Genomic DNA, 562,806 nt, shown 5'->3' on the forward strand with positions numbered 1-562,806 from the left:
CTGAAACAAATCAATCGAGGGTGCCATCAGACTCAAGGCGATCCTCAGAATAGGCAGTTCGACCATAGATGGTATCAGATGTCTAGTTGATGACCAATGACCCCGTAAGTACATCACAGCAGAGAAAAACATTATTATTTTTTAAAGGGCATAAGCCTGTGAGTCCTGTTCATGTAAGTTATTTACAGAGTTAGTTGACACCACTTCGTTAGGTAGATTATTCCAAGCATTTATTGATCTTATAGAGAAGACATTACTTAGAACAGATCTTCATGCATGTGGTTTGAGACTGTGTCACGAATATATCACGTGATTGTAAGGGGCGTACGTAGGATCTAATAAACGTTGCCCCCGCCTTTTGTATTGTTGAATCAGCGCAGGAACGTTATTCCTACTGAACTCATTCACTAGTTGTTTAACGCCCCTCGCGTGATGGTATCTAAGAAAGACACCCAAGAAAATCAGGAAGCACTCTCAGTAGAAGGCGAGGTAGAAGGTAAATCAAACTGTGTATATTGCACCTATCAAATGTCAAGTCCACCGCTTAACGGGATATATGGAGCTTACAATACTTGTAAGGCCCTTACAATACTCGTAAGGCCACCAGGGGCGGATCCAGTAACTGGCAAGGGAGAGGCACAAACAGTCTAGGTGGTTGGGGAGATACAGATTCTCTTGTTAGTTGCTGCCGAGGGGTCCGCCACGCTTTAAATCTAACTTATCCGAGATTCAAATCTCTTGGAATCCCCATGCAATCTTCAAGAATCTTCTCAAATCTCTGTGAAATCTGCAAAATCCATTAAAATCCATGGAATCTTTAAAATCTTCCTAACCTTCGTGACAATCTTTTACAATCTTTAAAATCTCGCTGAAATCTTTGAATGAATCTGAGACTACCACAATCAAATCTTAATCTTCTTGTTAGTAAATTTCAGTAAACGTTTGGATATTTTACTCAAGCTCTTGCTTGTTAACACGTATTCTTGCGGCTGTCTTGCATCTAGGCCTGTTCGTCCACGTGTACTGTGCGATTATTGGGTTCTTGCAGTCTACGTATATTGCCAGAGATATAGCCATGCAGTTGTTCCCGAGGTTGTTTCTTCTTCTCAACGCCTTTAGCTACTTGACGAACTCGTTGGGACAAGCTAGTTAGTGACCCTGACTCGGATCTTTGTTAGGTGAGTCTACATACTGAATTCACACCTGTGAAAAGAGTGAGCATGGTGCATGTACGGATTCATATTACTCCTGACATAATAGCCAAGATAAAACTCCAATAGCTAACAGCTACATCTCTTTAGTGAGCTCTTTAGCTAAATCAGGAGTAGCTAGCACGTCTCGTCAATATTCACATTCTTGAAAATCATCATGCAGTAATTATAATCAACACATCTCAATCTCTATATTCTAGATATAGTATAGACCTCGATATAGACTAGCCAACATTCATGCGACAAATGAAAAGTTTAGCTACACATGTGGGACCCCTGCTTTTAGTGATACGAGTAGTGATATTTGCTATGTAGTTTAATTTGTTATCCCACTCATATGGGACCTCAGCTGTGAAGGCTACTGAAAGCCTTTGTCAGTATAGGGAGTCAGAGACATGCTGGCAAGAAGAATACAGAGAAGACTAATAATCCCTGCTATGGCTCCATAACCAAAGGCACATGTCTTGATTGCATGTGGCTGTGGATCAAGTCACAACACGGCTGGCTGGAGTCTCTGAAATCTTAAGGTTTTGGTTACAAAGAATTTGCATGCTTTTGAATATACCTGCACTGGTATCTTGTGCCAGCATCCCACAACATTAAGCTCAGGTATGAAAGCTTAGTCCAATTATAACTAGCTATGTAGCAACATGCACTATGTAATGTGTAAGCTTAACTCTACCATGCCAGCAAGTAATGTGTCCAAATGATATCATACTCTTAGCTGAACAGATTCGAGCAGATTAAATTACTATCTCATCTATTATTGTTTAGTGAAAGATAACAGGAGATGGAGCAGCAACCTCAGGAACTATCCACTACCAGTTTGGAAGTTGATATACTTGCGCTGAACGCATGAACGCATCTGATACCTGATACCTTGAAATGCATGAACGCATCTGATACCTTCGCTTAGCTGAGTTTATGTACATATGTATATACATACAATTTACAATACACGCACAAACTTTAACAAGCATGCTAGCTAATAATTTATATCTCAATGGGTCAATGTCCATATCACTTTGCTAACTCAGGTAGACAGTCTCAAAGACAGTTGCACTATAAGTTATATTATATATAAGTGTGGAATCTATGTGTAAAATCTAATTGTGTGGTATCTTTGATATCACATTTGCTGAAGTCAACTACACCATTGATATGCTGAAGTTCCTGTACACAATTATCGAGACAATTATGCAGTCCAACTGTCAGCAATTGCAAGAGATGTCTAAATAATGATATAGCTAAAATGTACACAACTTGCATGGACATGGCAAAACATGATGATTTTAGACATATTATTTGATGCATACAACACTATAATACAGCTATACATGTGCGGCATGAAAATCTAGGGCAAAGTAGTAGTTAATAATAGTATAATTAAGCTTTGCCAACTCTAGTGTGAGATTTACTGAGCTTATGTGCGCATGCAGGGATATTTGATTTGATTGAATGCTTTAGCTACAGTGACCAGCACTGAAGTAGTTTGCTATGTCACTATCTTGGTTGCTCAGTACAAATGAAGTATGTACAACTCAAGATCTAGGCATTTTTTCATCACTACTGAGATCACTACAAGGAGAGCTAGCTCTTAGTCATGATTACTTACTATGTGAGGTAACTGTATAGATGCATTGGGAACAGTTCCATTAGCTATAGGCTAACTTGCTACGTGTCAGTGGGCAAAGCCACCAATTTAACTAGGTAAATTAGCCACATATACTAAGCTCTATTGCTGGTAGTATGCAGTATTGCAATAGCTAAAGAGTAGCCTCTTCAGTAGACTCGTACCTCGACTCATACCAGGCACAGAATACGGCTCCACAGCACTCCAACATAGTATTTCAAATCTTAACTGAAATCTTAAAATCTTGTAAAATCTTTTCAAATCTCAGTTAAAATCTTGAATCTTTCTTAAGATTTCTCAAATCTCAAATCTAAGTACTGCGTTACGGACCCCTCGGTTGCTGCAGATTTGAAGCAGCAAATAATCACCTCTTAGTAGTGTCTCGCTATTGATTTCTGCTATTTTGGCCTTTGCAGGTGGTTGTGAAGTCTTAAAGGCTGTTGAAAGCGAGGTTGAAAGGTCTTAAACCCCAGCATCAACACAATAATTATTTTTAGAGGTGCTTAGTACGCACGAGGGTGCTGGGTAACAATTTGACAGCTAGTTTGACATTGGTTTGCTTTGGTTTCAGGTGAATTTGTAATAAGTGCTAGTAAAATGTGCATATTTTCATGAGCTTTATAGCTAATTAAGCTGATCTTGGCCTGACAGTATTTTAATCAGAAGTATGGCTGGCTCCTCCATAAGGGTGTTGGGGGGGGGGGGGGGGGGGGGTTTCCCCAAATGCCCCATCCTGGATCCGCCATTGGCCGCTCCAAACTGATGAAAGGCTTGTCCTGGACTCGGGGAAATTTGCATGATGCCAGCTGGTGGTCCCGTTCCATTACTCGAGCCGTCATTACTCCTATAGGATTGGAAGCAATTCAAGCTATTATTTTCCTGGCTAAAAGGCTGTATACCGTCCTTTTTGAGTTGCAAAATAGCACAAATGTGATTTTGTGCCGGCTGACTTGATAGTATGGCTGACTGACTTACAAGACGCCTTTACTGAGCTTGTGCAGAATGCAAGAATAACCAGAAAATATGAGTGGCCTAAGAGCAAAAAGCACCGAGACGGAAAAGCCCAACTAGCTAATGGGAGGTAAGAGGGCTTGTGACCACATGTCCAATAAGACCAGTTAGCGTATTAAAGTGAAATCTTTAAATAATTGCTGTTGTGCAACCATTGGATGCCGTGGTTAGTCATAAAAATGTACTGGACAATCATGGACACTAAAAACCTTTGTCACACAGAAATCCGGGTCATTAAAAAGCAGCGTGGAAAAACTTGATTTCAACACTTGTTGGTGGCTGTCTGCTGCCTATAGGTGATAGCAATTGGAGAGTTATGAGCTGTTGAAGTTGAAAGCGCCTGGCGAAAACTTTCCTGGCACCGAAATATGCAAAGAGAGGCTTGCTTTGTTAATTAGCACAGTTCTACCTACACAATAGGAGGGTGTACTTGTTCTCTAAAGAGCTATAGATCATTTAGGAGCGTGGCCTCAACACTGATTATTAGAGATGTGGTGCCAGTTTCTGATTGCTTAAAAGGGACATGGTTCATTGCAATTTTGCCAAACTTAGCTGCTACCCGATACTACCAGGGAGATACTACAGTCTGTTAAGTGCTTCAAATAGTTTTGTGGCATCTAAATGTGCTCCTGTGTCTTGGTATGGCTTCCTGGCATGCATTTAATTAAAGACAAAAGAATGGCAGAGTACAGGAGGCATCGGAACCAGAAAAAAGGCACATCCTACCAGTAAGTTCATTGTTGTGGAGTAAAATGGTGGCTATGCACTGCTTTGTTTGGCTTCTAACTGTGACAGGTAGACGATAATACTGATTTTGACAATTTCTATATGCAGTGTTTTTTTTTGTTTTTAATGCTGTAGCTATTTGGTGTTGAATGGAGTAAGGGAGATTTTTGTTCCATGTGATGATCAAGGGATAGCCAACACCCACACATAAACCCAACATGGTGTATGAGAGTCCCAATATTTAAGTATTTCTCTGTATTCAAAAATATTTGTAAATACAATATGGTTCTAATTTTGATTTTTATCGTGATATTTTTACCTTGAGTTTTTGCTAATAATTGTACAGGATACGCCTAAGAGAGTAGGATCATGGTAACTTCAGAAGAGACACAGGTCTGAGGTGTACTTTGTACTGTCAATTTGAATCGTTGTATAGAGCAACGGCTGTAATTGAGCTCATGAACGAATGGAAACGAGTTTGTATTTGGTTCAGGATTTGGTATTTCTAAATATTTAATGGATATGAATTTCTCAGATAGTGTATGAGAGTCCCAAGACATTGGCTATCCCTTGATGATGATATTTTCTATGATGGCTTTAGACACGGCATTTTTACCAGCGCATGTAATTTTAGGGGGAACCCTACTAAATAGTATTACCATGTTGTTTGATGACATTTGCAGTGGTGTTAAAATCGCATAACGGCGTGAGTGGGAGCATAGCTTTGTTATAACTGCACGAGGCTGAGTTTACATCATGCTAAAGTCACTATGCATAGCACTGCACTTTCTTGCCCTACACCAAGCAATTCGAAGAGAGATGCAAGTGTCACTAAAATATATATATTCTGTTGTGTACTAACGTGAGGTATGAAAGTGCATTATTATTGTATTTTTAATGCTACTGATAGGAGATAAGCCACCTCTAAAGAAGCTGCAATATGCAAACATTGTCACAGATGTCAGTGCAAGATGGTATAAGTTGGGAATAGCAGGGCTGGCCTTAGCATTCTGGAGGTCCTAGGCAAAGCCAAAGTTAGAGGCTCCCCCTAGCAGTCAAAGTATTGCCCATTTGTTGGGCCTTTATATACACTTATATGCTTGTTATGCAAAACAGCATGGACTTCATGGCTCTATGTAGCTATGCTAGCTATACTTGTATGTAAGGCTGCTGTTTTTGCAGCTTTATTTCTATCCTGGGAGTGTTTGTGTAACTTATTATAATATACAGATATCTTTCCAGCTCTATAGCACTGTATCGCAATCTTCCAGCTCTTCAGCTAGCTGACCTTGGACCTTTACGACCGAAGAACCAGCTACCCCTGAGTTTCACCTGCTCAATCATCTTTATCATGAACAATACTTTACTGTAATCTTAGTGCCAATTTTCATCCAGTGTAGCTACTACAGAACCACTCAGTTGCACCAATTCAGAGATGTGAAACAAAGGATGCGCCAAAGCAGCGCAGTCAAGGAGCAGCAAATGGCGAACAGCCAAACTACAACAAACTACGGCTAATATAGTGTACAGCTTTTCCTAAGTAATGTACAACTCACATGCATTGGTTGCAATACAAACAGACACTATAAGAAATCCATGTCTCTTACTCCAAACTGTCACAACGGCAATACCTAGAACTGTCCACTAGTGTATGGCTGCATAAGGGCAATATGAATGCAAATGGCTGTATGAATAGTGTTTTATTAGAGATGTCTGAGGCCCCTTTTTTGGTGCTCTGAGGCCCCTTTTTTGGTGTTTGGAGGCCCCCTCAGCCCTGAAGACATAGGCAGGCTGCCTACTCTGCCTAAAGTTAAGGCCGGCTCTGGAGAGTAGAGTTGCTAGATGATAAAGCACCATGACCGGAGATTATCAAAGCAAACGATGATAATGTGTCACGATTTTGTTCAGAAATGCTCAGTTACTGGTTACAAACTCATCCCAATGCAACTTGGTATGAACTAGTGGTAGCACTGAGAGCACCAGGTGTTGAACTGAATAAAGTAGTTGCATCTGTGGAGAAGACGTTTCATGGTATGTTAGAGTAAGTTAATTTTGGAAAATCAACCATATGGGTGTATTTGACATCTAAAATATTTACTGATAAAATAACTTGATTTACTGTGTAAATCTACTTGTTAATGATTGTAAGCCATTCTCAATGCCTTAAATTACAAGAAAATTCTTGAAATATTTTTTGTAACTGGACCCTCCTCTTAATAGTAACTCACTAAACATGAAAATTCTAATTATTTCACATGCACCCATATGGGTGATTTTCCAAAGTTCGGTCATCACTGTATGCAGTCTACACAATAAAGCAGCTGATTCGAACTGTGAAAAGGAGACAGGAGTATACTCTTTCCACTGGTAAAGTCTTATAAAATCAAAGGTGTTGGCCAAGATGATACATTCTTGCACAACCTTTTCAACCATGACTTTTATGAAAGCACACTGTTATTCACCACTTTATGTTTGTAGGAACACAATCATCTTTAATCTAATTGCACACACCACACACATGTCATCCTACTTACAAATATAACTATAAATAGTCTAAATATGAATATGTACATAGTTCCTACATCTCCTTCCCCCGGACAAGTGTTTGTGGGAGGGTACACTGTCACAAATGCTATACACACAGTGTATATGAGTCAATTCCAATCTGGATCTTCAATGAGTCTTCGTGTGGGATGTATGGTGCGGGACGGTTGCCGTAGGGGTAGTGGCTGTACTATAGGGGGTGATGTGTTACTTGATGGTAGTGTATTGTCTGGAATTGATGTTGGTAGGCGATGACGAAGGAAGCGACAATTGCGAACTAATACTCTCCCCCCCTTGGTTTTGATGTAGTAACAGCGCTGTGGGTTGATGTCAGTAACAATGCCATAGATGTCCCAAACTTTAGTTTGTGGATTTTGGATGGCAACATGTAATCCAATAGTGATGTCTGACAGGGGATGGGCATGTTGGTTGTAGAAGGCAGCAGATGATGTAAGGTGGTCTTGCCGCTGTTGCTCTGCTGTTGCAATGGGATGCTGCCACTCTAGTAGAAATGCACAATGATGAGCTGGTAGGATATCCTGCACAGGGTGCCCGAACAAATTTTGAGCAGGAGATAGTCCATCCTTCCTACTGGGAGTGTTATGATACTGTAACAAAGCTTGACAGAACTTTTTGTGGTCAAGGGATCTCCCAATCCAGCAGTGTGTAGTAATTTCTTCATTGATTTTACGGTGGCTTCTGCTTTCCCATTGCTTTGGGGGTTGCGGGGAGAGGAGACTTTATGTACAAAGCGCCAGCAACGAACAAAGTCATTAAATAGCTTAGATGTAAACTGTGGCCCTCCATCTGCCCATATCACGTCTGGTATGGCTGTGCGGCAAAATGATTGGCGGACAGCTGTAATGACCTGTGTGGATGTAGTACCATGATCCAAGGAGATAACAGCTGGCCAGTCAGTGAAGCAGTCCACAATAATCAAGTATGTAAATCCAGCATCAGAGCAGAGGTCTAATGCAATCTCCTGGAATGGTCTTTCTGGCTTGGGTTTCTGAGTAAAGCGTTACTAGGAAGGTGGTCCTGGCATTGTTGACAAGACAGGATGACAATGTCATTGTCGATTCCCAGCCAGTAGACTGATAGGCGTACTCTCTGTTTAGTTATCACTAAACATTGGTGTGACTCGTGGAGTTGAGTGAGGATTTCTTGGCGAAGTTTGGTAAGGATTAGTAATCTGCATCCATTGACGATAAGGTTATCATCTATGGTAAGATGATCACGCACCAGCCAGTATCTCTTACATGAATCAGGTAATTGTGAACGGTGTGATGGAAACCCGTTAAGGATGAACTGTCTTAATTGTTGATATTCTATATCTTCCTTAGCCACTTTTTGCAGTGTCTCTAGGTGAGGATTACGTTGTGTAGGGGTAGTGGTAGCTCTAATTTCTGAGATTGATGGCTCAGGCTGGTTGAGTATGTCCACTTCTGCCAACATGTCCTGGAGTGATGGTTCTGACACTGGGTGTCTAGAAAGTGCATCAGGTGTATTGCTGTGACTGCGTTTGAGCCATATAGCAGTGAGGTTGTAACCCATGATTCTAGTACGCAGACATTGTAAGCAAGGATTTTCTATTTCATCCAGTCTGTGGTTGTTTAAGATTGGAATCAGTGGGTTATTATGGTCTGTAACCACTTGGAAGTGTTGTAATCCAGCTGTAAATGTATGACGTTTCGGGATGGCCCAGCACACTGCAAGCATTTCTAGCTCTATGATGGCATAACGAGATTCAGTTTCGGACAGAAAACGTGAGCCAGCTTGTGTCAGAGTCCATGCACCATCAGATGTTTGTTGCTGTAGTATGAAGCCAAGGCGATGACGGCTGGCATCTGTGTAAAGCCTAGTGGGCTTGTTATAGTAAAAATGATAGAACTGGCGCAGCTGTAAGATGCTCTTTTGCTACTTGAAATGCTTGATCGTGTGTGGAGGACTAAAGAAGATCATTCTTTGTGCTCAGAAGGGGTCTAAGTGGAGTTAGCAGTGAAGATATAATGTTAGTGGAGGCAGACAACTGGTTAGCCAATCCAAAAAATGAACAGAGGTCAGTGTGGTTGTTCGGTGTTGGGAAACTTGCGATAGCATCAGTGATAGACTTGTCAACCTGATAGCCATTGCTGGAAAGCTGAAAGCCTGCAAAAGTGACAGTACTTTGGAAGAAAAGGCAGTTGTCTATGTTAAAGGCTATTTGTTTATTAATGCATCTTTGAAGGAAGGCTCTAACACTGGCTGCATGAGCATCACTGTCATATATGACAATGTCATTGACAATACGTCGAAATCCACTTAACCCTATGAATGTTTCTGCCATGCGTCTGTCATAGTGTTCAGAGATAGATGAAATACCATAAGGAGCTCTAAGGTACTTGAATCTTCCAAAAGAGGTGATAAACATAGTCAAAAGTTGGCCTTTTTCATCTAGTGGGCACTGGTGGTGCCCCCTTTTGGTATCAAGAACAGTGAAGTATCTAGCATTAGTAGCTGCCATGTCTGCAACAGCTTCAGCTGGGGAGCATGACTGGTATCGTTCTCTTCTTATGAAGCGGTTTAAGTGCGACAGGTCTACACACATACGGATTGAATCAGTATGCTTCTTCGGGGTAACTACAATGGGAGCACACCAATCAGTGGGTTTGGTGACAGGGGCAATAATGTTTTGCTCCTGTAGCAATTCCAGCTCTGCTGCTAACTTATCACGATATGCGAAAGGGATGGAGCGGGGGGATGTTACACAAAATGGTTTAGCATTATTCATCAGGTAGATGTGAAATTTCTCACCATCCATAGCTCTAATGACACCATCAAATACACAGGGGAATTCAGTCACAATGGAGTCTTTATTAAGTGATAATGTGCTGGGTGCGGATAGCAGTCTGGTAATATTCCAAGATTTTTGCAAGCTTTCCATGAGATCAGGATCCCGTACACGTCGGGATAGATGTGTAGATCATCTGAGAATTCTTTGTCACCAAGTTTGAGGCGTATAGGCAGCTTTCCCACAGAATGCATTTCAGTGCCATTGGCTGCTTTTGGAACAGTGTTTGATGGTAAAAGATTGTCAATGTGTTCATTCAGGTGACCTAAGATTACTGCACTGGCTGCCAAGATATTAGCACCTGAGTCTGGTAAGACAGTAGCAGATGTAGAGCCATTGAGGGATGTGATTGTCAAGGTGATCTTGGGGGCAGGATCAGTAGCAGCTACGTGGCAGATGGTGGAGAGTAGTGACAATGCATTAGCACCTGCTGATGTGGGTGTGGCATCTCATTGTGCAGGCTTGCTGTGACACACCTTAGCGAAGTGGCCTATTTTGCCACAAGTGTTGCAGGATAGGCTAAAGGCAGGGCACCAAGATGTACTTCCAGGATGTGGCTTGCCACCACATCCTGGGCAGGCTTGAGAAAGCTGGATGGCACTTGGCTAAGTGGCTTTCTGCAGAGTAGTGGTGGGTTGCGTACAGCTGCCAGTGAGTCTTGATGGCCAGTAGACATGGAGGCACGTTGTCTCTTGGCCGCTTCTTGGGCCTGGAAAATCTGAATGGCCCTAGCAAGGGAAAGGTCTTTCTCCTGCAGCAAGTCTTCGACCGTGTCACCATCAAGAATACCTTCAATGATCTGTTCATGTAAGTTCTTGCGAGTGCAATTATCCAAGCAAAAGTTGCATGTTTTGACTAGTTCGCGGAGTGCTACCAAGAAGTCATTGAAGCTTTCTCCTGGTTGTTGAGTATGTCTGTGAAAGGTTCTATGCTCAACAGATCCCTTTATATGACTGTCAATATACTATTTTTTAATAGTGCTTGTGATGGCTGCGATGTCTTCTTTTTCAGTGTCAGAGAGGCCAAGGTTCTAGACAATGGAGAGAGTTTCACGAGAAAAACACAAGTTCAATACTTGGACTTTCTTCGCAGCACTTTCTTCAGACTGCCCTGAGAGGCTCACGTATGATTCCCACTGGGATCACCATGCCATAAAGTCAGAACCACAATTTACTTGTGTAAGTCTAACCTGGGTAAGTCACCTTGTCTAAACACAAAAGGCATCGTCGGTAGTGAAGGCTTGGTTGAACTTGATGGATCAGGGCTAGGCAGAAGAAAATTGGCAGAGACACAGTAGGTTTTTTAGTCATAATAATGTTATTCTAAAAGTAAACAAATAAGTAGAAGAAATTTTAAGAATTGGGGATCACAGAATAAAAAGTAGTGAAACAAGGATAAAAAAAGTAGCTAAACAAGAGGGGTTGCCTATACCTGCAGATATAGAAATGGACATTTAATCCCTAATTCAGTCATGGTTTATTAGACTGAAGTACAGGGATTAAATGTCCATTAGTATATCTGCAGGTATAGGCAACCCCTCTTGTTTTGCTATTCCCTTGTTACATATAATATGTGACCGGATTTGCGAAAAGGTACCTTTTCCACACATTTGACATACCAGCAAACAAAATGATGTAACACTTGACTCCTTATACTGATTAACTTGCATGTAGAATCAACATGTAGCCAGATACTGTAACTACATTCACTGAAAATTTCAAGCAATTATATGCCATGATCAAAACGTTATGAAGCTTTAAAGTTTAAAAAATGGGTCAAATTTTGTGTGTGAAAAAGGTACCATTTCGCAAATCCGGTCACATATGTGTCCCGATAATGCTCATGCATCCTCAACAATTTTTTTTAGAATGCATTTTTTTTAAACTGTGGCAAAGTATTGTTGTTCATATAATTTGTCTTATGTATGATCAGTTTGAATCTGTAAAACTTGTTCTTGCCACCAAAGAACTCTAATTGATGGTTGTTTTGCTCATGTACATATTATTGTACTGTCAAACACCACATCCTTACTAACAGTAAGTGCTGTAAAGCATTGTAATTGTCTCCCATTATAGTCAACAAGGACATGGCAAATCTATTCGATGACAGAAGTGGATATGACTATGACTTTGTGGAAACTCCGTCAGACAGTTTGTTGTGCAAGATCTGTCAGTATCCCAGTAGAGAACCTCACCTTAGTGGATGTTGTGGTCACACATTTTGTAAATTTTGTCTTGAGGCTGCAAAGAAATCTACTCCTGGTGCTTGCCCAATGTGTCGTAATGAAGAATTTTCTACAATGGCCAACAAACAAGATGATCGAACCATTAGGAGTCTTCTTGTGTTCTGTACTAACAAGGACAAAGGATGCAAATGGCTGGGTGAAGTGAATGACATTGTCAATCATCTTAAAATGAGTAATGGTTGTCCATATGAGGATATCATCTGCCCTAATAACTGTGGAGCACCTTTACAAAGGCAGGGTCTAAGTAGTCATGTCAAGAAATGTCCATGTCGTAAGGTTGACTGTCAGTATTGCCACATTATAGGAGAACATCAGTTTATTGAGGGTGAGCACAAGGAACTGTGTCCCAAGTTCCCCATAGCCTGTCCCAACAAGTGTGAGGTTGGTAGCTTCCCAAGAGATGACGTAGAAGAGCACATGAAGATATGTCTAATCCAGTGCGAGTATCACATGGTGGGTTGTGAGGAGAGAATGCCTCGTAAAGATCAGAAGAAACACAACAAGGAGAAGATGGAAGAGCATTTGTCCTTAACCATAAGTCAGCTCCGTAACATTGGAGGTAAATTAGTTACCAGTAAAGATAAAGCAATGGAAGAGCTAACAGAAGGAATTGCACAGGTAAAGGATGATATTACGACATGTACACAACGACAAGATACTACAGCAATGGATCTGACCAATACCCAGAAAGAAACTAGAAAGCTCACTCAACAATATGACCATACTGAAAACAGACTTGGTGTATTGGAAAGCCAGCAACGTGCCTTGCAAAAGTCTCTCTGTCATTGGCAGATAATTTTCTTGACCTTGCTGTCTGCTTCAGTTGTGCTGTTGGCTGTGTTTATTCATTTTGAAAGTGAAGCACTAATTAAACTTGAAACTGAATTCCAGGGGAAGATTATCGAGATTGAAACCACAAGGATTACTGAACTAGAAGCTAAACTGGAAATGAATGCAAAACATATTGATCAGATATTTTGGAATGCTGAAATCAACTCTAATGCCTCAAAGTTATCATCAGGTGATCAAATTGTTCCAGTGATTGTGAAGATGTCAGAGTATGCAAAGAAGAAGAGTGATGAAGACACCTGGTACAGTCACTCCTTCTACACTCATCACAAGGGATACAAAATGTGTTTGAATATAGAAGCTGCTAGCAAAGATATTGATAATGATACTCACCTGTCAGTGTGGCTTTACCTCATGAAGGGTTCACATGATGATCAGTTAGAGTGGCCACTAAAGGGACATTGTGGGGTGAAGCTATTGAACCAAATCGGCAACAATAAACATTATGTCGGAATTGGAGAGTATTTCACTAATGGAAATGAAAGAATTACTAGTGGAGAGAAGATCTTGTGGTACAGCACTCATTTTATTACCTATGAAGATCTCCACAAAGTTACACCCTCTCGTCAGTACATCAAAGACGATAGTATCTTCTTTGAAGTGGATTTTAAACTAGAATAGCAAAACATGAAAGCATTGAAGTACATTTGACTTTTGTACTGACTGATGTGATAGCATAAAGAATTTTATTTTGTGTGAATCCTACTTTGTGTGTACATTTATTTATGTACGTATATTATTATGAAAAAGACAGACAAGTTTACATCTAGTGTATTCACTTCCAACATACCTGTAGCTTAGTCATGATCAATAGCAATCAGTTAGGTAAACTAACTTCATGAAAGAAGTTAATTAAGTGGGGCTGATGTGCAGCTTCTATGGTTATGGTATAGTCGAGACTAGATTATGTACTTGGATGTGCATTGTGCAAACAATAAATAATTGTGATTATGGTCAAAAAATATGAGTCCATAACAACTATGTAGTTACGTCTGACTGTCAATGCAGCCTGTACAAAATCACTATATAAAAACATTGTAAAGCGTATCTTTGATCAAACTGACACCTTTATAGGTGATAGAATTGTTGATGGATGTTAATTAAGCCTCTGCACACTGTAGAACAGATGGAGGTGTTGGGTGCTTTACTTTACACAGAGATTTTGCATGCTCTATTTAGCCCCCTTGGTATATATTATCTAATCCAAAACAGCCAAGCTGTAAAAAATGAGTGCGGCCCTCAAAAAGGCTATGGTGAAAAAAGATGTGAAATCCAAGGTGGCGGCCAAGAAATGGCTGTGATGGCAGGTTAATGGTAAAAATTTTAATAACGACAATTGGCACAAAATTCAGTCGTTATTAAAATTTTTACCATTAACCTACCATCACAGACATTTCTTGGCCGCCACCTTGGATTTCACATATTTTTTCACCATAGCCTTTTTGAGGGCCGCACTCTTTTTTTACAGCTTGGCTGTCTTGGATTAGATTTCTCTTCTTTTTGTATTTGTATACCCCAAAGCCGGCCTATGGCTGGCTTTTGGACTTTTTAAACCTATCTTTTTTTTTCTTTACCACAGGAAGCTTAAGAAGAAATGATGAAGCAGATGTTAAATACTTTAATTTTATCAGTAAATGTACAATTATATATATATAAATACTGAATTTGACAAAACAAGGCTTCCACACACATCCACTTTTATGACTTTGAAGTACCATAACTCAATGTAGCAGTATGTCATTAGTTTCAAATTTTGACCTGGTATTGTACTATGCTACGGAAGGACTTTGTGAAAATTTCAGGCCAATAACTTGCTGAGTAGTCAAGTTACAGCTGGTTAAAGTCAGAAAATTGGATGTGTGTGGAAGCCTGGTTTTGTCAAATTTGGTCACAGATATATAATACATATAATTATTACAGAATTATCTACATGGTGGTTTCTTTGTAACTGAACACTCTACAGGTGAATTCTTCTAGCTGATGTCTCTACAGGGTCACTTGTTTGTAGTTGAACTCTCTACATGATGGTTTCTTTGTAACTGAACTCTCTACAAGGTAACTTCTTCTAGCTGATGTCTCTACAGGGTCACTAGTTTGTAGCTGAACTCTCTACATGGTGGTTTCTTTGTAACTGAACTCTGACTCTACAAGGTGACTTCTTCTAGCTGATCTTTCTACAGGGTGATTTGTTTGTAGCTGAACTCACTACAAGGTAACTTCTTCTAGCTGATCTCTGTACAGGACGAATTGTTTGTACTCTACAAGATAACCTCTTCTAGCTAGCTGATCTCTCTACAGGGTGATTTGTTTGTAGCTGAACTCTCTACAGGTGATTTGTTTGCAGCTGAACTCTCTACATGATGGTTTCTTTGTAGCTGAACTCTCTACAAGGTAACTCCTTCTAGCTGATCTCTCTACAGGGCGATTTGTTTGTAGCTGATCTCTATACAGGTTACTTGATCTCTTGAATTCTCTTCAGGGTGACTGCTCTATTAGAGTATCTCGATCTCTCACTTGCTACACCAAGTTGGATTTAGTGTTATAATTCCGTGGCTTTAAGTCTGATCCTTCTACACCACTGAAGAGCCTTTCTAACATGATTACTCCATCTGTACAGCGATTTTCAAAGCATTACCCCAAGCGTTTTTTTCTGGTAGGCGTGACAAGTAGTCGTTTTTTTATTAGCTAATCTCGATTGCGTAATTGTTACACACTGTTGGCTTTTTCGTTGTATCTTCCTGGTTTTTAGCTCGATTTCTTTCAAACCACAAAAGGTTTGAGGTCCAATAGTTAACCAATTCACCCACCGATTTTCAGCTTCTTCCCATAAGCGGTTTACCCTGTACTGGCTGTAGGCATGACAACACTATTTGTTGCATTCATGATCGTCTCTACCACAGGAATTCCTTACCATTTAGTGAACATTTTCAGTTGTCCCAAGCTCCCACAAGGTGTCACCCTCTATCTCTCCAGCCTGTGACATCGTCTATCAATTCGTTTTGTTACTCTTTCTTTGTGAACAGCCCATTTCTGTGGAATACCATACCCCATACCATCCTGCGAATTAAACAGCCACCCTTGTTCCGTTTAGCCCTCCGTTGTTTTCTTTTTTGAATCTTCTGTATATTTAATGTTCTTGTTTTGTTAGTATTTATTTTTGTTCTTGTAGTAGTTTTGTTTTACAGGTGTATTTGCTTATGTCATTGTTTTTGTAATTTCTGGTGTGTATGTGCTTTTTGTGGGAAGTACGCCTACAGGCTTGTCCTTTTGTACAACCCGGTCTTTTGACAAAATTGATAATAATAATAATAATAATAATAATAATAACATATTGGTGTTATTTTTCGTGAATAATCGCTAATAACTCTTTGCCTGTTTATCGTATTCCAACCAAAATTGGTACCGAGATGCGCCTTTATACCCCCCTTCTGTGTGCCAAAGTTCAAGGCAATCGGATATAGCGTTCGTGTTTTATAGCAGTTTTTGTAAGTGTGCGAAACGTGGAAGAAAAATGAGAGAAAAAAAAAACGAAGAAACTAGCCAATTTGTGAAGTCGCATATCTCGGGAACGCCTGAAGCGATTTCGCTCAAATTTAGTATGTGGGGTCCTGAAGTTGGAGGGCGTGTCCACAGCAAAAATCGTCTTGTTTCAGCAAGGAAGCACAGAGCTACAGAGGTGCGAAAATTGCGTTTTCGTTCTTCCTGTCAATATACTCACGGGTGTTGCGCGCCGGCTTCTTGGGCCGCACGACACACTACCGTGTGTTTGGCCAGTGCTTTTGTATCCCTTGTATGCACCATATGATCAGTTTTAAATGGTAAACTATTATTGTTTAAATACATTGCTAATAAAATACTACATCAATAAGCTAGAAGCTGTTCAGAAGCGTGCTGCTCGTTTTATTGTGTCAGAGATTACCGCAGATTAAGTAGTATATCACATATCCTAAATTCACTAAAGTTAAAATCCATAGTGTACCACCATACAAGGCTTCATCTCTTGATGTTCTACAAGATTGTCAATCACCTATTAGAGCTTCCTATCCCCAGTTATATTGTACATTCTACAAGATAACCAGGATAAATTCATCGGACCATCTGCTATACTGTTGATGCATACAAATTTAGTTTTTACCCAAGATCAATTACCCTATGGAATCAACTACCAAACAATGATATTTTTTTCCTAAATGATTTTGATAGTATTCTTCAATCAACACTGACACATTCAATGAAAAACAGTAATTAATAATCTAAAGACATTGTTTTTATACTCAAATTTGTGAGTTTTACAATCATAAATATATGTATATACATAAAATGTCTGGACTTTTTATAATGTGCATTATAAAATAATCTGTGCTGAAAACCCACAAATGGTCAATCAATACATACCATAAATATATATAGCCAAGCTGTAAAAAAAGGGTGCCCCCCCCCCCCCCCCCCCCCCAAGAAGCCATAGTGAAAAAGATGTGAAATCCAAGTTAGCAGCCAAGAATTTCCTGTGATGGTAGATAAATGGTTAATAACGACAATTCAGGTGAATCTGTACTGAAGTGAATTTGCACTGTCTCCTCCAAGTTTCACTAGGGCTTAGCAACAAATTCAGCTGAATTGTTAACATTGTTATTGAAATTTTTGCCATCGCTAACTTAGATTTCACATCTTTTTCATGCAATGGTTTTTTGGAGGCCACACCCTTTCCTTTTTTCTACAGCTTGGCTGTTTTGAATTAGATATCACTTTTTGTGTATTTGTGTACTCCAAAGCAAGCCAAATGCCAGCTTTGGGGCTTCTTTTTACTTGTCTTTTTTCTTTACTACAAGAAGGAGAAACAAGACATAAAGGATTTAAACATACATTTTTATAGTTGCATAAATTTTATATAAATGCACTTTCCTCAACAAGTCAACAGTGTGTAGCTATCCAACTGGTTACAATTTTGAACAGTTAATTAATCACTGTTACAAATTACTATATATTATACTTTAATCAACTACGTAACTTAGTTACAAAAGTAGCAGGTGAGTTGTTTGCAGCTGAACTTTCTACTGGGTTACTTGTTTGTAGCTGAATTCTCTACGGATGACTAGTTTATAGGTGAACATATTCTACAGGGGTGACTTGCTTGTAGCTAAACTTTCTACTTGGTAGCTTGTTTGTAGCAGAACTCTCTAAAGGTAACTTGTTTGTAGCTGAATGCTCTACCGGATGACTTTTTTTGTAGATGAACTCTCCACATGGTGATTTGTTTAGAAACTGAAATATTACCTCACTTTACACAGAGGTGAATTAGTGCAATGCCATATTTGATTATTGAACATCACTACTACTACTTGTCACCAATTCATTTTGTGGGCTAGTTGTGGTGCTTATGTAATGTTATTCCCAATTAATTGACATGATAATTATCATTTATAGTTCTTCATAATAACACAATCGATATTTATCATATTACACACAATAGTAGTACATACATACATCAAATGCAGATAATTCTATACAAGTGGATCACATGATCAACACTATAGGGACTAGTCCATGTTGTATTATCTTCTGAGCTTGTGTACATCAATACAACTCTATGTGGTACGTACATACAGGTCTACTACAGGTTTCAACTACAATCTAGGGTTATAAAATTGTAAGAAAACATACAAGTGCATGATAAGTACAGAAATAACATGTTACTGATTACACTACGTAGTAATTTACTGAATATAGAGATCCAATTGATCAATCAAAGGAGATGCAAACCCAAACTCTCTCACATGACATAATCTTACTTCTATATCACTTGAAGTGCTCTCATTCAATCGTCGGTGAAACCATGGGTTAGAGCAACAGCCATAGCAATCAGATCCATCCCACAATGGATCAGCAAGGTAATAGTCTAGTTGACCAACACGGTCAATAGTTCCTGATTCACAGTAATAGTCAGTACCCACAAAGGGGGGAGGAGCTGCTCCTCCAGCACATGGACAGTTACAACAAGTAGAAGTACTATTATCATACTGTCCAATGGCATAAGTTCAAATGTGGTGACGAGGATGATTACCATACGTTATTGATATGGCATCAGCATAGGTCTTATCAATTGTTGTTTGATCTCTTTGATGATATGCAAAAAATGCCCGTGTTTGTCCCTTCTGATATCCTCTTGCTCTACCACACACCCCCTGGTAACTTGTTCCATTAGTGGAGAACATGGCAGAATTGCAACCAGCTCTAGATTCAGGCCCTCTGCAGAATGTAGCACTAGCACCAGAGTAAGATATGTATCTTTTAATCCATCCACTGGGACATTCATCTCCTGCACTGATGTCGAAATGAGTAATCCTTCTCCATCCTCCACCCACACCAGCGCACATGGGGAGAAAGTCACCTACAGTGATTGAAATCTCTGTCAGGTTACAATACATCCATTGCGTGCCATTAATGCAATAGTAACCTGACTTGTCACTAGTTTCAGGAATATTATTGTAAATGTTCAAACAAGATGATCCAGTATGATTCATCCCGCAAAACACTTCACTGTGTTTTCTTTAACTGATTTTTTTAAATCTGACTAACTGATGCCTTCAGCCAATCATAACTGGACAATGCATAAGGCTACAGGCTTGATTTTCTCACTGTTCAACATCGCTTCATCCTGAGACGTGCCTTTTTGCCAACCACAGTATGTACAGTACACGCATCATGAACTTACCTTCTGGGGCAGAGGTGCCATCTTTGTTTAGGGAGGCTGGGGTATAGCTAGGATAATGTAGGGGATGAGTGCACAAAGCACACTTAGCATGTAAAGATTGCCAATCAATCTTAATCTGTTTTTTTTTTTTGTTATTGTTCTTTGTTTTTGTTCCTTCTTTTGTTACTTTGTGTTGTCCTACTTACTTGATTATCCTTGTAACTGTTTTACACTTATTTTTGTTACTCCAACAAGGAAGAACCTCTTTGCTGATTGTCAAGATGTTAAAATAATCAATCAATCAATCAATCAGGGGGTCTGGGGGCTTGCCCTCCACAGGAAATTTTGAAAATTAGGTCCTTTGAGATTGAATCTGAGAATGATTTTAACAGTTATCAGCTAGAATGCTATTACATTAAATAAATCAGTTTGACTGTTGTATTTAGGGTGACTGCTCTATTAGGGTATTGAAGCTTGAGGCATTAATATCCAGTTGATCATTATAGGGACTGCCACCCTCCCCAAAGAGTACACTCTCAAATTAATTTATTTATTGCACAAGTGCTGAAGGTCTGTAGGACATCTGGTTCTACAGTTTGTATAGTAATAATTATATAAGTATGTTTGAAAAAAAGTGTAAAAAATCCATGACTGGACCTGGACAGTCTTGAACTTGCAGTCATCCGATTTACATTAGAATGCTTACAGGAGTCTGCCAGGTAGTCAGGATGTTTTCTCCTTGTAAGTTTCATGTGTTTGTATCCATAGAAACTCTAGAAATTGAGAGTGATTTCAGCAGTTGCCATTATACTAAAATTAATTTGCCCACTGCTATATCAGGGTGACCTTGTTTTGAAACCAATAGATAAAGTGTTAACAATACTCAAGTATAAGGAAAAACTAAAATTTTAAGTTGGAGGTAGGGAAACAAGGGAGGTTACCTACACCTGCAGATATACTAGCACAGAGTTAATCTCTGATTCACCCATAGATTGAAACAAGTGCACTAGTATTATCTGCAGGTGTAGGCAACCTCCCTTGTTTCCTTGCTATTTTCTATGATTCCTATATAATCAAACTTAAAAGAAAAAAGAAATAGGATATACACAAAAGTGGACAAAGGTAAGTCCATGATGTATGTATTATACATACTGCGGTAAGCCAAATGACACCTGTCGGGCTAAAGTGACATTGATCAGTGAAAAATCAAGCCAGCCTTAGTTGTTATCGAGTTATGCTCATCTGAAGGCATCAGTCAGGCAGTAGAAAGTTCCACTGAATGAATTGTTTTAAAAAATTTGTAGCAATGTATGGAAACATTTAGGGTTGTACTGAAGGCACATTTGGGCTTGGTTATACCTAACCAATACTGCCAGGGCATCAGGATGGTGCTGTGAAGTTGGTGTTTAAGTGATTTTTTTTGTCCAGAAAAACCCAAATTTCCATGATTTCTAAATACACTACTACCATAATATATGATATAATTCTGAGACATGACGATGACAATTGCTGCTGCAGTGTTGCTTTTTACATCAAGTATTTTTTCTGGAGTGGGAGAAATTAAACTTTGTGCTCTAATTAATAGTTGTACCATGGCCTCGCTGATATATATGCCCAAGCCCAAGCATATATATCAAACTAGGCACCAGTGGTTAGCTACAATATCACACTACTAGTTTTGTCCCTCGGTGTTTCCATTATTTACTCTTGGTATTACTCAAGGCTGGTTTTAACAGACATCTTTTCTGGTGGTGTGGAGAGCTCAAATGGCAGTTAGTGGCCTTGTGAAGGGTCTGGCTTGGCAAGAATCAGTAGTTTACTGGTGGATGGCCTGATAATGTTGACCAGACATTTTTTCTGTTACATATTATGCAGCCACTAAGAAGCCAGCACAGCCCTGTAATCTCATGTCTGGATTCCAATTGTGGTCTGCCTCCATTTGCTCAGATTTTCTATCTTATTTGGCAGGAAACTCTACAACCAGCTAAAAGTACTGGAAGTGGTCTGAAAGGTAATAGATTGATGCATCTTTTGTGTAAGTTTCATGTGTGTTTGCTGTCCAAATCCAGTCTCATTATATAGTTATGACTGGTGAACAATACCACATTTTAAAAATATATAAAGAATAGAAGAACCAGCCCTAAGCTGAACATATATACGTAATGTTGTGATAGCCAGCATTCTCAGGATATTCTAGAATATTTAGCATCTCCATCCAAACCAATTCATGATTATATTATTAGCAACAGCACATTAGGGTCACTTTTGCTTTAAACTTGAGAGCTAGGCCTGAGCATAATACAGTGGCATAACAAAAAGCATAATAGGCTGGAGTGCTATGCTCTCTAATAGAACAGCCACTTTGTAGTGGTAGGCAAGGACAGTCCATCTAGCCTGAAAAAAATGAAATGAAAAATTAATAAAACTTTGTAGTGAAATACTCTAATAGAGCATTCACTGATCAAAACATTGAAATGCTGGCGCATGTGATTAGTAATGAAATTTAGAGGCAGCAGGATGAAAGGTGATGTGGGCGGGTGATGGGAAACTATAAATCAACTTTGCCTGACCTATATAAATGGGAACACTGAAGAGTGGTGCATCACTAGTCACTGGCAATGATCCAACACCTTGTAATGCCACTGGCTAGCTGCAACACGAGAGCATAATGGGTAAAAATTTGGGAAATTCCTGAAAGCATTTTGGGAAAAAATTTTGACCACATTTGACTTAGGCTCACCAATAAAGTTCATTCTGCTTTTTTTCCTATATGTGATTTGTTCTGGCAAAGCCGGTCTTATCGCCCACAACAGGTTTGATTTTTTGTCACAAACACAAAGCTACATGAACACATTATCAAATTTCACTGTCACAACCAGCCTGGGTGAACTGGTCTGCTTATATTGGCTGCTTTTTCCAAGCCTAGTGGTGAGCTGTATGGGCGGTCTTTGGCTTTGATGGAGCTCTGACCAACAAGGAGATGGCTGTGTGCTGCTGTACAACTCCATGGTGTTGGATGAAGACTAGTACTGTTCATTTTAGCCAGGTTTGAGCCCTGAATGGCCCATAACTTGGTTTTATTCATCCCTTCACCTTCCTCTTCCATTTTTTTCATTAACCCCTTGCCCTCCCATCACCCATTGTAATACTTGCCTAATATAGCTGAGCCACAGTCAACCTCGGTAAAAAAACTATCTAAAATGGAGGGAATCTTGGCTGTTGGCTACTTGTTCAGTGGATGGTATTAAAGGTAAGGAATTGGTGTAAAACGTGTGAAAATTTGGTACACATAGCTTCAACCATTGGCAAGCTACAACACACTAAAATTTTAATACTTAAAACCAGCATTTCTCGATACTTTTAAATAGGCGATGAGACCGGTTTTCCCAGACTGGGTCATATACTCTTTGCGATTAGACCATATTGATAAAGAAAAGTTGAAATGGCAAATTACAAGTTATTACTGTTTATAGCTACTGTTTTCTTTTTTTTTTTTTTTTTTTTTTTTTTTTTGTGAATGAACAAATTATTTTCAGGATTTTTGTTTTTACATATTACAGTAGAATAGAGTAAATCCTGATGATTACAAATCTTTAAGTTTCTCAGACAGCCAAACATCCATCAAAACTGAAATTGTACATATACAGCAGATATTTGACTTGGTAGATTGAAGACTGTATGTGTTGTTCCAAGAGTTGCTATAGAACATAAAATAATGTTACAACACACACAATTTGACCTTACATGAACTGGTTGTTTATGTCAGTGGAGTCCATTGGTGCAGATGTCACTAAGTGTCCTGTATGCAGACCTGATTAGAAGACACAGTCACTTAACACCATTCAACATGAAACCGTTGAGTTGTATAATTAAATGGGTGAGTGACTGGAGGCAATGGATAGTTAGTCATTCATTCAGTCAGTCAGTCAGTCAGTCAGTTTAAAACAAAATTTCATAGAAACTTGGTTATGGGTTGCTGTGAAGACATTAAACGTTGGTTAAACCTAACCAATACTGTAAAGCTGTTATGAAGGGAAAGTAAGGCTGGTTTTTAAATTGGACAAGAAAGCTCAAACCTCTACTATACAGTACAACCATACTGTATGATAGACAGAATTCAAGGAAGGGTGATTACAGCTTTGTGAAAGTATAATTGTAGGATATTATCCCCAGTGGATGTCACTGGAATTTTGTGAATAAATTACCATTACACATTTATGTAACTAGTTCACATACATCACAAAGTAAAGCCTCCAGCAGTTGTGCTAAACAGATAGTGTTGCCCAGTGAACCAACACTGAGGTACATATCTGTTTACCAATCAAGTGTTAAAACAAATCCTCCTGGGGCAGGACTAGTAACCCACAGGAGGACTACAACACACCACAAACACACAGAACACAATATTAACACATTATACATTGTACATACTACAATATACACTACCTCAGACTAGTTTGCCCACTACTACACTCCTCGATCATCTTATCCACAGTGGGTAGGAACACTTGTACCAGTGAGGGGTGAACACTGGCCACTTTAGACAATGGAGCTAGGGTGGTCACCTGTATAAGGGTAAATTTCAGCAACAATAATACTCCCATTTGGCTGACCTGATGTTGTTTGAGATTCTTCACCAGGTATTCTCTCATGATGGGTAGTAGGGTAGAGCTATAAAACACAGGACTTTTAAAGTGTGACCAGGTAAGGTTAGCTCTTACTGTGGAGTGATTGATGGATGTTTGTTACTAGCTTGGAGGAGCTTCCTCAACACTGCTACCACTAATAATAATAATATACCATCATCAGCTGATGAAACTGAATTTGCTGCTTATACGTTGGCAAAGTTGAAAAAGTGTACAAGGCTTGCCCATGTTTGATTTATGACCACAATGCTTTGAGTGTTACAACACAATAAACAGAAATATATGGTCATAATCTCGACAAGTTGCAGGGAGCTTAAGAAAGAAAACATGATGTATACCAACCTTGTGACTTCAACTTGTCTGGTTTTGTCAAGTGATGGCTCATTCCTGTCTCACATGATAGCAGACATGTTAGTATGTCACCAAGTAGTACAGGACAACAACTAATGATAGAGAACACACACACACACATATACTTTCAGACACACACACAAACATTGTGGGGAGTCCACCTTGCTGTTAGCTCATCATTAGTGATCCTCTCTGTGACCTCACCAATATATTGGAATACCTATAGAGATGTAACAACATTTGATATGCTTAAAACAAGCACACAGAGCATAGGACTGACTACAGATTCAAAATAAGTCAATAGTACAAACAGTCTTTACAAACATACATAGTAGCGCATCAATAGAACATGTGGATTCTTTTAGTAGCAAACCAATAATATAGGTGACTTACAATATGAATATGGTTAATGCCATCAATGGGTTGGGTCTTCTGAACTTCCTCAGTATGGGCCACACCTTACAACTAGCCACATTAAAGGTTTTCGATAATAGACCTTACAACTGAACACTTTTAGCAACAACTTAAAAGCACATGTTGTTTAGTACTGACACACTTAGAAACAAGTTACTAGCACATGTGGCTTACAATTTAATAGTGAGCTAACTTACTGCTAGTAGATAGTTAGAGGAGTCTTGTGATGGTGTCATGAAGTGAGTGGCTATCAGTTCCATTGTGAATATCAGTGTATCCCTGCAGGAATCAGTCACACCCATTATTGTTACTGCACAGCAGCCAATTACACCCACCTTGCTTCTGCAGACACTACTGGCTTGAAACATGGCTGCAGAAAGAGCTACAATAATTAATCAAAGTGAACATGTTTCAAGTCATTATGTGCCTCCATACCGTGAATGAGTTTGGCCCAGGATTGGGGACTAAACTGTTTGGTTGAGATTTCTAACATGAACAAACAAACAAGATTACATTCAATTGTAACACACTAGCTAAAACAGACACAACAAACTGCAAGAGACTGACTAACAAACTGTTGACTGCTCAATTAGAGTATTTTATCAAGTTTCAACCCTTTATACTGGAACAAGCGAGGACCACCTATAACTGAAAAGTCCATAACGCTAAAATGGCATGCAATAGTAACTCAAGACAACACTTTAGAGGCTCTACTGTATGCATGTGTACTAGTCTATTTCTAAAAAATAAAGACGTCTTTATTATAATGGGTGTGTGCTGAAGATCTAAGTGTGTATACCTTGGAAGTATCCATGTTCAAGTATGGGAATCCTAAGCAAGTATGACATTTCTGTACAGAATATCTCATTTGCATTATATGCAAAACACAATTCATCATGTACTAAGGGATATTTTGGGACCTAACTAAGTGTCTGGATTATATGAGTGTCCACATTAACAGGTTCCATAGTGAAAATCAGGACACCTTGATAATCGAGACAATATTAGTTGGTCCCAAAGTGTCCAGTAATGCTCAACCTATATTGAAGTTTATAAAATAAACTAACTTGTGTAAAGCTGATGAAATATTTTATAAATATCTGTTTAATTTTTCGACGAATGAAGTCATCTCGTTTTGGCTCCAACTGCATCAATCCCATCAGGAACTATAGCGACATGTTAACATGATGTCATCAATTATAGGTTGTCTCACATGATGTAAGTGTGATCTGATCATCAGGGGAATACCCCTAGGTGGTGGTTTCTTTTCTGTAGCCAATGGCAAGATTAACTGGTCCAGTAATCGTGGCAATAAACACCTACTCTCAACCTAAGGCAAACAAAAACATAAACAAGAAACAAACAAGTTACAACACTCTACCTTGCTATAAATTATCTTAGGACAACATCTTACCACTATACTGGAGACTTGATAGGCCATCCTATAAACAACACAATTGTTCTAAATATAAAAATGACTATAATTGGGCAAAACAAAGCTCACTTCATACATTCAGCAGAAAGAGTACCAGATATCAACTGAACGTTGTGTTTACTGAGATCTCCAACTATTTCCCGACAATAATCCCTCCAATGAGTAGCCTCAGCCATGGTTGCCTTGGTGATAGAGATGTCACTGATAGTGGGTATTAAATAGATAGTAACTCACAGCTGTGATGTGCTTTGTGTGAATTGCTCCCAACAACATCTTAAGTGTTGATATTGGGTCTGTATCTGATGCTATTGGTTGAATTGAAGCGACCAAATTCAAACTTGTGATAAATCTGTATAAACAAGAAAACAGTAATAGTAGGGAATATAATACTTCAACCCTAGGGTACTACTCTGTTACACACACAAAGATCTCTTATCCACACAAGACAACCTGTTGGTTACCTGGTAAGACTCTTCACGTGGTCGACACATGTTGGGGGCGTGTACATCTGTATGAGACAACGTAGCCAACTGTGGATCACCTGCAGCTGTGTTTGATCACATGATGTCACATGATCATTGATGACATCACTGGAGAGGGCATTGGACAAGTACAACGACACCAACCTGAGAGTGGAATAGTGTGTAAAGGTGAATATGTACCATAAATGTGTGGTCCTTATAAAAAATGCCTTATACTGTTGAATAAAATTTCAAGGTACAATAGTAACATTTTGGTAATGATTTTGGATAACTGATGTACATGTATTCTACTGTACACACTACACACATACTCACCCAGCTGGAAGAGACTCATCAAACACAAACTCCTCCATCAACAGATCACAGTGGGAGCTATGATTGTCTGGTGACTGGCACAACTCAACACTAAAACCAAACACCACAATCAGATCTGACAAATTTGTAACTGGCAATGTGGACACATAAAATTTGTTTAATTTCCATAACTCTTACATGTGGCTTTATACGACGTACTGACCATACAGTATTTCAGTAGTTAAACTTTTGAAGTGACTTTGGAATACAAGTTATAGCTAGAATACAGATAGTTTATTTATTGTAGTACTGTGCTGTGATCTTTTATGTGAAGGGGTTGGTTTGTGCTCACACTTAATAACACAAACTCACCACTCCAAAGAAAAGCTAGACAGAGTTCCTAACAGTTCAGCCAATCGGTTGCTACAAGTGGGATCCTTAACACGTTCCCGTAACCCAGGCAACACACACTGCCAGAGGGTATTTGTTAGTTCTGAACAACAATAAACAAACAAATCCTACACTGAGTCGACGTATGTATTAGCTTACCAGACAATGCTTCAACATCTTGAAGCTTCTCCACTGAAACACTACAAGATGAGAAATGTACTTTAAAATAGCAATCATATTATAACAAACACAGCTAATAATATAAAAAATCAGTAAATGTTTGTAATATTTATCAAAAATAAATATCACATTTCTTTGCTTAAAATTCAATAACTGAGTAAGTTCCAAATTTCGATGCAGTGACTATCAATGCTCAAAAACAATGTTTAAGCCCTTATTATCAAAATCTATTGTCAAGTGCAAAATAATAAATGGCACAGCACTCAACCAAGTCAATACGGTACTAAGTACAAGGTCTAATTTTTAACAGAGCAGCAATTTTCATAATTGCAAATCTGTAAATGTGATTCTCTGAAACATTACTCATCTCTTTAGTTATAAAATTTGAACAAGATGTAGAACTTGTTTAATTAAGATAGTAGTCTACAGTAGGTAAAATGAGGGTCATTATTATTCAACATATCAAATAAAATTTCTTACTCTTGAGATTCCAAGTTGGATGTGGTGGTACCATTTATAGCAACATAATGCCCATTTATGGTAGTAATGATATCAGATATAAATAGTACAACTCTTCCAATCTCATTTCCTTTGCAATGTGCCAACAAGTCACCAATAAATGGTCCAATCAGATTGCTTACTCCTGCTTTAAACGATTGGCTGCTGTCAAGCAACTCTTGAATACCATCCAATATAACACAAACACCATCCCATAATTGAGGCCCACTTCCATCGCTTGAGCGTGTTACTAGGTTATCAACAATCTGACCAATCAGAGGCAGTAGAATATCAGAGACATCTTTAAAACTACAACTCTTTTCAACATAGGTTAACAGCATTGTAAATATTGCCTTCCACAGGACAGTCAGACTTTTCTCATTGGCTGATGCTAGGTTACGCATGTTTAAAAGATTTATCATTTTCTTCCCAACTTCGCTAACATCAGCAGTTTGAGCTAAGACTAAAAATAGATAAACTACTTTCACCAAACCATCGGGAGTTAATTCAGCCATTTTCTTTTTGTGAAACTTTGAAAATATTTTCCCCTTGAGTTGTCTCCATGCTGTGTCTGTACATTTAATCGTTACTGAAAGAATCCTTAAAAATATACGAAAGCTATCTTCATCCTTATATGTACAAACCTTGTCACCAGAAATGGAACAAAGTGTAACAACATGTGTATATAATTGTCTGATGGATCCTGTTAATATCGATTGTGGGTTTTGTAGTGGTCGACGTGGGACAGTATAGGATGGGTCTGTAAATTGTTTATAAAAGTGTTCCCATAGCAACACAAGGGGCTCATGTGATGCGACAGTCAACAAGATGATACAATGGTAACAATTGAGAAATAATTTCAACAATGGTGATTCTATTGTATTTCCTACCTGTAGAAATACACAAATATACGTAAACACGTACTACAAGCATATTGTATAGCTAGTAGGTTTATGTAGGAAGTCCACATCTTTGTGAATCAGCATTTTAGACCTTGCAAATAATGCATCTGCTATGATGCAAAAGTTTACACAATGTTTGTGGCAATAACACTAGATTTGTGGAACATTAGTTAATATTCTTGGGGGATCATCTCGTGTTGAATTCGTGTGGAGAGTGTAAACTACATTAAAAACTATTTTAAAATTAAAATAAGAGAAACAGAAATCACTAAAAAACAAGAGTGAAACAAGTTAGCATGTTAAATAAAGCATATGGTACATATGCACATGTACCCTGTCTTGAAAATAAGGAACTGGCTGCTCAGATATTAAGCATTCATGATCTGACTATAATTCACATGTGTTTAGAAATGGAACTTCATCATAACTGCTGATCCACTTGATCACACTTTGTAGCTCGCCCCTACAGTTCCTATAGCACCCACATAATAATTATTTAGCAGGTGTTTACTGGTAACCACAGTAACACCATGCTACAGAACTCTGCAGCGTAAAATTTCTCAGTAGTTTGTTTACTGAGAAAAAATTCTTCTGTTTGCCACAATGAGTTTGAACAACCTTCTTGGTTGATAGCATGTGGGCGGAAAATCTGTAACTTAATGAGTTCCCCAGTTTATGATGAATACGATGACACAAGTCTCAACTCCGTACCATATGTTGCACTTGTGACTTATGATCAACTAAATAAGTACTTGTAGTAATTTGTTTTCATCATAGGCGCACTTCTGTATCCTCCCTTGTGTCCCACTTCATTTTACTGACAAGGCAAGGTGTCGATTTGTGGTGGCACAATGGCTTCCCTATGAATGGAAATCATCTGTATTTTTTGTGTGATGACTCCACACTTCTACTGTTCTTCATTTGTAATGCTGTGAAATGGGTTGAACATAGCTGAAAGCAAAGGCCACGTAATGGCCACTTCAGTAATTGATAGTTTCAAGCTTACAAATTGTCTGTATTTTTGTGGTTACTGGATTGAATGCAGAGGCACTTCTCCTATGTTGTTCGTTTGTTATGGGCTGAACATAACTGGTATGCGTGGGTTCACCAGTCATAGTAATTCTACAAATAAGTAAACAAATCAAAAAGTACAAGGAAAATTAGAAATTTTAAGTTCAATAAGGGATTATAGAAAAAAGTAGGGAAACAAAGGAGGTCGTGTGCAGATAAAACAGTGGACATTTTTATTTCCTAATTCAGGTTATACCAAGCTTAGAAAATTTTACGTAATATTTCCTTTGATGCCTGTGGTTACTAAATCCAATAGAAACCTGTGGTGGGGTTACTAGTTAGTAACCTGTGGTCTCACCGGCGGTTGTTTACTACATTTATCAAACAAAAATCAACAAAGCCAAAAACAAAATGTCCTTACTGTTAGCCCATGCATGATTAGTGTTCAGCTAGGCAGCATTCAATACCAATGTCCGGCACGGTGTGGCGCTGACACAACAAACTCCAAGGACAAAATCTCGCTGCAAGCACTCACAATTTGCTTCTTAATAGTTTACTTTTTGGACAAGACAAGTGTCTTTCTACTCCAGCATAATAACTACTTGATAGTGTGAATGCAGTCACGCCGGTGCAGTGGCACTGACCATGGCATGATCAAGGATAAATTCCAATGCTAGCACACACAAGTTTGCCACCACTTTCTCTCACTCTTTCTTAACCTAGGAAATTTTCTAAACCACTTAGAATGGATTGACACCAGTTTCTACGCTATTTAGAGTTCCTCAGAAAATGTGGGTGTGGCTACCCACAATTAATTACTTTGGCCACATACTTAAAATTCCTATGTTTTCTATATACTTATTTTTAACCCTTAAACCCGCATAATCCAGAAAACTGGATTTAAACTTAATAAATACGCATGCCTTGCACAAAGCGCTTTACCTTTCGAAGTGTCCATCCTATGGCTTTGCAATTTACGTCATTCTACTTGTGATGTAACAAACCCTTTACATACCTTTATAAAACCGTTGATAACTCAATGGTAGTTGCTCCTATCACCTTGCAACAACTTCCATTCGATTCGTTGTGAAATTCTCCATCAGGCCATATATGGATCACGTGAGTAAACCCGCAATCAAAATTAAACATGTGGCAAGATTTTAGAAACACGGAGACGTTGCTTGTCGCTGTTCATTGCTTGATAACAAGTAAGCCACTGTAGTTACAATGTTCATTTAACCTTCTCCAAGTAGCCCAGTGAACACACTTTTAACCTGTGTGTTTGTAGGCTGTAAAAATAAAGTTACCCCACCTAGTGTCACCACACGTGCCCATATTGTGTACATATGCATTTCCAAAAAATTCTCAGTGGGTTGGGTTGTCTTCATAGACTAACCCTTTCAAAAATTATGGAAGAATACTGAAACTAATCTTTTAGCAGTTTGTCAAGGTTAGCAGATTTCTTATATACACTCACATATAAAAATCGATTGTGGGTTTTAGTTTATTCAACATTATTCCTTTATCCAGTTTAGTACACATTACTACTAACTCTACATCTATGTTGTAACTGCTTTCAAATAGTTTTCAATTTATTTTCACCAGAGAAGGTCAGTTACTAATGGTTGGGAATTTCTGATTTATACTGTAGTTATTGTAGAGTATCTCCTTTGGAAAGCTGGAATTTAAGGTGCTGGCTCAACATGTGCTTTCCAGTGTTGTTTATGTTGATAAAGAACTTTACTACCAAGACACATGGTAGTGTTGTGCAGTCCAAAAAGCCACACCATGAGCGTACTACAGGAAGAAAAAAAAAAACGTGATTTTCATATATACGTATGTAGCTCAAGTGATCTCTTATCCAATTACAACCAAAGTTGTTAGAGAAATGCCTGCCAGGTAGGGAAGTCTACATACTATAAATTTGAAGAAAATTGCCAAAGCCTTTTTCGAGATACCAGCAGCCATTGTTTCATTTTAATTTCATTGTTTTTTCACCTTTCTTCTTCATTTTGCACACTTTGCAAAACCACTACAAAACATGAACACATACTCTAATTACACCAAAATTTGGCACTCATTAATGCAAACCTCAGTACCAAGTTTAGTGGGAATCTGATGAACACTCACGGAGTTTTGACCAATTATTCACATAAAATAAGATAGAACTTCTGTAAATTGCTATGTACATGGAACAACCATAGTTGGAGTGCCTTTAAGTGGTTTGAGATGAATTGAAATAAAGACCATGGAATTATGACACAAAACCCAACCTGTGTCACAATTATGCAATCAAGCTTTGTTAATAAAAAACTATTAGTTTTCACGCCTACCAGGCAAACTGCTTAGAAATTCATTGAGATAACTTGTTGTTTGGTATATAGACACTGATATTCCAATCATTTTAAGCCCACCTGTAGCCAATTAAAACTTCGCTACACACCTTTGATAAAGAAACGATACACATCAGTTGTACATGATACTACAGAACTGTGTGTATTGGAAATGCAAAACTTTAATAAACACCTTGAAAATAGTCATTTTGTTTGCTACCAGGAAGAGAAAGCAATTAGCATTTTTAACTGGCCATCATGTTGCAGCTGTAGGCTTTGTACTGGGATAATTATAGCTATTCACTTAATAGGATATTGATTGTTTTCAATGTAAACAAATAGTTTTATTGATAAGGTCCAAAAAATAGGGTTCTAAGGGACTTTTCACATGCCTCCCCTTCTAAAATCACTTAATACATGTGCTACAAACTAAAGGTGGACCGATACTGATACCAGTATCGGTATCGATGCCGATACCAGTGGTATCGGTATCGGATCGGTATCGGTAATACAAGGTACAGATACCACAGTAGACACTCACCACTTTTATTAAACCATCTCTAGCTAAGTTTCCAGTAGCTAATAACTTAGTTGAGCTATTCAGTAACTTAACAAAGTAGCAAAACGAAGCCTTTGTTACTCTTTTCCAAGTATTGCTGCAATTGCTCCGTGTGTATTCTATTATATTAGAGCACGTGAATCCTTTGTAATTAAATGGTAGTGCAGTTGTTCCCCAAGAAATAAGTTTGTGACTACTTGGCTTGCTTTTTCATGAAAAAGTTTGGTTGAAAAGCTATAACAAACATTGTACAATTATCGGCCGCCCACGCAATTAATTGCCTTATCAATAAGCTTACAAGAAACTACCTCAAATCAAGAAATTAGTAATCCACAATGATGTTTATCATGTTTAGCTATTATACAATGAATATTTTAAAACTTGATTGAACTGAGATCAATCAATTACTGTGATATTTTAATAGCTAGCTATGTATCACAACAATGAAATTTCTATAATAAACTTGTCTAGGCTTCAATGTATAGTATCGGTATCGGCAAATAATTTCAGTACAAATACTCGTATCAGAAATATTGGTAAAAAGTGGTAACAGTCCATCTCTACTACAAACCCCTTAACCCTTAAATGCCCATAAGCCTATATATTATAGGCAAATACACATGGCTGTAAACAAAGTGCTATAACTTTTGAAGCATACCTCCTATGGCTATGTAATATAGTTCATTCTACTTTTATAGAATTTTGTGAGGGTGAGATTAAAGAGAAAAGTGTACTTTAAATTTCATAAAGTACACTTTAGGTCCTTTATTGACCACAAAGAGTGCTGGCAATAGACATACCTAAATGCTTCGATGATGGGTGGGAAAAGGTAACGTTGCTGTTACGTTTGTCAATGTAAACGAACAACTCCTGGAGATACCATGGAAATATTTCACCATGTGTCACAATAGAATCAATTGTGGGTTATGACCAAAACCTGCCAAAATACACGATTAATGTCTACCATGCCAAACTATGGTGAACTACGCATGAGTTACTTTGTTAAACTAGTTTGTGTGCATTCAGGCTGTTAATAGTTCGTGCAACATGTGTTAATTACGAGTCCTAGTGTATGGTGAAGCTACACGACTAGAAAGTTCCATTAGAGCTGAGCGATAGTACAACTATCACTATCATGATTGATAATAACTTTTATATCACGATAACGATAGTATCATGATAGTTACTAGCAGTTATTAAAGACACTTAACCTCATGTAAATAGCACATAAATAATCCAATTACATACCACGCATCTGCTTTTTAACACTTGGTTGGTAAATATTGTTACGTATTACAATTGTAATCTTTTTTGTGCATGATCAACTAGACTTGCACAGTTTCCTCAACTTCAATATTATTATGTTTGCTTCTGTTATCCATGCTTTTTGACTAAGCACAGACGTGTTTAATATATCGCGATAGTACGATTGTAGACTATCATATCACGATTGTTACTCACTATCATGATAATCGATAGATCGCAACTATCACTTAGCTCTAAGTTCCATAAATCATTTAAAGCATTGCCTTCCTTGTGCTATATGAAAATGAACGTCTACTATGCCAAAATATGGTGAACTATGTGTGAGTTACTTTGTTAAACCAGTTTGTGTACATTCAGGCTGCTAATAGTTCAAGCAACGCACGTTAATTACGAGTCTTAGTGTATGGTGAAACTACACGACTAGAAAGGTCCATATATCATTTTTAAGCATTGCCTTGCCCGTGCTATATGAAAAATAAAACACTCGGCGCTTGGTCTCAATGCTAATAAAACATTCGGCTTCGCCTCGTGTTTTATTAGCATCTTGGCCACTTGCCTCGTACTTTATTTCTCATATAGCACTCGCAGCAATGCTTTAACATACATATACGTAATGTAATAAGTGTTACAATGATTTCCCTTTTGTGCTAAAGCATGATGCCAAAACTTGCCATATAATCAACTTTTCATTAAATAAACACACAAAACCTGTACATACTAGTAGAGATGGGACGATACTTCGATTAATCGATGGATCACAATGCACTACTGTCCAGCGATACGCATATCAATATTACTATTATAAAATCGATGCAGCTGTACTACTAATTATTGGTTGAGCATGTGTATATAAGTGTTTACGCAAGCTGATTAATAAAAAATGGAGTCCGACACTATAGTGAAGGAAAAAGCCCAGTATGGGAACATTTCGGGTTTAGCAGGACTCATGATGGAGTTATCAATTGAAAGAAAGCTGTGCCACACTGAATTGGCATACAGTGGCAACACAATGAACTTGTGGACACGTATGGAGTGTAAACACCCTATTGATCCTATTGTGAAGGATAAGACGGAAAGCAGTTCTGATCAACCAACAATGAAAGTCGTTGTTGAGTGACTCAAGTAAGGATTCTGAATGGCACGTTAAACTAGTAGAGGCTATCAGTAACTTTATTGCTGTAGACACGCAGCCATTGTCAGTGGTAGAGATTTTGGAATTAATGAAGGTGGCAGAGTCTTGATTTCAAGTACCATCTAGAGGCTACTATACCAAAACAGTTATACCATCTTTGTATAATCATGTGCGAGAAGGTGTGAAAAATATGGTCAAGGAAACTCAGTTTCTGAGTATTACTATTGATCTCTGGACTGCAGGTCACAGCAACAGACCTTACCTTGTTCTTACCTGTCATGGAATTGATGGTGATTGGCAGCAGCTAAGCAGCTACTGCTTGGGTATTAAGGAGTTGCCAATTGCTCATACTGCAAACAACATCGGTGAAAAGATTGAGGAAATTCTTGATGAGTGGAATATTGACAAAGATATCATTGTGGCAACTATTACAGACAATGCTAGGAACATGGTTAATGCTATCAATGGGTTTGATATTGGGCCAGTAAAAACAGCATTGGATCATGTTAGAAACATAGTGAGCCATTTTTATCACTCATCCAAAGCCACTTATTCATTGAAGCAAAAGCAAAACCTACTTGGATTAGAGCAACATGTTTTAAAAAGCTCATGTGTTACAAGGTGAGGAAGTACATATGAGATGCTTACACGGTTTACTGAACAACAGCAAGCTGTGTGTGCTGTACTGTTAGAAGATGGTGGTGATCGTGTCCTGATGCCATCCGCCACTGAAGTTTCCTGTGATAGAGGAACTGGTGAAAATACCAAAGCCATTTGATGATGCCACAGATATACTCAGTGGTGAAACATATCCAACCCTGGGAATCATTCAACCAGTATTTCACCAATTTTCAAATGATGTGCTACTTTCAAACCAGGAGATAAGGATCCAGTAAAAAAAAAAAAAGATGCAATCAGAGAGAATTTGTCTGCAAGGTATCAAGATATAGAAACAATGCTATCTGTAGCCATGTAATTAGACCCATGATTTAAAAAAGGACCCATGCTTGTAGCTGAAAGAAAAGCCACATTTGAAATATGAACTTGAGGTCATTAGTGTTGAAGAAGAGCAAGAAACCAGACCCACTTCACTCAAGCGTACTAAACTTGAAAATTTTTTTGGTAATTGCTTTCCAAGTACATCAGGAGAAGTCAGTGCTAGTGAGGCAGCAGAAATAGAGCTCCAAAGGTATGAGCTAGGGGAACCACTAAGTCTGAAGTCAAAGAAGCCATTGTTATGGTGGAAAGAACGTAAAATTAACTACAAATTTTAATCAACTTTAGCTAAGCGGTTTCTGTATGTCACTGCTTCTAGTGTACCCAGTGAATGTTTGTTTAGGTCAGCGGGCAATCTTCTAGTGAGAGATGGTCCAGGTTGACTCCGGAGAATGTTGAGAAACTTCTTCTTCTATATGAAAACAACAAACTCATAGTTAAAGTATACTTTGTAACAACATTTTTAGTAGTGTAGTATCTATATAGCTATAGACGTACACCCAGTTTGTACCTAGTTTCTAACATATTTAAAAATCATAATATATTGATGTACCGTGATATGTTTTATGTGATACATCGATACAGCTGTGACTGGTATCATCTCATCTCTACATACGTACTAGTTATAGCACCACGACAAGTGCACTATGGAAAATATAGCATGAGGGTGTGGTCGAGAGACAAATACAGCATGAGGCCGCATAGTGCACGAGCATATGTGGTGCTTTTACTGGTTTAATGTATGAATCTGGAGATATTCCAATTAGTATTACACTGGTAGCAGCCAGCCATGGCGGATGGGAAAAAGGAGCGAATAATCATTGGTCCCAGTATGATAAAGTTCAATGTAAATGAATACGTAATTACGTATACAATCCACGGTTTGACCTGGGAATTAGAGAAGAGTGGCACCCAAAGTATCCTGTAATGGCCAGTCAGGCTAATGCTACAAGTCTTCTGCAAGACGACAACGATGAATTTTGGAGCACCATTGGATCTATGGATGGAAGATCTCTGTGAAGTATCTGACAGCTATATGGAGACCGTGGTGAATACGACAGAACTAGTAACCAGCACAGTGTCAATGTCGGAAAATTGTCCGCCAGCAATTATGTCTCTCAAGAAGGGGAGCTAGAGAAACAACTACTCTACAAGACTGTACTAATCAAGACACCGGTGGCTATTGGCAATTTTCTAATTCTGTGTCCTCTCCCGAATGCGAAAGGTAAAGGTGTTGTTCCTGCGAAAACTGAAGCTAGCTCTCAATGGGCTTTAAGAAACTTCAATGAGTGGGCTAACAACCGTACCTTGCTGATCTCGTCTGTAAGTGGCTGTGTTGATTTATGTTGGAGACTAGAAAGACAAATGGCTCACAGTATCCTCCTACTTCTTTAAGATCACTTGTATGTGGGCACAATCGTATTATGCCAATAAAGTTCCCTATTGTGTGTTGAATAAAGTTGATCCTTGATTTCGACCTCTGTTGAAAACCTTGGACACGTGTAGTAGTGAACTACACAGTAGTGGTATTGATGTTGCACAGGACAGTGTAGAAGTTATTGAACTGGAACATGAAATGTTATTTTGGGAAAAGGGCTTACTAGGATATTCAGCGTACTGTGCATTTTTATGTAGGGCTTAATTCTATGGGGAATACAAGAGCAGTACGACCTTATTGTGTACCAAATAACTCGTGTACCTCCAGAGAAAAGTATTTATAATGAAGCTGTCAATTATGAGTACAAAGAACTGATCTCAAAAATAATAATCAGCACAGATTTAAAGATATCGATACCAGAACAAAATTGTAAAAGTATTTGCGTTACCTGGAAATGATCAGTGCATAGTTAAGCTGTTGGGTAGGTATTTGCTGTTGCTCCCACCTGATGCTCCATACTTTTACGTGCAAGCTAAAGACACATTTTCAATGGTTCCCAGTGTTAGCTCCTATACAAATCAAAGAGTAGGCATCAATTCACTCAAAAATATACTTTCAGAACTTTCAAAGAAATCTGCCATATCAGTACGGTATACTAATCATTCTTTGCGGGCCACTGCTATTACACGAATGTTTCAGGCACAAGTGGAAGAGAAAATTATTGTTGAAACGTCTGGCCACAAAAAGTCTAAAGGCGCTAAGATGTTATGAACGTACATCACAGCAGCAACAACAAAATGTTAGCAATATAATTAATGCCACTGTCAAAGAGGAAGATGATAACAGTGGCAGTGAGAAAGCATCCTTGGGTGTACTAGACAGAAAGCATGAAGTGGCACATGCATTTTCAGGGACTTTTCACAATAAGCATATCTTTGAAGTGATTTACTAGACATATGCTACGTATAAACATCATGGAGTGAGCCTGACTGAGATTTTACATGATAGATACCATATTTCCTCATATAAAAGCCCGGGCCGGGCTTTTATTTCCCTCCCAGAATTTTTGACCCGGTCTGTAAACGAATAGGGCCTCTATTTGAGACCAAGCATTTATTTTAGATTGTCCCAACCGATACCCAGTGTTTAATTGAATCTGTGTGGTGGTAGAACAAGATTACTGCATTGAAAACAGTGATAAAGTGTGATGACTATGTAAACAAGTGTGGTCAAGGCTTAAAATGATTGGAAAATAGTTGTATCATACATATCTACATGCACTCAAGACTCATCCGAACTACTCACGTGATTACTCGTAGTACCGTCATCCCTCAGAACTCTCTAAATTCAAGCAGCAGCAGCAGCACTTATAATCGAGACAGACGTTTAATCGAATGCGGCTTTTATACGAGGAAATACGGTACTTAGTAGAGCCAGTTTACACTAGCCATCTAGTTTGAATTAGAAACAAGTTAGTGTAAACGTGTACTGTATTGAACTGAACTAGGTCTGAAATGGACCTGCTAGGGATGTGGGATTCACTTACCCAGTATAAACAGTTGCGGCCCTGCAGTTTGACTGGCCTTAACACACGGAATAAAGATATGGAGAGCTACAGCTAATACTTGAGTAGGCCTGGTCTTCATAGTATAAATGTTGCTCAACAATTGATCTGAAGTGATCAATTGGTAATATAAACAGGCTGTTAGTCAAGTACAGTGAAACCTGTATATAGTGGTCACCTTGGGACAAGATATATCTGGCCTTTATGTACAGGTGACTGTTATAGAGAAAACCTGCATAAGGTGGTCAGCAGCATTTTAGTGGCTATGACTGTTATAAATGAGTGTTAAGAGGCTCGCACCAACCTAGTTTTTAGTACAGAAAGGACAAGGTGAGTTTGTTATGAATGTTGGGTTATAGCTATTGATACGTTTAAGCAAAGAAGCCTGACAGATTATATAACATTCATTGAAAGGCAGGAAGTGCGATAATTACACATTAATTACAACGGTGCGTGGTCAATGCCAGACAATTAGCTCACGTAGAATATACTATCTATGATTGGCTTAACAAGCCACTATGGTAGCGACCGCTATACGTATGAAGGATGAAGTTATGTATACAGTGATTCATAGGTAAATTCTTGGGTGGCCGTTATATGCATTAGACAGGTGACCGATTAATGCAGGCCACAATGCAGGCCACAATGCATACATTTGTATGGGAAATACTTGGGACCTCGTGACCATGGCTGTTATGCAAAGGTGACCGCTTAATCCAGTTGACTGTAACACAGGTTCCACTGTACATGTGAAATTACAATTTGTATACTATAGCAACTCAGTCAGAGATATATGCAACTGTGTTGAGTGTCAACATCATTCCATGAACATGAATGAAAGTTGAAATACTAGTTGTCCAAGAATGGTGCCTGGATCATGTGATCAAGAAAGTTTCTTCAGTGCGTAGCTAGTTAGTATTTATTTATTATTAATACTGTGCAGATCTCCATTTGGGAGTACACACGCACAGATACACACAAAAGAAGTGTACAAGTCAAGTGTACAAGTCTATAGCTGAGTTGATACATAATAGTCTACAATCCTTTTCTTATAGTAATGTGAAGATGGAACTTAACCAGGGCTTGACTTAACTGCTGGTCCACTTGATCACACTTTGTAGCTCAACCCTGGTACGGAGTTGAGACTTGTGTCATCGTATTCACCATGAGCTGGAGTGTTCATCAAGGTACAGTTTTTGGCCTATATCCACCCATGCTATCAAGCAAGAAGGTTGTTCAATGGCAAACAGAAGGAGGAACTATTCTTTTCTCAGTAGAAAACACTACTACACTGTGAGTTCTGTAGCTCTAGCTCAATGGTGGTACTCTGGTTACTGGTAACCACCTACAAAATAATGATTTTGTAAGCACTGTAGGAACATCCCGTTACACTCGTGACATAATGATGCAACTAAAAGCACTTGTAATTTATTTTCTATATAAACACTGTACAAATCAATTGCTTAACTCTTCTTGCTGTCTATCACTACAACTCCAAAAGTACTCACCATATAAGGCTGAAACAACTGCTCATTGGTTTTATTTTTAGACAACTAAGAAATCATGAAATTAAGTTTTAGAAATATTCAAACTAGTCAGGTTTTCACTCAGTGGGTCACATATATCATTGGATAATCAGAAGAATATGTTTATACTGAGATTATCTACTGCTACACTAGCTCATATTCTTACTAAGAATAGTAGATATCTTTGACATGTCTAAAAATTAGAAGTGGTATACATTTAATTTTATACAGAAGCATTCTCAGTACTTATTTGTTCCTTATATGGAAATTATGTGTTTCCTTAAGTCTCTACCATATCCATTGAATCCTTATAGAGATCTGTATGTGACAATTTCAAGTGTTAGACTATAAAGGGTTTGACATGTTCCACTGTAGTTCTAGGATGGTTTAACATGTTGACTTGTTTGACTCTTGTTTCTTTTGTTTTTACAGTGATCTCTATTTCCCATACAGTGATGTAAATTGTTCTAATGTAGTTCGTGTGCTTTTTACAATTTTCCATTGATTGAACACAATAATGAATACAAAACAATAAAGTACATGTCAGTTTCAATGCTATTATCTCTAAATAGAGCACACTGTGATGTCAGTGTGTGTACTAATGGTATAGTTGGGAACTGACAGTCTTTCATTATAAAGAAACTCCTTGCTCTGTCATTAATGCATAAAATATGTTAAATTACATGTCCACATGTATCATACAGTACAGTAGTACTGTATATTAGGGATCATGAAGATTTGGCTATTTTGGACAAAAAAAATCACCCAAAAACCAGCTTTACAATACCATGCTGGCTCTTTGGCAATATTGGTTGGGTATAACCAAGCTCAAAAGTGCCTTCAGTATGACCCTAAATGCTTCCAATAGACTGTTACAAACTTTTTAAAACAATCATTCAATGGAATTTTCTACCAGCTAATTGCCTGCCTGTGTAAGTGTAACTCGATACAGCTAAAGCTACAAGTTGATTTTTGTACTTTTCAACATTGCTTCATCCCAAGACATGTCTTTTGGCATTCAAGAACTGGTATGTACAGGGCATACATCATGGACATTTAAATTGCTATAGAAATTAAACGCTCACCTAGTACATCTGAAGGCGTGAGCGACCTCCAACCTCCCTTGTTTCCCTACCTTTTCTATGGTCGCTAATCAAACTTAAAATTATTACTTGTTTTTAAAGGTCTTTATAGATCAGACCTTTCCAAAAATTAAGTTTATAAATCACAACACTCCAAAGCACTTTGTGAAGGTTGGCAGATGACTTATATACACTCACATATGAAAATCGATTGTGGGATTTAATTTTTTCAACATTATTCCTTTTATAGAACCAGTTCAGTACCAATTTGCAATCGTCAGGTTACATGCAGTGCTGGGCTACAGTACGGTAGTACTGTAAATGTACTGTATATTAGGGATCATGGATTTTCTGGCCAAAAAAGTCACCCACAAACCAGCTTCACATTACTATCCTAGCACCTTGGCAGTATTGGTTAGGCACAACCAAGCCCAAAAGTGCCTTTAGTACGATCCTAAAGGCTTCCAACAATAAATTGTTACAATTTTTATTATTTTTATTCAATGGAATTTTGAACTGCCTTCCTGCCTGCCTAGCGCTATGGGCTTGATTTTTTCACTGTTCAATGTTGCTTTGTCCTGAGACATGCCTTTTGGCATACCACAGTACATACAATGCACACATCATGGATTTACCTTTGTCCTCCTTTGTGTCCCATTTCTTTTGGCTGACAGCCCAAGGTGTCAACTTGTGGAAGCGCGATCCTACAGTACACTCATAAACAGGAATTGTCCATATTTTTCATGGTGATTAGATTGATTGCAGAGGGAATTCTAGCACTATTCTTCGTTTGTAATGCTGTGTAACGGGCTGAATATGGCTGAAAGCAAAGCGTAATGGCCACTGCACTTTTGAAGCAATATTTGACAGCTACACGCATTCAGACGAAAACATTAATATTGGCACCATTCTTTCTTTTGATGTGGTATACGTGGGTTCACCAGTCATAATAACTGTTACAAAAAAGTAAACAAACAAGTTTAAGGATACAAGACTGAATTAGAGATTAAATGTCCACTGGTATATCCACAGGTGTAGGTGACCTCCCTTGTTTCCCTACTTTTTCTTCTATGATCCCTAATCAAACTTAAAATTCGTAATTTTTCCTTAAATATTACGTATATGTTAAAGCATAGCCGCGAGTGCTATACGAAAAATAAAGTACGAGGCACGCGGCTGAGTACTTTATTTTTCATATAGCACGAGCAAGGCTATGCTTTAAATGATTTATGGAACTTTCTACTCGTGTAGCTTCACCATACTCTAGAACTCGTAATTAACACGCATTGCATGAAGTATTAGCAGCCTGAACACACACAAACCAGCTTAACAAAGTAACTCACGCGTAGTTCACCATAATTTGGCATGGAAGACATTCATCGCGTATTTTGGCAGGTTTTGCTCGCAACCCACATTCGATTCTATTGTGAGCCACACGGCAAAATATTTCCGTGATATCTCTAGGACTTGTCCATTTACATTAACAAACGTAACAGCAACGTTACCTTCTCCCACCCATCATCGAAGCATTTAGGTATGTCTATAAAAGTAAGAAATCGTATTGGCTGGGGTGATTGATCACTCAGCGCGGCGAGGCTATCAGCCTTCACCGGCTTGGGCGATTAGTCGTACTGGCGCGAGCCCCGCAGGCTATTAGCCTACACTAAGGCACGTGGGCAACTGTGCTTTATTGCCCACAAAGAGTGCTTTATTGCCCACAAAGAGTGCTTTATTGCCCACAAAGAGTGCTTTATTGAATGAATAAAGCACTCTTTGTGGTCGATGAAGCAGTTGGCCGGCTGAGAGTGTACTTTATGAGATTTAAAGTACACCTTTCCCTTTGATCTCGCCCACGTAAAGTTCTATAAACTATGTATAAAGGTACTTTGTTAGGTAACATTATCAAGACACACGGTAGCGTGTCGTGCGGCCCAAGAAGCTGGCGCGTAACACCCGTGAGTATATTGACAGGAAGAAAGAAAACGCAATTTTCGCACCTCCGTAGCTCTGTGCTTCCTTGATGAAACAAGACGATTTTTGCTGTGGACATTCCCTCCAACTGCAGCACTCCACATTCCAAATTTGAGCGAAATCGCTTCGCGCGTTCCCGAGATATGCGACTTCAAAAATTGGCTCAGTTTCTTCATTTTTGTTTTCTTCTTATTTTTCTTTTTCTTGTCGCACACTTACAAAAACTGCTATAAAACTCGAACGCCATATCCGATTGCCTTGAAATTTGGCACACAGAAGGGGGATATAAAGGCGCATCTCGGTACCAACTTTGGCTGGAATACGATAAACAGGCAAAGAGTTATGAGCGATTATTCACGAAAAATAACACCAATATGTTGTCACGCCTACAGGGTAAACCGCGTATGGGAAGAAGCTGAAAATCGGTGGGTGAATAGGTTAACTATTGAACCTCAAACCTTTTGTGGTTTGAAAGAAATCGAGCTAAAAACCAGGAAGATACAACGAAAAAACCAACAGTATGTAACAATTACGCAATCAAGATCAGCTAATAAAAAAACGACTGCTTGCCACGCCTACCAGATAAACCGCTTAGGGTAATGCTTTGAAAATCGTTGTACAGATGGAGTAATCATCTTAGAAAGGCTCATCAATGGTGTAGAAGAATCAGACTTAAAGCCACGGAGTTATAACACGAAATCCAACTTGGTGCGGCAAGTGCGAGATCGAGATACTCTAATAGAGCAGTCATCCTAATAGAGCAGTCACCCTGAAGAGAGTTCAAGAGATCAGCTAGAAATAAGAAACCTGTATAGAGATCAGCTACACACAATTCACCCTGTAGAGAGATCAGTTAGAAGAAGTTACCTTGTAGGGAGTTCATGCAACTATGGAAAGAGATAGTTCAGCTAGAAAAAATCACCTTGTAGAGTTCAGCTACAAAGAAACCACCATGTAGAGAGTTCAGCTACAAACAAATCGCCCTGTGGAGAGATCAATAGAAGAAGTTACCTTGCAGAGAGTTCAGCTACAAAGAAACCATCATGTAGAGAGTTCAGCTACTAACAAATCTCCCTGTAGAGAGATTAGCTAGAAGAAGTTACCTTGTAGAGAGTTCAGCTACAAAGAAACCATCATGTAGAGAGTTCAGCTACAAACAAATCTCCCTGTAGAGAGATCAGCTAGAAGAAGTTACCTTGTAGAGAGTTCAGCTTCAAACAAATCACACTGTAGAAAGATCAGCTAGAAGAAGTTACCTTGTAGATAGTTCAGCTACAAACAAATCTCCCTGTAGAGAGATCAGCTAGAAGAAATTACCTTGTAGAGAGTTCAGCTACAAAGAAACCACCATGTAGAGAGTTCAGCTGCAAAGAAATCACCCTGTAGAAAATTCTGCCAGAAACAAATTGCCCTGTAGAAAGATCAGTTAGAAGAAGTTACCTTTTAGAGAGTTCAGCTACAAAGAAACCATTCTGTAAAGAGCTCAGCTGCAAACAAATCACCTGTACAGAATTCATCTACAAACAAATCACCCTGTAGAGAGATCAGCTAGAAGAAGTTAACTTGTAGAGAGTTCAGCTACAAAGAAACCATCATTTAGAAAGTTCAGCTTCAAACAAATCACCTGTACAGAGTTCAGCTACAAACAAATCTCCCTGTAGAGAGATCAGCTAGAAGAAGTTACCTTGTAGAGAGTGAAGCTACAAACAAATCACCCTATTGAAAGATCAGCTAGAAGAAGTCACCTTGTAGAGAGTTCAGCTACAAACTAGCCACCTTGTAGAGACATCAGCTAGAAAAGTTACCTTGTAGAGAGTTCAGCTACAAAGAAACCATTCTGTAAAGAGCTCAGCTGTAAACAAATCACCTGTACAGAATTCAGCTACAAACAAATCACCCTGTAGAGAGATCAGCTAGAAGAAATTACCTTGTAGATAGTTCAGCTGCAAACAAATCACCCTGTAGAAAGATCAGTTAGAAGAAGTTACCTTGTAGAGAGTTCAGCTACAAAGAAACCATTTTGTAAAGAGCTCAGCTGCAAACAAATCACCTGTACAGAATTCAGCTACGAACAAATCACCCTGTAGAGAGATCAGCTAGAAGAAGTTACCTTGTAGATAGTTCAGCTACAAACAAATCTCCCTGTAGAGAGATCAGCTAGAAGAAATTGCCTTGTAGAGAGTTCAGCTACAAAGAAACCATCATGTGGAGAGTTCAGCTGCAAAGAAATCACCACTGCCCAAATTTCAAGGCAATAGCTCTTTCCAATCTGAAGTTATCAATTGTCAAAGTTGGCAAATTGGATGTGTGTGGAAGACCCCTTTTTGCAAATCCGGTCACATATGTATTATATATATAATTTGTACATTTACTGATAAAATATTTAAAGTACATCTACTTTATCTTTACTTCTTCCTGTAGTAAAGAAAAAAAACATAGGTTAAAAAAGTCCCAAAGCTGGCCATAGGCCGGCTTTGGGGTATACAAATACAAAAAGAAATGAAATCTAATCCAAAACAGCCAAGCTGTAAAAAAAGTGTGCGGCCCTCAGAAAGGCTATGGTGAAAAAAGATGTGAAATCCAAGGTGGCGGCCAAGAAATGGCTGTGATGGTAGGTTAATGGTAAAAATTTTAATAATGACAATTCAGGTGAATTTTTGTGCCGCTTCACAAAATTTACCTGAATTGTCATTATTAAAATTTTTACCATTAACCTACCATCACAGCCATTTCTTGGCCGCCACCTTGGATTTCACATCTTTTTTTCACCATAGCCTTTCTGAGGGCCGCACACTTTTTTTACAGCTTGGCTGTTTTGGATTAGATTATAGTAACGTGCTGGTTAAGTAACGCATTACTACTTTGTTAGGTAATTATATTACAATAATGAGTAGAAGTGCACTACTATCTGTTAGATATTACTAGCATAAGAAATGTAGCACGTTTTATTACTTTGTTAGTGTATTAAATACATTTTAATGATATATTAAACAAAGATAATGGAGGGAGCACCAGCGCACCATAATTGGTAGGACTAATATGGCATTGGAGGATATGATGTCAATAACGGAAGTAACTCACATGACCTAGTACTATAAATACTACACATTAAGAGGTGTACCCTGTATAATTTTGTGTAGCTACAATTAGAGCGATAATTTTTATCTAAGTAATAATTATCCCTGTGTTGACTAACTAATCAGTATCCCCCTGAATTCTCTTCGGAGAAACAGGAGTGGATTGAGCAGCTGGTGGTGAACCGGATTGTGGCAACAAGCTCAACAGGACTGTCTATTCCTACAGCTTCCACCAGCAGGTCTATTCTTACAATGACTGGGACCGCTATGACATCAGCAGTAACAACTGGTGAGGTGCTATCTAACTAACCAACTAGCTATTGAGTAAAAAAAATTGCTTGTTAATAGCTTGCCGCTCAGACCCCTGCAGTGTTACCACCGTTGCCTTCACAATGGCTCTCATGATCTTGCTACAGTAATGTAAGTCAGTTGCCTTGTTATGGCTGCACAGGCTGACATGCCACATTGCTAGGGTAGCAAGCAACTTCCGTCTGCTACTTCAAGTGAGTTTTGCTACTGCTGCTGCTACTGCCATTCCTTTCATGCCATAATTATTGCAATGGTGGTGGGTTGTTGTTTCCGCTGCTACCCCAATAGAGTTTGTTGCTGTTGCTATTGTCACTCCTTTCACCAACAGGCATTGCTATATTGCTATGGCAGCAGGTTGTTGTTGCCGCTGCCGATGCTACCACAGCCATACTGCTACCCCCCTCCCCTCAAGGCTAACACTACCATATTGCAATGTCAGTGGGTTGTTTATTGCTACTCAAAGTGTATTTGCTGCCCACCCTCCTGAAAGGCTGACACTGAAATACTGCTATGGCAGTGGATCTTGCTACCCCTTGTGTCTTTGTTGGCTGGCACTACCATTGGTAGTAAGCGAGCTCTGTTGCACTGTGTCTGCTACTCCAAGTGAGACTGTCAGGGTTCTGCTCACACTGGTCGGCAGTGGTTCAAAGTATCCAGTACCTCTAAAAACCGACCAGTACCCTCTTAAATCCAACCAGTACAATTCTTACATATATCACTGATACACATGCAATATAACACACAGAATATCATTTCATGTTAACTTTAGGCCACCACTCAGGAATTTCTGGGCAGAACTGTGGACTGTTACCTTGTGATTGCTGCTCTGCTACTACATACAGGTTGGCTTATCACTACCTGCCAGTACCCTAGTACTGGACTGGTGGCTCTTCGACAGAAGGTTGGTTGTCAAGTCAGTGCCTCTGGTAGACAGTGCTGTGCTGCTATTCCCATAACATGGCCAGTACTTGCACCCATAGTAGGTGATGATGGGTGTTGAAATGTACCTCGGACTATGCCTGTTAAATGAACCATGTTTGCTGTAATTTGTTTTCTATATAAACACTGTATAAATCGTTTGCTTAACTGTTCTTGCTGTCTATCATTACAACTCCAAAAGTACTCACCATATAAGGCTGAAACAACTGCCCATTGGTTTTACTTTTAGACAACTAAGAAGTCATGAAATTAAGTTTGAGAAATATTCAAACTAGTTAGGTTTTCACTCAGTGGGTCATTGACATGTCTAAAAGTTAAAAGTGGTACACATTTATACAGAAGCACTCTCAGTACTTATCTGTTCCTTATATGGAAATTATGTTTTCCCCTTAGTCTCTACCGTATCCCTGCTCATCTGGATGCATACAATGCTCCAAGAATGATATTAATTTCAGAAGATGCTACAAGAGTGGTATCTAGAATTGAATGATGGCAACCGTGACAGCATTGTTGGCTTTGCTCTACCACTGAGTGAAGATTCTAATCGAACTTAAAATCCTAATGTTTTTACTTGCTTTTAAAGGTCCTTATAGATCAGACCTTTCCAAAAATTATGGAATTTAACCATACACAATAATGACAAGACGCTTTGTCAAGGTTAGCAGATGTCTTATATACACTCACATATGAAAATCGATTGTGGGATTAAATTTATTCCACATTATTCCTTTTATAGAACCAGTTCAGTACCAATTTGCAACAGTCAAGTTACATGCAGGTAGTTAATCACATGATGCAGGCTCTCTGCAGATATTTGCTTAGGCTTGTTATTGAATATTAAACAGTTTTGAGTCCGGGGCTTACCTCCACAATATTATAGACTATCATACCTATAAATAACTGACATTAAGTAATAATAGTACACAACACATTACAAAAGTAACGTGTTACACCCACCACTGGTTGCATGTACAGCATCTACTTATCAATCCAACACCAGTGCATAGTTGCCTTGCAATTGAATATGTACAAATTTTTGAGGGACGTAATTTTTGTACATTTCGTGAAATAAGTACATTGGTACATTTTTACTACTGCAGTACAAGTAACTGAGACAAGTAGGCTGCCACAACATAGTAAACTCAGAGTTTACGGCATGCCCTTGTGGTCACCACAAATCAACAACACATAATTTTATATTCATTTTGGTGTTTGGCTAAATTGAATTCTGAAGTTCCACTGTTACTATGTATATTCCATACATACTATGGAGAAATACTGGTGTGTCAAAATATTCTAAAATTCTGTGGTAACTAGTTCACAAGAATGTGGACCACACATACACTCAGTAAATGACAACACTATATTAATAAAATTAAGATGCTCACTATTTGGAGTGATAATGAGACAAGTTCTTGCATGAATGTTGCTAAGACTGTATCCATAGTAACTGACTGACCCTTAGCAACAAATAAACAACACATACACAAGTCACAACCAAATGAAAACTAGCTTACTTCATTGCCTGGAGGGTGATAAACACCACTCATGTCATATTGAATCATTGTCATTATTCTAGTTAATGCCCACCAACAGAATGACACTGGATGATTGGGTATAGCACTCATTTGTCTGACAACAGTGCTAACAGGGTGACTATTTTCTGATGGCCCCAGGGTAGTGGTGACATTGTTACTAGTAGGATGAAGGTATTGTTGTAGTTCCCCAACCAGTAGTGACCATAATGACTAGTAACAGTTAATGGTACACAACTATAAAATTTGCAATCAAACATTCAATGAAGATCACAGGTAAGCAGTCCACCTTGTCAATGAACATAGGATACATCATTTACCCTAACATCACTACTCTTAGATTTCTCCAAACTATGTAAAGCTCACATTCATTTGTACACAGAACACTCTCTAATATATAGAACATACAATTGGTTTGGGAGTGTGTGACAAACTACTCTAATAGAACAGTCATGTGTTTGGTATTGTTTACCAGTAGGACCTTTATTATCCAAACAGTATGTGTGACTGCTCTATTAGAGTATTTCATCAATGTTTTATTAGAGTAAGTGTATGGTATATCAGAGTAGTTGAACAGAACTCTGTATATAAATGAATGGGCTTCATTAATTTAACCAAACAAATTCAGTTATCTGAACACTTTAATGATTGAACTGACACACAGGTGTTCAGATAATGAAGGTTCTTTTGTACTAGGATAATTGACTTGATTAGTGACAATCTACTGTATTGAATGTATTACTATTCAGTCTCCACCATATCATTGTATTGTAGTATGGTCATTCATGGTATTATTGTACATACAACACACACTAGTTAATAGTGTTCTGCGATACAGTGGAATTTTGTGTATCGCGTATCACCATCAATAAACTTTTCGATACGATACTGTATCATGATACTATAATGAAGTGGTCATGGCTAGTTATGACTGACATATTAGCTAATAATTGTAATAATATTCAATTTATCTGTACCCTTAAAGAGCCGACACTGATTCTACATTCACTGTGTATTCTTTATTCAGTGAAACTACGTTATTATACTGATGTGACATATAGCTAGTGTGTTCTGATATTTGAAAAACAGAGTTGCTGTTAAAAAGTACATCTCTACCCAGATACCTACCTCTACCAGACATTAAGCTACTGCAAACATTTTAATACATGCTCTCACAAAGGCTTGTCCGGATTACTCCGCATTTTGATGAGTTGTCAAGATGGCTACAGCAGGTTGTTTACTGCTTGGTGGTGCAGTTCTTTATACTTATACTTGAAGTGTAACAGCTACTGTTTTTAGAAGACCCGAGTAAGAATATTTTAGCCATAATAGCAACACTTATACACACGTATTTGTATGGTTTCTCATAGCGTTGCATTTTATAGCACAGGTAAATAGAGAGGCTTTCTATTTGAGTATCTAGATCACTGTTACAGTAATAGAGCAATCACTGACTGTTCTGCTACAAAACTTTGATATATTGATATTTTTAAGTACAGTATCGTATCGTGATACTTATTTGCTGTATCGTATCGATATGTATTGCAGATACCTACTAGTTAATGATACTACACACACCTGGGTATATCCCTTATTAGCAAGATGATGTAATGACTGTAGTACTAGTAACCATAACTCCATGACACTTGTGTGGCTACATAGCAACTGATTAAACTGCCCAGATACCACTGTTGGTGGAACCTACATACATGTAAAACATATTAACGTACTGGGGAGGCATCTATTAGAGATGTTGTAGCTAACCTGATTAAACCTGACCACAGCTAGGTCCAGTAGTAGTTGCAATAATGACAGGATCCTCTCAGCTAATTCTGTTAGTGTGTCAGATGGAACAGAACCTGTAGTATGGACTGATAGTTAATGGGTACATGTGGGATATACACTATACAGTGGATCCTCGATTTTCCGAACACCAATCAACTGAACTCTTGATTATCTGTTCAAACACCAAATCGACTGCTTAATTAGGATATTTTGTCAACAAGTGTATACAGCAAAGCTCTGTATATAAATGTATGGAAGTTCGATTTTACGTACTGTTCGATTATAAGAATACCCTTTCTCCTTGGATAATCAAAGTTCCACTGTACTACAGATACAAGCATGTATGTTTGTATAGTCAACATAGAACACATGTATGCAGTGTAGAGTGGTCCAGTGTTTCACTGGGTAGGAGTGAAAATTTCATAATGATAGCTGAAGGATTACATGTGAGATAGTACTGGCATATTCTCCTGGGGGCTAGTAACCAACAGAAGACTGTATCATGTCTCTAAAGGTGAAAATGTGGACACAATAGTCCCACTTGGACCTCAACCATTATGTTAGATACATAGAGTTGTCATTAGCTTCCCAGGTAACACCAAATGGACTAAGGCACACACAGACATGTTACATACACGTGTGAGTGTGTATATACAAGTACCAAAAACAGAAAAGATACACAAAGACACACACACATGCACGCACGCACACACACACTAACCTAATCCCACAATTAATCTGTATGAGGATGAGACTGCAGTCCAGTGAACATGTAGTTGTAGTAGTCCAATTTGATTGGATAACTTATTCACTGATGTATTTTCTGCCTCAAGGCTGTTAGATATCATTGACAGTGAGTCCAGTTCCGTTAGTAGTCCGGCAAGTTGTGATAGTAAGTCCGTAACTGCCTTCATTGTTGATGGGTCTCCATTTGTTTGTTTAGAAACAGCTACAATGTGTCTGTTGAGATGGAAATAGTGGATCATTTAGTATATGTACAGTGGAGCCTGTGTAATATGGACATCTTGGGATCAGTTAAGTCTCCTGATCATTATTAAGGTGTCTCGCCTTTCCAGCTACAGTGAGTGACTGGATTATGTAGGTGTCCACATTAACAGGTTCCAGTGTATTCTGAACATCTTAGTTACATGCAAGTGATTACATACACCATAAAACTTGTTGTAGAACACTATGGCCATTGGCCAGTTAAGTACTCTAATCAAACAGTTAAGGATTAGCTCCTGTATTTTATTTAACTAAGCACCCGGGCTACTATACTAGTCCTAACAGAACATATAATAGTAGTCACATACCTGTGCACATAACAATCAACAAAATGAAGAAACTCTGAACATTGTCCAAGTGTCCTCTGAGTAGTGTCATCTAGTCAGTGAAGTACACACAGTACTATTAGCAGTACAACATCATCATCCTCACCAGTTAGTCCTTCTGAAGCAGTAGCTGTTAGGTTGTGTAACTGCTTCCTGGATGAAAACTTGTCATATATAATTGTACTACTTTATATCCTTAACTATGTTGTGATCTTGACAGCTAATATCAGAGATTACTTCAGTACAGTACAAACACATGTACTAAATGACACACAGTAACATTTCAGGGAAAGATCACACACTACCAGGACAAAGTGACCACAATTTAACCTACAGTCATGCAATGTGCACTTTTAGAAATGAAGTAAATTTAGAATAGTGGGAATCATAGGAATATCGTGCACATTTAAGTGAAGTGGTCAATTTCAAGTGTGCTGTACCCGTTATACAACATTTATAATGAAGAACAGTACGAAGTAATCAATCTACTAACTACATAAATTATGGATGATTGATTCTCATGACAGCCAACTGTATTGAAACCCACACGAGTTACCATGAGTCAACGCCTACAAACAAAGTAGTGGAGAAGCACAAAGGAGGACAAAGGTAAGTCCATCATAACATGCTGCAGTTGATGAAAAGACACCTCTCGGGCTGAAGTCACATTGAACAGTCAAAAATCAAACCCATAGTGTTAATCATAGTTGAGTTATGCTTGGCTGAAGGCATCGGTTAGTAGAAAATTTAGTTATATAGGCCATTTATTAAAATTTCATAGAAACTTTTCGAAGGGTTTGGAGCCACTCTGAAAACACTTTTGGGCTTGGCTATTTTGGAGGAAAAGTGAGGCTTTTAGTGGAGGGCCAGAAAGCCCTATACAGTTAATATTACAGTACTATCGTACTATATATCTTGAATCAATACAGTGTATTATACCATCCAGTATCCTTTTAATTTTCTTTTACATTCAACACATTGTCAAAATACTCTAATAAAATAATAGTCATTTTCACAGTTTGGATAACGGAAATATTTGGTTAGTCGATGATTCAACGGCCAGATAACAGAGGGACTACTGTATATAACACATATACACCACATACTGATACAGCAATAGACATACCTGAAGATCATGAATAATGTGTGGGGGTTTACTAGGGCTGTAGATGTTCGGAAACTGAAGCCAAACAACTCCACTGATGCACCAAAATAACATCCAGGCAGCAAATCAACCTCCTCCAACACCCTGTAACATCATATCATTGTATAACTGTGTACTATGGCTAATGGTGGGAATTCCCCAGGGACTGCAGATCGTGTCATTTATAAGGAGACATATGTACTTCTTATCCATTACAAACACTAAAAAGCTAAGGACAAGTTTATTTGTTTTTGAAGTTTGACCAAGGATACAATACGAAAAGCATCAAGTCTGCTGCTTTGCTCATTGAAATTTCAATTGGTTAACCATAGACAATAGACACCCCATACTGGATTGGAAACTTCTAAGTGCCACCTAATCTATCCACGCTTCGCGTCCCTTATACTGTACACAGTACCGGGAGTAGATTTTATAAGAACATGTTTTGCTTACTAGTGAGTAGCAAAAATACCATTATGGAATATAAGATTTGGCCTATGTATTGATGGCTATTAGCTAGAAGTTTGACAAGTGCAAATGGTTGATACAAGAGGCAGGATTTGTAAACTTGACTAACAGTGTTGGGACAGTTACTTTTTAAATGTAACTTGTTAAATAATACATATTATTTACAACTGAACTATTTAGTTACAGTTACATATTACCCATAAAATAAAGTAACTATAATAATATTACATAATATAATATTTTGTGTCCACAGCCTTAAGCTGTCATGTGTGAAACTACCACCTTATCACGTGACATGATTGTGTTGTTGGACAATGTGCAAATGTTGGTTATAAGATGCTGGTGAATAAGCTTCATTCAGTAGGCTTCGTTACTTCGTAGTGGCGAGGCATTACTCAGTGGATTACTAACGAGATTAGTAACTTCGTTACTTAAAGTAATAACATTACATAATATTAGACTAGTTACCGTTACTTCATTACTTAGGTAACACGTTACATTTTCAAGTAAAGTAACTTGAGTTATATTGCCTGTTTTTACAGCATATTTCGTTGTATTACTTCGTTACCACAAAAGTAATAATTATTACATAATGCATTACTTAAGTAACGCGTTACCCCTAACACTGTTGACTAAACTGGAGCGAATATACCATGAAACACATACCAGTACACGTAGCAATAGTTAGTAATAAGCATCAGCCTTAAACTATACTTGTTCTCCCCGCCATTTTCACAAACATGTTCAAATACTTTTTATACGGAAAGCGCCTATACCAGTAGTAGGCCAATCACCACCCAAGAAACAATCTACTAAACTTACTAGTTAAAGCAACTGAGCTAAATCCAGACAGTAAAGCAGAATCTTCAAATGAAAAAGAGTGTTTCAAAACTTCAGAAGCGAAATGTGGATAGTCACGTAGTTTTGTATGGGCACTATACATGTGCTTCCAATCCAGGTAGGGGTGTTTATTATCTATGGTTTAACGTTCTGGTCATCGGAAATGTCTAGCTTTATTTAATATGTGCATACTCATACATGTGCATGCACACACAAAGCAAAAGAAAATACACTCCTACATTTGACCAGATAACCTCAGGTCAGTTCCCCAGGGGCGGAACTATAACAGGCTGCATGATGTCTCATAGATGAATTTGTGGGTAAACTACCCCCCACTATGTGAGACGTGGACAGTTGGGCATTTGCTTCCGCAGTAATCACCAGGTACCCATTGATGTTACAACTGGGTGGGCTGCTTACCCAGTTATAACAGGTTACACCAGGTCCCCATTATACAAACTGGAGCAATGTGAGAAAAAATTTGTTTAAGAAAACACCTACAGCAACTGGGCATTGAACCTGAAACGTTTCGATTATCACACACGCATTACAGAGAGACAGAGACAGATACACACACAATCACACACACACACACACACACGCACGCACGCACACACACACTAACCTAGCCAGCAAACCCTTCACTACAAAGCTATCAGATGGGAACACAATGACTTGGTTAACTCCAGGAACAATTGCTACCCCGGACATCATTGGTATGACTTCCGATGGCTCATCATCTACACACAAACAACCAAGTGAGCATAAACCGACTTGATCACTCAACCATTGTTGAAACAAAATTAAATTCAGTTTGGAAACCTAGCCAGACCATGTAGTAAAAAAAGAAATTTTAAAGAGGGATTTTTATCCAAGTGTCCTCCATTAAACAGTTCAATAGGCATGGTCTTAGCTAGCAAACATTTACCAGTTTTAGATGATTTGGATGCAAAAAGTATTGTGGAGCAATTAAAACATTCAACAACTACGAGAGTGATATCCAGCCATTTGTGAAGGCTGTTTTCAATGGTACGCAATGGGACAAACACTCTTACTTAGTCACCCCACATATGGTTTACTATATTCATACAAGTATCTCAGTCAGAAGTTAGGATAAGCTGTAAGGTTAGAATCAAACATTGAATGGACAAGTGTAAAATCAATTTTTAGAAGATAAATGAATTTTAACATTTTGTAGAATTTAGACCACAGCACAGCTATCCTTAGCAAGCCTCTTCCATTGCACATTGAGAACGGCTGTAGCCTTTCTTTACCCCTGACCTCACAAAAGTCTGTCAATTATTGTATAAGATTAACATTTTGCATGCAATCCCTCTAGATTCAGGTCAGCAAGAGAGAATTACCATAGACAAAGTTGTGTTCACAGGGAAATTTACCATAGTTTCTTGATGTTTTAGCTGGGAAAATGCTACTTATCCGTATGTAGCAACAGTATCAACCCTGTTCGAAGTTTTGCAGTAAAATTTATGCTCTGCCATGTCATCGTACAACTAGCCAATGAAATAAAATCCACAGAATTTTGGTGGAAATTCACAACTTTGTCAATGGTAATTCACCAGACTTTATCTCGCCAACCAATTAGTCTGGCGCCGCCCGCCCCTTCGCATAGAGTAAGGGTCTGGTATGCTTAGTATAGTGGAGTTGTACAGGATTACCAAAAACTGGTGCAACCAATCAGAACGCTCCATGTTTAATCAGCACATTTTTGTTTATGTTATGTCAGAAGAGTAAATCAAATGCCCTAACAGTGCTGAAAGAAACAAAAGGAGTTAGCTAATAAAGAACAAGAAGAAAGTGTTGTTTCGGGAAGGGCTTTTCGCCTTGTTTGATACGCGAAAAACCCGGGTTACGCTCTGATTTCCTAGGTAGGGAGACATGTCTATTCTATAAAAGTAGACCAATCCACTTTCGCCTGTGTAAAGGCGAAGGAAGTTCAATATCACTGCCACAATTTTGAGTGAGGCACTTCCGTTAAGACCATTTTCGTTACGTCATTATATTCAAATTAAATTCCTCCAGAACAACTCGGTGATACTAAGCAAACCAGACCCTTACTCCATGCGAAGGGGCGGGCGCCGCCAGACTACCAACCAATGACTCGTAGAAAAGAGGAGGCAAGATAGCGAACAGGCCATGCAAGACTAACTAACCTTTTATACTGCTTGCTTCACTGACATCATTTATTTTGGGTGTGGAATTTATCTTTATTACCAAAAAGAAAAAAAAGTAGCTTGGGTACATAGGGTGAGTCAATTCTACGTGATACAATACACAACTATACACAGGGCATGGTGTCCTGTCAATTTTTCGTGTCCTGACAATTTCAAAAGCAATGTCATCTTCAGCTGAAGCACCATCGCTTATCACGTGCGCATGCACCTGCAGGGGCTATCAGGCTATCTACAGCTATTACACAAAACTACGCAGGAAACACCTTATTCGATTACCATCAAAGTAGATATCTTCTTCTTCAGTAACAGACCGTAACAGCCTCTCTTCTTCACTGCCCAGCGTATCTAAGTCGTCCCACTCCATTTCAAGCGCTCCTTCAAATTCGCGCCATCGATGTCACGTGACTAAAAACCCACAAGGGATCCGAAGGGATCAGTATGAAGAACCCGAGAACCTTTAAGGAGCGTCGATGGATCTCGTTGTGATGGCTGTTTATGGAGTATCTCTCCATAGATGCAGATAGCCATTCTACAGTATGTTGTGATAGCCGGCGTTCTTGGCAGCGCCAGGATATTCTAGAACATTCGAATGATGTAAGCATCTACAAACCATCTCGAATATTCAGTGTAATCATGTTGTATATATAAACCTTGGATCAGCACGTTAGGTCACAGTTGTAAGTATAAATTTCAGTTTTGCGGAATTTGTATGCTACTTTGAATCAGCTATGGACGAAGCTATGGATTCGTACAAGACATTTACAGTGTATAGTGTTACGGCGCAAGAGCAGTTTCAAGGAGGACTGAATGATGACCGTGTTGAAGTAGTGGTTGTTTGCTACTCTGGACATGGGAATGGAAAGTTTCTCAAAGACAGCACTTTGTGGAGAACTGCTGAAACAAAACTTTTCTCCTCAGATAAGGACATTACCTCTTACTGTCACAAATCACTGCTTAAGGATAAACTTAAGACATTCTTTAAAGGGCAAGAGACAGTTGAAGTTGTAGATAGCCCGCAATGGCTGCGATCACTTATTGATGAACTATGTAAGAATGTTAAGCCATCTACTGAGGTGAATGAAGTAGTTAGTTCAATGAAGGAAGATACAGTCACAGTGGATGTAGAGAGTCCACAATCTGAGATGGATCCCAGTGTGCATGTAGAAGGTATGACATTAAATGTAATGTGGCAGGAAGGATATTGTGGGTATGTTTGAGAGACAAAAGTTTGAGAAATTTTCACTTGGGGAAGTTTAATAAAAGTGATCCGCTGACTGGCTTTTTTAATTCTGTTTTACAAAAAGAATAAACTGGGTGAAAATAAGCCTGCTGCATAAAAATGGTGGCAATTTGTGCACATTTTAATCACATTGGTATGCACTGAAACAAAGCTCAAATCAATAAAACATATACACCATTAGATTTACCTTTTCATGTGGAGTAAAAACTCTTCGTTTTGTGTTCAGTGTACGATGCCTAAGTTACATAGGCACTTATTTACGATGCAGTAGAAATATAGTTTACCGTTATCGTTTCATTGTTGTGGAATGGGCTTTGTCCGCATGGGGAAAGCACTAGGCCTTGTTTGATTTGCCAGTTCGTGGTGAACAGAGTGAGTCAAACCCCATCTTCATAGTCTGTTTCAATCGTGAGTTGTGTGTGATTAAATAAGTGCCGTATTGTGTTGCTGTACAAATCGAATTTATTCCTGTTCCAACTGTTTAGTGCTATACATGTAACTCCCAGACTATTCAACGCAAAAGGCTGGAACTTTGTTTGTCCACTACTATTTTGATCAATTTGAAGGATGTGCGGAAATGACGGTTTTCATAAACATTATAAGTGTAACAGTTCACGTCCTTTGCAACATTTTCTTGACTGTATGGTATATACAAATTATATGCTGTTATGATTCTTCTTTATTGTATTGTGCAGGCGATTCTTTCTGTAATGAGTTGAATGGCCGACAGGATACAACATCGGAAACTGTAAGTCTCAGTGAAATATAATGGCTCTGTACAAACATTATGTACTTTAAGGAAATACTTAGTGCCTTGTTGATGTAAACTAAAGCCTGCTTTGCTCATAGATCGTTTTGTGTATTATGATTTTCAAGTTGGCTGGTTTTAGCAAGCAACCTTATTGTTCACCATATAAAGCAGGTGTCAGTTTGTTACTGTACATGCATACAAGCAACGTTCCTGTATATTGTATATTAACTTATTGGGTTGTGTCTTACAGATGAAGATGGAAGCAAGATTAAAGGAACTGGCTGATCAATTGGAAAAGGAAAGGCAGTCATCTCAGATGCTAAAGAATCAGGTGAGTTTTAGCTAATCTGAAATGTTAACTTGTCTATTGTAGAGGTGTGTGTTCTAAACAAGGTGTCCTTATTAGTTGGTGTCCTGATTTCAGGGTGTACTGTATATAGTAATACAGAAGGGACCATGCACCGATTTATCAAAATGTCCACTTTTTGATGTATCCTGTTTGCACCATTGTATGTATAAATGGAGCATGTTTCCATTGTGTGTGTTATTTTTGAACAGATGTGGCAGTTAAAGTTACAACAAAAAGAAGAACTAGATGAGCTCACTACAAAGTGTGAACAGTTGGAAACTAAATATGCCGAGAAAGTGAAGGAATGCAAACATGTAAGGGAGTTTATTGCATTTGTGGATTTTGTAATTACATCTTGTTATTCCTCACAGCTTTATGCAGTACGTCATAGTCTACAAGAGAAAATTACAGAAGCAGAAGATGGCTATAGTGATGGTGACAAAGATGGCTCCAGTGAAGACAAAGAAACTTGTGGTGTACATCAGATCAAGGAAGATCTGTCAAGCATTTGACACAAATTGTTTCTTTTTTGTAACATATTTCTGTACATGTAATTTTCTTTGTTTCCTCATTTTTATTTCAAAGTATTAATAACATTATATCTATTGTATTTAGTTAACCCCCAGCCCATGTTATATAGATGCCACTTTTGTCAAGTGGTATATCATTATTTAAGTGATGATTTGCAGACAGCTAGCTAGCTAGCTAGCAGTGATCCTTAGTAACACAATTCAGGGGTGTATGGTCTCCAAAGTATTTTCACCTCTTAAATGAGAACACTGTAATTTTGTAATTTTTACAAAGGACAAATTAAAGGTGAATTTAATGAGGTGCATGGGATCAAAAATTAGGAGTGAGGCTTAAATCACTGTACTACCTATATAAGTGGAACTCAATTATTAGTTGTTTATGATTAACTACACTGTATAAACATAATAATAATTATAGTGCCACAAGCATTTTGGTTTTATTAGTGCATGGCTTTATACACATCGTTCATGTGGTTTTGATAAACATTCTGTTTGGGGAGTGACATGCAGTTTTTTACAGCAATCATTAATAATTATTAGCTATATATTTGGTTGCCACTTGCCAGTGATGATTCATACATTATGTATAGTGTTATATATAGTGAGATGATGTGTGATAAGTTAATGATAATTGTTCTTCCATCTTCCCATTGTTGTGTTTCTTCTGGACTTATGAACTATCCACTCTTCACAACCCACCATGTGATACTCACACTGGATTGGCTCCAGTGGGCACATCATCATGTGTTCTTGTACTGTTCTACAACTTCTGTTGACCCATCAATCTCACACTTGTTGGGACACAAGTTTTGGAGAAACAATTACAGAGTCAGGTTGATAAATTCTTTAGTGAAAACTTTGAAGTCTAACTTCAAGGAAGCCACAAATAAATGGCTCAGATTTTGATAAGCTTTGCAAGGCTGGCAAAGAACTGTCATAGCAGAAGACAAGGTATAATGGGAAACAATAGCGGAAGTGAACATGCATGGATTCAAGAACCCTATCAACGCTATCACCATATCAGTCCCAGTGACCACAGTCATGGCTCTGCAAGGATACCAGGAATAATACTAATTACCAGAGAATACACCCCAGAAATTAATCTAGAGACCAGATTATAGAGCAAGGTTCCTGTTAAACTATAGAAAGAAGCTGGTCGGATGAGTGAAGTCATTTTAAAACTAAACTGGTGACTGATCTAGTAAGATGTATCTCCCTACACAGTAGATTTTCAGATGCAAAAAAGCATTCCAACTGATAAGACATGGAAAAACTAAACCAAGAACGTGAAAAACTGTCAGAGGAAGATGAGAAGAATCCACCAGACATTATATAATAATGATAAAACAGCAAATAGTGAACAATGACAGTATACAGGTTTCCAACTTCCTATATATAGCGGTTTACACCCTTATTCTACATTTTTATTGCAATTTGATTCAATGTGTAGTTAAACACTGTTATCTCATCTGAGGTAAATTTTAGCAAGTGTGATACTTGTGTTACTGTAGTGGTAGAGTTATGTATAGTAGGAGTTGTAAAAAAGGACTACCAATGCCTATACAAGTAATTAATATAGGTGAATGGAGTAGAGATTTTAAACTAATGTACCCTACCCTTGCAATTATCTAAGTTTTACTGTATCATGCTTGAACAGGCTATTATATAGCCTTAATATTAAGAGTACACAAAATGTGTGTGTGTGTCATGTGGCAGCACGCAGAGTTTAGTTTCTAATTTCCTTGCCAGAGGGTCAATGTTCTGATTCTCAGCCATCTTGTGTATCAGTAGTGGCATTCATTGATGGTGGTGTTAAGATGGCTCAAGGCTCCTCTGTCAGCTGGTGTAATAGGAGTCCCTTGGTTTCCTGTGTGTACAGCAAACATGAGATCGATACATTAATAACAAGCATCCTTTAATTTCCTTTACATGTACATGCTCCAAAAATGCACACTTACACATGCATGTATGTGTCACAAATAAGAGGTGGTATACACAACAGGTGACTGTATTACGTTTGGTCAGAACTCAAAGTATATTAATACCTAATTTCAGTTCACTATTGGCCTCACACAATAATTCTGAAATGGTTATGGGATGACTTTTTTCATCTCCCTATGAACCTTATCTTTTCTGTATTTAGCAATCTATATATATATATAATATTTTGCCAGAAACATTCTATATTTTGGTTAGAATTTAATTTTATTAACAAAACACATGCAAGTCTAGTTGAACTGAGCTCATCATGCTTTTGTGGTAACTATTCTATTAGAGTAAATACTGTTCTATTAGAGGTAGGATCAAGTCTTGGCTGACATTTTGCACCAAATTCTTGATAAAATCTCTGGCCACAATTGAATCTATCTCGAAACTCATCTAGAGGTACCACACAACAATACAAACCACACCAGCAGGAATAGTAAGATCCTCTATCCCTGGTGATGCAGCTTGGTCCAAGGAGTCCAACTTGGATTCCTTGACAACCAATTCCCCTGTATACAAAGTCCACCCAAACAACAAGTGTACACTAGGACTAGCCACCTGATGGCAGTCACCCAATCTGCCCCACACTTCGGTCACCTGTCTCAGGACCAGTGACTCACCTGATGAAGGTACCCCACTGAAACTAGTTGTGGCTACCAGGGCTGATTCCACGTTGCAATTTATGTTTCTACCCTCACAGATGGATGTCATGGCACAGCCTGCGGCATTGCCAGATCTGTTTTCTTCTTCCTCTCTATCAAGCTCCTCCAATGGAACACATTAGATATATATGTCCATCTTTCATGATGTTCCTGATGCAAGATTCTAAGGAGGAACATAACTACACATGTCTTGGCTCCATCACTGTGGTTTTGATATGTTATTGTCTTATTTTCCTGCATTTTGTTGAAGTTTTGTCATAATATAATTATACCAGCATTTTGTTCCTTGATTTTTCTTCCATAAACTGTTCCTCCATTGCTACTATACATAGGAATGGTATCAGTTTTGGTAGCTCTATCTACTGTACAGTCTTAATTGTTAACTGGTTTTGACAAAAATTGGATGGAGTACTGGCTAGTCATTTATGATGCTCTTACTGGAATAACTAGAGCAATCCAACCACAACAGCTTCTTCAGTTCAGCATATCATCTTGTCGTACTTGTTTGATGTCATCATGCAGCCAATTCAACCTGTCAACAGCACATGCGCACTCTAACAATGAACAAATTATGCAAGCAGATTAGTGTAACCAATCTGATAACCAATATCATGATATTGCCTCCTGACCACAACTGCCTTTGATGCTGAGGCAGTTACAAAGCATCAGTTCCCTTTCATTCTTTATAATTATAGAGCTGTGTAAAGTTTTGGATTGTGGGTTGAGCTTACGTTGGTTAATTATTGTCTTGAAGGAAAAACTGAGTGGGTCAGCATCATTTTCGCAATGTGGAGGATCGTTTTTCTACACAGCACATGACAAGATGGCTCAGACATTCTCAACCTACACTCCCAAGTACTTATTTTATAGTAAGGTAACTTAGCAAAATTACTGTTATAGGATGGATAAAAGCACCATTTTTGGTACACAAGTTCTTTATGGTGTACTTATCAATATTAGAAAGGGTGCCCACTTAACCTAATTATGATTATGTGTGGAGTGAATTAAGTAGCCCCAGTATAGTACATTGACATGTGTACACTTAAAATGTGCAGTGAAATTCACTTAATTACATTTGGCATCCAGTTTGTACTGACTTGTCAAATGAAGGTAGATTAGAAAATGGTAACTTTAAGTTAATTGTTTTGCATGTGCAGAATTTGAGTGGTCTTCTTAATGGGTGTAACGTTAACAGTAATTACTGAACTGTTAATATTTGACACCTGTACATCTACTAGTACTTGCCAGTCAGACCTTTAGTGCTGGTCACTGTAAAGCACTAATAACAATAACAATAACAACCAGTCCTGGTATATTACTATATTACTGGTATATTACTAGATGTTATGATCCAGAAGTTGCTGTCCCATTGTGTGTACAGTGCCTCAACCCCTGCATGGGAAAACTTGTTAACTTTGAAAAAATTTGATGGCCAACATGCTAGTTTAGTGCTTCTTGCTTGAGTGATAGTTAATGTGTGGCACCTGGTTGTGTACATTGCTGCACATGAACTATGATGCACCTCCTGTCTCCTATTGATGTACCGCATCATTGCCAGGTTTGATCCGAGTTGTGCTGTTGCATGTTTGTATATTAACTACTTAAACATTATGAGTGAATGAGCCATTAATAGCTTGAGCCAAAAACCTGTGTGTGATTGACCAGTCCAGATTCCTGTTGATGCATTAACCAAAGTGCATTATGCTTTTAAATGTTGATAGCAACTGCTACTAACTGGTATAATATCAGTTCATTTGTTGAACAACCTACTCTCGCATCTTTGAACCATAAAGACAGCACTAACTCTTTCACATTGGTGGAAACTTTAAAAGGTGCTGGCCTGCTGGGAAAGATGCACAAAATTGGTTAGAATCTAACAGTTTTCCTATTTGAATAGCTACCATAACACTTGCCACTTGAAAGCAAAAGTTAGGACCAGGTGTCCTACAGATCTTCAGTACCTGTGCTGTAAAATAAATAAATAAATAGAAAATGAATGATGAATATAGCATTTCATGTATTTGCTTTGCATTGGTCTGCAATCCTTGCTGCAACATATGCTGTATATTATCACTATGTGGCATGTTAAGCACAGAGCCACCATTACTTGAGAGTAGATTGTCTTGATGCAATATTCAATAGTAAACTAGTTTACATGGTGGATCACAAGCTCTGTAGTAACCACATGGACAATTTAGTCTGTTTTTGCTTTGCATTTCAAGTACTGGTAGCCCCATCATAACCAGGTAGATTTGTCTGCTGAGTTAATATTATTTTTTCTTGAATCTTGGGTTACCTTGCACACTGTCTATTTATGTGGCACTCTGCATGGTGGTAAAATTACATTCTGTGTAGTCATAACAGGCTGATCCATGACATGCAGTAGCTGAATGCACTTTCAAAAACACACAAATGCTTACAAACTAAACGCCACTGCATAATAGGTCTATAGATCATCAACGTAATCAAATGTTAGTTGGAAGCACAGTACACTAAAATGTAAACTGTTACAATATTTACATCATGCATGCTCAGTATGCTGAGCTACCATGAAATCGTCATGGTTATGTAAGGTTAATGACAAATACGTAGGTAAAAAATTAGACTTATTGTACACTACATGTGCATATAAGCAACTTAAGAGAAACCAAAGGAAGTACTGCTTTCCTTATCCTTATGCATTAAGCCAGAGAGTGAAGGATAGAGTAATTTTGGAAATGAATTACACAGCAAAGTTGTAATAGTACAGCACATGTGGATGCCATTCTCATACTCCCCAGAAATGTTTTCGGGTCTGTTATATCATTTTAGACTGTTGTTACTGTGGTTTTACAGACAAATTATTAGCCACACCTTTTAAAGGAGATATGATTGACTGCTCTATTAGAGTATTTAGATTTTTGCTACAAGAAGTGACCAATAATAATGGGGGCATGCGGCACCCCTTCAAAATGCTTCAACAAACCTTCAGAAAAATTGGTGTTTTTATCCACTTTGTAATGATTACTTCAAAATTCAACCCTACTATTAGTACGTTAGGCATCCACAAAGTGGTTATTTGGTTAGAAATAGTATTGCAAAACCCCAACCATTTCTTTATGTGCCCACAATTTAAACCCACAATCAATATTTACAAACCTCTGTATAAAAGTAATGCAGGTTTGTCTTCCTTCATCCGTTAGGTGAGCAGATCTAGACCTGAGTGTATCATACAGTATGATGGTACTGCATATTAGGGATACGGAGAATATTGTTGGTTTTTCTGGTCAATCACCCAAACACCAGCTTCACAAGACCATCCTGACACCTTCACAGTATTGGTCAGGTATAACCAAGCCCAGAGGTATATACAGTAGAACCTCAATTATCTGAATACTGATTAATTGAACACTCGATTATCTGAACACCAAATCGACTGCTCAATTAGAGTATTTTGTCAGCTTTATTAGAGTAGCTGAGCAAAGTTCTGTATAGAAATGTATGGATGTTTGAATTTATGTACTACGAACACCCTTTATGTACTATGAACACCCTTTCTCCCAATTAGTTTGAAGTTCCACTGTAGCAATGAACCTAAATGCTTCCAAAAGTTTGGTACAAAATTTTGAAATTGTTTTATTTAATTGATGCCTGCCTGCCTGTCCGCCAGTCAGTTTAGCAGTTGCCTTGTGGCATACTCCAGTATGGACTTATACCTGTGTTCTCCTCAGTAGTTTCCCATTCACCTTTGCTAACAGCATAAGGTGTTTATTGGTAGTAGCATGTGGTGGCTTCTCTACATTTTCAGATAGAAATCAGTTGTAATTTCTGTATAGCAACTAAATTGATTACAAAAACACTTCTCATACTGATCAGAACAAAGCTGAAAACAATATATTGTGGTTCTTTTTCAAGTTACACGTGATTTCACTACATTATTTGTAATAATATTAACTTAATAATTAGGAATTTTATCTTTGATTAGGGATCATAGAAAATAAAATAGTTAAATAAGGGGGTGACTAGGGATGTGGCGATTATGCCGGCATAATTTCAGGCATAATAGGTATGTGTGGGAATCAGGAATTATGCTGGCGTTTTGAGGTGATTATAAAGCTTTAACAGTAGAAAAATCTGCAGATTGCACAATTCCGTTAAAAAAGATCGAGATACTCTAATAGAGCAGTCAGAAACTCTAATAGAACAGTCACTGACTATTATTTACTCTAATAAAGCAGTCATATTGAAATGAAGTATTCTAATACAGCAACCAACTAAAGAATTCAGGACTATTGGAAGCTTAAACATCAATGAAAATGGCCTGATACACCAATGAACTGGCATTATTAGCCAATTATGGTGGCATAATTATTTTTGGGAATAATGGGCAATTCTCAAAAGCATAATAGGTGATTTTTGAGCACTGATCAAAAGCATAATGCTCAATTTTTGGAGCACAATAGCCTCATGCCTAGGGGTGACTTGTACACCTACTAATATACTAGCAGACATTTGCTTTAGTGTATGTTATAATTTTAGCCATAGGGACAACTATATATATATATATATGTGATCCGGTCTGCAAAAAAGGGGTCTCATAGCCTTTTTAATTCCTTGTACTTGGTAGCCTGTAACTTGACATGTAAATGTGGTATCACCCTGAAATTTGGTCCCCTTACATATATCGTTAGCATATATGGCTTGGTATAATATGAAGGTGATAGGTTGAAAACATGAGGAGTTATGATTAGTCAAACTTGACAATTTGGAAAGGCTATAAGACCCCTTTTTGCAGACCGGGTCACAGATGTATCAGCAGATGTAGGTGATACCCTTGTTTCACTACTTTTCCCTTATGATTATAATTTAACTTCATAGTTGTTTATTTACTTTTTGTAACATATGTAATTATGACTGGTTAATAACTGAAACTAAGACTTTTAAAATCTAACATCTTAAAGCTTTAGCTAACTATGAAACGTATTGAAGATGGCAACTAAAACTAAAACTTTATCTATGGCATCTAAAACTATAATATATAGCTTCCAGAATTTTCAAGATGGGTGCTAGCTAACATCTAAAATTATAGCATAATGAAGATTGCAATTGCAGGGGCGGAGAACAGTACTCAAAAGTGGGGGGTACAAGTCATGTGGATTGGCTGTAAGTTACAAAGTGTTTTAAAATCATTAACTTATCCCTTAGTGTGCAAAGCACATGCACTTGCATGAGAAGCATGTCAACACTGGGGGGTCTGGGGGCATGCCTCTACAGGAATATTTTGAAATTTGAATACTTAATTGAGATTGAACAAGGGTGGATCCAGGACTTTGCTAACGGGGGCACACAGCTAGGTGTAGAAGTCACTCCACGAAATATGAAGCATGAGGTTTCTAGAGGTCTGGGGCATTCCCCAGGAAATTTTGAAAATATAATGACTGTTCTGAGATTGAATTTGGTGGTAGTTGTGACTGAAATTTGTTGATAGTTCAACACTAGAAGTATGAATGCTAATAGTATAGCTTTTGAGTTAAAAACCAGACTATATAAGGCCTATAGGCTGCTTCCTAAGGAAATTTTGAAAAAGAAAAACATTCTGATTTGGTGGCAATTATGACTGAAATGTGCTGAGTTCGACCCTGGAAGTATGAATGCTAATAGTAGCTGTATACTGAGCTAGAAAGAATTATAGCTAGTATAGCTTCAAGGAAATATTAAAAGATCAACTTTCTGATATTGAATTTTGTTTGCAATTTTGACTAAAATTTGTAAATGTTTATGGAAATTCAATGGTGGAAGTGTAAATGCTAAAGAGCTGGTAGTAGCTATAAAGTCTATAAGATCTTTTGAAATTTAGATATTTACAGAATGATTTTTGGTGCTAAATTTGGCTGAAATTAAGTTGACAAATGTTATTGAATGTTCAAATATTTACCTACAAAACAGAATTAGCAACATAAAGTCCCTTGCACAAGCATCACAAAACATTTAGACATAATTGACAATCCTAGGCCTGGCATGTGGTGTGCAGCTAGCTCCATGATTTTTCATATCCAGAGAATTTCTATAATCACTAGAGTGTGGATAGAGTCAGTAACTCAATTTAGAACAGGTGTTTTAGTTGAAAAACAGCTAGTGTTTTATAATTGTGCTATACTCTTGACTGTTTTATTAGAACAAATGACTGTTCTATTAGAGTATCTCAATTGCTATATATGTAGATGGTGCTCTAACTAGGGACCAGTCTATTTTGCTTTTTTTCACCTATTTTTCTTTCCAGCAATTCTTTTATTTTTCACCTATTATGCTCCATATTTTGCTTAAGAATTATAAATTTTGCTCAGCACTGATCTTTGTTAATCGAATATTTCCAATTGCAAAGCTACAGTTTCGCCTTAAAGTGACTGTTCTATTAGAGTATCTCTATCAGAAATTACTTCTAACATGTAAAGCAAGAAGCTAGCTAATATTGCTTAACATGTGTGACTGTTTTATTAGGGTATCTCGATTGTCACTTGTTCCTGTAACAATTAGCTATGCATTGTTGATATTTTAGCGCGTCTGACTGTTCTATTAGAGTATCTCGATCTTTTATGCATTTTTTATGTCCACTTCACAAAAATTGCTCCTATTATGCCAGCATTTTGCTCATTGCTTTTACCCACCCATTTTGCCAAAAATTTTGCCTGCGAAATCGACGGGTCCCTAGCTCTAACCCACCTAGTTTCCTTGTGCTATAATATGCCTATATATGGGTAACAATTTGATTTGTTATATTATACACAGTCATAAATTGGATCAAAATGTTTGAATAATGTCTAAGGTGCCTAGCTATATGTTCAGTGAGCAACACTATAAAAAATTCTGAAGGGGAGGGGAACAGGTTCCTCACCTGTTAAATCTGAGAGTACTTTTAGTGGTACATGTGTGCTTATATTATGGCAATGACTATCCTTAAGGCATATATACAATATCAGTAAATGAAGGAATTTCAGAAAGATCCATGCTCTTGATTACCGGTCCATTATTTATTGCTGCTCAATTTAGTAATGATCCTACTGGCAGGTCATGCAGCTCTAAACTTCACCACAAGTTTTCTTCTACCAATTAACTTAATAACTCCTAGCTATACCTTTGCAGATTATACCCAGGTTATATGGAATTTTCTCCCAGTAATTAATACCTCTCTCTCTCTCTCTCTCTCTCTCTCTCTCTCTCTCTCTCTCTCTCTATCCAGCAAATCAAAACGCAATTAAAGAACTCATGCATTATGGAATCATTTTGTCAACAATTTTAATGTAAACAACAATTGTATCTTCCACCATTTGTGTCCCTGTTGTAAGTGCTCTAAACTCTCCTGCCCTGTAAATTTTAATCATTTATGTAATTGTTTTTTATATGCTCTACATGTAGCTACAGTGTGTAAACATGAAGTGTGTCAGACACACCCACTTCAATTATTACAGTGTATAGTTAAGTAATTAACTATGCATGTAGTTATATATATTAGTTTGGGCAGTTGGCACATGTTACCATCTAACCCTCAACACCACCACACTATTTTTGTATAACCATATTAATTCTGTAATCTTGCATCTGGTGTTACTGAATCGTAAAGCAATAATAAATAAATAAAATTGTGAAAGAACTCAAAAGAGATTATAACACACATGCAGCTACCTATCATACAGGGGGTATAGCTATAGGGAGTATCATAACTTAACAATGGAGGGAAAGGAGAACTTATAAGAGTCTATTCTGATCTGTTGTTGGGTAGACTTCATTTCTTGAATCACACTGATTAGGGATCAAAGAGTTGGCGGGGAAAATTTCCTGGCATTGATTATCTTGTACATAATGAGTTTAGCAATGTTCCTTCTGGATTGGAGACTCTGTAGGTCTAGAGATTGTAGCTTAGAAGTTAGCTACAGTACACTGGAATATGGAGAGAAATATATTATACATATAGACATGTGTTTGAATGGATGCATATGATGTGCTAAGCACTGAGGGGTGAGGACCATATGTGATTCCACTAGCTAAATGTTCTATTAGAGTAATTAGGTGACTGCTCTATTAGAGTATCTTGATCTCGTGCACTCTCAGCACTGATTTGTGTAGTATTTCATCATAATTCTGTTGCAACACACTGAAATCCTCACTGAGTAGCTAGCTAGCCAGCAAAAGAAGTTGGATGATGACTAGCTACAATAGTTGCTTTACTTTAGTACTTAACTGCCAGATTGTAACTATTAAAAACTAAAATTCTAACAATAGATGCTCTAGCTAAAACCAGTTTTGTACAATTTAGCTATAGCTAGCTAGCTACTAAGTATTAAAAATTGAGTCAAATTAATTTTAAACAGTATACAACCTGGCTATTTTCGAGATATTATTATTATATTAATTACTGTACAGCAATCAATACTGTCAGGGGAGGCTAAGGAGGGGCAAGAAGTTTAGTGCCGGCAAAATAGTGTTTATTCCACTAAGAGGATAAGAATGGAATTCCAGTACCCAAGTTATATTCATTTACATAACTTTATCCAGCATATAGCTGGATGAATAAATGATGGAAATACAGTTTTTAGACTGTAGTCGGAGAAATATTTAAAAATTAGACCTCCTAGGGTTGAATTTGAGAGAATTTTTTTGATAGCGCTTAGCACAGCAAAGTGTATGCTTTGCAATGCATACAAGGATTGTTTAGCCTAACTGAGATAAACCTGTTTGATGGTAAAGTGTATGCTAAATCAAAGTAAGGTGTAGCTAGTTTTGTTATGATGATTTGTAGAAATTGTAGCTAAATTGATGCATTAGAATTGAGACTGTTCTATTAGAGTAGTGACTGCTCTATTAGAGTATCTCAATCTTTGCACAAAAATTCAAATTTATTTGCCTCACTTTCTTTACAGTGTACAGTTTAGCTATAACTGTAAAGTACATTTATAACTGTTGTCTTCTATTTGTCCATTGGCTTTCTATACTTCTGAATACAGTGTGATTGCATGATTCCAGTTTCTGGTATCAATATAGTACTGTAGGTCCAAGAGGGGCAAGAGAAGGGCCGGGGGAGGACAGCACACCTTGGCCCCTCTCAAATCCCCCTATGTCGATAATGCCCAGGTGTGTTTAATACATTGTAGCTAGCTATGTGCTTGTCTAAATTAGCTAACAAAGTGATCAGGAGTTGGGGAGTTAGTTACAAAAAAGAGTAAAGATACCCCCACAAACATCCATCACAACGAGGTCCATCGCTTGCTTGTACCGCTTCTGTATAATTGTTCCGGGTTTTAGTCACGTGATATCGATGGTGCAAGCATAAGGAGTGCTTTAAATGGAGTGGGAAGACATGGATACGCTGGACAGTAAAGAAGAGAGGCTGTTATGAAGTGTTACTGAAGATTGAGATGTCTACTTTGACGGTAATCGAATAAGATGTTTCCTGCGTAGTTTTGTGTATAGCTGTACTTGTTAGATGCCGTGCACGTGACAAGCTGACAGTGACATTGCTAGAATGTAAAAAATCGACATCTTCAAAATAATTTGTGACCCGATGAGCAAAAACCGGCCGTTTTCGCACATTCCTCGAATTCCATTTTATTGCATCTCAGTAACAAAGGAGTGGACAGCCAAAGTTTCAGCCTTTTGTGATGAATGGTCTTGGAGTTATAGTGCTAGACAGTTGGAACAGTGATAAACTCGATTTGTACGGCAATAATATGGGGAATAAATTACAGGCGCTTAGGTAATCAATCACAACTCACGATTAAAACAAGTTATATTAGGAGCGTAGGAAGATATTAAACTTATGGGTGCCCAGTGGTAAAGCTGAAAACCAAAAAAAAAGGTCTCAAGCTGATGGCATGATAATCAAAATCAATAGTTATAACTACGTAGTTGACTACACTACTCTGAATGTATACTGTGACTGCTTTATTAGAGTCATTGACTGCTCTATTATAATATAATATTTTATCTCGATCTTTTCATTGACTGCTCCATTATAATATAATATTTTATCTCGATCTTTTCAGTAAAATATAGTACAGTGTGCTGACACCCATTAGTTATGCCATTGGAAATATTTATGGGTACCCAAGTACCCATGGCACTCAAGCTTCCTACGCCCCTGTACAAAGATGGGACTTAGCTCAGTCTGTGTACCATGAACTGGGAAATCAAGCAAGGTATAGTGTTTTCCCTGTACTTCGTGTTGACAAACTAAGTAATGATGACAGTGGACATTGTTTTTACTGCATTGTAAACAAATGCCCATAACTCTGCTGTGCGAACATGAAACAAAGATTTTATTGCTCTCCATAAACAGGCAAATCCAATGATGTATAGTTTTTATCAAGAGTATACGTATGATAGAAATCAAGAGTATCGAATGGGTGTATTCCCCCGTGAATAATGATTACATAAAGTCACATGGATATTTCAGTAATTGTTTGTTTTCATTTCCATCAAGGGTTGCTGTATTTAGTCTGATTTGGCCACGAAACCAAGCGAAAACATAATAGCGTTAAAGGGAATTGGCTAATGTTAAAGTTCTGGCACTGCCAAGCAGTTCCCTGAAGGTGTGGCAACACTCTCTTTTGTGCAGCCGTTGCTTTAGCGAGCTGGAGTTATCTTGGGTCCTTACTACACTTTCTTTGTGCAATAACTGTTGAATGCTTGGTTGAATAACACAGAAAACTGACGAGCAAAGACCCATTGCCACATACACATTTCAAATTACCATTTCATGTAAACAAACAATTACTGAAATATGTTACTTTATGTAATCATTAGTCATGGGCTAATACACCGTTCAACTCTCTTTGTTTCTATTATATACTCTTGTTTTTATAAATTTGAGCCTAATTTCAGTGCGTACGAATGCGATTAAAGCGTGCATAATTTTTTCACGTAGCATGCATATTTTATCCAGTGTATTTCAATACGGTTTTATGGCAAACTATAATTTTGTGAAAATGTCCGGTTTTCGCTCAGTGGGTCACGTTTGCTATAAACTGCTGTTAAGCCATCATTATTATATTCCTTGTTTTCTGTCACCGCCTGCATCAATTTTTAAGTACCTGTATCAGATTTTAATTGTTTGATTATAGATCATGTAAATGCACTATTTCATGAGTCACATATTCAAATAACAAGAGTCAACCGTATAATTAATAATCACATCAGTTTTTGTTCTACTAGGTGATGGGAAACAAGCAATTTAATAATGATGGCCTTCTTAAATATAGCTGCAGTGGCGGTAAATTCCATTGCCTTCTTAGGGTAGAAACGAGGGGTCTGACACTGCGAGAAATCTCGTATGCTACTGTGGTAGAAATCAGAAATCAAACTTGTAACCTCCATTTTTGTCTGTAAATTAGAATTTTCCTTAAACAATATTTTATGTCAACGAAATCAGCATAAAATCAACTTTGAAATCAGAAATCATGGTGGAAATCAGGAAATCTCATATGTAATTTCAGAAGTGTTGGACCTCTCAAGGAATGTACAATTGGTGGCCTTACAGTGGTTTCTTCCCATCATGTGCTGCTTTCTGGTTTCGTTGATGATGTTCCACTGTAGGTGCCAAGTTAGGGAATATTAGTGTTAGACTAGTTCTGAGTCTGGTTGTGTCATCTGGACACCTTTCTGTCATTGCATGGGATGTGGTTCTATAAATCAATAAGGATTCTGCCAGCCATTCTTTCAGTGGTACAGCTGTACCCATTTGTCTCATTGCTTGCTTTACTACTGTACCTGTACAGATCACTCAGTCGCACCATTGGATGCTGGGTGATAGGGAGGGGTTCGAGAATGTTTAATTCCCTTGTTATTACAATACTCTGCAGATGCTGTGGCCGTGAATTGTGGCCCATTATCACTAACTGTCTCCTCTGGCAGCCTAAAATTAGAAAAGAAGATCTGCAGTGCTTGATATGTAGCTGATGTCATTGCCTGCCGTAGGGGTATTGCTTCAGAATGGACTTCAATAATGATCAGCACTTGGAACCCTTCAATTTCTGCAAAGTCTATATGTAGTCGTTTCATTGGCATGTTAGCCCAAGGCCAGCTATGAAGTTGGGACACTGGAGGCAAATTGCACTGCATAGCACATTCTTGGCAGCTCTTCACAATTTCAGTATTGAGATAAAACCCTAGCCACCACATGTAACTATGAGCAAGTAGCTTCATTTTTGCAATTCCCAGGTGTGTGTAGTGCAACTCCTTCAGGGGGCGGTTTCTCAATTAGTCCGGAATGATAACTCTAGTTCCCCACAGTAAACATCTTTGGTCAGTTGATAACTGGTTCCTTCTCTTTTTAATACATCACTTACGCCCTTCTGTGGCCAGCCCCTAAAACTTACTGGTACTATGAAAAGACCATTTATGTGGCAATATCTGTTGCTGTTAGTGACAACCTGTCAATAATGGATATCTTGAATATGCCATCTGAGGTCCTCCTCCTCCTCCTCCTCAAGTGGTAGCTGTGAGAGACTATCAGCATTTGCATGTGTTTTAGTGTTCTTGTGCTTAATGGAGTACTGATATGCTGAAAGAAAAATTGTCCACTTCTGAGTGTGGGCTGCAGAAATTTGGGGTAAGGCAGACTTTGGGTTTGGGATGAACACCAATGGCTTTTGGTCTATTAATAAATGTAGTTGTAAAATTTCTTGACACCAAACACCAAAGCCAACGCTTCTTTCTCTATTTGACTATAATTCCATTCAGCCTTACTCAATGAGTGGGATACAAATGTTACCAACTATTCCCCATCATCTGAAACATGTGACAGGACAGCCCCCAGGCCATGTAAGCTTGCATCACAAGCCAGTTTGATTGGCTTTGTAGTATCATCGTAGACAAGTACTGTTTTACTTGTTAACAGTTCTTTGCAGGTCTTAAAAGCTGTATCACATTCCTCAGTCCAAGCCCACTTAATGTTTTTCTCTAACAATTTGTGCAGTGGGGCTACATGAGTAGCAACTTGTGTAATAAATTTGCCATAATAAGTAAGTAACCCAACAAGGGCTCTTAATTGTGTGATGTCCTGTGGTATTGGTGCTTCTTTTATGGCATGTAGCTTGTCTTTAGTTGGGTGGACTCCACTGGCATCGATCATGTAGCTTAGATACTCAACTTGGTTCTTAGCAAATTCTTATTTCTCCTCTCATAAATGTATTCCGCTTTTCTATAACCTGCTCATGACTTTCTCTAGAATTACATTGTGTTCCTGCTCAGTGGGGGCGGCTATCAGTATGTTATCCAAGTAACATGCCTCAGGTAAGTCTTGAAGAACACAGTCCATTACTGACTGGAAGATGGCTGGTGCCACTGAAACCCCGTAGGGTAAACAATTGTATTGGAACAACCCCTTTGGCGTGTTGATTACTAGCAGTGCTTTGCTATCCTCATCAACTGGTAGCTGCAAATATGCTTGAGATAAATCCAGTTTTGTAAAAACCTTGCCTCCCACTAGTCATGCAAAGATGTCCTCTATCATTGGTAATGGATACAGTTTGGTTTCTACACATTGAATTATTGTGACCTTGAAATCTCCACAAACTCTAATCTTGCCATTACTCTTGGGTACAATTACAAGAGGTTTAGCCCACTCACTGTTGTCTGTCAGTTTGGTAATGCCTTCTTTTTGCTTTCGTTCAAGCTCTGCATCTAAAGCTGGTTGCAAAGCATATGGAACAGAGAGGCTTTTCTTAAAAATAGGTTTTGTATCTTCCTTTAGTTTGATAGTAGCTGTGTACCCCTTTATTCATCCAACATCTTGCTTGAAAATATCTGTAAATTTACTCACCATACCTGCTGTATTACTACGTACTTGGTATAACATTGCCCAATCTAGTTTGATAGCAGTGAGCTAATCACGGCTAAATAAGTGAGCTAATCACGGTCAAATAGTGCTTCATATTCTACAATGAGTAGTGGTAGTCACACTTGTTATGCTCCATATTCTATGTCTACAACCACTTGCCCCACTACTTTCACTTCATGTCCTGAATAGCCTCATCATGGTCTACCCTGGTACAGCTTGACAGGCTCACCATTTGTCATAATCTTTCACTGACATGACTGATACCTCTGCTCCAGTTTATTTGGACTGGCTTACGATTTATCTTTAAATGTACATAGTATCCTTGTGTCACTCTCCCAGTAATGGTCCACAGTTTTAAGTCATCAGTGCTACTGCCATCTTCATACTTTACTAGCTAGTCAAGGGGGTGCTATCAACATTAGGTATCACCTGTTTGACTGCCGTATCAGAAACTGCTGTCAACTTAGTTGATGACTTGCATACTACTTGCAGGTGGCCTCTCTTTCCGCACTTGTAGCATAGACTCTGCTGAAGACAGCACACTGAAGTTACGTGGCCACGTTTTCCACAGCACTGGCATTGCTTGGTGTGTCTCACAACGTTAATGTCAGACTCTTCATTAGTATGTGTATGTGTGTGTGTGTGTGTGTGTATTTGCTGCCAATCCAAAACAGCCATTTCAGCTGCCATAGCTATATCCAGTGCCTTCTGTAACATCAACTCTGATTCAGCAAGGTAATTTCTTCTGTGTCTCACCATGCTGTAAACCACACACCAATCAATCTCGCAATGCTTCGTCAAGAAACATGATAAAGTCACAGGTGTGGGCTAGGCGTCTAAGCTGAATTATGAACTCCTTGACAGGCTCGCTGGGAAGTTGGTCTTGTTTCTGAAAGGTGAATCGCTCCATGATGACTGGTCATGTGGTTTTGGTTTGAAATGTTTGGTTAAGGCTTCCTTCCTTGATCTTCTCCAGGGTACAATCTTTGGGATCCTCGGGCGCGACCAAATTCTTCAGGGTGGGTGTCCAAACCAGTGAGCAAGCACACAACTGGTTTTTCTGATTTGACACTGATCATGGCAAAGAACATTTCTAGTCTTTCAACATAGTCCTCAATTTCATCCGACTCCTTGTAGAGTTTGAACTTCACTGCTGATTTGAGTCATCCTCATTGCCACTGTTAAGGATTAGAGCAATACAACCAAATGAGGAATGACACCATTATTATCAAATCTACAATCACGTGCGCTTACACACATGAGTGTAATATTAAATACACTACATATGGTTAACTTTGAAGATTGTTAACTACCTGAAATAGGGCAAATTTCACTGAACATTACATCTTGACAAAATTGTCCACTAAACTGCTTAAAAATACAACCCCCAGCATAAAACTACTGTGTAAGAATCATAAAATGTAGCTAGTAGCAACGATATTGTTGTCTACAGTTAAATTACAAAAGCATTTAATCAGGCTCGTGTGACTGGGCTTGGGTTTTGGTCATTAGTAATACACTACCTAAATTGTGCCAATCTACAGTAGGTAGCAGGGATAATATTACAGTGTGTAGACACTGTTAACAGCACTGACCAAGACGTCGAGTGTTTAAGTCACAATAATCACGTGAGCCGATTGCTTAAGTTAAATGTTATCAGCCTATGTTGTGTTATCTTTTAGTTTTATTTTGCAGCTCCTGACAAAAATAAAGCTACACTTTGTGAATCTTATAGTTGTTTTATGCCAAGGTCTGTGTTTTTTAACCAGTTGAGTGGACAATTTTTGTATGAAGGTGTGATTTTCAGCAAATTTTGCCTTGTTTCGGGTTCACCCAGATGTTAACAATCTTTAAAGTTAACCATACTTCATATGTGACTTCTTCGTCGATGGATGACTCCTACAACTGTGATGTGAGGAAGTTTTGGCTATCATTCATTTGGTGTCCATAGAGGAAAACCGATATTTGCTCATAATCACACCCAAATGATGCAGCGACAGGAAGCCTATCTCACCAATCTAACTACGTATTATGCTTTTAGGTGAAGGCTTATTTACAGAGGAAGGTTACCAGTATTGTGATAAATGGTCAGGGTTATGGCTTGTAATCTCTCAAATTTTGCAGATACAGTATTTCGATTGATTTCTACCCCAAGAAGACAATAGAATTTACTGCCACTGCAGCTGTAGAGTTAGTCCAGCATGTAATAGATTTTAGCAAATTATTTCAAGATATGAATTTAACATTGCTTTGGAAATTGACAGGACACCATGCCCTGTGTATAATTGCATATTGAATCGTGCGAACTGACTTGCTCTGTGTGCCCAGACAACTTAAATTCCTACCAAAATGAAACTATAAGGCTTAATTTTCTTTCAGGCCTGGAAGTTCCCTTGATAAATAAAGGGATAAATGAAGGGAGGTACTAAGAAGTTCATTTTCATGTATCAACTGAGGAAGCAGCATACCCAGTTGTAACATTGATGGGTACCTAGTGTAAACTGAGGAAGTGAATACCAACTGTCCATGCATGTTCACAAAGGTCCAGGTGGGACTTTGGGTGCCCACAACTTCAACTATGAGACACTACCTTGAGACATCATACTGCTTGTTATAGTCCCACCCCTGGGAACTGTGTACAGGTTGTCCAGTCAACTGTGTAGATGTGTAGCAACCAAAATCTTTGTATTTTTATTACTTTGTGTGTGTGTGCACTTGCATGAGTGTATGTGGTAATGTGTGAACAAACCTACAAATCCATAGACCACAGCGGAGAGACCACCCAACTACTGTTGTTGGTACAACGAACGTTATTTATGTTTTAAGAACATTAGCTTGTCACAACTCTGGTTAATTCACTAGTAAACAACACCAGCTACCATTACATGATTACTGTTATTCAGAGTGCACCCTAATTAGCCACACAGTCTCCTTTCTTGCTCAATAACTTCAAAATTATGCACCACAAATTTAGTATAGGCATCGGATGTACAATAGTATGCCTTGAATTTTTGTGATTCGGGCTTGATGGTGTTGTAGGCCAATGTTGTAGTCCAGTGTTGTAGTCCAATGTTGTAGTCCAGTGTTGTAGTCCAGTGTTGTAGTCCAATGTTGTAGTCCATAGGTGTGTGTTTTCACTTTCACTACTTATCAGTGAAAGGAGTACATAGAATTGGTCTATAAGGTTGGAGTGGGTCCAGGTTGTTCATTGGCCAAGGTATTTTAAAAGTTGGCTTGAAACTTCAGAGAGTTATAAAATGATGGTGTGTTATTTCACGAAACTTTGTATGCTAAACTAAAATATCATAGGCTATCACTTTTTAGGCATAAATCAAGTTGTAAGTTTTGGGCCATCCCAAAATAGCTCATTAAGCATGTGGGTTGAAACAAATAGTTTTGTGCTTTGCGTGGTTGAACTTAATCGGTTCAGTGTTCCATCTTATTGTACATGTTTAGTATTAGTATTGAACTGGATGATGTGGAATAAACTAAAACCCACAATCGATTATCATGTATGAGTGTATATAAGAAATCTGCAAACCTTAATAAAGCATGTTCTTATGATGTGGGTGATTTCCCCATAATTTTTGGAAAGGTTTGATTTAAAAGGACCTTTAAAATCAAGTTGATGCTGTGCTACTACTATGTAATGGTTAGAGACTGTTGTGAGTATGCGAAAGATATGCCAGACAATATAGCAAGCCAGAATGATCAGGCCCAACTGTCACCACAACATGAACAATCATGCTTAGCACAAGTCAGCAGTGACTCAGCAGATGGTAAACAGTGACAATTTTAACTCTTATCTTAGCTAGGATATTCTATAACATTCCTTATAAACGATGTATGGTATAAATAGTTGAGCTGTTGTAGTGTTAAGTTAGTGTACAAGTAAAAAATAAGAAGTGCAGTACTATGAAATAAATGCTGGCAATAAGGTGTGAACTAAGTCAAACACTGTCGAGATCGCGACATTTGGTGCCAAAACCCGGGATGGAGTTACCTTGGAAAGACTCACTCAAAGTTCTTTTGAATCCCAAACGCAGAATCTGTAGTACCGTGGAATATTGATAATGGTACCTGATAAGGCGAATTGCCTGTATTGTCAGACCTGTTGTTCTTGTATAAGTCACAGGAGTTCAGCCCTGATGCTAGCACTGAGTACACTGAAAAGTAACAGAACTAGAGCAAAAAATTCTTTGTCCCAAGAAGAACAAGAAGCTAATGAGCTACTACAACAAGAATGGGATAGCAGCAGTGAGACAACAAATTGTGAAGTTTTCCTTAATGGTTGGAAAAGCAATACTAAATTTGGAAACAAAACTGTCTAGACTTGAGACTGCTGATGACAAATTAATGGATGCATTTGATGCAGAAAGTGATGCTGAAGCTGCCAGTGAGTTCCAAACTGCCTTAGACGAGGATAGTGAGTTAATGGATAATGTTATCAACAAAGTGTCACAACTGAAGACACTCAAGGAGGAAATTGAAAACAATTTGAAACTCGTCAGACTCAAAGTGAAAAAGTGAAAAAGAATTTTGGGACATGTTTGAAGCCTCAGTCCACAGAGTAGAAAGGTATGCAAATGTTGATAAATTTACATGTTTGAAATCAAAGCTTACTGGAGATGCTTTACAGGCTATTGCAAGATATTAATTGTCAAATGACAATTACCCAGTTTTTGTAGATGTGTTGAAGAAGAGATATGGAAACAAGCAGCTAGTTATTGGTGCATATTACTACAACCCATCCCATTTACCTCCTGCCACTAACCAAATGAGTAGTTTACTGCAATGCTATGATGCTATAGAGAGAAACCTGAGAAGCTTAGAAGCAATTGGAAGCCATCGACACTTCTAGCTTTGATTAGTGAAAAGCTTCCACAGAAGGTGCTGTATTAATTATACATAATACGAGAAGATGGTGAAGAATGGACATTACAAAGGTTGCGTCAACTACTTGGAAAGCATATTGTAGTAATGGAGATGGCGTTTTTACAAACAAGTTCACCTTAAACCCAATCAAAATGGAAACCCAAAAGAATCTTTTCTTCTAGTAAGCCAAGAGCCAGTGGACTAATAGCAGGAAATGGCAGGTATAAGAGTGCTCCAAACCTACTCAACGAAAGTGTGCATTCTGTGATCAATCACATTGATCAGATGAGTGTTCCAATCACCCTAAACTACAAGAAAGACAAGAAAAGCTAAAAGGGCTTTGTTACATTTGCTTGAAGAAAGGTCACATGTCTAGAAATATTAAAAGAAATAAAGTCTGTGCTCATTGTGGTGAAAGAAACCAACACCACAGAAGCCTATGTCCTACAAGATTCACTAATAACAATTCTTCATCTGGACTTTCTAGTATAGATAGTGAGGCAAAAACCCAGCTAACAGATACAACTAAAACTAATGTTCTAATGCAGACCCCTACAACAGAAGTAAAGAACATGCATGGTGAGTCCCCTACATCAGTTTGCTTGATCCTTGATTCAGGTAGCCAGAGAACATACATCACTGATAAGTTGGCAAAGGAATTGAAGTTAGAAGTCAGCCCTCCTGAGAAAATCTTGGTTGTCACATTTGGTGTCGATAAAGCAAAAACAATTCAGTGCAGGACAAGTAAATTGCAGCTGTGTTTGAAAGATGGCTCTGTCATGTCAAACAGTTGTTCCTAACATTACTGGAAAGGTGACTCCCTTGTCCTCAGGTGACGTAAAATTCCTGAAGGATGAATCACTGACTGACAAACTGGCTGATACAATTCCTAATAATGCTGAAGTCATCCCAATTAATATACTAATTAAAAATGATTATTATTTTGATCTCCTACAACCTAGAAAGATGGACCTAGGTAATGGTTTGTTTTATTTCAATCAAAACTTGGTTAGATTTTGGTGGGAAAGTTACAACAAATACAGGAGTAGTAAGTGAATCAGATTTAATTATTGGTACCACTGCAGGAGCACCTGTTAGTATGAAGTCGACTACAGATATGCTTATCTTTAGTGATTCTTCTCACATTGCAAAGCCCAATGTAGAACAGTTGTGGAGTTTGGAATCCTTAGGAATTACTGATTCACCATCTAGATGTGATAATGATTTGGCTCTGGATAATTTCAACAACAGTGTTAAGTTTATTAATGGGAGATATATGGTAGCTTGGCCATGGAAGAATGAGAATCCAGACTTACCTGAAAACTACCAGTTGGTATATGGAAGGCTCAAATCAATTGTGCAAAAGTTAAAGATAGATCCTGAGTTACTCAAGCAGTATGAGGCAATAGTTCAAGAACAGTTACAAAAGGGAATTATAAAAAAGTCACAGACCGCTCTGAGGAAGGTGTGTTAAAGCATTACATTGCTCATCATCCTGTTATTACACCCTCAAAGAACACCACCAAAGTACATGTTGTATATTATGCATCTGTCAAATGCACAAGAGCTTAAATGAGTGTTTGTACAGGGGACCTGTTATGTTACCTGAATTGTCTGGTTTACTACTGAGATTTCATTTATCACCCATTGGTGTTGTAAGTGATATTGAGAAAGCATTCTTGAATGTTGTTGGCCTCCAACCACATGACTGAGATGTCACATGTTTTCCGTGGTTTAAAAATGTTGATCTCAACAATAATTTACAAATCTATCAGTTTTGCAGAGTACTTTTAGGGATAGTATCTAGTCCATTTCTATTAGCAGCCACAATAGCTTACCACCTAAAGCACTTAGGCAATCCAGTAGCTGAATATGTACAGCGTGATATTTATGTGGATAACATAATTACAGGAACACATACTCTACCTGAGGCTCAACATTTGTATACAAAAGGCAAACGAATTTTGCAGCAGCTTCTATGAATTTACGTAAATGGGCATCAAATTCCCAAGAGTTAATGAAGTTTGTCCCTGAAAAAGATAGAGCAACTGGCTCAATCATCAAAGTCCTGTGTATAAATTGGAATTTGAACAATGATACTTTGTCACTACCAGAACTCTCAGGTGACAAAATAAAGGAAGCAAGTACAAAACATGAAATTTTGCAGGCAGTAGTGTTGATATTTGGTCCATTTGGATACTTTACTCCAACAGTTATAGAAGCCAAGCTGTTCATACAGGAATTGTGGACATGCAAATTTTACTATCTTACTATGCCAAGACCTAAAGTCCATGGTCATGTCACAAATGAATATGGAGCAATTGCATGCATAATTTACTCCGCTGATACTGGATTTGACAATGGATTTCTCATGAATTGTGCTTGATTTAGGAGTTGCATAGTTACAAAATCAACATTAATGATCTTGGACTTTGTGTCTTGATAATTGTTAGGCACTCGTAATAAGCATCTTCGAAGATTTAAAAGCCTGAGGTGACATCAGTAATTACTGAGGCGCAGGTAATTATTGACATCACCTAAATCCTTTGAAGACGCCTATCATGACTGTTACCAAGACACGAAGTCCGAGATCATTAATTTAACTATGCAACTCTTAAATCATGCACAATTCATGAGAAATCCATTATCAAATCCAGTATCAGCAGTAGGGCTGAGCGATACTGCCATTTTAGTATCACGATCGATACTAAAGCCACTATTCACGATACTGAATAGTTCACGATACTTACAAATAAGTCAATCATAGCTGGTGCTACATAGCATATTGCTCAGCATTCCTGCAGGAAGTCCTTATAGGTGATAGCAAACTAGCCACTATCATCCTTGTTTACAGTAACAGTTATTGTAACACATGCTTTGAGGTTGTTATGGTGTTCACACCTCTCTGCAGGGGAAACCAGATGGGTGGACTTTATCATTTACAAGGATTCTTAGCCTAGTACTGCATAACAAATGGATTTTTAATGACAGTAATGTACAGGCATGGTATCACGATAGTTAATAACAAAATATCGCGATATCGATACTTTCAAAATATTGCAATATATCGCTAAAACGGTAGTATCGCTCAGCCCTAATCAGCAGAGTAAATTATGTATGCAATTACCCCTTTTTCATTGTGACATGACCGTCTTGGCATGGTAAGATAGCATATCCTTATGTACAACCCTGCAGCTGTCATTTTAACTTTTAAGTATTGTCTGATTGATTGATACTTTATTACATTATGAGTACACCTAATGGCCTTTTTGTTGGACCTACTTGACATGACTACTATAATGAAGTGGTCTTATTAGAGGCGGTCTTATTATACAGGTGGTCTTTGTTAAGAGGTACATGTTAATATGAAGTTTTGACCAATTTTAGTTTTTCAGTTTCAGTTTTTAATTTCCACTGTTTCCAATGTCCCCGCCTGGCACCATAGAAAACAACAATTCATCGACTAGAATTATTAGACGTTCTCATTGTAACACGAGCACTACAATTTGTTGAAAGAGAGCTTTACTTTCCGATTTCTTCAAAGATTGTATGGATTGACTTGCAATGTATGTTGCATTGGCTTCAAAGTAAAAAGCCCTTACCAGTGTTCGTAGAAAACAGATTGAAAGAAATTAAGTCTCACAAAGGTATCTTATTCAAGTATGTTCCTACTCAGGAAAACCCAGCAGATCTAGCTACCAGGGGAAAATCACCTGCTGAATTGCAACATTCCATCTGGTGGAATAGCTCTACAGTAGGTTGCAAAAAAAGGTTGCGTTTCGTAATTGTAAGTACATGTAGTGTGATTACTAAGTAATTATGCAAGTTTGTACTGTAATTACATTTTGACAATAATCCATAATTATGCAAAAAAAAAGTGGTTATTCACCAGCCATATTTACAATATATTCATAACTACCAATAGAGCATAATTCGTAATTGCGCTTTTGTAATTATGCTACTATAGCGTAATTACAATTACGAAACGTAAACTTTTTTTTGCAGCCTACTGTACATGGTTATCAAATCAACCAGACATATGGCCAGAATACAAGTTTGCCAGAATCAATTTCTGAGTAGTTGGTTGAAGAACACCTAGAACACATAGTACTATTTGAAGCAAAACTCTTTTTGGGAGAGAGTCCTGATGGAAATATTAACCTTTCAAACATTGAAATTGAATGATTGTTACAAAAACTATTACGAACCACTGCTTGGATTGTAAGATATGTTGACAAGTTCAAGAAAAGAAAGATTGTGACAGGTTTATTGACTCCACAGAAAGACTGTGACAGGGTTATTGAGTTTTTCTTAGCTTTTCTCAATGGTTTAGTGTAGAAACGAATGGAAGAGGCTTGCTACGTTAAAAGGATAGTTGTGGTCTAAATTCTGTATAAGGATAGCTACATGTGTGTGGTTAAAATTTTACAAAGTTTTAAATTCAAAATTATAATTTACAGTGTGTAACAATTATGCAATCGAGATTAGCTAATAAAAAATGACTGCTTGCCATGTCTACCAGAAAAACTGCTTGGAGTAATGCTTTGAAAATCGCTGTACAGATAGAGTAATCATCTTAGAAAGGCTCTTCAATGGTGTAGAAGAATCAAACTTAAAGCTACAAATTTACAACAATCCAACTTGGTGTAGCAAGTGACTGCTATTCAATGTTTGTTTCTAACCCTTATCATAGCTTGTGACAGAGATACATATAGTGCATGAGCCTAGCCCCCTAAAAATGGTGTTTGCTAGCTATGTAGCTATGGCAATGCCTATTGAACTATTTAACGGAGGACACTTGACAAATTCTTCTTTAAAACCTCTTTTAAATCTATTTATCGTACTGAGTGGCCTCCATTATATTTAATGATTGAGTGATCAAGTCAGTTTATACTGCTCTTGGTTGTTTGTGTGTAGATGATGAGGAGCCATTGGAATTCATACCACTGAATGATGTCCAGGGTAGTGATTGTTAACCAAGTCATTGTGTTCTCATCTGATAGCTTTGTAGTGAAGGGTTTGCTGGCTAGGTTAGTGTGTTGTGTGTGTGTGTGTGTTTCTTTATGTAGTGTATCCATTTTTGGTATGTACACTGTATGTGTACTTGTGGTGTATGTGTATAATATGTCTATGTGTGCCTTAGTCCATTTGATGTTAACTGGGGAAACAAATGACAGGTCAGTGTATCTAATGTAACAGTTGATGTCCACATTTTCACCTTTAGAGACATGGTACCATCTTCTGTTGGTGATGTAATGTATTTTGCAAACTGGACTCACGGACTGAACTGAAAATAGCTTTTAAACAATAATCCAGGAATTATCCATCTATTTCTGGAGACACCATTATCGAACTACAACTGCTTGCACTGCTCTTCCTTACAAGTCATGAAGGTAACGCATGAACTAATTATTTAGAATACACTTACGATCACATACTGCTAGTGATAAAGTGTGATAGATGCTATTGTTGTAGCGTAGATGTTTTCCTTTGTTGCTTTAGCACTATTGTCAGGGCTGTAGTGATGAGCCAGTTTATATGCATAGCACCATAACCTTAACCCACCCACCCACCTGCTGAGAATAATTAGCTAGTTCATCACTACAGCCTTGACATTAGTGCTAAAGCAACAAATAATAGCCTCAATCACGCTTTATCATTACTGGTACACGTGTATCATAAGTGTGTTCTAATTAATTAGTACATGCACTGCCTCCACAACTTGTAAGGAAGAGCAGTACCAGCAGTACCAGCAGTTGTAGCTTAATAGTGGTATCTCGAAAAATAGATGGATGATTCCTAAATTATTGTTTAAAAGCTATTTCCAGCTCAGCCTGTGAGTCCAGTCCATGAGTCCAGTTAATGAAATACATTACACCATCTGTTAGCTGGGCCACTCTTCAGTACATACGTGTGTTCTATACAAACATACAAACATATCAAATAATACATGCAATACAATACATACATAGCAGCACTTCAGAAGTTGGTATTTTTATGTGCATTGAAATGTGTGGACTTATTAATACAAACACTTGACTCACCAAAGCATAAAAAATTTGGCACCACGAAAGTAAATTCCACACCAACTTTCTGCTTATAGAATAAACATGAATGAACACTAGAATCACATTTGTAGCAATATTCCACTAGGGCCAATTGAGTGGACTAAAGTCACCAGATGACCTTCGTGTGATTGAGTACGTGGGTGGCTGGGGATGAGACTATGAGTGCACGTGTGGTCTGCATTCTTGTGAACTAGCTCCCACAGAATTTTTGTTTTTGTAAAAAAAAATGATTCCAGTATATTCTCCATGATATGGAATATACAAGTAACAGTGGAACCTCAGTTATCCAGAAGTCTTATTTATCCAAACAAGTTTATGAGGGATGTAATTTTCTTGGATTTCACGAAATAAGTACGTTTTTATTAATGTAGTACAAGTAAACGAGACAAGTAAGCTGGCACAACATAGTAAATTTTTGGGTATGGCCTTGTGATCACCACAAACCAACGACACATAACTTGAAGTTATTTTAGTGTTGATTACAAGGCAACTATACACTGGTGTTGGATTGATAAATAGCTACTGTACTTGTAACTTGACTTGATGTACATGTTTAGTATTAGTATTGAACTGGATAAAAGGAATAATGTGGAATAAACTAAAACCCACAATTGATTTTCATGTGTGAGTGTATATAACAAATCTGCAAACTTTAATAACTCATTGCTGATCTACGTATTAGAGTAGGTATCCAATTCTCTCATAATTTTTAGAAAGGTGTGATCTATGAGGACCTCAAAACAAGTTGATGCTGTGCTACTTCTAGAAACCAGCCATCATGCAGCTAGTTATATTCATGTAATTGGAATTATTAATCAACAAAATATTTAATACCAAGTGCAATTATACATATACAGAATTATCAGGTTAAGTTATTGTAGTTGGTGAATTATTTTGTACTTCTTTAATTTCGCTGCTATACATTGCTAGCAAAGCGCTATTCTAACAAACTTCTTTAAACAACATACTGTAGACTCTGGTTATTAGGCACATGCGCTTATAATTTTCGGATTAATTATTTGTGAAATTTACTATAATTGTTAAGTGCATGCGCTTATAAATTACGGTAAGGAATTTCTGTTAGGAGGGCATTTAGTTGTGCCCACTACAGTTTTCAAACGATTTGAACACCAGTTAATAGTTTGCTTCAGTCGTGGAAACGGAAATCCTTAGAAGTCAGGTAGCTACAGCTATCGTTATTACAGACGGCGGTATCTTCTAGACACGGGCACCTGGCAAGGCATTGAGTGTGCTGTGACATGTCTGATTCGTTCTGACAATTTTTTGCTGCAATTCTATGTAGTACGAGGTTGCAAAGGAAATTTCAACCATATGCGTTTAACAAACAGGTGCCTAACATAAGTCTACCATGTGCGCTTAACAGGCAATATATGCTTAATAACCATGTGCGCCTAATAACCAGAGTCTACGGTATTACAGGAGTTAATCAAGGGAGGTGCACAGGCCCCCTCTCGGTTAGCTATTGCCCCTCCCATCCCCCACCCCCGGTTTATACGTATCTAAAAACGAAAAGGTTTAATTGATCCCAAGGTTGTATAATCGAATGGTCAATATTCAATGACATCATAGTAAAATTTCACCAAAATTACAGCGAAATTTTCTAAAAATTTCCCTGGGGGAGCATCCCCCCAGACCTCCCTAGAATCTGAAGTGGCTTACTTTGCTCCCCTCCAGCTAAATATTCTGGGTTAGCCCTAGCTGTATTACACACAGAAGTGTATCTGCAAGTTTTCCCTCCAAACCCTCAAGGCTTGCCCTCAACTTTTTTGGTATATGTATGGGATACACACGGCACCTTTCAAGTGAAATAGATATGCTTTTCCTAATAGCATAAGAGGCCTGCTGCAGTGTTTTTTGGTAGTTAAATACTTGAAGAGTCCAATGGGACACGAAGTTTATAGAGAGTTGCTAAACCCGTATTTCAAAGAAACTGTCTCAGTACAAAGCTTACCTATGTTGAAGTTTAATACTTGCTTCATTTAGTATTTAATTCTCATAGGCTGACTGCTTTTACCACTAAATGAATTTGCTCACCTACGTAAGTGCATACAGACAAACATAGATAGATAGGTAGGTACACAATCGCATTTTATGAAAACAAATTTAGTAAACCAGGTATGTGTCCACAGCTGGCCTTTGGCCGGCTGTGGGCATGCATCTGGTTTGTCATTTAACATGTTTTATGCATTAATGACAGAACAAGGGGCTTCTTTTGTCAGTTCCCAATGAAAAGACCTAACCACACCTTAGAATTAGAGCAACTATGTTATTGGTACACACACTGACATCACACTGTGTTCTATTTAGAGGTAATAGCATTGAAACTGATGCATGCCACCTAAAATGCCACCTTTAAAGTCATCCTAGAAACATCTTACGTATGTGACAAATATTATCTTTACAGAATAATATTAGTCCATCTAACATCAAATACTGCATTGAAAACAAGAAAACACTTACATGTGCTTGGATATTAAAAAAAAAGCCACTGAAACTCGAATTTTTGTCTGCCTGCCTGCCTACCTGCCTGCTTGCAAGAATAGCTAAACGAGAGGTGAATATACAGCACTGTATTGTGCTTGGGTGTGAATAAAGATTATTTTCACTAGCTTATTTTTCTCCAGTGACACTGAGTCAGGCACATGAATCTGTTAACTTGATAGTAGCCTCTTCCCTGAAGTATTCTGGGATATATGCTCACTGTGTTTTACTTCATGTACTTGTGATCTTGTCCAACTTTGGCAGAACTATAGTGTGGTACTTAGCTAATGAATTGCATATCATTAATTTTATGGTATACTGGTAGATGGTACCATATACTTGACTTACATATACATTCTGATCAGTAATAATACATCTTGTATTACGTAAATAGCTTTAGATTTAGAACAAACAAAATGTGACTACTGTATATATCCCTTCTACTTGTATATTACATATTAAAGTACATATAGATGTACATGTAAAGTTCTTTATCAACATAAACAACACTGGAAAGCACATGCCAAACCATCACCTTAAATTCCAACTTTCCAAAGGAGATGTTCTACAATAACTATAATATGAATCAGAAATTCCCAACCATTAATAACTGACCCTCCCTGGTGAAAATAAATTGAAACCTCTTTGAAAACAGTTACAACATGTAGAGTTAGTAGTAATGTGTATTGAACTGGATTAAAGGAATAATATGGAATAAGCTAAAACCCACAATCAATTGTGACCGTCTCAGCAAAAACCCGACTTGTTCGCACAAGCATGCGTATTGAGAAAATTAAAATTTTAAAATAATCCGTAAAATTATGCATGCTTCAAAAAACTATGCAAGTTTTTATCGGACCAGTACTTGAAGAAGGAAAACTCAAATCGATTAAAATTATATACCGTCTTATTTGCCTGTTCATGGAGAGTGTGAAAATCGTTGTTTCGTTTCTCTAGCTCCAATGGTATGCATGTCACGTACGTTTGTTTACGATGCGGTAAACGTAAACATACGCGCAAGTATCTACAGGGCTACTACTATAGCTTGGCTGATGTGCTGATCCATGGTGAATGTTTTAAGCCTAATTGCAACGTTGTAGACTAATCCAAACGGAAGTTATGGCTGCGAATGTAAGCGCCTGTAGTTTATTTTCAGTATAGTCGCTGTACAAATCGATTATCTTGTTCTTCCTACTGTCTAGCGCTATAATTCCAAAACTACACACCATAGAAGGCTGAAACTTTGGTGGTCCATTCCTTGGACACTGCAGATATTGCTGAGTGAATAAAAAAATTTTTTATTGTGCGAACAAGTCGGTTTTTGTTGAGACGGTTGCAATTTTCACATGTGAGTGTATATAAGAAATGTGTAAATCTTAACAACATCTCTTTGTAAGGAGTAGCTTTTCTCTTTCTTGCATAATTTTTTGGAAAGGTCTGATCTATAAGGACCTTTATAGAACTTTGTGTGGGCGAGATCAAAGGAAAAAGTGTACTTTAACTTTCATAAAGTACACTCTCAGCCGGCCAACTGCTTCATCAACCACAAAGAGTGCTTTATTGCATCGCAAAGAGTGCTTTATTGCACTGTAAAGAGTGCTTTATTCGTTCAATAAAGCACTCTTTGTGGTGCAATAAAGGACTATTTGTGGGCAATAAAGCACAGTTGCCCACGTGCCTTAGTGTAGGCTAATAGCCTACGGGGCTCGCGCCAGTATGACTAATCATCCACGCCGGTGAAGGCTGATAGCCTCACCGTGCTGAGTGATCAATCACCCCAGCCAATACGAGATCTACCACTGGATTGCTTTTATAGACATACCTAAATGCTTCGATGATGGGTGGGAGAAGGTAACATTGCTGTTACATTTGTTAATGTAAACGGACAAGTCCTGGAGATATCACGGAAATGCTTCACCATGTGACTCACAATAGAATTGATTGTGGGTTGCGAGCAAAACCTGCCAAAAGACGTGATGAACGTCTACCATGCCAAACTATGGTGAACTATGCGTGTGTTACTTTGTTAAACTGGTTTGTGTGTGTTCAGGCTGCTAATAGTTCGTGCAATGCGTGTTAATTACGAGTTCTAGTGTATGGTGAAGCTACACGAGTAGAAAGTTCCATAAATCATTTAAAGCATAGCCTTGTCGCGCTATATGAAAAATAAAGTACTCGGCCGCGCGCCTCGTACTTTATTTTTCATATAGCATTCGCGGCTATGCTTTAACATATACTTAATGACAACCAAGTATAAGGATAAAATAAGAATTTTAAGATTGTGTAGTATAGGAATTAAAAATGTCCACTAATATATCTGCAGTTGTAGGCAACCTTCCTTGTAGTGGTGAATCCACGCATGCTGCATTAAAAGGAAGGATAGTGTCAGAGTTAATGTTTTTATCTGAATGTGAGCCTCAGCTATATATCTCGAAAGTAAAGTGGTCACTATGTTTTGCTTTCAGCTACGTATGTATGTTCAGCCCGTTACTCAGTGCTACAAACAAAGACTCTGCTTTCAATCAAGTCACTATGAAAAATGCAGACAATGTGTGAGCCTGAAACTATCCATTACTGAAGTGGCCATTACGCTTTGCTTTCAACCCATTTCTCAGCGTTACAAATGAAGAACAGCAGGAGAAACGCCTCTGAAACCAATCCAGTCACCATGGAAAATACAGATGATTCATGGTTATAGACATATCGCTCTACCACGAATCTACATGGGCTGTTATGCAGCAAAGGGACTTAAAGGAGGACAACGGTAAGTTGATGATGTAAGTACCGGTTGTGGTATGCCAAAAGGCAGTCTTGGAACAAAGCAACGTTGAACATTGAAAAAAAATCATGCCTGTAGCCTTAGTCGTTATCAAGTTACGCTTGCCTGAAAGCATCAGGTAGGCAGGTAGCAAGCAGTTAGTCAGTAGAAAATTTAATTTTCTCCAAAATTATTGTAACAATTTATTGGAAGCATTTAGGGTCATACTGAAGGCGCTTTTGGTCCATGATCCCTAATATGATACATGTGTACAAGTCATTTAACACTTTTTATGCATAATGACAGAGCAAGGGGTTTCTTTATAACAAAAGACTGTCAATTCCTAATGAAAATACCTAATTACACCTTAGGACTAGAGTAACTATACCATTAGTACACACACTGACATCACACTGTGCTTTATTTAGAGGTAGTAGCATTGAAACTGACATGTACTTTTTGTTTTGTATTCATTATCGTGTTATCCATAAATAGATTTATAAATAGCACATGAATTACTTGGTGTGAAAACAAATTAAAACACTGTATGGGTAATAGAACAGTCAGTGGTAACTGCAAGCTTATTGTACAAAGCTCATTAGATCGATACTCTCTAATAGAACAGTCACTTGTAGTGAAATACTCTAATGAAGCATTCACTGATTAAAATGATCGAAGATGATTGTAAGAAATGTTGCTAACCCAGGAGCATAGCTAATGCAAGCATAATGGGAGTACTGAAGAGCATAATAGGTGAAAATTTAGGGAAATCCCTGAAAGTAATAATTTTGTGCAAATTTTTTTTTGCATATTTTAGGAATCCTAAGCAAAAAGTAGCCCAATAAGGGGATTGCTAGACTCTTAAAATCTAAAACTATAACTTAAAACATATTGAAGGTGGCAACTATCTAGCTAAAACTTAGCTAGCTCCATACCATGTAGAAGATTTTTTCAAGGTGCTAGCATCTGAAACTAAAAAAAAAACCTCTAACTATACCTTGCTAGAGCTAGCTAGCTAATCTAGTGAAGTCAGTCAAATTCGCTTTACTAACTACACTACACAACTACATTCTGGAGATATAGCCACTGTACCCCACAAACAGCCATCACAACGAGGTGCATCGCTACTTTGTACAACTTCTGCCTCACCACGTGGGTTTTAGTCACGTGATGTTATTGATGGTGCAAACGTAAGGAGCACTTGAAATGGAGTGGGACGACTTGGATACTCTCGGCAGTGAAGAAGAGAGGCTGTTAGGGAGTGTTACTTAAGAACAAAATGGCTACTTTGATGGTAATCGAATAGGATGTTTCCTGTGTAATAGCTATACTTAGCACCTTGAAGGGCATGCGCACATGACAAGCTGACAATGGAAATTAACAGGACACCATGCCCTGTGTATAGTTGTGTATTGTATCATGTAGAGCTGACTTTCCCTGTGTGCCCAGACAGCTTTTATCAGGATAAAATTAAATTCCCTACACAAATACTGTATCTAAGGCTTAATTTTTTTTCAGCTCTGGAAGTCCCCTTGATAAATGAGGGGAGGAACTGGAAGAGGAAATGGAAGTGGAAGGAAATAGAAGAGGCTTGCTACATTATAAGGATAGTTTCTGTATAAGGATAGTTTCTGTATAAGGATAGCTACATGTGTGTGGTCAAAATTTTAATGAAGTCTTAAATTCAAAATCATCTACAAAATGTATACTATTCAATGTTTGTTTCTAACCCTTATCATAGCTATAGTCAGTGCGTAAACCAAGCCCTCTAAAAATAGTGTTTGCTAGCTATGTAGCTATGGCCATGCCTGTTTAATTATTTAGTGGAGGGGCGCTCGACAAATTTTATCTTTAAAGAGAAGTAAATCTGTTTAATTTACTACTGTAAGTGGCCTGGCAAAGTCTCAAAAACTGAATTATATTTAATGGTTGAGTGATTATAGTTAGTTTATACTGTAATTGACTGTCTATGTGTAGGTGATGAGGAGCCATTGGAAGTCATACCAATGATGTCCGGGGTAGCGATTGTGCCTGGAATTAATCAAGTCATTGTGTTCCCTTCTGATAACTTTGTAGTGAAGAGTTGCTGGCTAGGTGTGTTGTGCGTGTGTGTGTTTTATGTAACGTATTTGTTTTTGTTACATACGTATATACACTGTATGTGTACTTGTGTATACACACATGTGTATGCATGTAATATGTCTGTGTGTACCTTAGTCCATCTGATGTTAACTGGGGAAACAAATGACAAGTCACTGTATCTAATGTAACAGTTGATGTCCAAGTGGGTGCACATTTTCACCTTGGTATCATCTCATGTTGGTTACTAGTCCCTAGGAGGATTTGCTAGTACTGTAGTTGATATTTTATGTGCATTGAAATGTATGGACTTATTATTAACAAGTACACGAAAAAATTTGGAATTTTCAACTAGAGTAAGGACCATAGCACATCGATAAATATAGTATGTTCACGTTGAGCTGAATCCTGAAAAACAGCTAAAAATTAAAAGTGGATTTTTTCTCAACAGAGTTAACATTTCAGCCAACAAGATGATTATTGGTAACAGCAAAGGTGTCAGCAACAGACACGTACGGTTTGACTCTATTACAAGTTCGGGAAAGGGCTGTAATGGGCACTACATTTATATGGCTTTCCCATAGGAAATGTATTGTGAAAATTTTGATTGGCCATAAATATTATGTCAAACATTTGAACAAAAAGATTTTGAAATATTTTTAGCGGGTCAAGCAGTACTACAAATGAGCCAAATTTCAAGATTGTGCGTAATTGCATCCATGAGTTATTAAATGTTTTTGAGGATTCAGCTCAACGTGAACATACTATAGTACTGAAACAAGTTGGAGTAGTCCATGATATTAAATCACAGTAAAACAATAAGAAGTGTTATATCCCTACTGTGCTCAAGATACCATAACAGAAATGCACAGTAGGGATATAACACTTCTTAAACCCCAGTGCGTGGGAGTATCAAAGCGCCGCGCTGGGTTATAACTACCATACAGCTAGACAGAGCGGCGCTGCTACTGTGCGATATATTAGTTATCACCCAGTGATAACTAACTTATCACCCTGTTGCGGAGCCACTCAGTCTCTTTCGTGACATCATAATAACCGCGAATGGCATTGTTTACCAATGGAACAAAGAGCCAAATAAGGAAATATTGATACAAAACACACCAATACAGCACTTAAAACTACCTAAATCTTACAAGAATTAAAACTCCTTTACACAATAACACTACAAGTTACCAATACGATAGTTTAACAAATGTCAAGAATAGTACGTGACGATTTTCGCTCCAGCAATCACTCCCAACGGTCACTATGGTGAAGAACTAACTTCCTCTAGCTTCATCGTTCTATCGTGGACTATGGTAGCCACTTGTTGGTCTTTATTTTTCTCTTGCACACCACGCGACACCACCATACCAATTTCTGACGAAGGCGAATCGTACCTGGAACCGCTGCTTCATAACACCGCCCTTCGCTACAGTTTGTAGGCAGTATGTAAGGTCTCTCTTGTAGCTACGAAGTAGAATCTCCACACAATTCGGACAAAATCTTGAGCACAGTGACAGGAACTCAAACCAGAACTTAATTTACTATCCGTAAACTTCTGCGCACTCACACGCACTGGGATATAAAACAGTTATATCCCGTATACTCGGATGATATCACTGTTATTACACTCGTGTAATAACAATGATATCACCCTCGTACCGGGATATAACTATAACTTATTGTTTTACTGTGGTTTAATATCATGGACTACTCCAACTTGTTTCAGTACTTTTTATCGATGTGCTATGGTCTCTACTCTAGTTGAAAATTCCAAAATTTTTCGTGTACTTGTTTGTTAACTTTTTTTGTAAATAATTCTATTATGACTGGTGAACCCCACGCATACTGCATCAGAAATGGCACTGCGTGCCCCAGCTATATCAATTATCGTCTAAAAAGTGAAGTATCCATTACGCTTCGCTGTCAGCTATATTCAACCCGTTACACAGCAATACGAATCAAGAACTGCTTAAAAAGTGCCTTCGCAATCAAAATAGCCACAATGAAAAATACGGACGATTTCTGTTTTGAAGGGAAGCCATCACGTGCTCGCGCCAAGTGGACACCTTTCCCTGTCAGCAAAGATGAATGGGACACAAAGGAGGACACTGGTAAGTCCATGAAGAATGCATTGTACGTACTGCGGTATGCCAAAAGGCACCTGTCGGGCTGAAGTGACGTCGAACAGTGAAAAAATCAAGCCCATAGCCTTACCCGTTATCGAGTTACGCTTGTCTGAAGGCATCAGTCAGTTACTTACTTACTTACTCAGTCAGTAGAAAATTCCATCGAATAAAAAATTTTTAAAATTCTGTAGCAACCTGTTGAAAGCGTTTCGGGTCGATCTGAAAGCTTGTTTGGGCTTAGTTTTACCTCACCAATACTGCCTCATCGTCATCAGGGAAAATTAAGGCTAGTTTTTTGGTGATTTTATTTCATGGGCCACACCTACTGCTTTGTGGTCCCTACTATACAGTTACTATCGTACTGTATGATACAAATGCTTGATTCACCAAAGTATGGAATTTTTTTTTGGCACAATGGAATTAAATTCCACACCAACTTGCAACTCATAGAATGCTCTTAATAATGCTACCTTTGAGTGGCTGCAAAGTTTATTGATTTGAATGTAAGCATGAATGAACACAAGAAACATGTTTGTAGGACCACAGTCACCAGATGACATTCATGTGATCAAGTGTGTGGGTGGCTGGGGACGAGACTATGAATGTATATGTGTTCCACATTCTTGTGAACTAGCTCCCACAGAATTTTTGTTTTTGTAGAATTTTTGAAACAGTATTATTTTCTCCATAATATGGAATATACATAGTAACAGTGGAACCTCAGTTATCCAGAAGTCTATTTATCCAAACACTAAAATGACTGTTAAGTTATGTGTTGTTGGTTTGTGGTGATCACACATGCAAGGTCATGTCCAACTAACTTTTACTTTCTGAGGATTTACCCCTCCTGGATGTAACCAGCTGTATTATGCTGTCTTTCCAGTAAATAATCACAATCATAATCAAGATTTTACTAAGTTGTACCAGCCTACTTGTCTCAGTTACCAGTATTGCATTAGTAAAAATGTACTTTTTTGCAAAATCCGTGAAAATTACGTCCCTCGGAATTTTGTATGTATTCAATTACAAGGCAACTATACAATGGTTTGGATGAATTTACTTGATATGCATGTTTAGTAGTAGTACTGAACTAGAATAATGTGGAATAAACTAAAACCCACAATCGATTTTCATATGTGAGTGTATATAAGAAATCTGTAAACTTTTGTTAACGATATCGAAATGTTGTATGATGTATCATCTCATAATTTTTGGAAAGGTCTGATCTGTAAGGATCGACCTTCAAACAAGATGAATTGTGTTCTAAAAACCAGCCACCATGCAGCTAGTTATATTCGTATAGCTGGAATTAATCAACAATGTATTTAACGCTAAGTGCAATTATGCATACAGATAGTCCTGGGCGATACTGAAAATAATGCTATTCATGATATGATTAAATATTGAGTATAATTGAATTTGTCAAGCAGTGGGATGAGTAACATTACATAACACATTATTGCATCATATTACATCATAGAATGTGAAATGGTGCCAGACAACAGCTAAGATTTGCCCATAATCGAATTGCCTTTCCTTGTAGGTATATAGCAAGTGCAGGAAACACAACCACTAGCCAGATTTAATTAGGCGATATTGGTGATTATATTGTCTAGACGATATTATCGTGGCTCTATAAATTACCTTGATACGATATATTGTGTTGTTCAATATTGCGATATTGCCAATATATTGAAATATTGCCCAACTCTACATACAGAATTATCAAATTAATGTATTTGGTGAATTATTTTGTAATTCTCTTATCATGTTGCTAAGCAAGTGCACAGGCTGACCTCAATTTGTTTGCATATGTATGGATATACCCAGCTCCTTTCAAGTCAAACAGATACGCTTTTCCTAAAGCCCAAGAGACCTGCTTTGGTATGTTTTGGTAGTTAAATGCCTGAAGAGTCCAATGGGAAGGCAGTTCATGAAGTTTGTAGAGAGTCGCTACACTTAACCAGCATAAAGAAACTGCCTCAGTGCAACGTTTACCTATGTAGGTAATTTAATACTTGCTCCATTAAGTGTTTAATTCTCATAGGCTGACTGCTTTTATCACTAAAAGAATTTGTTTTTGTAAGTGAATACGGGAAACATAGATAGATAGACAGGTAGGTACACACTCACGTTTTTACAAAAACAAATTTAGTAAATCAGGTATGTGCCCGCAGCTGGCCTTTGACTGGCTGTGAGCGTACATCTGGTTTGTCATTTAACTTGTTTTATAATCAATGACAGCGCAAGGGGTTTCTTTATAATAAAAGACTGTCAGTTCCCACTTAATAGACCTACATAACAACACCTTAGGACTAGAGCAACTATGCCATTTGTACACACACTGACATCACTGTGCGCTATTTAGAGGAAGTAATAGCATTGAAAATGACGCATGCCACTTAAACGCCACCTTTAAAAATCATCCTAGAAACATCTAATGTGATGAAAATCACCTTTACATTAGTCCATCTACCTACCATCAAATATAGCATTGAAACCAAGAAAACACTCACAGGTGCCTGGGTATTAAAAAAAAACAAAAAAAACACTGAAACTTGAATTTTCATCTGCCTGCCTTCCTACCTGCCTGCGAGATTAGCTACATTAGGTGTGAATACAGCACTGTATTGTGTTTGGTGGCTCTGGGGTATATGTTACTACATGTATGTACTTGTGGTCTTGTCCACCTGTGGCAGAACTATAGTGTATAGTGTGGTAGTTAGCTAGTGAAATGTAATTGTTGTTCAGAAGACCTTAGATTAAATCTTTAGCAAATAGACAATTGACAATAACAAAATAAAATAAATCTGTTCAACTAAAGCCAGCTGCTCCTCTTCAAAATCTATCTTCTTCTGCTATTCTATAACAGGGAGACACCATATTAGCAAAGCTATGAACAACAACCAACCTCAATAAGCTCAAGAGATTAAATTCACTTCTTTTATAGTTCTCCTTTTTGTGTACCCATTATCTCACTGTTTGTTGTTTTTCAATGATTTCTACATCTGGTCACCTGATTTTACTTCACAACATATCATTTTTCTTTTCTACAATCTCCACCTCCTAGTCATGGTCAACATGACAAGTAACTATAATAATTAAGAACAGTGTTCACCATTTAGACTATTAAATTAGCTATAGTTTATACGTATTTACAGTTTGTGATTTACTCTAATTCCAGTAGACACACTTTAACAATAGGTCTCAAATATTGCCCACTGCCAACTCGAAGCTTCACAGATTTTACATGGTCATCCTTTCCTTTATAGACTTCTAGCGTTCTCCCTAAGGGCCATTGTCCTCGAGGCGTGTTAGGTGTAATTATTATCCACGCAAAAACAGCCAAGCTATGAAAAAATGGTGCGGCCTTAAAAAGCCTGGGTAAAAAAAGTTGTGAAATCAAAGGTTGCAGCCAAGAAATGGCTGCAGTGATATTAATGCTAATAAATTTTAACAATGCACACAGCCATTATTAAATTTTTTTAGCATTAACATCATTGCAGCCATTTCTTGGCCGCAACCTTTGATTTCACAACTTTTTTCACCCAGGCTTTTTAAGGCCACACCATTTTTTCACAGCTTGGCTGTTTTTGTGTGGATTTCACTCCTTTTGGTACTTTATAAGGCCCCAAAACCAGCCTATGGCTGACTTTGAGGTTTGTTTTTACTCACATTTCTTCTTTTCTATGTAGGTACTATGATGATTATTGAAAACAGACTTATAAATGTATTTCATTGCATGATTTAATTCAATATTTGATAATATTATTGTAATACTCTAATAGAGTGCACATTTTTTGAGGACTTCTAATAGAACATACATAGAATGTTCTAGAGCAATCTAGTACTTTTATAGGTAGATCTATGAAATTACAAACGTTTGATTATAAGTAGATTTCAATTAGAAATTTTTTTTTTATAAAGCAGAAATTAAGTGAAGTGATCAGCCAAGGTAACAGTGATTCAGTGGGTAAGGATGCAGGTGTTAGGTATGGAGGTCCCTAGTTCGAACTCTGTTAGAGTTGTTGTTTTTTTTCCGACATTTTTGTGCACCTTTTTTACCCCGTGGTGACTGCTCTATTAGAGTATCTTGATCTGGCGATTTTACACTTGCTTAGTTTTTGCTTTATAACTTTGTCACTGTAACTCTATTGCTATTCAAACTATCAAACGGCACTCCTATGATGATCAGCCTATTTACACACCAATTTTCAAGTTATTTCTATACTTGGTTTACCCTGTAGCCATGACAGAAGTTTGATCTTTTTTACGTGAATAAATGCTCATAACTCCTTGAGTATTACTCAGATTCACAACAAACTTGGTATGTGAATCCACCGTTACATGCTCTTCATTTGTGCCAAAGATCGAGGCAACCGAGTTACACGTTTGCATTTTATAGCAATTTTTGCAAAGTGTGCAAAAAGAAATCGAAGCTCCTGTAGCCCCTCGTACGGCATAAGAAAAAAACGAAGAAATTAAAATGAAATTTTGAATGCCCATATCTTGCAAATGGCTGTTGCGAATTTAATCAAATTTGCTGACTTGGGGGACAGCTATAATGCAAAAATGGCGTGCTTTGGAGAAGGGGCCATGGAGCTATGCATGCATGAAAAAACTGTTTTCTTTCTTCCTGTAAATATACTCACGGTGTAGTCGCCGGCTTTCTTGGCCGCACGATACACTACCATGTGTCTTGATCACACGCTTTAAATCTTCTTTATCTTTAGCCACTTTTGTCTGGGACTTAATCTTGGGATCCATTCTTTTAACCACCGATGCCAGAAATGTCGGACTAACTCCTGAATTCGTTGCCACCATCTTTTAGGGTCTCATTCATCACTCCAGGTGCAAACTGGCCACCCATTTTACCATGCAAAAAATGGTTCAGTGTTAGTGGAAAATTATCACTCACATTTGCAGACTGATAAGTTATAAATGTCTTGAATTTATCAGTGCCTCAGCTCCACAAAACACCTTTAACAATTCTTCATCATGTACATCGGCTCTGCTCAGTATGGCTGTGACTGCTCTTTTTCCTGCCTTTCATAATATTCCTAAAGTTCAAAAATTTTTCTTATTCCTACTTTTTGATGACTGGTGAACCCACACATATTGCATAAAAAAGGATAGTGCCAGAGTTTATTTTTTATGAATATGTGCCCTAGCTATTAATTACTGTTTCAAAAGTGAAGTGACCTTACACTTCGCTTTCAGCAATGTATAGTCAGTACATTACTTAGTGCTACAAATGAAGAACAGTAGGAGAAGTACCTCTGTATTCAATCCAGTCACCTTAAAAAATACGGAACTATTTGCAAGTCTGAAACTATCAATTACTGAAGTGGCTTTGTTATCTGTTTTTTTGGTACTGACTTAACTTTACTTGTGTATAGGGGAAGCAAATGACAATTCTATGTATCTAACATAATGGTTGAGGTCCAACTGGGACTATTGTGCCCACATTTTCACCTTTAGGGAGATGATACAGTCTCCTGTTGGCTACTAGTCCCCAGGAATATTTGCTAGTACTGTCTTACATGTAGCCCTTTAGCTGTCATTATGATATTTTCACTCCTACCCAGTAAAACACTGGACCACTCTACACTATATACATGTGTTCTATACACACATACATGCATATCAAATAATACATACAATACAATACATACATAGCAGCACTTCAGAAGTTGGTATTTTTATGTGCATTGAAATGTGTGGACTTATTAATACAAATCACCAAAGTATGGAAAATTTTGGCACAACAGAATTAAATTCCATACCAACTTGCAATTCATAGATTGCTCTAAATAATGCTACTTGTGAAAATGGGGATTTCCTCATGTATGACACTTCTTTCAGCAGTTTCAAAGTTGTTATGAGTAAACACAAGCAACACATTTGTAGGACCAAAGTCACCAGATGACCATTGAGTGATCAAGTGCATGGGAAGCTGGAGACTAGACTATGAGTGTATGTGTGGTCTGCATTCTTGTGAACTAGCTTCCACAGAATTTTATTTTATTTTTTTTGTACAGATTTTGAGATGCCAGTATTTTTCCATGATACGAAATATACGTAGTAACAGTGGAACCTCAGTTATCCAGAAGTCTATTTATCCAAACACTAAAATGACTGTTAAGTTATGTGTTGTTGGTTTGTGGTGATCACAAGGCCATACCTAAGAGTTTACTAAGTTGTACCAGCCTACTTGTCTCAGTTACCTGTATGCAGTAGTAAAAATGTACTTTTTTGCAAAATTACAAAAATTACGTCCCTCGACACATAGGCAGTGGAAATGGGGGGCTAGGGGGCTCAAGCCCCCCTTGGTCTGCTGAGGGGGGGGGAGCTTAGCCTCCTCAGAATGATATCATGCCGAAATTATCCTTCTTGGAGTGGGGCTAAAAACCATGATATAGGGATTTTTTTCCTTACTTTGGCCCCTTTTCTGTTACACCTTATCAGTCAGTCAGTAAGTCAAGTCAAGTCATTAGGTCTAAGTCCCTGAAATTAGGTTAGGTAATCCTAAGGCTGCAGTACATGTTGCTGTCAGATCTTCAGTGCTGGTCACTGTAAAGTGCTAATAATAAATACTTTAGGTTTAAGGAAGAAAATCCATCCCTCCTGGAGGAAGACTGAGTGTGGCCCCGACTGATAAGGTGTAACCTGCAGTTTGAATCCTGGGGTAACCGCAGGATGAATACCTGCAGTTTGAATCCTGGGGTTGGAGGGATTTTTTTCCTTACTTTGGCCCCTTTTCTGTTACACCTTATCAGTCAGTCAGTAAGTCAAGTCATTAGGTCTAAGTTCCTGAAATTAGGTTAGGTAATATATCCTAAGGTTGCAGCACATGTTGCTGTAGACCTTCAGTGCTGGTCACTGTAAAGTTCTAATAATAATAATAAATAATAATAATATACTCTAATAGAATGCTCAAATAACCTAATAGAGCAGTCAAGGCCTTCATAAAAACGTGTTCCTAAAAGTAGTTTTAGAAAAAAGAAAAAAGTTGCCTACAGCAGGAATCAAACCAGGTAACTTTTACTTTACGAGTTGGTGTCTTACCACTATATCAAGTGTTTACAGGTGGCTATAGGCTATTTTGTACTGCTTATAAATGCTATATGTTCATTAATCATTTTTGGCAATAGCTAAAAGCTTTGCCAAAAAAGTTTCTATTAAACTGCAATAGCCTGTTTTAAATAGTTTTGACTAAAAGTTGGTGTTTTAGTTAAAATGCTTCAAATTGTACCTACAAAATTGCTATAAATTAATTTTGGCGAACTTTGCGACATTGTGAAAGATAAAATGGCTACAGTGCAGCCCTCCAGACCCCCTGCTGCCAGAGATTCTATACTTTGGTCAGCCCCCCTTCATATCAACTATTTCCTCTGCCACTGCCTCGACAACTTGTATGTATTCAATAACAAGGCAACTAGACACTGGTGTTGGATTGATAAATTGCTAGTGTACATGTAACTTGACTGGATATACATGTTTAGAACTGGATAAAAGGAATAATGTGGAATAAACTAAAACCCACAATCAATTTTAATATGTGAGTGTATATAAGAAATCTGTAAACTTTAATAAGCAATCTCCAATATTTGATGAGTCGGTATTGTTTTCTCATAATTTTTGGAAGGTCTGATCTTTAAGGACCTACAAAGCAAGTTGATGTTGTGTTCTAAAAACCAGGCATCATGCAGGTAGTTATACTCATGTAGCTGGAATTAATCAACAATGTACTTAACATTATGTAATATATAGTTATACAACGGACACGAGTGTGTTTATACAGGCAGAACACAAGTGCACGTTGTATAATTGTTATGTACCACTCACCTAATAGGTGGAAAGATCCAACGCTGCAGCTACATTTCTTTTATAAGGCAGAATTGCCCACACAGAGTGGGCAATTCTACGTACCTTTGAACTGCCCATGCAGAGTGCTACATATGTAATTATGCATACAGAATTATCAAATTAATAGTTACTGTAGTTGGTGAATTATTTTGTAATTCTCTAATTACACTACTATACATTGCTAAGCAAGTGCTATTTAAGCAAACTCCTTTAAACAACATATCACACACAGAATTATCATGTTTTTCTGCAATTTGTCTCTACAAACCCTCAAGGCTGCCCTCAATTTGTTTGAGTATGTACGGGATACACCCAGCCCCTTTCAAGTAAAACAGATACACTTTTCCTAAAGCCTAAGAGAGGTAGGTAGGTAGGTAGGTAGGTAGGTAGGCAGGCAGGCAGGCAGGCAGGCAGGCAGGCAGGCAGGCAGGCAGGCAGGCAGGCAGGCAGGCAGGCAGGCAGGCAGGCAGGCAGGCAGGCAGGCAGGCAGGCAGGCAGGCAGGCAGGCAGGCAGGCAGGCAGGCAGGCAGGCAGGCAGGCAGGCAGGCAGGCAGGCAGGTAGGTAGGTACACACTTGCATTTTACGAAAACAAATTTAGTAAATCAGGTATGTGCCCACGGCTGACCTTTGGCTGGCTGTGGGAGTGCTTGTCATTTAACATGTTTTATGCATTAATGACAGAGCAAGGGGCTTCTTTTATCAGTTCCCAATGAGAAAACCTAACAACACCTTAGGACTAGAGCAACTATACCATTGACACACACACTGACATCACACTGTGCTCTATTTAGAGGTAATAGCATTGAAACTGATGCATGCCACCTAGAATGCCACCTTTAAAATAATCCTAGAACATCTTATGTGACGAAAATAACCTTTACAGAATAAATATTAGTCCATCTAGCATCAAATACTGCATTGAAAACAAGAAAACACTTACAGCTGCTTGGATATAAAAGAAATCACTGAAACTCAAATTTTTGTCTGTCTGTCTGTCTGCCTGCCTGCCTTCCTACCTGCCTGCCTACAAGATTTGCTAAATGAGAGGTGAATGCAGTGCTGTATTGTGCTTGGATGTAAAAAAAAACATTACTTCCACCAGCTTATTCTTCTCCGGTAACACTGAGTCAGGAAAATGAGTCTGTTAACTTGATAGTAGCCTCTTCCTTGAAGTATTCAGGGATATATGCTCACTGTATGTTACTTCATGTATCTGTGGTCTTGTCCAACTGTGGCAGAACTGTAATGTGTAGTGTGGTAGTTAGCTAATGGAATAGTATACTGGTAGATTTTACCATATACTTGACTTACATATACATTCTGATCAGTAATACGTAGTACATCTTGTGTTGTGTCCTTCACTGGTGTCACACAAAGTAATTAAAGTCAAAATAAGGATTTGTGCGTTTACTTGATGTAGCCATGAACCTTATTCATTACAATAGTGAACTCTTCTTGTTTCATAGGTTTTTCAACCAAGAGTTCATAATAAAAATTGTTAATTTAAAAAGGAAGTAGGGATCTATACAATAAAAAGTAGTGAAACAAGACATGTTACAGCATCCCTACTTTGGCATTGAACAAAATAATAACTAATGTGTCAAAGTAGGGACTTTCCCACTTAGCTATGCTGTAACACCATCATTCATCTCTTGTTTCACTACTTTTTATTGCATAGATCCCTACTTCCTTTTTAAATTAACAATTTTTAAAATACTAGTTTATTTAGTTATTTTGCTGTGGCACAGCTAGCTACAATGTAACTTATTAGTCTACTTGTATTTTCCACATCTGTAGGTATGTATGCTAAGGCAGATACCATCACTTATAAACATCTTGCCCATTTGCTCAGTGAGAAGTGAAGTTCCCATATTCTGTGGTTATGGGCAGGCTTTGCTGTAGATTGAGGTTCTCCTTGCTGCACTCTTCAGTAATGTGAAACAAGGGATCGTGTTCTAGATCCAAGCGTCCCTGTGTGCCTCCAGCCATTGACCTTGTTGTTGCTGAGGGGTACCTGTCTCCTTTAGAACAATAAATTAATGTAATATTATATATTGTGCTTGCTTCTTTTTCTTATAAAAATAATTATGTCTACCAGAACAATGTAACTATTCTATCATACATGACTATTGTATTACAGTGACTGTTATATTAGAGTATATCTCAAGTCAGCCAAGGGTGTGCAGCAAGCTAGCTATACCAATAAGGAGTGAGGTGATCTTGTTTATTGTTTAGTAAATAGCTAAATTGTTAAAAGGTTGAGTCTCAGTACTCTTTCACAAATAGTCCATTTATAGATCTTTATTTGGTGGGCGTGATCGCAAACCTATCGCGAACCGGATACCAATCATGAAGTTGCAGATATCTAGTAAGTGTACCTCTTATAGTAGCACCAGAACTGAAGCGCTTCTGAAATCCAGCTCTGAAGTAATTCTGTGGTGTCTAAATATGCTGCTGAAAGAAAAGTGTCGATACGTAAAATTAATGCCTTGATATGGTTTCATTGGATGAAGAAGAAGACAAGCAGCCTGATTGAAGATAAGAGAAAAGACAAGGCGCAGTGTGCCTATACTCATTGGAATCCCAAATGGCACATCCCATTGGTGAGTTTGTTATTGTGGCGTAAAATGGTGACCATGCACTGTTTCGTTTGGCCTCTAGCCTTGTGACTGTGGTCAGTGAGGCAGTGAAGCAGTCGGTGAGACCAAAATTTGAGTTTTGGCAATTTTTTTAAACTCTATATCTGGCCACCTGTAAGTGTTTTGTTATATTTAATGTATTATATGGATTAGTACTATTCCGTATAGGTGATTTTCGTCATGTAAAATGTCTCTAGGATGATTTTAGAAGGCGGAATTTAGGGTGGCACGTGAAAATTTCACCACAATCCCTACTTAAACGGTACTACAGCACCATTTGATTACTCTTGCTATTCCATATTTAAAATTTTTATTATAGTTGCAGATAGTTTGTTTCACATTAAACAAAAACAAAACGTGACCGCTGTATATATCCCTTCTACTTGTGTATCACATATTAAAGTACATATAGATGTACATGTAAAGTTCTTTATCAACATAAACAACACTGGAAAGCACATACTGAACCATCACCTTAAATTCCAACTTTCCAAAGGAGATGTTCTACAATAATTATAGTATGTATCAGAAATTTCCAACCATTAACAACTGACCTTCCCTGGTGATATACATTGAAAACTGTTTGGAAGCAGTTACAACATAGATGTAGAGTTAGTAGTAATGTGTATTTAACTGGATAAAAGGAATAAACTAAAACCCACAATCGATTTTCATGTGTTGGTGTATATAAGAAATCTGCGAACCTTAATAAGCACCAGTTTTCATTGAGAAGAGATAAATATAATTTTTGGAAAGGTCTGATCTATAAGGACCTTCAAAAACAGTACATTCCACAATTAAGGATGGACAATACTAGGATTTTTTGATTCGGTCCGATAGTCAATGTTTTTCAGGTATTGAAGCGATACAGTACCAGTGTGGCTTAAAAGCTGTTGAAATGAAGGTATCTTTGTATACGTCATAAGTTTTTAGCTTGTTACAAGTGAAAGGAACAATTAGGAATTATATTTAGATTAAGTATCAAAGAAACCAAGTATTGAAACAAGGGAATACAATATAGTTAATTAATAGTTATACGCAGGCCCTCTGGCTTTGGGTGTATATATCAGCAAAATCCCAAGCAGCTGTGTTATAAGTGATATATATCACTCAAGGCACACTCACCTGTTAGGTGAAAGAATTACAGGGCACTCACCCCATTTGTTTTATACGCTAACATCTGATGATCAATTGTGGTTTCAATTGCGTGGGCAAATAGCTCTCAGAACGTTATTCCTACGTTACTATGTTCAACTCACGCCAAAAACTTTCAATTGTGGGATTGATTTTTGAAGTGTAAAGTTTTTAATACTACATTAAACCTTCACTATTGGGCAGTAAGTAAGTTAATACGTAAAGTTAAGTACTTAGGACTATAAGCTACTCGCCTGGGTTGTCATATTCTTCTTGTTTCATGGTTGCTCAATGGCTGACATGCCCCTCTCACAGTGGGTAGAAATACGCATCCACGCATCACCCAAGTGCTCATTATACAGATCATTCGTCTTAGAATATAGTTTAAATAATCTAAACTTAGCAACTACACTGAGCCTAGCCTAACTTACAAACCCAAACCCATAATTAAATGCTCTGTGTCGCTCAATATAACGAATCAAAGTGTACCGTATCTTTGAACTGGTTGGGCATCAAGGCCATGAGCAAACCGCATTCACATCTGGGCAATATCTAGATATTGCCTGGGCAATATGCTAGTTAAACCCTGAGCGGCACCTTTGAACACCCACGCTAAAGTGGTATATAAGGTGGTGAAACGCCCATACCTGCAGATATACTAGATACTTATCTAGTATATACTAGATAAGTATCTAGTATATCTGCAGGTATGGGCAACCTTCCATGTTTCACCACCTTTTAGCTATTCTCTTGTTTTGAAATTTTTTCTTCAATTCCTTAAAATTCCTAACTACTGGTTTGTTTACTTTTAAAACTTAATTATGACAAATGAACTAGAGGTGCAGCAATATGACTTTTAGCAGATATTCCAATAACCGATGTAAAATAATATTATCAAGCTGATAAACGTAGCCAATCCAATATGATAGCATAGACGTTTTCTTTAACAATTTGCATTCTAAATTTAGTTACAAAGTGACATAGTGGGACTGTAATCAACAGCTAACATTACTTAAACTGGCATTGCTAGGATATTACTAGAGCAGGAGTGCTCATAAATAGATGTTTATGTATATCTGTATCTGCTACTTGTTTACACATTTTACCAATCCGATACTGATATACAAAATGCAAGGCTGAAATAGCCAACAACCAATAGCTGATCTGATTATCGGTGCACCACTACAATGAACCTGTACATACCACATTAATAAAGAATAGTGCCAGACATGACAGAAAACTAATCAGAGTAATTTTGAGTCAGAGTGTGTACCCCAACAATCAATTACTTTGCGGAAAGGGAGGTGGCCATTCCACCCATTACAAACGAAGAACAGTACAAGAAGCATCTCTGCAATCAATCCAGTCACTATAGAAAATATGCGTAATAGCCAGGGAAGCCGCATCATGAATTTACACCGTGGGTTGTCAGCTAAAAGAACTGGAATATGAAGGAGGACAAAGACAAGTCCATGATGCATGTATTGTATGCACTGTAGTCGGTGAAAAGGCACATCTCGGTATGAAGTTGAACAGTGAAGAAATCAAGCCTGTATTCTTATCCATTGTTGAGTTATGCTATGCTGGAGGCATCAGTTAGTTAGTCAGTTAGTCAGTCAGTCAGTCAGCATAAAATTGTGTTCTATCAATTTTTTCCAAACTTTTGGTGTTGTTCTGAAGAGAGTTTTGGGCTTTGCTGTGCCTAACAATGCTGCCAAGTTGTCACAAAGAGAAATTGAGGCTGGTTTTAGAGTAATATTTTTGGCCTAGTTCTTCACTATCCCTAATATCAGGAGCGCATCGAATCCTATGGACAAAGGAGCATGTAACTCCATAAACAGCAAAATTTCAAACATGGCTTCCCTATAATAAGTTACTTTTAAAAGTTCCTAATTAGGATATTATGCAGAGGTGCATGTTCAAGTATGTCATGTTTCCAGCGCTGCAATGAAGCGAAGCTATGGAAATGAAGTTCAATGGCACAACAGAGGAATACGTAGTAGTACAGGCTTAGTAAGACAGTCTTTCTACAGTTGTTAATCGCTCAAAATTATTCCACTTCATTATCCAAGCTTTGCCTTTGACTCGACAATCTTCCTATTGAAACAGCTTTACTACGTTCACACAAGATGATGGAGTAGCAGCCCATTCAGTGTATCCCTGTTGTGCATAAGAAAGATGTAACCAATTATATACACAGTAACACTGGACGCCATGTTTGAATTTCATACATGGTATTGGTAGTGTATGGAGTTACATGCTCCCTTGTCCATAGGATTCAATGTGCTCCTGCTAATATACAGTTCTACAATACTATATGATAACAAGAGTAAATAATGGAGAGGAGAGTGTCTAACTGCACTATAGTCTAGTGAATATGAGCCTGTAAAGTCTATGGCTTTCCATAAAAGAACTGACGTGGTGTTTATAAAATGAAATCAATCGAGTTGGAATGATAATAAACTGACATCAGATGACGCCCAGTACATTTACGCATGGCCTGCTAGACCTGGGGTGTGCGCACATGCAAGCAAGGAAATGTCAATGTAACTTAAGACAAGGCATTCTTCCAATGTAAACAGAGTATTCTTGAAGAAATAAGGCTGTGGTCAATAAAGAAAGTGACGAGAAAGACACAAAAATCATCGGTAAAAAAAGAAGAAAAAAAACAAGCTGATATTAGTGATGCATGCATTCTCAGTTCTCAGTCTCACTTTGAAGATTGAAGATGAAGCAATTGAGGAATGTGGAAAAGGACCAACACAATGGATAAGCCACCTGTAAAGCAAAAATCTTGGGTGTCAAGGTATCAGTTAATAGTAGTGCTGTGTGATGGCTTCCCTGTGTTTGTAATGGGAGTCTGAGTTTTCCAATTGTGACTGTATTGTTTGCAGAGGTCCTTCTCGTAGTGTTCTTCATTTGTAATGCTGTGTAACAAGCTAAACGTAGCTGAAACAAAGTGTAATGGTCACTTCCCTATAGGCCTTTTAGTTGAAGGCAGTGGAATGTTTTGGTTAGACTGACACAACATTATTAGTCAATGATATGGCTTCCAGAGTGTGATGTTTCCTTCAGTGACTAATACTTTACCTTTGATACTGGCAATGTTTATGCCAGTGAAGCTGCTGTATCAATTTTGTATGAATAGGTAAATGTTGGCAATAGTGGATTGTTTCGTACAGTGCTGATTTGCTAGTTATTAGTGAGATTATGAAGTATAAGCCATCTCAACTTTGTTGCCATGTTAGGCAAATGCTAGTCCTGTATCTTGCACTAAACAACATGAAAGGAGAGTACTGTATGCAGGTAGCCCAGCAATGTAGCCTAGATCACCAGTGTGGCACTCACAAGCTATCCAAGTGCTATATTGTGTCATAAATTCCCAGCAGCTCGTAGCCACTGCCAACTATTGGTACATTCTTTAGTCTCTCTAGTACACTGGTTTTTCTATACAATAACTAGTCTACCAATAAAGTTTGGGAACAGTGTACTGGTTGAACAGCACCTTCATCATTGCTTTAGGTATGCCATTCACTGTAAGATCACTATGTTCTGTTGTTACCATCCTGGGCTTACTAATGTCAAGAATGGTGGTAACTATGTTAGTATTAGAATTGTTGTCAGTGGCTTCATTAACTACAGCACTAAATGATACAATTCACTACATGAGCAGCCATTTATACAACTTATGTAACCCAATGACTGGTTGTTGAAATGTAACAAGAAACCCTAAACTCTTCAAACAAGTTTCTAAAAAATTCTTTTCTATGCTGACTGACTGCATGATTAACTAACTGATGCCTTCAGCTCTGTTAAAGCTACAGGAAACAGGCTTGATTTCTTTACAGTTTGACATCACTTTGGCCTGAAATGTGCCTTTTCACCAATCTCATCAGCTACAGTGCATGCATCATGAACTTACCCATGTCCTCCTTTGTGTTCCGTTTTTCTTTCTCCGCTACAGTGTAGGTGTTGATTAACGATACAATATACTATATACTTCAGTTCAGCTGACTGCATATGAATTTCCATAGTGACTGGATTGATTGTAGAGGCACTTCTTGTGCTATTCTTCATTTACAACAAGCGGTAAAAACAAAACAGGATAGCTACATTGCTTACTAGTAGTATATGTACTGTACATTGTAGTTGTATTATAGTCTGGGTTTAACCACTCAATTGATAAAGTATTTCTGGCTAGCATTATTCTTTCTTTTGATGCAGTATGTGTTGGTTCACCAGTGATAAATTATGTTATAAATAGTAAACTAACAACAAATGTAAAGAAAAATTATATAGAAATTTTATACATATATGAGTAAGGGATCATAAAAGGCATGCAATGAAACAAGTGAGGTCATGTACCCCTGCAGCTATACTAGTGGACATTTAATCCCTACTTCAGTTGGGTTAACTCTCTCTATGAAGTAAGGATTAAATGTCCACTAGTATAGCTGCCATTGTAGATGATCTCCCTTGTTTCCTTGCTTTTTCATTATAAAATTTCTAACACTTGTTCAATAAAGTTCAGTTGAAATCATTACCAAATTCTATCTCAGAAGCTAAACTTGAAACCTTTTTGTGTGTACATGGGACACATCCCCAGTGGCCCAGACCCCACTGATAGAACATACTGAATGTACTGTCCTCTAGCTAGCTACTAGTTGTATCAACCAGTTACCACTGTTTTAATGTACAACTTAGTAGTATGATTGTACATAAACTGTGCGCTTAGGTTAAAATGGTATTACAAATATGCTATATAAAATTCTAACTAGTTTAATTACCAAACTAGCTACCTTAACTACAAAACAACCTTAATTAATAACTTAGTTCAACAAGTCTATGTCACCTTCTGGGCATAAGCCATAATGCCTCAGGATCATTTTGGCATTATATCGTCAGAGAGTAACTGACAAGCGCTGAAGCAATTGTTTCCTTGCTAACTGTCTGGGAATACCACTTTTAACAGTGGTACGGTCGGAAATCGTGGATAAGGTTGATAAAGCAAAGGGTGTCCAAACACCAAACGACTCACAAACCAGGGGAAAAAATTCACCACCGTGGTTGTTAACAGTTTCCAAATAATGGTCATCCTTAGCCTCCTCACCGGCAGCAGCAGCTACCCCAGCCTTAGATGCAGCAGTGGAAATAAAGGAAGGCTGAGTTGTGCACCTGACAGAGAGGTCAAAGTAAGCAGGACGGCCTAGAGTAAATCAGGATGGTAAATGTCCCCAGGACGAGATTGATCAGAGGCAATTCTTTGCTCATGGAGAACACCAGGGTGATCTTGCAGTAGAGCATGATGTACTATAGAACAAGAGCATCATGGCGTTGGATACATAGTGGGCCATGAGAGCAACCAAGAAGATGGTCACCAAACTGATCTATGACAGACAAACATGTACAAAGTGGTAACAATGGGAAAAGAGGAACACCCAACCATAAACGGACAGCGATAACAAACTCATGTGGAGAAAAGGCCAAACCCAATGTTGGTTGAGGGATGGCCTTCAGGCAGCCACTGCTGACACCAGAGGAGTGAGCAACAGCACGTAAACGAGCCTGGTCACGGATTGTGGAGGTGTTGAAAATGCTTGCAAATAATTGATCATCAAGGGAAGCCTGTAAGTCATTTTGGGAAGATAAGTTAGAAGGCAAGATGGATAGACTTTGGAAATAGGAGATAGCACAATTTTCACCTGGAAAAAAGGAAGTCACATCAAAATTTGGTGCTAAACAGGACACCAAAATCTGGGCTGAGTTACAGGAACCCAAAAAGGCTGGATGTGAAGAGCGTTGGGACTCACGCAAACCCAAGCCTCCTAACCGGAATGGCAAAGTAGCTTGAGACCAAGCATTATCAGAGATGCTACAGCACAAAATTCTACTAAGACAGTTGCGTAGGTTAGAGTCAAACACAGATGGAAAGCAGCCTAATGATGAAGAAGGGACACGGCGCAATATGTGAGTGATCTTACAAACACTGACACAGCTCCTAAGCAAATTCAATTCAATTTGAGGATCTCCAAGTTCTGCAAGCTTCTCCTTAATAGATGCAGTTTTTTCAAGTTTGCTAGACAAAAAAGAATCAAAAAAAAGTAGGTGGTCCCCACACAAGAGACCCTAAAAGCTCCAAACCACTGCTTTCAAGATTAATTCGTTTAATTGCATGAGGAAATTCAGGGAAAGAGCTATCTCCAGAAGGCCAATACAACTCACATTTGGATAGATTGATATGCAAGCCAAAACTTGGCCCAGACTGAGTAAAGCATGATAGTAAAGCAAGGAGAGAAGATCTAGACCCAATAAAAGTGCCATCATCTAAATACCACAAACTTAGGAGACGATTTTCACTAAGAGGATTGGAACCAAGAAACTGAAGCAAAACTGATGAGAATAACAGGGGACCAAGTGGATCACCCTGCTGTACACCAGTGGAAGCAAGAATACGACGGTGGCCAAAACGTAATTCTGCAGGCTGGTTATAACACCAGTACACCCAACGAGATATTTCAGGAAAATCCTTATAAACACGGCTGAGAAAAACAGTGCGGCTGCATTCATTAAAGGCATTGTACATAAATTATTTATTTAGTTTACAAATTTAAAGCTTGGACAAGGTGATCATCAAGTTGATTCCGTAATTTAAATGTGAATGGAAAGCTTGTTGGGTGGTTGTGTGAGTCTGTAGGTATCCTACGCATTGTCGTGGGATTATCTTAACTCCTGCTATGTAGATTCCCCTAATAGGGGTTAATCTTGGGGGGTGAGGAATCTTGGGGGTGATGGAAGGATGATGACATTGCCTCTAGGTTTATACCTTAAAGCCTTTAGGAGTAATTTACAATGAGAAAGTTTAATTGATGATCTTTCCCAAAGTTGTATAATCAAATGGTCACTATTCAGTGACATCACCAGGGGCTTATGCAGGAATTTTGAAAAGGAGTTTCTACTACAGCTAAGTGACTGTTATAGAGTATCTTGATCTTTTCACCAAAATAATAATTCAGAACAATGCTACAAGTGTTGCTGTCATGTGAGAAACTGTTATTCGACTAAGATAAAATATGATGAGGATCCCAGTAGGGCTGAGCGATACTGCCATTTTAGTATCACGATCGATACTAAAGGCACTATTCACGATACTGAATAGTTCACGATACTTACAAATAAGTCAATCATAGCTGGTGCCACATAGCTTATTGCTTAGCATTCCTGCAGGAAGTCCTTATAGGTGATAGCAAACTAGCCACTATCATCCTTGTTTACAGTAACAGTTATTGTAACACATGCTTTGAGGTTGTTATTAGGGATGCCACGATAGTCGTGACATATGACATGTCGTGACATAAAGTTCCATGATATGATATGACATAGGCTTCTTTACGTCGTGACATAAATACCTCCTAATAATGCACACTTTTCCATTCATTTTGATTAATTTTGATGCAATAAATATGAGAAAAATTGACAAATAAGTATGAGCAATGTTGGTTGTTGATTTCATAATTAATATTGCTGATGTTTAAGTTAATATTTTTGCATGTTTGAATCAAAATAGCTATGCAGTTTCATAAGTAATAGCTTCAGTTGTGAAACTTAAAGATTTGCTTATGTCATGACATATGACATGTTGTGACATAAAAATTTCTATGTTGTGGCATCCCTAGTTGTTATGGTGTTCACACCTCTCTGCAGGGGAAACCAGATGGGTGGACTTTATCATTTACAAGGATTCTTAGCCAAGTACTGCATAACAAATGGATTTTTAATGTAAGGCATGGTATCATGATAGTTAATAACAAAATATCGCGATATCGATACTTTTAAAATATCGCGATATATCGCTAAAATGGTAGTATCGCTCAGCCCTAGATCCCAGGCAGTGGTCTGGGATCCCCACCATACTGGAGATATACAACAATGGAGAAAATACAATGCAGAGCTGCTAAATGGGCACTCAATGATTATGGACAATATAATTCAGTTACATCTATGTTGGAACATTTAGGATGGGACACTCTTTAAAAAAGGCGCATGATAACAAGACCACAATCACTATTTAAAATTTTACACAATGACTATGCTCTCGAAATCCCACATCACTATCTCCACCCAACAAGACACACCAGACAGTATCACCCCCAACACTTCATTATTCCAAATTCATCTACTGTAATGTATCAACGGAGCTTCTACTTAAAAACAATTAATGAATGGAACCACCTACCCACTACAATAATCGAACATGATGATTTGAACTTATTTACTGATAACTTACTAACATTACTATAGTCATTGTAGCTAGCTAATACTTGTAAATCTTGTAAATTCTTTTTTCCTGGGCACATCAGCAGGGCTGCCTGCCCAGTAATAATAAATAAATAAAATATAAAATGTGTCCTGTTCCATAATAGAATCCAGATTCTGGAAACTTTAAAGTTTTTAATGTTTCAAGTAGTGTATAAAATCCAAAGGGTTTTTCTGAAACCCCCTGGGTATGCTCCTGATCACAATAATATTTCATGTATTTTCAAATCTATTTTTAATTTCTCTTTTTGGTAGGAGTGTGCCTTCAGACCCCACTAGAAAACTCATGCATTACCCTCATCTCTACATTTCAAAGAAAGCATACTTTGCCTCTTCCTTCCCCCAGCTTAATAATTCTGGATCAAGCCCTGCCTAGCTTAGCACCCCTTCCTCCCAGATCTTCCTTTTGAAATATACTTACACTGGTGTTGGTAAACTGATAAATGGCTACTGTACATGTACAGTACAGCTCACAGGTAACGTCGCATGTACACGTACGATGTGCATGAGGTGTGCTCGAATGACTCGCATTGATACAGCAAGGCTACAATAATGCTCCATGACCATGATAGCAAACTTTACTCAAGAGAGTCACGCAGTGACGAGATAACAGAGCTCACCTATGATGTTGGAAGGTGGCACTGGCTCAGTTCCGCCAGCTGTGAGGTCTCCAGTTGCAATACCTATGTTGTACCGAATACTTGGTCACTTAGCTACTGACTGAACCTGTCACAGACTACAGTTAGTACTATAGCTAGCCGTAGCTACCATAGACCTAGATGGATTGGTTGTCAAGGAATGCCACAGAACCCCAGTTAGTGCATTTTTTAAATTCATATTTTCTTTATCTAGATAGCCAAAGGAATGGTCAACCAAAGTTTCAACTCTAGAAGCCAAGAAATTTTGAAGTTACAATGCTACAAAGTGGCAATAGCAAAAAATCAATTTGTACGGTGACAATAAACTACAGGTGCTTAATATGTACGAATACAGTCCTCTACCAAGATGCAACTTGCACCATCGAATTCTCCATGAACGAACAAATCCATTGCCGGGTATGTTTTAGGCCTGAGCCTATTGTGCTTTCTATTATGTTTTTGAGCAATGCTCTCCTGTTATGCTCCAAATATACTCATGTAAAATTGTGTCTTCACTGCTCTATTAGAGCATCTAGTGCATCTGTGAACGTTCTATTAGGATATTTCAACATGCGGTGACTGTTCTATTAGAGTATATCGATCTTTAACTAATCTTTTCTTCACAACGTGGCTGTAAATCTGATTTTTATCATGTTTGCACACTATCCCATTCTGATAACCAATGCACAAAAATTGTGCCTATTATGCTGGCATTATATGCTCAATGCTTTTGGGTAGCTATTATGCCCCAAATTATGCTGGCATAATCGGTGCAGGCCTAGTAAGTTTTGTCTTCCTTCCTATGACCAGGGGGAACCGGCGAAGGCAAATGAATGGGAGAAAAAGTGATAGTGAATCGCTCGTCCAATGCAAGGTAGACCAATGCTGATATCTTCCATCTCCTTGGGAGTGCTGACACGAAGCAAATATTTTGGAACTGCTGCAGAGTACAATATAACAGTCGGCCATCGGCCATTTTCCAACCCAAATACGCTGTTGACCAACCAGTTCAACTATTATTCGGCCATTTGTGCCGACCATTAATTTTTAAATTGGAATAAACCATCATAACATGTGTTATGATAATATGGTTATTGTCGCATCACTACTATTACTAATAAACCCTACGCAATCGCTGCATGAAGTCTTCTTCCCCGTCGAAGTATCAAGTAGATGTGCATGCGCAAGCTCCATGTGTTTACCTTAATTATCGATTGTGGGTTATGCAGCATGCATGCACTATACCATGAGCAGATAGTCCACTAGAGAAGATATCTAACTCAAGACGACTGTTTAGTGGGTAAAAGTAGCTGTTAGAGTATTCTTTATTACTAGTTGCTTATTGTTCACTGCACAGTGCGTGCTACGAGAAGCCATATAACAGTGCACTTTTGGGCTGCCACATCGGGCTAAAGTTATTGCAGTCTTAGAAATCGAGTAAGAACATAGCCAAGGCAGCTTGCTACACTGACACCAGTCTTCTTCTCGACCCAATGAAATGTGGAATAATGCGAAGTATAAATCCGTACAAGGTTTCATCAGGTCTCCATTAAAATGTTTGAGGTTGCTTTAATTGTCTGGATTGCACAATAGAAGCCACACCACTGTTACTACAGGCATTTGTACAGCACTACTGACATGCAATGAAATCTCTGAAATAATTATGTGACATTAAAATATGATCAAAAACCGCCCTCAGATCCAATCTCACAGTGCCCTTTTTCAACCCCCCCCCCCCCCCCCCTCAGAACCCACTAGAGGGCTTGTGCTTCACACTGCGTAGGGTGTGCTTCGCACACCATGACAGTACACCTCCACGTCTACTGGCCAGACAATTCAACAAATGGCCAATCAAATTAACTTTTGATTGGCCATCTTGTCCAAGCAACATTTTTGGCTTATATTGTACTCTGTGCTGGATCACGATGCTACCAAGGTTTTTGGTGTTGTCACTTTCGTTCATTGTGAAACAAGCGCTTTAGAATTTACAGAATTTTTTTCGATTTTGTAAATATTCCACCCATTACATTCAGTGGGCCCAGCGTGTATTTATTGCATTCTACTGTAAAATTAGCTATAGTACGTTCACGTTGAGCTGAATCCTGAAAAACAGCTAAAAATTAAAAGTGGATTTTTTCTCAACAGAGTTAACATTTCAGCCAACCAGATGATTATTGGTAACAGCAAAGGTGTCAACAACAAATACGTACAGTTTGGCTCCATTACAAATTCGGGAAAGAGCTGTAATGGGCACTGTATTTTTATGGCTTCCCCATAGGAAATGTATTGTGAAAATTTTGATTTGCCGTAAATATTATGTCAAACATTTGAACAAAAAGATTTTGAAATGTTTTTAGCGGGTCAAGCAGTACTACAAATGAGCCAAATTTCAAGATCGTGTGTAATTGCATCCATGAGTTGTTAAATGTTTTTGAGGATTCAGCTCAACGTGAACATACTATAGCTAGGCTTGCACGAACATATGGGACCAGCCACAAACATATATGTGATTTAAGTGTTGTATCAAGTTATTAAACTCAGTTGGCGAGTGTTCTCATGTGTGGCAAGTTTCTCACGTGGCTAATGCTAATCTACACGATGTTCCACAGGTCTTGTACAGTACATTGCAAAAGAATGATCCCACGAGAAGACACGAGCAATACTTGCAGGTGTATACTTGTGACATTACCTGTGAGCTGTACTGTAACTTGACTTGATATACATGTTTAGTATTAGAACTGAACTGGTTTAATAACCATGTGGAATAAACTAAAACCCACAATCAATTATCATATGTAAGTGTATATAAGAAATTAGTAAACCGTAACAAACAGTACTACAAAATGATTAAGCATATGGATCACATAATTTTTGGAAAGGTCTGATCTATAATGACCTTCAAAAACAGTAACGTTTTTTATGCATTACTGACAGAGCAAGGGGTTTCTTTATAATAAAAGATGTCAGTTCCCAATGAAAAGACTTAACAACACCTTAGGACTAGTATTAAAAATTAAAACACTGTCTGGGAAATAGAGATGAGATCACTGTAAAAACAAAAGTAACAAGAGTCAAACAAGTCAGCATGTTAACCCATCCTAGAACTACAATCAAACGTGTCAAACCCTTTAAAGTCTAACACTCACACACAGATCGCTATTATGATTCAATGGATACAATGGCGTATTCAGGATGGGGAATTTGGTGCAAATTTCCCTCCCCCCTCACCTTGTGGAGGAGCATACTTCTGATTAAAACACTAAACTTTATGCCAGACCAAGATCAGCTTATAAAACTCATGAAAATATGTAAATTTTACTAGCATTTATTACAAATTTGCCTGAAACTAAAGCGAACCAAAGTCAAACTAGCTATGAAATTGTTACCCAACACCTTCGTGTGTACTAAGCGCCTCTAAAACAAGTTGATGTTGTGCTACTTCTAAAAACCAGGCACCCATGCAATTAATACTATCCCATTCTAACTAAATTAATCAGTCATGTATATAATTTAGTTTATATTCATGCTATAGTTATTATTAATTCAACTAGATAATTAGAATTTGTAAATACTGTAATTTAGCGTATTTCATAATTAATAAGTTATTTTGTAATTTGGTAATTACGTTGCTATGTACTGCTAAGGAAGCATAACTATAACAAACCACTTTAAACAGCAAATTGTGCACAGAAATATCTTCTTAACTGTTTTATAGTGTGTCTATCGTGTTTTCTCATGCAAATAGTACAGAGAAAGCCTTGAGGCTGCCCTTCATTTTTGTTCGCGTAAGTAGGGGTAACGCCCCCCTTTCAATCTGAAGGATACGATACCTCTGGTAGAGCCTAAGAGGCCTTCAGTGTTGTTTTAAAGTTGTTAAATGTCTATAAAACTGAAAGGGAAGACTGTTCAAGAAGAGTCGCCATACCTGTATTTCAGACTGCTGAGAAGAAACCACCTCAGAGCAAAGTTTATGTGTGTGGAAGTTTAATACAGACTTAATTTAACTTGAAATTCTTACATGCTGGCTACTTTTTATCATTTTTAACGTTTTTGCTCACGTGGGTGCATACGGGCAAACAAACATAAGTAGGTAGGTAGGTAGGTACACACATACACACACACACACACACACACACACACACACACACACACACACGCACACACACACACACTCACACCACACACACACACGAAAACAATTTCAGTAAACCAGGCATGCGCTTGGTTTAATAATTATCGTGTTGCTTTTGTTTAAGACATTCAGAGCCTTTTTAAACAGCTTTAAAGACTTCACAACCATCTGCAAAGGCCAAAATGAACAGTGAGATACTACTAAGAGGTGTATTATTTGCTGCTTCAAAAATGCAGCAATTAACAAGAGTATGTGGCTCTCCCTAGCCATCTACAACTTGCCTGTTTGTGCCCCTCCTCTTGCCAGGTCCTGGATCTGCCCCTGGGATATGATGGAGACTAAAGGAAAAGCATAATTTCCATATGAGGAACAGATAAGTACTGAGAATGCTTCTGTATAAATGTATACCACTTTTAATGTTAGACATGTCAAAGATATCTATTATTCTTAGTAAGAACATGAGGTAGTGTAGCAGTACATAATCTCAGTCTAAACATACTCTTCTGATTATCCAATGATATATGTGACATACTGAGTGAAAACCTGACTAGTTTGAATATTTCTAAAACTTCATTTGTTGTCTAGAGGGAAAAACCAATGGGCTATTGTTTCAGCCTTATATGGTGAGTATTTCCAATAGACAGCAAGAAGAGTAAAACAATCAATTTGTACAGTGCTTATACGAAAACAAATTACAAGTGTTTATTTAGTCAATAGTAATTATGTGAAGAGTGTAACAGGGTACGTAGTTGAGACTTATGTCATCGTATTCATCATGAACTGAGACAATCATTAGGTTACAATTTTGGCCTATATCCACCCATGCTATTAAGCAAGAAGGCTGTTCAAATTCAGTGTGGCAAACAGAAGAAGGAACTATTTTTTTCTCAGTAGACAACACAACTTACGCTGTGCAGTTAGCTCCACAGTGTTACTCTGGTTACCAGTAACCACCTGCAAAATAATGATTTTGTGTATGCTGTAGGAATGTTAGGGGCGAGCTACAAAGTGTGATCAAGTGGACCAGCAGTTATATCAAGTCTTGATGAAGTTCCATCTTCACGTTAATAACTAGCTACCCATTGAAGAAACTTTCATTATCAGATGATCCAGGCACCTTCTTGGTGTACCTTCTACTGAACACAACTAGTATTTAAACTTTCATCCATGTTCACGGAAGGATGTTGCCACTCAACACAGTTGCTATAGTATACAAGTTGTAATTTCACATGTACTTGACTAACAGCGTGTTTATATTACAGACTAACCACTTCAGATCAAATATTGAGTGATGTTAATACTACGAAGACCGGGCCTATTCCAATCAGCAAACAACTTAAACCCACAATCGTAATTTTCTTTGAAGTAGAGATTGTTGATGGAGTTAAAGGATTTCCGCTCCCTATTAGTAGACGTGATAAGATCTTAAGTGTTGACAAAAACCTCTCAATTCTGTGGAGTTTGTTGACTATTCACTCACATTTGTACCTGTGTCCTTATGTTGGTCTTAAGACTGTCCTTCCATATAATCTCCCAAATACTTTGCTGTTGCTTCATTTCATCATTACAGTCACCAGTTTAGCTGTAGTTCCCCATAGCTTTTTCCGTTTTTTAAAGCCAAATCAAACTGCAGGATCACTGCTGCCTATACTGGGTAAGTGGAGCGAACTAGATCGAACTAGACCCACATCCCTAGCAGCTCATAGTTACAGTACATGTTTACACTAACTTGGAAACCACTCTGATACAAACTAGATGGCTAGTGTAAACAGGCTCTACTAAGGATCTATCATGTAAAATCTCAGTCAGGCTCACCAATTATATCTGTCTAGTAAATCACTTAGTCACCTGTGTATCCTCAGGCAATTTTGTACATAATAAACAATTATAACACAATTTCACACTGCAGTACTTGCTGCCTTTATCAACATAAACAACACTGGAAAGCACATACTGAACCATCACCAACTTTCCAAAGGAGATGCTCTACAATAACTACAGTATGAATCAGAAATTCCCAACCATTAATAACTGACCTTCCCTGGTGATAATAAATTGAAAACTGTTTGAAAGTAGTTACAACATAGATGTAGAGTTAGTAGTAATGTGTATTGTACTGGATAAAAGGAATAATGTGGAATAAACTAAAACCCACAATTGATTTTCATATGTGAGAGTATATAAGAAATCTGCAAACCTTAACCAAAGAAGAACGTTAGAGTGTAGGGGATTGGCTCCCTTAATTTTTGGAAAGGTCTGATTTACAGGACCTTTAAAAACAAGTTGATGCTCTGTTAACTTCTAAGAACCAGTTGCCCAATAATGCTATTTCATGAGCTAATCAACTCTGTATAAATTAAATTAACAGACACAATGCTATACACAGAATACTCTGACGTTGAACAAAATAATTGTTATGACATGCCAATGTATCCACAGAGCTAAGCTGTGATACTATCGTTAATCTCTTGTCTTGCTAGTTTTATCATTTAGATTCCTACTTCGTTTTTAAATTATAATCACTTGTAATCTTTAGGTATACAGGTTCTGTTCCATCTGACACAATAACAGAGTTAGCTGAGAGGATCAGCTACTGGACCTAGCTGAGGTCAGGTTTAATCAGGTTAGCTACAACATCTCTATTAGATGCTCCTGTCTGTTAATGTGTTGTACATGTGTGTAGGTTCCACTAACGATGGTATCCGGGCAGTTTAATCTGTTGTTATGCAGCCACACAAGTGTCATAGAGTTGTGGTTACTAGTACTACAGTCATTACATCATCTTGCTAATAAGGGATATACCCAGGTGTGTGTAGTGTCATTAACTAGTGTGTGTTGTATGTACAATAATACCATGAATGACCATACTACAATACAATGATATGGTGGAGACTGAATAGTAATACATTCAATACAGTAGACTGTCACTAATCAAGTCAACAAGTACACGAAAAAATTTGAAATTTTTAACTAGAGTAGGGACCATAGCACATCGATAAAAAGTGCTGAAACAAGCTGGAGTAGTGCACGATATTAAATCACAGTAAAACAATAAGAAGTGTTATATCCCTGCACAAGATATAACACTTCTTATTGTTTTACTGTGATTTAATGCACTAATTATACAACCAAGTAGTAAGAATAATACGAAATGCGGTTAAAATTACGTCATTAATAATGAATGAAATAAATAAATAAATAATAAATAATGTTTGAGAAAACTACAAGGCCTAAGGCTTCGCACTCACCGGGAATAGAATCCATGTTGTATGAAGAGATAATCGTATAATGGGTGAATGTTTCCGTGGAGGTGATAGAAATGTACGACAATTCTATTTAATGCTGATCAAAACAGCACGTGATATACCCACTACTAATCGAGCAGATTCAAATGGCTATTTATACGAGCGAACTACTGTTCAATTGTGCTTGAAAGTGTTGCCAGCTGGCACACTAAGTCTCAAGCCGCCATGCCAGCTGCCAGTGGATGCGCTCCGTGTATCTATGGCTGCAGGACACCTGATGAATAGGTTTGACATGCCAGCTGCACAAGGACAGGTATGTTTGTTTGTATTGTAATGTACACATGTCTTGTATTTTACTATATATTTTCTGGCTTGCTAGGCTCTGGTTGGTTTGGTTGTCTGTTTGTACTAACAGGCCCGTAACCAGGGGGGGTTCGAGTGGTTCGGACGAACCCCCCTCCAGGATTACCACTGATTTTTAAAAAAAGTTTTATAAGCTGGCGTATAAGACGTGGGTGCCCAAAAGGTAGAGAGGTCTATATGTAGCGCAATGAAGGCTGCTCTGAGATGTTAACTAAAGTGGAGCTAAGCCCCACCTCTACACAGCTAAGATCTGAGTGTGGATGAAAATTCGCTAAAAAATCGATATACTCTAATAGAACAGTCACTAAAATACTCGAATACAACAGTCACTCAAATGCTCTAACAAAAGTCATTCAAATACTCTAATCATGCATGATTAAAGCTTTCAAACAAGACCAAACTGAACTTCTTCTATAATGTGCCTATCTGAACACTGCATGCTATACCTATTTTTCAGATGTGGTGTAGTCATGGCTAATCATGAGATTACTATTAGTAAAGTGTAGACAACCCAAATTATTAATTTGTAGCTCCTTAATGAATTGTATTGATGTAGCTGTGTTTTATATAGCTGCTAGGCAACAAATGGTAGTTATTGCTTTGTATGCTTATGTGCATGTAATAGCTATTGGGATAGTGCTGGCCAGCTAACTATATAGCAAGGAAGTTCACGGTAAACACTATCTGCATGATTATTTGCAAAGTCCTAGCTCTTTCACTGATATGCAAGGGTGTATATGGGCAGGCATGCATAGGGTTCTGTAAACTAGTTATCTATAGCTATATATGGCTATATACTAAAATTAACTTATGCAGTTGCTGCACATACTGAAGTTGAGATTAACTTCAAAGTAAATGTCAGATTTCAAGGGATTCGTCAGAATTATACACCTACAACTACTCTTTGGAGTCATTTTTGTGTACTATCAATTTTAGGTCAGCTAGGAGAAGTGAAATATTAAAATTTTGTCAGCGGCTGGGGGCTGCACCCCCAGACCCCCGCTGCTGTAAACACCTACCGTGTGAAGTAGAACCCCCCTTTCACAAATCCTGGTTATGGGCCTGACTAATGTTTTGTAAGAGCGTGGTATGTTTTAAATGTTTTCTTGTATTATTGTACATTCTGCCTTTACCTAGCTTACTAGGCTCTGGTTGGCTTGGCTGTCTTCCTTTATCTGGTTCACCTGGCTTGTATACTCCTACAGTATTGTGCATCTCCTGTAGGTTTTGTATGCATATACTGTGTACACATCACTGTGCCATTACCACACCAATGATGTACTAGCACTTTAGCTACTGGTGGCCTTTAGTTACGATGCCACTATTGTGTTATATCTGTCACTACTTTGACATATTGAGTTGATTTGGGGATCGTGCCTTCACCACCTAATAGCCTCACTAGGGGGCTGTCACGTTGGTGTATGCACTTGGTTGTATGTGACGCGGTCCTAGTAATAATAATAATAATAAATAATAATACCATAACGGAAATATACAGTAGGGATATAACATTTCTTATTGTTTTACTGTGATTTAATATCATGCACTACTCCAGCTTGTTTCAGTACATTTTATCGATGTGCTATGGTCCCTACTCTAGTTGAAAATTTCAATTTTTTTCGTGTACTTGTTTGTTAACTTTTTTTGTAAATAATTTTATTATGACTGGTGAACCCACACATATGCATCTGAAATGGTGAACCCACACTATATCAATTATCATCTGAAAAGTGAAGTATCTATTATGCTTGGTTGTCAGCTATGTTCAACCCGTTACACAGCAATACGAATCAATATCTTTTCCGGAAGCACCTCTACAATCTACGCATACCAAAAGAAATGGTGCCGTGCCCCAATTTTATTAATTATCGTCTGAAAAGTGAGGTATCCATTATGCTTCGCTGTTGGCTATGTTCAACCCGTTACACAGCAATACGAATCAAGAACTGTTTGAAAAGCACCTTTGCAGCCACTTGAAAAATACGGACGATTTCCATTTCGAAGGGAAGCCATCACGGGCTCGCACCAAATTGACACCTTTCCCTGTCAGCAAAGATGAATGGGACACAAAGGAGGACACTGGTAAGTCCATGAAGAATGCATTGTAAGTACTGTGGTATGCCAAAAGGCACCTGTTGGGCCAAAGCGACATCAAACAGTGAAAAAATCAAGCCCGTAGCCTTAGCCGTTATCGAGTTACACTGTCTGAAGGCATCAGTCAGTCAGTTACTTAGTCAGTCAGTCAGTAGAAAATTCCGTTGAATAAATAATTTTTAAAATTCCGTAACAACTTGTTGAAAGCGTTTTGGGTCGATCTGAAAGCTTGTTTGGGCCTAGTTTTACCTCACCAATGCTGCCTCATCGTCGTCAGGGAAAATTGAAGCTGGTTTTTGGGTGATTTTATTTTGTGGGCCATGTCTATTCCTTTGTGGTCCCTACTATACAGTTACTATCGTATTGTATGATTATCCTAGTACAGTAGGACGTCCATTATCTGAACACCTGTGTGTCAGTTCAGTCATAAAAGTGTTCAGTTAACCGAATTTATTTCGCATGAATAGAAGCCCACTCGTTTATATATAGAGTTCTGTTCAACTACTCTAATAGAACATACACTTACTCTAATAGAACATTCACCTAATGATGAAATGCTCTACTGTAATAGAACAGTCACTCATACTGTTTAGATAATTGAGTTTCTACTGTATGAACAATATCAAACACATGACTGTTCTACTAGAATAGTTTGTCACACTCTCTCAAGCCAATTCTATGTTCTATATGTTAGAGAGTGCTCTGTGTATTAATGAATGCAGGCTTTACACAGTTTAGACTATGGTTCGGATCATTTACAGGTTTACTAAATCACCTAAACACCTGCTCTCAAGCAGCAATTATGTACATGATATAACACGAGAGGCACACTGCAGTACTTGGTGATACTGTAATACTCTTGTTCTCCATGTTCTGCAAATTATTCTGGACAAATAGTAAACTAAGCGGCATATCTACTGTAGCTCTAGCTGTTACTGTGGTTACTGGTCAAATAATTATTTTTGTGGGTGCTGTAAGGACTTCAGGAAGAAACCGTCCCACTGCATTGCTCTTTCACCCCACACTCATTCCCTGGCTATAAAGGTACATACTTTAAACCACAGTCTAAATAAGTTAGACACCACGACTGATGGGTACTATATAAGCAATTTAGTAACCCCTCAGGCTCTTAGTAGCGCCCTCACTATGCTCAAGGCACTATAGCTCCAAGCCATCATGGTTACTAAATTGCTTAGTTCCCTTGGTGTTGGTGTCTAACTATTATTTAGAGAAATCTAAAGAGTAGTGCTGTTAGGGTAAATTATGTATTTTATGTTCATCGGCAGTTAAGATGGACTGCTTACCTGTAATCCTTGTTAAATGTTTAATTGTATTAAGAACAAGTAGATTTTATAGTTGTGTACCATTAATTGTTACTAGTCATTATGGTCACTACTGATTGGGGAACTACAACAATACCTTCAGTAACGATGTCACCACTACCCTTGGGCCATCAGGTAATGGTCACCCTGGAAGCATTTTTGTTAGGCAAATGAGTGTTGTACCCAATCATCCAGCGCCATTCTGTTGATGGGCATTAACTAGAATAATGACAATGATTCAATGTGACATGAGTGGTGTTTATCACTCTCTAGGCAATGAGGTAAACAAGTTTTTATTTGGTTGTGACTTGTTTATGTGTTGTTTATTTGTTGCTAAGGGTCAGTCAGTTACTATGGATCCAGCATAACGTTCATACAAGAACTTGTTTCGTCACTCCAAGTAGTGAGCATCTTAACTTTATTAATATAGTGTTGTCATGTAGTGAGTGTATGTGTGGTCCACATTCTTGTGAACTAGTTACCACAGAATTTCTGTTATTGTGAAATTTTCAGTATTTTTCCATGATATGGAATATACGTAGTAACAGTGGAACCTCAGTTATCCAGAAGTCATTTACACAATCACCATTATTACTGTTAAGTTGTGTTGTTGGATTGATAAATAGCTACTGTACATGTAACTTGACTTTATATACATGTTTAGTATTAGTACTGAACTGGATAAAATGAATAATGTGGAATAAACTAAAACCCACAATCAATTTTCATATGTGAGTATATGTACAATCAATTTTCATATGTGAGTATATATATAAGAAATCTGTAAAGTACATGTTACATGTTTACACTAACTTGGAAATTGTTCTGATTCAAACTAGATGGGTAGTGTAAACAGACTCTACCAAGTATCTATCATGTTAAAATCTGTCAGGCTCACCCCATGATGTTTATAGCATCTGTCTAGTAAATCATCTAGTAAATCACGTAGTCAGCTACACGTGTTCACTTAGTCAGCTGTGTATCCTCAAGCAATTTTGTAAATAATAAGCAAATACAACACAATTTCATACTGCAGTACTTGCTGCCTTTATCAACATAAACAATACTGGAAAGCACATAATGAACCATCACCTTAAATTCCAACTTTCCAAAGGAGATGCTCTACAATAACTAGAGTGTGAATCAGAAATTCCCAACCATTAATAACTGACCTTCCCTGGTGATAATAAATTGAAAACTGTTTGAAAGTAGTTACAACATAGATGTAGAGTTAATAGTAATGTGTATTGAACTGGATAAAAGGAATAATGTGGAATAAACTAAAACCCACAATTGATATTCATATGTGAGAGTATATAAGAAATGTGCAAACCTTAACAAACCGCCATACACATGCATTAGTGATCTATGTTGCATAATTTTTGGAAAGGTCTGATACAAAAGACCTTAAAAAAACACAAAAGACCTTAAAAAACACAAAAGACCTTAAGAAACAGGTATAAGGAAAAATTAGGAATCTTAGGCTTGGTATAAACTGAACTAGGGATTAAAGGTGTAGGCAACTTCCTTGACTTCCTTGTTTCCCTATAACAATTATACTATTTCTAAAATTCCAAATTTTCTTGTTTGTAGTGTTATTATGACTGGTAAACCCACTCGTATCGCATCAAAAGAAAGGATGACACCAGAGTTAATGTTTGTCTGAATGGGCACCCCAGCCACCAATTACTGGCTCAAAAGTGAAGTGGCCATTAAGCTTTGCTTTCAGGTATGATCAGTCCATTCCACAGCCCTACAAATGAAGAATAACAGGAGAAGCACCTCTGCATTTAATCCAGTCATTTGAAAAATACAGAACATTTGCAGTCTGAAACTGTATATCAATTACTGAGGAAGTGGCAATTACGCTTCACTTTTAGCTATGTTCAGCCCTGTTTGACAGCATTACAAACGAAGCACAGTAGGAGAAACACCTTTGAAATCAATCCAGTCACCATGGAAAATGTAGACTATTCTTGTTTAAAAACATAGGGAATTAAGCCATCTCGCCACCGTGAATCAACACCTTGGCTTGTCAGTGAAAAGAAGTGGGACACAAAGGAGGATAAAGAGTTCAAATAAACTCAAACTCTTCAGCTGTTTGAACATCAGATGGTCCCTGATAACTGAGGTTCCACAAATCCGTGTATTCTTTTGTGTCATAGCAGACACATTATTGCAAAGTCATCACAAAGATGTGGACTTTGTACATAAACTAATAGCTATACAATATGCTTGTAGTATGTGTTTACATGTATTTGTGTATTTCTACAGTTAGGAAATATAATAGAATCACCACTGTTGAAATTATTTCTCATTTGTTACCACAGTATCATTTTGTTGTCTGTCGCAGCACATGAGCTCCTTGTGTTGCTATGGGAACACTTTTAGAAACAATTTACAGACCCATCCTATACTGTCCCATGTGGACCACTACAAAACCCACAATTGATAATAACAGGCAATTATATACACACATTGTAACAATTTGTTCTATTTCTGGTGACAAATTTTCATGCATAATTATAAGGATGAAGACAGCTTTCATCTTTTTTTTAAGGATTCTTTCAGTAACAATTAAATGTACAGACATAGCATGGAGACAACTCAAGGGAAAAATATTTTCAAAGTTTCACAAAAAGAAAATGGCCGAATTAACTCCTGATGGTTTGGTAAAAGTAGTTTACCTATTTTTAGTCTTAGCTCAAACTGCTGATGTTAGCGAAGTTGGGAAGAAAATGATAACTCATTTAAACATGCGTTACCTAGCATCAGCCAATGAAAAAAGTCTGACTGTCCTGTGGAAGGCAATATTTACAATGCTGTTAACCTATGTTGAAAAGAGTTGTAGTTTTAAAGATGTCTCTGATATTCTACTGCCTCTGATTGGTCAGATTGTTGGTAACCTAGTAGCACATTCAGGTGATGGCAGTGGACCTCAATTATGGGATGGTGTTTGTGTTATATTAGATGGTATTCAAGAGTTGCTTGACAAGATCCATTCATTTAAAGCAGGAGTAAGCAATCTGATTGGACCATTTATTGGTGACTTGTTGGCACATTGCAAAGGAAATGAGATTGGAAGAAAAGGTGGGTAATATTTCAGAGAGAATACCATTTCCAGATTTATAATTATAAAGATTGCTGCAACATTAAAAATTGTACGTTGTACTTATAATCTAAGTACCATATTTACTTGGTTAAATGCTGTGGCATTTATTACCTCACACTTAAGTGATGGCACAATCGGTTTTGAAATTAAGGGCTTAAACATTGTTTTCATCTTGTAGTGTTTCAGTGGAGAAGCTTCAAGACATTGAGAATTATCTGATAAGTTAATACATACATCTACTCAGTGTAGGATTTGTTTGTTTATTGTTGTTCAGAACTAACAAACACCCTCTGGCAGTGTGTGTTGCCTGTGTTAAGGGAATGTGTTAAGGATCTCACTTGTAGCAACCGATTGGCTGAACTGCTATGAACTCTGTCTGGCTTTTCCCTGGAAAAGACAATCATATCTCATACTGTGATCTCTTGATGGAGGAGTTTGTGTTTGATGAGTCTTTTCCAGCTGGGTGAGTATGTGTGTAGTGTATATAGTAGAATACATGTACATCAGTTATCCTAAATTGATATAACACCAAATGTTGCTAGCACCTTGATATTTTATCTTATGGTTGCATGTTTGACCTGCTTCAATTCAACATGTAATTTCAGAGTTATGGACTGTCCTATTATCCAAACACCAACTACTATAGGCCCAAAGTAATGGATATATCTGGTTTTACAGGCATTTAACAACTGAGAAACAGCAGTGCAGGCTTCTTTGACTACCAGGAATAGCCTATCCTTTTGAGTTTGAAAGGGGGCGTATCCCTGATGTATGCGAACAAAAGTGAAGAGCAGCTTTGAAGCTTTGTCAAGAGAATTTGTGGGAAAAAACACTATAGTCAAACTACAAAACAGTTTAGAAGATACTTCTGTGCGTAATGTGTTGTTTGTTTAACGAACGCTTCCTTAGCAGTGCATAGCAACGTATTTGAAGAATTATACGAAACCCGAGAATTGCAAAAATTAATTATGCATTATTGCACAACATAATAAAATAGTAATACATAGTTGGTTAAGTCCAGATGAGTTAGCTAGCTGCATGGCGTCTGGCTTTTAGAAGTAGCACAACATCAACTTGTTACGCAGCAGTTAAAGTAGTAACAACAAATTCGTACAGCCGCACAAGAATACTACAACAACCCCTCGGAACCCTAGGGTTAAATTACAATTTGTATACTAACAACTCCTTAGTCGACATCCCTAGCAGGTCCATTTCAGACATGGTTCAATTCATTACAGTACACATTTACACAAACTAGAAAATTGAAACTAGATGGGTAGTGTAACGGGCTTCACTGAGTATCTATCATGTAAAATCTTAGTCGGGCTCACCCCATGATGTTTATAACATCTGTCTAGTGAATCACTTAGTCAGCTACATATGTTCACTTAGTCAGCTACATATGTTCACTTAGTCAGCTACATATGTTCACTTAGTCAGCTACATATGTTCACTTAGTCAGCTACATATGTTCACTTAGTCAGCTACATATGTTCACTTAGTCAGCTACATATTTCCACTTAGTCACCTGTGTGTCCTCAAGCAATTTTGTACATGATAAACAAATACAACACAATTTGACACTGCAGTACTTGCTGCCATAAACAACACTGGAAAGCACATACTGAACCATCACAAATATTGTGGAATAAACTAAAACCCACAATCGATTTTCATATGTTGGTGTATATAAGAAATTTGCAAACCTTAATAAAACAAGCATCCCCCCAGTGTTGCCATGTTGTAAATAAAGTTCATAGATTTAAGAACTTTTTGTCTTGTTCGTGAACCTGAAATAACCTATGAACTTTTTATGAATTTTTGGCATTTTAGGTGGCTATTTTTTATTTTTTATTTTTGCTCTTCGGTGCCCTACTAACCATTATAATGTGTGGGCTAGTTTTTGGAAAGTGACTATGGATGATATGAACTTTTTATGAACAAATTTATTTTTTCGCATGAACATTTGACGCAAATCATCTGGCAACACTGCATCCCTCCAGAGTGATGGGTATTGCTCCCATAATTTTTGGAAAGATCTGAGTTATAAGGACCTTTAAAAACAATTATTATAGCTTTGTTCATAATTCATCGATTGTTTATTAGACATATCTTGTGAAGTGCTTATCCAGTCTCTTAGAAATACAGATTTTATTCCTTGGGAAGGAGTAATCATTCTTGGTGTATATATATTTTGTTTCCTTTCTCCTCTGTGTTTTCACTGTTCTCATCGGACATTTAATCAATCATGTGATATGTATATACCAACTGAATCACCATCATGTGACAAGCAACATCACATCTAGAGAAAGTTGATAGGACGAAGTACAGCTGAGTTGTGATTATTTATCTATCATTATCTGAAGGAAAATTTCTTTTGTACTTTCAAGTCACAACATGAAATTCTGGGCTAGAAGGATGTGGCCAAATTTAATGGCAGTTAAAATGATGTTTATAGCTTTTAACAATTTTATGGGATTAGAATTTGTTCTATATAAAAGATAATCCAGTTAAGTACATGAACTGTTTAAGCTGTCTAAAAAGTACATACACCACGCTACTCACCATTAAATTTTGCTTCCATGGTGTCATTCTTTGTCGCATCCTTCCATCCCAAACTTTACTCTGTGCCTTTAAAGTACAAAAGAACTATCTCTTTGTCTTCTTCCTTTGCATATTGATACACAAAAGGTCATAACTTGGCCATACTTTGTCTTATAAACCTTCTAGATGTTATTGCTTTGTCCCGCAACTGCAGTACGTACAATGCGCGTATCATGGACTTACCTTTGTCCTCCTTTGTGTTCCAGTTCTTTTCACTGACAACGCAAGGTGTCGATTTGCGATAACACAATACAGTTTCCCTTTGGCTGTGTTATACTTTTCACCTGAATTTTCCATAGAGTTTCTTGTACTGTTCTTTGTTTGTAATGCTGTGTAATGAGTGGAACATAGCTACAAACGACACGTAATGGCCACTTCACTTTTCAGTGCATTATTGATTATTGGGGCACGCGTTTAGACGTAAATTTATGGCACCATTCTTTCTTTTAATGTGGTACACAAAGATTCAGTAGTCATAATTGCGTTATTTAATAAGTAAACAAATAAGTAGAAGGAAAAACTAGAAATTTTAAGCTGGATTAGGGATCAAAAAACAAAAAAGCAGGGAAACAAGGGAACAGCTGAAAGTTGTGAACCAAGGAAGGTTGCCTATACCTGCAGCTATTTACTAGGTTAAATGCTATAGCATTGATTACCTTGCACTTGAGTGGCGCCACAATGAATTTTGAAATAAAGTCTTAACCATTGTTTTTGAGCATTGAATGGTGGTCAAGTTTGAATAGTATTGAAGGTGTGGTATTTTGTAAGCAAGGAATTACAATATTTCTTTTTGATAAATATTCCAAGCATTTACTGATTTAGTTGTATTGCTAGCTGTGTTCATTATATTATGATTGCTAATTTAAAGTACATTTTCTCATCTTGTAGTGTTTCAGTGGAGAAACTTCAAGATGTTGAAGCACTGTCTAATACTTGCGTCTACTCAGTGTATGATTTGTTTACTTATTGTTGTTCATAACTTCCTCTGGCAGTGTGTGTTACCTGGGTTACGGAAACGTGTTAAAGATCCCACTTGTAGCGACCGACTGGCTGTACTGCTAGGAACTCTGTCTAGCTTTTCTCTGGAGTGGTGAGTTTTTGTTATTAAGTGTGACAGACATGTCAGCACCAACCAACCCCTTCACATAAAAGATTGTATCTCAGTACTGCAATAAACTATCTGTATTCTAGAGTAGTGTTGTACCAATTCCCACTTTTTAGGGCAAGCCGGTATCCGATATATTTTTACTCTGTTTTACCGATAGTTAACTGATACCCGATTGTAGGTCTCTACAAGTTACACATGTACATACTCCACTAAAAGTAGAGCTACCAATGCTGTAAGATTGTACACTTACCTCAACTCAAAGTTGCTAGTCAGACAAGTGGGCTAGGGCCTTAACCATCACTGCTTATCTTTGTGGTTACCACAAAACGTAAACAAATTACCTAAGTACATACCAGAGCCTTTGACACCGGCCCTCCAGTGGGGTAGTTGGAAAAGGCGGATACGGTCGGACGCGGACACGAACATTTTTAAAAAGCACTTTTACATTTATGTAACGGTTATTTTTCATACCTAACGTTGTTTTTACAGCAGTCTTCGCTTCCAGACCCAGGCGTTGATCTTTTCATAGCGCTTTTCCATTTATAAGTGCACGTGCGAAGGACTAGACCAGCACTCCACAGTGTGTCAAAGACCATATAGTGTTGTACACATGCTCTAAAGTCTAATACGGAGTTATATAGTTGTAGAGATTAGCTTGTATGCCCTATGCAACTTAGCTTAGCAGGCCAAATCCACAATCTTACACCTTTTAGTATAAGGCACAGGCGCTTATACCGAGTGTTGAGGGTTTCAAGGACCTGGCCTACGAGATTAAGTTGGGACATACTAGATTAATCTCTGTGACTCTGAATTATATTTCTAGAGCACGTATACAACACTATATGGTCTTTGGAGTGCTAGTCTATCCTTCGCACATGTGCTTATATATGGATAAGCGCTATGACAAGATCGACACCTGGGTCTGGAAGCGAAGACTGCTGTAAAAACAACGTTAGGTATGAAAAATAACTGTTATATAAATGTAAAGGTGTTTTTTGAAAAATGTCCGTGTCTGTGTCCGTATCCGCCTTTTCCAACTACCCCCTCCAGTGGTACTGCAGCTGCTGAACCTGAATAGACTAACAATCTGCTGGCCACAGCCCATTACAACCAATTTCTGATTATGGTAAAAACAGCTAATTATCGGCTTCTACCGATTACCAATCTGATTATCAGTACAACTCCATTCTAGAGGTGTGCAATGACACATTTAAACTTATCTCTATATTTCCTTTTGAACTTGTGTCGATTGTCTGGCATATCTCATATATTTTAGTTAACTGCCAATAATGTAATTAGTAAAGTGAGCAAATTACAATTTGAAGAGTATAAAAAGTTATTTTTAACATTGTGCCCAAGTGGTGGTGGGAGAGTTGGAGGCGTCTTCACCATCAAATATTCTTTGGTACACAAGTAATTTACAGAATTTTACTATTATCTAAATACACCTATCATCCGTATGTCGACAAGTCTTACGATCATTATCTCGATAATTGGATATATTTAGATAATCACACACCTCTACTGTATTCTGTATCTTGTATTACAAAGTAACTTCAAAACTTTCAGAACTAAACTATTGTATGGTCAATATGGCATATAATACCAAATGTAGGAGTTATGGGAAATGACAAATTTTATGCATCCACATCAAGTTGCCAGTCACAAATTTGTCAGATCTGATTGTGGTGTTTAGTTTTAGTGTTGAGTTGTACCAGTCATCAGACAATCATAACACTTACTGTGATCTCTTGATAGAGGAGTTTGTGTTTGATGAGTCTCTTCCAGCTGGGTGTACAGTAGAATACATGTACATTAGTTATCCAATAGCACCAAAATGTCACTATTGTACCTTGAAGTTTTATTCAGGGATTTTAAACAAGGACCACGCATTAATGCTGTCATTGATACATACTGACCTTTACATGCTATTCCACTCACAGGTTGGTGTCGTTGTACTTGTCCAGTGCCCTCTCCAGTGATGTCATCAAGGATCATGTGATCAAACACAGCTGCAGGCGATCCACAGTTGGCTATGTTGTCTCATACAGATGTACCACACCCCCAACATGTGTTGACCACATGAAGAATGTTACCAGGTATCTGACAGGTTGTCTTGTGTGGATAAGAGAAAATCTTTTTTTGTGTATTAGAGTAGTACCCTAGGGTTGGAGTTTTATATTCAATTTCCAAAGCAATGTTAAATTGATATCTTGGTTTGCTAAAATCTGTTACATGCTGGACTAACTCTCACTTGAATATAGCTGCAGTGGTGGTAAATTCCATTACCTTCTTGGGGTAGAAATCGATTGAAATACTGTATCTGCAAAATCTGAGAGATTACGAACCATAACCCTCTGTAGCCCTGATCATTATCACAATACTGGCAACCTTCCTCTGTCACCAAAAGCAAAATATGTTGTTTGGTTGGTGGGATAGGCTTCCTGTTGCCGCATAATTTGGGTGTGATTTTGAGCAAATATGGGCTTTCGTCTACGGACACCAAATGAATGATAGCCAAAACTTCCTCACATCACAGCTGTAGGAGTCATCCATCGATAAAGAAGTCACATATGAAGTATGGTTAATTACAATTTGCGCGAGAAAACATGATAGACAGTTTAGACACATTATAAAACAGTTAAGAAGATACTTCTGTGTATAATTTGTGGTTTAAAGTGGTTGTGCTTCCTTAGCAGTGCATAGCAGCATAATTACCTAATTACAAAATAATTCATGAATTATGAAATACACTAAATTGCAGTATTTACAAATTAGCTGAATTAATAATAACTATAGCATGAATGTAAACTAAATTATATACATGACTGCTTAATGTAGTTAGAATGGAACAGTATTAATTGCATGGGTGCCTGGTTTTTAGAAGTAGCACAACATCAACTTGTTTTTATAGGCGCTTTGCTGTTGCTTTATTCCATTATTACAGTCACCATTTTAGCTGTAGTTCTCATAGCTTTTTCCGTTTCTTAAAGCTAAATCAAACTGCAGGATCACTACTGTTTATACTGGGTAAGTGGAGCGAACTAGATTGAACTAGACCCACATCCCTAGCAGCTCCATTTCAGACATGGTTTGGTTCAATACAGTACATGTTTACATTAACTTGCATTGGAAATCACTCTGATCCAAACTAGATGGCTAGAGTAAACAGACTCTACTAAGTATCTATCATGTAAAATCTTACCCCATGATGTTTATAACACCTGTCTAGTAAATCACTTACACACGTGTTCACTTAGTCACCTGTGTGTCCTCAAGCAATTTTGTACATAATAAACAATTATAACACAATTTCACACTGCAGTACTTGCTGCCTTTATCAACATAAACGACACTGGAAAGCACATACTGAACCATCACCTTAAATTCCAACTTTCCAAAAGAGATGCTCTACAATAACTACAGTATGAATCAGAAATTCCCAACCATTAATAACTGATCTTCCCTGGTGAAAATAAATTGAAAACTCTTTAAAAGCAGTTACAACATAGATGTAGAGTTAGTAGTAATGTGTATTGAAGTGGATAAAAGGAATAATGTGGAATAAACTAAAACCCACAATTGATTTTCATATGTTGGTGTATATAAGAAATGTACAAATCTTAACAAGCGAACTCTATGTAATGCGTATTAAATCCATAATTTTTGGAAAGGTCTGATTTATAAGGACCTTTATAAACAAGTTAATGTTGTGCTACTTCTAAAAACCAGTAACCCACTAAATACTATTCCTTGAATTAATCAAATTAAATTAACACACAGAATTCTATTAATTTTTATAGCTTTGTTCATAATTCATTGATTATTTTATTGGGCGTATCTTGTGAAGCGTTCATCCAATCTCTAAGAAATACAGATTATATTACTTGGGAAGAGTAATCATTCTTGCTTTATATAATACAACAAGGTGATGCAGAATGATAATATTGTGCCAGCAGTGTGCTCACAGCCATTTCAAATAAGTGTTAGATACTCACCATATATGCATCTCATTGCAAAGTTTAATGCTTAGTGATTTTTTCATTGATAGGACAGGTATACTACTTAGCATACCGTATAGTAAAAAACTTTGGCGGTAAAAAAACTGATGAATTTGGGAAATAACGTTCATTTCTCCAAAGTTTTTTTCACCAATTATTTTAGATGATCACATGAGCTCATTGAGTAACTAGAACTTGAGATGAAGGTCGGCTTGTACCACCACGCAATAAAGATCAAGCTGACTTTGGAGATCTAGATCTTCCTAGGAATGTGTCCCTGAGTTGTAAGCACTCCTTAGGGTAGCATTTCCAACTGGCTTTCTGTTTGCACGTCAGTTAGTTCGTCGTCTCACTGATGGATTTGGCCAAATACTTTGATATACGTGATAACCTCTGCTACTGGAGTTCACTGAGAAGCAAATACGGTCGCTCTCAGCATCGCAGGAGATAGAAAAGCACGCCTTTGCTAGCACGTCGTTAGATCAGTAGCTACAAAATAAGCTACAAAAGTACTGCTACAACAACAACACTAGCTACCTATACACTTACTACACTATACTTAACTGATGAGTTGGCACCTTGTCGTTTTATCCTTACCGAGATCCTTATGTACTGTACAGTAAAAACTTTGGCGAGTATTATTTCAATCGCCAAAGTTTTTTCCGCCAATCTTTTCAACAGAGGGATTTCGTCACACTTTTTTACTGCCAAAGTTTTTTTACTATACGATAGCTTGCATGTGTGTGTGTTAAGCAGATTATCAATTTCCTTTACTTAACATGCACACTCACATCATTTCAATATACTAGTGGGATGGCATAGCACTGATTATGACATCACCGTGCATGCTGTATGCATGAATGGTCATAGCTTATAGAACTTTGTGTGGGCGAGATCAAAGGGAAAAGTATACTTTAAATTTCATGAAGTACACTTTAGGGCAAAGAGTGCTTTATTACAATAAAGTACTCTTTACGGTGCAATAGCACTCTTTGTGGGCAATAAAGCACAGTTGCCCACATGCTCTAGTGCATGCTAATAGCCTGTGGCGCTCACGCCAGTATGACTAATCACCCAAGCTGGTGAAGGCTGATACCCGTTTCCGCACTGAGTGGTCAATCACCCCAGCCAGTACAAGTTCTACCACTGGATTGGTTTTATAGACATACCTAAATGCTTAGATGATGGGCAGGAGAAGGTAACATTGCTATTACATTTGTTAATGTAAACGGACAAGTCCAGGAGATATCACGGAAATACTTCACCATCTGTCACAATAGGATCAATTGTGGGTTATGACCCAAACCTGCCAATAAAATATGCGATGAACGTCTACCATGCCAAACTGTGGTGAATTACACGTGAGTTACTTAGTTTGTGTGCATTCAGGCTGCTAATAGTTCATGCGACGCGTATTAATTACAAGTCCTAGTGTATGGTGAAGCTACATGACTAGAAAGTTCCATAAGTCATTTAAAGCATAGCCTTGCTTGTGCTATATGAAAAATAAAGCACGAGATGTGCAACCAAGATGTTAATAAAGCACTAGGTCAATATAGCACTTGCAGCAATGCTTTAACATATGCTTACGAGTATAATTGTGTTATTGCAAAAATGTGGAGATGGTCCAATGGTCCTGCACATAGGGCAGGTACCAATGCTAGTACCTTATAACACTCAAAGCATTGTTTATTTGGTTGTAAATCAAACACGAACAAGCTTTTGTTTGCTTTGTACTATTTTTAACCACACCAACTCATGTTGGTATAAGCAGCAAATATAGTCACATCAGCTGATGGTGGTATATTATTATTAATAGTGGTAGCAGTGTTGAAGAAGCTCCTCCAAGCTAGTAATAAACATCCATCAATCACTCCACAGTAAGAGTTAACCTTACCTGGTCACAATTTAAATGTGTTGTGTTTTATAGCTCTATCCTACTACCCATCATGAGAGAATATCAAACAACATCAGGTCAGCTGGATGGAAGTATAATCAGGGGTGGAGGAGACACCTTTACTTAGGGCGGGAGCTGGGGTGCAACTAGGGTTATCCAGGAGATGACATGTCTTAAGCACACTGGAGGGGTCTGGGGGCATGCCCCCCAGAGCAATTAGGTCCTCTGAGACTGAATCTGGGAATTATTTTAGCAGTTTATCAGAATATTAGTTTGACTTGTAACTGCTCTGTTAGGGTTTCTTGATCTTGAGGTATTCATATTAATAGACCAGTGGATCTATTAGTATACAAGGGGTCTGGGGCATGCTGCCCTCCCTCCAGGAAATTTTTGAGATTAGACTCTCAAAATTAAATCTGAAAGTGATTTTAGTAGTCACCATTAATATTGTCTGTGTGTGTAGTAGTAGCAGTAGCAGTAGTAGTACTCTCGTATGGATTTGGAGTGGTTGACTGGACTAAATCTGAAGTTTTACAGTTTGACCGCTTGGTATGTCAGATGATGACAAATACTAACTGTAATCACCCTCATTCATTTGTGGAGCGATTGTTCCTCTCTCGTAAGTTGGGTGGAAGAGGCTTACTGTGTGTTGAAAATTCTGGAGCGTCACCTAATTATGCTCTCCCACCATCTAAATACATCTGGAGATGCACTGGTGAGTTGTGTTGTACTCTTGATACTCAATTGCCATCACGTATCTCTATCATGTCCAGAGCTACATTGCTTGTCTCCAGCCTGGGTCTGGATGATATGTTGAGTTACTCCTGTGGGCAACTGAAAGCTGCCATAATTGCTGCTCAGCAGAAGAAACTGTTGGATTGTTTGTCTGCTAAACCATTACATGGAAAGTTTTTTAATTGGATCCGCTCTGTGAATATGAAGGAGTTTTAAATGGCTGAACAGATTTTTGCACAGTGAGTCAGAAAGTACAATATTCGCTATTCAAGATCAAGTGATTAGTACTGGTGTTTACCAAGCTAAAATAATAAGGTCTCGCATACCATCTGTGTTGTGTCGCTTCTGTGGTGACCAAAAGGAAACAATTCAGCATGTCTTAGCTGGATGTTCAATACTGGCCCCTACTTGCTATCTTAACCGACACAATTTGGTAGCCAAGGTGCTTCACTTTCATTTATGCAAGTCATTTCACTTCCCTGTATTAAGTAATAGCTGGTTTACACACTATCCACTTCCTGTGGTCGAAAATAATAAGATCAAAATCTTGTGGGATTTTGATATGGTGACTGATGTTACAGTATCCTGTAACCAACCTGATATTGTGGTTTATCTTAAGCAGGATCAGCGTATCCTGCTCCTGGAAGTTTCATGTCCAGCAGACGTTAATGTTGTTGAGAAAGAGAGAGAGAAGATAAGAAAGTGTCAGGCTCTGGTTAGAGAAATGAACTGTTGTTATGAACAGCCAGTTGATATTGTTCCGATTGTGTTTGGCCACACAGGTGTCATTTCAAAACATCAACGGCAACATTTGAAGAAGATGCCATTCTTTAATGACTTTGTTTTTGATAATCTTCAGAAGGCAGCACCATTAGGAACCATTGCTATAATGAGATCTATTATTTTTTCTTGTGTAACTTAGATATTTTTACCTGTTATACAATGTGTGTCTGTACAATTGTACATGTGTAATTCTTAAATGAAACCAAAGTAGTAGTAGTAGTTGTAGTGGTAGTGGTAGTGGTAGTTGTAGTAGTAGTAGTAGTAGTAGTAGTAGTAGTAGTAGTAGTAGTAGTAGTAGTAGTAGTAGTAGTAGTAGTAGACCCTCAATTATTCAACCCTCATTTATCTGAAATTGGAATTTACTGTTCTATTAGAGTATTCCAACAGTGCTCTGTATATGTGACCAGATTTGCGAAAAGGGATCTTCCACAAATATCCAATTCTATGAACTCAGAAGACCATAACCCAGTGCTCAAAAATCATACTGACCTGAAAAATTCTCCATCCACCAAGCTATGTTGGTGCTCACTACAAACCAAATTTCAAGTCCATAGCCTTTTCAATCTGAAGTTATGAATCATCAACGTTGGTATATTGGATGTATGTGGAAGACCCCTTTTCGCAAATCCAGTCACATATAAATGTATGGGCTTCAGTTATCCAAACAATTCACCTCTCTGAACACTTTACTGATGCCCAAGACACATTGGGGGATAACCAAGAGTTCACTTTAGTGGATAAGTGTATAGTGTGTAGGTGTGTGTGCTGGGTGGTAATAGCAATGTTTTGCTGCTGGAGACTTTGTTTTGTGTTGTAAATGAAACTATAAAATAGTTCTGTATGTGATTGTTCTATTCAATTACTTTACTATTATTAGGCAGATTTAAAATTTTTTTATTATGCACTAGTTAGATGAATTGCATAGTTCACATGACCCAGAATGCAGCACATTTAGTATGATAAGTTTATGTGGCCATTCATTTGTGTGTTAATGTATGTGAATACTGCCAGATACCTTCTTTGTGGTAGAACAGTTTTAATTTGAAAGCATCACCACCACTATGTGGGTAATCATATGGATAATTCTTCATGGCAGTGCTTTTTCACATGTCATAGTTTCGTTTTAAAAGTTACAATTGTAGCTATGTACCACCCATCAGAGTAAAACATTTTGTCCACTGTTATCATGGTAATATAAAGTTTTCAGTAGTACAACTCGGTAGTTGTGTGTGTTATATTTAAAGGGTGTTAAGTGACTGTGTCTTCCAATTGGTTCCACTTCAGGTCTACATACAAGTCACTCAGTGATATCTGCACCAATGGACTCCACTGACTAGATGTATGGAGCCATATAATATTTCTTGTACAGTAATTCACTATCACAACTATGTAGCTCTACTAACATGACACATCAGACTTGTAATCAACAAACAATCATCATAACACTTCAATCTATACTACAAATGATGAATGTGCACAAGAAGAGGTGACTTCTGCTGGCTTGTATAAGAATTTGACAGTAACACTTAACCATATGGGTATGATATAGTAGTAGTGTATTCATGTTGTGCAATATTTGAGCAACATAATTTATTATGATCTGTTATAGTATACCAACCAATATATACTGCAGTGTGACTTTCTTTATGTAAAGCTAGAGTGTAAGTAATTTTAGCAGATTTAATAGTTTTTTTGCATTGGCTAGTTGACAAAATTCTCATCCTCGAAAACTTCAGGAGTCTCTGCTACCACAACCCATGTCAGTATTTTAAGATACTCTAATAGAGCAGTCAGTATTTCCCAGGTCCTTAGAATTTGATGTGTGCTATTGAATAAGCACAAGCTATGTAAAAAGATCCTCAAAAATAAAACTTCCAAGATTCTGAAATTGTTTAACAACAAAAAAAGTTACGTAGTTTAAAATTTTGTATAGTGTTTGCTGTGTTATATGTATGCAGTATTGAGTTTTGTATGATAAAATACATAATTCTTTATTCAGCACTGCAGGTTACACTAGGTGGTTTGAATAGTACTCATGCAGGTTTGACAAATTTGTACTTAAATTCATCAACTCAATCGTACGATATACACGTACATCCAACAAACCAAATGACCATACACCAGAATGACTGATTTGTCAGTGTGACTGATTTGATTTCAGGTGGTCTCATAATTATAATTCCATTAACACACACACGATTGCTATTACAATTTGTCAGGCAGGCAATAGTGAGTTAATAAAAACTGTAATAATGAATTGTAGCCCACCTGTGTTGTGTTGATCACTGGAACACATCCATCAGCCTGGTCATGTTCCATTTTAATAAAATTATATGCACCTGTTCAGTTAAGAATGCTTATAAAAGATGAAACAAATTATTACAAAATCTATACTCATTAAATTTGAATAATCGAAACCTGTTACTGCTAATTAATTGTTTTCAGGTTCACAGCATAACTACACTACAAAATGGTTTGAAATGCTGTCACTTCATGTCAGCACCCTTTACACCAACTTTCTTCATCTCATCGGGAGCTTCCTTCACCCACTGGGACCATGAGTTCTATGTAAATGTAGTAACAAGTGATCACCATAGAGATATATAAATAATATTTGTGTTTTCTTCAAAATTAATTTAAGTAGTGGTAAAAGGGATAATTATGTACAGTGACTCTTCATTACTAAAGTTAATTATGGGACCAAACTATGGCCTCAATAAAGAGCGATGATGAGGTTTCAGTGTATATAATATCAACTGGTGGAGCCTTACAAGTTTCACCAATGCCATAATTGCATTTCTGTTGCACATGAATTCCCTCGTACTGTACATATGCACACACATAACACTCACATCATATAATGGCACATCCTTCCATCCACACATTAGACCACATGCCACTATCCATGAGGACACCATACCACTAGTACACATTGTTATCACTGGCTTGCTAAAATCAACACCAGCTTGTTGGAATACTACAACCACATTATACTCCATGAAGGTGGTATGATAATGATATAGGCCTCACCTTGTTTCATCTCTTCAGGTGACTTCATAGTCTTAGTGTCTGGCTTGAACAAGTCCTTAAAGCAGACATTGTAGGCTCCAATCATGTGACCACTGGGGAGGTCTGTAAGAACAAGAAAATTAGCAGTCTACTGTACTGACATTTGCATCTTGTGTGACACCATGCATGATTGTGTAGTGTCATACAGTATAATGGCAGTTAGCATGATGGCAAACCTCAACTTGGCCTTTTGTGGGAGACCCATACACCACATGCACTTGACTGTTGTGTGATCTAAACAATGCTACAAACCACAGTACAGTATGTGGAGCTTCTTATTGGGACCTACACTAATGAGGGAACACTCTTGTATAGTTTCAATACATGTATCAAGCTAGATCCTAACTCACAGGTCCCTAATGAAACAATTACAATAACTTGATACTGTAGCTGGTAGCTACAAACTTCCTACTGATGCTGTAGAATAATTGAGGGGACCATAAATATTTTGGTCTCTGCAAGGTTCAGTGTGCACGTGTTAGTTTTGAATAAACCTTGAGGTGTTGACAGATAAAAACCAACTATTAGAATATCTGAAATTTGACTAACCACCATAATCATGGGTCACTAGAACTCACTTGGGTTTGGTTCAGGGGCAGTGCCATTGAACCTTCCAGCTGGTCGAGCATCAACCACCTGTGAGTAATGTACAAAACTAGTTACAGTACAAGTCAACATCAATGATGGCTCTAAACTATGGCACTGTTTTTTGACAGGGAGACAGTATAAGGTATAGAAACACAATAGCAAAATACCATAATAAAGGACCCACCAATTATGCTCATTATTTTACCTATTATACTTAAATTACCAATTATGCTCAATATTTATACCTCAGTTCCCATGCTATTCTAGTAAATTTGCACTTTATGGGAAAAAAAGTAAGTTGTTGAAGGCCTGAAGCACAGACTCTAAATCCTTGCTTGTCAAAATGCATGTCACAGAAAAAATCGATATATGTGACTGAATTTGACAAAACCAGGCTTCGACGCACAAAGCTTCGTTAGGAGATATGGCGATTTTAAGTAATCATTGTGTAATAACTTCCCAGTGCCTACAGCTTTGCAAACAAAATTTGCACCAAGTATGCATCTATTTACTAGCTATCACTGAGTGGGTGTATACATTTCTGATACCCAAAATTAGCCCTGTTTTGGGCAGCTTTTCTCGAGCGGGTAATAATATCACAGGTGGTAGTAATAGGGTGGGGGCGGTGGGTGGGCTTAATATAGGGGTATAAAATGAAGCAAGAAGACGATTGGAATCCAGAGGCCAAATTTGGGCTCTCCATGGCCCTAAAATCACTCCAAATTGACTGAGAACACTATTGGTGAGCTCTCTGTGAAATCCCAGCTCACTACACACCATTATCACAAAGCCATGGCCATTCAATGGCACAAATCTCCCACTCGTGGCTTTGACTGGGTCGGAAGAAAACTGCCACAGAAACCAGACTTGCCAGTTCTGAAGGAAGTACAGTGTGGAATATGATAGTGTATTAGGCCAGCAATCCATTTCTGGTAAAAACGTAAGTTTGATTTTGTGTGCGTGGAAGCCTTGTTATGTGAAATCCGGTCACATATATACTCTAATGGAACAGTCAGCTGTCTGATTATCTCTGACTATTCTATTAGAGTACATCAATCATTTTCTGTGATGTGTATTTTTAAAAGTAAGGATTTATGGTAATGCACAGTGTTCTACCTATTATGCTAACATTATGCTGAATGCTTTCAGCCACCTATTATGCTCATTATAATACCAGCATAATCGGCAGGTCCCTAACCGTAATTTACTTTATTTAGTGCAAAAAATTTCTGTGCAAAAAAATTTTTTTGTATGATTACATAAATGACTGCTCTATTAGAGTAGTTAAAACTTATGTAAAAGTTATTGTACAAGTTTTGCATGCAAAAATTATTTTACAAGGAAAAAAAAATCTAATTACAGTACAAGGCACAAGGTAATACACTACATACTAAGGTGTATGTATCTACATAACCTGGTTTATTTCTAAGTGGACAGTGTTGTGAAAGCTTCCTGCATGATTGAGCGTCAAATGAAAATTTCATTATGCAACAATTTGCACATATTCCCTCACTAAAATATGTTACCAGATTTTACAGTAACTAGTACTGACCTGTGCAGTCTTATCTTTCCAGTTAGCCAACATCTGGTCATAGTCCCTCAAATGTTTAGCCTTGTTGTCCTCAGCCTTGTATGTGGCAGGCTGTGGGATGGTTGGTGGGCCTGAATCTGTTGGGCCCCCTGATTTCAGGTAGGCTGGGAGACCTCCATCAAGAATTGCTACGTCACGGTGACCAAACATCTGAATGGAGAAAAAAATTTTGTAGCTACAAATACCAGTATACACCACACCATTAACAATATTATTGTGTGTGTTTGTCTATTGTACACCAAACGGCATTGTGACAGCGCAGAAAACTGACAGTGTACTGTAACTATATGCTGATGTGCATGCATGCCAGTGTATAAGTGTGACAAAGTCATGTTCCAAAATAAAACAGTAACAGTGATATTGCAATAGTTTGTGATATTCCACTGATATACACTCATACAACATTCACCTTGAACAACAGCCACGCTCTAGCTGCAGAGAACCCTCCAAACTGTTCATTGTTATCATACACGACCACAGAAGTGTCACTGGTGATACCAAGCTGTGAAGAGGAGAATACTCAGCAATAATATTAATTTAATCACAAAATGTTCAGACAATGAATGGAGTATAGCTACAGCAAAATTCACATAGGAAGAAAACAATACTTGATAAACAAAAGGCTTGCATATGCATAATATAGCAATTATAAAATTAATATACCTTGCAGCTTTCCTTGTATTTACAGACTTCTCACACTGACAGGTTCTCAGCAGGATAGTACTTACTTAACAGCACAATATTTCTTACAGTGAAATCTCTATTTAACAGACATTTTGGGACCAACTGATTTTAATGAAATTTTACTAAGTTGTTCTTTTTCAGTAGTAAAATTGCATTGGTAAAGGTCCACTGTACTTTATAAGATGGTTATAAACATCCCATAAAATTATACGGTATAATATGACGTGGATAGTCAATTACACTATAGCTATTACAACTTACATCACCCATGCATTTCTCAAAGTGTTCTTTGCTTGGAGCAGTGTTAGGAAGTTTGCTGCTAGCATCATGTACCACTCTCAGATCCATGAACGTAGCTCCTTTAACACGACAACTAAAATAAGAACACGTTAGCCAAATGACTCCAAAAAAATGATTGGAGTATACCTGGCATGTTCAGCAGCAGCATCTCTCTTCCAGGGTGGCAAATGCCATGTAGCATCCAAGACCCTAATATAGGACAGTGTAGGAGAAAATTCACTGAAATTTTATTGATCATCAACTGTTGCTACCGGTAACTAATATGCAAGGAATTTCAACAAGTATATGTTAATACAATTTACTGTTGGCCAAATTTCCAATTCTGTACCACCAGAGAATAGCTATAAAACATCAAGTTAGCAACCACCTTGATGATAAACCAACCTCATTATAGTGACCGCAGTGATAACCAGCTAGGTCCCAAACTGTACCAAATATTGTTACATCTCAAGTACTAATAAACATTAACGTAAGGTCATAGTGGATGGCATACATGTATCTTTTGAATGTGCCTACATGTCAGTACAATGTACTGTGGTATGGCAACAGGTGCAACTAAACATGCAAGTCACACAGCTATGTCATAATATGGAACCAGTTGATGCACCATGTGTAGAGGTTGTATTACATGTGATTGCACCTTAGTCCTTCTAGAGTACTTTGGACCAACCCTTAGCTATATCATTTCTGACTGCTCAGCTAGAGATGTTGGATAGCTATCAACTGAATCACTATACCCTAAACTTTATATTATTGCAAAGTTCATGAATTTTGTAATCATATTTAAAGCTTCTTTGTCTAGGGTAGTGATTCAGTTGATAGAGCTATCCAATATCTGGCATATTTAACTGCATTTCTGATCACTGCGGCATAGCTACATGAGGGAATTCTGTCTATTTTGTGATTCAGTCTGGATGATGCTTTACTTGTACAGAACACCCATTAATGAAACATATCAAAACTTGTGTAAGATATTCCGGATTTCCGAATGGGTTACGCCCGTTTCGTATAAAATAACACCGTCTTCTAAACAAGGCGCCATAACTTCCACGTACTTTGGTTGACAGACACGAAGTTTGGTTTATCAGATTCCTTGTTGAAAGGCGATTCGATTCATGTGTAAGTTCTTTGTGTAATAACGAAGGGGAAGCTAAAAAGGAGCCTTGTACCGCAAAATTTACGTGTTCAGACTGCCCGTAAAAACGTGTTTTTAAACATATTTCTTTAAACTAACCTGTTTAACAATTTGTACGGTCGGAGACTTATTAAGCATCCTTCGCTGCGTAGAATGATACCAAATTTAGCGAATTTGGTTGAGGATAACAACTTGTAAATTGGGATTTTCCCGCCGAGATAATTAAATTTTCCAATAGGTTAATGTATGGAGCGCGTATTATGTCATCATCAGCAGTAAATAACTGTCGCTATGGCAATATTTTCCCATTTGTACGGTCGGAATTGGATTGAGAAATTCAAGGGCTTTCTTTTATTGTATGGTGTGCTGTAGAAATTTTGTGAGTTAAAGGTTGTAAATTAGTGTTTTTGTGTGTAGTGTAAAATACATGTATTTTGTATTGGACAACAAATGACAAGGAATGATGGGATTTTATGATCAGCCTGTTTTACCAAGTTGAGGTTTCAAAAAAGATATTAATCAGATATTAGATTTATTTAATGCATAATTCTTAATTTTCAAAGGTTTAACACAGTGTTTTGAAAACTTTTAATGTTGACCACCTGAAAATGCTTGATTTGACAAATCCCATATCATATGTTTTGATATGAATACCCAGCCAGCCACCCAGCAGACTCTACATCACAAGTTCAGGGTTCACTTGTCTATATGTACAACGCCATGGGCTTCCCTAAAAAGATTATACCACATATCCAGTAGTGAATGGTGCCTTATAAAATAAAGCTGTAGTTGTACATGGTTAATAACATTACAATTATTTAGCTTGCCAGCAGTAGGTGAGCTCAGTCACTGAGCTGGCTTTGCTCGTATACCGGTTTAGCTGTTAAACTACCTATGGCTATCTAGATTAGAACTACCTGGTTTTAGTGTCAGGCTTGCCCACTTCTTCCTTTAACCAGTCAGCTGTCACAAACTTCGGAGGCTCCATGTTTAGTCAACTCCCACCGTCTCGATGTCTGTTTCGTGAATAAAACTTCAATTATGTTCGCGGCGCCCGAATATTTCTTTGTAGTGGTTTCGCAGTGCGTGTGTCGACGTGACCGTGCGAGACCACGGCTAACAAAGTGCACCAGCAGACGTGACATACACACATTGAGTAACTTATCATATGACAGAAATACGTGCCACCAAAAAGCTTAGCTATATGCATAAGCTTGTCAGTCAGCTGTGACTGAGCTATCAACAGAAATATTAATGCACCTGGCAGTAGCTAGCTACCCACTATGACCTACTAAGTGTGAAAACTTCCTTGCATGCAAAACGCTGGAACCTGTTATAATAGTATGGACACCTGAGGGCATCCAGACACTTAAGTATCCCTTGATTGATTTTTTCAATCAGCCAAAGTCGTTGCTCCTTGCAGGATATATTACAGTACATAGCTAAACCTACAAAAAACAGAAGCAGACAACAAATGCTGTGTGAAACCTCTTTAATAGGGCCACCTTTGGGACCCCCACAATAAGTGGCCCTATTAGTGAGATGGACTTATTAATGAAAACCTCATTAATCCAACAAGTGGCCTTATTATCAAGGTTTTCAACAAATCATCACCTGGTTATAGATGCTGTAACAGCTATACACATATATCACTTGATGCACATTACTAAAACTATTGGCTGGCATAGCTTTTGGCAGGTACTCAGGAGCAACAACTTTTGCAGTGATACGTTGACTGTCTGTTCAGCTGTCCCCTTTATTGAGGGAATATTGTGCTAGTTTTACCAGTTTGATCCTGCAGTACGTGGCCGCTGGCCTTATTAATGAGATGGCCCTATTAATGAAAATTAAATCAATGGAAGATACATCTGGACTTTCTGAACCTGGCCATTATAACAAGGTTGCCTTATTAATGAGGTGACCACTAAGTAAGGTTTCACTGTAGCAATGGGTTTAACAATAAAGCAAAATATAAAATGGCATCTGGTAATGGTATCGTGAAGGGGCTTGTGCATTGTTTCACAAATGGGATGCTTTTGTGTCTTAAAGCTGATAACAAAGAAAGTGTTATACGTACATCGATGGTGAGAGGTAAAGTCGACAGTCGGCTGCTTTATCCCAGATGTGGCATGGTGGAAATGCTGTGAGAAGGTAAGATTGTACTGATATGGAGACGGCTTAACCCTACTTAGTGAGTTTGGGTACTACTTAAAAATAGTACATAAAAAATCAGGACATATCACCTTGACAACCAGGACACTATATCAGTTCTATTGTATAGCTATGTACACACACATGCAGCTAATAATTATCTGAGATAATTTTATGTGGTTTCTGATCAGAGAAGCCAATAAAAGCAATAAACTGTGACATACTTCATTACAGTTATTATGTTTAGCTTGTAATATCATACATACAAATATCCATACCAAAGTTAGCTGTATACAAACAAAATATATAAATCCATTACAAAGAAGTTATAGTTATAACAAGATTTCGGTTTAAAAATATACAAAATTATATGGAGCTATTTCATGTCCACGCCTTTCACACTGACCATCTTGGTGTCGCAGGTGCCATGTGTACCCATTCTGTCCATGAATTCTGTAAATCAAAAAGAGAACAATGATTATGTGACACGCAGTGGTACCAGTACTTAGCTACCATACAGAAACTGGCTCACTATTTAATGCATACAAAGTTACAAACCAAGTGATTTTCTGTTATTAAAAATTTTGCTATCTGAGAAAAGTCAATACAAAAAATAGTGCTGGTGCCTGGAGCCTCCGAAGAATAGTGGTAAAGCTGTTTACAATTTTTCTATGCAAAAAACTTTCAGTGACCATTACCAACTATTTAATACTTAAAAACGAAAGACTGCTCTATTAGAGAGTTTTAAAATTGCTTTGTCATAGATCATAAATAGTTGTACTGAGAGCTAATTGATGTGTGCAGACAGCTTTATTGATCAACCAGTAGCTTATCTAACTAATGAAATCCATACAAGTGCAAATTACATTCATATGGCTATGTCGCCACTATTATCTTAAACAAGATTCATAGTTGCAATGAATTCATTAGCCCATATGGTACTGCTAATAATACTCTAAACGTCAAAGCCTACAAGTGTGCTGCAACAAAAATAAATCTAAAAATGGGTGACTGCTTTATTAGAGTAACTCAAAATAATTGTGCACATAGCAGTAGCAGTTATACACTTACAATCACTTTTTTTGCTTTGACGTATTGAGTGGTTAGATGGCTGTTTATCTAGCTAATGAAATCCCTACAATTGTAAACTATATTCACACCGCTACTGGTGACACGTTTGACTTCTATAATGTGATTCATTATTAAGGGAAGTTTATTAGTCCCTATGATGTATATAGCACTGTACTAAGTGTTTCTGCTTAAAAGTAGTCTTGAAATGCTCTGTATAGTACCAAAATCCATAATGACTGTATTCACTGACTCTAATAGAGCATTCACCAAATTCGCAAAATTGTTATGTTATGGGCCCTAAGTTACATAAATTGGTTTATTGGCAGGATGTTATGTTGCAGCTGTATTCAGGGTTATTATAGTTTCATTATAAGATCCAAAAATACAGCTCCAAAGGAATAGTTATGCATCCCCTTCTTAGTAACATGTTCTGTACTAACCCCCCACAAGAAATGAGAGCTAGTGAACAAATTATGGCTGCTAACTACTTGATACTCTGAGTGTTACCCTAATGATTGCTAGTATTACATCAGGAATGTGGCAAGTCTTTGAGCACAAAGGAACATCCTATAACTCCCCACACATTAACAAACAATAAATTATACAGCATGGCAACAGACTGGTGTTAATAAACACAGTCATTAACACTCTGTTATCAAAGCAAAAAAGTTTTTTTGAAAATGAAGACAAAGTAAGTATGTAATTATAAGCACACAGAGATAAGCCGGTCATTATCACTGCATGCTTACATAAGTGTATCTTTTAAGCACATGGTCTCATGATGTTAAGAACACAAAATAAGAAAAGAAAGGACTTTCCATTATAATATAGAGTGTATGCTCTCAATGATTTGATAGCATATGATGCTCTAGTGAAAGATTATAGTTAGTTTTCACAATTTAGCTCTACGGAAGTACTACAACTTACAGAGACATGTACACACGTATTATTTGTACAATTCCTGATAAGGCAGGGATACAGTTTAGCCAAGTACAAAGGGATCATGACGGATCAATCTCTTAGTTGTAAGATGATGTTACATAACAGTGTAGTTATAGATAATGGTATTAAGGTGCACTGGAACTATCAAGGTATCTACTTACAGAGTGGCCTTACTAGCTACAATGGAACCTGTTAATGTGGACACTTGAGGATACCTACATAATCCAGACAGTATGCATTCACCTGTGCCCCCACCAAATATAGTGATATCAAAGAGATAAACACATGTTCACTCCCAATGGTTTTGTACTGGAACAAGCATGTTTTCATGTTGTAAACATGTTTACGTGCCTGAATTGTCCATACTACATGTATGGGATATTTTTAAAGCCTCATAATTCACTTGTTCTTGCCAGTATCAAAGCGCTTTTTTGATTAACAGTTCCAGCGTTTAAAGGGCTTCACAGCGCTACTAAATGTTTGGGCAGCTGGCCCATGTAGCTAACAAGAGTTATTAACAAGAAATGAGGGCTCAGGTGAACATGAACAGACTATAGTTAATATATCAAAGTATCCCTTAGTACAGTACATAAACTGACTTGGGAAATCAGGACACTATTAGCTGGTCCAAAGATGTCCCAAAATTATAAACAGGTTCCACTGTATAATTGACTAGTCTGAAAATCCAGATTTTCAACTTCACAGCTCATAACTCAGTTTTATGGGTGAGATACCAATTAGCTTAGCATACCACATACAACATCACCGAGATGGTAAATCTCTTAAGTTGATTGATGAAAAGATTTGATTCAACATGCCTATAAGACAGGTTTTCCCATACTGGGGTTGCTAGTCCACTTACATCATATAGAGGAACAGACTTCATCCCACACAGCAGACCTGCCACTACTATCCAACAAGCTGTTATGCCACTACCACAAGTAGCCACTACTGGCTTATCCAGATCTACACCTGCCTCTTGGAATACTAGAGTGGAAATACAGAAAGTTATTACATAAAATAATTAGTGTTGTGAACCAGTATGGAAAAACTGGTTATTAACCGGTTATTAACCGGTTATTAACCGGTTATTAACCGGTATTGTCTAGGTCAAGCCAATTATTGGCTAAGAAGCCTTTTAACCAGTTTTGCCCACCCACTTGGTAAAGCATAAATTACCCCTGCTGACAAGTGTTAACATCACAACATAACCTCAAAGCAAGTGTAAATATGTGCTTGTAATAGCCGTTATTGTAAGGCAGGATGTTGATGGTCACTTTGGTAACACCCTAAGGCTTCCAAAAGGCATGTTTAGTGCCATAATGTCTGCTAATTTACAATCAGACAATAACTGGTCAATATCCAATTATTCACCTTCCAATAACCGGTTTTAGTAAACTCTGCAGGTTCACAGCACTAATAATAATATACTTCAGCACAGAGTGACTTCAGCACATGCAGTGTACATCACAAACATGTAATGAAATCCACACGTGTTAAAAACTATGCTACTATACTTCTTGCAGGTGAGATTATGGTTAACTTTTATAACATAATATGGAGGTGTGGTAAATGCTAGTGGAACCACTTAATACACAATAAAATTAATAGAACTCCATTCAAAGAATACACTTCTATACTCATGCATTAAATGTATGAAGCTTGTTTCTGTACCTATTTTCAACTCTTCAGCAGATTTCATAGTCTTGGTATCAGACCGTAAGAATTTACCATAAGGAATATTGTAGGATCCTATCAAGTGTCCACTGGAGAGGTCTACAATGGATGAGCAAGCATGTGATAAACATGTGCCATAACAAAACCACAACACACACACATGGCTTCACCGGGATCACAAACACATTAACACTAAATATTGACCAATTAGAACAACAACTGTGGTCTAAAGTAGTGGTTTACGACTTGTGGGGTGCATAAAGCTAGCTAGCACTGTTCATGCATATAGCTAACATGTGTTCGTGATGTTATAGTATAAATACACACAGCACACACAAGCAAATCTCACTTGGATTGGGTTCTGGTTCAGTGACATTAAACCTGCCAGCAGACCGAGCATTAACTACCTGAAATGGACCAATTACACTCTCAATCAGAAATATACAGATATTACTCCCATACAAAGTCAAATCAGTTTAAACCCTCAGATCATTTTTTTACCCCAGTGGATTATGTGGCAATCTCAGGAAACTCCCAAGATGAATAGAAATCCAGCATTACCATACATCACACAGCTGTTAACACAGTTTCCAATGTACTACTGGCACATTATAACTATAACAATGAAACAGAAAGAACACTACATACTTGTTCTAGTTTCTCTTTAAAGTTAAACAACATCTGCTCATAGCTGCGAGTCTGGTCAGCTTTTATGAAGCTAGCTTTGTAGATGGCCGACTGTGGGGTATGTGGGGGGCCTGATTCTATTGGGCCCCCTGACTTGAGGTAGCTGGGGATGCCTCCATCGAGAATGTCCATATGAGTGTGTCCAAACAGCTGTAAAAGACAAACACTGTAATAGTAGTACAATGAAACCAGTGTATTAGGGACACCCCCTGATTTCCCAGATCAATTTACATGCTAAGAGATACATGTACTTTGGTACCATTACCAAGTGTCCTGATTAATATGTATTTCCCCTATAGATTTTAATGCTGAGTTGAAAGAAAAAACTGACAAGTCTTTCCCTATAGGATAATTTGGCCCACATAACCACAATTCTAATGACACATTATAACTGATATGACTTCAACACAACATGTTGTGACAGTGTTCCACATTGGTATGCAGCTACCAGTGGATGCCAGACACTCCCAGCATCAGGCACTCTCTCACACCACTCAGTGTATGTATGTGTTTATAATTGGCACACATGTGTTAGACCACACTAACATATTGGATGTTATTACCAGCAGCCAACATATCACGTACCACCACATACAATCAGCACAAATGATCACGTCCACCATTCAAGTTTAATAACAAAGTACTACCTTACAACATTATTTGTGGCCATCATAGCACGTTTCACATAAAGTACTGTCTTACAACACAAACCTGTTTCATCCTTCATGATGAAAGGGCCATAGTGCCACATAATATTCACTTTATTTATAATACATGGATAGGGACTTGACAGCAATGTGTATACAGCCACATTCTATTCATACACTCAAGTTAACATATCCCTACCTTGAATAATAGCAGAGTACATTCCAATATCTTCATTGTTATCATACAGTACTACTGGAGTGTCATTGTTGATGCCAAACTGTACGTGTAACGAACAAAAAACAACAATACAATGCAGTACATACAGACCAACACGCACGCAACATTACACACTGTATACAGACACCCATCAAACATTCCTGTACAAACTTAACAGTGCAACCAACATTTAAATGGCACCTCAGGCCCACTAAAAGTGTCCTGTTTATCAAGATGTCTTTATGTCAGGTTATGCAGTAAGGGACAAAGTGCATTGTGTAATTAAGTGATTCCTACATACCACACAAAAATTTCATAAACATAGAAAGCAAATTACAAGTATGTATGTACGTTACAAAGAATAATATTATGAATTCATATTTTTATAAATGAAGTACAAAATACAAACACACACACACAGTATGTATTATCAACACAGACTCATAACATTACAGACTATTGCCACTATCTGATCACATACACTGTAGTTGTTGAGAGTGCATGGCAAGTGTGTCTACCTCTCACACATCTTGAATAAAAAGGACACTATAAAGTGTGGATTCTATGATAATCAGGACACTTGTCCATGGTCCCATTTGTATTACAATATTTGGCACTGTTTGATATTACAATATTTGGCACTGTTTGATATTATAATATTTGGCACTGTTTGATATTACAATATTTGGCACTGTTTGATATTATAATATTTGGCACTGTTTGATATTACAATATTTGGCACTGTTTGATATTATAATATTTGGCACTGTTTGATATTACAATATTTGGCACTGTTTGATATTACAATATTTGGCACTGTTTGATATTACAATATTTGGCACTGTTTGATATTACAATATTTGGCACTGTTTGATATTACAATATTTGGCTCGATCTAAACTATGGCACTGTTTTTTTGACAGGGAGACAGTATAAGGTATAGAAACAGAATAGCAAAATACCATAATTTGCATTATTTTTGTGCAAAAATTTTTTTCTGCAAACAATATTTTCATATGAATACATGGATGACTGTTCTATTAGAGTAGTTCGATCTTGTGTAAAAAATTCGTGTAAGAATTTTTGTACAAGTTTTCAATGCAAATTTTATTTTACAGTAGAAGCCAAAAGAGAATATGCTACATACTAAAGTGTATGTATCTACATAACCTGGTTTATTTCTGAATGGACAGTGTTGTGAAACTTCCTGCATGATTGAGTGTCAAATGAAAATTTCATCTTGCACAGTTCCCTCACTAAAATATGTTACCAGATTTTACAATAACTAGTACTGACCTGTGCAGTTTTATCTTTCCAGTTAGCCAACATCTGGTGATGGTCCCTCAAATGTTTAGCCTTGTTGTCCTCAGCCTTGTATGTGGCTGGTGGCTGGTGGGCCTGAATCTGTTGGAAGAACACGTTAAATGATTCCAACAAAATGATTGGAGTATACCTGGCATGTTCAGCAGCAGCATCTCTCTTCCAGAGTGGCAAATGCCATGTAGCATCCAAGACCCTATTATATAGGACACTGTAGGAGAAAATTCAATTGATCATCAACTGTTGCTACTGGTAACTAATATGCAAGGGATTTCAACAAGTTTGTTAATGCAGTAGGATTAATTTACTGTTGGTCAAATTTCCATACCACCAAGAGTAGCTATAAAACATCAAGTTAGCAACCACATTGATAATAAACCAACCTCATTATAGTGGCCACAATGATAACCAGCTATGTCCCAAACCATACTAAGTATTGTTAAGTCTTAAATAGTAATGAAGATTAAAGTATGGTCATATTGTGGATGGCATACATGTCAGTACAATGTACTGTGGTACGGCAACAGGTGCAACTAAACATGCAAGTCACATTTCAAGTACACAGCTGTGCCATAATATGGAACCAGTTGATGCATCTCGTGTAGAGGTTGTATTACATGTGATTGCATCTAGTCCTCCTAGAGTACTTTGGACCAATCAATAGCAGTGGCGGATCTAGAAATTTTCAGAGGGCGCTTCAGGTTGAGGAAGTTTTCAATAACTGTCAGGGGCGAATCCAGACATTTTGAAATTCCACTCTGGAATTACAATTTCAGCCTAGCTTTTTTTAAGTTGAAGACCAAAAAGAAGTCACTACTTGCTGTACATGTTGAATGAGGTAATGCTTATTCAAAGGCAAAAGTATGAAGTTTGACCAGTAGAAAAAGTCCTAATATAATACGCTATGTAAAACTCTTGGCAATGTTATCACCCACATGATCATGAATCGGACTGTGAATAAATCTGGAACGCGCGCTGTGGGGTTTCAGCTGAAACCATTGCAACCTCCCTGTATCCGCCACTGATTAGCTATGTCTGGATTATACAGGTAAACTCATTTCTGACTGCTCAGCTAGAGATGTTGGATAGCTATCAACTGAATCACTATACCCTAAACTTTATATTATTGCAAAGTTCATGAACTTTGCAATAATATTTAAAGCTTCTTTGTCTAGGGTAGTGATTCAGTTGATGGAGCTATCCAATATCCCTGGCCTGCTTATCTGTATCTCTGATCGCTGCGGCATAGCTACATGAGGGAATTCTGTCTGTTTTGTGATTCAGTCTGGATGATGCTTTACTTGTACAGAACACCCATTAATGAAAAAAATACCCATGCAGCCAGTCACTCAGCAGACTCATGCATCATAAGTTCAGGGGTTCACTTGTCTATACAATGCTATGGGCTTCCCGGCTACTGAAAAAGATAGACTTATGTGCCACATGCCACATGTCCAGTAGTGAATGGTGCCTTATAAAATAAAAGCTGTAGTTGTGCATGTTTAATAACATTATAATATGTAGCTTGCCAGCAGTAGTGAGCTGGCTTTACTCGTATGGCGGATCATAAGTAAGGCTTAATATGGTTTTAGTGTCGTCCTCGCAGACCCATTCTCCGGGGTGGCGCTTATCGATTAGAGATTATAAGCGCCCCCTTCCGAAAGGGTCTGGTGAAATGCCCATACCATTTTTGTCCAACTCTGGCGAGTGATAATTGGTGTTTAATACCTACACAAGATTTTACAAAAGGTGACAATTAAGCAGTATTTATCATATAATGACTGCGCAGTACAGACTTTACAAAAGCAAAGCTTACCTCAAATCGTCACCTCTTGTGTAGTTATTAAACACCAATTATCACTCGCCAGAGTTGGCGATTTCTCGGACAAAAATGGTATGGGCATTTCATCAGACCCTTTCGGAGGGGGCGCTTATAATCTCTAATCGATAAGCGCCACCCCGGAGAATGGGTCTGCGAGGACGAGACTAATATGGTTTAGCTGTAGGCTATAGATTAGAGCTACCTGGTTTTAGTGTCAGGCTTGCCCACTTCTTCCTTTAACCAGTCGGCCGTCTCAAACTTCGGAGGCTCCATGTTTAGTCAATTCCCACCGTCTCTGTCTGTTTCGATTTGATACCATAAAACTTCAATAAGTTCGCGGCGCCCGCCTACTTATTTGTAGTGGTTTCGCAGTGCGTGTGTCGACGTGACCGTACGGGACCACGGCTAACAAAGTGCACCAGCAGACGTGACATGCACACATTGAGATACGTGCCACCAAAAAGCTGATATGCATAAGCTTGTCAGTAAATTAAACCTGACAGTATAATATCCCTCACCTGTCTGGTGAGGACCCCTAACTTAGCAGCCTCCTGGTGGCTATATCCTCCCAAGCATTGTATGCCTCCACCAAGGCCTTCACACTACAACAAACCCTGGGGAAGAATGGAACAACCAGAAAGCTGCCGCCTGCCAGGCTGAAGAAACCAGGGAGATTTCTGAAGCACTAAAAGTCTGGACTGGCAGCAGTTAGGCCGGATGACTACTGTAAGCAATGCAAAAATTCAAAACTATCTCTACCCTTTTAATAATAATTTGGTTCACTGAAGCTATAGCTTTTTTGTATCCTGATAACTAGTTCATATAATATTCAAATTATTGAAACCAGGAGACTTCTGGTAAATTTGTTGGTGATCAAAGGAATGCCGCACAACCCGCTATAAGTAGCAGTAGGGTGGAATCAAAGGAACAAGCCTTTTCCTTTCACAGCAAATATTATGGCCATAACTAGCTATACCTAGTATGAGCTACTAAGTGTGACAACTTCCTTGCATGCAAAACGCTGGAACCTGTTATAATAGTGTGGACACCTGAGGACATCTAGACACTTAAGTATCCCTTGATTGTTTTTTTCAATCAGCTAATGCTATTGTTCCTTGCAGGATATATTACAGTGCATTAACCTACAAAAACAGAAGTAGACAATAAACGCTGCAATTAACTACCAATGGGTTTATACAACTGCAACCATCTGGTAATGTTATTGTGAAGGGCCTTGTGCACTGTTTCACAAATGGAATGCTATAGTTTCTGTCTTAAGAAACACTGTGAAAATAGGTAAGATTAATTGTACTGATATGGTCATGGAGATACAAAAAAATGGCTTAACCCTGGTCTTGATAGTGAATTTGGGTACTACAAAGGTATCTAGTATGATGGTACCCGTAGTAGACCTGAAAAATCAGGACACTATTGGTTGTACTCACATATACACACAACATTATTATCTGAGATAATTATTAGTTGTGTATGGATTGTGATCAGAGAAGCCGATAAAAGCAATAAACGGTGACACACTTTATTACAGTTATTATGACACGTTAATGTTTGGCTTTGACATACAAATATCCATACCAAAATTAGTTGTATAATAACAAACAAATATATAAATCCATTACAAAGAAATTATAGTTATAACAAGATTTCGGTTAAAAAATGTAGAAAATCAGATGGAGCTATTTCATGTCCACGCCTTTCACACCAACTGTCTTGGTGTCTGCAGGTGTTATGTGTACCCATTCTGTCCATGAATTCTGTAAATCAGAAAGAGAACAATGACTACGTGACATGCAGTGGTACCTGTACTTAGCTACCATACAGAAACTGGCCCACTATTTTGTGTATACAAAGTTACAAACCAATTCAAGTGATTTTGTGCTATTAAAATTTTTTGATTTTCAACCTATTAAGAAACGTCACTACAAAGAAATAGCGCTGGCTCTGAAGAATAGTGGTAAAGCTGTTTACAATTTGTCTATGCAAAAATTTTCAGCCCTAAGGTACATAAATTGGTTTATTGGCAGGATGTTATGTTGCAGCTGTATTCAGGGCTATTATAGTTCACTGTAAGGTCCAAAAATACAGCTCCAAAGGAATAGCTATGCCTCCCCTTCTCAAACACTTAGTAACATATTCTGTACTAACCCCCCACAAGAAATGAGAGTTAGTGAACAAATTATGGCTGCTTGACAATGAAGCCACTGGATTACTCTGAGTGTCACCCTAATATCTGCCAGTGTTACATCAGGAATGTGGCAAGTCTTTGAGCACAAAGGAACATCCTATAACTCCCCACACATTAACAAACAATAATTCATACAGCATGGTAACAGACTGGTGTTAATAAACACAGCCATTAACACTCTGTTATCAAAGCGAAAAAAGCTTCTTAAAATGAAGTATAAGCATGCAGAGGTAAGCTGGTCATTAACACTGGATGTTTACATAAGTGTATCTTTCAAGCATACGGTCTCATGATGTTAAGAGAACACAAAATAAGAAAAGGAAGAGCCTTCCATTAAAATATAGAGTGTAGTCCAGTCATGCTCTTGACAATTTGATAACATATGATACTTTAGTGAAAAGTGAAAATTATAGTTAGTTTTCACAATTTAGCTCAACGAAAGCACTACAACTTACAGAGACGTGTACACACACGTACTATTTGTACAATTCCTGATAAGGCAGGGATACAGTTTAGCCAAGTACAAAGGGATCATGATGGATCAATCTCTTAGTTGTAAGATGATGTCACATAACAGCATAGTTATAGATAATGGTATTAAGGTGTACTGGAACTATCAAGGTATCTACTTACAGAGTGGCCTTACTATATAGCTACACTGGAACCTGTTAATGTGGACACTTGAAGACACCTACATAATCCAGACACTTAGTTAAGGTCCCAAAGTATCCATTTGTACAGTACATAAACTGACCTGGGAAACCAGGACACTATTAGCTGGTGCAAAGATGTCCCAACATTGTAAACAGGTTCCACTGTATAATTGACTAGTCTGAAAATCCAGTTTTTCAACTTTACAACTCATAACTCAGTTTTATGGGTGAGGTACCAATTAGCTTAGCATACCACATTAAAAGATGGTACAACATCACCGAGATGGTAAATCTCTTAAGTTGATTGATGAAAAGATTCGATTTAAAATGCCTATATGACAGGTTTTCCCATACTGGGATTGTTAGTCCACTAACATCATATAGAGGAACAGACTTCATCCCACACAGCAGACCTGCCACTACTATCCAACAAGCTGTTATGCCACTACCACAAGAGGCCACTACTGGCTTGTCCAGGTCTACACCTGCCTCTTGGAATATTAGAGTGGAAATACAGAAAGTTAATACAAATAATAGTATACTTCAGCACATGCAGTGTACATCAGAAACATGCAATGAAATCCACACATGTTACAAACCATGTTACTATACTTTTTGCAGGTGGGATTATGGTTAACTTTTATAACATAATATGGAGGTGCGGTAAATGCTAGTGGAACCACTTAATACAGAATAGAACTCCATTCAAAGAATACACTTCTATACTCATGCATTAGATGTATGAAGCTTGTTTCTGTACCTATTTTCAACTCTTCAGCAGATTTCATAGTCTTGGTATCAGACCGTAAGAATTTACCATAAGGAATATTGTAGGATCCTATCATGTGTCCACTGGGGAGGTCTACAATGGATGAGCACACATGTGATAAACATTTGCCATAATGGAACACAACACACACACGGCTTCACTGGGATCACAAGCACATTAACACTAAATATTGACCAATTAGTGCAACAAATGTGGTCTAATGTAGTGGTTTAAGACTTGTAGGGTGCATAAAACTAGCTAGCGCTGTTCATGCATATAGCTAACACGCGTTCGTGATGTTATAGTATAAGTACACACAGCACGCACAAGCAAATCTCAGAGGTTCTGGTTCAGTGCCATTAAATCTGCCAGCAGGCCGAGCATCAACTACCTGAAATGGACCAATTACACTCTCAATCAGAAATATACAGATATTATTGTCATACAAAGTTAAATCAGTTTAAACCCTCAAATCTTTTTTTTTACCCTAGCTTAAAAGTGGATTATGTGGCAATTTCAGGAAACTCCCAAGATAAAATACAAATCCAGCATTACCATACATAACGTAACTGTTAACACATTTTCCAATGTACTACTGGCACATTATAACTATAACAATGAAACAGAAAGAACACTACATACTTGTTCTAGTTTCTCTTTAAAGTTAAACAACATCTGCTCATAGCTGCGAATCTCGTCAACTTTTATGAAGCTAGCTTTGTAGGTGGCCGACTGTGGGGTATGTGGGGGGCCTGATTCTGTTGGCCCCCCTGACTTGAGATAGCTGGGGATGCCTCCATCGAGAATGGCCACATGAGTGTGTCCAAACAGCTGTAAAAGACAAACACTGTAATAGTAGTACAATGAAACCAGTGTATTAGGGACACCCCCTGATTTCCCAGGTCAATTTACATGCTAAGAGATACTTTGGTACCATTACCAAGTGTCCTGATTATGCAGATGTCCTCAATTTCAAGTGTCCTGATTATTTAGTACCACTGTATTTCCCCTATAGATTTTAATGCTGACTTGAAAGAAATAACTGACAAGTCTTTCCCTATAGGATAATTTGGCCCACATAACCACAATTCTAATGACACATTATAATTGATATGACTTCAACACAACATGCTGTGACAGTGTTCCACATTGGTATGCAGCTACCAGTGGATGCCAGACACTCCCAGCATCAGGCACTCTCTCACACCACTCATTGTATGTATGTGTTTATAATTGGCACACATGTGTTAGACCACACTAACATATTGGATGTTATTACCAGCAGCCAACATATCACGTACCACCACATACAATCAGCACAAATGATCACGTCCACCGTTCAAGTTTAATAACAAAGTACTACCTTACAACATTATTTGTGGCCATCATAGCACGTTTCACATAAAGCACTGTCTTACAACACAAACCTGTTTCATCCTTCATGATGAAAGGGCCACAGTGCCACATAATATTCACTTAATTTATAATACATGGATAGGGATTTGACAGTAATGTGCATAGAGCCACATTCTATCCATACACACAAGTTAGCATATACCTACCTTGAATAATAGCCAGGCCCTTGCCACAGAGTACATTCCAATATCTTCATTGTTATCATACAGTACTACTGGAGTGTCATTGATAATGCCAAGCTGTGTAAGGAACAAAAACAACAACAGTACAATGCAGTACATACACACCAACACACATACAACATTACACACTGTATATAAACACCCACCAAACACTCTTGTATAAATTTAACAGTGCAACTAACATTTAAATGGAACCTGAGGCCTACTAAAAGCGTCTTATGTATCAACATGTCTCTATGTCAGGTTATGCAGTAAGGGACCTTAACTAAGTGTCTGTATTAGGTAGGCGATCTCAAATTTCAGTGTAAAATGGACCAACGAATAGTGCCCTTGTTAAAGTTTCCAGGTCAGTTTATGTACTAAGGGATATTTGGACCTTAAATAAGTGTCTGTATTATGTAGGTGTCCTAATTTCGAGTGCCAACATTAACAGGGTACACTATCGGTATATCAATGGTATTAATTATCCCAATGTTGAAGGAGACTCAGCCACTCAGCCTTAGTATATGTATAACATAAAAACAATTTCTCCTCCATATAACACAAGTGGGAATACATATTGTTCCCAATACAACTGTATTAATGTATCCGTTTTTAAGGGACACAGAAACCACTAAAAGCTGAACAATAATATACTCAATTATTCAGCTGGTTAACAATACTCTCCATATGTCTTCACTACACAAATTAAACAATAATTCATTAATATTCTTAAATACAAATGATTATCAGTCTAGCACATCTGAGCTTCTTAGTAAAAATAGCATTATTGATGTCCAGGCAGTAGTGTTTCACTAGACCGGGAACTTGCATGGTATGACTATCTGAAAGTGTCCTGATTATCAGGATTTTCAGGTTAGTTTATGTACTAAGGGATATTTTGGGATCTTAACTAAGTGTCTGGATTATGTTGGTGACCACAAGTGTCCACATTAACAAGTTACAGTAACACAATTTCTGTACCAGACACAATATCTGCGTACAAGTATACCCTACACATTCTGCACTACATTCTAACACACAATAAACATACACAATACTCACATCTCCAATACATTTCTCAAAGTGTTCCATACTAGGTATAGCATTAGGCCAGTCAGATTCAGTATCTCGTACTACGTTCAAGTTCATATGCACAGCACCCTTGATACGACAACTGTATCAAGACAAAGATAAAATAATATGTACAGCAATATTTGCAATGTGCTTACCTTTCATGTTCAGCTGACACATTTCGTTTCCAACGTCAAGTAGTGGATTATGATACAGACAACTACATTGTGTAATTAAGTGATTTCTACATACCACACAAATATAGAATTAGAGTTGCAAGTATGAATGTACACTACAAAGAATAATATTATGAATTCATATTTTTATAAATAAAGTACAAAATACAAACACACACACCCACAGTATGTATTATCAACACAGACTCATAACATTACAGACTGTTGCCACTACCTGATCACATATAGCTACTGTAGTTGTCGAGAATAGCAGAATAAAAAGAAAAATGTGGATATTGTGATAATCAGGATACTTGTCCATGGTCCCATTTGCATTAGTCAGACCCCTGAAAGCAGGACACCTCAAACCATTTGTATGAGTGTACTACACACATTTAGACTCCTGAAATCAGGACACTTCACCAATAAGGACACTTTGAGGGGTAAGTAACGAGCCAAATTGTCTACAAAATTTCAAAGATGATAGCCCATATTTCATCTTTCAAGACAAATTTCAGTTCAAACATCTCTGTAAAATTAATCTGTAAGATTTAGACTTCATAAAACCTCATGAATTTTTGTACATCTTTTTCAATCGTCAAATTTCATCTCTCAAACTGACAAATTTCATGCAATATTTCATCTTTCAGAAATAATTTCAAAGGTGATCTATACAGGTCATTACCTACCCCTCGGGACACCTTGATAATCAGAACACTTGTCCATGGTCCCATTTGTATTAGTGTACACATCCATCAGGAAACCTCACTAATAGGCTAGGGATGGTCTCAACAAATCTGATAGAGTAGAGAGCTACACTGCATATGTACAATTATGCTTGTTACACAAAGCACACATTTTTAACAGGGAAATTAAATCTTTGGCAAACTTGGTGAAGGACCCTAAAATTTCTACCAATTTCTTTTCTGGATACGCATACAGTATTGAAATATGTATTAATACTTTAATGTTACAATCAATTCATCAAATAATTTTCCATTATATTGCAGGGTTGCTAAGGAAGAGTATATCATTGAAGTTACTTGTGTATATGTATTAATAGAACAATACTAACATACAAATACATCCTTAGTTATAGCATACGCAATCTTGCAGTCTGGCTTTTGAATTTCCTGTTTTAACCACTCAGCTGTGATAAATCTTGGTGGCTCCATCCTTTTCTTAATGCTGGCATAGTGGGACCAGTTTAACTGGCAATGAGAAGGTGGTTGCAGTGATTGCATTAGTTGGTTTAGCAATGCAGCCCAACAAATATATATTTTTCATAACGCAAAGTCATTCCCACTTTACAGACTGAGGTGGCTACAGGCTTGTATCAGTAGCCTCACACAGGCTACTGATATATTGTTCAAGCAGTCTACAGGCTCATCACAGAGAACCTCATCATGATCACATATCTACTTGATCTGAACACAGATACAGTAGGGGAAATGTTGTTCTGGTTGACAGTACCACTGACTACGACTTTCTTTGTCCTAACCAACTTGCTGTTTGTAACTTTAGCTGTTGAGCGTGTGGTTGTTATTGGTTACCCTTATCGTCACAGAAGCATCATGACGACTAAAGTAGTGCATGGTATGGTTGTAACCACCTGGGTTGTGTCAGCCATTTTAGCATCAGTTGTGATTGCAGTTGTCCCTCATCTTATACTGTGGCCATTTGGGACAATTTTTGCTCAGAGAAGCTTGGTACATCTAATAATCTTGGTATATACCTTTTAGAATTGCTGTACGACATGTTCAGCAGCGGCATCTCTCTTCCAGCCTGGCAAATGCCATGTAGCATCCACAACCCTATTAATTAGGACAGTGTAGCAGCTTGTGCACAAATTCACTGTAATTCTATTGATCATTAAAATGTTGCTACCGGTAACCAATATATGCAAGGGATTTCAACAAGTTTGTTAATACATAAGGATTAATTTACCTTTGGCCAAATTTCCAATTCTATATCACCAGGCAATAACTTTCTGACACATCAAGTTAGCGATCACCTTGATAATGAAGCCACTTTATTATTGTGACCACAATGATACCCCAGCTAGATCTCAGCTACTATGTACTCCTGCAATATTGTTAGGTCTCAATAGTGGCCTTGTTAACGTATGGTCATAGCAGATGGCATACATGTATAATTGGAACACTTAGCATGTATACCTACTTGTCAGTCCATTGTGGTATGTGCAATACGTGCAACTAAACAAGTCATGGATACAATGTACATTTATAGCTATGCCAAAATAATAACTAAATTGTGACCAGTTGATGTAGCTGAGCACTCAGAAATGAGTACAATCCAATGGTTGGTCCAAATATACAGTATATTAAGGGTATATCAATTGTTAATCTCTACATGTAATGAAGTTTGCAACAATTTTATAAGCAGGGTAGTGGTCCAGTTGGTAACCATCCAATATATGCATGCTTAACTGCATCTCTAATCGCTGCCATGAGAGAATTCTGTCTATTCTGTGATTCAGTCTGGATCATGCTTTGTTTGTACAGAAAACCCATTAATAAAAATACTCAGCCAGCCACTCAGCATGCAGACTCATGCACCATAAATTCAGGTCTATGCAATGGGCTTCCCTGAAAAGATTAACACATACCCAGTATGAGCTTATACAATAAAGCTGTAGTTGTACATGTTTAATGACATTTAGTTGCCAGCTTCGGCGCCAGACTAGTTAACAGCTGGCTTTGTCCGTCTGAACATGCATGGTTTAGTTGTAATCTATGTAGATTTATAGCTACCTGGTTTTAGTGTCAGGTTTGCCCACTTCTTCCTTTAACATGTCAGCTGTCACAAACTTTTGAGGCTCCATGTTTTATCAACTCTCACCGTCTCGATGTCTGTTTTGATTTACTACGTAAATAAAACTCCAATTAAGTTTGCGGCGCCCCCCGTTGGTTTCACAGTGCGTGTGTCGACGTGACTGTGCGAGACCACGGCTAACACTTAGTACACTACCAGACGTGACATGCACACATTGAGTAACTTATCATATGACAGATCTAGAGATGCATGCGGCCACCAAAAAGCCTAAACACTCTTGAGTTATCAACAGCAACAGAGATGCACATGCCGTTCCTCTCTCTCCACCAGGAGACATTTCTGACTCCCTGTACATGTATTCACAGGCTTTAGCCTTCTCACAGGTCCCTAGTGGGATAGCATTTAATAGGAGAATGGTGAGGACTGACTTATCAAGTGTTCTGGAAGTAGCTTTTCTTTCTTTCTTTTTTTTTTAATTTAGTGGCTTCCTATAATAGCTAGCTGGTGGCTACTCCTTCCAAGCATTCTGTATACGTACATACCTTCACAATCATTGCTACCACATCAAACCCTGCTTGGGGAAGAATGGAACAACCAGGAAGCTGCCAGGCTGAGGAAACCAGTGACTGAACAGGCAGTAACTACCGTAAGTGTAACAGTAATGCAAAATTTATATATCTCTACCCTAGTTAAATTACTTGGATAGTATACAGTATAATAAAATAATATAGACTGTTATAAAATGTGGACGCACTTGTATTGAAAACTCACAACTAGTATATTAATCTTGTTAACTGACTGAAGTGTACGTGAGTGAAACCAGCTGGACGTAGCTAAATTTATGGATGATCAACGGAATAAGGTGAAATCAAAGGAACAAGCCTTTTCCTTTCACAGTAATTATCACGACCATAGCTACCCGCTATAATGATAAGTGTGAAAACTTCCTTACATGCAAAATGCTGTTACACTGGTACCTGTTTACACCTGAGAACATCTCTTAAATGTTTGTTTTTTCAACTCAATGTAATCAGCTAAACTTCCTTGCAGGAGACATTACAGTACAAAATAGAAGCAGTAAATACATGACAACAAAATTAATGCTATCAATGGATTTGATAATAATTACAAAATAAACCATGGCTATTAAAATGGCCATATGGCATCTGGTAATGGCATCTGGTAATGGCATCTGGTAATGGCATCATGAAGGGACTTTACCATGGAATGCTTTATGTCTAAAGAAACACTGCGTGAAGGTAAATTTGTACCAATATGGAGACACAAAGTGGCTTAACCCTAACCTTAAGTTGCATGATAGTTTAATTTAGGTACTACCAAACTATGCATCTAGTATGATGGTATACCCTTAGTGCATGAGCTGACCTGACACTACCAGTTGTACTGACAAGCCAATAAAAACAATAAACTGTGACAAATATTACAGTTATTATATAATTGTGACTCGTTAATATATAGCTTTGTAAATATAATAATATCATACATACAAATATCCATACCACAGTTAATCGTATACAAACAAAATATATAAATTCATTACAAAGAAGTCATAATTATGGCGAGATTTCAGAATTCTTTTTTTAAAAAGTTAGAAAATCGGATGGAGCTATTTCATGTCCACACCTTTCACACCAACCGTCTTGGTGTCTGCGGGTGCCATGTGCACCCATTCTGTCCATGAATTCTGTAAATCAGGAAGAGAACAATGATTATGTGACATGAAGTGGTACCTGTACTTAGAAATATTAATGTATTCATGAATTTTAAAAGTGATTTTGAGCTATTCACCCTATCTGAAAAGTCAATACAACAGAAATAGTGCTGGAATCTGTGAAGATTAATATAGAAAGCGGCCTTTATCTTAGCAATGAAATATTAATTTACAGAGAGACAGTGTGGGAAAGAGACTAGTAAACAAATTATTGTGCAGTCACTATAAAGCTGCTTACAATTTGTCTATGCAAAAACTTTCAGGCCAAAACTATATCAGTATATTAGCAAGTGTATAGCTTTTTAACAGGCCATTATTTTACAGGGTTATTAACATTTTCATTTATAAGGCCCACAAATACAGCTCTAAAGGACTTCTATATATATATACCTCCCCTTCTCAAACACTTAGTTACATAACGCTTCATCTAAGAACTAGTGAACAAATTTATGACTGTTGCTAGCTACTTGATACTCTGAGTGTTACCCTAATGATTGCTAGTGTTACATCAGGAATGTGGCAAGTCTTTGAGCATAAAGGAACACTAACATAAGTGTATCTTTCACCACACAGTCTCGTGATGTTAAGAGTACAAGATACAGAAAAGAAAGGACTTTTCCATTAGATTTGATAGTGTATGATGTATTAGTGAAAGATTATAGTTACAGCTTAAGACACTCTACAACTTCACAGAGACATGCACACACACACACACACACACACACATATAACTCGTATGATTCCTGATAAGGCAGGGATATGGTTTAGCCAACTACAAAAGGATCATAACGGATAAATCTCTCTGTTGTAAGATGATGTTACATAACACAATGATAACATAGCTATTATGGTAACCTAAGGTGTACTGGAACTATCAAGGTGTCTACTTACAAGACGATTAAGGTGTCTTCTCTGTACCAGTTAACATGGACACTTTGACACCTACACATAATTCAGAAAGGTCCCAAAGTATCCCTTAGTGCACAAACTGGTGCAAAGACAACCTGGCAGGGTTATACCATTTCCACTTTAGTCTGAAAACCAGTCTTGATTTATAACTGAGTTCTATGGGTGAGGTACCAATTTTTAAATCTGGTTGGCTAAGCATTATAGCATACAACATTAAGAGATTTATGGAAACATCCTTTAAAAGTGTCTATACAACAGATTTTTTTTAATGCTGGGGTTGCATATATCACTGGTCCACTTACATCATATAAAGGAACAGACTTCATACCACACAACAGACCTGCCACTACTATCCAACTAGCTGTTATGCCACTACCACAAGTAGCCACTACTGACTTGTCCAGGTCTACACCTGACTCTTGGAATACTAGAGTGGAAATACAGAAAGTTATTACATATAACAATATACTTCAGCACATGCAGTGTACATCATAAACATGCAATGAAATCCACACGTGTTAAAAACCATGTTACTATACTTTTTGCAGGTGAGATTATGGTTAACTTTTAAAACATAATATGGAGGTGTGGTAAATGCTAGTGGAACCACTTAATACAGAATAGAACTCCATTCAAAGAATACACTTCTATACTCATGCATTAAATGTATGAAGCTTGTTTCTGTACCTATTTTCAACTTTTCAGCAGATTTCATAGTCTTGGTATCAGACCGTAAGAATTTACCATAAGTGTATTTTCTAGCGTCTGAACAAAGTGAAAGAGCAGGAAAATAAGCTCCCACATGAATGGGGTGTGGTATTGCGTCATGTCATCACGTGACGCAAGGATATTTATATGTGTGTAGTGTGCATTATATTCAATCTATGCCACGTGTACAACATAAGTAGGTTAGCCCCTCCCTCCCTCCCTTATTTTCCTTAACAGATTGTTAGGTAGATGATGATGAATTGGATGAAAAGATTATGGACTAGATTGTGATTGGACATAACTTGTTTTTTGTTTTTTTTTGTATTTAATTGTCACGTGTTTTATGCATACATTGGGGTGGTGCTTTTTGGGTTTTTCCCTGGTGGTTTAAAAAAAAAAAAAAAAGCCACCAGGTTTTTCCTAGAGTAGTCTTGGGCTGGACTGCTCTGAATTTTTTTGTTAGTTTATTATGAATTTGCAAGCCCCTACCCCATTTTTTATTCCAAGTTTTTATTGTATGGTAGGATTTGTCGATTGTGTGTGAAATCTAATCAGTTGTTAATAATAACAGCCAACCCCCAGTGGTGGCACAACCCAGTTAATCATAGGGTAGCTGCATGTGTTGGGGTGTAAGGATATAAGTGTTGTGGGAGGGAATATTGTAGGATCCTACCATGTGTCCACTGGAGAGGTCTACAATGGATGAGCAAGCATGTGATAAACATGTTCCATAATAAACCATAACACACACATGGCTTCACCAGAATCACACTAAATATTGATCAATTAGTGCAACAACTGTGGTCTAAAGTAGTGGTTTACGACTTGTGGGGTGCATTCATACATATAGCTAACACGTGTTCGTGATGTTATAGTATTAGTACACACAGCACACACAAGCAAATCTCACTTGGATTGGGTTCTGGTTCAGTGCCATTAAATCTGCCAGCAGGCCGAGCATCAACTACCTGAAATGGACCAATTACACTCTCAATCAGAAATATACAGATATTATTCCCATACAAAGTTAAAGTTTAAGCCCTCAAGTCATTTTTTACCCCAGTGGATTATGTGGCAATCTCAGGAAAATCCCAAGTTGAATAGAAATCCAGTATTACCATACATCACATAGCTGTTAACACAGTTTCCAATGTACTACTGGCACATTATAACTATAAGAATGAAACAGAAAGAACACTACATATTTGTTCTAGTTTCTCTTTAAAGTTAAACAACATCTGCTCATAGCTGCGAGTCTGGTCAGCTTTTATGAAGCTAGCTTTGTATGTGGCCGACTGTGGGGTATGTGGGTGCCCTGATTCTGTTGGCCCCCCTGACTTGAGATAGCTGGGGATGCCTCCATCGAGAATGACCACATGAGTGTGTCCAAACAGCTGTAAAAAACAATCACTATAATAGTAGTACAATGAAACCAGTGTATTAGGGACACCACCTGATTTCCCAGGTCACTTTACATGCTAAGAGATAGTTTGGTACCATTACTAAGTGACCTGATTATGCAGATGTCCTCAATCTCAAGTGTCCTGATTAGGTACTTCCCCTATAGATTTTAATGCTGACTTGAAGAAAATAACTGATAAGTCTTTCCCTATAGGATAAGTTGGCCCACATAACCACAATTCTAATGACACATTATAATTGATATGACTTCAACACAACATACTGTGACAGTGTCTCACATTGGTATGCAGCTACCAGTGGATGCCAGACACTCCCAGCATCAGGCACTCTCTCACACCACTCAGTGTATGTATGTGTTTATAATTGGCACACATGTGTTAGACCACACTAACATATTGGATGTTATTACCAGCAGCCAACATATCACGTACCACCACATACAATCAGCACAAATTATCACGTCCACCGTTCAAGTTTAATAACAAAGTACTACCTTACAACATTATTTGTGGCCATCGTAGCACGTTTTACAAAAAGCAAAAGTACTGTCTTACAACACAAACGTTTTTCATCCTTTCATAATGAAAGGACCACAGTGCCACACAATATTCACTTTATTTATAATACATGGATAGGGACTTGACAGCAATGTGCATACAGCCACATTCTATCCATACACACAAGTTAGCATATCCCTACCTTGAATAATAGCCAGGCCCTGGCCACAGAGTACATTCCAACATCTTCATTGTTATCGTACAGTACCACTGGAGTGTCATTGGTAATGCCAAGCTGTGTAAGGAACAAAAGGACAACAATACAATGCTGTACATATACACTAACATGCACACATTACGCACCGTATACACACACGCGTGGACCCCCAACAAACACTCCTATATAAATTTAACAGCGTAATCAACATTTAAAGACACCTTGAGACCCACCAAACGTGTCCTGTTTATCAAAATGTTATGCACTAAGGTGAGTGTCTGGATTACGTACATAGGCATCCTCAAATATCAGTGTACTATGAACACTTTGGGACCACACAAACACTAGTGTCCAGATTTTCCAGGTCAGTGTATGTACTAAGGGATACTTTGGACTTTAACTAAGTGTCTGGGTTATGTAGGTGTCCTCAAGTGTCCATATTAACAGGTTCCACAGTACACTATCGGTATGTCAATGGTATTAACTATCCTACTGTTGAAGGAGACTCAGCCATAGTATATGTATAACAAAAAAGTCTAACTTTTTGGTAACAGGGATTCTGCTCCACATAACACAAGTGGAATACATATTGTTTCCAATACAACTTTAAGGGACATAGATACCACCAAAAAATGTACAACATATACTCAATTATACAAGTGGTTAGCAATGTTCTCCATAAGTGTCTGGATTATGTTGGTGACTGCAAGTGTCCACATTAACAGGTTACAGTAACACAATTTCTGTACCAGACACAGTACCTGCGTACAAGTATACCCTACATATTCTGCTCTACATTCTAACACACAATAAGCATACACAATACTTACATCTCCAATACGTTTCTCAAAGTGTTCCCTACTAGGTATAGTCAGATTCAGTATCTCGCACTACGTTCAAGTTCATATGCACAGCACCCTTGATATGACAACTGTATCAAGACAAAGATAAAATAATGTGTACAGCATTATTTGCAGTGTGATTACCTTTCATGTTCGGCTGACGCATTTCGTTTCCAACCAGGTCTATGCCAAGTAGCATCCACTACCCTATATGATACAGACAAGTGCATTGTGTAATTACACGATTCCTATATACCACACAAATATAAAAAGCAAATCACAAGTATGTATGTACGTTACACAGAATAATATTATGAATTCATATTTTTATAAATAAAGTACAAAATACAAACACACACACAGTATGTATTATCAGCACAGATTCATATATATATATTATGGACTATTGCCACTACCTATATAGATCACATATATTGTAGTTGTTGAAAATGGCAGAATAAAAAGGACACTATAAAATGTGGATTCTATGATAATCAGGACACTTGTCCATGGTCCCATTTGTATTAGTCAGACCCCTGAAAGCAGGACACCTCACTTATAATTGGACACCTCAAACCATTTGTATAAGTGTACTACACACATTTAGACTCCTGAAATCAGGACACCTCACCAATAAGGACACCTTGAGGGGTAGGTAACGAGCCAAAATTGTCTACGACATTTCAAAAATGATTGCCCATATTTCATCTTTCAGAAATATGACTGCCCATATTTCATCTTTCAAGACAAATTTCAGTTCAAATATTTCCGTAAAATTTAGTAATTTTAAAATTAGTAAATTCGTAAATTTTAGACTTCGTAAAATTCCGTATATTTTTGCAACATTTTTTCAATCGTCAAATTTTATCTTTCAAACTGCACAAATTTCAGGCAATATTTCATCTTTCAGAAATAATTTCAGAGGTGATCTACGAAATTTCAGGTCGTTACCTACCTCTCCATGGTCCCATTTGTATTAGCGTACGCACATTTAGACCCAATCATCAGGAAACCTCACTAATAGGCTAGGGATGGCCTCAAAAAATCTGGAGTAGACAGCTACACTGTATACGTACAATTATGCTTGTTACACAAAACACATATTTTTACCAGGAAAATCAGATCTTTGGAAAGCTTGGTGAAGGACCCTAACCAATTTCTTCTCTGGATAAGATACATGTACAGTATTGAAATATGTATTAATACTTTAATGCTATGATCGATTCATCAAACAATATTCCATTATATTGCAGGGTTGCTAAGGAAGACTATATCACTGAAGTTAAGGACAATATTGAAACTTTTTCATATGTACTAAATTATTAACAGAACAACACTATAGTATGTTCATGTTGAGCTGAATCCTCAAAAACATTTAATAACTCATGGATGCAATTACACACTATCTTGAAATTTGGTTCATTTGTAGTACTGCTTGACCCGCTAAAAACATTTCAAAATCTTGTTGTTCGAATGTTTGACATAATATTTACAGCTAATCAAAATTTCACAATACATTTCCTATGGGGAAGCCATTTAAGTACAGGGTCCATTACAGCCATTTCCCGAACTTGTAATGGAGGCAAACTGTACGTGTCTGTTGTTGACACCTTTGCTGTTACCAATAGTCATCTGGTTGGCAGAAATGTTAACTCTGTTGAGAAAAAATCCACTTTTAATTTTTAGCTGTTTTTCAGGATTCAGCTCAACATGAACATACTATAACATACAAATACATCCTTAGTTATAGCATACCTAATCTTGCAGTCTGGTTTTTGAATTTCCTGTTTTAACCACTCAGCTGTGATAAATCTTGGTGGTTCCATCCTTTTCTTGATGCTGGCATAGCGGCATCAGTTCAGCCGGCAATGAGAAGGTGGTTGCAGTGATTGCATTAGTTGGTTTAGCAATGCAGCCCAGTAAAATATTTTCGTAACACAAAGTCATTCCCACTCTACAGACTGAGGTAGCTGCATCACAGAGAACCTCACACAGGCTACAGGCCCATATCAGTAGCCTCACACAGGCTACTGATATTGTTCAAGCAGTCTACCAGCTGATCACATCATGATCACATATCTACTTGATCTGAACACAGATACAGTTGGGGAGGTGTTGTTCTGGGTGACAGTACCACTGACTTTAACCTTCTTCATCATAACCAACTTGCTGTTTGTAACCTTAGCTGTTGAGTGTGTGATTGTTATTGGTTACCCTTATCATCACAGAAACATCATGATGACTAAAGTAGTGCATGGTATGGTTGTAACCACCTGGGTTGTGTCAGCCATTTTAGCATCGGTTGTTATTGCAGTTGTCCCTCATCCTATACTGTGGCCATTTGGAACAATTTTTGCTCAGAGAAGCTTGGTACGTCTAATAATCTTGGTACCTTGTAGAATTGCTGTATGGCATGTTCAGCAGTAGCATCTCTCTTCCAGACTGGAAAATTCCATGTAGCATCCACAACCCTGTGAAGTAGGACAGTGTAGCAGCTTGTGCACAAATTCACTGTAATTCTATTGATCATCAAAATGTTGCTACCAGTATCCAATATATGCAAGAGATTTCAACAAGTTTGTTAATACATAAGGATTAATTTACCTTTGGCCAAATTTCCAATTCTATATCACCAGGTAATAACTTTACGACACATCAAGTTAGCCATCACCTTGATAATGAAGCCACATTATTATTGTGACCACAATGATAACCCAGCTAGATCCTAGTTACTATGTATTCCTGCAATATTGTTAGGTCTCAATAGTGGCCTTGTTAAAGTATGGTCATAGCAGATGGCATACGTGTATAATTGGAACACTTAGCATGTGCCTACTTGTCAGTCCAATATTGTGGTATGCACAATAGGGTGCACATTTATAGCTACGCCCTAAATTGTGATCAGTTGATGTAGCTGAGCACTCAGAAATGAGTGCAATCCAATGGTTGGTCCAAATATATATTAAGGGTATCAATTGCTCGTAATAAGACCTCTGCATGTAATGAAGTTTGCAACAATTTTATAAGCAGGGTAGTGATTCTGGATCATGCTTTACTTGTACAGAAAACCCATTAATAAAAATACCCAGCCTGGCCAGCCAGCCACTCAGCAGACTCATCATGTACCATAAGTTCAGGCTTCACTTGTCTATGTAATGGGCTTCCCTAAAAAAAATTAACACATACCCAGTAGCTTATAGAATAAAGATGTAGTTGTGCATGTTTAATGACATTATAATTATTTAGCTTGCCAGCTTCGCTGTGTTAACAGCTGGTTTTGCTGATCGTCTGAACATGCATGATTTAGCTGTAATCTATGTATAGATTTATAGCTACCTGGTTTTTGTGTCAGGCTTGCTCACTTCTTCCTTTAACCAGTCAGCTGTCACAAACTTTGGAGGCTCCATGTTTTATCAACTTTCACCGTCTCGATGTCTGTTTCGATTTACTACGTAATTAAAACTCCAATTAAGTCGCGGCGCCCCCCTACCGTTTCTTTGTAGTGGTTTCACAGTGCGTGTGTCGACGTGACTGTGCGAGACCACGGCTAACTAGTACACTACCAGACGTGACATGTACACATTGAGTAACTTATCATATGACAGATCTAGAGATACGTGCGGCCATCAAAAAGCTAAACACTCTTGAGTTATCAACAACAACAGAGATGCACATGCTGTTCCTCTCTCTCCACCAGGAGACATTTCAGACTCCCTGTACATGTATTCTCAGGCTTTAGCCTTCTCATAGGTCCCTAGTGGGATAGAATTTAATAGGAAAATGATGAGGACTGACTTATCAAGTGTTCTGGAAGCAGCTTTTTTTTTTTTAATTTAGTGGCCTCCTAGCTAGCTGGTGGCTACTCCTTCCAAACATTCAGTGTATATGCACATACCTTCACAATCATTGCTACCATATCAAACCCTACTTGGGGAAGAATGGAATAACCAGGAAGCTGCCAGGCTGAAGAAGCCAGTGGCTGCCGGAACAGGCAGTAACTACTGTAAGTGCAACAGGTTTCCAGTTCAAGTTTGCTAGGTTAGGTAATCCAAAGGCTGCAACGCATGTTGCTGTCGGACCTTCAGTGCTGGTCACTGTAAAGCTTTAATAACAATAACAATAGCAATGTAAAATTCACATCTCTATATATACCCTCTTTAAATTGCTTGGATAGTATACGGTATGATTATAGACTTTACAAACTGTTATGAAATGTGGGTGCACTTGTAATGAAAACTCACAACTAGTATCTTGATATATTAATCTTGTTAACTGACTGAAGTGTATGTGAGTGAAACCAGCTGGACGTAGCTAAATTTGTGGATGATCAACAGAATGCCGCACAACCTATAAGTAGCAGTAGGGCAGTGGAACAAGCCTTTTCCTTTCACAGTAATTATTACGACCATAGCTACCCGCTATAATGATAAGTGTGAAAACTTCCTTACATGCGAAATGCTGTTACACTGGTACCTGTTTACACCTGAGAACATCTCTTAAATGTTTGTTTTTTTCAACTCAATGTAATCAGCTAAAGCCATTCTTCCTTGCAGGAGACATTACAGTACAAAATAGAAGCAGTAAATACATGACAACAAAATTAATGCTATCAATGGATTTGATAATAATTACAAAATAAACCATGGCTATTAAAATGGCCATATGGCATCTGGTAATGGCATCATGAAGGAACTGGTGCACTGTTTTGTCTAAAGAAACACTGTGAGAAGATAAATTTGTACCGATATGGAGACACAGAGTGACCTTAAGTTGTATGATAGTTTAACTTGGGTACTACCAAAGTATGTATCTAGTGTGATGGTATACCCTTAGTGCATCAGCTGACCTGACACTACCAGTTGTGCTGACAAGCCAATAAAAGCATAAAACTGTTACAGTTATTATAATTGTGAATGTTTAGTTTTGTAAATATAGTAATATCATACATACAAATATCCATACCAAAGTTAGTCGTATACAAACAAAATATATAAATTCATTACAAAGAAGTTATAGTTATAACGAGATTTCGGTTTAAAAATATACAAAATCAGATGGAGCTATTTCATGTCCACACCTTTCACACCGACCGTCTTGGTGTCTGCGGGTGCCATGTGTACCCATTCAGTCCATGAATTCTGTAAATCAGAAAGAGAACAATGATTATGTGACATGCAGTGGTACCAGAAATATTTAAATGTATTCATGGATTTTAAAAGTGAATTTGAGCTATTCACCCTATCTGAAAAATCAATACAACAGAAATAGTGCTGGCAGCTGTGAAGATTAATATAGAAAGCGGCCTTTATCTTAGCAATGACATATTATTTTACAGAGAGACAATCTGGGAAAGAACCATTATGTTGCAGAGTTATTAATATTTTCATTTATAAGGTCCAAAAATACAGCTCTAAAGGACTTCTATATATACCTCCCCTTCTCAAACACTTAGTTACATAACTCCACAAAGAAATGCTTCATCAAAGAGCTAGTGAAAAAAATTATGACTGTTAGCTACTTGATACTCTGAATGTTACCCTAATAATTGCTAGTGTTACATCAGGAATGTGGCAAGTCTTTGAGCACAAAGGAACACCGTATAACTCCTAACAACTATTAAACTCCCCATGCATAACAAACAATAATTTACAACACGGCAACGGGCTGGTGTTATTAAACAGTCATTAACACTCCATTATCAAATGCATCATCCTCTACTTGTATAAAAAGCAGAAAGCAAAAGCTTTGAAAACTTTGAAGACAATTAAAGTAAAGTGTTGTATAAAATATATGCATACATGCAGAGGTAAGGCACCAAAGAACTTTTATCATGTATGCTTACATAAGTGTATATTTCAACCACACAATCTCATGATGTTAAGAGCACAAGATACAGAAAGAAAGGACTTTTCCATTAGTGTAGTCATACTCTTGACAATTTGATAGTGTATGATGTATTAGTGAAAGATTATAGTTACAGCTTAAGACACTCTACAACTTACAGAGACATGCACACACACGTATAGCTTGTACGAGTCCTGATAAGGCAGGGATATGGTTTAGCCAAGTACAAAGGGATCATAATGGATAAATTTCTTTGTTGTAAGATGATGTTACATAACACAATGATACCATAGCTATCATGGTAACCTAAGGTGTACTGGAACTATCAAGGTGTCTACTTACAAGATGATCAAGGTGTCTTCTTTGTACCAGTTAACATGGACACTTTGACACCTACACATAATCAAGAAACTTAGTTAAGGTCCCAAAGTATCCCTTAGTGCATAAACTGGTGCAAAGACAACCTGGCATGGTTCCACTTTAGTCTGAAAACCAGTCTTGACTTATAACTGAGTTCTATGGGTGAGGTACCAATTTTTAAATTTGGTTGGCTTAGCATTATAGCATACAACATTAAGAGATCTAAGCTGATTGATGGAAACATCCTTCTATACAACAGTTGTTATTTTTAAATACTGGGGTTACATATACCACTGGTCCACTTACATCATATAAAGGAACAGACTTCATCCCACACAGCAGACCTGCCACTACTATCCAACAAGCTGTTATGCCACTACCACAAGTAGCCACTACCGGCTTGTCCAGGTCTACACCTGCCTCTTGGAATACTAGGGTGGAAATACAGAAAGTTATTACATAAAATAATATACTTCGGCACATACAATGTACATCAGAAACATGCAATGAAATCCACACGTGTTAAAAACCATGTTACTATACTTTTTGCAGGTGGGATTATGGTTAACTTTTATAACATAATATGGAGGTGTGGTAAATGCTAGTGGAACCACTTAATACAGAATAGAACTCCATTCAAAGAACACACTTCTATACTCATGCATTAAATGTATGAAGCTTGTTTCTGTACCTATTTTCAACTCTTCAGCAGATTTCATAGTCTTGGTATCAGACCGTAAGAAGTTACCATAAGGAATATTGTAGGCTCCCATCATGTGTCCACTGGGGAGGTCTACAATGGATGAGCAAGCATGTGATAAACATGTGCCATAATAAACCATAACACACACATGGCTTCACCAGGGTTAACACTAAATATTCACCAATTAGTGTAACTACTGTAGTCTAATGTAGTGGTTTACGACTTGTAGGGTGTACACATGTTTGTGAATATAAATAATGTTATAGTATAAGTACACACAGCATGCACAAGCAAATCTCACTTGGATTGGGTTCTGGTTCAGTGCCATCAAACCTGCCAGCAGACCGAGCATCAACTACCTGAAATGGACCAATTACACTCTCAATCAGAAATATACAGATATTACTCCCATACTAAGTTTAACCCTCGAGTCATTTTTTATCCCAGCTTACGATTGGATTATGTGGCAATCTCAGGAAAATCCCAAGATGAAATAGAAACCCAGCATTACCATACATAACATAACTGTTAACACGGTTTCCAATGTACTACTGGCACATTATGACTATAACAATGAAACAGAAAGAACACTACATACTTGTTCTAGTTTCTCTTTAAAGTTAAACAACATCTGCTCATAGCTGCGAGTCTGGTCAGCCTTTATGAAGCTAGCTTTGTAGGTGGCCGACTGTGGGGTATGTGGGGGGCCTGATTCTGTTGGTCCCCCTGACTTGAGGTAGCTGGGGATGCCTCCATCAAGAATGGCCACATGAGTGTGTCCAAACAGCTGTAAAAGATAGACACTGTAATAGTAGTACAATGAAACCAGTGTATTAGGGACACCCCCTGATTTCCCAGGTCAATTTACATGCTAAGAGATACATGTACTTTGGTACCATTACCAAGTGTCCTGATTAATATGTATTTCCCCTATAGATTTTAATGCTGAGTTGAAAGAAAAAACTGACAAGAGTCTTTCCCTATAGGATAAGTTGGCCTGCATAACCACAATTCTAATGACACATTATAATTGATATGACTTCAACACAACATGTTGTGACAGTGTCCCACATTGGTATGCAGCTACCAGTGGATGCCAGACACTCCCAGCATCAGGCACTCTCTCACACCACTCATTGTATGTATGTGTTTATAATTGGCACACATGTGTTAGACCACACTAACATATTGGATGTTATTACCAGCAGCCAACATATCACGTACCACCACATACAATCAGCACAAATGATCACGTCCACCGTTCCAAGTTTAATAACAAAGTACTACCTTACAACATTATTTGTGGCCATCGTAGCACGTTTCACATAAAGCACTGTCTTACAACACAAATGTTTTTCATCCTTTCATGATGAAAGGGCCACAGTGCCACACAATATTCACTTTATTTATAATACATGGATAGGGACTTGACAGCAATGTGCATACAGCTACATTCTATCCATACACACAAGTTAGCATATCCCTACCTTGAATAATAGCCAGGCCCTGGCCACAGAGTACATTCCAACATCTTCATTGTTATCATACAGTACCACTGGAGTGTCATTGGTAATGCCAAGCTGTGTAAGGAACAAAAGGACAACAATACAATGCTGTATATATACACTAACATGCACACATTACGCACCGTATACGCACATGCGTGGACCCCAACAAACACTCCTATATAAATTTAACAGTGTAACCAACATTTAAAGACACCTTGAGACCCACCAAACGTGTCCTGTTTAACAAAATGTTATGCATTAAGGTGAGTGCCTGGATTACGTACGTAGGCATCCTCAAATATCAGTGTACTATGAACACCTTGGGACCACGCAACCAATAGTGTCCAGATTTTCCAGGTCAGTTTGTGTACTAAGATACTTTGGACTTTAACTAAGTGTCTGGATTATGTAGGTGCCCTCAAGTGTCCACATTAACAGGTTCCACAGTACACTATCGGTATGTCAATGGTATTAACTATCCTATTGTTGAAGGAGACTCAGCCATAGTATATGTATAACAAAAAAAGTCTAAGTTTTTGGTAACAGGGATTCTGTTCCACATAACACAAGTGGAATACATATTGTTTTCAATACAACTTTAAGGGACATAGAAACCACCAAAAACTGTACAATCAAGAGTACATAATAAAAATAAGGAGGGAGAGTGTCTAACTGCCAATACAGCCTGTACAAAATCACTGCGTATTATTGAATAGACAATGATCTTTGAACAAATTAACACTTTTACTGATGATAGAGATCTGTTGATAGGTGTTGAGTGCTGTTGATAAGTGTTGAATAATGTAAAGCTTTTGCTCTACCAATGTGTGGATTGTCTATAATACGCAGTGATTTTGGCTGAAGGTGTCCTAGTTAGACACTCTCCCTCCCTATTTTTATTATGTACTCTTGGTACAATATATACTCAATTATACAAGTGGTTAGCAATGCTCTCCATATGTCTTCACTATACAAATTAAATGATAATTCATTAATATTCTTAAATACAAATGATTATCTGTCTAGGAGCTTCATAATAAAATAGCATTTTTACTGTCCAGGCAATAGTGTTCCACTGGACCGGGAACTTACATGATATGACCATCTGAAAGTGTCCTGATTATCAGGATTTTCAGGTTAGTTTCTGTACTAAGTGATATTTTGGGACCTTAACTAAGTGTCTGGATTATGTTGGTGACTGCAAGTGTCCACACTAACAGGTTACAGTACCACAATTTCTGTACCAGACACAGTATCTGCATACAAATATACCCTAAATGTGCTGCACTACATTGTAACACACAATACTTACATCTCCAATACATTTCTCAAAGTGTTCCCTACTAGGTATAGCATTAGGCCAGTCAGATTCAGTATCTCGTACTACATTCAAGTTCATATGCACAGCACCCTTGATACGACAACTGTATCAAGACAAAGATAAAATAATATGTACAGCATTATTTGCAGTGTGCTTACCTTTCATGTTCGGCTGACGCATTTCTCTTCCAGTCAGGTCTATGCCAAGTAGCATCCACTACCCTGTATGATACAGACACAAGTACATTGCTTAATTAAGTGATTCCTACATACCACACAAAAATTTCATAAGCATAGAAAGCAAATTACAAGTATGCATGTACGTTACAAAGAATACAATAAATCAAGTACAAAATACAAACACACAACCACAGTATGTATTGTCAAACACTGATCCAACAATGGACTACTGCCACTATCTATATAGATCTTATGTACTGTAGGTGTCAAGAATGGCAAGTGCGCCTAAAAAGGACACTGCAAAAAAGAATATGGTTCTATGATAATTAGGACACTTGTCCATGGTACCATTCATAATAGTGACACACATACTTAGACTCCTACAATCAGGAAACCTCACTAATAGGGACACTTCAGCATGGTCTCAACAGATCTGCATTAGAGAGGTAAATTACACTGTATGTGTACTTGTTACAGTAAGCTATGCCTATATGCATATGTTTAGTAAATCTCAAAATTGGTGGATCCCAAAAATTTCTTTTCTCGATAAGAAACACGTACGTTATTGTAGTCTATTTAAATATGTACTATTTTAATGCTACATTTTCATCAAAAAAATTCTGGTAGGTTTGTTAAAGAAGAGTATATCTTTGAAATTAAGAACAATAATGACACTTGTTCATATGTAACTAACTACTAACATACAAATACATCCCTAATTCATCTAGTTATGGCATACCTAATCTTGCAGTCTGGTTTTTGAATTTCCTGTTTTAACCACTCAGCTGTGATAAATCTTGGTGGTTCCATCCTTTTCTTGATGCTGGCGTAGCGGGACCAGTTCAGCTGGCAATGAGAAGGAGGTTGCAGTGGTTGCATTAGTTGGTTTAGCAACGGAGCCCAGCAAATATTTTCGTAACACACAGACATTCCCACTCTACAGACTGAGGCTTTACCAAAAGTTTACACTGTATTAAAGATGATGATTACTTAAGTGTAACAAATATTAATAGTTGGCGATTATTTGCATAGCTTCAGGTTTAGACATATCTTAGTTATGGCACAGCACGATGTTGGTCATAAGCCGCACACCAGGTCACGTACGCGCAGGTTGCGGTCACGTACCACAACGTCGCCTAGTGACATAATTAAATTATCAAGCCCTACTTGGTCATAAAACATTCGGAAGCTATTTGATGTGTGTCTCGCACGTGCGGTATATAAATGTTATGCATACAATTACAATGAACTTACTAAAGCGAATGACTGTCGGGAAAATGAAGTTCACTAGTGTGCGAATTTCTGGAATACGTTTGATCCAATTCGCGCCCGCCGCACTGTTCATAAGTTCGCATGCGCATTCTGATGTAGGTGGAGCAGGTACATGTAGTGCGAATGTACGAGAATCTCCGTAAAAATAGCTATTAGAGTTGTGATTGTGTGGATTTTCTACCTTTTCTTGGTGCATATTATTGGTGACTGTACATGTGATGATGTCACCATAGATAGTATATACCTTATATCAAGAGTAAATAATAGAGAAGAGAGTATCCAACTGCCATATACGATATCAAAAATGATCCTGTAAAGTCCACTCTGCTTGTTAAAACATATTCAAAGAAGGTGTTAAATTAGTCTATTAACAAGTGGTGTGCACACAGGCTTTGTATTGTGTGTAAGTGTTGAAGGTGATGATTACTAGATAGGAACACTTCTATGATTATACCCTAAATTTACTGAAATATGCAGAAAGACTTAACAGGATCATTTTTGATATGATATATGGCAGTTGGATACTCTCTTCTCTATTATTTACTCTTGCTTATATACTATCTATGATGTCTCAAGGTCGGAATTTCAACCACTTCAGCAAAGAGTAGAATATATATATATATATTTTATTCCGGCCCTAATGGCACTCCCATCCTCCCCGATCTCTAGCTAGAAGTTAAACCTAATTTAATTTATAAATGACAAAAAGCAGAAAAAAGAAAAAGCAGCTAAACCTACAGAGCCTACACAGGCCTACAAAAACACCGCATGGACCGCCAGCATACACACAGCAAAACCCCCGGACAGGGGCCTTAACAAGAAAGCCCTGCAGTAGAATATTTGGAAGCGAGGTTAAGGCCAATGAAATTTGATTAGCAGTTTCGCGTCATCGCCCGCATGCTTTTGATACACCCGCATGGAATTTCATTATTGATACTTCAGATTGAAATACTCTAATAGAGCAGTCACTTTTACTCTAAGGCCACTACAATGAGATAACTTGTTTCTCATCAACTTCTCATAGAGTAACACATGCGGGCGGGTGGGTTATCTCATTATCTCATTATTGCACAAGCCATAGCATATTTGTACAAAACCAGTATAATAATCCTTTATTTTGGGTTATTGGCAGGGTGCATACCAAGCACTAGTGCACACTGAGGGTAAAACTCCGAGTGCACATAAACTTCAACTTCAGTAACAAAGCTTTACAAGAGTTTCACTAGTCTTGTGGTCATATACCATACCCCAGTACAGCAGCAGCAGCAGCAGCAGCAGCAGCAGCAGCAGCAGCAGCAGCAGCAGCAGCAGCAGCAGCAGCAGCAGCAGCAGCAGCAGCAGCAGCAGCAGCAGCAGCAGCAGCAGCAGCAGCAGCAGCAGCAGCAGCAGCAGCAGCAGCAGCAGCAGCAGCAGCAGCAGCAGCAGCAGCAGCAGCAGCAGCAGCAGCAGCAGCAGCAGCAGCAGCAGCAGCAGCAGCAGCAGCAGCAGCAGCAGCAGCAGCAGCAGCAGCAGCAGCAGCAGCAGCAGCAGCAGCAGCAGCAGCAGCAGCAGCAGCAGCAGCAGCAGCAGCAGCAGCAGCAGCAGCAGCAGCAGCAGCAGCAGCAGCAGCAGCAGCAGCAGCAGCAGCAGCAGCAGCAGCAGCAGCAGCAGCAGCAGCAGCAGCAGATTTCAATGAGATTGCAGTTTTCCATGGAAATAGTACTTTTCTACATGATAAACCCACTACCACAACATTAAAAAAAGCCATCTCATGCAATAATGAGCAAAAGAAAATTTTGGTGCGGGCGGTTGATGAGAAACAAGTTATCTCATTGTAGTGGCCTAATGGAGCAATGAGCTATACTCTAATGGAAAAATCACCTGTTATACGGATTAGTAACGTATTTTAGCTATTTAATGCAGGAGTAATCAATGTAGACTCACTTTTTTGGCAGAAATCTTCATGTTTGGGATGTGTGTTGTACTTTTTGGAAAATAATGAATAATGAATAATAACCACCCGCCCGCATCAAATTTTCAAAAATCTGAGCGAGAAACTGGTAATCAAGTTTCATTGGCCTAACAAGCGAGTTGGAAGAAGGAGGGAAGCGTTTCCAGACGATATATTATGATGGTTCGTTTTATTGTATTTATAGGAAAGGGTAATCAAGTTTCATTGGCCTAACAAGCGAGTTGGAAGAAGGAGGGAAGCGTTTCCAGACGATATATTATGATGGTTCGTTTTATTGTATTTATAGGAAAGTAGGTTCCTTCATAGAAGGGTACGCGCCCTTCTAACATCTGTGTGTCCTTCATCTAAACGAGCCACGCCCAGTTCACTGAACAGGCTTTCAGGGCCCTAGGGTAATTTACTGTGTCCTGCAGCCCCTGCATGGATGGCTACAGGCAAAATTTTACAGTCGATCCTCTCTAATCCGACATCTACATAAGACCATGGCCATGCACTCCAGAACAAAACCTCTGTTTCCCAGGCGTCCACCGCCCGCATCTCTTTACTGCATGCCAGCACTATGTATTCTTCCATTATTTTCCGGTTATTCTTGCATACTCTGCAGGCTTATATGTGACCGGATTTGCGAAAAGGTAGCTTTTCCACACATTTTACATACCAGCAAACAAAATGATAATTATAACACTTCACTCCTTATGCTAATTAACTTCCTCTTACTATCAAAATGTAGCCAGATACTGTAGCAACACTCATGGAAAATTCTAGGCAACTATATGCCACGATCAAAAATTTATGAAGGATCAAAAACAAAAATGGGTCAAATTTTGTGTGTAAAAAAGGTACCTTTTCGCAAATCCGGTCACATATTTAGATTATGTAAGGGTGTAACTGTCAGTGTACTATCACTGAAGTCGATCCAAATTCACTTTTGTGGTATTCCTGCAACTTAAATGATCAATTAAGGACAGGTACAAGTTTATAAGTATAATGCTGTCAGATCCCTTCTATACGCTTGCTGTCAGATATTATTTAATCAGGAGGACCACTGATACTGGTTGATTTTTAAAATGTACTAGCAGCTACAGTTTACATACATGTAGGTCACTGAGATTAAACGAGTGGTCCTTCAACACATTCTCGTGCTTCATTATACTGTTACAGCTGCCACTAATACTACTACCCCTTGAAACTGTATGTCAATGCTAAAACTATTTTGGATGATTGGTCCATTCTTTCCCAAGACCGAACTGAGATAGGAAAGAAAATTCTTTGTTAAAAGCCTTCCTAATAAGATGTCCCTGGTTTCAGGTCAAAAATATCAGTATGGATACTATACCCACATTTCATGTTGTCCTTCTGAGGCATTTCGCTTTATCTTCTACTATTTCTAATAAGCATTGAGCTAAAATGTAGCAAAACCAACATCAATATCAGTAACTGTGTAATCAAGTAGATATAATTTACACAAAAGATGTGTGGAGTAAATTTGAGATAATAGCTACATACAGTATACGTAGCTATGGAAAAAAAAAACCGGATACTATTATGACCGTATGCATGTACAACTATTAATAGGCCAACTATTCATTCATTAATTTTATTGTCTCAATAGTTTTCTTAATATCTTTCCACTTAGTGATTTTGGTATTTGTTTGATAAACTTTACTCCTCCTCTTAACTGCTTATGTTCTGCTACTCGTCCCTTTACGAAATCCTCCACTTCTTGTTCACTCAGTTCATCACTGCTCCTCACCACAAATGCTTGGGGGAGCTCACCATATTTCTCATCATCAACACCTTGTACAGTAACACTACTGACATAATCTGGATCATGTGATCCCCTTACCTATGACTGCCACATCAGAAATGTGTGGATGTTGAAGGAGAAGAGCCTCCAGTTCTGCTGGAGCTACTTGGAAACCTTTCACCTTGATCAGCTCCTTTAGTCTGTCAGTCACATAGAAGTACCCATTCTCATCATAATAACCTATGGATGTAGTATGCCCATAGCAATAGTAAATACACTACATGATATGCACAATACTTACCTAAGTCACCAGTATGGAACCATCCATCTCTAATAGTGGCTTTAGTTGCTTCAGGATTGTTGAGGTATTCTCTCATTACCTGTAGTAACCACATCAATATGGAACACATTTTACATAAAGTACCTGTGGACCCTGTATCACAAGTTCTCCAGGGATGTTGGGACCAAGAGCTGTTCCTGTTTTAACGTCCACTATCTTGCACAAGTTGTGCATGAATTGTAGCCCAATTGATTTTGGTTTGAACACATCTTGTGGAGTTAAGTGTGTTATACCAATTTCAGTCATTCCAAAACCATGTTGTAGGCAGTCCAAGCTTAGTCGCTTTTTAACTGCTGTAGCTAGTTTGAATCCAGTCGGAGCTGCACCGTATGAGATGTGTTTTAAGCTGGACATGTCATATTTATCAACCATCGAGTGATTGGCCAGAAACAGAATCAGTGGAGGGACCAAATTTGTGTACGTGACTTTATATTGTGATATAGTTCGTAGAAAATGCTCTGGTTCAAATTTTGGCATGGTGACTGATGTTGACCCAACATGTAAACCACAAGTCATGTTCATTAAAAAACCCGCCATGTGGAAGAATGGTAAGACACATAGACTCCTTCCTATACGATAGTAGTCACTGATGAGACCTCCGTGCTCTAACTGAACAAGACAAGATGACATGTTGTAATGAGTCATCACAACTCCTTTTGGGTTTCCAGTAGTACCACTGGAGTATGGGATTATTGCGACATCATTCATTGGGTCCAGTTTTATGTCAGTCGGAAATCTTGATCCACTGTCCTTTACTAAACTCTGGTAGGATATCAGATCCTTCCCTTCTCCCACACCTCCATCATCACCCAGCACTATTATCTTCTCTACACAACCTGCTTTACTGGCTGCTTCTTGTATTGTTGGTAGCAAGGTTGGTATGGTGGCTATGTACTTTGAGTTTGAGTTCTTAAACTGGTAAGCCAACTCTTCTGAGGTGTAACTTGGATTACAAGTACTCATGATCCCTCCCATGGCAAGTGTAGAGAAGAATGTTGTACAAAATTCTGCACTATTTGGAGAAACTAGTGCTAACACATCTCCCTTCTGCATACTACTCCTCACTAGACCAGATGCCATATTAACCACTGACTCCTGTACTTCATTGTATGAGTACTCCCTTCCTGTAACACCATCTATTAGAGCAGTCTTCTTGCCATATTTGGGAAAGTGCTGGAATACATGACTGTAAAAATTTGTCTCAGGAATTGGAACTGTTTTAAATGGAGATCTCACTATGTAATTGTTGTCAATAGTACTAGAAGAATGCTGCTTGGGTAGGAAACATCCTACAGTTCGAAAAGTGGCTAAACCTTTGTATTGAGTAAACTGAGATCGAATCATTACGATGTCTCCAACTAAGCTATAAATTTAATGTACAAGTAAACAGCCATTGCAATGATACTGTACTGATCAAATTGAATCATGTCACAAACCACAAACACACATTATGCAGGGCTTATACTACCAACTAAGAACAGCTGGTTTAACTAGATGATGACATGCAAGAGCATCTATTGTATGAAGTATATAACAAGTAAATTTCCAGCCTGTTATATTTTTTAAAGTTGGCAAGATGCAACAGGAGTGAGGTGGTAGAGATTAAGTATAATAGTTTTGTGCCCACTCAGAGAATCAATATGAATACTACCATAGTTTATATATTCATCGAAAGTTACTAAGCTATTGTGGGCAGCACCATTTGACAATACATCAGTAAACCTGAACACGAAATTGGAACAAACAAGCCCAGTGATTGCAAATCTATGATCTGCAAAAGGGATCTTTTAACCTTTCCAATGTACATTGAGTTGTGAATAAGGTAGTTATATACACCCCTAACATACCACTATTGCTTGATGGTGATAGGTTGAAAACAAGAGGAGTTGTGATTACAGGAAGACCCTAGATTCTACTCACTTAAAATGACTCACAAAACTAATATGCCAATACAAAACCAATGGCCTTGATCTGTAACAGCCCAACAGAAAACATATCAAAGTTTCTAGACTACTGGCTACGACTATTTGTACAAATCCTCTCCTCTTACATAAAAGATACAACCCAATTTATTAGAGACCTCCAGACCATAGAAATCACACAAGATGCGTGGCTAGTAACAATAGATGCATCTCTGTGATATACAAGAATTCCACACACAGACGTATACAATAGTTTAATAATTAATTGTAAATAAAGCTGTGAAACCTTACCAGGTAAACCGATTAACCGACCTGTTGTTCCAGTTGCCAGTTATTTTTTGCATAACCGGTTAACCGATCTCTTAAGATATTTACTCCAAAATGTACGTTTTAGATACTCTTCACATTCTTTAACATTGATATCACACTTTACATAGTAGAATTCAGCTTTAGGTATAATCACTTGGTGCCTATTACGTATACTTTGGCCACCATAAGGACAATCTGACAAACTGTATTACAAATTTTAAGGGCATGTATAGCTTACATGCGGTGCAGCATAAAATTTGCAGAAAAATGTCGGTAAACCAGATAACCAACAGTTATGATCTGCTCAGTACCCAGTTATGACATTTTGTCCAGTTTCACAGGTCTATTGTAAATGGTAGTGACCATAGCTATATTCATTTTTGCATATGGAACATAAAAGGTAAATCTAGCAGATAAATGGCTCTGAAATGCATAGAACATTTTAGTCCCCATTACGTGCTGGTCACTGTAAAGCATTAATACAAAAGGTACGTGCTAAGTACAGGGTGAAAGTCACACTGCAACTCAGACCAAAACAAGTTGATGTTGTGCTACTTCTAAAAACCACGTGCCATGTAGCTAGCTTGGAATTAATCAACTATGCATTACCATTTTAGCCAATAGATTTTTGGTTGTGTAATACATAATTTATTGTAATTTTCGTATTTCGTAATTCATGAAATTTTTAATTATGTTGCTATGCACTGCTAAAGAAACGCTTGTTAAACAAACCGCTTTTAACAATACATTATGCACAGAAGTATCTTCTAAACTGTTTTATAGTTTGACTATTGTTTTTCCCCACAAATTCTCTCAACAAAGCCTCAAAGCTGCTCTTCATTTTTGTTTGCATATGTAGGGATACACCCCCTTTCCAACTCGAAGGGATAGGCTATTCCTGGTAGTCTATGAGGTATGCACAGTTGTTTTTCAGTTGTTAAATGCCTGTAAAACCCAAAGGGAACGTAATTCACAAAGTCTGAGGAGAGTCGCCACACCCGTATTTCAGACCACCGAAAAAAACCACCTCAGAGCAATGTTTACCTGTGCGGAAGTTTAATACAGACTTCATTTCGCTTTTACTTCTTACGTAAAAGTTGCTTTTACCATTTAACAATTTTGTTCATGTGGGTGCGTACGGACAAACATAGGTAGATAGGTAAACACACATACACATACACACACACACACTAGAGCTGAGCGATGCTGTCATTTTAGTATCACGATCGATACTAAAGCCACTATTCACGATACTGAATAGTTCACGATACTTACAAATAAGTCAATCATAGCTGGTGCTACATTGTGAACTAGCCACTATCATCCTTGTTTACAGTAACAGTTATTGTAACACATGCTTTGAGGTTATGTTATGGTGTTCACACCTCTCTGCAGGGGTAACCAGATTATGACTTACAAGGATTCTTAGCCTAGCACTGCATAACAAATGGATTTTTAATGACAATAATGTACAGGCATGGTATCATGATAGTTAATAACAAAATATCGCGATATTGATACTTTGCCCACAGCCGGTCTTTTGTGGGCGTGCGCCTGGTTTAAAACTTAAGACAAAAATGTACAATAAAACAAAAAAAAGCTGGGTTATAAAGTGGGACTTCTAGCCAGGGCTCGCAACCATTGAGCCACCGCCTTACTCCCTTGCTTTCTACCTTATATCTGAGTGCAAACCACAAAGGTTGCTACATTGTTGAAGAAGGAACCTAGTGTGAAGAAGAACCCAAAGCTGAACCCGACCTTAACCCTAACTGAAGTTTGCCAGTTAAGCATAATGATGTCTTTCACTGTCTGTATTGAGGTAAGTTCTTGGTGTTCAAAGCAAGCTAGCTTCACTCGGACGATAGTGCAACCTCCAACCCTAGCTCACCTCAAACTCACCTTCAGGCCCCTATTTGATAATTATTAGTTTCTCATCCAGTCTTTCTAATCATTATGGTGCGGGCGGGAGGGCAATACCATTAGTCCATTATAATATTACTACACTGATGTCCAAATTTTCTTTCTTTCCTCCCACAAATTAACATTGATTTTTTAGTTGCAATCATGCTCTATTGACTTCATCATAGCGGGATTTCAGTTGAATATTGAAAAACTGTCAAAAATAGAATCCACTGCAGTAATTTTCCAAGTTCTCCTGGTGATGCATAGTGCACTGTAGCGTTAATTTAAAAAAACACCGTCGTGTTTCAATACAAACTATGACCGTTTGGTATCACATGTTCTTCTGAGCATGCACAGAGTAAATAATGGCGGTAGCCTAAGAAGGATACGGGTGGTGAATGAGAAACTAAATAAGGGTCTCATACAACTAGCGTGCTTGATACTGTTGATTCTGATCGGTGTCAATAGCTGGAGAGTGGTGCTTACTGTGCGACTTTCACCCTGTACCCGTGCATGTATGTTTTTGAAAAACCCTTGATGATACTGCCCGGCCTAACCTCTTCTACCATTTTCCATTACTGTTTTTACTTTTTAAGCCACATACCTAGTAAACACTACCGGAAACTGTAGAAGAATACGGAATAAAACGAGTGCTGACTGTGGATGGGAAGTATTTAATTTATTTGAAGTAGCCTTAGCCTATGTTACACACAACTTTAAATGGCGGTACGGGTACGTACTGTATGTGTGCAAACCCATTACTGTGTACTATTATTAAATAAGTACATCGACAAGCTACCAAAACGTTACATATCTCATTGTTAGTTAAGGAATGCGTTGTGATTTTCTGCTCACACTGCTCAGCCCTCTGCTCAGTACACACCTCAACGATCTATAACCAGACGACAGATAATTAATACCCCGAAACATCAACATCAGCTCTGCCGCTATGCCGCAACACAGTGGCAATAAGCGCCAGAGCTCACCCACAAAATTTAGGCGCTTATTTTACAAGACCTGATAAAATGGAAAGGGAAAACAATATCACTTCTTGTCATATTTGTCCAGGCCCGTAGCCAGGGGGGGTTCGGGGGGTTCTGAAGAACCGCCATCTTGGAAAAAAGGTCCCCAATTTCAGTAAAAAAGTCCATAAGGTAACCAAAAGGTCCACAATTTTTGGTATACAAGTCCAAATTTTCAGGAGCAAAAGTCCATTAGCTACAGTTTACTAGATACCAGTAATAAGAAACTAAATTAAGCGCTTCGAGTAACTCATTCATTGCATGGATTAAATGCAATGCAAGATCGAGATACTCTAATAGAGCAGTCAACCACTCTAATAGAACAGTCACAATATTTGGACCTTTACTAAAGGTCCACTTTTGGTCAAAAAGAACCCCCCTTTCAAAATCCCTGGCTACGGGCCTGTTGTCACAGCAGTGAGGCGAAGTATCGTTGTCCTGGATGTGATGTGCGTACCTGCAGGTGTGGAGTCTGTGTGCTTTCATGTGTAGTATCGCGTGCGCCGGCATGTTAACACAGTGTTGGGTGCGTCAAGGCGCACAAAGTCGAGCGGGAATGTGATGGGAAGAGATGCAAGACCGCTTTCGTCAGCCAGACCGAGTTCTCCGACAACCACCTACTCAGCGGTTAGCATTTGTTGATATTCTGTGTTCTCTAGTATTTCTCCGTCTCTCCTGTGTGCGATTAAATTAAAAACAGTTCATGTTTTGTCTGGTTCAACCCAGATTGTAACACATGCTAGCATCCAACCAATCTTTCCTCCACCCTTAGCAAACCTGACTTGGCGTTGGTTTCTAATAATTCCATCTGTTTGTTTAAACTAACTATCCCCATCAATACCCAGTGGCTGCTAGAGCTCGAAAGGAAGACCAATACAACTGTTTACAACATGACCTTCAGCTTCCTGGCTTAACTGTTGATCTTATTTCCATCGAGATTGGTAGTTTAGGCCAGACTCAATTGCCTAAGTGGCTAATGCTAGCGCTTGCCAATTAAGTGACGAAGAAATCTATAAGATCCCTGTTTGAGCAGGCTGCTCACATTGCTGTCTCCTACTCATACAGGATTTTTAATTTAAGTACATGGTACCCCTGAATCTAGATATGTTGTATATACAACAAGTACACAGAAAAATTAGGAATTTTCAACTAGAGTTGGGACCATAACACATCGATAAAATGTACCGAGGAAGAGCACAGTAGGGATATAACACTTCTTATTGTTTTACTGTGATTTAATATCGTGCACTACTCCAGCTTGTTTCAGTACCTTTTATCGATGTGCTATGGTCCCTACTCTAGTTGAAAATTACAAATTTTCTGTGTACTTGTTTGTTAACTTTTTTGTAAATAATTATTATGACTGGTGAACCCACGCATACCGCATCTGAAATGACGCTGCGCCCCCCAGCTATATAAATTATTGTCTGAAAAGTGAAGTGTCCATTACCCTTCGTTGTCAGCTATGTTCAACCCGTTACACAGCATTTCGGATCAAGAACTGTTCGAAAAATGCCTCTGAAATCCATGCATACTGAAAGAAAAAATGGTGCCGTGCGCCCTGTTATATCACTTATCGTCTGAAAAGTGAGTACTTCATTGTCAGCTATGTTCAACCTGTTACACAGCAATATGAATCAATAACTGTTCGAAAAGTACCTCTGCAATCAAAACAGCCACTATGAAAAGCATGGACAATTTCCGATATGAAGGGAAGCCATCACGTGCTACTGCCAAATTGACTTTTCGCTGTCAGCAAAGATGAATGGGACACAAAGGAGGACACTGGTAAGTCCATGAAGAATGTATTGTGCAACTGCGGTATGCCAAAAGGAACCTCTTGGGCCGAAGCGACATCAAACAGTGAAAAAATCGAGCCCATAGCCTTAGCCGTTATCAAGTTACACTTGTCTGAAGGCATCAGTCTCAGTTACTTACTCAGTCAATCAGTAGAAAATTCCATTAAATAATTTTTTTTTAATTCTGTAGTAACTTGTTGAAAGTGTTTTGGGTTGATCTGAAAGCTTGTTTGGGCTTAGTTTTACCTAACCGATACTGCCTCATCGTCGTAAGGGAAAATTGGGGCTGTTTTTGGGTGATTTTTTCGTGGGCCACGCCTATTCCTTTGTGGTCCCTAGTATACACTACGATAAGACGTCTTTCATCATCTTGTTTTGGAAGTATAAATCTGTTTAGAATGGATCATTACTGGTAATTATATTCTGAAGAAGAAGAAAGGAAAGTAGCAGTTTCAAATGAGGCTATGTGATTGTTCAATTAAAGTATTTTGATTGTTGGGGTTTGGGCTTTCCTGCCCTGCACCGAAAAGCCGCCCTTAGTTTATTCAGCCCTAAGCATGCCCTTGGAGCAACCCTAAACACTTCCAATAAGAGTTTTTCAACTGAATTTTCTGCTGACTGGCTATCTGATGCCTTCAGCTAAGCGTAACTTGACTGTGGTTAAGGCTACAGGCTTGATTTCTTCACTGTTTGACATTGCTTAGGCCTGAAACCTGTCTTTTTTCCAATTACAATGCACGCATCATGGACTGACCTTTGTCCATATTGTATCCATTTCTTTCTCCACAACACTGTAGGCAGGTAGTGCATTATGGCTTCTATCATGGGAATTTTCATTATTTCTGTAGTGAGTGGATTGATCATAAAGGAGCTTCTTGTACTGTTGTTAGTTTGTAGTGCTTTTATGGATGGAACTTAGCTGAAAGTGACGTATAACAGCTGGCCAAGTTACTTTTGAGTGATTGGGGCACGCATTCAGTCATACAATTAATTTTGTCTGACCTGGATATGATATGCTCTTGTTCGCTGTTAATGATTTATAACTAAACAAAAAAAAAAATTGGGTACTCTTACTTCGGTCATATACCTAGTGTAGGCAACTTTTCTTGTTTCATTTCTATGATCCCTACTCAAATGTAAAATTTCAAACTTTTATACCACACCATTGGTCACAGCTGGCTGTTTGACTTGGATTATTACTACAACAATGTTAACTCATTTGCTAACGTATTGCTGTTGTGGATGGATTTAACAGTAATTTTGTAAATACCTCACAGTACTTTATTAATAATTAGTATTTGCTGCATTAACAGTGCTACAAACACATTACTAAAGTTACAGCATTCCAACACACCATTTACGAGTATGCTTAGTAAACAATCAACCACTGGTAGTTATATTACAATGAGGTGTAAACTATCACTTTGGAAGTGAACTAGAGTAGTGTAGAGAGAGCTAGAGATTGTACGTGAGGACAGCTAGCTTTCAAGGAGAAGGATGGAGATGTTTTTGTTACCTGTGTTTATAAGATGTTACTGACACTGGTAATGTTGATTCTCATAATCACCCCAGCAGTGGTTGTTGTTTGTATCATAAAGAAGACGGAGGCTCTACACACAAAGTACTACTTCCTTTTTGCCAACCTACTGGTCACTGATATTGTTCAAGCAGTCTACCAGCTGATCATAGAGAACCTCATCATGATCACATATCTACTTGATCTGAACACAGGTACAGTTGGGGAGGTGTTGTTCTGGGTGACAGTACCACTGACTACAACTTTCTTTGTCCTAACCAACTTGTTGTTTGTAACCTTAGCTGTTGAGCGTGTGGTTGTTATTGGCTACCCTTATCGTCACAGAAGCATCATGACGACTAAAGTAGTACGTGGTATGGTTGTAACCACCTGGGTTGTGTCAGCCATTTTAGCATCGGTTGTGATTGCATTTTCCCCTCATCCTATACTGTGGCCATTTGGGACAATTTTTGCTCAGAGAGGCTTGGTACGTCTAATAATCTTGGTACCTTGTAGAATTGCTTCAGCTGCTTTCATCGTAGCCACTAACGTGTTTCTATACTATAAAGTCTGTCAGTCAAACAAGAAGGCTAAAGAGAACATGAGGACAGGCAGCAGTGGAGAAGAAACAACAAAACTAAACAAAGTGATACAAAAACTTTGTTCACAAAAAAGGACCGCAGTCTCACTACTGATGTTAGGAGGAATTGAAGGAATTGCCAACATATTGGTCCCTGTAATGTACATGTTGATTAGAAGACTGGGACCGACAGGAGAGCTCTATGCCATACAGTTCTTCTCATATGTGATGCACAGTTGCATAAGGCTGTCCCATTCTCTCATTTATGGCCTCTACATGAAGCAAATACGACAGAGGCTGCCAAAATATAACATTCGTCCATGTCCACAATATCCCCGCCGTAGCAGAGTTGTTGTCCTAAATCAGTCAAATTGAACAGCTTGTAGGGAACACTTGTACTTATAATGTACGACTACAAGTCACCATGTGGGAGATGTACAAAATTTACTTATTTATTCATTACGTATGTCTGCAGCAAAACAGCTAAGCTGTGAAAAGAGTGCGGCCCACAAAATGTTAGTGTGAAAAATGTTGTTTTGACAGCTTGGCTGTTTTCAGTGTTTTGGTATAGATGTCATCATCTCTTTTTGTATGTCAGTATTAGCCTGTAGTCAGATTGGGGGTTTGTTTTTACTTACCTTCTTTTCTACTGGAATAGTGAAGAGAAACAATTTGTTGTGTCTACGCTGTTCCTATTTTCTCTTTTATTGCATGTAATGATGAAACTCATGTGATTTTTAGAATACGTTTGTTTAACAGAAATAATAGAATTTTCTGCTTTGGTAGATAAATCTTGTGGGCAGTGGACAAGAAACAGAAAATTAATTTGGAGTGGCCTAACCAGTTTAGTGTGTAGGCATGACAACATACTGGTCTTATTTTACATGAATAATCATTAATAACTCTGTGAGAATGCTCAAATTTGGTATGCAGTTCAGGGTATTTCCATAGCAAAACTCGTCTTATTTCATGAAGGCATCACAGAGCGTGAAACTTGATGTTATTTTTCCTCCTGTTAGTAACCTGCTAGTCTGGCATGCCAGCTCTTGGGCTACACGACGCACTACTGATAGTAGTGTTTAATAGAATCACAGCAGTTCAAGATTTCTAAGCAAAAAAGCTGAGGTCATACCTACAAGCAAAGCCAATGTGAACATGTGACAAAAGTTATACAGGAACCAAGAAAATGCATTTTCACAAACTTGTAGTACTGTAACAATAACATACAGACATACACTGTTCAGTGGAAATTTCCTTAGGGTGGATCCTTTCCTAAGTCTGCCCACTGAGCCATGAAGTTCACTATATTTTCTTCATGTTTTCCTTTTTTCACAACACTTGTCATAACTTGCACATGCTTTATTTCATTTCCTTCAAACTTGGAAGGAGGTATTGACCATATTACAGTGCATTCATTGTCTACCAGTTTTTCCTATAGGTTGGGTTAGTTATACATGCACATTTTTTTTATTAATTTTTATGTGAATACGTAGAAAGTCAGTAAGTAGATAGGTTATCCAACCCTTTTGTGGTTTAAAGGAATGGGAGCAATAGTTTATGTATTACAAGCAAAATTAACAAATGCAATTAGAATACTGTAAATTTGTAGACAAGTCACTCACAATAAAACATCTACATCAAAATTTTGTTCAGTTTGATACAGACAGAGACCTTCACACCATCTTAACACCCCTAACCAACTAAGTTACTGCTTCCAGTTCTTCCAGTTCTACCTTATACGCAAATGAAAGTTCTACTTTTGATCTATGAAAAGTTTACATCTCAATAGCGTGAAAGTTCTACAACATTTTACTATTAGACTGAGTGCTGTATTAGAGTGTATCTTCCATAATAATTTTACAAATTTAATATATGAGTAACGTACAATAACTTGTATATTTAATTTAAAAATGAAGTAGGGATCCAAGCAATAAAAGGTTGTGAAACACGAGATGAATGATGGTATTACAACATAGCTCGGTGGGAAAATCCCTACATTGGCATGTTATAACTATCATTTTGTTCAATGCCAAAGTAGGGATTTTCCCACCAAGCTATGCTGTAATACCATCATTCATTGTTTCACTACTTTTTATCGCTTGGATCACTACTTCATTTTTTTATTCATTATTTTGGGTTTTTTGGTGTGTTTTTTTGTTATACCATGAATATCATACAGTACAATAGTACTGTATAGTAGGGACAACAAAGATGTGGGCAAGGCCTGCAATAAAATATCACCCAAAAACCTGCCTCGATTTTCCCTCATGACGGCATGACAGTATTGGTTGGGTAGAATCTAGCCCAAAAGTGCTTTCAGATCAGCTCGAAATGTTTTCGTCAAATTACTACAAAATTATTTTTAATAAATTGTTTTATACATTCAGGTAAGCATAGCAGAATAGTAGCTACAGGTACAGTCCTTCTTTCACAGAAATGCTTCAAATTCATTTAAGAAGAAACCTTTGGTATATTGATAGCCATACAGTACATGCGCTATTGTCTTACTTTTATCCTTCCATGCCATAGCACAGTATGGCTTTGATCTCCGGGCATGCACGTTTCACAATGGTATTGCACCAACATATTGGAATACACATGTGGGTAGTTCAATGAGCTGTTCTTCGTTGTAGACAAGATGTCGCCTGCCACCAGGAAATTGACTGCTTGTGGAATAATATGCACAGAGCATATGTATGAAAGTAGACAATTGTTGTAAGTGAGTTAGTCTGGTGACTATGCAAGACATCCTGTGCTGTTGGTGCATATCAGTAAGTTAGGTGCATCTGGAATGTAAGTGGACAGCCCTTGTGCTTTTATGAATATAATTATTAGATTCACCATTACTGTATGATCTCACTCACGAATATGAGAATTGTAGCTATTTACATATGTAATGGTAACTAATTGACAAAAAAAAATCTTCACAAATAAATATAAGAAAAATTAGGAATTTTAAACTAGAGTAGGGACAATTTAGTACTGCTGCAATAAAAAGTGCTGAAACAAGCTGGATCAGAGTAGTGCATAATGTCCACATACTGTAAAACAATAAGAACTGAATATATAATGTATATCTCTACTGTGCATTTTGATCGTAGAATCTCCGTAGCACAGTAGAGATATGCACTTTTTATAGTATCTCAACATTACGTACTACTCTGATCCAGCTTGTTTCAGTACTTTTTGTTGCATTACTCTAGTTTAAAATTCCTAATAAACTATACAAGTGTGACTGTTCTATTAGGGCATTGGCAGAAATAACGGTTGGCCATCGGCCATTTTCTGAGCAAATTCCCATTTCGACACCATTTGGTGAGCTATTCGGTCGAACGTCCAATCAGCAGCAGAAGCCACAGTAAAGCTCTACCTACACATGTACAATCAAAAATAACAATTTACCACTGCCAAATAATGATATGAATAAAACTCAATCAGGCTATCACGCCAAAATTAGCTACTCAGCATTGTGCAGGGATCACATGATCACGTGATGATGGTAAACGTCTTATTGATTATTAAGACATAAGGTTCTAATACTCTGGTACACACGTTGGCAGTCTGTGAGGACGTGTGACGTGTCTGTGTGTGTGTGTGTAAAACAAAGGCATAGGGTGGAAAGAGTTAATTAACAGATGATTTTTGCCAAGCAAAGGAGTTTATAAGTGACTTGTCACATGTCTGGTTTTGGCGCAATAATGTCAGATGCTACCTCCTCAGGACATATACAGTGATTCAAATAGTTTTCTTGAAGGAAATGGTAGAAAACCAATATTATCAGATGAAAATTCATGGACAAGCCAACGGCTGAACTGGAAGACGTGATAGCTACCTGGGGACATGAAAAGGAAGGTAGTAGTTCAGTCTTGCTGTAGCCACGTCACTATCGTGGTAGTACAATTCACTTGAGCCAGATGTGGCTATTACATGCATCAAAGTTGTGGCGTTTAATATAGTACACCCTGTAGCTAAATAGTTGTAGCTCATGAGTAAGATACATTCAGTATATTATTAACACTGAATGCACACATTTTTGATTAACAAAATTTAGTAGGAGCCCATATGAAAATGGGCTCCTAAAATGTATGTGATGGAGACAGAAATGTTTCTAGGTGTTACATGTGTTGGTGATTTCACAGCAGCGATTGTTCCTGGTGTCCACTAGTATCCTGCCTGTCACTGAAACTCATCAGCTGCTGTAAAACTTTTGTACACATTGTAAAGGGTATTCCCAATGATGTAGGATGGCCAACCAAATCTGGAAATGACCTAGCAAATTTAGTTTTGCTAGGACATACGACCACGCAATACCAAACGCCTGTTTCTAGCACTGCATTAGGGTGACTGCTTTATTAGAGTATCACAAGTCAGCCTTCACCAATGAGGGGGCATGTCACAATTTCATATTTTCATTGCACTAGCATTATGAATGCAGCTAGGGGGTGTGGTCATTGTGATGGAGTAAATATAAATAGATTATTAAGAGGTATTATTCCTGTGCTTGATCGTTATTAATCAACCAAGATTGTCAATGGGCACTGTCTCCAACTTATCATGAAGTTACAGGTATCTGCCAAACATAAACACTTTAAGTGTGTCTAAATATGCTGTTCAAAGGAGGTGTTGATGGAAAATTAATATGGTTTTATTGCATAAAGAAGAAGATAACCATACTGACTGAAGATAAAAGAAAAGACAAGGTGCAGAGGGAACACACTTGTCGGAACCCCACAAGGCACATGCCACTTGTGATTTTGTTATTGTGGCATAAAATGATGGCAGTGCACTGCTTCGTTTGGCCTCCAGCCTTGCAACTGTGGTCAGGCAGGCAGACAAAAATTCGGTTTCGGTAATTTAAAAAAAATTCTATATCAGGCCACCTGTGTTTTCTTGTTTTTAATGCTGTATTTGATGTTAGTTGGACTATTAGTATTCCATAATGGTGATTTTCGTCGCATAAGATGGTTTTTAAAGGAATTTGGCAGCTTACAGCACTTTTGAAGGGATTCCTACTTAAACAGTACTACTATACTGTTTGATAATGTTTTGCTGTCTCGACTTTAAGAATAACTATTATGCCTGTAGAAAAAGTAACACAAATGAAAATATAGGAGCTTGCAAACACAAAAAGAAGTGATATCCGTGCCAAAACAGCCAAGTTGAAATAGTCAATGTTAAAAGTTGTGAAATCAATGGTGACAACCCAGAAATACATATGGCTCTAATATTGTATGGGGTAGCGGAACATAGGCCCCTCCCCCAAAGCTTGCTTGAAACTTCACTGTATCCATGGCAGCATGAAATGCACAGCAATAATAATTTACAGTTATGGTGGTGGCTATCTGATAACCCACGTACATATTTAAAATATTGGAACATATTTTTTTTACAGAAGAGATTGCTGTTGCTTCACTGTAACAAGTTAATGCTGATCAGACTTACAGATATTAATAAAATTCTTGCTGCAAGCTCTTTTCTGAACCTTCTGTGTAGGTTTTACCATGTAGTCGTATTGGTTGATGTGTGAAGCTCACACCAGTTTTTAATTTTTTTAAATAGTGATCATCTTCAAAGTTACTGTAGTGGAAGTCATCAAACCCTTGTGGTGCGCATGTGTAATAATCTAAGTACTCTTTATATTTTTCTCTACAAAATCTGCTCTCTGTGTGTGAAGGAACAAAATATATGTTAATCAAACTGGCACAGAAGCTTCATTAACAACAAAGACAGCCATCTCACTAGGAAGATTTGCCAACATAATGGTCCCTGTAATGCACGTGCTCATCGGGAAGCTAGGAACAACAGCTGAAAAAGGCCTGTGCCTCCCAGTTCTTCTTGTATATGACAAACAGTTGTGTACGACATGGCCTATACTGGATACAATATGACTATGCAGCACTTGTAACAGTACTACAAACACATTCTTAATGTTATAGCATTTCAACACACATATAACAGGTATGCTTAGTAAACAGTCAACCACTGGTCATTATATTACAATGATGTGTAAACTACCACTTTGTTGAAGTGAACTTGAGTGTAGAGAGAGCTAGAGATTGTATGTGAGGACAGCAAGCTTTTAAAGAGAAGGATGGAGTCTTTCAATTGGTCATCAAACAGATCTCTAACACTGGACACCTCCAGCATTGAAGTTCCCTTGTTTGTTACCTATCTTAAGATGTTACTGGTGTTGGTAATGTCAGGTCTCATAATCACCCCAGCAGTGGTTATTGTTCGTATCATAAAGAAGACGGAGGCTCTACACACAAAGTACTACTTCCTTGTTGCCAACCTACTGGTCACTGATATTGTTCAAGCAGTCTACCAGCTGATCACAGAGAACCTCATCATGATCACATATCTACTTGATCTGAACACAGATACAGTAGGGGAAGTGTTGTTCTGGGTGACAGTACCACTGACTTTAACCTTCTTCATCATAACCAACTTGCTGTTTATAACCTTAGCTGCCGAGCGTGTGATTGTTATTGGTTACCCTTATCGTCACAGAAGCATCATGACGACTAAAGTAGTGCGTGGTATGGTTGTAATCACCTGGGTTGTGTCAGTCATTTTGGCAGTGGTGCTGGTTATGTTTTCTCATCATCCTATACACTGGCCATTTGGAACAATTACTTATGCAAAGAGTTTGCTGGCACGTGCAATCCTGGGCCCTCTTAGAATCAGTTCAACTGCTTTCATCATAGCCACTAATGTATTCTTATACTATAAAATCTATCAATCAAACAAGAAGGCTGAAGAGAGAATGCAAATGGGGAATGCTAGAGAAGTGGAGGCAAAAAGGCTAAAAAAATTAGTACAAAAACTTCATTTACAAACAAAAACAGCTGTCTCACTGTTGATGTTAGGAGGTATTGAAGGAGTTGCCAACATGCTGTTCCCTGTAATGCACCTTCTGATTGGGACAATGGGACCAACAGGAGAGCTCTATGCCACTCAGTTCTTCGCGTATATGATGCACAGTTGCATACGGCTGTCCCATTCTCTCATTTATGGCCTCTACATGAAGCAAATACGACAGAGGCTGCCAAAATATAACATCCGTCCATGTCCACAATATCCCCGCCGTAGCAGAGTTGTTGTCCTAAATCAGTCGAATTGAATAGCTTGTAGGGAACACTTGTACTTATAATGTACAGCTACAAGTCACCTGTGTGAGATGTACAAAATTTACTTATTTATTCATTACATATGTCTGCAGCAAAACAGCCAAGCTGTGAAAAAAGTGTGGCCCACAAAATGTTAGTGTGAAAAATGTTGTTTTGACAGCTTGGCTGTTTTCAGTGTTTTGGTATAGATGTCATCATCTCTTTTTGTATGTCAGTATTAACCTGCAGTCAGAGCCAACTTTGGGGGTTTGTTTTTACTTACCTTCTTTTCTACTGGAATAGTGAAGAGAAACAATTTGTTGTGTCAACGCTGTTCCTATTTTCTCTTTTATTACATGTAATGAACTTAATAAGGATGGCTGTTCTATTATGTATGCCCAAAGATCATCACATCACTTGAAGACTTACATAAAGCGCATAGCAATAAAGTTTACAGAAGGTAGATGTATGATTCACATTAGTCCATCCATGCATGTAGTGAAATCACTATTGATGACGACTAAAGTAGTGCATGGTATGGTTGTAGCCACCTGGGTTGTGTCAGTCATTTTGGCATCGGTTGTGATTGCATTTGCCCCTCATCCTATACTGTGGCCATTTGGGACAATTTTTGCTCAGAGAGGCTTGGTACGTCTAATAATCTTGGTACCTTGTAGAATTGCTTCAGCTGCTTTCATCATAGCCACTAACGTGTTTCTATACTATAAAGTCTGTCAGTCAAACAAGAAGGCTAAAGAAAACACCAGGACTGGCAGCAGTGGAGAAGAAACAACAAAACTAAAGAAAGTGATGCAAAAACGTCGTTCACAAACAAGGACTGCAGTCTCACTACTGATGTTAGGAGGGATTGAAGGAATTGCCAACATATTGGTGCCTGTAATGTACATGTTGATTAGAAGACTGGGACCAACAGGAGAGCTCTATGCCATACAGCTCTTCTCATATGTGGTGCACAGTTGCATAAGGCTGTCCCATTCTCTCATTTATGGCCTCTACATGAAACAAATACGACAGAGACTGCCAAAATATAACATTCGTCCATGTCCACAATATCCCCGCCGTAGCAGAGTTGTTGTCCTAAATCAGTCGAATTGAACTACTTGTAGGCAACACTTATACTTATAATGTACAACTACAAGGCACGTGTGTGAGATGTACAAAATTTACTTATGTATTCATCACTTATGTCTGTAGCGAAACAGCCAAGCTGTGAAAAGAGTGCGGCCCACAAAATGTTAGTGTGAAAAAATTGTTTTGACGGCTTGGCTGTTTTCAGTGTTTTGGTATAGATGTCGTCACCTCTTTTTGTATGCCAGCGTTAGCCTGCAGCCAGAGCCAACTTTGGGGGCTTGTTTTTACTTACCTTCTTTTCTACTGGAATAATGAAGAGAAACAGTTTGTTGTGTCTACATGGTTCCTATTTGCTTCAGTGTCAACTTTTATTACATGTAATGAACTTAATAAGGATGACTGTTCTATTAGAGTGACTTTTCTGTTCTTTGCATTATGTACTCTTGATTATATCCATAGCTAATTTTTTTGCAACCACAAATGTTTTATGCTACGATGAATAGACTATCCACACGTTGATTTTCAATTTGTTACTACAGCGGATTCACATGTGTTATGAAAATTGCGTATTGCGTTTATGCAAAATATTCCATAGTATCTCTCATTTTTTTACATACACGCAAACCGCCTTACGCAACATGCAATTTTCAAATGTACATGGAGCCTGCTGTATTTGCTGTTTACCTGTAACCTAGCCATCCATGCTTTGTTTATTGTCATTGTAATACCATAACTATTGCTTCGATTTCTAGCAAACCATAAAAGTTCAGTGGTTCACCTATCCACATACTGATTTTCAGCTTCTTCCCACAAGTCAACTCCATATTTATCCTGAGCACACAAATTTTTGGCATGTGGGCAGGTGGGCATAAAATTCCATTATTCATTATGGAGTAAACTCCTTTGTGACAAGTGTATTTAGTAAGTCATGTGAGAAAATAGCACAGAAATACTTCAAATATATACTTAGGTAGCTTATGCGTATGTAACTCCTTGAGACATCGTGACATCTTCATACAGTTGCTAGCACAATGGCTTATATTAGGCGGTGTTATTTCACATCTGGACTGAAAATCACATGATTTTTAGAATACGATTAAGGGGGCATACTACTAATTCCTATGGCTTCATCTGAAAATAACTGCTTTCTACTGATCCCTGCTTGCTATCCATTATTTTTTGTATCAGATGCATTTATAGCACTAAGAAATCATCATCTCCAGTTAAAAACACTCACTAAAAGTTTCAGCTTTGTGGTTAAGACCAAAAAGTTGTAGAAACCTACACAGTTATGGAATTTTTGAAACTAGTCTCTCAGTTTTAGTTCTATGGTGTTCAAACTTTATAATCTGCTACCTAAGTGGATTTGTAACAAAAGTATGGAAGCAATTTTTGGAATTTCTTTTTCAAATTAGCTGTGGAATTCTCAATATTTGTAAGAAAAAATTGATCCGGTTTTCTGGTGCTCTATTAGTCGGGTAATAACATCATATGGAAATCTGATTTCATACTTTTCAAGATAATACTATGACAAGCCTCTACAAAACATTTTAGAGAGTTTCATCATCAGCTGTAGAAGAAGAATCAATTTTACTGAAAAATGACAATTGCGCCATAGTTTACACATGCTTTGAAGATTTTTACTCAGATTTGCACTAAACAGATATTCAAGGCCTCAACTACAACATCAGTTATTGATCAGTTAGATAATAGTGTCTGTGTTGACTATAGAGCATCACATAAAGACATGTTTTAAATCCACGGAAGCCATAGGACATAGTTGCCTGCCCCCTTAATTAACAGAAATAATAGAATTTTCTTCTTTGATAGATAAATCTTTTGGGTAGTGGACAAGCTTGTTGGCAGTAGACGAGAAACAGGAAATTAATTTGGAGTGGCCTAACCAGTTTACTGTGTAGGCATGACAACATATTGACATGAATAATCATTAATAACTCCGTGAGAATGCTCAAATTTGGTATGCGGTTCAGGGCATTTCCATAGCAAAACTCATCTCGTCTCATGAAGGTATCACAGAGCATAAAACTTATGTTATTTTTCTTCCTGTTAGTAACCTGCTAGTGTGGCATGCCAGCTTCTTGGGCTACATGACGAACTACTGATAGCAGTATTTAATAGAAAGAATCACAGTAGTTCAAGATTTCTAAGCAAACAAGCTGAGGTCATACCTATTTTTACAAGCAAAGCCAATGTGAACATGTGACAAAAGTTATACAGGAACCAAGAAAATGCATTTTCACAAACTTGTAGTATTGTAACAATAACGTACAGACATACACTGTTCAGTGGAGATTCCTTAGGGTGGCCAGAGTCTGCCCACTGAGCCATGATGTTCACTATATTTTCTTCATGTTTTCCTTATTTCACAACACTTGTCATAAATTGCACATACTTTATTTCATTTCCTTCAAACTTGGAAGGAGGTACAGTATGACCATAATGCAGTGCATCGTCTACCAATTTTTCCTATAGGTTAGGTAAGTTATATTTGTGTTAATTTTTATGTGAATACATAGAAAGTCAGTAAGTAGATAGGTTATCCAACCCTTTTGTGGTTTAAAGGAATGGGAGCAATAGTTTATGTATTACAAGCAAAATTAACAAATGCAATTAAAATACTGTAATTACGTAGACAAATCACTCACAAAAGAAATCCACATCAAAATGTTGTTCAGTTTGATACAGACAGAGACCTTCACACCATCTTATTATCCGTAACCAACTATGTTACTGCTTCCAGTTCTTCCAGTTGTACCTTATACACAAATGAAAGTTCTACTTTTGATCTATGAAAAGTTTACATATCAATAGCAATGAAAGTTCTAGAACATTCTACTATTATACTGAGTGCTGTATTAGAGTGTATCTTCCATAATAATGATACATATTTAATATATGAATAGCATAACTTGTATATTTAATTTTTAAATTGAAGTAGGGATCCAGGAAATAAAAAGTAGTGAAGCACAAGATGATGGTATTACAACATAGCTCGGTGGGAAAATCCCTACATTGGCATGTTATAACAATCATTTTGTTCAATGCCAAAGTGCCCACTGAGCTATGCTGTAATACCATCATTCATCTCTTGTTTCACTACTTTTTATTGCTTGGATCCCTACTTCATTTTTAAATTAATAATTTTTAGTTTGTTTGGTTTTTTTTTTTTTAAAGCTTGAATATCATACAGTACAATAGTACTGTATAGTAGAGATGTGTGCAAGGCCTGCAATAAAATATCACCCAAAAACCTGCCTCGATTTCCCCTCATGATGACGTGACAGTATTGGTTGGGTAGAATCTAGCCCAAAAGTGCCTTCAGATCGACTCCAAATGTTTTCGTCAAGTTACTACAAAAAAAAATTTTCTTTTAATGGAATTTTCTACTGACTGGCTGCCTGCTGATACGTTCAGGCAAGCATAGCAGAAAAGTAGCTACAGCTACAGTCCTACTTCTTTCACAGAAATGCTTTGAATTCACTTAAGAAGAAACCTTTGGTATATTGATAGCCATACAATAGGTATGCTATTCTCTTACTTTTATCCTTCCATGCCATAACACAGTACGGCTTTGATCTCTGGGTATGCACCTTTCACAATGGTATTGCACCAACATATTGGAATATACATGCGGGTAGTTCAATGACCTGTTCTCCGTTGTAGACAAGATGTCACCTGCCACCAGGAAATGGACTGCTTGTGGAATAGTATGCACAGAGCATATGTATGAAAGCAGACAATTGTTGTAAGTGAGTTAGTCTGGGTAGCTGCGTGTAAGTGAATTAGTCTGGTGGCTACGCAAGACACCCTGTGCTGTTGGTGCATATCAGTAATTTAGGTTTATCTGGAATGTAAGTGGACAGCCCTTGTGCTTTTATGAATATAATTATTAGATTCGTGATTGCTGCAGATCATGATCTCACTCATGAATATGAGAATTGTAGCTATTTACATATATATGACGGTAGCTAATTGACAAAAAAAACTTGTTTACAGACAAATATAAGAAAAAATAGGAATTTTAAACTAGAGTAGGGACAATTTAGTACCGCTGCAATAAAAAGTACTGAAACAAGCTGAATCAGAGTAGTACGTAATGTCCAGACACTGTAAAACAATAAGAAGTGAATATCCCTACTGTGCATTTTGATTGTAGAATCTCCATAGCACAGTAGGGATATTCACTTCTTATTGTTTTACAGTATCTTGACATTATGTACTACTCCGATCCAGCTTGTTTCAGTACTTTTTATTGCAATGGTACTACATTGTCCCTATTCTAGTTTAAAATTTCTAATATATAGCTTTACAAGTGTGACTGTTCTATTAGGGTGACTGCTTTATTAGAGTATCGCAAGTCAGCCTTCACTGACGAAGGAGCATGTCACAATTTCATATTTTCATTGCGTTAGCATTATGAATGCAGCTAGGGGATGTGGTCATTGTGATAGAGTAAATAGATTATTAAGAAGTATGGTTCCTGCACTCGATCGTTATTAATCAACCAAGATTGGTAATGGGCGTTGTCTCCAACTTATCATGAAGTTATAGGTATCTGCCAAATATAAACACTAAGTAATTTTGTGGTCTAAATATGCTGCTCAAAGAAGGTGTTGATATGAAAAATTAATATGGTTGCATTGCATCAAGAAGAAGAAAAATAAAATAAAAAATCTAGAAGAAGATAACCAGACTGACTGAAGATAAAAGAAAAGACAAGGCGCAGAAGGAACGCACTTGTCGGAACCTCAAAAAGCACGGTGATTTTGTTGTTGTGGCATAAAATGATGGCAATGCGCTGTTTCATTTGGCCTCCAGCCTTACGACTGTGGTCAGGCAGACAGGTAACAAAAATTTGAATTTTGGTAATTTAAAAAAAAAAATTCTATATCTAGCCACCTGTAAGTGTTTTCTTGTTTTTAATGCTGTATTTGATGTTAGATGGACTAATAGTATTTCATAAAGGTGATTTTCGTCATGTGCGTAAAAGTGAAATTTGGCAGCGTGCATCACTTTTGGAGGGATTCCTACTTAAACAGTAGTACCAGTACGTAAACAGTACTACTGTACTGTTTGATAATGTTTTGCTGTCTCGACTCTAAGAATAACTATTACACCTGTAGAAAAAGTACCGCAAATGAAAGTATAGGAGCTTGCAAACACAAGAAGTGATATCCGTGCCAAAACAGCCAAGTTGAAATAGTCAATGTTAAAGTTGTGAAATCAATGGTGACAACCCAGAAATATGACTGTAATGTTGTATAGGGTGGCAGTACAGAAGGCATGTGCCCCCCTCCCCCAAAGTTAGCTTGAACTTCACTGTATCCATGGTAGCATGAGATGCATAGCAATAACAATTACAGTTATGGTGGTAGCTACCTGATAACCCACGCACATTGGAATATACTTTTTCACAGAAGAGATTGTTGTTTACTTTACTGTAACAGGTTTATGATGAGCGGACTTATCAAAAAAATTCTTGGTGCAAACTCTTTGCTAAACCTTCTATGTAGGTTGTACCCTGTAGGTCATATTGGTTGGTAATGTAAAGCTCACACGAGTTTTTAATGTTTTTAAATAGTAATCATCTTCGAAGTTACATTGTGGTATTGTAGAGGAAGTCATCAAACCCTTGTGGTGTGCATGTGTAATAATATAAGTACTCTTTATATTTTCTCTACGAAATCTTCTCTCTGTGTGTGACAGAACAAATACGCTAATCAAACTGGCACAGAAGCTTCATTAACAACAAAGACAGTCATCTCACTAGGAAGATATGCCAACATAATGGTCCCTGTAGTGCACATGTTCATCGAGAAGCTGGGAACAGCAGCTGAAAAAGGTCTATGCCTCCCAGTTCTTGTTGTATATGATAAACAGTTGTGTACGAATGTCTGTACATGGCCTATACCAGATACAGTATAACTATGCAGCACCTGTAACAGTACTACAAACACATTCTTAGCATTACAGTATTCCAACACACCATTAACAAGTGTAAACTATCACTTTGTTGAAGTGAACTAGAGTAGTGTAGAGAGAGCTAGAGATTGTACGTGAGGACAACAAGCTTTTAAAGAGAAGGATGGAGTCTTTTAATTGGTCATCAAGCATATCTCTACCACTGGACACCTCCAGCATTGAAGTTCCCTTGTTTATTACCTATCTTAAGATGTTACTGACACTGGTAATGTTGATTCTCATAATCACCCCAGCAGTGGTTGTTGTTTGTATCATAAAGAAGACGGAGGCTCTACACACAAAGTACTACTTCCTTGTTGCCAACCTACTGGTCACTGATATTGTTCAAGCAGTCTACAAACTCATCACAGAGAACCTCATCATGATCACATATCTACTTGATCTGAACACAGATACAGTAGGGGAGGTGTTGTTCTGGGTGACAGTACCACTGACTTTAACCTTCTTCATCATAACCAACTTGCTGTTTGTAACCTTAGCTGTTGAGCGTGTGATTGTTATTGGTTACCCTTATCGTCACAGAAGCATCATGACAACTAAAGTAGTGCGTGGTATGGTTGTAGCCACCTGGGTATTGTCAGCCATTTTGGCAGTGGTGCTGATTTTATTTTCCCATCATCTTATACATTGGCCATTCAGAACAATTACTTTTGCAAAGAGTTTAATAGCACGTGCAATCCTGGGCCCTCTTAGAATCAGTTCAACTGCTTTCATCATGGCCACTAATGTATTCTTATACTATAAAACCTATCAATCAAACAAGAAGGCTGAAGGAATGCAAATGGGGAATGCTAGAGAAGTGGAGGCGAATAGGCTAAAAAAATTGGCACAAAAACTTCGTTCGCAACCAAAGACAGCTGTCTCACTGTTGATGTTAGGAAGTATTGAAGGAGTTGCCAACATGCTGTTCCCTATAATGCACATTCTGATTGGGACAATCTGACCAACAGGAGAGCTTTTTGCCACTCAGTTCTTCGCCTATATGATGCACAGTTGCATACGGCTATCGCATTCTCTTGTGTATGGCTTTTACATGAAACAGATACGACAGAGGCTGCCTAAATACAATATCCACCCATGTCCACAGTTCCCCCATCGCAGTAGAGTCATCGTCTTAAATCAGTCGAGTTGAACTGTGTATAAAAAACACTTGCACTTATTCATGCACAACCTGTAACATAACCACTTACAAAGCACAAATATAAGATGCACAATATTTACTATTTTTTTGTGTGTATACATTATGTGTGGTAGTACTTGATAGTAAGTTGATGTTGTATTGTAACCTTTAGTTTTATCAAGAGTTCATAATATATATATATATATATATATATATATATATATATATATATAATACTGAGGAGAGTATCCTACTCTCATATACCCCTGTAGAAGGGCATATCGTGAAGTTATGATGTAGCACTTCTGAGTTTGCCCATTTTTCTTTGTATAATTAATGATGTCATTAGTTGAACATGGTATCAATTAGACGTGTGCCTAACAACGTTGCTAGCAACTAAATTAACTCCAGCTCTAAGTGTTTCTCACCAAACTATAATAGTTCCTTCATGTGTTAAGACGACTTTGTAGGCGTTTCTTGCTAGGCCATTCGCAAATACGGCTATCCTGAGCGTCGCAAGTGTGAAATGGTGCTAACAATTCTTGCACTTTTACGGCTGCCCGTTTGTCACAAACCACAACATCTTGTCATTACATCATAACTTCATGATACGCCCTTCTACAGGGGTATATGAGAGTAGGATACTCTCCTCAGTATATATATTATGAACTCTTGGTTTTATTAATATTGTAGAGTTGGTAGGGTATCATCCACTTAGTAAATGTTCGCACAATTAACGTATACTTGTTATGCACATGTACCTAATAAAAAAACTTGTCATGAGTGAATCTTCTATCTTGGGATGGTGTGATTTGTGGTCACCATTTGTACCGATATTTTGATACTGATTTCTGTGCTAATCCTTTGTGTGAAGCATTCTTCTGAAGACCGTTTTGCTTAGTGAAAGTCACATTACTGTTAGTGGCCTTGTACCTTGTGAAGCCATTTTAAAGTAGCTGCGCTTCGTGTTGGAGTTGTCCACATACCCTTATCGACCATGATTAAGTAAACACCATGTGTTGTTTTGTGTTCTCACGTGTAATACCGTATAGCCTAGATATTTCTAGGTGGGAGGTTTTTAGGGTTAGCAGTGAAAATTTTATCCTTGAAAATTTTAGACCTCCATCTATTACATATGGGATTGTTTGTGAAATCTGCAAAAATTTTATTTTTGCATTGCTCAACCTCGAAAATCTTGCCCACTAAAATATTTAGGCTATAATAGCGGTATAATGCAAATTATTTGCTAAGAAGCATACCATCATGAAATCAATTTATTTGTATGCATACAGCAACCTTACAACTGCAGTTAAGTGCTCATTACAAAACAATGGGTTTTAATATCAGTATTTATTGCTACATCTCATTGCAGATTATCGATTCTTAGAGGAGGTAGGATCATACATTGACTCAACTCACAGAGACAAAGTGTTGAGGAGCCGAGGAGTGGCTGTAAGTTCCATCTCTTCTGTTTGTTAATAGTGCAGAGGTCACCGTGGCTGATAATGGTGTATCAAGCATCCATTGATTTCAAATCTATGTCAACCACACAAGGCCGCCCACAGGGGGGGGGGGGGGGGGGATTTTGCCCCAGGCCTCAGTCTGAAAGGGGCCCCCATGAAGGGCCCCTTCAATACCTGTTTAAAAGATTGATATACTCTAATAGAGCAGTCACAGTATTCTTCAGAGGAGTAGTGTAACAAGCTTATAAATGAGGAGATATAGTTGGTGAGGGCAGCTATTGTCATTGTCAGCACGTTATGACATTTTTTTTTTTTTTTGTGGTCTTCAACTTACAGCTAGCCTGAAGTTGTGCATTCAGAGTGGAACCCTCCTTGCCCCTGGGGCTCCACTTTAACTCTTTGCCCTGGGCCCCTAATTTCTCTGGGCAGCCCTGCAACCACAGTAACTTAACACCAACAGTACCATAATATATATTATACATATGTATGTGTGAATAGATATTCATGCTACTTGTGTTCTTGGAGCCTCACAAATGTTTATCAGTTAGCCCACAATACATGGCTTTTCAAGCTGTCTAAGTAAAGAATTATGTTTCAGATCAAGAAGGTTAGCCTATGCGGCAGGTAGATTATTGTTCATTACGATCTCACCTGACAGTTTTATTAGAGTAAGCTGAGTGGTAAGATGAATGTTCTATTAGAATTTTTTGATCTGTTTCCCACTGTCTTAATGAAAGGGTTAAAGTCCTCTTTCCTGACATTGAGGTGGGCCTACAGCCCATCTACCTTCCTCTATGCCTAGCTATGTAGATGGAATAGCGGTGAAGACTTTGCATGTCATAATAATGACCAAATTTAGGCGGTGAGACATAGCAATGAGAACATAATATCAACAATAAGTGGCTTAAAGGATAATTCTCAGGAATGTTACAATGTAGTGGCTGTGGCTATTTTGGTTTCTATGGCCACATACACACACTTATGTATGTTCAGTACATATGTACTGTATCCCTCTTGCATTTTCAGCCCTCAAATTGAAGAATGCTTGCAGACGAAGAAATATATCATTCTTTTATCAAGAGTCTACCATGACCAAACGTCTTCAGAACCAGACCACGTTTGATCAGAAGTAAGTGGATGTACACTTAGTCTGCCTTTGTAATACTGTGTGCACGCATTGTTGGTTGTTTTGTTTACACTCTTTTGGTAATAGACCTCTCTTAGCAACCACCAATGCCTCTTTAGTAGGAACATTAAATTCTCCATTGAAAGTTTTTATATTTCTACAGCCATATCATTTACGTAGCCAAAAGTTTAAATCATGAAGTCAGTAGGTTTGCCAAACAAAGGGGATATAGTCACAGCCCTAAGCCCTAGTAACTGGAGTTCAATACACTGTACAGGTGAATTACAGTGAACCATACCTAGCTGGAAGTGCCTCACCACATCCATGTTGCAGTGCATCTTTTTTGATGTGTTTCTGTTGTACAGGTCAGCAATATATTGTATTAAAAATTTTCATTTCATTGTCACTAATAGTTGACTGATCTTATTTGTTAACAGAATAATTAAACACTTGTTGTTATGTATGTACAATAGGAAGAATGTGATCTCATGGATGGTGGAGTGGGTGTTTCCTAATGCTGATGTGCAGTATACAGATGTTGGGTATGTGTTAATGTAATAGCTGACGTGTGTGTGTATTGTGTTGTGTTTGATCAGGGTAGATGAACACATTCTGTTAAACTCCTTGTTTAGGAAATATCTTCATCTGACTGAATCTGATCCAGTTATAAGACACAGGCGCTTACCAGTGCATACAAAATAGTAGTCTCGTGCCCAGCTGGGCTCGCGCTAATGCGCAAACACCGTCTGGTGACAATGCTCGAGTTTCTTGGGCCCCGAAGTGCGATCCAGCCAAAATATTGGCTGGCCAATCAGAATCGACGAGTTGCATAATCGCATGAATGTATTGGAAGTAGACGAAAAAGCAGACTATTTAAAGCCATTTTATCAGAAGTTACTCACCTAGGTTGTTCAAGATGTTTGTTGTCAAGCTGTTTTTTCCGATCTCACCTTATGTATCGTGACTCGACGTTTCACCAGAAATGAAACGCTTCCTGTACTAATACAATGAATGAAGAGATCGCATCTAGTAAATGCCCTATTCTGAGTTTTACTTTATTCCTAGTCATTTTCGAATGGTTTTTCACTGTTTTAAAAACAATTATGCAACTCCTCGATTCTGATTGGCCAGCCAATATTTTGGCTGGATCACATTTCCGGGCCCAAGAAACTGGAGCATTGTCACCAGACGGTGTTTGCGCATTAGCGCGAGCCCAGTTGGGCACGAGACTAACAAAATAGATATTTAATGCAGGTCATGTAAGGTCATCCAAATTATCTACTCATTATGTCTGTATCAAAATCTTCTGCTGTATTTATACCAGCTAGATTACTAGTTAGATCAGTAGGTTAGCCAGGATCAGCAGTAGTGACCCACTTTCAATGTAGTCTCGTTCCCAGACCCCACCCACTGCATTGAGTAGGGTCTGGTGACTTGTGCTACATTTTTGGGCCTGCCGCCTTATTGTTTACGCATTTATATCCATGGTTCCAGTCAGTCATCTTTGTCATTCTAGCCTATCAAATCACATTGTAGCCGAGATTGATTTTGGTCAGAAAAAAATGGAGTAGGGCCCAAAACTTAAGCACATTTGTCACTAGATCCTACTCAACACAGTGGGTGGGGTCTAGGTACAAGACTTCTTTCAATGCTGATCTAATGTTCATACAAGGAGGGGCTCTAATAATTTAAATCTCTAACTGTGCATACGTTGTGCATACACTAGCTACGTATAAAAATGCTTTCATCGTACTGTACATATTTGGATGTTAATTTTAGCCATTTTTTTCTGATAACAAGTCAGCTTAAATGCTTCCAAATAAAAGACATGTATACTTGTATTTCACGATTCGAAGGGTTAATGTCTTTTACTAGGGACCCGCCGATTATGCTCATAATTTTACCTATTATGCTATGCTGCACTGCTCAAAAATTTACCTATTATGCTTACATTTATGCTCAATATTTACCTATTATGCTCAAATTATGCCCAATTATTTATGCCTCAGTTCTCATGCTCTGCTAATAATTTCCAGTTTATGGGTAAATAATAAGTTCCTGAAGCACAAACTTACTTGTCAAAAGCACATCACAGAAAAGATCGATATACTCTAATAGAACAGTCAGCTATGTGATTGCTCTATTAGAGTTACTGACTGTTCTATTAGAGTATATCGATCTTTCTGTGATACTTATTTTTATAAGCAAGAATTCATACTGTTACATAATATTCTACCTATTATGCTAGCATTATGCTCAATGCTTTCAGGTACCTATTATGCTCATAATTATGCCAGCATAATCGGTGGGTCCCTATCTTTTACTGTAGGTTGCAGAAGTACTTGTTATCAGGAGGTGCTGACAATGTCCAGATCTTCATGAAGGTGGAAAGAAAGCAATTTAAAGGGATCAGGTACTAAAACTTCCAACCAAACTAACATCCTAATATCTGGCCTTACAACTTCAAATAACAAATACCCCCTAATGTCATACAGCATTTGTAGTAGTGGCTAATAGTACATGGGTTCAAGATGAACTGATTCCTGAGAAAACATCTTAAAAAGTAAAGTGGGCTTTTTGAAAGAAAAATAACATTTCAGCCAACCCAATTAGTGCTGACAGTAAAGGTGTGAAGAGCATACACTTGCAGTTTGGCTCCATTACAAAAGCCAGTCCTTGGATTCTTATATATTGGGTCTATAATCTAACCAAGCCATTGAAACCTCCCTTTAAAACCCTGGGTACGCCCCCGGATTTGTATGCATTAAAGATGCTTGTCACAGTTACTATATTTCTGTGATGTGTTGTGACATTATTAGACTTTACTGTTATGACAGAGTTTCTGGAATTGTTATTGTTGTTAATGAAAGCACAATTGAAGACAAATGGACTGATGCATATATTCACCTCATAGCTAGCTTAAATTCTTAGCTTACTGTATAGAGGGAAACATTAGCAAGGGTGAACTTTGGCGGGGGTAAGCTTTGGCAAATATATAGCAAGCTAAGTTGCATTTGGCAAAATAAACTTAGGCAACTCAATCTTTAGCTATAAAGATGCTTAATACTTTGACAAATTTGTAGCATATTGCCAAATTTGCCAAATGTTTCCCTCAATTTGATCAAACCATGCATGCATGCAGTCGTATGTATACTAACTAGTCACACTTACGTATATACGTAGCTACTAAACATTGATAGTAAGCAACATAATTATAATAATTAGTTTTTTTAATAATAATTAGTGGTGTGCAATATAATATCTATCACGATTATTGTACACAACATATCACAATATGATATATATCACAACATACAAACTCATCACTCAGCTAGTGTATTTACACTAATGACACTTGTAGCATTGATGTACTAGAAATACAATACAGCATGGTACATGACTAGCATACAACATTGCAAGCTCTTTTGTCAAAAAAGTACAGTGTACAATGACATCTTGGGTACGTTTTCTCTAATTATAGCTAAAATCTATACCTAGGCTTATATCACGATAATACAGATTCTATATCATATCACGATATATCGATAAATATCACATATTGCACATTACTAATAATAATTATGCTTCTGGTCATCCAGACTCATCCTGCCAGGTATACATAATTTTTTAAAGGTATAATATGAATTGCACAATCATATTCATATGACAACTTTGTATACAAAATGAGTCACAATCAGTATGTATGTATCTTTGATTGACTATTTCAAAATTTGCTTGTTTGGTAAAAGCAAACATATGCATGCACCACATCGGTTTAATGTACAGAAAAGATAGATGGCCCTGCAATATACCAACATAGTGCATTACATGCTATCATAGCGTTTTTAGGTGCTACCATAGCACATCAGTTTTAACAGTGTAACCTCTCCTCAAAAGGGAGAAAACATGGTCTTTCAGTAGGGCCAAACATAATATTATATATAAATTTGTTAGACCTAATAATATTGCATTGTGCACACAAGTGAAGTACTGCTGCAAGATCATGACTATCTAAGACTCCAGTTCATGGGTGCTAGGAATGCCTGGTTTAGTTGTTGGCTGAATCATGGTGGTTGTGAGTATGTCCCTTGTCCAAGTTGGCATGACTCTCTAGGTCATCCCTATTATCAAAACTTCAGACAAATAACTATAACTAACTGACTGTGCTGTGAGAATTGCTGTTGTGTACCATATTTATTTAGTATTGTGCAAATAAATTATAAGGACTAGTTTCTAATCAGATAATACGTTAAACTCTAATAAGTATAGCACTAATGTTAACTATTGATTTTCACTAAGAAACCCTGCTCTGGCTTCAGACTCTGACACATGTGAGATTTGCTTATTTTCATGTAGTATTGTATTACCAAGAGTAATACTCTAGGTATTACAAAATAGGCACAGTTTTAGGCTATTTGGTCACTTCTCTCTTCACTGTTTAATGTTTTTCACAACACGAGAAGCTATTTTTGTCTTGCACAAGATGGAAACTATGCAGGAGATAACTAATGCACGTGTCAACAATTTCATACCGGCATTTCAGATAGTCCCTCATCTCCAGGTATCCCATAGCTCCTGGTAATCCTGTTCTCCTTGTGTCTCTCACATGTAATGTACCATAAAGTTGTTGGTAAGAAATGTGGCACAAGCATCTATGATGTAGCGCTAAAACATTTTGCTAGGCAGGTATCTGATTGTTTGGAACATTATGCCGTGTCAAAAATTTTAACAAATGGAGTATACAATTATATTTTAGATAAAATTTGTATGATGAATGACTTGCTACTGATGTGTAGGTTAAAACCTTTGTGTATAAGATTTTATCTGTACGTACTGTATAAGTATATTTATACTCACATAATTATCTATATTAAATTTTATGACCTGGTATTCTGTCGTAAACAATTAAGTCAAGAGTATGTTGTTAAATTCATTGCCAGTACAATAATTTTCCTAATATTACAAACTGTATTATTCATACTGTGTGCAGCCATAGTTTGAACTCTTGGGAATATGTGAGGATTTACATATCTGAAGGCAGATCTATATAGAATGAATGTAAGGAGCTGATGCAGGAGAGGCGTACCTTATAAAAAGGCAGTAACTGCCACTACCACATACATATGTACATACGTATAGAAAGCTACAGATTTTAGAAGTCAATCATATTATGAAATCAAACACATGTACAGTAGTAGACACACAAGGACAAGGATGATTCAGGGGAGCTATAGCTGTATATTGCAGTGGTTGGTAGTATATTGTGGAGGTTGTACTAGAGACTTACACAGCTGATACTGCACACATAATCTGTATCAAGATTGGTAGGTTCATGCACATAATTATAGGCAATTGTGAAAACGAGTTTTAATCTGATAAAGTTCCAACATATATGTGCATAGATTATTTGACACTGTTGATAGATTTTGCATCCTTCATGTGATACAAGTGGTCCCTTTTCCTGGCACTGCTACTCTACCTCCCCCTTCACTCCTTGCCACAGCTGTCTCCTCTATTGGAGACAGCTGTGACAAGGAGTGAAGAAAAGATAGAGGAGAGAGACAGAGGAGACAGCTGTCTCCTCTGTCTCATGCACATTATGTGTTGATAGCTAACTCACCTGCTGTCAGATATTATTTAATCGGGAGGACCACGGTCCACAGATACTGGTTGATTTTTAAAATGTACTAGCAGCTACAGTTTACATAGGTCACCGAGGTTATATAGGTCCTTCAACATAATCTCATGCTTCACTATACTGTTACAGCTGCCACTAATACTACTACCCCCTGAAACTGTATATCAATGCGTTAATGGCTAAAACTATTTTGGATGATTGGTCCATTCTTTCCCAAGACCAAACTGAGATAGGTAAGCAAATTCTGTTAAAAGCCTTCCTAATAAGATGCCATGTCCGGGTCAAAAGTATCAGTATGGGTACTGTATCCACATTTCATGTTGTCCTTTCTGAGGGATTTTACTTTATCTTCTATTTCTAATAAGCATTGAGCTAAAATGTAGCAAAACCAAAATCAATATCAATAACTGTGTAATCAAGTAGTCGTAGATATAATTTACACAAAAGATGTGTGGATTAAATTTCATAGAATAGCTATGTATACGTAGCAATGGGGAAAATGGATACTATTACAACAGTATGCATGTACAACTTTTAATAGGCCAACTATTCATTCATTAATTTTATTGTCTCAATAGTTTTCGTAATATCTTTCCACTTTGTGATTTCGGTATTTGTTTGATAAACTTTACTCCTCCTCTTAACTGCTTGTGTTCTGCTACTCGTCCCTTTACGAAATCCTCCACTTCTTGTTCACTCAGTTCATCACTGCTCCTCACCACAAATGCTCGGGGAAGCTCACCATATTTCTGATCATCAACACCTTGTACAGTAACACTACTGACATAATCTGGATCATGTGATCCCCTTACCTATGACTGCCACATCAGAAATGTGGGGATGTTGAAGGAGAAGAGCCTCCAGTTCTGCTGGAGCTACTTGGAAACCTTTCACCTTGATCAGCTCCTTTAGTCTGTCAGTCACATAGAAGTACCCATTCTCATCATAATAACCTATGGATATAGTATGCCCATAGCAATAGTAAATACACTAATGACATGCACAATACTTACCTAAGTCACCAGTATGGAACCATCCATCTTTAATAGTGGCTTTAGTTGCTTCAGGATTGTTGAGGTATTCTCTCATTACCTGTAGTAACCACATCAATATGGAACACATTTTACATACAGTACCTGTGGACCCTGTATCACAAGTTCTCCAGGGATGTTGGGACCAAGAGCTGTTCCTGTTTTAACGTCCACTATCTTGCACAAGTTGTGCATGAATTGTAGCCCAATTGATTTTGGTTTGAATACATCTTGTGGAGTTAAGTGTGTTATACCAATTTCAGTCATTCCAAAACCATGTTGTAGGCAGTCCAAGTTTAGTCGCTTTTTAACTGCTGTAGCTAGTTTGAATCCAGTCGGAGCTGCACTGTATGAGATGTGTTTTAAGCTGGACATGTCATATTTATCAACCATCGGGTGATTGGCCAGAAACAGAATCAGTGGAGGGACCAAATTTGTGTACGTGACTTTATATTGTGATATAGTTTGTAGAAAATGCTCTGGTTCAAATTTTGGCATGGTGACTGATGTTGACCCAACATGTAAACCACAAGTCATGTTCATTAACAAACCCGCCATGTGGAAGAATGGTAAGACACATAGATTCCTTCCTGTACGATAGTAGTCACTGATGAGACCTCCGTGCTCTAACTGAACAAGACAAGACGACATGTTGTAATGAGTCATCACAACTCCTTTTGGGTTTCCAGTAGTACCACTGGAGTATGGGATTATTGCGACATCATTCATTGGGTCCAGTTTTATGTCAGTCGGAAATCTTGATCCACTGTCCTTCACTAAACTCTGGTAGGATATCAGATCCTTCCCTTCTCCCACACCTCCATCATCACCCAGCACTATTATTTTCTCTACACAACCTGCTTTACTAGCTGCTTCTTGTATTGTTGGTAGCAAGGTTGGTATGGTGGCTATGTACTTTGAGTTTGAGTTCTTAAACTGGTAAGCCAACTCTTCTGAGGTGTAACTTGGATTACAAGTACTCATGATCCCTCCCATGGCAATTGTAGAGAAGAATGTTGTACAAAATTCTGCACTATTGGGAGAAACTAGTGCTAACACATCTCCCTTCTGCATACCACTCCTCACTAGACCAGATGCCATATTAACCACTGACTCCTGTACTTCATTGTATGAGTACTTCCTTCCTGTAACACCATCTATTAGAACAGTCTTCTTGCCATACTTGGGAAAGTGCTGGAATACATGACTGTAAAAATTTGTCTCAGGAATTTGAACTGCTTTAAATGGAGATCTCACTATGTGATTGTTGTCAATAGTACTAGAAGAATGCTGCTTGGGTAGGAAACATCCTACAGTTCGAAAAGTGGCTAAACCTTTGTATTGAGTAAACTGAGATCGAATCATTACGATGTCTCCAACTAAGCTATAAATTTAATGTACAAGTAAACAGCCATTGCAATGATACTGTACTGATCAAATTGAATCATGTCACAAACCACAAACACACATTATACATGGCTTATACTACCAACTAAGAACAGCTGGTTTAACTAGATGATGACATGCAAGAGCATCTATTGTATGAAGTATATAACAAGTAAATTTCCAGCCTGTTATATTTTTTAAAGTTGGCAAGATGCAACAGGAGTGAGGTGGTAGAGATTAAGTATAATAGTTTTGTGCCCCCACTCAGAGAAACAATATGAATACTACCATAGTTTATATATTCATCGAAAGTTACTAAGCTATTGTGGGCAGCACCATTTGACAATACATCAGTAAACTTGAACACGAAATTGGAACAAACAAGCCCAGTGATTGCAAATCTATGATCTGCAAAAGGGATCTTTTAACCTTTCCAATGTACATTGAGTTGTGAATAAGGTAGTTATATACACCCCTAACATACCACTATTGCTTGATGGTGATAGGTTGAAAACAAGAGGAGTTGTGATTACAGGAAGACCCTAGATTCTACTCACTTAAAATGACTCACAAAACTAATATGCCAATACAAAACCAATGGCCTTGATCTGTAACAGCCCAACAGAAAACATATCAAAGTTTCTAGACTACTGGCTACGACTATTTGTACAAATCCTCTCCTCTTACATAAAAGATACAACCCAATTTATTAGAGACCTCCAGACCATAGAAATCACACAAGATGCGTGGCTAGTAACAATAGATGCATCAATGTGATATACAAGAATTCCACACACAGACGTATACAATAGTTTGATAATTAATTGTAAATAAAGCTGTGAAACCTTACCAGGTAAACCGATTAACCGACCTGTTGTTCCAGTTGCCAGTTATTTTTTGCATAACCGGTTAACCGATCTCTTAAGATATTTACTCCAAAATGTACGTTTTAGATACTCTTCACATTCTTTAACATTGATATCACACTTTACATAGTAGAATTCAGCTTTAGGTATAATCACTTGGTGCCTATTACGTATACTTTGGCCACCATAAGGACAATCTGACAAACTGTATTACAAATTTTAAGGGCATGTATAGCTTACATGCGGTGCAGCATAAAATTTGCAGAAAAATGTCGGTAAACCAGATAACCAACAGTTATGATCTGCTCAGTACCCAGTTATGACATTTTGTCCAGTTTCACAGGTCTATTGTAAATGGTAGTGACCATAGCTATATTCATTTTTGCATATGGAACATAAAAGGTAAATCTAGCTGATAAATGGCTCTGAAATGCATAGAACATTTTAGTCCCCATTACGTGCTGGTCACTGTAAAGCATTAATACAAAAGGTACGTGCTAAGTACAGGGTGAAAGTCACACTGCAACTCAGACCAAAACAAGTTGATGTTGTGCTACTTCTAAAAACCACGTGCCATGTAGCTAGCTTGGAATTAATCAACTATGCATTACCATTTTAGCCAATAGATTTTTGGTTGTGTAATACATAATTTATTGTAATTTTCGTATTTCGTAATTCATGAAATTTTTAATTATGTTGCTATGCACTGCTAAAGAAACGCTTGTTAAACAAACCGCTTTTAACAATACATTATGCACAGAAGTATCTTCTAAACTGTTTTATAGTTTGACTATTGTTTTTCCCCACAAATTCTCTCAACAAAGCCTCAAAGCTGCTCTTCATTTTTGTTTGCATATGTAGGGATACACCCCCTTTCCAACTCGAAGGGATAGGCTATTCCTGGTAGTCTATGAGGTATGCACAGTTGTTTTTCAGTTGTTAAATGCCTGTAAAACCCAAAGGGAACGTAATTCACAAAGTCTGAGGAGAGTCGCCACACCCGTATTTCAGACCACCGAAAAAAACCACCTCAGAGCAATGTTTACCTGTGCGGAAGTTTAATACAGACTTCATTTTGCTTTTACTTCTTACGTAAAAGTTGCTTTTACCATTTAACAATTTTGTCCATGTGGGTGCGTACGGACAAACATAGGTAGATAGGTAAACACACATACACATACACACACACACACTAGAGCTGAGCGATGCTGTCATTTTAGTATCACGATCGATACTAAAGCCACTATTCACGATACTGAATAGTTCACGATACTTACAAATAAGTCAATCATAGCTGGTGCTACATTGTGAACTAGCCACTATCATCCTTGTTTACAGTAACAGTTATTGTAACACATGCTTTGAGGTTATGTTATGGTGTTCACACCTCTCTGCAGGGGTAACCAGATTATGACTTACAAGGATTCTTAGCCTAGCACTGCATAACAAATGGATTTTTAATGACAATAATGTACAGGCATGGTATCATGATAGTTAATAACAAAATATCGCGATATTGATACTTTGCCCACAGCCGGTCTTTTGTGGGCGTGCGCCTGGTTTAAAAACTTAAGACAAAAATGTACAATAAAACAAAAAAAAGCTGGGTTATAAAGTGGGACTTCTAGCCAGGGCTCGCAACCATTGAGCCACCGCCTTACTCCCTTGCTTTCTACCTTATATCTGAGTGCAAACCACAAAGGTTGCTACATTGTTGAAGAAGGAACCTAGTGTGAAGAAGAACCCAAAGCTGAACCCGACCTTAACCCTAACTGAAGTTTGCCAGTTAAGCATAATGATGTCTTTCACTGTCTGTATTGAGGTAAGTTCTTGGTGTTCAAAGCAAGCTAGCTTCACTCGGACGATAGTGCAACCTCCAACCCTAGCTCACCTCAAACTCACCTTCAGGCCCCTATTTGATAATTATTAGTTTCTCATCCAGTCTTTCTAATCATTATGGTGCGGGCGGGAGGGCAATACCATTAGTCCATTATAATATTACTACACTGATGTCCAAATTTTCTTTCTTTCCTCCCACAAATTAACATTGATTTTTAGTTGCAATCATGCTCTATTGACTTCATCATAGCGGGATTTCAGTTGAATATTGAAAAACTGTCAAAAATAGAATCCACTGCAGTCATTTTCCAAGTTCTCCTGGTGATGCATAGTGCACTGTAGCGTTAATTTAAAAAAACACCGTCGTGTTTCAATACAAACTATGACCGTTTGGTATCACATGTTCTTCTGAGCATGTACAGAGTAAATAATGGCGGTAGCCTAAGAAGGATACGGGTGGTGAATGAGAAACTAAATAAGGGTCTCATACAACTAGCGTGCTTGATACTGTTGATTCTGATCGGTGTCAATAGCTGGAGAGTGGTGCTTACTGTGCGACTTTCACCCTGTACCCGTGCATGTATGTTTTTGAAAAACCCTTGATGATACTTGTGATGATATTAAAACTTTGCCCGGCCTAAGGCCACTCCAATTGGTAAGGCCACTCCAATTGGTAATTATGTTTCTGGTCAACCGCCCGCATCCTTTTTTGGAGAATGTTAAATTTCAGAAATACACGAGATACATGGGTAAAATGCCCGCATCAGCTTTTTGAAAAACCTGGATTTCAGAAACAAATACTCGGCTATTGGGCTGCAACAAGTATGCTAAATCTAACCATAATTTGTATTTTATCAGTGAAAACCTGCAAGAAATGGACATGGCGCATAGTACAGATCGATATACTCTAATAGAACAGTCAGTAAATCACAAAAAGTACTCTAATTGAGCAGTCACTTCATTGTTGCTTCGTTGCTGAATTCCGCCCGCCCGCACCTAGGACTCATTTTCAGAGGACCAGAAACATAATTACCAATTGGAGTGGCCTAACCTCCCCTACCATTTTCCATTACTGTTTTTACTTTTTAAGCCACATACCTAGTAAGCACTACCGGAAACTGTAGAAGAATACGGAATAAAACGAGTGCTGACTGTGGATGAGAAGTATTTAATTTATTTGGAGTAGCCTTAGCCTATGTTACACACAACTTTAAATGGCGGTACGGGTACGTACTGTATGTGTGCAAACCCATTACTGTGTACCATTATTAAATAAGTACATCGACAAGCTACCAAAACGTTACATACCTCGTTGTTAGTTAAGGAATGCGTTGTGATTTTCTGCTCACACTGCTCAGCCCTCTGCTCAGTACACACCTCAACGATCTATGACCAGACGACAAATAATTAATACCCCGAAACATCAACATCAACATCAGCCCTGCCGCTATGCCGCAACACAGTGGCAATAAGCGCCAGAGCTCGCCCACAAAATTTAGGCGCTTATTTTACAAGACCTGATAAAATGGAAAGGGAAAACAATATCACTTCTTGTCATATTTGTCACAGCAGTGAGGCGAAGTATCGTTGTCCTGCATGTGATGTGCGTACCTGCAGGTGTGGAGTCTGTGTGCTTTCATGTGTAGTATCACGTGCGCATGTTAACACAGTGTTGGGTGTGTCAAGGCGCACAAAGTCGAGCGGGATTGTGATGGGAAGAGATGCAAGACCGCATTCGTCAGCCAGACCGAGTTCTCCGACAACCACCTACTCAGCGGTTAGCATTTGTTGATATTCTGTGTTCTCTAGTATTTCTCCGTCTCTCCTGTGTGCGATTAAATAAAAACAGTTCATGTTTTGTCTGGTTCAACCCAGATTGTAATACATGTTAGCATCCAACCAATCTTTCCTCCACCCTTAGCAAACCTGACTTGGTGTTGGTTTCTAATAATTCCATCTGTTTGTTTAAACTAACTATCCCCATCAATACCCAGTGGCTGCTAGAGCTCGGAAGGAAGACCGATATAACTGTTTACAACATGACCTTCAGCTTCCTGGCTTAACTGTTGACTTATTTCCATCGAGATTGGTAGTTTAGGCCAGACACAATTGCCCAAGTGGCTAATGCTAGTGCTTGCCAAGTGACAAAGAAATCTATAAGATCCCTGTTTGAGCAGGCTGCTCACATTGTTGTCTCCTACTCATACAGGATTTTAAATTTAAGTACATGGATAGATATGTATCTGGATGTGTTGTATATACAACAAGTACACAGAAAAATTAGGAATTTTCAACTAGAGTTGGGACCATAGCACATTGATAAAATGTACTGAGGAAGAGCACAGTAAGGATATAACACTTCTTATTGTTTTACTGTGATTTAATATTGTGCACTACTCCAGCTTGTTTCAGTACTTTTTATCGATGTGCTATGGTCCCTACTCTAGTTGAAAATTTCAAACTTTCTGTGTACTTGTTTGTTAACTTTTTTTGTAAATAATTATTATAACTGGTGAACCCACGCATACCGCATCTGAAATGACACCGCGCCCCCCAGCTATATAAATTATCGTCTGGAAAGTGAAGTATCCATTATGCTTCGTTGTCAGCTATGTTCAACCCGTTACACAGCATTTCGGATCAAGAACTGTTCGAAAAATGCCTCTGCAATCCATGCATACCGAAAGAAGAAATGGTGCCGTGCGCCCCGTTATATCAATTATCGTCTGAAAAGTGAGTACTTCATTGTCAGCTATGTTCAACCTGTTACACAGCAATATGAATCAATAACTGTTTGAAAAGTACCTCTGCAATCAAAACAGCCACTATGAAAAGTATGGACAATCTCCGATACGAAGGGAAGCCATCACGTGCTACTGCCAAATTGACTTTTCGCTGTCAGCAAAGATGAATGGGACACAAAGGAGGACACTGGCATGGCCTTGTTGCGACTGGTCATTGGATACAAAATTCCACTGCATACCTACCACAAATATCAAGACATACATATCACGAGGTCACTGTTTTGAGGCGTACACAAGTAGCAATACACCACTCCAACCTATATAGTCCCTCCCCTTACTGTTTCTCTTTATTAGTAATGCCATTATCACTTTGAAGAATCATCTACAATACTTGTGATACCTTATCATTTGATTATTCAGTGCTTCAATAAAAATTATTGCATTCACCAACTGTAGATGCTCTATATGTTGATGCACCACAGCAAAAATCAGTCCACAGTCCAGGCAACAAAATTAGTTAAAAGTCTACAGTCAAGACAAATAATTGAAACCCACAATCAGTTCAAAGAGTCTACAATCAAGCAATACATATTTGATGGGAAGTCACGATCAATCATGTAGAATGAAACAAAGTCACAATTACCCTTAGTGTTTTCGGATTTATGTGAATAGGATAAAGTATTTATAAATCCATAACTATGCAGTGCCTTGAGCAATACTACAAACACATTCTTAATGTTACAGCATTTCAACACACCACTAACAAGTATGCTTGGTAATCAGTCAACCACTGGTAGCTATATTACAATGAGGTGTAAACTGTCACTTTGTTGAAGTGAACTAGAGTGTAGAGAGAGCTAGAGATTGTACGTGAGGACAGCAAGCTTTTAAAGAGAGGGATGGAGTCTTTCAATTGGTCATCCAACATATCTCTACCACTGGACACCTCCAGCATTGAAGTTCCCTTGTTTATTACCTATCTTAAGATGTTACTGACACTGGTAATGTCGATTCTTGTAATCATCCCAGCAGTGGTTGTTGTTTGTATCATAAAGAAGACTGAGGCTCTACACTCTAAGTACTACTTCCTTGTTGCCAACCTACTGTTCACTGATATTGTTCAAGCAGTCTACCAGCTGATCACAGAGAACCTTATCATGATCACATATCTACTTGATCTGAACACAGATACAGTAGGGGAAGTGTTGTTCTGGGTGACAGTACCACTGACTTTAACCTTCTTCATCATAACCAACTTGCTGTTTATAACCTTAGCTGCCGAACGTGTGATTGTTATTGGTTACCCTTATCGTCACAGAAGCATCATGACGACTAAAGTAGTGCATGGTATGGTTGTAGCCACCTGGGTTGTGTCAGCCATTTTGGCAGTGGTGCTGATTTTGTTTTCCCATCATCCTATACATTGGCCATTTGGAACAATTACTTATGCAAAGAGTTTGCTGGCACGTGCAATCCTGGGCCCTCTTAGAATCAGTTCAACTGCTTTCATCATGGCCACTAATGTATTCTTATACTATAAAACCTATCAATCAAATAAGAAGGCTGAAGAGAGAATGCAAATGGGGAATGCTAGAGAAGTGGAGGCAAAAAGGCTGAAAAAATTAGTACAAAAACTTCATTTACAAACAAAAACAGCTGTCTCACTGTTGATGTTAGGAGGTATTGAAGGAGTTGCCAACATGCTGTTTCCTGTAATGCACCTTCTGATTGGAACAATGGGACCAACAGGAGAGCTCTATGCCACTCAGTTCTTCGCCTATATGATGCACAGTTGCTTACGGCTATCTCATTCTCTTGTGTATGGCTTTTACATGAAACAGATACGACAGAGGCTACCAAAATACAATATCCACCCATGTCCACAGTTCCCCCATCACAGCAGAGTCATCGTCTTAAATCAGTCGAGTTGAACTGTGTATAAGATACACTTGCACTTATTCATGCACAACCTGTAACATAACCACCTACAAAGCACAAATATAAAATGCACAAATATAAAATGCACAAATATAAGATGCACAAATATAAGATGCACAAAATTTACTGTTTTTGTTTGTGTATATAGTAGTACTTGATAGTAAGTTGATGTTGTATTGTAACCTTTAGTTCTATTAATATTGTAGAGTTGGTAGGGTATCATCCACTAGTGAATGTTCGCACAATTAACGTATATTTGTTAAGCACGTGTGCCTAATAAAAAAACTTGTCATAAGTGTTTATGAATTTTCTATCTTGGAATGGTGTGATTTGTAGCCACCATATGTATTGATATTTGGAGACCAATTTCTGTGCAATCCTTTGTGTGAAGCACTCTGCTGAAGACCATTTTGTTTAGTGAATTGTTAGTAGCCTTGTACCTTGTGAAGCCATTTTAGAGTAGCTGCGCTTCGTGTTGGAGTTGTCCACATACCCTTATCAACCATGATAAGTAGGCACCATTTATTGTTTTGTGTTCTCATGTGTAATACCGTATAGCCTAGATATTTTGAGGGGGAATTTTTTCAGTTTTTCAAGGTTTTTACGGTGAGCAGTGAAAATTTTATCCTTGAATATTTTAGACTTCTATATATATTACATATTGGATTGTTTGCGAATCCGCAAAAAAGATTATTTTTGCATTGCTCAACCTCGAAAATCTTGCCCCTCAAAATATTTTGGCTATACGGTATAGTGCAAATTATTTGCCATGCATGCAGCAACCTTACAACTGCAGTTAAGTGCCCATTAGGAGAATAATGGGTTTTAATATCAGTAATTATTGCTACGTACATCTCATTGCAGATTATCGATTCTTAGAGGAGGTAGGATCATACGTTGACTCGACTCACAGAGACAAAGTGTTGAGGAGCCGAGCAGTGACTGTAAGTTCCATCTCTTCTGTTAGTTAAGAGTGCAGAGGTCATCGTGGCTGATAATAGTGTATCAAGCATCCATTGATTTCAAATCTACTGTATGTCAACCTCAGTAACTTAACACCAACAGTACTATAATATATATTATACATATGTATGTGTGAATAGATATTCATGCTACCAGCCTCACAAATGTTTATCAGTTAGCCCACAATACATGGCTTTTCAAGCTGTCTAAGTAAAGAATTATGTTTCAGATCAAGAAGGTTAGCCTATGCAGCAGGTAGATTATTGTTCATTACGATCTCACCCGACAGTTTTATTAGAGTAAGCTGAATGGTAAGATGATCTGTTTCCCACTGTCTTAATGAAAGGGTTAAAGCCCTCTTTCCTGACATTGAGGTGGGCCTACAGCTCATCTGGCCTACCTTCCTCTATGCCTAGCTATGTAGATAGAATAGCGGTGAAGACTTTGCATGTCATAATAATGACCAAATTTAGGCGGTGAGACATAGCAATGAGAACATAATATCAACGATAAGTGGCTTAAGGGATAATTCTCAGGAATGTAGTGGCTGTGGTTTCTGTGGCCACATGCACACACTTATGTATGTTCAGTATGTATGTACTGTATGCCTCTTGCATTTTCAGCCCTCAAAATTGAAGAATGCTTGCAGACGAAGAAATATATCATTCTTTTATCAAGAGTCTACCATGACCAAACGTCTTCAGAACCAGACCATGTTTGATCAAAAGTAAGTGGATGTACACTTAGTCTGCCTTTGCAATACTGCATGCACGCATTGTTGGTTGTTTTGTTTACACTCTTTTGGTAATAGACCTCTCTTAGCAACCACCAATACCTCTTTAGTAGGAACATTAAATTCTCCACTGAAAGTTTTTATAATTCTACAGCCATATCATTTACGTAGCCAAAAGTTTAAATTATGAAAGCAGTAGTATTGCCAAACAAAGGGGGTATAGTCACAGTCCTAAGCCCTAGTAACTGGAATTCAGACTGTCACCTAATATACACTGTACAGTTAGCTCAGGTGAATTACAGTGCATCTTTTTTGATGTGTAGGTCAGCATTACATTGTATTTAAATTTTTCATTGCATCGTCACTAATATTGACTGAACTTATTTGTTAACAGAATAGTTAAACACTTGTTGTTATTTATGTACAACAGGAAGAATGTGATCTTATGGATGGTGGAGTGGGTGTTTCCCAATGCTGATGTGCAGTATACAGATGTTAGGTATGTGTTAATGTAATAGCTGATCTAATCCAAAACAGCCAAGCTGTAAAAAAAGTGTGCGGCCCTCAGAAAGGCTATGGTGGAAAAAGATGTGAAATCCAAGGTGGCGGCCAAGAAATGGCTGTGATGGTAGGTTAATGGTAAAAATTTTAATAACGACAATTCAGGTGAGTTTTTGTGCCGCTTCACAAAATTTACCTAAATTGTCATTTTTAAAATTTTTACCATTAACCTACCATCACAGCCATTTCTTGGCCGCCACCTTGGATTTCACATCTTTTTCCACCATAGCCTTTCTGAGGGCCGCACACTTTTTTTACAGCTTGGCTGTTTTGGATTAGATTTCATTTCTTTTTGTATTTGTATACCCCAAAGCCGGCTTATGGCCAGCTTTGGGACTTTTTTAACCTATGTTTTTTTCTTTACTACAGGAAGAAGAAAAGATGAAGTAGATGTACTTTAAATATTTTATCAGTAAATCTATATACAAATTATATATACTGTATAATACATATGTGACCGGATTTGCGAAAAGGGGTCTTCCACACACATCCAATTTGCCAACTTTGACAATTGATAACTTCAGATTGGAAAGAGCTATTGCCTTGATATTTGGGCAGTGGTGAGCACCACTATAGCTGAATACATGGTGAAATTTTCAGGTTAATATGTTACTTGAACACTGAGTTATGGTCTCCAACGTTTACGGAATTGGATGTGTGTGGAAGACCCCTTTTCGCAAATCCGGTCACATATATTGATTACAGAAATCTCCATGGTGGTTTCTTTGTAACTGAACACTCTACAAGGTGACTTCTTCTAATTGCTCTCTCTACAGGGTGAATTGTTTGTAGCTGAACGATCTACAAGGTAACTTCTTCTAGCTGATCTCTCTACAGGGTGATGTGTTTGTAGCTGAATTTTGTATAGGTGATTTGTTTGCAGCTGAGCTCTTTACAGAATGGTTTCTTTGTAGCTGAACTCTCTAAAAGGTAACTTCTTCTAACTGATCTTTCTACAGGGCAATTTGTTTCTGGCAGAATTTTCTACAGGGTGATTTCTTTGCAGCTGAACTCTCTACATGGTGGTTTCTTTGTAGCTGAACTCTCTACAAGGTAATTTCTTCTAGCTGATCTCTCTACAGGGAGATTTGTTTGTAGCTGAACTATCTACAAGGTAACTTCTTATAGCTGATCTCTCTACAGGGTGATTTGTTCGTAGTTGAATTCTGTACAGGTGATTTGTTTGCAGCTGAGCTCTTTACAAAATGGTTTCTTTGTAGCTGAACTTTCTCCAAGGTAATTTCTTCTAGCTGATCTCTCTACAGGGTGATTTGTTTGTAGCTGAATTCTGTACAAGTGATTTGTTTGCAGCTGAGCTTTTTACAGAATGGTTTCTTTGTAGCTGAACTCTCTACAGGGTGATTTGTTTGTAGCTGAACTCTCTACAGGTGATTTGTTTGTAGCTGAACTCTCTACAAGTCGATACTTCTAGGTGATCTCTTTACAGGATTCCTTGTTTCTAACTGAACTCTCAACAGGGTGATCTGTTCATAGCTGAACTTTCTACTGGGTGATTTGTTTGCAGCTGAACTCTCTAAATGGTGGTTTCTTTGTAGCTGAACTCTCTACAATGTGACTTCTTCTAGCTGAACTCTCTACAAAGTGACTTGTTTCTAGCTGATCTCTCTACAGGGTGACTTGTTTCTAGCTAAACTCTCTACAGGTGATTTGTTTGTAGCTCAACTCTCTACATGGTGGTTTCGTTGTAGCTGAACTCTCTACAAGGTAACTTCTTCTAGCTGATCTTTTTACACTGCATATTTGTTTGTAGCTGAGTTCTCTACAGGGTGATTTGTTTGCAGCTGAACTCTCTACATGGGAGTTTCATTGTAGCTGAACTCTCTACAATGTGACTTCTTCTAGCTGAACTCTCTACAGGGTGACTTGTTTCTAGCTGAACTCTTTACAGGTGATTTGTTTGCAGCTGAACTCTCTACAAGGTAACTTCTTCTAGCCGATCTTTCTACAAGGTGATTGAGTTTTTTGCAGCTGAACTCTTTACATGGTGGTTGCTTTGTAGCTGAACTCTCTAAAAGGTGACTTCTTCTAGCTGAACTCTCTACAGGATGATTTGTTTGCAGCTGAACTCTCTACGTGGTAGTTTCTTTGTAGCTGAACTCTCTACAATGTGACTTCTTCTAGCTGAACTCTCTACAGGGTGACTTCTTCTAGCTGAACTCTCTACAGGGTGACTTGTTTTTAGCTGATCTCTCTACAGGGTGACTTGTTTCTAGCTGAACTCTCTACAGGTGATTTGTTTGCAGCTGAACTCTCTACATGGTGGTTTCTTTGTAGCTGAACTCTCTACAAGGTAACTTCTTCTAGCTGATCTTTCTACAGGGTGATTTGTTTGTAGCTGAATTCTCTACAGGGTGATTTATTTGCAGCTTAACTCTCTACAAGGTGACTTCTTCTAGCTGAACTCTCTAAAGAGTGATTGATTTTTTTTGCAGCTGAACTCTCTACATGGTGGTTTCTTTGTAACTTAACTCTCTACAGGGTGATTTGTTTGTAGCTGAACTCTCTACAGGGTGATCTGTTCATAGCTGAACTCCCTATAAGGTAACGTCTTCTAGCTAATCTTTCTACAGGGCGATTTGTTTGTAGCTGAGTTCTCTACAGGGTGATTTGTTTGCAGCTGAACTCTACATGGTAGTTTCTTTGTAGCTCTACAATGTGACTTCTTCTAGCTGAACTCTCTACAAGGTGACTTGTTTCTAGCTGATCTCTCTACAGGGTGACTTGTTTCTAGCTGAACTCTCTACAGGTGATTTGTTTGCAGCTGAACTCTCTACATGGTTTATTTCTTTGTAACTGAACTCCCTGCAAGGTGACTTCTTCTAGCTGATCTCTCTACAGGGAGATTTGTTTGTAGCTTAACTCTCTACAGGTGATTTGTTTGCAGCTGAACTCTCTACATTATGGTTTCTTTGTAGCTGAACTCTCTACAAGGTAATTTCTTCTAGCTGATCTCTCTACAGGCCGATTTGTTTGTAGCTGAACTCTCTACATGATGGTTTCTTTGTAGCTGAACTCTCTACAAGGTGATTTCTTCTATAGCTGATCTTTCTACAGGGTGATTTGTTTGTAGTTGAACTCTCTACACGATAGATTCTTTGTAGCTGAACTCTCTACAAGGTGATTTCTTTTATAGCTGATCTTTCTACAGGGTGATTTGTTTGTACCTGAACTATCTACATGATGGTTTCTTTGTAGCTGAACTCTCTACAAGGTAAATTCTTCTAGCTGATCTCTCTACAGGACAATTTGTTTGTACCTGAACTCTCACAAGATTGTTTCTTTGAAGCTGAACTCTCTACAAGGTGATTTCTTCTAGCTGATCTTTCTACAGGGTGATTTGTTTGTAGCAGAACTCTCTACAAGGAAACTTCTTCTAGCTGATCTCTCTACAGGGAGATTTGTTTGTAGCTGAACTCTCTATACATGATTTGTTTGCGGCTGAATTCTCTACATGATGATTTCTTTGTAGCTGAACTCTCTACAAGGTAACTTCTTCTAGCTGATCTCTTTACAGGGTGAATTGTTTGTAGCTGAACGATCTACAAGGTAACTTCTTCTTACTTATCTCTCTACAGGGTGATTTGTTTGTAGCTGAACTTTCTACAAGGAAACCTCTTTTAACTGAGCTCTGTACAGGGTGAATTATTTGTAGCTGAACTATCTACAAGGTAACTTCTTCTAGCTGATCTCTCTACAGGATGATTTGTTTGTAGCTGAACTATCTACAAGGTAACTTCTTCTAGCTGATCTCTCTACAGGGTGATTTGTTTGTAGCTGAATTCTGTATAGGTGATTTGTTTGCAGCTGACCTCTTTACAGAATGGTTTCTTTGTAGCTGAACTCTCTACAAGGTAACTTCTTCTAGCTGATGAATCTACAGGGTCACTAGTTTGTAGCTGAATTCTCTACATGGTGGTTTCTTTGTAACTGAACTATCTACAAGGTGACATCTTCTAGCTGATCTTTCAACAGTATGATTTGTTTGTAACTGAACTCTCTACAAGAAAACTTCTTCTAACTGATGTCCGAACAGGGTGAATTGTTTGTAGCTGAACTCTCTACAGGGTGATTTGTTTGTAGCTGATCTCTATACAGGTTACTTATTTCTAACTGATCTCTTGAATTCTGTTCAGGGTGACTGCTCTATTAGGATGACTGCTCTATTAGAGTATCTCGATCTCGCACTTGCTACACCAAGTTGGATTTCGTGTTATAACTCCGTGGCTTTAAGTCTGATTCTTCTACACCATTGAAGAGCCTTTCTAAGATGATAACTCCATCTGTACAGCGATTTTCAAAGCATTACCCCAAGTGGTTTATCTGGTAGGCATGGCAAGCATAATTATACAACCAAGTACTAAGAATAATACGAAACGCGGTTAAAATTACGTCATAAATAAATAAATAATTAAATAAATAAATAATTAATAATTAATGTTTGAGAAAACTACGAGGCCTAGAGACATGAACTAACCGGGGATAGATTCGCCTGTGAATGAAGGCACAAACGTATAATCATCGCTCCTGTTTGTGCTGATGACCTGACCATACGTGTAATTCTATATAACGCCCAGTACCACACCCTTGCTTAATTACTTACATATTGCGCGAAGAAGATTAGTGATGCCGGTGCAGGAGAGCCAGAAGCCACTTGTGTAAACAAGAAGATTACAAGTAAGTTTTTATGTTTGTAACATCTCAAGTCTCCATGCCAGCTGCCAGTGGATTCATTCACGTAAATAAACAATACAAGAAAACATTAAACTGACATATGCCACGCTCTTTACAATAAGCTTACAGTTACATATAAAATACAAGTAAACAATTTTGTCTTGTGCAGCTGGCATGGCGAACTTTCTTTGTGTTGGTGTCAGGCAATTCAATACGTGCTTAATCTTTTTTGCCTTCACCTGGCGTAGCTACTAGGCTCTAGTGGCTTGGCTGTCTTCCTTTATCTGGTTCATCTGGCTTGCATACGACTACAGCATTGTGTAGCTATCTCCTGAAAGTTGTGTATGCATAACTATAGTGTGTCACCCATCACTGTGCCATTGCTGCATCACTGATGAACCTTACTTAGCTCTAGTTGATGTTGATATGCATTGCTGTATATTGGCTAATAATTTTTATCTGCATGGTGATGTTGCCTATAATGTATTGCTGCAAACAATACTGCAATAATGTATAGTTCTCTCCTGTATGTTTTGTATACATATATTTTGTACACATCACTGTGCCATTACCACACCAATGATGTACTGGCACTTAGCTACTGGTGGCCTTTAGTTACGATGCCACTATTGTGTTATATCTGTCACTACTGTGACATAATGAGTTTATTTGGAGATAATGCATTCATCACCTAATAGCCTCACCGCGGGGCTGTCACATTGGTGTATGTACTTGGTTGTATGTGACGCGGTCCTAGTAATAATAATAATAATAAAATAAAAATATTAAAAATTAGCTAAACTCGATTGCATAATTGTTACACACTGTTGATTTTTTTGCTGTATCTTCCTGGTTTTTAGCTCGATTTCTTACAAACCACAAAAGGTTTGAGGTTCAATAGTTAACCTATTCACCCACCGATTTTCAGCTTCTTCCCATACGCGGTTTACCCTGTAGGCGTGACAACATATTGGTGTTATTTTTCGTGCATAATCGCTCATAACTCTTTGCCTGTTTATGGTATTCCAGCCAAAGTTGGTACCGAGATGCGCCTTTATACCCCCCTTCTGTGTGCCAAATTTCAAGGCAATCGGATAACGCGTTCGCGTTTTATAGCAGTTTTTGTAAGTGTGCGAAAAGAGGAAGAAAAATAAGAAGAAAAAAAAAAAACGAAGAAACTAAGCCAATTTTTGAAGTCGCATATCTCAGGAATGCCTGAAGCGATTTCGCTCAAATTTGGAATGTGGAGTACTGAAGTTGGAGGGAATGTACACAGCAAAATTTGTCTTGTTTCATCAAGGCAGCACAGAGCTACGGAGGTGCGAAAATTGCATTTTCTTTCTTCCTGTCAATATACTCACGAGGTTGCGCGCCGGCTTCTTGGGCCGCACGACACACTACCGTGTGTCTTGATGTGTGTGTGTGTATTGTGTTGTGTTTGATCAGGATAGATGAGCACATTCCGTTAAACTCCTTGTTAGAGAAATATCTTCATCCGACTGAATCTGATCCAGTTATAAGACACAGGTGCGTACTAGTACATACAAAATAGATATTTAATGCAGGTCATTTAAGGTCCAGATTATCTACTCATTATGTCTGTACCAAAATCTTCTGTTGTTGTACCAGGTCCCATCCGGATTACTGTTTAGGTCAGTAGTTCATCCACAGAGGCAGCAGTAGTGACCCGCTTTCAATGCTGACCTAATGTTCATACAAGGAGGGGCTTCAATAATTTAAATTTCCAACGTTTACATTGTGCATACACTAGGTACATATAAAATGCTTTGGTAATGCATTATTGAATGTTAACTTTAGCCATTTGTGTTTCTGATAACAAGCCAACTAAAATGTCTTTGAGCAGGCTGTAGGACCAGGTGCCCTACAGACCTTCAGCACTTGTGCTGTAAAGCATTAATAAATAAATAAAATAAATAAAAATGTTTTGAATGCTTACGCATTCTTCCAAATATAAGGGTGGAAGATACTTTAGGGTTGAGCGATACTGCCATTTTAGTATCACGATTGATACTAAAGCCACTATTCTTGATACTGAATAGTTCATGATACTTGCACGTAAGTCAATCATAGCTGGTGCTACATCATTTATTGCTCAGCATTCCTGCAAGAAGTCTTAAAGGTGGTAGCATCCTTGTTTACAGTAACTTCGAGGTTATGTTATGGTGTTCACACCTCTAAGCAGGGGTAGCCATGTGGGTAGGCCATATTACTTACAAGGATTCTTAGCCTAGTACTGCATAACAAATGAGTTTTTAATGACACTATAGGAATGGTATCACAATAGTTAATAACAAAATATCATGATATCAATACTCTCAAAATATTGCGATATATCATTAAAATGATAATATCGCTCAGCCCTAGTCTACTTGTATTTCACAATTCGAAGGGTTAATGTATTTTATTGTAGGTTGCAGAAGTACTTGTCATCAGGAGGTGTTGACAATGTCCAGATCTTCATGAAGGTGGAAAGGAAACAGTTTAAAGGGACCAGGTACTAAAACTTCCTACCAAGCTAATTTCCCAATCTTACAACTACAAATAGCAAATACCCCATACAGTGTTTGTACTGTAGTAGTGGCGTATAATACAGGGGTTCACGTTGAGCTGATTCCTGAGAAAACAGCTGAAGTAGAAAAGCGAGTTTCTTCTCAAGAGAAATAATATAATAACATTTCAGCCAACCAAATGATTAGTGCTGACAGTAAAGGTGTGAATAGCATACATTCGCAGTTTGGCTCCATTACAAAAGCCATACCAGACTATGCACTTTTGTGACTTCCTTATGGGAAATGTATGGTAACAACTTTGGTTGGTTGTAAATAAAATATTGGACACATTTGAATGAAAATATTTAGTGGGTCAAGTAGTACTACAGAATGAGCCAGAAATCAAGACCCTGTGTAATTCTATCCATGAATTATTAAATGTTTTTGAGGAGTCAACTCAACGTGAATATGCTATAGTACGTTTAACATTCAATACCAAATAGAGGGAAACTTTGGCAGGGATAAACTTTGATTGGCAGGTTAAACGTTAGTGAATTTGCAGCAAATTTCTAAATTCATCACTCGTAGTGCCTCACTCAGATTAGTATCTTGATGGCTAAATATTGAGCTTGAATTTGCCGAAGTTTATTTCACCAAATGCAATTTAGCTGGCTATTCACCAAAGTTTCTCTCTGTATGGTATACAAAATATCCATGCATAACACTTCTTGCTGTTGCAGATATTACAAGTTGGATGCTACGAAAAACTTGAGGAGGAACTTATCCTACAAGACAGTGATGGAGTATCCTGTGTTGCATGTGTGTATTGCAGACATGACCCCAACTGACTATGTCATCTATGATCCTGCTGTGGACACTGGTGAGCTGTTGTGTGGTGTGTACTATGTTTGGTTAACTGTTAACAAACTCTTTTACTTAAGAATTTGTTGTGCATAAATGGTAAAGGCAAAGAACAGATTTATTTTAAACTTTTGAAAGAGAATAGGTGCCATTGTGGTTAGAATTTGTTAAGTGGAATACAAATTGACAGAAATTACCACATACCGTTTGCCATTTGCTAAGATAGATAAGTAGCTACTAAGGTACTTATATAAATCGATGGAAAATTTTGTTGTCAAAGAAATAAACCCATACAGTATGTATGTCTGCCTATGGTACAGATATTTTGCTAAGAATATACAATGCATAGCTACATACACGCTTTTTCACAGTTTGTAGCTCACCTGTACAAATAGCTTGTAATACTGTACTTGTAGTGTTTGATATGCGTAGCTAGCACACATGTTTAGGTATTTTGTTGTTCTGTAGTTGTTGTAAACAATCCAAAGTCACCTCTACAATCTAACGAAGAGACAATTGTGATAGACTCACCCTCGCCAAGTAGTGATCATGACTGTTATGTCATTGAAGATATAGCACCACCAGTGTCTAGTCAACCAGTAGAAACATCTTGTAGTAACACAACCACCCAATTTCCTCACACTCCAATGAAACACAGTGTAAATACTCCTGTACCACTATTCAGTGTTGATCACATGGTCCAGTCTAACCACATGATCCAATCTAATGGGATCCCACCCAGTGAAGCTCACATGATCTCATCCAGTGAAGATCAGGTGATGTCCAAACACCAACCACAGTGTAGTGGTCTGCAGATGTTAAGTCAATATGATAGTGATGATAGTGAATTGGAACCTGGTGAAGTTGTATAGCCATAGCACACCATACTGTACTGTATGCTTGTTTTGTACACATCGAATTGAATTTGAATTTCCATTGTGTGTTTGCTGTAGTTTAGGCAGTGGTTGAGAAGAGTGGTCCCTTCTGGCATGATTATTTCGGTTACATTATAGGTCACTCCGAACCTGTTTTCTGTCCACTGTTCACATGATGTTTTTTCAACCCAGAGAATTTCGTTATATCCATAAACTGTAAAAGTTATGGTATAGCCAAGGTGAATATTTATGATAGAATCAATACTCATAGACTAGTGATGCAGTCAAAACACTGAACTGGTTATTTCCTTGTAGTTCTGCATTGTAGATAGCTGAATGAACATGTACGAAATGAGTATGGTTGTGTGTTGTTCATAATGGATAACGGAATTTCCTACCTACCACAACCAAATTTGTGTGACCAGGATGATGAAAAAGAAATCAGTATAGCAAAAGTTGCCAAGATGCTCAGAGAATCTTGCAATGATTTCGTAGCTGTGTGTGTTGTGTGTATTTAGCTAGTGTGTGTGTGTGTTTGTGTGTGTGTGTGTGTGTGTGTGTAGTGTGTGTTGTGTGTGTAGCTAGTGTGTGTGTGTGTGTGTGTGTGTGTGTGTGTGTTGTGTGTGTAGCTAGTGTGTGTGTTGTGTGATCAAATTCTGTAAGTCCATCCTCTCTGTAATCAAAGATTACTGTCTCTGGGGAGTACGGTTTGATTTGTGTCTTATGAGATACAGTGCAAGATCAACTGTATTGTTTTTACTTATAGAATATATACACAAACTTGGTGTTGATATTGTAGCTTATAACATCTCACTGTCATAGCTGGTATGTTTCTTTAGAGTGTTGTGGGTTGGTCATGAGTCCTACAATAATACCACAAGACTGTTTTGTTAGTATTCACCAATGTTAGCTTTTGCTCATATGTAGCTAATTCCATGGTTTTCACACTTAACTGCTAATATTAATAATGGCATGCGTCATAATACTGATCTAAATATAACTTATAAGCAACAAATCAGTTACATGTATCTAGATACGTACTTTAATACCTGATAGTATGCACTGTAGTAACTTGTCACTGTATAATAGTTTCATTGGTTTTTTAGAAGTACAGTACTGTACCTTCAGTGTAGGACTTCTTAGACTAGTCAGTTGTAAATGTGTCATTCTTACATGCAATCTCCTGCATAGTCCAAATGTGACCTGAATAGACAGCAGGTTTCAGTGTACTGATGTAAATAAATAAAGTATTTTAATCCCCCTTTCTTATGCAATATGGAAATGTAAAACATAAAGCTCAGGAAAAGAAATGAACACAGTTATACGTACAGTGATAGTGTAGTGAGTGTATATGTGTAGCACTACTGACACAAAAAGATATACTATTTAAGATGTACTATTTTCTTACTTTAATAAATAGAATTACAAAAACGTTTAGCTATATATCATATTTCCTGACTGCAGCAAGGCACATTTTTATTTCTAATTCATTTTGCAATTCCTTAAAAATGGAATATTGTACATTCATGGCACTCGAATTCTTTGGAATTCTCAAGGAAAGTATATGTGACCAGATTTTACAAAACCGATCCAAATTGCACATCAAGCAAAATCAAACTAACAACCAGTGGATAGCTACACTATTGTACTACTAGTTTTTACACTCGGTACTACTCAAACTACTCCAGGCTGGTTTCAACAGACGTCTTTTCTGGGTGGTGTGTAGAGCTCAAGTGGCAGTTTTAGGCCTTGTGAAGGGCCTGGCTTGGCAAGAACCAGTGGTTTACTGATGGACAGCCTGATAATGTTGGCCAGACATTTTTCTGTGGATTTTGCTACATATCAGCCAACACAGCCCTGTAATCTCGTCTCTGGGCTCCAATCGTGGTCTGCCTCCATTATGAGGTCTAACCCTTCTCCACCCCCCACCACTTTGTGAGCACTCGTGATACTACTTCGCTCGTCAAACTGCTCAGATTTCCATCTTATTTGGTGGGAAACTCTACAAGCAGCTACAAGTACTGGAAGTGGCATGAAAGGTAATAGATTGATGCATCTTTTGTGTAATGCACTTGTCAATTTCATGCCCCACCCCCCCACCCCCGGGCGTCCCCACCCCCGGGCGTCCCCACACCCCAGGTGGGGATTTGGCATTGCTTCTTGTCCCCACCCCTGGGGCAATTGACAGTTATCCAATTCACTGACCGATTTTCGGTAGTTGCAATTCTAAACAATAAAATTACACTTGTTATAATTTTACTAGCTACAGGGCAGGTTTATTATACTAGTCGCATGCATGAAATATACGTTTAGTCATCCTTGAGGTGTTGTCAAATCCCCTACTATGGGGGTGGGGACATAGTGGGGATTTGACAGCCGATTTTGCCCCAGCAGTGGGGAATTTGACACTACGATTTGTCAAATCCCCTGTATTCCCCCACCCCCCCCCCCCCCCCGGGGGTGGGGCATGAAATTGACAAGTGCATAAATGTCATACGCGTGCTTGCTATCCTAGGAGAGTTATGCTGGCTTGAATTCTTTAAAACCGTTGTCTCGAAACTTCTAATGTGCGATTTGGATCGTTTTTCCAAAATCCAGTCACATGTTGTAATTCTTTATACACATGTGAGAGTGTGTGTGTGTGTGTGTGTAGTTGTATTTCATGTGTGACTGCTGTATCATGGGTTGATTTGTTTGTTTAAAGAAAAAGGAAACATTGATATCACAACTTGAAAGTTTATTATATGTCAAGAATGTTATTTTAAAGTATTTAATCTAAGCAAGCAATAAAATGGAGGTTTCCCTGCAAACCAACCTTGCAGTCAATAGTAGTAATTACGTATACAGTGGAACTTTCCTTGTAAAGGACATTGTACATTTAATCTCCTTGTAAAGGACAGTTTCTGAGGTCCCTATATAGACCTCTGCCAGTACAATTTTTGAAAAAGGACTACCTCCTTATAACAGGAAATTCCGGTGTCCGTTAATTTGAGGTTCTGCTGTATTGCAGATAGAAGAGACGTTTTGGTTGATTATCTGTCCCTTATGTATATCATCACTTATATAATTATCTGTAACCACTGTAGAAACACTGTCCAGTGTATGGTCATAAAGCTATCTATAACATGTGTATACTGCATGGAAACATTTGAAAAATACAAAGCTTTGTAATAGTGTTCACTACTTTACATTATTATGCACATATCAGCTTTTCAAGTTTGAACTCCTAGCGTGTTATGTAAGCAGCAGTTGTAGTTCTTATTGTACATTTTGTTTTGTGTGTTATTAAACATGATGCAGGCAATAAATAGTATTTAAATTATCAGTGTTTATTTTACAACAACACACCCAGTTGTTCATTGTTTTGCTGATGCAAGCCATTTTTCATACCCCCGATGCTATTGAGCATTGTTTGTTTTCACTTAAATTTGCATGGTGAGATTGGTTTTCATATTTGACTGTTAACCCAGAATTGAAAGCATATAATATTATGTATATGTGTGTCAGCCAGGCTTGTTTGTGAGCAGACATTCAGATGGGTCCCTGGAAGGGTGTATGTGTAGCATGTGCGTTTTGTGTGTGATGTGTGGTATTATACTGGTAGCACTTATATAGTCATATCATGCTTGTGAGGGATATACTGAATTGTATGTACACACACAATCCTGAGAGGAAGAGTGAGTTCAGTCATATCCCGAGCAATCTTGTTACAATTCACATATTAGACGATAGTAGATGAAATGATCTGAATTAGTGACTGAAATTCATTGATGGATTGGGCGTTTGAGAGCTTTAACTGAGTTATCCATGAAGGAGACGACAGTTCATCAACGATCCTTTCAGCAGCTAACCCATGCTGGTGAATAATTGGTTGATCATATAGGCACTTGTTATTATAGACTTGTTTACCAGTTTACTAATTTTTACGGAATGCATGAAGCACTGTACACATGATAAACATACCCACAGACTGGTACGATTATCAGTTATATACCACAGCAAGGCACTATTGATCTTCACCAGGCACTGGAGTGGTGTATGCAGTTGCTTGCTGATTACCTGTAACATATATAGTTACGTCATTGGTGCTTTATTCATATCCTGTTTATGATTTTATATCAGTAAAGCTAAATTTCAAGTTGTAATAACACATATAAAGCTGTAGTACTACCAGCTTTGCTGTACAAGAAAACAGCTAAACTGTTGCACGCATGTATAGTGGTGTATAGCACCTATAGTGTATATAGGAACTGTTCATAGATAGTACCATGAATATACATATAATAAATTTATACTTTAGCAAGAGTATAGCAATTCTCTATAGTGTGTGCATTTAGTCACTACTATGCTACTAGTTCAGTCCAAAAAAGTTTACTCAGCACTACAGACTTATGTCATGGTTATCGATAAATTTGAAATGTGTTTTTGGGGCATATATCAAAGCGGAGTCTAGTTGGTGGAGCTAGTCCAGGGCAGAAATTAACGCTTGTGTCGTCCCCATCAAATCGTCCTTGTATTGACACATATCCTCTGTGAACATTCACATATAGCATCACTACATCTTCATCATAAATGGTATCTCCATCGCTTTTCCCACGGGCATAAATTGTGAAGTTTTCTCCATCACATCTGCTAAATCTCCCACGAGCCTGAGTAATTGAACCAGGACAAGTAGTTTTGTAACAACGATGATTGTTCTTGCAGCCTATCCAGTTGTTATGAGCCCTAGGCCATTTAAGCATTATGTGTTGACCAGATCTTATCACAGAACCAGGATAGCCGCCTTGACCAAATATTTGAAATACTTCTCCAGTACACCTGTTAAAATCCCAGGGTCTACCAGAGTCTGTTGGACAATCTCGCATGTCACAAACACTAAAACTGCAGCCAAGCCACATATCAGGGACGCCCAAAAACCGTAGTCTCAGGTGATCACTATCCCGCAGATAATTGGCATTGCTGGCTATCACCAAACTGAAAAGAACATAAATGCAGAACAGCAACATGGCCAACTTTAACTGCTATAATAGTCTCTCTATACAGCAAGTGCATCTACTGCTGAGCTTTTGGCACTTTTATAGGAACATGCATGTTGCATACTTGTGATCATCATGCATGCATGTATGCATGCACTTATGTAAACACATGCATGTTTCTTTCAATAGAAGTTGTATATATAAATAAAGCCATCGCTATAGTTGTTGTAGTCAATGTATGCATGCACACATGTGCAGGTACATACAGTATAATCATAAAGTTGATATGGGAACATGCTGTATAAAACAATATACACCTATTTAGTATCTATGTGTATGTTATGGTGTTCAGGTGTATGAAACTCAGATACATCAATATAAATTTTGCCTACCTTTTCAAATTCTTTTGATACATGACCTCTCATATCATTATGCTTTACCTTGCTATCAATAAAAGTTGCAGATTTCAGATATTCTATATATAGTGCCCATGATCATGTACTGAGATTTGACCTTAGTCAGTCGTAGCAGGGGCGGATCCAGGGGTGATTCAAAGGGTTCCATGGAAAACCCCTTTTGAAAGAGCCTTTCTTACTCGAGATACTTTATATCTATTTGTAAGTTATGGTGTTCAGTTGTATTGTGCTTTTGTCCTTCCTTTACTGGACTACTGTGATGCTGTGTGGTCACCTTCGTCTGTACAGTACTTTAAAAAGTTTGAACATAAGTTTTGTTCATTGATTCCAGCTACACAAAGTTTTTTGTGCCATACTTTGACTGAACGTAGAAGATTCCATATTGCCATCATTGTTTATAGAACTCTTCTCATCAGCTTACTTAAGAGAAACATTTACAACTGTTACCTCCCATGTTGGAAGAAACAGTCATCGCCTTTTTGTACCAAGAGTCAGGACTTCATATGGAAAGAATAGTTTTTTACTATAAAGGTACGCAGATTTGGAACTCATTGAATGCTGCAATTTACACTGCAGCTACTCTTGGACAATTTAAACACTTATATAAATCTCGTTTTAGCTAATTTTTACTTGCATGTATGTTAATGGCCTGACAACCTTCCTGCTCGTTTTCTTAAAGAAATGGCATATGAAATCTTCCCAGCCTTATTGATCTACCAGGCTTCTTTAGATCAAGGTATACTACCAAGTATCTGGAAAACTGCGAAGGTAGTTCCTATTTATAAGAAAGGTAATAAATCAGACCCATGCAACTATAGACCTGTGTCCCTTACATGTATCTGCTGCAAAATATATAATAGTTAGACACCAAGACCAAGGGAACTAAGTGATTTAGTAACCCCAATGGCCCGAGGCTGTAGCGTCCCGAGTGCGCTACTAAGGGCTTAGTTCCTTTGGTCTTGGTGTCTAACTATGATATAACTCATTTAGAGGGTTACTAAATCACTTAGTCACCTGACATGCTCATTTAGTCACCTACACATGTTCATTTAGTTACCCGTCCTCAGGCAATTTTGTACGTGAAAAATAATTACAACACGAAAGGTACACTGGAGTACTTGATAATACTGTAATACAATTCTTCTCCGTGTTCTGCGAATAATATTAATTCTGGAGAAAAAGTAGACTAAGCGGCATATCTACTAAAGCTCTAGCCGTTACTCTGGTTACCAGTCGAATAATTATTTTGTGGGCGCTGTAAGGACATCAGGAAGAAACCATTCTGCTGTTCTGCATTGCTCTTTCACCCCACCCTAATGCTCTGGCTATAAAGGTATGCACTTTAAACCATAGTCTAAATAAGTTAGACACCGCGACCAACGGGAACTAAGCGATTTAGTAACCCTGATGGCCCGAGGCTGTAGCGTCCCGAGCGCAGCGAGGGCGCTGGGGTTACTAAATCGCTTAGTTCCCGTTGGTCGCGGTGTCTAACTTATTTAGACTATGGTTTAAAGCACATACCTTTATAGCCAGAGCATTAGGGTGGGGTGAAAGAGCAATGCAGAACAGCAGAATGGTTTCTTCCTGATGTCCTTACAGCGCCCACAAAAATAATTATTCGACCGGTAACCAGAGTAACGGCTAGAGCTATAGTAGATATGCCGCTTAGTCTACTATTTCTCCAGAATTATTCACAGAACACGGAGAAGAATTGTATTACAGTATTATCAAGTACTCCAGTATATCTTTCGTGTTATAATTATTTTTCACATACAAAATTGCCTGAGAGCGGGTTACTAAATGAACATGTGTAGGTGACTAAATGAGCATGTCAGGTGACTAAGTGATTTAGTAACTCTCTAAATGAGCTATATCATAGTCTAATAGAGCATATAGTATATTCACTTAAGTGTATCTAATCATTTAACATCCTTTAACATTCTATGCAATGAACAACACGGTTTCCGTCACAAAAGGAGTTGTGAAACACAATTAATTTCCATGGTAAATGACTTTGCCAAGTGTTTAAATCAAAAGGGCCAATGTGATGTACTTCTACTTGACTTTAGTAAGGCCTTTGATAAGGTTCCACATTCCCGACTCTACCTCAAGCTCCAACATTATGGGATTGATGGATCTATCCTATTGTGGATTAAGTCCTTTTTAACTTGCAGATCCCAGTATGTAGTGCTAGAAGGGAAAAACAAATACTCTAAACAAGTTCTCTCTGGTGTACCCAAAGGTACTGTACTCGCACCACTTCTGTTTTTACTGTACATAAATGATGTCCCTGCTTGTGTCAATAGTAAGGTTAAATTGTATGCAGATGATGTCCTACTGTACTCCTACATACATTCCGAATCCGATTGTATAGCCCTACAACAGGACCTTGACAAACTTACTGAATGGGCCCATACTTGGCTGATGGAATTTAACATTAAAAAATGTGTGAACACTTGAGAATTACCAATAAAAGAAATCCCATCATTTATAGCTATCATCTGGAGAATTCTATCATCTCTGAGGTTCCTCACACAAAATATCTTGGGGTCACCATTGACCAGAAACTATCGAACACATTCTAAGAGTCACTAGCAAAGCAAACCAGGTTAATGGATTTTTGCATCGTAATCTTCACCAATGCCCCGTTTCTGTTAAGAACAATTGTTACAAGATGATGGTCCGCCCCATTGTTGAATATGCATCTTCTGTCTGGGCCCCCCACACCCACACCAACTTGAATCCATCCAAAGGAGAGCAGCCAGATTTTGCTACAATAATTTTTCTAGATTTAGTAGTGTAACAAGAATGATGTCATCATTAAATTTACCTACCCTCGAAGAAAGAAGAAACAGGTCTAAGATAACTACAATGTATAAGATAATTAATGGCAATCTAAGTATACCTAGCTATAAATGATCTAATACCTAATCATCGTCCATCAAGGGAAGAATATTATAAATAACTTGACACTATGATTGACTCTTCTAAATTTTCCCTTCTACAATCAGACTATGGAACACACTCCCCCCTTTGTAATTCACTCCCCTACCTAGATGAATTTTGTACCAACTTGAACTTGCATTATGATCACACCTATCAGGGGCGGATCCAGGAGCTGGCAAGGGGAGGGGCACAAATAGGCTAAGTTGTAGGTGGTTCAGTGGGGAGAGCCAGATTCTCTTGTTAGTTGTTGCATTTTTGAAGCAGCAAATAATCACCTCTTAGTAGTGTCTCACTGTTGATTTTTGCCATTTTGGCCTTTGCAGATGGTTGTGAAGTCTTAAAAGCTGTTTTAAAGGCTCTGAATGTCTTGAACAACAGCAATACGATAATTATTTTAGAGGCGCTTAATACGCACGAAGGTGCTGGGTGACTTTCACTGTGACAGCTAGCTTGACTTTAACTTGCTTTAGTTTCAGGCGAATTTGTAATAAATACTAGTAAAATGTGCATATTTTCATGAGTTTTATAAACTGATCTTGGCCTGACAAAGTTTCCACCTAGGATGAGGGGGGGCATTTGGGGCCATCCTGGATTGTGTACAACAATCTTTTTGATTTCTGCACAGTAACAAATATTATAATGTGCACTGTGAAAAAAGGGGAATATATAAGATGGTATATCTAATGGCTTAAACTATACAAATAATCTCAGTATAGTCTTGCATTATACTAACTATCTTATACTTTAGTATAAACCCCATCTTTTATTATGGGAAACAGATTATACTTTAGTTTAATACACATTCTTTGTATGGCTTTGTTTACTTAACTAAATGTGATAACTTTTTAGCTTCACCATCTCATTGGACTTTTGTTTATACAGACAGCACATGACTTAAGATTCTTTTACTGTATCAAACAAAGTCATGATGATTTTACAATAAGTACACTTCTGTTAATCACTATAGCTATAGCTTTGTTGTGATAATTTCATACGCCAACACATTTTCATACAGCAAAGCATATAATACTAGAAAAATTAATTATTCAATCAATTCTTTCTAAGAGTCATACAAATCCAGATTTTCTTGCACAGTTAGCACACCTGCAAAACTTCGTAGTAATGCTTGTTTAAAATTGAAGGGGTCAGTGGTGTACGCATGCGTATCAGATGCAATTAAGTCGCCATCTTTGTCATTATTCAGTGTTGTATCAGAGGTTATAAATGTGAGTGATCATGACGGTGTATCTCGCCGAGAAAGTGTGGACGATCGGCGCCATTGTCCAATGAGCCATGCTTCGCACGATGATAGTTATGGATATGGACCACAACTGTGCATCCCTGCTGGCTGCTGTAGTGGCGGCGGCGTGGACAATTCCTACTCTCCCCTGTGAATTTTCACAAATTAATAATAATAACACACACACACATATATACACAACAGCGTACCATCAGTAATCTGACCATGAATGATTAAGAGTACTAGGGCTGAGTGATGTGAAAATTTGCTACTTTCAAGATTGTAGGATCACGATTATGATAACTATCACGATGTTATGCATGCATCATTAACATCATATATGCATGCGGGGGTGGGCTTTGGGGGCTGAAGCCCCCCTTCACTTTTAGGCTTTAGGGTCATTCCATGCCAAATCAACCAAAAAAAATCCAGACCCCTTTGTATTTTCATGAAATTTGGCATAGACATGGGACTCTACTAAGAAACTTTCTCACACCAAAATTTGGCCAATTCTATTGATCTCCCTTTAAGATACAACCGCTCAAAGTTTATTAGAAAATGTTACAGCAGTTTACACAGGTTTAATAAAATGGCCATAACTTTGTCAGTGAGTTCCACAGAACCTTTCTGTTTAGATTTTTGGAATGCTTATTAAATTTACTTTCAAGTGGTATATAATTTATTATAATTACTCAAAGGAAAAAGTCAAACCACAAAATGTAACTTTTTCCTTTGATCTTAATTATTTCAAAAACGGATATTTAATTGCTTTTATTTTTTGTTCAAATATTCTTCTAATAGCCTTCTTTCATGCCAGTAAGTTTGAAGTTGGGATGACAAGTAGATCATGAGTTATGGCTACATATATAATTCTTATTGATGTTTACATGCTACAGGGGGTATAACTATGTACACTACTATAACAATACAAACTTTTAAATTCAATTGTAGTATGGAATGATTGGAATCTCATCAGAATGTGGTCAAGTTGTATTACACATACAGTTGGAGGCATAGTACACAGGCATAATCACAACATTAAACAGAAGTATTAATACTCTCTATTGCTGAGGCACACCAATATACCCATGTTACGTATATCAATGCAGTTATGACAACTGGTGCAAATATCGTCAAAAGTCCATAATAGAGGTTGTATACCATAATTATATGGCGGAGGTTTGGTGGTAAATTATCTTATGGTACTGTAAGTTTGGTAAGGAAAAGGGTTTTAGTTTTCATTTCTTCACCAAACAACTCCCCTGCCAAACTTCTCGTATAGTGTATTTTACATGTATAATTGTTTTGTAAGATCTGTATGCAAAGTTTTTTGACATAACAGCTACATTTCATAAAATCACAAGAAAGTGCCAGTGCAAAGAAAACTTCAGAAGGGATTAGTGTACTGTTCCAAAATCTGGTAATGTTTTTAAAATTTTGTAACTCAGTAATAGAATGTGGTATGACCATGAAATTTGGAGTAGTTACACACAATTGGACACTGATAATGTACGTAAACCAATTTCTCGAATTTTTGCAAATTGAGTATGAGGTGCACCTACAGCTCCTGATTTTTCATGAAAAATGCATCAAGTCAGTGACAGTTTAAGTTATCCTACAGTACACTTACAACATTTAGTGTTCACCAATGGTACAGCAAAAAAAAAAGTTACAGGGCATTTTGATTACCGCTTTAGAATAAGTTATGCAAGCAGTTATGTGAAAAGCTAAATACACATCAAAAACTACATACTTGCATAGGGATCCAACTTCTTTTCAGTAAATATATATAAAAGTATGATAATCTAAGGTAAGTGGTCTAAATTTCATTCATTAGTTCATGAAAAGCAACACAAAAAGTGTGTGAAATGGTAGGATTTGTTGTTAAGTATTCCAGTATATCAGTGCATGGATTCCATTCATTGCTGGACGTATATAGTACCACCATTGGTGTTGTACAGTCAATAAAGATTAATCAGAATACAGTGTTTGATGGTGAACTACTGTACGTATGTCCAGCAATAAATGTAACCCACTGATACTCAAATTTCAGACAATAAAAATATTCTTTTACAAATTTATCTTTTGGTTTTGAAATATGCAATAATGCTTTTGTCTATGTTGATGTCCATATATGAAGTTTTCCAGTGTCTAAGTGTTACTGGTGCAATACATTTTTGAAATTCATGCTGATATACATAGTAAATAAATAGAGGTCTTGATCCCACAGACAGTCTGTACTCTACCACCTAAATTGCTATAGTATCTCTGATGACAAGGCAATGCTATAGTCTGTGTTGTTCCCCATCTGGAGTTTTCCTTGTGACTTTATGAAGTATAGTTGTAACATCAAAAAACATTACATACAGATCCCGCAAAAAAAAATTATACATGTCATAGGCGTAGCTGAATATTTTTCGATGGGGGGGCTCTTTTCCAGGTGGTTGTAAAGGACAGTATAAACATGCGAACACAACCCCTCTGGGGGGGTCTGGGAGCATGCCCCCACAGGAAAATTTTGCCTTCTGATATCAATTCTGAGGGCAATTTTATACAATTACTGCTCTAAAACAACAACTGACTATTCTATTAGAGTACTTCGATCTTTTTGCACACTAAACATAGAAAATCATTAGGGGGCTCTGGCTCCCCTTGCCCTCCCCCCCGGTTGCTATGCCTAGCCTATGCATGTCGGACAAGCACTATACAAAATAATAACAGAAAAGCTTAGCGGAGAAATTGTTCAACAAATTTGGTTACTTTACCAATTTAAAACCCTCTTATTATGAAGTTTCACAATTTTGTCAAACTATTTTCTTCACCAAACTTAAGTACCAAACCTTCCCAATATATGGTACAAAATTTCTATTAGCTATGGACTTTTGACGGTATTTTCACCAGTTATCAAAACTGTATTGATAACCATAAAATGGGTATATTGGTGTGCCTTCAGCAATGGAGAGTATTAATACTTATGTTTAATCTCGTGATTATACCTGTGTACTATGCCTCCAACTGTATGTGTAACCACATTCTTATGAGATTCCAATAATTCCATACTATAATTGAATTTAAAAGTTTGTATTGTTATAGTAGTGTTCATAGTTATACCCCCTGTAGCATGTAAACATCAATAAGAATTATGTATGTAGCCATAACTCATGATCTACTTGTCATCCCAACTTCAAACTTACTGGCATGAAAGAAAGCTATTAGAAGAATATTTGAACAAAAAATATAAGCAATTAAAATATCCGTTTTTGAAATAATTAAGATCAAAGGAAAAAGTCACATTTTTGTGGTTTGACCTTTTCCTTTGAGTAATTATAATGAATTATATATCACTTGAACGAAAATTTAATAAGCATTCCAAAAATCTAAACAGAAAGGTTCTGTGGAAATCGCTGACAAAGTTATGGCCATTTTATTAAACCTGTGTAAACTGCTGTAATATTTTCTAATAAACTTTGAGCGGTCATATCTTAAAGGGAGATCAATAGAATTGGCCAAATTTTGGTGTGAGAAAGTTTCTTAGTAGAGTCCATGTCTATACCAAATTTCATGAAAATCCGAAGGGGTCCGGATTTTTTTTGGTTGATTTGGTATGGAATGACCCTTTACTTGATTAATATATGTTGAGGATTATAATGAAATTTTATCTTAGCATAACTTTATGACCACTAATAATACAAATACTCATAAATCCACCTTATAAATATCTTTCCAAGGCATTATTAGTGGATTTATGCTAAAGCAGAGGAGGTTGATCACGCGTCATCATTCATCTCGTGATCTCAAAGGAAGGTTGAACTAATTTATTTATTATCTATTTCATCCAAATAGGAAGGGGTGGCACCAAAAGGCTAGGCCTGCACGAGGGTGCTTCCCCAAAATATTACACACATACGTATACACATAAGTTACTATAGCATACAAAAAAAAAAAAACTGCACAGAGAGCATGTACAAAAAGCAAGAAAACACAACACATGCACACACAAGACAAACTAACAGATTACACAGAATCAAAAAAGTAGTGCTTTACAGCATGACGAAAAGCAGTACGATTTGACAACGATAAAATGTCAAAAGGAATATTGTTCCATATAAATGGTGTATTGCCAAAAAAAGAATACCGGAGGGCATTGATGGTAGACTGCAGTGGGAGAATGGAAAGTGAATGCCATCTTGTACAAGAGGACACAAAAGAACAAATGTCACTAAATTTGACAGCAATTTTATTGTTAATAATATCACAAAGGAAATTAACTGAAAGATAATCACGGCGAGATTTTAAAGATGGCCATCTCAACTGTTCCAAACATTGATCTGATGACTTGGTCCATGAAAACACAGAGGGATCCCACCTACTACCACATACCCAACGAGCAGCACGACGTTGGGTGTTTTCCAAAAGCTGAATGTTCTTTTGAGTAAAAGGATTCCATAGCTGACATCCATATTCCAACAAAGGGCGGACAACGCATCTATAGGTAGTAGATTTAACTTGTAGAGGGGCACTCCACAGAGTGTGGCATAAATAATTCAAACATTTGGTAGCCTTAGCAGCAATAATTTTAGACCAACATAAATTAGTAGTAATATATGAAGCCCCAAATAGCGTATTGAGGTGGACCACCTAAGTGGAATATCATTCACAGAGTAAGTAGTAGTAATCTCAAATGCTTGTTTGAGATGCACAGAGCCTCACATTTAGGTGGACCAAGGCGAAGTTTCCAGTGTTCTGACCAGAAAAAGACATTATTCAAATCCTCTTACAGTAGATTGCAGTCACTACTGGACTTAATCTCTTTATACACAGAGATGCCAACCTCTGAACAATTTTAGGAGTGAGACCTCAAAACTACCAGCAATGTGGACCAGATTCAAGTGCAGCTCCAGGATTTTTGGTAGTGAAGACCAAAAAAAAAAAAAAAGGTCGTCGCATGTTCTAAGTACAAAAATAAGCACAGGTCTGCCCAATTTTAAGCACAGGGCTAATTACAAAGCAGATCAGGCGTGAGAAATGCATTAGAACTAAGCTGAAAGAGTGAGAAACAGAGGGTTAGGCGTGAGAGCGTGAGATTACTACCCAAAGAGTGAGACTCACGCCTAATGCGTGAGAGTTGGCATGTCTGCATACAGTGCTACATCATCAGCAAAAACATTAAGCTCAGAGTGAGATATGATGTCATGTAAATCATTGATGTAAAAGAGGAACAGTAGCTGTCCAAGAACTGAACCTTCACACCTCTTGATATTCTAAAGGACAGATTATATATCCGTACCAGAGCGTCCTGGTGATATTACAAGCCTTCTCAGTACAATGCACTGCTTTCCTAGCTTCTAAACAAGCTTTACCACATAGCACAATGCTTGATTGCATAATTTCATGTCATAGGATTATGATGCGTGACTATAACCTCCTCTGATGCTAAAGCTAGGTTATGCAACAAGGACCCGGATCAGCATGGGAGGTGTACAAGATCGAGATACTCTAATAGAACAGTCACCTAACTACTCTAATAGAACATTCAGTGTAAGCATAAAATTTGGTTCTGTTATGGAATTTTTCCAAATCTGCCTGCGTTCCAGTTTCAACGTTATTAATCTATCATGCATGCAATTGTGAGAGGATGCATCATGTGCTTGGTTGTCTGAACCTACCCAAACCTTTCCATTAGCAAATGCTGCAGAGAGCCATACATATCTAAAGGTAGTATATAAAATATCTACAGGCAGAAATATGCATTTTATGTGGAAATGCCTCCAAATTGCAGTATTTTAGCATCTATTTTTCAAACATTTGCTGGGGGGGGGGGCATGCATGCAATTGTATGTTGGGAGGTGTGCTTCACACACCTCTACCCAAGAGATTAGTACCTTGAGTTAGCCCCCCCCCCCCCCCCCCCTTTATAAATCCTAGATCCGCCCCTGGCATGATTTATTTTAATAAAAGATAACATTGTGTACAACTACGATTAAGGCTATAGGCAGTTGTAGTTTAATATGTGACTGGATTTGCAAAGGGGTCTTCCACACAAACTATGATGACTCATAAATTCAGATTGGAAAAGGCCATTGACTGGAAATTTAGTCAGTAGTGAGCTTAGTAGATGGAGAAAAAAATTTAGGTTACTTTTTGTCTTTATCACTGACTAAGTTATGGTCTTCCAAGTTCATAGAATTGGATGTGTGGGGAAGATCCCTTTTGCAAATCTGGTCACATAATATTATAATGTATCCTTATATAGATATTCAACAGGTAGGCTTTTTATTTATTCATAAAATAAACTGTCTCAAAAGTGTAGGCAGATTGAGTCCTTCCACAAATATGTGACACCATTTTGAGTTTGCTAATACACATTTGCATGTCAGTGGCGGATGTAGGAATTTATTAAGGGGATTTCAAGTTTAGAAGGTGGACATATCCACTGCAAAGGATGCTACAGTTGGGGGCGCCCAAAATTTATGGCGGTAGTAGTAGGTGCATGTGCGAAAAATTTTAGGGGGGTCTGGGGCATGCCCCCCATAAGAAAATTTATTAAATACATAGGCATTTTTGGTGGTTTTAGCTGTTAATCAAATACCATATGTTTTATTTTTAATACACGCTTGAGTTGTATTAGGGTGACTGCTCTATTAGACCATGATTGACAAGTTTCTGGAAGTTCATGTGACGACTGTTGTGCAATACAGCTTTGAGTTGGGGTGCTTAGCACCCCCTCTTCCGCCACCTATACATGTGCTAGGGGGAGCTGGGGCATGCCCTCCAGGAATTTTTGAAATTTTGATGCTCTGAGCCGGACTGCATTCGGCAACAATTTTAGTGTAAAAAATAAATATTTACTAAGTCTATATTTACGGAGTGTTGAGCATGCACATCGCTTATTATAGGCACACGCCGCAATAATTTATTAAAATACTCAACTATTGCATAATCATTTTTCAAAGGAGGTTTCCTTGAACATTGTAAGAAATCAGGGGTCGTAGGCCTGATATTTGAGAAGCGAAAATAATATACAGTGCTGAATGGGATTCTACAGCTACAGGTTAAACATTAACTCGGCTCTGTATTGAAAGTAATACCTGCACCATAACATTACATGCAGTACCTTAAATGGTCGGATTGAAGGTGGTCTAAGGCTGGAAGCTAAATTTTAAAAATCTTTAGGAAATGCATAGGTTTTAAACACAATACACTACGCACAACACGAACTTACGTGGGTCTGTATCCAAGAGACTTAGCTCCTTATCATCTTCGTTTGCACGTAATCTCATCTCTGTTAACGAAGACTAGATCCTGGTTTTCAGTTATTACTAGTAACTCTCTCCACACTGTCTAGCTTTTAATATTTTTGGCGGCGCTCGGTCCTGGCCGCCTAATACAGAAAACTAAATTCCAGCAGTTTAGCGTCTCTCCTCTGCAGCAAACCCATTTAGACAAGAATATTTTATTATTATTATTATTATATTGGGATCACGTGATCACACATAATTAAAATAATAAATAATTAGTTATAATCAATCTAAGGCCACTCCAAATAAATTCTCTGTTTCCCGTCCTGGACTCAGGCATATTTGCATGCGGGCGGCCGGTTCATTTCCATTATTTCATTATAAGATTGGCAGCTTTTCAAGCCATTATTTGCCTGGCACAACCATAAAAAGCTGCATAAAAGCATGCTTAAGTTTTTCAAGTTGCAAAAATAGTGCAAACGTGAAGTTTGTGTCAACTTGATAGCACTACTGACACGTGAGCTGACACTGTTTCAAGATGGCTTTTACTAAGCCTCTCAGTATGCAAGAATAACCAGAAGAATACGGAATAATGGAATATTTAGAGCTGTCAGTAACTAGATGCGGGCGGTGGACGGGAAACAGAGAATTTATTTGGAGTGGCCTAAGGCCAATGAAATTTGATTAGCAGTTTCGCGTCATCGCCCGCATGCTTTTGATACACCCGCATGGAATTTCATTATTGATACTTCAGATTGAAATACTCTAATAGAGCAGTCACTTTTACTCTAATGGAGCAATGAGCTATACTCTAATGGAAAAATCACCTGTTATACGGATTAGTAACGTATTTTAACTATTTAATGCAGGAGTAATCAATGTAGACTCACTTTTTTGGCAGAAATCTTCATGTTTGGGATGTGTGTTGTACTTTTTGGAAAATAATGAATAATGAATAATAACCGCCCGCCCGCATCAAATTTTCAAAAATCTGAGCGAGAAACTGGTAATCAAGTTTCATTGGCCTAATGGCTGTCAATTTAGCCGGCTGCAAGTCAGTAGTCTTCAGGAACCTATTGGGGAATAAATGACATTATTTTATGGCAGACATTAATAACAGATGAATGCATGAATGCAGGCACTGGTCACACGTACAAACAACAGTATGAAGAAGAAGAAGCAAGCAAGCAAGCACTCATCTCACTCACTCACTCACTCACTCACTCACTCACTCACTCACTCACTCACTCACTCACTCACTCACTCACTCACTCACTCACTCACTCACTCACTCACTCACTCACTCACTCACTCACTCACTCACTCACTCACTCACTCACTCACTCACTCACTCACTCAAGTACATGTATATAGGGCTATTTTGTACAGAGCAATTTTTGTTTCTACACCCCTGTGTCTGCACCCCTGACAACTTCTTTAACATATCCATGTGGAGTACAAGTTAAACTAGCACTGTTTTATACTCTGACGGTAGTCATGTCGTATGTGAATTAGCTACATGAATTCTGACATATTTTTTGTGAAGCTTATCGCCAGCTATTTTGCTTTTACGTGTTCTTGTGTGTGGGCCCCCGCCTATTTCTCCCCTCCCTCCCACCCTCCCACCCCCTTATATGCTACACATGTAATATTATGATAGCTTGATAAAACTTGTTAAATTTATAGGTTTTTGTGCAAGTATTTAAATACTCTAATACAACAAACAGCACTTTTTGACAAATGTGCAGAAATGTACATTTCTTGTAATGAACCCGCCTAAACTTGATCCACCACTGCATGTGATGTCACAACATCATAATTATTTATAATACACACCTCAACAATCACAATTTCCCCATAGTCAATATAATCTCCCAGTCCTAAGTGAAACCTCTTGAAATATTTTGACTATATGCACTTACTACTCTTATCCTTATTGTGGAGGTCTTTTTTTTTGGAGTAATGAATAATTATATAGTTTGAAAAAAAGCAGTTACATGGTCTAAATGAGCAACATGTTCAGAGATTATATGTATGGCTGTCATTTTAAAGGTGGTCTTATAATAGCAACCACTAAGCAAGGTTCATACTTGTGATCAAAACAGTAAGCAGATATACTGTGTTCACAAAATGCATAGTACTAACCATTTGATGTACTTGTGAAGCTAACACCTGAAGCACAATATGACTTGAAATTGTTTTGAAGTGACTGACTGTTCTATTAGAGTGTTCTCCAAGAATCTGACAGCCACATAGTTGTGTGTAATACAAAAAGTAAAGCCTCATCCATTGTGTAACTTGACATCACTATTCAGAGAATACTACTACATGTGCACCATTCATCATCTATGAATATAGTGTGATAGACAAATACATAGTCTTAGGGCAGGACTAGGAACCCATTGAAGGCTTTACCGGAAAAATTTCCACACTAGCTACCCCAGCCAAGTCACCTTCTAGTGCAGTGCCATTGGAATTCCAGAGCTCTCATGAAAAGTTTGGAGCTTGTATTAAGGCACAAGCTGAGCAATGGAGTATTGAGTTGTTAATGCTTACAAATTCAGCTTCCACCACATTCCACCACATTCCACCAATGCTAGCAGTTTTAAATTAGCCAAGTTGAAGCAATGAGCAAAGCTGTATGCAGTGAATCAGTACAGTCACTAGATAATGACCAAATGGAAGCTTCAAATTAAACAGGTGGATTATGCTTTAGCCTATTAAATTGTTTAGTCACTGTACATCTGTTCTAATCTGGTAAGTTTTATTGAGTTAGTTGCGGTATATCGTTACATTCCATTAAATGTATTTTTCAGGTCAGTGGGAACTTGCGATACTATGATAGCATCCAATGCGTCTTTGCTACAAAATCTCTCACTGCATGGAAAAGAAAACTTAATTTTTTTGGAATAACATTTAGTCACCTATGTAGAAATAACTGTAATTCTAACTATACTATGGTGTTTACCCTTTATGCAGTATTAATTTTAATGCGTGCTAGCATGTGTGTAGTGGTGATTACCACAACTATAAGTGATGTTCATTGTAACGCATGTGCAGCAGTGAAGCTCGGTAGTGCAAGTAGTGACGTTCACTTATAATTCACAACATACTTTGTTATTACTGTATAATATTCTGAACCACGCATGATGTTAGTAGCTAAGTAGTGAATCAAGATACTCTAATAAAGCTAGCAGTCAGGATATTCTTTAATACAAGAATCACTTACTGTAAATCCCATTTCAAAAATACTTCCTTATTGCAGTTATCATTCTTCATGTATATAAGAATATTCCAAGCAAAGTTTTTTTTACTAAAATGTTGATGTGAATTATGAGCTAACCATAGTAACAGGGTTCTGGCCACTGACACAGGTTGCGCGGGTGTCAGTAGACCATAGTACACTTACCTGCGCCTCATAAATCTGTCTGTACACATGTTCACTGTAAAGATTGTAAGTGTACAATGATACATACATTTGTGTATTATGCAACTATGAAAGTATATAAATAAAATTTTGCTTGCCTTTTCAGACTTTAATTTCCATTAGGCCACATAAACTTAAGTTTCTCATCTTCAACAGTTTGCCAATACCAATTCAAGCAGCTGGATTTTAGTTTTTAATTTCATATAGCTATAGTTCATATCAGTGAATTGATCTATATACTAACTTAAAAGCGTTAAATTGCTGCACCCAGCTTTTGCAGGCCTAATCATGAAAGTGCACAAGATAATCTGACCATACATTAAATAAGACAGTCATACACAAAACCAGTAAACTTTTCTGCAAGCTAGCTAATATCATTGGTAACTAAATCACCAGTCAATTGTAATTTACACTATATTCAAGAGTAATGTACTCTTGCTATAGTCGACTTGCAATATTGTATGCAGTAAAACAGTATGTATAGTATAATTATACGTAGTGTAATGTATGTGTAGGCTTCAAGGTGCATTCTTTGTATTAGCCATGTACTAAGCTAACCTACTGAATATGTATGTACTCCCATTTTTTGTGGTTCACTACAACTACAGGTATGACGATGGTGATAGTAACTTAGCTAATATTCACATTCTATGATAAAGAAATATGTCTGTAAATAAATAGACTTTTACGTATATTTTAGCAACAAACATATTATCTGAAACACAAAACTATCAGAAATATATGAGATGTGTTAGAGATCTTCTTGTTGTGACGCTTCAGACATGGTAGTCCAGGCTGTGTTCTGGTTGTGCCACATCTCAGCATACAGGGAACTAGGGTTGGCGATCAGGTCAAAATGGCTACCTTGTTCTTCCACTCTGCCATTTTGTAGTACCAAGATCTCGTCTGCATCAACAATGGTTGACAACCGATGGGCAATAAATAGAGATGTCCTATCTTTGGCTACTCTCTGTAGACCATTCAGAATATTCTACAAGTGAAATAATGTACTAACATACAAGCAACATACAAAGGAAGTTGGTCCCATATATGGAAAGCTCACTTAACACTTTAAATTGAAACTTTAATGTTAGTGCCTGAATTTCTCCATACTAAAAGTTTGTCCATACCAGCACACTGACAAATAGTTCCAACATTTACAAGGCTTGAAAATGTTACTGTTTGTTTTGCTAAGTAGTGTGGTGAATGCAAACTGACTACAGAAACTGTAAAACAGTCTACTGTCATACAGCGGGTTATGTGTGTGAGGTCCGATTTTCAGTGAAATTTGCAAATTGAAGCTTAGTTTGCAAAAATTTCTGATGGCAGACTGAATTTCTTGTATATTCAAGTGAGTGCCCAAACCTTCTGTATACTTACATTTTCATAGTTTTGTCATAGTATCCAAAGAGATGTGTAGAATTACAGAGAAATCATTGATGTCTTGCAGATTTCACAATTACAGAAATTTATGCTGGAGATCACTTTACCAGCTTCGCAAAAATTTGGGCCTCACAACAATAACCCACTGTACAGTAAAAGAGCCCAACCACTATATTTGCTTGTATCCCAATGTATGTTACACATCTGACACATGACTAGCTCATCTTTTGCAGATAATGTTCTTACATGTTCAGTGATGGAGTCCAGTGATGATGTGGCCTCATCATAGACAAGAATTGCAGGATCCTTTAGGATGGCTCTGGCTATAGCTATACGTTGTTTCTCCCCTCCTGTAAAATATCAACACCAAATAATATCTCCAGAACCATACATGTGTATATACTAACAGTATTGTAAGGATGTATGGGAGTGAACGAGTGAGCCTACACAGAAAATAAATATCATTGATCTCTGTGAATAAGTAGAAAAAGGAAACTCTCACAGCTAACTGAAAATCATCAAGCCAAGATATAAGGAAACTCATACAAAAAAATTGTAAATTACTACTCCTGTCCTGTTTGTATACTGTTTAGACCCTTCAATCAGGACCTCACTAACAAAATAGGAAAGTGCCTTATGCAACACAAGTACATACCAGATAATTTTAATCCACGCTCCCCTACTTGTGTACTCCACTGGTCAGGCATGTTCAAGATGGCATCATGAAGATCAGCCATCTCTGCTGCTCTTATTACCTGTTCATGACTGGCTGCTAAGTTACCATAGTGAATATTGTAGTATATAGTGTCATGGAATAGTACACAGTCCTGAGGAACGACTCCAATTGTTTTGCGCATGCTATCTAATGTGACATCTTGTATGTCAGTCCCTCCAACAAGAATACGTCCTCCTTGTGGATCATAAAACCGGTAGAGTAGCCGGACAATGGTGGACTTGCTGTGGCAGATACAGTAGAATTATATCACTACACAAGCTAACAAACATAAAGGATCAAAGATGGCCTTACTTGTGTAGCTCTTCTACTACTGGAAAGTGAGCAGTCTTTGTGTGCAGGACTAATACAATTACTAAAAGCAGAAGTTAGCTGGACATGGGGGCACACACACACATGACAACTTTGAGTGACAGAAACGTATACTAGTGTAGCCATAAATTTAACAGTTACGCCATTACTACTCAGCCCTATCGCAATTGACCAGTCCAAAGTCACTTTCAAAAATTTCAGATTTAGTTGGTCTCAAGTAGACCCAGTTAACTTCTGACAGAAACTTATATACTTGATGACAATACAAGGCCAAGCTACCGCACTTACCCTGATCCACTCCCTCCAACAATAGCTATCTTCTTCCCAGCTGGTACATGGAATGACATTCCCTTCAAAATGTTAGCATTCTCAGTGTAACCAAATGTGACATCTTCAAATGTCACTGTACTATCATCATGATCCATGATCAGGGCTGGAGCTTTAGGCTTCTCCTACACAACACAGTAACACAGAAATACTACAGAGCTTGACTACCATACAATAAAAAGGACAGTGGAAACACCACACCTTATAGGACTCTTCACACACTGAACATGACAGGTACGTGCATGTGGGTGTAAGGGCATACATAACTTTCATTATTTGTAACTTCCCAAGCAAAGCAGAGTGCTGCTTTCTTACTGTACAATTTTCATCCTTTGTTTATTACCCATGCATTACAAGTAACATGATGCAGATATTCCATTAAAGTACTGTGATAAGAGATTCACTACATAATCAGGTGTCCACATGCCATTTCTCATATGGCTGGCCACAAAGGTGACTATTCAATTAGAGTAGTTTATCTACAACAACATTTGCTCTATGCAACAAACCAACTTCACGGTAATGAGACAAAGTTTACTTCTGGATGCAATTATGAAGTACAATAATCTCTAATTTGTTTTTTTTTTGTTTCAACACTGACTGCTCAATTAAAGCATTTCGATGTTCTATATAGCTCTGTGTAAAAATCAGCCTGCCATCATATTTTTGGACACCCTTTTAATTACAGCAAAAACACTTGACTGTAAGGAGACATGGAGCCAGAGACATTTAGTGAATACGACAACTCAAAATTGCAAATATGGGATCTGCCTGTGTGCCAATTTAGTAACAAAAAAAAAGTTCAGATATAGACCCTGTTAATATAAATGCACAGCACCATTAAACATTTTGTTCTAATAGACCATACATGTATTGAAATACTCTAATAGAACAGCTACTTCACAATCTTTCAAACAATTGTGATTCAAGGTCCTATTGTGCTTAGAAGTACTTACATACTTAAGCAGTCGGTTGTAGACTAACAGGTTTACCTTGATGTTGGAATGCAGGCTCAGAATGTTGAACATGTTCTGCATATCTACTAGTGACTGCCGCACATCACGGTAGACAGAACCGAGAAAGTTTAGTGGAACTGATAACTGAAACAGTAGACCATTAACCATCACCAGATCACCAACTGTCATTGTACCTACAATGAGTGAGTGATACACAATGAAATGATCTGTCAGGTACATGGACAAACCAATAGCAAGGTGTCCAGGTCAGTTTAAGGGACCTTAACTAAGTGTCTGGATTATGTAGGTGTCCTCATTTATTGAGTACAGCTGAGTCAGGTTCTAAGGCAACACAATGTATACATGTACCACTCATGTACACTGTACACTCACTAACCAGACTGGATTCCTTGTGCTGCCATCAACATCACTGCAGTGATGGCAGTACTAAAGGTGAGGTTCTGTGAGAAGTTCAGTAAGGCAAGACTAGTAGTAGTCTTCAGTGAAGCCTCCTCATACCCCTTCAGTGACTTGTCATACTGGTCTGCCTCGTGTTGTTCATTGTTGAAGTACTGCAAGAATAAACATTTCACTATTTTATAACAATGCTTCGGCACATGAAACACATAGTGAATCAGATTCAAGCAGAATAAGAAGATCCTTGTATTTGTAAAAATGGAGGTAACATATGAAACTCAGTACACTATTGGTTGATTAAAAAGTGTCCAGGCATTAGAGCACATGCCAGTGAGCTTCACTAGATGAAAAACTGTAGTGTACATACAGTACAAGTAGGAGTCAGAGAAGTCATACCAGAATATTTCATAACTGGCTACAGTACGTATGTACACATACACAGCATATTAAATGCTACAGTTAACTGCTATCAAGAGTTCATAATATAGTAGTAAGAGAGAGTATCTAACTGAGATGCATTATGAACTCTTGCTGCTTTATTAGAGGTCCTACCTTAACAGTTTCATAGTTTATTAAGGAGTCAACAGCTTTAGTTCCGGCAGCATTGTCAGCTTTGTTCATCTGTACCCTGAACTTTGTCCTCCATTGTGTTATTCCCAGTGTGAGACTGGAGTAGACTGTGACCAGTCCGACTGTGAGTGCTGCATATGATGTGCCACAACTGTAGGCCTGTAGTGTAGGGTTGATACAATAGTACTGTACTACACATACACACACACACACACACACACACACACACACACACACACACACACACACACACACACACACACACACACACACACACACACACACACACGAACAACACTCTTATGCATATACATAAGCAAGCATGTACGCATGCACACGTGCACACACAACCATAAGGTAGCTCTGTACACACTTACCATTATTCCAGTGACAAGGGAGACCTCAAAAATAGTGGGAAACACATTGAACACTAGCGCAGACAACACATAGTTGATACCCCTAACAAAACAAATTATACACACACATCATCAGTGTCCATCTACCTTGTTCCTCTGTCCACAGCTCGGGAGATGGCACCAGTTTGACGAGACAGATGAAAGCTGAGGTCAAGGTTGAGAAGATGTAGGAATGTAGTCCTGGCCACACGTCTTATTGAGCTGGTGGCAACTCGTGCAAACACAGCATTTCTTAGTTCATTAAACAATTGACCGCCAATACGAGCAGCGCCATCTGTGTGAAGAAGAAACATAGTATGGACATGGACTGTGGGTACATATCTTGGGAGCAACCAATCATGTCCTGATTTAAAGGTCAGTTTATGTACTAAGGAACCTTAACTAAGTGTCTGGATTATGTTGATGTCCTCAAGAAGCAGAGGAGAGGTTGGTAATGTGTCAGCAAACACTTCAAATTTAACCTATTCAACCCCACCTCATGATCTCACGATACACTACATGTAGTCTGCATAACAGATGATTTCATAGTATGCTTCTTATAAGGGTACATAACACACCATATATGGTGACATAACATCTTTACAGTAACCAACACACCATAACTTTTGTTAGCACTGTGTGTAGAGTTCACAGTAAATTGGCATTGCATACTGTAGAAGCAGCTACATTGATGGAAACTTTAATTTGACTTCAACTGGCAGTGCTACTGACATTGTGACAAAGCTGTATCTGCCCTAAGCCAAGCTCTAAGTGTAAACTTAAGATGTAATCCACTGGGAGGCTTGCAAAGTTTAAGCAGGTTGGTGTGTACGGCCGAGCCATCACACATGCACACGTACACACACACGCACGCGCGAGCACATGCACGCACACAACACACTTACATCCCAGTATCAAAGCAGCAGTCATGGTGATAATAGTTCCTTGAGGGGTATCAATACTGGGTAAGTTGTTGAGGTGATCTACAGTACACTTGAACCAGTAAGGTACTGTAACCGTTAGCAACTACACAACATAACACCACATAATTATATGTCACACTAATAAATAGCTCTATATAATTACATATTTCACCAATTACATAAATACTACAGAATTACACAAATAACTATACCTTAGCACTCATTAACAGCCCTAGTGCTAAAACTACTCTCATTTTCAAATTGGGATGATCTCGAGGCCAAATATGTCTCAACATCTCTCTGATAATCTTCCATCCTGCCAACTCAGCTGTATCTCCTGTTACCTGAAATGCATTGTAGCGGCGTACTGGAGTCTTGAGGTTTAATAGCTGCTTTAAGAGTTGGTATGATAAATACATTGGAATACAGGGAGGTTACTTTTTGTGGTAGTTTCCATTTTCCTGGGTGTCTGCAAATCGTGTAGGTACCCCGGGCAATGACTGAAGGGTAAACGTTGTGTGCCTGTAAAATAAGAAACAGTGGTATTGCATCCAGTAGCATTACACTGGAGCCTGTTAATATGGACACTTGAAGACATCTACATAATCCAGACACTTAGAACATAGTGGACAATTCGACAATCAGGACACCCTAATAACCAAAGCTTAAATTCAACAGTGGCTGGTTCATAATACAGTAGTACACTTCAGCAAGCAGCCTTATCAGTTGGAATAAATAATGTTAATAATCCACATAAAAGGAGATCAAAAACTCAAATGACAAGTACAAAGAAACCAGTTATAAAATGTGCAGTAACTCAAACTGCAAGGTGAACTGGTAATCTCAGTCCATGCTTATCCAAGGGGGTGTCATGTAGGTAGGTAAATTTGTGACTGCAGTCAAAGTCTTGAACTGCCAAAATTTCACTTTGACCTGTGACTAAGAGCCTTTTTCAAGCATTGACCAGTGGATTAGCAACGATATTTCGGTACTTTTTGATCGGAAAATTTTACCCTTGAAGGTTGACTTGGCACAAACTTGGTGGCCTTGACCCGTGACTTAGACCACGGTTGCAGATCCACCTACAGGTCAGTGCTTGTATGTCACCCCCTTATTATCATTGGTTTGTAAGACTTCTCTATGTTTCCAAACACATACAAATTGATTAGTTATTAAGGTATTGTGACAGCCTAACTACCTACAGTTTGAAAACAATGATGCAATGACCAACGTGCAAATTGACTGCAATATGATTGGCCTACCCAAACATTTAACAGTGTACCAACCTCCAGAGCTCAGGAACAGAGCAGAATTTACAATATAGACAGTGGCCTATAATAAGTATGTTTCCACACACGGGACCTGGATGGCTGAACAAAAGCGATTCGTTTTCGTTTCTACACAAGGAAAGCACCGTACCAGCAGCTTACCCGACACAATAGACTCCCCACACTTTTACAACACGATATTTCACCGGCACGACCAGTTGGCGCTCTGCTACACTGCTGGTAAAGTAACAACCGGTAGGCCATCACAACTAGCGCCTTAACAAAGTTAAATAATTTTCTACTTAAGCGTGTCAAAAATTATTAGTGTGCTTTATCTAGAGTCAGCAATGTTACAGGTTGCGAGCTCGGTAGCGAGTGTTGTGATCTATTAAATAATCTCTTTAAGTGACTATGGCGATCACTGAGATTCTATTCAGGTTTACGCTGGGTAGCATTCAATCACTGATTGGCGTTAGAGATAGTTTTTATTTGTTCTTAGCCTGGATATGGTGGTGGTTAGCGTACCCGTTGAAACACAAGGGACATAAATTGTGCAGCATGCAGAATAATGCGAAGAATTTGCATAAGATTCCTATTAATATCGCCTTTGTGATTTCTGAGACCATATCACGTGATGACTTGGCCAGGCTGGTGTGTTGGTCTTTCTCAAGCAACATACATCATGTGACCCTCTATAACTTTCAAGGTAAGCAAATTATGCACCCATCAATGTCACAGCCCAAGGTAAGTTGTAAAAGCTTCCCCAGCCCTTGGGACAAGTTTGTGTTACAAGTACCATATTTATTCTGAAATTCACTTGTTGCCAATGCCCATACCAAGAGACAACTTCAGGAATGACCCGGGTGTAACAATGATTAGCATATATAGGTGCCATTTTTATTGTGTGTTATGGGTCACTGTACAGATTCCAAGAAATTACACCTCTAAGTAACAGTTGTGTTGAAATCCCAGTACTTTTTTTGTTTTCGTTTTGGTTTTAGTATTACTTATGTACTGACTTGAACAAAATAGTTAAAGTGCCCATCTTGGTCATACAAACCCAAATGTATATCTCCTACATGTATAGATAGGTTTTACAGTACACACCAATTGCTTACACTGTTATAAGCCTCGACACTACACAGGTGAACTGGACTCTCTCTTACCTTCATTGAAAACTGCCGTCAACGAACTATACCACAAGTTGTTTGGGTTATCAGCAGAACCAGTGAAGTATCACACACTATCAGAAGAGGAACAGTGTGATGATGTGTATCTGACTGCATCAGGTAATGTGTGTAGTTTACATGTTGTAAGACACCCCCCTTTGTTGACACATGTAGTTGTGAGTGCTGTAATACAACTTTGGACAACTATTTACTCCTGCCAACACATTTTACAATACCACAAGTACATTTCTATTTTTGGGGTGTAAATTTCTATAATTGTATGTACCTGGTCCCACCTGTGGCTGCATTCAAGCTTATTACCAGTAAGAGGATGCTCTGTGTGGTGTTAAAATATGAACTGCACAATTTTGTTGTTTGCAAAAACATGTCAAGTGTTGTAGAAATGTGGTATATACTTGATCATGTCACGGTCACTGTGTGTACATATTAGATTCAATTTTTGACATGATGTGAAATTGTTCCAGAGTCAAGGGGAATTCTATTTGTGGATATCATGCAACATGAAATTGTTAATAGAAGGGAAAATTGACAGATTCCCATTTCATCAACTATGATATAATAATAATCGTTGACTAAAATCACAAAATCATTAGTGCATTCACTTTTAAAGGCACTTACTGACTTTCAACAAATTGGATTTGATGGATTTAACTGATACGTCAGTCTGTGAACTTTCTTCCATCCCGTCATATGGATTCCTTTGATGTTGGTACCCAATGGGAAACTCTCATGTCCCCTAAATGTTTTCTTTGTAGTGTACAATATGAAGTTTTAAGCCTTCTTTTTGTAACCAGTTACACAATATTTACACATAGATACATATACAAATGTTCTACAGAATTTCCATTGTAATTATAAATCACCTGCCAAGTATATTATCGGTCCATGTAAAGCTTGTTTCCATCACAAGTTGGAAAGATTTACGTATGGTCCCAAACAGTAAAATTTTAAAAATAACCTTCTCTAAATGCCTCACTAACAATTGTATAAAGACTGTCCAGTGATCATCAGCGTAGTGTCTGCATTACGAGGTGTGAATGTGTTATGTAGTACACACATGTGGTCACAAGTATCTCGTTTGGTTGATCCATATTATTCAAGTTATACTTTATAAAAATAAAACTGAAAATAAACACAAGTTTGTTTGTGATAAAATTGTGTCGTGTTGTTTGTTTTATCACAATAATTTCCACCTTTAGGTTTCTCATATGTTGTACACATCGTTAGCATATACCACGCCCACCAAAGAATCACTAGAACTGCACAGGATGTTTGTGAATCTGTTGCTAAGCAACGCCTTAGGTCAAGTGATATAGACAAAACCCTATTGGAGAAAATGTTTACAGGTAAGTAGTAATTGCCATTACTAAATCCTGAAATTTTCTCAGTGACTGAGTTGTCAGTTTGAAAATTTCTGGATTTATCATGTTACCAACAACAGAGCTAAACAAATGGTCACTGTTTGATGTGGATGTTTAGTACATATACATTGTAACCCTAATGGTCACATTTTTAACACCTCATTATAGTGGTCATGTCATTAGAGTGACCACATCAACTCAAAACATAGTTCTTCATGACCTCACTAATAAGGCTACCTCATTATAGAGACCATGTCAAGTAAAGCTAAGGTATACTTCATGACCTCACCACTTGAACATAGTGACCAAGTCCAGATGGCCCATTGATGATGCTATATTGTACTAATAGTTGTAGGGGGTACAACCTGATGTTTGTGAGCTGTACATTAAATAGTTCTTTGTAACAAATGAATTCTTGGATTGATTGATAAATGATTTACCTCTCATTGATCAGCAGTCACTTTTTTTTTTTTTGGTTTAGCTCCTACCACCGTCACACTGTTTCTTCCTGCAACATACCATCATTACTGTATTAAACCATAGATACTAGAATACATAATGGATTGGAAACACAATACATTTTACGGTTATGGGCTCGATACGGTCACGTGATTTATGGCAACGTTACCAAGTGTACAAACTGCAGTTGTTCTTAACACTGAGACTACTATTACAAGTTTTATAAGGCATTAAATCAATTGCTAAAGGATTCAGCTATTTATTGGTTTGTGACTGAAGGTTAGTCGTTTCGTCCAACCGAAAGTGTGAAGGAAGGAACGCGAAATCTGTGTTCAAAAACTACTGTGGGGGGTTTTAGTGCATAGGGCGTATTACATACGAAGTTTTAGAAGTGCTGAACAGTTTCGCCACATTACGATGAGTGCACATAATTATTTTTTAGCACTGTACAGCAGTTACTTTCCGTAAGCGGAGCGAAAGAATGGCTACATGATGGTAGTGGCTGTGGGGGTTTTCGAGTCTGATACATACTATACTAAAGAAAAGTTCATACCTTCGAGAGTGCTAAAAAAGTATGAACAGATTGAACAAGGCTCCTGTTTTTGAGAAAACTCTGGGCGAATTTGACAAAAATGTATTGTGCCTATTGAAAATGCTGCTGTGCCCCGTAAATGTCATCACGTGACCGTATCGAGCCTGTAGCCATAAAATGTATTGCGTTTCCAATCCATTATGTATTCTAGTATCTTTGATTAAACTGTGTTTGTAAACTTATCCTTGTTGTTATATATTAACGAAGCATTTAACTACTCTAATAGAGCACACTTCACGGCTGCCTTCCCTACCTATTGCTCTCTATATTTTTCTTAAAGCTATATTAATGCACCTATCAATGTTAAGCCCCACTACCCCCCTCCTGGGCTTACTAGGGGATTAGTGGGGGATTTTGACCTGATTTGATCTGAAACTCTGCCCCACCAGTGGGGCATTTGATCACTCGAAATTTTAGGCGTTTGTTTTAACTTGCAAGCTAAAGGAATTGACCTGTTTCCTAAAGTACCTAACAGCCATACTACATGGAGATTTGACCACTAGTCGTTCCTCCATGGGTGGAGAATTTGATTTTTCAAAAAGTCAAATCCCCACCATTTCCCCCACTACGCCCGGGAGGGGGTAGGTGGGGGATAACATTGATAGGTGCATAAGTGCAACTTGTACATAAGGATGTCGTAAATTGTGGAAACGTTTGCGGAAAAGTTAGCTAAGACAAAAATAGGCATGCCACCAGTGATTTGAACCTCCGACCTACCAAATACAAGTCACAATTTCTACCAGTTCCCTGTTGTTGGCAGTGGAATGTAACTTAAGTTTTGTTTCTATACTATGGCCTTTAGTGTGCTATAGAAGACAGGTGTCAGAAGCTTCCTTTAAAGTAGGGCTTGTGATATTTAATCATATCGAGGTATTAACAAAGCCCAAAACCATCACTGTGGTTCTGAAATATTGAAAATACTGAATACATTATGTAGTAGTGGCTATGTTAAAATACAGGAATAGGATTTAAAATTACAATAGGGTATCTGAGTACAATTTTTTCCCTTGCTACTTACTAAACACCTTCCCATTTAAATATTTTTCTTAAACTAGCCATTCAAGGGCAACTAGATATTTAACAATGCAGAACTGAATAAAGGATTTTGGCAGTACCCCAAAGCAGAACCTCAATACCTCAAATTGGTGCAAAAACATGTATAACCACAGTGGTTGATGAACAACAGGCTCCTTTACAAATACCTTAGACAAAATTCAAGGACTGAACCAGGGACCTTGTAGTTAACTGAGCTGTTCAGTTGTTTTCATTCAACTGAGTTTTACCGATAAGTGTAATAACCCTCGAGAAACATGGGTGACAACAGAGGAGACAGACAGACGGACTGTCACAGATAGCTCCCTTTAGGTATCCACAACATGTTACACCTTGAATAGTTCTATAAAAGTTTTTCACATTTCAGATATTATGAATTTTATTCTGTACATTTCTTGTCAATTTGTTCATACCAACTTTGTTATTCATGTAACCATTCCATGTCAATTAACAACAGAGAATGTGGTACAATGTAGTTCATATATCATTGCTTGATTCATGGCTAGTTGCTAAATATAGCACGTCTAATTGTCTGTGAGGTCTGAAATATATAACCTGTGGCAATGCAATACAAATACCCAGCTTATAACAGTATCTTGTAACCATTGCTTGTATTTCAATGTTAATCGTTTGTGTTCGTCAACTGTTTAACATGGTTTCTACTTCAATATTTTATTGTTTTGTTTGCCACATTTGATTTGTTTCCTTCTTGAGCCACCATAATCCTGTTTGTACATAATCCTGTTTGTGCATAATAGGATAACCAGCAATTTAATAAGTATTTATAACTAGCTGTTTCCTAAATATTATCCCACAAACACCCAACATTGTAGGAATTGCTGTTAAGTGGCCAGGGTGTTTGTTTCTTTCAAGCAACTTTCATCCCGACTACTATTCCAAGATCATATATGGGATCAGGATTTACGTATTCCTTTGGAGAATCAACTTTAAATCTCTTGACCTCGTTAACATGTTCCTTGAAATATGTTACAGATTTAAGATGAAAAGGATGGCCACAGGATGCTTTCCTCTGTATTGTTTGTGGTGCTACATTGACTAATAACTAGACACTTACTCAATACCTAGCACTTCAATTAAAAAGCTCTCTACCACCAGCAACCAGCGTTTATACAGGACTGGCTGTAATACAGTGTGTTCGTGTGCAATTACGCTGAGGTTGGTAGCATGCATGTGAGCCCAATGGTTTTGTATTGAAAAACATACTGAATCACTTTTGAGTGCTGAAATACCTCTTGATTGATATAACATGATAAGTACATGGCAATGGTACATAATGCTACTGAATAGTTAACTTGGGCTACCTATAAACCATGCTAGATCTCGCACCAGACCGCAGATCCTGTAAATCTTTTTGTTGATGAGTGACATCCACAAAGTCACAGAGAGAAGAGAATAATACGAATAAAACACCCAAGAATTCATTTTACAACAATTGGCCACCATGAGTAACAACTCCAAACAGGCTGTAGGACCAGGTGTCCAGCACTTGCTGCCTGCCCCCTTTACCTTATATAATCTGAAAAATGTAATTACAACACAAAATAATTTTCAAAGCACTTATTCTGCTTCCGTGGTTCTAAAGCAATTAGCACCAAACTGCAGGAACATGACAATACACAAACACAGAAGCAATTGATATTGAAAGTGAAGATGCTGAGGTTATATAGCCATTTTGTAAGGTATCTACATTTTAATTGTACTTAATGAATCTGATTACACACTAAAAATCTTATTATAGATGATAGCATATGTTATAACCCTCTGCAGTATTGGGATGTGTGAGATTGCTTCTAATATTTAAGTCCTTTTGGTTGATTCACGACGACTGTGAGCACCGCAAAGTTTGTGAGGAGGCGCATTACATATAACACTTACGGACCCTCACAATGACACTGAACTTGGTTCTTAACTTGGATGCCACAAATAGTATAGGACGATGCTCTATCAGAATACTTTATGCTGAGGTGTTATCAATTAAAAGGTTTACATGTGAATACATTGTATTGGATTTGTTTTTGTTACAATACAATGATCATGTGCACGTGTTGTTCGGTGGAACAAAGATGACTTGATTATCCCCATGCTTTACTTTACTGCTGTTTTCTTTTTGAAGTGGTAGGGACATTCACCTTGTGTGAAACTTAAAAGTGACGACATATGTCGTTCATTTAACTGTTACTTTTACCAATCCAAAAGAGATCATTGGACTATCAGTTGTAACATTTCACAGTAGGGTAGCTGCAACTTGGGATCTTTGTTGCACAATATTTGGAGTAGGTTTAACTTTATAAGGTTCTGAGTTTTTTTTTTTTTGCATGTAAGTACTTTTACTGTTGTCATTATGTGTGTAGTGATCAGGGGGTTACTATTCAGTGGACTGGATTACTGGACTGGACTGACATATTTTTTGGTTTTTGCACATTCTGTGGTGGGGTCTTGCTATTAGCTAAGCACCCTTAGGGCACCTGCAGCCCACTTCTAAATGCTGAAGACAAATAGTGGAATATACGAAATCTGTCTCTTAATAATTTGCTACAGCACTTATTCCTTACCCTGGTATGTAGTAATGCTGCAGGCAGTGCAGGGAATGTGACAGCAATAGTTAACCAGCAATCAACTCGCCAGTAGACAATATCCTTCGAGATATCCTTAGAGCAAGCTTGAGGGAAAAGCTAGTCTCACATGGCCAGACCTCTAGTTCAAGAGCTTACCAATTAATTAGAGTTTTTTCTGCATGGGTGCTTATAATCTTTAATTGATAAGCCCCTGCACTGAAACAGAAGTCTGGCAGTGAGACTAGCAAGCTAGTCCTCAAGCTTGCTCTAAGGATATCTCGAAGGATATCTCGAAGGATGTTGTCTACTGGCAAGTTGATTGCTGGTTAACTATTGCTGTCACATTCCCTGCACTGCCTGTAGCATTACTACACACCAGGGTAAAGAATAAGTGCTGTAGCAAAATTATTAAGATACAGTTTTTGCATATTCCACTGTTTGTCTTTAGCGTTTAGATGTGGTGCCCTAAGGGTGCTTAGCTAACTAGCAAGACCCTGTAAATCCAACCATAGAATGTGCAAAAACCAAAAATATGTCAGTCCAGTTGTCCAGTCCACTGAATAATAACGCCTGTAGTGATCATGGATTTTCAGATTTCAGTACCACCCTCACACAATAATTCTGCATCCCTTTCCTTTGAGCTCTCCTCTCATTAAATCTCCAAATCACAAGAAATACAATGCATGTATCTTTTAATGCTTTATTCTTTTGGAATTACAACATCTCATTTCTATACCACAAAAATAATCGATTGATCCTTTAAAAATACGCGTACTAGTACATGTATGACACAATAATATGTAATTGTCTTTTTGTTAGACGAAGTCAATACTATCCACAACATTTTCTCCTCTGTGTGCTACAGGGTTTTCAGCACTTTTAATTTCATACAAAATGCGTAATGTGAATGCGTACACATGTGTGTTTTTACAGGTGATATATCTGGTACTGCAATAGTGGTAGATACCAAAGACTGTAACAAATTCTTTGACGGGGATGGTAGCATAGGTTATTCCACTTTGAAAAGAGCCTAACATAAGCCTAACATAGAGCCTAACATAGAGCCTATTATAGCACACATGTATGCACAACCTCACTACGCTTTTCGCTCGAAATTGCAAGTTGTACTGAAAAAAAAAAGTTGTACTAAAATTCCTGTAGTCTATTGGGACAAATCATGCAGTATTTTATACACACATAATATATGGTTATGTCCCAGTACAACAGTACCTGAGTGTACTGGGCTATATATGTATTTTAACAAGTGTACACCGCCACTTGAATTTCCAATGAATACTAAACATTTTAAGCAGTTCCCAGGAATCCCAGCATCTTTGATGGAAGGCTAAAAACAGAGCAACTATGTGTGTACAATACAATAATAATAAAAATTATTATTATTAAGAGTAGGTCTGAATTGTTAATTCCAGCCACCAAAATGCCTGGGACTACTTAATTCTCCTAGTACAACAAGTTGTAACTTTTACAATGTATGACTGTTGTTGTTAACTAACCATATTTCTCATTACCCCATAGACTATTTCAACATGCCCAACCCTGATCTTGTTATTGTTTATGGTGATGTCAGCAGTCTTCTTGGTTACCCACCATGGCAACTAAAGACCACAGAAATACTGTAAGTTATTTATCTATCATTATCAATATCACATTTCATATCACATTTCTGAGAAAACACTCACTGGTGCATGCATGCTTGGTGATGACTCGATAACAATTCACTGAAACTTCGATCAGCTGTGGATAACTGGTTGTTGAAAGGATTCGTTTCAGTGTGTTCGAATACCTTTATACTTGCTTAACTTGCGTTTAATATATAATACACATTTTAAAGTGTTCTATAATAAACATAGTAGGAAGTGTCACAGTTATAGTAAACAAAATTTGACATGCTTCCCTCCAGTTTGAATGCACAATCACAATCACAATAATACATTTCGGTCCTATTTAAAACAACATCATTATTAACACTATGACACTTCTGATGACATTTCATGTACATTTTAGTTTGTAAAACATAAAACATAATTTTTGTCATTGCTGTGCATACGTATGTAGAGATCGATACATAGAAACTTTGTCAGGTGCAAATTAAATGTCATGTTTCATTTGTAGATAGTTGATAGTTCCGTACTAGAAGCGTTAAAATTATACTAATAATTTAATACATGTTTTTTTTCTGCGATTACTGTGGAATTTAAAATATAGTCTTTAATGGCTAAAAGTATGACCATACCTGTATGAAAGAAGAGTACTTGTCAAGTGATGGACTATATTGTAAATATTCTGTTTAACAGTGTACCAACCAAATTCTGTCTTCATTGAAATGTTTGTATAGCATTTATTTCCACGTCACTATCAAGTTCTAAAATTACAATAGTACCACAATATTAAATAGCAATATCGTAACATCTTTGAAATGTTTAAACCACTTAGCGCTATGCTTTTGAGTAAATCAAACAAATATTTCAGACACCTCTAAATAGAACTGCCTGGCAGACTCCTGTAAGCGTTCAAGTGTAAATCAGATTGAGGCTGCCTAGGTCCAGTCATGCTCCTTTCTGCAACTTTTCAAACAAATTTTAATACAACAAGTTTAAACAGGCCGTACCTTCATTATAATAATGTTGTTGCATTGTAATTTTAAATTTTATGCTTATCAATTGTATTTCTTCTTGCCACTACAGGATGGTGCCCACTCATCACAAAACAGATTACATGTCATTCTATGATTGTCTAGAGAGATACGCCAACTGCAGCCAGCGCTTTGGAAAGTGACGCTCGTAACCTAGGCACCAATGTTCCAGTGAAGATTTGTTACTTTAGGAGAAATGAAATTTCATACTGATAACGCAATTCTAGAATTAATTATAATAATTGTAATTATCACTTGTTAAAAATTATTATTTCAGCGTTAAAAACTACGCTAGTGTCCTATGCTACTACACTAGTACTACTAACTAATTATAAATACCAGTTGTCCTAAAATAGTAATCAGCAATTCCTATTAAGGCTTGTGGTGTTATTTATAGCATGACTTTGAAGATGTTATCTATAACGTGACTTTGAAGATTTAGATTTGCTGCTGTGTTTAGAGCTACTGCTACGAGACTTCTTGCTAGAGTGTTCTGGTGATGAACGGCTACGTTTCTTTGATGATTTTCTTCTGCTTGAATCTTCTTTACTCTTTGAAGTAGTAGAGGAGGAAAATGCAGCAGCGATTTGCCTGACGCTCATCCCTGGAGCTGGCTTGTTAGGAAGCTCCGGCAGGGGCACCCATTTTCCTCCTTTCTCCTCTCTTTCTTCATCACTTCCACTGTCACTGCTATCAGAAGCATACTGACTCAACCCTAGAACAGCAGAAAAGAGAACAGTTAAGGCATGGTCTCTGCAATACATGAACAATGTTTTTCTTTTACTGTGCACAGTAAGAGACCTGCACTTCTAGAAGTAGCCATGCACCTAATGCAACAATAGTGAAGTGTGATACTTAAAGCATAGTCCCAATGTTGTACAGAAAGTAGAGTAGGAGGCCAATCTTCAACACCTTAGCCGAAAGTTTTAAAACTCTTCACCTCCTTTGTAGGAATGACTCCCTTTGGTTTATAGTTGTCTTAACATTATCTTTAGATGTTCAACAAAAAGCTAAGCTATATTTAAATTTTGAACTGCTATTTTACTAATTCCCAGTTGTGGTTTATTTCCATTCAGCCATATTAAATAATTTTAATGCCGGTGTACAAAGCAGTCACTAAATTTGGTTAACTGTTTAATTGAATCAAGAACAAGCAGTGTTTTGTCGCTTACCAAGGATGCTGGTCTTCACTAGAGCTCTCTTGGGTAACGCAGGAATCTTGAACTTGAATTCTACCAATGACATGATGATGATGTAACATTACACCATTCCTTACTGGTCTCTTCCTCTTCCATGGCTTCTCTAACTACGGCACTGATTTCACTGTTGGTTACCGTTAGTAAAATATCGGTCAGTAAGCGACGTACATTTGCTACCTAATAAGGAAGAAAAGAAATTAGGGGAATCATCATACACCTGCATACCAGAGCCGCTTGCAGCTCTTCATCCATTTCTTGCATGTTAGAAGCTTCGTTAGATGGTCGTCTGTCAGCTTGAAGCTACAATACACAGAGTAGATGCAGTCACTCCATACATGTACATGTATAGGTGTGGGACCACACTGTAGGTGGTGTGAATTGTCACATACAATAGTGTGGTGGAATATTAGAGACACACACGTCAAAAATTATACCATGGGAATACGTGTACAAGTCGGACACACTGTAATTGCAAGACAACACAATTTATTAAATTTTTAAAATGCATATATACAAACAAGAATTCGCTAACATGAATAGATAAAGCTGTCAAAAGTTTTAGTGGTTGATTTGACTACAAAATAAACTTGTCATATCTGAAAACAAAGCACCATGACCTGAACATATCCTCCTACAGACCATCCTGGTGAACAGCCAATTGTGTTCAATATCAGATAGTATTACAGACACACATCTCTCTCACAATGGCATACTAAGTATTTCTACTAAACATAATCGGATTGATATCATAACTTTGCCCAATTTAACTGGTGCAATATGGCACACCAGTGTTCTAATGGCAAAGAATGGCCGTCATTTTTAAAATCCATCTTAGTCATTGTATGCTGTACACTATGCTACCTGCTGTAATTGGCTGCCTCGGGAAGTATCATCTTCATCTGAAGAAGCATCGGACCATCGTCGTCGTCTTTTCTTCTTCTGTTGTATCTCCTCCTGTTCTGCTTTACGTTGTTTCTCTTTTTCTAATTTCTCAAGTCCCTCCCTCAACCAACTTGGTAACCCTTTTTTCTTGGAATCTGAATAGATAAAAGTAGGACTAAATAGACCTGTTCACATGTACAATTGCACTGTACATTAATGCATTACAAACCTACCCCAGTAGCAGCAACAAAAATTGTTCCCCAATTAGAGCTGAGCAATAGTATCGATAGTGTGATATATCGTGATAGTAAATCACTATCGTTATTGCGATAGTAGGGATATCACTATCGTGATAGTTATGATAAGCTCAGATCTGCATTAAAATGGTATTAACAACCCTTCTATACTGTTTTACAGTTGGTATTACCAGCTGGTATTACCAGCTTTCTTACAAAGGAGTGGCCTGTAAAAGCTATACCAAAAGGCCATATTCATCAGCCTCCCACGCAGTTAATTAACAAATGTCCTGTGCATGCAAAATAACTTGCTATATGACTGCAAATCATAGCTATACAACTAAGACTTTGTTAAGAGCAAAGTGTTTCATAAACTATCGGGATAGTATTCACTATCGCGATATTTAATGAGTAACTATCGTGATAGTAAAATTTTTACTATCGCTCAGCACTATCCCCAATATATGTATGTCAATGCCTATCGGAAAGCCATTAGAACCACTATAGGAAACCCATAATGACCATTAAATTCTACTATGCAGTGTACCTTACAGGGAGAACTGTTAGTATATTTTGAACTACTATTCAAACTGTATAAATACTATCGGGGAACCCACTACTGTAAGGAGCCTTACCACTACCACTGTTCATAGCTTCAGCCAGTAACAGTTGCTGCTCAGATGTCATTTCATCCAGGACTGAAGAAGGGATTTGGTGAGGTAACGGTGGTCCATATTGAGGATTAGGAGGAGTCATCGGTCGTTCATCATGCCACTCACCAAGGGGATGTGGGGGATAACCATGTCGTGGTGGAGAGGAATAACCCCTGTAATCTGGAGGCATCTGGTGCCGGTGATGCGGTGGGGGAGGGGAGAGTGGACGACCATATGGTCCGTGATGTGGCGGGTAATGATCCCGTTCATCCCAAGATGGTGGCGGCGGACCACCACGAAAGTATGGATCATCACGAAGAAGATCATCAAAATGGCCGTGAGGAGGTGGCGTCCTGCGTCCGTGAGGTGGAGTTCTGCGTCCATGGGGTGGTGGCGTCCTGCGGCCAGGTGGAGGTGTCCTTCGCCCATAGGGCGGTGGTGTTCTGCGGCCAGGAGGAGGTGTCCTTCGTTCATAAAGTGGAGGTGTCCTGCGACCATGAGATGGAGGTGTCCTGCGGCCATGAAGTGGAGGTGTCCTGCGGCCATGAGGTGGAGGTGTCCTGCGGCTGCGAGGTGGAGGCGTCCTCTGGCTGGGAGGATAAGGTCCGCCATGATCATGGCGTGGAGGATGCTGTTCCACCTGTTTTTCCTTCTGAAATTCTGGGGGTATCACATAAGTACCATCAAATTCCCTTGCTGGTGAAGGAGCATTGTCTTCTGTTGGCTTTTCACTGTCGCTATCACTATCATTTGCTAACATAGCGGCAACACGTTTCTGAGTATCGTCTTCCCCTCCTCCAGCAGCTGCAGCTGCAGCTACTGCCTTAGCTACCTCTTGCCAATCCTCAGCTGTTTTGGGAGACCGGGGAAGATTAAGAGTGGATGTTAGTTCCTTGAAAGACTTCATGTGTTCAGCAAATTGTGCTACAGCATCTTGAACACTGCTGCTATCAGGTGGTACTGTTCCTTTATCTCCTTCTTGTTCACCACTGTATCCCCCTTGTTCACCTCCCTGCCATTCACTTTTCTGTTGTTGCTGTTGTTGTCCTTCTGGCCAATGTCCCTGAGAAGGCGGCCAATCTCGTTCCCTTCCACTGGGAGACCACTGCCGCTCCTGGGGTCTACCTGGAGGTGGTGGCTCACCAGGTGGACCATGAGGAGGTCTGTCATGAGGGTGATGATAAGGTGAAGATGGCCTCGGGTGATCTGGTGGTCTCTGATCATAAGGATGGGGAGGGGGCCTCATGCCTGTAAAAAAACATGTACAAATTATGGACACAAAACAAAAACAATTCAAAAGTCTTAAAAGAATTATACCAATGTTTGTGAGTAAGGTTAAATTTATGCATTTGCTCTATGGAAAAATGGTGGGAAAACTACTATGCACAATTCTGTAGGAAAAAGATGTGTTGTAAATCAAATTCATGCCTCATAATGGGGTGAAAGTATAAAACTACCAAAGAATTCCCCTCATACAAAAAAATCCAGTATAAACAATAACTTCGCACAGATACTATGCATGAAAACAGTCACAGTACACTTATTACACATTACCCCTATCCCAGTCTCTAGAATCACGGCCTATTCGGTCGAAAACAGATCCACGGTCAGGTGGGTAATCTCTTGATTCAGGTAGCCGTCTATCTGGGGGGAAGTCCCTGTCGGGGGGTGGCCGTCTGTCAGGAGGCCAATCTGGGGGTGGAGGCCTTCCTGGGGGCCAATCTCCTGGAGGCCTTCTGTCTGGAGGAAAATCCCTGTCTGGTGGTCTTCGATCAGGTGGGAATCCTCTTTCAGGTGGCCTTCTATCTGGAGGAAAACCCCTTCTGTCCAGAGGAAAATCTTCAGGTAGTCTTCTATCATGGGGAAATTCTCTTTCAGGTGGTCGTCTGTCTGGGGGAAAGTCTCTGCCAGGTGGTCTTCTGTCAGGAGGGAAATCCCTATCTGAGAATCTTCGAAAGTCTCTTTCAGGTGGTGGCCATCTGTCAGGGGCAAAATCTCTATCTGGTGGAGGCCGCCTGTCAGGAGGAAAATCCCCAGGTGGCCAGTCAGGTGGTGGTCTTCCTGGCGGCCAATCCCTACGATCTGGGGGACGTCTATCTGGGGGATACTCCCTACCAGGTGGTGGTCTATCTGGTGGTGGCCCTTCTCTGTCATGTGGCATTCTGTTTGGGGGAAGGTCTCTTCTATCAGGAGGAAGATCTCTTCTTTCTGGTGGCATATCATTTCTGTTAGGAGGCTGCTCCCTTCTTTGTGGGGGCAAATCCCTTCTCTCAGGAGGAAAATCAGGTTTATTTGGAGGCTGGTCTTTTCTTTCTAAAGGTGAATCTCTGTTTTCCTTTCTTTCTGGCGGCAAATCTCTTCTTTCCGGCGGCATATCTGGAGGAATATCCCTTCTCTCTGGTGGTATATTCCTTCTTTCTGGGGGAATGTCCCTCCTCTCTGGTGGCATATCCCTTCTTTCTGGGGGAATGTCCCTTATTTCTGGGGGAATGTCCCTTCTCTCTGGAGGAATATCCCTTCTCTCTTGGGAAATATTTCTTCTCTCTGGGGGAACGTCCCTTCTCTCTGGGGGAAAATCCCTTCTTTCTGGAGGTATATCCCTTCTCTCAGGGGGGATGTCCCTTCTTTGTGGAGGCACACCACTTATATCCATAGGCAAATTACTTCCCGGAGGTAATACCTGCTGTTGTTGCTGTGGATGAAGTTCTTTTTGCTGTTGCACAGGGTATTGTTGTTGTGGTTGTGGAGGAGGGGGATACTGTTGCTGCTGTGGAGGAGGATACTGTTGCTGCTGTGGAGGAGGATACTGTTGCTGCTGTGGAGGAGGATACTGTTGCTGCTGTGGAGGAGGATACTGTTGCTGCTGTGGAGGAGGATACTGTTGTTGTTGTTGTTGCTGCTGCTGCTGCGGAGAATACTGTTGCTGTTGTGGAGAAAGTTCTTTTTCTTTTTGCTGCTGTGTTTGCACAGGTTCCCACTGTCCCAACAACCTCGACTTGCAGTCTCGATACTTTCTCTTACCAGGAGGTACCTTTTGCTTCTGTTTCTTTTGGTTTGGCTGTCCTGGTTGCGTCTGCTGTTGAGTCTTTTCCTTCTCTTGTAGCTGTGGTTCATCTGGTGGTCTACTACTGAAGCTGTATTGACCAACTCTTTCTATAATTTGTTTTTGTTCTGGCCTTTCCGTTCCAGTTGTTTCTGGCTTCTCAGTCTTCTCCTGAAAAGGCTCCGAGACCACCTCCACAGTATTAACGGCTTGGGGGATATCTCTCTCCTGCACAGCCTGGCCAGTTTGTGCAGTAAACATATCAACGTTGGTCGTCTTCTTGGCACTCAAGTCTAAGCCAGGGATTTGATGGGACTTTTCCAGGCCAGGAATTTGCCGGGACTTTTCTTTCTTAAGCGAAATGTCCTGAGTTGCTGGAACAGGTTTCCAATTATTCACTGGTGAAGGTTCTTCAACTTTTGTTTCAGACTCAAACGAATGATAAAGCTCGGAATCAATGTTTTCAGTATTTACTGACAATGTGGGTGGCTGATTAACTTTCACTGAACGAGGAACAAATGATGGAACAGGCTCCTCTTCTTTGACTTCAACTTTCACTGCTGTCTTCGGTTGTTCTTTTGTTTCTTTCACAGCAGAGGGAGCAGCAGTTGGTGCTGTTGCTGCTTTTGCCAGTAATGGATGTACAAAAGGTTTCTGAGGTGAAGGTTCACTCATAAGAGGCATAGGTTTTGATGCTTGGGGTGGAGGATTAGAGGCTTGGGCTGCAGCCTCTTCAGCTCTCTTTTGTTTAGCTCTAGCCAGCAAAGGATGCACAAAAGGCTCATTAGATGATTGCTGAGGCTGCTCAACAGGTGGACGCTGCTGCTGTTGTGGAGGTGGCCTTGGTGCAGGAGCAGCCACCCTCTGCTGGTCTCGTGGAGAATCAGTGAACCTTTGTGGATGTGGAGGATGTTGGGGTCTATCCTGTAAATCAGTATGACGTGCCCCCTCAAACAAAGGCCTTGGTGAATGTCTTTCTCCTGGGTCTAATAGTGATCTAGGTGAACGCCTGTCTGTTGGGTCAAATTGTCTGGGTGATTGCCTTCCTGGTGTATCTAGCAGTGTTCTGGGATGCTCGGGTCCTCTAAAATGTTCATAATGTTCATCTTCTCTGTATCGGTCTGGGTAATCATCATGCATACCATCACGGAAATGACCAGGTGGCTGTAACAGACCACCACGAGGAGGTCCTGATCTTTGTGGAGAGTGCTGTGGAAGTCCCCTACCCCTAGGTAGCTGATGGTGACCCCCACGAGGTTGGTAAGGTGGTTGAACTCTATCCTCCCCTCGGCCTCTTCTACCTCCTCGAGGTGGTGGGTGACCTCTTCCAGGATGACCTCTGGGACTTAACGGTCTTTGAGGTGGTCCAGATCTGTTATCAGCTACTGGCACAGGATACCTATCACTGGCAGATTCAAAGTAGCTCTCCCCACCTGGGGGTTCATGGCGGTACCGATCATGATGTTGCTGCATCAGTGGCTCATTGTAGTACTGGTCTTGCTGATTCGGTTGTTGTTGATGTTGCCATGAGTCTCGTTGTCCATGGTCAACATCATATGGAGGTCTATCTTGAGCTGATCGCTGCTGAAGGGGTGGGGCTGATCGTGGTGCAGAAGAACGCTGCTGCTGTTGCATAATGCTCTGTAAAATTGATGGAGACTGTTGATTCTGTGATGGTGGCTTTTGCTGCTGCTGGCGTGGAGGCTCTTCCCAGTGAGGTGGTGCCGGCTTTTGCTGGTGTGGAGGCTCTTCCCAGTGAGTTGGTACCTGCTTTTGTTGGCGTGGAGATTCTTCCCAGTGAGGTGGTACTTGATGCTGCTGGCGTTGAGGTTCTTCCCATTGAGGTGGTGCTTGCTGTTGCTGGCGTGGTGGCTCTTCCCAGTGAGGTGGCGCTTGCTGCTGATTTTGTTGTCGTTGAGGCTCTTCCCATTGAGAAGATGCCTGCTGTTGTTGCTGCTGCTCCTGTTGCCAGTGAGAAGATTGGTCCCATTGTGATGGTTGTTGTTGCTCTCCAGACGGTGATTGTTCCACAGTTTGATGGACTTGAGTCAATGACTGCATCTGTTGCTCCAACATTTGCTGGTGTTGCTGTTGCAATTGCTGCAACTGTTGCTGCTGCTGAAACAGCTGTTGTAGTTGTTGCTGCTGTTGCTGCATCAGGGCATCTTCTTCATCTTTCTTCTGCTTGGCCCACTGAGCTGCCTTCTCCATCCATACCACTGGATCTATAATGTCCCAGAAAAACAACAAAGGGACACACAAACACACAAACTAAAACTACTGCTAAGTGCTACTACTAAAAGCACTATAACTCAAGAAATGATTTTACTATTGTAAAAATGTACTATCTTTTGCTAAAGAAAATAAATATTTATCATAATTAGAAAATATTATATAGTTCTTGAATTACAGTGCTAATTCTAAATTTTAACATTGCACAAACAGTAGCTAAATGTTATAGTGATACAGTACAACTGTAGCTCACCTTGACTATGTACGGTATCGTATATAATATACATACAAACACACAACAATCAACTCACATACGTCAGTGGTGACTCGCAAATCAGTTGCAGGTTAATAGCGCAACATCCGAGCATGCAATAGTGAAACATAAATAATAGAAGCGCACATAACTGACAATAATAGCAGCAGTGTTGGGCGGTATACCGCTAGATACAATATTCATATTGCGATGCACACGTATAGTTTATGCATCAACTACTAGGTACCAGACAAAACATTTGTAGTCAAAATACCTAGTGCAACTAATATAGCTATAGTTCCCAAAGTGAATAACAAAACTATTGTATCGTACTTGTATGAAGTGACACCACGAAAGGAAAAACATTCAAGTAATTTAAAGTCTCGCTTGACAGAATTCCATGTTAAATGTATGACCTACTAGTAGTGTTTACGAAACTTTCACAAGGATGTAGCAGCACCTTACGCAGGCGGTGCAGCACTACTATAAAGGAGAGACAGAGTATAGTCCTACCTGTCCCAGGTGATCAAGTTGAATAAGTCAGTTACGTAGTGGTCTTGTCAATAGTTGAATACCATTGTGATACAAATAACATTATAGTGAGTAGAAATGTTTTTACAATCAGGGGAAAAGCTCAGTTGTACTGTCCGCTGGAGTACACTTCAAGACTATGTCAAGTCACTAAATGATTGTTCTATTGCAATACAGAACTATAGTTTCACTAGGCAAAAAGCATCCATGTACCTGGATCCCAGATACACCCCCACTTACCTTCTAAAAATGATTTTTGATACTAAACAAGTAATGAACGAAGAAGTTTAATCTGTTGCTCCCTCTCCGGTATGTGCACTTGTAATTGTTGATGATGTTACCATACAACCTCTACAAAGACAAAACCTAAATTACTTTTACAACACAGAAGGAAAGAGTTCAATACTAAAGAAGTCATGAGGAAAGTGAGGAGGCATTAATGGTTGTCAGTACAAAAATCCTTTACTTGAAAGAATAAGAAAAAGAGTTCTATTAGGATTCATACATATTTAGCACTATATTTACTACGCTCACCAAAACTGGCTATCATCTGAACAGGTAAAAAAAATACTGTTCTCATTTAAAAGTCTATTTTGAACACAATTAATGTACCCTTAAATGCGTTTGATGACAGTGCAGGTTAATACACAGCATAGCTGTTATCTCTTTATCATGTGTAATAACAAGCTTATGGCAGTGAAAAAAATTCAAATTCAATACCGCCCAACACTAACTGAAGAATGGTAACTTGTACGTGTTTTCCTACACAACGACATGATCGCTCAAGCTAGAAATATTACACGTACAAATGATATCGATGGTTTCATTTAGCTATGCAAGGTGCAGAGTATAGAATCTGTATCAAGTGTTACACTGGTACTTATATTTTCTAGCTTTCATTGAATATGTACATGTATCAACGTATACTATTTTAACTGTATGTTTGCTTGAATTTATACGTATGTAATCAAACTGCACACGATAAATACTTAAGTATGTACTAGCACATACAAACTTTTGAGAGAGGTCACATGCATGTTTACGCCAAAGTACGCATCCTCTAGCACGTTACAGACCTGTGATCATTAATACGCAAAACTGATTCGCAGCGTATATCCGTCAATGATGACCCCCCTCAAAAGTTTGCACATGTTGTCAGCATGTTAGCCGGCACTTGAATTATCTAAACTACTGCCATGGTTATTATTAGGCAACACCGATTGCACTAAACTTGTAGCATGCCTCAAAACACCTCAGATATTCACCCCCAGGTAGGAATTTTCAACCTTTTTTCCAGCTGGGGTTCACTGTAATGTGGTAAGTGTTAATACCAGATATACTTTGTTAAATAGTCGTTATTGTAACTGCTGAAATATAATCACACAGCTACTACAAACATGCTTGCATTACAGCAATCATTGAATACACTACACACAGGTTAGTCGATTGGTTATATACTGCATATACAATTTGCCTTTCAACTGGACGCACAATCAATTGCATATTTAGCCGTACATATTCACTAGTTGTCATAATACGTCACGTGATCAATTCCAGTGACCATTTGATAAATTTGTTTACAACGAACCGTTTTCTATACAAGACACAAGTGTACAAGCGCCATACCTTTCCCAGCTGTCCCCTGCTCTGTACCACTCGTAGAATCTACAGTACTAGTGGACGCAGATTGATAATACTGCACCGCAGCTTGCCATTGAGGCCAAAATTGCTGCGGACCACCTGGAGGTGGTGCCCCCTGTAATGGCGGCGGATTCATCATTGGTTGAGATGCCGCTGGATTCCACATCTCGTCTGATCTTAATGGTGTGCTTCAAATGGAAGCGTCAAGTGTTGATTTGTAACTGTACGTGGAGTAACACCATATCGTAAATAATGGAGTTATTGCCGTAAGTCTCACCTTGTTACACAAAGTGAACACATCGAAGTGGTTCATCTTCGCAAAAATTACATCTTAAATTTCGCACACTCGATCACGTGCACACAAGTTGATGGACATTAAATAGAATCTAAACATATCAACGTTTCGTTCTTTCGTTATTATCTTTACTAAGCTTCATGACTTCTTCGTCCCATTTTCTGTGCCAGCAGGGGTACGACTTTGTCTTGCGTTCACGCGATCGGTAGAACACTATAAATCACTTAATCAAAACCAACCCGCGATAGAACATGGACTTACTTTCAATCAGCCACGGCCATTTCTGATGCAACCTTAATCTGAATTCTATGGAAGGCAAAAATCAATCATTGTAATACACAAGTGAGGCACCTTGGTTGCTGGAGATTTCGCTATAGAAGTTCATTCCCGATTTAAATACCACTCCTATCACAACTACATAAGTAGTAACAGCTACCTGCAGCCCCAACTTGGTCAATGGCATAGTACCTTAGCTTCTACATTTGCCTGTATTCTGTGATTAAAACCACAACCAAAAGTTTTGATGCCTTAAATTTAGACTGTGAATTATATCATTAGCTATACAAAAAGGAAATACTGAAATACGAAGCACCTGGTCAAGTGATGACCAGCTATGTACAAAAGAGATACACAAAATGCAGGCACAAAATATAAATTTTGAAGTTAGCTACATAATTATGAATTATTTGCAGACTCGGTGGAGGTCTCACAACTAGTTACTTCTCTAATTGTTTCACACGCTGATACACTGCGTGGCAACGGTCGCAACTTTGATCCTTGATCCTCATTAAATAAGTATTGTGGAATTTCTGGCAAATTGGGAGCAGTTTTTCTCCTCAATGGAGGTAACCGACTTATTCTTGGTACAGTATTGTTCAATATATCATTATCGGATGGAGGAGGTGAGGGATACGACACAAAAAGATTTGGTGCTGACAAGTTTTTAGGTCTTATCGGTCTCAACAAAGGAACACCACATTTTTTTGCTGGTGCGGGAGCTGGTGGTAATCCATTAACAAAAACATTAGTTGTGTTACCAGGGAGTTCAGAAGTTGGTGTACTAGTTTTAGGTGGAGACAGTGACATTGCTGGTGGAGCTGGCAGTAATCCATTTCTAATAAAAATATCAGTTGTGTTATTAGGTACTGTGTTGAGTTCGGAGAGAGATGAAGTTGGTGTACTAGTTGCTAGAGGATAATTAGTGACCGCCGTGGGTAGCTCACTTTGACCATTAAACTGTTCATGAGGTGGCAGGCTTGCCGGTAACCATGACAGTGGCGGAGGAAGTGTTGCCTGTTCAGTAACTTGTTGAGGATCATCAAATGCAGCAGGATGGTAGATATTCTGGGATTGTACTTCATTTTCATATGTAAGAGCAGACAAAACATCATGGCTGACAACATTGTCATGTTCGTGAACTGTTTCCACTTGAGTTAGGTGTTGCAGCTGACTACCATCAAACAGCATAGCAGCTCCATGGTCCAATGATGCTTCATTGTGATAAGATCGATGAACAGATATTTCTCCAATGCTGGCATGTGTCGTGTATGGGGGAGGGGGAGGCTGGGGTACAGACGACTCGTCAGAATAGACTGGTAGTGGAGCAGATTCAAAGTTAGCAGCTGCAGCCTGTTGTTGTTGATCTTGAGGGATAGCCCATAATAGCTCGTAATCACTTTGGAAGGCTACAAGAAATATCACTCACACAAAATTAACATGACGACTTTACAGTATAATCATAAAACCTAGTAGTTATGTAGCTTACTCAGTTATAAAGGGCTAGTCTTGCTGTATAACAGGAGACTTTGAAGGAAAATAAATCAAACTGTTGGCAATTACGAAATCATGGATCTAAAGAAAGTAGTAATTACCAATATTTGACAACCGTTATAAGTTGATTAAATTAATTTCACGAACTCAGTTACCAAATTCTTCAAAATTTTCTCTTGGTAACAAAATCATGTGGTATAGTTATCTGGAAACACTTGCAATTTTGCTGTTTTCAGCTAGGCCGATAAAGCTGATAAAATCAAGGCACCAGTCACTTGCTTGGACAAGAACAGACATTTTGTTCCATATAAGTAATGCAGGTAACTAGTCTTTCTTATAATCCAAATGGATGGCTGGGTACATGTATTGTATGATTGCAAACCATAGAACACTGATTCAGTAACTGCCTCAAGGTCAACCTAACTGCTGCCCTATATAGTGAACCAATGACAAGTACAAGCATGTAATAATTATTAGGGTCAGTAAATGCTACAGTACCAGGACCCGCATTTACCATCAACTATAATACATTGCAATATTAATTCTTAAAAAAAGACTGGTTAAGGTAAATCAATAGATCCTACACCCCCAAACGTTATTTCATCGTGTGTGGTCACAGCCGGTGCATGTATATATTCAACCAGTCACAATATTCATGCTTTGCAAAGTACCCACCCTCAGAACACTGACCTGGTACTGAAGACGAGACCGGCCTCGCGATCGGTCTGATTTGTTTCGACGGTCTGCAACCCATCCTTATCGTCTCCGATCATGTTACCAGGACAAGTAGCCCCGCCCTGTGCATCACGCGCATTAAACAAACCGCAAATTGACACGCACAATTTAATTTCTTAATTACCTTGTAATTTGTGAAATTCTTATATACAAAAACAAAATCTCAAGAGTAAAAATTTAAATAGAATTTAAATGACCACACCATTGCAGCACACACACTTTAGCAGTCTATTCATCATTGTAATCAACAGCTGTGGTAGAACGACTGGTCTCCACCATAGCAGTGTTCTGGTTGATCTGTTTATATGGCACCCTTCTACGTTGCACTCGATGAACCGCAAACACCACAACACCAACAATAACTAATATCAACACCAGTACTCCAACTGATATGCCAATAGTAGCTCCTACAAGAAGTCGAAGAACAAATGTAAACACACCACCACATTGCCATACAATATGACATGCCATTAGGGACCCATGAAAGGCTACAGTGAAAGCCTGCGTAGTTGGGAAAACTGGATACTATATCCCTAGTTAAAAACCACAGACCATGTGGTAACTTGATCCCCACAGTTCACAGCAAGTACATGTTTATAATAAAATTATTATACATTTGAAACAAATGATTTTCCTTCCCTGCACATCAGACTGGACTTATTTTTACAATGACACTACATGGTGTATTCTTAAGTAGTATTAAATGCCTCATGAATCATCAGGTACAGCTGCATGGGAGAGTTAGAGGTGGCACATGCAGAGGGAATCTTCCCACAACTACAGAGTTTCCTTAGATATATGAGATACACCAATATCAAGAGCTAACTCTCCTGTATTATTAACTATTGCCCTGTCAAGTACCCTAATAGAACAGTCATAAATTTTGAATTCTTGTAGATTTTATAGACGTCTAAGTGTGACAGCCTACAACTTCCCGAAACCTTGCCACATTATTATTATGCTATGGACCAGCTGTAAGCTGACAAGGTTTTATCTTACTGCCTTACTCCTCCACTTGTAGAATGTCATGCAGCTTTAAACAGTATAACGCGTGAGATTGGTTCTCTGAGTAGCTTATAATGCACTACTTAACTACTAAATACAGTCTTACAACCTTTCCATGACTTATAATCACAACATGCGTTAACCTTCATGATCAATGATCTTTGTTAAGCCACTGACCAATGAAATAACACGTAAATATAACCCAGCACCTGTTCAACATTATACAACTCCTATACAGGATATCCTGCCTTTATGCTTTAACAAAACGAGTTCCTAGATATGTTTGTAATTCCCACAATAAATGAGAACCTTATTAGCACCAGGAGCCCATAAGCACCGGTGCTTATGGGCTCCTGTTAGCACCAACACAACTCTGGTCAAAGTCAAAAACCACAACAATATTAAAGCCCTGCATGTTTCATGTTTGTAAACGAACAAACCATTTACACATTATCCTGTTGACTATCTACAATTTCATCATTGTACAAAACTGGTGGTGAATGACTCTATCAATCAACACCAAGTCTAGCAGCCACACTTGACTACATACTAAGCACTTAACAACATCAACACAATGATGATCTTCTAGTCACCTACGCTGACATCTCAGTATTAATGCTGACATCTCAGTATTAATGCAGGTAGACATTTTTTCTTCAATAGAATCCCTCGATTGTAATGCCCTACCCCCTATTGACTTATCTTTATCTATTAAAACGAACAAGACAAGGATATATAAGTTTCTATGGTCACATTTTTTATCAAACTTTAGACATGACAACCCTTGTACATTTCATTTTTTATGCCCATGTAGTAGATGTTCCAACACACCACGCCCCCTTTAATGTAACTCTTTAAGTATAAGTAATGTAATTTTTATAAGTAATGTAATACGGTAAGTAAATTTTTGATTTTTAATGGCCGGTAGCCTTAAGCTAGCGGACCATCAGTACTGTACCCTAAAGATTTTATTAATTGTACATCCATTATTCTATACTTGTATGTAGTACTGTAAAGTTATAATCAATCAATCAATCAGGTGATAACAAACCTTGACAAAAGTGGCCATGTTGTAAGCGATATTTAGTGATCTGGTTACCAAGATGAGAGATCCGTATGTTTCTAGGGTAAACCCAGGAGAGGGTAGTTTAGGTCATGACATGTGATAATCAGTTTACCGTACACAGTGCATAATACCAAGAGTTCATAATACAAGTGATAGAGAGAGTGTCTAACCAGAATACATACAGGATAATCACTCAGTCAAGTAACACATTAAGCCTGGTCACAGAATGAAGCCTTACTTTATCAACACTAATAGGCACCAATCAACACTTATCTATCACCATAAGTATTAATTTGACCAAAAGGTAAATATGACTGACAGTGATTTTGTATAGGCTATATTGGAGCTGGATACTCTTTTCCTTACTTGTATTATCAAGAGTACATAATATTTATACGGGAGAGAGTGCCTAACTTGAATACATTCACCAAGTGGAGTTTAGTATTTAACTGCTGCATGTATAAGAAACATCTTGTCTACCAATCTCCAGTGAACCCTGAGTACTGATCTTAGTTACGATACCATTTGTGTACATATCAAGCTATATGTGATTGGCTACCAAAATCACGTCATGTTTGTAAAATTTTGTTATAAAAATGCATCGAAATATACTGGGTAAAAGTACACAAAACTTCATTAAAAATCATGCACATTTTAATTGGTACATAGTGAGACAAGCAAACAAGGTTTCTACACTATTTAGAGACCTGATGATAATGACAATGCGAGCATGGGCTACCTGCAAACTTAATTATCAAGGCTACAGGCAGAGGTAATTAATTGTGGGTAGCTGAACCCAGATCATCTGAGGGATTGTAAATAGCTTAGAAACTGGTTGTTAACCTGTTCCAAGTGTTTTAGAAAATTCCCTAAGTGAAGAAAATACAGAAAGAAAGAAAAGAGTGACAAACTGTGGTTGCCAGTAATGAAATTTATTCTTTATATTGCTAGTGCCACACTTAGTGTATCACTGCCAATGATGTCTGTCTTGTCCACAAAGTAAGGTTATTTCATTTTTGACTTTGCCAATTATAATTTGCTAAATTATAGTACGAGCTAGACCACAAGTTACTAACCAGTTAGTACTCCTCCACAGTTTCTACTGTATAGCTGGAATTTCAAGGGATAAAACTTTAACAAATTTTGCAAGTAATGACAGCTTCTGAAAATATAATCGTAAAATGTTTGAGGTTACATACACATAGCTATTAGCTAAGTAAAACATCTTCTAGGCTTTTGTGAATTAAAAAAAAAATGCGAAAATCATATTTTACACAATTTCATGAAAGGTTTGTCCCTCGAAAATTTCCAGCTATACAGCATTCTAGATAGTCACCTCAGACATCAAATTGAAATGCAGTAAAAAAGTTTTCTAATGAAATCTAAACACTATTGGATTTGCCTGCTAATAGAGAGTAAGAATGTCTTTATATACAGTAAAGAGAACGGACACTTGAACATGATGCAGTAAAATAATAGTTCAAGTGTACTGTTTTCACTTCTTTATTGTAATGTCTGAGTGGCCTCCTTCTTTGTGCAGAGTTATAAGTTGACGGATTTGCCTGTCCATAGTGAACACACAGAGCAAGCTTTGTAGCTTGTTTCAGTCACAAGTTTATGATCAATTAATCATCAAGTGCCTGCAGATTACTCGCCATGTAGTTGCTATACAAATCAAATTTCTTGTTGTTCTTACAAGACTAAAAGACTACTTTAGCAGTCTAGTCCTTTTTTATTATGAAAATTCAAAAATAATGTGTGAACATGGTGGCTTATCATAATTATACATGTACAAGTAATTTCACATACTAGTCTATAACTTGCAGACAATAGCTTGCTTTTTACCATTGTCATATCAGCTATTGTAAACCAGAGCAACATTTTTTACCATAGGAGCAAAGTTCATGACCTTTGTACTGCTGAAACAAAGTTCAGGCCCTTTATGTTGCAGGGGCAAAGTATTTGTGTTAATAGGAGCAAAGTACTGGTATTATTGAAACAAAGTAAGTGTGGCCTGTAGTCCATAGATTGCAACACTTTGTACTGCTGAAACAAAGTTCAAGCCCTCTGTGTTAATAGGAGCAAAGTACTGGTATTACTGAAACAAAGTAAGTATGGCATATTGCATCGCTTTATGGAAGAAGCTGAGCAACTCAATAATGATGTTTATGTTGATATGTAAACTCTTAAAGCATACAGGTGCATCACAATGATCTAAAGGTCTTACAGACAGAAATCACACAATCACTTAATACTCCCTCCTGGACTATCACATTACTCACCAACACTCAGTGAGTCAATCACAGTAGTCAGTCAGTCAGTCAGTCAGTCAGTCAGTCAGTCAGTCAGTCAGTCAGTCAGTCAGTCAGTCAGTCAGTCAGTCAGTCAGTCAGTCAGTCAGTCAGTCAGTCAGTCAGTCAGTCAGTCAGTCAGTCAGTCAGTCAGTCAGTCAGTCAGTCAGTCAGTCAGTCAGTCAGTCAGTCAGTCAGTCAGTCAGTCAGTCAGTCAGTCAGTCAGTCAGTCAGTCAGTCAGTCAGTCAGTCAGTCAGTCAGTCAGTCAGTCAGTCAGTCAGTCAGTCAGTCAGTCAGTCAGTCAGTCAGTCAGTCAGTCAGTCAGTCAGTCAGTCAGTCAGTCAGTCAGTCATTATCATATAGCCAGATATAAGGACCCACAACTGAAAGCCTGTATAGCAGGTAGTTAGGATCTAGACACTGAATAAAACCCCAAGAAAAAATCCCAGAACAGGTGGCATAACTTAACTGGTCAAGTATTGACCAATTCAAACCAGTTACAAAAGGAGTCATTTGATATGAAAATGGTCACCATACTTAACCATAGCAGCATAACTCACCATCACTCCTACCATCATCATCATGCTGGGTAGATGACACTGCTCCTTGACTCAGATGATACACCTTAGGCATCCCATTGGTCATAGTGATTGCTATCCCACTATCAGTGACAGTAACTGTGTCTGAACTATCCAATACATTGACTAGTCCTGTAAGTGATAAAATGATGAGTATAAAATATGTTTGTATGGTATTGTGTGCATGATGGCCTCTGGATTGCCAGCTTGTGCTTTTGCAGTGTGTGTATGTGTGTGAGGAGGTGTGTGTGAGTGTGTGTGCACGTGTGTGTGTGCATGTGTGTGTGGATGTGTTCTGTAGCAACAAGTACATACAATGGATGAAGCTATGTACACTGCCCACACCTTCAACCATGAGACAAGGCACAACCTCCTGCAAGGTACTACTTCTGCCTCAGTAGCTGCTCTGATTCATAACACCTAGTAGTGCATAGGTCTTGGTAGATGTGATTGTGTATACAGCAGCAGACGACTTTGCACTAGTATATCTCTGTGTGTAGTGTGAGTGTGTAGTTTGTGTTCACATGTATAATGTTGCAATATTCCATTACCACATATGAAGACGCTTCTAATCAGACCACTTATACAATGTTTTAAAACAAAGCATCATTTGTGTATGCATAATTAATCACTTCTCAAGCCAACTATTTCATGTTGAATAAATCTTGAAGCCACAGACCTCATCCTAGCCAAGCAACCAATTCACTGCCACAAAAATAATCAGTTTCCTATTCAAAAAAAAGTTAAACTTTGACTTATGTCACCACACACACCTCATGCACGCTTGAGGTAAACCAGTATTACATAACTGTCAGTACCAACCAACCAATGGAATGTCCACAAATCTTTTGAACTAGTTGTCTAGCAACCAATCACGGGTAGAATGCCTAGCAACATTTGTTAAGATCAAAGGGATCAAATCATCACAGAAACATTATGATAATAAGTGTCAACTTCATAGCATGGTGTTCTGTGAAGCTTCCCATACCATAACAATGTACTGAGGAGGAATTCTATACTGACTTTGAAATAAATACAAAGTACACAACATTCTTAGACACACAGATACAGTCTAATATAGATACCATGTCAAGATATCCAGGTCAGTTTATGTACTAAGGGATACCGTGGGACCTTAACTAAGTGTCTGGATTCTTTACAGCTTACACTGGAACCTGTTAATGTGGACACTTGAGGACATTTATAACTGGGATATCTTATTATATTCCTCATACAGCATACAAATTAAGTACGTAAATCAATTATTTAATCTATCGTGCGCACTTAGCAGTTGCAGTAAAATTGTATATGCAGTGAGTGCCCTTATCATCAAGGTATCCATTTCAACATAAATGAGTTTGCTAGCTGACTGGAAAGCTGCTTGATGGCATGTCAGTTATCACACCTGAGCTACTTTACTTCATACCTTGATAGTCTATAGCTCATTACATCATTAATAAGGTTTAACTTGCTTCCAGGATACTCTAGTTGACATAATATAGTTAGCACTGACAAAGATGTTGGCTCATCATTTAGTCATTAAAATGTATGATATTATGTGGCAGCATGTTTTGTGTGCATTGGGTTTTTGTTAATACTACAGTGCAATAGTTAACACATTGTGGTCTAGTTGGACTTCTGAAGCTAAGGTAATCTTTTAAGACGTATGTGTGTGCATGCGTGTGTATGTGGCGTGCGTGCGTGTGTGACCTGGCGGTATTACCATTCATGGCAACTGTCCATGTATTACATAGCAGGCAAATATCCCAGTGCTCATGAAGTATGGCACAGCCCCCTGCAGGTTACTAGTCCTGTCCCAGGAGGATTGCCTGCAATGACTCATAATATACCTGAGTAGAGTACAGGTGTCCCAGTACGGGTATGAGTAGCCAAAGTGTGTGTGTACGTGTGAATGCGTGTGGTAGTGTGAGATGTGTATTGTAGTTGTAGCTGGATTAAAATTATGTACAGCTTAGCACATATCCAAAGAGAGAAGACATCTCAATATCACCATAACATCACACAACTCTCCCAGACAACTACTACCAACACCATACTATCTCACCCACTACACACACAGCATAACACAAACAGATACCAGAACAGCTGAACTTACTGTCTCCACTCTTGTAAGGATGGTAAGTGATAGTTCTCTGGATAGACTGACCAGGGCCAGTATTAGTAGTACACAACAAAACCTATGAACACGTACTATTCACTGATTTATTATATTATACAACATTTAGTACCTCACACATTCAATGGACAAAACTATTGTCTACATAAACAACTCTAAATGGGCCATTGGGTTGCTAGGATACCATAGCAACTAGTCTCCTGATTAAGTCTTATTGAAACCTGATATGGTTGCTAAGCATGTTCCTTATGGTTGTTAGGAAAGATTTGAAAAGATTTTCCATATGTGATAGACAGCCAATTAAGTTAATAGACTCGTAACATATTTAACATTGTCACCACTGTTACGACCACTCCTGTATGTTTGATGTGAAATACGTTATGATGTCAGTATTGTTAGTAGGCAACACAATTTGCTGAGTTCAGCAGAATCCCGTCCATTCCAGACAACTTGGGATCTTGTATATGTGCACTACAAACAATGAGCTATTGTTTTAGAAATCTGATATGTGGATATACGTACAATAAGACAAATACTTTTTAAAATCATGTGATCCAGTTTTGCCACCTCTATTAGTTATGAAGACGTGACACCAGAAGGCTGTGGTTGCGGAATGTAGTGTACTTTACTTGTCAGAACAATTACATGCACAGGTGCTTTCAGGAGCACGTATTCATGACTGGAATAAAGTTGCTATTGCTAAGGGTATAAATCTAATCATTAATACCAGAGATTTTTTGAATACTTATTATTTCAGATTTGTGTTCAATGTCAAGTAAATCCAAAATGCACACGGACAAGTGTCCTGATTATCATGGTGTCCACATTTCAGGATGCGAAGGTATAAAAGCTGTACATGGAATACATACACCGTAATAACGTGCACTGGAATTTATGTTTGAAAGTAAATAGCCCTTTTCATGTCACCATTAGCTAATGGAACTCTCTCTATAAGGATGGGCTGGTAAGTTAGTTGGCTTGTTAAGATTTTTACCGTTCTTCTCACTTCTCACACAAACATAGCCAATACTGAAAACCAAGCAGTGAGCTTCTGCTGCGTACTTTATGCAGTTTTGAAAAAGATAGTTTTAATTGTCTGGTTTCAATACGCCATAAGACCAAGCTGTCCAAAATGTACAACAAAACATGATTATGTGTTTGCACACACCTCTCCTCTTGAAAACGAGAAGAACTGATCGTCAACGTATCTCTCTACCTGGTCTCTTCCATACATGGAACTTCCCATCTGCTGTCTAAAGTGCGTACAATTTGAGATGAATTTATAGACGACATGATTAGTGTTGTAATTAGGCCACAGTGATGCGCGGTTATCAGGGTCGTTCCCTCCATTGAAACCTTGTTCTGTGCCGTAGTAAATAATTGGAATTCCCTGTAATATTTATAAATACAACACAGGATAAGAAGTACAAAATATTACCTCAGCAAAGATAATGTAAGCTAGGGCATTGTACAGTAGTGTGTACTGAGAGTTGCCATTGAGAAATCGCGGGTTGTCATGGTTGTCAATGAAGTTACCGAGAATGGAAACATCTGGGAATTTGCTTCGCTATAGAGACAGACCAAAATGAGCCAGTGAATACACTCCTACATAATAGCTGCAAAGTGATACGAATTTCAAACAAGGTAAAACAACATTGAATTACAACCTAACAAGGTTGTAGGTTGGTATCCCTTAGCAACAGTTAAAAAGTTTTCTTAACATGATTAATATGATTACAACAAATATTAATTTCATAGCACAAACAGCATAAAATATAAAATACTTTTAACATAGAGTAAAACTCTCATAGATTCTGAAGGCCTATGAAATTAGAAGTTTGAAGCCATGCTACCCAGGCTGGGGAATACCTACTGGTCTCAAATTGTAATAAATTCCTACAAGAATCAGTTGCTAGCCAACTGAGTAGAGAAATGCCAAGAAGCTACGAGTTTCACAGCTGCTAGGAATGGCATCACGGAAATAATATCACAACTACATGTCTGCATTTTACAGCACTCAAGTTTGAAAGATGAGCTCTATTCTAGACATGCTGGGTCCTGTCAAGGTCTCCTAATTTCAGGGGTCTAAAATGTCTGTACGCTACTACAAATAGAATTACGGACAAGCATCGTGATTATCAAAGTGTCCCCATAATTCAGGACGCCCTACTATTTGATGTAGTTCATACAACACCAACCTGTATGACTACAAAGAAATGTTCTACAATAGGGTGTACTACTTATAACCCACTTACGGACTATTACAGTACAGAGTAAAAATGGGTTACATCTGGTTTCATCCTTGGGTGTGGCAAACATTTCAGAGAGTTTTAATGGTTTCCTTCACCAACCCAAGGCAGTTCTATGACAATAAAGACAGACATCCAGTTTCTACATACTAGTACTACTACTACACAAGAGAAAGAACCCTCATAACTCAGTCAAGTGGTGAAGCCATACAAATACAGATCGTGTTACAGTCAGCTGAAGTAGCAGTATACCCTATGGCAATAGTAGTGATTGTAAGAGTCAAGTTACCACTACACCCATACTTTACACTGAGTCACTGACTGGTATTTTATACAGTCAACTACAGATTTCTCCTACTGGAATTTCTCTATTTTGGTAAATTTGGAACCAATCTCTTGTAACAGAATCTGCTAACAAACCTATTGATGTACACAGACTACAATGGTATCTCACCAAAATAAATACTTAGGGATTCCACATTTCAAGGTGTTGGGATCTTACGCGACAATTCAATGCAAACAAATACGTTTTGGTTGTCAAGATATCCTCAATATTTCAGGATATCTTTTTTTATAATAGTGGTCTTAGTGCATCATCTACCCACCCTACCTCACTAGTTACTCCATCGTGGATGGCTCTCATCGACTGCTGTTTCTGGAAGGCGGTCTGTAACTTGTAGTACATTGGGTAGTTAAGGAGAGCATCCAGTGAGCCCTGGTACCCTGCCACATAGTCTACATCTCCATTGAACACTTCACCAATTGTGAACACATTGGCTGATTGCTTGTACTGACTCCAGAACCACTTGGGTACCTGTTGTGAAAATATAAAATCTTATATTACATACAGCAACTATTGAACGGTAGCAATGGAGAGTGAAATGACCCAGCTCACCACCCCATCACAGTGACCATGTTGCCTATACAGGTGGTCATATTAATGAGGTCATGAAGTACACCTTAGCTATGTTTGAGACCTACTTGACCTGGTCACTATATTGAGGTGGTCTTATTACTGAGGTTATGAAGTACAGCAGTTAAAACCTATTAAACTTATGGACTAATTTATGTGTACTTGTCTTCAAGGTTTCCTTGTAATGATATGTGTACAGTTTACAGGGTTACTGATAAATATTTTATATTACAGCAACTCTAAGACTATATACATCTGTGGATGTATCAACATTGAAATTTAATAAGAAACTAATTGGTATGTAATTGATCTTGTTGAAGCCTAATTAGAATAATGAATAAGTAGCTAAAATGATTTTTTTTTTTTTAAACTTGTTTATATGTTCTCTGTTTTTAAGACACAATAGTTACATAAATATCGAAGAAAGGAAAGCTAAAAGGATGATGCACTTTATTACTATATCCTGTTGTCAAGGTATGTGTGCATGCGTGCGTGCGTGTTTGTGTGCGCACGCGTGTATGTGTGCGCGCGTGTGTATGTGTGTGCGTGCGTGTCCCATCGATGGGCACTTGGTGTTTACTGGGGAAGAAAATGCCCAAATATCCTTATCTTGCTTAGCAGTGTTGAGGTTGTAGTGGAACTTTGGGTTCCGCAACCTCTCCGTGAGACCTGACCAGTCCTCCTGTGGGTTACTTGCCCTGCCCCAGGAGCACAAGGCTCAAGTTCCTGAGTGGTGCACAGGCATCCCAGGCCCAGTGTTGGTTTGCTAGGTAACTGTGTTTCGTATGGCTGCCATAGGATTTGATTTGTGTGTCTGTTGGGCCAAAGTAACAGTATTGTAGTGTGTATTATGTGTTAACATGGTGCAGTCTGTGTATGTAGTAAATACCAATGTACAGGGTATGAAAATATTTATGGATTTTGTACACACACATACGCACGCACGCATGCACACACAGACATACCTCAGGGACAGTATCCACTCTCAGCCCATCCAATTGATACTTACTGACAGTAGAGGACACCCAACTTCTCAAGGTATTGCTCACAAAAGAGTTAGACTGATCCAGGTCTGGTAGGTTAGCCAGTCTACACACCTCCACCTACAGACAGTACAGGGTAAACACACTAGAAATACCACAAATACATGGAAATATGGTACTGCGTATATACATGTAGCTATGTATGTACTATGTACATTTTGAGACCATGGACAAGTGTCCTTGTATGAGCATTAACACAATGAGTACAAATTAAAGTTTTCAAGATGTCCTTATACAAGTGATCTAAATTTGAGTACACTAATATGAATACGACCAAGAACAAGTGTCTTGGTTATCAAGCTAGGCACACATCAGCCTTAGTGCATACACTGTACGTAAGCCTCAGGCTAGCTGTTCTCTGAACTGCTCTTAAAAGTCCAGCATATTGAACTGGTTTGCATGCTAAGCAAACAACAGTAGCATTACAATACACTTTGCTAACCTAATAACTCTGTGTGTGTGTGTGTGTGTGTGTGTGTGTGTGTGTGTGTGTGTGTGTGTGTGTGTGTGTGTGTGTGTGTGTGTGTGTGTGTGTGTGTGTGCGTGCGTGCGTTGTGTGGAATATATATTGTCAAGACATGGAGCATGTGAGACTAGAATGATTCACAGTTTACAGAATGGCAGTAATCCAAAAAACTGAATAATTATCTGGTACCACTAAAACCACAAGCTGTAGTATGTCACAAAGAAGCTGCATGAGCAGTGTTTATGATTAATTCATCATTTCCAAACTCTTTTAAGCCTTTCAACTAACTGCTGTTTAATAAACCTCACTATGACAGTAGGCAGTCAAATAGACAAACAAAATTGTCATCAAAGAAGATTTATACTACTTCAAATTACACCCCACCGAAATAACCTGCGTAATTCACGTGTGTGAATCATGAAGCAATCCAGTGGCATTAGAAATAATACAGTATATGAATCAATGAATGTACAGTTGAGAACACTTACATAATTCACACGCTTAGTTAAAGTCTCAAAGTATCCCTTAGTACATAACTGGCCTGGTTGGTCACAAGGCGTCCACCTTACACTGGTAATTTTGTCATGTATAATAATACCCTACACCACATGACAGAGGTTAGTTCCACTTTACACACAGAGGCCACCTACAATTTGTCACTGGAAATTGTACTGTTAAGGCATCTCTTAATTGATTAAGGAAACATATTTAAGGCTGCAGTACAACTGAGTTACTCTCAGACCATCAACTACATAATTATTTCAGAGGTCTCTGAATCTATTTCTTCAGTCAAAATTATATTGCACTATGAGCCTTATCCGCAATTACATCATAACACAAAAATGGCGAAAAGAGTAGGGGTACTTTGTACACAGAGCCATTGGAAGGGATAACATTTTGAGCTGTTCTCCACGAAGCCGGTGAAAATTCTGGTAAGACTAGTTAACTATATTCCTATGTAGGGGGCACGCATTTTCGTGCTTCTCGAAAAGTCCTAGGTCTGCCTTTTGAAAACAAAACCAGCCTAGCAATTTTTGAAAAGTACGAAAATGCGTGCCCCTACATGGGAAGATTATAAATAAGTCTCACCAAAGTTTTCTTTACGTGGAATATCTCGAAACGTTATCCTTTTCAATGCTCTCCGTACAAAGTACCCCCACTCTTTTCGCCATTTTTGCGTTATGACATAATTGCAGATAAGGCTCATTACTACAGAATTACTGTAACAGGTGCATGAGTTTCCAACAAGTCTAGTGTGTACGTTCATGTACTACCAAGGGTCCCTTACAGTACTTCCTAATATTACGAACTCTTGGTACTAGATATACAGCTATTTTGCACTGTTACTCAGTAAAAATCTCTTCGCCACTGCTGCCTGTTCATGTTTTACTAACGAGTCCCTATTTGCAACACAAGTTTCATTGTTTATGTACATGTACGTGTGTTGCTGCATTTTATATCATCATATTTTTGCACTTAAAAGCCTACACCTGAATGTAATCGTAAGTTATTCACGTTTAGCTAATTTAGCTTGTACAAATTGATTTCTTAACTCTTCCTGGTGTCATGTGATGTGCTTAACATTGATATACTGAGCAGGCTCCTTTAAAACTGCATGAAGAGAATAAGAGAGTGTTTTTAAAATATATATTGCAAGTGTGCAAATTATACAGGATTTGCCAAGGCAGTCACATGACTAGTACACACCGCAACGATTAACTCCCCTTTAAGTGCTGAAATATCGGAACATGTAACACGAGCTACAAACTAGCTTTACAGGGGGTGTACAATAGCACGTATGCATTGAGGGATGCATATAAATAAGAACAGTTGAAGAGAACTGAGTGGTGCAGGGATCCAGCCCTTACATTGTAACAGGGTGTCCCCAGTTCATATTAAGGACGTTATCAGGGACACTTTAGGGCTTACATGTTTGATCATTGGTTAATGTTGTGTGACATGAAGTTGACCTTTGCAATGAAGCTTGTATTGACCACTAACAATTTTCAGTAATGTTACTGTATGGATGCTAACACCTACACTAATCCTTGTAGGCATGACTGCAATTGTAAGACTGTAACATAGGTAATTCCCCTATGGATATATATATTTTACTTACAGTTTAGCATCCAATTCTTCAATGTGTACTTTACCACTTCCAAACTTAGCTAAGGTGTACTTCATAACCTCATTGATAAGACCACCGCATTATAGTGATCGTGGTACTGCAAACAGGCACCAAATATAATTAAGGTGCCTTATTAATAAAATTATAGCGGCCATGTCAGGTACATCACGCACAAACATAACAAAAGTCACACATATGGAAAGTGAATCCAGCATGGTACTTTAGACATTTGCCTAATTTGCGTTAATATTGTTTTACAGAACGTCTAGACACTGTGTACTTAGAGTCCTTGCTACAGGGATGCATACAGACTTCCTGAGTCCCTAGATACAGGGTGTATAGGTAAGGTGCAATATTTCATGGCCTTATTATTGTGAACATCAAACACACATATACTTCACAACCTCATGTTTGGCTCCAGAAGTGACCCTACAGTTACTACTGAGGCATCACTGCACTGCTCATTTCATTCCAGCACATACCAAATCGTACAGTATTTCACAATGGAGCGTGAGACACGAATTCCTTTTTTTTTTTGAAGTGGATCACAACTACATTTGGCTAATATAGCATACTGTATGCTGGCTTGTAGCCTCGTGCCTTTGTTTTAACAATTATAATCGTTGTTTTGTGTCTCACCCAAATTTGGACAATACTATAAAAAGTACATTCTTCTCATGTGACTCACTTATAACCAATTTCAGCTCCATCAGCCATCACATGCACATTACTACTACAGTAGAAAATATCGTATACAGCTGTACTATTGTAGAGCTGTATTTGGTATTGTGCTGATGTGGTCCTTCATGTGACAGGTTGGGGGGATAGTAGTATGGTCAGCTGCCTACTACTATGTTTTTTACTGACTTGTGTGTATCTTAGCAACCAGTGTGTGTGTGTGTGTGTGTGTGTGTGTGTGTGTGTGTGTGTGTGTGTGTGTGTATGTGTGTGTGTGTGTGTGCTGGTTCAAGCACTAAGAGTAGACACAGTCTTCCTGACAAATACACACACTCAGCAATAGGGGTGAGATGGTAAAACAAACACACAGTACATTTGAGGCACACGTATAAGTATTGTTTACTCCACACCAATCACATTTCACAGACCACACCAAGTAATCCTGCTCAATTGAATTGGGCTGTGTCCCAGAGGAGATACAACATATAGTGCTGCTTACTTTAATATCATGTTACTATTCGGAATTTTATGTGAGTCTCAATAGTTGTAATACAACAATGGGGCTCACTAGAGCTCAGTAGCTCTTCAGATAACACTTCACGTAAGCTTCAAGAAAATTTGTTTTGAGAGAGTCCCTTTTAAGTGTGAGAAACAAATGACTTTCCACCATTTCGGAGAGACCCTTACAAAACACAAAGTATACAACTGTAGTTTCAAAGTGAAGTGCTATCTCCACTGAGCACCAGTGAACCACACTGCTTGCTGGCTTTGTACTGGGACTATTGAGAATCACATGACAGTAATTTGCTATTAAAGCAAGTGAAGTGTAATATATGTCCTATCTTCTCTAGCTGTTCCCTAACTATAAGCACAAAGGCTCTGCATGGATACAATGCACACATTTTACAGTGCAAAAATACCAATAGAAAAATTGATCATGGACACAAGTACAAATTTTTAACATATCACGCATGGAAATAAGCTCAAAATGTCATGAAAAAAGATTTAATAGAAACTACAGTTGCATTACATACATGTGTAAGTATGTATCCTCTACTATTTCACACAATCTGTCCTTCTATTGTGGGTCGTAGTACGTGTTTGTGAATCGGTTATAGTCTCATGAGTCATTGATCTTGAATGGAGACACAAAGTCCCCTTACATGCTTACATGGCACATTTTATTTACTGATCCACAGTGTCAACACATGCACTACACAAACATATACACTACTTGTTATACACATGTATTGTTCATGGAGTATGACATACATGAACACACTATACAGTGCAACATAAAACAAGCATACAAGCAAGGTGATCATAAAGACGCAGCAACAAAAACACACATGCATGTACGCACATATAGAAAAATGTTTTCGGCTGCCTACATGGACACAATTATCCAGCTACCTATGCACTACTCAGGCGCTATGGGTCAGTACTGGCAAATCCATAGGACTAGTACGGACTATACCACGTCTCATAGACAAAAGCGTGGGCACAGATTCCACCTGTTGTGTGATATGTAGACACACACACGCACTCACTACACACACTACGATGGACAAACCTGGTTTTGGTTAGAGAAATCCTTGATGAGACAATAAGGGTGATAGTGTGATTGCTGGTTGAAGGGATTGAAGAAGGTGAAATTACTCCAGTCTCCTTGTCTCTGATTACCCATGTGATTACCAACACTATAAATTGAACATTATTTACTGTACATACAAATCCACAATGAAAACTTTAGTGGGCGAAAAGGTTGGATGCATGTTGCCAAGTCAAAATACTAATTCTTTTTTGTATTATGAACTCTTGGTACTATGTACTCAATACACATGTACACACTATACTATAGGGTATAGGATACTATAGGGTATCACTGGTATATTGCAATTTAGAGTTGCATTCGTGTGGGAGAAAATTTCTCCGCACAGATTTTCAACATGTTCACATCCTTCACAACAAGCCTGAAAACCCCAGTGGGTCTTCCAAGAAGGGTAAATAGGTTATAACAAATTAAGCTATAGTTGCAAAATAATATTTACATCACAGATCTTGTGTAGGCAAATGTAACCCACACAAGAGGGCCTGAAATAAACTTTAACACAGTCCATTGGCTACTTGTACAAGCACCATTTCATCACTTTATCTACTTCCTGCAAATAAAAAAGAACAACAAAGATGTCATAGATAGTATCCTCTTGTCATTGAAACTTGTTTCCTGAAACACGACAGTGGGTTTCCTTATTTCCTTGTATTACATGAGATTCCTGGAAACTGCTAATGGGCAGGACAAACTGATTACATCACCCATAGTTGTATGTACAAATATCAAAACTGAAAATTAAGCTTTTTAATAAAAAAGCTTACAAAAGTTGTGGTAAAATGATTTCAGCATATCAGTCAGATAAACTAGGTCAAAGGCCAGGGTAGTGGTACTTTATTTGGTCACACAAACAGCCCAAGACACAAGTGTTACATAATATTTAACATGACACACATGTGCTAAACAGTTTGTACAATGTGGTTAGTGTAATAGTGCAACATGCTGAATAGTGAATGTCCACCTGCTTGTGCAATGTTGGAGGCTTACTTGTTCAGCAAATCTTACATGAAATTCAGAATGTGTGAATGTTTGTTGTATGCAATCTGTATAATTTTACATGCATGTTATTAGTCTGGCGATTTTAGGTGCCTATAAGCGCCTTGAAAAATAGGATCTGGTATGTCTAGCATATAAGGACTTATCAAAAACTGGTGTGTCCAATCAAATCACTAATTTAATACATTGTGGCCGCACGACATAAGTAAATAACTAGGACTACTAGGGTTGAACCAAAACCTGTGTGAATTCCTTTTGTGTCAAGGTGAATGAACAAGGGACAATACATTTGTACTAGACGCAAGTAGAAATATCGCCTCCACAGCCTTAACTATCAATCGCCCATAGATAGTGACTCATTCAAAAGCATCACAGTCATGATTTGCTATTCTTGATCTATTAATATGGCTGTTAATGTGAGCCGCAGTGTCGTTATACGTTCCTGAGCACAAGTCCTGAATGATAGACAGACCAGACCCTATTTTTCGGGACACTTAAAGGTACCTAAAATAGGTCAGCGCCAGACTAACATGTTGTTTTGTATGCATGCCTGTGTGTGCGTAGGTCAATTTCCACAAATGCGGTGTACGGTATGTGTTCAGTGTGTACATATTACACAACACAAAGACACAACTTACACATCCAACATCACCCAGATATCTCGTTTGTGACACTCATTAATAAGCTCCTTCAAATCATCTTCACTACCAAAGTATGGATTAACCTTTGTAATATCCATAGCCCAGTAACCATGGTAACCACCAGGGGTGTTCACTGGAATGGGTGATATCCATATAGCATTGGCCCCAAGCCCCTGTATGTAGTCTAGGTTGTTAGTGATGCCTTTAAATGTCCCTCCACAATAAGTGTGCAGGTCTGAACAACCAGAAGAGCTGCCACTAGCAAATCTGTCCGTTAACAACTAGAAAAAAAATATTTTTTCAGTAACAAAGTAAAAAGGTTAATCATTTTTCCTTTCAAGGTCATGCAGCTAACTTACCTGGTAAATTATTCTACTTTTCCACTCATTGGCAGTCTTAGAGTGGACTGAAGTACACAACAGGGAGGATAAGGCGAACACGAAGAGACACCTCTGCATTGCGTCTTCCCACTCTGCTAATACAAGCGCGCCGAGATTAATTTACTGATCTGTGGTTCAGTTCACGTTCCGCTTTACTCCGGTCCCTTTGGGTGCTGGTTAGTGAAAATCCTTGAGAAATCCATGCAGATGTGTTCAAAACAGTGGAACATGGACTGAAGCGAATTATCAGCTATTGTGTACGTACTGACATTTGTCATGAAGCTACGCTACAATAGGTCTCAGATTAGGTGCCCTTCACTGATTAGGCGCCCTTCACTATTCCCTGACACGTGACATCATGAACTGTAAGCTAATAGATAGAATACCCTATGCTTAGACCCAAAAGAGCAGCTAGCTTGTAATAGGAATTGTGTAATTCTATCTAAATTCAGTGTTTATTGGTCAAGTTATGGATGAAAGTCATGAAATACTGAGTTACTACATAGCCCATAGGTAGATGCATACATATTTTTCAAGTCATGGTCTCAATGATAATGAATGCTTGAATGTTTAAGGTAGTTAATAGTTGTGCTCCCAAAGTTGCAGGGCTCACCAATGCTCTCTGAGCCTCGGACTACAAAATCAATTCATATGTAGCATCTCCATGGTAACTAGTGGAAAACTCGAAAAACCTTTAAACTAGTTATCACCATTCACAGATTAAAACTTACCACTTTGTAGCTGGAATGCCTTCAAAAATTAGTCCACAGACTATCGTAATTAAAACCTCGTCTGCTGCATTCCAACGTACAAATATCGGTAGAAAAATTAATAGCAAATTCCATTGTGATGTAGACTTTATGATTAAGTTCTAGGTTGGTTTGTACCACTATGTATAGCAGCTATACCAGCACATTGTAGTGTCTATGGCTTCCCGGGGGCTGTAAGAAATGGGTAGGTAGCCTACTAAGAGTCTCTCTCATACTGTATGTGAAATTGCAAGTGTACTCTAAGCAATAACTTGCAATATGTACTGAAATCACTACTTGTAGTCCCAACGAGTGAATCACTGTACATCAACACCTAGGGCCTAGCAGTAGCTATAGCTTCCTGGCACTGCAAGGCGGCCCTGGCTCATGTATCCCTCGCCTTGAAACATGTGTACAAACTAAAAAAGCTATGCTAAATGAACCAACCAGCAGAGCCCATACAGTGGTGATAGGATCAAACGTTTAGAAAGAATAGCATGTCAGTACATTAGTGTATCTGCCCATGTGTGCTGTTACTGGGAATAACATGCCATCAATGCATGTATAGCAAAATGTGATACGTGGGACCTAACCCTACCGGCCGCATTTTTAATTTTTATGGACATGCATTGCTGGCCGGTGGGTGTGGCTGATCAGTGATTTACAAGCTATAGGTAGTACATCACCTGGTAGCTTTGACAACAGTATAATACACTGCATGCACCACTGACTGCTGGTATGCAGCAAATATCAAAAATAGCTGGACGCCATGACAGCAATAACATTACTTCTTGCAGTACCTCAAATCTAATGAGCCACAGAAACAATGAATGTTGTAAAATCCTCAAGATGAGTTGATGAGGCTTAAAAACATAGCACGAGCTAGCTACCTGTAGCCAACTGAGTAGTTTGTCTAGTATAAAGGATGATATTCATCAGTCAGCTGGATGGTCTAGTAACGACGTCTTAAACAAAACGCAATTAATAAAGTAAAGATTGTACATAGAACTATCTTCTTATACAACAACCTAACATACACTGTGAATACAACAATAGAGCAAAGGAAAGAATCTAGCTGCTAAGGTAGGTCAGTTATCAGTTTTTCAGAACTAGCCAGACTCCATTAAGAGTAGCTATGTTGCACATGGAATTACTAGTCCACATGGTCTAACATCCAGAGAGCATACTGCATGCTAAAGATCCAATGAAACTGGCTATGTGAGTCAGAGTCATGACTCGGGAAGCATCAAGTTGCCAGTCCACCAGGTATTAGTTCAGTCAATTGACCGAGTTATAGCTGATTCCCCAAGCTGTCTCCCTAAGTAGATGGTCTATGAGAAAATGAAACAGGAAGGCATGATTTTGATGAGCTCCCCCACATCAGGCCGTAAGTGCAGTGACTCTCTGGCTATACTCATGGCTGGAAGATGTGAGTCAACACCATTCAGTGCCATAGATTATAGTGCCTACAACGAAACAGTGAGCAAAGAAACCACATTATTAAACTTATGATGTTTAAGTCCCTGGCTAATGTATATTATGTTCGTCAGAATTTCGTTCAGTCATACACGATCCTGATCCCGCGCTATCCTTACAGCATGATGACGTATATAAACATTGAGCCATTCTTGGAATTCTTTGTTCATGCGTTAGGAAGTGACCGTGTTACATTTTAGAGGTCTCGGGGATTGGAATTTAAGTAAATTACAACCTCACGACTATCAGTCAGTGAGATCACGTCAAGCCAGTTTAGCACCGCTGTTTTTGACTCTGCATCTGATCGCGAACTAGTTAGTTCGCAAGAGGTAGCCTTTGCTGTTGGAGGTGGCAAAATTTTGATGTTCGATTTTTGGAGCGAAAGAAGCAGGAAGGTGTTTTAGTGGAGAATGGCTACAGTTGTAAACCAGACTTGCAGCGATATGGACGCAGCGGCGCACGAACTGGCTGGACCCTTCGTGGTAGGGCGAGAATTGACTCCAGTGAATGCAGCGCCAGTCAAGATCATCAAAGAATATCTAGGGAAACGACCTGGCTCGGAAGAGGTTGTATTGTTAAAGATTTTAGAATCTAAAAAGTCTGCGTGCTCAAGAAACAGCGATGTTGCAGAAGAAATTCGTCAGGGTAAAATGCTGCTACACACGGAGTTCACAATCCTGTCATTACTGCACGGAATGCAAGGAATATGCCGACACCATGGACTGTTTAAAGACAAGGTGCGGCCACCTGGTAGCGAGAAAAATGAAGAAGTAGAACGCGTGATATTGGCACTAGATTGCTATCACCCGCATGTGTACGGAGACAATCCTGGAGAGCGGGTAAATCTACAGCAGTACGTGATAAAACAAAAAAGACTAGCTGAGAAAGAAGCTCTTAAATTGTTTTATGAAATTCTCACCGTTATGGAACAAATGCACGCGGTAAGGAAGACTTTGTGTATATGTGCGTGTGTGTTTGTGTAAAGCCAAGGCGTTATTTTTCACCTTCAGTATGACATCAATTTGTCTATCACACATTTTACACTTGTTTGTTGTTGTTTTTTTTTAACAGAGTAACGTGGTGCATCGAGATTTGAAACTTGGAAATATGGTTTTAAATTTACGGTGAGTTTGCAAAACAATGTATTTGAAAAGTTGTCTACTCACTGTTGTTATTGTAAAGACATACCTTGTCCTCCCTTAAATGCAATCTGCTGAGTAAGCATGCCTTGTCACCATATAGTGTAACATTAGTCTTTACTACATTCAAATGGAAGCCCTGAAAGTGTGCATGAAGTTATAATGATACGAGTGCAGTTTTGCAACTTTTGACTTTTGATTAGTCCGCTGTCCACTTATTAAAGCATTACATCACTGCCTAGTATGCTGACATTAGAATGTGAAGTCATTGTTTATCATGCCTTACTGAGAGTAGGCTGTGCTAGTGTGTTTGGGCTAGCTGGCATAGACTTTATTTCACCTTCTTTCTTGTATGGTTTGTTTCTATTGTTTGTGTATGCCCTAGTTGTCCGGTGTGTTTATAGCTTGGTGGTACTGGTGTATGCTTCTTCAATGGCTTATAAATTGTCAAGCTTTTGTAATGTTTTGCACCATAGGGTGAAAAGTTGGGTAATGTTGTTTTATATGGTTGTTTGATTTTAAATTGAGGCCAACGCCTCACTTATAACCTAAAGTGTATATTCTGAATTGAGACCACAGGAAATTTATGTCTTCTTTCTGTGATTTAGGACAAGAAAGATTACGATTGTGAATTTCTGCTTGAGTAAACATCTTGTTCCATGTGAAGAGAAGTTGACAGACCAAAGGGGAAGTTTGGCATATGTGAGCCCTGATATTCTCAGTGGTAAGTGTGTGGTTTATGACTTTATATACTACACACACGCACACACATGCATACACACACAAACACAATTTTTTTATAATACTGTACACAGATATATCAGGTAGCAAAAAGATTTACGATTGACTTAACATAGGGGTTCACAGTTTCAATTCATAATGCCCAACGTCGACAAAAATGTGTGATGGCCGATGGTATGATGATCCTATTTGTCTGGTGCATGACTAACTACCTTGGATTGTCATTATTTGACGAAATTGACAACTTTATGATGTATATGGCCTCTGTTGTCCGTTACGCAATACAATGCTAGGCTAGTGTGTGTATTGGCAACACCATTCACTATTCAATGTGACAGGTACAACAGTAGAATTAATTCTGTGAATTAATGACGTAAATTCTTGCGTCATTTCTGGTTAGACAAATAGTTAAACACTCTAAACAGCTTCTCTCTCAAGCATTGCATTGTCTTTTCGTGTCTGCTGTTTCCCTTCTTTTTCATTTTTGTGCAACAGGAAGCATACTGTTAATTATGTTATAGTTCCTGGCATCTAACCAAGTTTGGTAAATTGTCATGTAGCTTCCAACATGCACAGATTGTATGCTTGTATCAGATTACACTAAACGTGCAATGCAACAATACAAGTAGCCTTGCAAAGAACCCCAGTTCAAATTTCAGTTGTACATGCTGTTAACATTTGCATAACTGGCAAACATTTGCCGGCATGAAGTGTTTAATGTACCATTTCTTCTATCGCAGGTTCTCCTTACTGTGGCAAAGCCAGCGATTGTTGGGCTTTGGGTGTCCTCCTGTATACAATGCTTTACGGTCAATTTCCATTCTACGACTGCAGTCCACATGAACTATTTAGGAAGATAAAGTCAGCACAGTACGTCATCCCAAAGTAAGTATTGCTGTATACAAAGACCCATATAAATAATGCTATCCCATTGGAAAAGACCACATTAATTAAATCATTGGTTGTTATAGAAACTAATGCTATGATCTCAATACTGATGTATGTTGTGGGCTGATCAGTTATCACATGCTATTCAACCTTTGTTGTTTCTGTTTCAGTGATGGCCGTGTCTCTCTGGGAACCAAATTGTTGATAAACAGGTTAATCACGCTTAATCCAAGCAAAAGGTTGACAGCAGCTGGAGCCCTGGAAGAGACCCAGAGAATTATGTCTAAATGGTAATTAAAGAATTATTTGTAGCAGCATTGAAATATGTGGGCTATTAGTACCTAGACACAGAATGCTTGAAATTTTTGGCTAACTGGATTTGTTAAGTGTGTCTATGGAACTTGAAAAGAATAGGTTTTAAGTTTCAGTTGAGGCTACTTTTGACTTGAACATAATCTGTGTAACATGAGAGGTGAAATCATTTGTTGGCTTCCAGGAATAGGAACTTTAAAAACGTGATCAACAGCCTTCTAACTTTGTAGTGGGGTAGAGTACAAGCAAACAGGCTTGTATTTCATCTGCTTGTGGGCAGCTAGAAGATTGAATAGTACACTTAGCAACTGCTTGAAATCGCTGAGTTTAAAAATACCTTTTTCAATCTCTTGTCTTTTTCATTCTCTTGTCTGAGGTGTTAAAAAGAACACTGTTTAACACCTTAGGAGTTGGGTTAAGTGATAGATACATAAGGTAATTTTTTTTTCTGACTGGTAAAGACCCTGGGTGGGATTTGTGGCCTGACTTGTAATTTGTATCCTATTTCTTGTGAAACCACTTTATCAAGCTTTTAAGGTTATGATGTCAAGTGTAAAACCATAATGAACATTGTTCTGTTTAAACCCACCTAGGACAGGTGGCTGTATTGAATCTTTAATAATAAGTGGTTAGTTATTTAAATTGAAGGACAAATTTGAGGGGAATTTAAAAAAGCTTGTCCTCTATGCAAAGGTGGCCATTGTAAACAGGTTTCCTTATATTAATTGCTGTGGTATTGTGTAATGCAATATTGTTTGGGGAATGGTAATTGGTATATTACATTATCAACAAACAAAATATTAGTGTGGTTTTGTTTCTCCATTAGGCATACAATGGTTTGTCATGATGGTATCTCTCCATTTGTTCCTGATGTGGACAATTCAAACAATAGTCATGATGACATTTTTGTGCCAGAGCTACCAAGAAATGGTGCACTGTTATCACAAGCTGCTAACTCTGAACTCAATGTGGCAAGACTAGGTATTCCTGATTCGGTTATTGTTTCCATTCCAGTTGAGAACAATGGAAGTGAATCTTCACAAGCAAGGACAGAATCAAGGGCAGAACTTGTGGAAATGCCAACAGCTTCATTATCACGAAGGCAACACCAAGCTGTTTCATCTCCAAGCAATAGTGCTCCTGTGCCACCAATGTTGGTGCGTCGTGGTATAGTGAACCGTCGTAACTTGAGGTTGAACTTGAGAAGAGCTTCTCCACCAATTCCACAACAGAACTCAGCCACACCCACCTATTCTTATACTGCCATTGGACACACACCTACTTCCCCACCCCCAATGTTAGGGGGTACCCCACAAATGTTTGGGGGGCCACTACACCATCCACAAGCTATCTCTTATCCCATCAGTCCTGGACTGACCAATGGACATTTAGTGTACAGTTATGTGCCGTCACCAGTTTCTGGAGTACCACCAGACAGCTCAGGATTCTTCCGTGTCAATCCAGCAGCTTTGGTGTCTCATCAAGCCATAGCTCGTTATGGTGCTAATCTAGTTGTACTAACTGGAAACAAACGGCGTAGAAACTCTTTTGAAAATGAGACAGAAAGAGAACGTGTGCGAGTGATAGAGAACTCTAGAGGAGATCCCTTACCTGTTAGGGTAAATACATAGCAAATACTTTAAAAGGATACATGTACTTTTTAAATAGTACGAGTTATTGTGTAAATATATTATAATATTGTTTATTTTTCTTTTGTCGTTTTTGATTGTTGTAAATAAAGTGATTTGTACACCAAATCCACCAAAATGCCAATGTATTGTGTATGCATGTACATTGTGTGTTCGTCTGCTTGTAATTTATGTGCATGTATGTGTGTTTTCAAGTGTGATATCTTGTTTTTAAAATGCAGTGAACATGCATGTTCTATTTATGGAATGCAGATACTATTTATAGACTGGGTATTGCACAAATATGGTAAAAATTTTGTAATAGTGTGCATTAAACAGCTGCTTTCACTTGGGACGCCAGCTAATGTTACCAAGTCCTGTAAATTGTTTCTTGAGGGCATGAGGATCACTCCATTCTGAATTCAAATACTGGTCCTCATTAGTAGTTTCTAGTTTCTGTAAGTACAAAATGGAGTAAAGTTTGGATATATGAAAAGCAGTCCACTACAGGAACCAACCAGTAGTATCCAGGTCAGTTTATGTACTAAGGGATACTTTGGGCCTTAACTAAGTGTCTGGATTATTTAAAGACATTTTTTACCACCTATAGCCACTTCATGTGTCCCACATGTCTTCCTACATGACTACAGCGTAGGATCAGCAATTTAGCACATGGTGTTTACATGTTAACACAGGGCCCATCATCACTAGATTAAAATGATGTCACCCTTTAATCCACAAACTCAATTTCACACACCCACACACACTACTGCAAAATGGTAACATTACTTCATGACTCCAGTCATGCACCACACATGGGATGGGCAATTTAAATCATGCATGGCTAGCTGGCTGTGAGATGTATATAGCAGTCCTCTAGAGCTACAATCAATAGGCAGTGTAGTGTAGTCTCATTAGCAGCTAGGGCCTATACCTATGGAGCCATTGCACAGAAAACTAGGGCTTCAATAATAAGGTGGTCTTAGAAATGAGATCATGACTTACACCTTAGTTGTGTTTGTAATGGAATTCACCTGGTCACACTACAACAAGGTGGTCTTGACTGCCATTCAAGTGAGGTTTCAATGCAATCACTAAGGACCCTTAAAAACACCTTGACACCTGTTATATTGTACCAGTGTAGAAGACAGTGGACTGGACACCATGGGGACCATTTTTATTGGTAGGATGTCCTCATTTTAGTGCTCTAAATGTGTGTACACTAAAAATGGGGCCATGGACAAGTATCCTGATTATCAAAATACCAGCATGTCAATTAAGGTATCATTCAACTGTAAACAATCTAATCTTAGACCTCTGAAATCACAGTTCCAAATTGTGTAGATACCAATAATATATTATTTATTGCAGAGTTATGAAGCCTACCCCAGCCCCTGGCCAATCATTCACCTGATAAATAAACAGACACATTAGCAATACATCATCATGGGATGATATCATACATTCCTACTGAGCTGAATATCACATTCGATCTCACTATAATTTGTTAAACACTTTCATAACATGCTGAACTAATCGTTGTCTGAGTAGCAAAGAGGAATTAAATAAATGATGCATATAGCTACATACATTGGAATTTCAACTTTGAGTATCAAAATGTCCTGTGTGTATACTGGCCAATACATGGACAAGTGTCCTGATTATAAAGGTGGCCTTATTCCAGATTGAGAAGTGATCTCATTGTTAGGACGCTGGACAAATTATCAAGGCCTCCACTATATATTAAACAGGTATACATATCTCATAGCATCAAACCCAAAACACATAGGTAAAAACATTATATGCTCTAAAAAACACTGGTCCCAAAATGTCTACAAAAACTTCCAGTCCCTATAGCAATTCAAGTCCCAGTTATTCTAAGTGTAGGCCAACTTGGAAAATGCCCACACACAGTCAGAGGAAAAAAAAGCAAGTTGGCTACATGAGAACGACCCCAGACATGGAGCCTGGGACATGTTTACATGCCATGAAATGTATCTCCTTGGGAAGCCATGTTGACTAGTGTATCCCATGCTGAAGTATGCAACTAGTGTTTGTGTTTGTACTAAATTTTGGTGGTGACAATTTATATTTTTACTTTTAGTTCTTCTTGTCTGTGGTAAGCATGAAACATCATCTGTTTCTTTTCTTCTTCAGAGAATACTGGTTCCCTGCCTGGAGCCCCTTGACCTTTCTGTAGAGAAATGCAAGTCATAAAAGGTGTATGTATCTTGAGAACATGTGTGTGAGTACGTGTGTGCATATATATGTGAAAGTTGTGTGTGTGTGTGTGTGTGTGTGTGTGTGTGTGTGTGTGTGTGTGTGTGTGTGTGTGTGTATGTTGTACGGTAATTAAGCAACAACCTTTTGCAGTTTAGCTATGATCTTGGTTTTCTCATTTTTGCCGATAAAATCCCCTAGGGATTTTTCTCTAGTCAACTCTTTTCCAGCCCACCACAACTGAGCAGTGGCCTCATCAAGTACCTCCTTGGATGCCTACTTCAAATGACATGATAATCCTGGGGGATTCCCCAAACAATGTGATCACCTGAGTGCCAGTGAGATCCTCGGTCCCTTCAAACTCCATTCTTATGGGGTCATGAGGGGGAAGTCCCATGGGGTAGACTATTGTGACTGCCCCACTCAATTTGTCTAGTGTATCCTTGATGGTTGCCTCTGTCATACAGACGTTAGCTTCCACTAAATCCTTGAGAGGAATACACACTCAGTTCACATAGAAACACACACACGGTAACACATCACACACACGGTAACACATTACACACACACACACACACACACACGGTAACACATTACACACACACACACACGGTAACACATTACATACACACACACACGGTAACACATTACACACACACACACACACACACACACACACACACACACACACATGGTAACACATTACACACACACACACACACACACACACACACACACACACACACACGCGCACGGTAACACATTACACGCACACATGCGCGCATGCACACACACACACACAAACAAAGCCTTCAGCTGCTGTGCTAGCATGGTCATTCCTACCCAGCACTCAGCACCTCCTGGTACAGGACTAGTAACCCATAGGAGGCTGTGCCATGTCTCACAGGTGAAGGTGCAGGCACCTAAAGTCCCACTTAGACCTTTACCCACGATGCGAGACAGGCCACCAGGAATAATGTGAGTAAAGTTTCTTACTCAAGGAAACAACAACAACACCAAATAAGCATCGAACCTGGAACCTTTGATAACCAGGCCGATGCTCTAACCACTTGGCTATGCTGCCCTCTCTTACACACGCAAAAGCTAAAGCAAGCCTATAGCAGCCGTGTGAAACAGCTATTGCCGCTCAGCGAACCAGCACTGGGTAGCCTGCGCACCACTCAGGTGCTTGAGCCTTGTGCACACATCCTCCTGGAGCAGGGCTAGTAACCCACAGAAGAACAATCCAGGTCTCACGGAGAGAGATTGTGGAACCAAAGTTTCACAACAACCCCAACATCGCTAAGTGAGACAAGGGCAATTGGGCATTTGCTTTCCCAGTAAACAACAGCTACCCATTGATGTTAAAGCTGGGTAGGCACACACACACACACACGCACGCACGCACGCACGCACGCATGCAAGCAAACATCCAAACAAACATACACTTTACATACATGCATAGACTCCAATGTACATACCTTAGAGATGGCAGCTTTCGCTTCACTAACAGTTCTTCGAAGAACTTCTTTCATCTTTTCATTGGGTGCTACATGGTATAATGAAACAGTCTTCAACAAGGAAACACATACAACAGTCTCCATAGAGATCACTTCCTTTAATGTCAACAATGACAATACCACACCATATTGAGAAAATACAATCACTATGAAAGTGAAACAGATACTCGTCTAGTAAGGGAATATCATTCAACAAGGATGCTGTATTTGTGTGTACAAATTACTATTTCATCAGTAATGTGCTAGGCAACTAGACCATAATGTAGCCAACTAGCCTGGACGAGTAGACTAATAAAATATGGCCTCAATAAGGAGGTGGTCTTATTACTGAGGTAATGAAGTTAATCATGTTTGGGATGTACTTGACAATAATGAGGTCATGAAGTACACCTTAGCTATGTTTGGGACCTACTTGACATGGTCACTATAATGAGGTGGTCTTATTAATGAGGTCAACCTTAGACCTACTTGACATGGTCACTATAAAGAGGTGGTCTTATTTATGAGGTCATGATTGACTGTGTTGAGGCCTATAGGAGGTGGGCTTGTTACAGTAGCTGCTAAGTGAGGGATGTAGTTTCTTTGTAACCCAACAGTCTTCATATAGCTGGCCAACAAACTGTTACTTCATACGACATCATATTTCATCACTACACACCAGCCAATACACTACACAGGTTGAGTAGTCAATCTTTATGATGTGTGTTCACCACGCGGTAAATTGTCATAAAATTATGTAGAAACAATTCAACGTCAGTGGCAGCATAATCGCCTCATTGTGTACTTACAAGTAACCAAGTGTTAAGCTTTAACTAAACCTACTGTCATATGAGACTGGTTAAGGGTAGCCCAAACATTCACAACTCGTCCGTGAATTGTGCAGCAGTGTTGTACACATAAAACATATGGGAATGACTTTAATAACTAATTGGCTTGCAGAAGATAGGCTACGGCATGTGTTCGGACACCTACATAATTCAGACACTTAGTTAAGGTCCAAAAGTATCTCATAGTACATAAATTGACCTGAAAAATCAGGACACCTTGATAAGGACAATAATTGTAATTAGATAAGTTGAACTGTTGCATTAAAGCAAACAGCTGGGACACTCATGATGCTATATTTAGCATATTTTACCATGCAACAGGAAAATACATAGAAGGAAATGTTTACTGATACAACTCAATTATGTCAACTTGTCTGTACATAACAGTAACTACCCTGTATATCATATGATTGAAATAGCATTTATAGCATCCAAGGTTATGTGGTACATTGGGAATACAACACTTTGAGGTAAACCAATAGTGTCCTGATTTTCCAGGTCAGTTTATGTACTAAGGGATACTTTGGGACTTTATCTGAGTGTTTGGATTATGTAGGTGTCCTCAAGTGTCCACATTAACAGGTTACACTGAAGTGCAGTGCAAGCAGCACACCTCGTTCTGAACACCCACATGAGGAAACCAGAAATTTACTCCACTTCCATTTCAGGAGAATGAAAATAAACTACACTGGCCAGCTACGCAAATAGTTTACAAGGCTTAAATTAGGTGGAACCTTATAAGGTAGATGATCTCATATTCAGGTATTAGGGAGGGAATGTTTGTTTTGAAGCAGTTTTGTATGCAATACTTAATTAGCACTACCTTAATAGAAGCACAGGAGTCTAACCTAGGATGGGCTAATATGTAAATAAAGATGCACATCAAAATTTAGTTTGACATTGTACAGCTGGTGAAGTGGAAGTGGTCACCTTTTAAATAAGACCACCTCATTATAGTGACCATGTCAAGTAGGTCTCAAACACAGCTCACCATCTTAATTTAATTTATATAATCATGCACTCAAATCTTATTACTGAGGTTGCATGGTCCCTATCACACTATTACCGTACATGTACTGGGATCTAAGTACAAAGACCTTTCACTACACAGCTAAAAAACAGCACCTTTTCCATTCCTGCGACCTACAGGGTCTGCACACTCCACACTGCCTCCACTGGGGACACACTTCTCAACCCACTCATCAATAAGGTGTAACTCTGACACCTGTTCATCAGTCAGCCCCTGCATCTGGGGTGGTATGAGCACCCCATGATCAGCCAGCAACTCTATCTCTAAATAATGAACACCATTTATTACCATGGTAACAATAATGGCGGTAAATAATACAAAATTTGTAAAATTTATTTCACATTTTAACACTTCATTAGCATGCTACACGTGCAATACGCTATACGGGTTACCCTACCTTGACAAAGTCGCGACACTTTCAGCATACCGTTGTGTAGGCGCGCCAATTGCGTGGTTAGCTCGTTCAGCGACACGCCACAATTTGTTTCAAACAAGAAACGATTTTCATCTCCACGTTTAACGTGTATCTTAACCATCTCAAAGCCGTGCCTGCAGTAATAAAGTTGATATACAAACCCACAATCAATCCTAATACACGACTAGCTAGAGTAATGGAAGCTGTATTGGAGAGATACAAACTGGTCAGTGATCGTAGTTGTTGTATAATAGTATAATAGTATTACTGCAGCAGAGAGATGGGAGGATTATGGAGTTGGAGACTGAGAATGCAATTCTACACCTCAAGCTGGCTCAGGTGTGTGTTTAATAATAGGTGCAGTGGGATAAAACAACTCTCTAATAAAACTGATATACTCATGCAGTAGGGGGTCAGCCTTACTGGCATTTCAATTTACACCTTGACTGTAAGGCCATACCTATCGGATCTGAATATTTAAACTGTATTTGTTAATGTATGCATATATACGTATTTTTATATTTCACACCTTGCCATGCCCACACCGTTGTTTATTTTTAACACTTCTCTGTGGTCGCATGTGACCAAGGGCACATTCACGTTTTTATTGTATGTACATTCTCTCATTGTTTCAATGATGGTAAAAAATAAAAAAATAAAAAATTCAAGCAATATTTATGAGCTACAAGTGAATCATAGTACAGTGCTCTGCAGTGTTTACTATACTCTGAAACAAACCCCTTGAGTGCTAAACCAATTTCTCTGGAAGAGTTCACCTTTACAGCTCATCTTTTAGTCCTTTAATGGCTGACTTTCACGAGATTGAAGCCATGATCCAATATCATGTGATTATTATATATTGTTTCAGGTCAAGCAATAAGACAGTCGGTCGGGCCGTGCAACATAAGATACAATAGGTATGGCCTAATGGCGTATAATAGACGAATCTGCTAGTGTCCCAATTAACTTTAATTTGTATACAAGCTATTCTCATGACCAACTCCTATTCTGTGGGGTGCTCAAATCAATACAAGGTGGTAATTTTTTTTCTGTCAAAATCATGAAACTATTTGTCCACAAAGACGTGATGGTTTGCTTACGCATCTGTGTTATGCTGAATCGTCAGTCTATCTTCAAAGAACAAATGTTTCATTAAAACTCCTTGTTGCTATAGCTAAGCTGACCATCACTAAGCATAAATGTAACTATACTGCATACAAGGTGTGGTTATAACATAGAAAAAGTGAATTTGCAAAACTTCTGTTTCGTTCATCCATTATCAGAATTCCTCCTGTTCAATCTTTACAAATTCTCTCTTGTTGATTGAAAGTGTTTCACAACCAGGTAACCATTTCCTCTTAGTAACGTGAATCCTTTTGCTTGTGTACAGAGAGAAAACCTGGCATGGCAGACAAGGAAAAACCCATGTTTCTTTATAATGATGCAACAACTAAATTAAAGCCAATTTACCACATACACTGAGCTTGGAGGGAAGTGTTGACATACCACCTCATTTCCCTGGCTGTTGAATCATTTGGGATGAGCCACTAACAAACACCAAATGTGTTGATTAGTGTTTTTTCCTGTTTAGTGTAAGAAGATTACCTCTTCCCTCGATATCATGTACATCACCAAAACTTGTAGGATTGTAGGTCCATCCGTTATTTACACATATACACAGCTTTTGTATTACTGTGCATTGAGGCGCCTCATCATTAAAAAGCATTGAAATTCATTATAATGAGGTCATGAAGTACGTACACCTTAGCTATGTTTGGGACCTACTTGACATGATCACACTTTAATTAAAGAGGTGGCTACTAAGTTTCACTAACTCTTCATGACCTCATTATTTTTTCACTTTGTTAGGCTTATGCTGATGTGGCTCGACAAAGGAATGAGAAGGCTGGTCTGAGGAGACTGTTTGCAGCAGAGTTCACCAAGAACAGGAACGTCACTGATCAGCTAAAGAAACTACAAGAAGATTTACATGTGTGTGGCAGTGTGTGTACAGTGTTGTTAACAGTGGAGATGTTATCATGTGAGAATGGTGAACAAGTTGTCAGTACAACAGTGTGGCCAAGGATGTCTTGTTAGGGATATGTTGTACAAAAGGAAGAATGGAAAAGTGCTGAGCTTGCAATTATGTCATATCCTTGCATTAAATGCTATTGAAACTTTTCTGTGTTTACTTTAGTGATCACCTCTTTTGTGGTTTTATCAAAGAAAAATATGCTTTGAACTACATAACTGTATGTGAAAACTTCAATGTTCATACAGTAACGTATCTTGTTAGTTATAAAAACAGTCTCTTTTGCTTTGCAGGCATTTACGTGCCCTGTAAGCCCTCGCGGTATCAAATATTTATCGGGCATTTCACTTGTGTTTTGGTTAGGTGTACTGTCGCTCTATTTCTTAGACCATGCTGGAGTATCCTTATTAATAAGGTGTCCTGATTTCAGGGGTCTAAATGTGCGTTCACTAATACAAATGAGACCACAGACTAGTGTTTCAAGTTGCCTACATTTCAAGGTGCACTCTTTGATGCAGTCCAACTACAGAAAATTCCACCCAGTGATAGTAGAGCCAAAGAGGCTTCATTTTATGCATCCACACAGGGACATATTAAAGTCAAGTACAATACCAGTACACACATGCGCACACTATGGGTTCACATTACAATGTTAAACAGCTTATAGCAGCTGAACAAATTGTAGCCAAAGCAAAAGCCGTGATATTTGCATACCACCTAGACTTTCTACGTCTCTACAAGCCCAACAATGTCATTTTACATCACCAAATGTAATACAAACATCAAAAAAGGCATGCCTACATTGTTTCAATACTATTGAATGCAATGGTGGGTAACTTTGTTTGGTATCACTACACGCGTATATGGCACAGCTGAAGTCATTTAATAATGGCCATCATTACACATATGTTAACAGTGTTTACCCTATAACAATTACACAATGAATGGGTTCGTTGTAGTATGCCAATTGTGATGTGTTATGATGCGATATGATGTATCAGATGGTGGAGTTTGTTTAGTTTATCCCACCCTTGTTATTATGGCTCTGTTTGCTGTGTGTATAATGTATGCTTACATTTTGATAATGTCTCCATGGACACCAAGTTACATAGCACCATGTAGGTTTTACAAGTCACAGAACATTAATTATGGAGGAATACTTTGGCCACCTGTAAAGCCACTTGTTTTGCACCAGTGAGCTCTATATTCTTTAATTGGAATTATTTGCCTGTCTATTGCAGCCTCCTACGTACGACGGTAAAAATGTAAAGGGTGACTGGAGTTCCATCATACTTATGTATAAGTGGTTCGTGTATACTGTCAATCTGTGTGTGTTGGTGCGTGTGTGTGTGTGTGCATGTGTGCATGTTCATCTGTCCGAGCGTTTTGCTCCAACACATTAATTGCTGAATTAGTATGAGTACACTACTTACAGCACAAAGAAGAGTTTGGCTACATGTTTGGCAAGTTGTTGAGTACACAAATTTCACCATTCAAATCTTGTCCTTTTTCTTAGTCTTGTAAGGAACCCTTCGGGCCATTTTTCTACCCTAACAACCACCATAGTGATGGATGAGTCTTTAGTGTATGCTTTTGACAAGATTATATTATTTCATCTGAAAACCCATTAGGCAGCCACACTTTTGTTCTGTTAAATTACGTTTGGTCACTTTGGTGTAATAAACATCTGGGCTCCTTGACGACAGTAATTGGTCTTCAGAAAATTGTAGGTGTAATTAGCATATATACTATCTGCTAGCTGCCAAGGTTGATGGTTGTTTCTCTCCTACAGGATTTGAAGCACCAGTTCTCATCTGTCACACAAGTGTTATCGTCCCATCAACAACAATACGATGTGTTGTATAGCAACGCCCTCAGGCAGGCCTCCAGTCTGGCCAATCAGCTTGTGATGAGGTCATCAATGCAACAGCAAGACAGTTTCCATAGTAAGGATGAAAATATGGGATAGTGTACTGTGTATGTTACTTAGTTGAGACTAAATTTGATAGTGGATATTCCAACAGACATTCATTGTCAAGCAATTTGTGTTCCTTTCTATATATCGTAATAATGGCTTCAACATTAAATGGCCATAATCTGATGTTCTAATGTTACCCTATGTACGTTCCATTACTTTGTCAGCTACTCGTACAGTATATAGGACAGTTATAATCCAGAACCACTATTAGTTATTTGACTTCATTGCTTTACATGACACGATCTTGTTTTTTATTTCATGGTATATCTTTATGGTTGTTTCACTAATTTCACTGTAAATACAGTGTACATAGATTTCTGGGTTAGCAGTATTAGTGTATGCCATGACTAAACAACAATAGCTGGAGATGCAATCATTGAGTCCCTGTTGCTGGAGACCAGGGATGCTCTGAGTTATGTATCTACATATTGTAGTAGCTGTGGTTCTTACATTCTCTGATTTAGTTATGTTGCAAGTGTTTTCTGATCATCTACTCCATGCATAGAATAGCTATAGATGGTTCACCAACCTTTGTACCACCCGTACAGTCCAATAATGATTTCCCTGTCCAGGCACTGTGAGCCTGGTGACTACAGGCCAGGGAAGCATGTGAACGAAAGGTGCATCAGTCCCGAGAAGGTTATGCATCTGAGATGGTCGTGGTGCAGAGTAAAAACAAACTTGAGACATTTGTCTAGTTAGTTAAACTAAGCCGTTGCTAACACGGCATGAAATGACACCAAATGGTTTAACCTGTTTACCTTGTTAGTGAACTGTGTGCTCCCTGAGAAGCTGTCAGTTAGTGCTTTTACTGTGATCTTATTTATTGAGCAGACAGATAAACTGACTAACAAATGTCTGATGCATTCAGGAGACTAGCCATTCCTCCATATTCAGTGTATGCTATCCCACTAGGGACCTGATTCTAATTAGAACTTGCTCTCATAATATTGGTCACTAATTGGACTGATTAGAACTTGTCTGTTTTGCTTTCTTTCTTACAAGAACTACAGAATGGGTGAAGAATATTTTATGTGCTTCTATTACGTACATTTGAAGCCATGGTTATATTACTCTATTTGGGTGACTGTACTATTAGATTGTCTTGATCACACGTTAGTTACACATGAAAATAATAGTTTAAATTTTCTATTAGTTATTGAAAAGCTTTTTATCAACCTACATACCAATTTTCAGCGATATATGTCAAATCCATAATCTGTCCTTTTAAGTGTTGGTATGATATACATGTTATTGATCATGTGCTTGTTACAAATACGCACTTGTTTTCACAATTCACATTACAGAGGATTATTGCTTCTGTAACCTTGCTTTGGTAAAGAATAAATATTCGAAAATCAGTCTGTATGTAGAGCAACCTATTACATAATGCTTTTAATGGTTTACAAGAAATTGGAATGATAGCCATGGAGTTCCACAGGGGTCCTATGCATGTCTGTGGCTATTTACTGTGTAATAAGTCATATCGTCTTGTTCTATGGCCTTTCACTCTCTACTGTTCCAAGGAAAGCTCCAACATTTGGTCGTACTTATTTAGGGAGTGTCTGTGTCTTGCTCAATTTTGCTATATGCCCTATCTGGTGGGAAACTAAACTGTAAAATTGCTTAGTTCAGGTAAGTGTAACACATACAGTATATACATACACCTGAGCCTAGGAGTTGCAGACTACCTTCACCTGAAATGTCTACCTGCTGCATATGTGACAAATGAATCGGTTAATTCTGTCCTCAAAACACATTAATTTTGTGCGTTGGATGATATGTCATTGCATGATCTAAACGTCCCAATAGCAGTTGGGACACACTTTCATACTATCGCCATTCCCTACTATCTGATGCTACCACACCTACGTACACTGTATGTAGAGCTGGGCAATAGTAAAAAAATATTGAGTATCGTGATATCAATTTTCAAATCGTATCATGATATTTAGCCTTTACACTATCGTGATGGATGTAACACTTGTAAATGACTACTTGTAATTCTATTCATGAACCATATTCTTACCTTTTTACAAGAAAAGAGCAATGATTAGGCAAGTTTGTTCACAAAATTCTCAGCAGCTAACTACTGATCTGTCATTTAAATACTATCATGGTACATATCGTTATCATGATATATTCATTAGTATTGATCATCTTGTAAAAATTTTGCTATCGCCCACCTCTAACTGTATGTCTAGCAGAGAACTGATTGTACTGTTAACAAAACAACTGCAGCAATACTGGTTCAAGGGATGCTATGCACAACCGACTTCACTCATCTTTGTCTAGCTTACTTAGTACAGTACATCATAGTAATGATGGAATACAATTTCAGGAAACTAGATTGGGCACCAATCTGAATATACAATTGTCTGTTGTGTTGCTGGAAAACAATGTTTAAGCTTATATTTCAAAATCAATTGTGAGTACAGCTACTATTGAAGGTGTTATGTTTAGTTCCAAAAACCTCCAGTATATTACACATGATTGTGTGTCTTGTAAAGTGTCTTGAATGTTCTTGTTCGTTCAAATTATTCAATTTCTTTTTTTAAATTTGCTTTATCAGCATTCTTGTAAGCATATAAATATAATTCTAGGAGTTGTTGTCCAAATATGTACACCATCCTACACAACAATCTGCTGATGCTGGTCTTACTGTGATGGTGAATAGCCATATATGGTAAACCACATTTTACAAGTATCAGGGAAAAGTTGTGACAGAGGTATCCACTGAACAAGTATCACAGGAAGTACATACGTAACAATTTTATGATTAAACTTCCGCGTTGCACACCTGTTAAATTGCGTAACCAGCAACCTGTCCACATCATGATTTTAGAGGTGGTTTACAGCTGGCTATATAAATCATCAGCTTTACACACATCAGTCAGTTGGCACCAAGAAGCTAAGATGAGTAACTTGCTAATTCAGTTGCTATTTCTGCTCGTGAGTGGTTTGGCCTGCTGGTCACAAGAATGCAACACCAATCAAGACATTTATAAAGAAGCTGATAGGCCTTACTCTTGTAAGGAGATACTAGACAAGTATCCTGCCACCCCTTCTGGTTACTACCGTCTACAAACATCTAAAGTCTACTGTGACATGGACACTGAACGTTGTGGTACTAAGGGATGGACAAGAGTGGCTCATGTTGACATGTCCAAGAAGCTACAATCATGTCCTGGCAACTTCACTATCATCACAAGCCCTATACGTACCTGTGGCAGTCTGATCTCTCCCGGATGTGCTAGTGCCAAGTTCTCCACTCATGGAATAAGCTATAGTAAAGTGTGCGGTAGGGTGAGAGGATATCAAGTGGGATCCACAGATGCATTTGGTCCTTATGTAAATGATCAAACCAACGTTGATGTAGTAGTCGATGGTGTATTGATCTCTCATGGTGTAACAAAGAGTCATATTTGGGTTTATGCTACTGGCAATCACGGAACACCATCAACTAATGACAACATTTTCTGTCCCTGTGCTGACTACAGGTTTAATGGCGTAGTTCCATCATTCATAGGAAATGATTATTATTGTGATAGTGGAGTTGACAATACCCCACAGCAAGGTCAATTCTACACTACACCACTGTGGACTGGCTACGGATGTACCCCACCCAACTTCTGTTGCTCACACAGCGGGATGCCATGGTTCTGTAAGACACTACCTGTTCCAACTACTGATTATATTGAGATACGTAACTGTCATAATCAACGACATGAAGACACTGCTCTGGAGCTAATAGAGCTCTACATACAGTAACAATATTATATGCAAGTGTGCCTTAATAGGTTTGCTTGTATTAAGCTACATAGCTATGTACTCTCAATTTTTGTTTGAAGAACTGATTGCATTCTTTTTGTACTTATGCTCATATGTCTTACTATTGCCAGTTGACTTTTACACATTACTGTACTTATTAAACATGTCTAGTTCATAGTTAACTATTTGAATGACAGTACACTTCTTTGAAGATGTCTGTGTTCATGTGTTTATTCATGAAATATTATTACATGAAATGTATTTACTATGTATTTACTATTTACTAATCCATGTAAACATCCTGACCACCTGGTAGACTCCTGTAAGTGTTCGAGCGTAAATCGGATGGCTGCAGGTTCGAGGCTACCTAGGTCCAGTCATGGATTTTTTCTCCTTTCTCCAACTTTTCAAACACACCTTAAGTAGCTAAAGTCTTTGAGCAGGCTGTAGGACCAGGTGTCCTACAGACCTTCAGCACTTGTGCTGTAAAGCATTAATAAATAAATAAAAACTCTGGCCAAGCTAGCTACATGCAATTCAGAATACGTACAGTACCAGATGACTTTGTTCATCTCCTGCAAGTAGGCTAGGCCTTCGATATCTGCATGTGTACCACTCATGCAGATAGGATTGGTAACCTGCTGAAAGATGTGATATTAAATCTCATGAACTTCATGCTTCCTTGCATGCACGTACGTATGTGCAAACACACGTAGTAAATACACTGAAAAATGTTTGGCCGGCAAGTGGCTACATTTTGCGGATACAGTGTAGATCAGATATTGGGCCAGTTTTACTTTTTACTACATACAACATAAAATTCAGTTGAATGATATGTATAGATACATGCACACATACAGAAATTATGTTTATTCTCTTCCTATGCAGATTTGCAAGCCCGATTTATGAGCACCCAGTCACAGTTGTCCACAATACAGTTGAAGTATGAAAGAGAGAAGACAAGACGGAAAACTTTACACAACAATTTGGTGGTATGTATGTACGATATAGCAGGGAAGGTTGGTAGGCAGAATTTACATTTGAAGAATAGGTAAAGCATAAAAGAATTTGGTAGATTTTGACAGTTGCTGTCTTTCCAATTTCCCTGCTAAATGTGACAATTGTTTTGTATTACCATGATAACTGGTTTGCTCTTAATAGGAGCTAAGAGGCAACATTCGTGTCCACTGCAGGGTGAGACCAATACTGAAATTTGACTTAGCGAACATTCCAGAAAAGTGAGTCATACAGACTTTGTGTACATGTATGTGCTATGGTGACAGTCTTTACATGTTTGTTGAAAATCAAGTGGTATTCTAACTTAGGAATTTTGGTCTCTCTGCTACCATCTTCACATATACACACATGTTCCACTTACTGTATGCATGCTCGTCACTGCACAATAACATAATTGTAGTATTACAAATATGATGTACGGAGCTATAGAATGTAATGTATGTTTTGCAGTTCAAAACAACCAATTGTATTTGCTGATGATGAGGAGACAGTGTTACTCCATCACACACGTCAGAGCCTAACTGGACTAGTGACTGATGAGAGACTGTTTGAGTTTGACAGGTAGCCATGTACAAGGAGCTGTGCTACCAGTTGTTGTGTACAAGCTTATTGTGTTTGTGTAATAAGTAGCCAAACCCCTTCACAGTGTACTCCTGGAAATGTGTACTCCTTTTGAGAACACTGATAATCAAGCCATGGTATTAGTACACAAATATATAGGCTGGCTGGAATCCTCTCTGTTAAGAAGATAGATTCACTGTAGGTACATAGTATAGATAGCAAGATCTTTGCTATACTTGTCAACCGAAGCTCTGAATAGGAATAAACTTCTTTTTTAGAAGTCCTGTTTAAGTACGATATTTGAGTTTGTATATCCTTGAAGAATTTAATCTTCTGTAGGTGTTGAGGCATACTTTACTGTATTGGGTACTTACTGTATTGGGTACAAAACATTAGTGTGGTTTGTGTTGTAGGGTGTATGGTGAAGGAGAAGACACAGCGGCAGTGTTTGGAGAGGTGAAACCACTACTGACCTCTCTGTTGGATGGGTGAGTATGCAGGGAAAGTAGACCCATTAATTTTTTAGTTTGAGGATTCGACTTAAACCACTCTAATAGAACACACAGGTAGAATTGTGGCATATTATAATCCATTCTAATTCCCCCCTAGTTACAATGTATGCATCATGGCATATGGTCAGACTGGATCTGGTAAGACCCATACTATGCTGGGACCAGAAGGAGGGAAAACTGGTCGCCATCATCGAAATGGAGTCATCCCATTGGCTGTAGGAGAGCTATTCAAGTGAGTTTGAATGTGTTGATATGGTTCCTGTAGTACAGTAACTAACAGGTTGATAGAAGAACGGGAGAAGGAGACAGAGACAACTCACATGTTAACAGTAACTGTTGCTGAGGTGTACAATGAACAAATTAGGGATCTGCTAGTGTCACCAGGACAACAGGTAAACACCTCATACCATGAGAAGGCCTGTATACATACAGAATATCATACAACATAAAAGTGTCATTCTATCACATTCACAAGTACGTATGTAAGTATATTGGAGTACCTGTCTTAAGATAGTGTTTGTTGTATTAGAGTAATTGTGTTCTATGTCCTATTAGAGTTGCATTGACGGTAAGCTGTCTGTGTTAATGTGAGAGGATTGTATACTTTTTTTGTTTAATATTCCATTAAGAAACCTCTGCAATTGGGGTAGTTTTGTACGTCAGCCTTCATTTTGCATCCAAATTTATACGGTAGAACCTCGTCTGTATTAAGAACACTTATGGACTCACCAAAAATGTCCTGATTATCAAGCTGTCTTGATTTCAGTTACTTGCTAAGAGATAGTTTGGAGCCATCACCAAGTGTCTAGGTTTTACAGGTGTCCTCATTTTCAAGCAATCAACAAGTTACATTGTCGGCCCGCATTATGAAGATGCTCTTTTACGTAATGTTATGTGATGTACTGTACAGGACACTACAACTCATCATAATGTTTATGCTACTGATAGTGGAATGGAAGTAGCTAGTCTAGTCAGCCAGTAAGTTTCTGTCTGTGCATCTGTCTGTGTGTCCGACTGTGCATTATTTAATACACATACGTATGTATGTAATGAGATACAATTTTACCTCCAATGTGACCAAACGGAATATGTACATGCATGTGATAATCACATGGTCACATTCTGCACATATCAAAAACCCATCTACGTATATGTAAGCCCAGACAGTAAAACTTCATACTAGATATGATTGTATGGTTGTCACTGTCACAGGAAGCATATGGACACGTTGCCCCCATGATGATGCGGGTAGCATCTGTCTATAATTGTGTTAATACAATACCAAATTGTTGTATAAAGCTGATGAGGGGAAAGTTATCATTCATCAAAAAACATTCTAAATTATTTACAGCTTTCATTAACTTCAAAGAAGTGATTTTTGCCTTGTCATAGTTTTTATTGTGTGGCATTTTGTGTAGGGAGGTATCCACATCACATGATCTCATGGACGTCATTCACTTGGCAATGAAACGACGGGCAGAAGGTGTTACTAATGTACACTCTCACAGTAGTCGCTCCCATCTGGTGGTTGCCATGACAATATCATCTAGTATGGTTTCAGTCAACTCTACACCAATGATAACCCCTCAGGGGTCACCTTTCAAGACAACTAGTAATATCACAGTACATGTGAGTTGTTTGTGTAGCATTTAAAACTATTGTATGTGCTTGTGTCCTTGTAGAGTTCACCAGCCTCTTCTCCTGGACGTTATAAAAGTTCCACTGGTCCATTGAGGGTCTCCACCTCAACTTCAGCACTATTGTCCACAGCCCGTCATCACAGCCCCTCCCCTTCAACCTGCAGAACTAAACTACAACTAGTGGATCTTGCCGGTAGTGAATGTGTGGGAATGTCTGGAGCTAGTGGAGCTGTGCTGAGGGAAGCACAGGCTATTAACAAGAGGTTGTGTGTGTGTGTGTGTGTGTGTGTGTGTGTGTGTGTGTGTGTGTGTGTGTGTGTGTGTGTGTGTGTGTGTGTGTGCTCACCTGTGAGCTGTGAGACATCCTGTGGGTTACTAGTCCTGCCCCAGGAAGATTTGCTTGCGCTGACTCATAGTACCTGGGTAGTGTACAGGTATCCCAGTGCTGATTCACTGGGTAGGTGTGACTGTACTAGTACTGCAGCTGAAGGCTTTTTAAAAACTTTTAGTTTGTGTGCGTGCGTGCATACGTATATGCGTGCGTCTCTTGTGTGTGCATACATGCGAGCGAGCAAGCGTGCATGCGTGTGTTTGTGTCAATGTCTAGCATCTTCCTGTGTGTAGTATGTGTGTATGAGTGTGGTAGATGTTTTCATTCTGAATATTTTTTTTTGTTACAGTCTTTCTGCACTCTCTGATGTACTCAGTGCACTGGCAGAACATCGCAGTCATGTCCCTTACCGCAACTCAACACTCACACACCTTCTTCAAGACTCCATCGGTAAGAGAACTTCACTATAAACTACAGAAACTCATTATACATGCAGTAAAACTGGCACACAGCATAGCACACAGTGAGTGTTCTGTGCAATATCTTATGATTGTTCATATATAATGTAGTGGTTCAATTTGGTTGTGTTCAACAGGAGGAGATGCCAAGCTGCTACTTATGGTGTGTGTGTCACCCACAAACAAATATGTCGCTGAAACTATCAAGTGTCTTCGGTTTGGTAGTCAAGCTCGTCAGATTACCAGGGGACCAGCCAAGTCACAGAAGAAACAACATCAACAAGGTGACCGGCTGGCAGATATGATGTCATTATGATGTAATGTTACTATTGTAAATCTTACATCTTACATAGGACAAATTGCTACTAAACTACAAATAACATCATCCAAGAGGTGAAGCTATTGTACATTTGAAGTGTCCAACTACTATGACTATCTATAGCTATTAATAGTTTTTAATATACAGCACAGTATTATTAAGCCATTACTTGGTATTGTACGTGTATATGTCATCATCATCATTAATGATCATCCCACTAAGAAGGAATTTTATTAATATTTAAGCCTATAATGCAGCATGTCGCATCCTTGGTAACAAAACTGTATTGAAAACCAGGTCCCCATGCAGCTTCACAGTTGTCACTTACTACAGCTGCTGAAACACACCAATCCAAAGACCTCTCTGGAGTATTTCCCTTGTTATATTTAGTGCATCGTCGTAACACAGTCAGCTTGTCATTACCCTCATCCACCACTATCAGGCCACCGGTTGCTCCTACTGGAATATTTCCACTGACCAGTAAATGGGTTGAAGGTGCAAACACAAATACTGTTTCATAGTCTCACGTAGTTAAAAACTACTGTGCATGAGAGGGAAATTTACATTGTATAACTGCAACATTATAAGAGCCATCAAATAGAGTTGTCTTCCACTGACCATATCAGTGACTCTGCATACAGAGCAAGATAGGACCAACAGGATTGTATGATTGACAACATTGGTCAATCCTCAATTGCATACATGTGATCACCACATGTTACTCAGTATATAACTATCTATGTTCACCGTATACAGTGAAAATGTGCAGGTCACTCGATTACCTACACTGTAAAAAATTAGTAGTGAATTTCACTACTAATTTCTGCCACAATACTCACTATTTTTGTGTAGTGACGTTCACTACTTTTATAGTGAGTATTATGGCAGACATTAGTAGTGACCTTCACTACATTTAGTAGTGACCTTTACTAGTTGTGTGATTGCTGTTTACTTCATGTGTTACAAGAAATTATATTATACATTTGTACAGTCATGTATACAGTTTCATAGTATTATAGTGTTTATTGTAGTCCAATTTCTAAACTTTTTCGTCACTTCAAAACAGAAAGGTTCGTAAACTGCTCAGTAATGATGATGATGAATTTGCTGCTTTCTCAGTTCCTAAGATAGCAAATATCATAAACCTACATAACTGTATTGATCCCTTGATCATGTTACCTTGATCAATGTTGATCTGATGACTTGTTTGATCCTGAACAATTCCTCCCATGGTGAACACTTTACACTCATACTCTCCAGGTACCTTCACTGTGTGCACCGTCAAGTAGTGTGATGAACCATAGAAGTTTGGGGAGGTAGATATGGCGTGTTGTTCACCTTCTTCAATGATAGACTCCTTGTGCATCCAGCCAACCCAGTAATGAGTAGGATCACCCTCAACATGACATGACAGTGTGACTGGTAATCCAACCTCAGAAGTAACGTTAGCTGGCTTGTTGACTATCTTTGGTGGCTTAGGAATGACTGTAAAGATGTAGTGATAACTTAAAACTGTCGTATATACAAATTTTGGAAATGAGCTTACCATCTACTTGTGCTCGATCTATCCCATTTCTTAGGGTGATTGCATAACATTTGATTCCCACTGATCTGGTATTATTAGAGCAAGTTATAGTAAAGTTTCTTGTGTAGTATGGATGATCTCTGTCCAACTTGTTTGATAGTGTGGTCTTGCAGGCTTCCTTTCCTTGCTCTAACTCAACTCTGATCAGTTTCAATAAAGGATAACGAAGACCACTCACTACACAACTGCCAACAGTAGGCTCTCCATAATGGATAGGGTTTGGGATTTTAATTTTCACTCCAGCATCACCTAAAGCATAATACAGTCAGATTCATTCTACAGGATATTATGTCTCTACAAGATACACACTCACTTCCAATGAAGTATAATGATAACATCAACATAAACAAGCATAGCTTTTCCATTCTTGTAGTAGAAGAAATGAACAACTATTGCAAATGTATTATCTGTAGTTAAAATCCTCTTCTCATTCTTTTATACTGATCCCATCCACAAATGACATCATACAGGCAGTATGTAAAATCCCCCAAAATGTTTCCAACCTTTGGCTATTGACTATATAGTGTCACTGTTATTCGCAACATTGTAGTCTTACAATTAATTTCCATTGACAAGCTTGTCAATTGATCTTGACTTTCACTTCTTAATTATGTCATAACCGTAAGAACTGTTAACACATTGCACTGTCATTCCAAACTAAATGTACAAAGGTCATCTAAACAATAATATTTTGTACACTTGATTGCGATCACTGCAGTTTATAGTGATATTCTAGACCAGTGGTAATTGAAGATCTGATATATGACTGATGAAAGATGCAGCACAAATATTATGGTTTCTGGGGATAAGAATGCTGTATACATGATTTTTGAAATGCCTAATGTCTGCAATATTTTCCAAGATATTTTCAGCCTGAACTTTTTGTGTGAGCAGTCCCCCAATGTTCTACACTGTATATGCAGCATTGTATAAATACATCATAAATTTTGGGTTTATAGGCAATTCTCAGTATTAGCTACATAATTATATTATAATATCTACTTACCAAAATAGGATGCAAAATACATATACACATTATTACAAACAAACGGCAGGCAGGCATAATTACGTATGTTCAGTAAATTAAGTAGCTGTTAGTGTGACCCCACACTACTAGCATGTATGTTAAGGGGATACAATATTTCCTGTCAAGAAAATATCTTTGTTTTGTGTATTCATATTAGGTGGTTTATTTCAGAATTCCCCTCTATACTACATGTATTTGTAACCTTTGGGAAACTACAGTGGGAGATGTATTGATATCCCTAAACAGCTTGTCCCACTAATACCCCACAGTACACAGTAGCCTGTGAACCACTCACATCTGTCTGCTCATTGTTGTCACCCTAGTCCCTTACCATACACTCACAATTGACTACTGGGACATGTGGCAGCTGGTACTGGACTAACCATCCTTGACTGTATGCTAATCATATTCATGGTCGTGTAGGCAATAACCTGCCTCAGGGATTTGCAGTGGCCAAAAGGTTATTAGTAAAGATGCAAGAGGGAAGTTGTGCAGACAAGACTCTTTAATTTGCCATTTCAGTTCGACTTATGGCCAGCTGCATTTTTAAGCCAAAGAATACAGCTAAAATATAAACAGAACAAGTATACAGAGCAGCTATTTTAGTGAATACGTGATAACCATATTATAGAACCTGTGAGAATTTCACTCTTAAAAATAAGTAATGAATACTGCGGCAAATAGTGAACTTCACTGTACATTTTTAGCGACCATCACTAAAAATATTATAGGGGTCCAATCACCATTCAAAATTTTCAACTATGATATAATACAGAAGTCACCAGACTCACTCACCACTATATATAGTTTTATTTGCATTCAACAGGACATACAAGATAATCATTGTGACTATATACCAGCATTACAAGCTGTAGCATTCTCAGTCAAATGAATGTATACATATCAAGATCATGTATATCATTCCTTTTTACCACCCCAACCATCTCGCTCCATAATTACAAAAATCTATAAGTTCTTTTAAATCTATACTAACTGTATATTTCACACACACACACACACACACACACACACACACACACACACACACACACACACACACACACACACACACACACACACACACACACACACACACACACACACACACACACACACACACACACACACACACACACACACACACACACACACACACACACACACACACACACACACACACACACACACACACACACACACACACACACACACACACACACACACACACACACACACACACACACACACACACACACACACACACACACACACACACACACACACACACACACACACACACACACACACACACACACACACACACACACACACACACACACACACACACACACACACACACACACACACACACACACACACACACACACACACACACACACACACACACACACACACACACACACACACACACACACACACACACACACACACACACACACACACACACACACACACACACACACACACACACACACATACTACAAATGCCTATTATTATTATGTAATTACCACTCCCTTTTCAGTATGGCACAACTGTCCTGGATATAGTGTGGGTGACAAGGTCACCATGTAGTTAATTAGCTAAGTGCTAAGTCCTTTCATATATATATATATATATATATATAGGCAGAGGAACTATCAACAAAGCCCTTAGTATATATGCAGGGGGGTCTGAATAACCCTCTCTTGAAGATATAAGTCCACAATCTTAGTGAAAGGTGAACTATTTTAGTAAAAAGGTTCAATATCAATAAATGTTCGCCACACCACATGAAGGCTATATACTTTCGGCGTCATGCATCCAAAGAACCTATACCCAGTTAAAAGTCTGCCGGGCTACGGCCCTGAAGTTAGTAATATTCAGTTGACTGTTTTGTTAGAGTATATTAATCAAATATTTCACGTCCACGAAGCTTTTAATTAGCTAATACCCTGCATGGAAGAGTTTGGGCTGCTCTTTTTAGCTTGATTTTATAGCTATACCTATTATGTATAGCCGATACCGCCTAGCTGTCATGAACTAGCTTAGTGAGCTGAGGCTGCATATAGATTTTGGGTACTTGGAAGCACAAGCCTAGGTCCCTATTTATATACGTACTGTACAATGAGTGAAAGTGGGAAAAGTAGTTTGGGCATGCGCACGAAACTAATCTGGCGCAGCCGCCCCTTCGGCTAATTTTTAATCTAAAGGCGGCCGCGCCAGACTAACTAATTGCCTTAGGGTGGGCGTTGTCTTCTGAAAGATTGACCGGATTGACACCCTGTTGGAGACGCAGGCGCTAGTCATGATGGCATGTCAGTTGCTGATCCACTTCCAGAGTAACAGAGAATGCATCGCTGGAGCATCATGTTGTAGGAGAGTGTGGAAGCTACTGCGTCAGGTAAGTTGCTGAATAGCATACTAAACCTTAATTGCCTCAGGACCACTGAACTGTTCGAGCCGTTTTTTTGTTTGTTTTAGCCGATTGTCTTTGGATACTCAAAATAGGAAGGTGCTTCCTTTTGTTGTTTTTCTGGAGAGTTTTATTTGAAAGGCTGTGTTGTACAAAAGGACAATCCTGCACACAGACTGACCTTTCGCGTTTCGGTTAATCTAGTGCTAATTGGAATGCTTGTAGCATTGGGTATCAAGTTTAACACACAGCAACATACAAAAATACCACAATAGTTGTATAGGACAGCTGATTTGAAACCATTCTATTTTAGGGTGATCTATAAGTGTTTCAAGTATTCATGCCTTAATGAAGACTTCACATCATGTACGTATAGCTGTTATTGGATTGTTGGCCATGTGACCACTTTTTGCAGTTAAAACTTCACTGATACTGATTGAAAGCAAAAGACGGTTTAATCAGTGATATATAGTCTGTGTAAAAATCATCTGAAACAGCAAAGAGAGCTGCAGTGGAAATCTTAAGGGATTTTTGGTTACATATGATTACCATTTTTTTTGGATATTTACACAATTATGTTAAAATTATAAATGCTGATAACAAATTAGCACTTGTTTGCTTTATCTCAACTGTGTAAAATTCTCCAGAAACAACAAATGAATCACCTTCCTGTTTTGACCGGAAACCCTACCTTGGAAAACAAAAACAAACAAAACTGGCTGTAGGGTTGGTCAGTTTTCAAGTGGCACTAGTAAACTGAACAGCTACAAGTTTGCTACAATCAGTTAGGCCAATATTTGGTGCTTTTCTGTTTTTCATTAGAAAATTCCAAATGTAGAGTGCAGGTGGGCAGGCGAGCCATTACCATTATCCTTGTAGTTAGTGCTTGCCACAACATAGTAGCTAGGCTTATAACTGGCAGTTAGCAAACTTGTTGATAACTCTACGTATAACGTCATAGCAAACCTCTAAAGTAACAAACTTCAAGATTTAGGATGGTCCACTAAAGTGTAGCTGGCTATAGCTACAGTCATCCGGCCTTCCTATAACAGTTCACTGAGTTCAACTTTAGGTACAACTTCTTATTTGTAAAATTCTAATATCAGAGAGTTCACTGCACAAATCTTTCACTTCTCTTGGCTACAATAGATGATGAGGTACGTATCTACTGTACGAGTGTGGCAATCATGGATCTTGAAACTAAACATCCTTAATATTTCATTAATCACATTGGTTAAATCTTCAATAATGGGAAAATACGTATGGCAGTAAAATTAATTTATATGCAGGTGCTGATAAAAAACAGAAAATCAGTAAACAGTGGCCTTGGCTAAAATGTCGGCAACAGAAACGAGATAGACTCAGAAATACTAACACCACAAGTAGCCTTTATACATAGATACTGTGTGTATGTGTTATCATACAGTGTACGTACTGTCATGTGACCAGTTTACAGTTGCTCCTGGAGTAACTCTGTGTGTATTTTTTGAAGTGTTAGCAGGCTGCACCATTAATGTATGCTCCTAGGCTTGTCAGTGGTAAGCACCTAATAAGACTTTACCGTCTACCTTCTGTGTTTTCCCTACATGTAAAGTTGATAAGCTGTTTGTTGGAGAATTTTCAGTCCTTCAAAATCAGAAGATAATATTCGGCTATCAGGAGCTTTTACCATGAACTAGTTGAATTTTATCACAAATCAAAGATTGTAGACAACTATGGCTATATTGAGCCCTCCAAATGGGTAACTACACATTTATGTATGTAGCCATGTGCGTCATACAATACTGTATAGTAAGGGTCATGAACCAGCTTTACTTTCCCTTCACACTTTCAAAAATACCTTCAGAGTGACCCCAAATCCATCTGTCAAGTTTCTATGAATTTTAACTTTATTTTCTGCCAACTGACTACCTGATGTCTCCAATTGCAGTCAAGCATAACTTAGGACAGTTACAAAATAATTTGGTAACTGCTGTCTAACAATGACAGTAAATTCCATGGGGTAGAAATTGATTAAAATTTCTGAAAATTCCATGGGGTAGAAATTGATTAAAATTTCTGAAAAATCTGAGATTACGAGCTATAACTCTTGGTATCCTTGATTGCTCATCACAACACTGGAGTTCAACCTTCCTCTGCATGTAAGTAAAACTTCTCCTATAAGCAATAGTAGTTTATTTGGTGAGGTAGCTTTACTGTTGCTGCATCATGTGATCATGATTTTAGGCTCCAAAAATGGGTTTTCATATACGGACACCAAATAAATGATAACCTAAACCTCCTTGTAGTGAACATCTCTAACCATTTGGATTTGACACTTTGACTACATAGAAATTTCAGTGTAAAACAATGGTAAGATCCATAAAGTACAGCTAGGAGCAAAAGTATCATTGTCAGGAGCTGTAAAAAGATGCAGTATCAAACTTGTCCGACTTTCACCATTGTCATGGTTTAAACACTAGGTTTTGTGTAGTGCTATTAATAATAATTTCTATACACTGTAATTTTAACGTAAAATTACTAGTCAATTTACAACCACGTAGTACCTGCATTGACAGATATCGATGTTATGACATGACACCACAACACAGATATTTTGAATTGTTTGGAGGCACCCTTACTGCGACACTATTAACATTTACATTGTTACTTCAAGACTCCCATATCTGCTTTAAGCAGTATAGGAGTCTCTCCAAAAAAAGCTCTATTAGGTATCTCAATCTAATGAAAAATGCCACATCACTGGTTATATAGATGTGGTTGTAGGAACTGATTGTGGGTTTGAGTATTTTTGTACAAAGTATAGTGTTTTAATACATTACCTGTATAGCTGTATTAGGATGTACCTTATAGTAAACACTGTTACATTCAGACTTATGTCACAATTCTTTCATTGTTTTTATTAGTTAGTAAGTCAGGAAGGTCCTATGACACATTGGGTATGTCACAATAACCTTATGTTTGCAGTGCTGTACACACTGGGTAGGACATTGCTTTTCGGTAATTGATAGTCGGAGCATCACATGTTCAGTTACACAATTAATGTGTCTGGTACCATTCTTTCCTTTGATGTGGTATATGCTGATCCAACAGCCATTTTGTAAGTATGCAAAAGCACTTTTATAGAAATAGAAAAGCTATGATACTTGGTAGTCATGGAGCTATGCTAGTAGATACATAATTACGTATACTGATAGGCTGCATTTGACTGCAGTAGGAATTAAAATGTCCACTAGTATTGCTGCAGTGAAGATGACCTCCCTTGTTTCCTTGCTTTTTATTTCTATGCTCTCCTTACTCGTATGCAAAATTTCTAACTCTCCGTATACTTCTTGTTATACAGGAGTCGAATTACTTATATAGTCATCTCATATTAAAATCATAATGGGAGCATATGTAGTTCATGTGCAGCTTTGTTGCACATGTCCATCAGGTGAAACCGTGTAGGTATGTGCTATTGGCATACAGTAATACCTGTGTATTATGGAGGTGTTGTGTGTTCACATTAAGAGGGTTCCTGTGTATATTTCTGTTTGCGTTTGCCTGAGTAATATCAAATATGCTTGAGTTTTATTCCAATTGATTTGAATCGTGTTTAAAACATGTTTGCATACACTTGTACCCATATCCAGATAATGATAACAACACCTGTGTGTTTATTGTGATAAAAATAATTCACCAGTATTTCAAGATATATATCCATAGAGTATTGCATAGTAGGGATCACAAAGGTGTGGATGTGGCTCATAAAAAAAACATCACCCAAAAGCCAGTCTCACTTTTCCCTGATGATGATGAAGCAGTATTGATTAGGTAAAACTAAGCCAAAACTAGCCTTCAGATTGACCCGAAATGTTTTCAACAAGTTGCTATGAAATTTAAAAAATATATATTATTTAACAGAATTTTCTACCGATTGAGTAACTGACTGACTGATGCCTTCAAACAAGTGCAACTCGATAATAGCTAAGGCTACAGGCTTGATTTTTTTACTGTTTGGCATCGCTTCAGCTGGACATGTGCCTTTTGGCATACCGCAGTATGTACAATGCATTCTTCATGGACTTACCAGTGTCCTCCTTTGTGTCCCATTCATCTTTGCTGACAGCAAAAAGTGTCGATTTGGCGGTAATGTGTAATGGTTTCCCTTCGTAACAGAAATCGTCCGTATTTTTCATAGTGGCTTCTTTAATTGCAGAGGTGCTTTTTTAAAGTTCTTGATTTATAATGCTGTGTAACGGGCTGAACATGCATAGCAGACAATGAAGCATAATGGATACTTCACTCTTCAGATGATAATATTGATAGCTGGGGCGCATAGTGCCATTTCTTTCTTTTGATGTGGTATGCGTGGGTTCACCAGTTATAGTAGTTTTATTTTACAAAAGTTTGCGAACAAGTACACAAAAAATTTGGAATTTTCAACTAGAGTAGATACTGTGCATCTACAATATGGTGTCTTAAGCACAGTAGGGATATAACACTTCTTATTGTTTTACTGTGATTTAATATTGTGCACTACTCCAGCTTGTTTCAGTGTACTTTTTTATCGATGTGCTATGGTCCCTACTCTACATAGTTCAAAATGTTGTGTACTTGTATACCATATAGCTGGAAAGTTTGGTGAATTTGGCTAGGGAGCGGTGTTTCGCCAAACCAAATCATTTGTCCAATACAAATCTGTATTAGCACCACAGAAAATTTACCTAACTTTTTTTCTCACCAAAATCCTATCACAATAAATTTACTAGATGGTGCTGTGACTCTTGTAAGAAAAGTTACAACCAGGTGTGGCAGCTAGTGCTGAAAAATGACAAATTATTATTGCACTAAACTGTGCTCTATGACAATATTGAGATAATATCGTTTATTGTGATAAAAAAGTTTTTAATTGTTATTGAAGTAATATAGGTTGTTTTTTTTGTTAAAACGTGCACAGCCCTACTCTTCTATATCGGTACAAATGCTATTTGTGACTGTACCTGAAAACAGCTTTATCAATCCCATGCACCTGAAATATGGTCACATTACAGCTATTCCAAACATATCAATGTAGTTATAAGGTAACACATCATGGAGTTATGATCAGTCAAACTTGAAAATTTGGGAAAGTTACAAGACCCTGCGTAAATCATATTTTTAAAAAGAGGATAACCTTTAAATTAACAATATCTCAAGTTGTAATACGAATGAACAAATAAGGAATATTTGATTACAGCCTTAATTTACGAGATATATTCTAAGAGCCATAGTGTAAATTTTCAAGTACAGTGGTCCCTCGATTATCTGGCATTGATTATCTGAACTATGGAGTATTTTGTCTAAAGTGTGTGTTCTATTAGAGTATTTGTACAGGGCTCTGTATATAAATGTATGGGATTCTATTATCCGAACTGTTTGATTATCTGAATACCCTCAGGGCCCAATGAGTTTGGATAATAGAAGGAGCACTGTAAATTTAATATTGTGGTTTTTAAATGAAGTCGGGCTATTTGTTTATCATTAATAGTTGTTTCCAGTATATAGTCCTGCAGGTAGTTAAATTAGCTGCATTTTTTTCTTCAGGCACACAAGATAAATCCACCTATCATTGTTAGAAGCAGCACAGTTTCTTGCAGGTATCATCGACAATGGACATTACCTCCGAAGGTGAATGATGTACATTTTACACTGTTAACTTCAGTATGGGTCATTATACAGCAGTTGTTAAGTGACAGGACTCCTACACACAGTTGTGCAGTAACGTCACAGCAGCTAACAGATGAGACACCAGGATGGAGGATAATTAGAGAAATGTTGAAACATATTTGGCCTCAAGACCATCCCAATTTGAAAATAAGAGTAGTTTCAGCACTAGGGTTACTAGTAGGTGCCAAGGTATATTGGAGCTATTTGAATTACATAATGTAATTTTGTAATTACATGTTGTTGTGTTGTGTAGTTGCTAACGGTTACAGTACCTTACTGGTTCAAGTGTACTGTAGATCACCTCAACAACTTACCCAGTATTGATACCCCTCAAGGAACTATTATCACCATGGCTACTACTTTGATACTGGGATGTAAGTAATTCTGTGTCAATTACTATAGCTTTACAATGTATAATTGCTCAGTAATATGGAAAATATTACTGTTGAAACTAATCTACATTAGAATGTTTTGGGTGTTACAAGGATACAGTGTACAGTAGAACCTTAGTTATTTATATTCTGTTGTGTGACTGTTCTGTCCAGTGTCCAGTTATTGTCTAAGAAAATAACTTGCTTTAGATTAGATTTCCAAACAAGTCCCTCCTCTAAAAGCTTTGATGGTAGCTGGAGAAAGAGAATTTTTATGACAGTCAAAGTTAGTTGGCATCTACTTTAACTTTCTGGTGTGACCTCTCAATTAGCAGATTGTGGGTGAATAGTATTTCATTGGTGGTGATGTTGACTAAATCATAAACCATATTGTAAAGTACCACCAAGCATAAGTTATGATCCCTCCTTTGCTTGGCCATTGAGTATTCTTCATTATTTTTATAGCTAACACCACAGCTTGTCTAGCATGCATTTGTGATCTGATTTTCACAAAACCGATCAGTGGTTTACTGGTGGACAGCCTGATAATGTTGGCCAGGCATTTTTTCTGTTGATTTTGCTACGTATCAGCTACTAAGGAGCCAGCACAGCCCTGTAATCTCATGTCTGGACTCCAATCATGGTCTGCTTCCATTTTGAAGTCTGTTCTTTGCCCACCCTGCCACCCCCCACCTTCTACCCCTTTGTGAGCATTTGTGATGCTACTTTGCTTGTACAACAGCTCAGATTTTTTATGTTATTTGGCGGGAAACTCTACACCTGACTGCCCTCATCTGAACCATTTCTGTGTATCAGAGACGGATCCAGACTTATGGAAAGGGGGGTTCAAAATGAACTGAGGTACTACATTGTCTGGTATGGTAAGGTGAGATGAAAAAAAAGAAAAAAAGGTCACAACCAACTGACAATAGCTGCCAACCTCACCAACTACGCATTTATCACTGATAAAGCACAAAAAAAGTCCTTGCGTAGCTCGCTACACACTGTGACTGCTTTATTAGAGTAACTGCTCTATCAGAATATCTTGGTATACTAAAGATTTTGGGATGGGGTCAAGAGCCCCCCTTGACCCCCCCCCCCCCCCCCCCCCTTCCTGTATCCATCTCTGCTACGTATTGTTGCAGACAAGCAAGCTACTTGATGCCATTTAGAACATAGCTAATCATTACAAATAGCAACCAAGGTTATCATTCAAGATTGTATCTCTCTTAAACAGCATAAAACATGCATGATATGTGACCCAATTTGCATAAAAGTACCTTTTTGCACATTGTATGCAATAATTATGTAGACATGGCATTTTCAATAGATCACATTCTGAGAGGAATTTCTAAATATATGCTGCACAGGTATTTTATGAAACTGTAAACATCTTTAAGGTAAACAGGGCTAGAGCATTTGGGTCCAGACCTCTGCTGCTAGGGTTGCTATAACTATTTAACTGCACGCATATTCCTCTTTTAAATAATTTTGCAAACAAATGTGACCACTCTGTATATCTCTTGTACTTGTATAAGTGCACTTGAGAGATGTAGGTTTACATGAGTTCTTTATCAACATAAACAAATGCCCTTCCTTTGACGGCTTAAACAGGATTAACAGTAGAGTGGTTGACTGCTGTATTAAAGTATATCAGTTCTTTTGTTGCCAAAGAAGTGGAGAAATTATCCCCACTCTCTCAATTTCTACCACGTGTACATGCCTGCAGTGTCTGTAGACCACATCAATGTTTGGGGGATAAACAGATACTCCCATAGTCCTCTTCTGGAACTTGTGAACTGAGTATGTGATTTCCAACTTCAAGCAATCTCCTATTCCCATTCCTGCTCACCTCCTGGTTTTACCAATACCCAGATTAGCTGCAGATGATGCATTTGTCATGTCTAAAGTCACAGGACAGCTTCACTGTTAAATATATGGTGTGCCAATACAGCACTCATTTTTGGTATGAAATATAACAAAGCATTCAGGCAAGCTGAAATAGCTATTTGTCACAATTTTGAGATTTTGCAAAAGTCATTTTTCATCACTCATAATTGAAGGAAACGCTCCAAAACGCCATTAAAGCGGATATTTGTTATTATAAAAGTGAAGTAAAGAAATTCATGTTCTGCCTTTGCTGAGTATCTGTGCTATAAAATAGTCAACCTTCTCAGCAATTACAAATATAAGGAGGTGGGTTAAATAGTAATGCTGACAGATGGTTGCTCCATTTATGAACTCATTCTTTCCATAATTAGCCTTATCCACAATTACGTCATAGACATATAAATGGTCGCTATAGCATAGGGACTTTTGTAAAATTTGTAAAGACGATTATAGGAAGAAAAATTTTGAATGATCCTATCTCAGCCAAGAAAGAAGATATCGAGCTCTAATTTGCAGGCATGGTAAGTTATTACAATGAACATATACAAGTGATATTCAGGTGGTTTTCAAGTTCAGTTACTGTATAACTATAACCATATTGGCTGGTCTTTCTTGGCTGAGATATAAATCATTAAACATTTTCTTACCATAGACACCCGTACAAATTTTACAAAAATATTCCCGTACTATAGCAGCCATTTTTCACATCTGTGACATAGTTGCAGATAATACTCATTGGTTTACCATGTACAGGTAGGTATGACAAACAATTTATTTATTTTTTATATGTGAATAAGCTAGAATAAAAATGGGTGTATACTGGTATTTTGCCTTTGAACACTCCCATTATGTGTGCCACATTTCATTGTGTTGGATGGCTTGTTTGTGTTTTATGACTGTTTTGGGAAGTGTGTAAAAAGAAGAATAATTACAGATTCCCCGAGGATCAAAGATCCGATATGGGGAGGATGAATTGTATGAGGAGGTGAAGGATACATGGAAACAACATAGTCAGCTTACTACATGGTATTGCCCTTAATGCCGCGGCCTTTAAAAGTCTATAATAAAAACACTTATGTGATCCAGCCCACCCTTTTATGGTAAGGAAGAATTTGTAGGACCTGTCTACATAACTATGTGACCACATGGTTACCATTGTATGTAATGGAGTAATCACACTGTGCACATAAAAGTCATGCACAATTAAATAAATGTAAACACAATTAACACATAAGTACCAAATACAAATGTGAAGAGAACCAGATCATTGGTGCTGGAGGAACAGTTCCTTCTTTCAGAAAACAGCTATAGGTAAATATGGAGTAGTTCATATTAACTTGATTAGTCAGTTAGTCAGAAGCTGAGAAAGTAAATCAATACACACCATTAGGGAGTGATTAGGTGTGAGCTGACTATGTTGTTTCCATGTATCCTTCTCCTCCTCATACAATTCATCCTCCCCATATCGGATCTGCGATCCTCTGGGGATCTAATTGTATTTCAGAGGCTCTGGATACATTTCAACAGCATAGTCAGCTTACTACATGGTATTGTTTATAGCTCACCAGATTGATCTCCGTGATTCTGAAGCACAGTCTGTCCAAACCGTCCCGAGTTCACTGGTCTATTGTAGCAGCAGCAGAATGTTTAGGACGAGCTCCAGTTAGCCGCTTTAAGGATCTCTAACATTGGGACCTCCTCTGCCTTCACTTTGGAGGTAGGTACTCCCCGGTTTGAGTGGGCTGAGTAGACCTCAGTGTTGATACCTGCCAATTTCATCACTCTCTTTAACCAGTGGCCACTGGTCACTGGCTTGTGTGGTTTTCTTATCGAGATAAACAGGTTTGACTGGTCTTGTTGGCGCATAGCCCTTGACCTCTCTTCAAGTGTGTTTGAACTGGGATCAGCAGATAAGGCAGGATGAAATGCCTGGATTGGTGGCCCACTTCTTCTGGATTTGGTCAAGCCAGGTATAAACACAACACCATTGCTGTGATGTTGTCTAAAGTTGAGGTCTATCTATAGCTGCCAGTTCTAAGCACCTGTCTGCATTTGATAAGGCCATTAACGTGTGCAAGCATTTGGAAAGAAAGTTCAGAGTTGTTTTGGAGACTAGTGAGGTATGCAAGAACATCAGCAACATTCCATGTATTGGAATATCTTGGAGCAGGGGGCGACTTTTATATACTCCCTTAAGGAAGTGGAAAACAAGGGGATGCTGATAAACACTTACATCATCAACCCCCACATGAGTCATAGATATCGCAGAGCGTACGGTGTTCAATGTGCGATATGTGTCAAACTGTTTACACAAGAATTCTAAAACTTCATCTAAAGGAACTGAAAGGGGATTATTGCCCCTTTTCAGACACCAGCAATCCCATTATCTCCAGGCATTAGCATAGGCTGATTCAGTTGATGCTCTCCATGATTTCTGCATGATTTTAAGAACTCACTCCGAAAGGCCTCTAGTGTGGCTAGCTTCCCTGATACAGGCCAAGTGGCTAGAGGCAGTCGACCCTCTACTGCCATTGGATGGCACTGACTTGTCGGGCTGTTCACTATTTCTGCTAGTGGTGGTAGCAGAACTGGGTAATCTGACAGGCTGGCTTAGATCTGGGGAAGCCAGGTCTGATTGGACCAAACTGGGGCTACCATCATTGCAGAGAGCTTGTCCAAGCACTGCGACATCAGGGCAAACGGAGGAAACACGTATGGGTGATGCCCTTTCCAGGGGACTGATAAGCCGTCTACTGCTAGGGCTGCTGGATCTGCTCTCCAGCTGCAGTAGGTTGGAAGTTGAGCATTGGTCCTTAATGCAAACATGTCGATGGAGAAAGAGCCCATCTCTCCTCCAAGTCCAGAAAGACCTGCCGATTCAATTTCCAATTGCTTGCGTCCTTCATATGCCGACTCTCCCAGTCTGCCCTTATGTTCTCTACACCTGGGAGGTGCTGTGCATGCATGGATAAGGATGTTCTTCGGGATACACTAATCCCACACCTGAGAAGCTAAATCTGACAAGATAGTTGAGTGAAGTCCACCCATCTTGTTGAGAAATGTGATTGCTGTAATATTGTCTAGGCATAGCAACACCGAAATCGATTGTTTGTTGGTGCAAAAAGACTTCAAGCCTAAGAAGGCTGCCTTCATCTCTAAAAAAAATTGTATGGTGGGCTTGTTCCTCTGATACCCATGGCCCCCCTGTGGATGATCCCTGGCAGCTGGCTCCCCACCCCACCTTGGAGGCATCTGTAGTGTCCCAGCATGGGATCTGCAGAGGGCGACCATTGAAGGAAGTGGGCTTATTGCCTCACCACTACAGGTCTGACCTCATCCCGGGGAGAATTGGAACTTGCTGGTCTAGTGAAGAACCCCTCCTCTTGTACAACAGCTAGGCTCTCTCCAACTGCCTGAAATGCAGAGGTGCCGGCAGTATGGCCAGGTGAGCTGCCACCATTGATTCATCTTCTGAGATGGAAGCAAGATTGTCATCTTGCTGGAGTCCAGATTGAAGTCCAGAAAGGTAATTTGCAGCATGGGGTCAGAACACTCTTCTCTAATTTGGGAGGAATCCAAGCGAGACTAAGAGGTTCAATGCTAGTTGAGCATGGGTCTCTGCTAGCTTCTTGCCATCTGCCACCACCAACATAATATTGTATAGATACAAGATCATTCTGATGCTTAGCTTCCTTAGAACAGCTATTGCTGGCTTCATAACCTTTGTAAATACGAAAGGAGTGCTGGACAGTCCAAATGGAAGGACCTTGAATTCCCACAGCTGTCCCTGCCATTGGAACCTTAAATATCTGTGATAGGCCCTGTGGATAAGGATGGTCAGATAAGCATCCTTGAGGTCGAGTTTTGATCAGCCAATCCTCTTTCTGCAGTAGACCCTTCACTGTCTTTATTGATTCCATCTTGAAATGGTTCCTTATGACATATAGGTTGAGGGCTTGGAGATTTATCACTGGTCTCCAGGACGATTTATCACTGGCCTCCAGGACTATCCTCTTTGGGAACCACAAATACTGGACTTATAAATCTCTTTCTGTCATCCCTGATACAGGAAATGACTTTCTTCTGCTCCAATTTTACTATCTCTTCTGATATGATTGCCGACCTCTGTTAGTCTAATTGGGGTTGGAAGACACTTTGAGTTGGCGAGGACACAACTAAGTCCAGTTTGTAGCCCTTGATGGTATCAAGGATCTAGGGTCTTGGGTGATCCATGACCAATTTTGCATAAAAAGGGCTACGCAGCCTCCCACAGGATGATCTCTGTGCTCTGATGCTAGATGGGGGTTCAAACCGAGATCTTCGAGGGTGTGTGAAGGAGAAATTATTGTCATTTGTGTATGTTCTTGCTTTGAGGAGGGAGAGCTGGTTCGTGGAAGAGAGGGCGTGACTGTCTGGGGTAACAACCTTACTGGCAACTGAGTAACCCCCTTCTTTGCAATTGATGGCCCGGGTTGTACAAGTAATTTCCTCTGCCCTGTCTGCCCCTATACGTGCATGGCAGAAGGGCCCCTTCAAAAAAAACGACCCAGTCTTATATTCCCCCTTCTTGTAGTAGCCAGATGCCTGGCATCCATTGCTGCTGCTGTCCTTGGCTTTGTGCGTGATTGCTAATGCCTTAGCCAGGACTTTATCCTTCTCCACCTTAGCCAAGGGAGTGGATTGGAAATCCTTGCCGAAGAGTGTACCCACTGCATTGAGGGAATTTCCCCTGTGCATACTTGGCCCAGTCTGGGTGGACAGCCTCTAGTATCTTAGTATGGTGGATTTGTGAGATGTATTCTGATGCATTGCCACTGAGGCATAGGGTACACTGTATCAGGCCTACGACTTCCACGGTGGGGACTTGCATGTCTGTGTGTTCTCTAAACCATCTTCTAGCAGACAAAGCCAGGCTGATGTTAACGGGGCAACGCAGTTCAATGTTGCCTTCTGAACTCTCAACATTTCCGCGTCAGTTTGAACTGGAAGATGTTATTGAGGAATTCTTCCATGTACTTATCTACCTGTGGCACGACGCAACAGTCAAGATTAGGTTTGGGGTGTTCTGTAAAGAAAGCCTTGCACTCATCCGACACCAAACACTTTCTCAAATTCATATTTAAATAATCAGTCACTATTTCTGGCACTGCACATGTCCTACCTTGGGTGTGACTAGTGATGCAGGGTCAAAGTTAGGAATCATGTGAGTTTCCAACGACAGAACCGGGTCATCTGTAATCCTCCGTTTCTTGGCTGGGGACCCTGTGTGGTCATCATCCTTGTCCAGTTGTGCTGGATGAGGCCAGACTGGGGCATTTTTAGACGTGGACCAAGTCGGGATATTCAGCCAAGCTGAGGCGTCGTTAGACGTGGACTCAGTTGGATCCTTGGGTCTGCCACTTTGGGCTGGCCACCCATTACGGTCATCCACTTGTTCATTGGACTCCTTCGAGTCAGACCGCTTAACCTCCAGTGAGTTAGTGTCTGTTTCCGACTCTAAATTATCATCCCGAGGATCTGCTTTCTCTTGTCCATGCACCAGGGCAATTGCCCACTTCAAAACTTCTAGTCTGTCATCCTCTGACTGAGGAACACTCTCCAGGGCTTCCTGAACCAGTTGGTGATTCATGTTCGTCTATAAGTCAGCCTGGTAACAGAAGTGCGAATTATGCATGTCACTATATTCCAGTGAACAAAAGAAGGGTGGGCTGGATAACATGGGTGTTTTTATTATAGACTTTTAAAGGCTACTACTATATTCGGGACATTAAGGGCAATACCATGTAGCAAGAGTTCATAATATATATATACTGAGGAGAGTATCCTACTCTCATATACCCCTGTAGAAGGGCGTATCGTGAAGTTATGACGTAACGACAAGATGTTGTGGTCTATGACGTACATGCAGCCATAAAAGTGTTAGAATCATTAGCACCATTTTACACTCGCTACGCTCAGAATAGCCGTATTCGCGAATGGCCTAGCAGGAAACGCCTATGAAGCAGTCTTAAGCCATGAAGGAACGATTGTAGTTCGGTGAGAAACGCTTAGAGCTGGAGTTGATTTGGTTGCTAGCGACGTTATTAGGCACGCATTCAATCGATATCATGTTCAACTAATGACATCATTAAATATACAAAGAAAAACGGGCGAACTCAAAAGTGCTACGTCATAACTTCACGATACGCCCTTCCACAGGGGTATATGAGAGTAGGATACTCTCCTCAGTATATATATATTATGAACTCTTGCATGTAGTAAGCTGACTATGTTGTTGAAATGTATTCAGAGTCTCCAAAATACAATTGAAACTTTAACTGTGGTGATTTTGCCGAAACTTGGTTAGTGACCTGGCGGGCATCTGACCATAAAAATGGCTTTATTAAAATTAAGGAGCGTATATGTTTTGTCAATAACACACTGATGTGGCGTGCTGGCTTCTTGGACCGCATGACACACTACTATGTGCCATGATTTCCAATATTATTAATGTACATACATTATGACTCTCAATATGAGGCCTGAATAAACAATTGAATGGTACATGGAGAAAATCACAAATCAGCAACAATATTACAATAAGGAATAAAGATAGTTAAACACAGCAGCGGTTAATATACAGCACATATAGTATTACATGTAGTTAATGATAAGATGCATAATCGTCCATATAAACACAGTCCTTCATGTTTATACAGTCCTTCATGGTTGTGGGGCAACTGAGGTGGCCTTATTCATCCTCACAAGTCCCTTCAAATACTTCATCATTGGTTTGCGTACTTGCTTAAAGTACAGCCCATATGCAATTGGCTGAAGAAAGCGTATTGCATAGCCAACATTTGGAATAATGAGGTATTCCATCAGGTCTTTATAAACTTGTGAGGCAATGTTAAACTTTCCTATGGCATACAATGGCATAACTGTCAAATTAAGAAATGCACTACCCAGAGTGACTACAAGTAGTGTGATAATTGGCTTCCTGTTCTGTTTGATTCTGTGTAGCATCCTGGTTAAGCCTCTGATGTTTCCAGACAGGCTAGTAGCTCCTGTTGCTTCAGTTGTCTCTTTGATTTGCTTGTTAGCCTGGTAATATTTGATGGTAAAGTACACATTGAGGACTACTGCAAGAGATGGTGCCACAATCATAGGTATTACAAACACAGAGAAAGCTCTTCCTTTTAGTATGCAAACCCCATATATTGACACTTCAGCATACTCATCTAGATCAAAAATGATCGTGACAGCAGCAGGTATGACAGCTAACAGCCATGTACCAGTGACAACAGCAGCTACAGCACGAGGTGTCATTATCTTCTTGTACTTGAAAGGAAATGTCTTAATGTACACCATAGCAAGCAACTTGTCAGCTGCTATTGTCACATATGACAAATTGTTTGCAAATAGTGGGGTATACATGAACTTCAAGGTGAAGCAACTGAATAAAGATTCCACTCCTAACTGAAAGCTCAACATCATGGAACAATGAATCATGAAAAATATTAAAATAGCTGCTGTACCAGACACCAGTAGATTAGTAACAAATATATTATGAGGCTTGTGTAACCTTCTTGTGGTTATGATAGTGTAGACCACCCAGCCAGAGAGTAGAACATTGGCTATTGTAGTAATCACCTTGTACACCAAAGATAGGTAGGGAACATATCCTGGAAGAACAGAGCCTTGATCATCATCCATCTCCTGGTTGGTTCCTGATCCAGAGTACTCTATTGCACTCATGTCTCCACACTCACTCACTTCACAACAACACACCACACAATGACTTACAGTATACGTTGCTATGTATTTAAAGCAGTGGAAGCCATGCTGTTACCATGCCCAGATTGTGATGTTTTACACAACTTTATTGTTGTCCAGTGAAGCTTCTGGTAAGGTAGAAAAGGCAAGTCTTTTAGCATAATTTAATTTGTATTTTGTCATGCTACAAATTTTCTCATTATCAATTATTATGGGTACACACTGCTATAGTATGAATACCTTCAAACAAACCCAGCGGTGCATGATTAATCTTTCAATAGATAAGGAGTCTATGTACAACTGCATTAAATCTGTTGTATTGTAGACTTCAGGGGCAATAGAGTAAGTCAAAGATTTGGGTATAACTATGACAATTTATTAAGCTTAAATAAACAATGCAGTGTGTCAAGAGTCAAGCATACCACAGAAATGGCTATTTAGGGTTCTGGTGTATGCCAGATTATATGCTTTGTCTGACTGAGATATATAGCATTGTAGACTGCATGTTCAAGATACTTAACATGCCAAGTTGAAATTAGATCAGTGCATGTAGAATACAGTCACATAGCCTGCTGTTTGAATGATCTGCTGACACAAGTTAAAGCATATTCTATCCTGCGAATTTCAACACTGGCAAACAGCTCAACCAGACTTGAAACCGAGTTAGGTCATCTGGGTCACATTTTGTCCTGGTCTGTAAGGCCTGACCCATGTGCGAAATAAATATTTTAGTTGACGATGTGGAAATTAATGTGTCATATCCTAGTCCTGCAGCAGCCCAGCTTCTTTTGTAAGGTACATCCACTTATCAGGTATGTGTGATATCTGTATGTATCTGTGGACATCCATTTGTTAGTAAGACTGTTGAAATTTGTGGGTGTACATATTGCCCTAGTATACATGCTTTACTGTCTCTGTTGGGTTATGTAGAACCACACCCATTACATTACCTGTTTTGATATATAGCTACTTGTTTATTTTGTAGTATGCTAGTGGAACACTCAAAATGTAACTCTTGGCACATGCCTTAGTTGTAATCAAACTGGATCACATCCAGGTCACTTCTGGGTCTGACCCAAATTGCTATCTGGATTAGTGGGTCATCCAGGTAGCAGTAGTAACCCGGCTTCAACCTTGTTTAACAGTTGATCAGTATCTATGGGCCACACTGCATGAGACCTCTGCATTGGAGATTAGAAATCTCTTTCACCTTTGAAGGATACCTATACAATATATAAAACCTCAGTGGTTGGAATTCTTTTAAACGAAAGACTTTGTGCTGATTAGCACTTGTTTACACATTCTGTATGAACTCAACTATTAGCCATCAGCACTTGCAGGATATCTTTGTCATCACCTTGGCTTGGCTTTGGTTGGTAGCAAACATATTGATGCACTAGGTTAAGCACTACTACTATTAATCTAAACGTGTTTATTGCTGAAGAATGCTAAGACAATTCAATATATCAAATTGAGATTGTTGGAAACTAGTCTAAAAGCTGCCATGATATACTATCATATTGGTATACACCTTGGCAATATAGTTTATAGTGCAGGATAGTCCATTTCTTCCTATTATAAGGGTATAAGTAGCAAACTCTTTAGAGCATAAACAAAAGATGCACTATTATCTGTGTATCCCTATTCAGTGGCGGATCTAGAAATTTTCAGAGGGGGTTTCAGGTTGAGGAAGTTTTTCAGTAACTATCCCAGACCTTTTGTAAGGGGAATTCCACTCTGGAATTGCAGCTTCAGCCATAGGTAGTGTAATAGATTACACTATCTATGCTCTGCCTAGCTTTAAGTTGAAGACCAAACGAAAGGTAACTACCTCCTGTTGAACGACGTGTTGCTGATTTCAAAGGCAAAAGTTTGAAGTTTGGCCAGTAGAAAAAGTCCTAATATAATACACCATGTGTAACTCTTACACAATTGCAAACCACGAATCGTAAATAAATTAGGGGCACACGTTATTTCAGAGGGGGTTTCAGCTGATCCCCTGTATCCGCCACTGCTGTTGTATACTAGCTGTGCAAGGTTAAGAGTGCAGCATGGCCACTAATTAAAGTGGTTAATATTTGAAGTGCTGCATTAATCAACTATGCTTACTGCTAGCTGATGGTGAGGCTTAATGTTTAGCTACATGACTGTCTACTACTTATACACTAGAAAAATATGGTTTGCATATTTGTGTATGACACAGTGCAAGTTACAGTTATTGACAGCATTTACATGTGCACAAGTTTATGTAGTGTGTAGCTAGATACAGTTATTGTACATGAGAACAGGCTTTGTGGTTGGCTTGATCCGTTCATTGTGCTGAGGTGCATAATTACACACTATACTGTCTGCACCTACTCCACTTCCTAAACAACGATTGACGGATGCATTTGTAATACATACTATCTAATCCAAAACAGCCAAGCTGTAAAAAAAGTGTGCGGCCCTCAGAAAGGCTATGGTGAAAAAAGATGTGAAATCCAAGGTGGCGGCCAAGAAATGGCTGTGATGGTAGGTTAGTGGTAAAAATTTTAATAATGACAATTCAGGTGAATTTTTGTGCCGCTTCACAAAAATTCATCTGAATTGTCGTTATTAAAATTTTTACCACTAACCTACCATCACAGCCATTTCTTGGCCGCCACCTTGGATTTCACATCTTTTTTCACCATAGCCTTTCTGAGGGCCGCACACTTTTTTTACAGCTTGGCTGTTTTGGATTAGATTTCATTTCTTTTTGTATTTGTATACCCCAAAGCCGGCCTATGGCCAGCTTTGGGACTTTTTTAACCTATGTTTTTTTCTTTACTACAGGAAGAAGAAAAGATGAAGTAGATGTACTTTAAATATTTTATCAGTAAATGTACAAATTATATATACTGTATAATACATATGTGACCGGATTTGCGAAAAGGGGTCCAATTTGCCAACTTTGACAATTGATAACTTCAGATTGGAAAGAGCTATTGCCTTGATATTTGGGCAGTGGTGAGCACCACTATAGCTGAATACATGGTGAAATGTTCAGGTTAATAATTATGTTACTTGAACACTGAGTTATGGTCTCCAACATTTACGGAATTGGATGTGTGTGGAAGACCCCTTTTCGCAAATCCGGTCACATATATTGATTACAGAAATCTCCATGGTGGTTTCTTTGTAACTGAACACTCTACAAGGTGACTTCTTCTAATTGCTCTCTCTACAGGGTGAATTGTTTGTAGCTGAACGATCTACAAGGTAACTTCTTCTAGCTGATCTCTCTACAGGTGATGTGTTTGTAGCTGAATTTTGTATAGGTGATTTGTTTGCAGCTGAGCTCTTTACAGAATGGTTTCTTTGTAGCTGAACTCTCTAAAAGGTAACTTCTTCTAACTGATCTTTCTACAGGGCAATTTGTTTCTGGCAGAATTTTCTACAGGGTGATTTCTTTTCAGCTGAACTCTCTACATGGTGGTTTCTTTGTAGCTGAACTCTCTACAAGGTAATTTCTTCTAGCTGATCTCTCTACAGGGAGATTTGTTTGTAGCTGAACTATCTACAAGGTAACTTCTTATAGCTGATCTCTACAGGGTGATTTGTTCGTAGTTGAATTCTGTACAGGTGATTTGTTTGCAGCTGAGCTCTTTACAAAATGGTTTCTTTGTAGCTGAACTTTCTCCAAGGTAAGTTCTTCTAACTGATCTTTCTACAGGGTGATTTGTTTGTAGCTGAACTATCTACAAGGTAATTTCTTCTAGCTGATCTCTCTACAGGGCGATTTGTTTGTAGCTGAACTCTCTACAAGGTAACTTCTTCTAGCTGATGTATCTACAGGGTCACTAGTTTGTAGCTGAATTCTCTACATGGTGGTTTCTTTGTAACTGAACTATCTACAAGGTGACATCTTCTAGCTGATCTTTCAACAGGGTGGTTTGTATCTGAACTCTCTACAAGAAATCTTCTTCTAACTGATGTTTTAACAGGGTAAATTGTTTGTAGCTGAACTCTCTACAGGGTGATTTGTTTGTAGCTGATCTCTATACAGGTTACTTATTTCTAACTGATCTCTTTAATTCTGTTCAGGGTGACTGCTCTATTAGGATGACTGCTCTATTAGAGTATCTCGATCTCGCACTTGCTACACCAAGTTGGATTTCGTGTTATAACTCCGTGGATTTAAGTCTGATTCTTCTACACCATTGAAGAGCCTTTCTAAGATGATAACTCCATCTGTACAGCGATTTTGAAAGCATTACCCCAAGCGGTTTACCTGGTAGGCGTGGCAAGCATAATTATATAACCAAGTACTAAGAATAATACGAAACGCGGTTAAAATTACGTAATAAATAAATAAATAAATAATTAAATAAATAAATAATTAATAATTAATGTTTGAGAAAACTACGAGGCCTAGAGACATGAACTAACCGGGGATAGATTCGCCTGTGAATGAAGGCACAAACGTATAATCGTCGCTCCTGTTTGTGCTGATGACTTGACCATACGTGTAATTCTATATAACGCCCAGTACCACACCCTTGCTTAATTACTTACATATTGCGCGAAGAAGATTAGTGATGCCCGTGCAGGAGAGCCAGAAGCCACTTGTGTAAACAAGAAGATTACAGAAGCCACTTGTGTAAACAAGAAGATTACAAGTAAGTTTTTATGTTTGTAACATCTCAAGTCTCCATGCCAGCTGCCAGTGGATTCACTGATTCATGTAAATAAACAATACAAGAAAACATTAAACTGACATATGCCACGCTCTTTACAATAAGCTTACAGTTACATATAAAATACAAGTAAACAATTTTGTCTTGTGCAGCTGGCATGGCGAACTTTCTTTGTGTTGGTGTCAGGCAATTCAATACGTGCTTAATCTTTTTTGCCTTCACCTGGCGTAGCTACTAGGCTCTAGTGGCTTGGCTGTCTTCCTTTATCTGGTTCATCTGGCTTGCATACGCCTACAGCATTGTGTAGCTATCTCCTGAAAGTTGTGTATGCATAACTATGGTGTGTCACCCATCACTGTGCCATTGCTACATCACTGATGAACCTTACTTAGCTCTAGTTGATGTTGATATGCATTGCTGTATATTGGCTAATAATTTTTATCTGCATGGTGATGTTGCCTATAATGTATTGCTGCATACAATACTGCAATAATGTATAGTTCTCTCCTGTATGTTTTGTATACATATACTTTGTACACATCACTGTGCCATTTATACCACACCAATGATGTACTGGCACTTAGCTACTGGTGGCCTTTAGTTACGATGCCACTATTGTGTTATATCTGTCACCACTGTGACATATTGAGTTGATTTGGGGATAATGCATTCACCACCTAATAGCCTCACCGGGGGGCTGTCACGTTGGTGTATGTACTTGGTTATATGTGACGCGGTCCTAGTAATAATAATAATAATAAAATAAAAATATTAAAAATTAGCTAATCTCGATTGCGTAATTGTTACACACTGTTGATTTTTTCGCTGTATCTTCCTGGTTTTTAGCTTGATTTCTTTCAAACCACAAAAGGTTTGAGGTTCAATAGTTAACCTATTCACCCACCGATTTTCAGCTTCTTCCCATACGCGGTTTACCCTGTAGGCGTGACAACATATTGGTGTTATTTTTCGTGCATAATCGCTCATAACTCTTTGTTTGTTTATGGTATTCCAGCCAAAGTTGGTACCGAGATGCGCCTTTATACCCCCCTTCTGTGTGCCAAATTTCAAGGCAATCGGATAACGCGTTCGAGTTTTATAGCAGTTTTTGTAAGTGTGCGACAAGAAAAAGAAAAATAAGAAGAAGAAGAAGAAGAAGAAGAAGAAGAAAAAAACGAAGAAACTCAGCCAATTTTTGAAGTCGCATATCTCAGGAACGCGCGAAGCGATTTCGCTCAAATTTGGAATGTAGAGTGCTGCAGTTGGGGGGCATGTCCACAGCAAAAATCGTCTTGTTTCATCAAGGAAGCACAGAGCTACGGAGGTGCGAAAATTGCGTTTTCTTTCTTCCTGTCAATATACTCACCGGTGTTACGCGCCGGCTTCTTGGGCCGCACGACACACTACCGTGTGTCTTGATATTTGTAATACATACTATAAACCAGTGAATTGATAATAAGGTAAAGATAAATGATGTTTGATATGAACAAGTCTTTTACTATGAATGGTAGGATCACTTTGTGGTTCTTTTACTGTTGCATATAGTATTGGGAGCACAAGTCCTAACAAAGACGTGTTCATAATGGCAATGGTCAAATCCTTGACTTGCTTAAAATGTTGTGCTACTTTTGTCTGGCTAGTTTGAGTGTTTTAATGAGTCCAGTATTACATGGCTCGTTGGAGGTCCCACAGCGCTGGATTTCACGTAGTTGCTGCTTTTCTAGTAGAAAAGCTTTAATGATCAAATAAACATCTAGAGAAAATGCTGTGAGGAAGGCAACAGAGGGAGGAAGAGTGTATGTAAGCAAAACACTTGCAAAGGAATTATTGGTACGGATACAAGCACCATATCGTGATGTCTTGATGTATGATTCTCCATCAGAATACTTACCAATAGCAAATACTGTAATCCATATAATGGCTATTGCCAAGTAACGTAACTTGTTAGTGACAACAGCGAAGTACCAAGCTCCATATATTATAGTGACTACCTTGCCAAATAATATTAACTAGTAGTTGGAATGCTGTCACTTCAGGTGTGACAAGTTTGTGGTGAATATCTTGTAGTCATTCAACATTGGTTGTTGGCTCCTCATCTTGGCAACTGCTCTGATGATTAACACGATTGTGACAGTTATAAACAAAGTAGCCACCACACAAAAGACTAGTATAAGGTAACTGTAGTATACTGGTAGATCAAACACATTTGTTCCATTGCTAGTCTTGTTGGAAGAATTAAGTAACTCACTATTCATTGTTATAACCACTGCACTAACTACACTACTAATCACACACTATTTGTAGCAATACTGTTATATATTAACCATAGTTACCTAGCCAGTAAGGCTACAAGTGATAATGTGTGAACTAAATATGAGCTGTAAAGCAGATAATGTATTAGGACATATTATGGCGAAGACATATTCCTCTATTCTATGTACTGCACATACAACCTCTATTGTTTTAAGTTGGTAATTTACTTGTGTTTCTGTGCTTGTGGTCAACAAATCTGTGCTTTAATTTCATAGAAGGCTGGTCCATGTATTTCTGATAAATGTGTCATTTGTCATTTATACAGCTCAGCAGTAAAGAGGGTGAACCTTCTAAAAATCTTGTGATAACGAGTTGTACATTGGTAAAATATAATATATTATAATGTAGATTTTAATGTCAATATTTTTGTAATAATGACATGACAATTTCGTTGTGTCATATCTTTCTTATATAACAAAATAGCTATAAGTACAACTTCAGTAGTGCTATGATGTATGTATGACATCAATGGTGATGTTTCACACAGATGGGGCTGCTCGAATTAGTAGTCAGCTGTTTAATGAACTAAGAAATGCTGTGTTTTCTCGAGTGGCAGCCAGCTCAATACGACGTGTGGCCAGAACTACCTTCCTGCATCTTCTCAACCTTGACCTCAGTTTTCATCTGTCACGTCAAACCGGTGCCATCTCCCGAGCTGTGGACAGAGGAACAATGTAAATATGCCTACCACAGTGGGTGATGTGTAAACTGTTTGTTTCATAGGGGCATCAAATATATGTTATCTACGTTAGTGTTTAAAATTGCTCCCACCATTTTTGAAATGTCACTTGTCACAGGAATAATGGTGAGCTAATATGTGTGTTTACAATACAGTACTATCGTATCAATCCTTCACTATAGGCCTACAGTTGTGGCCCATCATATGCAGCACTCACAGTCGGACTAGTCACAGTCTACTCCAGTCTCACACTGGGGATAACACAATGGAGGACAAAGTTCAGGGTACAGATGAACAAAGCTGACAATGCCGCCGGAACTAAAGCTGTTGACTCCTTAATAAACTATGAAACTGTTAAGGTAGGAAACTGAGCATGATAATTACTTAGTCACAAATCAAATTTGAAGGGGTATATGGAGTAGAGGGGTTATCTAACTAACTATGAATTTAAAATTTGCTGTTATATAGTTAGTCAAATTTTACAGATAACAACTCAACAGTTCTCTATCAGTCCATTCTAACTGCCAGCAAATTATTAAATAAAATATAAGACTATATAACTTTTAAAAGTGAAGACACTTACAGGGAAGAGCCTAATAAGCAAGTGTAGGGAGTTCAAGTGCTTACTGCAGAAGTACACAAAATGGGTGCCATCATCCGATATGCCCTCCATTTTTTGTGAGTCCTGCATAAACACAAACAGGGAAAGACAAAACTGTGTAAATTGTGCAATCTCTCACAATGATATATTAATTGACAAGCAGGCAGACAAGTATGAGTAGCCCATAGTGTAGAAATTGAATCCCATCCACTCATGTCAGGGGAGGATCCAGACTTTTTAAAAGGGGGTTCCATACTGGAATTGCAACTTCAGCCTAGCTGTAAAAGGGGGTTCTACACTGGAATTGCAACTTCAGTCTAGCTGTAAGTCGAAGACCAAAAAAAAAAAATGCTGACAATAGCTGCCGTCACCATAGATACCCTCACCAATATATTTCCCTATTTATAACTCCACCCTAAATAGCTTGCTACACTGCTCCTCTTAAGAATACTGTGACTGCTCTATTAGAGTATCTTGAGTAAGAGAGGCTCTTTCAAAAGGAAGGGGGTCCATGAAACCTTTTGAACCCCCCTGGATCTGCCCCTGCATGTTATAAGAAGAGTAAAAAACCCTTAACTTGCCCTTTTGAATTTCTGCATAATCGATTCTTATCAGCAGCCCCATATTCCAGCATAGAGACTCAGTGTATATGCATGTCACTTCTATCTGGAGCTAGGTATAGCTACTCAAGGTGTCCTGAAGAACTCATGGACAGCCTCTAGAGTAGATAAGGCAAAAATAGACTGTGACAGAGGTAGGATGACAGTCAGCATTAATACAGCAGTGAAACTCAGTTGCTGTTTTGATCTTTTAGTATTTCAACAATGAACAACATGAAGCAGATCAATTTGATAAGTCACTAGCAGGCTATGAAGAAGCTTATGTTAAGACTACTACTAGTCTTGCCTTATTGAACTTCTTACAAAGTCTGACCTTCAGTACTACTATCACTGCAGTAATGCTGCTGGCTGCACAAGGGATCCAGTCTGGTTAGTGAGTGTACAGCTTGTTAAAATATTATGTATGTTTTGTGTGTATTTTCCAGTATGTGTGTGGGTGTGTGTGCGTGTGTGTGTGTGTGCATGTGTGTGTGCATGTGTGTGTGTGTAGTGTGCATGTAAGTCTCAGACCTTCATTTGTGAGACATCCTGCAGGCTACTAGTCCTACACTTGACTCATAGCACCTGAGTAATGCACAGGTGATTCAGTGTTCTATTGACTGTACGTGTATTACCCAGCAGGTAGTAGCTAGTTTTTTTTGTTTTTTATATGTGTTGCATGTGTGCATGCGTGTGTTTGTGTGTGTGTGTGTGTGTGTGTGTGTGTGTGTTGCACGTTGTAGACTATATACCCTATTTCACTACAGGACAGGACAAGTATGTGTGTTAGAATACACCATGCAAAATTCATTTGAGAGGGTTGCCAAGATACTAGAGCAAAAATAACTCACAGTTCCTTTTCCATGAAGAAATGTTAAATGCATGTTATGCTAAGACCAAAATTTATTTTTCACGAAGATTTTGATAACATTTAAATGCAAATCTTAATTTTCACCTTTTATTCCTGCAGGGGATTGTATTGACGTATTCATGATTTTGTTTGAGAGTTTGCTAGTACAGTATTAGTGCAGACTTGTAACTCAAATGAAAATATTGTGTTAATAATATGGTGTAAAAGTTAGTATTAAAACTTGTATGGACTTTCACAGGTACAATGACAGTTGGTGATCTGGTGATGGTCAACGGTCTACTGTTTCAGTTGTCATTACCTCTAAACTTTCTTGGCTCCACCTACCGTGAAATAAGACAGGTATTGGTTGATATGAAGAACATGTTCAACTTGCTGAGCCTGAGTGCCACCATCCAGGTAAACCTGTATTTCTAGCTGTACAGTGTTCTTTACAGTGATGCTGTGTCCTTGTTGGTTTAGAGCAAACCTAAAGCTCCAGCCCTGATCATGGGTCACGATGACAGTACAGTGACTTTTGAAGATGTCACATTTGGTTACACTGAGAATGCTACAATTTTGAATGGATTGTCATTTCATGCACCAGCTGGGAAGAAGATAGCTATCGTAGGAGGGAGTGGAGCAGGGTATGTGAGTGTGTTATAGTCATCATAAAACATGATATATATTGACAGCTGCTTACATAGTTTTATACTTGCCATAAAATAAGTCACCTTGCAGCAAGTACCTAATTTTCAGTAATTTATTGGGTTCCTTCCAATCTGGGTGTGAACTGTGATGTCTTTGTTGTGAGGGCTAACAATTACACATGTCAGTGGTTCTCTTGGTCCTTATGGGATGGAATCTTATTAGGAGAGATTGGTTAGGTTCTTGTTATGGCTGTTTTAATAAAATGGTGTATTAATCTCACTATTTGTTTACCACAGCAAGTCTACCATTGTCCGGCTACTCTACCGGTTTTATGACCCACAAGGAGGACGTATTCTTGTTGGAGGGACTGACATACAAGATGTCACATTAGATAGCATGCGCAAAACAATTGGAGTTGTTCCTCAGGACTGTGTACTATTCCATGACACTATATACTACAATATTCACTATGGTAACTTAGCAGCCAGTCATGAACAGGTAATAAGAGCAGCAGAGATGGCTGATCTTCACGATGCCATCTTAAACATGCCTGACCAGTGGAGTACACAAGTGGGGGAGCGTGGATTAAAATTATCTGGCAAGTTGTAAACTACTTGTAATAGTGTCAATACCATTGTATGTGTTAGGAGGGGAGAAACAACGTATAGCTATAGCCAGAGCCATCCTAAAGGATCCAGCAATTCTTGTCTATGATGAGGCCACGTCATCACTGGACTCCATCACTGAACATGTAAGAACATTATCCATAGGGGATGTATATAACATACAATGCATTGATAATACTGAAGTCCCAATAGCTAGATTTCTATGCAAGTTGTGGTTGGGGTATACGTAACTCTCATGTGATGGACCAGAGTGACTGAATGATGGACCAGGGTGACTGAATGTGAATGTTGCTACTTTGGTTGCTGCTGTTATGTACTACACAATAAAATCATCTAGCTATTAGAGTGTTTGTTAAACGTTTGAAGCTTTGGGATTGAGGTTTCCACACATGGTTTAGACACATAATCCGTATGTTGCTTGTATGCTACTCTCATTTAACTTGTAGAATATTCTGAATGGTCTACAGAGAGTAGCCAATGACAGGACTTCTCTATTTATCGCTCATCGGTTGTCAACTATCATTGATGCAGATGAGATTCTGGTACTACAAGATGGCAGAGTGGAAGAACGAGGTAGCCATTTTGACCTGATAACTAACCCTAGTTCCCTGTATGCTGAGATGTGGCACAATCAAAACAATGGCTGGACTAGCACATCTGAAGTGTCTAGTATTAGAACACAATCAGTAATGTGATGGCTATAGCTAATTGGTACAAATCACTTTTACTACAATGTATATATAATTGCTGGCCATTGAAACAATTCTATATAGTTTTGACATTGACAGTGACAGCTATATGTTTGAAATCATTATATAATTTATTTGTTTATCTATTTAATTAATTATTTATTTATTCCTTTAAGAGAAAGGAATGTAATGCTTCCAAGGTGCTTTAATATGAGTATGAAGGTGGCCAACATTTTAATGCAAACCTTAACTACTCCTATATAATACCACACCTGATGACTATACAGTTTACATATTCTTTGCTGAATATATACATGAACTTTCAAATTTAGCTTGTGCAGTAAAACTTCTATAATCCAACACTCATTGGGATAAGAAATTTGTGTTGAAGGATGTCAGGTAGTATTACATAGAACTGAAAAGCCTACAAAACAATGTCAGATTATAGAGGTATTCTGGATTACAGAGGTGTCGGATTAGAGAGGTTTCATCGATCAGCATACATAGGTATTTGATTTAACAAAATTAATGCGCATGTGTAGCCTGTGCATATAAAGAGAGTTTAAATGTACAAGGTCTGGTAATGGTTAACTTGACTGATTTTAGATGACATCTTTACTGTGATGGGGTATGGATGTATTTTGACAATCTTTGTTTTTGCTATCAGTTTCATTTAAGGACAATAAACAAGAAAATGGGACAGTTGTACGTTGTATATACAAGGAACTGTGAGCTGTAACTCTCCTGTTAGTCGCAGTTCCTTAATGATTGTAAATATACAAGTAACAGCATGTTGGCAATCCTATTAACCCTCTTAACTAGGGGTGTACCGATAATGCGATCAGTTATATCGGCCTTGTTTTTGCAAATCAGTATTAGTTCAGTACCATGTGTAAACAAGTATCAGATACAGATATACATAAACATCTGTTTATGGATACCTGTGCTTTAGTAATAATAAAATTATGCTAGCAACAATAAAACCTATTAATTTTATATGTCAACTGTTGATTGAAGTCCCACACTAACTTCCAACTAAATTTAGAGTGCAAATTGTTAGAAAAAAAGTTTGTATGCTACCATATCAGATCAGGTTTAATTTGTTTACTTGGTTATTGGAATACCAGCTAAAAGTCATAATTGGTGTACCTTGACCTACTCCTAACATCAGTATAGTGATACAGCAGTTACTACATGGTTGTGAACAGAATTTCTGTATAAATCACTATACCAGTTCTAGTTTAGCCTTTTTGTTTCCTCTTCCCAGCTGCATTAAATTCTCTCTTTAGCCTTCTTGTTAGACTGATGAACTTTATAATATATTAACTTATGTTAATTTTTCCATTAATATATTGTTGCTAATGGCATGGCCAATTTTACTTGTACAAAACACAATAAGGCATTTTATCTCACTATTATACACATACGCAACATCTTGGCCATTTTCCTACTGTATACTGCTAGATCAGATGAACTCATCCTAAGTAGTTGATTGAGAGATAAAGTGAGAATCCCAAAATGTTTGAAGTGGGTTGGACCTTCTATAAACTCTTCACTTGTTGCACCTTGGTGCCTTGGCTGGCACAGACACTGCTGCATGTCTGATTTCCTACTATAATTCAAATACGTATGTATACCATGTAGATAGTCCCTGGTCAGAAAGTCCAGAATGTACATACAGATGTACACTGCTTAATTACCTGACTTTAAAAAAGGCTTTACACACAAGTGCTGATGGTCTGTAGGACACCTGGTCCTACAGCCTGTCAAAAGTTGTTACAGAAAGTGTGTTTGAAAAGGTGGAGAAAGGAATTATGTTTGTGAAAGGTTCTTCTAGTAGGAGGGTTAAGTATCTTTGACAGTGATATCTGCAGTCAGATTAAGTAATTATATAAAGTTGATGTAGCCCCAGCCCTCAACTTCAATCTGTTTAAGAATTACAGCTCAGCCTAGCAACACCTGTATGCATGTATTAATTGTGACAATGAATGAATGGGTATCATGTGCACTTCCAGAAGGTTGGTGACCAGATCGAAAATCTAAATTTGTTTTGATGTCAGGCCCTATTATAGCAAGCTGCTATACATGTATAGTTAAGGTATAATATGGATGGCTCACACTGTAGCTACACCCTGCATAGGCATAGGTAGATCTAGAAGACACTGTTAAGGGGGGTCAAGAAGTTTCAGTGTTTATTCCACTACAAGGAGAATAAAAGAAGATAGAGTGTTAGAATGTATGTCTTTTATTCATACCAACCAAAGTATGCAAATCAATATAACCAGTGTTAGAGTTCTGAGAAAATTTGGTAAATTACTCCTCCTGGATTTGAGTTATTTAACGAAGTGTAGCTATGCCTTTGCAAAGCAATTAGCGAGATAAACCTGTTTGATGGTAAGGTGCATTAAATTAAATAATCTTGCTATACAATTCACAAAAATATCAATTGATGGTATAAAAGAATTATGACTGTTCTATTAGAGTAGTGACTACTCTATTAGAACATCTTGATCACCGCACAAACTTATTTGCCTCAATTCCTTCACAGTGTACAGTTTATATAAAATGTATTTATAACTGTTGTCCCCTATTTGCCCATTGGATTTCTATACCGTTCAATACAATGCATGATTTAATTCCAGCTTGTTTTGGTATAAGTATAGTGCTGTAGGGGAACCCCAATCACCCCCCCCCCCCCCCCCCCCACACACACACACACACACACACACATACACACACACAATCCACCTATGGTCTATAAGGGTCATGCTTCCTCAAGGAAATTTTCTGGAGCTGAGTTGTGAGTGATCATGATTATAGCACTATCAGCAGTTTATTAATGCTTGACTGTTGTATTAGGGTGACTGCTGAGCTGGAAACAGAATTACAATAGTATAGACTCAATAACTGTAAATTTACTGAGAATGTATCATAGTCAGTGCACTTATATCTATACAGTTTTTTCTCTTACAGGAGGTATATTGATAATGCTTGATCAGTTTCTGGAAACTTAGCTGGCTCAGAAACCACCGCCTGGAGTCACCTTGAAAAAAATCAAATACAGTTAAAAAATCAGTTCTCCCTGTTAGCTAACTCTTGATATCAATACAATATTTTTACATGGGAATGTCAATATACTGAAGCATTCCGGCTTCAGTTCACCGAAACATATAAATAGCCCAAAGGGGTCACAGAAAGCCTCATGCCAAAACCTGAAGCCATAAGTAACCCAAGTGGTAGGGCATCGGCCTGGTGATCGAGGGGTCCCAGGTTTGATGCCTGAACAGGGACTTAGCTACCATTACTGCTGTTTCCTTGACAAGGAACTTTACCTCCATTGCTCTGACCACCCAGCTATATTGTATGCTGTATGTGCAATTCAGGGCACAGCTGAAGAACAGCCTATGATGCTCTCATCTCTGTAAAAATAAAAACATAGAAGAAAACTTATTAACAATTGCAGTAAGCCATGGCCACTAGCTATGATTCGTGGAATAATTATCAAATAATGTAGCTAGCTAATGTTCTACTGGCCTGAGGGAGATAGCTAATATCATTACTGTTATAAAGTATAAAGTTTACAGGCTACTGAAATAGCTAGTACATAATTTCACTATTAGTTAGGCGAGTTACTACCTTCCAGGCGACGTTTTTTAACGTCAATGCTTATCTTAAACCCCTAAGATGAATCACGTGTACTTAAACTGGAACTACATCGTAAACTGGTCCGGAAATACAGACGGAGTTACGAACCACGTGCCTTACAAAATTATGGCGGAAAATTTTTACTCAGGCAATCGACATCGGCCACTTCCTCGGCCACTTCTACCACCAGCTCGACCCCTAGGTGCCTGGAATACTCCTGGATCTAGTTTGCAGGATCAGACTGGTGGTCTTGACATTGACCAGGAAGATTTACTCAGGGCGTACCAGGGGCGGATCCAGAGTTTTAACGGAGGGGGGGCACCTTGCTGAAAAACAGTTGAAGACAAAAAAAAAAAAAAAAAAAGGTCACAACAGTAATAGCTAGTTATCCTTTACCAAATATATCACGTCTGTTATGTAAAATAAAATCCTATATATAGCTTCATAGGTAAGCTACACTGCCTCATTAACATTGTGACTGCTTTATTAGAGTAATTGACTGCTCTATTAGAGTATCTCGATCTTGCATGCAATTTCTTGAAGGGGGGGGGGGGGGGGGGGGGGGGCATTTGCCCCAAATGCCCCATCCTGGATCCGCCATTGCGTACCATGAATTGCAGAGACAGAATAATGGACTTCTATTAATGACTGCTAAAATGAGCAAGGAAGTTCAGCTATTAAGAGAAGAAACGCAGTGTGTCAGAGAGGTGGTTATGAGCAGCAAGGAATCCCAGATGAATAAAGCAAACAATTCGGGACACAAGAGGTTACCAAAGGACTTGTCAGTAAGTAGCTATTGCTTTTAGCATCTGCACGTGATGGATGCTAATATCTTTGCAGATGAAAGTACGTTTGTTGCATAGTGATCAAGACCGTATGCATCAGTTCAGGGGACAAGAAAAGTAAAATTTAACTGGCACATTAGTCTCACGTGCCAGACGGTTTGTGTGGGGGCGGTAAATAAACCGTCTGGTCATTGTTGCACACTTTCCGTTAACTCACTGGAATGCAATTAGATTACATCACGGCATTGTTTTGCGCCAAGGATGATGTAATAATCGTTCCAATCACCTCTTTGAGCAGACTAAGACAATAATTGTACTGGTAATGTCCTGGTGACGTATTCGAAACATTGCTGAACGTCTTCCTCGACAATTCTGCCGTTTCACAAATCCGTAGTGAACCACAATCGTTCTTATACCAACGCTTTTAAGAGCCCTGTACTAGGGAAACAAAGATCCTAAGCCCGTGGCGTTGTTAAACTTTTGAAAAAGTGATCTGTAGCCGAGATTCAGTCCTTTATTACACTAAGAACTTGAATTATTAGTCATGGTTTTGTCACAGAGTGTGCGAAGCGATCTGATTGGCTCTGCCAACATTCCGGCAGTGGTCCTGGAATGTGTGCAACAGTGACCAGATGGTTTATTTGCTTCCCCCACACAAACCGTCTGGCACGCGAGACTACTGGCACATGTGATCATATGTTATCCATGTGTGTAGGCTTGCAAGTGACCACAACCGCAGGGTAGCAGCAACCCTCTCTGTTCAGTTAACAGAAGAAATACGAAGTAAAAGTGAAGGTTTGAAGAAAATGAAATTCAGTGAAAATGAAATTAAGTGTATGTTGTTCTCTGCTTTTATAAAAACGTACCTTTCAATTCTTGTTACTAGGTGCTATCCGTAGATACCATGAAGCCAAAAGAAGACAGTATTTGGATTCGTTACCAGTACGGCAGGAACATGTTGCCAAAAACAAGGATAAAGCAAAGAGGAAGCAGTTCAGATCAAGGGTATGTTGATTTAGTTCACAAACGTGCACATGCGTATAAATGTCATTCAGTTATATCATCGACGATTTAAGGCTGTTCAAACTGAAGAGGAACGGAGTGCTTGGCTGGAGCTTTCTGAATGTTACATGACGGAGGAGAGTGATGATGAAGCAGAAGGAGTAGTGAGACGCCATCAGCTGCCCTGGGCATCTGATAGTAAGTTGCTGTACATCTACAACTACTTATGGTTACGCATGTAGAAATCACTTTGCAACGTATCAGTGACGGTGACGGTTCACGAATACTTCTCCAAGTGTACGTGTGTTATTCTGTGTGGCAACTGCATGTGAACTTAGCTAACTACAGTAAGATGCCTTATAGCTGTTAGTGTTTCTTATCTAAAATTCACAGAGCCTAGTCTTGTATTCCATCATGGTGGTGTAATATTGGACTGTACTATGAGCACAACTAAAACATGGAATGGATCGGAGAACAAACTTGCAAACAGAGCAGGGTATACTAGCCTAATACATAGCAGCCCAATAAATCAATTAAATCAGCCCAAGAACCTATTACACAACAAATGTCTTGTTCAAATGTAGTGGCAGATCCAGGAGGGGAGGTGGTGTAGGTGGCATGTGTCACCTCCAAAAAAAAAAATTCAAATTCAGTTCAAGATTGAGATACTCTAATAGAGCAGTCAGTCAAATACTCTAATAGAACAATCTTTGCATATCATTTAAGAACACTCCACAGTTAGACCATAGCTCGATGAAATATTCGAATTTCATTGGCTACTTACAGGTATCTAAATTCTGTAGATCCCTTGTTTATGTCTCTATAGATCCCTGTCTCTGGGTTGGTACAAAACACTGCAATTACGTGTCTAACATTGGCAATACGTGGGCATTTAACTGGACAACAAGTGGGCATTTACCTGGACAACAAGTGCCGTGATGGGCTAGTTAACAATACTCAACGCTACGTTTGTCATGTCACAAGCAGCAGTGAAGGCACAACAACGAGCTGTGGTCTAAATTAGTTACACATCAAAACACAGGGTTCTACGGAATTTAGAAACCCTCACATCGTCCTTTAATAGTGCCCTTGCTTCACTTGTGCACCACAACATTGGACCTTTCGGGTTTCTAAATTCTGTAGAACCCTGTGTTTTGATGTCTAACTATTGTTTATACCTGAGTTTGAAAACTTTCATCTGCAGCACCATCCCATGGGTATACACTTGGCTATATAGTCTGCTAGGATTTATTTATTTATTTTGCAAAATAGATATGGTCCTTTCCATATGACAATAGGCCTATAACTGACTATCACTGATCTTGATCTTTGTGCATAAAACTACTTTACGTAAAAAAAACTTTTTAGTCCTGAAATACTGAAACATAAAATACCTTTAGCTTCTGAGCTGTGCCCCAGACTCCCTGCATTATGTACTTACTACCCTAGTGTACCCACCACCCTCCCCTTGCAGAACCCTGGATCCACCCCTGAAATGTGACAAGAAATGCTATTACAAAGCATGCTGGGCACTATATCTACTGGTAGTCTCTACTAAAGTGCAGGCCGGATGATTAAATACAACATAGTCCCATCATGAAACCAGCAACCCCCGAAATTGGAATGACTGTTCTATTAGAGTATTTCAACAGAGCTCTGAATATAATTGTATGGGCTTCAGTTATCTGAACTATTCACTTATCTGAACACTTTTATCATTGCCTGAGACACACTGGGGTTCGGATAACTGAGGTTCCACTGTATGTGTACTTATTCAGCACTTCAAGAACTGAAAGCAACACTGGATCAACGTTTGATGGACGCTGATGCAATTTGTAGCAGATTTAGATCCAAACCCAGAGTTGATAGTTCACCATCCACCTTGCCACCTCCTCCACGGCCAATACAATGGGCAGTTGTGCAGAATTATGAAAACAGGTAAGATGACAACATGCAAAGTTGGTATTTTTGATGATATGGTACATGTAGTGGCTGTAGTATGCATGTATGTTATTATTTCTGTATAACATACGCAGTGTTGGGGCAATTACTTTTTAAAGTAACTAGTTACATATTACAGTGAGACCTCACTTAGCGGCCACCTCTTTAATAAGACCACCACGTATAGTGGCCACCTCTAGTAGGTCCCAAACATAGCTAAGCAGTACTTATGACCTCATTAATAAGACCACCTCGCCACTTGTTTTGGTCCCAGAGCTGGCCCTATTAATGAGGTTTCACTATATGTTATTTCTAGTACATAAACGAATGTACTGCATTCGTTCAATAGTTTGAAGGGACGTATTATTTGAATGACAAATGTGAAGTTTGGATTTTGTGCATGCATAATCTGGTTATATGAGCGAGCAGAATACTTTAAGAATCCGACTGTTCATTACGCCAAAAACAATCTTCGCTGTGGGCAGTTACGCGTGAGACACTAGAAAGTAATGGAAGGTGGTTGTGCTACTGTAGGTGTCCGACAAGTTAATTAGCTCGCATCACAGTGACCACGCCTACTGCTAATCGCGAAATGCAGTTTGGAAAAGTTGTAGAGGAAGAATATTCACAAGTTGCATACTATTATAAGTCTTTTAGCAGCAGCTACATCTTGTTTTGTGTTTCTAGCTGCTATCTTGTTAAACAGATGAATAATAGTGTCAACGCGAGAAATTCCATTTTCCAAAGGGAGCCAAAACAACAACTATTGTTTAATGGATTAAGCTCAAAATTATGGCAACTGCATAATATGTAGCTAACTGTAGCTATGGCTACATACAATATTCATCAAAGCTTTGAATGTTGCATTCTAGTTCTTTATAACATATATAGCATGGAGTGTATGTTTGTATGGATTATTTCGTATAGGACCAGGCATGTTGATCATGATAGTGATGATCTTGATCCTGATAGTCTTCTTGATGATCATGATCCTGATAGTTTTGATGAGCATAGCAGCTTTAGTGGAATGATCACAACAGATGCCATGCATTTAACTGGGTGGGTAGTGCTGTCAATATTGACATGTTGAGTTACATATGCCAAACTCTCTTTTACGGACACTTCAAATTTGGGACCCAATTTTTTTGATCTATTTTTGCTATAATATAGATCGAGGGTTTCTCCTATTAGAGATAAAATTGACCTGTTGAGACCAATATACTTATCCTTATTATGGATGCTTTTCTATAGTGTTGTTGTGTTTGTTGAGAGTTGTACAGCAAAACCTGTCTAAGGTCTTAATAAGCAGATGACTGCTTTGACAGGTGAATCAGTACATTAATTCTACACTTGGGGAATTTTAAGTTGGTCTGTATAGAGGGTAAAGCGGTGGCTGCTAAGACAAGTTGCGCTCAGCTGTACAATATAAAATAGTTGGTGTTGAGATCAGTTTTAAATTTGTTGCTATGATCAATTTTCTATTTAGGGACCTGATGACACCTCCTGATGACACTGGGTACCTGTCCACTCCAACCAGGTATTTAGTATGCACACAATTGTGAACTGTAAAGCAGTTATTGCTATTCACAAATATCATTACCATCAATAAATCACACAGTATGGTAGTACTAAATTGAAGTGATCATGAAGGTTTGGCCTCCCTGTCTAAAAATATCATCCAACAATCAGCCTCATTTTTCACAACGCTTTGGCAGGAACAGTTAGGCTTGTCATACCCAAAAGCGTGACTCCAAACGGTTGCAACTAGTTTAAATTTTATTGATTGAATTTTTTATTAACTGATTGTATGACTAATCCTTCAGCCAGCCATTTTTAATTGATTTGGCCTGAGACTTAACCTTTTTACCAAATGTAGCAGTTACAATGCATGTGTTGTTGTCCTCCTTTGTGTCCCACATCTCTTTACTTCACTATTGTGTAAGTATTGATTTGCTTAGAAATTTTACATTTGAGTAGGGACAATCATGAACCACAATAGGGGGTTCATAAAAGGAATTACCCATGTTTTTTTTGTTTTTTTGCAAAATCTTAATTAAACACATACCACCTTGGAAAGTATCCTTCAACTTAAAACAATCCTCTGGTGGTTCTTAGTAAGTGGAATTGGTCCACTGTTAAGTGCTGTAAAAGGTGACAGTAAGTGTATTTGTGGAAAACTGAAATTTACCATTTTGTTCATATTCATAGTAATTTTGATTCATGGATGTACAGCAAGAGGTATCCACTTTTTTACACATTACAACTATATAGCCATGCTTACAGGGTCCATCTGTACAGTATGTCTGTCACCTACAGAGGAAAGTTTCCTCACTAATCAATGATTTTACAGAACTATGTTTAAGCTTTACCACAAAAGTCCACAATACTTTTACCACAAATAGTCTCAACCGCGAAACTTTTGCCTAAGGAATTTATAGTATTAATAAACCTGTATTCCACAAATCGCCAACCTACACCTCGATAAATTCTCTTCACCTAGTTCCATGTACTAAAGAAGCCATGTGGCAATATAATTACAGTTATTATTGGGAATGGTTGTAGTGTTAGTTGGCAATACACTTCAGCCTTAGAATCAAAGATTGCGTATGGTGTCCCTTATTCCTGCTATATTGTAATTTGCTATGAGAAACTATCAAAGTGCGCCTATGTTGGTGTCTACAGGAACTGACAAGTAATGTTGTTCATTTAATTTCTATAAACCATTTCCTTTTACACAAGTCTATGGATTGATTATTATCATTAAAACTATTTGTAGGTGCCTGCCATATTGTCTAGGCCATTGTGTAAACAACCTTTGTAGTACATGTTATATTATTGTTATCAGTGAATTCTAGGAAAAATGGGAATGCATGGGACAAGAATGGAAACGGGGAATGGGAACGACCAACAGAAAATTCCTGATAGGTTGCACAATGCTTCTTTGCATAATTGCTGTTAGGCCTGGGCTATATATATGTGTGTGTGTGTCTGTGTGTATACCAGTTTTGTTTGTAAACTATGGTATTAAAGCCATACTAGTATTGATACCACCTGTCTTGAAATACAGTGATCCCTTGATTATCCGGCCATTGATTATCCAAATTTTTGATTATCTGAACTATGGAGGTGACTATTCTATTAGAGTATTTTGTCTAAAGTGTGTGTTCTATTAGAGTATTTTACAGGACTCTGTATTTAAATGAATGGGATTCTGTTGTTCAAACTTTTTGATTATCTGAACACCCTCAGGACCCAATGAGTTCGGAAAATAGAGGGACCACTGTACCACCATACCGCCTAAGCATTGTGGCCTACCCGTGGGCATTGTTTATCCTAGGTAACCAGACATGTGACAATGTAAGCAGGTGTTGATGTAGACACCTGGTCAAATATGTAAGCAAGTTTGGGTAATTTGTTTGTACCTGAGCTACCATGGGTATTTGGTGTTTTTGTTGAGGTACAGTAAATGGTTAAATGGTTATTACAGTGAAACCTGTGTATTAAGGACACCTTGGGACCGACCGTAAGTGTCCTGATTATCAAGGTCAATTAACATGTAAAAGGGAACCTCAAATAAGTGTCCAGATTATGCAGGTGTCCTCATTAACAGGTTCCACTACCGTGATATTTAGTAATGCTGTGATATATTTTATAGAAGGTATACTGTTAGATATTTTTCAATATCGCCCAGGCCTGATTGCCGTTAACTATCCCACCATGTACCTGCATTGAAAGCCTAGCTAAGTCAGGAACACTGAAAGTTAGCAACTCACTTGAATACTTTTTGAACCTCTTCATTTATGTGTTACTGTATGGTATCGAAGGAGCAGATAATTTTCAATGTTGATGACTATGCTGGTACATGTACTTAAACTATGCCAGTCATGATCAATCCACAGGCTTGTAATAGCAGGTCCTTAGTGGGATAGATAACATAATATTTTTGACTGCTCTATTAGAGTATTGACATGTTGATATGTTGACGTATTGACATGTTGACCTTTACTAGGCCAACATGACCTTTACTTGACCTTTATGTTGTTTCTGCTTTCCGTTCCTGTCTCATATCCATTTTCCTATACCTGTTATTATTTGTGACTGTCTCAGCGATAGTTCCCACAAGCATACATATTGAGAAAATTGAAATTGAAAAATAATTCGTAAAATTATGCATGCTACAAGAAAAAAATACGCAAGTTTATATTGGGCCAGTACTCAATGAAGGAAGACTCAAATCGATTACAACTATACATCATCTTATTCTCCTACTCATGGGGAGTTCGAAAATCTTTGCTTCATTTCTGTAGCCCCAATGGTTTGCGTGTTACGTATGTTTGTTTACGATGTGGTAGACTTAAACATAATTGTCGCCGTTTTTTTTTTCAACAAAACTGCCTTCATACGCCTGTACGCAAGTGACTGCAGGGCTAAAACTATAGCTTGGCTGATCTGTCAATCCGTGGTGAACATTGTAAGCCAAATTCCAACTGTGTAGACTAATCCAAACGGAAATTATGGCTGTAAATGCAAGCACCTGTAGTTTATTTTCAGTATAGTCACTGTAGAAATTGATTTCCTTGTTCTTCCTACTTTCTAATGCTGTGATTACAAAACTACTCACCACAGAAGGCTGAAACTTTGGTGAACCATTCCTTGGACAATGCAGATAATGCCAAGAAATCTAAAAAAAATCAGAGGTTGTGCAAACTAGACAGGGTTTTTTGCTGAGATGGTCACATTTGCTGACAATCCAATATTTTCATGTTAGTGTGTAGTACATCTTAGAAACAACTTACAGCTGTATAATTGAATGATGTGTGCACTGCACTAATGTCTCCATGTTTGACTAGATACTTCCAATAGCTTACTCTTCTCACAGTCAAATGTTCTAACAGTCTGTGAAGTATTCAGTGGACTTAGCTAATATCCTGAGTGTTTTCTTGCTTTTAAATAATGGGACCCACCCAAAATGCTGTGGATAAAACCATCGCAGAAACATCATATGTGGTGAATAGTATCATTAAAGGGGAACTCTACTCGAGGCCTTCGCAAGTCTGTACGTATCATTTCGTGATTTGAAATCATTTCGTGATTTGAAATCATTTCGTGATTTGAAACTTGATTTGTGATTTGAAATTGGATTTGTGATTTGAAACTTGACTTGTGATGTGAAATTGGATTTGTGATTTGAAACGTCATGCGTAATTGCCGTGGGTTCTGAAGGACATTAGTTCATGATTCAGAACTAATATTGTGTCACTGTGAGCTTATATTGTTTATAAATGTGTTTCGAAATTAGTTTTCAAGCAGCGTTAATTATTTGGTGGGCGATTCGCTCGAGATATTTGGTAGCTGAAGGGTGTACGTGATTTGTAGAGGTGGCATACCCCCCGATTCTACTGCCAATGATAGTACAATACTACCAATGATAGTCCTGGATTTAAAGCTACCATGAATTGACAACTTTTATGCAAGCATATTGGCATTTTAAATTACGACAATCTTTTTGCATCTGCCTATTGTCCACCATTCACACAACACACATACCTGGAATCAAATGATTTTTTTTTAAAAACTCTCCTGACCATGAGCAGATGGTATATAGTTCAATTAATTTGAGGTTTGAATTGCTTGGGTTATGATTTGTTTGCAACTGCATATCTTTTCTTTGTACCAGGTGTAATTTATACTTTAAATTTCAAAAGAGTGCTTGTGTAAACTATGTGGTTTTTTGCTGAGACAATGTTAAACTTATGTGGGTCTGTATACAAACAAACGTACGTACATATGTATATCCTGTAGGTAGAGCAAGTGTTGGCATAAATCACTAGCATTGATCTTTGCTTTATACAGGGATACAGGGGGAAGGAGTACTGAAGACATTCCGGTTAGAAATATTTCAGGCATTCGTAGGAGGCTAGTAGATATGATCAAGGATCAAGTTAGTTGAATGAGTTTATTATGAGAGTGACATATGTGATGTCTTCATAGGAATACAATAAGTACTAGCCACTTATGAAGCCCATATGTACTGTACAATTGACTGAACAATTTGCGAAATTTGTTAAATCATTAAACTTGTTGTTATTTCAAATAAGAAACAATACATGATCAGTTAAAGCACCGAAATCTACTCTCAATTCTGCACTAACACATTTGTTGCCCATACCAGTCCAATGAACAGTGTGGTTGTTTTCACTTCACATCACAAAACAAATTATCCTCTTGACAATCCTTGATACGATGATTCACGAAGCAGAAGTCAATGATGCCAATGCTGTACCAGCAGACATCAATGAGGTACCAGTAGATGCCAGCATGCCATGATCACCTCTGCTTTCTTGGTGTTTCTGATGATCTCACTGCCTATTCAAACTGGGAGAAATGTACTGTTGATTTTTGAGGATATAATAGCTCATAGGTGAGTTATAGGTGTAGGAATGTAATATAAGTGCTATGGAACCACATTATAAAATATACTACTTTGACACCTCAGATCAAAGAAAACTACAGGGTTATATTTCACATATTGCTCTGACCACAGAGTGATATCTAGATATTGCCCTGTGGTTAGGGCAATATCATGATATAGCCCTGACCACAACTGCCTTTGATGCTGAGGCAGTTACAAAGGATCAGTTTCCTTTGATTATTTATATAGAGCTGCTTAAAGTTTTGCATTTTGGAGCTGCTTAAAGTTTTGCGCTGTGGGTTTGAGTTTAACATGTTGGTTTATATGGGCATTGTTGTGAAGCAAAAGAAATGAGTGAGTCAGCATTGCATAGTTCAGTTACTAGGCATTACGTCTTAGCATGTGGGAATTGTTTTTCTACACAGTACATTTCAACTGCATGAAAAGATGCCTCTAAGATTCCCAACCTATTATGTCTATTGTCTAAGTGTTTATTTTGGCACTTCAGGTTACTTATTTTATCCACAAAGTGGTTATTTGGTTTAAAATGGTATCACTACAACCAGTGAAACCCACAATCATTTCTTTTTTGTGCCCACAATTTAAACCCACAATCAATGTTTGTAAACCTCTGTATAAAAGTAATGTGGTTAATTCAGGTTTGTCTTCCTTCACTTATTAGGTGAGCATAGCAGGTGGTATATATTACATATCACCCTACTCCATGAAATTTGATACCTTGATAACCAGGACCAGACATGGGGCCAAGTACATTTGAAAGTACTTAAGTAAAGTACAAGTACTTTTGAATTTTCCAAGTATAAGTACAAGTACTCTGGCGACAATCAAGAGAGTACTTAAGTAAAGTACAAGTACATGCTGGAAGTACTCAAGTAAAGTACAAGTACATTTTGCTGTAGCAAAATATACACTTATTCAGTGTATTGTAGTATGTAAGTGTACCTAGTGGGGTTGGTACTTTCAGGTTTTTGTCAACTATTCACTCTCTTAAACATTTAAATGCACTAACTTTAGCAGCAGCATTGTTTTTATTTGCCAGAATTCTATGACATCATTAATCGTGGCTACATGATACATAGTAAGGTTAGTGAAGGCACTAGAAGAACTGTACAATGCACCTTCATGCAATTTTGTTAAGTACCCACTGTGTACAAACTACCAGCGGCGGAGGAAGTAGTTGATATGTGGGGGGGCTCCGCTGAGCTGACCCAGACTTATTTCTATAGTTTGGTAAGGTGAGACCAAAAAAAAAAAAAAAAAAAAAAAAAGGTCACAACCAACTGACAAGAGCTTTCCACCTCACCAGCTACCATTTCTAGCTGATAAACTACATAAAAATCCTTACATAACTCGCTACACACTGACTACTTTATTAGAGTGACTGCTCTATTAGAGTATCTTGATCTTTATCACGGTTTTCAGCCCCACTCCAAGAAAGATAATTTCGGTGTGATATCATTCTGAGGGGGGGCTTTAGCCCCCTAGCCCCCCCCTTTCCGCCGCCTATGCAAACTACGTACAATGTTTGCAGTACTTACAAGTACTTAAGTACTCAAGTACATACAAGTACTTAGCAAAGTACTTGAGTATAAGTACAAGTACACTGGGGAAATTAAGGAAGTATTTAAGTAAAGTACAAGTACTTTCAAATCTGTACTTAAGTGTACTTAAGTGTAAGTACTCATGTACTTGGCCCCATGTCTGACCAGGACACTTGTACATGGTCTAAAGTTTACACACATTTATTTTAGGCCCCTCAAATCAGGACACCTGTAATAAGGAACCTTAACATGTTACCAAAATTTAGATGTTTCAATGTATTCTATGTTAGTTAGTGTCTGTGTTAAAAGCATGTGCACAATTCTGCAGGAGAACTCTGTGCAAGTCCTGGCCCATACTCAGTCCAAGTCTTTATATCAGTAGGGCTTGTATTGACAAGTACTCATACAAAATGAAATATACTACCTGTCATCATCTGGCTTCACTTGTTGTTTCTTCATTTTATTTCTCATCAGAAGGTCTTCCCCTCTCCTCTGTATGACTGCCTGTCTCTGCTGCCGATACTCAGCTAGTCTCTGCTGCCATTAGGACTGTCTGTGCTCCCATTCCTTTGTTTGTAGTAGATGAAGCATAATTCTAGTAATGTGAGAGTAACATATGGGTGTAGTAAGGGTTGTGTCTGTGTGTCCAGGGTGCCCATACTTTACCTGTAAGACATGTTGTAGGATGCTAGTCCTTCCTCAAACACATAGTACCTTATTATAAGTGGTGTATTTACAGGTAGCCAAGTGTTCCACTGGGTAAATACATTAAGCGTGTGTGCATTGATAGTGTAGTGTGTGTGTGTGTGTACATGTGTAGTCCATGGCCACCCTCTTGATATCATGGTAGTACCATCAGGTAGAATTAGTTCACAGCACCATCAGCATCAGATGCCTCACAGTCTAATGGTGAAACAACATTATACACTAGTATCGCAAGTGAATGGTAAGTATTAATGCTGTGTACAGGCTGTGATGCAGTAGATCTATTTGTTCCTTTGAAATTTAAAATTGTTCAAGTAGAGTAATGAAAGTGTATGTTCTATTAGAGCATTTGAATTAATTGGGGCTTCACCATATGCAGTGTGTGAAGCACAGTCTATAAAAAGTTGAACTGAGATTTAGAGAAAGTCTGGGGGTGCACCCAGGAAAAAAATTTTGAAAAATTACCCAAAGTTAATTTTTACTGTTCATATTGACCATCACACATCAGTGGTGGTACAGGTAATCACAGTGAACATGCTCCTTCTGCAGCAAGCAACTGTTCACTCATGTGGCTCTTGTGCTTATAAGCTCCTGACACTAGTCACTATACCTTGCTACACCATAATATTCACACTACATATACACATTCAAGTCTGCATCCTCGTGTGTGTGTGCGTGTGTGTGTGTGTGTGTGTGTGTGTGTGTGTGTGTGTGTGTGTGTGTGTGTGTGTGTGTGTGTGTGTGTGTGTGTGTGGGTGTGTGTGTGTGTGTGTGTGTGTGGGTGTGTGTGTGGGGGTGTGTGCGTGCGTGGGTGTGTGTGTGTGTGTGCATATACAATGCAGAAGTTTTTCATGAATTTTACTCTTTAGTAGTCAGCTATTTTTGTGTGTATGATGGATGAAATCAATACCACATGTAAGGTATCATGTGTCAACAGTGATGACTTGTACAATCACAATACATTTTTGATTGAAGCACGTGGCCATGTCGGTAGCTATTTCTGAAGACAGTTGGAGGAAGTACATTGTATGTAATGTAGAGGGGAAATTTGCATGCATGAGCATTACCACTATAATATTGTAGCCTATTATGTCCACCACAAGAGAGACCTATTTTTACAAAATCATTTTCCACTACTAGCAAGCATATGTAGTGTGAGGTATATGCTTTGTAACTTTTATATATACGCAACATAAGAAATTACAACATGTATATAAATTAAAAGATCCAAAAAATTGCATTAAAAAATATGTGCTACACAAATTCTTGTATGTTGTCATGGTTCAAACACACCAATCCATACCTCTGTAGAAAAATTACCTCCTTTAGTCATTCCACCCAATACAATGAGTTTGTTATCAGCCACACCCACCACTGCAGGACCACTAGTTGCTACTGGAATATTTGCTATTGGCCTCCACTGATTAGCTGTGGGGTTGAAGATACACACTTCATCAGTTTGGCTATTGACATTAGATGGTTGTCGTCCACCAATTGAAAACAGGAATTTTTTATACAGAACAACAGGAGTAGAATAACACCATGGAGTGTCTGGGAGAGATTGCCACTTCAGATGGTGACTTGAGAGGGTGTCTAAAGAAGCAGCAAACACTTGAAGAGATGGTTTAGCTTTAGCAACATCATATCCTTCCAACAAGTAAAGAGTATCACTGACTATAGTAGCCCTAAAGTGACAGTTTACAACAGGGAGATCATTACAGGTGTACCATGTTCCATTGATAGTGTCTAGCAGTTCAGTTAACCAGTGGGTTTCAATAATCACACCTTGTTGTTTCTATGGTATGACTGTACTAGATGATAAACTGTTCATTGCTGGTGGTGAAACAATAAGCCGTGAAGTCACCAACAAAGTACTGGTCCTTGATGCTGGACAGTGGAAGGAATACAGTGCAATGCCAACTGCTAGACGTGCTGTAACAGCTGTTGGACATCAGTCAGTGTTGATAACAATGGGAGGATCCACTAAGAGTGGGGGTGTATGGAGTGACAGATAAAATATACATATACAAATTGTAACCGTCTTTGTTGTTGTGGACAACTGCACTTGCAATGCCTCCTCCAACAAAAACTGATCCATGTAAAAACACTGCTGTATGATTTGTACGACTAAGCGGTAGAGATGCTCCTCCTTTCCATTTTATTTTTATTGTTTCTTCAATGGTATGTATTAGTGATGGTTTCTGTAATGTAAAAGTGACGGATTTTACTATGAAATACACTTCTTACTTTTTCATTGTTTGTTGGTTGTGCTACAGTAGTATTAGTTGAGAATTGTGTTGCTTGCTGTATATGCCATGTTAATGGATTTGAGTTAACATGTGGTCTCCTCTCACTCTCTGCTTCTTTCATCCTCCTCATCCTCTCTGACACATCTGATATTGGAGGACGCTTGCTTGGATTATCATCAAGACACTGCTCAACTAATACTTGTAAATCTGCTGGTGCTCCTCTTATCTTCTCCAGGTGATTTTGACGTCGTTCTATTTCTGACAATGCTACCTTTCTTCCTGTATCAGGATCAGTTATTACATAATGTAATGGAGTAGGCCACTCTTGATTCACCACATGAAGTATCACTCCACCATAGGAGAATATGTCAAGGGGAGGACCATACTTTGGGGATGACAGTAAAGCTTCTGGTGCCATAAAGTCTACTGTTCCTGGTGCACACGTCTGTGTCTTTTTGCTATCTACTTTTATCACTTTGGCTACTCCTAGGTCACTGATCTTTGCCACAAATTGACTAGTCAATAAGATATTACTGGGGGAAAGATCTCGGTGGACAACAGGAGGATCATGACTGTGGAGGTACCACAATCCTCTAGACACATCCAGTAACATGGACAATTTCACATACATTGGAATATTTGGGTACTTCTCCACCACTGACGTAAGGCTCTCTTGCATCCTCTCCATCACTAGAACTGGTAAACATGACCCACCACCAGGATTGTAGACTCCTAAAACACGTACCACATTCTCATGACCAAGTGCGCTGGTTTGTAAACATTCCGTGATAAACATCTCCTTCATCCTATCAAAACCTTCCCTCCCCACCTCTTCCACCAATATGGAGTGTATCTCTTTTGCAGCATACAATGTTCCACAGAACTCAACCTCGAATACTCTTCCATAAGCGCCAGTACCAATATCTCTTCCAGTTGGTCTCACTCCAATGAGATAAAGATGTTGAAGACATTCACTTGCAGTGATCATAATGTTGTTTATAAAGGCTATTCCAAATGAAATACTAAAATGCAAGGTCTATACAGTAAACCCTCAATATATATACATAGTCTTTGAATGGAGGTTATAGCACTAACAGCTCAATGACTATTTGTAAAATAACTACTTTTGAGTCTTTTACTGCTACTGTGAATATGAATTGAATGAACAGCATTAAAGGTTGAATAATTACTGCATTATTCCAGTCACTGTAGTCTTGTTAATGTTATGAATACTACATAGACAGTAATGGAAGAAGAAAGTGAAACATAGAAGTGTTTGTGTGTTATTGAATGTTACAATGCAAAGATGAACCTATATACACTAGATATTTCAGTATCTATATATGTGACCGGATCTTGGAAAACCTACCTTTTGGGCACAAGCTAACTTTTTGGGAAAACTCAAATGAAAATTTCAACAATAATTTTTAAATTAATTTTTTTGCACATTTGGATAAAGCAACTATTAAACCTTCTTGCTGTGAAGTTTCACACCCATAGCTTCTTTTTCCTAGGAGATATGGATGATTATATCAGACCATGTAGTAATTTCACATGCGTGGGACAACAAGTAACTTACAAATTGGGTGATTTGTTCAGGTGCTGGAATGGCTAAAACTTAGTCTTAGACAATAATACAAGGCATTTAATTGCAGATAAGTACCAAGAATACTTCATTAAACTATCAGAAATGTCTTTTAAAGTATTTTAGATGGTAAAAATGGAATTATAAGTAAACAAAGTGATTTGTCACCATTTGTCACCCTTAATCACCCACAGAACTCAATACATTACCATAAAAGTTAGTTTGTAATGTACAGGACAGAAAATCAGCCATATCTCAGAAATGCTTAAAGATATTACGCTGAAATTTTAACACAAGATAGATGTGTACCCAGTATCTCATTTAAGCTATAAAACAGAAAATTGACCAATGTGCCAAAAAGGTAGGTTTTCCAAGATCAGGTCACATATAGCCACATATATGTACATGTGGATAAACATGCAGTAAACGAGGTATTATAATTTTTTTCTTAATTTTATAGTTGCTCTGTTAACTACAACTTGGGCTATGATGTGTGAAAGTGCGTAACTATGTACAAGAGTACATAGTGATTATGTATTATAGTAATACAATAGGCGTATATATTCATGACTCATATAATGTTTTATGCTATTATGCTATGGCCATGCATTTTCAGCCACATACAGCATCCATTCTATGCTATGTGATGGTCGGCATGCCTGGTTTGAGGAATTACTTAATAAATATAATGACTAGGGTGGACTGCTATAATGCTTTGTTATTTTTTAGCATTTTCTGTATGTGCACATGGATGGGTTGCAAATGAAGTGAAGAGATAAGATAACTCACTATAGTTCTCAATTAAAATGCTATAGCGGACAGAAGTTGAAGCATATAGAAAGTGAACATACAAAGCACAAAAAATGTTTGTGTGTTATTGAGTATTACAATACGATGGTGAACCTACAGATAGTAAACATTAAGCAGTATTTCATGGCTATGTGGATTTAATATGCAGAAAAACAAGCATAATCATTTTTAGTTGCCCCTTGACATCATCCATGGTAATGATATATTAAGGTACATAACTGGTATGTCACTACTGTGTATGGTACAAGAGGAGAATGCATAAATGTAAGCCCTATAGCTATGCATGCATGTTTGTATGGCACACGCCTATATAGCTATGTATTAAAAGCTTACAACAATATTGTACATGTGCTCTTTAATCAAAACTTGATAGGCTCCACTGTCTACTATGTGCTACCTGATGATCACTACCTTACCACCAGCAATGATATTCTACACTACTACCTCAATAATACTCTACACTACTACCTCAATAACACTCTACACTACTACCTCAATAACACTCTACACTACTACCTCAATAACACTCTACACTACTACCTCAATAACACTCTACACTACTACCTCAATAACACTCTACACTACTACCTCAATAACACTCTACACTACTACCTCAATAACACTCTACACTACTACCTCAATAACACTCTACCCTACTACCTCAATAACACTCTACGCTACTACCTCAATAACACTCTACGCTACTACCTCAATAACACTCTACGCTACTACCTCAATAATACTCTACGCTACTACCTCAATAACACTCTACGCTACTACCTCAATAATACTCTACGCTACTACCTCAATAATACTCTACGCTACTACCTCAATAATACTCTACGCTACTACCTCAATAATACTCTACGCTACTACCTCAATAATACTCTACGCTACTACCTCAATAATACTCTACACTACTACCTCAATAATAGCTACTCTACGCTACTACCTCAATAATACTCTACGCTACTACCTCAATAATACTCTACTCTACTACCTCAATAACACTCTACGCTACTACCTCAATAATACTCTACTCTACTACCTCAATAACACTCTACACTACTACCTCAATAATACTCTACACTACTACCTCAATAACACTCTACACTACTACCTCAATAACACTCTACACTACTACCTCAACAATACGAGCAAGTACTTCATTTCTGACACTGAACTACACTTCCTACAAGGACACTATCACCTCAACACCACCATCAATACAAATAACTTCTCAATCAGTGGTTTCAGTGCGAGTAGTGGAGTGAATATTACATGTAAATTATCTCCAAGTGGAATTGTTATCACTAAAAGCAGTAATGTGAAAATTAATGGTATAAAGTTAATGGGATGTAGAGTAAACTTATCAGTTTTGGTGATAATACAGGATTAGAACCATCAGTACAGAACATAGTGTATAGTGTATTGGTGGTTGATTCAGCAGGTGAGTCAAGTTTGTCCAGAATTTACAGCAGTGATTTAGCAATAGTAGATCAACAATATCCAGTTGCTATACAAAACATTGCATGGAATCAAAATGATGGGTACACTCATAGAATCACTATGGTGTTCCTAAGCCACTCGGCTAATGTCAATGTACTCATAAATCACATATACTTTCAAAATGTCTTTGCTATTTATGTTCAGGAAAAACACCATCAGAGTTGTTGATTGTTACTTTCTTGATTTAGGTTCTCAATATTTTCCTATACCAAAGGATGAAATAAGAACAATTTGTAACTATGGAATTGTATCACTGAAATTGTATACAGAAAACTGTACAGAGTCTTTCTTGCATAGTATGATATTTTTAAATTGTACTTTGCAAAAAAAAAATTTTGATGGACACTTGCAACATTTGCATACCTACACAACCCACAGTGTCATGATAGAAGTTCATCAATGCAAGTTTTATATATAACAACATAATGGCTAAACCACTTTGGCTAACATCTACAACTACCAAGACAACTTGTATTATTACAGATGAACAATTTCTTTACTTGAAACATAAGCATTACTTACTGTATATAGAAAACTCCAATTTAACTTTTAAGGGATATGTCATATTCAGAAACATAATATGCAGCAAAGGCAGTTTACTAATTGTGACTGGATTTGCGAAAAGGTACCTTTTCCACACATTTTACATCCCAGCAAACAAAATGAAGTAACACTTGACTCCTTATACTGATTAACCTGCTCTTAGTTTCAAAATGAAGTCTGATACCTTAGCTGCACTCTTGGAAAATTTCAGGCAATTATATGCAATGACAAAAAAGTTATGAAGCTTCGAAGTTCAAAGTATGGGTTAAATTTTGTGTGGGAAAAAAGTACCTTTTCGCAAATCCGGTCACAATTAGTGATAGAAAGCCAGCTACATTTATTCATGATGGTGACATTGAATTTTCAACAATTGTTACTGCAGTACTGATAAGAAGTAATCATATTCAACTTCACAGAAACACTATTACTCAAGTAAACTGCTCAGAAGTACTTTTTGATTATGTAACTAATGTCTTTGTATCTAATATCTTAGCACTTGTGCTGTAAAGCTTTAATAAATTAACTAGTTTCCATTTGGTTCTACTTGGGGTACTTACAGATAATGAGTCACTCTCTAGAACTCCTATGGATATAATTACTTGAAAATAACAAGGAGAAAACATCCTGACCACCTGGTAGACTCCTGTAAGCGCTCGAGTGTAAATCGGATGGCTGCAGGCCTAGGTCCAGTCAAGGATTTTTTCTCCTTCCTGTAACTTTTCAAACACACTTATGTAGCTAATGTCTTTGTATCTAATGTCTTTGAGCAGGCTGTAGGACCAGGTGTTCTACAGGCCTTCAGCACTTGTGCTGTAAAGCTTTAATAAATAAAAAATGAATTAAATTATCAGTTTGTAAACCCTATCCATGAGGAAATGGCTATGTTTTCTCTTCTCTATCCACCTTATTTGTTTCAATACAGAAGCAAAGAAATGAAGGAATACTCAATAATTCTAAAGGAAAACGATGTCCCAAAGTTATGCACTATACAATTTTGTATTTCTCACTGTTCTTGGAATACTAAATAATAGAATATTTTGGAACTAAATGAGAAAGTAATCAAAATCACTACCTCACACTCAGACAAACGCATCATCAAAGATAAGAAAAATGTTTGAGATAAACACTCATACAATTGCTTCATTAATGAATTAATGACAGAGGTATATCCAGGCCAGACAATAGCCATTAACCTTATTTTAGTTAACACAGATGTATGCCAAAAGCGCTTGTTGCTGCTGAATAAAACCATCTTAATGACAACCTTCCAAATCTGCATGTAGTGTCATAGGGGAAAAAGCTCAACAGGTGACGTATAACACTTGTTCAACTATTACATACACTATCTTATATGGATATGGTAGCTGGTGTGAACTGTTTTTTAGCCAGAGAAAGGAAAATTTCACTGAGTATAGAATATACTATAGCTATGGGGTGTATTATGTCAAACTATGTCCTTGTCCACCTGGTTTCAAGATGGATAAGAATGATGATAAAGCATGCAAGTGTGATCCTGCATTAAAGTCAGTTTCCCCTAACAACCAACTATCCTGCAACATTAATGATCAAACGATATTATGACCAGCTAATAGTTGGATATTTGCAACATTAGCAGATGCAAAAAATTATAGTTACAGTTATCATTTTTTTCTCCACAATGTCAGTTTGGCTTTTGCTTGGATCATACATCACATGTTAAACTTGTCTTTCCTGGTTCACAGTGATATTTTAAAAGAACTGGTGTATAATGTTAAAAAGGTTTAAGTAGTGTGTTTGGGTCTTCTGACTGTGAGCATTGTTCTAATATTTATTTGCTGATTGTTATACTGATTGGAATAGCTGGTGCCTTGCTGGTATGGATAATTTTGCTGTCAACCTCACAGTTGCAAATGGAGACATAAATTCTGTGCTATTTTATGTAAATGTTGTTGGGAAGCGCTATAATATTGTTACCTTCTGATAAATTAGCATATACATTTTGATTTCCTTGGCAAATTTCAATATGAGGATTAAAATGTGTTTCTACAATGGAATGAATGAATACAGCGGAACATTTTTACAGTTGGTGTTTCCTGCATACCTCATCTTTATAGCAATTGTACTCATCTTAAGGGGGCACGCTACTAATTCCTATGGCTTCACATGCAAAATCTGGTTTCCATTGATCTGTGCTTGCTTTCCATCCCCTTTCACATCAGACGTGTTTGTGGTAATTAAAAATCACCATCTCCAGTTAGAAGTACTGACTTTATGACTCAGTTTAGTATTTTAGACCTAAAGAATGAGAATTCTACAAATTTTGGATCTAGTCTCACAGTTTTAATTCTAAGCTTCTTAAACTTTGTCATCTGCTACCTAAGTATGTTTGTAACAAAGTATGGAAGTAATTTTTTGAAGTATTTTATCAATTGAGCTATTGAACTCGTTAAATTTTCTATGAAAAACAGTTATCTCCTCTTTTGAAGCCATAATAGTCATTCCTAAAAATCTGTTTCCATACTTTTTAAGATAATGTTATTACAAGCCACTGCGAGAATGTTTGGGGAGTTTCACAATTAGCTGTAGGAGGAGAATCAATTTTAGCGTTAAAATTACAGTGTTTTGTAATCATGCCATAATTTATACATATTTCAAGGATTTCACTCAGATTTACACTAAACAGAAGTTCAATGTCGCAACTACAACATGTGTTATTCATCAGGTGGAGAACAGTATTTCTGTTGGTTTTACAGCTTCATATAAAACACATAATTTTATTCACAGAAGCCATAGGACATAGTTGCTTGCCCCCTTAACAAGTCGCTACTATACAAAGATCGACAACATGTAGAGCCTTACCAGCACTTGCCAAAATATTTTTGCTGTCGTACACTAAAATTTTACATACTGTGTCATATGTTATATACTATTTTCTTACAACCATAGAACTTCCCACTAGTAGGACCATACTAATATGGTTGGTAGATACGAATGAAGCAATTTTTAGATCAAAGCACTGTGTGCTCTTCTTTATAAGTCTACTCCTTTTCCTGTTTATGTTGTTTCTCAATGCCATCTTAGTGTTCACCAGGATATCACTACATCACAAAATTGTCAGCTGCTTTAAGCCACTATTAGATGTCTACCAAGGCCCATACGAGGACAATGTCCGTTTTTGGACTGGACTACAACTGGTGATGAGAGCTGTAATCTTTGGATTATCAACATTGGATAGGAACACTAATTTGATGTTAACCTTGTTATTAATTGGAGTAATTACTGTCAAACATATTCCAAACTAAATAAAAATCCAAATTTTGAGCAAAGCATAGGAATTATTTCTACACACTTGTAACAAAGTGTGAGAAACATTCCCACACATTAACCTTAATTTGTAGGAAATATACCTATACATTAACATTATTTGTAGGAAATGTTTCTACGCAATTACATTATATATAGTATTAAAATATCCTGCACATTAATTTTACGTTATTAATTGGAAATATTTGTGCATATCCTCAGTATATTATTTGTAGAATCTCTACTGTTCATTAATTGTGATGCTAGATAGAAAGCATGTTCCTTTTGAATTATTAGCACTTTAATATTTTAGAATTCAAAAGGGTTTGTTTTATGGTATTATTATGCACAATTATTATTTGTGTCATTGCTCAATAGAAATTACCGTTTTCTTCAATTTTGTAGGTCAAGTATCATCATTCCCTGTTATTTGGACTTAGACAACTTGTACATGATAGTGTAGATGATATGTATACAAATGAGTGTGTTTAAGCATACAACATTACTTCTATAATGTCTTATGGGTAGAATGTTTATAATTATACAATGTGACATGCATGTGTGTACAAATGCATAATACATATACGTCATTGAGTTTCTGTACTATATTGTACTGTACTATTTATGATGTTTTTGCTGGTTTAAAACTTTCCTCCATTCATCTCATCATATTGCTTCCTTGGTTCATCTCTTGTAGCCTTCTTCAAAAAGTCCTTGCCTTCTGATTGTTCAAAGTTGTATAAAGTATATCACTAATGCATAGGCGGTGGAGACGGCCCCCCCACTTTTATGGGATACTGTTTGCAAGAAAAGATCGAGATACTCTAATAGAACAGTCAGGATCTGGATATTCTAATAGAGCAGTCACAGTATTCAGAGAAGCAGTGTAGCAAGCTACTTGCTACGTATGTGCAGTTATAAATAAGGGGATATAATTGGTTGGAGAGCAGCTATTGTCAGCAGGCTGTGACTTTTTTTGGTCTTCAACTTATGCAGCTGGCCTGGCCCCCCACTCTTTGGCCTGCTCCACCGCCCCTGCACTAATGTGAATGGTTGTAGGAGCACGCCTTGATGGTAGCAATGACCTCTGCATAATTGGTTGCTTGTCCCTCTTACAATCTAGTCATTCATGCAATGTGGATAACTTTGCTGCTCTCAAAATCCGGCAGTTCTGTGACCCTTGGGTACAGCACCAATCCTTTCAGGATGATTTACTGCCACAAGGCTACCCACTTCAAGCAATGTTACAGTTGTGCCTAATGGCAGTTGTTCCTCGTAAGTTTCCAATATGTATCTATAATGGACAATATAACTATTAAAGAGCATTAGAAATACAGCACATATATCCTACATATATGTAGGAATTATTCCTACACCCAGCATGGTAACAATAAATTGTGGTTGAAATTATGGTGTAAGTATTCCTACACATGTAGGAATTATTCCTGCATGTGAGGAATATTTTGGGTAAAAGTGCAGCAGAAATTAATAACTATTTACACATGCAGGAGTAGAATGCATTTATAACTTACATCAGGAGGTTGCTTGTGTTTTTCAGTTATAATGTCAACAAGATCCTGACCTAACACTTCAGAGGGATCCATTAGATCCGAAAAAGTGGTTTCCCACAAAGCTTTTAAAGAAGCATTTTGCATTTCACCTTCTTGTTTTTAGGTTGGTAAACAAGTATTGCACAGTGCAAATGCCTTCAAAACTTGCGGACTGCTACCCTGGCTAGCACTGTTCTGGATCACTTGCTCTAATTCCTTCCTGCATTCACTAGTCAAGTGGTGCATCTTCTGTTTTGCATCTTCTAGTTCCATTCTATACTTCACTTCCATTACTAGATCCTCTTTCCTCTCTGTCCCACCTATCTGCTTGATATACACCCAATACCTGATAACGACATTATTATTTATGTTATAGCTGTGTACGTATCTGCACAGATGCTTATACCTGGAATGTCCTGATTTTCTGCATCACCATAGGCTACAGCTGTCTCTTCATGATCAGTACTATGTAATATTGCCCCAGACTGCATTTCTATACTTTCTGTTAACATTAACGGCAAAAGCACTATTATGTAAAGAATAACTCATATAGCTATATATATATATCAAATGGATTTGATTAACAATAGCATGATTTAACTACACAACATTTTGCGTGCACATTGCATATACCTGAAACAGTAGCACGGTTACTTCCTGCCTCAACTGCTCTTCCTCTTTGAGCACCAGTGCTAATACTAACTTCAGTTAGTATACTATCATCAAATATGGACTCTAATGGACAACAATGTAATTATAACAATTAATTAAGAAAAATAACTTACATACTTTCTTGTACAGCTTGTTGATCACTCCTGGTGTCAGCAACCCATTGCTTCCACCACTCCTTCGCTCCTTCCTTCAAGTACCCTGGTATCTTTCTTAATGTGTTTGTCTACACTGCTGGTATCAAAATCTGGCTTGATCATTCCTGGAATGCAGTTGGGAAACACCTGCAATGTGTCGTTTTTGGTCATCAGTATATTGAAACCAGATGACGGTAACTACTGTCTATCTGAGGTCCATTCCTTATAAAACATGAGGGTTGCATTCTCAGAGTCTCCTCTAACAAATTTGAATGCACGAGCCTTTAAATGGTTGTGCATTGAAGGTACATGTGGTTCCATCCACTGCTTAAAATCGTGTACAGCATTTACAGTGGCCACATCTGGAGCCACCACTATTCTAAAAATGGGAACATCTCTAAGTTATTGAAATTTTGTTGCAAGAAATTGTGAACCTTTGTGTTCCCTTATATGTTACCAACATTTTTGCTAGCTACATTTATTTGTAAAAACTATTTGTTGGAGCTACTGTAACCATTTGTAGGAATCATTCCTACATTTAGTGTAGTTGCTGCATTTGTAGGAACCATTATGTATTGTAGTTGTGGATTAATTTTGTAATTTATAGGATTGTAGGAAACATCCCTGGCATTTGCAAGAGCCCTATTGTGTATCTGCTGAGGTATTTGTGAGAATGATTCCTGCATTTGTAGGATAGTGATTCCTACACACGTACGTCTTTCACAGCATGAGACGTGTCCTACACTTTGTAACATTTGTAAGAATCCTTCCTACAAGTTCAGCCAAGCAGGAATAGTTTCTGCAAAATATCTCAATTTAACACTACACGTGCAGGAAACATGCATCCTACACACAGACATGTGCAAACCATTTTTGGTGAATTCTATATCACTTTGCATGTATTTTATGCAAACTAGCTAACACATCCAAGCTATGATTTCTTACTTAGTTTGGAATATGTTACTGCTGCTCATGGAGCATTGTATCCATTTAAAAGTAAAGCAAAAAGCATTCAGGAGTTATTGATTTTGCTAAACTTGCATACTCCCTTTGTTATTTCATTATACACGACTTCAAATTTTGTCCCAGTGAGAATCCTAGCATTGCTAGTTCTGCTACAGCTTGTCATAATTATTGTGAAACATGTTAAAATCCAGTGGTTTGAGAGATTTAGTTCCAATGCTTTACGCTATCCGAAGACAAAATTTAAACTCTTTTTAGGAAAACTCTCAGTAAATAAGTGTAAACAACCAACTGCAGGAGGACACAATAGTGCACATGAATATGATTCCAGAAGTTACTTATAATTATAAGGAGTTTCGCGAGCCTCTCATTGGTCAAGATGACTAATCAACTATACATTATACACTAAACATACACATGGACATTTTGCCTCATACATTTGTATATTGGTAATTGCTGCACTGCATTAAACTGATGATAATTTTGTACAGATCTGTTTGAATGTGGTGTCATAGCTGTGTAGTAACAGGTATTCCAAACAGTTTTGTATAGTTGGTGGATGTAATGTATTGTAGAGTAGCTAGGAATGCTGCATACATGAGTATTACCCTAGCACTAGAGTGTTTAACTTGAGCATGGTATAGCTAAATGAAAAACTACATGTCCACCACAATAGAGGTGTTTTACTAGACATTGAATCCATTACCATTACTAGCAGGTATTAGTATGCTTTTATATTGTACCACTCTGACTACATAGCATTATAACAGAACATATATGTATGTATTATATGTAATAGTTATATGCGGCCCGAGGGCTGCGGGTGTATATGTCAGCAAAATCCCAAGCAGCCATGGTACAAGTGATATATATCACTTGGGGCGCACTCACCTAATAGGTGAAAGAACTAACGAGAACTCATCCCATTTGTTTTATACAGTAGCATCTGAAGATCGATTGTGGTTTTAATAGCATGGGCTAATAGCCATCAAAACGTTGTCCATACGTTAAAACGTCATTAATACGTTACTATGCTTCAACACGCAATGTTAGAAAACTTGCGATTGTGGGATGGAGTTTATATTGTTATCATTTTTGTACTAAGTTAAGCCAACTAACTTCGCTATTGGGACAGTAAGTAAGTTATTATATTAAGTTAAGTACTTAGAACTGTAAGTTACTAACCTATTTCAACGTAGCAGTAGTAGCTTTGCTGTTCCGTGGTCTCGCTCAATATAACGAGTCAAAGCGCATCGATTCTTTGAACTGGCTGGGTGTCAAAGTCATTGGCAAACCGCTTTCCCATGATATTTCCCGGGCAATATGCGAGTTAAACACCGAGCGGTGCCTTTGAACACCCACGCTAAAGTGGTATATGGTCTAAAGAGGTAAATCAATATCTAATAAACTATCAGTATTATCTATCATTGATACAGCTACAATGATTTTGCTATCAACCACACCTACCACTACAAGACCAATAGTTTGGAATATTTGCTATTGGCCTCCACTGGTTAGCTGTGGGGTTGAAGACACACACTTCATCAGTTTGGCTATTGACATCAGATGGCTGCATCCACCAACTGAAAACAGGAATTTGTTATACAGAGAAGCACGAGATGAATAATGCCATAACTGGCATAAAACAACAGGCATGTTGTGGCTACTTTGTAACGAAAATTATATTTTTCATAGTGGCTACTTTGATTGCTGAGGTGTTTTTCGAACAGTTGTGCTACCATTTAGACAATTGCTCTTGCTCTTTTATCAAAGAAAGATAATGGTATTTCCTTGCACTATGCTCTCATCACGGTCTCCTCTCTTTCGTTTTCTTATTTTGAACTCATGCAAAACAAGCACCTGAAAAAGTAATTATCGAGTGAGAAGATGAGTTGGTGTACATTTGGTATAGTTAGCCTCAGGTATGAAAAAGAAGGCCTTCTGTAATGTTACTGTTATGATAAAGAGCTATTTACAGCAGAAGAATGGCTTACTCAGTCAGCATCACTTTTAAAAGTGAAATTCTGAAAGAGGGTTTCTGTCGAAACTACCGAAACCCTTCTAGATCTGTCACTGAAATGTGAGAAAAAATGATAGTGAACTGTTTGTTCAATGCAAGGCACACTAATGCTCCTATCTTCTGTATGCTTGGGCGTACTGACACAAAACAAAGATTTTGGAACTCCTCTTGCTTTGGGGATCACAATGCTACCAAGTTATGCCTTTATCACTTCCCTTCACTGTGAAAGAAGTGCTTAAAAACTTATGTTTTTTTTACAATTTCATAAAATATTCCACCCATTGTATTTATTGCATTCTACTGTAAAATTAGGCGTTGCATGAACATATGGGATTCTTGCAGATCCAGTCACAAATGTTATAGGAAACTAAAACCCACAATCACTTCTCACATGGCGTTATATAAGGGAGATTAAAAATTTGTGAAATTGATTTTCAATCCTGTGTCCACATTTCTTTATAGTTTTTTTCAAAGGAGTACCTACACACGTATAAACAGAACACCTTGACATTCAGGACAAGTTAGTCCTGTGTTGTATGTGTAGATCAAAGGTGGAGTTAGGTGGGGTACATAGGGTGCTCATACAAACATCAAGGTTTATATCTCTCCATCCCTCAAAAAAGCCATCTTCACAATACCATAATGTTGCTTTGGCAGTATTGGTTAGGTATTACCAAGCCCAAAAGTGCCTTCAGTATGACCCTGTCCAGCAGTGCATTCTTATCTGTGTAATTTACTTCTATGTCACTCACAAACAACATTGCTGATATGAAAATTAATTTAGAAGCGCTTGTCACAATAATCGTCGACCTGAAGTATTGCTGAGGAGTTACTGTGCAAGCTTATAGTTTCATAAATTCTTTATGGATTACTGATTGAATAGAAAGGTGAACTATAGAGTAATCTGTGGTAAGTAGACAGTTGAGTACTGACTTGAAATAGCTAGCCAAATTATTGGGGGGCTGTGCCCCCTTCCCCCCACCCATTTCCTATGCCAATGACATTAATGAAAAGTGAAGTATCCATTATGCTTTGTTGTCAGCTATGTTCAACTCGTTACACAGCATTACAAATTAAGAATGCTGTAGGTACAGTACATAGCTATACTAATGTTGTACTAACACATGGCTTTATGGAGAAATATAATACACAGAAACCCCCTTTCAAAAACCCCACATCCACCACTGCATTTTTGCCTTCACCCTGGTGGTAGGAAAGGCCTGGTAGACAAAACTTTCCCAGCAATGGATTCACCTGTTCATGGAGAACCTGATGGTGTAAATTCTCATGTAAGTTGCATCATGGTAGATGGGACCGTGTGTTTGTAAGTTATGGTCGTTTAATTAAGTGCCTGTAGTTTATTTTCAATATTGTATCAATTTTTCTGTTGTCACCACTTTGTAGCACTGTAACTTCAAAAGTTCATGGCTTCTAGAGCTGAAACTTTGGTTGACCATCCCTTTGGCTATCTAGATAAAAAATGTAATAAAATGTAATTAAAAAATGTGTTACCATGCCTCAGTAATGTAAAATATCACTGCAACAGAGTAGCTGACTGTTCTATTAGAGTATTTCATTTTTAGCAGCTCGTGCTACATGCTTTACAAATTTGTAGGCTATCTGGAGGCTGACTTGAGATACTCTAATACAACAGTCACCCTAATAGAACAGTCATACATGTATAGCTGTATGCTATAACAACAAAACTGACAAATTAGTATAAGTAGAAGATTACTTTAAAAATGAAGTAGGGATCTATGCAATAAAAAGCAGTGAAACAAAATATGAATGATGGTATTACAGCATAGCTCAGTGGGAAAATCCCTACTTTGGGATTCAACAAGATAATAATATAACATGCAATGTAGAGACGTTCCCACTGAGCTATGCTGCAATACCATCATCTCTTGTTTCACAATATTTTATTACTTGGATCCCTACTTCATTTTAAAATAAAAATATACTATTGCATTTATGGATTAGTATTTATGGTTTATGATATTTACTGGTGAGTGCCATATTGTTTGCCATAAGTGATGGGAAGCCACGATAAACGTGACATAGTGTAGTGTGGTGACCATGGATACCAGTACTACTGTATAGGACTGGTCATGTTTAGGCTGTAAATTAACACTTGACAAAATCATCTGTGTTAATACAGCCATGAAGCGAGAGGTGAAAAACCTCAGTGTTTGTAGCTTGAGGCTTGTTACTGCCACAGAGGGACAAGTGTGGTAGTTGCTGCTACAGTGGCTACTAAGTGAATGCTATATAGCAGCATTGTAAAACTAGACAACAGTTTTAAAAGTAGGTTGTAAGTCAAGTTGTGGGTGTATTAGCTATGCTAATAGACTAGTTATAGTTGTGAATGTAGCCATGAATGTGAATATTGCGGCCAATAATTGGCTGCAATGATGTTAACACTATTTTAGTAATGGCTATGTGCATTGTTAAAATTTAACATCATTACAGCCATTTCTGGCTGCCACCTTTGATTTCACAACTTTTTCACCCAGACTTTTAAAACCACACCATATTTTCACAGCTTGGCTGTTTTAGTGTGGATAATATTTACAGGTACAAACCTCTGTAGCTATGTATAAGAGCACCTTTTTGTACCACAATAAATCTCTTTGTACACCAATGAGCTAACCTTAAGAATTTCTTGTCCTTATCAGGGAGGTAATAATCGATGACTTTATGAGTGTGTAGTGAAGGAGTAATGGTGATAACTGCAGGTAGTTCATCTCCAGTAGGGGCCACTGGTATAGTGTTCTTCCTAGTAGGGAAGTGTGGTGTGGACCCTACAAGTTTCAGTTGCCAGTCACCTCCTTCTAGTGTATCATCATGTGCTACTAAATGGCAGACAAAGTACCAACTCTGGCAGTGGACCACTGACACTTCATTCATAATTATTTTTTCTCTCCCTACACATATACACAAAATGCATAACGGACGTTCAAACTCATCTTTTGAAGAGTCCTATCATATGACATACATGTAATTTAGGAGACCACTTACCAGACTCTTTCTAGGAAGAATACTTGGATGTAGATATTGATGAGGTATATATTTAGAAATAGCTAGCCCAATCCCCCAGGACAGTGAAACATTACAGCCATCACAACAATACTACAGCAACAAAAGGAGCAGGTAACAGCACAACCAACGAATACTGAACAGGGGCCAGTACAACAGTAGAACAAGCCAAAAAGGGACCAGTGCAACAACTGAACCAGAAAACAGCAAAGCAACAGAAACAGGGACCAGCAACCCAGATAATATATATGGACGCCAATAAACACCAACACCCAAAGATCATGCCGCCAACATCTCAAACAATGATACAGCAAAGACCACCTAAAGGTCCTCAGCCTGGGGTGACTATCATCATGCAATACAGTAGTAGCTGTATAGTAGGGATCATAGAGGTTCTTATAAAAGAAATACTAAAGCCTCACAATACCATTCATGGTGCCTTGGCAGTATTGGTTATAGGTACTTGTTAGGTTGATGCAATGTCTAATATATAAGAGAATCAAGCCTGTATCCTTAGCCATTTTTGTGTTATGCTTATCAGCAGTTTGTCAGTCAGTAGAAAATAGTGTTTAATGTTGTTGTTGTTGTTTTTAAATACTGTAGCAATTTATTTTGGCCACTCTAAAGACACCTTTGGGCTTGATTCTAACTAATTCTACCTTAGAAGTGATTGACATGCAATATCCTTGGCAAAAATCATTACCTTTCCTGATGTTCATGATAAGTGAGGTCTACACAATACAACAAATAAATAAATAAATAAAAAGTGCGCAGCAGTGACCAGATCATTATTTGCCGCCCTCACACAAACCATCTTTACTCAAGTGTGAATCTAGGGGGAGGAGCTACAGTCTCACCTCCGTTCTTTGATTAACCACTACTTGACCATTATAACCAACAGTAAATAATGGGAGAGAGTATTTACTGTAACTGCCATATACTGCATCAAAAATGAGCATCCTGTGTCAAAATAAGTGTTGAATGAAGTAATAAACACCTTCTAGCTCACACTGTTTGACTTTAAATCATGCATGGGCACTTCAAATAGTCTGTGCTTATTACTTCATTCAACACTTACTTTGACAGCACTACAGGATGGCTTTTCTACTTGATGTGCTCATTTTTGATGCAGTATATGGCAGTTGGATATATACTTCTCTTCCATTATTATTTTACTCTTGTTATAACTAACCCTAAATTCTGTATGTTTATTAGTAAGTAATACATTATTTACAATACAAACTATGTCTTTGTAACTATTACCTATTGTTTAATGTAGTTCCTGAAGAAAGAGCTGCTCTTTTTCCTTAAGAATACATGCAATCTTCAAGAAATGATTTGATTGTGGGTTGCATCACCATAGTTACAAAAGTTGTAATTGTGGGTTTTGTTTTATTATTAAGATAACTAGCGGTATGACCCTATTTAACTTCTATTCTGGTACTTCCATATATATAGATCAAATGTTAAGTGTTATCCAGGTTGAAGAGATGGCAAAACCAGCATAAACAGCAAAGTAATGTGCCAGTATAAAAATGTTTTGCTGTATATACATACCACTATATACTTCATTGCAGAAACCATTAGTGGATCAGATATTTTCACTAAGGTAAAATGGAAGAAGGGAGAATCATTACCAGCAGAACACACAGCAGTGCTTATACATGATTCTTGGAGGTTATGAAGGGAAGGTTAATGAACTAATTTGCATTATCATTGCTGATGGTATCAAGCAATAATGAGATCACCAATAAATACATGTAGCCACTTGATGTTGGTGGGTGGGAAACCTCTGGCAATATGATGCTATGGTAGTTGGATACCATTTCAAGTTGATTGTTATAGATGGTGGAGTAAAAACTGAAAACAAGTGGATTAGAGTAGTTATTGTTGAAGTAATGGGGTAATATCTACTAGGGCTGAAACAAATACTAGACTAGTACTCGTTAAGATCACGTGACCCAGCTCACATGATGTAATTGTCATCAGAAAGTGACACAATGAAGGCGGTAGAGTTTGGTTGGCATACCTTTGTTGTGGACACTAATATCAGTACTTTAATACAGTGTGTGAATCATTGTTGTTACTTGAAAAGCTGTAAACTGTTAAAGGTTGGTACATAGATAATAGACACCCCTTTTATCTATGGTTGGTACAAAACATGTCAAACGGGTATGACTACAAGGTAGCTAGTATTTGTGAGTACTCGATCGTTAATCTAGAGAGTACTCGAATACTAAAAAACCATGATCGTTTCAGCCCTAATATCTACCATCACCACAGTCACAGCTGAAGGCAAAAACTGTGGGTGAAATTCTGTACTTGCTTGGTGGAATTGATGCCTCTGCGGCTTCTGTAAAAGTATTTGCTGCTCGTCTAGATACACCTCAAGTTATGAGTTAAAGTGGCAGTCACTCTTAGATCTGCTCTCTGTTGGAGGATGACAGCCTACCAATCTCTGCAGTAAAACTAGTCAGATGTGTGTGTATGACTTAGCAGCTCATGGCAGCATATAACATATATTACAAGAGTGGAGTTTGTCAGCTGCCAACAATAAGATCATTGTAATAGGTGGAGATATTAAACAAAGCAGCTACTCTGGTTGTGTATATGGGTAAATGGTTTTAGATAATATATTGAAGAACTTTTATACACTGTGCTATTATATCTGCCATTGTAGTTATACTTACAGCATGTAGTTGTTATGTGTTTTGTATTTACATTTTTGTACCAGCGGTACTGTTAAGTGATTGGGTTGCGGGTTAGTTACTTTTTCTTCCCTTTTGCTGCCTTTCCTTTTGCTTTTGAATCTCTACCACCTGCAGTGTCTACTGATGTCTGAGCTGCAAGAAGAGCTTGCTCCTCTTTCAGTTTCTGCTGCTGTGCTAGGAACCTGTCCCTTATGGCATTGCGAGCTTCATTCATCTTCTGTCTTGCTTGCTCTAACTCCACCTGTGTATGCGATAACATGTCTCATTCTCAGTCACATATTTGATAACATGTAATGCAGACAGTGATGGCAATCATTTGTAGGAAACCATTGTGGTATAGAATATGATACACTGTAATAATTGTTATGGCATAGGACAACAGTGAAATGGGAAAACAGCTACAGCAGGGAAAATGATGGAATCTACCCTACCTCAGAAACACTACTATTATGGTTTGCTAAGTGTTGCATGTTGACCCTGGTACTTATGTATGTCTCCCTAGTATACAATAATTTCTATACATAGGTGCTTAACACCATGCACTAGCATAACATATACGTGTGTACAGGTATACAGCAGAACCACATTACAAAATTCCACCCTACTCCCCAGAAATTTTGACACCTTGATAACCAGGACACTTCACATGGTCTCATTTGTGATAGTGTACACACATTTAGACCCCTGAAATCAGGACACCTGTAACAGAGATCCTTAACATGTTACTAAAGTTTAGAAGCTTTATTGTATTCTATGGTAGTATGTATTGGTCCAGTGTTACAAGTACGGACACAGGAGGATCCTGTACAAGTCTGGGCTCATATACAACATTTCTATATTTACAAAAAACTCAAACATATTACCTGCCACTGTTCAGCTAGCTCTACTTGTTGTTTCTTCATTGTATTTCTCATCTGAAGGTCTTCTTCTCTCCTCTGTATGACTACTTGCCTCTGCTGCCGATACTCAGCTAGTCTTTGCTGCCATTGTGACTGTCTGTGTTCCCATTCCTCTGGTTGTAGTAGACGAGGCATAATCCCTGTATTACTGTAATAGTGTGGTAGTAATATGGTTGGTGTAGTAAAGGGTATGTGTGTATACATGTAGTGTATGTCCAGATGATGCTATGGTGTCTATACTTTCACCCGTAAGACATGGTATGGCCTAGTGCTAGTCCTGCACTAACTCATACTACCTGAGTAGTGCATATACAAGTGGCTCAACGTGTTGAAAATTTTGCTTTATGCACCATGTGTGTACCCGCATGTTGTTATGTATTTGCGTGTGGTGCATGTGTGTGTGTGTGTGTGTTGTAATAGAGTATCAGTACACACACTTACGTACATCATGTACTGAGTGTAGTCCACCCTCTTGATCATGGCAGGACCATCAGGTAGAGTTGGTACAGTGACATTCACAGCACCATCAGCATCAGACACCACTGCTGTAGCATCACAGTCTGATGGTGGAACAACACATGTAGGTATTTACAGTGAAACCTGTGTATTAAGGACACCTTTGGACTGACCAATAGTGTTGTGATTATATCAAGTCAGTTTACATGCTAAGGGATAATTTGGTGCCATTAGTCGCATTACAAAGCACCCAAATTTTGCAGGTGTCCTCGTTTTCAAGTGTTGGATGGATGCTCAGGACAGCTTTAGAATTGATTGTAAATGTGTGGCAAAACTGGACATGAATGCAAGTGTCCTGATTACCAGGTTCAACTGTTAGATGCCAATGACAATATTTTGGTCATAGTTGCCTAATTCTAGTTACTGCGATCATCAGAAATTGTTGCTAAGGAGTGTTATTATAAGGTATCAGAAAATCATCGGTTGTTTATAAAGTACAAGAGAGTTACTATTTGATCTGGAAGCCGCAATTATTAACAGCTAACAGAGCTACATGACTAAAGTCTAAAACAGTTATTGCACCTTTCCACAGATACTCAGATGTGTGTAATAACCTACACTTAATGGGTACAGCACACACAAAAGTACTACACACACAAAGAAATACAAAGTGCAGACTGTATACACACTCTCATCCTCCCATATACATACCTGCGTTATCAGTCTCTCCTGTAACTATTGGTTGCTTGCAGGCAGACAGGTACTTACGACGAGACTCTAATGCCTACAGAAAAACAACATCAATATTGGGAAATGAGGCTCCAGAAATGGGCTTTTGAGCTGAAGCCTCAGGTGCCACAGTCCTTGACCAGTGTCAATACTACAATGTCAATACTACAAGTGTGTTAATGTGTACAACATCAAGGTGCATATGTATGATTTCACCATGCAGGTTGTACAGTGTAAAATGACAATAGTTTTGCTGTTATACATGTACAGTATGTGTATAGTGAGGTGAAATTGTATATATGGGGTAAATTTCCTTGGGACCAAAACTTTAGTTTTGTCATACATACTGTATATTAGTATGCCCATAGTATAGATCAGAGAGAAGTGCTCAATGATACACACTATGGACTGTACAATAGAACATGTTAAAGTAGATACTGTGGAATAAGACAAATATATACAATGATCCAGACCACTCTGACACCTAGTTTAGTCAAAGAGTCCATGCAATGCTCAGATCTAACTGTGAAGTCTGCATGTGTGTGTGCATGCGTATATGTGTGCATTTGTGTGTGTGTGCACGTGCGTGCGTGCGATCCGAATTCTTCAGGTCAGTTACTGTGCTACACTAGAAATATTTTGCCAAATATTCAGATTATGTAAGTGTTTTTGTTTTCAAGTGTCTGCATTAACAGGTCCCATTGTACGAACCTTCTTAGTTCTGCCAGGTTGTTCAGTCTCCCAGGCAGTCACCATTGCCTTCAGCTCATCTTCTTTCTCAGTATCCTTAACACATAACATGATATCCTGTAGAGATGTCATTGTGATGATGTCACTGGGGATCATGTGATACTACTAATACTCACCGATGATGCCATCACCACTCTTAACACCCAGTGGGGCTTGCTGACATCAATCTGCTGCAAGGGAAGAAACCAACTTGTCATGTAATATACAAATATTAAAAGTGGAGTAGAAACACTCCACACAAAAACAGCTAAGCTGTGAAAAAAGGGTGTGGCCTTCAAAAGTGAAAAGGTTGTGAAATCAAAGGTGGCTGCCAAGAAATGGCTGCAATTTACAGCCATTATTAAAATTAATTTCACTACCTTTTTTTACCCAGGATTTTTGAAGGCTGCACCCCTTTTTTCACAGCTGGACTGTTTTTATAAATTCATTTCTTTTTGTACTCTATATGGCCCCAACCCTAAAGCCAGCCATAGCATGGCTTAGGGTTTGTTTTTACCTTCTTATCTACTAGACACAATAATGATTATGAGACAGAAGTTATTGTATTGTTATACTTGACTTTTAGGTAATATTTTTGTAATACTCTAATAGAGTTCACTCTTTAAAAAGAAATGTAAAAGAACACACATACATGTAGAATGTTTTAGAACTAGATTTGTGAAATAAATAACTTTTACACTCATCCTATATTGGGGGATTTTTCTCCATGTATTAGAGTAGCACACGATAGTGTGTCATGTGGCCAAGAAAGCTGACACATCACACTGTGTGTATATTGTGACATGCTTCACAATATTAATTTTGAATTCTCATCATGTAATATTGTACATGCAGATAGTAAGTTACTTATGTGGTATTTATGCTCATTGCTTACAGTACCTGTCTGTGTTGTAAAACACTGCCTGCTCGTTCTCGCATTTTGGTACCCTTAGCTGGTTTGCTGGGTTGTTTACGTGCTGATGGTGGCTTGTCACCTGAAGCATGTACTGCAAGGAAAAACATTAAAACGTAAGGTGTTTTGTAGGGTCAAGAATGAGTGTGTGTGTGTTTGTGTGTGTGTGTGTGTGCGTGTGTGTGTATGCGTGGAAGGAAGGAAGGAGCCCACCCAGCTGAAACATAGATGGACCTGATGTTAACTGGGAAAGCAAATGCCAACTGTCTATGTATCACACAGTGTGTGAAGGTCCAGGTGGGATTTTAGGTGCCCACACCTTCACCTATGAGAGATGGTACAGCCTCCTGTGGGTTACTAATAGGAGGATTTGCCTGTGCTGGCTGAAACAGTGTACAGATGTCCCAGTGTTGGTTCACTGGGTAGGCATGACTATGCTAGCTCTGTAGCTGAAAGCTTTGCTTTGCAGTGTGCGATTGCACACATGTGCGTGGGTGGTCTTTGTGTGTGTGTGTGTGTGTGTGTGTGTGTGTGTGTGTGTGTGTGTGTGTGTGTGTGTGTGTGTGTGTGTGTGTGCGCGTGTGTATGTAAACTGTACACAAACTATACTCTCCATTGTGTACACAATACTGTTCTGTAATGTGTACACAATGCACAACATATCACATCCGTATAAACAACACTACACACTGTCATCCATCTTTTCAATCTGTTTCAATGTTGTCATGTAGCTCCAGGCACTTTCTCCAGCTGGCCAGCTATCCCTTGTGATGGTAGCTTGTATCACGTACTTGTGAGTCTATAGTAAGAATAATGAGATTACAGTACTTCAACAATGTACACACATGTGAGCACATACCACAAACACAACACACCACATTCACACACTACAATCACGCACACACAACACACATATGTACAGTAGACACTTGATTATCTGACCTTTGTTTATCCGTACCCTCTTTTATCTGAAATGAGTCAAATGACTGTTCTATTAGAGTATTTTGAGTACAGGAGTATGTTCTATTAGGGTATTTGAACAGAGCTCTATATAAATGTATGAGCTTCAGTTATCTGAGCTATTTACTTATAGAGACACACTGAGGTTAACCAAGGGTCTAATATACAAGTGCACACACACACACACACACACACACACACACACACACACACACACACACACACTTCACTACGCAGCATGTAAATACCTTGACATCATTTTCTCTTTTACTGGCCTCACCATCCTCTTCAGAGATTGGTGGATCATCAGGCTGTAGCCAGCAAACTGGCAACACAGCATGACCTTTACCCTTCACACAACACACTGTCTCCTCTTTGTCTAATATCTGTGTGGTACAATATATAGAGACCTTAATGTATGTGATACTGCAGTAAGTAGCAACATCAATGGTGTAGACAACCAGGCATCTTTACAATACAGACACACGTGATTGAGAGCATACATGCATTTGTTGAAAATACGTATTCGGGCAAGTTGTCTGACAAACAAGTTTTTACCTAAGTATGACAACAACGGCAGATCCAGATAGAGGCACATGCCCCCCTCCTCTCTCCATTTCTCAAAACAACTTCTACACAAGATTGAGGTACTAATACAGCAGTCAGTAAAATACTCTCTAATAGAACAGTCACTGCAATAAATATCCTCCACAGTTAATGCTGAGTATGAAACGCATGATTCTGTTAGCACCAATCCATGGACACACTTGGCTATATAGCCTGTTATGAAAATGGGTCCTTTGTATTATTTTAGCCTCATAACTACCATCACTGATCCCTACACACAGCTCCTGATCAATGTACAGCGCTTAGGAAGCATGATTTATTACTATGATTTTTTTAGATGTTGAATATATTAAACTACTGTACATCAAAAAATTCATTCCTGAAGCTTAGAATCCCAGCTACCTACTACAGTGCATTCCCCTTGCCAGACCTGGAGACACATGTAGTGCTCCTTAAGGCTATACAGTGTTGTGTACCAGGAGATTCAAAAATTGTAATTGGATGACACCAGTGTTGGGTAGTTACGTAATATCATTACTTTTGTGGTAACTAAGTAACATAACGAAATATGCTATACAACAGGTAATATAACTCAAGTTACTTTACTTACAAATGTAACGCGTTACCTAAGTAATATAGTTACTGTAACAAGTCTAATATTATGTAATATTATTACTTACAAGTAACGAAGTTACTAATCTCGTTATCCTCTGAGTAACGCCTAGCCACAACGAAGTAATGAAGCCTACTGAATGAAGCTATTCACCAGCTTCTTACTTATAACCAAGATTTGCACATTGCCCAACAACAAAATCATGTCACGTGATAGGGTGGTAGTTTCACACGTGACAGCTTAAGGCTGTGGACACAAAGTAATATAATATGTAATATTATTATAGTTACTTTATTTTATGGGTAATATGTAACTGTAACTAAATAGCCCATTTGCAAGTAATATGTAATATGCAACTAGTTGCTTTTAAAAAGTAGCTTGACCAACACTGGATGACACTATCTTTAAGTGTATGTTAAAGCATAGTCGCGAGTGCTATATGAAAAATAAAGCACGAGGCGTGTGGCTGAGATGCTAATAAAGCACGAGGCGAAGCCGAGTGCTTTATTAGCATCGAGGCCAAGTGTTGGGTGCTTTATTTTTCATATACTACGAGCAAGGCAATGCTTTAAATGATTTATGGAACTTTCTAGTCATGTAGCTTCACCATACACTAGGACTCGTACTTAGCACGCTTTGCATGAACTATTAGCAGCATGAATGCACACAAACTGGTTTAACAAAGTAACTCACGCGTAGTTCACCATAGTTTGGCATGGTAGACGTTCATTGTGTATTGTGACAGGTTTTGGTCACAACCCACAATTGATTCTATTGTGACACATGGTGAAGTATTTCCGTGATATCTCCATGACTTGTCCATTTACATTAACAAACGTAACAGCAATGTTACCTTCTCCCACCCATCATTGAAGCATTTAGGTATGTCTATAAAAGCAATCCAGTGGTAACACTGGTGTTGGCTGGGCAGCGTGGGCTATCATCAGCCTTCACCAGCTTGGGTGATTAGTTGTACTGGCGTGAGCACTGCGGGCTATTAGCCTGCACTAGAGCATGTGGGCAACTGTGTTTTATTGCCCACGGAGATGCCTTATTGCACCACAAAGAGTGCTTTAATCATACAATAAAGCACTCTTTGGAAAATAAAGTACCGTTTGCCCTAAAGTGTACGTTATGAATTTAAAGTACACTTTTTCTTTGATTTTGCCCACGCAAAGTTCTATATCAAGCATTAGGAATTTTAAGTTTGATTAGGGATCATAGAAAAAAGTAGGGAAACAAGAAGGGAGGTCACCTACACCTGTGGATATGTATATAGTAAACATTTAATTCCTATACCCATAGGGATTAAATGTTCACTAGCATATCTGCAGGTGTAGATGACTTCCCTTGTTTTCATTTTTCTTTCTTTCTATGATCCCTAATTGAAATTAAAATTCCTAGTATTTCCTTATAATTGCTTGTTTCCTTTTTTGCAAATTATTATGACTGGTAAACCCGCGCATACCGCATCAAAAGAAGGATGGCACCAGAGTTAATGTTTTCGTCTAAACACGTACCCCAGCCATCAACTACTAACTCGAAAGTGAAGTGGCCATTGTGCTTCGCTGTTAACTATTTTCAGAGTGTTACAAATGAAGAACAGTATTAGAAGTGCCTCTGCAATCAATTTAGTCACCATGGAAAATACAGACGATTCCCATTTACAAACATAGAGAAGCCATCAAGCAGCCGCAAATCAACATCTTGGGCTGTCAGCAAAAAGAAATGGAGGGCAAAGGTAAGTCCATGATGTGTGCATTATACATACTGCGGTATGCCAAAAGGCATGTCTTGGGACGAAGTGACATTGAACAGTGAAAAAATCAAGTCTGTAGCCTTATCCGTTATTGAGTTATGCTTGCCTGAAGGCATCAGGCAGATATACAGGCAGTTAGTCAATAGAAAATTATATTGGAATAAAAATTGTAACAAACATTTAGGGTCATACTGAAGGCACTTTTGGGCTTGACCAATACTAGGATGGTACTGTGTAGCTGGTTTGAGTGATATTTTTGGCCAGAAAAACCCAAACTCTGTGATTGCACATCAAAATGACATTCTTAAATACACAAACTACACACCTCTAGTTTGAAGAAAGCATCTGATTTTGAGGTCCTCAGTTGAACAGTGACAGGACATGCTTCATCCTTCTTTACCTTCAGTATATACCTGTAGGGTGAGTATCAACAACGATACATAAGATGATGTGAAATGTTATAGGAAACTAAAACCCGTAATTACTTCTCACATGTGACAGTATATAAAGCAGCAAAAATCTTAACAAAATGGGTGGTTAAAATATTTGAGAAGAAAATCACTAATAATTTTTGTAAAGGTCCCAGGGGACCTAACACACAAACAAGGACATGTGGTGATGATGCTTAAATAGTGGCCCTGGCGTTTATTTCTTTCAAGCAACTTTCACCCAGACCCAGTGGCCTCGGTGAAAAGCCAAATAAACGTGTACGTAGGTAACTGTTTACCCAGGCCACAATTCGAGACCGGCCATAATTCAAGGCAATACGGTAATATTATTGGTAAGCTGTATTAGGTATACCCTGATATTTCTCATCACTAAGCCTCTACATCTACTACCGTACGCAAGGAAATTTTGACGTAAAAAAATTTGACGAATTCAGACTTCAGCAGATTTGACGAATAAAATGTTGATGAAAATCAAGAAATTGTAGGCAAAACCTGTACTTTTAAGAGCGCTTATAAACATTTGACGAATTTAAATTTGACGAATTAAACTGATTCGTCAAGTTCGTCAAAGTTTTTTGACGTCAAAATTTCCTTGCGTACGGTACTCTGTGACTATTAGCATAAAAATCGCCTTAATAATTGTGATTACTATTGTTTCAGGTGAATGACATTCAACCCATTAAGCAAATATATACCTCAGATGAAAGGAAACCACAAGGCTATGTATTACCTTGACCACAGGTGATATCATGATATTGCCTTGTGGTTAGGGGATATCATGATTTACACTATGGCACGTATAGTATGCTTTGAAGTTTATGAGGTATATAGATACCCACAGGTAGGTATCTAAACTGGTTAGATACCCGTGACAAAATTTTTAGTCACATGCCTCACGTGCTTTGCTGGATTCCAGCCACAACAGCCATCAGAAATCATCGCTAAACAAAGAAAGCATCGCTGGATCATAAATAGCGAAGATACCTGCACTTATGCAATAACCTACACATAGCCCTGACCATAACTGCCTTTGATACTGAGGCAGCTATGAAGCATGGTGAATGCATTCCTTCACCTACACATTAGGTGAGCAGACCTCAGTGATACATGTATATTACTAATACCATGGCCACTTCGGAATTGCCTAATATAATGTATATATATCAGGAAAATCCCTTGTGGCCATGGAAATAACTATTAAATAATGGCTGATATCATAATGAAAACCACAGATTGTGAAATACAACTAGCTGGGATTTTCAGACCCTTAGTCACACAAAATAAATATTCTTCATGTGAGTTCATAATATAGCAGTATAAGGAAAATTAGGAATTTCAAGTTTGATTAGGGATCATAGAAAAAAAGTAGGGAAACAAGGGAGGTCGCCTACATCTGCAGATATACTAGTGAGCATAATTCAGTTAAGGGTATAGACTGAATTAGGGATTAAATGTCTAATACTTATTTGTTTTTTTTTTTGTAACATTGTTATGACTGGTGAACCCACGCATACCGCATCAAAAGAAAGGAGTTAGTGTTTTCGTCTGAGCGTGCACCCTAACTATCAAAAAGCATAGTGGCTACTCTGCTTCACTTTTAGCTATGTTCAGCCTGTTACACAGTACTACAAACACAGAACAGTAGGAGAAGCACCTCTGCAATCAAATCAGTCACCATGAAAAATACAGACGATTTGTATGTCCCAGCTATCAATTACTGACTCAAAAATGAAGTGGCTATTATGCTTCACTTTTACCTATTTCATCCCGTTACACAGCATAACAAAAGAACAGTATTAGAAGCACCTTTGCAATCAATTCAGTCACCAAAGAAAATAAGGACAACTCATGTTTACAAACGGGAAGCTATGCACCGCACTACCACGAATCCACACCTTGGATAGTTAGCAGCAAAAATAAATGGGACACAAAGGAGGACAAAGGTAAGTCCATGATGCATGCATTGTATGTACTGTGGTATGCCAAAAAATGCATCTCAGGACGAAGTGACATCAAACAGTGAAAAAATCAAGCCCGTAGCCTTAGCCGTATTGAGTTATGCTTGTCTGAAGGTATCAGGCAGGCAGTTAGTCAGTCAGTAGAAAATTGCATTGAATATTAAAAACAATTGTGGCTACTCATTGGAAGCATTTAGGTTTGTATTGAAGGTACTTTTGAGTTGGTTATACCTAACCAGTATTGCGGCTATTGCCAAGGCACCAGGGTAGTATTGTGGAACTGGTTTTAGTAGAGCAGCATAGTGCGATAGTTGTGCAATTTTTGATACAATTATGAAACTTTCCATATAAGTTGTACTCCTTGAGATATTATTTTTTGGATATAGAGCCATCTCACATTTGACCTCTGGTGACCTTTACAGCCATTTTTGTATTGAAAATTCATTGTTTTTGTCTTTATCTCCCTGAGGCATCATTTTGCACAGTTTCAAGTTAAAGGTGCTGCTACAACGAACTACTCAGCTTTTATTTGAAGTAAATAGGTGATTGTATTCCAAAGTTATGATCATTTATATTAACCATGAAATTCTATGAAGTACTTGCCCATTAGTAATTTACACCCCAAGGGCAAAGAATTTCAAAAATGATCATAACTGTGTAGTGGAATGAGATACAAACTTCAAACAAAAGTCAATATAGTTCTTAGATCAGCACCTTTAATTTGATACTATGTTTTAACAGTATAAAATAATGCCTCAGGAAGATAAAGACAAAAATAATTTTCAGTGAAAAATGGCTCTAAAGGTCACCAGAGGTCAAATCTGTGATGGCTCTATATCAAAAAACATATGCCACTAGGAGCACAATTTGTGTGGAAAGTTTCATAATTGTTTCAAAAAGCGCATGAAATGGCCATTTTTTGGTGCTATGCCGCTCTACTATTTGGCAAGAAAAACCCAAACCTTCATGATCCCTAATATACAGTACTACCGTACTGTGACCAAGAGTTACTTATATATATTATGAACCCTTGGTACTGTGCATACGTATGATACCAGCTCCTGTATATACCAGGAGCCCATAAGCGCCTTGTGGCGCTTATGGGCTCTTGTATAGTGTATTATGTACTAGTAGTAATGTCAGCTAAACCATGAGAAACTAGTGCAATAAAAATTATTGATTTAAAAATGAAGTAGGGTTCCAGCAATAAAAAGTAGTGAAACAAGAGATGATGGTAGCCATGAGGGAAAATTCCTAGCCATTTGACATTGTAGCAATGTGGAAAAATCCCTACTTGGCATAAATTAATAATTTTTTTACGCCATTAGTTTGTTAACTTTTTGTTAGAGCATACAAGTGTGGCTGTGACTGCTTTATTAGAGTATCTTGATCTTGCCACTCATCTATACAAGCTAGTGGGTATGGCACAACACCTTGTTTTCTTACAGGGCTATCTAGATTGTTGTGGCGTGTTCTGATTATTTAAGGGGGCATGGCAATTGTTTTAATGTCTTGGTATGGTTTCCTGGAATGAAGAAGGTGACCATTTAATTGAAGATAAAAGGAATGGCAAAATGCAGAAGGCAGACATTCGTTGAAACTACAAAAGGTACATCTCACTTGTGAGTTTGTTGCTGTGGTGTAAAATGGTGACTGTGTGCTGCTTCGTTTGGCCTCTAGCCCTGCGACTGTGGTCAGGCAGGCAGGCAGTCAGTAGAAAATTACATTGAATAATCTAAAAAAAAAATTGTAACAATTTATTGGAAGCCTTTAGGATCGTACTGAAGGCATTTTTGGGCTTGGTTATACCTAACCAATACTGCCAAGGTGCCAGGATGGAGTTGTGAAGCTGGTTTTTGGGTGAATTTTTTGGCTAGGAAAACCCAAATGTCCATGATCCCTAATATACAGTACTACCGTACTGTATGGTGCTTTGATAAGTAAAACTATTTTGTAGTGATGTTTGTCGCACATGATATTTCCATGATAGTTTTTAGATGTGGTATTTTAAGCAGCTCACATAAATTTAGGGGGAATCCTACTAACTGTTTGATAATATATCTGGTAAGTTTGTTTAGCTAGATTTTGTCAAGGGTGTTAAAAACTTAAGATTTTACAGATCACCATATTACTGGCATTCATGGCCACTACACTAAACTACGTATATAGGGTAAGTATAAACAGTGACCCATGGACCTTGACATATTTAACAATTCTATACTTGTAATAGATACAGTAGATATATGTATAGTCTTGCTTAGCCATTCTCTGTCATGGTGCATCGCACAATTTAGCTATAAAGGCCTACTCTGAAAAGGGTCCTGCTGGACTGGACTGCTTAGGCCACTTATCCAACAACTGGTGGTATTAATCAAGGGAATGGCTTCACCTTTGTACACCACGTGATGCAATAGGTGAGACACAAAGTCTGTTTGTTGAGTTACTGGTTAACACGCAGTGATCACATCATTAAAACTATTTCTCTGGAATGTATACTTGCTCACACAAAGTTTCTCAACTTTAGTAAGTATGAAACTTACTAAGACCTGTGTGCTCATTGTGCAGTACAGGTGGCATAATGCAGTCAGCTGTAGACCCCTTTTTCAAAGGCACTTATACTGTATTTTCTAATTATTTTATATATGTATATAAGATGGAGAGAAGGTGTTGTAGAGTTATCCAGTGCAAGAATAGAATGTATAAACATTGTGAAATACAAAAATTCCATGAACAGTAGAATCCCCGAATCCTTGGTTCCCAGGTTTATACCAACCCAACTATGTCACGATCATCAGCTGCAGGCACTGACCAGCAAATTTCATAAACCACAACACAGTAAATATTACACATTGTAAAAGGAAGGTAAGATTCGAGATAAGAGGCTGTTGTTGAACAATTTACCATTCTGTGTAGCCAACATAGCAATTCAGGATGTATAACACGTACACTTATTTATACCCACTTACACTAGGTCTTGAATCAACAGTACTTATAGTGCTTAGTAGCTAAGAACACAAATGAATCTCTATTGAGCTAACCTTAAGAATTTCTTGTCCTTATCAGGGAGGTAATAATCGATGACTTCATGAGTGTGTAGTGAAGGAGTAATGGTGATAGCTGCAGGTAGTTCATCTCCAGTAGGGGCCACTGGTGTAGTGTTCTTCCTAGTAGGGAGGTGTGGTGTGGACCCTACAAGTCTCAGCTGCCAGTCACCTCCTTCTAATGTATCATCACGTGACCATACTTCTCCGAGAATGGTGTAGCCAGCCTGTAGTGATAAAATTTCCTCTCATTTATAAGAGAATATACCACCCAGCTTTCCATTTTATCTCAAATACACAAATGTGTACTTTTTACATAGATCCATATATGTACAAGTGTATGCCAGGAGTGACATAATATTGTGGTGTTTCATAAAAACTAGCAAAATCATTTAGTGCTTAAAAATAACATTGTATACATGTATTCTCAATTTTTTTTGCCTCATCCACCCAATTATTCTTGTATTCAATAGACAAAAACAATACAATATAGTGTTGAATGATTTTGTAGTTGAATTTTATTTTTAATGTACAGAAGCCTTCATTTAAAATCAAAAATACAAAACTGGCCAGTCTACACTATCAGATTACAGGGGCGGATCCAGGAGCTGGCAAGGGGAGGGGCACAAACAAGCTATGTTATAGGTGGTTGGGGAGAACAGATTCTCTTGTATTTTTAAAGTAGCAAATAATCACATCTTAGCATTGTCTTACACTTTATTTTACATTTTTGGCCTTTGCGAAGTCTTAAAAGCTGTTTTAAAGGCTAGAATGTCTTCAATACCACCAACATGATAATTATTTTTAGAGGAGCTTAGTACGCACGAAGGTGCTGGGTGACAGTCTGATAGTTGCTCTGACTTGTTTTAGGTGAGTTTGCAATAAATGTTACATATTTTTATCTATATTATAGACTGACAAGACTTAGTATTTTAATCAAAAGAAGTATGGCTCCTTCACAAAGTGTGTGTGTGTGTGTGTGTGGGGGGGGGCCCATCCTGGATCCGCCATTGGATTATAATACTAGTGTAAAATGATAGAGCAGTAAGTTTGATGAGTGCAGTAAACTAGGTAAAGATGTTTGTAGGTAAATAATGCTGAAAGAGTTATTGTGATGGAAAACTGTAAGGGGATTACAAATGTTTGGCAGACACTCATAAAAGAAGAGATAAATATGTGTAGAATGTTTTGACTTTCTGAAGATAATGAGGTATTCAAAATCCACTAAGAGACCCGTATTTGGTCAATAAAGCTTAGTTATAGAGAAGTGAAGGGTATGGAAGGGATAAGGGAGTGCCATTATGGTGTGTTAGAATGCTAAACAAAATAATTATACAATTCTTTGTACGTACACACACACAAACAAAACGTTGGTGCTTTGTCTATGTATGAGATTTGTTACCTTATTAGGCTTGTAGTGGTGGGGAATCACCTTGTGGAACAGTTGTGGTACCTCCACACCAGTGTCATTGTCTATGACACGTAATAGACAAGTCTTGGGGATTAGAGTGAGTCTGGGGAACATCATTATACCTGGCTCCTGTAATGGATTACCAAATTTAATGAGAGCCTTTGTCTGTAGCACCTTTGTCTGTAGCACCTTTGTCTGTAGCATTAAAAGGCATTTAAAAATATTATTAGTGAAGGTATTTATATGACATGCAACATACCTTGTACGTACATGCATATACGTATATACACAGAGCTATACACATCGTACACAAAGAAGCACATAATATTTCCTGTATGCTACATAAACATACACACATCACATGCATGTGTGCACACCTGCACGCACGCACACTCACACACACACACACAACCACAAAAGCAATGCCTCTGGTAGCTGTATGAACCACAGCTATTTCCACCCAGCAAAACCAGTACTAGAATGCTTGTGCACCATTCAGGCACTTGAGTCTGTGTAAATCCTCCAGGGGCAGGACTAGTAATCCGCAGATGGACTGTAGGTCTAGAGGTTGCAGAACCCCCAAAGTTCCACAGTGACCTTGACAATGCTGAGAATTTACTTTCTCAGTTGACACTAGACCACCAGATACTGGTAGGTGTGCAACTAGGCATCATGGAGCATTGAGCCTCTCTCTCTCTCTCTCTCCCTCTCCCTCTCCCTCTCCCTCTCTCTCTCTCTCTCTCTCACACACACACACGTAAACTACAGTACATAACACTACACACAATACCTGTACAAAGAAGGTCTCCCTAAAAAGAAGTGTCCACTGGTTGAGAGGTAGTTCATTATAGGAGCCAGTATAGTCCTGGTGGTAGGCTCTGTTCTGTTCATTCTCATAAAAGGGAAAATGTTGGAACAGGCTCTGGTCCAGTTGGAACATTGTACTAGAGTAAGATCAGTATACGTTACTACACACCGGGGCATACTGATATGTACATACATGACTTATTATTTGCATACATAAATGGCAAGCCATCCACAGCTTAATGTACTTTATTTGTCTCTTGTTCACTCTGTGCTGTGTGAAATTAGTCATGTAGCACTCTCAGCAACACTTTAACTTACCTCTTCACAATGTCAGAAATTTGTCTACCTAGCCAGTGGGAGAAGGTACAGGTTTACACTAAGTCTTGTGAAGTACAGAAAATGCAGTTAACGAGTCTGGCGAAACAACAACCAAAGCAGTTTAACTAATGTTTTCTCACGGACCCTTCACAAGTAGGTATACACAACCTCTTTGTAAAGTATGGATAAAGACAACTGTCATGTGTAGGGAAACAGCAACCTAGGCACTTTACCCAACAAATTCCCACACACAATTTCCTGCAAGACATTTGTTATAAAAAGAGCTAACAGTACACCAAAGTTTAAATATATCTTTAACATGTCAAAGATAATGCAAATTCTATATCTCATTGCAATGGCTTTTGCTGTGCTGTCGATAACAACAGCTGAAAATGGGACCTGTGCAAGGTATGGATTAGACGTCGAGTTTCCCGGAGTCTCCTGTGCTGACATACATGACAAGAACCCAGCCAGTCACAGCAAGTCAGGATATTATGTTATTAAAACTGATCATGTCCACACTGTCTACTGTGATATGGAACTAGAGTGTAGTGGTCATAAAGGAGGATGGATGAAGATTGCTGACTATGATACTAGCCAAGGAGATGACTGCCCTAGTGGATGGAAGAAGATAAAAGTAAAGGGGTTAGATTTATGCCGGTCACCTGATGATAAAGCTGGTTGTCACTCCGTGCACTTTCCTGTCAATAGAGTTGGGTATAACAAGATTTGTGGAAGAATGAAAGGCTTTCATAAGGGATCCCTAGATGCTTTCTTCAATGAAAACAAAGCATCCATAGACAATCAATATGTTGATGGCATATCTATTACACTAGACAATCCTCGTAAACATGTATGGACCTATGCAATAGGCCTGAGTGATGATTACAATTATCCTCATCAGAATTGTCCTTGTGCTAAATATCCTGGTCCATCCCCTCCTGCATTTGTAGGTACCCACTATTATTGTGAGTCTGGCAACACTGGAACTCACGACAATAGTGAATACCACACCACAGACCCACTATGGGATGGTGATGGTTGTCTTCCTAATAATAACTGTTGCGCCAACACTAATCAACCTTGGTTCTTCCGTCAAATGACTATGGACAGAAAAGATGATATTGAAGTACGACTATGTAACAGTCAAGGGTTCTCAGATGAGGCTGCTTTTGTAGAAAAAATTCAGATTTACGTGCAATAGAAGCCAGTATATAGAACTCTATAGGATCAAGAACTTTTTGAGTGTTGTTGTATACATATAGTAGTTTTAATGGGCTGCATATATACTCTAATATATGCAGCCCATTAAAACTTTGAGGGGGATGACTTTAATTGTATTTATAGTATTGGTATGCACGTAATTACATATCAGTTAGTGTAAGTATAAAACAAACAATATTAAAGTATGTAGGTGACTACAGATTGGTTAGACTAGACTTCTATAACCAACGAATTTTGTGATCACATTATGTGGCCACATAAAAAATATTGAATGCTCACACAACATATTTAGTGTCAAAAGTCTTTAAAGAAGACATTTGGTAGTGTACTGTAGACCATTCTCAGAGACGTTAGGTACACATACACAACAGAACAAGATTGTTGTTACCTGAACATCAGCTTGCCTAGCAGTTCAGAATGAGGAGCAATTAGTTCAACACTTTTGGTAAGCTCTTCTATCATCCATGTGTGTTGTGGTGAGCCTATAGTGTGTATAGCATTACTAACTAGTACAATGTATATATGATAAACGTACGTGTGTGAGTGTGCTATAATGTAGTATATACGTATGGTGCACAATGTGTGTTAGAAAAATTGTAGTGTGTGGACTGTACCTGTTTGTAGGCATTTTGTGATCTGCTGGTCCAAGTGCTTGTCGACTGCCTTTTGAATTTTATTAGCTGCTGACAATTCTTCTTCAGTTGGTTCTCTGTATGACCAAGAGTGTGTATTAGTGTGTGGAGCATGTTATGTGTTAGTGGAGTGTGTATGTAACAGTTTATATGCATGCGTGCATGTGTGTGTACTGTAGCATGTAGTGTTCATAGGGCATATCCATTTGTTATGCAATACACACATAAAGGACATACCTATCCTTCCAATTATCAGGTAATGGTGCCCCTTTCCTCTCTACAACACAAAGGACACAATCACACTACACACATACACTACTATACTAACCAATAGCTGGTAGGCTGGTCATGTCTACATCTAGTCTGCACCTCTGAGCCCCACCCACTAGGACATGCATGATCAGATGCAGAAATGCCCTCCAGGCAAACAACATGGCATTAGTCAACTGCAATTGTTGTTGTGTAGAGGACAAGCTGTAGTGGACACTGCAGCATAGAACCTGCATGGAGTAATGTGACATTATCACAGAGTTAGTGTATGTTCTATTAGGGTAATTGAATGGAGTTCCTGTAACAATCTTAACACATAAATAATTGGTGTACAAGTGTTTAATGGAGGCAACACTGTACTACTTTTTGTAGCAGCTCTTCTAATTTGACCACCTTAGAATTTTTTGGCTACATTGCTAAGTACAGTAGGTGAATTTGTATATAGCAGAATGTTATTTCTATATTTGCTGAAATATACAGGAAAGGTTTTTCTCTTTTAGAGATAAAAATGTATGGATTTAGATCTGTTAGGACCAAAATCTTTAGGAATACTGTATTTCCTAATTTGATCTCAATTTGGAGAGTTGGATGGCCACGGTATAAATGATAATATCACGCTTTATATTTTCAGATGATTTGAAGAGGCCCTTTTGTTTGAAAATAAATTCCCAAGTCCTGTCGGTCTTTGAAAATAAATTCCCACAAGTAAAAATAACGTGCTTTCACGTGATCTAACAACGCGTATTCACTCGTGTATTCTCAAGGTGTATTCTTTACAAGTTTAAGCTCAGTATTGTTAATATTGAACATTATTCTTACTCAGGTATCAATAGCCAGTAAACTATCCATATAAATGGCCGTTGGGAATTCATGCCATCTGCTGCTGTACCCAACGATTGCCTCACCAGTGGCTGCTACTTACTCCACTTATAACTCAATATTCCATCCTTGATTCCATCAGTAAGGTGAGCACATGTATACTCTATGTATTTTTGGTATTTGTGACACGAATTTCCACCTGTACTTCGAAATATGCATGCTTTCGAAATTAAAACCTTCGAAACTTAGATTTTACCGTTCCTACGAAAATTTCTGGTTCGAAAATAACCAGCTATATAGTATACAATTCACTATGTAATGTAGTGACTCAGGTAACACTGTACATACGTATAACACACTCATTACCTTATAGAGATGGTATTTGATGTGATGGTCATCCAGTTTCACCTTGGCTAGTTCAGTCACCTGATCATTCATGGAGGGTGTGTGGTCAGTAGTGCCGTCACAGGTGGTGGCTATTTCCAATAAATTACTAACAATATCAGAACCATGTGCCAACATTAGCTTGCTCTCCTATACGTGATGATGGTAATGATAATGTGACATGCTGTACACAAATTTACTGACTAAAGGTATATAGGTACAGTAAGGAAATCACAGTATAATATGCATATGTACAAGCACAGTAGACAGCGTTGGGGGTAACGCGTTACGTAATAATTATTACTTTGTGGTAATGAAGTAATACAACGAAATATGCTGTAAAAACAGGTAATATACGTAACTCAAGCAATTTACTTGCAAATGTAACGCATTACCTAAGTAATGAAGTTACTGCAACAAGTTTAATATTACGCAATATTATTACTTTAAGTAACAAAGTTACTAATCTCATTAGTAATCCACTGAGTAATGCCTAGCCACAACGAAGTAACGAAACCTACTGAATGAAACCTACGGAAAATGCGGGCGAAAAGCATAACACAGCCAGAGGGAAGCCATATCGCGCTATCGCAAATCGACACCTTGCGGTGTCAGCGAAAAGAACTGGAATACAAAGGAGGACAAAGGTAAGTCCATGATATGTGCATTGTACGTACTGTGGTTGGCAAAAAGGTACGTCTCGGGACAAAGTGAAGCCGAACAGTGAAAAAATAGCCCATAGCTTTACTCATTGTCAAGTTATGCTCGGCTGAAGGCATCAGTTAATTAGTTAGTCAGTCAGAATAAAATTCTGTTAAACAGAAAATTATTAAAATTCTGAAGGAAGGTTTGGGGTCACTCTGAAGGCATTTTTGGGCTTGGTTATGCCTAACCAATACTGCCAAGCTGTTATGAAGGAAATTTGAGGCTGGTTTTAGGGTGATATTTTTGGGCAAGAAAGCCCAAAACTGTATGATCCCTATACACCACCAACCACACAGATATGATCACATACTTTGCATCAACACACACACGCATACACACACACACGCATACACACACACACGCATGCACACACACACACGACACCTGTGCACTATTCAGGTGATAGGTAGGATTCAGTGCAAGCAAATCCTCCAGGGGCAGGACTAGTAACCTCACAGGAGTCCCACAGGTGAAGATATGGGCACCCGAAATCCCACTTGGGCCTTCACCTGCTATGGACAGTTGGAATTTGCTTCCCCAGTTAACACCAGGTACCCATTGATGTTGACACCAGGCCACCAGGTCTCCATTTAAACAGCTAGCAATGTGAGTAAAGTTTCTCGTTTATGGAAACAAAAACAACAACAACAACTACACTGATGGCTGCAGGTTCAAGGCTGCCTAGGTCCAGTCAAGGATTTTTTCTCCTTTCTCCAACTTTTCAAACACACTTTCTGTAACAACTTTCAAGAGGCTGTAGGACCAGGTGTCCTACAGACCTGTCCTAAAGACCTTAAGCCCTTGTGCTGTAAAGCCTTAATAAATAATAAAACTACAACAATTCGGGGTAACCGAGCATCGAATCAGGAGCCTTTCGATTACCAGGCCAATGCTTTAAACACTTGGCTATGCTGCCTCACACATGCACACACACAGACTCACCTCATTCATATGTACAAACACATTGTCCTCATTAGTTAGGATGAAGTAGTGATCCGAGAATAGTTCAAGATGATAACCTATTGGAGCCATTATCTGTAGCCGAAATATGTGTTTTCTGCAAACAAAGATATCACTAGTAAAATATGTATGCTGCTATTGTTCCATGCAAGCATCACGTTGTGTTCATACACTATATACACTACACATGACTGCCCCCCAGTGATCTCAAGCAATGATAACTGTACTCAAATTAGTAGAAAAAAAATTGCTGGGAATCCGTTCATTTACGTATGTGCATAGCATTTGTTCAAAATATCCTAATATAACAAACGCTCACTTGTGGAACTAATAAGGAGGGAGGGTTGTTTGTCTAACCGAACAGCATGTAAAATCTAACAACTGGGTCTTTTGTATTCAGCATATTCTTCAATTATTCTAATACAGCCAGCCGTTAATTGAGCAGCCCTTTAGACATTTGGAAAAGCATAATTGAGTTGAGATTCAGATATGTAATTGACTTAATTTTCACTGCAATAAACATACACCCACACTATAAAAACTCAAACTGTCCTTGTCTCATGTACGTAACAAATGTGGCTTAGTTACTTTCATTTGTGAGGCATGGTACAACCTGGTGTGGCGTAGTGTTACCCCTAGACCTGAATATAGTGGATATAATGCACTCAGCAATCTCTGGGTGGTGATACGTATTGTGTGACAATGCAAACAGGCTTACTTTTATACATAATACACATACAATGCATACACACACGCATGCATGTGTGTGCCTGCATACCCACGCACGCACGCACGCACTACTCCACTCACCCAGGTGGCAGGGACAGTACAGCAGTTTGAGCAGCAGTAGTGGTGATGGATAACAGTGGAGGCTTTAACACTACATCCTTCCAACAATATGGCTCCACTACTAGTACTCCAGCAGGAAGCACTTCACGACACTTCTGCACTGGACTAGCAGTGGTGGTACCTTCTGAAGGTTGTTCATCTCCTGACTGAACTGGAGGTACTATGCCTAATAGTGAAGAAGAAAGTAAAACCTCAGTAAGAAGGGAAGCTTTTGTACCATAAAATATGACCACTTTAAAGAGGTAGTCTTATTAAAGAAGGGGCCAGCAGCAAACACCACACCGATACACACCTACACACTTACCCAACATAGGTAGTTTCCTAGTTCTACTGATCTTCTGGCCATCCACCCAGTTACACAATGCCGAGAAGCTGATGGTCACATCTACTGTCTCTGAACTATCAAACACTATAACACAACAAGGTCAAGGAGAACTACTGATAATTGTAATCATTTTACTTTTCTCGTTAGTCTAGTCTTGAGTGGAATGCTTGCTAGCAGTATGCAAAGTAAAACAATGTCTATTTTAAAGGTTGTTTGCCTGCCCACTGCTTAAAATAATACAAATGTTTCCTTTTAAAACTAGCAAACTCTTGTATGCAGTATGTATACATTACCCTAATATCATCACATTAGGATACACACTACAGGAGTCATTGTATGTGGTCCAGACAATATCTGTAAAGAAGGATAAGATGGGTATACATAGAACATGTGATTATATGGCATATGGTATGCAATATGGAAACAAGTAGCATACAGTATGTAATGTATAACACCAAGGAGTCTTGATAACACACAGCTAGACTAAATGTAACCTGAATGTAGCTGTGGTATGCATGGTTTATGGCTATGTCACAATAGTACAGTTTGTTAGCAGGGACAAATTTTCTGGCAAATTTTGGATACAGTATTTACTAAACTAGCGGAGCATCTATACAGACAGAATATAACAATCATAGTTACCAACTTACCTTTGATGAGGACATGACGATGGAAGATGCAGCAGCTCCCTTCTTGCCAGAAAGACTAACTGGAACAGCACTGTTAGCTGTAGTGTTCTATATAAGTGAACAATGTGGTATATTAAATTAGTGTACTATATAATGGTCTACATACATACTGGGTGTGTAGAAAATGTTCTCACATATAAATGATCACATTCATGTACTGTAAGTACCATTCACATATAGTACATGTATTTCCTACTACACTGTATATGTTTTAATGGTACTATGACATCAAACCATTGTAACACTTTGGGCATGGCATGCTAGTTCACACATACACAGTACACCAACACAATAGTATGTATATGTAGAGTATAGTACTAACCCTCAAATCTTGGCACATCTCCTTTTGACTGAATGTGACAGGATTATAGAAGACATGTAAGACACTACAGAGATAGTAATATAGAGATATTATTTACTGGGACTATTCTATTGGAGTACACTGTAGCCCCATTTCAGATGCGGTATGCGTGGGTTCACCAGTCATAATAATTATTTATAAAAAAAGTTAACAAACAAGTACACACAAAAATTTGGAATTTTCAACTAGAGTAGGGACCATAGCACATTGATAAAAGTACTGAAACAAGTTGGAGTAGTCCATGATATTAAATCACAGTAAAACAATAAGAAGTGTTATATCCCTACTGTGCTCCAGATACCATAATGGAAATGCACAGTAGGGATATAACACTTCTTATTGTTTTACTGTGATTTAATATCATGGACTACTCCAACTTATCTTTTTATCGAAGTGCTATGGTCCCTACTCTAGTTCAAAATTCCAAATTTTTGTGTGTACTTGTATAGAGATCAATTAATGCTACTATTTATGGGACACTTTACCTATGTATAAACAAACTGGAATCACAATTTGTCCAGCTCTCAAAAATGACATCACACAAATGTTTCTGGATTTACTGTGCAGTATAGCACATTCATTGACCCAAACCAGAAGCAATGTGGTTTGCTTTGGGATTGTACTGCACTGCTTGTACTGTAGGGTACATATTGTATGTTTAGTAAACCTTGACCAAAGTTAACTTCCTTACAAAAGCACTGCAGGTAGCTGCATTATATACCGTATTTATGATGGGGACCTGACTAGATGCGTACTCTGAGGTATACAGTGTATGTCTAGAGGAGTTACCTGAAGGTACATATGAAGTCCTCAAAACTGATCCAACTGGTGTGGTCTGGTTCTGTTGGTAAAACAGGAGGTGCTACTATTGATCCATGAGAACCATCTGTAATAGATGTCTCATCACTCCTAAATAAGTGTAATAAGAGTAGGACAATATTACGTCAGAAAATGTAGGGCTTGAACACTGGCCCAAACAAAAAGTGACTTTCCTACACACTGTTGAAAAATAGATCATAGAAATAAGGAGCAACTAAGAACCAAGTTGATTTGAGACTAATTTGTGTACTTGACGACTGGCCAACCATGTGGCAAAGTACTGATTTGCTAAGTGCTGGTGTATGCGATTACATGCAAACTAACACATACACACACTGCAGAAATGTACACACATATAACACGGACATACTACATGACACAATACACACACTACAGTATACACACATGTGCACACAGACACACTACACATACTCATACATATTAATACATTACACTATACAGGCAGCATTTTGGTAACTAACTTCTCAGGTACAGCAACAGGTGGTGGAGGAGGAGGTTTGGCTAGTAATGGAGTATTCAGTTTAATCCATTTTGGTTCACGAGGTCTGGGGCTAGGTGAGGGAGGATCAGTAGGCAACTTGGAACGATGACGCAGCCCCAGGTAATGTGGTGTCTGAATAACTGGAGGAGGGGGCTCCTTGGGGGGTAACTGTAGTGGCTCATCTCGTACTTGTGTCAACAACACAGCATGAGGATGGTGTGGGGGTAGCCCATTCTCTGTTAGTAACTCTGAAGCTATTGCCTAAATAGGGCATTGCAACATGTACATGTTTACCAACAGAGACACACAAAAGGTTGAAAAGCCTGTACATGTATCGTACATATAAAAAAGTCAATTGACAGTTATACTGCTTGAGTTTGAGCACTTGAAACTATCATGACTAATTGAGCTTACATACGCTAGCAATTTCAGAGCGTAACCACAACTTTATAAGGTGGTGTGGTTTTGGCGCAAGGTCACACCAGTCACATGATGTTATATCACTTACCACTATGACACATGACCATAACCACTATAAATAAATAAATGTGTAATTTGACAAAGTACAGTGACCTTAGCTTTAAAGTACTACTAGGCTAGCTCGAGTGACAATAGAACTTCCCTATATATAAGATGTTCTATTTTGTACATTAAGTTTAGTTCCCACACAAGACACACATACCAATTCTTGTTTTACACTCTGTTGTATGGGATACCAGGTAGGAGGTTGAGCAAAGCTGGCTAACACAAGAGCTCTAGTCAACTCAGTAGACATCACTGGTTGCAGCACAGCTCCTCCTGGTGGGACACTAAGATGAAGGGCTGATCCTTTGTGTCGTTGCTTCCCTTCCACATTGCGAGGTGACTTGCCCTCTGCGGCCAGGGTAGAGTCAAGATGTTTGTTGTGTAATGGGATGGATGGTGTGCTGGAGTCTGGTGGTTTCTCAGGTGGTCTCTTCCATAGAGGTAGCCAGCCAGATAACTTGTCCCATAACTCTACACTATCTCTCCTGAATGAATAAAGGATGAACATTGGTGTACACATATATGTGTACACTGTATGCAAGCAAACTAGACACTATACACGCCAACACAAATATAATACAATATGTTACTCACTTTACAGCAATGGTGTGCGGTAACCATCCAGTCAACATGTGGACAGGACTGGCCTCTCCAAACTCACTCCACTCACATCCAGCAGTATAGCTACATACAACCAATCAAGTACACCGCATGAGTACATACAATGGTAATCACATATGTATTAATGTTTTCACAGGACAAGATTTATTCAATCAATTTAAAACGATGAATTGCAATTGACCAAGTTGACACTTGTTTTTTAGGTACATGTTGCCAGAGAAATATCCTAACATTTTGCAAATACTTTTCACTAAATGTTGTTATTTAAAAGAAATTTTCTACGTATAGCAAATGCATATATTAAAGGCTGTAAGATTTATAAGAGACTTCTGGAGATGCCTTGCCTGTATGTGTGTATGTATAAACCTACATAATATGTGACTGCTGTAATATATTGTACAGCCAAATGAATAGTGTGGGTACATATTTGAAATCTCACAACTTGTCTCTGTACATACAACATAAGATATGTGCCCACACTATACACACATATTGTAGACACACAACCTACTCTAAGGACATGATCTTGAGGATTGCCTTGCTTAAGATGGCTGGCCATAGTTCACAAGGATTAGTGGTGGATGGTAGCAGAAGACGACCCTGAGCATCAAATGGAAGGTGATCATCTATGGTCACTTTTCTCCAATGACCCTACATGTGTGTGTAATGGGTACACATCGGTATACATGTAAAATCCTTACCATCCAGTATAGCCGGACACAATATTTACCAGCCGGGTTATAAGATGGTGTAGCCTGTCCTTTAGGTTGAGGGAAGATGTGATCCCATGGTCTCCAACACTGTCCCATCAACCCATCAGCAGTCTCAGAACCTGACATACTGGATGGGTTACCAGAACCAGTAGGTGCTACCATCTGGTTTAGCCCGGCACTCAACTGGACTCTCACATTCCACAGAGCCATTATCTGACTAATAATCCATAGCATTGTCTCACTAGTGTACAAGTGTTCATTTGTGGATACAAGATCAAACGTGTCCTCCGACATCACAATGCTGGGTGTCTGCAAATTACATAGATAGATCACATGATGTAGCCTGAGGGCTAGATATTTAGGACCAAAAATATGACCTTGATAATGAAGTGGTTTTAATAACAAGGCCATAAAGTACACCTTGGGGAATACTACACCACAGTAGGTTGACATGGCTGTATAGTGTGCATGGTCTCAATAAAGTACACTTTAAGAACTACTTGACATGGTCACTACAATAAACTGGTCTTCATATTAATGAGGTAAAGAAGTACACTTTAGCTGTGTCCTACTTGGTGGTAATGAGGTGGCTGCTGAGTGAGATTTTACCGTATTAAAAGACACACTGTTGCAGACACAGCATATATATGTGTGCACGAATAACAATCAAACAGTCTTTCCCATGGCTGAAACAATAAACAAAACAGTTCCTTATTGTCAAGCACCTACATGGAACTTTGCCACCAGCAATTAAAATGTTCATGACACATCACAACCTCCCTTGATATTGATTCTCGTACATTACACTGACATGTACATATACACACATATGCGTGCACACACACACACACATACCTGATCCATCAAATATTCAGATGGTCTCTTCCAACTATCAACTTGTAATGATCCAGGTAACAACACATGCCCATCAGGATCATCATATAAACTCTAGGAAGTACAACATGTACAGCATAGCTCTTACAAATTTCATTGTCTATTGCATAACATATATGCATTAATGTACGTAAAATACCACTTTTGTGAAAATTGTTGAGTGCAACTTGTTTGCAGTTTGCAATTACACGCATACAGATGGTTGCACAACAGCATGACCTGCACTTATTCTGCATACGTACAGTTCAATAGCAAAAGTAATGAGGTCTTTTGTTATCATGTTGCATGTATGCAGTTTGTTCTCACACAACAGAATCATGTGTGCTGCATGTGTGCAGTTTGCTTTCACAAGTTAGCTTTATTTGGGAGTTGGTTTGCCTACAAATTGCACAACATGCAGCTTTTCTGCATACAATATGAAATAGTCAATCAAATTAAAAGCAAACCATTGCTTAAAAATTCCGCCTAAACTATTAGCTACTTATAGTGACAACCTGTTGGGTCTTCACAAAGAAAACAACAAGAAGGATTGTTGAATTACAATTAACCTTTACTAGTGGGATGTGGTATACTACAAGAATTTGCAGTAGCAGTACAATACAAGTACAGTCGATTTCAGGTTGCTTGCAAATACATTTGAACAATTCGCACATGTGATTGCTTGAACACGTGAACTGACTTTATTCGAACAAGCTCATTTTATTAATGCAACTACATTTTTTCGACTTCTTAGATTGTTAGACAATGCCAGGGGCATAGTGAGGTACGTAGTTATTCAACACATTTAAGCACTGCACATAAGCATTACGAAAATCACGTGTGCAAATTGTTCAATTGCATTCGCAAGCAACCTGAAATTGACTGTACATCGGTCTGTCATAGGTGGGGCACAGGGTGGAGAAACATTGTATCACTAATGCACTATTGTTTGTTATGTGTAGGTTAGAGACCTAGCACGAAGATCCGAGGGCGTGGTCTCTAACTGACTTAGAAAATGTATGCATTATATATGGGCATATAGGTGGAGTCAATGTGGGATTGGGTTATATGTCATACTGAAATCGTCGTGCAATGTTAAAATAATCACGGAGGAGTGAACGTGTTTTTGTTGAAGTGTTGAAAAAGATCAAAGTTCGCACCGCTTCCTTTCGCAAGTTGGATCTGGCACAGCTGGGAAACGGCAGTGATCGATAATGTTGAGCCGGTTTAGCGGTAGCCAGTGCCTATGGCGTCACAGCAGTGTAAAGAACACGTGTGTCAAAGAAGCAGCTTGTGTGGATTTATACGATGTGAACAAGTTGTCACAAGTTGTGCCTTCAGTGGTGCCACAGTAGCACGAAGAACAGGCATGGTTTCTAATATGGACCACACCCACATTACATGTAGCGAAGGAAGATTACCTAGTTAGGTTTTGGTAAAGTCCATCCATAGTTTAATAGACGACGAAAACAGCCATAGAACACTCTAGAAACAGATGGGCGCTTAACAGAATTTTCCGTGATATTTTTGGACTTCTCCGTTCATCGTAACAAACGTACGTACAACGCTACAGTGTATCTCCCATAATCGAATTCTTTTAGGTATGCCTATAAAATGAATAGAGTGGTTAAGCACATGTTGGCCTGGGTGACTGGTCACCCAGTGCAGGCTATCAGCCTGATTATGTTTGGAGGGAGCATTGCAAATCAATGATCGAAAGTGAGATTTGTGATGCTTGAGATCCTTTCTGTTAGCAGGTTTCTAACCATTTTAAGAACCTGCTAGCAGGTCTTTTAGTGTATTTTAAAGACCTCATTATCCTCCAAAGATCAAAGCATATTATGCATACCATTTTCTAAGTCTTATCTGTAACACAGCAAGGGAGTGTAACTTTTATCCTTTATTTACTTTGATTTGAAGACTCAAGTAGCCAAGAAGCAGCAGAGTATTTGGACTTCTATCTACTATTCATTTCTAAATTTTGTGTCTTAACAAAGCTCAACCAGAGTACATCACTGTGAAAGGAATGTGTGTACTGGACCTAAACAGGCAGTATGTGGCCACAAATGACATTGTAGCTTTGTAGTAGATGTATTTCTTGTACTGTATATAAATCAGAGACAGTAATACAACTGTACAAATATAAATTAAAGTGCAAACAGCACACATACAGTCACTTATATGCTAAACTGCTTGCAAGTTGCACACAAGTGATGGCACACATGCAATTACATGTATGTTATGGCTATGCATGCAATTGGTTACCATGTTCACACATACACAAGAATGCATGCAAACAGCACTTACATGTGTGCAACATAAAAACAAAAATTCATACTTAAAAGTTATAAAATAAATACCATGTTCAAAAAAAGATGGTAAAACATTAAGCCAGAGACCTCAACCTGTACAGTGTATTTCAAATGAGACCTGAGGTTAAAATGAGTGAGATTAGCTTACTTATGCGTGAGGTCTCCTCGTAGAAAAGTTCCTGTAAAATTTGTAAATTTTGCCACTTTCCTTGACTATTTTCCAAGCTATTTTCAGTTATACCTCTCCATTTTTAGCTAATAGATCACTACTTATAGTATGGATCCTGAAAAATTAGAAGTGGATTTTTTCTTGACATTTCAGCCAACCAAATGATTAGTGGTTAACAGCAAAGGTGTCAACAACAGACATGTACAGTTTGGCTTCATTACAAGTTAGTGAAAAGAGCTGTAATGGACACTGCACTCTTATGGCTTCATCATAGGAAATGTTTGGTGGAAATTTTGATTCGCCATAAAATACTAAGATTTTGAAACATTTTTAGCGGGTCAAGCAGTACTACAAATCAGCCAGATTTCAAGATCATGTGTAATTGTATCCATGAGTTATTAAATGTTTTTGAGGATCCAGCTCAAACTACAATACTTTGCCAAGATGCCAGAAGTAAAATTAATTACGTGAGAGTTTAATTTTCCATGGAAAACTATGTGTGAGACAACAATCTGATACGTGTGTCTCATGCTTACTGCGTACGTGAGAGTTGAGGTGTCTGCTAAGCATTTAGTTGAACACCAAAGATAAGAGCTTTCACAGGTGAAAGCTCCCTATAGGTCGAGTCAGGAGCCCACAAGTGTTGCAAGTGTTTTAATGCAGCACCTAACTGCCTTGCTACACTTGTGGGCTACTGAAGAAAGGCAAAAACATACACGTTACTATTTTTGAAAAAAAAGTCACTTACTCCAGGTAGCGGTGTTTTCTTGTCTTTCCCTTTTCCCCCAGCCATTTCCTAATGACAAACATGGTGATACAAACTAAATGATGCTCTAAAAGCTTACCCATTTTTCTGCTGCTAATTCACTTTCAGTCCACTCAGGCCATATTGATATCTTCTGCACGTCCTGGTCCCTGCGCTTCTTGCTATCCGAGGTTGCACTGTGTGCGCGCAAAAATATAAGAATACAAATGACAAAATTACTTGCTTGCGCAATAGATGAAGATATTAACGAACCTGCCAGTACGTTCTTTGGATTTATTCGCACTCACTGGTAAGGCAGCTTTCCCCGGCATCGAAATATAGTTCAGCAAAAACTAGAAGTTTATCATGGTCTCCAAGGAAACAAGTTAATGTGCTATATTATAAGCGCCTGCGCGATTAAGCAGTGTAAATCGTATCTGTTGTTGCGTAAGTAAAATACAAGCGACTGTACGTGGACATCGAGCTGATACAACTGCAGCTTAAGCAGTTAGTTAAGAACCTGATATAAAGATTTAATCGTATGATTGCTCACGTGACTCGAAGCAGAAAACTGTCTCAACATGTTTAGACAGTTGTTACTCACAAACAGGTGGAGCAGGTTAACTAGAAATGCTAGACTTGTTAATCCTAATAGCAGGACAGTGTGCGTTAAATGGAGTAGACACATTGCATCAACTAAAACATTGTCATCCGAACAAGAAATACCCAATAATTCCCAAACTGCTAACAATTCCACGAATGATATAGCAAGCAAAGAAAAGACATTTAAAGATATGTTTGAAGCATCCAAGTTTGTCAATATGATTGATCCAGTTGGGAAAATTGTTGACGGAAAAATAATAGCAGTTGATGGTAATAAACTGTACATTGATTTTGGTGGCAAGTTCCATGGAGTAGTGGAAAGGCCAGTGAAAAAGGCTAGTGGATACATTAAGGGTGTGAAGGTGAATGTTTTAATCAAGGACTTGGAGATTGGGATGCATTTCTTGGGATCTAATAGGGACACATCATTATTGGAAGCTAGCATAGAACTTGTAGGGCTCGCATAATTGGTAATTATTTCAATCACTGGGTTAGTAATCAGATTAAACTGAGTAATCTAGTGGTATTTGGTAATGCAGATCATGTAAACAAGAGTACATAATATGTAGAGAGCAAATACTTGACACCTACATAATCAGGACAAATCTCTGCTTGTTATGCAAGTCTACTTATATATAGATTTCATTTGTGAGTTAATAAAACCACTTTATTTCATTCAATTACACTTCATTTCATTTAATTCCAATGGAAAACTACAAGTGTACGATTACAATGAATACGGACAGTACCATTTTAATTAATCTTATATTAGATACAAAGAAGTGTGCATTAAAAACACAAGATGTGCTAGGAGTAATGTTTGGTAGTGTGTGACTCTAGTTCTTGTACTAGCGTGGTCCTTTCCTCCATCAACTGAAATATAAACAACATAGTAAATGACTAGTACAAACAGTATAATAGCCCATTACATAATAGAGAGCGTATTTTCTACTGCAAACTCCGAGGAACTGTATATTGAATTTTATTACCACAGTGAAACCTCTATGATCTGACGCTCATTGGGATAAGAAAATTGTGTCGGATTAGCAAGGATGTTGTAGTATTACATAGAAAGTCTTTAGTATAGAGGTACTCTGGATTAGAGAGGCTTCAGTGTACAGCTACCTTATTGAAAAGACAAACAGCAAGGCGTCAGGGCTAAATGTAACCTTGTTCAAACAAAATGTTTAATGAGAGGGAAGACATTACCTAACCTCATATCTGACACTTATTTCTAGCATAGAAATGAGACCTGAGAATGTACCGTACAGTTAAATAAAATTTTAAATATTCGATTAATTGACAGGAGACCAGGGTAGGCTGCAAAGCCTTCAATATTCAAAATAGCATGGAAGCATTACACAATACTACACAGAACCCAGCAAGTTACAACACACAGATCACATCATTCACCTTGTGTAACATTTCCTGTAAGTCTGTATTGAGTTTGGTCAATGCCTTGTTCTCTTGTTGAAGTGATTTAATGCTCTTCTGTAACTCTGCCTTGTCCCTGTTACCCTTCCTACACCAATAAGAACAGTATGTAAACTACCTTACATACGTGTAACAGTAGAATTCCTTAGAAACACCTACAGGTAGTTCATGTTTACTATGGAGTCAGGCTGTTTGGGATGAATTTCTATCAAGGAGATGCTCACAAGAAAGTTTCTTTTGCCTTTCTATGTAATTCACAGTTTGTCAATGTTGCCCTAACAGTCACTTCTTTGGCAGCATTACTAAACTATGGAATTGCTCAGGTTTCACTAAAACTTTACAATATTGCACACTATACAGACCTGGAGGATAAAAGTATGGTGATTTGATGACTATCCACCAAATTCAACAATGTTATGCTACAATTATCCAAACTCATTATCCCACCAATACGTATTTTGTAAAACTTATAAAACCTCCAACTGAATTCCCTACAATTATCATACCAACTACCACTACATGGCTTAAGCTAGTATAACTGGATAGTGCTGAACTGTACGGATTGGCAGGCACTTACATGGTAAAGAATTACATACACATGTATATATGCAGTGTATATACATCGTATGCATGCACATCACAGACACACACTTCAGAAATACATGCACACAAATGTATGTACATACTCGCACAAGCAATACGGATATACATATACGCACATGTATGGATGCAAACACAAGTACTTACACAGGTTCTTCTAAGTGTTCTCTGCTGTTTGTGATGGCTTTCTGTAGCTGCTCGATGTGACTGCTTGTTGTGTGGTGGTGGTCTGATGTGTGCTGAGTTTCTTGCTTTGGCCTCATGTGTGGAGGTAAGATTGGTACCTATGGAAGGAGGAGAATAACACAAATTAGCCAATGTAGAAATATATACTTACTAGCCTTCTTTTGGGTACCCAATGGTTTTTAATTAACAGGAATATTGTGTCAGCAATTTGACAAAGTTCATACAACCTACCACATAGCCTTAATATTTCAAGGGGCAAATTTTTTGAGGTTGAGCAATCACAAAAATTTTCCCCTTGAAATATTTACGCTACACAGTATTGTTCATCACTTACATAATAAGACCATCAACAGGTCCCAAACATACATATAACTGGTGCATTTATTGGGGCTGGTTCTCAATCAGCATATACATGGTTCCAACAATTTCTCAAGTAGGTAACCTTCATGTCCTTTGATTCCTGTAAGCCTATATTTAGGCTTTGATGCACGCCTCTAATACAAACTTCTCAGGTTTTAGCGACAGAAATATCCCATAGCCACCACGTTGCTTACCATGAACTTCCCAATAAAAAATGGCACCAAACATTGAAGAATTTGAGTAAAACACCATTCATCATACCACTTAGAAAAAAGCCTTCTTCATCAAACGTCCGCCATGGCTGTACACTGGTTTACTAATCAAGACATATCTTTGCCATACTAAATGCCATGGCCTTAAACTAAGTGCCATTACAATCCTTGTGTGCTACTAAACTGAGTGGTATACAATAGATCACATGATTTTGAATGGATGCTTTAAATGCCATCAAGTTCTGGTGAAGACGATGCCTGCCATTCATCGCTTCATATAAAAAGTACTCTGTAGTGTTGTGTAAGACTGTTTACATGTTCTTGCAGTGCTTGAAATAAAGTTTTATTTCATGTATAGGAATATCCCAATGTACAGTAATAGAAGCCTGACGCTCTGCCTACAGTACACACTTATGCATTATTTTGTAGTCCTCCGTCTTTGAAGGTTAAGTAATCAGGACATCTTGTGGATAAGTGAGGAGTGGGGTAAGCAGTAGATCTTTTACTGTATAAAATATTCAGCACTGAGGTCTATTGGTGTGATGCGTGAGCTAGACCTCCCTTTGCTCTAGCTACATTTTAAACACTGTTGTTTGGAAAACAACATAATGCAGATACTGTGGATTCTGTATATTATGTATTACATGCAGGTACATAGTACATACAAGGGGAAGCCACAATAGTAATCACATTGCAAGTGTGTAAACAGTAAACCAATATTGAGTGTTAACAGTAAACAATCCCATATGATATCCCAGTTATCAAATATCAAAAAGAAGTTGTACAAAAAATGTTAGAAACCACCCCAAAAATATGAGAGTGTGTGTGTGAGTGTGTGTGAGTGTGTGTGAGTGAGTGTGAGTGAGTGAGTGAGTGTGTGTGTGTGTGTGCGTATGTCACACAATCATGTACATGCTCATATACACACCTTTTTGTTTTTCTTGGTAGGTGCCTGTTCTTGTGGTTCTATCTGTATATTCTCAGATCCCTGTGAGTAAGACCGCTCCCTCGTGATGGGAACCAGTGGTGGAGGGAATCTCTCAAAGTAGTCCTTGTGCTGTACACAAGTAGTACAATATGAATATAATGTGAATCAAATTAACATTTGTCAATACACAGATTTAATAAGACTACAACATTACGTATATGTTAAAGCATAGCCGCGAGTGCTTTATTGGCATCTCGGCCGCGCGCCTCGTACTTTATTTTTCATATAGCACGAGCAAGGCTATGCTTTAAATGATTTACGGAACTTTCTAGTCGTGTAGCTTCACCATACACTAGGACTTGTAATTAACAAGCGTTGCATGAACTATTAGCAGCCTGAACACACACAAACTAGTTTAACAAAGTAACTCACGCGTATTTCACCATAGTTTGGCATAGTAGACGTTCATCGCATCTTTTGGCAGGTTTTGCTTGCAACCCACAATCGATTCTATTGCGAGTCACATGGTGAAGTATTTCCGTGATAACTCCAGGACTTGTCCGATTACATTAACAAACGTAACAGCAACGTTACCTTCTCCCACCCATCATCGAAGCATTTAGGTATGTCTATAAAAGCAATCCAGTGGTGGAACTTGTATTGGCTGGGGTGATTGATCACTCAGCGCGGTGAGGCTATCAGCCTTCACCGGCTTGGGTGATTAGTCGTACTGGCGCGAGCCCTGTAGGCTATTAGCCTACACTAAGGCATGTGGGCAACTGCGCTTTATTGCCCACAAAGAGTGCTTTATTGAACGAATAAAGCACTCTTTGCGGTGCAATAAAGCACTCTTTGTGGTCGATGAAGCAGTTGGCCAACTGAGAGTGTACTTTATGAAATTTAAAGTACACTTTTCCCTTTGATCTCGCCCACGCAAAGTTCTATAATGCTGTGTAAAGTATATTATTATACATGCTTCAATGGGAAGCTGTACAACCACTGAGCTGAATCAGCTCATTGTGGTGGCTGGTTTACACAAACTAATTATCAATGTAATAGTGAATTAACATTGAAGTTCTCACCAATAGCCAATGTTTATGCGTACTCTGGACAGAGATATAGCTATTGTTCTTTCTTTCTTCAATTTACAAATGGATACCCTTGATTCGCTCACGTCCATACCACAAAACAGAGAACTGTAGCTACTTATTATTTAAAATCTAAAAAAAGCTACCAATGGTCTACCTCTTTACAATAGCCACATCAAACAGTCAGCTTAAACAGTGTGTCCAATAGTTGGAGCTAAGTGTGTTTAGTCTAAACTTCTAACGAAACATCCAAAATGAAGCACTATTGTGCAAAACCCTCAGGAAAATTGAATAAACATATGGATGTGCTATCTACTGACCAAGTGACAACACATGGATTGGCTTTGCTGCTTTGTCCTGTTTCTAAAGCAGGACCACAATTATCACCTCGATTAGTACACAAACCAGGTATAAAATGCAATTTGTACCTAATGAATGACTTACAGTAGCTCTGTTGTAGCAACGAATAGTGCAGTAACTTAAGTCGTTGCATCTACCAGTTCACTAACATTTCCTGGGCTTCTGTAGGTTCTTTAGGTGCCTTTCTTGTAGGTAAATTATTTTTCTCTTTTTATGATTTTCTTCTAGCTTGTTATCCATACAGATGTGTGGGTGGAAGGGGCTGGATAAATTTTTTTACTTTTTTAATGAAAAGTGTCAAAATGGTTTACTGACTGCTACAAATTTAAATATACTTGTGGCTTAAAATTATCAAAAAAAGGTTTAATGGATTTTATTAATTTGCTGAGGTACATTTTACAAATTAATTAGGCTCTATTACTTAACGATTGCTAGGTTTCACTGTAGTAACTTTCACATATACACAAAACCAAATACGATAGCTGGATTTGAGTGAAGACAAGTACCGCTAAAACTTTTTACATTTCATGTTGAATATGTCAAGAGGCAACAATGTACATGAATATAAGGAGCACTAGCGATTGTCTCCAGCCAAACATAGCCTTTTATACACAACTGTCTAGATGAAATTTGAAATTCTCTTATTGCATGAATGGCTGGTACCAAAATATTCCCAGCTGCCATATGTTGTCCCTAATTATATGCTCAATTGGCAGAAGCAAAGGCATACACAAACATCCCACATAAGCAGATCTTAAACTTGCACTTTGCAAAGACAAATTATTTGGGAAGAAAATCGCATTGCATGTTGAAGAGTGACTGTTACATACTACAAGTCATTGTTATTCTTGTGAAGAATACGCAAGGCAAGTCAATTGCATTGATGTCCTTCAATGTATGTTGTATATACTGTATCACTGATCATACAATGTTACAGTACAATGTTTAGCTTACTGATGTGACAATGCTGCTAGATGATGGAGTGGTAATACTGTCCAAAGAAGCTGATCGACTTATTGGTGGCAATAGTTCCTGATCATTGCTTGTTGCTTTGTGCTTCTTTGGCTTCTACAATAGTGTAGCACAAAAATACACAACCAACAATAACACCAGTACACATGTTGCATGTGGAGTTGCACTGAATAAATGACTGTGTCATATGTATGTAGTGTACGTGTAGTGTGTGTATGTAATGTGCTCACATGTGTGTGGTGTGACTATGGGCACAGTGAATTGTATTGTATGGACTGCATGCGTGCATGCACAAATATTCTGCAACTTACAGGTGGTGGTTTGGGAGGCACAGCTGATGGAAGATCCTAAGAACACACAAGTACAATATTTAATCCAATACACTAATACAAACATAGACACAACATACCTTAGTGAGAGAGTCTGGGGACACAGCTATAAACAAAATATATAATAACATCACCAATACAGTACACAGCTAATCCCTTACTTAATTGTTCTGCAGATTTTCTCTTCTCAAACACCTTGTTCAAATCCAGCGAACTAGATCTTGTATGGTGTCGCTTCTTTCTTGGCAATGGTATTGGCTTCTCTTCTTCAGGTGTTTCCGGTTCGATTACTTTAGAATCACTCTCAACTCTAATTATTGATAATAACTTGGGAGCATCATCTCTACGAGTACGACCGAAAATACCGTCAGTAACTTCAATAATAGGAGCAGTGGGGGCAGTCATAGATGTGCTACTACTTGACTTGCTCTGTGCGTCACCATCACTGCCTTTAGTATCGTCTCTCTGGTTGTCCATTTCTTGAGAATTGTCCTGAGTTTGTTGCTGGACATCTGAAGGTTGTTGCCGTTGCATGTTATCTTGTTCTATCTTTTGTGCTAATTTGTTCCCCTTCATTACTTTAGCATACATAGCACTCAGGTCATCCACAACAACTGGTTCCTTGGCAGGTTGTTGTTGAACAATGTCAGGTTGTACAATAGGTTCCATTAATTCTAGTGACTTGTTTCGTTTAATCACTTTAGCATAAAGTGCATTAGGGTCGGTTACAACAACTGGTTCTTTGACAGCTTGTTCTGGTTTGGCCTCCTCGGTGGTTGCCACAGGAGGTTGTGGTTGAGTTTGTAAAGTACTGAGATCAGCGTAGCCTGCTTCAGTTGTATCCACTGGAGAAAGTGACCTCCGTTTGCGCTTGTTATATGGTTCTGGTCGTGGAGGTGGTTTAGGCTTCTGCTTCTTAAAGCTGCTACTTGCCCGCAGTGTTGAATGCTTGGGTTTCAGCTCGTTAGATTTCCCACCCTTAGGTCTTGGTTTTAATGAGGAATAGAGTGCTGAAGTTTCATCCTCATCATCATCAAAACTATCTTCATCTGCTGACTCCATTTTGTGACCCAGTGTTGCTGATTTCTTGAAATTAGGCTTGGTGGACAGGTCTACTAATGGCTTTATAGGAGGACCAATATCATTTGATGGAGGTTTCACCTCTGAGTTCAGTCCAAGGTCAATTAATGGAGGACCAATTAATGGAGGACCAGGTGATTTGTTCTTACTCAGCGGTTTCTTGCTGCTCTCATTGGGACTAGTGACTAACGTACTCTTTTCACTAGAGTCCACTAGTGAACAAAACTGGTCATTCTGTGGTGGTGACTGAGGCAGGGGAACAGTGGGCTCAGGTCCTGGGGAGTGAAACCTCAGTGGCCTACCACTATCGCTTGTAAGAGATGTTGGCCAGTCTGAGTGTGATAAACTACCAGTCTTTGAAGGACTGTACTCAGCTGCCATTGCTGCAGTTGCTGCCACAGATAGTGTATCTGTCTGGTCAATAGTTGACTTATGTTGATGAAACTCAGTTCCACTGGACTTTGCTGTAGTAGAAAGACTATCAGAAGCCACATTCTTTGTCAGTTGCTTACGACTAGGAGGAGGCAAAAGTGGCAATTGAGTGGGAAAAGCTGAAGTCTTTGTGCTAGCACCACCAGAAGCTACAGCAGTGATTGTACTTTGTGGCTTGTGCTGATGATGTTGCTGCTGCTTTGGCAAAGATGGCAAATGAGTGGTTGCAGCAGTACTGTGAGGTGCTACAGTGGCTTGTACAGCAGGTATACTGTTAGTTTGTGGGAACATGGGTACCATCGATGCAAGCGAAGGTATACTCTTCAGCAGTGACTCAGGGATGGTGGATGGGATATCATATCCTTTCCTTTTAACAAGTACCATCTTCATGGCAATACAGAACTCATCTGCGGACAGTTTCCCATCCTTATTGACATCAGACAGTTTCCTATAGAAGATGCGATAACCAGATGATATCAAGTATGCAACAAGTTTCAACATACCAACAAGAGTGGGAACACCAACTTAACAGGAAATTTGACAGTGAGTGGTCAAGATAATTACTTCTACTAAAACTTGCAAGTTTGCTGGGGGCCCCATCATACACATCTAGCTATAATAAGGTACCCCCACAATATTTTAACACATCTACACCTCCAGTGACCTCCTGCATTCAATGTGAAGTTATGAGTACAAACCAATGTCACTGGAATTGGTTAATGCAGACACTGCAAAATAAGGACACCTTACATAACTGGACAAAAGGTGAATAATCAATCAGAAAGTCCCAAAGTATCCTTGCTACATAAACTGATGAAGAATTGTACAACAAACAAGCTGTAAGCCAAACACCATTGAAATACTCGATCTCACCTTCATTGCATGATCTGAGCCATTTGGAAATTAATCCTGAAAATCAGGGTACCAGCACATTATTGGTTGCAAGGGGCTTGACATTATACATGATAAATAAACACATACTAGGTATATTGGCTGTCATTGAACTCTGTGAAAATCAACCAGTGAAAACATGTCAAATAGCACCTTGTTATACACTAAACTGACAACTCATCTTGTAATATGTTGTATATTGTAGTTCCCCCCACACAATCCAATTCACATCAACTATTACAAATTATAATAGACACAAACACAACAAAACCATACAACACTGATTACATAAGGATTCCTGGGTAAAGAAGTATAATGGCTGCACTAGTCCCAACAAACTTTTGGTTTACATTTCACACTTATATAGTACTTACCAAATAGCTGATAGATCAGTGCTTTGTAATTTTGACTTCAAAAAGAAAACTCTTGCCTTTTCACCTATGTGATATAACAAAAACAATTAGTTAGGCACACATAATGAAATCTTAGTAAAATAGGAAAGCCATACTAGTGAATAAACAAGTTGCATTTCAAGGGATGCATTTGTTTGAAATACAGGAACAATACAAAAGGAGGTGCAAAAAAAACAACAAAAAACAAATTAAAACTTCCCTGATAAGAATTAATATCTATAACCAGTTATGATTAACATACCATATAAAAATCCATTCTCTGGTTTCAGGTCTCGGAATTGAGTTGCAAATTTCTCTCTTAGTTCTGGGTTCACAGTCCACTCGCTGTCTGGCGCCATGTTTGACTTAGTGTCCTGCGTAGGCTTCTGAGGGGTAGTTCCCCAGACATTTCCCGTTCCCTGCTGTACTGTTGTCATGGATACAGGTGCTTCACTGATTGCATTAAATCCATGTGTTCCATCAATAGTTGAAGATTTGCTGGTAAATGATGAATTAATCGACGAATGAACAGAAGGAAAATTAGGACTATGATTAACCACCGTTGGTTTAGGTAGCATTGTAGTAGTTTGTTGCTGTTGTTGTAAAGTGTCTTTGAAAAACAACGTCATTGGAGACCCAACGTCAATACTTGGACTATCTGTAGCAACTTTTGTGTTCTTTTCCACATGGTTTAGAGGAGGGCTTTCCACACCAGCATTGGCAAAGCTGGTGGTAGCATCGATGTCAATATTATGAGCATTATTTATTATCCCACTAGTGACATCGTTGCTATCCTTATCAATTGTATCACCCATACCTTTTAGTTGCTGGTAAGGATGACTGAATCTTGGTGAAGGAGGCGGTGAATGTTGGATATACTGTTGGCCGGTGGATGCACTGCGAGTGTGCTTAGTTGCATTAGATTTCTTTGGAGTAGAGGAGGGTTGTGTTTCAGCAACATTGAATCTTAACTTCCCAGGAGTTTTAGTCGTCTTCCGTTTAGGGGTTCCTTTCTTAGAACTAGAAAATTGCTCCTCGTTATCAAGACCTTGTTTAGTTGGGGTAAGCATCTTTTCCACTTCTTTTTCAGAGAATGCTTTATTTATCGCAGACTCGTTGTAACGGTTAAATTCTGGGCTATTCGATAGCGCGTTGTAAAACCCACTGCCATCTTCTTCTGGGTTTAGCGGCTCAGAGTCGTCCACAGCTGGATTGTACATAGTAAAAACAGCGTTGCAGAACAGATCACTTTTGGGCTGGGGCAGGTGTTTTGTTTGTAGTTCTTTCCTTCAGTCAATTACAAATCTTGTCTTAACAAGAGTTCTCAGTTTTCTTCATTTAACCAACCTCACAAAGACCGCTAAAATTATTAGTCAACTGAGCCCAAGTCGTTCTATAAAGAAATCCGTAACACAAAACATACTCCGTAATCTATTGTGCACTATTAGACTTTAAACTGCGATCCTGCCAATGGAGAGACCTCCTCCGTCGCTTAGAAAAGTTGTACCTTACCTCAACCTCGGAAAACAGTACAGTCAAAAAGATCCCATTGTGTCGTATTATTGTAAGTTGTTTATAAAACTTGCATTGTTAGTGATGGGTATTATTTAGAATTTGCGTTTTTCCACTCGTGTTTAGTGTACTTTCAAGCAGTTAACGAATGTCTGCCGGTAACTAAAACCGACAAAGCCGCTAAGGCTTTCACATTGAAGTTAATGGACCAGCTGGAAAAGGTAATAATTTAGTGTGCGTGACGTAATGATGACGTGTACCATATTTACAGATGAAGAGCGCTCTGAATGATAGAGAAGAAATCACAAATAATGTTGTTGGGCAAGTGTATGTAGAGAATGTTGCAATGAAACTGTTTGATTTTGCTGACAACGAAGACAGGAATGGAAGATTTCATATGTTAGTTTGTGTGTTGTGTACAGTGTCTCAACTGTCATTGTATGCTTGTTCTTTGCTTTGGATTGATTCAATTACACCATACCCACTGTTGTAATTAATTGCCTGCTGGAATTTTAAAGCCCAAAGGATGCTGTATGTTAGAGTTGAAACACCGCTGTATTTGCCTTGGGGCCCCCCCTGGGTGCTGTATATTTAAGCATATGCGGTGCTTTAACTGTTATATTGTGCTTCCTGGTCGTCTGGCTTGGAGCGATTTTCTCTAGTACTCAAACTGCTGTGATTTTTGGTGATCAGGATATCAGTAAGTGTTTAACTAATCTATTTCTAGTCGTAGAATGAACTAATAGGATTAGTTTGGCTAGTTTTAGCAAGAGTACGTAATATTTATATGTACTCTTGGTTTTAGTGATTTACAATGTCACACACGTGATCAATCGTATGGTGATCAGAAGATCAGTAAGTGTTTATACAATTCTACTCCTAGCCATAGAACAAACTCGTAGGATTAGTTTGGCTGGTTTTAGCGATTTGTTTACGAAGCATTCCTTAAATAAATTCTCCGCATAACTGTACTGTATTTGCCCAATTAGCTGCATAACTGTACTGCATGACTCATACAGTACAGTTATGTAGTTGATTAGTACTGTGTGGACAATACAATACGTGGCATCGCTTTGATCCTCCCATGCAAAGTACAATATTGTATGTTAGGTACTGATAAAATATCAGTAAGGGTAGAAATGCTGTATCATACAGTACAGTAGTACTGTGTAATGGGATCATGGAGTTTTGGGCTTTCTTACACTTCAAAACCACCCAAAAACCCAGTTTTCCTTCAAAACAGCTTAACGGTATTGGTTAACCTTAACCAAGCCCAAAGTGCCTACAGAGTGACCCCAAACCCCTTAAAGAAGTTTCTACTAACTGACTAATTGATGCCTTCAGCCAAGCATAACTTGTCAATGCATATCCTTTGATCAAAATTCTAATTTTCCTTCTACTTTTTTTGATTTAAGAAAAATTATGACCTCTGCAATCTCTACTGTACACCTGGAAATTTTTGTGGTATGTTTATTTCACAGTTTTTCCTTAGTCAGGATTTTCTTTCACGTTTTAAATTTCATGGATGCCTTTTAGCCCAGAATTTTTGCACTTTAAATTTCATGGATTGCTGTTGCTCGATTCAAAAATTTTACTCTCAATCACACAGCTACGGCGGGTCTGCATTGATATATTTACTTCAATCATTGTACAGATTGCACATCTGAACCAAATAGTACAGTAGCGGCAATCTCTGTACGAGGCATGCAGTAGGCCAGCTTTGTTCGTGAGCCATGCCCACTTTAAAGTTGGGAAAATGTTATACAGTCATGTTGTAAGCATATGTGGAGTTCACAAATGCCTACAACACTATCACACACCAGGAGTCACACTGATTTATTAGTTCATCAGTAAGGTGAGTTGAAGTTTGTAGGACTTACATAATTTTTCACGTGATAAAATTTCACGGTAGCTTTACTGACCATGAAAGCTGTGAAAATTATGTACTGCAAAAATTCCCGGGTATACGGTAGCTGCACCACGGCCACAGGGAATTGAAGCCATATTTTGCTACTGCAAATCAACACCTTGTGTAACGTTGTTAGCAAAAAGAACTGGGTCACAAAGGAGGACAAAGGTAAGTCTGTAATGTGTGTTATACATACTAGATTTGGTGAAAAGGCACGTTTCAGGATGAATGAACACTTAAGCCCGTAGCCTTAAAAAAGTAGTGAAGCAAGGGAATAGCACAAAAGTAGTGAAATGAGATGTTGCATACTGTATACCTGCAGATATACTAATGGACATTTAATCCGTAATATATATATGGTTTATAGACTGAAGCATAGGCATTAAATGCCCACTCTTTCCTTTTTCTCAACCATTTTACCCCAGCCATATCACAGTACAACTTATAGGATCGTAGCTGCACAGGGTGGCTACCCACACTCCTTAATTGACTTTATACAAACAACATACAATATATTCTATGACCAGCTACAATACTCATAACACACACACACACACACACACACACACACACACACACACACACACACACACACACACACACACACACACACACACACACACACACACACACACACACACACACACACACACACACACACACACACACACACACACACAACACACACACACACACACACTATTACAGATCTATTTAACACTGCATAAAAAACACTCACACTTACAACAACAGACTTACAAAAGGGGTGGGGGCCTGCACGGTGGACCTGCTGTATCCAAACAGATCTAAGGAAAAAATCCAACAGGCTTTCCTTTTTTGCCTGTCAGGAAAAACCAAGTGCATACCACCCCTGGATACGAAACACAGGAAATCAAAACAAAAACAACATGTAAATGTATGCATAAATGTTCTAAATCCTCCTTTCCATCTCATCACGGCCTGCAGTTTAGTTAAGGATTCTTCACCACCATCACAGCAACTGCTATCACATCACAGGGTGGGGGGTAGCCTGTACTTGAGAGAAAACGCAGCTTAGAGTTGACTTAATTTCACACCTCAGGACCTTTGCATGTTCTCCGCACATGATAACACGTGCACCACTTTCAAAATCGGAAGGAGGCTAATTTCCACCTAATTCACTGTGTTCAACCGGTAGAAAATACACGTAGCATTACTGCAGGTATACAGTAGGTAACCTCTTTTGTTTTGCTACTTCGTTACTCCCTTATTTCAGTACTTCTTATTCTTTGATCCTTAATCCAACTTTGAAATTTCTGATTTATATGTACAGTGAGACCTGTCTATTCTGGTCATCATAGGGACAAAATATTCTGACCTCATTAAGGAGGTGGCTGCATTAAACAGGTCACTTTGTACAAAGTTATCACATGTGGGGATTTTTATAATGGCCAGTCTAGACAGGTGACCACTTTGTGCAGTGACCTGATTAGGCAAGTTTAGTCTTCTAGATTTTAGTTTGGATTATGCTTCATGTAACTGTCAAAGCACTTTGTAAATGGATTTGTGTCTGTAGGCATATATGTACACAACTCTTCTGCTTCCACATAATATTTCTATGCCATCATTGTGGCGCACCTATAAATGAGGCTCACAAAGCTATGGCAATAATTTGAGTGGCATGTAGAACATGTTTAACTGCATCTGCTGTACAGTAGGTTGGGAAGGTATCATTGGTTATGTGTGACCAACTCATTATGTCATACTTCAGATTGCTGCCATTGTATTTCCATTCCATGTGTGCCCCAGAGAGCTTTTATACACTGCTTTCCTGCATACATAGCTAACCATTAAAATCTGGGTTGGCTTGGTAATCCGATGTCACGTGACCACTTTCATCTGATACAGTACTTATTGTTTGTCTATATATAATTGTAAAACAGTAGTTGTAGTTTCAAATCTTCTTGAAGGAAGGTGTCGTTCCAAACCCCAAGGCATTTGTAATAGACATATTTCATTTCACAGCTTCAGCACACTTTCCATTGGTAGTGTGTGCACCACAACGGCAAACATAGCAACACTTGTTTGGTAACTATGAATGTTTCAGTGTAATGACATGTAGTGTGGCTACTGGTGTTTGATTTGTTTGTGGTTTTAATATTTCACCAACAAATCCATATCAGTTGTGATTATATCAGAGTACTAGACACATGATGGGTTCAACATGACATGTTTTTCAAAGGCTATTGGACTTCATTCCTCCAATAGTCTCCAAGGACATGTTATAGTAATAAAATTGGTGCAGGTATAATTAGCATGGCATCCTTTTACCATGGTTGTGTCATGCCAGTCACCTGCATACATTTGTACAGTATAATTATGTTATTACGTTAAGTGATTGCTTAGTGACTTGGGTGTACTCTTTGTTGTCCTTGTAGAAATATGAAGAAGGCATTTTATGCAAGTGCCTTCATATTTGAGACACTTAAAGTGTTTGGTGAAATTTCTGATGAGGTAAGGATGTATGTACACCGTGTGTAGTGTATGGTCTTGGAGCATGTGTTCATCTCTTAAAATTTGAAAGCTTAATAAGGGCTGGAGGTAGAAAACTATCATGTGATTTATTAAAATTTGTTGTGACAATCAGCATAAGTGTATTTACAAAAGATGTCAATGGAATTGTAAGTGAAGAGTGTGTACACTGTTATCCTGGGCTCATGCCATCATTGCATGATTTGTGGTTCCTGTTGGCCATAATTGGGTGCATGTGTGTCACATGATGTGTATAGCTTGTACTAGTTTGTAGCTTGTATTTTGCTCTTTCTTTCATCTGTATCAACGATTATTCCATCACTCTGTATGCTTGAATCCTTGTATAGATATAGAGTAACAGCGATTAGAAACTTTAATTGTGGATTCTGGTTTTGAATCATTATTCAAAACTTCAAATATGAGCATTCAGTTATGTGTAGTGTAGAGGGGGGCAGGGTTTATTTAGGTGGGAGCATTTACTAGGGTGTTATGATGCCCGTAACTTCAAAGCATTTACATTTTAATTACTCAAATGTGTACCTTCAATAGTGTTGTATTGTGCTCTACAATTTTAAATAAAGTAGGGATCCTACCGATAAAAAGCGGTGGTGGTAATGTAAACCACAAATCCCTATTTTGACTCATCTCAAAATGATGGAGCATGTAACTAAAAACAGAGAGTCAAAATAGGGATTTGTGGTTTACATTACCACCCCAGCGATCCCTTCTTGTTTTATGGATTTTTTTTTCTTTTTCCCTTTTAAAAATTCTTTTATACATCTAGTTACAGGTCACCTTATGAGGCAATATTTCCTGACCTTTAGTCAGGTGACTGGTCACTGTACAAAACAAAAAAAAATTATGTCTTAGAAGTATATGTGACCGGATATGCAAGAACTCCACACATTCGAGCATTTTTTGAATTATGTTTTATTAAATTTCCTTTATCTAGATAGCAAGGGAATGGTCAACCCAAGTTTCAGTCCTAGAAGCCAAGAACTTTTGAAGCTATTGCATTACAAAGTGGTAACAACAGAACGATCAATTTTGTACAGTGGCAATATGGAAAATAAACCACAGGCGTGCAACTAAACAGTATCAAGGTTTTGCTGTTAGCTCCTTCTTCCATTGCAAAACAAGTGCTCAAGAAACTTATGGATTTATTTTATAATTCGTAAATATTCACCCATATTGTGTAATGCACTCTACAGTAAAATTAGGCTTGCACAAACATGTGGGATTCTTGCAGATCCGGTCACATATAAACAGCAGTGCTTTAGTGCTAACCTATTTCCTCCTTTACACAGGTTGAGGAGAAACGCAAGTATGCCAAGTGGAAAGCAGTGGACATTGATAAGTGCATCAAGAATGGTATCACTCCAACCCCGGGACCCCCTGGTGGAGATCTGGAACTTGGTGGTTTCGGAACTGGACCCACTGATGGAATGGGACCTCCAGGTGGATATGGAACTGGACCCGGAATGGGACCTTCAGGTGCAATGGGAACTGGAATAGGAATGGGACCTCCAGGTGGACCTGGAATGGGGATGGGGCCACCAGGAATGGGGCCTGGTGCTATGGGATATCCGGACTTAAATCCATCCACTAGTGGCTATAATCCAAGTTCTGGTGGCTACAACCAACAACCAGTACCAAAACCACGATCAGTACCATCCAATGAACCCAGTACAAGATCATCAGATTTGTCACCAGAGCAACTCGAGAGAGTCACCAAATTGTGTAAGTTTGCCATCAGCTCTTTGGACTATGAGGACAAGAATGGGGCTATAGACAATCTTACCAAGGCTTTGAACTTGCTGAAAACGGGCAAAGAGAATTGACAGTGTTGCTTGTGTGAATGCATGCGTACACATTTTAAAACTAAATTTTGTGTCTATAGTACAATTTCATATGTAATGATTGTAATTAATTGAAGCATTGGGTCTGAAAGTGTAACTAGACAGATTTTAACAGAATAGCCAATAACTAGAGTAATTACTCATGTGAAAACTGGTTTATGGAGCTTGGGTTGATTCAGTGCATATGTATCCAAGGCTGTTCTAGCATGTCTGCTGGGTTGTTCGGGGTGCACTAAAAGGAATAATCTGGAGCATGCGCACAAGTAGTAATAAAGTACAGAAAGGTTTTGAGGTTGCTTGATACACTAATACGTCGCGCGTGTGCAGTAACTAGCCAATGAAATTCAAACAGCATATTTGAATTTCATGAAGAGTAAATTTCATTGGCTGTATCTGTTGCACATGCGTAATACGATCGTGCCAATATTATCAAGCAACCTCAAAACCTCTGTAAATTCAGAAGAGTTTATGCAGCAACGACATTAATGCTGTTAATATAACTTATTATAAGAAAGAGTTTCTTTTTCTTATACTGATATCAGAATTAGCTATTACGCTTTCCAGCAAGCGGATCGGATTTGCCGCATGCATGGAGGCTTAACTGTGACCATTCGCGGACACACCATTTCCACGTTTTGACTGCGCTTAAAAAGTTTATTTGTGGAAGGACGGAAGTTCAGTAAAGCAGATTAATACAAAGAAGGAGTCAGTTTACTTTTTGGTGGTTGAGTTTTGCTCGTGACTAGCCACACCCACAGACAACCCGCTTTCCTACAAAAATGGCAGAACCGGTATCTACCAGTGGTTCTGAGGATCCTTCTCAAGTAGAAGAGAAGACAGTACACAAGATGAAGAGGTTACCAACTAAGGTAATAGACTATGTTAATACATTTGCATACGTGAGTTAGCTAAGTCCAGTAATCATAAAAGAAAAATTTTAAAAGTGCCAAGACTATACATTTGTGTAGGGGTATAGTGGCTAATCTTGGGGGTAATATGAATTCTTGAAACTAGTTACATGTATGTTTGTTGGAATATTGTACATAGCTATAGCCATTGTGGTTTAGCTACAGTACAGCTCACAGGTAGCTAACGTCGCGAGTATACACATGCGAGTAATGCTCGCTTCTTCTCGCGGGATCATTCTTTTGCAATGTACTGTACGATACCTGTGGAACATCGCATGAACATGCACTAGCCGCGCGAGAAACTCGCCATGCCGGCACACATGAGAACACTCGCCACCGAGTTTAGTAACTTCATACAACACTTAAATCACGTAAACATTTGTGACCGGTCTCATATGTTCGTGCAAGCCTACACTAACAGTACAGCTCACAGGTAACGTCGCGAGTATACACATGCGAGTAATGCTCGCTTCTTCTCACGGGATCATTCTTTTGCAATGTACTGTACGATCGATACCTAGCTGTGGAACATCGCATGAACATGCATGCACTATCCGCGCGAGAAACTCGCCATGTACACATGAGAATACTCGCCACCGAGTTTAGTAACTTCATACAACACTTAAATCACGTAAACATTTGTGACCGGTCCCATATGTTCGTGCAAGCCTAGCTAGCTAATTTTACAGTAGAATGCAATCAAGTGCAATAAACGCACGCTGGGCCCGCAGAACGCAATGGGTGGAATATTTACGAAATCAAAAAATATATATATTTCCCTAAATTCTAAAGCGCTAGGAAAGTGATAACACCAAAAACCTTGGTAGCATCGTGATCCCAAAAGCAAGAGGAATTCCAAAATCTTTGTTTCGTGTCAGTACTCCCAAGGAGACGGAAGATATCAGCATTAGTCTGCCTTGCGTTGGACGAGCGGTTCACTATCGCTTTTTCTTACATTCTTACGCCTTCGCCGGTCCCCCCTGCATGGTCGTAGGAAAGGCCTGGAAGACAAAACTTACCCATGCAGGAATGGATTTGCTTGTTCATGGAGCATCTTGGTAGAGGACTGCATCCGTATGTTATAATCATTTTATTAAGCGCCTGTAGTTTATTGTCACTGTACAAATCGATTTTTTGCTGTTGCCACTTTGTAGCGCTGTAACTTCGAAATTTCTTGGCTTCTAGAGTTGAAACTTTGGTTGACCATTCCTTTGACTATCTAGATAAAGAATATATGAATTTGAAAAATGCACTAACTGGGGTTTTGTGGCAATAATCGGCGACCAATCCATCTAGGTCTAAGGTAGCTATACTGCAGCTACAGTACTGACTGTAGTCCGTGACAGGTCAAGTCAGTAGCTAAGTGACCAAGTATTCGGTAGCTACAACACAGGCATCGCAATAGGAGACCTCACGGAACTGAGCCAGCGCTGTCTCCCAACACCATAGGCGAGACCTGTATAGTAGCTATATCTTGTCTTGCGTGACCCTCTCGAGTAAAGTTTGCTATCATGAAACATTATACTGTAGCTAGCCTTTCGGCATCCACGCGGGTTGCTCGAGCGCACCTCACGCGCGTCGTACGTGTACATGCGACGTTACCCGTGAGCCGTGTACTGTACATATACTGTACGTGGAATAGAATTGTGGCAGATATAACTACTGAATTCAAGATTACTTCTATAGACTCAAAACTTCGAAGTGTGCTTAGCTGATTTAAGTCATGATGATATTTTATTGAAACTTTACCCATACCAATGGGTGCTTTCTACTACAGTGCAAATGGGGCAATGCATACTTGCTATGTCTGGAATTGTATAGCTGAAGGTATTTAATTGCTGCTTGTAAGGCAAATCATGCATGCATTTGGCATAAAACGTCTTAGTGATTAACTAAAAAAATAATAGTCTATCATAATTATGAAGAAGTTGCTACAAAAAACAGACGTTATTGTGTTTAAGGAAACACTGTCAGTTTTGCTAATAACCTGCAGAGCTAATTCATAATGCTTTAATTCACCATAGAACAAGAAAGCGATTTTCAAGTTCAAAGATTTCCTTCTGCTATAGCATTGCCATTCACTGCTCTTTTCAATTGTAGTCTGGAATCTGAGGCATCTATTATGTGTATGTCATTGGTTATTATACCATATATATTACACGAAAATTTTTGACCCTATACTACTACTATATTTTGGTTCTTTCGGGTCCAAAAAATATTGAAATATTTTGGAACAAGAATGTTTGAAATATTTGGACCCCCTCTGAAATATTTTACCACCCTACAAAATTAGCACCGTTTGCACACGTTCAAAGGGGGGGGGGGGGGGGGGGCAATATATTTCAGCTGATCCCCCTGCTTTTATTATCCTTGCCTTTTAAGTTATCTGTTGCATTCAGCTACCCCAGTTTCTTTTAACGGAAACATGACAAGGGTAATAAAAGTTTCTAACTATATTTCAGGCAAGTGCTCGCCACAGGGTAGAGACCCAGCCATGGGGAAGCAGGGAACAAATATTTTAAGCAAGTGAATTTAATTTCCCCATAGCTAGCATATATATATATGGAAAAGAGCTAAATATTTCAAGCAAACTTTCCCTTACAGCACAACCTTACATTGAAAAGGGGGTGTATCCATTCACTGGACTGGACTATAAACTGGGTTGGATTACCAGACTGGACTACTGGACTCACATAAAGTTTGCTCAAACACCTTTTTCAACCACTCATTCAATTAATATACCACACATGGAGGGCTCTATACATGTCTTGCCTTGCATATTAGAGGCACATTAGCTAACTTTGGTCTTTTTAATGGCATGACTGCATAATTAATCTGTTGAACTATAATGTAGTTTTTCCAAACATTGCAGCCTTAACACCTTCCTGTTTGAAAGTTTGTGCATTGGAAAGTGTTTCTCTTGGTTAACTGCAACCCTACACTCGTAAGCATTATAAACCAAAGAACTGGCAAAGCTAGAGTAAACAAGCAAACTGCTGAAAAGCTATAGGTGATGCTATGTCATTAGATAATGTAAATACATACAAGGTGTAAAACTTATACCAGTGTGTGCTATTTTACAAAAGAAGGCTAGGGGAAAACAGACAGATACATGCATTACCAGTGTTAACAGTGTGCATAGTGCTTGTATCATTGCTAGCAGCATGCAGGAAAATTATTGTTGATAACAAACTACACTTTTATTTATTTATTTATTTATGCTTTATAGTACACACATACAAGCATGAGCTTAGGTACACACACAGATACAAGAATTGACAATACACATGGTGTACTAAAGGTCTGTAGGCTTGTTCCTACAGCCAAAAGTAGTAATTATAAAATAATAATAAAAGAACACATGATAAATTGTCTAAAACAGTGTGTAGTTAATCGAGAAATGATCAGTAACACACCGACTACAGGGACAGTGGTAGTGCAGTGTATGGGGATTGAGGGGGTCAAAGTTATGAATGAAATGATTCCAGAAGTGGGACTTGACTCTGTTTCTGATAATATCAATAGACAGATTAATGTCAATTAATGGAAGCGCATTCCATAAGCGACAGATCCTTACAAAGTAAAAGTGTCGTTGCTTGTTAGTGGTGGAGGGATTGTGATGTAATTTGAAGCCTCCTGATCTGGCACTGGTAGAGAAGGAAATGAAATGGTGAATGTTGAAACTACTGGTTGGATTTTTGATAGATTTGATGAAAAACATGATGTCTGAAAGTTCAAAGGTGTACATTAATGGGAGAAGCTCTAGTTTGAGAAGTCTAGTTTTATAGTCGGAAATGTAATCGTTCAAAATATACTTTGTGGCTCGTCTCTGAAGATGTTCTAGGTTACTGATGTCTTTCACTAAATATGGACGCCAGATAGGGGAGCAGTACATGAGCTGAGACCTGATTAGAGATACGTATAGCTTAACTTTAGTCAGTGGTGGTATAGATGAACTGAAGGTTCTTCGTACAAGACCCAATGTCTTATAAGCTTTACTTAAAATAATGTCATGATGAGTTTTCCATTCAAGATTATCACTTAATGTAACTCTGAGATCTTTATGTGATTGTTTAGTAATGATTATGTTACCACTAATAGTATATGATGTAGGAGACTTCCAGTTAAAAGATAAATGGCAGCTTTTAGAAGAGTTAAAATGTAAATTAGAGGATGTACTCCAGCTAAAAAGGTTGTCAATGTCACGTTGTAACAGTTGTTTGCCAGGAGGTGTCTTAATGTGCCTGAAACATTTGGTGTCATCTGCGAAGAGTAAAGCCTCACTGTCAGTAATAGAATTAGGTAGATCATTCATAAACATGATAAAGAGAAGTGGACCGAGAATACTGCCCTGGGGTACCCCAGATTCAACAGATAAAAGATCAGAATAACAGTTATTAATAGAAACAAACTGGAATCTGGTACTAAGGTAGGCTTGAAGCCAAAGCCACAAGCTACCTGAAATGTTAAAGTTATGAAGTTTGGACAATAGATAAGAATGGGAAACCGAATCAAAAGCCTTACTGATATCTAAGTAGATGGCATCAAATTGGTCACGAGAAGAAAATGCATTGTGTAGAAATAGAAGTAGCTGTTGAGTAGTAGACCGATTGCGCATAAATCCAAACTGAGCAGGGTTGATGTAGGCCGAAATGTGATCAACCATTTTGTTGTAGATGATACGTTCTAGAACTTTAGATGTATTACTGAGTAGAGAAATTGGACGATAATTTTTCACTGAGGTGGGATCACCTGATTTAAAAATTGGAACAATCTTATGGACTTTCCAGTCTCTAGGCAAGTATGAAAACTGAAGAGTTAAATTAAATAAATAGCAGAGAGGTTGATAAAGGGCTGTGGCACACCTCTGTAAAACAATTGGTGGTATTCCATCAGGTCCCATGGCTTTGGTGGTATCTAAATTAAGAAGAACGTTAAGTACTTCACTATCAGATATATTGAACTCAGATAACATAGTATGATGATCAATGTTATCAGGGGGTACAGGATGGCTTGATGCTTTGGTGAATATTGAATAAAAATACTTGCTGAAAAGGGAGGCTTTAGCTAAGTCAGAGTTGGCAGAGATGGAGTCATAATAAACAGAACATGGAATACAATTGGAATTTGTTAAACTTCGAATGTACTTATAGATTTTAGAGTTGCTGTAGGAAAAGTTAGAGATCAAAGTAGATTTATAGTCAGCCTTAGCATTGCTTATTTCAGCTTGGTGTAGTGTTTCGTTATTTTCAAGTTTGAGTTTATTCTGTTCAGAGGGATGCTTATTGTATTTACGTCTAAGAGTTCGAACACGATTAATATTGTGTCTAATAGAAGAGTTGAACCGTTTAGGCTGATTGTAGCGATTAACTCTAACAGTGGGTATAAACTGTTTTATCCCATCCTTGATAAGTTCACTAATGTAGCACCACACATGTTCAATATTGTCAGACTCAAGGCAATGGGAGAAGTCAGAATTGCTTAGAAAGTAGCAGAGACTGTCGTAATCACCTTTGGTAAAGTCAAATGCTGTTGTTGCTTGGTTATGTACATCATGATTGAGAGTTTGCACATCAATAGTTATTATTACTTGTGGATTTAGTGCAGTTTTTGTGAGTAATGTGCAAATTTTATGTCTTATGGTGAATGGACTAAAACATTATTGTGGTAAAGTCTGGCTACAAAAGGCAAAAAAACAAAACAAAAAACTTGAGTCCAGTAGTCCAGTCCAGTAATCTAATCCAGTAGTCCAGTCCAGTAGTCCAGTCCAGTAATCTAGTCCAGTAGTCCAGTCCAGTGAATGGATACACCCATTGAAAAGAGATGAAATAATGCAAGTGACAGTCAATAAAGTCTATACTGTAGATTGGGAAATTTCCGTGTAGAACTTTTTGAGTGTAGTGATGCTATACAAAATTAACTGGCACGAAATGTATTCTACTGCAAAGAATTCTGCACTGTAGTTTATGAGTTACCAATTGTAACTGAGTGCAGTTATGTACATTTGTAATAATTATGTGACCCTATTTTGGAAAACCATACATTTTGGCACATTGGTCAAATTTCTGTTTTATTGCTATAATGAAGCACTGAGTGGTTATCTATCTTGTGTGAAAATTTTGCAATGATACAATGAAGCATTCCAAAGTTATGGCTGATTTACTGTCTAATACACAACAAACTAACTTTTCAATATCAGTTTATAGTACTGTGTAGTAATCAGGTGGGACAAATGATGACAAATCACTTTAGATTTCCATTCCTACAATCTTAAATTTTGCTTGTGCCCAAATGTATGGTTTTCCAAAATATGGTCACATATGTTTGGAAGCTGTTAACTCTTAAGTGCCCGTAGCTATTATTGGTGCAGCAATAATTGTTACCTTTCAGATCACAATACAATAAGCCGGGACTGCTAGCCTGATCCCAATAGCTACAGTTTTGTATACATAGATAGATATGCTAGCACCATGATGTAGCTAGTTAGCTAGCTATTTGCTAGTAAAATACGCATGTCATGTTTCATTGATTTATTTTATTTATTATTGTTTTTCAGTATATAAAATTAAACCGGAGCTACTGACAAATGCTGCCAGTGGCTCACTACACAATAATTATATTATAAGTCACAATAGTGCTTCATATATTGGCAATGGTAACACTGTTGAACAGTGGCAGCTAGGACAAAGGTAATGGAAACTATGAGCATTAGTATCATTAAATTGCTATATGAAATGATCCCACATGAAGTTGTAGAGTTTGTGTTTAATGGTGTTTGTATAGGTAGAGATAGATCTGTTTTAGGTAATGAGCAAATGTGTGGTAAACAATGGAAGTAAAAGTTCTGAGCTATGTTGGAGGAACATCTGTGATGGATCATTTTTTCGGCTGAACCAAAGCGAGTATATATTAGAATTACTAAACTGGACATACTCAGTAATGTTGAAATGTGATTCACCATGCATAGAATCAGAAATAAGTTTTAGCTGTAGCAGTAAAGATAAAATTTATGGCATGTACACATGCATGTTTTCATGATATTTATTTATTATTTACCATGCAGCATTAAAATAGTGATGGACAAAGAATTGTTCTAGTAGTTGTGGCTCAGCGCTCTTTTAGTTCATGCAAACTATAATATGTTGCATGCATTTGGCACTAATGGCCAGGAACTATCCAGTGATTTGCATGTGAACGTATTACATAATCATAATAATCATATGCAGTGGCCGGTGGTTTGTACTTATGCACGTAGCTAGCTGCATGCTTCACTGCTGCCAGTATGGCTGGTTTACCTGTGAGGATAAAGAAAAACAGTACTGGTGATGCAAAAAAAGAGTGACCGGCATATTAGCTATAACTTCTACTGATACTTCTCTAAAACTTTGTTCGCAAATGTTGTGTAAGTATGCAAAAGTAATAATTTTCTGTGTTAGCAGGAGCTTATAAGCCGCTGAAAATGCTATGTGGCAAACAGAAGAGCAGAGACAGTTGCAGAGTGTTTGTTGATTTTAATGTGGAAATGTGGCATTCCAGGATGAATAAGCAGCTGAGTTCTAGTCAAACATTGCGTAGGAGATATGCAGCTTATTGGGATAGACCAGTGTCACCATTTTGTCTTGTTTATGATGGGGATCACTTATAATTATCAACACTTAAGTGTACATCAAACAATAGATATCCCGTGATGAAAAATGTGGGAAAGGAACTGACTCAAAATTCACCTTGAGTACTAGCTAAGTATATTCAAGCAGCACAGGAAGGTACAGGAACGACATGTAAAAGATGTGGAATTGAAAGTTTGAGACACGTATAGTGGTCAAAGGTGAGCTCTGAACAACAATTGACAACTAAAATGGTGCCCAACGAGAGCGACTTATCATGATCCAAAGTATAAGAGATGTGCATGCTCTAGCCCATAATTACAAGTAACTAAGGTGGTCACAGTCTACAACTATAATAACAACTACACAATTGTCTGTCAATCCATGACATCCTTCAGTTGGCCACAAAATGTACCAAGCCACTGTTGTACTTTTTGTCATCCCTTCACAGCTACACATAGAATTGGTCTCTCCATTGTTGGCTGTTCATCTGTGCTGTCACTGTGAGCCTGGGAATGAGGTGAAGGTATCTTCCACTGTGACCTCAAGTGAACAGCCTGGTATGGAATGGTTAGTACATCCACTGGATGTGGCTGATGTTTATGAAACGAATAAGTTCACCATTCTCTTGTTAAGGTGTAAGCAATTCCTAATCTCCATTCAGTCCAGGGATGGATGAGAGTAATGTCACCATCTCCTACAGTCTCTGTGCTACTTGCAGTTGAGCAGTGAAACTCACAAAGAGCTGTTGAGTATTCCTTCTGCCACCTGGTCCAAAAGTGTCTAAACAGCAGTGCTTGAGTCTTGACTCTTTTCCTTGTGTCTGCATGTTCACCATAATTTGGGTCATCCACTTCATCACGCTTGCTGTGTATCTTGGTAAGGTAAGGAGACCATGGGTCATGCAGGTGAGAGGGTGTGATGGGGTCTGCATCATTAGCATCAGAAGAAAGATGGTGAGAAGGTGGTTGTTCAACATTGTCTACAATTGTTTGAAAGTTCTCCAATGTTGCATGCGTGTGGCCCAACACCTATTTGGTTAAACTTATGTGTCTTTCCCAAAAGCCTCAAACTTAGGGAGAGTGTTTTGGGAATGAAGCACCATTCTACACTTCTCCGTTCTAGCCAGATTCTCTACTAGTACTGCTGATGACAAAAGGCTCTGAAGCTCTTTGGCTGCAGCCAAATACGTGTAAGCATTATCATTAGTCTTACTAGAGATTTGTAGCTAACAAAATGACGAAAGGCCTGTAAAAAAATGCAACAGTTATATCAACAACTATTTCCAGATGGAATGCTCTGAACACAGCACATGTGAAAAAGCAAATGTGTACTTTACTTTCACCTTCACTACCGTAGATATAAAGTGCACCAGTGAAGACAAAACCACTCAATCACTTCAAGGGTATTGGCTGTATTGACTTGGTGTTCACAAGTGGCAGAGGGTCTGTTGTTGCATATGATCTGCCTGCAGTTTTTCAGCAGACAACACACTTCAGGGGCAGTAGCAAGCGAATGTGTTGTCTATCTGATGGTATCCAGTACTGATGCCTAATTACAGTCAGGGTGGCATTGACACTGCATTGTGTTATGTGAGCTTACATTATCACAAGATTTGTGTGGTGATGTTTAGTTGGCAGTAAATAAGGGGGCATTGTGGATACGCTCACCACACATAATCAGCTGATTTTGAACTAAAAACAGCCCGAGCTGTTGTACCAGTAAAAAGCAATAGTATTTTGAAGTCAAGCTAAAAACCTCTAGGAAACTCTGCAGCTTTGAAAAATTTCTAGTTCTCTCTTGTCAATTCTTAAATGTTGTGTACTTATAGGTGATAGATGCCTTGTGTTGTGTGGACGTACATAACACATATGCAGTCACTGCAAGCAACTTCTGTATGTACCTCCATACCTCTCAAAGTTCAGGAGGCTGGTTGCTGGACCATGGTCACTCTGTCCAGTGTGGCAGTGCTGATCCGACTCTTCTATGTCATGGAGCAGAAGGACCCCTGTTGGGTCCCAAGGTATTATTCTAGACATGACAACCATGGCGGTCCATGTTGCTAAACAGTCAATAACCTAAACTGTTGAAAGCTGATCCCTCTTGTTAAGAGGTCTGCTGGATTTTCTGTGCACAAAGATGGACAATTTTTCAGCAACCCTAGCCTGTGCGGTATCAAAGTCTTCTGGCTGGCAATCCAATACAGGACAATTTGGCATAGGTGGACAGTCAGATTGATGGTGGGGAATGAAGTGAGCTAGCCTGGCTGCAGTACAGCTGTGTTCAGGTCCAATTTGGGCAGTGAAAGCTGCTTCAATGGCACAGTTCTAGTCTTGGACATCAGTATTGAGGCTGGAACATGTCCTTTGACTTGTTGGATGTATGCAACTACACCATAAGCCTTTAGGCTTGCGTCAGTACACCACAAGCCTTTAGGCTTGCATCAGCAAAGATGTGCAGGTGTGCAGGTTGGTTGATGCATCCTGAAGTGCTGGAAATACAGTGTTGTATTTGCAACAGAAGGACAGTGTTGTGGATTGTGCTATGTTAGCGGCAATTGTGATTCATTCACCTGTGATCAAGAGTAGTGTCCCACTACAAGTGTTTCTGCCACAACTTTTGTGGAAGAACTTAGCAGAGATTGTGACTAGTGATACTAGCTCCAATCAATCAATAATGCCCGATAACTATTTGAGAGCCTCTTACTTTGTTGTTGTAGGTGGTGTCTAGGTTGGGAGAGAGATAGATCACACTCTTTTGAGTGTTTCAGTATATTCCTACTACTTTAACCGGGTTGTGTGATGCTGCATGCTGAAGATCTTTACAACACAAGGACCAGGAATGTAGATTGAAACCTGCTTTGTGGAGTACCAAATGAAACTCAGTAAAATATTCAGTGCAGCTTCTTCACTAGGACAGAATGAAGATTTGCAGATGATGTTCTGTATAGTGTTGATGAGAGATTCCAGGTTAAATGGAAATTAAGAGCTTCTTGAATGGAGAACTAGTAGCTCCAAACAGCATGACTCGGAATCAGTAGGATACAAATTAGTGTGGGATCTGATAACCAGAGAAATTGTGTGCTGTCCCTGTCTGATTCATATGGGAAAATGCTTTCTGGATGTCAGCTGAGAGAACAATTAGGTGCAACCAAAAATGGAGGAGAGCAGTACAAAGGAATGAGGGCAAGCAAAAAAGTAATCATTAAGGCTAGGACTGTTACAAGACTGTTTGCAGCTATAGTCATACACTATTCGGATTAATGTTGTAGCTAAGCTCGTTCATACTGGGTGATGAGTGATGTAGTGTACATTATGTGTTTGACTTTTGCTCTCTGCTCTTTGATAAAGCCCATTCCACTTGCTCCTTTATGATTTCTCCATAAGCTTTCAGCTGCTTTGGTTGTTTTGCTGGTCGATGTACCAAGGACCTGGTTTGCTTGAAGCAGATGGTGTACATGTCATTAGAGGTGGGGGGTGATTTCTTTCCAAGGAAAGTGCAGGCAGTAGGTTCTATCTGTTTGCACGCTGATATGGTTTTTTGTGTTCTGCCGCAGAAATGCACTATTGTCTGGTGTCTCTGCAGAAGTAACATGTCTGCAGACTCTAAACTCCCGTATAGATAACTGGTTTCGATGGTACACGATAGTATAGCTATGTGGAGGTTGGCTGAATTCACAGGTTGAGGTTAAGGAAGTGGGAAAGACAATAAGTAACTGAGTCGTGATTGAACTGCTGTTGGCCCACCACCTTGAACTATCTCATCTTACCAGTAACGATCTGCCCCAATGAGAACTGAGATTTCAAATTTCAGATCAATGGGAGGGCCTTTACTTCCCTCAAGTGGGTATGCACTAAGTTTCGGATGGAGGCAGCCAACTGCTAAGTGATGAGGACTGAAATTAGAATATGAACGGAGTTCATGGTGTATACAAAGTGTGTTGCTACCTAAAGGCTTCTAGATGAGTGCACCGAACCTCTGAATGATGATACTGAGATAATCTTCTTGTGGATTGGATAAAGATGTAGTTTATACTGTGCTTATTGATCAAACAGAATTTTGCTTCTGTTTGGTAGTCACTGATGAAACTTCCAGCAATTGCCATCTTCAATTAGCATACATGGGGGTAAAATGCTGAAAGTGGAGCAGGTATCATAGTGGTGAATGCAGATTGTCAGTTGTAGGTAACTGTGCAATTGGTACTGTCTGTTGGTCAGGTTGTGGTGGTGTGGTTTCAGTGTGGTATAGACTAATGTGGTGTTGCGGTTTAACTTTCTACGTGAGAACCTCTAGATACATTGTGCTGGGTAGGTACTGTAAAAACAGTGGACCCGGGGACCAAGAACCTGGAACCTGTGGATATTCAACTCTTCTTGGAATTTTATACATTAATGCTTGTACTACAGCCTAGTCTTGTATGGCCAATCCAATCATGGTGTCTCCTACGATGCTTAAACCAATTAAAAATTATAGGCACCTCTGAAAAAATGTCTAAAGCTGACTGCATTTATAGGCCACTTGCCTGCTGCATAATGAGCATACCAGTCTATTATGTTGCATGGATTTTTGAACATTGTGCAAATGCACCACGATGTACAAAGTCTGGTTGTCGAGCTGGTGGACTGAAACTTACTTAGCTAGCAATTGCTGTTTCCCTGGAATATTTGTTTGCACAATGTTTCTAAACTTTAGTAGCTAGGTGACATAATAGACTAGTATGATCATTATGCAGCAGGCAAGTGGCCTATAAATGCAGTCAGTGAGTCAGCTTCAGACACTTTTTCAGAGGTGCTTATAATTTCAAACATCGTGTGAGACACCGTGATGGGCAATAGTGGATTGGCCATGCAAGACTGCATGCAGAAGTACGTACCTAGTACAAGTATAGAGTATTGTGAAGTGTAGAATAGTTGGGTCCCCTGGTCATGTGTCCACTTTTTCTACCTACCCCATTGTGTTGCCTTGTGCCTGACAAAACAATTGAAGTTGTCTCATATCACAATGGCTAGTATCCTAATGCAGAGTGGATCATTGCTGGCTGATATCCATAAGGAAATACAAATTTTTGAAATAAGCCAACATTACAGTAACTACAACAGCACCCTACCAACCACTAGCTCATTCCACACATCCACACAAAAGGGCCACCACTATCATGACAGTAATCGTGATGATAAATACAATAGGTATTCCTAAGATATGAACGCTCAACCTTATACACTTTACAAACAAACAGTACAAAATGGAAATTTTTAAAATGACACAGATCCTCATATTTTAGTTGTCAGGTATAATATATTGAGGAGAGTTGTTCTGGAAACACAGTAACTGCTTTACAATGAACAATTAACCTTTTATTTGTACTCACCAGTATAGAGCAGTAACACCTGATGTCACGATAGTTACATAATCACTTGTGTAGAGAGAAAATGTAACAAGTTGGGACACAAGTTTGTATTGAGACACAAGTTTATTTCACCTTTGGTTTGTTGAGAAGTTGGCTCCGAGTGTGGCGCCTAGCCAGAATCTGGGTGGGGTGGCCTTTGGATCAAGTCATGATGGGGTTGGCTTTATTTCAGGTATTTGTCCCGTTTCACTTTAGGATATTCAGCTCAAAGATTTTCGCTTAGGCCCCTAGGCTATGGGTAAACACCTCGAATAGGCTCTGCCCTCTGTGTACACCCTCCAGTGCCTAACTGGTGAAGTAGATAATAATAATGAATAACAACTGTCTTTCTAAATGTGAGCATATTATAAGGAACAAGGAAGAGAGTAATATAAGAGATGTTTAAGTAGTGTAGGTTAATTTGATAATTGCCGGGCAAGTTATGGCTGATAATTGGAAAAAAATACTTGGGCACAAAGAATTTGACACTTTGAAAGTATGATAGAATAGTCCCACGATGTTTATATCAACAGATCAATGTACAATGATTCATTACTGATCATTCTTTCTTGTTGTTTGGTGACAGTTGCTTTCTCGAGTTAAGGCCAAAACTGTTGTTTTAATTTTGTAACCCAACATGATACCCAAATAACATCTTTCCAAACTTTTGTTCTATGTTCTGTGTAAGTTTCATGCAGAATAAATCACAGTTGTAGCCTTCTGAAGGAGCCCCACCATTGAAGTTGTGGTTACACATTTTAATGTAATTTTGTGATGCAGAAGTTATCACTCTATGGGCTAAAATTTGTGGTAGGGATTAGACAAACCCTATACTCAGTAGTGGGGCTTTAGCTCTTGAAAATTGTTATACCAACTCTTGCTTAATTGTACTACGCTAATAAATAACTTCCGTAGCCTTACAAGTACCTATCATGAAATACAGTTTACATGTAGCTGGCAACAAAAGTTGTGTTTGTTGTACAGGTGCAATGGTTACAAAATAATTTCTATGAACACAACAACAAATTACTAACCTTTTGAATTACACAAAGAAGCGTAACTCGTCTGTGTAGATGGTTTTGTACAACAGGTACTTTGTTACCAGCATACCGTACATTAGGAAATTTTGACAAAAGAAAATATGATGAATTCACAGTTAAAGAGCTTTGACAAATTAAAAGCAAGAAAAAAAATGCTGACTTTCAACGTCCTTATTGATGTTTGATGAATTAAAATTTGATGAATATAACAGATTTGTCAAACTTTTTTCATCAAAATTTTCTGTTGTACGTTAACACACTTTGTTCACCCATTTTGTACGCCCATTAATTAAGTGACATCATCAGTTTCCAATCCTGTTTTGTAATTGACAATATCTGTATGGTCTGTATCATTTCATCCACATGAGCAAACAGCTTGTGTTAAAAGCAGCCTGTGAAATGAAGGCTTTGTAAACACTGTATTACACTTCCAATATGGTTTCCAATGTAAAAGTTCAACATCTTCAAAATAATTTGCTGTGGCAATAAATTCCATTGCATAGAAATCAACAGAAATATCTGCAAAATCTGAGATTATGGCTGTAACTCTCAGTAACCTTGATCCTTATCACAGTACTGGAGTTCAACCTTCCTCTGTGAGTTAGCATTCACCTAAAAACATTGGTAGTTTGATTGGTGAGATAGGTTTCCTGTCGCTGCATCATTTGAGCATAATTTTGGTCTCCAAAAATGGGTTTTCATTTATGGACACCAAATTAATGATAGCCACACCTTCTCACACCACAGTAGTAATCATCAAAAAGTTACATACGATTCCCTTCTGTTTAACGTGTAATTGTATAGGCTATATCTGTCCAGATAAATATCCCCACCTCCAACTGATCTGTGTTTTCTCAATATTTAGTTGCCATCCTTACTGTCAACCTCCTGTGTTTACTACTGACTGTGCATGGCAATTCAAATGGTACCACTAAACAGCCAAATTTATAAAAATATTTCTTCTTATTATACCAAATGCATGAGTTAAAACAACAGGTTTAATGTTTATTGTGCTGGATCATTAATAATTTTGTGAATAAAATTGATTTCCTATTTTTTTCAGCCATAATATGGTGGTCACCTGCTTTGTTTATTTGGTAAATAATTTTGTGGTTAAATTTTCTGCCAACATTTTGCATTGTGCAGAACAAAGTAGTGCACCATATGTCAATGTGTTCACTTGTCTTCATCTGTTTCCTTATAGGAAGAATGTGAACTATTGTGTAGAGCTGCTGTTTATGGTGATATGGAGGTAGTTACTAGACTATCAAATGATGGAGTTGATATGGATGCTATTATACATGAGGTGTGTTCACCTTAATATTGTCTGGTGTACGCATATAAGTACATGTGATTGTGTTGTTGTAACAACAAATTGTACATATAATTACTGTTTGTAGGGTCATAGTCTGCTTGACTAGAGTAGTATTAATGTAAATCTGTGACAATGGTACTGTGGAAGTGTTAACTATATTATTTAATTATGGATCGTGTTGTTTTATGTTAACATTTTGTAAACTTGTTATTTACATTTACAATTGTATGGATTTGTAAGCTGCTGTACAATGATAACATTCACAACAGAATTATTAAGCAGAGGTGTGTACTGTTATAACTCACTGGTCATATGTGACCATCTCAGCAAAAACCCAATTTGCATGTGCATTGAGTAAAGACGAAATTTAAAAGTAATTTGTAAAATTACGCATGCTACAAAAAAAAGTACACAAGTTTCTATTAGGCCATTACTCAAAGAAGGAAGACTCAAATCAAATAAAACTATGCACCATCTTATTTGCCTGTTCCTGAAAGTTTGAAAATCTTTGTTTTGTTTCTGTAGTCCGAAAGGTATGCGTGTCACGTGCATTTGTTTACAGTGCGGTAAATGTAAACAAGATCGTCATTATTTTTTCTGCTAAACTGCCTTCACACCTGTATGCGCAAGTAACTACAAGCTAACACTATACTTTGGCTGAAGTGCTAATCCAAGGTGAATATTTCAAATTGTAACATGGTAGACTAATGCAAACAGAAGTTATGGCTGCGAATGTAAGTAAGTGCCTGTAGTTTATTTTCAGCTTAATCGCTGTACAAATCAATTATCTTGTACTTCCTAGTGTCTAGTGCTATCATTCCAAAGCTGCTCACTACAGAAAGCTGAAACTCTGGTGATCCATCCCTTGGACACTGCAGATAATGCTGAGAAAATAAAAATTTCGAATTTGTCTGAACAAGTTGGACTTTTGTTGAGACAATCACGTATACAGTGGAACCTCGATTATTTGAACTAATTGGGGGAAGGGTGTTCATACACTTGCTAACAAAATACTCTAATTAAGCAATTGATTTGGTGTTTGGATAATGTGGTGTTTGGTTAATCAGTGTTCGGAAAATCAAAATTCCACTGTATTACAATGATTATGACAGTTTATCAATTTAGTCATTCATGTGTAAGCATAAACAGACAAGAGCACAAAAAGTGTCGACATGGTATATTATGTATGCTGTAAATATATAGAGGGTTTAGTGGATGATTTCACAAAACACATCAAGACAGTGTGTCATATTTCATATCTACAGTACATGTATAGGATTTAAAAAAAAATCATATTGGTGTTGTACAGGTAGTTGTGTTTGATTTTCCAACCTAACAGTGTGTGTAATATTATCTATGTAGCTATAGTGCAATTGTTGCTGCATTTGTGAAGTTGCTACATACATATTAACACCTGCCATAATATGATATACGTACATGTACCTCATTACAATTGTGTTGTTGTGTAGGAAACTCAACAGACACCTCTACATGGTACTGCTTTCTATGGTCATGATAACATAGTGAAGAAATTGATATCCTTACATGTCAACATAGAATGTGTGGATCGTGTGAGTTAATAGTAACAATAGCTGAAACAAATACAGCCTTTTGATTTTCGTTGTGAAAGATGTCTCTAGGATGATTTTTAAGGGTGGAATTTTAGCCAGTGCACTTCACTTTTGGGGGGATCCCTACATACTTAAACAGAACTACCGTATTATTTGATACTAGTGGACATTTGATTCCTGCTTCGGTTGTACCAACAGGCTGCAGTGACTGAAGTAGTAATTAAAAGCTGACTAGTATAGCTGCAGTTAACTGCTGGAACACATATGAAGCACATATGAACCATCATATGTGATACACATTTGCATTTGCAAAATATGAAACGAAATATATATTCCATCACATTTATACTACCATTAACTATGGACTATGATCAGATGCACTATATATATACCGGCTGAATTACGGACTGTGATTTTATGTTCTTCATATGCACTGATGGTAAAAATTAATACAAGAGTGTAGTGAATTGACACATCCACCACTTTTGAGGGCAAAAAGCGCATTCATTCCATGCAATGTATCTTTTAAAAATCTAATGCAAAGTAATCATACTGAAAAACAGAGGAGTGCTATTAAAAAGTAAGTTACTAGGTAAAAGTACATAACACACATGTTGCATGGTGAGTTATCTTGCCTAGAGAAGGTTTTTGCAATAGAATGCTCAATTCTTTTGCTCTCATTTCCCTCCAAAATCCCCATCGTGAAATCTGAAGCTGTAGCAACTTTTTGCTGGACCATGCCTTAGTGAAAATGGGGTCTATAATATTATTAGAGATAATGGAAGTTTGGGTCTTTCTGACGAAAAACCAGCTTCACAATACTATCCTGATACCTTGGCAGTATTGGTCATAGGGATCTGCAATACATATCAATACAGCAAATAAGTATCATGATACAATGCTGTACTTAGAAAATATGGATATATCAAAGTTTTCAAGCAAAACAGTCAGTGATTGATATATTACTGTAACAATGATCTAGATGCTCAAATTGAAAGCCTCTCTATTTACCTGTGCTATAAAATGGAAAGTTACAAAAAGCCATACAAATACGCGTGTATAAGTGCTGCTGTTATGGCTAAAATATTCTTCCCCGGGTCTTCTAAAAACACTCTTTAAGTGTAAAGAACTACGTACGTCATGATGTGACGTCAGACCAAGAACCGGAAGTACTGTAACTGCACACTTTATAATGGGAAAGTCACAGTACGGTAGCATTACCCAGCACTTCTTTTCGTCATCATAGCATTCCAAGATCACTGAAGAGTTCTGTTGGTAAACAAAAGCGAAGTCTGGAGTGTAGCTGTTGCTGTAGTGCTTGGGCTTGAACCACCTTCTCCTCTCGGTACGCGCGAAGCGCTGCATGTTTAACTGTAGCAGGCTGTTAGTTCGGTCTGTTTACGAAGCTGGGTTAGCAGTATCACACACACAAACGATCGTGCGATTGTTAGACTTACCCATAGGATCTATGACTTACCTGATTCGCTCGTCAAGGCCAATATCCTCGTGCTAAAATCAAGTGAGAGTGGTGCCAACTCGCACCACAATTGCTATACCTCTCTACCCGCTGTATTGGGAAGGATACGTGCTCAAAACAGCCAAGGAACGAACTGCAGCTCGCTCCCACCACTGTGTTGTCGATTTGCAGCCCCTTTCACAGATGTCTCGAGCGTTCTTCACCACACCACCTAGCGTACATTAACTAACCCACTCCCATAGACTTGCAACTGGTTGCAGAACAACTTCTTACCGTATTTCAAGTCTTTGTGGGTAGCATGACTTGAAATTAAACTGAAACTTGCTGTACATGGACTGGCATGGACCGAAATAGGCACTTCTGTGTATCACACGCGTACTGAAGTTTCTTGGTATGATGCGTTATGACGAAAGTTAATTGACAAACCGCAATATACTAAAATGTATTATATCTACTAAACAAAGCAAAATCAGACTAAACCATATGCATCAACCTATCCCATTAGTAGCAAGGATTGATAATAGCTAAAGTTGTTTTTACCATTTCAGTGGACCTTTAAGGTACAGATAAATTACTAATATGCCAGTTATAACTAGCCATGACCACTTCATTATAGTATCATGATACAGTATCGTATCGAAAAGTTTATTGATGGTGATACGTGATACACAAAATTCACTGTATTGCAGAACACTAATTGGTCAAGCCCAAAAGTGCCTTCAGTATGACTCTAAATGCTTAAATATAATTTACGAAATTTAAATGACTATTAAATGGAATTTTCTGCCTGAATGCCTGCTTGTCTGTCTGATGCCTTCAGGCAAGCATAACTCGATAACGGCTAAGGCTATGGGCTTGGTGTTTCTACTATACGACACCACTTTATCTCGAGATGTGCCTCTTTGCATACCAGAGTACGTACAGTGGAAGCAGCATGGACTTACCTTTGTCCTCCTTTGTGTCCCATTTCTTTATGCTGGTGTTGATTTGCGGTAGCTGGATGCATGACTTCCCTATGTTTGTAAACGGAAACCATCCATATTTTCCATGGTGACTAGATTGATTGCAAAGGTGCTTCTCCTACTGTTCTTTGTTTGTAGCACTGTGCAACGGACTAAACATAGCTGATAATCAAAGTGTAATGACCACTTCATTTATGAGTCAGTAATTGATAGCTGGGGTGCGCATTCAGACAAAAACATTAACTCTGGCACCTTCCTTTCTTTGATGCGGTATGCACAGGTTCACCAGTCATAATAATGTTGCAAAAAGGTAAACAAACAAATAAGGAAAAATAAGGAATTTAAGTTTGATTTGGGATCACAGAAATATCAAGAAGGGAAACAATGGAGGTCACCTACACCTACAGATATGGACATTTAATCCTAATTCACTCATGTATAGACTGAATTAGGGATTAAATGACCACTAGTATATCTGCAGGTGTAGGCGACCTCCACTGTTTCTCTACTTTATCTTTCTGTGATCCCAAATCAAACTTAAATTCCTAATTTTTCCTTATACTTGTAGTAATTACTAATAGGTGTCTTAACCAAATGTTTGTTTTATTCAAAAGGATATAACTTTAAGAGGTATCATGTTTGTATACTTATACTAGAGTTTTTGTGACTGTTAGGGATGAGGTTATTTCGCTCATATAATTAAACATTATACTTTTGAGGAGGGTTAAAAATAGGATTGTATAGTAGATCATGCAACAGGACTAATATCACTGAATGAGCTATACTACATCCACACATAGGTACATACTTAACATCTGAAATTTCAATAGCTTGCTTGGCTAGCATAGAAAGATAACTCTAAAAAATGATCAGAATGTTGATAACCTTGCAACAAACTCTTTATACAGTAGATCAGGGTGCTACAACTACACGTGTGTATACATCATATTTTTAATTACAGAATTTACTATGCTTATATGGATGTTTTATATACATACGTACAAGAGTTCATAATATTTGTATGGGGGAGAGTGTCTAACTCTCAGTATGGCCTGTACAAACACCCTGTGTAAAGTTCACCAAAGTTCACCTTTTATCAAATCAACACCTTCACTGGGGATAGAAAACTGTTGATTGGTGTTGATTAGTGTTGATGAAAGCAAAGCCTTTGTTCTGAAATAAGGCTGAGCTGTTACTTTACGCAGGGTATTTGGTGAATGCATTCAAGTTAGACACTCTCCACCATACAAATATTATGAACTCTTGATACGTATGTGAGTGAATTTGACAAAACCAGGCTGTAACGCACAGCTTTGTTAGTAGGTATAGCAATTACATTAGCAATTATCAAGCATTCATAGGAATAATTGAAAGTTAAGGGGAGCATCCTTTGATTAGCCAAAAGAAATAATTGATTCACTAAGAATGAGGTATTGCTGAAATTATTATGCTATGATAACCTTCTAAAATGCTCAAATAGTCTAATAGATCATGTCAACGATCTGCTGCTGCCATCATCAGTGATTGCACTGCACAATTGTCTGTAATCTTGAAACTTGTGTATCTTAACCTTCTCCAAGTCTCCAATTGTGTTGAGATTATTAGATACCTACGTAGCTATACAGTTTTTATATGTCCTAAATTATAGTCTGCTATGTGTAGCAATGAGCACTAAAATGTTGGCAACTAGGGTTTTTCACTGCAAATAGTATAACTAACTCTATTTTAACTAGTTATGGCAACATCTCTAAAACTAAAGTGACTATAGTTACAGCATGTACTGTATGAGTATAAATTAATGAACATTATGGGAATATTACTTTAGATACGACAGATAAAATTTGAGTTAATAGAAAAGTGAGGTGGTTAAAATATTATTATGCTACCAAGATTCATGCCATTATAAAATGGTGTGGCTTTTTTTAAATTTACAATATCATCTAAAGAGCATACAACATACATACAATTAAACACAAAGATGTCTCTGTAACAGTTTTAAAACAGTAGACCATCCCTCTTTAGAACCTCTCAGCCTGATGTCTAAAGTAGATGCCCAAATGTTAGTGATCACACCAAGAAATCTTCTTCTAAATAGATCTAAAGATGTGTATTGAACTAATGAGGATAGTGATAAAGGATCATCATTTAAACTTCTCAAGCAATGAGAATGTGTCAGTGGAGCAGTGGCAAAAGTCGGACTAAACTGTTGTAGAGGCCCTTGACCTCAGAAATCAAGCAACTTACAAAGTACGCCCACAGCACTGGTCTCATGGTAAGAAAGCAGTGAGGGAAATGCATATTCACTCAGTTTCTCAGCCAATATCTGTACCACATCAAGTTTAGATAAGTGAGTGGCTGAAGCACCAATAACAGCGACACTACTGTATTCACACGCAGGCCTCACAATGGATTTTAAAGCAACAGCTAGGCCTCTTGGACCCAGAAAAATCTCTAACATGGCACAGTACTCCTATTCTCTGTCAACAGCGGGTGGACATATTTTCTATCATAGAGCTCCAAGTCAATCTACGATCAAAATAGAACTCCGATATCTTTAAATTATCAGCCTCATCGATGGAAATGGAGTCCATAAATAGAGGGGGTGACACTCAACATCAACCTTTAATGATACACACAGTGAGTGACATTTAACAGGTTCAAAATTATTAATGTTCCACACTCCACCCCAGAAAAAAACATAATTTAAATCAGCAATTATCTCTTTAGCAGCTGCTATCCGATCCTTAATCACCTTCACAAGAGATGAGTCATCAGCATATTCAAACAAGTCACAATGTAAAACTTGTTTAGTAAGGTGTTGAATGTACAAATTGAACAATATAGAGGACCAGACACCACCCTGAGGAACACCAGCTGTAAAGTTCCGCTGAGAAGAAGTATCACCATGAGCCACCACAAATAAACTCCTATTACACAAATAGGAGCACAAAAGATCATAAGCCTTACTCCTCAAACCAGCGCTCCAAAGATGTTTCAGTAAACCAGCCCACCATACACTATCAAAGGCCCTGTGAATGTCTAAACATATAATACGACACTCCTCAAGGTGTTCCAGTGCTTGAATAGTAGTAAATGCTATTGCAGTTCTACAGTCCTGAGCACCAGTACCTTCCAAATTGAGAAGCTGGAACATATGATGATATATCTGTGAATAAATAACCCATTCAAACACCATTGCTAGAATAGGAAGAACAGTAATTGGACTGTAAAAACGTGGATCAGTAACACTGCCTTTCTGCTTGTAAACAGGAGTAATACATGATAGTTTCCATGACAGTGGAAATCTTACATACATGGCTAAACAAAATATGCACTTGTAAACAAAGTTAAGAGTTCATAGTAGGGACCACAAAGGAGTGGGTGTGGCCACAAAAATATCCACAAAAAAAATCATCCTTAGTTTTCCCTGATGACAATGAGGAAGTATTGATTAGGTAAAACCAAGCCCAAACAAGCTTTGAGATAGACCCAAAACGTTTTCAACAAGTTGCTAAGGAATTAAAAAATATAATTTTTTTATTAAACAGAATTTTCTAATGACTGAGTTACTGAATGATGCCTTCAAACAAGCATAACTTGATAACGACTAAAGCTACGGGCTTGAGTTTTTCACTGTTTGATGTTGCTTTGGCTCGAGAGGTGCCTTTTGGCATACTGCAGTTCTATTCTTCATGGACTTGCCAGTGTGTCCCTTTCATCTTTGCTGACAGCAAAAAGTGTCAATTTGGCAGTAGCACGTGACAGCTTCCCTTCGTAACAGAAATCGTCTGTACTTTTCATGGTGGCTACTTTGATTGCAGAGGTGCATTTTGAACAGTTCTTGATTCTTGTTATGGGTTGAACATAGCTGATAACGAAGAATAATGGATACTTCACTTTTCAGACTATAATTGGGCATTCAGTGCTATTCTTTCTTTTGATGTGGTATGCGTGGGTTCACCAGTCATAATAATGTTATTTTACAAAAAAGTTTAAAAACTAGTACAGTTTGATATATGAAAAATACAAGTGAAATTACATCTCCATATTCTGTTGTATTATATATTATAATATATGATTAATAGTAAGTGAAATTAAAATAAATTATCTCCTTAAACTGTAGTGTTTTTGCTTAACAATAATATTAAGTTGGCTTATATACAAGGAAATTGTGTTATGTAGTTTGTAAGTGAAATGCAGTGGTGTACTAGGCTTGAGACAATTATGCTTTGAAAATAACCTATTATGCTTTTGAGCAGTGCTCAAAACTCCAGCCCATTTTGCTCAAAATTATGCTTTTAAAATCAAGATTAAGCTCTAGAGTTGTCTGAATTACTAGAGTAAATCAGCCTTTCCTGACTGCTGTATTAGAGTAAGTGACTGCTCTATTAGAGTATCTCGATCTTAAAGTCTAAATAATCAGCTAAGAAATAATACAAATGATGACATTGCACTATTTCTGGATGTGAAATGCAGTATTAAGATGTAATGTGTTCATTTTTTTGCCGTATTCTTGGTGTGCGCATTGTGTATTTAATTAAAAGTCTTGAAAATCGTCCTATTATGCTGGCATAATGCTTGATGCTTTTGCTAGCCTATTATGCTCGAAATTATGCCGGCATAATTGGCGCAAACCTAGGGTGTACCAAGGGGGCTTCCAGGGGTGTCGAGAAATACATTTGAATTTTACACACTACTTGAAACATGGAGAGAGTGATACTTTAGGTTTCCAGAATTTTGGATTTGTCGTTAAACAGAACACATTAAGAATCTTTTATATCTTAGTTAATCAATGGTGTCTCACATAATGGCAATGTCAATTTAGTGTAATAGCAGTATTATAACAACATGTTTAGTAAAAAAGATCTATATACCCTAATAAAGCAGTCATGCAATACTAAATACTCTAATAGAACAGTCACTTAGCTGCAATGAAACCCTTTTCAAAATTCCTACAAAATCTATAATGAAAGTACATATGTACACAAATGTTTGGTAAATGTAAGTGTTTTAGTGGTTCCACGTGATTATGATATTCTGACATATTATTATGTTTTTTTTCATATCATTGAATCAGTTGTTCCCAAACAGTTCATCAAGGAATTTCTTATTGCAAATATACAGTATAGTGCTGAAATGAATAGCAATTTTTACTATTTGAATAACTGTGAACAAAACAACCGAATATTTGATGATTCTTAAAGCTTATACTTCTATTAAATAAGTGCTGAAACCTTTTGTTATGGAGCAAAGTAAAGCCTAAGATCTATTTCTGTCTATTCTAAAATGGAATTTTTACAGTATAGATATATCACTCATTCACAATCTTAAGTTTCAAAGCTGGCTTTTCCATCTTAATAAAGTGTACAAAGTGCTAATGATAATTTGAATATTGTAGTAACAAATCGAATAGTGTCATACCAACCAAATAGTCAAATAACTGAATAATTGTTTCAGCACTAATATATGTAGTTGTATTAGCTACCTTATTTTGATGTGATAATCAATAATGTATATCACCAATTGTTGTTTGTTATTTTATAGAAAAGATGGACTCCGTTACATAAAGCAGCAAATAATGGCTACAACAATTTGGCTATTTTGTTATTGGCTGCTAATGCCAATGTCAATTGTCAGGAAGAAGTAAGTTAATCATATAATGTATGTGATATAGTGTATAATAATGTGACGATTGTCGAGTATGTTTTTCAATTGAATCAGTGACTGTTACAATTGGTATACAGTGCAGCTCACTACCAACTTTATTGGCTGGACCAGTCTTGTATGGTTCAGTTTTGCAGATGTGTTTGTAGTTTTGTTTGTTATCTGAGGCCTGTCACAGTATCCATATCCTATTACATACCAGTCTAGTTTATTGTGGGTGTCAAGATCACAAAACTTGGTATATAGAGTGTTGGTTGAGAAGCTCTGTCTGATTGAACTTTTGGTTCTTGGATTAGTAGGTTATGATAGCATTTCAGTGTAGTCTTAGAGAGAAATTTTGTTACATCGTAATCTATTTGAATATTCACTTTAAAATTACTGATATTAAAGTACAGTTGTGATTTACATAAAAAGTTTACGTTTCATTTTATTTTATGATAAATTAGGATGAAAAAATGAACTGTTTTATTATTGCATCATCATTTTATAAAAAAACGATAGTAAAACCTATGATATTTGTATTGGTTTTTATAATGATTGTCAATCATTAAAAGAAAACAATTACTAAGTTAATAAAACCCCCTTGATGGCAAGAAGTCAATGATTAAGTAGAGGTTAAATGCAGAGAAGATCACAGATCCTGGCTGCTGTGGCTCTTCTGGTGCATGCCTAGACTGCATGTTGCAGGGGATCAAGTCACCACTGGGTCTGGGATTTTTTTCTGCATTCTTCAACGTTTTAGTTACATGTTTCAGACTCCCTGTATTCACAGGCTTTAGCTTTCTCACAGGTCCCTAGTGGGATAGGATTTAATAAAATAATTGTTTTTTTTTTAAATGGTGCCAATATGATTTATGCTAAACTGGTTACAATCATTTTTAAAATGATTACGTTATGATAAAAACAATTGTAATCATTAAAATGATTAGTGATCCTACCAAAATTACGATTGGTAATAAAAATGATGATGTAATCATTTAAAAAAAATGAAAATCTAATAAAATTATGATTATTTTATGATTGTATAATAGAAAAGACCAAAATGTAAACTTTTTGTCCCCTATTGTATTGCTGCACCTACGTAAGATCCGCCCTGACTCACTGTATAAAAACTTTTAGTTATAATAGTGGATTTTATGACAGAACATGGAATAGAATTGTTGAGTGTTACTGATGGCTAGTTTGTAATGGAATTTGTGGTTAGGAGGGTGGGTGTGGAACCATAATTTGTTAGAATTTAACCCTTAGACTTTAATCATTACTTTTTATGAATGAAGACAAGGCAGCATTATGTCTACGAGAATAAATGGTTTAACATTTCCACAGACAATTTTATTGCTTCATTTTTATGCTGAAAATGAACCACTACCACAAAGCAATTTTATTTCAATCACCTAATTCCAAGATTATATCATCGATGGGTAGTGGTATGCATCACAGATAGTTTACTGCATTGTCAACTAGCGTACAAAATTAATGTGTTTGCTATGTGTGTATCTGTCTATGTATGTATAGTTGGGAGTGGATGTAGTGTGACAGCAGGTTCTATCACATACACCCTTTTCATATGGCCACCCAAAAGTGGGTTCAACCCGGCTTGAGTAACCCACATTCAACCCAGGTTCAACCCGGTTTCTGTTCACAAGCAATCATCACATGATGGTATTCATTGAGTGATAATTGTCTTCTATGCATTTTATGTATTCATTAAAAACCACAACTCGCTTTTGAAGCCATAAACTGAGTTAAACCCGAGTTCAACCCTACTCCTTTGTAGGGTTGAACTCCGTTATGACTTCTGGGTTCAACCCAAGTTCAACCTGGTTATGGTGGTCATATGAACGCGTTAACCCAGGTTGAATGTGGGTTCAACCTGGTTTAAAGTGATCATATGAAAGGGGTATTTGTTGGCTTATACTATATAATAGATCACACAATAGGATTGATGTCACTGATTTTCAATATAAGTAGTAACATGCATGGGTACGTAAAATGTAAAATTTCAATAGTATGCTTGGCTAGCATAGACGATTATACTCTAAGAATTTGTAGCAATGCTAAGTGCGCTTGCAACAAGCTATTAATTTTATAGATTAGGGTGCTGTAGCTACATATAGCATTTTGAAAGTAACTTTAGAACGGAATATTGAGAAGAATATTCCCCTAAATTGTACCAATGATTCCTGTAAGTTCTGATAATTGCTAAATACTAATAAATTACCATATCTACCAACAAAGCTTTATGTGTCAATACCAGGTTTTTCCAAATTCATTCATATATGTATGTATATTTGTCTATATGTATGGTAGCGAAAGAAATAGTTGAGCCAATTATTGCTGAAATTAATATGCTATGAGTGCAGCCTAAAAATCCTCTAAAAGACTTATATATTTATGTGATCCTCAACTACTCAAATAAAGCAGTCAAGTTGTTTCATGTCAGCAATCTGCTGCCATTATTATGGTTTGTACTGCATAACATGTGTATCTTATGCCAATTTATCTTATCTTCTCTAAGCCTCTAAACACATTGATATATCATATAGGCAGTGGAGACGGGGGACCCGGGGGGCCATGCCCCCCTCCCCCCACTTTTATGGGACGCTGTTTGCAAGAAAAGATCAAGATACTCTAATAGAACAGTCAGGAACTGGATACTCTAATAGAGCAGTCACAGTATTCAAAGAAGCAGTGTAGCAAGCTACTTAGCTACATACATGTAGTTATAAATAAGGAGATATAATTGGTGGAGAGCAGCTATTGTCAGCAAGTAGTGACTTTTTTTAGTCTTCAATATACAGCTGGCCTGGCCCCCTCACTCTTTAGCCTGCTCCACCGCTCCAGATATATTGGATACTTAGCTATACAGTTTTTACATTCCTCAGATTCTAGCTTGTTTTGTACAGTAACAAACACTGAAAAATTGACAACAAAACTTTGATGGAAGGTGTTTCATTGCAAATAATCTATATACCACTGTTTTAGCTTTTTATGTTATATTCCAGGGTAATCAGCTGTGCTATTATTGTTATAGCAAAGAATATGTATCAAATACATAATATGGATATGGTCATATGCAACATACTCCATTATTTACTCTTGGTATAACTATAGTTAACAATGTGGAAGAGGAAGGTATCTATCATTGTATATAGGGTTGGGAGCGTGGGTGGAAATTTGATTTGCTAGAACTCCGTTCAATGAATCTTACTAGGCCTGAGCCTATTATTATGCTTTTGAGCAATGCTCTAATATTTCTCCTATCATTACTATGTAGAGCAATGAACAGTAAAATGTTGGCAACATTAGCAACTTTTGTTCGAGGGTTTTTCACTGCGAATAGTCTAACTCTAGCTACGTATGGCAATATGTCTAAAACTAAAGTCACTATAGTTATGGTACCACTCAAATGCAATGTTGTCTCGTAAAAGTGCGGGTAATTAAAAAACTTGCTAATTAAAGAGCTTGGCACATGTTTTACTTGTGAGTATTCACCCCAACCAAAATGGGATGAATACTTGCAAGCACAATGGGTGCCACACTCTTTAATTAGCAAGTTTTTAATCACTTGCACTCTGTATGAGTATAAAGCAGATGAACAATGTGGGAATATAATGCAGATAAAATAAGATAGCAGGGGAATTTTTTGAGAAGTGCTAGAAGGCTAATTTTAGCATAATACCGTACAACGGGAATGATTCGCGGAAGAAAACATTCGCGAATGATCTACAATTTCCTCATTCGCGAGAAAACGTTCGCAATTTATTGCATAAATTAATTAATAATTGGGTGCGCGCCCGCAACGAATTAATCTTTTTTCCTATGGATAGCTAGGGAACGCTCGACTATATGGCTGACTCTGACATGTTGCGTACTACGCATACTAGTAGCCATGCATGATTGCTGTTTCGCTGGAGAAGTAGGCATTCACGATAATGAGCGCGGACGATAGGCACGCCTATAGCCTTGGGGCGGCACTAAAACTGAGGCTAAGACACGCCATTTCCGGCACAGTGAATCACTGGGCTGCAATTATGCTTGCCCCATTTAGTAGCACTGATTTTTCCACTGTCACTGAAGTTTGCATCTCTGTTCGAATCACACGCCACGGTCACTGGCTATACCGTTACGCATATATAACAGTTTAGCGAGTAGCAAGGCGAGTAGCTACCCGCTTATGCACTTGTTACATGAATGCTACATCAACTGATAGGAAAAATTTTGCAAGAAAACATTCGCGAATGCACTTAAAATTGCGAAATTCGCGAATGTTTTCTTCCGCGAATCATTCCCGTTATACGGTATTATGCTTAAGCCTAGTAGCTTGAACAACATAAGGTGGTAAAATTATTAATAGTATGCTACCAAGAGTATACCGTAGATTGGGAAATTTGTGTGGAGAAAAATTGACGTATGATTAATATCCAGAGTGTTAATTTCGAAAGGTCAAGATGCATACGAAAATAGCTACTATTTTAATGCGGAAAATTGTCAATGCAGAAAATCACTCAGCCAGCTGTAGCTACCATCAGCTGCATGTAAAAATCAGCAGTGGAGCATAGCTAACATAGCTACAAATCGAAAAGATTAAGTGGACTACCAGTTACAGCATGCTAGTCTGATTCAGTTTACAGTAGCTACTCTTTCAATTCACACAAGCTATAAAGGATATACTACACGTGACACCAATAAATCATATGTAATTCCGTAAATAACAAATTATCTGCAGTAGCTAGATCTAGCTAAACGTATGTGACTGCATGATAATAATCATAATTATAATGATGTACATAACTATGTAGTGGGGTCTCTGTGTATGCATATATAGCTATAGCTAGCTAATACAGATCAATATTCTCTTTGTCCACCAGCACTATTTTAATGCTGCTCGCTATAAACTGGAGACATGCTCGTCATGATAGTTACCACTAGCATGCCTGCTGAAACAATTTCTAAAGCATGACAGTACTATAATTAGCCTATTTAAAGTGTCAACTATATAGCTACATTGTGGTGAAGATGTAGCTGCATAGTTATAGGAACCTGCATCTCTGCTAGCACTGCAGTCCTTGCTTGTGTAAATTGCTGGTGATCTGGAACGATGAAGGAATATAAAAGTATAGTAAAAACACAGTGGGCATACAACAAATACAAATGTATTGGCTAATTGCATGCAATTACAATAGGTAACTTGTAAGTCACGGTGTAGAAAAATTTTGCAGTAGAATAGTTTTTGTGTGATTTAATTTCGTAAAGCATTACTCCATTCAAACATTTTGCAACACGTAAATTACTCAATCTACGGTAGTCATTATTTACATTTATGTATTATATGCAGAACAGTGCTTTACTGCTATTACTTTAAGCAAGCGTTTATAATAGTTATGAAACTATTGCTTTAAGGGAGTAGCTACCATTATCACTGGCAGGGCCGCCCAGAGAAATTAAGGGGCCCAAGGCAAAGAGTTAAAGTGGGGCCCTTGACCCAAGTTGTAAGGTGAAGACCAACAATAAAAAAAAAAGGTCACAACCTGCTAGCAATAACAATAACTACCCATCACCAACCACATCTCCTTGTCTATAAGCTTGCTACACTGCTCCTCTGAAGAATGCTGTGACTGCTCTATTAGAGTATTTAGATCTGACTGCTCTATTAGAGTATATCGATCTTTTAAACAGGTATTCAGGGGGACCTTCATGGGGCCTCCTGGGCCCCCTTTCAGGCTGGGGCCCGGGGCAAAATTCCCCAGTTGCCACCCCCCTGTGGGCGGCCCTGATCACTGGCAATGAACATTCCAATATTTTCTTTTTACTGCTTAACAAGTTGATGTTGTGCTACTTCTAAAAACCAGGCGCCATGCAGCTAGCTAACTCATCTGGAATAACTATAGACAGTATATACTACTATGAATTAACCAACTATGTATTACTACTTTACAATAGGATAGTTTGGGTTGTGCAATAATATAATTAGCTATTTCTCGTATTTCGTAATTCATGAAATATTCATAATTCGTTCAATTACGTTGCTATGCACTGCTAAGGAAGCGTTTGTTAAATAAATCGCTTTTACCAACATATTACGCACAAAACTATCTTCTAAACTATTTTATAGTGTGACTAACGTGTTTTTCCCACAAATTCTCTCGACAAAGCCTCAAAGCTGCTCTTCATTTTCGTTCGCGTACGTAAGGGATACGCCCCCTTTCAACTTGAAGCGATAGGCTATTCCTGGCAGTGTACGAGGCCTGCACCGTTGTTTTTCAGTGGCTAAATTCCTGAAAACCTCAAGGGGAAGGTAGTCTGAGGAAAGTCACCACACCCGTATTTCAGTCCGCCGAAAAGAAACCACCTCAGAGCAAAGTTCACCTGTGTAGAAGTTTAATACAAACTTCATTTCACTTTTAATTCTTACGTAAAAGCTGTTTTTACCGTTATTAAATGATTTTGCTCACGTGGGTGCGTACGGACAAACATAGGTAGATAGGTAGATAGGTAGATACAGTCTATTTCCGGTTGGTTGACCAGAGAAACAAAGTGTTAAAAGTCACGTGCTTGAAAGTAGCCAATGAGATCAGCAGCCTTCAGTTTAAACTAGCGCCGTCCGCATAGTGTGAAATTTCATTGGTTATTTCTATTCACGTGATATTTTGCGTTTGGCTTACGTGGACAACCAACCTGAAATAGACTGTAGGTAGGTAGATAGGTACACACACACACACTTTTACGCAAACAAGTGCAATTTCAGTAAACCAGGCGCACGCCCACAGCCGGCCTCCGGCCGGCTGTGGGCGTGCGCCTGGTTTAAAAAGTTTCTAATGATTGATCATGAATACACTAACTAGTTATTGTGGACACCATTGAATTTTTCTATTGCTAATGAGTAGGCCCCGGCCAATTACGCTGGCATAATTTAAAGCATAATAGGTGACCAAAAGCATCAAGCATAATGCCAGCATAATAAGGACAATATTTGAAATTTTAATTAAAATACGGAATACGCGTGCCTGAAAGAATGCAAATAATCACTGCCAATAGTATTATTAGTATATTTCACATTTAAAAACATGTAATATAACTTATTAACCATTTCTTTGTTGGATATTCACACTTTGCAGAAATAAGATTGAAATACTCTAATAGAGCAGTCACTTACTCTAATACAGCAGTCAGAAAACACTAATATACTATAATAAAACAGTCAGTTCTGGAGCATAATCTTGATTTTGAAAGCATAATTTTGAGCATAATAGGCTTAATTTTTGAGCAATACTCAAAAGCATAATGGGTAAAATTTTGGGCATAATACCATACCTGTTTCACTGCCCATACAAAAGTCTCAATAGTAGCAGTGAAATTTATCCCGTATTTCACTGGTAGCAGTGAAAAAGTTGTAATTCCAATTTCATTGGCTAGAATTTATGTTAACAATTAGTGTTGACACATGTTTAGTACATAGTGACAAATTGCGTACATAGCAACGCTAATGCACGGCATGCGCATATGCAGCGAGTATGGTATTAACTGGGAATAGCATGGGTAGCAGTGAAATTTGGGATAAATACCACTCTTGTTGTATTGGAAATGGTAAATTTCACTCGGCTTTGCCTCGTGAAATTTATCCCCATTTCCAATACAACACTCGTGATATTTATCCCAAATTTCACTGCTACCCATGCTATTACTAGTACTAATAGGCCAGGACCTACTAATGAGTTTATTCTCAGACATTTTGTATGTAGGTGGATGGTGTACCATAGTGTGTATACATGTATATGCAAAATTTTAAGGAATATAAAATCTGTGTTGCTGTACAAAATTTCATAACACAAAATAGTGCACAATAATAACTGTTTTCCCCTGGTAATGTGAATTACATAATTACATATCTTGCAGGTGTCAATAATTTCTCCAATTTTAAAAGAATAGCATACACTTTGTAGTTTCCCTACATTGTCTATGTGGGGTAAGTAGTAGAGCGGCTAAGCAAAAAAATCGTTTACATTTTGATAAAAGCACCAAACTTGGTACAAAATCTGTTTAATTCATGCTGAGAAAATTCGCAAAACCTGCTATTCAAACTTGAATAAATGCTGGTGATTTTACTTTGGATTTAATCACCATAACAGTTGTATTTTTGCCATTGATACAGATTTCTTGGATCAGATATAAAATTATAGCTAGTTAGTTTTATTGCAGTTTCTTTCTCTCTTGTTGAACCTCTATTTAGGTTGCTCCAAAAAATTAAACTATGCACCCATGTACACATTGATGTGAAAAGAGCTTAATTAATTATTGCATAATAATTATTTTAAATTAATTATAAAATGCTACAGCATATACAAATTACTGAATGCCTGTTGAGATTGTGCAGTAGCTATGCATAGCTAGCTAGTAATAGCACTAGCAACTATGTTGCAGGAACAATTTAGTTAGAGGAGTGGGGGAATTGACTGAGACAAATATCCAAATTCTTTCTATATGCGGTCTGGGGGCATACACTTATAGGAAATCAAACCTAAAACATTCCTATTGCTATATCTGAAGGCATTGTGAGTTCTATTAGAGCGCATGAATGTGTTCTATTAGAGAAAAGTACAGTGATCTTTTAACAAACCCACAAAGGAGGGGGAGACACTCTCTTTTGCCCTGGTACATAATATATGAGCAGCTGCACCATACATTTGTTTTGTTATATACATGGATTACTACTAAAAGTGCATTCTTTAAAATTGAATAAGGTGCAAATGGTTATAACAATACATGATAAGTATTGTAATAGGATGTCTAAAAGTTGCAATTTTTACTTGTTTGTGCATTGAAAAATAGAAGTTTAATGTATGAAAATTCCTAGCAATTGTCATTATAAAACTAATCCTGGTTACAGTGTATGCATTGTAAAGGTTAGACCATAACCAATGGTCACAAGTGACAGTTAATTTAGAAGTTTAAATTCATACTGTTCACTGTGAAAGACTTTGAATGTCATCTTCAATTTCCCTTGTAACTGCTGTCAAATTCTTGATATCTTTTAGTGCATTGATCAGTGTTTGCCATGTCTTCGGCTTCAGACCCTGACCAGTACTTAACCAGTTTCTTATTAAATTGTCACAGCAATCTAATGTGGCTGCCTTTCATGCAGCTTTGTTCTATTGCTCTTTAATTGTCTGTATATCAAATTCCAGGGAATCTGCCACCTTCTTCCAGTCAGGAGCAATCTTGTCAATATGCTACCAGGATTAACGTCATTATGTAGATTCTTTTAACTTCTGTACATCAGAAAATGGAATGAAGTAGCACTCAGCTACATTGCTGTAATACATTCAGAGGCAATCATTATCACTGGCCATGGAAATTATGCATCCAAATATTTTGCTTCAATTTTCCAAAGATCTGTCATGAATAAAGCTATTGTGAATACTACTTTTTTCATTGGATTTTTCCATATGGCTAGTGAGCTTACCCTAAAAGATATTTTGTGTGTACGTGGATAGTGCACCATATGTGCACATACATGAAAAGATATAAATTCTGCAATTATCTTGATTGGTTGTGGCTGTCCAGATTGTTGCCCTTATAATTAATTTGTCAAAGTTTACCCTACACTATAATATAATAGAACATTTTATATGAGAGGAGAGTGGTTCTTGCTAACAAAGTTTCATGTCAGTTTATCAAATAAAAGGACCTTGTTTCAATATGTGCTTCTTTATATCCTTATACATCTGTTTTTGCTGTATTGTAAAATGATTTACACCAGTGAAGCTATATACTTCATAGTGATGCACTGAACAAACACACCAAACAAACAAACAAACACTCATGTAAATATCTACCACATGACATTGCACAATTGCCACATGACAGCACAAAACACAAATAGCATTCATACAGATATCTATGCACAAGTACTTTGGGGAAAGGGCAACTGAGGAAATTGTTGTAATAACATTTGCACTAGCCACGCAGACAAGCAATGTGGATATGGCACAACAACTGGATTTACAGTTGACCATGAAGCAAATATGTCTTCCATTTAGTGCAGCAATGCACCATATGTGTATAGCAACACAACATGATATCAGCAACCAATGAATAATCATATATGTTAAATTTAGCATAACTGATTTGGTTTGGCCATGCACAGATAATTAGCACTTCATCCACCCAAATTCTCCCCAAACTTCCTCAGTTCCCTATCACCCCATTGTAGCAACACTATACCATATTAGTTGGTATTGTGAACACATGGAAAGGGAAAATGCATATATTGAATGGGCAAATACTTATAAATTTTTATGCTTTAACAGAAAGGAGGGTACATGCATGATGAAATTATGCACATTAGGAACATGTAACAGTCTTAATGGTGCTTGTTGCAGCAGCATGTGATTTATGTGAAATGAAATGTTAAGTAACTCTTAGTTGACTAGTGTTGTTCCAGTTATTACAGTTCTAGTTCCAGTTTTGGAACCATAATCTTTAAAATTGTAGTTCTAGTTCCAGTTCTGGACCATAACCTTTAAAATTACAGTTCTAGTTCCAGTTCAGAACCATTACATTCTTCAATTTCTAGAACAACACTTATTTTAACTAAAGTATTACAAAAAGCCCATAATGAATTATAAACATTCACTGTTATGCTAGGTTTAATTGTTAGCTAATATAAGTTATCAGCATTATTACACCAACAACTATAACACTAACACTATATAGGGTGCATGTGGTATTAAAAGACTTGTAGCTACTTATCAAACACATAAAAATGTGACTGAGATAGCCAATCAGTTGTTTCAAGCAGTGTTTTAATATATACATACATGGTTGTAATACATACAGCTTTTATGAAGTTATATACTACATTGTGTTTTTTGTCAGCAGATTAAATTCTGGCCAAGTAAAGAGCATAAAATCTCATTGACCAAAACTGTGTGGTTATGATCAATTCCAGTTACAGTATTAGTTTCAGTACTTGATAAAATTTCTTAGTTCTAGTTCCAGTTTGAGGAAAGCAAAAGTTTAGTTCTAGTTCCAGTTCCAGCCTTAAGGAAAGCAAAATTATTGTTCCAGTCCAGTTCTAGTTCCAGAACTGGAACTGGAATAAAAAGGGCTGTAACTGGTAGTTCCAATACTGAGAACGGGTAACATGTGCCTTAATCTATTGTGTATAGCTCAGCAGTGAGATCAAAGTACTCTAATAATGGTTTCCTGGCATGAAAAAAGATGACTATTTAATTGAAAGTAGAAGGAATAGCAAAGCGCAGAAGGCAGACATTTGTAAAAGCACATCTCACCCTTAAGTTTGTTGTTGTGACATGAAATGGTAGCTATATGTTACTTCATTTGGCCTCTAGCCTTGCAACTGTGGTCAGGCAGGCAGTAGGGCAGGCATTGAGACATGCAGTCAGACCAGGTTTTGATGATTTAAAAAAATTCTGTATCTCTTTTATTATTTTTAATGTTGTACTGATATTGAATGTTGTATGATTATTCTCTGAAGGTAATTTTCGTCGCATATGATTTTTCTTGATGGTTTTTAGAGAGGACATTTTAGCAGCATACATCACTTTAGGAGGAACCCTACTATGTATAATTACAAATATTATAGTCCTTATCACCTAAGCCCTGACTGTGTTCAGATAATTGAAAATTTTGGATAAATGAAGCTCGTTTATTTATACTGAGCCCTGTTCATTTACCCTAAATGACTGCACACCTTTAACAAAATACTCTAATGGAACAGGCAATTTTACTATTCAGATATCAGAATGTTCAGTTAATCGGTGGCTAGACAATGGAGGAACCACTATACTAAGGTACTTTGATTCATCTTGTTTTTAGTTGAAGATGGCTACTAGTATTAAGCTTGTGTTGTATAGCGAAGTATATATACAGCAGTCAAACATACGTACATATGTAGCTACATAGCAGATAAATATTACAAGTGTCTAAAATGGCGTTAAGTTGTCCTAACAGCTGCTTCTTGTTGTATCATACATTACTATAGTACAGTATGGTAGGGACCACAGAGGTTAGGGTGTGGTCTACGAAAAACATCACTCAAAAACCAGCCTAAGTTTTCCCTGATGACGATGAAGCAGTATTAGTTAGGTAAAACTAAGCCCATTCAAGCCTTCAGACACACCCGAAAAATGCTTTCAAAAAGTTGCTACAAACTTTAAAAAAAATTTTAAACTGATTTTCTAGTGACTAATTACTGACTGAGTAACTTACTGACTGAGTAACTGACTGACTGGCTTATGCCTTTAGACAAGTGTAACTCAATAATGGCTAAGGATACAAGCTTGATTTTTTCACTGTTCGATGTTGCTTCAGCTGGACATGTGCCTTTTGGCATATCACAATATGTACAATACATTCTTCCTGGGCTTACCAGTGTCCTCCTTTGTGTCCCATTCATCTTTGCTGACAGCAAAAGGTGTTGATTTGGTGGTAGCACATGTTGGCTTCCCTTTGTAATGGAAATCGTCTGTATTTTTCATATCGGCTACTTTTATTGCAGAGGTGCTTTTTGAACAGCTCTTGATTCATAATACTGTGTAACAGGTTGAACACAGATGACAACAAAGCATAATGGATACTTTTCAGATGATAATTGATAGCTGGGGTGCAATGGTACCATTTATTTCTTTGATGCGGTATGTGTGGGTTCACCAGTCATAGAAATTTTACTTTACAAAAAAAAGCAAACAAGTACACAAAAATTGGAGTTTTCAATAGATTAGGGACCATAGCATATAGATAAAAAGTACTGAAACAAGCTGGAGTAGTGCACAATATTAAATCACAGTAAAACAGTAAGAAGTGTTATATTCCCTACTGTGCATTTCCATTGTGGTATCTTGAGCACAGAAAGGATATAGCACTTCTTGTTGTTTTACTGTGATGTAACATCGTGCACTGCTCCAGCTTGTTTCAGTATTTTTTTTTATCAATGTGGTATGGTCCCTACTCTAGTTGAAAATTGTATGTAAATGTAAATATACTGTAACATGTGATCATAGGTCCCATCAGTATTGTATTAAGTACTGTGTGGATCCTGTTAGTGCATGAACTATTGAATAGTGCAAGTATAAGAATAAATTAAGAATTTTAAGTTTGAGTAGGGATCAAGAAATGAATAGTGAAACAAGAGAGGTCAACTACACCTGAAGATATGCTAGTAGACATTAATTTTAATCTCTACTTCAGTCTATACCATAGGGATTAAATGTCCACTAGTGTAGCTTCAGGTGCAGGCAACCTCCCTTGTTTCACTACTATTTATTTCTATAATCCCTGATCAAACTTATACTTGTTTGTTGAGTTTTTGCAATATTATTATGACTGGTAAACCCACGCATATGCATTAAAATTGGTGCCAGGCATATTGCTGAACACATGCCCCAAATGCAAATTACTGAAATAACGAAGTAGCTATTACGCTTCATATTCAGCTATATTCAGCCCATTATGCAATGTTACAAATGATGAGACACTAGGAGAAGGACTTCTGCAGTAAATCAGACACAATGGAAAATTTGTTTAATTCCTGTCAAACATAAGGAAGCCATCATGTGGCATTACCATGGTGGAATGATATAAACTAGATATAACCAATAAAAGAATTGCAAATTGTTGCAATGCAATGGCGGATACAGGATGGGGCATTTGGGGCAAATCCCCCCCCCCAACTTTGTGCGAGCCAGCCATACTCCTGAATAAAATACTAAACTTTGTCAGGCCAAGATCAGTTTTTAAACCTCATGAAAATATGCACATTTTACTAACATTTATTACAAATTCACCTGAAACCAAAGCGAACCAAAGTCAAACTAACTGAGAAATTGTCACCGAACACCTTTGTGCGTACTAAGCGCCTCTAAAAATAATTATCGTGTTGCTATTGTTTAAGACATTCAGAGTCTTTAAACAGCTTTTAAGACATTCAGAGTCTTTAAACAGCTTTTAAGACTTCACAACCATCTGCAAAGGCCAAAATAGCAAAAACCAACAGTGTGACACTGCTAAGAGGTGGTTATTTGCTGCTTCAAAAATGCAGCAACTAACAAGAGAATCTGGTTCTCCCAAACCACCTACAACTTAGCCTGTTTGTGCCCCTCCCCTTGCCAGCTCCTGGATCCGCCCCTGCAATGCACTTACTCTTTTTAATGTTGTCATGACTGATCATGAATATGTCATTCATTGTTAATTAATAGTATGTAACTTTACAAACTGTACCTTTAATTGGATAATTTGAATGAGCTATTAAAAGTATTTTAGCTACCTCTATTTAATACAATTAGTTATGCGATATGTGCTTATGTTCTGCAGTAAATCATCACTGGTCTGTGTATTCTTTAAAGGAGGATAAAAACACCGATACCGAGTCCAATACCGATACTACAGTTAAACAATATATTCAAGTGGTAACATGTGATTAAAAGTGTCAGGGTACAATACAGTACAGCACAAGAAAGCTTACAAAAGCAATTAGTATCCCACAACAGGTAAGTTTTTTTTTAATAAAGAGCAACATTTCAACTTTTTCCGGAAAAATTCTGTTTCTTTCTGCTGAGATAACATCACTTGCACTACTAAACAATCGCTCTGAAGCAGCAGATGATGGAGGTATACATAAGTACTTGCAAGCTAGATGAGCTAAGCATGGCCAAACAGCTTTCTTCGATTGCCAATATTCTAAGGGATGAACATGCTCAGAACGAGAGACTACAGGTTCCTTCAAATACATTTCTGTTATCACTTCAGCTTCAGTTCCACAGTCACCTTCACCATCACCATTTGTTGAATCAGCTATCAGTTCATTAAACAGGTTCCATAATGCTGAACTGGACTTCTCTCTCGAGTCACTTCTGCTACGTTTCGGCTGTGGCTCATCTGACTGACATTTCTTCAGACAAACCTCACACTCTCTAATAAGAAACATTCTTGCATGAGCTGCACTACTAGCAGACATAAACCCCTTTAGCTTAAATCTTGGGTCTAAAATTGTAGCAAGTACACATAGAGATTCTTGCTCTACATTTCCATACCGGTCCTGTATGGATTTCAACATACCTCTCTTCATAGACATAATAACACCATGGTTATTCTCATCTTCTGAAGTTTTTTCTTTAGAGCCCTGATTATTGGTATGATTACAGAGGCACTGGCATATTCTCCACTAACTTCTCATGTTGATTCTTCAAAAACCTTCAGAAGTTTTATTACCTTTTCAGCCAAAAGCCATTGTTGTGTGTTTAGTTCAACAGGTGATTGACATTCAGTATTATTAATTTAGCTGCTGTAATGGCTTTCCTCTGCTCTACTAACCTTTCTAACATATAATAGGAGCTGTTCCATCTAGTGGTAACATCCTGAATAAGGACATGGTCAGGTAAGTTGAGCTGTGATTGTATTTTCTTGAAGTTTTGAAATGATGAATTGGAACGATGATAATGATCCACTAAGGATCTAGCAGTGGCTAATAACTGCTGCACTGCAGGTTGCAGTAAAACACCATCCTTGATGATTAATTGGAGAGAGTGTGCCAAGCATGGCAATGATTTGAGATTTGCAGAACTCATTGCAACTACCATATTGGAGGCATTGTCTCGTAAAACACACACTATTTTGTCTTCTATCTCCCATTGGCGAACATGAGATAGTATAGCAGCTGTTATATTGACACCAGTGTGTGATTCATCGAATTTCCAAGCACACAACACGACATCTTTCTTTTCCATTCTACTTTCCACATTGAAATGTGCTGTCAAGCTAAGAAACGAATGAGAGAAATTGGTACTTGACCATATATCAGTGGTCAGAGTGACGTAGCTAGCCAAACTCAAAAGCTCAGAGATTCCCTGTTTGACTTTTTAAAAATCTCAGGAATAAGAACCTCTGAGAACTGTCGATGGCTTGGTAGTACATATCTGGGCTCAAGTTCAGCCAGCAGATGCTCAAACCCTACATCACTGACAATACTAAAGGGCTGTAAGTCAGTACAGATCATTTCAGCATCACGGTAAGTAATAGCCTTTGCTCTTGAGTTATTTGCACTGTACGCTGTGCATTTTTCTACCATGGATTTCAATGTTTCTTGCTTCAATGCAACTCCTTCAGCTTTTTTTGGCTTTTCCTTTCTTCTCTTCTCCTCTTCTAAAAGACTTTGAAATTGATCCTTGTGTACCATCAAATGCTTACGATGTTGCTGTCAGACCTTCAGTGCTGGTACTGTAAAGCGCTAATAACAATAACAATAACGAAGGTTGCTTGTGTTGAATTTGGTTGAAACGCTTCCTCCTCGAGAAACTTTTTCCTCACAAGTAAGACATATCGCCTTTTTATTGTCGCTCTTGTCGACTTTAAAATATTTCCATACCTCGCTGGTTTTCTTCCTTTCTTTTACTCCTTTATCAACACTTAGCGGTTCACCTTCGTGGCAGCTATCAGTGGCTTTGTGGCTATTTTCAGTGGCTTCGTCGCTTTCTATTTCATCTTCTATCACATCTATTATCACAGCCATACTATTTTCACATGTCACTAACGCTTCAGCATCCGCCATCTTGAAAAGTAATTATCCTACATCATTGAGTATCGGTAGTATCAGGCAACTTGTACTTAAACTGATACAAGCCCGATACCATCAAAATAATCCTGATAACCGATGCTAGTATCGGTATCGGTGCATCACTAATACTTCAAAGAATTACTTGGACAATATGGTAGTTATTTCCACTGCAATAACTACTATATTCGGAGCAATAACTGCCTTATTTGGGGCAATAACTACCACATTGCCTAGTAAGGTGTTAAACACCACTGAAGAATGTTTATGATGCAAGCAGAATATTAAGTCGTATACATCAAAGTGCTAAAAGTCTTTTACTTGGATATATACCACAAAGCAGTTGTAGATATTAACAATCATCCTTAGCTGTATATGAAGCCATATTATCATAATTCTTGGCAGTACATGAAACCATGTTAATCTAAATACTTACTTGGATACATATAAGCCAGTTACATCACAGCAGTAGTAGAATGTCTTAGTTATTAATTAACACTTGTCCTCAGCTTCACCTCGGACTCATGTCAATAACTAAGATATTCTATTCTTGCTGTGATATAACTAACTTCATATTACATATTTGCTACATTAAACCTACATGGTATTGATTCAAATTAAATAGCTACATTATCTAATGCCTGGTAGGAGCACATTTATATAGTAGCTATTGCTGGATGTATTGTGATCAAAACAAGAGCATTTTTCTCCCTGAAAATGTCAGCATGCATGCTAATTTTTGTATGAAAACTTATTTTAACTTGCAGTTAGCTAGTTTTACCTTTAACACTTTATACCTATGTACTTGAGTTGCATGCTACGTAGGCCTGTGTGACAAAAATGACAAAACAATTATCTTGATAACAAAATTACCTATAGGTAGTGTGATAACAAGTTTTGAACTATCAAAAATGTGCACATGGTTACTTTAACTTAACACGTGACCGTGTACGTGACAGATTATTGTGGTTAATTATGTTGGCACTGCATTATGTTGGCTTCTTCAAGTGTGAGTTCTAGTACGTGTGTTATCATATTGGACAATAATACTGAGTCCGTTACTAGTGTTCTTAGTGACTGCATTGACAGCAAGAGTAGTGACTCAACTAGAGAAAATTGTGAACTAGAGAAGGCGAGGAGCAGCGTCTGCAAACACTTTGGCTTTCCTGCACAAGGTGGCAAATTTAAAGAAAAGGGCAAAAAGAAATGGACAACAGTTTATTGTAAGTTATGCCTGAGGAAACCACACTATCAAGGAAGTACGATTAATATGATGGTGCACTTGGAGTACAGCCACCATGCCAAATTTCTTAAGATTAAAACGACCCAAGGGAACGTTGCGACTAACAGTAAGACTAAAGATTCGGATCAGCCAATGATAAAGGATTCCTTCGAGAAAGCCCAGCCATTGTCAGAGAGTTCAATGATGTGGAGAACACAACATCAGTTTGCCATTGCATCACCAAAGATATGATTCCTTTTAGCACAGTGTCTAATGTTAGTTTCCAGAAAATGCTCCGTACATTTGAGCCTTGACATATTTTGCCAGATAGAAAACTAATACCAGATGCCTACATGAACAGTTAGCTACCAATAAGAGAATGAAATGACTCTCGGACTCAATTTAGGATGTAGATTGTTATATTACATAACACAGAATAGTTAGCACATCTGGATACAAAACAAAAATGTCCTTGTATCAACCAGACACATGGGAATCTCAAGTGAGGTAATGTCTCAAGATAAAACAAGTGCTTAAAAGTACAGACTTCTGTAACACAGGAATGGATGATTTCTGTACTCCAAGCTCCTGCAAATTAGCTTCAAGTTCCTTAGGGATAGAACCAAGTACTCCTATGATTATTGGTTCCACCGACACTGTAGTTTTCCAAATCCTCTGAGCTTTTATCCATAGGTCTGTATGTTTGTCTTTCTTTTCAACAGTCTTTTGCTGGATATGGCTATCCCCAGGAATTATTGTTATTGTGTTCAAATGCACAGTACAAAAACTGGTAAAGAAAGTCCTTGCCCTAGCCCAGGGCACAGGAGTACAATTACTCAGCAAAAGAAATTGTAGTCAAATGTTCAAATAATGATTAAGGAGTAATGCTGTGAAGTAAAGCTATTAAAGAGTCTTGAATATTTACTTTCTTCAAATTGGCTGCCAGGGAGACCCAGAGCTCCAATAACAACAGGTAAACAAACACTTACATTTTCCATGGTCTACAAATCTCTATCTTTAAGTCAACATATTTGAAATTTTTTCCATGCTCTTTTGGGAAATTGTAGAGTCTCCAGCAATATAGACACTTCAATAAAATAAACTTGTCTTTGCAATAAAAGTAATGAAGCAAAGAATTATTATTATTGTCATATGTAACTCAGAACATATGTAGTACAATGTACAATAAAGGAAGGAACATTCTGGAACAAGGACCCCCTTCTAACCTGGAAGATTGGTTACAGGTGTGACAAGTACAATTACAGCACAAATACAGTTACTAATAAACAATTACAACAATTATTAATAAATTCTTAAGTCAAATAGTGGCGTAAAATTCTACAAATACTTAGTATAACTGACTTCTGCATGGTGGGTATAGAGTTTATATTAGCACCAATCTTTTGTAACTCAGAACTGAGACTAACAGAGATTGATCCCAGGGAACCTATAACAATTGGCACAACAGTACAAGATGTCTTTGACAATTTATTCACTAAAATACACAAATCAGAATATCTTTCTTTCTTTTCAACAAATTTCTGGTGTAGCCTACTGTCTCCAGGAATAGTAATGTCAATAAAATATGGAGACGATTTACAGATAACAGTAATATCAGGGTGATCATGTGCCAAGTTTGAGCCAGTAAAAATTATTATTAGTATTATTATTATTATTATTACTATGACGTAATTTTAACCACATTTCGTATTATTCTTAGTACTTGGTTGTATAATTAGACATTAATCTTAATACTTTACTTAACCAAGTACTTCATTGTGAATTGTAATTGTTTGGGGACAAATCTAATCCCCTGTATGTGCATAATCTGCTGTAGCTTTATATAATAAATATGGCTATTTAAATAGCTAGTTATGCCCTGGCCAAGCATTCTAGCAGTTTTATTAATTACGTCAGTGGACACTGCATGACTTATAGCTACTTTTACACAGGAGGAGAATCTAACAATAAATACTGTTAACTATACAACTAAAGCAATTGTTTAGTGACTGCTTAATAGCTGATTGCTGTAAGGAATTTAGTTTTCAAAACAAACAGCATGTCACAAGTCAGTCTTGATATACAAAGAATATACATCCTGTTCTATTACATTCCATTCTGATTCTAGTTCTGGCTATTAGAAGTTGCTGCACAACAAGCCAAGACAAATTCGACAAGTGTAAAATTGTCATATATCCTGTTTCGGTGTGCGTTCATAACATGAGCTGAAAAAGTACTGATGACAAGAGTAGCTCCAGGAATTTTGGTGAAAGGTTTTTTAAATTTGCATGGGGTTCGGGAGCATAGTCCCACATGAAAATTATGTACTCTGAAAATGAACCTGGTGACAATTTACATGAAAGAACCACAGGTTAATCAGTGTTAACTAGAAGGTTTTTCTCATATTCGTATATACCTGACATTTCAATAGTATCCAAGCAAGAGTACAGTGCAAAGTATGTACTCCAACTAATTGTGGGCAGGATTTTGAATAAAGTTGAGGTGTCCGTCAACTGGCTACTTAGCAACATAAACCAAATGAGCCATAGTGTGACCTGGAAAGCTACTTTTGAGTTAAGAATCATGCAATGCTCAAGGACCTTCCTACTCCTCTTTGCCAGCAAAACAACTCCTGTACTTTGGTGGAAGCATTTAAATTAGAAACACAGACTGAACTCGCATTATGTAATTAGTGTTGCTTGATGAGTAACTAGTGCTTTGTGAAAATGTCACACCCTTTCTCAATAAGCTTACAGATGCCGGTGCAGGTGGTTGTTATATGTGTACATATTTGTATTGTTTTCTAGAGTTTCACATGAAAACTAATGATGGGTCCAGTGTGGAAACTTGGCCTGTGCCCATTAAATTTGGTGTTCCATTATTGTGTGATATGCTTACAAATATTTGTTACTCAACTGTACATTGAGCTGCCAAGCATCATTCAATATTAAATGCTGTGTGGGAGATTAAATTAGTGGCTACATGTTATCTGACCCAATTACTTTGTGCATGATTCTCCAGTGAATATGTGCAGTAGTTTGATCTCTCACAACTCACTTAGCTGAACTAATAATAGACTAGCTAAATTATAAAAAAATAATTACATCACTTAATAACACAGTAATCTCCCTGTTGCAAAGATCACAGAATTGTCTGTAGCATTTATCAGTAAATTTATTAAACCTCATTCATCACATGTGTACATTTTATTTAGACGGCTTGTAGTGGATTAATCAATAAATTATGTAGTGTGATAATAATCGATTAGGTGTCCACCAAGACACCATCATTGATTTGAATACTGTTTTGTTATTGATTTGGCAAACTGTGTATTTGAGTAGTATATTGTATAGCTATACTGTTGTATGTATTTATACATCATTCATTATACACCTGGCACACTTGTAATAATTAACTGCTAGACGTATGTTACTGTATTCATTTGACTGCTGTATTTATGTATATACTAAGTTATACAATACAGGTTTAATAATAGTTGCCATCCTCTTAATGTCAATACTTAAATACATTGGACAACTCATTACTAAATGTCTTCCATTCATCAATGGTATGCAAGCAGTGATAGATATAGTGGTTAATAGGGATAAAATATCATGTAGGTAATTTTAATACTTTTGAACAGAGCCCGGCATTGCTTACTACCATAAACCCTACAGTATACAAATATTGTTCACACAGTGAATTGGTTAATATTATAGAGTGTCCTTACAGCTGCTCCTTGTACCGTTTACATGTAAATAGTGTAACATGCATAGTCCCATCAGTATCATATAACTATTAGTGATATACAATACTGTGTGGATCCTGTTAGTGTATGAACTATTGAAAAGTATACTGTGTAGTGTAACAAAACGATGGAATTGTGTAATATTCTAGGTATGGGTATTGTTTACTGAACAGTACATATATTGTATAGACTGGACATAATCAGTACAATAATTTCAAATGTTACAATATTCTAACTTTTTAAACCTTGTCATGATTGGTAGTTATTGTCAGAATCATTAATTGTTGTAGTATGTAACTTCATGAACTGTACCACTAGTGGGATAGTTTGAATGAACTTGCTATTACATGCTCTTAAGTTAACTGTGTATTCTGCAGGATATATAGCCTATGTAAGTGGAGTATGTAACATCATTGGAGTATGTATTTTCTGTTGTAGAGAAACTTCACTCCATTACATATTGCGTGTCAAGAAGGATATGAGCCCGTTGTAAAGACCCTGTTGCTATATAATGCAGACATTGAGTGCAGAACAGATGTGAGTTGATGAAATTGTGTAATGTCATGGTTGTGGGTAGTATTTATTGTATACAAGTACACAAAAAATTGGAATTTTCAACTAGAGTAGGGACCATAGCACATTGATAAAAAGTACTGAAACAAGCCCACGATATTAAATCATAGTAAAACAATAAGAAGTGTTATATCCCTACTGTGCTCCTCCATTATGGCATTGAGCATAATAGGGATATACATATAACACTTCTTATTGCTTTACTGTGATTTGATATCGTGCACTACTCCAGCTTGTTTCAGTACTTTTTATCAATGTGCTATGGTCCCCATTCTAGTTGAAAATTCCAATTTTTTGTGTACTTGTTTGTTAACTTTTTTTGTAAATAATTATTATGATTGGTGAGCCCACGCATACCGCATCTGAAATTGCACTGCGCGCCCCAGCTATGCCATCTGAAAAGTGAAGTATTCATTATGCTTCATTGTCAGTAATGTTCAACCTGTTACGCAGCATTTTTAATCAAGAATTTTTCAAAAAGCATCTCTGCAATCCATGCATATCAAAAGAAAGGGCTGGTGCTGCATGCCCCAGTTATATCAATTATCATCTGAAAAGTGAAGTATCCATTACACTTCGTTGTCGACTATTTTCAACCAGTATGAATCAAGAACTGTTTAAATAACACCTTTGCAATCAAAATGGCCACTATGAAAAATAAGGATGATTCCCATTACAAAGGGAAGCCATCATGTGCTACTGCCAAATTGACACTCTTTACTGTCAGCAAAGATGAATGCGACACAAAGGAGGACTCTGGTAAGTCCATGAAGAATGCATTGTACATACTGCAGTATGCCAAAAGACACTTCTCGGGCCAAAGTTATGTTGAACAGTGAAAAAATCAAGCCTATAGCCTTAGCCGTTATCGAGTTATGCTTGTCTGAAGGCATCAGTCAATCAGTGAGTCAGTGAGTCAGTCAGTCAGTGAGTCAGTGAGTGAGTCAGTGAGTCAGTGAGTCAGTCAGTGAGTGAGTGAGTGAGTGAGTGAGTGAGTGAGTGAGTGAGTGAGTGAGTGAGTGAGTGAGTGAGTGAGTGGGTGAGTGAGTGAGTGAGTGAGTGAGTGAGTGAGTGAGTGAGTGAGTGAGTCACCTATAAGGACTTCCTGCAGGAATGCTGAGCAATATGCTATGTAGCACCAGCTATGATTGACTTATTTGTAAGCATCGTGAACTATTCAGTATCGTGAATAGTGGCTTTAGTATCGATCGTGATACTAAAATGGCAGTATCGCTCAGCCCTAGTAAGCACTACTGCTTTTCTCATTGAATTTTCCATATTGCTAATGAGATTTTTCTGAAAGACATTTTGTACATTTTGTAGGTGTATGGTGTACCATACATAGGGTCCACAATGCAAAAAATTGATATCCTCCAATCAACTACTTAACTACTATCATGTGTTAGGCTAAGTGTAACTTGAATAACTCCAGTGTGGCAGCCAAGTTTATTATTTTCTTCTTTTGGAAATGACACAAATGTCTTAATATCCTGTGATTTTTCGTTGCAGTGGTTCGTAGGGTTCTTCATATGCCACGATATTCACTCTCAATACTGTTCAAGTAGTCTACGTATGCCATGATATTCACTCCCAACACTGTTCAGAAGTCTATCATCAACTCAAAGTATCAGTGGTTTGATGTTAAATGGTGGCAGCACGATCTGTGTTCCTTTTTAGCAACAAACAAATTGTTTTTTCCTGTGAAGCACAGGACAAACAGAGCAAAAACTGCACTGTGACTAGTACTATGTAAAGAACCTGGATGCAAAGTATGGTTATAATTGAAGCTTGTTAGCCATCTGGCTAAGCCATATACTGTATAAACTGAAATTTGGCCAAAGCGACACAATTTTTCAAACAAATGCCAGAATGGCTAATAAATCAGTGTATCAGTGTAAGTCAGTGTAACAGTGTAATCAGTCTCAGTGTATCGACTATAATCTATTCCAATGATCTTCAAATTGCTTGAAATCAAATGACAATTAACAAGTTTTTATGCATTAGGTTCAGCATCTTGATTAGCCCAGCGGTCTAATACTCTCCTTATGATGCCATCACAGTAAAAGACACTTGCACTGGCCCAGAGGTGAGATAGCTGTGCTTTTAGGTGTTTATCAGTTTCAAATCCTTGCTGTTGGAGACTGTTTAACTGATTTATCAACCATTCTGGTATTTGTTTGCAAAAATCGCATCGTTTTGGCCAAATTCCAGCACATAGATGGCTCAGCCAGATGGCTGGCAAGCTTCAAATATAACCATACTCCCCATCCAGGTACTTTACCTACGTAGTACTGGTCATTGCTGACACATGGTGCAGTTGCTGCTCTGCTTGTCCTGTGCTCCAGAGGAAGAAACATTTTGTTTACTGCCAAAAATGTTCACAGATAGTGTTGCCACCAGAAACTGACCAATAAAATCAAACCACCGATACTTTGAGTTGATGATAAACTACTTGAACAATGTTGAGAGTGGATATTGTGGCATATGAAGAACCCTTTAAACCACTGCAGCAAAAAACAAATGATTTTAAGACATTTCTACCATTTCTACCAGAAGAAAGTGACAAACTTGGCTGTCACACTGGTGTTATTTAAGTTACACTTAGCCTAACACATGACAATAGTTATAGGTAGTTGATTAGAGGATATCATTTTTTTGCGTTGCGGACTCTACCATACACTGTGCATATATGTACCGTATTTTTCAGGTGGCTTAATTGCAAAAACGTATAACAGAAATAACTGTCAAAAGTTTACGCATCCTAATATTTTCCTTCAATTTTCCAAAGATCTATTGTGAATAACACTATAGCTAGCTATTGTGAGCACTACTTCTTTTCTCATTGGATTTTTCCAGTGTGTGTGTGTGGGTGGATGGTGCACCATATGTGCGCATACATAAAACGATATAAATTCTGCAATTATCTTGATTGGTTGTTGGTGTCCAGATCGTTGTTCTTAAAAAATTAACTGTCAAAGTTTACCCTACACTATAATATAATAGAACATTTTATATGAGAGGAGAGTGGTTCTTGCTAACAAAGTTTCATGTCAGTTTATCAAATAAAAGGACCTTGTTTCAATATGTGCTTCATTATATCCTTATACATCTGTTTTCGCTGTATTGTAAAATGATTTACACCAGTGAAGCTATATACTTCATAGTGATGCACCGATACCAGATTTTTACAACCGATGCCGATACCGATACCATATTGGATAAAAACACCGATACCGAGTCCAATACCGATACTACAGTTAAACAATATATTCAAGTGGTAACATGTGATTAAAAGTGCCAGGGTACAATACAGGTGCTGTTTACAGCACAAGAAAATTTACAATAAGCAATTAGTATCCCACAACAGGTAAGTTTTTTTAATATAGAGCAACATTTCAACCTTTTCCGGCAAAATTCTGTTTCTTTCTGCTGAGATAACATCACTTGCACTACTAAACAATCGCTCTGAAGCAGCAGATGATGGAGGTATACATAAGTACTTGCAGGCTAGATGAGCTAAGCATGGCCAAACAGCCTTCTTTAATTGCCAATATTCTAAGGGATGAACATGCGCAGAACGAGAGACTACAGGTTCCTTCAAATACATTTCTGTTATCACTTCAGCTTCAGTTCCACAGTCACCTTCACCATCACCATTTGTTGAATCAGCTATCAGTTCATCAAACAGGTTCCATAATGCTGAACTGGACTTCTCTCTCGAGTCACTTCTGCTACGTTTCGGCTGTGGCTCATCACTGTCTGACTGACATTTCTTCAGATAAACCTCACACTCTGTAATAAGAAGCATTCTTGCATGAGCTGCACTACTAGCAGACATAAACCCCTTTAGCTTAAATCTTAGGTCTAAAATTGTAGCAAGTACACATAGATTCTTGCTCTACATTTCCATACTGGTCCTATATGGATTTCAACATACCTCTCTTCATAGACATAACACCATGGTCATCCTCATCTTCTGAATTTTTTTTTTAGAGCCCTGATTATTGGTATGATTACAGAGGCACTGGCATATTCTCCACTAACTTCCCGTGTTGCTTCTTCAAAAACCTTCAGAAGTTTTATTACCTTTTCAGCCAAAAGCCATTGTTGTGTGTTTAGTTCAATAGGTGGTTGACATTCAGTATTATTAATTTAGCTGCTGTAATGGCTTTCCTCTGCTCTACTAACCTTTCTAACGTATAATAGGAGCTGTTCCATCTAGTGGTAACATCCTGAATAAGGACATGGTCAGGTAAGTTGAGCTGTGATTGTATTTTCTTGAAGTTTTGAAATGATGAATTGGAATGATGATAATGACCCACTAAGGATCTAGCAGTGGCTAATAACTGCTGCACTGCAGGTTGCAGTAAAACACCATCCTTGATGATTAATTGGAGAGAGTGTGCCAAGCATGGCAATGATTTGAGATTTGCAGAATTCATTGCAGCTACCATATTGGAGGCATTGTCTTGTAAAACACACACTATTTTGTCTTCTATCTCCCATTGGTGAACATGAGATAGTATAGCAGCTGTTATATTGACACCAGTGTGTGATTCATCGAATTTCCAAGCACACAACATGACATCTTTCTTTTCCATTCTACTTTCCACATTGAAATGTGCTGTCAAGCTAAAAAACTAATGAGAGAAATTGGTACTTGACCATATATCAGTGGTCAGAGTGACTTAGCTAGCCAAACTCAAAAGCTCAGAGATTCCCTGTTTGACTTTTGTAAAAATCTCAGGAATAAGAACCTCTGAGAACTGTCGACGGCTTGGTAGTACATATCTGGGCTCAAGTTCAGCCAGCAGATGCTCAAACCCTACATCACTGACAATACTAAAGGGCTGTAAGTCAGTACAGATCATTTCAGCAACACGGTAAGTAATAGTCTTTGCTCTTGAGTTATTTGCACTGTACGCTCTGCATTTTTCTACCATGGATTTCAATGTTTCTTGCTTCAATACAACTCCTTTAGCTTTTTTTGGCTTTTCCTTTCTTCTCTTCTCCTCTTCTAAAAGATTTTGAAATTGATCCTTGTGTACCATCAAATGCTTACGATGTTGCTGTCAGACCTTCAGTGCTGGTCACTGTAAAGCGCTAATAACAATAACAATAACGAAGGTTGCTTGTGTTGAATTTGGTTGAAACGCTTCCTCCTCGAGAAACTTTTTCCTCACAAGTAAGACATATCGCCTTTTTATTGTCGCTCTTGTCGACTTTAAAATATTTCCACATCTCGCTGGTTTTCTTCCTTTCTTTTACTCCTTTATAAACACTTAACAGTTCACCTTCCGTTTATATAGTGGCTTCGTGGTAGCTATCAGTGGCTTCGTGGCTTTCTATTTCATCTTCTATCACATCTATTATCACAGCCATACTACTTTCACATGTCACTAACGCTTCAGCATCCGCCATCTTGAAAAGTAATTATCCTACGTCATCGAGTATCGGTAGTATCAGGCGACTTGTACTTAAACTGATACAAGCCCGATACCATCAAAATAATCCCGATACCGATGCTAGTATCGGTATCGGTGCATCACTAATACTTCAAAGAATTACTTGGACAATATGGTAGTTATTTCCACTGCAATAACTACTATATTCGGAGCAATAACTGCCTTATTTGGGGCAATAACTACCACATTGCCTAGTAAGGTGTTAAACACCAAGAATGTTTATGATGCAAGCAGAATATTAAGTCGTATACATCAAAGTGCTAAAAGTCTTTTACTTGGATATATACCAGTTATACCACAAAGCAGTTGTAGATATTAACAGTCATCCTTAGCTGTATATGAAACCATATTATCATAATTCTTGGCAGTACATGAAACCATGTTAATCTAAATACTTACTTCTCTTCTCCTCTTCTAAAAGATTTTGAAATTGATCCTTGTGTACCATCAAATGCTTACGATGTTGCTGTCAGACCTTCAGTGCTGGTCACTGTAAAGCGCTAATAACAATAACAATACTAGGTTGCTTGTGTTGAATTTGGTTGAAACGCTTCCTCCTTGAGAAACTTTTTCCTCACAAGTAAGACATATCACCTTTTCATTGTCGCTCTTGTCGACTTTAAAATATTTCCATATCTCGCTGGTTTTCTTCCTTTCTTTTACTCCTTTATCAACACTTAGCGGTTCACCTTCGTGGCTTTGTGGTAGCTATCAGTGGCTTTGTGGCTATTTTCAGTGGCTTCGTGGCTTTCTATTTCATCTTTTATCACATCTATTATCACAGCCATACTACTTTCACATGTCGCAAATGCTTCAGCATCTGCCATCTTGAAAAGTAAATGTCATTGAGTATCGGTAGTATTGGGCTACTTGTACTTAAACCGATACAAGCCCGATACCATCAAAATAAGCCCGATACCGATGCTAGTATCGGTATCGGTGCATCACTAATACTTCAAAGAATTACTTGGACAATATGGTAGCTATTTCCACTGCAATAACTACTATATTCGGGGCAATGACTGCCTTATTTGGGGCAATAACTACCACATTGCCTAGTAAGGTGTTAAACACCACTGAAGAATGTTTATGATGCAAGCAGAATATTAAGTCGTATACATCAAAGTGCTAAAAGTCTTTTACTTGGATATATACCACAAAGCAGTTGTAGATATTAACAATCATCCTTAGCTGTATATGAAGCCATATTATCATAATTCTTGGTAGTACATGAAACCATGTTAATCTAAATACTTACTTGGATACATATAAGCCAGTTACATCACAGCAGTAGTAGAATGTCTTAGTTATTAATTAACACTTGTCCTCAGCTTCACCTCGGACTCATGTCAATAACTAAGATATTCCGGCTATTCTTGCTGTGATATAACTAACTTCATATTACATATTTGCTACATTAAACCTGCATGGTATTGATTCAAATTAAATAGCTACATTATCTAATGCCTGGCAGGAGCCCATTTATATAGTAGCTACTGCTGGATGTATTGTGATCAAAACAAGATCATGTTTCTCCCTGAAAATGTCAGCATGCATGCTAATTTTTGTATGAAAACTTATTTTAACTTGCAGTTAGCTAGTTTTACCTTTAACACTTTATATCTACGTACTTGAGTTGCATGCAATGTAGGCCTGTGTGACAAAAATGACAAAACAATTATCTTGATAACAAAATTACCTATAGGTAGTGTGATAACAAGTTTTGAACTATCAAAAATAGGCACATGATTACTTTAACTTAACACGTGACCGTGTACATGACAGATTATTGTGGTTAAATATGTCGGGACTGCATTATGTTGGCTTCTTCAAGTGTGAGTTCTAGTACGTGTGTTATCATATTGGACAATAATACTGAGTCCATTACTAGTGTTCTTAGTGACTGCATTGACAGCAAGAGTAGTGACTCAACTAGAGAAAATTGTGAACTAGAGAAGGTGAGGAGCAGCGTCTGCAAACACTTTGGCTTTCCTGCACAAGGTGGCAAATTTAAAGAAAAGGGCAAAAAGAAATGGACAACAGTTTATTGTAAGTTATGCCCGAGGAAACTACACTATCAAGGAAGTACGATTAATATGATGGTGCACTTGGAGTACAGCCACCATGCCAAATTTCTTAAGATTAAAACGACCCAAGGGAACGTTGCGACTAACAGTAAGACTAAAGATTCGGATCAGCCAATGATAAAGGATTCCTTCGAGAAAGCCCAGCCATTGTCAGAGAGTTCAATGATGTGGAGAACACAACATCAGTTTGCCATTGCATCACCAAAGATATGATTCCTTTTAGCACAGTGTCTAATGTTAGTTTCCAGAAAATGCTCTGTACATTTGAGCCTTGACATATTTTGCCAGATAGAAAACTAATACCAGATGCCTACACGAACAGTTAGCTACCAATAAGAGAATGAAATGACTCTCGGACTCAATTTAGGATGTAGATTGTTATATTACACAACACAGAATAGTTAGCACATCTGGATACAAAACAAAAACGTCAACCAGACACATGGGAATCTCAAGTGAGGTAATGTCTCAAGATAAAACAAGTACTTAAAAGTACAGACTTCTGTAACACAGGAATTGATGATTTCTGTACTCCAAGCTCCTGCAAATTAGCTTCAAGTTCCTTAGGGATAGAACCAAGTGCTCCTATGATTATTGGTTCCACCGACACTGTAGTTTTCCAAATCCTCTGAGCTTTTATCCATAGGTCTGTATGTTTGTCTTTCTTTTCAACAGTCTTTTGCTGGATATGGCTATCCCCAGGAATTATTGTTATTGTGTTCAAATGCACGGTACAAAAACTGGTAAAGAAAGTCCTTGCCCTAGCCCAGGGCACAGGAGTACAATTACTCAGCAAAAGAAATTGTAGTCAAATGTTCAAATAATGATTAAGGAGCAATGCTGTGAAGTAAAACTATTAAAGAGTCTTGAGTATTTACTTTCTTCAAATTGGCTGCCAGGGAGACCCAGAGCTCAAATAACAACAGGTAAACAAACACTTGCATTTTCCATGGTCTACAAATCTCTATCTTTAAGTCAACATATTTGAAATTTTTTCCATGCTCTTTTGGGAAATTGTAGAGTCTCCAGCAATATAGACACTTCAATAAAATAAACCTGTCTTTGCAATAAAAGTAATGAAACAAAGAATTATTGTTATTGTCATATGTAACTCAGAACATATGTAGTACAATGTACAATAAAGGAAAGAACATTCTGGAACAAGGACCCCCTTCTAATCTGGAAGATGGGTTACAGGTGTAACAAGTACAATTACAGCACAAATACAGTTACTAATAAACAATTACAACAATTATTAATAAATTCTTAAGTCAAATAGTGGCATAAAATTCTACAAATACTTAGTATAACTGACTTCTGCATGGTGGGTATAGAGTTTATATTAGCACCAATCTTTTGTAACTCAGAACTGAGACTAACAGAGATTGATCCCAGGGAACCTATAACAATTGGCACAACAGTACAAGATGTCTTTGACAATTTATTCACTAAAATACACAAATCAGAATATCTTTCTTTCTTTTCAACAAATTTCTGGTGTAGCCTATTGTCTCCAGGAATAGTAATGTCAATAAAACATGGAGACGATTTACAGATAACAGTAATATCAGGGTGATCATGTGCCAAGTTTGAGCCAGTAAAAATTATTATTAGTATTATTATTATTATTATTACTATGACATAATTTTAACCGCATTTCGTATTATTCTTAGTACTTGGTTGTATAATTAGACATTAATCTTAATACTTTACTTAACCAAGTACTTCATTGTGAATTGTAATTGTTTGGGGACAGATCTAATCTAATCCAAAACAGCCAAGCTGTAAAAAAAGAGTGCGGCCCTGAGAAAGGCTATGGTGAAAAAAGATGTGAAATCCAAGGTGGCGGCCAAGAAATGGCTGTGATGGTAGGTTAATGGTAAAAATTTTAATAACAACAAGTCAGGTGAATTTTGTGCCGAGACCAAGCGGCACCAAATTCACCTGAATTGTTGTTATTAAAATTTTTACCATTAACCTACCATCACAGCCATTTCTTGGCCGCCACCTTGGATTTCACATCTTTTTTCACCATAGCCTTTCTCAGGGCCGCACTCTTTTTTTACAGCTTGGCTGTTTTGGATTAGATTTCACTTCTTTTTGTATTTGTATACCCTAAAGCTGGCCATAAAGCCGGCCTATGGCCGGCTTTAGGGCTTTTTAACCTGTCATTTTTTCTTTACTACAGGAAGAAGAAAAGATGAAGCAGGGTGATTTCTTTGTAGCTAACCTCTGTGCAAAATGGTCCTTCTAGCTGATCTCTCTACCGGGTGACTTGTTTGTAGCTGAACCCTCTACAGGGTGATTTGTTTGTACGTAGCTGAACTCTCTACAAGGTAAATTCTTCTAGCTGAACTCTCTACAGGGTGATTTGTTTGTAGCTGAACTCTCTACAAGGTAACTTCTTCTAGCTGATCTTTCTACAAGGTGATTTGTCTGTAGCTGAATTCTCTACAGGGCAATTTGTTTGCTGCTGAACTCTCTACATGGTAGTCTCTTTGTAGCTGAACTCTCTACAATGTGACTTCTTCTAGCTGAACTCTCTACAGGGTGACTTGTTTCTAGCTGATCTCTCTACAGTGTAACTTGTTTCTAGCTGAACTCTCTACAGGGTGATTTGTTTGTAGCTGAATTCTCTATAGGGCGATTTGTTTGCAGCTGAACTCTCTACATGGTAGTTTCTTTGTAACTGAACTCTCTACAATGTAACTTCTTCCAGCTGAACTCTCTACAGGGTGATTTGTTTGTAGCTGAACTCTCTACAAGGTAACTTCTTCTAGCTGAACTCTCTACAGGGTGACTTGTTTGTAGCTGAACCCTCTACAGGGTGATTTGTTTGTAGCTGAACTCTCTACAAGGTAACTTCTTCTAGCTGATCTTTCTACAAGGTGATTTGTCTGTAGCTGAATTCTCTACAGGGCAATTTGTTTGCTGCTGAACTCTCTACATGGTAGTTTCTTTGTAGCTGAACTCTCTACAATGTAACTTCTTCTAGCTGAACTCTCTACGGGTGACTTGTTTCTAGCTGATCTCTCTACAGGGTGACTTGTTTCTAGCTGATCTTTCTACAGGGTGATTTGTTTGTAGCTGAATTCTCTACAGGACGATTTGTTTGCAGCTGAACTCTCTACAAGGTAACTTCTTCTAGCTGATCTTTCTACAAGGTGATTTGTCTGTAGCCGAATTCTCTACAGGGCAATTTGTTTGCTGCTGAACTCTCTACATGGTAGTCTCTTTGTAGCTGAACTCTCTACAATGTGACTTCTTCTAGCTGAACTCTCTACAGGGTGACTTGTTTCTAGCTGATCTCTCTACAGTGTAACTTGTTTCTAGCTGAACTCTCTACAGGGTGATTTGTTTGTAGCTGAATTCTCTATAGGGCGATTTGTTTGCAGCTGAACTCTCTACATGGTAGTTTCTTTGTAACTGAACTTTCTACAATGTAACTTCTTCCAGCTGAACTCTCTACAGGGTGATTTGTTTGTAGCTGAACTCTCTACAAGGTAACTTCTTCTAGCTGAACTCTCTACAGGGTGACTTGTTTGTAGCTGAACCCTCTACAGGGTGATTTGTTTGTAGCTGAACTCTCTACAAGGTAACTTCTTCTAGCTGATCTTTCTACAAGGTGATTTGTCTGTAGCTGAATTCTCTACAGGGCAATTTGTTTGCTGCTGAACTCTCTACATGGTAGTTTCTTTGTAGCTGAACTCTCTACAATGTAACTTCTTCTAGCTGAACTCTCTACGGGTGACTTGTTTCTAGCTGATCTCTCTACAGGGTGACTTGTTTCTAGCTGATCTTTCTACAGGGTGATTTGTTTGTAGCTGAATTCTCTACAGGACGATTTGTTTGCAGCTGAACTCTCTACAAGGTAACTTCTTCTAGCTGATCTTTCTACAAGGTGATTTGTCTGTAGCTGAATTCTCTACAGGGCAATTTGTTTGCTGCTGAACTCTCTACATGGTAGTCTCTTTGTAGCTGAACTCTCTACAATGTGACTTCTTCTAGCTGAACTCTCTACAGGGTGACTTGTTTCTAGCTGATCTCTCTACAGTGTAACTTGTTTCTAGCTGAACTCTCTACAGGGTGATTTGTTTGTAGCTGAATTCTCTATAGGGCGATTTGTTTGCAGCTGAACTCTCTACATGGTAGTTTCTTTGTAACTGAACTCTCTACAATGTAACTTCTTCCAGCTGAACTCTCTACAGGGTGATTTGTTTGTAGCTGAACTCTCTACAAGGTAACTTCTTCTAGCTGAACTCTCTACAGGGTGACTTGTTTGTAGCTGAACCCTCTACAGGGTGATTTGTTTGTAGCTGAACTCTCTACAAGGTAACTTCTTCTAGCTGATCTTTCTACAAGGTGATTTGTCTGTAGCTGAATTCTCTACAGGGCAATTTGTTTGCTGCTGAACTCTCTACATGGTAGTTTCTTTGTAGCTGAACTCTCTACAATGTAACTTCTTCTAGCTGAACTCTCTACGGGTGACTTGTTTCTAGCTGATCTCTCTACAGGGTGACTTGTTTCTAGCTGATCTTTCTACAGGGTGATTTGTTTGTAGCTGAATTCTCTACAGGACGATTTGTTTGCAGCTGAACTCTCTACAAGGTAACTTCTTCTAGCTGATCTTTCTACAAGGTGATTTGTCTGTAGCTGAATTCTCTACAGGGCAATTTGTTTGCTGCTGAACTCTCTACATGGTAGTCTCTTTGTAGCTGAACTCTCTACAATGTGACTTCTTCTAGCTGAACTCTCTACAGGGTGACTTGTTTCTAGCTGATCTTTCTACAGGGTGATTTGTTTGTAGCTGAATTCTCTACAGGACGATTTGTTTGCAGCTGAACTCTCTACAAGGTAACTTCTTCTAGCTGATCTTTCTACAAGGTGATTTGTCTGTAGCTGAATTCTCTACAGGGCAATTTGTTTGCTGCTGAACTCTCTACATGGTAGTCTCTTTGTAGCTGAACTCTCTACAATGTGACTTCTTCTAGCTGAACTCTCTACAGGGTGACTTGTTTGTAGCTGAACCCTCTACAGGGTGATTTGTTTGTAGCTGAACTCTCTACAAGGTAACTTCTTCTAGCTGATCTTTCTACAAGGTGATTTGTCTGTAGCTGAATTCTCTACAGGGCAATTTGTTTGCTGCTGAACTCTCTACATGGTAGTTTCTTTGTAGCTGAACTCTCTACAATGTAACTTCTTCTAGCTGAACTCTCTACGGGTGACTTGTTTCTAGCTGATCTCTCTACAGGGTGACTTGTTTCTAGCTGATCTTTCTACAGGGTGATTTGTTTGTAGCTGAATTCTCTACAGGACGATTTGTTTGCAGCTGAACTCTCTACAAGGTAACTTCTTCTAGCTGATCTTTCTACAAGGTGATTTGTCTGTAGCTGAATTCTCTACAGGGCAATTTGTTTGCTGCTGAACTCTCTACATGGTAGTCTCTTTGTAGCTGAACTCTCTACAATGTGACTTCTTCTAGCTGAACTCTCTACAGGGTGACTTGTTTCTAGCTGATCTCTCTACAGTGTAACTTGTTTCTAGCTGAACTCTCTACAGGGTGATTTGTTTGTAGCTGAATTCTCTATAGGGCGATTTGTTTGCAGCTGAATTCTCTACATGGTAGTTTCTTTGTAACTGAACTCTCTACAATGTAACTTCTTCCAGCTGAACTCTCTACAGGGTGATTTGTTTGTAGCTGAACTCTCTACAAGGTAACTTCTTCTAGCTGAACTCTCTACAGGGTGACTTGTTTGTAGCTGAACCCTCTACAGGGTGATTTGTTTGTAGCTGAACTCTCTACAAGGTAACTTCTTCTAGCTGATCTTTCTACAAGGTGATTTGTCTGTAGCTGAATTCTCTGCAGGGCAATTTGTTTGCTGCTGAACTCTCTACATGGTAGTTTCTTTGTAGCTGAATTCTCTACAATGTAACTTCTTCTAGCTGAACTCTCTACGGGTGACTTGTTTCTAGCTGATCTCTCTACAGGGTGACTTGTTTCTAGCTGATCTTTCTACAGGGTGATTTGTTTGTAGCTGAATTCTCTACAGGACGATTTGTTTGCAGCTGAACTCTCTACATGGTAGTTTCTTTGTAACTGAACTCTCTACAATGTAACTTCTTCTAGCTGAACTCTCTACGGGTGACTTGTTTCTAGCTGATCTCTCTACAGGGTGACTTGTTTCTAGCTGATCTTTCTACAGGGTGATTTGTTTGTAGCTGAATTCTCTACAGGGCAATTTGTTTGCTGCTGAACTCTCTACATGGTAGTTTCTTTGTAGCTGAACTCTCTACAATGTAACTTCTTCTAGCTGAACTCTCTACGGGTGACTTGTTTCTAGCTGATCTCTCTACAGGGTGACTTGTTTCTAGCTTATCTTTCTACAGGGTGATTTGTTTGTAGCTGAATTCTCTACAGGACGATTTGTTTGCAGCTGAACTCTCTACATGGTAGTTTCTTTGTAACTGAACTCTCTACAATGTAACTTCTTCTAGCTGAACTCTCTACGGGTGACTTGTTTCTAGCTGATCTCTCTACAGGGTGACTTGTTTCTAGCTGATCTTTCTACAGGGTGATTTGTTTGTAGCTGAATTCTCTACAGGGCAATTTGTTTGCTGCTGAACTCTCTACATGGTAGTTTCTTTGTAGCTGAACTCTCTACAATGTAACTTCTTCTAGCTGAACTCTCTACAGGTGACTTGTTTCTAGCTGATCTCTCTACAGGATGACTTGTTTCTAGCTGATCTCTGTTCAGGGTGACTTGTTCCTAGCTGAACTCTCTACAGGTGTCGCGGTAAGGACGTATCGGTTCGCCTTCAGGAAAGATTACCTCGGATTGGCTCGCCACGAGTGGATACAACTCTCAATACTCTAATTAAAGCCCTAAGTACCTGTTTGCATACGTCATACAATACATAATACATGCGCACAACACATTGCTACTATTAATAGGTCAGTCAATTCTCTACATCCTCCCGGGCGCGGTTGAGAGTATCCGCCCATTCAGATATTTGACGTAGTGCCTTCACGGCAGCTCTTCTTCTGGGGCCATCACTATGTATAGCTGGATTATCTCCTGACTCTGGTTGATCTGGCTTACTGTAAACAGTCTCAGTTGGAAGTTCTTCATTATCAGTGTTTGACACTTCTAAAGGATATAATTTAACAATTGGACGTGATGTCCTATGGTTGCCTATTCTGATATTTGCAGCACGAATGTAGCCATCCTTTCCTTGAATGAGGTCTTCTACGATTGCCAGTTTCCAATACAGTCTAGCTTTTTCATCATGGACTATCACTATGTCGCCTTTCTTAATGACTTGCTGGTTGTGTCCTGAAGATTTATGAAATTCCCTCAAAGAGGTGAGGTACTCACTGTTCCAACGCATCCAAAATTGCTTGATGACTTGTGTCTGTTTGTCTACCCGTTTCCTGATCATACTTGAAGTGAGGAGGTCTGGATCATCAGAATCATCTACATCTTCTAGATCATGGGGAATCATCTGCACTCTTCTACCATACAACAAATAGGATGGTGTGAGGGGTTCGGGATCTGAGAGATCAGAAGAAACATGGGTAAGAGGTCGATCATTCAACATTGCCTCCACTTCAACAATGATTGTTTCCAGCTGCTCCCGTGATATGTATGCTCGTCCCAATGTCTTCTTCACTGCTTGCTTCGTAAGTCCTATCATCCTTTCCCAGAAGCCCCCATACCATGGGGCTCGTTTGGGAATGAACTCCCAAGTAACATTCTGACGTTCCAATGTTTCTTTCAGAGTGTCTGATTGCAATAACTTCTGTATATCCTCCGCGGCGGCAAGAAATGTAGATGCGTTGTCGGAGATCATCTTGCGTGGTAGTGACTTTCTACTGGAAAACCTTCTAAAGGCCAGCAAGAATGTATCAACAGATAAATCACTTACTACTTCAAGGTGTACTGCTCTTGTTACCGCGCAAGTGAAAAGACAAATGTAGACTTTCTTCTCCTGTTGTCCTTCCTTGACAAATAAGGCTCCGGTAAAGTCCACAGCGGTGATGGTAAAGGGTGGAGCTTCAGTAACCCTGCTCTTTGGTAGCGGTGGTGGGTCTGGGGCTCTGTATGGCTTACCAATGAGCTTCCTGCAGGGAACACAGTGTCTCAATACACTCTTAACACACTGCCGTATTGCTGGTATCCAGAAAATCTGGCGTAGGGCAGTAACGGTTGTATTCACTCCTCCATGATACAAGTTCTTGTGAGTGTCCTTTACAATCAGTTTGGTGACGGGATGCTTCTTGGGTAGGAGGTAGGGAAACTTGCTAAGATCTGATATCGGTGCATTATGTATTCGTCCTCCACAATGGATTAACTTCTTGTCATCAATAAATAATGTAAGCTGTTTGACTAAGTGAGGACATTTGGAAGATGTTGAGGATGTCTTGAGCAGGTAAGCAAGTTCTTCTGGAAAACTACTGTGTATGATCAAACGTCTACGTGCATCAGACAATTCAGTTCTAGTAAGCAGACCAGAAAGTTTGGGGTTTAACTTGCGAAGATTGTGAATAAAGCGGTAGATGTAAGCAATGGTGCCCAACAGACGATTAATGTGACTGTACCATGAAGCATCAATGACTGTGAGTAGATTAGTTCGATCTTTCAATGAAGTCATGGTAGTGGAGGGTATAAATTCTGTAGCTTCAGTCACTACTAGATCAAGAACATTGATAGGTGTCCAGGTTGGCCAATTGGAAGTGTTCGACAACCATTGTGGACCATGTATCCATAATTCAGATGACGTCAATTGCTCTTTGGATATTCCCCTGGTAAGGAGATCTGCTGGGTTATCGGATGAGGGTGTAAATGACCAAACTGTTGAAGGAAAACTCTTCAGAATTTCAGTTACTTGTTGGTGTACAAAGGAGTTGGAATGACTACCATTGTTGATCCAATGGAGAACTATTTGACTATCCGTCCAGAGGTGTACTGGAATGAGGTGCTGACTGGCTGAAATTGAAGCTTGAACAAATTTTGCCACTTTGGTAGCAGTAACAGCAGCCATCAACTCCAGTTTAGGTAGAGTCAAAGCTTTGATGGGAGCTACACGGCTTTTGGACATGACAAATGAGATGTTGTTGTCACTGCAGAGATAAACAATAGCACCATATGCCTTAGTGCTGGCATCAGCAAACACATAAAGATGATCTATAACTTTGTCTGATAGGATAGGGAAGTAGGCTCTTGGAATAGTTATGTTAGAGAGCTCGAGGATGTCACTGCGTATTCGAACCCATTTCTCTTGAAGTTCTTCATGAAGTGGAGTGTCCCAGGATCGTTTCTGTTGCCATACTTCTTGTAGTAGTATCTTGGCACGGATAGTAACTGGAGTAGCCCATCCTAGAGGATCAAAGATTAATGATGAATCTTGAAGAACACTACGTTTGGTTATGATGTTACTTGAAGGCAGTGACTTGGGAGCCAGTGACATTGTATCTGTACATGTATTCCAGAGGAGACCAAGGATCTGGACAGTGGTATTGTGGTCGATGGTCTTATTGGCAGTAGCAATCTGTTGTAGTGTGATACTGTTTGATGCCCAAGACCTTAGGTTGAAATTAGCTTGTTGCATGAAGTTCCTTGCTTGTGTGTAGTATTCAAGGAGTTGAACCTCAGTGTCACACCCGGATATGATATTGTCGACATAGATATTGCGCTGAATGTCTTCGGAAACACATGAACGAAATGTGCGAAGGTGTAGATCAATAGTGGCATGTAACATGAATGGAGAACTGGCTGTGCCAAATGGAACAGATGTAAAACGAAAGGTCTGGAGTAAACTGTCAGGGTTCTCAGGTTGCACTGGCCACAAGAAACGAGTAAAATTTCTGTCATCTTCGTGTAATCTGACATGAAGAAAGGCCTTCTCAATGTCTGTTGACAGGGCATACTTGTGTAAACAAAAGCGCAACAGAATGGAACATAAATCATTCAAGAAAGGAGGTCCCACCTCTAGGCAATCACTCAGGCTTGCAGCAGAGGAGCTCTCACGGCAGCTACAGTCATATACAATGCGAATAGGAGTTGTTTGAGAGTCCTTCTTGACGGGATGGTGGGATAAGTAGTGTACTGACAGTTCAGGAGTAGAAAAGGAGTGAGTGTCATTGACCCTTTCAATAAAACCACGGCATTCCTGTTCCATTAGAATGTTGTCATACACTTTCAGTAATTGTGGATTTTGCCTTAACCTCGTGAGTAAACTGTTAGTTCTTCCCTTACAGATGTTGTAATTCGATGGTAGGTGTGGTTTGTCATCTTTCCATGGGAATTTGGCTGTATAAGTACCATCCGGTAGCTGATAGATGTTGTTAGATTGGTAGGATCTGAGAAAGCTGGAACCACATTCATGAGTGTCTGTACCACTGGCTTCTATTGACCAAAGCTGTTGCAAATCAATCTCCTCTGGTGTAGTGGTAAATTGAAGCAGGATAGACATTGGTAATTGGGTAGACGATAAAGGTAGAGGTCCAGATAAAAGATAGCCAAGTTGGGATTGCTGCGCTGTGGGACCGTTTCCTCTAATGATGTGGTCCTGTACAAATGACCAGTAATAGTCCACTCCAATTAGAATAGAGACTAAAAATTCGTCACTATCTGTAACAGGATTTGCAAGCTGCAGCCCTTTCAAATGTGGTAAGCTCTCTAATTCCACTACACAGGAATTCTGAATAGGAGAGGCTATCTGTGGAACTATGAGGACAGAAATAGGAACAAGATCCCCGGTAAGCGTCTGTATCTGGATAGTGGCTACTCCTAAAGTCTGAAATGATGGCGAGTCATTGCCAAATGAAGACAGAGCTACTTGTGTAGTGGTGGATGGCACAATGTTGAGTTTGTTAGCTAGTTCTGAACAAATAAATGAGCGTTGTGCTCCTTCGTCAAAAAGAATGTTGGCATTCAGGCATGTACCACCACCAATAACAGGAGCTATAGCAGTCTTGAGTAAACAAATAGTACGGTGGGAATCAGAAATGAGCAAGGATGTGACTGGTGTAGCATTAGTGGTAGGTGAAGGAATAGGTTGTGGCACAATAGGTTGATGAGTGATCTGAGGTATGGCCCTTGGTTCATCTGTTCTATGGTCACTGTTGCACAAGCTCGTATGATGTTTTCGCTTGCAGTTTCTACATCGAAATTTTGAATTACATTGTGAGACTTTATGCTTGGCAAGACAGTTATAGCACAAGCGACCTTGCTTCACAATCTCCAGTCGTCTTTGATGATCTTTTACAGTAGTGCACTGGTGAGCTGTATGGGGTCCCTTGCAATATACGCATGATGGTGCTGACTTAGGTTTGTTACCCTGAAGTTTGGAACTCACTACTAAGGCAGCTGTAGAATGGGGCTGAGACTTGTATAGATCATCGTTACCGGATTCTAGAATTCGAATTTCCTTCAGGATAGAACACATTAGCTGAGAAAATGTCCATTCTGAGGTAGTGGCTTCTCTTGCTAGATTCTGTCTGATCTCTTTTGGCAGCTTACCAAGAATAATAGGCACAATCAGGTCACCGTATGTTTCTTCAGATTTTCCCAGTAAGGAAGGGCCACGGGAGTGGCTCTCAATAGTATCATGAAACACACGCAGACTAGTCAGGTTGTTAGCTGGTCTTGGTATCTCAAGTAAAGCCTTCATGTGTGCAGCAGTCACCTTGTGAGGCTGACCAAAACGATCTTGTAAAATGGCTACTGCATGTGAATAGTTATGGTCAGTAAGGGGGAACCCTTCAATTGTCCTAGCTGCATCTCCTTCAAGCTGTGCCTTAAGATAATTGAACTTTTGTGCTCCTGTTAGATTGGGATTTAGATCAATTGCAGCTTGGAAGGAGTCCCAAAAGGTTAGCCAATGTAGAGGATTTCCTGAGAATGTTGGCAGGGTCAGTTTGGGTAACCTGCACATAGCAAACTGTTGGGATTGAGTGTGACCTGCTGCTCTTATTGGGTGTGTGGTTGATATGGTATTGATAGTGGGAATTCCAGCTAAGCTTGTAGAGTTGCTGAGTCTAAGGTTCTGTGTTGATAATGATGGCAATAACAGACTTGGGTCTCCTGCTAGACTAGATGATATAGGGCTGCCAGCATTCGTAACTGTTGGAATTAAGGGGGGAGGCCCTGAACCATAAACATAGCTGACAGATGTGAGTGAGATAGGTGAAGTCGAATGTGACGAGAATGAGTCTAGTGTTGGGAGTGTCAGTGACGAGGTTGGTACCAAACTACTAGGAGTTCCAAAACTAGCATTTACCACAGGTGCATAACTGATGGTGTTCATTACTGGTGTATCATGAGTAGTACATAACACTGGGGTGTCACTAGTGACAGTTGTAAAAGGCGTATCACAAGAACCAGTTGGAAATGTGCTAGTTATATCACTCACAACCTCCTTGTCTGGTCCTTGTATTGTAGCTTTACTTGATCCTTGCTGTGAGGGAGTAGCAGAACGATTTTCCCACTGGAATAGGTCCACACGTTTGTTTAACTCATTAACTTTCTCCGTTATGGTGTCCTGTAGCTCCTCTGAATCCATAATAGCTTCTTCTAACTCCGTAGATTCTTGTATCAGTTCGAAAATCTGTTCATCAAGTGCTACAATCTGCTCCTTCTTCTTCTCTAACTGAGTAACAGCGGTGTTTAAATAAGTGACGGCAAGTTCATCGAGTTCTGTGGCTAGAGTTTCTACCACTTTGCCAAAAATTTGTGTCACGTGGGAGCGGTATGCTCTTCGAGAAGTCCGTAGTCGAGTTAACCTTTCCATCATCGTAGTCCACTGAAAATAAATACAAACGGCAAACAACTATGAAGTGAATCGGGGTGCTTGCCTCTTCTGGCACCGTTAGTAGAGCCAATATGCCACGATGCCACAGCGTTTACGCCTGGGGTTATGAATCGGCTTCAATGGACGACAGAGTTCCTTCACAGCACCAGAGAATGTCGCGGTAAGGACGTATCGGTTCGCCTTCAGGAAAGATTACCTCGGATTGGCTTGCCACGAGTGGATACAACTCTCAATACTCTAATTAAAGCCCTAAGCACCTGTTTGCATACGTCATACAATACATAATACATGTGCACAACACATTGCTACTATTAATAGGTCAGTCAATTCTCTACAACAGGTGATTTGTTTGCAGCTGAACTCTCTTACATGGTGGTTTCTTTGTAGCTGAACTCTCTACAAAATGACTTCTTCTAGCTGATCTATCTACAGCATGACTTGTTTCTAACTGAACTCTCTACAGTGTGATCTGTTCATAGTGGAACTTTCTGCTGGGTGATTTGTTTGCAGCTAAACTCTTTGTATGATTGCTTCTTCGTAACTGAACTCTCTACAAGGTAACTTCTTGTAGTTGATCTCTCTATAGGATGACTTGTTTCTAACTGAACTCTCTACAGTGTGATCTGTTCATAGCGGAACTTTCTACTGGGTGATTTGTTTTCAGCTAAACTCTTTGCATGATTGTTTCTTTGTAATTGAACTCTCTACAAGGTAACTTCTTCTAGCTGATCTCTCTACAGGGCAATTTGTTTGTAGCTGAATTCTCTACAGGGTGATTTATTTGAGCTGAACTCTCTACATGATGGCTTCTTTGTAGCTGAACTCTCTATTAGGTACCTTCTTCTAGCTGATCTGACTACAGGGTGACTTGTTTGTAGCTGAATTCCCTACAGAATAACTTGCAATGTAATATAACTGAGTAAATTATACATGCAGCTGAATGCTTTATTAGGGTGACTGTTCTATTAGAGTATCTCGATCTCGCATTTGCTGCACGTAGTTGCCTTTCGAATCATAACTCAGTGATTTGTAATCCGATTCTTCTGTACTACTGCAAGAACTTTCTATGATGATTATTCCAGCTACATACTGATTTTCAGCTCGTTGCTCTAAGCGGTTTGCCTGGTAGACACGAAAACTAATAGTTTTTTATTCATAAAAATCGATCACGTAATTTTGACACAGGTTGGGTTTTGTATCATATCTCCATGGTCTTTATCCCGATTCATTTCAAACCACAAAAAGGCACTCCTACGATGGTTGCTCCATCTACATATCAATTTTCAACTGATTCCTCCAAGGGGTTTACCCTGTAGGCGTGACAGACCTTCGACCTTATTTTACACACATAATCGATCATAACTCCGTGAATGTTCATCGGATTCCTACCAAAGTTGGTACGGAGATCCGCCTTAATGAGCCCTTTAAGTGTGCCAAATGTCAGCCCAATCCGAGCACGCATTCGTGTTTTATGGCGAATTTTGCGAAGTGTGCGAAATGAAGATGAAGAAGAAGAAAAAAACGAAGAAATTAAAACGAAATTTTCTTCGCTCGCATCTCGGAAATGGCTGGAGCGATTTTCTTCAAATTTGGTATGTAGACTCCCCTAACTGGGCGGCACGTCTCTAGCAAATTTGTTTCCAATCGGATAAGGAATCACAGAGCTACATAGGTGTGAAAATTGCGTTTTCTTTCTTCCTGTTAATATACTCACGGTGTGGCGTGCCGGCTTCTTGGGCCGCACGACACACTATCGTGTGTCTTGATCCCCTGTATGTGCATAATCTGCTGTAGCTTTATATAATAAATATGGCTATTTAAATAGCTAGTTATGCCCTGGCCAAGCATTCTAGCAGTTTTATTAATTGTGTCAGTGGACACTGCATGACTTATAGCTACTTTTACACAGGAGGAGAATCTAACAATAAATACTGTTAACTATACAACTAAAGCAATTGTTTAGTGACTGCTTAATAGCTGATTGCTGTAAGGAATTTAGTTTTCAAAACAAACAGCATGTCACGGTCAGTCTTGATACACAAAGAATATACACATCCTGTTCTATTACATTCCATTCTGATTCTAGTTCTGGCTATTAGAAGTTGCTGCACAACAAGCCAAGACAAATTCGACAAGTGTAAAATTGTCATATATCCTGTTTTGGTGTGCGTTCATAACATGAGCTGAAGAAGTACTGATGACAAGAGTAGCTCTAGGATTTTTTGTGAAAGGTTTTTTAAATTTGTATGGGGTTCGGGAGCATAGTCCCACGTGAAAATTATGTATTCTGAGAATGAACCTGGTGACAATTTACATGAAAGAACCACAGGTTAATCAGTGTTAACTAGAAGGTTTTTCTCATATTCGTATATACCTGACATTTCAATAATATCCAAGCAAGAGTACAGTGCAAAGTATGTACTCCGACTAATTGTGGGCAGGCATTTTGAATAAAGTTGAGGTGTCCATCAACTGGCTACTTAGCAACATAAACCAAATGAGCCATAGTGTGACCTGGAAAGCTACTTTTGAGTTAAGAATCATGCAATGCTCAAGGACCTTCCTACTCCTCTTGGCCAGCAAAACAACTCCTGGACTTTGGTGGAAGCATTTAAATTAGAAATACAGACTGAACTCGCATTATGTAATTAGTGTTGCTTGATGAGTAACTAGTGCTTTGTGAAAATGTCACACCCTTTTTCAATAAGCCTGCAGATGCCGGCGCAGGTGGTTGTTATATGTGTACATATTCGTATTGTTTTCTAGAGTTTCACATGTAAACTAATGATGGGTCCAGTGTGGAAACTTGGCCTGCGTCCATTAAATTTGGTGTTCCACATCATTATTGTGTGATATGCTTACAAATATTTGTTACTCAACTGTACATTGAGTTGCCAAGCATCATTCAATATTAAATGCTGTGTGGGAGATTAAATTAGTGGCTAGATGTTATCTAACCCAATTACTTTGTGCATGATTCTCCAGTGAATATGTGCAGCAGTTTGATCTCTCACAATTCATTTAGCTGAATCAATAATAGTCTAGCTAAATTATAAAAAAATAATTACATCACTTAATAATGCAGTAATCTCCCTGTTGCAAAGATCACAGAATTGTCTGTAGCATTTTATCAGTAAATTTATTAAACCTCATTCATCACATGTGTACTACTATGTACATTTTATTTAGACTTTTAGTGGATTAAACAATAAATTATATAGTGTGATAATAATCGATTAGGTGTCCACCAAGACACCATCATTGATTTGAGTATTGTTTTGTTATTGATTTGGCAAACTATGTATTTGAGTAGTATACTGTATAGCTATACTGTTGTATGTATTTATACATCATTAACCAATTCACTGTGTGAACAATATTAATTTTGTATACCATTCCTATATATGAGCTCCAAGAGGTAATTTGGAATTAATTCATGGTGGTGTAAAACGTCTTGTAATCAGAGTAAATTTCATTGAAAATTGGCTCATCTAATATTGCATCTAAGCAGTCATTGTCACATAATTTATGCTCAGCTTATGTAAAATTTTCTAGCAAGTCTGTCACTGTCTGTGATGACACAAATTCTTGCCAACGCAGTTGTTACAATGCTTCCATCACCAGCTTGTGCAATCAAATACAGTATGTATCTCTGTTGTAGTGTTTTCATGCAGCCGAACTATCAGATGACATAAATTCCTGCCAAAATATCCTGATAGTACACTAGTTGTATAATTGTGCAACTTCCCACATTATAATTATTCAGTTTTAGCAATGGCACAGATACAGTGGCTACAATTCACTCAGCTATAATTGTAAATTGGGGATCTAAATGATATCTCAACTTGCTTTAAACTAACTGCAGTTACATTCAGTGTCACCACCATACTACAATATCTTCATTGGCCTATATTACTTCATACGCATTAACACAAGTACAAGAATTCATTATCATTAAATGCAGGTTAATGGGTAGTATCAACCAAGGTTAAAAAGGTTATGGTGTAGGTGGGTGGATTGTGAGCTGTAATTGGAGTAAGGCTGATTAAGTACAAGTTATTCGTACATGCTTAGTATTTGTAGCGAACATGTTGCCTCTCTGTGTTCCCCTTCCTACCCACCCACTTATTTTGGATAGTTTTTTTAGATGCTCTCTCAACTAGTGAGCCTCTGTGAAGTGGACTAGTTGAAGTGGAAGGGCCCTTTCACCTCTTCTCCCCCAAGCTCTCATTACAGCAACCTTTGTCAAGAGGTAATGAAGCTAGGGCTTGGGGGGCTATTGTAAACTGCTGCAAAGGTGGAGTCCTCTCCACATTGGTAGCACCTAGTCCAAGCCCTACAGACCAATAAGAGAATGAAATGACTTCCAAACTCAATTTAGGACGTACATTACTATTGTTAGACATTACTTCACTGTGAATTGTAATTGTTTGGGGATAAATCTAATCCCCTGCATGTGCATAATCAGCTTTAGCTGTATAATAATAAATATGGTTATTTAAATAGCTAGTTATGCCCTGGCCAAGTATATTTTTGGCATAATAAGCTAATGTGTCAGTGAACACAGCATGACGTATAGTTAATACAGGAGGAGAAATCAACAATAAATATAGAACAAGAAATACTGTTAAATATACAACTAAAGCAGTTACTTAGTGACTGCTTAATAGCTGATTGCTCTTAGTAATTTGATCTTCAAAACAAACAGCATGTGACAGTCAGTCTTGATATACAAAGAATATACATCCTGTTCCATTACAGTCCATTCTGATTGTTCTGGTTATTATAACTTGCTGCAAAAAAAGCCACGACAAATTCAACCAAGTGTAAAATTATCACATCCCGTGTCAGTGTGTATTCATAACATGAGCTGATGAAGTACTAATGACAAGGGTGGTTCCAGAATTGTTGGTGACAGGTTTTCAATTTTTTTGTTGCATGCACACTGAAGCTAACGGGGTTTGGGGCATACTCCCCAATGATTTTTTTCTGAAGATTATTTATTCTGAGATTGAACCTGGTGACAATTTACATGAATGAAATCTATAAAGTTTACATACTACAAATATTAGGAATTGATTGATATAGGCTGAGCTTCTGCTGCTACAGTATCAGTAGCAGACTAAAGAGTTATAAGAGGTGGAACAAATTTAATGTGAAGTTTGAAGCACACATCAGACATGGATGCTATTTCTGGTTTCTAATAACATATCTCAGTAACAATTTCAAGTCTTGAACACTCTGAAATAGGATTTTAGGCTATTTTTACTGTTATAGCATAGGTAAACTAAGTAAATTTTATACCATAGAAAATGTGACTGTTCTATTAGGGTAATTGACTGCTCTATTAGAGTATTTTGATCTGTAGCTAATGTTTTTGTAGCTAGTGTCTTTGAGCAGGCAGGTGTCCTACATATCTTCAGCACTTGCATCAATAAATTAACTAGTGTCCATTTGGTTCTACTTGGGGTACTTAGAAATAATGAGTCACTCTCTAGAATTCCTATGGATATAATTACATGAAAACAACAAGGAGAAAATATCCTGACTGTCTGGTAGACTCTTGTAAGCATTCGAGCGTAAATTGGATGGCTGCAAGTCCAAGGCTACCTAGCTCCAGCCATGGATTTTTTCTCCTTTCTGCAACTTTTCAAACACACCTTATGTAGCTAATGTATTTGTAGCTAATGTCTTTGAGCAGGCTGTAGGACCAGGTGGCCTACAGACCTTCAACACTTGTACTGTAAAGCATCAATAAAGATCTGAACCTTTGATTCCTTGAAAATGAATTTTCAGCCTTGACAAACTTCTGGAAACTTCTTAAAACCCCCTCTATATAAGATGCTAGTAAAGAATTTCCACAACTAATACGATGATCTAATTTGTTACTGTAGCAAACCCACGAACATTAGCTTTGGCTGTAATGACTTTAGCTAGAGTGATTAAATAACATCTAACTCCTGGCAAGAGATATTTTATATAGTGTATTTGAACAAAATGAGTATATTTTTGTTACCTTACAATGTAATTAACTACTTGAACTTGTAGTTAACTACTAAAGCTTGTTTTGCCTCAACAACCTAGATATGTAGCTACTTGAGTTCTGTTAACAACATACTGTTGCTCTCTGTTGTCTGTAAAAATTATACTATCTAAGTAATCAAATACATAATCATGATTGTTTCTGGCCTACTTAGATTACAGTGTCATAATAATTACAAAAATAGTCTATTTAAGGAGCAGGGTTTAAAGACAGTCCAATCTCAAAAGTTTGCTTCTATATTATGTGTCATCTGTAACTTTGCAGAAGATCCTATTCTTATGCACATATAACTGGAGGAGTTTTGTGACTGTTATAAATAATCCGTAATTTTATAACTTACTGTTTCAGTAAGTTACATCATTACAAAATTATAGTTTTCAGTCTTTGTTTAAACCAGACGCGTACCCACAGCAAGCTGTGGGCACGCACCAGGAATGGTTTTACGAGTTTAACCACAGGTTAAACAGTGTTAACCAGAAGGTTTTTCTCACACTGTATAGACCTGACATCCCAACATAAAATCCAAGCAAGAGTACAGTGCAAAATCATGTGCTCCAACAAAATGTGGGCAGGCATTTTGAATAAGGTTGAGGTGCCTACCAACTGGCTACTTAGCAACATAAAGCAAGTGAACCATAGTGTGACCTGGGAAGCTGCTTTTGATTTGAGAATCATGCAATGCTCCAGGACCCTCCTACTCCTCTTTGCCAGCAGAAAGTTTCTTGGACTTTTATGGAAGCATTTATATTAGAAACACAGACTGAACTAGTATTTTTGTATTTAGTGTTGCTCATCAAGTAACTAGTGCTCTGAAAATGTTACTCACACGATCATTTATTTCTCTTCAACTGAGAAGCCTACAGACACCAATGCAGGTAGTTAATATATGGTACCTATTTGTATTGTTTTCTAGAGTTTGGCATGCTGAGTCCAGTGTGGAAACTTGGCAAGTGTCTTGAGCTTGAGCTGTGTCTTCAAATTTCCCTTACCTTACGTAACAAAATTGACAACCTGTTGGAGAACAGCTCTGAAGTGTGGGAACAACATGTATGCCTCCCTGATATTATGGTGGGAAACCAGTGGATACTAATTTGGTGTTCCACATTGTTACTGTGTGGTATGCTTACAAATATTTTGTTGTTTAACTGTGCATTGAGCTGTCAAGAGTCATTTGATATTAAGTAGCTAGTGTCACTGCTGCCCACATTCACTAGAGAAAGCACTTGAGTTTGAGAAAACGTATATAAATGTAGCCACCAATTGAAATGTTGAGTTTTAACAGAAGCGTAGCCAAGGGGGGGGGGGGGCAAGGGGGAGCATTTGCCCCCCCCCCCCCCCCATCACTAAGTGTGGTTTTTTTTTACCTCCGTCACAAGTTTACCAGTAACTGACATGCACATGACTATAATTATGTGTACTACTATGCGGTATCACCAGGGATTGCTAATGAATCTGCACACAACATTCAACTCATTCATGAATCCACCGAACAAAAATTATAGACACACTTTTTATATTTAGCCTAAATTACTCATGTGATAGAGCATGATAAGTGATATGCTCGAAGTGACCTTGCAGGAATCACAACTCACAAGTAACAAAGGAGACCAGGCAGATGATGCTATGAACCTACTGCCTAGGATGTGATAAAGTGTTAAATGTAACTTACCAAGTTTATTTTCTCAAGTCGATCTCACTGAATCTTTGTATGGCAGTGTAGTGGCATGCCTATCTAATTTTTTTTACTTTGTCAGTCAGGCAGATCCATCACAAGGTTAAAAGTTTTGCTAGCAAGACAGGTTATGAGCTGGGATTTCATTTTCGCCAGCTGAAGTAAGTGAACACGTCATACTGTCAGTATGTTGGACTGCAGTACAGGCTGTGGCTAACATAAGTAACTGTGATACATTGCATTTACACTAAGATATTCACAATATATAGTTCCACCAGATTGTGGACAAATTTGTTGGAGTACAGTTGTGGCATGTATGATTATGCTTGACGAATATACCTCCATTGATAACTGATAACTGATAGCAATCAGTAATGAAATAGTTACATAGCTAGTTGTGTAAGCTGTAATATTACAACACCGTATGTTGGCTAGCCTGTCATTGGGTCATAATCCTTTTCTTTGCAAGCATGAAAAATTTTGAGTGTTTCGTGGGGTGCCTGCCCCTCCATCACCTTCTGGCTAGCTACACCTCTGGTTTTAAATTCATTCTGAGATGAATTATTTAAGCTGTTTACCCACAGTATATGTATTGGGTAAATCATCTACTTGATGAAATATTCAGTAATTATGGTCTGTGAATTGATTGTACCATGTAGTCAGAGTGGTCATGATCTTTGCAATGCCTTCCTCATCACGTTCCTTTCAACCAAAGTAACAATCCTTAGGTATTGATTATTTTGCTAGTTGAAATATTTACATGGTTCCACAGTGAACCAATAATCAAGACACACGATAGTGTGTCGTGCGACCCAAGAAGCCGACGCGCCACACCGTGAGTATATTAACAGGAAGAAAGAAAACGCAATTTTCACACCTATGTAGCTCTGTGATCCCTTATCCGATTGGAACCAAATTTGCTGGAGACGTGCCGCCCAGTTAGGGTAGTCTACATACCAAATTTGAAGAAAATCGCTCCAGCCATTGCCGAGATACGAGCGAACAAAATTTCGTTTTAATTTCTTCGTTTTTTTCTTCTTAATTTCATTTCGCACATTCGCAAAATTCGCCATAAAACACGAATGCATGCTCGGATTGGGCTGAAATTTGGCACACTTAAAGGGCTCATTAAGGCGGATCTCCGTACCAACTTTGGTAGGAATCCGATGAACATTCACGGAGTTACGACCGATTATTTGCGTAAAATAAGGCCGAAGGTCTGTCACGCCTACAGGGTAAACGCCTTGGAGGAATCAGTTGAAAATTGATATGTAGATGGAGCAACCATCGTAGGAGTGCCTTTTTGTGGTTTGAAAGGAATCGGGATAAAGACCATGGAGATATGACACGAAACCCAACCTGTGTCAAAATTACGCGATCGATTTTTATGAATAAAAAAACTATTAGTTTTCGTATCTACCAGGCAAACCGCTTAGAGCAACGAGCTGAAAATCAGTATGTAGCTGGAATAATCATCATAGAAAGTTCTTGCAGTAGTACAGAAGAATCGGATTACAAATCACTGAGTTATGATTCGAAAGGCAACTAGGTGCAGCAAATGCGAGATCGAGATACTCTAATAGAACAGTCACCCTAATAAAGCATTCAGCTGCATTTATAATTTACTCAGTTATATTACATTGTAAGTTATTCTGTAGGGAATTCAGCTACAAACAAGCCACCCTGTAGTCAGATCAGCTAGAAAAAGGTACCTAATAGAGAGTTCAGCTACAAATAAGCCATCATGTAGAGAGTTCAGCTCAAATAAATCACCCTGTAGAGAATTCAGCTACAAACAAATTGCCCTGTAGAGAGATCAGCTAGAAGAAGTTACCTTGTAGAGAGTTCAGTTACAAAGAGACAATCATGCAAAGAGTTTAGCTACAAACAAATCACCCAGTAAAAAGTTCTGCTATGAACAGATCACACTGTAGAGAGTTCAGTTAGAAACAAGTCATCCTGTAGAGAGATCAGCTAGAAGAAGTCACCTTGTAGAGAGTTCAGTTACAAAGAAACAATCATGCAAAGAGTTTAGCTGCAAACAAATCACCTAGTAGAAAGTTCCGCTATTAACAGATCACACTGTAGAGAGTTCAGTTAGAAACAAGTCATCCTGTAGATAGATCAGCTAGAAGAAGTCACTTTGTAGAGAGTTCAGCTACAAAGAAACCACCATGTAAAAGAGTTCAGCTGCAAACAAATCACCTGTAGAGAATTCAACTACAAACAAATCACCCTGTAGAAAGATCAGCTAGAAGAAGTTACCTTGTAGAGAGTTCAGCTACAAACAAATCACCCTGTAGAAAGTTCAGTTACAAAGAAACTACCATATGGAGAGTTCAGCTGCAAACAAATCGCCCTGTAGAGAATTCAGCTACAAACAAATCACCCTGTAGAAAAGTAGATCAGCTAGAAGAAGTTACCTTGTAGAGAGTTCAGCTACAAACAAATCACCCTGTAGAGAGTTCAGCTACAAACAAGTCACCATGTAGAGAGTTCAGCTAGAAGAAGTTACATTGTAGAGAGATCAGCTAGAAACAAGTCATCCTGTAGAGAGTTCAGCTAGAAGAAGTTACGTTGTACAGAGTTCAGCTACAAAGAAACTACCATGTAGAGAGTTCAGCTACAAACAAATCACCCTGTAGAAAGATCAGCTAGAAGAAGTTACCTTGTAGAGAATTCAGCTACAAACAAATCACCCTGTAGAGAGTTCAGCTACAAAGAAACTACCATATGGAGAGTTCAGCTGCAAACAAATCGCCCTGTAGAGAATTCAGCTACAAACAAATCACCCTGTAGAAAAGTAGATCAGCTAGAAGAAGTTACCTTGTAGAGAGTTCAGCTACAAACAAATCACCCTGTAGAGAGTTCAGCTACAAACAAGTCACCATGTAGAGAGTTCAGCTAGAAGAAGTTACATTGTAGAGAGTTCAGCTACAAACAAATCACCCTGTAGAGAGTTTAGCTACAAAGAAACTACCATATAGAGAGTTCAGCTGCAAACAAATCGCCCTGTAGAGAATTCAGCTACAAACAAATCACCCTGTAGAAAAGTAGATCAGCTAGAAGAAGTTACCTTGTAGAGAGTTCAGCTACAAACAAGTCACCCTGTAGAGAGATCAGCTAGAAACAAGTCATCCTGTAGAGAGTTCAGCTAGAAGAAGTTACATTGTAGAGAGTTCAGCTACAAAGAAACTACCATGTAGAGAATTCAGCTACAAACAAATCACCCTGTAGAAAGGTCAGCTAGAAGAAGTTACCTTGTAGAGAGTTCAGCTACAAACAAATCACCCTGTAGAGAGTTCAGCTAGAAACAAGTCACCCTGTAGAGAGATCAGCTAGAAACAAGCCATCCGTAGAGAGTTCAGCTACAAAGAAGCTACCATGTAGAGAGTTCAGCTGCAAACAAATCGCCCTGTAGAGAATTCAGCTACAAACAAATCACCCTGTAGAAAGGTCAGCTAGAAGAAGTTACCTTGTAGAGAGTTCAGCTACAAACAAATCACCCTGTAGAGAGTTCAGCTACAAACAAGTCACCCTGTAGAGAGATCAGCTAGAAACAAGCCACCCGTAGAGAGTTCAGCTAGAAGTTACATTGTAGAGACTTCAGCTACAAAGAAGTTACCTTGTAGAGAGTTCAGCTGCAAACAAATCACCCTGTAGAGAGTTCAGCTACAAACAAGTCACCATGTAGAGAGTTCAGCTAGAAGAAGTTACATTGTAGAGAGTTCAGCTACAAAGAAGTTACCATGTAGAGAGTTCAGCTGCAAACAAATTGCCCTGTAGAGAATTCAGCTACAAACAAATCACCCTGTAGAAAGATCAGCTAGAAGAAGTTACCTTGTAGAGAGTTCAGCTACAAACAAATCACCCTGTAGAGAGTTCAGCTACAAACAAGTCACCCTGTAGAGAGATCAGCTAGAAACAAGTCATCCTGTAGAGAGTTCAGCTAGAAGAAGTTACATTGTAGAGAGTTCAGCTACAAAGAAACTACCATGTAGAGAGTTCAGCTGCAAACAAATCGCCCTGTAGAGAATTCAGCTACAAACAAATTACCCTGTAAAAAGATCAGCTAGAAGAAGTTACCTTGTAGAGAGTTCAGCTACAAACAAATCACCCTGTAGAGAGTTCAGCTACAAACAAGTCACCCTGTAGAGAGATCAGCTAGAAACAAGTCATCCTGTAGAGAGTTCAGCTAGAAGAAGTTACATTGTAGAGAGTTCAGCTACAAAGAAACTACCATGTAGAGAGTTTAGCTGCAAACAAATCGCCCTGTAGAGAATTCAGCTACAAACAAATCACCCTGTAGAAAGATCATCTAGAAGAAGTTACCTTGTAGAGAGTTCAGCTACAAACAAATCACCTTGTAGAGAGTTCAGCTACAAACAAGTCACCCTGTAGAGAGATCAGCTAGAAACAAGCCACCCGTAGAGAGTTTAGTTAGAAGAAGTTACATTGTAGAGAGTTCAGCAGTTTAGCTGCAAACAAATCGCCCTGTAGAGAATTCAGCTACAAACAAATCACCCTGTAGAAAGATCAGCTAGAAGAAGTTACCTTGTAGGGAGTTCAGCTACAAACAAATCACCCTGTAGAGAGTTCAGCTACAAACAAGTTTTCCGGTAGAGGGATCAGCTAGAAGGATCACCTTGCAGAGAGGTCAGCTACAAAGAAATCACCCTGCTTCATCTTTTCTTCTTCCTGTAGTAAAGAAAAAAATGACAGGTTAAGAAGCCCTAAAGCTGGCCATAGGCCGGCTTTGGGGTATACAAATGCAAAAAGAAGTGAAATCTAATCCAAAACAGCCAAGCTGTAAAAAAAGAGTGCGGCCCTGAGAAAGGCTATGGTGAAAAAAGATGTGAAATCCAAGGTGGCGGCCAAGAAATGGCTGTGATGGTAGGTTAATGGTAAAAATTTTAATAACAACAATTCAGTGAATTTGGTGCCGCTTGGTCTTGGCACAAAATTCACTTGAATTGTCGTTATTAAAATTTTTACCATTAACCTACCATCACAGCCATTTCTTGGCCGCCACCTTGGATTTCACATCTTTTTTCACCATAGTTTTTCTCAGGGCCGCACTTTTTTTTTTACAGCTTGGCTGTTTTGGATTAGATTATATTATGTGGCCATTTTCTGCACACACATGCACATATTATCACAATGAATCAAATGATGGGTGCACATTGTAATCATCCAGGCAACATAAAAAAACTACGTTCTCAACCATATCATATCTTGGTGGAACTCTCTTAAAGGCACATTTTGTACAGAAAGACTAGCCTGTAAATAATGCACCAGTCTAGAATGACTTGCATGAGACGTTCCAACATAGATCACAGTACTGTGCATGTTCATGTGCTGTAACGAGCCACCTACACACTGTTCCACTATTGAGACTAAAGCTAGTGATACCTCCTTTAGATTTAGTGCTGAGATTAACAGTTCTATTGTTTGATCCACTCTCTTGTTTGGTTAAAACTATTAGCTCTCTGCTGCTACAAGTTCACTTGAACAGAAAGCCTCATATACTGCAGGATGATAACTTAGCAAATTACACATTTATGCCAGATACACTGTTAGGAAATAGTTGAACAACAGAGGTAGCTACGCATTAATTTTATCTGCACAAACTAATGATGGAAGCATTGTACAACTGCATTGGCAGGAATATGTGTCATCACAAAATTTTCCAAATTTGCCAAAAAATTTTTACTCAAGCTGTACATAGATTATGTGACAAAGACTGCTTAGATGCAATATTATTTTGGTGAGCCAATTATTAATGACATTTACACTGTACTCTGATTACAAGAAATTTTGCACCACCATGAATTTCAAATTACCTCTTCCAAAATTGTGGAGCTGGAATGGTTCAACTCCTCTTATCACTCACATAGGAAGGAAACTGGAAATTGCACCTTGAATGCATTTATTATTATTATGCTGCCATGGTTATTTATATATGACAGCAACCCATAAATGGATTTATAACAAGAAAACAAACTTGTAGTTTAAAAGGAATAGAGATCACTGAAAAAAAGTAAAAAAAAAAACAAGAAATGAGAATCCAACAAGTCAGAATTTTAAGCACACAGAGATCTCTATTTGTACTCGAATAAGCATTTATTCCTTCTGTCCCACCATTTGAAGCATCATAAACAAAGTGAAAATGAGGCTAGATTAATAAATAAGTTGTGTGTTATTTCAATATTTTGCTGAGCTTGTAGTTATAAGCTATAATATGGCTTCATGTTTCTTTATACCTTATAGAGGGAAACTTTGGTGGGGTAAACTTTGGCAAATAGAAAGCTAAACTGAATTTGGCAAAGTAAAGATTGGCAAATTCGAGCTCAGTGTTTAGCTATAAAGGTGCTTATCTGAGGCCTTACGAGTAATTGGCAGGTCAAAACTTTGGCGAATTTGTAGCAAATTGCCAAATTCACCAAAGTTTCCCCTGTCAAAGTTTCCCTCTATACAGTATCTAACTGAATGTATAAATCATGTTGTCTTGATATTCTACTGGGGTTTAACATTCCTGGGGTTCAACTACCATATCCTCCCATTATTGTACTTTAATGTAAAGCTTCAATGGAAAAGAAAAGAAAATATTAACAAAATCAGTACAAAAATAAGTACAGACTAGCAAAATTCAGTAATGTGGAATGGTCTTGGTGAAACAGTAACTTATTTGCAGCCATAGTATGTTTCTGAGCTTGGCTTTGATAAAATATTTACAGGTAAACTATATTAGAAGAATACGAGGCTTGTGCTCAGAACTTCTAGTGGTATTTTAACTTTATTTCCACTTATGAAAAGTCGTTTTAATGTTTTAGTCTATGAAAAAGGTGGATCAGTCGGGACCGTGAAACAACTAATCAAGTTGACATGACCCAACATGTACAATAGAATTGCTAGCAAATCACTGATGTGTGGTAGAGGCTATAGTAATGCCATTCGTGGTTATAGGAGAGTGAACAGATGTGAAAATCATTATTTTACTGTCATTCATTCTTACAAAAAAGATGTAGTATTTTTAATGTTTCATTATAGGTTCTTGAAACATCTCTACAGGGATTTATTGGTACAATTTACTCCTTAAACCAACAACCCCCACAAGCCAATTTATAAGCAAGTATCCATCATAATAATTATTAGAAGTTGTGGAGTATGCACATATTTTTCTAGATTTTGTAGGCTTTAATTGTTACTGTCAGAAATTTTAAAGTTTATTTAAATTTCCTGTTGGGGAAATACCCTAGACCCCCTAGATAAGAATGCTTTGTATACTGAGTGTACTCTCTACAGGGTTACTTGTTTGTAGTTGAACTTCACACAATTGTTGAGTGACTTCTGCTTATTCCCCCATAATAAATCATAATCTGCCCTATTCAATAAACCTGTAACCCACTCTGTATCTGCCACTGTCATAAAATTTAGCATCATGTTTTTAAAGCAGTGTTCATCTATTATACCCATGAGAAATACCCCTTTTACCAACATCATTGGTTATTAATTCCCCAAGTAAATTTGAATATAAGAGTATGTACAATTATTCTATCTGACTGCTTAGGAATATCATTTGTGCAACCATTCTATTTAAAAATGTTTGACTGTTCTATTGGAGTATCTCAATCATTTTAATGGAATTGTACATGTTGCAGATTTTCCTACTGTTAAAACATAATTTCTTCAAAATTTTGTAGCATAATTCCTAATCCCCACACATCTACATATATTATTCCTTAGATTATGCCAGCATAACTGCAACTTTTCAAGTGACTGTCAGTTGCAGTTACTTCAATAATGTATCCTTTTTAATTCTTTTCCTACTACTACAAATTCCCATTCTTACAGCTTACTAGTCCCTTCAATCCTGCCTTATTTGGTAACATGTTTGTACATTTATGCCAGTTAAACTTGATTAGTACTTTTCCATCACTTCCCGCATGCTTGTTATATACTTGTATCAACTGTTCATTTTTAGCAATTTAGATTGAGATGCTGTAATAGAGCAGTCAATTGAGTATAGTTGAATAGAGCAGTCAATTCTACTCTGATAGAGCAGTCAGCCGTACTGCACTGCACAGAGCCATTTAAAACCATTGAAGATTAAAGCATTATATACACTATGATCTATGATTATAAGAACTATTGTGCATTTGAATTTTTTATGTATAGCTACGTATAATGGTGCTGAGTCATCCAAACAATTTGAATAGCTATCCATCGGTTACCTTAATGGTTACAGGGTTTTTCTCAAGTTTTTGCTAAGTAAGCACGCATGCAATACATGCCTATAAATTATGGCTTAGCAACCACACCACTTAGTATAGCCAACTACATTTTTAAAATGTTTGCCTATCATTCTGCTATGTGGCAACTGCTCAGCGGCTATATTGCAGAAGGGTCACTCAGTATACATAGTAGTTATTAAGTTTAAAATGCACAAGTTAATGTTCAAAGTACATAGCTATGCTGGGGGCTGAGAACCATGCCATGAAACTAGATACACAGCATTTGTGATTATAGAGGTTGTATAGCTGAGTTTTTTATTGCACAACCAATTTGTGTAAATATCTTTTTTACAGCAAGTTAGCTATGGCGAGTTAGCTATGGCGAGTTAGCTATGGCGAGTTAGCTATGGCAAGTTAGCCCAGGAGATTTGTCTAGTAGACAAGCACTGTTGGGTTCCTACATAATGGTGCCCTTTGCCTATGACTCCCTTCATGGAGTGAATAAATTCATAATGTATCTATAGTCAAGAATTCTCTGCAAACCATGTGATGAACTATTTTACTGGAGGCACATATGAAATTTTACTGATGATTAGTGATCATAAATGCATGTGCTTTGGTGTGTGTGTGTGTGTGTTAGTCTCTTCATGGGACTGGACTGATCTCCATGAGCTAGGCAATAAAAAATTTTGCAACAGTATATCTGTGAACTATTTTTATTATTTAAAAAGTCTTAATTTAAAACTGATTCAGAAGTAAGGATCCAAGTGATAAAAGTAGTGAAACAAGATATGAATTATGGATAGGGAGATAAACACAAAATAATGAATTTCAGTACAAAATGGCTGCAAAGGACACCAAAAGGATGATACCATATCAAAAAAATGAATGCCATTAGAAGTACAATTGATACAGAAATTTTAATACAAATGACACAATTTTTGCACTAGGCCTCCCTACTAGTACTATTAAAAGCTTTGAGCATTAAACTGGCAAGCAAGTTTCATTTGCCTATATGAAATCTCATGCATCACATGTGTATAGGTAGCTATAGCTAGTAGTAGGCTACCATCGTTCCAGTAAACAGAGGTAAGTGTACTTAGACCAAGGCACACTGTAGTATGTGATGAGGCCCAAAAAGCCGGAACACAGCACACTGTTTATTATCAGAAGGAAAAATAACAACATTTTCATGCATACAAAGCTCCACACTGCCTTTACAAAATGAGGTAATTTGTCTCTAAAATTGCTACAGTGGAACCTCTCTTAACAAACTCCCCGAATTAAGGACACAATAGAAAGAAACCTCCATAGTGAGGTCAAACATTTTGGTCCCAACAGGTCTGGTTAATGCATTTTTTACTTCTGAAAGAGGAAAATCTCAATCACAGCAAAAAATGGCCAGTATATCAAATAATCATGACATTGTAATTACCACAATGTTTCTGGCTTATGTAGATTACAGTGTAATAATTAACCATTTTAAGGAGAAAAGCTTAAAAGATAGTCCAATCATCAATTACAATTCCAAAAGCTTTTTAAAACTATGTATCATTTTATTTGAAAACAAGGAATTTTAAGTTTGAATAGGGATTATAGAAAGAGTAAGGAAACAAGGGAGGTCGCCTACATCTACATATGTACTAGTGGACATTTAACCCCTATACCCATGACTGAATTAGGGATTAAATGTCCATTAGTATCAAATTAAAAATTCCTATTTTTTTTCCTTGTACTTGTTTGTTTTCTTCTTTTGTAACATTAATATGACTGGTGAACCCACGCATGGGAATGACACCAGAGTTAATGCTTTCATCTGAATGTGCACCCCAACTGTAAGTTGCTGACTTGAAAGTGAAGAGACGAGTACATTTTGATTCCAGCTTTGGTCAGCCTATTACACAGCACTACAAACAAACAACTGTAGAAGAAGCACAATTGCAATCAATCAAGTCGCCATGCACAAAAAGTACAGACAATTTGTGCACCCTAACTATCAATTGCTGAAGTGTCCTAGGAAGTAGCCATTATGCTTTGCTTTCAGCTATGATCAGCCTATTTCACAGCTTTACAAATGTAGAACAGTAGGAGAAGCACTTCTGCAATCAATCTAGTCACCAGGGAAAATGTGGACGATACCCATAGGCAGGGAAGCCATTGCTCTACCACGAATCGACACCTTGGGCTGTCAGCAAAATAAATGGAACACAAAGGAGGACAAAGGTAAGTCCATGATGCATGCATTGTATGTACTGTGGTATGCCAAAAAATGCATCTCAGAATGAAGCAACATTGAACAGTGAAAAAATCAAGCCCATAGCTTTAGCAGCATAATCAAGTTATGCTTGCCTCAGTGAAGACATCAGGCAGTTAGTCAGTAGAATATTCCATTGAATATTATATTTTTTAATTTTGTAACAATCAATTGGAAGCAGTTGGAGGCATACTGAAGGCACTTTGGGCTTGGTTATACCTAGCCAATACCGTCAAGGTGCCAAGATTGGATTGTGAAGCCGGTTTTGGGTGATATTTTTGGCCAGAAAAACTCAAATCTTTGTGATCCCTAATATACAGTACTACCGTACTGTATGATGTGGCTGTGCAGAAGGTCCTATTATTGTGTGTAGCTACAGAGGTTATGTATAATTATTTGTCAATGATGTAACCTACTTTTTCAGTCTGTGTATATAATTACAAACTCCCATTCATACAGGCTTAATTGGCTATCATTACCCTTTAGATCTTTTCTAGCTGACATATACAGCCCAGCCTAATATGTTAACATTTTATCAGTGCATTTATTCAACCTCATGCATCATACAGTATTTGTACAATTGTAGGCTACTACATGTACATGTTAGACTTGTAGTAGATTAAACAATAAATTATATAGTGTGGTAACAATCAACTAGTTGTCCACCAAGTGGTATACAGTATAACACTATCTAATCCAAAACAGCCAAGTTGGTCTTGGCACAAAATTCACCTGAATTGTTGTTATTAAAATTTTTACCATTAACCTACCATCACAGCCATTTCTTGGCCGCCACCTTGGATTTCACATCTTTTTTCACCATAGCCTTTCTCAGGGCCGCACTCTTTTTTGACAGCTTGGCTGTTTTGGATTAGATTTCACTTCTTTTTGTATTTGTGTGCCCCAAAGCCTGCCTATGGCCGGCTTTAGGGCTTTTTAACCTGTCATTGTTTCTTTACTACAGGAAGAAGAAAAGATGAAGCAGGGTGATTTCTTTGTAGCTGACCTCTCTGCAAGGTGATCCTTCTAGCTGATCTCTCTACCGAATGACTTGTTTGTAGCTGAACTCTCTACAGGGTGATTTGTTTGTAGCTGAACTCTCTACAAGGTAATTTCTTCTAGCTGATCTTTCTACTGGGTGATTTGTTTGTAGCTGAATTCTCTACAGGGCAATTTGTTTGCAGCTGAACTCTCTACATGGTAGTTTCTTTGTAGCTGAACTCTCTACAATGTGACTTCTTCTAGCTGAACTCTCTACAGGTTGACTTGTTTCTAGCTGATCTCTCTACAGTGTAACTTGTTTCTAGCTGAACTCTCTACAGGGTGATTTGTTTGTAACTGAATTCTCTACAAGGTAACTTCTTCTAGCTCATCTTTCTACAGGGTGATTTGTTTGTCTCTACAGGGCAATTTGTTTGCAGCTGAACTCTCTACATGGTAGTTTCTTTGTAGCTGAACTCTCTACAATGTAACTTCTTCTAGCTGATCTATCTACAGGATGACTTGTTTCTAACTGAACTCTCTACAGTGTGATCTGTTAATAGCTGAACTTTCTACTAGGTGATTTGTTTGCAGCTAAACTCTTTGCATGATTGTTTCTTTGTAACTGAACTCTCTACAAGGTGACTTCTTCTAGCTTATCTCTCTACAGGATGACTTGTTTCTAACTGAACTCTCTACAGTGTGATCTGTTCGTAGCAGAACTTTTTACTGGGTGATTTGTTTGTAGCTAAACTCTTTGCATGATTGTTTCTTTGTAACTGAATTCTCTACAAGGTAACTTCTTCTAGCTGATCTCTCTACAGGGCAATTTGTTTGTAGCTGAATTCTCTACAGGGTGATTTATTTGAGCTGAACTCTCTACATGATGGCTGATTTGTAGCTGAACTCTCTATTAGGTACCTTCTTCTAGCTGATCTGACTACAGGGTGACTTGTTTGTAGCTGAATTCCCTACAGAATAACTTACAATGTAATATAACTGAGTAAATTATAAATGCAGCTGAATGCTTTATTAGGGTGACTGTTCTATTAGAGTATCTCGATCTCGCATTTGCTGCACCTAGTTGCCTTTCGAATCATAACTCAGTGATTTGTAATCCGATTCTTCTGTACTACTGCAAGGACTTTCTATGATAATTATTCCAGCTACATACTGATTTTCAGCTCGTTGCTCTAAGCGGTTTGCCTGGTAGATACGAAAACTAATAGTTTTTTTATTCATAAAAATCCATCGCGTAATTTTGACACAGGTTGGGTTTCGTGTCATATCTCCATGGTCTTTATCCCGATTCCTTTCAAACCACAAAAAGGCACTCCTACGATGGTTGCTCCATCTACATATCAATTTTCAACTGATTCCTCCAAGGCGTTTACCCTGTAGGCGTGACAGACCTTCGACCTTATTTTACGCAAATAATCGGTCATAACTCCGTGAATGTTCATCGGATTCCTACCAAAGTTGGTACGGAGATCCGCCTTAATGAGCCCTTTAAGTGTGCCAAATTTCAGCCAAATCCGAGCACGCATTCGTGTTTTATGGCGAATTTTGCGAAGTGTGCGAAATGAAGAAGATGAAGAAGAAAAAAACGAAGAAATTAAAACGAAATTTTGTTCGCTCGTATCTCGGAAATGGCTGGAGCGATTTTCTTCAAATTTGGTATGTAGACTACCCTAACTGGGCGGCATGTCTCCAGCAAATTTGGTTCCAATCGGATAAGGGATCACAGAGCTACATAGGTGTGAAAATTTCGTTTTCTTTCTTCCTGTTAATATACTCACGGTGTGGCGCGCCGGCTTCTTGGGCCGCACGACACACTATCGTGTGTCTTGATGTTACAAAATAATGATATAAACTTGACATAATCAATGAAAGTATTACAAACGTTACAACAAGGCATTGAGTGAGTGAGCAGAGTGAACATTGAATCATGTGATGTGATTGAATATTTGTTCTCTGATAACTTTACAAGTTATGTTGGGTGATTTGCCACTCATTAAAGTTGCTTGTGCCAGCCATTTTACTTAAATTATGGTGTATCTGTCTGGGGAAGCATTGATTTCTAGATTGGCAAAGATATTTCATCCTGCTTTTCATGATTGAGGAAATGTTACTTGTAGAGAAAGCTTCTATGTTTGCTAATGTTACAGTATGTCATGACTATGATAATCATGTGAAAAGCACTATTGTATTGAGTCCACCAATTCAGTTTGGCAGAGAAATAGACTTGCGCTATATGCCAGCATAATTGGCACAAGTCTATTTCTCTGCCATAATTGACTTGTGCCAATTATGCCGGCATATAGCGCAAGTCTATTTCTCTGCCAAACTGAATTGGTGGACTTAAATACAACACTTCTTTATAATTTTGATCGTAATAGGCTAACAAAATCATCAGCCATTATGCCAGCGTAATAGGACAATTTGTAATTAAAATGCACAATGTATGCACCAAAAACCAACACACTACACAGTATTTCATATCCATGAAATGTGTATAATGTTATTGTTTCTTGGCTGATTATTCACACTTCGCAGAAAGGTATTCTAATAGTGCATTCAGTTATTCTAATAAAGCAGTCAGAAAATGTATTGTATAGTCAGTTCTTGAGAATAATCTTGAGTATAATCATGAAAATAATAGGCTTGATTTTTGAGCTTTGCTTAAATGTACAACCATAGGCTACTATATGTACATGTAAGACTTGTAGTGGATTAAACAATAAATAATATAGTGTGGTAACAATCAATTGGTTGTCCACTTGCAAGTGGTACTGCTGAATGTATTGTGAACAAAACAAGAGCATGTTGTGTTCCCTGAAAATGTAACTATTGTATGAAAAATTATCTTGAACATGCAGTCAGCAGGGGCGGATCCAGAGTTTGGAAAGAGGGGGGCACCTTGCTGAAAAACAGTTGAAGACCAAAAAAAAAAAAAAAGGTCACAACAATAATAGCTAGTGATCCTTTACCAAATATATCACGTCTGTTATGTAAAATAAAATCCTATTTATAGCTTCATAGGTAAGCTACACTGTCTCATGAACATTGTGACTGCTTTATTAGAGTAACTGACTGCTCTATTAGAGTATCTCGATCTTGTATGCAATTTCTTGAAGGGGGGGGGGGGGGGCATTTGCCCCAAATGCTCCATCCTGGATCCGCCATTGGTCAGCTATACTTAAGTTTATTTTCCCTTTACCATTGTATACCTATAAGTAGCTACTTGAGTTACATGATATGTTGACAATGTATTGGTGCTCTCTGTTGTCTCTAAAGTTACCAAATAATCAAATAATCATGATGTTGAAATTATTATAATGTTTCTGGCCTCAACCTAGATTACAGTGTCATAATAGCCATTTTAAGGAGCAGGGTTTAAAGGACGCACACTTATTTCCCTCCTTCAAAATATATGAATTGAGAATAAATGTGTAACAGCATATGAATCCATGCAGGAGTACCTGTTTTAATGTAGCTCCTTCTTCAGTGCAAATGACATTACATTGTTAAACCTGTCCTAGAGCCACCTAGATAACATCAACCAGTATAGTATACAACTACTTAATACATCATGAAGTTTAACATATATAATGTATGCTATATAGTCATGTATGATTTGTGTAGGATAACTGTACACCTGTGTACATTGCTGCACAACTTGGACACAATGAAGTTGTGAAGTTGTTGTTACAGTCAAATGCTGATTAGGCCTGCGCCTATTATGCCGGCATAATCTTGAGAATAATAGGTCACCAATTTCGTGAGAATAATTCCGGAATTATAGGATGGTTACAGGCATAATTTTAGAATAATCGGACGACCACGGGAATAATCGGTGGAATTAGGGGGCGTGTCTCTTCTTGATTACCTAGAAGAAAGAGTTAAGCTACTACAAATTATCTGACAGGAGTGCTGGCTGAAAGGAGCTGAAAAGCCTCTAAAAGATCGATATACTCTAATAGAACGTTCAAATACTCTAATAGAGCAGTCAGATTGTTTCATGTTAACAATCTGCAGCCAGCATCAGGGATTTAACTGCATATGATTATCTGCAATTCTGAAACTTGTACATCTTATGCCAGTGTATCTTCTTCACATCTTTGAGTATTATTATCTACCTAACTTAGTAGCTATACAGTAGTTACAGCATATTATTATAATACACTAATAATTAAATACACTTGAATTATTACTGTAGGTAGCTATTCTAAGTCTACTGTAACTATTATGGATAGAAAAATGATGACTAAGGTGGAATGCTTCATATACTGTATGGCTATTATCAGCGGCGGAGGAAGTAGTTGATATGAGGGGGGGCTGGGCTGACCCAGACTTATTTCTATAGTTTGGTAAGGTGAGACCAAAAAAAAAAAAAAAAGGGTCACAACCAACTGACAAGAGCTTTCCACCGCACTACAGCTACCATTTCTAGCTGATAAACAACATAAAAATCCTTACATAGCTCGCTATACACTGACTACTTTATTAGAGTGACTGCTCTATTAGAGTATCTCGATCTTTATCACGGTTTTCATCCCCACTCCAAGAAAGATAATTTCGGTGTGATATCATTCTGCCCCCCCCCCCCCCCCCCCCCCCTTCCTCCGCCTATGGCTATTATAATTCGGACAAAAACTACTTATTACAGCATCTTGAAAACTAAGCGACTAGCCACAGATATATACTGGATGAGAATAATTATGGAATAAGAGGCTGGATACAAGAATAACAGAAAGAATGATAGGAGAATTTTTTGGGAAATTCTGGAAAGAATAACAGGTAAAATTTTGAGCATAATAGGCTCAGGCCTAATGCTGATGTGAATTGTGTTTGTAAAGTGAGTCAATTCTATAATCCATAAAGTGAACATTATATCTGTATCAATGCAGAAGTATATTAATGTTGTGGTCTGATTAATGAACATGTTTACTTTTAAGACATTGATGCTATTGATCTGCAGTGTTGGGCAAGTTACTTTTTAAAAGTAACTAGTTACATATTACATATTACTTGCAACTGAACTATTTAGTTACAGTTACATATTACCCATAAAATAAAGTAACTATAATAATATTACATATTATATTACTTTGTGTCCACAGAATTAAGCTGTCACATGTGAAACTACCACCGTATCACGTGACATGGTTTCGTTGTCGGACAATGTGCAAATATTGGTTATATGTAAGAAGCTGGTGAATAAGCTTCATTCAGTAGACTTCATTACTTCGTTGTGGCTAGGCGTTACTCAGTGGATTACAAACGAGATTAGTAACTTCGTTACTTGTAGTAATACTATTACGTAATATTAGATTCGTTACAGTAACTATATTACTTAGGTAACACGTTACATTTGTAAGTAAAATAACTTGAGTTATATTACCTGTTTTTATAGCATATTTCGTTATATTACTTAGTTACCACAAAAGTAATAATATTACGTAACGCGTTACTTTTGTAACGCGTTACTCCCAACACTGTTGATCTGTAAGTTATTCACAGTACTTTACGTTCATATACTCAATCAAATTATTTATGATCATGCAGCTGCTAATTTCATCAGGTGTAGTTAATTTCAACTTTTCAATTTATTAGTCAATGATATGCCATGCTAGAATTAGTCAGCCAATCACAGTGGTAGTCTCTAGGACCTGTTTACACTATAATATTAAGTACTAGCTTTTCATTTTACCTATTATGTTATGCTGTGCATGTAGTACTAAAAAATGTGCCTGTTATGCTCATAATTGTGCTCACAATTTATGTCTCCATTCCCATATTTTGCTATAAATTTCACACTTTGAATAGATAACAATAGCTCTTTGACTGTAAGACTGTGAGCAATAATGTATTGTCACAAATGAATTTTAATCAATCTGGGAAATAATTATATGCTGGCAAAGTAGTCTTGTTGAAATTTACCTTAATTGCGTTATTAGAGTTATTTACTATTGTTGTATTAGAGTAAATCAATCCTTTACTGAGATACATTTTCACTGGCAAGGTTTTATAGTATGGCCCTATTATTCTGCCTATTATGCTAGTATTATACATAATGCTTCACACACATATGTATTATGCTCACAATTATGATAGCATAATAAGCTTGTGCCTAGTAATAATGCCTGTATGTTCCACTACATGTGTGAACTTTCATCTTGCCTATTATGGTATGTTGTAGTGCTCAAAATTGTGTCTATTATGCTAAGTTCAAACTTTATGCCTCCATTCCCATGTTTTGCTATTGCACATTGAATGGCTATTGTATAGTAAGCATTAGCAGAAATGCGGTGACTACTCTATTAGAGAGTTTTGTAATAATTCAACTTGCATCTTCAGTATAGTTGTAGATCTAACTTGATTATTCAGTGGATCCTTGAGTGGTGGTCTGTAATGGTATGTCTGCTTAATTTAATCCTTAAAAATGCTAAGCATGAGCATATGGCTTTCAGTGACATTCATGGTTATGTATGATAAATACCTATCGCCGAATATTTTCATAATGCAATTCATACCACCAATGAATTTATTACCACTTATGGTGAATTTTGTAGTGTTCTAATGGATCATGGTATAGTAAGCTACTGTAGCATGATCATTTACCTTCAATTAACTGAAATCCACAAAATTACTATAATTAACCTTTCTAATAGAGCATTTAAGTTTGACCAAATTTCTGAAAAATACTTTGTGAAATATACTCCAACAAAGCAATCATGTCAAAAATCTACCTGACTGCTCTATTAGAGTTACTGACTATTATGGTATCAGAGTAAATCAATCTTATATAGTGAGATAAATTTTCACTGACAAGGTTTATAGTATTGCACAATTAAGCCTATATAGCTATACTGTGCTAGCATCATGCATAATACTTCACACAAATATATGCATTATGCTCACAATTAAGCCAGTATAATAGGCTTGTGCCTAGTAATACCATCTGTACATTTCATTACATGCGTTAATTATGACAAAAATTGTGTATTTGTTATTATTATCAGATATTCAACATCAGTGTAAGAATTTTTAAGTGTCAGGACAAATTCATTTCCTGACAAATTTGCAGTTCTTGTACCAATTACGCTGGCATAATTTTGAGCATAGTAGGCTAGAAAAAGCATCAAGCATTATGCCAGCATAATAGGATTATTTTCAGGATTTTAATTAAATGCGCAATGTGCATGTTAAAATTACAGCCAAATATGAACATACTACAACTTACTACTGCATCAATTTCATATCAAGAAAATATGCAAGTCATTATTTCTTGGCTGATTATTCACACTCCATGGGAATAAGATTGAGATACCCTAATACAGCAGTCACTTACTCTAATACAGCAGTCAGGAAAGGTGATATGCTCTAAAAAACAGCCAACTCTATAGTCTTGATTTTGAATGCATAATTTGAGCATAATAGGTTGGATTTTTTAGCACTGTTCAAAAGCATAATAGGCTGTTTTCAAAGTGTAATTGACTCAAGTCTACAGTTGTAGTTGGTTGGATAAGCATGTACTTGACTGGACACACCAATACACTGTATAGACAAAAATGCTCTGCACTTTGCCTGTTGTTCTACCAAGGTGCCTGAGTTTTGTTTGTCACAACCACAAAAGTACTGTACAGCTACTTTTATGGGATTTTGGCACAGCAATGGGGTATATTTTTGGTTTGCAAGAATGTAGTTTCTTCTAGCAGCTAAATGGTAATTATTGTTAGTATATAGAATAAACACTAATGCACAGCTCAGACAGTAGGCTTTCTCTTACATTTTGACCGGTCATAATGTTTTGTCAAATGCAATTGTTAGAAAAGGGCAATTTGTCAGGAATTTGTATAGGTAAAACATGCAGTGCTAGGATTCTTCAGTGGATAAACAACCCTGAAGAAATGATGTAATAATCACCAGGCAGAGCCAAGGTAATTATTACAACACCCCTGAGAGATGTTTATCTACCAGCAATGCATATCTTTGTTATATAGACCATAGCCCCTGTACCTGGAATTTAGTCAGTAACCCACAAAGTATGCAATTTGTCAAAATTTGTAGCTAGGTTTTTCTTACCTAGTAGAACTCCTGTGTACAAGTCTCTTACCAGAACAAAATCCCTGCACGATCCTTTGCAAATATCAACATTCTCTGAATGCTACTGTCTAAGTCCATTATTGAACCATTATCATAAGCTTTGCAGTATGACATTGTTGTACATGACTGTACGTGCATATGTATTATTCCTATCAATGTGTGGTAATAACTTTTTATGTTGTTTGTAGGCCCAGAATACTCCACTGTCTATTGCTGCAGAGAATGGTCACCTAATGGTAGTGAAAACATTACTGGCATACAATGCCAAAGTTGATTGTGTCAATGTGGTAAGTATGATCATATGGTTAACATCTACTCTATATAGTGGGTACACAATAATCAAATGATACTATATTAAACATTATACAAGGGATGTGTTGAATACTTTGTACTGAAGTTCTAGTCTAGAAATTTAATGGCACCATGAAAAATCTTCAGCAAGGCAGTTACAATCTGCATCTGTTTTATTCATATTAGTTGATTTATGAGATCACATGCATATTATGTGGATACGTATATGTCAGCTGCTTTTTCAATTCCATTGATGTTATACATTGTTACATCTGACAAGTGGTTGTTATCTGGGTTGGTACAATAATATAGTGCGTGTTTGCATGCATCTATCAATATTCTGATTATACATACGTAGCAAGTAGTCAAATTATAGTCGGTACATGTTCAGCTGAACCCCACCAAGTATTGTAATATCAAAGAGCATGTTCACTCCCAATGGCTTTGTACTGGAACAAGTATGTTTTCATGTTGTAAACATGAGGGCTGAATCGTCCATACTAAATGTATGTAATATTTTTAAAGCCTCATGACTCACTTGCTCTTTCCCATATCAAAGCACTTTTTGACTATTAGTTCCGGTTTTTAAAGGGCTTCACAGCACTACTAAATGTTTGGGCAGCTAGTCCATGTAAGAGGTCATAATACAGAGAGGGAGAGTATTTATTATGAGCTCCAGGTAGTAGATGGTGACTATACACACTATTGTATGAAAAATTATCTTGAACATGCAGTCAGCTATACTTAAGTTTGTTTTCCCTTTAACACTTTATATCTATAAGTAGCTACTTGAGTTACATGATATGTTGACAATGTATTGTTTCTCTCTGTTGTCTCTAAAGTTACCAAATAATCAAATAATCATGATGTTGAAATTACCATAATGTTTCTGGCCTCAACCTAGATTACAGTGTCATAATAGCCATTTTAAGGAGCAGGATTTAAAGGACGCACACTTATTTCCCTCCTTCAAAATATATGAATTGAGAATAAATGTGTAACAGCATATGAATCCATGCAGGAGTACCTGTTTTAATGTAGCTCCTTCTTCAGTGCAAATGACATTACATTGTTAAACCTGTCCTAGAGCCACCTAGATAACATCAACCGGTTTATGTATACAACTACTTAATACATCATGAGGTTTAACATATATAATGTGTGTTATATTGTCATGTATGATTTGTGTAGGAAAACTGTACACCTGTGTACATTGCTGCACAGAATGGACACAATGAAGTTGTGAAGTTGTTGTTACAGTCAAATGCTGATGTGAATTGTGTTTGTAAAGTGAGTCAATTCTATAATCCAAAAAGTGAACATTATATCTGTATCAATGCAGAAGTATATTAATGTTGTGGTCTGATTAATGAACATGTTTACTTTTAACACATTGATGCTATTGATCTGTAAACTTCTAAGTTATTCACAGTACTATACATTCATATACTCAATCAAATTATTTATGATCAGCTGCTAATTCATCAGGTGTAGTTAATTTCAACTTTTCAATTTATTAGTCAATGATATGCCACGCTAGAATTAGTCAGCCAATCGCAGTGGTAGTCTCTAGGACCTGTTTACACTGTAATATTAAGTACTAGCTTTTCATTTTACCTATTATGCTATGCTGTGCATGTAGTACTAAAAAATGTGCATGTTATGCTCATAATTGTGCTCAAAATGTATGTCTCCATTCCCATATTTTGCTATAAATTTCACAATTGAATAGACAACAATAGCTTTTTGACTGTAAGACTGTGAGCAATAATATATTGTCACAAATGAATTTTAATCAATCTGGGAAATAATTATATGCTGGCAAAGTCGTCTTGTTGAAATTTACCTTAATTGCTTTATTAGAGTTATTTACTGTTGTTGTATTAGAGTAAATCAATCCTTTACTGAGATACATTTTCACTGGCAAGGTTTTATAGTATGGCCCAATTATTCTGCCTATTATGCTAGTATTATACATAATGCTTCACACACATCAAGACACACGGTAGTGTGTCGTGCGGTCCAAGAAGCCGGCGCGCAACACCCGTGAGTATATTGACAGGAAGGAAGAAAACGCAATTTTCGCACCTCCGTAGCTCTGTGCTGCCTTGATGAAACAAGACGATTTTTGCTGTGGACATTCCCTCCACCTTCAGCACTCCACATTCCAAATTTGAGCGAAATCGCTTCAAGCGTTCCCGAGATATGCGACTTCAAAAATTGGCTTAGTTTCTTCGTTTTTTTTTCTTCTTATTTTTCTTCCTCTTTTCGCACACTTACAAAAACTGCTATAAAACGCGAACGCCATATCCGATTGCCTTGAAATTTGGCACACAGAAGGGGGTATAAAGGCGCATCTCTGTACCAACTTTGGTTGGAATACGATACACAGGCAAAGAGTTATGAGCGATTATTCACGAAAAATAACACCAATATGTTGTCACGCCTACAGGGTAAACCGCGTATGGGAAGAAGCTGAAAATCGGTGGGTGAATAGGTTAACTATTGAACCTCAAACCTTTTGTGGTTGAAAGAAATCGAGCTAAAAACCAGGAAGATACAATGAAAAAACCAACAATGTGTAACAATTACGCAATCGAGATTAGCTAATAAAAAACTATTACTTGCCACGCCTACCAGATAAACCGCTAGGGGTAATGCTTTGAAAATCGCTGTATAGATGGAGTAATCATCTTAGAAAGGCTATTCAATGGTGTAGAAGAATCAGACTTAAAGCCACGGAGTTATAACACGAAATCCAACTTGGTGCAGCAAGTGAGAGATCGAGATACTCTAATAGAGCAGTCATCCTAATAGAGCAGTCACCCTGAAGAGAATTCAAGAGATCAGCTAGAAACAGGTAACCTGTATAGAGATCAGCTACAAACAATTCACCCTGTAGAGAGATCAGCTAGAAGAAGTTACCTTGTACGGAGTTCATGCAACTATGGAAAGAGATAGTTCAACTAGAAGAAATCACCTTGTAGAGTTCAGCTGCAAAGAAACTACCATGTAGAGAGTTCAACTACAAACAAATCGCCCTGTAGAGAGATCAATAGAAGAAGCTACCTTGTTATTATTATTTATTATTATTATTATTATTATTATTATTATTAATACTTTACAGAACTGTACAGATCAATAAACAAAATTAAACAATATTTAAGAGCTTATAACAATTAAATTACAGAACTGAAGGTCTACCAGTGTCTTGCACTGGTAGCCATAATTAATTACTTACAAATTACAATAAGCTATATAACTACAAATAATAATTACAAGGGGTAGCTATAAAGAGTACAAGTTAAAGAATAAAATAGTTTGTAGGAGCTGGAATGTTTAAACATTTGGAACAGGGGCAACGGAAATAAAAAGTACATAGGTTATTACTGTCAAAATTGTTAACAAAATGATTCCTTGTAGATAGTTCAGCTACAAAGAAACCATCATGTAGAGAAATCAGCTACAAAAAAATCACCTGTAGAGAGTTCAATTACAAACAAATCTCCCTGTAGAGAGATCAGCTAGAAGAAATTATCTTGTAGAGAGTTCATCTACAAACAAATCACCCTGTAGAAAGATCAGCTAGAAGGAGTCACCTAGTTCAGTTACAAAGAAACCATCATGTAGAGAGTTCAACTGCAAACAAATCTCCCTGTAGAGAGATCAGCTACAAACAAATCACCCTGTAGAAAGATCAGCTAGAAGAAGTCACCTTGTAGAGAGTTCAGCTACAAAGAACCATCATGTAGAGAGTTCAGCTGCAAAGAAATCACCTGTAGAGAGTTCAGCTGCAAACAAATCTCCCTGTAGAGAGATCAGCTAGAAGAAGTTTCCTTGTATAGAGTTCAGCTACAAACAAATCACCCTGTAGAAAGATCAGCTAGAAGAAGTTACCTTGTGGAGAGTTCAGCTACAAAGAAACCATCATGTAGAGAGGTCAGCTGCAAAGAAATCACCTGTAGAGAGTTCAGCTACAAACAAATCTCCCTGTAGAGAGATCAGCTAGAAGAAGTTTCCTTGTATAGAGTTCAGCTACAAACAAATCACCCTGTAGAAAGATCAGCTAGAAGAAGTTACCTTGTGGAGAGTTCAGCTACAAAGAAACCATTATGCAGAGAGTTCAGCTGCAAAGAAATCACCTGTAGAGAGTTCAGCTACAAACAAATCTCCCTGTAGAGAGATCAGCTAGAAGAAGTTTCCTTGTATAGAGTTCAGCTACAAACAAATCACCCTGTAGAAAGATCAGCTAGAAGAAGTTACCTTGTGGAGAGTTCATCTACAAAGAAACCATCATGTAGAGAGTTCAGCTGCAAAAAAATCACCTGTAGAGAGTTCAGCTACAAACAAATCTCCCTGTAGAGAGATCAGCTATAGAAGAAGTTTCCTTGTAGAGAGTTCAGCTACAAACAAATCACCCTCTTGAAAGATCAGCTAGAAGAAGTCACCTTGTAGAGAGTTCAGTTACAAAGAAACCACCACGTAGAGAGTTCAGCTACAAACTAGTGACCTTGTAGAGACATCAGTTACCTTGTAGAGAGTTCAGCTACAAAGAAACCATCATGTAGAGAGTTCAGCTGCAAACAAATCACCTGTAGAGAGTTCAGCTACAAACAAATCACCCTGTAGAAAGATCAACTAGAAGAAGTCACCTTGTAGAGAGTTCAGCTACAAAGAACCATCATGTAGAGAGATCAGCTGCAAACAAATCACCTGTAGAGAGTTCAGCTACAAACAAATCTCCCTGTAGAGAGATCAGCTAGAAGAAGTTTCCTTGTAGATAGTTCAGCTACAAACAAATCACCCTGTAGAAAGATCAGCTAGAAGAAGTTACCTTGTAGAAAGTTCAGCTACAAAGAAACCATCATGTAGAGAGTTCAGCTGCAAACAAATCACCTGTAGAGAGATCAGCTAGAAGAAGTTTCCTTGTAGATAGTTCAGCTACAAACAAATCACCCTGTAGAAAGATCAGCTAGAAGAAGTTACCTTGTAGAAAGTTCAGCTACAAAGAAACCATCATGTAGAGAGTTCAGCTGCAAACAAATCACCTGTAGAGAGATCAGCTAGAAGAAGTTTCCTTGTAGATAGTTCAGCTACAAACAAATCACCCTGTAGAAAGATCAGCTAGAAGAAGTTACCTTGTAGAGAGTTCAGCTACAAAGAAACCATCATGTAGAGAGTTCAGCTGCAAACAAATCACCTGTAGAGAGTTCAGCTACAAACAAATCTTCCTGTAGAGAGATCAGCTAGAAGAAATTACCTTGTAGAGAGTTCAGTTACAAAGAAACCATCATGTAGAGAGTTCAGCTGCAAACAAATCTCCCTGTAGAAAGATCAGCTAGAAGAAGTCACCTTGTAGAGAGTTCAGCTACAAAGAACCATCATGTAGAGAGTTCAGCTGCAAAGAAATCACCTGTAGAGAGTTCAGCTACAAACAAATCTCCCTGTAGAGAGATCAGCTAGAAGAAGTTTCCTTGTATAGAATTCAGCTACAAACAAATCACCCTGTAGAAAGATCAGCTAGAAGAAGTTACCTTGTGGAGAGTTCAGCTACAAAGAAACCATCATGTAGAGAGTTCAGCTACAAACAAATCTCCCTGTAGAAAGATCAGCTAGAAGAAGTCACCTTGTAGAGAGTTCAGCTACAAAGAAAGCATCATGTAGAGAGTTCAGCTGCAAAGAAACCACCTGTAGAGAGTTCAGCTACAAACAAATCTCCCTGTAGAGAGATCAGCTAGAAGAAATTACCTTGTAGAGAGTTCAGCTACAAACAAATCACCCTCTTGAAAGATCAGCTAGAAGAAGTCACCTTGTAGAGAGTTCAGTTATTATTATTATTATCAAATTGTTTAAAGGGATACACAAAAGGCATGTGCCTGTACAAGGTGATACCCTTACATATAATCTTTACTGTTACAAAAATACAATTACAAAAACAGAACAACATACACAATACAAGTACAGAATTAAACAATCACATTAAAATAAACTGTTTCAATCTGGATCTGAAATGTTTAACCTGGCTTCGTGCCAAAATGTCCTCAGGAATAGTGTTCCACAAGAATGCCACGGATACAAAAAAACAATAACGAAAAGCATTGATGGTAGAAGAAAACACTTTTAAAGTTAAGGAGTGCGACCTTGTACACAGCGTATTGAACTCAAAGTAATCACTAAAAGTAATTCCAGTACGCCCCTTCCAAATATCATACAAAATTGACAGTGACAAGAATTGCCGTCTAGACTGCAGGGATGGCCATTGCAATTCACTAATACAGTCATCCAATGATTTGGACCACTGATATGATCGTGGATTCCAGGTGCTACAGATCCAGTGTGCTGCTCTGCGCTGCACTGATTCAATCAATTTAATGTTAGAAGAAGTAAAGGGAGACCAAACAGGACAGGCATATTCAAGATGGGGTCTCACAAGGCACTTATACACAATGTTCTTAGCCGAAAATGAAGCACCAAACATAATATGATGAAGATGATTGAGACAAACCGTAGCCTTATGCACACAATATTTGCAATGGTCGGACCAGTTCAATTTTGAAGTTACAAAAACACCAAGATACTTCACTTTCTGAACCCAGCTTATCAAATGAGATCCAATATAGTAATTAAAATGTAAAGGACAGCACTTGTTGGTGATGTTCAAGGCTTCACACTTGAGTGGATTTAGTCGTAACAACCAAGTCAAGGTCCACTCATATATCCTGCTAAGGTCCCATTGCAACAACTCACAATCACTCACACTGGCAATGTTCCGATACAAAGTAAGGTCATCAGCGAACATCTTTAGATAGGAGTGTGAGATCACAGATTTTATATCATTAACATATAAAATAAACAACAGTGGGCCCAAGATAGAGCCTTGGGGCACTCCTGAAATAACAGGCAACCAACTAGAGTGAGATCCATTGACAACAACTCGCTGAGCTCGAGCAGTTAAAAAAGCCCTGACCCAGTTCAACAAATCACCAGCTATTCCAAGACTCTCCAACTTACAAAGAAACGATCATGTAGAGAGTTCAGCTGCAAACAAATCACCTGTAGAGAGTTCAGCTACAAACAAATCTCCCTGTAGAGAGATCAGCCAGAATAAGTTTCCTTGTAGAGAGTTCAGCTACAAACAAATCACCCTTTAGAAAGATCAGCTAGAAGAAGTTACCTTGTGGAGAGTTCAGCTATAAAGAAACCATCATGTAGAGAGTTCAGCTGCAAACAAATTACCTGTAGAGAGTTCAGCTACAAACAAATCTCCCTGTAGACAGATCAGCTAGAAGAAATTACCTTGTAGAGAGTTAATTTACAAAGAAACCATCATGTAGAGAGTTCAGCTGCAAACAAATCTCCCTGTAGAGAGATCAGCTACAAATAAATCACCCTGTAGAAAGATCAGCTAGAAGAAGTCACCTTGCAGAGAGTTCAGCTACAAAGAACCATCATGTAGAGAGTTCAGCTGCAAACAAATCTCCCTGTAGAGAGATCAGCTACAAATAAATCACCCTGTAGAAAGATCAGCTAGAAGAAGTCACCTTGCAGAGAGTTCAGCTACAAAGAACCATCATGTAGAGAGTTCAGCTGCAAAGAAATCACCTGTAGAGAGTTCAGCTACAAATAAATCTCCCTGTAGAGAGATCAGCTAGAAGAAGTTTCCTTGTATAGAGTTCAGCTCAAACAAATCACCCTGTAGAAAGATCAGCTAGAAGAAGTTACCTTGTGGAGAGTTCAGCTACAAAGAAACCATCATGTAGAGAGTTCAGCTGCAAACAAATCACCTGTAGAGAGTTCAGCTACAAACAAATCTCCTTGTAGAGAGATCAGCTAGAAGAAATTACCTTGTAGAGAGTTCAGTTACAAAGAAACCATCATGTAGAGAGTTCAGCTACAAACAAATCTCCCTGTAGAAAGATCAGCTAGAAGAAGTCACCTTGTAGAGAGTTCAGCTACAAAGAAAGCATCATGTAGAGAGTTCAGCTGCAAAGAAATCACCCGTAGAGAGTTCAGCTACAAACAAATCTCCCTGTAGAGAGATCAACCAGAATAAGTTTCCTTGTATAGAGTTCAGCTACAAACAAATCACCCTTTAGAAAGTTCAGCTAGAAGAAGTTACCTTGTGGAGAGTTCAGCTATAAAGAAACCATCATGTAGAGAGTTCAGCTGCAAACAAATTACCTGTAGAGAGTTCAGCTACAAACAAATCTCCCTGTAGAGAGATCAGCTAGAAGAAATTACCTTGTAGAGAGTTCAGTTACAAAGAAACCACCATGTAGAGAGTTCAGCTGCAAAGAAATCACCCTGTAGAAAATTCAGCCACAAACAAATTGCCCTGTAGAAAGATCAGTTATAAGAAGTTACCTTGTAGAGAGTTCAGATACAAAGAAACCATTCTGTAAAGAACTCAGCTGCAAACAAATCACCTGCACAGAATTCAGCTACAAATAAATCACCCTGTAGAGAGATCAGCTAAAAGAAGTTACCTTGTAGATAGTTCAGCTACAAACAAATCACCCTGTAGATAGATCAGCTAGAAGAAGTTACCTTGTAGATTGTTCAGCTACAAACATTCACCCTGCAGAGAGAGCAGCAAGAAGAAGTCACCTTGTAGAGTGTTCAGTTACAAAGAAACCACCATGGAGAGTTCTATGATAAATATATGTATTATATATATAATTTGTACATTTACTGATAAAATCAGAAATATTTAAAGTACATCTGCTTCACATTTTCTTCTTCCTGTAGTAAATTAAAAAAGACAGGTTAAAAAAGTCCCAAAGCTGGCCATAGGCTGGCTTTGGGGTATACAAATACAAAAAGAAATGAAATCTAATCCAAAACAGCCAAGCTGTAAAAAAACAGTGCGGCCCTCAAAAAGGCTATGGTGAAAAAAGATGTGAAATCCAAGGTGGCGGCCAAGAAATGGCTGTGATGGTAGGTTAATGGTAAAAATTTTAATAACGGCAATTTAGGTGAATTATTTTGCCAAGACCAAGTGGCACAAAAGTTCACTTGAATTGTCGTTATTAAAATTTTTACCATTAACCTACCATCACAGCCATTTCTTGGCCGCCACCTTGGATTTCACATCTTTTTTCACCATAGC

At 38.1% G+C, this 562,806-nt stretch overlaps 32 protein-coding genes and 3 long non-coding RNA genes across 54 annotated transcripts; 15 read left to right on the plus strand and 20 right to left on the minus strand.

Annotated features, from left to right (window-relative positions):
- The first annotated feature begins 323 nt into the window (after positions 1 to 323).
- LOC136258142 (TNF receptor-associated factor 2-like) lies at positions 324 to 13,797 on the plus strand. Its single transcript, XM_066051453.1, has 2 exons — positions 324 to 484; positions 12,031 to 13,797. The coding sequence occupies exons 1-2, from the start codon at positions 433 to 435 to the stop codon at positions 13,668 to 13,670; spliced, it is 1,692 nt and encodes a 563-aa protein (XP_065907525.1). The 5' UTR covers positions 324 to 432; the 3' UTR covers positions 13,671 to 13,797.
- A 9,422-nt stretch (positions 13,798 to 23,219) lies between these two features.
- On the minus strand, positions 23,220 to 58,195 carry LOC136257551 (protein MMS22-like). 2 transcript variants are annotated; one of them, XM_066050777.1, is made up of 30 exons: positions 58,047 to 58,195; positions 56,204 to 56,318; positions 54,253 to 54,375; positions 53,233 to 53,279; positions 53,109 to 53,178; positions 52,517 to 52,755; positions 51,775 to 51,869; positions 51,589 to 51,711; positions 49,993 to 50,223; positions 49,864 to 49,935; positions 28,413 to 29,320; positions 27,912 to 27,952; positions 27,735 to 27,855; positions 27,384 to 27,473; positions 27,048 to 27,212; positions 26,821 to 26,935; positions 26,656 to 26,768; positions 26,533 to 26,593; positions 26,365 to 26,481; positions 26,219 to 26,317; positions 25,587 to 25,637; positions 25,487 to 25,533; positions 25,349 to 25,430; positions 24,899 to 24,957; positions 24,729 to 24,829; positions 24,462 to 24,522; positions 24,354 to 24,411; positions 24,187 to 24,305; positions 23,485 to 23,551; positions 23,220 to 23,438 (listed from the first exon to the last, which is right to left on the minus strand). In XM_066050777.1, the coding sequence occupies exons 1-29, from the start codon at positions 58,132 to 58,134 to the stop codon at positions 23,503 to 23,505; spliced, it is 3,660 nt and encodes a 1,219-aa protein (XP_065906849.1). In that variant the 5' UTR covers positions 58,135 to 58,195; the 3' UTR covers positions 23,220 to 23,438; positions 23,485 to 23,502. The 2 variants fall into 2 exon arrangements, with proteins under 2 accessions (XP_065906849.1, XP_065906850.1); XM_066050778.1 differs by lacking the exons at positions 49,864 to 49,935; positions 49,993 to 50,223.
- LOC136257552 (uncharacterized) lies at positions 58,160 to 60,720 on the plus strand. The gene is made up of 5 exons (XM_066050779.1): positions 58,160 to 58,937; positions 59,706 to 59,758; positions 60,012 to 60,092; positions 60,320 to 60,424; positions 60,482 to 60,720. The coding sequence occupies exons 1-5, from the start codon at positions 58,499 to 58,501 to the stop codon at positions 60,620 to 60,622; spliced, it is 819 nt and encodes a 272-aa protein (XP_065906851.1). The 5' UTR covers positions 58,160 to 58,498; the 3' UTR covers positions 60,623 to 60,720.
- An 11,861-nt stretch (positions 60,721 to 72,581) lies between these two features.
- Positions 72,582 to 145,102, plus strand: LOC136257994 (uncharacterized). Of its 4 annotated transcripts, none has more exons than XR_010702491.1 (16): positions 72,582 to 72,692; positions 86,891 to 87,003; positions 94,820 to 95,395; positions 124,775 to 124,861; positions 124,922 to 125,044; positions 129,321 to 129,397; positions 129,458 to 129,543; positions 129,601 to 129,665; positions 132,032 to 132,352; positions 132,553 to 132,591; positions 132,648 to 132,837; positions 135,867 to 135,926; positions 135,971 to 136,068; positions 138,030 to 138,185; positions 144,787 to 144,841; positions 144,896 to 145,102. XR_010702491.1 is itself a non-coding variant. In XM_066051294.1 (16 exons), the coding sequence occupies exons 11-15, from the start codon at positions 132,740 to 132,742 to the stop codon at positions 144,833 to 144,835; spliced, it is 459 nt and encodes a 152-aa protein (XP_065907366.1). In that variant the 5' UTR covers positions 72,582 to 72,692; positions 86,891 to 87,003; positions 94,820 to 95,395; positions 124,775 to 124,861; positions 124,922 to 125,044; positions 129,321 to 129,397; positions 129,458 to 129,543; positions 129,601 to 129,665; positions 131,823 to 132,352; positions 132,553 to 132,591; positions 132,648 to 132,739; the 3' UTR covers positions 144,836 to 144,841; positions 144,896 to 145,102. The 4 variants fall into 4 exon arrangements, 2 of the variants coding, with proteins under 2 accessions (XP_065907366.1, XP_065907364.1); XR_010702490.1 differs by having other exon boundaries at positions 95,279 to 95,395; positions 131,960 to 132,352; XM_066051294.1 differs by having other exon boundaries at positions 131,823 to 132,352; positions 135,867 to 135,924.
- On the plus strand, positions 81,323 to 83,447 carry LOC136258473 (uncharacterized). The gene is made up of 4 exons (XM_066051784.1): positions 81,323 to 81,604; positions 82,522 to 82,717; positions 82,764 to 82,949; positions 83,059 to 83,447. The coding sequence occupies exons 1-4, from the start codon at positions 81,323 to 81,325 to the stop codon at positions 83,445 to 83,447; spliced, it is 1,053 nt and encodes a 350-aa protein (XP_065907856.1).
- A 742-nt stretch (positions 145,103 to 145,844) lies between the features above and the next one.
- LOC136257779 (thiosulfate sulfurtransferase-like) lies at positions 145,845 to 151,924 on the minus strand. The gene is made up of 9 exons (XM_066051085.1): positions 151,787 to 151,924; positions 149,861 to 149,923; positions 149,696 to 149,807; positions 149,160 to 149,252; positions 148,712 to 148,900; positions 147,150 to 147,207; positions 146,533 to 146,634; positions 146,355 to 146,479; positions 145,845 to 146,066 (listed from the first exon to the last, which is right to left on the minus strand). Exons 1-9 carry the CDS (start codon positions 151,855 to 151,857, stop codon positions 145,989 to 145,991), a joined length of 891 nt encoding a protein of 296 aa, XP_065907157.1. The 5' UTR covers positions 151,858 to 151,924; the 3' UTR covers positions 145,845 to 145,988.
- A 1,320-nt stretch (positions 151,925 to 153,244) lies between these two features.
- On the minus strand, positions 153,245 to 161,736 carry LOC136257780 (thiosulfate sulfurtransferase-like). 4 transcript variants are annotated; one of them, XM_066051089.1, is made up of 9 exons: positions 161,606 to 161,736; positions 159,715 to 159,792; positions 159,558 to 159,659; positions 158,244 to 158,322; positions 157,359 to 157,547; positions 157,060 to 157,117; positions 156,708 to 156,809; positions 155,896 to 156,020; positions 153,245 to 153,473 (listed from the first exon to the last, which is right to left on the minus strand). In XM_066051089.1, the coding sequence occupies exons 4-9, from the start codon at positions 158,286 to 158,288 to the stop codon at positions 153,417 to 153,419; spliced, it is 576 nt and encodes a 191-aa protein (XP_065907161.1). In that variant the 5' UTR covers positions 158,289 to 158,322; positions 159,558 to 159,659; positions 159,715 to 159,792; positions 161,606 to 161,736; the 3' UTR covers positions 153,245 to 153,416. The 4 variants fall into 4 exon arrangements, with proteins under 4 accessions (XP_065907161.1, XP_065907158.1, XP_065907160.1 ...); XM_066051086.1 differs by having other exon boundaries at positions 159,558 to 159,665; XM_066051088.1 differs by having other exon boundaries at positions 159,558 to 159,665; positions 159,715 to 159,777; positions 161,606 to 161,728.
- Positions 161,737 to 162,973: 1,237 nt separating this feature from the next.
- LOC136257519 (thiosulfate sulfurtransferase-like) lies at positions 162,974 to 180,622 on the minus strand. 6 transcript variants are annotated; one of them, XM_066050745.1, is made up of 12 exons: positions 180,315 to 180,607; positions 179,583 to 179,649; positions 178,734 to 179,518; positions 178,089 to 178,142; positions 177,123 to 177,185; positions 167,671 to 167,782; positions 166,591 to 166,683; positions 165,671 to 165,859; positions 165,356 to 165,419; positions 165,020 to 165,121; positions 164,635 to 164,759; positions 162,974 to 163,175 (listed from the first exon to the last, which is right to left on the minus strand). In XM_066050745.1, the coding sequence occupies exons 6-12, from the start codon at positions 167,755 to 167,757 to the stop codon at positions 163,098 to 163,100; spliced, it is 738 nt and encodes a 245-aa protein (XP_065906817.1). In that variant the 5' UTR covers positions 167,758 to 167,782; positions 177,123 to 177,185; positions 178,089 to 178,142; positions 178,734 to 179,518; positions 179,583 to 179,649; positions 180,315 to 180,607; the 3' UTR covers positions 162,974 to 163,097. The 6 variants fall into 6 exon arrangements, with proteins under 6 accessions (XP_065906817.1, XP_065906818.1, XP_065906813.1 ...); XM_066050746.1 differs by lacking the exons at positions 177,123 to 177,185; positions 178,089 to 178,142; positions 178,734 to 179,518; positions 179,583 to 179,649; positions 180,315 to 180,607 and adding exons at positions 167,838 to 167,899; positions 168,960 to 169,669; positions 170,630 to 170,743; XM_066050741.1 differs by lacking the exons at positions 178,089 to 178,142; positions 178,734 to 179,518; positions 179,583 to 179,649 and having other exon boundaries at positions 180,315 to 180,622.
- LOC136257518 (thiosulfate sulfurtransferase-like) lies at positions 172,128 to 188,130 on the minus strand. 2 transcript variants are annotated; one of them, XM_066050740.1, is made up of 9 exons: positions 187,633 to 188,130; positions 186,873 to 186,935; positions 186,706 to 186,817; positions 185,373 to 185,465; positions 184,484 to 184,672; positions 184,187 to 184,244; positions 183,874 to 183,975; positions 183,489 to 183,613; positions 172,128 to 172,356 (listed from the first exon to the last, which is right to left on the minus strand). In XM_066050740.1, exons 1-9 carry the CDS (start codon positions 187,821 to 187,823, stop codon positions 172,279 to 172,281), a joined length of 1,011 nt encoding a protein of 336 aa, XP_065906812.1. In that variant the 5' UTR covers positions 187,824 to 188,130; the 3' UTR covers positions 172,128 to 172,278. The 2 variants fall into 2 exon arrangements, with proteins under 2 accessions (XP_065906812.1, XP_065906811.1); XM_066050739.1 differs by lacking the exon at positions 172,128 to 172,356 and adding an exon at positions 181,871 to 182,116 and having other exon boundaries at positions 187,633 to 188,126.
- Positions 188,131 to 191,542: 3,412 nt separating this feature from the next.
- Positions 191,543 to 197,332, minus strand: LOC136258146 (probable 4-coumarate--CoA ligase 3). Of its 3 annotated transcripts, none has more exons than XM_066051457.1 (5): positions 197,192 to 197,332; positions 192,288 to 193,566; positions 192,165 to 192,243; positions 191,963 to 192,103; positions 191,543 to 191,913 (listed from the first exon to the last, which is right to left on the minus strand). In XM_066051457.1, the coding sequence occupies exons 2-5, from the start codon at positions 193,545 to 193,547 to the stop codon at positions 191,714 to 191,716; spliced, it is 1,680 nt and encodes a 559-aa protein (XP_065907529.1). In that variant the 5' UTR covers positions 193,548 to 193,566; positions 197,192 to 197,332; the 3' UTR covers positions 191,543 to 191,713. The 3 variants fall into 3 exon arrangements, with proteins under 3 accessions (XP_065907529.1, XP_065907528.1, XP_065907530.1); XM_066051456.1 differs by having other exon boundaries at positions 197,220 to 197,312; XM_066051458.1 differs by having other exon boundaries at positions 197,257 to 197,298.
- A 29-nt stretch (positions 197,333 to 197,361) lies between these two features.
- On the plus strand, positions 197,362 to 222,118 carry LOC136258474 (box C/D snoRNA protein 1-like). The gene is made up of 8 exons (XM_066051785.1): positions 197,362 to 197,408; positions 197,711 to 197,821; positions 197,879 to 197,985; positions 217,950 to 218,029; positions 219,067 to 219,169; positions 219,444 to 219,531; positions 219,640 to 219,708; positions 221,496 to 222,118. Exons 1-5 carry the CDS (start codon positions 197,362 to 197,364, stop codon positions 219,076 to 219,078), a joined length of 357 nt encoding a protein of 118 aa, XP_065907857.1. The 3' UTR covers positions 219,079 to 219,169; positions 219,444 to 219,531; positions 219,640 to 219,708; positions 221,496 to 222,118.
- Positions 222,119 to 225,177: 3,059 nt separating this feature from the next.
- On the minus strand, positions 225,178 to 231,423 carry LOC136257679 (probable 4-coumarate--CoA ligase 3). The gene is made up of 5 exons (XM_066050969.1): positions 231,235 to 231,423; positions 225,941 to 227,219; positions 225,818 to 225,896; positions 225,617 to 225,757; positions 225,178 to 225,567 (listed from the first exon to the last, which is right to left on the minus strand). The coding sequence occupies exons 2-5, from the start codon at positions 227,198 to 227,200 to the stop codon at positions 225,368 to 225,370; spliced, it is 1,680 nt and encodes a 559-aa protein (XP_065907041.1). The 5' UTR covers positions 227,201 to 227,219; positions 231,235 to 231,423; the 3' UTR covers positions 225,178 to 225,367.
- Positions 231,400 to 245,864, plus strand: LOC136257680 (box C/D snoRNA protein 1-like). The gene is made up of 9 exons (XM_066050970.1): positions 231,400 to 231,543; positions 231,597 to 231,703; positions 235,473 to 235,552; positions 236,195 to 236,298; positions 236,735 to 236,803; positions 243,004 to 243,084; positions 243,989 to 244,072; positions 244,808 to 244,947; positions 245,397 to 245,864. The coding sequence occupies exons 1-9, from the start codon at positions 231,452 to 231,454 to the stop codon at positions 245,798 to 245,800; spliced, it is 1,161 nt and encodes a 386-aa protein (XP_065907042.1). The 5' UTR covers positions 231,400 to 231,451; the 3' UTR covers positions 245,801 to 245,864.
- Positions 233,327 to 234,601, plus strand: LOC136258310 (adrenocorticotropic hormone receptor-like). The gene has a single exon (XM_066051633.1). It carries the CDS (start codon positions 233,570 to 233,572, stop codon positions 234,599 to 234,601), a length of 1,032 nt encoding a protein of 343 aa, XP_065907705.1. The 5' UTR covers positions 233,327 to 233,569.
- Positions 245,865 to 266,681: 20,817 nt separating the features above from the next.
- On the minus strand, positions 266,682 to 273,624 carry LOC136258149 (iron-sulfur clusters transporter ABCB7, mitochondrial-like). 2 transcript variants are annotated; one of them, XM_066051461.1, is made up of 13 exons: positions 273,493 to 273,624; positions 272,501 to 272,584; positions 272,275 to 272,451; positions 272,045 to 272,165; positions 271,248 to 271,434; positions 271,122 to 271,203; positions 270,727 to 270,903; positions 270,155 to 270,329; positions 269,794 to 269,951; positions 268,763 to 268,926; positions 268,085 to 268,386; positions 267,676 to 267,779; positions 266,682 to 267,037 (listed from the first exon to the last, which is right to left on the minus strand). In XM_066051461.1, exons 1-13 carry the CDS (start codon positions 273,592 to 273,594, stop codon positions 266,798 to 266,800), a joined length of 2,073 nt encoding a protein of 690 aa, XP_065907533.1. In that variant the 5' UTR covers positions 273,595 to 273,624; the 3' UTR covers positions 266,682 to 266,797. The 2 variants fall into 2 exon arrangements, with proteins under 2 accessions (XP_065907533.1, XP_065907531.1); XM_066051459.1 differs by having other exon boundaries at positions 272,275 to 272,454.
- Positions 273,625 to 273,645: 21 nt separating this feature from the next.
- Positions 273,646 to 283,503, plus strand: LOC136258151 (dehydrodolichyl diphosphate synthase complex subunit nus1-like). The gene is made up of 5 exons (XM_066051463.1): positions 273,646 to 274,036; positions 274,476 to 274,619; positions 275,720 to 275,866; positions 282,098 to 282,197; positions 283,267 to 283,503. Exons 1-5 carry the CDS (start codon positions 273,742 to 273,744, stop codon positions 283,355 to 283,357), a joined length of 777 nt encoding a protein of 258 aa, XP_065907535.1. The 5' UTR covers positions 273,646 to 273,741; the 3' UTR covers positions 283,358 to 283,503.
- On the minus strand, positions 275,595 to 280,527 carry LOC136258153 (uncharacterized). Its single transcript, XR_010702602.1, has 3 exons — positions 276,322 to 280,527; positions 276,171 to 276,260; positions 275,595 to 275,844 (listed from the first exon to the last, which is right to left on the minus strand). It is a non-coding gene; the product is annotated as an uncharacterized lncRNA (long non-coding RNA).
- Positions 283,444 to 296,917, minus strand: LOC136258150 (titin-like). The gene is made up of 13 exons (XM_066051462.1): positions 296,640 to 296,917; positions 294,648 to 295,864; positions 294,531 to 294,593; positions 294,441 to 294,485; positions 294,162 to 294,392; positions 293,870 to 294,105; positions 287,739 to 291,452; positions 286,167 to 287,432; positions 285,275 to 285,450; positions 284,639 to 284,713; positions 284,491 to 284,590; positions 284,387 to 284,446; positions 283,444 to 283,929 (listed from the first exon to the last, which is right to left on the minus strand). Exons 6-13 carry the CDS (start codon positions 294,048 to 294,050, stop codon positions 283,628 to 283,630), a joined length of 5,874 nt encoding a protein of 1,957 aa, XP_065907534.1. The 5' UTR covers positions 294,051 to 294,105; positions 294,162 to 294,392; positions 294,441 to 294,485; positions 294,531 to 294,593; positions 294,648 to 295,864; positions 296,640 to 296,917; the 3' UTR covers positions 283,444 to 283,627.
- Positions 296,918 to 301,701: 4,784 nt separating this feature from the next.
- Positions 301,702 to 303,735, minus strand: LOC136258154 (uncharacterized). The gene is made up of 2 exons (XR_010702603.1): positions 303,052 to 303,735; positions 301,702 to 303,002 (listed from the first exon to the last, which is right to left on the minus strand). It is a non-coding gene; the product is annotated as an uncharacterized lncRNA (long non-coding RNA).
- A 1,129-nt stretch (positions 303,736 to 304,864) lies between these two features.
- On the minus strand, positions 304,865 to 306,926 carry LOC136258475 (uncharacterized). Its single transcript, XM_066051786.1, has 5 exons — positions 306,918 to 306,926; positions 306,622 to 306,825; positions 305,201 to 305,329; positions 304,931 to 305,152; positions 304,865 to 304,885 (listed from the first exon to the last, which is right to left on the minus strand). Exons 1-5 carry the CDS (start codon positions 306,924 to 306,926, stop codon positions 304,865 to 304,867), a joined length of 585 nt encoding a protein of 194 aa, XP_065907858.1.
- A 966-nt stretch (positions 306,927 to 307,892) lies between these two features.
- LOC136258152 (uncharacterized) lies at positions 307,893 to 315,202 on the minus strand. The gene is made up of 3 exons (XM_066051464.1): positions 314,848 to 315,202; positions 314,486 to 314,769; positions 307,893 to 308,027 (listed from the first exon to the last, which is right to left on the minus strand). Exons 1-3 carry the CDS (start codon positions 314,944 to 314,946, stop codon positions 307,970 to 307,972), a joined length of 441 nt encoding a protein of 146 aa, XP_065907536.1. The 5' UTR covers positions 314,947 to 315,202; the 3' UTR covers positions 307,893 to 307,969.
- Positions 315,203 to 317,285: 2,083 nt separating this feature from the next.
- Positions 317,286 to 322,042, plus strand: LOC136259486 (serine/threonine-protein kinase 40-like). Its single transcript, XM_066052973.1, has 6 exons — positions 317,286 to 318,034; positions 318,165 to 318,217; positions 318,841 to 318,956; positions 319,714 to 319,858; positions 320,032 to 320,151; positions 321,000 to 322,042. Exons 1-6 carry the CDS (start codon positions 317,504 to 317,506, stop codon positions 321,802 to 321,804), a joined length of 1,770 nt encoding a protein of 589 aa, XP_065909045.1. The 5' UTR covers positions 317,286 to 317,503; the 3' UTR covers positions 321,805 to 322,042.
- LOC136259489 (cilia- and flagella-associated protein 298-like) lies at positions 321,946 to 328,019 on the minus strand. The gene is made up of 7 exons (XM_066052975.1): positions 327,796 to 328,019; positions 327,494 to 327,661; positions 325,503 to 325,570; positions 324,350 to 324,508; positions 324,166 to 324,297; positions 323,900 to 323,995; positions 321,946 to 322,257 (listed from the first exon to the last, which is right to left on the minus strand). The coding sequence occupies exons 1-7, from the start codon at positions 327,932 to 327,934 to the stop codon at positions 322,147 to 322,149; spliced, it is 873 nt and encodes a 290-aa protein (XP_065909047.1). The 5' UTR covers positions 327,935 to 328,019; the 3' UTR covers positions 321,946 to 322,146.
- LOC136259485 (kinesin-like protein KIF25) lies at positions 327,839 to 340,667 on the plus strand. 2 transcript variants are annotated; one of them, XM_066052971.1, is made up of 16 exons: positions 327,841 to 328,039; positions 328,087 to 328,152; positions 329,683 to 329,805; positions 331,638 to 331,791; positions 336,483 to 336,586; positions 336,756 to 336,832; positions 337,062 to 337,172; positions 337,586 to 337,660; positions 337,782 to 337,916; positions 337,965 to 338,076; positions 338,595 to 338,662; positions 339,103 to 339,313; positions 339,367 to 339,587; positions 340,005 to 340,105; positions 340,251 to 340,397; positions 340,467 to 340,667. In XM_066052971.1, exons 1-16 carry the CDS (start codon positions 328,010 to 328,012, stop codon positions 340,508 to 340,510), a joined length of 1,779 nt encoding a protein of 592 aa, XP_065909043.1. In that variant the 5' UTR covers positions 327,841 to 328,009; the 3' UTR covers positions 340,511 to 340,667. The 2 variants fall into 2 exon arrangements, with proteins under 2 accessions (XP_065909044.1, XP_065909043.1); XM_066052972.1 differs by lacking the exon at positions 329,683 to 329,805 and having other exon boundaries at positions 327,839 to 328,039.
- On the plus strand, positions 334,683 to 335,760 carry LOC136259487 (uncharacterized). Its single transcript, XM_066052974.1, has one exon. It carries the CDS (start codon positions 334,740 to 334,742, stop codon positions 335,592 to 335,594), a length of 855 nt encoding a protein of 284 aa, XP_065909046.1. The 5' UTR covers positions 334,683 to 334,739; the 3' UTR covers positions 335,595 to 335,760.
- Positions 340,668 to 341,453: 786 nt separating the features above from the next.
- On the minus strand, positions 341,454 to 342,420 carry LOC136258185 (neural cell adhesion molecule 2-like). Its single transcript, XM_066051506.1, has 4 exons — positions 342,331 to 342,420; positions 341,979 to 342,266; positions 341,612 to 341,917; positions 341,454 to 341,554 (listed from the first exon to the last, which is right to left on the minus strand). Exons 1-4 carry the CDS (start codon positions 342,380 to 342,382, stop codon positions 341,490 to 341,492), a joined length of 711 nt encoding a protein of 236 aa, XP_065907578.1. The 5' UTR covers positions 342,383 to 342,420; the 3' UTR covers positions 341,454 to 341,489.
- A 2,872-nt stretch (positions 342,421 to 345,292) lies between these two features.
- Positions 345,293 to 372,987, plus strand: LOC136257970 (iron-sulfur clusters transporter ABCB7, mitochondrial-like). 3 transcript variants are annotated; one of them, XM_066051271.1, is made up of 13 exons: positions 345,293 to 345,446; positions 351,024 to 351,107; positions 351,159 to 351,335; positions 351,400 to 351,520; positions 368,621 to 368,807; positions 368,857 to 368,938; positions 368,995 to 369,171; positions 370,228 to 370,402; positions 371,122 to 371,279; positions 371,343 to 371,506; positions 371,807 to 372,108; positions 372,158 to 372,261; positions 372,583 to 372,987. In XM_066051271.1, the coding sequence occupies exons 1-13, from the start codon at positions 345,351 to 345,353 to the stop codon at positions 372,829 to 372,831; spliced, it is 2,076 nt and encodes a 691-aa protein (XP_065907343.1). In that variant the 5' UTR covers positions 345,293 to 345,350; the 3' UTR covers positions 372,832 to 372,987. The 3 variants fall into 3 exon arrangements, with proteins under 3 accessions (XP_065907343.1, XP_065907344.1, XP_065907345.1); XM_066051272.1 differs by having other exon boundaries at positions 351,162 to 351,335; XM_066051273.1 differs by lacking the exon at positions 372,583 to 372,987 and adding an exon at positions 372,320 to 372,575.
- Positions 372,988 to 376,548: 3,561 nt separating this feature from the next.
- On the plus strand, positions 376,549 to 386,318 carry LOC136258856 (uncharacterized). The gene is made up of 11 exons (XM_066052203.1): positions 376,549 to 376,749; positions 377,073 to 377,255; positions 377,311 to 377,372; positions 377,971 to 378,089; positions 378,142 to 378,260; positions 378,311 to 378,455; positions 380,036 to 380,195; positions 381,126 to 381,257; positions 381,685 to 381,735; positions 386,052 to 386,139; positions 386,190 to 386,318. Exons 1-11 carry the CDS (start codon positions 376,597 to 376,599, stop codon positions 386,205 to 386,207), a joined length of 1,230 nt encoding a protein of 409 aa, XP_065908275.1. The 5' UTR covers positions 376,549 to 376,596; the 3' UTR covers positions 386,208 to 386,318.
- Positions 386,319 to 390,769: 4,451 nt separating this feature from the next.
- Positions 390,770 to 392,133, minus strand: LOC136258611 (cyclin-dependent kinase 6-like). Its single transcript, XM_066051953.1, has 2 exons — positions 391,125 to 392,133; positions 390,770 to 391,078 (listed from the first exon to the last, which is right to left on the minus strand). Exons 1-2 carry the CDS (start codon positions 392,112 to 392,114, stop codon positions 390,833 to 390,835), a joined length of 1,236 nt encoding a protein of 411 aa, XP_065908025.1. The 5' UTR covers positions 392,115 to 392,133; the 3' UTR covers positions 390,770 to 390,832.
- A 7,156-nt stretch (positions 392,134 to 399,289) lies between these two features.
- Positions 399,290 to 402,036, minus strand: LOC136258315 (uncharacterized). The gene is made up of 5 exons (XR_010702748.1): positions 401,195 to 402,036; positions 401,039 to 401,140; positions 400,812 to 400,907; positions 400,388 to 400,751; positions 399,290 to 400,149 (listed from the first exon to the last, which is right to left on the minus strand). It is a non-coding gene; the product is annotated as an uncharacterized lncRNA (long non-coding RNA).
- Positions 402,037 to 409,848: 7,812 nt separating this feature from the next.
- LOC136259029 (androglobin-like) lies at positions 409,849 to 440,480 on the minus strand. The gene is made up of 34 exons (XM_066052434.1): positions 440,324 to 440,480; positions 440,151 to 440,247; positions 440,054 to 440,101; positions 436,807 to 436,899; positions 435,940 to 436,260; positions 435,750 to 435,889; positions 435,212 to 435,301; positions 434,775 to 435,102; positions 434,073 to 434,353; positions 433,561 to 433,680; positions 432,733 to 432,796; positions 432,372 to 432,458; positions 432,039 to 432,075; positions 431,701 to 431,805; positions 431,358 to 431,562; positions 430,530 to 430,644; positions 428,865 to 429,032; positions 427,738 to 427,909; positions 427,647 to 427,686; positions 427,392 to 427,486; positions 427,166 to 427,259; positions 425,219 to 425,372; positions 424,420 to 424,557; positions 423,015 to 423,244; positions 417,895 to 417,982; positions 414,879 to 415,016; positions 414,361 to 414,469; positions 413,658 to 413,764; positions 412,895 to 412,948; positions 412,740 to 412,835; positions 412,011 to 412,083; positions 411,289 to 411,403; positions 410,808 to 410,991; positions 409,849 to 410,185 (listed from the first exon to the last, which is right to left on the minus strand). The coding sequence occupies exons 1-34, from the start codon at positions 440,380 to 440,382 to the stop codon at positions 410,000 to 410,002; spliced, it is 4,431 nt and encodes a 1,476-aa protein (XP_065908506.1). The 5' UTR covers positions 440,383 to 440,480; the 3' UTR covers positions 409,849 to 409,999.
- Positions 440,481 to 440,631: 151 nt separating this feature from the next.
- On the plus strand, positions 440,632 to 441,120 carry LOC136258478 (small ribosomal subunit protein bS1m-like). The gene has a single exon (XM_066051788.1). It carries the CDS (start codon positions 440,632 to 440,634, stop codon positions 441,118 to 441,120), a length of 489 nt encoding a protein of 162 aa, XP_065907860.1.
- A 199-nt stretch (positions 441,121 to 441,319) lies between these two features.
- LOC136259031 (uncharacterized) lies at positions 441,320 to 451,151 on the minus strand. Its single transcript, XM_066052436.1, has 10 exons — positions 450,180 to 451,151; positions 449,900 to 449,963; positions 447,284 to 449,082; positions 447,203 to 447,228; positions 447,105 to 447,140; positions 446,776 to 446,889; positions 444,374 to 444,502; positions 442,835 to 442,971; positions 442,067 to 442,175; positions 441,320 to 441,526 (listed from the first exon to the last, which is right to left on the minus strand). Exons 1-10 carry the CDS (start codon positions 451,135 to 451,137, stop codon positions 441,461 to 441,463), a joined length of 3,438 nt encoding a protein of 1,145 aa, XP_065908508.1. The 5' UTR covers positions 451,138 to 451,151; the 3' UTR covers positions 441,320 to 441,460.
- A 169-nt stretch (positions 451,152 to 451,320) lies between these two features.
- LOC136259030 (vacuolar protein sorting-associated protein VTA1 homolog) lies at positions 451,321 to 457,784 on the plus strand. Its single transcript, XM_066052435.1, has 5 exons — positions 451,321 to 451,481; positions 451,556 to 451,650; positions 451,701 to 451,828; positions 455,756 to 455,831; positions 457,157 to 457,784. The coding sequence occupies exons 1-5, from the start codon at positions 451,388 to 451,390 to the stop codon at positions 457,688 to 457,690; spliced, it is 927 nt and encodes a 308-aa protein (XP_065908507.1). The 5' UTR covers positions 451,321 to 451,387; the 3' UTR covers positions 457,691 to 457,784.
- A 62,473-nt stretch (positions 457,785 to 520,257) lies between these two features.
- LOC136258484 (uncharacterized) lies at positions 520,258 to 526,095 on the minus strand. The gene has a single exon (XM_066051798.1). The coding sequence runs from the start codon at positions 526,093 to 526,095 to the stop codon at positions 520,258 to 520,260; it is 5,838 nt and encodes a 1,945-aa protein (XP_065907870.1).
- Between the last annotated feature and the right edge of the window lie 36,711 nt (positions 526,096 to 562,806).

This window comes from Dysidea avara, chromosome 6 (assembly GCF_963678975.1).
Source record: "Dysidea avara chromosome 6, odDysAvar1.4, whole genome shotgun sequence".
NCBI classification, from domain to species: Eukaryota; Metazoa; Porifera; class Demospongiae; order Dictyoceratida; family Dysideidae; genus Dysidea; species Dysidea avara.

Coding starts and splice junctions, on each gene's coding strand:
- LOC136257679 (XM_066050969.1), bottom strand. CDS start 227,200: ATGATTCGATCTCAGTTTACTCAATACAAAGGTTTAGCCACTTTTCGA. Junction 225,758..225,817: donor GTTCCATACTGGTGACTTAG/GTAAGTATTGTG, acceptor CTATATCCATAG/GTTATTATGATGAGAATGGG. Junction 225,568..225,616: donor TTCTGATGTGGCAGTCATAG/GTAAGGGGATCA, acceptor TTACTGTACAAG/GTGTTGATGATCAGAAATAT.
- LOC136258150 (XM_066051462.1), bottom strand. CDS start 294,050: ATGTGGAATCCAGCGGCATCTCAACCAATGATGAATCCGCCGCCATTA. Junction 291,453..293,869: donor GCAGGGGACAGCTGGGAAAG/GTATGGCGCTTG, acceptor GGGACATTATAG/ATCCAGTGGTATGGATGGAG. Junction 284,447..284,490: donor CATGGAAGAGGAAGAGACCA/GTAAGGAATGGT, acceptor TGTCATTGGTAG/AATTCAAGTTCAAGATTCCT.
- LOC136259486 (XM_066052973.1), top strand. CDS start 317,504: ATGGCTACAGTTGTAAACCAGACTTGCAGCGATATGGACGCAGCGGCG. Junction 318,218..318,840: donor AATATGGTTTTAAATTTACG/GTGAGTTTGCAA, acceptor TCTGTGATTTAG/GACAAGAAAGATTACGATTG. Junction 319,859..320,031: donor GCACAGTACGTCATCCCAAA/GTAAGTATTGCT, acceptor TTTCTGTTTCAG/TGATGGCCGTGTCTCTCTGG.
- LOC136257519 (XM_066050741.1), bottom strand. CDS start 180,385: ATGGAGCCTCCAAAGTTTGTGACAGCTGACTGGTTAAAGGAAGAAGTG. Junction 166,684..167,670: donor TTGAGAAATGTATTGGAGAT/GTGAGTATTGTG, acceptor TTCCTTACACAG/CTTGGCATTATCAATGACAC. Junction 165,860..166,590: donor GGGCCTGGCTATTATTCAAG/GTAGGTATATGC, acceptor TGTCTTTTACAG/CTGTTTGGACACACTCATGT.
- LOC136258142 (XM_066051453.1), top strand. CDS start 433: ATGGTATCTAAGAAAGACACCCAAGAAAATCAGGAAGCACTCTCAGTA. Junction 485..12,030: donor GGAAGCACTCTCAGTAGAAG/GCGAGGTAGAAG, acceptor CTCCCATTATAG/TCAACAAGGACATGGCAAAT.
- LOC136257518 (XM_066050740.1), bottom strand. CDS start 187,823: ATGTCTGTGTGTTACGAAAATATTTGCTGGGCTCCGTTGCTAAACCAA. Junction 184,673..185,372: donor GGGCCTGGCTATTATTCAAG/GTAGGGATATGC, acceptor TATCTTTTACAG/CTGTTTGGACACACTCATGT. Junction 172,357..183,488: donor AGTCTGTTCCTTTATATGAT/GTAAGTGGACCA, acceptor CCTGATTTACAG/AATTCATGGACAGAATGGGT.
- LOC136258856 (XM_066052203.1), top strand. CDS start 376,597: ATGGCGGAAAATTTTTACTCAGGCAATCGACATCGGCCACTTCCTCGG. Junction 377,373..377,970: donor CAGTTCAGGGGACAAGAAAA/GTAAAATTTAAC, acceptor CCATGTGTGTAG/GCTTGCAAGTGACCACAACC. Junction 378,090..378,141: donor CAGTGAAAATGAAATTAAGT/GTATGTTGTTCT, acceptor TCTTGTTACTAG/GTGCTATCCGTAGATACCAT.
- LOC136258310 (XM_066051633.1), top strand. CDS start 233,570: ATGGAGTCTTTCAATTGGTCATCCAACATATCTCTACCACTGGACACC.
- LOC136259489 (XM_066052975.1), bottom strand. CDS start 327,934: ATGGTTAAGATACACGTTAAACGTGGAGATGAAAATCGTTTCTTGTTT. Junction 324,509..325,502: donor CGAAAGCTGCCATCTCTAAG/GTATGTACATTG, acceptor ATTCCTCTCAAG/GATTTAGTGGAAGCTAACGT. Junction 324,298..324,349: donor AGGATCTCACTGGCACTCAG/GTGATCACATTG, acceptor CATTTGAAGTAG/GCATCCAAGGAGGTACTTGA.
- LOC136258185 (XM_066051506.1), bottom strand. CDS start 342,382: ATGGAAAAGCTATGCTTGTTTATGTTGATGTTATCATTATACTTCATT. Junction 342,267..342,330: donor ATCATTATACTTCATTGGAA/GTGAGTGTGTAT, acceptor ATTATGCTTTAG/GTGATGCTGGAGTGAAAATT. Junction 341,918..341,978: donor AGATCGAGCACAAGTAGATG/GTAAGCTCATTT, acceptor ACATCTTTACAG/TCATTCCTAAGCCACCAAAG.
- LOC136258484 (XM_066051798.1), bottom strand. CDS start 526,095: ATGATGGAAAGGTTAACTCGACTACGGACTTCTCGAAGAGCATACCGC.
- LOC136257680 (XM_066050970.1), top strand. CDS start 231,452: ATGGAAAGGGAAAACAATATCACTTCTTGTCATATTTGTCACAGCAGT. Junction 235,553..236,194: donor TGAGGAGCCGAGCAGTGACT/GTAAGTTCCATC, acceptor TTGCATTTTCAG/CCCTCAAAATTGAAGAATGC. Junction 244,948..245,396: donor TGATCCTGCTGTGGACACTG/GTGAGCTGTTGT, acceptor GTTGTTCTGTAG/TTGTTGTAAACAATCCAAAG.
- LOC136259031 (XM_066052436.1), bottom strand. CDS start 451,137: ATGTACAATCCAGCTGTGGACGACTCTGAGCCGCTAAACCCAGAAGAA. Junction 449,964..450,179: donor AGAGAATGGATTTTTATATG/GTATGTTAATCA, acceptor TATATCACATAG/GTGAAAAGGCAAGAGTTTTC. Junction 441,527..442,066: donor TACAGGAAATGTTACACAAG/GTGAATGATGTG, acceptor TTTATATTTCAG/TTGATGGAGGAAAGGACCAC.
- LOC136258152 (XM_066051464.1), bottom strand. CDS start 314,946: ATGCAGAGGTGTCTCTTCGTGTTCGCCTTATCCTCCCTGTTGTGTACT. Junction 314,770..314,847: donor AAAGTAGAATAATTTACCAG/GTAAGTTAGCTG, acceptor TTTTTTTTCTAG/TTGTTAACGGACAGATTTGC. Junction 308,028..314,485: donor ATCTGGGTGATGTTGGATGT/GTAAGTTGTGTC, acceptor TACTGTCTGTAG/GTGGAGGTGTGTAGACTGGC.
- LOC136259487 (XM_066052974.1), top strand. CDS start 334,740: ATGAGTAACTTGCTAATTCAGTTGCTATTTCTGCTCGTGAGTGGTTTG.
- LOC136259030 (XM_066052435.1), top strand. CDS start 451,388: ATGGAGAGACCTCCTCCGTCGCTTAGAAAAGTTGTACCTTACCTCAAC. Junction 451,482..451,555: donor TCCCATTGTGTCGTATTATT/GTAAGTTGTTTA, acceptor ACTCGTGTTTAG/TGTACTTTCAAGCAGTTAAC. Junction 451,651..451,700: donor TAATGGACCAGCTGGAAAAG/GTAATAATTTAG, acceptor CCATATTTACAG/ATGAAGAGCGCTCTGAATGA.
- LOC136259485 (XM_066052971.1), top strand. CDS start 328,010: ATGGAAGCTGTATTGGAGAGATACAAACTG. Junction 331,792..336,482: donor ACAGCAAGACAGTTTCCATA/GTAAGGATGAAA, acceptor CTTCCTATGCAG/ATTTGCAAGCCCGATTTATG. Junction 338,663..339,102: donor GTAGCTAGTCTAGTCAGCCA/GTAAGTTTCTGT, acceptor CATTTTGTGTAG/GGAGGTATCCACATCACATG.
- LOC136259029 (XM_066052434.1), bottom strand. CDS start 440,382: ATGCCGGGGAAAGCTGCCTTACCAGTGAGTGCGAATAAATCCAAAGAA. Junction 429,033..430,529: donor TGTTTGTACATATGAATGAG/GTGAGTCTGTGT, acceptor CATCACGTATAG/GAGAGCAAGCTAATGTTGGC. Junction 417,983..423,014: donor AAGGACAAGAAATTCTTAAG/GTTAGCTCAATA, acceptor CTCACCCTACAG/GTATATACTGAAGGTAAAGA.
- LOC136257552 (XM_066050779.1), top strand. CDS start 58,499: ATGGACGAAGCTATGGATTCGTACAAGACATTTACAGTGTATAGTGTT. Junction 58,938..59,705: donor TCCCAGTGTGCATGTAGAAG/GTATGACATTAA, acceptor TGTATTGTGCAG/GCGATTCTTTCTGTAATGAG. Junction 60,093..60,319: donor CTCAGATGCTAAAGAATCAG/GTGAGTTTTAGC, acceptor ATTTTTGAACAG/ATGTGGCAGTTAAAGTTACA.
- LOC136258474 (XM_066051785.1), top strand. CDS start 197,362: ATGGAAAGGGAAAACAATATCACTTCTTGTCATATTTGTCCAGGCCC. Junction 197,822..197,878: donor TGTGATGTGCGTACCTGCAG/GTGTGGAGTCTG, acceptor ATGTTAACACAG/TGTTGGGTGCGTCAAGGCGC. Junction 197,986..217,949: donor CGACAACCACCTACTCAGCG/GTTAGCATTTGT, acceptor ATCTCATTGCAG/ATTATCGATTCTTAGAGGAG.
- LOC136258149 (XM_066051459.1), bottom strand. CDS start 273,594: ATGGCCTACCGGTTGTTACTTTACCAGCAGTGTAGCAGAGCGCCAACT. Junction 269,952..270,154: donor AGCACAAGGAATCCAGTCTG/GTTAGTGAGTGT, acceptor CACTCATTGTAG/GTACAATGACAGTTGGTGAT. Junction 268,927..269,793: donor GCCTGCATTCCAACATCAAG/GTAAACCTGTTA, acceptor TGTGTTGTGTAG/GAGAAGCCTAAAGCTCCAGC.
- LOC136257779 (XM_066051085.1), bottom strand. CDS start 151,857: ATGGAGCCTCCGAAGTTTGTGACAGCTGACTGGTTAAAGGAAGAAGTG. Junction 146,635..147,149: donor TGCCCCTGAACCAAACCCAA/GTGAGTTCTAGT, acceptor TTGTTCTTACAG/ACCTCCCCAGTGGTCACATG. Junction 146,067..146,354: donor AGGATGTGCCATTATATGAT/GTGAGTGTTATG, acceptor ACATTTACATAG/AACTCATGGTCCCAGTGGGT.
- LOC136258473 (XM_066051784.1), top strand. CDS start 81,323: ATGAGCTACTACAACAAGAATGGGATAGCAGCAGTGAGACAACAAATT. Junction 82,718..82,763: donor AACAATTCAGTGCAGGACAA/GTAAATTGCAGC, acceptor CATGTCAAACAG/TTGTTCCTAACATTACTGGA. Junction 82,950..83,058: donor ACCTAGAAAGATGGACCTAG/GTAATGGTTTGT, acceptor GTACCACTGCAG/GAGCACCTGTTAGTATGAAG.
- LOC136258611 (XM_066051953.1), bottom strand. CDS start 392,114: ATGATCACTGCAAGTGAATGTCTTCAACATCTTTATCTCATTGGAGTG. Junction 391,079..391,124: donor AACCAACAAACAATGAAAAA/GTAAGAAGTGTA, acceptor TTTACATTACAG/AAACCATCACTAATACATAC.
- LOC136258475 (XM_066051786.1), bottom strand. Junction 305,153..305,200: donor CTTACATTATCTTTGCTGAG/GTAATATTTTGT, acceptor TAAATATTACAG/GGAATTCCAATTATTTACTA. Junction 304,886..304,930: donor TCTCGTTTTCAAGAGGAGAG/GTGTGTGCAAAC, acceptor CATTTTGGACAG/CTTGGTCTTATGGCGTATTG.
- LOC136258151 (XM_066051463.1), top strand. CDS start 273,742: ATGGCGATCACTGAGATTCTATTCAGGTTTACGCTGGGTAGCATTCAA. Junction 274,620..275,719: donor TGTGTATCTGACTGCATCAG/GTAATGTGTGTA, acceptor TTCCACCTTTAG/GTTTCTCATATGTTGTACAC. Junction 282,198..283,266: donor CTAAAGACCACAGAAATACT/GTAAGTTATTTA, acceptor TTGCCACTACAG/GATGGTGCCCACTCATCACA.
- LOC136258478 (XM_066051788.1), top strand. CDS start 440,632: ATGTTTAGACAGTTGTTACTCACAAACAGGTGGAGCAGGTTAACTAGA.
- LOC136257994 (XM_066051292.1), top strand. CDS start 95,308: ATGATGTCCGGGGTAGCGATTGTGCCTGGAATTAATCAAGTCATTGTG. Junction 136,069..138,029: donor TCTAGCTTTTCTCTGGAGTG/GTGAGTTTTTGT, acceptor TTCCACTCACAG/GTTGGTGTCGTTGTACTTGT. Junction 138,186..144,786: donor CACATGAAGAATGTTACCAG/GTATCTGACAGG, acceptor GTTCCACTTCAG/GTCTACATACAAGTCACTCA.
- LOC136258146 (XM_066051456.1), bottom strand. CDS start 197,272: ATGTTGATGTTTCGGGGTATTAATTATCTGTCGTCTGGTTATAGATCG. Junction 193,567..197,219: donor TCTGGTTATAGATCGTTGAG/GTGTGTACTGAG, acceptor TTAAATTTATAG/CTTAGTTGGAGACATCGTAA. Junction 191,914..191,962: donor TTCTGATGTGGCAGTCATAG/GTAAGGGGATCA, acceptor TTACTGTACAAG/GTGTTGATGATGAGAAATAT.
- LOC136257970 (XM_066051271.1), top strand. CDS start 345,351: ATGATGGCATGTCAGTTGCTGATCCACTTCCAGAGTAACAGAGAATGC. Junction 351,336..351,399: donor GGTTACTAGTAGGTGCCAAG/GTATATTGGAGC, acceptor TGTGTTGTGTAG/TTGCTAACGGTTACAGTACC. Junction 369,172..370,227: donor TAAACTATGAAACTGTTAAG/GTAGGAAACTGA, acceptor TTGATCTTTTAG/TATTTCAACAATGAACAACA.
- LOC136257551 (XM_066050777.1), bottom strand. CDS start 58,134: ATGGAGTGGGACGACTTAGATACGCTGGGCAGTGAAGAAGAGAGGCTG. Junction 49,936..49,992: donor ATCACCCTCCAGGCAATGAA/GTAAGCTAGTTT, acceptor TTTGTTGCTAAG/GGTCAGTCAGTTACTATGGA. Junction 24,958..25,348: donor CCTCTAACTATCTACTAGCA/GTAAGTTAGCTC, acceptor ACATCTCTATAG/GTATTCCAATATATTGGTGA.
- LOC136257780 (XM_066051089.1), bottom strand. CDS start 158,288: ATGATAACAATGAAGATATTGGAATGTACTCTGCTATTATTCAAG. Junction 156,810..157,059: donor TGAACCAGAACCCAATCCAA/GTGAGATTTGCT, acceptor CATCCATTGTAG/ACCTCTCCAGTGGACACTTG. Junction 153,474..155,895: donor AGTCTGTTCCTCTATATGAT/GTAAGTGGACTA, acceptor TTTGATTTACAG/AATTCATGGACAGAATGGGT.